Here is a 576,716-nt window from a genome sequence, read left to right as displayed (position 1 = left end):
TATTTTTCCACACCAGCCTAAAATGTTTACACATCACTGTATGGTATGACAAAGCAATGTGGTCCACACTGATCCAAATTGGTGGTCCTGTGTCTCTTATTTTTTTGAGGAGCCGTGACAATGCATGCTTAAACATTTATTAATATGATGAATGAAAGGTATGGAAACAACTGAAGATTCTCATTTGGCTGTTTGTGACTTTCTAAATGATAAGGCTGGGTTTCCACCATCATGATTTTTCATGCCGATTTTGAAGCCAAAGGATCATAAATGGAGGATGCATAAAAAGGAAACACTGAATCTTTTACAATCCACTCCTGGTTTTGGCTTAAAACTGCATAACAAATCTAGCCTAATGAAACAGGACTGCTTACAGTATGTGCAGACACCCCTCTGATAAACTCAAGGGCCCCGGGATGTAGTTAGGTTGACCACAACTGATTTACACTTATGCACTACACACTCATGATTCAGACTGTTGCTAAAATTACTACTTTAATTATTATTTTTTTTACAGTTCCTCATTTCCCTCAGCAACAATATATCCTACTTATATCCTGCATGAGCTATCATTTACCATTTAAATATTAACCTTATTTAAATTGACAGTTTTGAGATTTTTGTGAAGAATCAGCAGTATTTTTCATGTGTTGCTAGGTAATGGGAATATACAGCAGATTGTGCAGCCTTCTAGTTTTTCAGTTTTGCAATATATTAACCTCAACAGATTATGTGGTACATAGGTACATTTTGTCTTTACTAGTAATCATATGATCTTAACTATGCAGAGCATACATATTCACATGTGAGTCACAAGTTATCCAAAAGTCATCATTTACTTTTTTTCTATTTCTAGATTCTGTATCTGTGAAACTCCGTTGATTTGTTCAAAAATAAAGAAAATCAGTTGACTAATATAATGTGGTGACCTATTAAAGTATCACAGATGTGTTTTTTGTGTAAATAAAAGGTTGCATCATTTGTTTGCTGACTCCACATAAAAGCATTACATGTCACCCATGGTATCAATGGGACATCCATGTAGTCAGTGGAGCTGCCAGGTCATTTGGGTTTTTCTACTAATGGAAAAAGATCTTAATTGGATGACCTTCACTTCAATGTTCTCAATGTCCCGAGAATTTTAAAAGCAGTATCAGAAACAGAATCCCTCTTTAATGGATTTTCCCACAGAATAGGGGATTCATGTCTGATAACTGGAGGCCCCACTGTTATCACTAGAATGGGGGTCCCATGCTTACCATTACTCCTCACTGCACTAACACAATGACAAGGAGTTTGAGTGGGATGGCAGTCTTTGGAACTGATGGAGACAGCCTAGTACAGCTATTTTCATCCATTCAAACTGCTTCTCACAGCGGTCATGCAGTGGGGATATTTAGATGGGCTTGGCATACTTCTTCTAGTGATCATGGGGGTCCCCATCAATTAGACATTTGTCACCAATCCTGTGGATAGGTAATAAGCGTCCTTTATGGGACAATTCATTGAACATCAATATCCCACTTTCCCAGTAAAAGAGGTTTTTGGGGGACCTAACCTGTGTTGCCCAAAGACTAATACCAGCAGAAACAATCCACTTTGTAATGGCCTTGCATTTCAAGCACTATACTTATTGTGTGATCTCTTCTGTCAAGTGATGCTGTCATTTAAAGATTTCCCATCCTCCAGTGATGTCTGGTTCAATCATTGCTGCTGTACCATCCTTCCTGTACAGAACACAGAGCATCGTGGATATGACACACATAAGGTGTGCCAAACTCAGACATACAGTACACTGAGCATTCGTGGCTCAAACATGCTCAGTCTGCTCCACGCATTCTAAAGTCATTGTTGCCTAGAGTTCTCTGCCTGCACCAGATTCCACCATCCAGATATTGTACAAGAGGATCACTTGAAGTTAGCTCCATGAAGTGGAGTGGGCAGGCTACAATACTATTGGTGAGGTGTACTGGGAAGGTCGGAAGCTGGCTGAGATACCAGCACTATGCAGGTATGGACAATTTATCTTGCCCATGGACTGGAGGTGTGACATGTAAATAAATGAACATACCCCAGTAGAATAGGGATCATGATAAAAAAATAACAAAAAACTGTATTTAAGATCTTTATGGCATTATAAACACTATAATGTGGACAGATCTTTTTTTTAAAAATTTAAATGTGTTAAAAAATCCCTTTAATCATGCTTACAAGGGTTACCCAAGCTAAGATTGAGACTACTCTTTGCCTAATTGAGAGACTAACAATTTTGTTTCCTAATAATGGTTCAGAATAAACTCTGCAGGGCCCCCATATGATATGGATGTAAATTACCAACATCCACTTCATGTCAGGCATTTGAGCATGGCAACAACTAGAGCAGCGCTCAGACCAAGGACCCCACAGGCAATAATCTAGATGTCCTCTTTCTAGACTGCTGTGAGTATGATTTGAAGAGAGGCTTTAAAAGGGTTATTGTCGTGGTTCAGTGTGGGAGGGAAACTCCACACTGAACCATAAGGGAAGCGGGAGTAGAAACTAGGCCTGGACACTTGGGACAATGAGAAGGAAACCTCATATTGCAACCCTGATCCTCACGCTGACTCCTAACCGTATGAGCGAACCCAGATGGTAGGAGGGCTCATACACAGGAACCTCGGACCCTGAGTCGCCCTGAAATCAAGGTCAGGAATTAGAGATGACATGTTCCTCCACAACACGGACGAACAGGAGTCTCCACAGGCCTAGCAGCAAAGATAGGGGAAGACAAGTAACAGCAACTGGATCGGCAGGTAAGAACCCAGTGATACAACAGCACACTGGAACAACAAGCACTTACCTGCCACAGCAACAGGGTGGAACACCAACACCAATAACTACCTGGACCCCCATGCGTACAGGAAGCATGGCGGCACCAGGCAGAGCTTCTCACTGACTTGTAGTTCCTCCTTTGGGGAACCCAGTAGCCCTCTCACCGAAGGCACAGACAGACACTGGAAATGTCTAGCAACCATGCTGGACTACAAACACCAAACAGACCAGACATGGAACACCAAACTAGATATAACAACACACCCAGAACATAAACGACACCAAACAAAACAACAGGTGAAGATGGGTAAAGGACATAGAAACAAGGGGAAGAAATAAGAGAGACATTGTTGACAAACTAGGTGGCCTTCACACTGGACAGATGGAATATCGAGACAGGATCAAAGCTTCATCACAAACCAAGGCAGGAATACCACTGACCTCACGCTCACAGCACCAGAATAAGTAGAGCCATGAGGCCATACCTAGAATCCACACCCTAACCCCACACACACCAGACTGGGAAGGAACAAAGATAAAGGGAGCAGTGCACAAACATGCATAACAACACGCTGTCCCAGGCAACTGCATGCACAGCAGACAAGTGACGGCGACCTACATCGGAACCGAGACACAGCCGTGACCGTTATCCAGGCTTTCAGAATTGATGGCCTCTTCTCACAAGTTACGGAAACTGAGTAGCTAGCTATGTTACTCTGTTTCCATAACTTATTCCATTTTATGGGAGTTATGGAAACAGCATAGCACATGAAGTTGAATGTTTCCATTAACTTAGCCACCTCTGGCAACCTAGGTGTAGTGGCTAGCAGACAGGGTTGGAGGTCCCACAGGTGCGGGCAGCATCTATCACACATTTATGGCATATCCTCTAAGATGAGAATACCCCTCTAAGCAAATTGTTGAGTTTGTTACAAACATCTGTTCAAGCTTAGTGCAGACTTTCCTTTGCTAGTTATATACTTTTTATACTAATGTTGCTATTTCCTTTCACCTTTAAATATCACTCTTTCTTTAAAGAATGTGCAAATTCTACAAAAGTGCTGTTTTCTTCTTTTGTTCCTAGTAAGTGGTGGAATATAAGTAAACACTTGGAGCACAACCAAGGAATTCCTATGTGTGCCTGAAAATGCTTGGTTAAATAGCTGAAAAGAGAAAACACTGTGTTCATAATGTCAGTGAGCAAGCGCTAGGCCGAGAGATGACTCATGCAGACAGATCTACAATAAGACTGGGCATGGAGAAAAATAGCATCTGAAGCCTGCTGCTGCCAATCATGTTAATCCGCTCAGTTCTGGACAGTAGCACACAGCATTACTATATCAGGTTTACTTGGGCAAGTGTCATTTATTTCTAATAGATCATATAACATGTCTATAAAGTTGCATAGATGGTGATTTAGGGGACGAGAAGGTAGTGCTCAGAAGCCAGGGTGATATGTAACTGGTTGTGCAACCATCCTCGTGCTACTTGAATCTTCTTCCAGCAGGCAAATGCTGATTTAAGGCAAATGCTGACTGCAGGTGTTTGTCGGGAAGGAAGTGTTACTTCCTGACAATCGCCTGCTCGTCAGTGAAGGAAATTGTCGCATTTATATGCAGTGATCTCTTCTACAGTATGGGAGGAGTGATCACTAATGCCATTGCTCATCCCCATATAGAATCACTGTGTGCCAGCAGCAGCCTGCTGTTCAGATGGCATGATCTGCTGCCAGCAAATTATTTAGGTGTCAAAATGAAAAATGCAATCACTTGATGAACAAGCGTTTTGCTCATGTACAGCTTTACACCGGCAGATCGCTAACTATGAATGCTTGTTAGAGATCATCTGGCCAATGCTCAGCAAGTGTATAGGAGCCTTTAGTTTTTGTTCACATATGTGCTAGACTAGGGATAAGGAACATTCAGCAGTCCAGCTGCTGTGAAACTGCAACTTCCAGCATGCACACCTATTTGCCTGTACTGGTAACTTCCATAGAAGTGAAAGGAGGATTCTGGAAGTTGTAGATTCAGAACAACCGGAGAGCCGGAGGTTGCTAATCCCTGCGCTAGACGGACATAAATGGCACCCAACGGATTCCACTGATTACAGGACAAAACAGCATATGCTGTTTTGTCCAGCTTTTTATACAGAATCTGATATGAAGGCTTCTTAAAAAGCCTACAATGCAAAGTGATTTTCCTACTAGCAACATTTATCATTCTTTCTGTTTCAATATATCCCACAGATTTGTATAGAAAAACTGCTTTCTACCACAACTTTCGTAAAAGGATTAACATGGATAGACCCCTCACACTCCCTATTCTAGTAATAAGAGGTGATACCAATATTCATATCCTCACCAATGTAATGTGTCACTTATTCTGTGTGCTATTGGGAAAATAACTTCCACCTGAACATGAAATAAAGTCCCATTCGTTATTTACATTTAAATCTTTATTTAATCAAAAAAACTTCAAGTTTTAGCATTCAGTGTCATGTTCTAACGAGGGTCCTACCGACCCCAAGAACATCTCTCAGGTGTAACACACCAAGGCAAGCAAACAGACAAGGCAAAGACCAACACAAATACTTTATTTACAGAGAGCAGGGCTTGACAGTAGCTGGACCAGCAGGTAAGGGAACAGTGGCAGGTAATACCACTGGACCAAGTGCACCAGTTTGACTTGGGGACAAAACCAGGAGTCAGAGACTCGGTATGCCCAGTTCTTCACAGAGCCCCCGGTGGTGGGGATGAACTTATCCAAGGGCTCACTGGTCGCACCTCCAGGATGGTCCCGGTGCACTTGGCCACTTACTTGCAGAGACTGACCGTACAAGCACTAGCGATCCACACAAACATAAAGACTGGAACCCAGGCACACGAACTGGAACCCAAACATATGCACAAGACACAGTTCAGACAAGACCAACCGGAACCAGAACAAGCAGATGCCTGGACACCATACGGAACGACACATGGTGGTCACAGACAGAGCTGCACACAAAGACACACCGAAAGCATAGACTCTGACTTTCAGATGCCCACATCCCGAATGTTACAACAGATACAGGCCACTTACAGAGCAACATGGGCAGACTTATTAAATGACTTGGTAGCCTTGAAGTAAGGAGAGGCACAGTATAGCTCAGTTTAGAATACCCTAGAGGGCAACAGACTCAAATGTGGCCTGGAGGGATTGGGAGAGGACAGAGCAGTTAGGTACAAGGTACTGCAAGACTTTTGGTAGATGGCCCAGGACAAAGGAGGATGAGAGTTAATGGAGCCTGAAGGACATAGTGCAGAAGGCTAAAAGAGGATGTAGTCTCCTTTGAGTCAAGACTATGAACTGTCCGGACTGACATGGGGTGAGATGCCGCGGGACAAATGGGAGAAAAACTTCGCACGTCTGCCTTCATGGAAGGATTTAATTTAGGATTTGGGGTGTTAAAGTGCCTGGTGAGCCAGATCTAAATCCTGGGATTGGACTGAGACAGACCATGGGGACCATACTAAGTAATTCTGGGGAGAAAAGGAGGAAAACTGCCAGACAAATAGTGAGAGAGAAAGTAGAAAAGAGACAATAGAGACATATGCAGTGGGACTGCGGACGATTACAGGATGTAATTCAAATGGAGAACAGAGTGTGGAAGCTTGCTCGGTGTAGCGCAGAGGAAGTATTATGTCTTGCCTGTCCGTGTATCTGTGTGACCTGTTGCCCGGTGAACATGTCGCAGAACCTGTAGAAACTCTGTTTGCTGAGATAGAGAACATATAGAGACGGAAAGCTGAGTATGAAGAGTAAGACAGAGGGGAAAATGCAGGGGCATAAATAACAAGGCAATGTATGTGAGGTATTTAGTGTGAGTGTATGGAGCTCCAGAAAATATTATTTGTCTTGTGTGTGTGATAATGTATGGGAAATATTTATTTATGTCTGTGTGAGCGAAAATCAGCTTTACTGATGGAATCATTACAAAAACACAGGGAGGTGTGTGCTCTGGTTTTAGGTAAAAAAGGAGTGAAGCAGTACCCCCCCTTCCCCTCAGTAATGCCCAGGAGAGAGTAGTGGCCAGTCAAATTGATGCTTTTCTCCAGCCCATGGTATTCCAAAGCATGATGAGGAATTTAACCTGTTCTGTTCAGAAATGCAGGGTCAGAGTACTGCTGTGCTTACTCAGAAGCATGGTGAACATCAACGCCCAGTGGCATACTTCTCAGTTAGATTAGATCCTGTTGCCCGAGGTGCCCCCTCCTGCGTCAGGGCAGTAGCGGCAGTGCAGGCAATAATTGAAAAAGCCTCAGTAGTAGTGTTGGACTACCCGGTGATTGTGCAAACTCCCCATGACATACAGGGCATTCTCACACAGGTGCAACCAAAACATACTTCTGTGACTAGACAACTCAGACTCCAATGTGCCCTCCTCATTCTAGGCAATATTTCTTTCAATAGACGTACTACTCTGAATCCTCCTACTTTGCTACCAATCACAGATTCAGAAATGGGGGAGGGTAGCACAGGTAACATTTTGTCTGATTTAGCTGAAAATAATCCTCATGATTGTATACAGTTGATGCAACAAGAAACTTCTGGATTTTCTCAAGTGCATGAAAAACCTCTTGATAACCCTGATATTGAGTATTTTGTAGATGGAAGCAGGTTTATGGGATAAGATGGCCGGTTCCACACTGGATATGCAGTGGTCACACAGCATGAGGTAGCTATTGCTGAACCACTCTCTCTGCACATGTCTGCGCAAGAGGCGGAGTTGAAGGCACTGACTGAGGTGTGTAAAATGGCCGAAGGGAAGAAGGTGAACATCTACACGGATTCCAGGTATGCTTTTGGGATTGCACATGACTATGGACCCATATGGCGGTCTAGAGACTTAAAAACAAAGACTCTGTGTTTGAACTAACTCTTTACTGTTGCCAGAAAAAGTTGCTATTGGGAAAGTAAAGGCTCACACAAGGTGTACCACGGCAGAGGTAAAAGGCAATGACAGAGCTGATAAGGCAGCCAAGCTAGCTGTGCTCTGGCTACTGAATGCTGATGCCACCCCGGTAAGAGCCTTAAAACCTGTGAATATATCCAAAAACACTCTGATCAAATTGTCTGAGCAGGCCCCACCTGAATAAAAAAAACTATGGACTAATCAAGGGGCTGGGCCAGATGACCAAGGACTATGGAGAAACAAAGACAGAATCTGCCTGCCATGCCCTCTGTACCCAATTATGGCTCAGGAGGCCAATGGGCCTACACATCTGTCAAAAGGTGCCATGGTAAGTGGTGTGGTAAATATTGGCTGGATTGCTCCAGGGTTCTCTACAGTTGCAGCCATTTTGTGCAAGGATGTATGGTCTGTGCATTGAATAATCAAGGGCAAGTGGTGAAGACTCCAAGCAAGCACACCCCTAGGCCACTTTACCCTTTTCAGAGACTGCAGCTAGACTACATACAACTACCAAAGGTAGGAGTGTATGAGTTTGTTCTCGTGTGTATTGATCTCTTTTCAGGTTGGCCATAATCCTTCCCAATAGCCAAAGCCAGTGCCAAGAACACTGCAAAGCAGGGGCGTAGCTAAAATCTCTTGGGCCCTGGTGCAAGAGTTCAGCTTGTGCCCCCGGCCCTCAGTGCTTGTTGGCAAGGGGCATGGGAGCACATAGCCTTCCTGCTGCCTAAGGCAAACATTGAAAGGGCACCCCTCATGCCAAATTCTTAACCTAAACCCTTCCCTCCAGCCAGAGGTGTAAATTGACCAGTATGCACTTTCTATAATGCCAGTGTCTTATGGGGCACAAGGGTCTTTGGGCCCCCTCAGGCTCCGGGGCCCGGTAGTGACTGCTACCTCTGCACCCCCTATAGCTACGCCCCTGCTGCAAAGAAACTGGTCAGTGAACTGATATGCAGGTATGGTGTTCCTGAAGTTATTGAGTCAGACAGAGGTTCCCACTTTACAGGTAAAGTGATGAGAGAGTTTATGCAAGTATTAGGGGGGACCCAAGCCTTTCATACAGCTTACCATCCCCAGCAGTGACCGAGTTGAGCGCCTGAATGGCACATTGAAACTGAAAATACAGAAGGCCAGGCGGGAGACCCAGAGGCCCTGGACAGAGTGTTTTCCTCTAGCTTCATATTCCATAAGAACCACTCCAAACAAGAAGACGGGGTTATCCCCATTTGATGTATTGTTTGGCAGTGCTCCTAGGCTAGGATTGTATTTTCCTCAACAGTTGAAGTTGCAGACTGATAGTATGGTCAGTTACATGAAGGTCCTTACTGAAAGATTAGATCACACTCATAGACAAGTGTTTGCTTCCATTCCAGACCCTAATTCAGATGAAGGCAGACACAATCTTGAGCCTGAAGATTCGATGGTGATAAAGAAGCATGTGAGGAAAACTTTTGAGCCCAGATTTGATGGTTCCTTCCAAGTCCTGTTGAAAACAGCAACCTCTGTAAAGGTGTAAGGAAAGCCTAACTAGATTCATGCCTCACATTGCAAAAAAAGTGCCCAACCCTGAGGATTGAGATCCTTGCACTGCTACTCTTGGGTCTGAGCATTCAAGCTCTACATGTGAACCTAAAAAGTGACTGGGACAATGCCCTTATTAGGCATCATCAGGTCATGTTAAAAAAAAAATATGACAGATGCGGACAATTATAAAAACTTTTGAATCTCTACTCACAGTCCTGTGAGTTCAAAGACTATGCCTTATTTAGCGATTCCGGTACCATGGCTAGAACTTGCTGGCATAAATTGTAGAGACTTCTTATCTATCGGAAGACCAGAAAATGAAAGTTTTAAGTTTAACTCCACTGACAACCTAGATGACCAAATATGGGATGTGTTAGGACTTGTAAACCAAACTAATAATGTACAATCTCAGTTAATCATAGTTACTAGCCAGCATACTCTAGTTTTAGACTCCTTACTGCTAAGGAAGGAGTAATGTGTCAAATAATATGATCTGCTTGTTGTCATTATATAGATCCACAAGGTAACCTTCAAGTAAGAACAGGCATCAAAAAGATAAAAGAAATGAGAGATAAATGGTTGGATGCACATAGTGCTGACAAGGACTCTTGGTAGCCAGATACCTTCTCTTTCTTGAATCCAGCAAACTGGTTTAAAAATGTTGGTGGGTGGCGTATGGGTATAGTACAGGGAATAATACAGATTTTGTTGATTGTTGCACTCATTTACATTGTAATTAAGCTCACATTGAGAGTGTGTAACAGGAACAAAGGCAGAAAAGAATATGAGACATGTGGAGATGATCCCTCACACAGGTGCAGATATGCAAAATCTGGCAAACCAGCAGCAAGGGGAATGTCTGGCTGAAGTATGTGTATCTAACACCTGTGGTGAGTGAATATCTCAAAATGGGGGAATTGTGAAGGTTAAGACTCCATGTTGTGTCCCCAGGCTCCATGTTTGTATTTCATTCTGCCATTTTTTTGTGTAATGAATGAACTGTGAGCTTATTTTTGAAAGTTACTGTAACTAAGGAATCTTAACAAGCATTAGGAGTACTAGTATGTGGATAGCACACACAGTTAAGATTAAGGAGACGTTCTAGGCGTATAGCCAAGAAGATGCTCATTTCAGATTGTGTTTTTAATGAGTTAATGACGTAAAGTCTATGTCTTCAGTTGGAAATGATCCAGAAAATCGCTTACACTTTGCTTTTTTTAATAAAGTTTAGAAACTCTTGATACATGGCTCTATGCCTGTGTTGGTTTTTCTCTATGGATATCCATAACATCTAATTCGGAGTCCACCACTTATCCGGCATTGGGGTCTTTGCTCCAACATTCCCCATGCGGAGTTTGCCCATGGGCCAACAGAAAGAGCTGCACACAAGACACAGAACCAGACTAGCAGATGCCTGTTCCCCATGCAGAGTTTGTCCATGAGCAAACAGACAGCTGCACCACAAAACATGGAACCAGGCAAGGTGACCTTGATGTCTCGCTAGGTGACCACACAGACAGGGCAGAAGGAATATAGCCAGAGAGCTACTAAAGCAAGTACATACGGCAACCTGAACACAGTGAGCTAGACTGTGAGATTCAGACTGTCCATATCCAGCTTACCTGGCAAAAAACTATCAATGTGAAATGTATTTTATGGAAAAAGTGCTAGATTATACAGTTCAGCATTATGTTGCTGATGTATGACCTCTTTCACTTCACTGTAGGACTGTCTTATGGAAGACTATACCTTTAATATCTTTAATTGTAGATCATTACTATGCCTATTTGTGCCCCACCCATACTGCAACATCAAGTAAATCACCAAATGTTGGTTGTGTGTGATGGCACCTGTGGAAGTATCCTGGTTAAGTGTGTTTAAACAGAGGGAAGCTGAGGAGAAGTGGATTAAGATATGGGGTGGTTGGAGGACTTGATTAGTTGTGTTTAATTTCTTTTATAAAGGTTTCATTTTGACGCACCACAGGTAGGGGGGGAGGGGAGGGTTTTTAGGGAATTGGGGTTGGGGAGAAATTGTATCCTTTTTTCTATTTGTAATGTTTTGATATATTAATTAATAAAGATAATCAAATTCAAAGTGTGTTTAAGACCCCAGAAAAGACTAGACGATCTCTTTGATTTGTGATCCTTAAAAATATTAAACAGGCTTAATATGATTTAATAGGGGTTTTCCCATTATAAAAACGTATCCCCTATCTACAGGATTGGTGATCGGCTGGGACTCCCAGCAATCACGAGCGCAGTGACTGTGTTCCCTCATCAGAATGTGCTCTGTGCTATGTCAAAGATAGCTAAGCAATTGTACTCAGCTATCTCATTCAGTCCTCCAGAGTTGAATGGAGTGGCAGCAAGTATACAGTATGTGTCCACTACTCTAGTCAAATGGGGTATCATGGACCCCCATTTTAATGATTGTGTGAAGACAAGCGGTTTGACCCCTGCCGATCAGACACTTATCCCCTAATAGGATAGGGGAAAGTTTGTGGTAACAAGACCACCCCTTTAAGAGAGAAATGATAAAAGTGAAGGTATTTATCAGCACAAGATGTCTACTGAGCAGGTTTCCATTTTTTTAAGATAAAATGATTGCTAGTGTAAAATTTAAGTATGTGAAACTTATTGTGCGCTTCTCATTTTCTTCCTATGTATTCCTCACTAACAATTATCTTCTACTATACAATTATCAAACATTTTAGCCACAACATAGCTGATTTTGCTGTTGCATTTCAAGGATTATTTTGACTGGATATAACTGGTGCTCGATGTGATTACAATGCATCTACTTTTCAAGGCTTGATGTTACTAGATGTAGCTTGCACAAATAATTACTTGAATTATTATAAAAATGGTTTATGTTGCTGAATTATTTAAAATATTATTTAAAAAACGAATGAAAAATTATTGGACATAAGTAAGTTTGAGACACTAGGAAAAGCATTTCTACTTTGAGTGGTTGACTACAAACATTTATCTTGTGGGCTCAGAGAAAGAAAATCCTTAATGTACAGGACAGGGGTGTAATAGGTTTCTGTTTGGCTTTAGGAAAGCAGTTATAAAAAGGTTTCAGTGGTTGCCTCCTCCTGCCCCTGATAATGCTATCCTAACTGCAAGTGCTGTAGTTAGTATGCTGTCCAGTGTACAAGTATGGTAATGCTAGCCCATGAAACCATTTCAGAGGAATATCAAAAGATAGAGTGTGGTAACCAATTTGTAGTAAAAGTATTGGAAAGATTAGTTAGAAGGAAAAAAAGCTGAGAAAATGGAAAAACCAAAGAACATTGACTAGAGGGATCTAGTTTTTGAAGGTAAGAAACTATTTCAGGATCCCATGTATTCTAAAGTACAGTAGATGATAATATAAAGAATTAATCAGCCAAACAATTCCAAAAGTTAGAGACGTGGCAGAAAAACAGCAAGATGAGCCCTTTGAATATTGTGGGATATCTCTGTGAACAATATGTCCCTGAACAGACTGGTAGGCTTAGAGACAGTTCAGCTCTATGTGTGGCAGTATACCTCTATAATACAGCCACCAAATGATACTCAGAGACCAGTTCTACACAATGAAAAGTGTTTACACTGCACTTATACCTTCTCTGATTAAAGTCAACACCCTCCCAATAGAGACCACAGCATCTAAAATGTTTGTGGGAGAAAGGGGACTTTCATAACACTGTAACAGTGGCTACTGTACGCCGCTGTTCCCCCACTTACCGCCGTGGTCCTGGACGCTGTGCTCAACGGTGATCCTCCCGTCCACCGCTGCAGTCCTGCACTCTGTCGCTGTAGGTGCTGAGGATTCCGCTCCACAGGTTCCACTCAGCCCTGGCCACAGCATGCTTGCTGATGGTTTCTTGTTACACCGCCCTAGGGGTGGCGCGCATAACTCCCTGGGTTGCGTGGGTTGGGTCATGTGACCCCGCTGACCAACCCAGGCTCTCCTGCAGGTACTAAAGTGGCTCAGCCCCCTTCCCAGATGCCTCAGCATCAAGGTCGTTAGGTTTGCTAAGCTCCTGATACTCACGTGTGCTCCTGACTTATACCTTGTTCCTGGATTCTGCTACTCATCTGATCCCTGCCTGCTTGACTTGACTCTCCTGTTGCCGATCCGGATTGCCTGACCTGTTCATGTGCCACCTGCCCTGACCTTTTGCCTGTCTGACTACACCTCTGCCTTATCCTTCAGTCCTGCACTGTTGCTCCTGCTAACGATCCGACCTGCCTGACTACGCTTGTACTACTGGTACCTACTCAGGTACCCCATGGTCAGCCTGGACCAGCTGCCTCGTGTGCCTACCCTCCTCAAGAGGTAGGTACCTGGTGTTCCCCTTGGGAAAGTCTATCCCCACCATCAGGGGTACTGTGAATAATCGAGGGGTACACTTAGACAATTCCGTTAGGGGAGGTAGAACACGTGGCACAGTGGGTTCACACCTGCTGGTTCGTGACAAACACATTGTGCTTTTCTAGAGTTTTTTAAGAGTTCTATCTATGCACTTGCTTTTTGGTGTCAGCCAATGCATGAACAGCCAACTTTAATCTACTTGAGCTGTAGGTCCCGATATGAAGCCTACATTAGTTATTGTATACACCTACACACCACTACCACTGAATGTAGTGTCTATGCCATGCAGTTATGAGCTATGTAACCCTTGCAGACCCCATCTGCATACTTCTACAAAGTCTCCTTTCCTTGACTATATGCTCATCTGATAGTTTTGGCATTAAAAGGTTTATGCTCTTTCCAAGGGCTGTATTACATTAGAAGATTTTGCAGGCAAAGCGTTCCTTCATGGCAATTGCCTACTCGGCAGTGGAGGAGACTGCTGCTAATACATGCAGCAATCTCCTCCACAGTATGGAAAGGAGTAATCGCTAATGCCATCACGCGTCCCCTTACTGAATCATTGTTTGCCGGCAGCCGATCATGATTAGACAGCATGATCTGCCACTGGCAAGCAACTATTGTTAAGCATGTTTAAAAATCTTGATTGTCTGATGAACGGGCATTTAATCAGGTAATCGGTGGCAGTATTTCACAGGCAGATCAATGCTAATAAGCATCCCGACGAACGCTCGTTAGCGATGATCTGGTGACTATCTGCCAATGTAAGACAGCCCTAATAGTGAGGTAGGTTTGGCAATATGTGCATTATAAATCTTCAAAGGAGGTAAAAAAAATTGCAATCAGCTTTAGAGTGATGAGGTGGAGCACATGGACCCCACTGGCCTATGGGCCCAGTCACAACTGTAAATTCTGCAACCCTTATGGTTACATCACTGCCTCTTAGAGTAATAGCTGAACCATGAACCACATAATGAGAGTTGTAATAAGAAATTAGAGCAATGGGTGATTCTAACAAAGTTTGTTCAAAAGGTTTTTTAAGTTTTGAAATACACTGCTAGACACTGTAATTGGGTCTCATGGAAATGTGCTGTTACTGTAATGTAAAGTAATGTCCCCAATATGTTACATAGTTACATAGTTAAAACGGTTGAAAAAAGACATACGTCCATCAAGTTCAACCAAGGGATAGGTGGGGACGCGAATCCCAGAAGGAAGTGAGAACTCCGATTTCTACACGTTTTCATAGGCATTAATGTTGTTTACTTTTAAGAATTCATCTAAACCCTTTTTAAAACTGTCCACTGTTCCTGCTGTGACCACGTCCTGAGGAAGTCTATTCCACAGATTCACAGTTCTCATAGTAAAGAAGCTTTGACGCATCTGGAGACTGAAATTTTTCTTCTTAATTCGGAGGCAGTGCCCCCTTGTCTTTTGAGCACACTTTACATGGAACAGCTTTTCGCCGTATTTTTTGTATGGCCCATTTATATATTTGTATAGCTTAATCATGTCCCCCCTTAGACGTCTCTTCTCAAGACTAAATAAATTCAATTATTTTAATCTTCCTTCATAACTAAGACCCTCCATGCCCATTTTAGTCGCTCTCCTCTGTACTTTTTCCAGCTGCAGTGCATCCTTTCTATGGACTGGTGGCCAGAACTGAACTGCATATTCAAGATGAGGCCGCACCAGCGCTTTGTAAAGTGGTAATATTACATCCCTGCCCCGCGAGTCCATGCCTCGTTTAATGCATGACAATATCCTGGTGGCGATGAAAAACAAATCCGGGACAATGGATGCTTTGCAGTAAAATCGCCCGTTTATTTCAGCAACATAACTCCACGTACAGACAATGCAGACACAAGCGGTATGCCAGTTGACGCGTTTCAGACATAGTCCTTAGTCGTAACACCACATATATCCTGGTGGCCTTAGAAGCAGCTGATTGACATTGTATGCTGTAATTTAATCTATCATCCACAAGGACACCCAAATCCTTCTCTATAAGTGACCCTTCCAGTGCTACATCACCTATGACATATGAAGCTTGGAGATTATTACTACCAAGATGCAGAACTTTACATTTGTCCACATTGAACCTCATTTGCCAAGTTGATGCCCAATCACTCAGAGTGTTCAAATCAGCTTGTAGTGTGTGGACATCTTCCATAGACTGTACAGTTCTACACAGCTTAGTGTCATCTGCCAAAAATAAATATGGTGCTATTAACCCCTTCCTCAATATCATTAATAAATAAATTAAATAATGAAGGGCCCAGCACTGAACCTTGGGGTAAATCACTTATAACCTGGGACCATTCTGAATATGCAATATGTAAAGCTGTAAATTCCTATTTAAAGGCTGGTTAACCACCACATCATATCAACCACCACGAGATGGTGCTGGTATGTTCCCCTATAAAAGGCTAGACACAGGTAATAAGGGAAGTGTGTAGTGAGAGTGAGGAAAGAGTCAGTTCAGAGTGAGGAGAGTCAGCGGGAAGTCCACCATGTAGCTACCACTTTAGTCCCCTTGGCAGGGGCCAGGCTGAGGGAGGTTGGAGGGGTGATCATCAGAATCGACCCAGCATAGACCAGTGTAGACTTGATATAGAGAAAGTCTAGTGAAGACAGCAGCATTCTCTAGCTTATGACCAGAGACTGGGGTAAGCCTCAAGTACCTGGACACACCATTATAATTAAGTGCAAAGTTGTGTTTTACCATATTCCTCTATAGATCATGCAGAATAGTTTCGATTAGCAACCAGTACAAAGAATGGAGCAGAAGTCGTATGCCTGCCCTTAGGGAGAACCGCTCTGTAGGTTGCAGAGAAGAAGAAAGAGAGAAAAAAGTATGAGAACAAGATGATATTATATTCAGAACCTGGCTGTTAGGAAGTGGACCAGTTAACCTAAGCACAGATAAATAACTCATTGATACCAGCAAAATGAGGTATATTGGTGTCATCAGCAAATGGAAGCCTGTTAGTCCCTCAGATGAGCCTGTTACCTGGAATTACAGCACAAGTAACAACAGAAGTGTCTGTGAACACCTCCATGATAACTGAAACTGTAACTTTCATCTCAATGCAAGTGATTTTCAGTAAATGTTCCATTTATTTTTTTCAAATAGACTCCTCTTCTTTCTAACACCTCATTTGCAACCATGGGTGCTGGCATCATGATCATCAGGGAACCTGCCTTCTCTGCACCCAAAACCCATACGATCAAGGGCACCAAAATATTGTTCTTCTGTAGCAGTCAGCACAGAGAGAGAAAAGTCCAAAACACGATAGATGTATAATTCATTGTCAGTTTATTGCTGTTGTGAAGGGAAAATGTTATCTGCAGGGTAATTGTCATTATTAATAGTATTTGTAGAATTGGGATGATAGAATGATCATCACACATTGCAGTGATCTCACTCTACTTTTCCCTCTGACTGCAGTGAATGGCCTGGTTACCGTGCTAAAAGTCCAAACAAAGGAGGAAGTTAAAGGTTGTCTAATTTCAGGAGGAAAATGGGCAACCCCCAGGATCCGGCGGAAATAAAGAACAGGTTAAAATAGGAAGTTAACAAGGATTGTCCGGTTTCAGGAGGTAAGTTGACAACTCCCAAGATCCGCCTGAAATAAAGAACCTGACAGACCCCATGCCACTGCATTGGTTCTCCTTGATGTGTTCTATTTACCTGGCGGCAGCAGTGATGTCACACCAGCAACATGTGACTGCTGTAGTCAATCATCAAATGATTGCTCGTGATGATTTGTTTTTCACATCTTCATGTTATGTGTTTTAAAAGGGGTGGCCAGAATAACTCACAGTAAATGCAAGCCAAGGATAGCCGGAATAACAGAAACATCCTGGCAGATGGTGCTCCACTGTCTCCGTAACTCCCATAGCAGTTAATTGTAGCTACGCAAACAGTGTAGTACAATGACCCAGTCAGATATGTTCCCGCTGTTTTGTGGCTTTATTTCATTTTAAACTGTTCTTTTGTTGTTTGCACTCAGTCTAAGGCTAGTCTCCAAGGAGCAGGCCCAACCCCCTGGGTTTGTCTCTTTCCTGAGGAGTGAGTTAGTTAGATGAAGTTGGCTTAAGCATAAACAGCTTTCAGCTATCTGCAGTCTTGTGGCATAAACAGAATTTGGGACCCAGGGAGGACTCCAGAGAACCCATTAGACTAAAAGTAGAAAATAACTATTGAGAGAGTTGAGCAGCCAAAAACAAATGTACATGGAAGTAGTCTGTGAAGGTAATACACGTTTATGGCTTCTGGACTTCGTAGCCCTGTGTTGGGCAAAAAGGCTTCCGGCTCCCAGTCATACTAGTGTGACATATTGTGTTTCTGTCTTAGGAATTGTAGAGATCTATTTTTGGAAGAAATTGCGTCCATAGGCTGGATTGGAATATAGAAAAGCGTTAGATGAGCAAGTGCATCTTAAAAAGTACCTGGAGAGGGAACCCCCTTGATTCAGTTATGGAAACAGCATAGCTTTCTGTGCTATGCTGTTTGTGTAGCTACTATTCACTACTATGGGAATTACAGAAACAGTGGAGCTCCAGCTGCTCGACCGTTTCCATAATCCGTCTCCCCAGACCAGCACTTATTGTGGTTATTTCTAGCTCTGCTACAAAAGGCCAAGATGGACAAACCCTTTAACAATCATGAGACAAGTCATTTTTTTAATCCATAACAGCTATTTTTGCTATTCTATTTCAAGGTTTATTATGACTAGATTTGGTTTGTGCTTTGCGTGATTACATGAGACATCTTTGTTTTTTCAGGGATGGATTTATCTTGTGCAAACAATTATGAGAATTATGAAAATTGCTAATTGTTTATGTTTTGTTTCTGTACTGTTGAAATATTATATTGTAGATATTTGTTACAAAATATACAATATACTCAAAATACTGTAGGCAATAAACTTTAGATCTGTAAGTGAAGTTTGTACACTTCCCCCTGTATAACTGAAGTCAGAAAGTACAGATTTAAATGAATAAGTCATAAGTTTTGCTGAATCGTTTCCCATAAAACTATATATCAATCTGCTCAGCTCCATTTGATCTATAACATGCAGCCTTCTCTTCAAAGGGGCTATGCCATGATTGATGTAAAACATGAAAATCAGACATCATATAATACATGAAAATACCTTTCTAACAAAGCTAGAACCAACTCTACCTAACATAGGTCCAGAGATCTCCACATTCACTGCTCCAATTGCTCTGCTAGATTATCATCAGCCTGGCAACTCATGGGGCGTTTCCTTTCTGCTGCAGCTCTCTACCTGTAACTGCCACAGCTTCTAACAGTACATGTGGCTAATAGCAGCTGAAAATTTAAACTGAGCACATTCAACCAGCTCAGTAAGACAGACAAAAAATAAGGAAAAGAACAAACCGCAGGTGGCGCTATACAGATGCATTTTATTGAATAACTCTGAGGCTATACTATAGTTTTAATTACATGCAATTACTAAAGTATTCAGATCAAAGTGCTGCTTTGAAAAATGAAAAGAAATAAATAAATGCTTTAAAGGGAACCTGTCACCAGTTTTATGGTGTCCTAACTAAGGGCAACATAAATAAGTGACTGATTCTCTTAGCAAAATTCTGGGTCACTTTCTTTAATTGACCCAGTCAATCTGCCAACATCTTGTATTGAAAAGCTCCAGCTGATAATGATAAGTCATGAATATTCATGAGCTCCTGACTCTCCCTGCCCACCTGCTGCTGAATGACAGTTTGTTTCTATAGGAATCAGCAGGGGAGTGGGCAGGGGAGTGGCTATAGCTCTGAATTAAATATACGCTGGACTCAATGACATCACGCCGGACTCGAATCAGCTCATTAGCATGTGGCATGCGGCATCTTTGTGTGTATATTATGAGGTAACCATCTGTCACACCAGTAAGTGAATACATCTAAGGTACTTTTTAGTAGTTAATGATTGTATATAGTTAGTTAGATTATAATCAAATATCCACATGACAGGTTCCCTTTAAGGGATAGTATAGATACTGTATGTATGATTAAATTATATTATTGAAGTATTTGCCTTCAGTTTCAAGAATGAAAAGGCTGTACAAGAGCTTTTGCACCGCTGTCACATTTCAGGTAACAAATTTATCAGAACATTTTAATGATTTGAAAAGACCTTCCTTTAGGAGGTTAATTCTAGATTTCAGTAACAAAAATGTAACCCCTTAGTGACCACCCATATGCCTTTTTACGGCGGTCACTACAAATGAGCGAATTTCATTTTTTTAAATTCGTTTACGCTTCATTTGGTGGTAAAAGCAGAATTGTGTTATGGATTCCAATACCACGGACCATAACACAATTCTATGACGGAATGCATAACTAAATGCGTTATTTATTCCATGATAATAGAAGTCTGTGGGCTGCAAAACGGATCAGTCCCGTTTCTGTTATGCAGGGGAGTCCTCTCCTGCATAACGGAAACGGGACGGATTCGTTGTGCATTACATAGACTTCTATTATGATGGAATGAATAACGGAGTGCCTCTAAAGGCAACGGAATCCATAACGCAATTCCCCTTTTACCAGTAAATGAATCGCAAACGAATTCCATGACATGAAATCTGCTCATCTCTAGCAGTCTCTAAGGGGCCTTAGCCGCGGCCCTGCTCTAACAGCCCGGACCAGCAATGGCGCCCACCCCATGTAAAGTGCTGACAGAGAGAGCGGACTTCCTATATGTCCCATCGGCACCCGGCAAATGCGATTGCAAAATCTAAATTGTCCCCTAAAAAAAAAAAAGACAGAATTGCTAATTTATTCTTAGTTGCCACCGAAAAACATAATAACAAACGATCAAAAAGAGCCATTTACTCCAAAAGGATACCAATGAAAAATACAAGTAGTCCCGCAAAAATCAAGCCCTCAAACAACTCCATAGAAATAAAAATAAAAAAGTTATGGGTCTTGGGAATCGGCAATGCAAAAACATTTTTTCTTTACAAAAAAAGGGGTTTTATTGCAAAGAAGTAGTAAAACGGAAAAAAATATATATGTATTTGGTATGACTGTAATCGTAGTGTCCCAGATAATAGGGATATTATGTTATTTATACCGAAACATGAACGCCAAAAAATTTCTCCCTCCCAGAAAGAGTTATTAAAAGTTAATCGGAAAGTTATGTGTACCCCAAAATGGCGCCATTAAACAATGGAGATTGAACAATTGACAGGAGGGGATTTAGCCACATGACCTTTAGAAACAATGAACAGGTGGGGACTCAGCCACATAACCTATAGGAACAATGGACAGGAGGGGACTCAGCCACATGACCTATAGGAACAATGGACAGGAGGGGACTCAGCCACATGACCTATAGGAACAATGGACAGGAGGGGACTCAGCCACATGACCTATAGGAACAATGGACAGGAGAGGAGTCAGCCACTAAACCTATAGGAACAATGGACAGGAGGAGACTCAGTAAGATGATCTATAGTTACAATGGACAGAAGGGGACTCAGCTACATGACCTGAGGTAACAATGGACAGAACAGGACACAGCCACATAACCTATAGGAACAATGGACAGGAGGAGACTCAGCCACATAATCTATGCAAAGTACATGAACACCCACCTTTCGGCAAGACTAAAGTAAACTCTGTCATAGATATTGATTTGTTATCCTGAAAAACGTTATTAAAACATGTCAAACTAACAGATACATAATATATTCCCAGGGCCAAGAGAGCTGCTCTTTCATATAAAGCAAAATGTCTCTTCTGCAAACGTAGCACCTTGGGCTAGGGCCTGTAAGAACTTACAGCACTGAAACTGAAACCCTCTGTAAGTAATACTTCTACCCCTAGTGAATATGATCTTCCTGAGCCATGAGCAGAAATTACAAACTGACATTTGCATAGGCATAACAGGAGACAGAAATTGGAATTTGGAGGTTGTATTGGAGGGAACATAACCCAATTACAATGCAGGTTTATATGCCATTTTGAAGGTGTAGAAATCTTGACCATTGGTGGTTGTGATCAGCAGTTGTAACCATTGTAGAAGATCAAAACTCGTTAATCTCATTCTCAGTACATTAGGTGCTTGCTCTTTTATTAGTGGTTGTTAGGGTTGTCCAGTACTTACAAAATGCCACCAGAGTGCGCTGTTCTACACTATATATGCGTCTGCTACACAAATGTTTGTTATCTGACTTATGCTCCCAGGTTTGAAAGAGTACACACATTTCTGTATGTTTGAGCTCACTTGAAAGTACAGGTCTAGAAATAGCATCTGGAACCTGACATGCAGGCTCTTCATAAAATCTGTCCGAAAGAGTTAAAAATACCTATGGAGAACATTCCTAGTGTCCTTCCCATGTAAGCTCAATTGCATCACAATGTCAATAAAGGGTTAACTAATCCCCCCATGCAAGGAACTGCCTGCTGTGAGCTTCATAATAAATGATATTTTATGTCTGAACATCTTAGACAGCTGGTTGCTTATCATCCATAATCTGCCAGGTTTTCTGTTCTCTGCTGGCTGTGCATTAATGCTCTGCTACCTTATATGACATGCTGACCTACTTCTGCAGAGATCAGAACGGCTCATCCAACTTAAAGAAAGCCGCAGGGGGCCCAGATCGTACAGTATGTGAGAGGTGAAACGAGGTAACTGGGATTCTGCTGCAAAACAAGCATTGTGAAGCCTCTATTCTCTAGAGTTACCGCCGACATAGGAACTTCTATAGGCAGCCACTAAGCCCATGTGCAGAAACATGTTTTCTAACTTAAAGCTATTTCTAGTAAGAGTAAAAAATCAGCCAACACGTTGTAAGAAATCTGACAAAAACATTCATTTTTACTGTCTGTGAAAAGCTTGTGTGACTGAGCCTAGATGTGACTCTTTTGTAGCATCAGATAAAAAGATAACTCTTAGCTGGTGGCATCAGCATCAGGAGGAGGCCACAGAGTGACATAATGACAGTTGGAGGTGGCAGCATCAGGAGCCACAGAGTGGCACAATGACAGAGTATAGAGGTGGTGGCAGCAGCAGCATCAGAAGGAGGCCACATGGTGGCACAATGACAATGTGGAGGTGGCAGCAGCATCAGGAGGCCACAGAGTGGCACAATGACAGAGCGTTGAGGTGATGGCAGCATCAGGAGGAGTCCATAGGGTGGCACAATGACAGAGTGTGAAGGTGGCAGCAGCATGAGGAGACCACAGAGTGGCACAATGACAGAGTGTGGAGGTGATGGCAGCAGCAGCATCAGGAGGAGGCCACAGGGTGACACAATGACAGTGTGGAGGTGGCAGCAGCAGCATCAGAAGGCCACAGAATGGCAAAGTGGCATAGCGTTGAGGTAGCAGCAACATCAGGAGACCACAGAGTGGCAAGGTGACATAGTGTGGAGGTGGCAGCAGCATCAGGAGACCACAGAGTGACCCAGTGACAGAGTGGGGAGGTGGGTGGCAATACCAGTAGCATTTGGCATCAGATGTGTGGCATCAGGCAGGTGACAGCATCAGAATAGTAGCTGAGGCAGGTTGCCAGAAGAAACCGGTTTCTTTTGTCAAAGTGTTGGTGTGGCACCATGGATGATCTAGTCTGATGCATCAGGCATTGGTGGGTGGAAATCCTGACTGATCCACGCCTGATTCATCTTGACAAAGGCCAGTCTCTCCACATTCTGGATGGACAGGCAAACAGCCACACTAAACACCTGGTCTGATTCCGCACTACAGGCCGGGCACGACAACTTTTACAGGGCAAACTCTGCCAGTTGCGGCAACAAATCCAGTTTGACTGCCCAGTAGTCCAGCGGATCTTCAATGTGGGGTTGCAGGGTGCTGTCTAAGTATGCCACCACCTGCTGGTTCGGGCCCTGCTCCAGATCTAGCTGCTGCTGAGTAGTTTCTTCACTAGGTGGGTGAAGAAAGCTACTCATCAGTGACTCTAGACTCAAGTTACTGCTGATGGAGCTGTGGGGGGCATCCTGCCACAGCAGCCATGGCAGAGGAACATGAGCGCAGAGGGCCCCCCGGTCAGACCTGCGAGAGGATGGACTATGGCGCAGATAGGCAGCGGCCAACTGACTATATAGGATGTCTCTATAGTAGTTCCGTTTGTCCTCTCTCTCAGCGGGTGTAAAAAAGGCCCCCATCTTGGACCAGTAGCGAGGGTCCAACAAGGTGGAGAGCTGGAAGTTATCCCTCTGCCGAATGGTGACAATTCGGCTGTAACTACGCAAACAAGTGAGCATGCATTGGGCCATTTGTGCAAGTGACTAGGAGGGACTTCCTGCCTCCATCTCCACTGCATACTGCAATGGTGTGTCTGGGTCCTCTGCTTCATCTTCCTCATCTCCCTGTAGCTCCTCTGGCTGCTCCTCCTCTCCAATCACCTATGTAGAAAAAACATCCATTTTGCTTCACATTGCTTGTGCTCCAGTGTCCTCCTCCTCCTCCAGTTTAGCTCCCACAGGGCTCATGTGGCCATGAGATCTAGGTGCCACGTCTAGGTGCTCATGTGGGAGAATCTGTCCACAGGACAACTATTAGTCTTGTTCTCCACAAATCTGGTCTTTGTGGAAGAGTGGCAAGAAGAAAGGCATTTTTGAAAGCAAGCCATAAGAAGTCCCATTTGCAGTTTGCCACAAGCCATGTAGGGGGTAAAGCAAACATGTGGAAGAAGTTCCTCTGGTCAGATGAGACCAAAGTTGAACTTTTTGGTCTAATTGCAAAACACTATGGGCCAGATTTATCATTTGCTCAGGTCAGAATAATGGAGTGAAAAAGTCCCCAAAAAAGTCCTAAACGCTAAAACTGCGCACAAATTTGCGACTTTTTCTTCTGCTCTGCACTATGCTCGCCAGTTTTCTGAAAGTGGGCGTGTTTTCTTATGTAAATGAATCTCTAGACAGATTTACTATTGGGACTATTTAACCACTTCAGCCCCGCTAGGTGAAACCCCCTTCATGACCAGAGCACTTTTTACACTTCGGCACTACACTCCTTTCACCGTTTATCGCTCGGTCATGCAACTTACCACCCAAATGAATTTTACCTCCTTTTCTTCTCACTAATAGAGCTTTCATTTGGTGGTATTTCATTGCTGCTGACATTTTTACTTTTTTTGTTATTAATCAAAATGTAACGATTTTTTTGCAAAAAAATGACATTTTTCACTTTCAGCTGTAAAATTTTGCAAAAAAAACGACATCCATATATAAATTTTTCGCCAAATTTATTGTTCTACATGTCTTTGATAAAAAAAAATGTTTGGGCAAAAAAAAATGGTTTGGGTAAAAGTTATAGCATTTACAAACTATGGTACAAAAATGTGAATTTCCGCTTTTTGAAACAGCTCTGACTTTCTGAGCACCTGTCATGATTCCTGAGGTTCTACAATGCCCAAACAGTAGAAAACCCCCACAAATGACCCCATTTCGGAAAGTAGACACCCTAAGGTATTCGCTGATGGGCATAGTGAGTTCATAGAACTTTTTATTTTTTGTCACAAGTTAGCGGAAAATGATGATGATTTTTTATTTTATTTTTTTTCTTACAAAGTCTCATATTCCACTAACTTGCGACAAAAAATAAAAAATTCTAGGAACTTGCCATGCCCCTCACGGAATACCTTGGGGTGTCTTCTTTCCAAAATGGGGTCACTTGTGGCGTAGTTATACTGCCCTGGCAATTTAGGGGCCCAAATGTGTGAGAAGTACTTTGCAATCAAAATCTGTAAAAAATGACCGGTGAAATCCGAAAGGTGCACTTTGGAATATGTGCCCCTTTTCCCACCTTGGCATCAAAAAAGTGTGACACATCTGGTATCGCCGTACTCAGGAGAAGTTGGGGAATGTGTTTTGGGGTGTCATTTTACATATACCCATGCTGGGTGAGAGAAATATCTTGGCAAAAGACAACTTTTCCCATTTTTTTATACAAAGTTGGCATTTGACCAAGATATTTTTCTCACCCAGCATGGGTATATGTAAAATGACACCCCAAAACACATTGCCCAACTTCTCCTGAGTACGGCGATACCAGATGTGTCACACTTTTTTGCTGCCAAGGTGGGCAAAGGGGCACATATTCCAAAGTGCACCTTTCGGATTTTGCAGGGCATTTTTTACACATTTTGATTGCAAAGTTCTTCTCACACATTTGGGCCCCTAAATTGCCAGGGCAGTATAACTACGCCACAAGTGACCCCATTTTGGAAAGAAGACACCCCAAGGTATTCCGTGAGGGGCATGGCGAGTTCCTAGAATTTTTTATTTTTGGTCGCAAGTTAGTGGAATATGAGACTTTGTAAGGAAAAAAGAAAAAAAAAGAAAAATCATCATTTTCCGCTAACTTGTGACAAAAAATAAAAAATTCTAGGAACTCGCCGTGCCCCTCACAAAATACCTTGGGGTGTCTTCTTTCCAAAATGGGGTCACTTGTGGCGTAGTTATACTGCTCTGGCAATTTAGGGGCCCAGATGTGTAAGAAGTACCTTGCAATCAAAATGTGTAAAAAATGGCCTGCGAAATCCGAAAGGTGCACTTTGGAATATGTGCCCCTTTGCCCACCTTGGCTGCAAAAAAGTGTCACACATGTGGTATCGCCGTACTCAGGAGAAGTTGGGCAATGTGTTTTGGGGGGTCATTTTACATATGCCCATGCTGGGTGAGAGAAATATCTTGGCAAAAGACAACTTTTCCCATTTTTTTATACAAAGTTGGCATTTGACCAAGATATTTTTCTCACCCAGCATGGGTATATGTAAAATGACACCCCAAAACACATTCCCCAACTTCTCCTGAGTACGGCGATACCACATGTGTGACACTTTTTTGCAGCCTAGATGCGCAAAGGTGCCCAAATTCCTTTTAGGAGGGCATTTTTAGACATTTGGATCCCAGACTTCTTCTCACACTTTCGGGCCCCTAAAAAGCCAGGGCAGTATAAATACCCCACATGTGACCCCAATTTGGAAAGAAGACACCCCAAGGTATTCAATGAGGGGCATGGCGAGTTCCTAGAATTTTTTATTTTTTTGCATAAGTTAGCGGATATTGATTTTTTTTTGTTTTTTTCTCACAAAGTCTCACTTTCCGCTAACTTAGGACAAAAATTTCAATCTTTCATGGACTCAATATGCCCCTTACAGAATACCTTGGGGTGTCTTCTTTCCGAAATGGGGTCACATGTGGGGTATTTATACTACCTGGCTTTTTAGGGGCCCTAAAGCGTGAGAAGAAGTCTGGAATATAAATGTCTAAAAATGTTTACGCATTTGGATTCCGTGAGGGGTATGGTGCGTCCATGTGAGATTTTATTTTTTGACACAAGTTAGTAGAATATGAGACTTTGTAAGAAAAAACAAAAACAAAAACAAACAAAAAATTTCCACTAACTTGTGCCAAAAAAAATGTCTGAATGGAGCCTTACAGGGGGGGGGGGGGGGGGGGGGTGATCAATGACAGGGGGGGTGATCAATGACAGGGGGGTGATCAATGACAGGGGGGTGATCAATGACAGGGGGGTGATCACCCATATAGACTCCCTGATCACCCCCCTGTCATTGATCACCCCCCTGTAAGGCTCCATTCAGTCGTCCGTATAATTTTTACGGATCCATGGATCGGATCCGCAAAACACATGCGGACGTCTGAATGGAGCCTTACAGGGGGGTTATCAATGACAGGGGGTGATCAGGGTAATCAGGGTGATCACCCCCCTGTCACTGATCACCCCCCCTGTAAGGCTCCATTCAGACATCCGCATGATTTTTTACGGATCCATGGATACATGGATCGGATCCACAAAACACATGCGGACGTCTGAATGGAGCCTTACAGGGGGGTTATCAATGACAGGGGGTGATCAGGGTAATCATGGTGATCACCCCCCTGTCACTGATCACCCCCCCTGTAAGGCTCCATTCAGACATCCGCATGATTTTTTACGGATCCATGGATACATGGATCGGATCCACAAAACGCATGCGGACGTCTGAATGGAGCCTTACAGGGGGGTTATCAATGACAGGGGGGTGATCAGGGAGTGTATATGGGTGATCACCCGCCTGTCATTGATCACCCCCTGTAAGGCTCCATTCAGACGTCCGCATGTGTTTTTCGGATCCGATCCATGTATCCATGGATCCGTAAAAATCATGCGGACGTCTGAATGGTGCCTTACAGGGGGGTGATCAATGACGGGGGTGATCAATGACAGGGGGTGATCAGGGAGTGTATATGGGTGATCACCCGCCTGTCATTGATCACCCCCCTGTAAGGCTCCATTCAGACGTCCGTATGCTTTTGCGGATCCGATCCATGTATCCGTGGATCCGTAAAAATCATACGGACGTCTGAACGGAGCCTGACAGGGCGGTGATCAATGACAGGGCGGTGATCAATGACAGGGGGGTGATCAGGGAGTTTATATGGGGTGATCATGGGTGATCAGGGGTTTATAAGGGGTTAATAAGTGACAGGGGGGGGTGTAGTGTAGTGTAGTGTGGTGTTTGGTGCGACTGTACTGACCTACCTGAGTCCTCTGGTGGTCGATCCTAACAAAAGGGACCACCAGAGGACCAGGTAGGAGGTATATTAGACGCTGTTATGAAAACAGCGTCTAATATACCTGTTAGGGGTTAAAAAATGTGGATCTCCAGCCTGCCAGCGAGCGATCGCCGCTGGCAGGCTGGAGATCCACTCGCTTACCTTCCGTTCCTGTGAGCGCGCGCGCCTGTGTGCGCGCGTTCACAGGAAATCCCGGCCCTCGTGAGATGACGCGTATATGCGTCGTTGAGCGCAGGGCTGCCACCTCCGGACCGCACATCTGCGTTAGGCGGTCCGGAGGTGGTTAAAAATTTGCAAAAAAGTTGAAATTTCACTCCAGTAAGGACCATGCTTATCTTAGGAGACTTTTTAATAGAACATGCGACTTTTTCATAAAAACGTGCAACTTTTTCATAAAAACGTGCAACTTTTTCATAAAAACGTGCAACTTTTTCATAAAAACGTGCGACTTTTGTAAAGCTGCTTACTGACGGATAAACTGCTACCATCAAACCACATTCATTACAGTCTTAAAGGGCCGACTTGGCTAAAACTGACTTTAGCCATATGTTAAAGTGGAGTAAGCTGTCAGAGTCGTGATAAATCTGGCCCTATGTGTGGTAGAAAACTAACACTGCACATCACCCTGAACACACCATCGCAATAGTGTAACATGTTGGCGGTGGCAGCATCATGCTGTGGGGATGCTTTTCTTCAGCAGAGACAGGGAAGCTGGTCAGAGTTGATGAAAAGATGAATAGAGCTAAATACAGGGCAATCCTGGAGGAAAACCTGTTAGAGACTGCAAAAGGCTTGAGACTGGGGCGGAGGTTAACCTTCCAGCAGGTCAACGACCCTAAACATACAGCCAGAGCTACAATGGAATGGTTTAGATGAGGGATGCTCCACCTCGGCCCCCTAGCTGTTGTAAAACTACAACTCCCACTATGCCCTTCTGTAGGCTGATAGCTGTAGGCTGTCTGGGAATGATGGGAGTTGTAGTTTTGCAACAGCTGGAGGGCCGCAGGTTGAGCATGCCTGATTTAGATCAAAGCATATTCATGTATTAGAATGGTTAGAGCCCAGACCTAAATCCCATTGAGAATCTGTGGCAAGACTTGAAAATTGCTGTTCACAGATGCTCTCCATCCAATATGAGCTTGAGCTATTTTGCAAAGAAGAATGGGCAAAAGTTCCAGCCTCTAGATGTGCAAAGCTGGTAGATATACACCCCAAAAGACTTATAGCTGTAATTGCAGCGAAAGGTGGTCCCACAAGATATTGACTGAAATGCATGCAACACATTCCAGATTTTAATTTTTTTTTTATGTAGAAAACCATGTATCATTTTCTTTTTACTTCACACATACTGTGTGTTGGTCTATAACATAAAATCCCAATTAAATACATTTAAGTTTGTGGGTGCAACATGATGAAAATATGTAGAAGTTTAAGGGGTATGAATAGTTTTTCAAAGCACTGTAGTCAAGACTGAAGACTACTTTTGAGGACTACTAGGTCCAAAATATTTCTTCTGGCTAACAGCTGGAGTAGATTTAGAAGCAGCGGTGGATCCGCAAAAGTTATGTAGAGACCGGCGCCTCTTCATAACTTTGACGGATCCACCGCTGGTCCTAATACATTAACCCTTAATTAAGTGTTAGCAGCAAAAGTTCTGCAGTGCTGTTTCATATTTCTACAGTATTCCTGGTGTCTACTAGTACCACCCATGGTCTGCAACTGGCTGCTACACCTGGTACCTCCTGTGCTCTATGTTCCTGTTTCCCTCTTTCCCCATGTGCTCCATGTCTGTACGCTGCTATTTCACAGTAACAAACTAGATTCTGCTACTTTAAGCTATGTACTTGGCTCTGGTGTTTCTGGACTACCTTATTACTTCACTGACTGTTTATGTTCACATCCTGTTTTTGTTTTTGCTGCTACATCTTCCTAAAAATGCACAGTCTTTGCCTTTCCCGAAATCTTGCCTTATAATTGTAGTATCTGTCCAACTGGTCCATTAGAGTCCCAGAGGGGTCCCTGGTGGACCCTGATTCAACAGGGCCCTAAAGGATACACAAATGGTTGGGCCCTTAGAATCATTTCTTCTGGAGGGCCCAAGGCTCTTCAGTCCAATGCTGTATCTGTCCGCAATAAAGTAACCTTTATCAGTAACATTTAAAATTCTTTCAGTTGCTCTTTAGCAACAGACTGCAAACTGCCACTCTCTCAGTAACTGTACATGCATGCAAAGTGCCAGTTTTCAGTCTTGATAATTTGGCAAACCTTGGCAAAAGGTAACTTTTCATTTAATGAAGGTTACCAGTGGCTCTTGATGTTATGTGTAGGAAATCCTATCCCCTTGAGCAGGGATGCCCAATCTGCGCCCTCCAGCTGTTGCAAAACTACAACTTTCATCATGCCCGGACAGCCTACAGCTGTCAGAGCATTATGAAAGTTGTAGGACTGCAGGTTGGGCATCCCTGACCTTGAGAGTGCACTGAATGGTTGGTATTTCTAGTATAAAGATAAAGAATTAACCGTAGCTTGTTATAGGCTAGACAGTATACAGGATGTATGTGTGGGATATGCCTGAGTGGGATACAGCTGGTTTAGCTAGTGATACCTGCAGACTACAGAAATCTGTTTTCTCAGTGCCCCAGCACATTTCCTCTCCTCAGGAACCTTGGTATAAAATGTACATTTTACCAGCTGTGTGACTGTTTGTTCTAATAACCAGGTGGCATTGCCATGCCATGCACAGATCAGTCTATTTATAACACTTATGATGCCTACTCTTGTAACTCTCTAATCATGTTCTGCACACAGCCGCTCTGTGCATATTATCTCACATAACATCATCATCTTGTGTGCTGCCAGTTTAATTAGATTTTTATAGTATCTCCTATCTTAGAGGGTTGTCCCGTGAATTAAAATGTTTTAAGAAAGGGCAAAATATAGTTCTGGCTCAGCTTGCAAGAAATGCCTGGTATCTCTGCAGCGTCCGACAGTGGCCATGGGTCCTTTCTTAGTGTTTTTGTCGTGACGCCAGTTGCATTGAAGCAACAAGGGCACAGGGCCCCTTTAAGTGATATGGTAGGTGGTGGTACCCAGTGTAGGAATGCCAGAGTGGTGTAGGAATGACAGGAAAAAAAGGAACATCCCTCGGCGCAAGGAACCAACCAGAGGTGGACAGTGAATCTTCAAGAGTTTTATTGCAATCACACAATGCGTTTCGGGGAAAGGGTCCCCTTCATCAGGTGAAGAATATTGCATAGAGAGTCGACAAACATGCTGGATATATATATATATATATATATATATATATACACAAAAATGGTCACATGCAAACAAGGTCAGAGGGGAGGTGGGCGTTACGTCAAGCAGAAACAAAGTCATTGATACATAAAATAATGCAAATAGGTACAGAGTGGTGTAGGAAGGCCTAAATGTCCCTAATGGTGTTGCATGTGTCACGGTGCTCCTACCTGGATATGCTGGAACCCCAGACGTTGTCGTCCGAAGAAGAGCAAATAGGGGCAACAGTTCAGGGATTTGAAGAAATTATTGAGGCCAGACGTTGTATATAGTTGAACAGCAGCTTTACTTGAATAAACTTTCATAGGAGACAATCTTCGAACTTTGTCTTGGTTACCAGCAGGCTTTGGCATTAAACTCTGGCAGGCAAACCCACTCGGCTTAGCTACATCTGTTGCTCTCTGGTTCTGCTGTGCTAACAGGATTACATAGGAATCTTTTCCTTTGGCTGTATGCTGCAACCTCTCTCTGTAGTCTAACTCTAGCTTTATCCAGGGAACTTTCTCCTGGCTTCAGAGGCTTCAGGCTTTGGCCTCTGGATCCAGCAGAGCTTAGGGTGCTCTGGCTGGCTTGGGCACAGCCTTTCCCTAGCAGGAGATAGGCTAAACTGCTCCTAACTAGATGAACTCCTCCCTCTCTAGAGAGAGAGAGAGAGAGATAGAATGGAAAGAAGGGTTCCATTCTAGGTAAACTAGCTCTGCCATATATGCTGCCATCTGCTGGTGAACCAGGTACATTACATGTAAACATAACAATTGCATAGAAATAGGGATACACATTTTGCAGGCCCTGGAAATGAATACAGGGGATGATACGGGATTAACCATAGAATATAGTGGTGAGGCATAAAGGTGGTAATGCACCTCTGGGGCGTTATATCTCCTGTGGTCAGTGATTTGAGAAGGCATTTCCTGTATTGGACCAGGCAGCAGATCTGGTAAATCTTGGAATGGCGCAGGTAATCCATTCTGTCAATGAAAAACTTTCTCTCACTGGACCATCCCTTTAAAACTAAACCAGCATGGTGCATTGAGAGGGATTGATAAGTGAAGGACCCTCCAACCTCATAATTAAAGGGAATTTGTCAGTACTCAACTGTTTTGATGATGCTAAATTGCTGACAGTACTAGGTTGGATCTAAGAAAAGCAGTACAAACATACATCTTGTGGATATTTTATTGTCAGGAATAGTGAGAATATGAACTATTCTGACATATTCGGCTCCTGCAAGTGCAGTGCTCTCTGCTTTGAGTGGATTCACAGAACCTCTCCTCTGCTCCGAACTGCTCCCCTGGTTGGATGCTCCATTTGTCACTCAATGCAGAGACAACCTAACTATAAAGCTTCACCTCCAGGGCACTTTCAGGAGCAGAATCTGACAGAATAAAAGTTCCTAATCAAATTACTCCTGATGAAAAAAGAAACCTCCACAAAAGGTACTTCTTGTACTGCTCTCCTTGGTCCCTGGCTATTGCTGACAGATTCTATTTAACTGAACTCAATACATATAATACTGTAATAGTGCTTAATGGGGTTATCCAAGACCTATAATGCCTCCCCACAAAAGTGAGTACACCCCTTAAAGTTTCGTAAATATTTTATTTTATTTTTTCATGGGACAACACTGAAGATCTGACACTTTTATACAATGTAAAGTAGTCAGTGTACACCTTGTATAACAGTGTAAATTTGGTGTGACCTCAAAATAACTCAACACAAAGCCATTAATGTCTAAACCGCTGGAAACAAAAGTGAGTACACCCCTAAGTGAAAATGGCCAAATTCTGCCCAAAGTGTCAATATTTTGTGTGGCCACCATTATTTTCCAGTACTGCTTTAACTCTCTTAGGCATGGAGTTCACTAGAGCTTCACAGGTTGCCACTGGAAGCCACTTCCACTCCTCCATGACCACATCATGGAACTGAAGGATGTTATAGACCTTGCGCTCCTCCACCTTCCGTTTGAGGATTCTTCACAGATGCTCAATAGGGTTTAGGTCTGGAGAAATGCTTGGCCAGTCCAGCACCTTTACCCTCAGTTTCTTTAGCAAGGCAGTGGTCGTCTTGGGGTAGTTATCATAATCCCGATATAAGAAACAGTTACTATGTGATGGAACTGTTGACGCACCTTTTAAATAACCAACATACGGAGCGGCACCAACTGCAATAAGGTTTCCATTCGCTGTATGTGGTGTTCTGACTTCTCACATAAATGGACGTCACAAATGTATATGAAGATTAAGAATGGAAGGCAGCACTCACCAGCATCTTCAAATCATTTTAGCATTTATTCATTGGATATGAATAAATGCTGAAATGATTTGAAGACACGGGTGAGTGCCGCCTTCTATTCTTAATCTTCATATACATGTGTGACGTCCATTTATGTGAGAAGTCAGAACACCACATACAGCGAATGGTGTGGGCATTACTACTGTGTGCTGGCACAAAAGGGGAATAATTACTGTGTGAAGGCATCAAGGGGACTGGGTGTGTATAGTTATGTTTTGGGCGGAATTAGAGGCCTGGCCTAGTATGAAAATAATTGCCTCAGCATGCGATGCACGCTGCACATGTTATCTCTTTTTATGTTTTTTGTTAAAGTTGGGAGGTTTTCTGAGAGTCAAACCCTCACCCTCACGCTATTAATGTCAAAAATACACATACTGTATATATGCAGGGGGACAAGGATCATGTGGATCTTATCTACCAACAATATAGAACCATGGTTGGTATATAGTCTCCAGCATATAGGAGGTTAAAGTGTATGTGCAAATATAAAAAAAAATTGTGTTTTCTCATATGCCAAAAATATGTACAGTATGTGTGTTTTTTTTACATACTTTTTCCTCAGGGGTAGACCGCACTTTACATTTGATATGTTATGTCTTTTTTTATTCTAATAAATGTATATTTAATAAAGTATGTTTGTAATTTGAAGCCTGTCTAGTCTCAGTTTTTTTTGTAGGTTGATTTATCATTACTTAGTGGGCCTGCTCATAGTTCTTTATCTGGGTTTATATTTGAATGTTGTGTAACTTGTATATGCTTATCCCCTATCTCAGTAGAGTGGCATGTCAAGCATGCCCGCTGCTTCTCCATTCATTCTGAGAATTCTGTGTATTGCTGAGCACTGTAGTCGGCTATTTCCAGCAGTCCCACATAGCATCATTGGAGTGAAAGTGCACATGTTCGAGCCTTCTGCTCCAATCAGATGGGAATAAGACCCTTGTTCTCGGGATCAGTAAGGGTCTGATTGCTGAGACTCCTGAGAGTTAAACGCTATCCTTTGAACAGGGGATAACTTTTAAAACTTGGCACCCCCTTAAGACACAATGTACAGTGGGATGCGAAAATTTGGGCAACCTTGTTAATCGTCATGATTTTCCTGTATAAATCGTTGGTTGTTACGATAAAAAATGTCAGGTAAATATATCATATAGGAGACACACACAGTGATATTTGAGTAGTGAAATGAAGTTTTTTTGATTTACAGAAAGTGTGCTATAATTGTTTAAACAAAATTAGGCAGGTGCATACATTTGGGCACTGTTGTCATTTCATTGATTCCAAAACCTTTAGAACTAATTATTGGAACTCAAATTGGCTTGGTAAGCTCAGTGACCCTGACCTACATACACAGGTGAATCCAATTATGAGAAAGAGTATTTAAGGGGGTCAATTATAAGTTTCCCTCCTCTTTTAATTTTCTCTGAAGAGTAGCAACATGGGGGTCTCAAAACAACTCTGAAATGACCTGAAGACAAAGATAGTTCACCATCATGGTTTAGGGGAAGGATACAGAAAGCTGTCTCAGAGATTTCAGCTGTCTGTTTCCACAGTTAGGAACATATTGAGGAAATGGAAGACCACAGGCTCAGTTCAAGTTAAGGCTCGAAGTGGCAGACCAAGAAAAATCTCGGATAGACAGAAGCGACGAATGGTGAGAACAGTCAGAGTCAACCCACAGACCAGCACCAAAGACCTACAAAATCATCTTGCTGCAGATGGAGTCACTGTGCATCGTTCAACCATTCGGCGCACTTTACACAAGGAGATGCTATATGCGAGAGCGATGCAGAGGAAGCCTTTTCTCCGCCCACAGCACAAAAAGTGCCACTTGAGGTCGGCTAAAGCACATTTGGACAAGCCAGCTTCATTTTGGAATAAGGTGCTGTGGACTGATGAAACTAAAATTGAGTTATTTGGCCATAACAAGGGGCGTTATGCATGGAGTAAAAAGAACACAGCATTCCAAGAAAAACACCTTCTACCTACAGTAAAATATGGTGGTGGTTACATCATGCTGTGAGGCTGTGTGGCCAGTGCAGGGACTGGGAATCTTGTCAAAGTTGAGGGATGAATGGATTCTACTCAGTATCAGCAGATTCTGGAGACCAATGTCCAGGAATCAGTGACAAAGCTGAAGCTGCGCCGGGGCTGGATCTTTCAACAAGACAACGACCCTAAACACTGCTCAAAATCCACTAAGGCATTTATGCAGAGGAACAAGTACAACGTTCTGGAATGGCCATCTCAGTCCCCAGACCTGAATATAATTGAAATTCTGTGGTGTGACTTAAAGATAACTGTCCATGCTCGGAAGCCATCAAACCTGAATGAACTAAAGATGTTTTGTAAAGAGGAATGGTCCAAAATACCTTCAACCAGAATCCAGACTCTCATTGGAACCTAAAGGAAGCGTTTAGAGGCTGTAATTTCTGCAAAAGGAGGATCTACTAAATATTGATTTAATTTCTTTTTTGTGGTGCCCAAATTTATGCACCTGCCTAATTTTGTTTAAACCATTATAGCACACTTTCTGTAAATCCAATAAACTTCATTTCACTTCTCAAATATCACTGTGTGTGCCTCCTATATGATATATTTAACTGACATTTTTTATCGTAACAATCAACGATTTATACAGGAAAATCATGATAATTAACAAGGTTGCCCAAACTTTCGCATCCCACTGTATGACAAGATATACACACTGCATTGTGACTGTCCCTCCTGGGTCATGTCTGATTTACAGTATGAAGCATAATATAACTTCTTCCGAGATTATCAGTGGATATTCAAAAAAGTGCCAGAAGGGACAGTCCTAATGTATTATACAACTTGCTATCACAGTGGACTGGAACCCTACACTGGTCACACTAAATGGGCCAAATAGGTTAATCTAATGTGTCTTACATGTCAGTTTTGATTCAGTTAACTGTAACGCTTGCATGATTCACAGTCATCCGTGGTATCCAGAAAAGCCTCGGGTACCTCGCCAACTGCAGCTACAGCATTCAAAGGTTTTTTTTTATTTGTTAATTCTGGGAAATCCCTAAATGTTTCCTCCATTCCTCTTCAGAAAGTAACATATACAAATACAGTCATATTATCTATGTGGTAAAAGTATAACAATATGGGACTCTAATACATTATTTGGATCTCCCAAAGTCAACTTCCTACTATATGTCTATTGACAGGGTTGGACTGGCCCACCGGAGTACCAGAACATCCTCCCGTGGGCCCAGCCATATCCCATTTGGAGCCTCTTTTGAAGCAAATCACTTGCCACTATGGTCTATTTCTTTGATTCAAAACCTATTCAAGTTTATCATTGATATGGAGGTTGGGCCCTAGAAATAATTTCCTCTGGTGCACCCAAATAACCCCAGTCTGACACTGTCTATTGATATGCAATATGTAAATGCAAGAGGTGACTAGGCAACCTTCTTTACAGCCACTGGCTGGGTTCAGCTTGGCCTGACGCTCCCAGTATTAATAAACGCTTGAGGTTTATGTACCCAGTCGGCCCTCCTGAATTTAACTGTATCACAGTCCTCAGGACTACCATCTTTCAAGCATTTACTCATATTAGCTACAGACCACTAGGCCTCAAGCCCAAGAGTTAGTGTATGAATGACACAAAGCGATGACATCATCGTGAACCACATATTGCGTCACATGCAGTGCAATAACATCATGAGCCAGGACTCATGCAGCACAATGACATCATCGTGACTCTGACGAGTGTCTAGGCCAAAGTCTGAAAGAGGCCTGTGGTCTGCACCACAGACAGCATGTAATAAGAATCAATCAAGAATTTAATTTTTGTTTACTCAGCCACACAGGCAGCATAGTACTGGGCACTGTAGAGGGCATTACTGGAAATACTATAGGGAGCAATATAGGGGGCATTACTGGGGGCATCATTATTGCTGGAAGTACTGTAGGGGGCATTATTATTTCTGGGGACACAATAGAAGGAATTATTATTGCTAGAGTTAATATAGGGGGTATTTTAAATACTGGGGCTCTGTAGGGCATTATTATGAATGGTGGCACTATATTGGCATTATCAGTACTGGGTCCAACTAGGGGGCGCTGTTACTATTGGGGCCACAATAGAAGCAGTATTACAACTGGGGACACTATAGGGGGCATTATTACTGCTGGGTGCTCTATATGGAGCTTTATTACTACTAGGTGCACATAAAAGGTTCTTTACTTCTACTGGAGTCACTTTTGCAGGACAGGTTGCTACTGGGGACACTATAGGTGGTCTTATTACTGCTGGGAGCACTATTTTCTATAGTCTGCAGTATAGTATTTGTTGGGATTGGGGAGCCCAGCAAACACAGTATTGGGGGAGAATGGGTTGATACTGTTGGGGCACCAGGACTAGGAGCTCGTGTTGAGAAGTTGGGAGAATAGTAGAAAAGTATGGAGCACAAGGTGTGTGGCAAAACTCTGCAGAGACAAGACGTGGCTGAAAGTAGTTGTAATGATGGACTGGACTGAATCGAGAAGATGAGGAAAGAAAGCGTATACATCAGAGGAGTCTTCACTGGATGTAATTTGCTTACAACTTGAGGCCATTTTTAGATTTTTTTAAGTTATTTTAAGTTCCCAGTCCACCCCATGTAGATGTCTATTCTAAAGGGAACTGGTTTCATTACATTAATTTTCATTGTTAAATATGCTGCAGCTTCCTCAGCAGATGTAGTAGTCAAGTGTAAAACCATAGTTAGCACATTGTGATATTACAGGAAGTTGCACCAAATTACAAAATCGGCAAAGCTACAGTTCACAAAAATGTCTCCTCCATTCCTGACAAGCATAGCTCTGCTACATCTCTAAAGGCAGGGGTGTCCTTGCAATTTCTCAGGAGAGAAAAATATTGAAATATTTGTAGACCCCAGTTGCAAATGAAACTTATTTAAGACATGTTTTCATCTGGATGGTCATTCATTATTTGGACATTTGAATGCACATGCTGTTGGTAGTGGACATTTAACTTACAAAATTATAGAGGGAATTGGCAGATCTCATTACAATAATCTTGGCCCGAAATATAATTTGGAACTAGGCTGAGATGAAATTGTTAGGTTTATCCTTTGCAAATAGTTTTGACCAAAAATATATTACCTGTTGTGTATACAGTTTCTATGCAGACCTGTGTGCCTCCATGGCTACAGACGATGAATACTAGACTTGAGAAGATGCTTTTTTATTAGTATTTTTATTTATTTTTAGTTTATATGCATTAGGCCAACAACAAATTGGTTATTTTCCGGCATAAGCCTATTTACTTTAAAGGGAACCTGTCAGCAGAGTGGTTGTTATCCAACCACAGGAATGTTCCTGTAGGCTTGAAAATACCTTTATTGATACAGTATCCCTATTGAAATTGGCAGTTTCAATTTGCAGGAGAAAAAAGTTTTAAAATCGTTATGTGAATCTCTCCTACAGTTATATTGACATTGTGTACAGTGGGGATTATTTACCATGGTGCTGGTTCAATAAGCATCATGCTGCAGACAGGTTCCTTTAACATGTGTGCTAGCCAAAGGCAAACAGAAGATGTAGCAAGCGTGTGATTGTGCAGCTACTAGTTTGTCCTTCATATCTGGTATTCAATAACTTAAGGAACATAGTAATAATCATTGAACACAAAATCTCTTTTTAGCAATATCCATTGTTTTCACATTGCTCACCACTCAGCAGCACAGAATAGAAGCTTCAAGAATGTTCGTTCTCAAAATGTTCTATTTTTTCTCCATAGCCTTTGCACTAATCTTTTCATCATGCTTTGTTCATGTTTTACCATGGATTGCTCATATGATGTCATTTTCTAGAACAACTGCCACTACCTTTTGTTTGAAATCCAGAGTTCAATTGACTTACCGTACTTCTATCAGAAAATCATTTCAATTAATTCATTGAGAAAAAATTTGCTTAAAGGGGTTTTCCAGGTTTTAACTATTGATGACTTATCCTCAGGATAGATCATCAATATCAGATAGGCTGGGGGTACAACACCCGGCACCCCCACCAAACAGCTGTATGTATGAGGAGACAGCGCGCAGTGCACACATGCTGCCTCCCTTCACTCTTCCTGTCTACTGCTGCGGTCTATGGTCTTTGCCATAGACAGCAGCAGTGAGCAGAAAGAGAGCTGATCAGCGGGGGTGCCGGGTGTCAGATCTGATATTGATGACCTATCCTGTTAAAGACATACGTGTAACACATTACAGAGTTACAAAACATACAGGGTAATATATATCGCCACATACCTCTTACATCCAGTGACGTGTCCTCTGATGTGGATGTTCCCTTTTCCTCATCTCCTCTTTTCAGAACAGACCGCCATGATGATTCCTTTCAGCCATCTCTTGTCTCTGCACAGTTTGACAAACAGACATCTTAGTTTCCTGCTTTTCCATCATCCTCCCACCATCTGAACACCCCATCCTGCCACCTGTAATACTGTGCTCACCTTGCTCCCCAGTACTATACTGCAGAAACAGATAAACCCCCTTAAAATACTATTACCACACAGAAGGTTCCCCTTCATCGATTATTGGCACATAGTTCACTAAAAAATAACTGTGCCCAGCAAATAGTGTCCCTGAAATTTATAGTGCTGTAAGCTGATACTGTGCCAAGGTGCTTCCCAATGTAACCGTCCTCCCAAAAGTCCCCCAAATAGTAGTAATTCTCTGCCACAGTGCACTTTATGGTAAAAGTGCACCCAATAGTAATAATGTCCTTCATTTTTCCCCCAGGAGTAATAATTTCCCCTATAATCTGTGCCTATACAAAAAATACCCTTTAATGTGTGCCAGTACAAAAATGCTCCCTTATAATGTGTGGCAGTACAAAAATACCCCCTTATGTGTGCCAATACAAAAAATGCTCCTTTAGAATGTGCGCAAGTACAAAAAAATGCTCCCTTATAAGATGTCAGTACAAAAAACTACCCGATTTTAGAACTGATGTCCCCATAGTGGCCCCCTTATAATGTGTGCCAGTACAAAAATACTGGCCCACCCTTTCCTCTAATAGGCTTTAGTCCTAGTTCCTGTAGGCTATCAGAGGCCGGTATCATCGCTATCATCCGTGGATCCGTAAAACACATACGGACGTCTGAATGGAGCCTTACAGGGGGGTGATCAATGACAGGGGGGTGATCAGGGAGTCTATATGGGGTGATCAGGGGTTAATAAGGGGTTATTAAGTGACAGGGGGGGTGTAGTGTGGTGTTTGGTGCTACTTTACAGAGCTACCTGTGTCCTCTGGTGGTCGATCCAACCAAAAGGGACCACCAGAGGACCAGGTAGCTGGTATATTAGACGCTGTTATCAAAACAGCGTCTAATATACCTGTTAGGGGTTAAAAAAATTGCATCTAGAGCCTACCAGTGAACGATCGCCGCTGGCAGGCTGTAGATCCACTCGCTTACCTTCAGTTCCTGTGAAAGTGCGCGCTTGTTAAAGGGTCGGCCACTGTGAAAGTCACTGTGAAAGGGGCAGTCACCATTAAAGGGGCGGCCACTGTGAAAGTCACTGTTAAAGGGGCAGTCACCATTAAAGGGAGGCCACTGTGAAAGTCACTATTAAAGGGGCAGTTAATGTTAAAGGGGCAGCCACTGTGAAAGTCACTGTTAAAGGAGCGGCCACTATGAAAGTCACTGTTAAAGGGGCGGTCACCATTAAAGAGGCAGCCACTGTGAAAGTCACTGTTAAAGGGGCAGTCATTGTTAAAGGGGCGGCCATTGTGAAAGTCACTGTTATTTAATATAAAATTGCAATAAATAAATACCCGAGCAATGCCGGGTCATTGGCTAGTGCTAGTGAAATAATATACAAGAGAGGAACTGGTCAAACACTTTCTGGATCAATATTGTAAATGTAACAATGCAAATCTATACCTCAGATCAAAAATATTTAAGGAGCAAAGAGGGGCAGAGGGACTTGGGTCAAAAATAGGGACTGTCCCTGCAAAAGAAGGACACTTGGGAGGTCTGGTATAAGGTCTATGGGTGCTTGGGAACAAGTTAAATTACCTGTGAACATTTGCACAATAATTCAACATTCCTTGTAATTAATTGTCCTTTACAATCGTTTATATATTGAGGCAAGAGAACAAAAAACAGGATGTTTTCCTGATGTACATTTAATCCCTAGTTAGGACATTCTTCATTTATACAAATCCCAGTATGCACATACAGTAACAGCTGGGACACGTGCGGTTATATTTAATACTGGATTCATTAACCCTCAAATAGTCTCAGACTTGCAATTAAGTGTTGTAAACCTGCATAAACAATGGAACACACAGAGAGAATGCACCAAACAGATATAACACTGACTATGCTGGCAAGACATAAGTAAAGGTATTAAAAGCTGAGACTTTTGCCAATATGTTCCAGTCATGGAGATATCGGAGCCCAACATGCACCACGTCACGGTATCTCAGCATGGCAAGGGGTCCTAACCACTGCTCTGACTATGGTGTGAACACGGTCTGGGGATGATATAATTCAGCTCACAGCCAAGCTCCCCACAATTGCCCAGCACACATACTGTGGTTGTACAATGTGGATGAAGCCAGGCCGTGAGCCACACCCACACCAGACCATGTGATGGAGGTTACCAGGTGCAAAAAAGTGTTAGAGTGCCAAGTAAAGGCAAACACACTCAAATCTAGCAAAGCAGAAAATGAAAAACAAAAAAATTGTGGCAATTCTGGAGGAGCTGCTCAGCCCATGACACTGTAGCGTGTCTTTAGTTAGGGGAGCAGCCCGACCGCATGTGGACCGCAGTAATCGACTAACCCCAGCAAAATATGCATACAATGGAGGATATCGGCGCACACCATAGTCAGAGCAGTGGTTAGGACCCCTTGCCATGCTGAGATACCGTGACGTGGTGCATGTTGGGCTCCGATATCTCCATGACTGGAACATATTGGCAAAAGTCTCAGCTTTTAATACCTTTACTTATGTCTTGCCAGCATAGTCAGTATTATATCTGTTTGGTGCATTCTCTCTGTGTGTTCTATATGATTGCTACATTCTGTGTAGTTTGCTCTTGTGGTGCATGTGGACCGCGCCGATATCCTCCATTGTATGCATATTTTGCTGGGGTTAGTCGATTACTGCGGTCCACATGCGGTCGGGCTGCTCCCCTAACTAAAGACACGCTACAGTGTCATGGGCTGAGCAGCTCCTCCAGAATTGCCACAATTTTTTTGTTTTTCATTTTCTGCCCTGTATAAACAATGGCAGATCCTCCACGTTTGTTCCCCTATGCATATACTATAGGCGGTACTTCTCTTGCAGAGCAGTGAAATGAATATCTGCTTGTTGACTGGTTTTGCCTGTGCTAAATCTGTGAACTCTACAAATCATGAACCTACTGTATAATGTGAGACATATTCGATGTTTGCAGCTGGATGCATTTTGGGTTACTGGCCTGTGCTTTTAGGGAAACATTTAATATTTTAAAAAGAAGATTTAATTACTTATTTATTAAGCCCATAATAAAGTGGCGGAGAGAATGGAGTGGTCTCAGATGGTACGCATTATTCTGTGAAAATTACAGTGAGGTTCTAAATGGCCTACACATAGGGAGTGTGTACAATGTCTATAGCATATACTGCTGTGGTTAAAGGGGTTGTCTCATCTGGCTGGTACTAAGGCGAGATGAGACACAGCTATGCTGTTTCTGAGTTAGGGAAACAGTATAGATTGCTGCACTACGCTGTTTCCGTAGCTCTCATGGCAGGGAGGTAGTCAGAACTATGTCTGAGTCTAAGACAACCCCTTTAATCTCCAATGATGAGTTTGAAAGAAAGCACAATGGAGCACGGCGAGTGTCTGCTCACAGTTTAGCTCCATTCGGTGGAGCTAAGCCATGAGCAGGTCCTCGGCATTACAAAGTGAACCGCCTCAGCAGAAAACTCAGCGGATTTTGACAGCATCAAATTTTGTCTTGTGGAAACTCTATTAAAGGGGTTGTCTCATCTTCATCAGACTTTAGTGGCGTATTGCTAGGAAATGCCACCAATATCAGATAGGTGTAAGCCATACCTCTGGGACCTAGAGGTGGGCCCACACCTATCTGACATTGGTTGTATATTCTAACCATATGTCACCAGTGCCTCAGAATAGACAACCCCTTTGATGCTCCAAGGGATCACTGCATGTGACAATACTTCCATGAGCACTGGGCAAGAAGCATATTCATAATGTATTGTGGCATACTGTAGATACCGTATTGACAGGACATAGAATTTGTTAAAAGGGTTGCCCCATTACTAAAATAGGTCACCTATGCACAGGATAGCAGATAAGTGTCTGATTGGTAGGGGTCCAACTGCTAGGGCCACTACCAATCATGAAAACATGAGTCTGGCGTTTCCCCATTTAAATGGAGTGGTAGTCATGCATGCACACTGCCGATCCATACAACTATATGAAACATTGACTTTACTCCAGCGAATACCATCTCGCATTGCCTGTTCTTATTCAGGACAGAACCAAAAAGGATCTTCATTCTCTTTCCTTCCAGGAATCTACATGTGAACACTTACGGTCTCCTTTTTTTTTTTTCCTACAGCGGTCTTTTTTCAATAGTGAACATTGGATGTGTGTAGATTGATGTCACCACTGTAGAATTAGCACAACCTCGTGGGAAACCATTTATCAAACCATCCAGTGTCAGTGTATATTTTATCTTTTTATTCTTTTATATATGTATTAATTAAACATTGTGATCTGCATTTAACCATATGGTCCCGTGTGTTGAGAGTGCCAGTCTTTTAGACATATACGTTTTCTTGCATTTGTGAAGGGTGAATCATTTTAGACCAGAGCACCTCATTGTGACTGTGAGAGGGTGAGCTATTTCCCTTTCTTCATCCTGCTTTGCACTTCATATATTCACCCATTGCGGAAATTTAGCTCCCCATCTCACAGCCATGGACATATGGAGCCATATGGAGAGTAAAAAACTAAAAGCAGAAACCTTCATGTTCGATACAACAGAAGAAAACCCCCACAACTCAACGGGGGAAATATCTATCTCGGATACATTTAAAGAACTTGAGAGGGTTATGCAAAAACAACTGAGGCAAATTTGGGAAATACGTTCTTTAACTCAATATTTGACCAGTAATAAAATCCCAAAAGGATTACAATTAAATAAAACACCAGCACAAGACCTTTTGGGAGAGGAATTTGACAGGGAATGGGAAGAGCTCCTCATGAAACAGTCACGCGCACTTGTGGAACTGATTATCAAGAGGAGATCTGAAATCCTGGCAGGTCTCTCCGAAAGGGTCTCTGAATTTAAAGTTGTGCTAGATAAATTGCCTAAAAATGAAATATATAATATGTGGCAAGAAAAGCTTTGCAAGGGATTGGATAGAATGGAGCAAGAAATAATCTTAAAGAAAGCCAAAAAATACAAGAATACATCTAGGCCCAATAAATATGAGAATCAAACAGAGTGGAACCAATAAGAGAAAGATATGATCATGTTCAAGAAGAAGAATTGGAACATAATAGATATAACATCCCTACCCAAAATCGTTATGAAACTTTAACACAGCACTCTTTTTTAGATCAAACACATCCACCAAAAATTCGACGGAGACAGTCATGTTCACCGGAACAGAATACAAAAACACAAACTCCACACAGGCCACCATACAATCTGAGACACCGAACTTCACCCCAAGAACAGAGGAAACCCACATATGCGTAAGCACACTTACGGAAACACGAGCACAATGCACAGAACAATTATACACAAGACAGTCAGCAACAACACTACAAACAATATCCTCCAAAACCAAAAAGACAAGAAGAGGAAAGAAGAAAGTTGGATTACAGAAGACACCATTAAACACTGACTCAAACAATATTATTAATCTCAGCACAATTAACCTTAGTTCACAACAGATCACTTTACTAAATAAAGGACTCAAATTTGCCCCCACCACCAAACTAAATAAGTTCAACGTATATATAGGGATTCAGAAATTCATTAGAAAATTATGTCTAAAAAAATATTTTCTAAAAAATCCGGTAACCTCTGATAAAGAAACAGAAGATCTATTTATACATACCCAGCTAAAATGTAAGTCAAAGAAATTCCCTAGAGCGGAAATAAGTCATGAAATGATGACTTTTCAAAAAAATGTTGAGGCAGATTTAGAAAAAATAAAAGAAAAAAAGTATGGTAGAAACAACCTAACCAAAGGAGAAATTAAAGCATTACAAGAACTCCAAAAAGAAAACAATATAATAATTCGCCCTGCAGACAAGGGGAGCGCTATAGTTATCTGGGGCAGAGAGGAATATTATAATGAATGTATGAAACAACTTACAGATCAGTCCACATATAAACTTATCAAAGAAGATCCGTCATCAACATTTAGGGCCTCTTTATTGGAATACTGCGACAGGGGTCTACAACAGGGAATCCTTAAAGATTATGAACACAAATTTATTATGGGCACACCAGGGAGATTACCAATATTTTACTGTTTACCAAAAGTACACAAGGATCCAATTAATCCCCCTGGTCGCCCTATCATATCAGGAATAGGTTCCCTGACGTCCAATCTGTCACAGTATTTGGATACTTTACTCCAACCATTTGTTAAAAAAACCAGGTCTTACTTTAGAGATACAACGCAAATTATCAGTGTTTTAGAGGATTTGGACGTCCAACCAGAATGGATCATAAATACATTGGACGTCCAGTCCCTATACACTGTTATTGACCATAAACAGGGAATAGAGGCCCTTAAAAATCAGTTGAACGGAAATATTTCTCTAAAATCGGAACAGATAGACTTTATGTTGGAAGGGGTGGACCATATCTTACACCATAATTATTTTATGTTTGAGGAGGATTTCTATTTACAACTAAGGGGCACCGCCATGGGGACCAGGTTCGCCCCCAGCTATGCCAACCTGTTTTTGGCTCAGTGGGAACAGGATACCATCAGCCCTAGGCTGGGGGAGGACCTGGTCCTATGGCGACGCTATATTGACGACATTATTTTTATTTGGCGTAAAGATGAAATTAGCCTTTTAAAATTTTTGGATGATCTAAATAACAATATATATAATTTACGTTTTACATCTGGACCAAGGACAAAAACAGTAGATTTTTTAGACATCCAGATCACTAAAAACGGAAACAAATATGTCTGCAACACATATCACAAACCTATAACTAAAAATTGATTCATACTCTTTTCAAGTTGTCACTTGCCGAATTGGCTTACTAACATTCCTTTCGGACAGTTTCGCCGCATTAGAAGAAACTGCACGGAAGACAGCCAATTCGAAAAGGAAGCTTCTATAATGAAGGCACAATTTAGAGAAAAACTCTACCCAGAAAAAATACTGGGAGAGGCACTTGATAAAGTAAGAAAATTAGATCGAAAAACCTTTTTTGATGAAGTAAAGACACAAAAACAAAATCAAAATTCAGAATTTAGAATAGTCCTACCTTATAGCGTCCGCTCCAAACAAATAAATGGAATCATTAAATGCCACTGGCATCATTTCTTCCAAGACAAGATAATAGGCCCACTAATGCCAACGAATCCCCTCATAACATATACCAAGGCACCAAACTTAGGGATCCAAATAGCACCAACTGTTAAAAAAAAAAGGGCAAAAAAACAACAAATCAAAGTTGGTTAAAACCTGATGGTTTCTTTAGATGTGGATCCTGCATTGGTTGTAGAAAAACTAAATTCCCTAAAAAAACTATAAAAATCTCCTCAACCCAGAATTCGTTCTCAATGACAATTAAGGGCCTCTTAACATGCAATTCCTCCAGCGTGATCTATTTCATCCAGTGCCCATGCACTAAACAATATATTGGGAGGACAAAACGACAACTTAAAATACGAATATCTGAACATCTTAATAATATAGCTAATGGCTGTGAAAATAATGCCCTATCAAGACACTTTAAAGAGGTCCACAACAAAAACTGTGAAGGCCTGTCCTTCTCAGCGCTGGAACAGATAGATCACGACTAGAGAGGAGGTAACCACATCGAAAAAATGTCAAGGGCAGAGTCTAAAAGAATATATGACTTTGGAAGCCTCACACCTAGGATTTTATGGGTCGTTCGCCTTTTTTTCCAATGGAGAGTCGCACGTTTGGCCGTTTATCGGCACTACGACCCTCCCTCGGGGAAAGGCGCACGTACCTCTCTTTCATCCAAACAAGGTGCTTCTTGGGAAAGAAAGAAATGTCCCAGAAGAAATTTTGTAAAACCGGATGCAAAGCACAACATATTATAAACCACTGAATAGTACTAAGGCACGTCCTTTATATTCCAGGACCAAATGTATAGATAGAAATATATACAATGCTGTATGTTGATATCATCAACAAAATATGAAGATGTAAAATGTACTAGACTAGTAAGTCATAATTTTATTCTGTTGTTTCATTTTTATGTCCTCAATTTTTAACATCGGAAATATTCTTAATGTATTATCAGATGTAAATATATGCTTATTTGCACATATACACACAATAGACCATAATAAATGATATATAAGGTTAACCATGGCTCGTGCAATAAAACCCTTTATGAACTTTGTACTATAGAGCAAATTACAACTTTCCGACAAAAAAACGCATATGTCAAAATCAAAACACATCAAAAACGCGATATAATCGCAAGTGAAAAAATGAAAAAATGAAAAAATACCGAACACATGAAAAGAACTATGTAACAAAGAGATGTGAATGACAACAGATACCAAATAATTATGTTGTAGATGACTAAAAATAGACAAAGAAAAAAATGGATAGATTCCATGTCTGTTTTTGGCAATTACCAATGGAGGGTATAAAAACCAATCAGACATGAAGGAGGGTCATCACCACTGAAGAAGGGAAGAGTGTTTCCCGAAACGCGTTTGGTACTAAGAGATCTAAATTAGAGATCAGAATATGACCCATCTGTGAGAAGCAAAAACTCCAACTACAGTGCACTGTAAGTTTTATCTCAGCCGTCACAACAAATAGCCGAGCCTGAGTAAACTACTGAATACCAGCCTACATGCCGATACGTCATTTCCGGAGCGACAAACTTTTTCTCCAAACTCACGTGGGACGCTGACAGCGCTACAGCCGGGACGCCAGCTCACAGCGAGCCCCGAGGAACCTGATTGACTGACCGGCACGAAGGGAAGGTAAGCCCACACAGTGGGTGATCACCAGGCACATTTGATTGCTAACCGTTAAGCGACACCTATATGGAAAAGAGGTAGTCATTTACAATAGAACATTGACTTTACTCCAGCGAATACCATCTCGCATTGCCTGTTCTTATTCAGGACAGAACCAAAAAGGATCTTCATTCTCTTTCCTTCCAGGAATCTACATGTGAACACTTACGGTCTCCTTTTTTTTTTTTCCTACAGCGGTCTTTTTTCAATAGTGAACATTGGATGTGTGTAGATTGATGTCACCACTGTAGAATTAGCACAACCTCGTGGGAAACCATTTATCAAACCATCCAGTGTCAGTGTATATTTTATCTTTTTATTCTTTTATATATGTATTAATTAAACATTGTGATCTGCATTTAACCATATGGTCCCGTGTGTTGAGAGTGCCGGTCTTTTAGACATATACGTTTTCTTGCATTTGTGAAGGGTGAATCATTTTAGACCAGAGCACCTCATTGTGACTGTGAGAGGGTGAGCTATTTCCCTTTCTTCATCCAACTATATGGAACTGCCAGAGGTAGCTTGGCATTTGCACTTAGCTATCTCTGACAATCCGATAGAGTTTATTGGAACAGAATCGTGCATGCATGACCGCTGCTCCGTTCAAAAAAGGGAAAACAGGGCCACTGTTCTCATCATTGGTGAGGGTTCCAACGGTTGGAGACTAGCCAATCTGACACTTATATTTATACTGTGGATAAGGGGACATATCTTAGTAATGGGACAACTGCTTTAACTTTGGAAACATTGACAAGTGTATTGACAAATATAAAGAGGTTTAACTCAATGGGGATGCTAGGGAGGCTCATTCCCATCAAGATGCAGTGGCGGCCATGCAGGGATCAGAAGCAACACGGTTGCCGGGGAGCGGGGTAAGTATAACCCATATGAGGGGCTCGGGCATTGGGGGAGTCATTATAGGGGTTGAATAACCCCTTTAATGAAGTTTAAAGACCTGCAAAGTAAAGATGTTGAGTTTTTTGTTTTTTTTTTTACATTTGGACAACCTCTTTATATATGTTCTATTCATGTTGATGTCATATAAAAGGGTCTTCCTCTGTAGACCCCACCTCTGAGGATCACTTACTACAAACTTGTAAAATATAGACTCACCTATACATGTGGCTTTGCCTGGTACTGCAGCTCAGCCCCATTTAAGTGATCTGGTACTGCAGCTCAACCACGGTCCCGGGGCATGGACCACCACCTGTTAAATGTTGATTATCTAAAATAAATAACTTTATATCATGGCAAAATTTGCAAGGTGCTTTTGAATCCAAGAAAGCATTTTACAAACAAAATTACAGAAATTCAAAAATTTACAGGCAATGAGACCAAAGCATAGAGATCCTGTTAAGAGCTTACAGCTATGTGATGATAGTAATTTTCTCACTGGTGCCTTAGCTGCTTGAGGTTTATAATCATATTATTTTGGTGTAATGGAAATGCACTATGACTTGCACCTGGATGGGGTTTGCTAATACACAGCAGTCTATCTAAATTGCAAAGATCAAAGGTTGAGCACCTGGAGGAGAAAGTTTAGGTCTCTGATGAGGCAGGAGGTGGATTTCAGACTACCTTAGGCTACATGCACACAACAGTGAAAAATGATCGTGAGATGTACATTTTTTTTTTAACGGCCATCACATGTCTGTTTTAAGACCAATGGTAGTTATTGGGATTATTCACACGGCAGTTTTTTTGACTGTCATGGAAAAACGGATGTCCAAAAATAGAACATGCCCCCATACAATGGGTCAATTTTTAACGTCCGTTTCTCAGAAAGGCATCAGTGAAAAAACGTCCGTTAAAAATGTCTGTTTTTAGCAGACTTTTTTTTACACTGTCATGTGCATGTAGCCTTAGACTCCCAATATATTGTAAAGTGATCAGTTTTTTCTACCAAGTACAAAATAAAGGGCATGGCTATAAGAGGTGGAGAGGTGCTAGGCAATGGTCTTTCGGCTCCTAAAGACCTCACTGTAGAGAACACCAGTAATGTAAATGGTGCATGAACAATTGGGCCCTGTTACAGGGTCCAGGAACTTTAGCTTACAGCTCTGCTAATACCTACTAATATTTGTAAGCTCCATTTATTAGGTGTTATCAGTTGTGGTTCTACGTATGTTTTAGAGGCTTATAGCTGGTCTAATATTCAGAGGTTTAGGAGACCAGTTAATATAACCATTATGCTCTACATTTCGCAGAGAAGACTGTTTCCATGTCTCATCTTCTGGGCAGTTCAGGTAAAAGACCTAATCCATGATCACTAAGTACTCCTTTGTAAAAGCAGGCTTATCCATGGCTGTTGTGTTTTATGCATTCATGGATATAATAGGAATAATGAATACAGAAGTAAATAGATAAGATATCCCAGGGCGCAATAATCCAGTCCAGATAGTGATAGTGAAAAGATACTTTTATTGCAGAAGTACAATGCGTTTCGGGGAGTAGTTTTCCTTCATTAGGTACATAACACTGCATATACAGTCGTGGCCAAAAGTTTTGAGAATTACATAAATATTGGAAATTGGAAAAGTTGCTGCTTAAGTTTTTATAATAGCAATTTGCATATACTCCAGAATGTTATAACGAGTGATGAGATGAATTGCATAGTCCTTCTTTGCCATGAAAATTAACTTAATCCCCAAAAAAACTTTCCACTGCATTTCATTGCTGTCATTAAAGGACCTGCTGAGATCATTTCAGTAATCATCTTGTTAACTCAGGTGAGAATGTTGACGAGCACAAGGCTGGAGATCATTATGTCAGGCTGATGGGGTTAAAATGGCAGACTTGACCTGTTAAAAGGAGGGTGATGGTTGAAATCATTGTTCTTCCATTATTAACCATGGTGACCTGCAAAGAAACGCGTGCAGCCATCATTGCATTGCATAAAAATGGCATCACAGGCAAGGATATTGTGGCTACTAAGATTGCACCTCAATCAACAATTTATAGGATCATCAAGAACTTCAAGAAAAGAGGTTCTTGTTAAGAAGGCTTCAGGGCGTCCAAGAAAGTCCAGCAAGCGCCAGGATCGTCTCCTAAAGAGGATTCAGCTGCGGGATCAGAGTGCCACCAGTGCGGAGCTTGCTCAGGAATGGCAGCAGGCAGGTGTGAGCGCATCTGCACGCACAGTGAGGCAAAGACTTTTGGAAGATGGCCTGGTGTCAAGAAGGGCAGCAAAGAAGCCACTTCTCTCCAAAAAAAACATCAGGGACAGATTGATCGTCTGCAGAAAATATGGTGAATGGACCGCTGAGGACTGGGGCAAAGTCATATTCTCCGATGAACCCTATTTCCGATTGTTTGGGGCATCAGGAAAAAGGCTTGTCCGGAGAAGAAAAGGTGAGCGCTACCATCAGTCCTGTGTCATGCCAACAGTAAAGCATCCTGAGACCATTCATGTGTGGGGTCGCTTCTCACTCATCCAAGGGAGTGGGCTCACTCACAATTTTGCCCAAAAACACAGCCATGAATAAAGAATGGTACCAAAACACCCTCCAACATCAACTTCTTCCAACAATCCAACAACAGTTTGGTAAAGTGATAACTAAGTGGCTCGGGGACCAAAACATTGACATTTTGGGTCCATGGCCTGGAAACTCCCCAGATCTTAATCCCATTAAGAACTTGTAGTCAATCCTCAAGAGGCGGGTGGACAAACAAAAAAACAAAAACCCACTAATTCTGACAAACTCCAAGAAGTAATTATGAAAGAATGGGTTGCTATCAGTCAGGAATTGGCCCAGAAGTTGATTGAGAGCATGCCCAGTCGAATTGCAGAGGTCCTGAAAAAGAAGGGCCAACACTGCAAATACTGACTCTTTGCATAAATGTCATGTAATTGTCGATAAAAGCCTTTGAAACGTATGAAGTGCGTGTAATTATATTTCACTACATCACAGAAACAACTGAAACAAAGATCTAAAAGCAGTTTAGCAGTAAACTTTGTGAAAACTAATATTTGTGTCATTCTCAAAACTTTTGGCCACCACTGTAGATTACACAAACACACAGCATTTAAATACACACACAAAAAAAGGCAAAAAGAAAAGTAGGCGGGGCTAAGAAATAATAGGATAATAGGATAATGACCTACCATAATAGGAATATATTCTTATATAGCCTTTGGTTGAACTTTGCTTCTCAGTAATGATCAGTTTTGTTTTGCAGTGAAATATTTCAGCTGTGTTGTTGCCAAATATACACAGCCCAGCTTTCCAGCATGTAATTCGAAGCAAGCACATGGTCAAGTTTTTGCAAGATTAATACCACTTTAGTTATTATAAGATTTATTGTTTGTGTCTTTATGAAGTATATGATTTGAGACCTGCAAAAAAATTTATTGTCTGGGATAAATAGGGGTTAACTAATCCTTTTTGTTATGGTTCCTCAGGCTGCCGCGGCCTCCGGGTGGCAGCAGCATCTGGTCGCTGGGGAACCAGATCAGATAGGCAGCCATGGGCCAAAGATGAGGCACGCCAGGGCTCCAGGGCGTCACTATATAAGGCCGGCGCCTACATGTGCCCATGAATTTCTTGTCCTATGACTCCCCCAGCTGTTCCCTTGCTGTAATTGAAGACTCCTATGGCTTGGATTTCTGGATTGGTAGCGTGACTACATTTTTGGATTCTGGTGATTTGGTATTGTATTAATCTCCTGGTTTTTCACTTTGTGGCATGTTGGTTTTCTCGTTTGCCTCTGTGGTTTCTTGTACGGTACTTCATTGTCTGACTGGCATTTGACCCTTTACCGTACAATTACTGTCTCATTGTTTGTTTTTTGCTCCCTGTTAGTGATGAGCGGCAGGGGTCATATTCAAATTCGTAGTATTTCGCAAATATTTTGTAGAATATTTGTCATATATTCGCAAATTCGTAGATTCTTTATATTCTACATTCTTTTTTTTTTCACGAAAATCGGCAAGGTAATGATCACGTAATATGCAAATATTGCGCACTCAATACGGGCGTGGGTCAAAAACAAATATATAGTGCTATAGAATATAGCGCTATATACATGTTTTTTGAATATTCGTCATTTTTTCAATCTGAACACATGATTCCTCCCTGCTTCTTGCTTGTGGGCCAAGGAGTCATTGGCCCACAAGCAACTTAATCAGCGAGGAATCATGACTTCAGATGGAAAAAATGAACAATATTCTAAAAAACAAATATATATCTCTATATTCAATATAGTGCTATACCGTATATTCCTATTTTACAAACCGGATTCCCAAAAAGTTGGGACACTATACAAATCGTGAATAAAAACTGAATGCAATGATGTGGAGGTGCCAACTTCTAATATTTTATTCAGAATAGAACATAAATCACGGAACAAAAGTTGAAACTGAGAAAATGTACCATTTTAACCCCTTAAGGACACATGACGTATCGGTACGGCATGTTTCCCGAGTCCTTAAGGACACATGACGTACCGGTACGTCATGTGTTGTTCCGATCACTGCCGTGCGGCCGGCTGTGATCGGAACAAGGTGCCTGCTCAAATCATTGAGCAGGCACCTCGGCTAAATGCGCGGGGGGGGTCCCGTGACCCCCCCATGTCCGCGATCGCAACAAACCGCAGGTCAATTCAGACCTGCGGTTTGTTGCGCTTTCTGCAGTTTCTGATCGCTGCGGTCCCTGACCGCAGCGATCAGAAACTTTAGTGTGGCGAAAATATATATTTATCACCCCCCCCCTGCACCTCTGAATTATTTTAGCCCGGTGGGAGGTGCAGGGGGGGTGTTGCGGGCGGTGGGGGCGGTGCGGGAGGCGGGCGGTGCGGCAGGCGGGATCGCGATCCCCCGCCCGCCTCCCATTGAATAATCGTTGGTGTAGAGTGGGTATACCAGGGTGCCAGCACATTGCTGGCACCCTGGTATAAACGGCTGACATCGGTGATGCGATGTCAGCCGTTTAACCCTTTCCATACAGCGGTCCGTACGGACCGCTGTATGGAAAAAGTTAACAGTAAGAGGGAGCTCCCTCCCTCTCCGATCGGGGGGCTGCAGTGCCTTTGCAGCCCCCCGATGGAGAGGGAGAGAGCCCCCAGACAGCCCCCCGCAGCCCCGTCCTTACCCTTCCCCGTCTGCGCAGTTCTGACCACTACTGAGCAGACGGGGAAGGTTCCCATGGCAACAGGACGCCTGATCAGGCGTCCTGCTGTCCATGGTGCTGAACAGATCTGTGCTGAAAGCATAGATCTGTTCAGTGTAAGTAAAATACAGTACAGAAACCTATAGGGGTTCTGTACTGTATTTTACAGACATCAGACCCACTGGATCTTCAAGAACCAAGTGGGTCTGGGTCAAAAAAAAAGTGAAAAAAAGGTAAAAATCAAAAAACACATTTATCACTGATTTAAAAATTAAAAAAATAAAATTCCCTACACATGTTTGGTATCGCCGCGTCCGTAACGACCTGATCTATAAAACGGTCATGTTACTTTACCCGAACGGTGAACGCCATAAAAATAAAAAATAAAAAACTATGATGAAATTGAAATTTTGTCCACCTTACTTCCCAAAAAAAGGTAATAAAAGTGATCAAAAAAGTCGCATGTATGCCAAAATTGTAACAATCAAACCGTCATCTCATCCCGCAAAAAATGAGACCCTACTTAAGATAATCGCCCAAAAACTGAAAAAACTATGGCTCTTAGACTATGGAAACACTAAAACATCATTTTTTTGGTTTCAAAAATGAAATAATTGTGTAAAACTTACATAAATAAAAAAAAGTATACATATTAGGTATCGCCGCGTCCGTATCGACCGGCTCTATAAAAATATCACATGACCTAACCCCTCAGGTGACCACCGTAAAAAAATAAAAATAAAAACGGTGTAAAAAAAGCCATTTTTTGTCATCTTACGTCACAAAAAGTGTAATAGCAAGCGATCAAAAAGTCATATGCACCCCAAAATAGTGCAAATCAAACCGTCATCTCATCCCGCAAAAAATGAGACCCTACTTAAGATAATCGCCCAAAAACTGAAAAAACAATGGCTCTTAGACTATGGAGACACTAAAACATTTTTTTTGTTTTAAAAATGAAATCATTGTGTAAAACGTACATAAATAAAAAAAATTGTATACATATTAGGTATCGCCGCGTCCGTGACAACCTGCTCTATAAAATTACCACATGATCTAACCTGTCAGATGAATGTTGTAAATAACAAAAAAAAAAAAACGCTGCCAAAAAAGCTATTTCTTGTTACCTTGCCGCACAAAAAGTGTAATATAGAGCAACCAAAAATCATATGTACCCTAAACTAGTACCAACAAAACTGCCACCCTATCCCGTAGTTTCTAAAATGGGGTCACTTTTTTGGAGTTTCTACTCTAGGGGTGCATCGGGGGGCTTCAAATGGGACATGGTGTCAAAAAACCAGTCCAGCAAAATCTGCCTTCCAAAAACCGTATGGCATTCCTTTCCTTCTGCGCCCTGCCGTGTGCCCGTACAGCGGTTTACGACCACATATGGGGTGTTTCTGTAAACTACAGAATCAGGGCCATAAATAATGAGTTTTGTTTGGCTGTTAACCCTTGCTTTGTAACTGGAAAAAATAAAATAAAATGGAAAATCTGCCAAAAAAGTGAAATTTTGAAATTGTATCTCTATTTTCCATTAAATCTTGTGCAACACCTAAAGGGTTAACAAAGTTTGTAAAATCAGTTTTGAATACCTTGAGGGGTGTAGTTTCTTAGATGGGGTCACTTTTATGGAGTTTATAATCTGGGGGTGCATCAGGGGGGCTTCAAATGGGACTTGGTGTCAAAAAACCGGTCCATAAAAATCAGCCCTCCAAAAAACAAACGGCGCACCTTTCCCTCTACACCCCGCTGTGTGGCCGTACAGTAGTTTACGACCACATATGGGGTGTTTCTGTAAACAGCAGAGTCAGGGCAATAAAGATACAGTCTTGTTTGGCTGTTAACCCTTGCTTTGTTAGTGGAAAAAATGGGTTAAAATGGAAAATTAGGCAAAAAAATGAAATTCTCAAATTTCATCGCCATTTTCCAATAACTCTTGTGCAACACCTAAAGGGTTAACGACGTATGTAAAATCAGTTTTGAATACCTTGAGGGGTGTAGTTTCTTAGATGGGGTCACTTTTAGGGAGTTTCTCCTCTAGGGGTGCATCAGGGGGCTTCAAATGGGACATGGTGTAAATAAACCAGTCCATAAAAATCAGCCTTCCAAAAACCAAACGGCGCACCTTTCACTCTACGCCCCGCTGTCTGGCCGTACAGTAGTTTACGGCCACATATTGGGTATTTCTCTAAACGGCAGAGTCAGGGCAATAAAGATACAGTCTTGTTTGGCTGTTAACCCTTGCTTTGTTAGTGGAAAAAATGGGTTAAAATGAAAAATTAGACAAAAAAATAAAATTCTCAAATTTCCTCCCCATTTGCCAATAACTCTTGTGCAACACCTAAAGGGTTAACAACGTATTCAAAATCAGTTTTGAATACCTTGAGGGGTGTAGTTTCTTAGATGGGGTCATTTTTGGGTGGTTTCTATTATGTAAGCCTCGCAAAGTGACTTGAGACCTGAGCTGGTCCCTAAAAATTGAGTTTTTGTAAATTTCAGAAAAATTTCAAGATTTGCTTCTAAACTTCTAAGCCTTATAACATCCCCAAAAAATAAAATATCATTCCCAAAATAATTCAAACATGAAGTAGACATATGGGGAATGTAAAGTCATCACAATTTTTGGGGGTATTACTATGTATTACAGAAGTAGAGAAACTGGAACTTTGAAATTTGCAAATTTTTCAAAATTTTTGTTAAATTAGGTATTTTTTGGTGCAAAAAAAATAATTTTTTTGACTTCATTTTACCAGTGTCATGAAGTACAATATGTGACGAAAAAACAATTTCAGAATGGCCTGGATAAGTCAAAGCGTTTTAAAGTTATCAGCACTTAAAGTGACACTGGTCAGATTTGCAAAAAATGGCCTGGTCCTTAAGGTGAAATAGGGCTGTGTCCTTAAGGGGTTAAGGGAAAAATATTTTGAATCAGAATTTCAACAAATCCCCAAAAAGTTGGGACAAGGCCATTTTCACCACTGTGTGGCATCTCCCCTTTTTCTTACAACACTCTACAGACGTCGGGGGACCGAGGAGACCAGTTTCTCAAGTTTAGAAATAGGAATGCTTTCCCATTCTTGTCTAATACAGGCCTCTAACTGTTCAATCGTCTTGGGCCTTCTTTGCTGCACCTTCCTCTTTATGATGTGCCAAATGTTCTCTATAGGTAAAAGATCTGGACTGCACACTGGCCATTTCAGTACCCGGATCCTTCTCCTACGCAGCCATGATGTTGTGATTGATGCAGAATGTGATCTGGTATTATCTTGTTGAAAAATGCAGGGTCTTCCCTGAAAGAGATGACGTCTGGATGGGAGCATATGTTGTTCTAGAACCTGAATATATTTTTCTGCATTGATGGTGCCTTTCCAGACATGCAAGCTGCCCATGCCACACGCACTCATGCAACCCCATACCATCAGAGATGCAGGCTTCTGAACTGAGCGTTGATAACAACTTGGGTTGTCCTTGTCCTCTTTGGTCCGGATGACATGGCGTCCCAGATTTCCAAAAAGAACTTTGAATCGTGACTCGTGTGACCACAGAACAGTCTTCCATTTTGCCACACTCCATTTTAAATGATCCCTGGCCCAGTGAAAACGCCTGAGCTTGTGGATCTTGCTTAGAAATGGCTTCTTCTTTGCACTGTAGAGTTTCAGCTGGCAACAGCGGATGGCACGGTGGATTGTGTTCACTGACAATGGTTTCTGGAAGTATTCCTGAGCCCATTCTGCGATTTCCTTTACAGTAGCATTCCTGTTTGTGGTGCAGTGTCGTTTAAGGGCCCGGAGATCACGGGCATCCAGTATGGTTTTACGGACTTGACCCTTACGCACAGAGATTGTTCCAGATTCTCTGAATCTTCGGATGATGTTATGCACAGTTGATGATGATAGATGCAAAGTCTTTGCAATTTTTCGCTGGGTAACACCTTTCTGATATTGCTCCACTATCTTTCTGCGCAACATTGTGGGAATTGGTGATCCTCTACCCATCTTGGCTTCTGAGAGACACTGCCACTCTGAGAAGCTCTTTTTATACCCAATCATGTTGCCAATTGACCTAATTAGTGTTAATTGGTCTTCCAGCTCTTCGTTATGCTCAAATTTACTTTTTCCAGCCTCTTATTGCTACTTGTCCCAACTTTTTGGGGATTTGTTGACACCGTGAAAATTTGAATCAACGTATTTTTCCTTTAAAATGATACATTTACTCGGATTAAACGTTTAATCTGTCATCTACGTTCTATTGCAAATAAAATATTGACATTTGCCATCTCCACATCATTGCATTCAGTTTTTATTCACAATTTGTTTAGTGTCCCAACTTTTTGGGAATCCGGTTTGTAGAATATTCATAATTTTTTTCCATCTGAAGTGAGACACCTCCTTTAAATCCATTTTTTATTTATTTGAGTTACAAGATAGGTCAGAACCACCATTAGCTACAGTGGAGCATGTGTACAAAAAAAAAACTAATCACAAACTCTGGTGGAACCAACACATCCATGTATTATGTGGGCAACTTTTTGTTATAAAACTGAACTATGTAATGCTTTCTTTCCCCTGATGGGGCGCTGTAGGGAAAATCTGTTATGTTCCCTCAGAGATTAAAACAGATTGCCCTAACAAAAAGGACACAGTATCTATATATAGGTGCACTGAAGATTTACTAACACAATATATACTATAGTATGACATATTGAGAAGTCCTGTTTACAAAAATGCCAAAATCCTAATATTAAAAATAATAAAGTTGTTTATTCGGTCTCATAACTGTCTGTTTTTTGCCCCCTAGGCAGATGTAGATTTTACTATAGACACAGGAGCCTATGCGGGGAGAGGGAGTTACAAGAGGGAAGCTTGCATTATGTCTGTTTTTGAAATTCTGTATGTACAAGTAGCACATTTGAAATCGGCACAGTAGAGTATTGTTTGGTTTCTGTATCAGGCTGTGGGTTTATATATGTTAAGCTGATGCTGGCAAAACAAATGATGAATTATTCTATAGAGTTGTCAATGTAAACAGGCAGACAGACATCCCTTCCCACATACCTGGAATTCTTCCAAGATACTTTCTATTGTTGTGATGTATAAAATATGGTATACTCATGTATCTCTGCTATTGTGCAAGGACATATACGCATGTGGGCTATATTGGAAATAATAGTATCTCAGTTATTTCTGTAATTCATTTCTGAACTGCAAGTAAATGTGTAATAAATATTTAATAGTGGAATGTGCAACCCCTTTAAAGTAAGCGGAAAAATAATCATGATATTAAGCCAGAGAAATGACTGCATAGCATATGATGTCGTCAAAACTGCTCCATCACCAACCACTGGGGGCCCCCTCTGGTGAGGTAAGCCAGTTTGAGAAGCTATGCTTTAGACTGTAATCTGGACCGTCTTGTACTGTATCTAATATGTCTACTTTGCTTATCTGTTTGTAAACTGTATCTTTTAATGTATACTTTAATACCCTTTATATTACATCAAACACTGCCATAGAAGAAGATGGTCTCAAATAAAACAGTAATAATGATAAAAAATTATCAATTTTTTCTCAGCCAGAACTAGGTGGCTACTAAATACTTAAAATGGGTTTCCAAGATTTTTTCACTGATGACTTTTCCTCTGGAATGTTAGACCCCCAGCAATCAGATCCTGATGGCCTATCCTGAGGGTATAAAAATCTTGAAAACCCCTTCAAAGATAGTCAACATCATCCCTTGTCTTCAGTAGTGGTCTGAGAGGTATTTTACCTTGGGACATACGTCCTGGCAGCTTATAGCCAGATTGAAGGTTTAGAAATAACCCTTGTCGTAGAACTCTTTGTGTAAATTTCCTTCAACAAATAGCTTTTTCTTTCCACTTGGGAATGCTGTTGCATGCTAAATTACTATATAGCAAACATTACGCCAACTCATACTTTTCAAGTAGCAAACCAGTTACATAAACTCTTTAAACACACTGTGGAAAAGTACAAAATAATCAAGAACATATAATGTCCTCAGCAGAAAAAGAATCCACACACCATCAGGCTGATACAACAAGTTAATGACTTCAAGGCAAAGGCAGCCAAAGCCAACTGCAGCTCTGTCCAACAAAAAGTATGAATTTGAGATCAATGGTCAAAATAATGTTCTAAGGAAATAATGATGAAACTTCTTAAGAAAGGGAGTACTCATTATACAGATTTTTAGGAAACTGCATTTTTATCCCACATCATCTGTTCAGTTTGTTGCCTATGACACATATATATATATATTTTTGCAGCTTTAAAGGGAACCTGTCACCAGTTTTATGGTGTCCTAACTAAGGGCAACATAAATAAGTGACTAATTCTCTTAGCAAAATGCTGGGTCACTTTCTTTAATTGGCCCAGTCAATCTGCCAACATCTTGTATTGAAAAGCTCCAGCTGATAATGATGAGTCATGAATATTCATGAGCTCCTGACTCTCCCCGCCCACCTGCTGCTGAATGACAGTTATTTTCCATATGAATCAGCCTCAGGTGGGCAGCGGAGTGGCTATAGCTGTTAATTAAATATACGCTGGACTCACTGAGATCACGCTGGACTCAAATCAGCTTTATTTCATTAGCATGCGGCATGTGGCATCTTTGTGTGTATATTATGAGGTAACACCATCTGTCACACCAGTAAGTCAATACATCTAAGGTACTTTTTAGTAGTTAATGATTGTATATAATTAGATTATAATCAAATATCCACATGACAGGTTCCCTTTAAATAATTACATGTTTAAAAAAAAATCTATATCAGAATGAATACAATGCAAATGTTGTGAGTAAACATCTGTGAAAGAAAATTTATGACCCCTTTTGAGTACATTTTTGGCATATTCTAGTTCTGAACATTAGCTAAAACTTGTCTTAGTCAAGACAAACCTTTTTTCAGTTGAAGCCACCTTGGTATTTAGCTGATCCTTTCAGATAAGGTCTAATGGGCAGTCTTTGTGGACCCACTGTGCCAACTAACCAGTTTGACTTGGTTAGACACCTGAGGGGGTTGTCCTGGTGGTTCCCTTGTATTCACCCTTTAACTCCTGTACAGGGATCTAGACTTCACCACAGGGAATGAACCAGGCCGCTACCACCTGGAGTAGTCCTGGTGTAGTTGACAGCTGACTCACGGGGGTAAGGGACACCGGCACAAAGCACCAAGGACTGAGGCAAAAGGCACAGTCTGAACACAGTCCAAGGTCAGGGCAGGCCGAGTATGTGCATATTCCACATAGCAATTCCAAGATTGGGCCAGGCTGAGTATGTTCTTAGTTCAAGTAGCAGTTCTAGGGTTGGAGCAAGGGGCAAGGAGCAGAACTGGTAGACAGGCAGAGACAAGTACACAGGTAGTGAGGCAAGATCACACCTTCGCTGGTTACTAGAAACTAGAAAACTTCAAAACTCAGGCAAGGAGGTGGATTTATAGCCCTGTTAAATAGGGAGGCTGATCAGCACCTTAATCGGCAGCTGGACAAGGAGCAAAAGGAAATGATTAACTCTTGCAGGGAGACCATGAGTAAGATCTGTGATTCATAACTTTGGTGGATCCACTGCCAGCATAGGGCTTTAATAAAACCGGCGTCTGAAATGCCGGTGTTAATAAATGTGCCCCTTTGTTCTCTGCTAATTCTGAGCTTAGGAGTCCAGTGAACGGTCCTTGCACTCCTTAGCCCAGAATGGGTGAATATTTAAACATATAAATTACAAGTCATACTGCTTTTTTCCCCATAAATTATATAAGAGTTAGGAGTTAGAGCACCATAAAACTGGTGACAGATTTCCTTTGATGAGTTTTTAGTGACTCGTGGACATGTTCTTCCTGTGTTCTCCACAGACAGCACATGTATTGATTGACTTTAATGTGTTTACTCACACATTCTTGTTTTATAGTTTAATGGAAAAACAACTGAGATATACTATACTTTGGTCCGTGTTCCGGAACGAGCATGCCCATTGAAGTCTATGGGTAACTAAAAACCACTGACATAAAAAGGATGGCATCTGTGTTCTGTGGTTTTCACAGACCATTGACACTCTGGAAATCTCCTTTTCAGACTAGCAGCGCGTGTGATGTACGGATGTAACATGGAGGGCACAAAATAGACACATGGACCAGCAACAGACATTGTCACGGATGAAACATTGACACCTCTTCAAGGATGTCATCATGGACATCACATCCAATGAAAGTGAATGGGGTCATGTTTTGACCCACAAGCTACTGTGACCTCATCCCAACAGTCACTAGAAATGCTACAAGTTTGAGTTTCTAGCGACTGGCAGGCTGCAGTCATGGCATCTTGCGGGTTGTAACATGACCCCATTCACTTTCACTAGTTGAAATGCAGGCAGTGTCACACTATGATCTCTGGCCGTGTAAGGTCTTGCCCAAAGTTGCTGTGTTTCTCCTTCCTTATAGTGAAGCTCTTTTTTGAGCTCCCACAATACCTTACAATCAAACAAAACTATAGTGGCCAATATGGGGGAACCGCCCAAGCCCCAAACACTGTAGCGTGTTTCTCATTGAGCGAGCAGTCCCACCATATATGGACCACAGAAATACAGTGGCAAGTATGGGGGAGCTGCTCAAACCCCAAACACTGTAGCGTGTTTCTCATTGGGGGAGCAGTCCCACCACATGTGGACCGCAGCAAAAGACCATCCCGAGCAAATAATGCATACAAAGGAAGACGCCAGCGCGGTCCACATGCACCACAAAAGCATCCTACACAGACTGGAGCATTGTGCGGATGAAAATACAATTATATAAATCACTGAAAAAAATGCACCAAACAGATATGTCACTGACTATACTAGCTGGTCATACAAGCAGATATTAAAAGCTGAGACTTTTGCCAATATATTCCTGTCAGGAAGATATCGGAGCCCATCATGCTCCCCCATACTTGCCACTGTATTTCTGTGGTCCATATGTGGTGGGACTGCTCGCCCAATGAGAAACACGCTACAGTGTTTGGGGCTTGGGCGGTCCCCCCATATTGGCCACTATAGTTTTGTTTTATATGTATTTAATGTGTGCATTCTTTTGCACCTGGAGACCTCCATCACATGGTCTGATATGGGTGTGGCTCACAGTGTGGAAGCTTGGCTGTGAGCTGGATTTCATCACCTTCAGACCGTGTTCACACCATAGTTAGTGCACCAGAGTTAGCGCAGTGGTAGGACCCCTTGCCATGCTGAGTGACCGTGACGTGGTGCATGATGAGCTCCTATATCTTCCTGACAGGAATATTTTGGCAAAAGTCTCAGCTTTTAATATCTGCTTGTATGACCAGCTAGTATAGTCAGTGACATATCTGTTATTATTTAAAATCTGAACAAGGAATCCAACATTGCATATCACTATTTATTAGTCAGAGCAACTGGACTTGTATTTTCTCCTGAAGGTGTTTCGCTCATCATCTGACCAGCTTTCTCAATTCCTAATACTGAGATACCATGATCTGGATAAAAGAACCTTCACAGACCCAACATTGTATAATTAAAAAGCAGTAGATAAGTAAAGTGTGTACAATGATATTGAACATTTTAAATAGTTGTAAAATGTGTTTAGAATAGTGTTTGTTACCATTAAATAGCTTATCTAAACAGAGCATCCCTGTTATAAAAGAAAGATGCTTCTTCATAAGAAGAAAATACCGGTAACAGCTGTATAAAGATGAAAAGTAAAGCTAACTTTGTCACAAAGAGAAAAAATAAAAAATCACCATAGTGCAGCAGTTTAAAACTATAAACTTATTACAGCTCTTATGTTGTCGCATTCTAAAAATCTGAAAAGTACAAAAGTATGTGTGAGTGTTAGGGTCTGAAAATACCCTGGTTAGGAAGTGGTTAGACTTCAAGGGGTTAAACATGATGTGCTGTAACAGCGATATTTTTTCTAACTGTAATGTTGTCTTACTCACACACTTTCCTAGAAATGATGTAGGTGCTAGAAATACATCTGTAACGTGATTGCACACTTATTCCTTCCATTGTTCTCTTCCTGTCTATCGTATCCGGCATCTTTTGATACGAATATGCCAGTCAGGGTAATCAGAATTGAGGGAAAGGAGAGTGGGTGTATTGCACTGCTAATCTATTTTTTATTTTTTTTCACCTTTTAAGTTTGACATTACACGCACTGTATATTGATGTAAAATCAATAAAAGTCTTACTTTTTAATGGCATACAAAGCAGCACGGATAACTAATCTCTATAATCATTGATGTTATTGAAGCTCAGGAATAGACAGAACATATGGTATTAATGTACATTCCTCCCACCACCTGCTTCCTAATAGAGTAGCGATACATTTTTTTTCATTTTATACAGAACTATATGTGAAGCTGGAGGACTACATATAATAACTGTTCACCGCTTTCCGGGTGCTGGCCTAAACTTTCAAGGTCTAGCATAGCATTCAGGGAAATAGGAAACTACAGACCCCCTTCTTTATCTAGAACAGATTATCTGGACACATTTCACTTCCATCATATACTGTAATATACTGGCGATTTTCTTTGAGACGGTCATCCATTTCAAAACCATGTGGCCTCTGGACCAGGGTAAATAATTGCAATAACCCTGGTTACAAATGTTTGGCCTCACAAATCCTATCCTTGTATTCGATAGACATGCAAAGCATATGAATCTGTCTCGACATCAACCTTGACAACTACCTTAAAGGGGTTTGTATTGATGACCTATCTGATCTGCTCCAACACCAGACACCCCTGCCAAGCAGTTGTTTGAAGAGGAGGTGGTGCTCCATGCGAGCATTGCTTTCTCTGCATTACACTGCCCATCGTCTAGAAAGGGCAGTGTAATTACAAATACTCGCTCCATTCCCTTGAATGGAACGAGAACTCGTAATTACACTACACCACCGCTACAGAGGAGATGATGTGTAGTGTAATGAAGAGGTAGCAGCGCTTGCATGGAGCACCTCCTCCTCTTCAAATGATGACCAGTGGGTGTGTTGTGACCCCCCAATCAGATATTGAAGACCTATCCTATCAATATAAACAGAAACCCTTTAAGGTCCCTTGACATTGGCCCTATTTGAATAGGCCAACAATGTAGGCAGTTATCGGGAACTAGCAATCCTAAGAAGGCAAATTTCAAATTATCCCTGTTGTAAATTTGCCACCAATCACCCGATAAATGACTATATGCTTGTTGATAGGGTGAGCACATCTTTCCTGTAGCATATTTAACCATTATTTTCTGGCATCAGATTTCCCAGTGTAAACAGGAATCTTGTGCCAGCAAACAATGTACAGTAGTGATCACTTGTCCTAATTCATAAGGGATGATTACTGCATGTAAATGTAGCTCTCCCCTCCATTTACAACGGGAGAGTATTTGACATGATCAGTTCATTCTCGATAATTGCCAATTCAGTTAAAGGGCTTTAAAAGGGTTCTCTGGGAATTAAGAAAATGAAAATACTTAAATATTACTTTATTATAAATATATACCCAAATAATTTTTATTAGTTATGATGGCTCATTCTGCCTGGGGAGCAATCATCAGGAGAAATAAAATGGCTGCTGTCCTATTACTACACACAAAACCTGTCCTAATTACTTCAGAACACTGAAATAAAATGGCTGCTTTCCTATTACTACACACAAAACCTGCCCTAATTGCTTCAGAACACTTAAATAAAGAGCTGCCTCATCCTCCTCTCTGCTCTACTTGTCAAAGGTTATGATCGTGAATACAGCTGATAGGATCTTCAGCTGAATCTCTGCAGAAATGGAGTTCGTGGGAAGACCCATCTGCTACCCCAATGTGTTCTAAATCTCATGAAAACTAACTAGCAATAAATTCCCTAAAATCTTTTTATCTCAAGCTTGGTGTGTTTTCTAGTTATCTTATCTCTGCATTGTCACAATTAAATAGCAGTCTCTTAAAGAGAACCTGGAGTCTAAGCTGTAAGCAGCATGTTATAGAGCAGGAGGAGCTGAGCAGATTGATATATAGTACTCAGTATAACTTTCCTGCTCATTCTGGACTTTGAAGCCAAGGAGCCGGTCCTATCAGTGACCGGAATTACAGGAGTGAACAGGAATTACAGGAATTTAAATTAATAAATTACAAGCTTTACTGAATCTTTTCCCATAAAACTATATATCAATCTGCTCAGATCCTCCTGCTCTATAACATGCTGCTTGCAGATTACTTTGCATTTTCATAGTGAGAGGTTCCCTTTAAGTGAAACGGAGGAATTTCAACAACAACATTATGTTAGGGCCTGTACACATCCAGTGGCATTTGCCCCACATTATAGTATATCACCATAGATGGGCAGATTTAGCTATATGTTGCTCTCAACTATATAACTAGTTGATATATATATAGCTCAGGTCACTTGAGTGGATGTTTCTTTTCTTGTTGTGAAAGATATGTCCTATGAATAATACTGAATAAAACATTCACAAGCTTACTGAACTTCATAAACATAGTATACGGTATCTGTATATGGTATACATCTACTAGTATATACACTGTAAAGCAGTAACTTTATAAATGCATTCACTTTCATGTAATAGACAAAAAAAAAACAAGCTATTTCCTCAAAGAGGACCTGTCATCGCGAAAAGCAGGTACCATGTTATAGAGCAGGAGGAGCTGAGCAGATTGATGTATAGTTTGGTGGGGAAAAAATCAGTAAAACCTGTAATTTATGCAGTTTAAATTTCCGCTATTTTTGTTGTACATGTTGGAGTTGTTATGTGATTGATAGCATACTCTATAAATGTATATACAGAGATAGCTATCAGTCACTGATAACACCTCCCTGTAAACAGAAATCAGAAATAGCTGAGATATAAAAGTATAAATTACACATTTTACAGAATCTACTCCCATAAAACTATACATCAGTCTGCTCAGCTCCTCCTGCTCTATAACCTACTGGCTGCAGATTGTATTGCATTTCATAGTGAGAGGTTCTTTTTAAACCTTGCTGGCCAGTGAGGCATCTGAGGTGCAGGGAAACAAGCTACAATGTAAAAACACCATTCATTTTTTTTTTTAGCAATGTAAGCCATATACACAATGTAATTCTAAACTCTAAAAGGTGCCCCTACTCCTTCAATAGCTGTCTCCCAACTCCCCCATACACATACATGCATAGTTTGGCCAAGGGTGCACAGTCAGATTGGTCCACCAGAGTATCAGAGGATCTTCTTGTAGGCCAGGTTCTGATACCATAATTGGCCCAAAAAATCCAGAAGAAAAAAATCACAATTGACTCCATTTGATGTTCTAGGTTCTATTTATTTGATTCAAAACTTGTTAAACTTTATTGATGATATAGGGGTTGGGCCTTAAGAATAATTTCCTCTGGTGGGCCACAAGATCCCAAGTCCGATGCTGCAAGTGTGTATATGTAATTAATGGGGAGAGAGGACCAAGATGCTGCCAGATACTTGTGGCCTCCAGAAGAAAAAACACGGATGGAAAGCACTCCTAAGTAAAAATGCTGCGGGTGCTCGTCTCCAAGGGAGGTGGTAAACGGCTCCCCAATATTAACAACTTGTAGATGTCCAAAAAATAAAAAAAATGACAGCACGTCCAAAAAGGTGAATTTTAATTCCAGATGCAACGTTTCGGCTTGGTGATAGCTTGACAAAGGCTATCACCAAGCCGAAACATTGCATCTGGAATTAAAATTCACCTTTTTGGACGTGCTGTCTCCATTTTTTATTTTTTTGGACATCCACAACTTGTGGCCTCCAGTGATAACAAAAGAACAGGTCATTCAAATTCGGAGTGCCCCATCCAGCACTTCCCCAGCATCATTAGCCCTCCATACACATTACACATTACAGCCGGCCCCACTGAAAACATCTTAAATGTAAGCAGCATTTGAATTCCTTGAGTTGAATCCCCTGATGAACATAATAAATTGTTGTTTTTTTCAGTTTGGGGATTTTATTTCCATGTTCAAATATTGCTGCCAGAGGATCCAAGCATTGAAATCTGTACTTTTTCAGTAATCCGTCCAACATTTCTTGGAACTACCAGTAAATGATTTAGTTCCATTTCTTCCTGCTAACCCAGTTAAGAACAGATGTTTCCTATTATTTTGTCAGTGTCAAGTTTAGCAGGTTTTCTTACTCATGGTGCAAAATGCCCTAGGTCTGTGTGAAAAAAGCTAAATGGTTAAAGTGATGAAGCTGTAAAGCGGGGGTCAGCAACCTGCAGTAGGCATGCCAGAGATGGCACTCAGGCCGTGTGCTGCTGGCACACCTGCTGTCGGCAAATGATGACAAGACTTTTCAGTCTTGTTGCCATTTCTTAGAAGCTCCACTGTTGCGCTGTACCTTTTAATGAAAAAAAAAACTTGCATGGCGCATCTGCTAGGCAGCCCCTCATGTTTCACGATATGGCCGCCAAAGCAGAGCAATAGCAGAGGGTGGGACTCTGCTACACTATTGGGCTGGGCGAATGTGTTAAAGTGCTCTCAATCAGAGCCAAATACATTTGCTCTACATTGTTTTACTAACTTTGGTATGCAAACTATGTAAACATCAAAGTGCAAGCGCCATATCCTAATGGCTTCAGCAGCACAGCATATATGACACATCAGGAAGGAGGGTCCTCTTGGAACTTGAGTGAATAAGGCGTTAGCTGAGAGCTGGAGGATATGGGGTCCATCTTACTTAATCAAGAATGTGGAAGAAAAACTCCAGTAATATGCAATGCAATAAGGATGATATTTAATTGTGGAAATGCGGCAATTACACGTGACGTTTCGGCCATAGAAATAGGCCTTCATCAGACTTCAGCCGCTTTTTGTCCCTGCCTGAGCGGTGGTGGTTTTAGGAAGTTGCGCAAAATATAATTGCTGCTGTGGAGAAAACAACCACTTAAAGCACAGAATTCCGGAAGGGAATATACAAGAAATGATCTTGATTATATATCTTTAACTATATACGGAATGTTATGTGAAACCACTGATCATGTAATCTATATACAAGTTATAACTTGTTCTTTGTTTTTTTGATTTTCTGTATATTACAGTCTGATGAAGGCCTATTTCTATGGCTGAAACGTCACGTGTAATTGCCGCATGGGGTGGGAACCCGACATCCAGTAGCAACAAATCAAGCAGAGTGCCACAACGTTATTTTGAGAATATTAATTAAGAATGTGTGGGGATTCGCTCTGGTAGTTAGGATAAGCGGGCGCAGTACAGAGGCAAAATACTAATTCGGAATTCAAACTTCAGTGTTTATTCACACATGATGCCAAAAACAAAATGTCACTTTTGTAGCGTTGGTGTTACTTCACGCCCAATGGCAAGTTAATAAAACAAAAGTCACCTTGGTGGCAGTTCTGCCTCAGAAAGTTCAAATACAGGCTTTAGGTGGCCTGTTCCCCTGACACACGGGTCTCCGCTCTCCAGCCTAGCACAGGCCTCAGATCCCAGCACACAGACCTCCTGAGGTCCACTGTCAGATGGAGGTAATCCTCCCCACCTGGCAGTGCTAGCTAGTTTTTATGCCTGGCAAAACCCAGCCTGGAACGTGGGGAGTAGTCACTCACCCAGCACTTTGACTACTCCCAGTAACAGACGTCCCGGATCAGCTATTACAGCCATGCTAAGTACCAAGGTGTCAAATAGCAACTGCTGCTGACACACAAAAACTGTCTCCTTCTCCACTGAGGCCAGGAACCTTGGTGACACATACCTATCATTCACGATGATTCCTTGTACCTTCTTACAAATGATATCCGCATCTCTATCAAATGAGCACTGACTAGTTTTGGGGAGGATGGTGAGTCTATGTGATTGCTGGCGGGTGGGATATGATGTGGAGCCAACTTTCTGACTACTCTGGGGGTGAAGGCTATAGTGATGAACCAGACTGTGTGAGACAGGGGAAATGTGTCGGGAAGAAAACATAAATGAACCTTCTAGGGGGACTATTCAGGGAGGGAAAGTATAATAGGGACAGCCACCGATAAGTGGGGCCTCGCCTTTTGGGGCGATTCTTCCGCTTTTAGGCACGGAATACTAGTATTAATAGGGAAAGGCCCCCATACCCTGACCTTGAAGCATCAATATTGATCCTGAAGGATAGACGAAAGGAACTCTAATTTTAAAGCATCAATACTCATCCTGACAGATAGATGAAGGTGGCTGCCTAAATGCATCTGATAACCCTGACAACTACCTGGCATCACATATCGGGAGTACTAGACACTACATATCAATCAACAAAACTGTGAGTTGCCACATGTGTGGCATGGTGGTAGTTTTACCTGAATAATATCACCTCTCTCTAATCTCGCAATTGAAAATATCTCTAGAACTATCTATGCTGATACTTTTGATATTTTGTTTTGTTTATCTTATATTATTGATAAATAAAAGGTATATTTTAAGTAGGCAATATTTCAGTGATAATGAAAGGTATTTTGAGCTTGCAGTTGCTTGCTGGAGGGATGATGGGGAACAAGATTTCTGACTACTTTAACGGTGGGTAGAGGGATAGTGAGCTTGCATGTGATAGCTGTAGGATTGAGGGAATAATGGGGCGCAAACATTCTGACTACATTGTAATTGCCCGGGGGAGGGGGGCGATGGACAATATCATACAATTCAGAGTAATCCATGTTTCTAGTGTTTGTATGTGTCTGTGAGCCTGGAGCAGAGTGCTGCTACATATACGGTTAATGGTTTGTATGCTTTTTCATGTCAGCCATGGGAGTGGACACCTGCACTTTAGTACATATTGTTCAGAGGTGATGGTCTTATTTTATTGTTTGCATATCGGGGAGTGGTCACCTCAGTCTGGACCTTGCACTCCTGTCCATCTACCCAAGACTTTTAAATAGAGTATACTAGTATACTATAGCTGGGTCATCCACTGCCCTGAGTGCTGTAGGCCTCATGCCCAGAAAAGGCAATTCTGATAGTGTTAGGTTTCCATCTGTAGAAGCCATCTTGCTGTTGGTAGATGGGCCTAACACAATTTTGATTTTTTTAAAAATTGCACATAGAGTTTCTACATATTTTCTTTTGTGTGTTAGCCATGGTATTTTGCATCTGTATTTTATTACATATTGTTTGGAGGGTTTGGTCTAATTTTATTTCTTCCATTGACAATCGGGAACTAGCTTTGGAACTAGCTTGGAGGTCGCAGAAGGATGATGTTCCTGAATGTGATTGCTTTGGGATAGGAGAGGAAGGTCATGATGGAAAACCAGCTTTCTGACTATTTTATGGGATAGGGGTATGGCAGATATTGGTGGGGGAGTGCAGGCCTCAGTTCAAATGAGTAAGGGCTGCTCTTCCCTCCACTACCAGTTAGTGTGTGGTTGGTTATATTGGTCCGTTAGGCGGCTTCGAAGGAGCAGTGACATGATTTATTATCCATATATTTGCCGGAAGCCAATTGTTCTTAAAAGTTGGAAACCTCTTTAAACCGTTGAGAATTTCTTTGAACCGTGTTGTTGAAAATTTAGGGATGTAGCTACTAAATACCTGGTTTATGTCACATACAGTTTGTGTTGGATGACTTTCCTGTACAGCACTGAGCTCTTCAGGTTAGATTTTTTTGGCACACCATACAAAAAAAGGTTGCCAACCCCTGCTGTAATGTAAGTAGTTCATTCTCTGGTTGTAGGTTGATGCAGCATGGTTGAATCGATGCATCAGCATCACACATTGACCACTTCAGCAATGTTGACCGATAAGGTTTATGCTTAGCCTAGATGTGAAGTTCTGGAATATTATCTGGAGGCAGAATGCAGCATGTACAGTACATTCCATCACTGATATTTTCTAGTAGAGAAACTAGGTTCTGTAAATGTAATTTGTTACATTCAGCCATCTGAACTGTTCTGGTAGTTGCTGTTATGGTTATATTTGTTACCATTGCAATACATTATTGACATACCCACAGACTTCAGTTTCCTTCCATTGGACATCAGGAAAAATGGTAATCATTACAGGATCAAGAAATTGGTAAAATAAAAAAAACAACATCTTTACCATTATTGAGTGCTCAAGCTGGCACTACTCTCATTCAGTTTGCAATGGATCCTCAACTACTATGTAAGGAATTCAAAGTCTCTAATTTAGTCAGCTTCAGTCTATCATTCCGAAGGACCCAGCAGTCTATACATTATACGAACAATTGCTTCAAATGAGAACTGTGTAATACTTGATTTCCCCTGTGGAGGTGCTGTAAGGTTATTGCATATTTAATTCCAGATTCTCCCACAGATTCCTAGCAGCAGAACGATCTATGTGCATTTATTTATTGGAGGACACAACACATACCAGAAACTTATATAATGTTATTATTGTACAGTGATTATGCTTTTTTTTTTATAAGACCAGAACACTCCTTTAATCATTGTATATTGAAAAGCTGTCAGTGGATCAGAACATAGGAGGAGATTTATCAAAACTGGTTCGAAGTATCAGATCCCACCTTTGATTTTTCAGAGCTCCTTTGGAAAGGATCAATCTGACTGGTTGCTATGGGCAACAAAGCCAGTTTCACTTTGCACCAGTTTTGATAATTCTCCCTCATACTTTTTACAAGCTGAAAACACTTCCTGGCCTTTGTCCTGCTCACACAGCCTCTTCATCCCAAGGCACCCACCAGCCTAACGCCTGATTCACACGTCAGTGATTTCCATCAGTGATTTTGAGCCAAAACCAAGTGCGGCTCTAAACACAGAACAGGTGCGGATCTCCCCCTTATACCTTAGGTCTGTGGAGGCTAAAGTCCTGGTTTGGGCTCACAGTCACTGATGGAAATCACTGAACAAAACACTGACGTGTGAATGAGGCTTGAAGAATTCCTTTCACCGCTCCTGACCTGCCTATTTTCATAGCTACATGCATTGCCCATGTAATAACAATTCTGGAGCATCTATTCTTATGGCTCTATGTTGTGCCATTCCTATATTATATCTACTAGAAGTTATAAATGAATTGCTAGCAGTCTGCAGTAAGGGTACAGAGGGGTGGTAACAAGTTGCGATGGGGGGTGTGTCCCTGCACAGTCTGACAATGACAGCACTGATTGGATAGAGTCAGACTGTGCAGGTACACACCCCCAACTGGTTACCATTCCTCTGTACCCTTACTGCAGACTGCTAGCAATTCATTCATAACTTCTAGTACAAATAATACAGGAATAGCACAACATAGAGTCATAAGAATAGATGTTCCAGAATTATTAGTACATGGGGGATGCATGAAGATATTAAAACAGGCATGTCAGGAGCGGTGACAGGTCCTCTTTAATACTTTTGTTGAATTAATAAGCAAATCATTAAACATCTATTTGACGGACAACCACACTCTCTCTCTTGTGCAACTACAGTATGAAAAGGAGATGATAAGGAATTCCAACTACGGTTTTTACTATACTAATTTCCAGCCATGAGCCTGGCAGAAAGTAGCTTTTCAGAAAGCCAATTAAAGGCGTCAGGTCTTATATGATTAAATAGACTGCTGTTTCTTTTGTTAAAAGGCAGAATAGACATGATATTTGCTCATCAAACAAATACCCTCATATTGAGAGTAGAGGGATATTATTACAAGTTCAGTTGTGGAGTGCTGATATATTTCTTTTGTTTTTATGTGACTAAAAGTCAAGTGTTGATTCTTTCCATTTGTAAAATAATAACTTTTTTTATTTTCTGTTGCTTTTAAAAAAGGCATATAAGATTACATGTGTCAGACTAGGTTTTTGTCAGAGCATCTCTTAGCAATACGTGGCCCTCAATTCTATTATCTCACTCTAGTTCTGTGCTCTGGATGGTAGAAATGTTCTCTGAATCAGCTGTTAAGCATCATTACCACCCATTCGCACATTATACCGATACAAGAACTCAGTGTCTTCCTGATCAGTAGAGATTTGCTTTAGAAAACAATAGCTGCTTTAGAAAAAAGCCAAGCGTATGTCCAGCATTTCATTCTGGCATCAAACCTGGTATGATTAAGGAAATATAAGACAGAGTACAAATATGTGATTTTACTTAGCTCAATGTCAAATATCAATACCTCTCTGGCGCCTTTAACACACGAATAGGGACCCTGGTTTCAAATTAGTTTTAAAGGGCTTTTCCCCATGCATAAAACTTATTCTCTACCCACAGAGTAGGGCATGAATGTCTGATTGATTGGGGTCCAACCACTTTTAACCTCACCAATCACAAGAAAAGGGGACATATGTTCCCCCAACTTAATGGATGTCACGACCTACCGTTGACCCTGTTGTCAGTGGTGTAGCGTGGGGGAGGGGGGGAGGGGGGCTGTGGTGAACTGAGTTATTCGCTCTGCATCTGCCGCACTGCGCAGCGCTGCAGAGTGAGGAGCGGTTTCAGGAGAAGCAGCGCGCGTCCTGATGAATCACCAGGGCGTGCACGGCAGTACGGCACTTCACTGATAGGCTCCGCCCACATTTCAGGCGGTAAAGACACTTGCGGAGCTGGAGTAAGAAGAAGATGGCTGCCGCAGTGCCCCTTCAGGACAGACTCCACAGGCAGCCTGAACGACAGACACTGAATGTGAGTCACTCTCTGAGTGTTAGTTTGGGTGACCAGGTGATATATGAAGGGGTAATACTGGTAGGTCTGGCATATGGACAGCAGAGATGGGCAGATGGCATCCAGGGGGAGTGATATATATTACATGGGACTGTATGCTGGAGGGGCTGAAGGCAGGAGAGTAATGTATCTTACATGGGACTGTATGCTGGAGGAGCTAAAGGGGGGAGTGATGTATTTTACATAGGACTGTATGCTGGAGGGGCTGAAGGCAGGAGAATAATGTATCTTACATGGGACTGTATGCTGGAGGAGCTGAAGGGGGGAGTGATGTATTTTACATAGGATTGTATGCTGGGGGGGCTGAAGGCAGGGGGAAGGTTGAATCTTACATGGGACTGTATGCTGGAGGGGCTGAAGGCAGGGGGAGTGATGTATTTTACATGGGACTGTATGCTGGAGGGGCTGAAGGCAGGGGGAGTGATGTATTTTACATAGGACTGTTTGCAAGAAGGGCTGAAGGCGGGGGAGTGATGTATCTTACATGGGACTGTATTCTGGAGGGGCTGAAGGCATGGGGAGTGATGTATTTTACATGGGACTGTATTCTGGAGGGGATGAAGGCAGGGGGAGTGATGTATTTTACATGGGACTGTTTTCAAGAAGGGCTGAAGACAGGGGGTGTAATGTATATTGCATGGGACTGTATTCTGGAGGGGGGTGAAGGCAGGTGGCGAAGAGAGGAAGGGTGATACTATTTACATGGGACTGTATGCTGGAGGGGCTGAAGGCAGGGGGAGTTTTGTATTTTACATGGGACTGTATGTTGGAGGGGCTGAAAGTGGGGAGTGATGTATTTTACATGGGACTATATGCTGGAGGGGCTAAAGGAATTGCAGTGATGTGTCTTACATGGGACTGTATGCTGGAGGGGCTGAAGGCAGGGGGAGTGATGTATTTTACATGGGACTGTATGCTGGAGGGGCTGAAGGCAGGGGGAGTGATGTATTTTACATAGGACTGTTTGCAAGAAGGGCTGAAGGCGGGGGAGTGATGTATCTTACATGGGACTGTATTCTGGAGGGGCTGAAGGCATGGGGAGTGATGTCTTTTACATGGGACTGTATTCTGGAGGGGATGAAGGCAGGGGGAGTGATGTATTTTACATGGGACTGTTTTCAAGAAGGGCTGAAGACAGGGGGTGTGATGTATATTGCATGGGACTGTATTCTGGAGGGGGGTGAAGGCAGGTGGCGAAGAGAGGAAGAGTGATACTATTTACATGGGACTGTATGCTGGAGGGGCTGAAGGCAGGGGGAGTTTTGTATTTTACATGGGACTGTATGTTGGAGGGGCTGAAAGTGGGGAGTGATGTATTTTACATGGGACTATATGCTGGAGGGGCTAAAGGAATTGCAGTGATGTGTCTTACATGGGACTGTATGCTGGAGGGGCTGAAGGCGGCGGGGGGGGGGGTGTTGTATCTTACATGGGGCTGTATTCTGGAGGGGCTGAAGGCAGGGAGAGTGATGTTTTTTACATGGGACTGTTTGCAAGAAGGGCTGAAGGCAGGGGGAGTGATGTATCTTACATGGGACTGTATGCTGGATGGGCTGAAGGCAGGCCGCGAAAATAGGGAGGGTGATATTATTTCCATGGGACTGTATGCTGGATGGGCTGAAGGCAGGGGAAGTTTTGTATTTTACATGGGACTGTATGTTGAAGGGGTTGAAGGCTGGGAGTGATGTATTTTACATGGGACTGTATGCTGGAGGGGCTGGAGGAGCTGAAGGCAGGGGGAGCTTTGTATTTTACATGGGACTGTATGTTGGAGGGGCTGAAGGCTTGGAGTGATGTATTTTATATGGACTGTATGCTGGAGGGACCGAAAGCAGGGAAGTGATGTATCTTACATGGGAATGTATGCTGGAGGGGCTGAAGGCGGCAGGGGGTTGTATCTTACATGGGACTATATGCTGGAGGAGCTGAAGGCAGGGGGAGTTACAGTCATGTGAAAAAATTAGGACACCCTTTGAAAGCATGTGGTTTTTTGTAACATTTTTAATAAAAGGTTATTTCATCTCCGTTTCAACAATACAGAGAGATTAAAGTAATCCAACTAAACAAAGAAAACTGAAGAAAAGTCTTTTCAAGATCTTCTGTAAATGTCATTCTACAAAAATGCCTATTCTAACTGAGGAAAAAGATAGGACACCCTCACATGTATTCCCTCTTAAATTGGCTCAGATCTCACACAGGTATATCACACCAGGTGCACATAATTAGTAGATCGTTACTCTGCATGTTGAATGAGGCTTGCCCTATTTAAACCTCAGACATTTAGTTTGGTGTGCTCCTGACTGTTGAAGTGAGAGTGAGCACCATGGTGAGAGCAAAAGAGCTGTCAGAGGACTTCATAAAAAAGATTGTAGCAGCCTATGAGTCTGGGAAGGGATTTAAAAAGATCTCAAAAGATTTTGAAATCAGCCATTCCACTGTCCGGAAGATAGTCTACAAGTGGAGGGCTTTCAAAACAACTGCCAACATGCCCAGGACTGGTCGCCCCAGCAAGTTCACCCCAAGAGCAGACCGCAAGATGCTAAAAGAGGTCTCCAAAAACCCTAAAGTGTCATCTCGAGAACTACAGCAGGCTCTGGCTACTGTTGATGTAGAAGTACATGCCTCTACAATCAGAAAGAGACTGTACAAGTTTAACTTGCATGGGAGGTGTGCAAGGAGGAAACCTTTGCTTTCCAAGAGAAACATCGAGGCCAGACTGACATTTGCCAGAGATAAAGTTGACAAAGACCAGGACTTCTGGAATAATGTTCTTTGGACAGATGAGTCCAAAATTGAATTATTTGGACACAACAGCAGAGGACATGTTTGGCGTAAACCAAACACAGCATTCCAAGAAAAGAACCTCATACCAACTGTGAAGCATGGAGGTGGAAGTGTCATGGTTTGGGGCTGCTTTGCTGCAGCAGGACCTGGTCAGCTCACCATCATAGAATCCACGATGAATTCTACTGTGTATCAGAAGGTGCTTGAAGAACATGTGAGACCATCAGTTAGAAAATTAAAGCTGAAGCGGAACTGGACCATGCAACATGACAATGACCCAAAACATACTAGTAAATCAACCAAAGATTGGCTGAAAAAGAAGAAATGGAGAGTCCTGGAATGGCCAAGTCAAAGTCCAGATTTGAATCCCATTGAGATGCTGTGGGGTGACTTGAAAAGGGCTGTACGTGCAAGAAACCCCTCAAACATCTCACAGCTGAAAAAGTTCTGCATTGAGGAGTGGGGTAAAATTTCCTCAGACCGATGTCGAAGACTGGTAGATGGCTACAAGAACCGTCTCACTGCAGTTATTTCAGCCAAAGGAGGTAACACTCGCTATTAGGGGCGAGGGTGTCCTATCTTTTTCCTCAGTTAGAATAGGCATTTTTGTAGAATGACATTTACAGAAGATCTTGAAAAGACTTTTCTTCAGTTTTCTTTGTTTAGTTGGATTACTTTAATCTCTCTGTATTGTTGAAACGGAGATGAAATAACCTTTTATTAAAAATGTTACAAAAAACCACATGCTTTCAAAGGGTGTCCTAATTTTTTCACATGACTGTATGTATTTTACATGGGGCTGTGTGCTGGAGGGGCTGAAGGCAGGGGGAAGGTTGTATTTTACATGGGACTGTATGCTGGAGGGGCTGAAGGGGGCCATAATTATTACAATAACACTACAGAGGTGACCATTCTAATATTAATAATGATAATAATAATAATACAGAGGGGCCATTATATATTATAATTATTCAGAGGGCATTATACTTACGGGCACTACGGGGGGAGGGGAGGTCTTTTATCTGAGGATGATAGTAAAGTGAGGAATTTCAAAAAAAATTGGTGAAACTCTGCAGAGACGAGACGCGGCTGACGAAGGTATCATGGTGGTCCTATCTCCGAATGAAGATTCTGAGGAAAGAGTCTACATCACAGGAGAGGTCTCTGGATGTAACAGGTATGGTGCAGTATTCTCCTGTATATTTCATAGCAATGTATGTTATGTCCATCCAAATATCTCTTTTGGGGGAAGGGGGATATAAAATTTGGCACACAGTGCCGAAGCCTGGCCCCACTGTGTCTGTTCTGAATTCTGTGGGCTCACACCTATCTGCTACATCACCTGTACTCAGAGAGTTATCACTGTGTCATCTGTGGTGTTACGTAGGACTGCAGGTGACATCTACTGCATTATCTGTAAAAAGGGGCGTGGTCACAGGTTGGGGGGAAGGAGAGCCAAACTTCGGTTCCAAGTGGTACCTTACATTAAGTTTTCTGCAAATCGACTTTGGGTGAAACATCCGAAGTCGATTTGCACATCCCTAGTTGTAATGCATCGCAGAGGAGATCAGACCCCCCAAAAGGTGGGACAAAAATAAAGTAGAAAAAAGTATTTATAATAATAAAAAAATAACTTGTGTATATAAAAAAATTTAAATTAAAAACACACATATTAGGCATCGCCGCGTCCATAAAGACCGGCTCTATAAAGTAAGAAGAAATAAATCAAATCTGTCTCACAAAAAAACATGTTTTGTCACCTTACATCATAAAAGGTGCAATACTAAGTGATTAAAAAGTCATATGTACCCCAAAATAGTGCCAATCAAACCGTCATCTCATCCCGCAAAATATTAGCCCCTATATAAGATAATCAGCCAAAAAATAAAAAAATATGGCTTTCAGAAAATGGAGACACTAAAACATGATTTTTTTTCAAAAATGCTTTTATTGTGTTAAAGTGAAATAAATAAAAAAAAGCAGACATTTTAGGTATCGCCACGTCCATAATAACCTGCTCTATAAAAATATCACATGACTTATCATAAAAAAAAAATATGCCAAAACAACCATTTTTTGGTCATCTTGCCCCATAAGGTGTAATATTGAATGATCAAAAAAAATCACATTTACCTAAAAATAGTACCAATGGTTCCTGAACAAGATGATCGGCAGAAAAAAAATATATCTTTCAGAAAATGAAGACACAAAAACATTTTTTTTCAAAAATGCTTTATTATGTAAACTGAAACAAAAAAGTAGACATATTTGATATTGTCGCATCCGTAACAACCTACTCTATAAAAATAGCACATGATCTAACCTGTCAGATGAACATTGTAAAAAAATAAAAATAACTGTGCCAGAACAGTCATTGTTTGGTACCTTGCCTCACAAAAAGCATAATATAAAGTGATCAAAATCATATGTACCCCAAAATAGTATCAATAAAACTGTCAGCATATCCCGCAGTTTCCAAAATAGGGTCACTTTCTGGTAGTTTCTACTGTAGGGTCTAAACACCAGTCCAGCACAATCTGCCTTCCAAAAACCATACGGCGCTCCTTTCCTTCTGTGCCCTTCCATTTACCCTTACAGCAGTTTACCATTACATGTGGGGTGTTTCTGTAAACTGCAGGATCAGGGTAATAGATATCGAGTTTTGTTTGGCTGCTTACCCTTCATGTGTTACAGAAAAAAATGGATTAAAATGGAAAATCAGCCAAAAAGTGAAATTTTGAAATTTTAGCTCCATTTTCCTTTAATTACTATGGAATGCCTAAAGGCTAACATCAGTTGTAAATAACTTGAAGGGTGTATTTTCTAAAATTGGGTCATTTATGTAGTGTTTTCTACTATGTAAGACCCATAAAGTGACTTCATAACTGAACTGGTCCTTCAAAAAGTGGGTTTTCGAAAAAAAAATTAAGAATTGCTTGTAAAATTCTAAGTCTTCTATTGTCCTAAAAAATAAAGTAGACACATGGGGAATGTTAAGGAATACGTATTTAAATATTAGAGGTATCATTTTTCACATTCACATTTTGAATACTGTGAATTTTCCCAATTTTTTTTTTACTTTTGGATTTTTTCATAAATAAAGGTGAAACATATCAACTCAAATTTATGACTATCATGAAAAACAATGTGCCATGATAAAAACAATCCCAGAATGTCTTGAAATAAAAGTGTTCCAAAGTTATCACCACATAGATATATGACACATATTTGCGAAAAATGGCCTGGGGTAAAAGGGGTTAAATATCCTCTGCCCCTGATAAGGGATAATTTTTGAAAGCTTTGGAATATGTAAAACCATAACACATGTGCCGACGCTGTCTTTTAAAATATGCTGTATGATAACACTGTCAAATGTGCATTTATCCATAGCTATGTATGTCAGGTCTAAACAAAACTTTTTCAAAAATTCTGCAAACCGGACCTAAAATTTATCTCAACTGGTACGCTCATCTCTAGTTGCAAATAAGCAAAAAGCAGCAATTCTGGATTTTTATTTTCATGACATTCACCGTATGTGATAAATTACATGATGATTGCATAGTGCGGGTTGTTACAGACACAACAATACCAAATATGTAGAGGAGATTTTATTTTTGCATTTTTTCCATTGAAAATAGTTTTTTTATGGAAAAAGGTGTGTTTTTTTTTTACTTGGAATTTTTCTATTTAACAACTTTTTTCTACCACTTAATGTCACTATACCACTTAAGGTGACTATAATAGATGACCTTTTGATCACTTCTAGAGATGAGAATTAGATATTTTGAAATTTGTTCACGCTTCGTTTGGTGGTAAAAGCAGAATTGCGTTATGGATTCCGTTACCACGGACCATAACGAAATTCTATTATGGAATGCATAACGGAATGCCTTTAGAGGCATTCCGTTATTCATTCCGTCATAATAGAAGTCTATGGCATGCATAACGGATCTGTTTCTTTCCGTTATGCAGAACTCCCCTGCATAACGGAAACGGGACGGATATGTTTTGCAGCCCATAGACTTCTATTATGACAGAATGAATAACGGAATGCCTCTAAAGGCATTCCGTTATGCATTCCATAATAGATTTTGCGCCTTCACTAGGCCCTGGCCTGCCTGAACTGACATCAGCACCCTGCAGTTGTTGGGTGCTGATCGGAGACAAAGGGAGTCTGCTCCCTCTGTAACTGCTTACAGTGAGGAACAAAAGTATTTGAACACCCTGCGGGGTCTGAAATTCACATTGTAGGTGCATTCCCACTCTAAAAGACAGAATAAAATAAAAAAATTCAAGAAAGCACATTGTATGATTTTTAAATAATTTATTTGTCTTGCACTGCTGAACATAAGTATTTGAACACCTGAGAAAATCAGTGTTAATATTTGGTACAGAAGCCTTTGTTTGCAATTACAGAGGTCAAACGTTTCCTGTAGTTCTTGACCAGGTTTGCACACACTGCAACAGGGATTTTGGCCCACTCCTCCACACAGATCTCCTCTAGATCTGTCAGGTTTTGCGGCTGTCGCTGAGCAACACAGAGTTTCAGCTGCCTACAAAGATGTTCTATTGGATTAAGGTCTGGATATGCTTGATATGCTTCTTACGGAGCCACTCCTTGGTTATCCTGGCTGTGTGCTTCTGGTCGTTGTCATGTTGGAAGACCCAGCCACGACCCATCTTCAATGCTCTGACTGAGGGAAGGAGGTTGCTCAAAATCTCACAACAAATGGTCCCATTCATCCTCTCCCTAATACAGTGCAGTCGTTCTGTCCCCTTCATAAAAAAGCACCACTAAAGCATGATGTTACCACCCCCATGCTTCATGCTTCAACTCATCCTTCTTTTTCCTCCAAACACGACGAGTGAAGTTTAGACCAAAAAGTTCTACTTTGGTCTAATCTGACCACATGACTTTCTCCCATGCCTCCTCTGGATCATCCAGATGGTCATTGGCAAACTTCAGACGGGCCTGAACATGTGATGACTTAAGTAGGGGAACATTCCGTGCAATGCATGATTTGAAACCATGACGGCGTAGTGTTCTACCGACAGTGACCTTTGAAACTGTGGTCCCAGCTCTCTTCATGTCATTGACCAGCTCCTCCCTTGTAGTTCTGGGCTGATTCCTCACCTTTCTTATCATAAGTTATACCTCACGAGGTGAGCTCTTGCATGGAGCCCCTGTCCGAGGGAGACTGACAGTCGTTTTTAACCTCTTTCATTTTCTAACAACTGCTCAAACTGTTGATCTATTTTCACCAAGCTGCTTGGCAATTGCCCCATAGCCCTTTCCAGCCTTGTGGAGGTCTACAATTTTGTCTCTGGTGTCTTCTGACAGCTTTTTATTCTTGCCCATGGTAATAGTTGGCGTCTGACTGACTGTGGAGTGGACAGGGGTCTTTAAAGAGCTCAGACAGGTGCTACTAAGTTAGATTAATGAGTGGAGTAGAGGTGGACTTTTTAAAGGTACAGTAACAGGTCTTTAAGAGCCAGAATTCCCGCTGTTTCTCAGGTGTTAAAATACTTATGTTCAGAAGTGCAAGACAAATAAATTCTTAAAAAATCATACAATGTGATTTCCAGATTTTTTTTATTTATTCTGTCTCTCAGAGTGGGAATGCACCTAAAATGTGAATTTCAGACCCTTCCATGATTTCTAAGTGGGAGAACTTGCTAAATCGCAGGCTGTTCAAATACTTCTGTTCCTCACTGTACATGCCACTGGTGCTATCGCCCATAGCATGTAAGGGGTTAAATGGGTCCAATCTGCGCTCCTGACAGTCTGGGTTGCAAAAGCAGTAGAGTAGCTGTCATATGAAGGCTTAACCCGCACTCTCCGGGGCACGGGAGACCTGGGCCACCATAAAAAGGTGATATCCCAGCCTAAGGTCCCTTAGTGACCACTGTAAAAAGGCATATTGGTGGTCACTAAGGGTTTAAACAATTCCCCTCAAAATAATGGAGGAATTGCGTTTTTTTTATTCCCTCCTCCCAAAAACTTTAATAAAATGTATTCAATGCAATGCTCCAAAAATAGCTGAGCACAGTGCTCAGCTATTTCCGGGTATCCCATAGAGTGAATGAACCCAAAGCAATCTGTTAGTTATCACCTATTCTGTGGATAGGGGATACTTTCTAAACTTGGCACAAACCCTTTAAAGCTCAAAATAGGCTGATCATTAACTAGATCAACATATTATGACAGATCCATTGAGGTTGTCACACAATATTATTAGAGATATGAATATCTGCCTATTATTTTCACACAACTTTACATAAATCAATAGTAATAGAGACCACAACATACTTTATAATATTTCTTATCAGAAAGAAATGTCTAGTTCCCTTGCTATCAGCTGTTCAAATCCCCCTTGGTAATTGCTTTTCTGTTTGAAATATGCTTTGAATCCGTCTCAAGATGTACCAGCTGTGCTGAAGTATCACATTATACGTCAATTCAAGTCTATGGAGAGGAGAAGTGGGAGGAGTGAGCAGGAGCATGAATGAGACAGGACTCGAGAGACAGTAAAGAGGCTGCCCAGTTACATAGGAAGTTTATATTTCAGGACAAGTGCTAAATGCATAACCATTCAGTTCAGTACTTCTCTATAAGGTCCTCCATAATCCTGTCCCTGCTTCTGAGTGAGTAAGAGAAGGAAAAAGATTCTCCTCTTTTTTCTGTGTGCAGCAGAGGCAGCTAGTGTCCACCCACCATCTATGGTAGAACTGCAAAGTAGACATTCAGCATGCACAGGGGAAAAATGTGAAAAAATGCCAGATACAAGTTATACAGTGGACAAATATAGTGTTATTCCTTATATGCATACACAGTATTGTTGATTAATGCAGAGTTTGTTGAAAGGTTAGGTACACGTTAACATTTTTAGGTTATACCACTTGATAACTAGATGATTATTTACTTGGAATTTTAGAAAATGTTAGGCAACAAAGCCTGTAGAGTTGTAATGGACCCAAGATTGTTTTGACTTCAGGTTTCCCAACAGGTATAACTATAAAGCCTCATTCACATATCAGTGTTTTGGTCAGTGATTTCTATCAGTGACTGTGAACCAGAACCAGCACTGGAGCCTCCGCAGATATAAGGTATAAGGGGGAGATCTGCATCTCTTCTGTGTTTAGAGTCACAACTGATTTTGGCTCACAATCACTGACCAAACACTGCTGTGTGAATGAGGCACCAACTCTGCAATATTACTTTGGTGGACAAAGAAATAAGTAAAATAGCAACCAGCAGGTGGCGCTATACAGATACATTTTATTAAATAACTTATTAGCTATGCTTAAAATTTTAATTACATGGAATTACAAAAGTATTCAGATCAAGATGATGGTTTGAAAGATATTGAATAGTTTTCATGGGACAACCCCTTTACCATTCTGAATTTGGTTGGACTTAGGCTTTAAATTAAATTGTATTCAGAATTTTAATCCTAACCCCCTTTTCCACAGGTTTCAATGATACCCTACACTTCTGCTGTACTTCTGGCTATGTATTTACTGTATATATGAACTTTGCACAGCTTGTGCATGAAACTGAAGAAAAGTCAGCGATTGTGTGACCCACTCATTACACACATTCAAAATGTACGTTCAATAAGTTATTCATTCTGCACTAATCGCTGAACAGAAATGATGTACGAGTCTGGAAGGTATGATTTTTTGGTTCACTCAGCTGTAATTATGAAATGAATAGCATATGTGCAGCAGATTTTGGGAACTGTTATCTATAATGTTGAACTGAGTCCAACAAATAAACAATTAAGAAGATTAAGCAGATCATGTCAGTGTAGTGTGTCATATCATGCTTTATTCACATGCCATTTTTTAAACATTTGTCCCAGAATTAAAAGCTGATTTGATTATACGTTTTGCACAGTCTCAGTCTATTGCAAAATGAACCAAAAGAGTTGATGCTTCCCGACTCATTCCCTAATAATTGAAATGTATTGTTGTTGAAACAGCATTTTCATCCAAGCATTTTAACATCCGCGGACCAGTGTGCACGCCTGAGAGCCATTAAACTGTTAACCTTAAGTGTGTTACATATATTTACAGTGTTGAACAGGGCTCAGAGTAGACATCATATTTAAAATTAGGTTTCTTAAATGTGGCAGCTGCTGTGAATTGTATAACCTGTAGTATTGAAGTTTCCCTTGTTAGCTATTGGCTTCAGTGGAACAATAAATGAGTTCAAAACCAAGAACATTCCTTTGGTGTCAAGGGATAATCTGATATCTTTGGAAAACTGAGGAAAACAATATAGACAGCATTGTAAATATGTTATATGACTAATGTGGTTTAGCGAAACTGTTGACGGAAATGCCATTTTCAGTAATAGGAAAGAACTGCAGGTTTAAAGTAAAAAGCATTTGGATCAGGACTGTTTTAAACCATTGCCAACAGTGCTAATAGGTGGAAACCGGCAATTAATAGCAAAGGTCAGGCCTTGTGTTCTACTTGCTTGACGCCAATTATACCTGTAGTCTTTAGTTTTGAAGGTGTTGTCCCATTAATATTGGTCTAAAACATCTTCATCTTTATGTAGCAAACAGGATTCTCAGTCTACCTCTCCTCTCCTTGTTGCACCCCCAGCCTCCCTACTTATGTCTGTGAAATATTTTGCTAAAAACTCAGCATTTTACTATGTTGCCTGCCTATCCATGTTGCTGCCAGTGCTGATCATTGCAGTGCTGTTTGCTATATCTAGAGTTCATTGTAAATTTTTCCAATACGTTGCCTGGATGGTTATAATTGCAGCGATCCAGAAGTGAAGTGGATCCTTATTCACAAAAACAGTACATATATAAAAAAAGAGGCCACACAAAACTTCAAACCAATAGGACTAATGTGCGTCTTCCACCAAGAAGACGCAAGGATTGTGGGAATGTTTGGAAGCCACACCCCTGATGAAGCCATTTGGAAACCATGCCCCTGATGAAGCCATTTGGAGTGAAACCCGGGTCGAGCAGGACCATTAATCTGTTTTGATTTTATTGTTGTGCATTTTATCTCATCCAGTACTAGCAGGGAAGCTCTAGGCGTTACTAATATCACAAATATTTATCTGAAAACAAACCTAAAGCTTTTCAGGTTTGCCTCTGACAAGTTCAGTAAAACGGTATGTAGTGCCATTTTACTGCACTTTGGAAGGAAAATCCATGAGGGAGGAGAGGATGCTCACATGACCCTGGGGTGAAATGGTGGGGAGGGCTTGCACTTATGGGCTCACAGGGAGAAAAACTGCCAGCCTGGATCCGCCGATCAGTGGGGCATCAGGCAGGGAGATGCTTGTGCAGAACGAGAAGAGTGTTATTCTGTGTTGAGCTGTCTCTACAGCACAGCACCCCAATAGCATTCTACTGCTAAGCAGTTGCACATTTTTTTCAGTGCATTATATCTGTCCGGTGTTATTAAACGCATTGCAATATAGCAAAAGCATTTTACATTTTTATATGGTTTTTATATCTCAAAATCAAAATCAAATTACATCGTAGACAGAAATATTACCACGATTCCTGCATCGTTATATTGTTTGTGTGTGTGCGGTGGAGAATAATCACATAAAAAGTTTGAAACGTGTGTTTTGCATTGTTACGTAGGTAATACTGTTGAAAAAAAGACATAAGTTCTTCAAGTTCAACCAAGGGATAGTTGAGGACGCAAATCCCAGAAAGGAAGTGAGACTCAGATTTCTACACATTTTCATAAACATTAATGTCATTTACTTTTAAGAATTCATCTAAACCCTTTTTAGAACTTTCCACTGTTCCCTCTGTGACCACGTCCGGAGGTAGACTATTTGTCACCGCCAGATATCTGAGAAGCTCTGACAGACATTCTTCAGAACCTCCTGCTTGAGGTTCTATTGTTTTCCTTTCGTTTTGTCATCTCGTTTCCCTCTCTCAGCTGTCATCTAGTGGCGCTGATTGCATCCCTTTAAATCCCCTCTCATACTGCATCACTTTGCGGTTTATACAACTTCCTGGATTGTGTGGATGCTGGATGCTGCAACTGATGCTTCTACAGATAAGTCTGTTCCTTTATTTGTGTTTTCCTGTTGGCTTGAACCTAAGTGACCCTGACTTCCTCCGTATTAGGTGTAGGGAGTCGGTGGTCGTGTCCCCTCACTATTATAGGGTGTTCAGGTGTCATACAGTCGAGGCACAAGGGCATGCAATTATCTATCATAGAGATCTTTGCATGGGCTGAGAAGTCAGGGAGAGCGCAAGGGCTTTTACAGGGCTCACCCTTATGTTCCTTAGTTTGGGATCAAGTCAGTCGGATCTTCATTGGTTGTCTTCTAGTTTTCTGCAACACCATCTATGACATTATAAACAGCCAAAACCGTCTTAAGCATGGATCCGGTTTTACTCTTGACTGAATGCATGCAGGCTCTTTCACTGGAGGTAGCAGATCTCTGTAAAGCTGTATCTCAGTTTCAGGTGACCGGTTCAGCTTGCGTTCATGGAGTTTGTTCTGAGCCTAAGATCTCGCTCCCGGGTACGTTCTCCGGGGGTAGTGAGAATTTTGTTCATTTTAGAGAGGCTTGCAAACTCCATTTTCGCCTACTTCCCCATTCCTCTGAGGGGCAGAGAGTGGGGATCATCATCTCGCTGCTCAGGGATAATGCTCAGTCTTGGGCCTTTTCGCTACCGGTGGGAGCACGGCCCCTCCGATCGGTGGATGATTTTCTTGTAGTCCTGGGTGGGATATATGATGATCCGGATCGTATCGCTCTGGCTGAATCTAGACTGTGTCTTTTATGCCAGGTCAAACACTCCGCAGAGATATACTGCTCAGAATTTCGGAGATGGGCAGCTGATTCTGGTTGGAATGATGCTGCACTCCGAAGTCAATTTTGCCATGGTCTTTCAGAGGGATTGAAGGATGCATTTGCATTTCATGAGAGACCTGCCTCCTTGGAGTCTGCCATGTCTCAGGCTGTTCGTATTGACAGGCGTCTTAGAGAGAGAGGAGAGATCACTCCTTCCTGTCATATTCAGTCCAAGGACAGTGGGTCTGTCTCATTCAGTGCACAGGGGTTTCAGTCTTTCTCAATCCCTTTTGAGGAGGAGCCCATGCAGCTGGGTTTGTTTGCCTCTAATAATAGAGGATTCAGCTCTCCATGGAGGGTTTGTTTCTGTTGTGGAGGTATAAATCATTTGGCAAATGTTTGCCCCTCTAGAAGATCCAGGGAGAGTGTTGAGGGTAATAAAGAAACAAAAAGAAAGAAATCCTCTAAAAAATTTCCATCTGTTACCATTGGCAAGGTTGATGCGGAAATTGAAGCTTTTCCGTTTGCTTGTAGTCCCTGTTTTGTCCTACCTGCAGGGGTGGCGCTAGAGAGCAAGAACATTGTTTGTGAGATTTTTGTAGATAGTGGAGCAGCTGTCAATCTCATTGATAATCAATTTGCTATAACACATGGTTTCCAGGTATGTACTTTGTTAAAAGACATACCTGTTTTTGCTATTGATTCCGCTCCACTTTCTCAAAAATCGTTAAAGGGCATAGTTCACAATATCCGTTTGACTGTGAGTGATGCTCATGTTTAGGATGTGTCATGTTTCGTTCTAAGCGGATTACCTACTCCTCTAGTATTGGGACTACCCTGGCTCACTAAACATAACCCCACCATTGATTGGCAAGCGGGGCAAATAAATGGTTGGAGTGACTTTTGCAGAGAGAACTGCCTCTCGACGTCTCTTTCAGAGGTTTCTACTAAGACTGTACCATCTTTTCTCTCTGAATTTTCGGATGTGTTTTCTGAGAGTGGGGTTCAGGAGCTGCCCCCTCACCGGGAGTACGATTGCCCTATTAATCTCATCCCAGGCGCCAAGCTGCCTAAGTCTCGTTTATACAATCTCTCCCAACCTGAAAGGGTCACTATGCGCACTTATATCTCTGAGAGCCTGAGAAAGGGACACATACGACCCTCAAAGTCACCTGTTGCCGCTGTTTTTTTTTTTGTTAAGAAAAAAGATGGTTCTTTAAGACCATGTCTGGATTTCAGGGAGCTGAACAATATCACAATTCGTGACCCTTATCCGCTTCCTCTGATCCTGGACCTGTTTAACCAGATTGTTGGGGCTAAAGTTTTTTCCAAGTTGGATTTAAGAGGGGCATGCAACCTGGTCAGGGTCAGAGAAGGGGACAAATGGAAGATGGCCTTTAATACCCCTGAGGGCCATTTTGAGAATTTGGTTATGCCTTTTGGTTTGATTAATGCTCCAGCCGTCTTCCAACATTTTGTGAACAGCATTTCATTTAATGGGGAAATTTGTACTAGTGTATCTAGATGACATTTTGATTTTTTTTTCCTGATTTCAAAACTCATAGGGACCACCTAGGTCAGGTCTTGCTCATTCTGCGGGAGAATAAATTGTACGCTAAACTGGAAAAATGTGTGTTTGCGGTTCCAGAAATTCAATTTCTGGAGTTTCTTCTCTCCGCTTCTGGTTTTCGCATGGACACCGAGAAGGTCCGCACTGTGCTTGATTGGGAGCTTCCTGAGAATCAGTAGGCGCTGATGCGCTTTTTGGGTTTTGCCAATTATTACAGGAAGTTCATTTTGAATTATTCCTCTGTTGTTAAGCCACTGATTGGACTAGAAAGGGGGTAGATTTTTCTTCCTGGTCGGTAGAGGCGCGTAAGGCCTTTTCTAGTATCAAGGAGAGTTTTGCTTCCGCTCCCATCTTGGTACAACCTGATGTCTCTCTGCCCTTCATTGTTGAGGTGGACGCTTCTGAGCTGGGTGTGGGTGCGGTCTTGTCTCAGGGTCCCTATCCTGCCAAATGGCGACCGTGTGCCTTTTTCTCGAAGAAACTCTCCTCCGCAGAGAGGAATTAGGATGTGGGAGATAGGGAGTTGTTGGCCATCAAGTTAGCTTTTGAGGAATGGTGCCATTGGCTAGAGGGAGCAAGACACCCTATTACCGTGTTTACCGACCATAAGAATCTGGCCTACTTGGAGTCAGCCAAGCGTCTGAACCTGAGACAGGCCAGATGGTCTTTGTTCTTTTCAAGGTTTAATTTTGTTGTCACGTTCCGCCTTGGGGTTAAGAATGTGAAGGCGGGTGCCCTGTCACGTTGTTTTCCGGGAGGGGGGAACTTTGAAGACCCGGGTCCCATTTTGGCTGAAGGGGTGGTTGTCTCTGCTCTTTATCCTGAATTGGAGGCAGAGGTTCAAGCAGCCCAGGCAGAGGCTCCTGATCTTTGTCCTCCTGGGAGGTTGTTTGTGCCTCTCACTTTACGACACAAGGTTTTTAAGGAGCACCACGATACTGTCCTTGCTGGGCACCCGGGGGGTAGAGCCACAGTTGATCTCATTGCTCGGAGATTCTGGTGGCCGGCTTTTCGTAAGTCGGTTGAGGGTTTTGTGGCAGCCTGCGAGACCTGCGCTCATGCCAAGGTCCCTCATTCACGGCCATCAGGTCCCCTTCTCCCATTACCCTTTCCTTCCCGTCCTTGGACACATCTGTCCATGGACTTCATTACGGACCTACCTCGTTCCTCGAGGAAGACTGTGATTCTGGTGGTGGTGGACCGTTTTAGCAAAATGGCGCATTTCATTCCTTTTCCTGGGTTGCCCAATGCTAAAACGCTGGCGCAGGCATTTATTGATCACATTGTCAAATTGCATGGTATTCCTTCAGACATAGTCTCTGATAGGGGCACGCAGTTTGTTTCCAGATTCTGGAAGGCTTTCTGTTCTCGCTTGGGGGTTCGGGTGTCATTCTCTTCTGCTTTCCACCCGCAGTCGAATGGCCAGACAATGCGCGTCAATCAGAATCTGGAGACATATCTGCGCTGTTTTGTGGCGGAGAATCAGGAGGATTGGTGTTCTTTTTTGTTCCTTGCTGAGTTTGCTTTAAATAACCGTCGTCAGGAGTCCTCTGATAAGTCACCATTTTTTGGTGCATATGGGTTTCATCCGCTGTGTGGGACATTCTCTGGAGAGGGGTCTTCAGGTTCACCTGATGAGGAGAGATTCTCCTCGTCTTTGTCATCTATTTGGCAAAAGATTCAGGATAATCTAAAGAGCATGAGTGAGAGATATAAGCGTGTGGCGGAGAAGAGACGTGTGCCTGGCCCGGACCTGAATGTTGGTGATCTGGTGTGGTTGTCTACTAAGAATATCAAATTGAAGGTTCCCTCCTGGAAGTTGGGTCCTAAGTTTATTGGGCCTTACAAAATCTTGTCCGTCATCAATCCTGTTGCCTACCGTCTTGATCTTCCTCAGACTTGGAAGATCCATAATGTTTTTCATAAGTCCCTATTAAAACCTTATGTCCAACCCACTGTACCCTCCTCTTTGCCTCCTCCTCCAATTATGGTTGATGGTAATCTTGAATTTCAGGTCTCTAGGATTGTGGATTCTCGTATTGTCCGTGGTTCTCTCCAGTATCTATTTCATTGGGAGGGTTATAGTCCTGAGGAGAGGATGTGGGTCCCAGTGACGGACATTAAGGCCACTCGTCTCATCAGGGCTTTCCATAGGTCCCATCCCAAGAAAGTGGGCTCTGAGTATCCGGAGTCCACTCGTAGAAGGAGGGGTACTGTCACTGCCAGATATCTGAGAAGCTCTGACAGACGTTCTTGAGAACCTCCTGCTTGAGGTTCTTTTGTTTTCCTTTCGTTTTGTCATCTCGTTTCCCTCTCTCAGCTGTCATCTAGTGGCACTGATTGCATCCCTTTAAATCCCCTCCCATACTGCATCACTTTGCGGTTTATACAACTTCCTGGATTGTGTGCATGCTGGATGCTGCAACTGATGCTTCTACAGATAAGTCTGTTCCTTTATTTGTGTTTTCCTGTTGGCTTGAACCTAGGTGACCCTGACTTCCTCCGTATTAAGTGTAGGGAGACGGTGGTCGTGTCCCCTCACTATTATAGGGTGTTCAGGTGTCATACAGTCGAGGCACGAGGGCATGCAATTATCTATCATAGAGATCTTTGCATGGGCTGAGAAGTCTGGGAGAGCGCGAGGGCTTTTACAGGGCTCACCCTTATGTTCCTTAGTTTTGGATCAAGTCAGTCGGATCTTCATTTGTTGTCTTCTAGTTTTCTGCAACACCATCTGTGACACTATTCCAGTGTTTCCCAACCAGTGTGCCTCAAGCTGTTGCAAAACTAAAACTCCCAGCATGCCTGGACAGCCTTTGGCTGTGCGGGCATGCTGGGAGTTGTAGTTTTGCAACAGCTGGAGGCACACTGGTTGGGAAACACTGGACTATTCCACAGATTCACAGTTCTTACAATAAAGAAGCTTTGACGCTTCTGGAGACAGAACTCTTTCTTCTCCTGTTGGAGGCAGTGCCCCATTGTCTTTTGAGGCATTTTATATGGAACAGCTTTTCACCATATTTTTGGCATAGCCCATTTATATATTTGTATAGGTTAATTATGTCTCCCCTTAGACGTCTCTTCTCAAGACTAAATACATTTTATTCTGTTAATCTTTCATCATAATTAAAACCCTCCGTGCCCCTTATCAGTTTAGTCGGTCTCCTTTGTACTTTTTCCAGTTCCAAAGCATCCTTTCTATGGACTGGTGCCCAGAACCGAACTGCATATTCCAGATGAGGCTACTCCTAAACTTTGTAAAGTGGTAGTATTACATCTCTGCCCCGCAAGTCCATGTCTCAATTAATACATTACTCCTGGTAGCCTTAGAAGAAGCTGATTAACATTGCATGCTGTTATTTATCCACATTGAACCTCATTTGCCAAGCTGATGCCCAGTCACTCAGAATGTCAGCTTGTAGTTTATGGACATCTTTCATAGACTGCACAATACTACACAGCTTAGTGTCATCTGCAAAAACAGAAATGGTGCTATTAACCCCATCCTCAATATCATTAATAAATACCGTATTTTTCGCCCTATAGGACGCACCGGCCCATAAGACGCACCTAGGTTTTTGGGGAGGAAAATAAGAAAAAAATTATTTGTAACCAAAAGGTGTGCTTTTGGTGGGTTTGGAACTAATGGTGGTCTGTGGGTGGCACTATTACTGGGGATCTGTGAAGGACACTGTTATGGGGGGATCTGTGGATGACAGACACTGTTATGGGGGGATCTGTGGATGACGGACACTGTTATGGGGGGGATCTGTGGATGACGGACACTGTTATGGGGGGGATCTGTGGATGACGGACACTGTTATGGGGGGATCTGTGGATGACAGACACTGTTATGGGGGGATCTGTGGATGACGGACACTGTTATGGGGGGATCTGTGGATGACGGACACTGTTATGGGGGGGATCTGTGAATGACGGACACTGTTATGGGGGGATCTGTGGATGACGGACACTGTTATGGGGGGATCTGTGGATGACGGACACTGTTATGGGGGGATCTGTGGATGACGGACACTGTTATGGGGGGATCTGTGGATGACGGACACTGTTATGGGGGGATCTGTGGATGACGGACACTGTTATGGGGGGATCTGTGGATGACGGACACTATTATGGGGGGATCTGTGGATGACGGACACTGTTATGGGGGGGATCTGTGGATGACTGACACACTGTTACAGGGGGGGATCTGTGGATAGCACTGTTACAGGGGGGGGATCTGTGGATAGCACTGTTACAGGGGGGATCTGTGGATGGCACTGTTACAGGGGGGGATCTGTGGGTGGCACGGTTATATATGTGCCATCCACAGACCCCCCAGCCCATAACAGTGCCATCCACAGCCCCCCAGCCCATAACAGTGTAATCCACAGACCCCCCCCCCCCTTAACTGTGCCATCCATCTGTACCTGGGGCCTTGTTCACATTTACCTTATTTAACTTACCTTGGACCATATCTAAAGTTATCCAAGTGAGTATAGACCTTTTTACAGAAGAGAAAAGTATTTTTTGAAACAGTAGTCAAATCCTCTGCAAGTCTTTCCTGCATCGTTATATTGGTGTTGTCTGTGGTTGAATAATCACATTACAAGATAGCAACGCATATTTTTGGGAACCATTGCATAGCTGTGTTGGTGGTAGTGCTGATGGTACTTTTAGCTATGGTGGTGATGGTACGGGTAGTGATAGCGACAGTTGCACTGTGGGCAAATACAGAGTAGGGAATCTGGACAGGGGCCATGGAGCCCACCATGAGATATGACAGCTTGATAAAAGTGGTGGGGAGGGTGAGAACTCCATGGACAGGACCTGGGAACCGGATTGAGATCCCAAGGAGGAGAAGGAGGATACATCAAATGAGGAGGAGGGTGGTGACCACGATGACAATAAAGGGTGGAGGCAATGTACAACTAAAACCTCCAAAAGAACTGGCAGGGCCATCTCTGCTGTTATTGTGGTCAGCTCAGGAACTGGTGATGCCACTGATACTGTGGGCGCAAGCTCCAAAATGCCAGACCTAGGCAGAGCTCTGCTGACTCCAGCTCTGTGCGAGCAGCTCCTATATGTTTTTTTTTTTCTCCACAAGGCTGGAACACAAAACCACAGCCAAGTGCAAGATCTGTAGGATTAAAATAAGATGTGGGTGTTCAAACACAAACATAGGTACCAGGGCTCTACTGCAGCACATGAAGTGGCATCACTGGATCTTGTGGGAAAATAGAACTGGCCAGCATTCTCAATCAGAACAAGTCTGTCCTCCTTGTTCTGGTCTTCTTTGTGGCAGCCAGCCCACCCCAAGCAATACAGGATCTTTGGCATCATCAATTGCCTCTTCTCCTACTCAGACTCGTCCTCCTCCTTGCTCTCCACTCCATCGATACTGATATCTATAACGAAATGTGTGGCCATGAGAATATTATTCTCAACCTGCAATTAGCTTATGTGCAAGCTGAACTCTCACCTGGGCAAGTTGCTGGCAGCTCTGTTGATACCATACCATGTGGCGCACTTCAGCATCTTCGCCTAAATTTAATGTTTCTGAGCTTTGGCCCGGCAGTATGGTGGGACTGACTCTTGACCAGGCAAGTAAGAATACCACTCATATATGGAAAATAAAAATGGACTTGTTGGTCCACAAATGTGGCGCACTTCATTGCCTTTTCCTAAATTTAATTTTCTGGAAATGTGGCTTTATTCTGCACCTTCATCTAAATGTAATTTTTCTGGGCTCTGGCTTATGCAGTGTGGTGGGATGGACTCTTGCCCTGGCAATCAACAGTACCACTCCTATATGGAAAATGTTACTTGTCGGTCCGCAAATGTGACAGACATCCGTGCCTTTACCTAAATAAAAAAATTTGGGGGGCTCTAGCTCAGATGGTGCAAAAGTACAAGAAAAGCAAAAGTACCATTACTACAGTATATGGGAAACGTAACTCTCATCGTTGGGTCACTTCTGTGCCTTTGCCTAAATTAAATTTTTCTGCCCTTGATAAGGGACAATTTTTGGAACCTTTGTGATATGAAAACACATGCGATGACGTAGTGATGTTTGTTAATGCTGTCGAATGTACATTTACTAGTAGTTATGTATGTCAGTGTAAAAATTCTGCGATCCTGAAATTAAATAAATCTCAAAAGTTTTGCTCATCTCTAATTTACTTGAATGTTGACAAATTATTTATAGAAATTAGACCTACAACCACATAAAATATGCTTGACAAATTGTAAATAGTGGTGCCAGTATATGGATGCTTTCCAAGCAACATAGTGCAGGGATTGTGAGCTGCGTGAGATGGCACAATTTGCTAGAGAGCATATTTAGATATGGCTGCTTCACCTAATAAAGTGTGGACAAAGTATTTATGGGGTAAAGCTTTCAACTACCTAACGTACAGCAATCCCTGGAAGTGTCACACCATGAGAAGTTCACTGAGAGCCATGTTTGATTGGTATTACACTAACTTGTGTACTGAGCTGGAGAAGTCTAAGAATAACCTTTCAGGTGACAAAAAACAATGACATTCTTTTCCTTTACCCTGAAATACTACCATGAATGCAAAATAAATGTCAAGAATTTTCCCAGGCTAGAGACGAAATGCAATTTCTTCAGGGAATGGACGTTGTTAAAAGTGAGCTTCTCAGGTTTTCTTCTTTTGAGGTTAAACAAGGTGAGTGTGCATGACAGGTAATTTGAGGTACTGTAATATCGCTGCAGGCCATATATGTCCTCGCTCTATGTTTAGTTCATTGTACTTTATTTACATTTTTGTGTGGTCCTTTCGAGATCTTAGTTCGTATCTGGAATGCTGTAAATCAGTCATATCAAAAACAAACAGGCCTCTTCCTATTTCTTCTTCAATGTCTTTAACTCTTTCATGGTTCAGTTTACTGATAATAAGGAAGCCAGTGAATCATAAGATATTTTTGACAAATTAATTACCTGTCTATAATCTTAATTTAGTTTAGCTGTACTGTATAAGTAGAAAAATTTTACTAATTAGTTGACCTTAAAAGAGGTCGTTGCCATTATGGAATGTCGCTGTCATGAAGGGATGCACTTGGTGAAATGAATAGCCACGTGAATGGCAGCACCCAAGGTTTCCCAGCAGGACATTGCCCTCAGCATCACAACCTCTGCCAGGATGCCTTATTCCCACAGTGCCCATGCTGGTACCCACACTTCCCTAGGTAGGAAAGCACACTCACCAAGCCATTCACATGATACATAAAATATGTAATTAATCAGTCCAGACCACCTTCCATTGCCCCATGGTCCAGTTCAAAAGCACACATGCCTGGGCATTTTTGGACAGGAGTCAGCATGAACATTATGACTGGTCCTCGGCTACACAGTCCCATATGCAGCAATGCATTGTGTGTTGTGAGGCTTACATTTGCTAAATACAGTGCTTTACAGTACCAGGTACTGAGTTTCCGAAATCATAACCACACACTGCGAAGTAAAATCTACAGAGTAAATTGATCTGTAGTGTGGATTTTAAATCCACAGGACGTGGATTTATGCTGTGGCTTTCCATATTTCACCCTTTGCAATGCCTAGGCATGTAACACATGAAGAATTTACTGTGGATTTGGTGCAAATCTGCAGTGGAAATTCTTCCCTATAAACCTGTTCATATAGTAAATCTTCTCTTTTTTGGAAGTCCTCTACTGACCATGCATTGAAAAGGTGCTTAAAAAAACATGAACGTAGAAACCCAGCCTTGATGTTATGGTTGATTGAGGGATATACTAGGTTTAGATGTAGATTTGAGTAGAAAACACTTAAGGTGTTTCAAGGTGTTTCTTCATTATTAAATTACAGAACAATTGATTATTATGTAGATTATAACTAGAGATAAGAACATTTTTTAAAAAGCCGGTTCGCCGAGAGTTTTGAGAAAAATTTGGTTCGATCCGAATATTACTTAAAAAAGGGGCTATTTCCTGGCTTCTAAGAGCCTTTATAGTGGTGTAGAAACTGTGCCCTGTAGTAACACGCTTAGGGAGTCTGCTTTGGTAGTGAAATGATACTGTTAGTCCGTATGACATGCAGATGACAGACGTCGCTCTTAGAATCACTGCATACTTCGCTTAAAAGGGCAGTCACGGGGCTAAAACTGACCAAATAACTCAAGCATGAACTCAACCTTACAGGTCAATGTTAGTGCCAAGAAGAAGCACACTCCTTTTACACCGTCGCCAGCTGATTCCGCATAGATGTCTACAGAACCTGTTCTAGTAAACGCTTATACAAGTAGAACCCCCCGGACAGAGTGGAGAGGGTGTCAGCAGTAAGGTTGTATTAACATCACTGATTAATTTGCCCTTCCTCTGATCCGTCAAAACAATTACCCACAAAAAACAGACCCTGTCTGTGGAGTATACATCTTCACTCAGTCAGCATTTGCTCAATAATACATCAGTATTGCTAATGCCCCAAAAAACCTGGAGTGGATCTAAAACAGAGATGACACGTGAATGGAATATTTGCATGTCTTCTGTGTTTTGTACCCACTCCTGCTTTTGGCTTCCAAATCATAAGCCAATTCTGATTGGACCATACAGGCCTTACAGATGCTACACAAACAGGATCTGTTGTGCGTCTCATTTTTCCTTCCTTCTGACAGATCAGAAGAAAGGTCAAATAAATGATGATGTCAGCCAGGTCGAAAGGCGGAAGCAGCATGAGGAGACCGCAGAGTGGCCCAATGACAGAGTGTGGAGGTGGCAGCAGCAACAGCATCAGGGGGATACCACAGAGTGGCAAGATGACATAGTGTGGATATGGCAGCAGCGTCAGGATACCACAGAGTGGCAAGGTGACATAGTGTGTATATGGCAGTAGCAGCATCAGGATACCACAGAATGGCAAGGTGACATAGTGTGGAGATGGCAGCAGCATCAGGAGACCACAAAGTGACCCAGTGACAGAGTGTGGATATGGCAGCAGCATATTTAGGATACCACAGAGTGGCAAGATGGCATAGTGTGGATATGGCAGCAGCAGCATCAGGATACCACAGACTGGCAAGGTGACATAGTGTGGATAAGGCAGCAGCAGCAGGAGGATACCACAGAGTTGCAAGGTGACATAGTGTGGAGATAGCAGCAGCAGCTGCATCAGGAGACCACAAAGTGACCCGGTGACAGAGTGGGGCAGTGGGTAGCAATACCAGTAGCCGCTGACGAAGGTGGGTTAAAGAAGGAACACTTAGCATCAGATGTGTGGCATCAGTCGGGTGGCAGCATCAGAGTAGTAGCTGAGGCAGGTATCCAGATGAAACCCGGTCTTTTTTGTCAAAGTGTTGGTGTGGCACCATGGATGAACTAGTCTGATGCATCAGGAATTGGTAGTTGGAAATCCTGGCTAATCCACGCCTGATTCATCTTGACAAAGGTCAATCTCTCCACATTTTGGGTGGACAGGCAAGTTCTCCTTGGGGTAACTATGGCCCCCGCTGCACTAAACACCAGCTCTGATGCCACACTACTGGCCGGGCAGGACAGCTTTTCCGGGGCAAACTCGGCCAGTTCTGGCCACAAATCCAGTTTGGCTGCCCAGTAGCCCAGCGGATCTTGAATGTGGGGTGGCAGGGTTCTGTCCAAATATGCCACCACCTGCTGGTTCAGGTTCTAATCCCTCTCAGTGGATGTAAAAAAGGCCCCCATTCTGGACCGGTAGTGAGGGTGCAACAAGGTGGAGAGCCAGAATTCATCTCTCTGCCGAATGGTGACAATTCACTCAATACTGGGAAAAAAACGCTTCCGATTTGTCCCCATTCATAGTCAATGGGGACAAAACGTAAAAGAACAGAATGCTCCAAAAGGCATTACATTCAGTTCTTATACCGGAGAGCAAACTGCAGCATGCTGCAGGTTGCTTTCTGTCCTAGAATGCGGAGCGAAACGTTTTCTCTGACACAATAGAGGACGGCTCCATGCCCCATTGACTTTCAATGGAGTTCATGATGGATCCGTTTTGGCTATGCTACAGATAATATAACAGAATCCGTTCATAACGGATGCAGATGGTTGTATTATCAGTAACGGAAGCGTTTTTGCTGAACCCTGCTGGCTCCAGCAAAAACACTAGTGTGAAAGTAGCCAGACTTGGCTATGGTTCCAAATAATAAAACATCAGTGCATGTTACCAAGGCAGTAGTAGTTTTGAACAACCAGCAATTTACAATGAAAATCAGCAGGATTCACAAGAATGCATCTCATAGTACAGAAAATGTATAGTGTAATATTAACCTCTTACCGACCAATGAACATACATGCGTATCATTGGCCGCTAGGGAGTGCATGGAGCAGACCCACGAGCTGAGATCACTATATACATAACGGAAGCTGGCTGTGTTCTGCAGCTGACACCCGCCCTCAGAGGTCAATATTGGAGATAAGTCTGATCCCAGTTGTTTAACCCCTCTGGTGCCATGGACAATACTAGCTGCGGCATCTGATCGGTGCTCTCTCTGTCCTCTGATCAGCTGCCCCTACGATGAATGCCATGTTATGGTGCTTATTACAATAGAATGGCAGTAAAATTGCTATTTACAGCAATACAAAAGTATTGCTGTTGATACTATAAACAATCGAATGATTGCAGGTTTAAGTCCCCTAAGAGCACCACAAAATAAAATAAAAAAACTTTTCCCAATTATCATGTTAAAAATAAGAGAAGTAAAGAGACACAATTGATGGACTACAGCATGATCTTTTTTGGTCTACTGGTGTCACAACCAGACAGCTGAGAAGCTCTGACAGAGGCCTTTCAGAACCTCCTCCTTGAGTTCTCTGTGTTGTGGTATTCAGTTCCTCATCTCGTTGGCCTCTCTCAGCTGTCATGTGGTTGGACTGATTGCATCCCTTTAAATTCCGCCCCATAATGCATTACTGGGGCCGGCTTATACTTCTTCCTGGAGTGTGTGTGCATGCTTCTCCTGTTTTCCTGTCTGCTACAAAGTTAAGTGCTGTACATTTATCTGTTATTTTCTGTTTGCTGGATCCCAGGTGACCCTGACTCCCTCCGTGTCTGGGTAGGGAGCCGGTGGTCGTGTCCCCTCACTATTGTAGGGTGTTCAGGGGTTATATAGTCGAGGTACGTGGCTATGCAACCATCCACCTCTGGGATCTTTGCATAGGCTGAGCAGCCAGGGAAAGTGCTAGGTCTTGTGCAGGGGTCTCCCCTTGGTTCCTTAGCTTTGGATCCAGTGAGTCATATATGCATGTTGCATTGTCTTGTTTCCCGTACACCGTCCGTGACAACTGGAGAGTAGACAGAAAGAAATAATAAATGCAAATGTATAAAATCTTTGGTTGCTAAACACCTGATAATCACATAATATAAACCTAATAATCGAGTAATGGTGCAAATCAAGTTTTAGTAAGAGAAGTTAAGATCAGAGTTGTAAAAGCATGTATTACTACATTACTAACTGCTTTTTATTTCCTTTTGCACTAGGGATTTCCTGAATTCCTTTCAGTCACTTGAGATAGAAAAGAACACGCCAAGAGCTGTTTTGGCTGCTTCTGCTTCAGAGGTTAAGGTTCAAGTTATAGAAACAGCAGTCCTGTGGAATTTGCTTCCATAAGTCCCACATTTATATTCATCAAGGCAGTGTGCTCAAAGGAAATAAATAATCGTTCATGTGACCCATTGGACGAGATATGAATGTCACCACTAGAGGGAACTCATTGCATGCTCCTCTTGGTTTCTCCCCAAAGCTTGCTGGGAAAAAAAAACTGATTTGTTTTCTCCAGATTTGGATGATTGCTCAAAGCAAGCCTAGCAGACGAGCTGTAGTAAACCATATAATAGCCCAGACCTAATGGAACCTTTGTAAATAACCTTAGATTTTCAATGCATATTATTTACTGCAGTAGTTGAAAGTGGTTGGATAGGTCATCAGTCTCTGATCGGTGGGAGTCCGACACACTAGATCCCCACCGATCAGCTATTTGAGAAGGCACCTGTGCTCCTGTGACTGCCACTGCCTTCTCTTGGCAAACCAAGGACAGCACCGTATATTGTATATCAGCTGTGCTTGGCATCGTAGCCAAGCCCCATTCACTTCAATGGGATGAGCTGCACCTAGGCTATGTGACTGATGAACATGACATCGCACAGCCTAGAAAAATATAGAGAAGGCTGTGACAATACTGCGAGTGCCGATGCGCTCTCAAACAGCTGATCAGTGTAAAACTTCCTTGGAGATTGACCCGAACCAAGGACACAATGAACATCTGCATAAACTAGAAACCCTAGGTTCCCCTAGGTTTCCTCTAGGTTCTTCTGTTTCTTTTCTCACTCCAAATATATATGTATCTTTTAAAGAGAACCTGCCACGTTGAAGGCAGCGTGTTATAGAGCAGGAGGAACCGAGCAGACTGATGTATAGCTTGTGGGAAAAGATTCAGTTAAACCGGAATTTCATTCATTTAAATTCCTGCACTTTCCATCTGTCTGTTCTTTATGCAGGACAAAACAACTGGACTGATCTGGACCAAATTTGGTATGTAGGCAAATCTGGTGCTGAGAAAGGTTTTAGTCTCAGCTGTCGAGGATGTATCATTCTTGCAAATATGGCATATATATGGATATATCCTAACTGAGATACACACGGTCACATGAACCCCTATTGGCCAATAGAAGCGTGCCATTTCTTCAGTTTTTGGCTCACTGAAATACACACTGTTTGACACCAGGTTTCCATAACAACAGCCATTTTTCTTCATTGTTATAGGTCACTGTTAATGGGAGGGGGCGCTGTGGAGGTTACTGTAAAGAGGCGGGGCACTGTGGAGGTCACTGTTAAGGGGCAGGGAACAGTGGAGGTCACTGTAAAGAGGCGGGTCACTGTGAAGGTTACTGTAAAGAGGCGGGGCACTGTGGATGTTACTTTTAACCTCTTAGAGACCAGCCTGTTTTAAATCTTACTGACCAAGCATTTTCCTTCCCTTTTTTATTGTTGCCGTCCAAGAACTATTACTTATTTATTATGTAGCTGTATGAGGACTTGTTTTTAATGGGACAAGTTGTAGTTTTTAATGGTGTCATTTTGGGTTACACATAACTTTCTGATTAACTTTTATTAACTCTTTCTGGGAGGGAGATGGCAAAAAACAGCAATACTGCCTCAGAGTTTTGAGTTTAAATTTTACAGCGTTCATTTTTCGGTATAAATACCATAACTTTTTTTCTTTTTCTTTCTAAGGAGTTGTGTGAGGGCTTGATTTTTGCGGGACAACTTGTACTTTTCATTGTTATTAAGTTTTTTTGGTGGCGACTAAGAATAGATTAGCAAGTCTGCCATTTCTTATTCTTTTAATTTTTTACGGCCTGCCGGTGTGGGCTGTTAGAGCAGGAGCACGGCTCTCATGTGACTCATGGGGACCTGTGCAGCGCTTAGACTTGGCGGCCCAGCCTAAGGCCCCTTGGTGACCGCCATAAAAAGGTGTATTGGGGGTCACTAAGGGATTAAGCGGGACAAAAACATTCAATTAAATAGATGAAATATACCTGTGTGAAGCTGGATCTTTCTGCTAGTAAATAATAATAAGCAATACCTAAGTACACTATTACTGCAATGCTAAAGAATGACATCTCGTTGGTAACACTTACCAAGGGTTTTAGCTTGTAATAGCATTGTTGTCATACTATAACATTTTATTACAATTTAATACAATATTGCATTTTTTACCTTTATCGGTTTGAATAGCAGCAAATGGAGGTAGGTTTACATTGGTGCCCTAGGCCCATTTTTGTGAAGTACTCCTACAATAGACAATCCTCATCCTGTCAACACATAGGTGACTTATATTGTGCATTGCTATTAATTTAAGGGGAGTAGACAGGGAGGTATGACATTGTCAAGGTCACCAATCTGGCAGCCTAATGTCTTCAAGCGCTGCTGAGGTTTAGAATACCTTGCTTTACCATCAATAACGTGTGGAATCTTTTGTGTCCAGACATCAAGGCTGAGAGGAATGTGCTCTGCTGCTGCTTGTTATTATCTGTGTTATCTAATCAACATGGGGTTCTGTTCAAAGAGATGTTGGATGTGCGCTGGTGAAAGGGCTGGTACAGGTCCTAAAGGGGAAGACGCAAAGGTGTGCAGGCTGCGGCTGTTTCTGATGCATTAGATTGTATATTTTCATCATCATATTCAGCAGCACCGACAATCAGAAGACATGTATGCCAAATTATATATTACTTTCATTTCAAGAACAAAGACAGAGGGCATATGTATTATGCAGTGTTTCTTTATCTACGGCCATGGGGTATTCAGATTAACAAGGCCTTGTAAATATAGCAAAGGAAAAAAACACATAAATAAGACCTGTAGTGCCTACTCTGTGACCCATAAAGTCTTTTGTTACCGGTGAACGGTATGAGAATACAGAACAGGTAGAGTATACCCCTATGGAGGACAACAAGGGTCCAACAGGGATCAGGGCTTTAAATGGTTTTAAAAATTAAATGGATGAGTTACAGTGTTGCAAAATGAATAGGGAAGTTGATATTAGGAAAAAGGTTCCACCTCTTTTCCCCATTACAGTATCACTCTTGCCCAAAGGAGGGGTTTGGTATAAGAGCAATCATGGTTTATTGGCTTTATTGCACATGCATTTCCAATGCATATGTATTCACATCCTTCGTGTTAGGCTACTTTCACACTAGCGTTCGGGTGTCCGCTCGTGAGCTCCGTTTGAAGGGGCTCACGAGCGGACCCGAACGCAGCCGTCCAGCCCTGATGCAGTCTGAATGGAGCGGATCCGCTCAGACTGCATCAGTCTGGCGGCGTTCAGCCTCCGCTCCGCTCGCCTCCGCACGGACAGGCGGACAGCTGAACGCTGCTTGCAGCGTTCGTGTGTCCGCCTGGCCGTGCGGAGGCGTGCGGATCCGTGCGGATCCGTCCAGACTTACAATGTAAGTCAATGGGGACGGATCCGTTTGAAGATGCCACAATGTGGCTCAATCTTCAAGCGGATCCGTCCCCCATTGACTTTACATTGAAAGTCTGGACGGATCCGTCCGAGGCTATTTTCACACTTAGCTTTTTTTTTGCCATTTTAATGCAGACGGATCCGTTCTGAACGGAGCCTCCGTCTGCATTATTATGAGCGGATCCGTTCAGAACGGATCCGCCCGAACGCTAGTGTGAAAGTAGCCTTAGTGTGTATTAGATGTACTTTTGGCAACAGTTATGGTTTCCAGCTTATATGGTTGATTTTCTATCAGTTTTGCACTTGTGGATGTTGCAGTTTTCCCCATTGTCTTTCACTAAACTCTTCAGGTTTTGCCACGTTGGATCTCGACTCTCGACCAATCAACAGCAATTTACACTTTCAGCCCAAAATTCTCAGTTGGTTTAGGGCCCGCACCTTCTCATTGCTGCTCTAAGATGTTTTATTTATAAGCGATTCATTTTGATTTATCTTTGGAGATTATTTTTTAACAGAAAATATTTTACAAAGTCTTAATGGCTGCCTGAAGCATCCGTCCTCCAGGATTGTCCTGTGGTTGGCAGTATACCATCTACCATCACAAGCCTGCAGGGGTTGCTGCTAATACGCATGAATATAGACACTGCCACCACCATGCTTTACACTACGTGCAGAATTATTAGGCAAATGAGTATTTTGACCACATCATCCTCTTTATGCATGTTGTCTTACTCCAAGCTGTATAGGCTCGAAAGCCTACTACCAATTAAGCATATTAGGTGATGTGCATCTCTGTAATGAGAAGGGGTGTGGTCTAATGACATCAACACCCTATATCAGGTGTGCATAATTATTCCTAATTTCCTTTGGCAAAATGGGTCAAAAGAAGGACTTGACAGGCTTAGAAAAGTCAAAAATAGTGAGATATCTTGCAGAGGGATGCAGCACTCTTAAAATTGCAAAGCTTCTGAAGCGTGATCATCGAACAATCAAGCGTTTCATTCAAAATAGTCAACAGGGTCGCAAGAAGCGTGTGGAAAAACCAAGGCGCAAAATAACTGCCCATGAACTGAGAAAAGTCAAGCATGCAGCTGCCAAGATGCCACTTGCCACCAGTTTGGCCATATTTCAGAGCTGCAACATCACTGGAGTGCCCAAAAGCACAAGGTGTGCAATACTCAGAGACATGGCCAAGGTAAGAAAGGCTGAAAGACGACCACCACTGAACAAGACACACAAGCTGAAACGTCAAGACTGGGCCAAGAAATATCTCAAGACTGATTTTTCTAAGGTTTTATGGACTGATGAAATGAGAGTGAGTCTTGATGGGCCAGATGGCTGGGTTGCTAAAGGGCAGAGAGCTCCAGTCCGACTCAGACGCCAGCAAGGTGGAGGTGGAGTACTGGTTTGGGCTTGTATCATCAAAGATGAGCTTGTGGGGCCTTTTTGGGTTGAGGATGGAGTCAAGCTCAACTCCCAGTCCTACTGCCAGTTTCTGGAAGACACCTTCTTCAAGCAGTGGTACAGGAAGAAGTCTGCAAGGTAAGAAAAACATGATTTTCATGCAGGACAATGCTCCATCACACGCGTCCAAGTACTCCACAACGTGGCTGGCAAGAAAGGGTATAAAAGAAGAAAATCTAATGACATGGCCTCCTTGTTCACCTGATCTGAACCCCATTGAGAACCTGTGGTCCATCATCAAATGTGAGATTTACAAGGAGGGAAAACAGTACACCTCTCTGAACAGTGTCTGGGAGGCTGTGGTTGCTGCTGCACGCAATGTTGATGGTGAACAGATCAAAACACTGACAGAATCCATGGATGGCAGGCTTTTGAGTGTCCTTGCAAAGAAAGGTGGCTATATTGGTCACTGATTTGTTTTTGTTTTGTTTTTGAATGTCAGAAATGTATATTTGTGAATGTTGAGATGTTATATTGGTTTCACTGGTAAAAATAAATAATTGAAATGGGTATATATTTGTTTTTTGTTAAGTTGCCTAATAATTATGTACAGTAATAGTCACCTGCACACACAGATATCCCCCTAAAATAGCTAAAACTAAAAACAAACTAAAAACTACTTCCAAAAATATTCAGCTTTGATATTAATGAGTTTTTTGGGTTCATTGAGAACATGGTTGTTGTTCAATAATAAAATTAATCCTCAAAAATACAACTTGCCTAATAATTCTGCACTCCCTGTATTTTTGGCCTGGTTGTCTTTTTATATGGTTGACAACTCCGATCTTAGAACCTGTTTCTATGGGATTTTAATCTGTCACTTATGTAGCTGAGACATCTTAAGACTTCTTTACTAACTTCCATAAGATTGTAACCTCGCTCACTAGTGCCAACGTTGGAATCAGAGACCAACCAACTCTTGGCAGGTTCATGCTTGTGCTTGTAATCCCTACCAATTCCCTAGGAACACTGAGAACCCGGGTCTGCACATGGCTGCCGATAACCATGGTATCAGTATATACATTATACACGTTCCTTCAGTCCTTCCTCTATATACATTATACACCTTCCTAAACTCCTTCCTCTATATAACCTATATACCCTCCCCAGTCCTTCCTCTATATACATTAAACACCTTCCTCCGGTCCTCCCTCTATATACATTATACACCTTCCTCCAGTCCTCCCTCTATATACATTATAAACCTTCCTCTATATATATAATATACCATCCTCCAGTACTTCCTCTATATACACTATACACCTTCCTCCAGTCCTTCCTCTAGATACATTATATAACCTTCTCCACGCCTCCCTCTATATACACTATATATCATCTTCTATATAAACGATATACCCTCCTTCAGTCCTTCCTCTAAATACATTATACACCTTTCTCCGGTCCTCCCTCTCTATACATTATACACCTTCCTTCAGTCCTCCCTCTATATACATTATACACCTTCCTCGGGTCCTCCATCTATATACATTATACACCTTCCTCCAGTCCTTCATCTATATACATTATATACCTCCTCCAGTCCTTCCTCTATATACGCTATATAGCCTCCTCCAGTCCTTCCTCTAAATACATTATGCAGTGGTCAGGTACGGGTGGATAATATTCTGTATTTGTCGTGACGCCAATTGCAGCGTGCGCAGGGTACTATCCCAGGGCCCTTTCAAGGTGTTATAACGCACGTCGCAGATTAAGAATGCCAGAGTGGTGTAATGGCCTATAATGTCTCTGTAGTTTGGTGGTAGTTGTGTCACAGTGTCTATTACCTGGGTACGGCTGGACTCCTGGCTCCTGGCTCACTTGCAATTAATTTGAGTGTAGTGACAGTAGGAGTAATAGAGGAACTTTCCAGAATAAATGATGTCCAGACCTTTAGATGAAGTTCAAACGTTGCTTTACTTGGAATAACTTGCATCCAAACAGTATACAGCTTTGGTATCTTGGTCCCAGCAGGGGTAGGCAATGATTGGCAGGTATAAGTTCTTCTGCTTTAAATGTGGAGCTTGCAGGATAAACGTCTGCTTGATAGCTCTGTAACTATAGCAGGATTAGCTTCTGCACTTCTGCACTTATCTGTAACTTCTGCTGTGTGGGGACAGACTAGCTGAGGAGGAATGGCTTCTCCTAGGACTCTGGACTTATCTCACAGATGGATTCTCAGGGGATGCTTTCTTCCTGGAACTCTGCAGTTGGTCTTTGGATTCTGCTTTCTTCATCCAGCTGAGCTGAAGGTGCTCAGACTGGGTATACGGACACGTCTCAGCCGAGACTATGTCCTTGCTGTCTTCCCTAAGAAGGGGTTCTGAACACTATCAGACTAACTTCCTTCTCCACCCATACTGCAGAATGTGGGTCCAGCCCACCTCTCCACAGAGGGGGAGCTTAGTTGGAATAAACCATTCCAGCTCAGATACACTAAACTGTAACTTGTACCTGCCAATGAGTTGCTGCCACCTGCTGGTAACCAGGCTAATTACATAAACAATTTCATTTAACATAGATTTATATGCACATTTCTGGAAGACATTAGCAAAACCATATCTGATGACAGTATAAAGGCTTTAAGGAGATAGTAGCAGAGTAGAGGCGTGTAGTAACACAACTCTGGGGTGTTACCATTATACACCTTCCTCGAGTCCTCCCTCTATATACATTATACACCTTCCTCCAGTCCTTCATCTATATACATTATATACCTCCTCCAGTCCTTCCTTTATATACGCTATATACCCTCCCCCAGTCCTTCCTCTATATACGCATATTTACCCTCCTTCACACCTTCCTCTATATGCGCTATATACCCTCCTTCACTCCTTCCTCTATATACACTATATACCCTCACCAAGTCCTTCCTTTATATACATTTTACACCTTCCTCCACTCCTTCCTCTATGTACATTATACACCTTCCTCCAGTCCTTCCTATATATACATTATATACCCTCCTCCAGTCCTACAGTACCTCTATATAACCTTCACCACACCTCCCTCTATATACACTATATACCCTCACCAAGTACTTCCTCTATATACATTATACACCTTCCTCCAGTCCTACCTCTGTAAACATTATATACCCTCCTCCAGTCCTACCTCTATATACACTATGTAATCTTCTCTACACCTCCCTCTATATACACTATATACCCTCCTCCAGTCCTCTCTCTCTCTCTCTATATATATATATATATATATTATATACCCTCCTCCAATCCTCTGTCTATATATATTATATACTGTCCTCACTCTATATACATAATATACCCTCCTCCAGTCCTACCTCTATATACATTATATAACCTTCTCCACACCTCCCTCTATATACACTATATACCCTCACCAAGTTCTTCCTCTATATACCTTATACGGTATACCTTCCTCCAGTCATTCCTCTATATACCTTATATACCTTCATCCAGTCCTCCCTCTATATCCATTGTATACCTTTCTCCAGTCCTCCCTGAATAAACATAATATACCCTCCAGTCTTCCCTCTGTTGTATATGTGCACCCCTGAGAGAAAAATAAAAAAGTTATTGCCAGATTTATTTTTGTGTTTTTTCGCCATAATCGCCCAGCCCTACTGTATGTGTATACTGACTCTAGTGACTCGGGACTGCACTGTTCTATGGTTTTGGCAGTGCAGTTAAAAAAAAAAAAAAAACTGTTTGCCCCTAAGCATTGATTTAATCTTCGGAGATAGTAAATGGGCAGCTTGTCCCATTCACATTGCATGGGTTAAGGAGTTGTTTTCTCGTGCTGTTGGTGGCTCTATAATGACTAAGCTTTCTTCCTGTAAAGCTGTGTGGAGAATGTGATCTTTACACTCTAGACAGCAACTGAAAGTTTCTACTTGTCATGGCAACCTGTTTTCCAAATGTTGTTCCACAGGAAACTCCGACTTTGATCTAAGCTTCAGGATGAGAACACTTTTGTTGCTTCTAAATTTGGCTACTTTGTCAGTGGGCAGAACACTGAATGGCTGCACAGATTCCAGACCGTATACAGGACAATAACATACCTCCCAAGTGTCCCTCTTTTGGAGGAACAGTCCCTCTGTCCCTCTTTGATCCTTTAATGTCCCTCTTTTTGACTTGGGAAATTAATGCATAAATATGCAATAATACATTTACCTAATTTGCTGCTTACTAAAGTGTCTACCAGTATATTAGTCCATAAATGTATTATTTTGTGCAATTTGGACTTTAAAATATCTATAATCTGATGATTTATGTGCTAATATTTAAATGGATATTGAAGCGCAAGAACAAAATTTTCCCACATGTCGTAAAAAATAAATAAAGGTACTTATACTCACCTAGCCGATCCCCAGCTGCTGCAGTTGTGACGGAGTCAATAATTATGCTTTGGGCGGAGTTAGGTGTGTGGCGTAGTATGGAAAAACTGCCATGATGCATGCCACACACATGTCCCTCTTTACGATTTTCAAAAGTTGGGAGGTATGCAATAAAATACCACAACCAATATACAGTCATGTGAAAAAATTAGGACACCCTTTGAAAGCATGTGGTTTTTTGTAACATTTTTAATAAAAGGTTATTTCATCTCCGTTTCAACAATACAGAGAGATTAAAGTAATCCAACTAAACAAAGAAAACTGAAGAAAAGTCTTTTCAAGATCTTCTGTAAATGTCATTCTACAAAAATGCCTATTCTAACTGAGGAAAAAGATAGGACACCCTCACATGTATTCCCTCTTAAATTGGCTCAGATCTCACACAGGTATATCACACCAGGTGCACATAATTAGTAGATCGTTACTCTGCATGTTGAATGAGGCTTGCCCTATTTAAACCTCAGACATTTAGTTTGGTGTGCTCCTGACTGTTGAAGTGAGAGTGAGCACCATGGTGAGAGCAAAAGAGCTGTCAGAGGACTTCAGAAAAAAGATTGTAGCAGCCTATGAGTCTGGGAAGGGATTTAAAAAGATCTCAAAAGATTTTGAAATCAGCCATTCCACTGTCCGGAAGATAGTCTACAAGTGGAGGGCTTTCAAAACAACTGCCAACATGCCCAGGACTGGTCGCCCCAGCAAGTTCACCCCAAGAGCAGACCGCAAGATGCTAAAAGAGGTCTCCAAAAACCCTAAAGTGTCATCTCGAGAACTACAGCAGGCTCTGGCTACTGTTGATGTAGAAGTACATGCCTCTACAATCAGAAAGAGACTGTACAAGTTTAACTTGCATGGGAGGTGTGCAAGGAGGAAACCTTTGCTTTCCAAGAGAAACATCGAGGCCAGACTGACATTTGCCAGAGATAAAGTTGACAAAGACCAGGACTTCTGGAATAATGTTCTTTGGACAGATGAGTCCAAAATTGAATTATTTGGACACAACAGCAGAGGACATGTTTGGCGTAAACCAAACACAGCATTCCAAGAAAAGAACCTCATACCAACTGTGAAGCATGGAGGTGGAAGTGTCATGGTTTGGGGCTGCTTTGCTGCAGCAGGACCTGGTCAGCTCACCATCATAGAATCCACGATGAATTCTACTGTGTATCAGAAGGTGCTTGAAGAACATGTGAGACCATCAGTTAGAAAATTAAAGCTGAAGCGGAACTGGACCATGCAACATGACAATGACCCAAAACATACTAGTAAATCAACCAAAGATTGGCTGAAAAAGAAGAAATGGAGAGTCCTGGAATGGCCAAGTCAAAGTCCAGATTTAAATCCCATTGAGATGCTGTGGGGTGACTTGAAAAGGGCTGTACGTGCAAGAAACCCCTCAAACATCTCACAGCTGAAAAAGTTCTGCATTGAGGAGTGGGGTAAAATTTCCTCAGACCGATGTCGAAGACTGGTAGATGGCTACAAGAACCGTCTCACTGCAGTTATTTCAGCCAAAGGAGGTAACACTCGCTATTAGGGGCAAGGGTGTCCTATCTTTTTCCTCAGTTAGAATAGGCATTTTTGTAGAATGACATTTACAGAAGATCTTGAAAAGACTTTTCTTCAGTTTTCTTTGTTTAGTTGGATTACTTTAATCTCTCTGTATTGTTGAAACGGAGATGAAATAACCTTTTATTAAAAATGTTACAAAAAAACACATGCTTTCAAAGGGTGTCCTAATTTTTTCACATGACTGTATGGTTATAAAAAAGAAAAATCATTAAAATCAGCTTTGTCTCTGGAATGTAAGAAGGCACCGAAGAATATTGAGAATGGTGTCAATGTAAGATACGTTTGTATGTTTTCTTTGTGTTCATGTGGGTTTCCTCTGGGTGCTCCGATTTTCCCCCATGCTCAAAAAGACCTACTGATAGAGAATCTAGATTGTGAGCTCCACTGGGGAGAATGAGTGAAAATGTTTGTAAAGTGCTCCAGAATATGTTGGCGCTGTATAAGTAAGTAAAAGAAATAAATGGCATACAAGATGAGAACAAGAATGGTTAGGCTAGTTTCACACTTGTGTTTATCGGAGCAGTCTGCCATATTTCACAGGATCAGATCTAGCCATATACTGCCGTTTACCACCAGACTATAACAGTATCCGGACGGAATCTGACCGGCTTCCAGCACTCAGGCTTCGGCCGGACATAAAAAGCAGTACATGCAGCTGAAACACAGCCTACCTGCCGGAAACCATCCTGTGGTAGACGGGAGCCGGTGAACTCCAACACACAACAGTCTAATAAATGTAACTGTGAGACTAGCTGTACTTTGAACCCTTCAACTATAATTCAGAATCTATACTTGGGCCCCTTTTCCATGGCATGCTACTTATAGTACTGATTTATTTTCTACGGGGCACAGTAGCTTAACTACAACTTACTAGGCCCCACAGCAAATGTTGGGCCCTCGCCCTTTAGCAATTTCTTTCCAACCCCCAACTCAAGTGCAACCCCCACTCCTGATTGAGCTCTCAGACAAGGCCCGGCAGCCGGTGCATCCGTTTCCTACAGTGTCACAGTTGAAGGGGCCCTGACAAAATCTTTTAGTCTTCCTCCTGAGGGGGTCTTTTGTGGGTCTGTGCCCCAGAGCAGCCGCTTCCCCTATAGCTCTGCCCCTGACGGGGCACCAGAACTTGATGTGATTGCTCCCTCTACGCCCCTATAGATGTACCAGTAAATCAAAACTGGTGCCAGTTTTCTTCATGCTCCACCTGCGAGTCTGCGATATATCTAGATTAACCCTGTAGCCAAAATAAAATATTAATCCTCTCTAGCGCAGGTTACTGTTTTACTGTTGATTTACATGGATTGCTGTGTAAACATTTCTTTAATCATGGGCGATTCCTGGAAATAGAACACATGCAAACTATTTGGTTGCAGATGGTGATATCATCTGTTCAATGGGTGGAGGTTTCTGGAAAGAACTGAGCAAAGTGGTCCACAAATAAGGTAATAACAGTGGGATATTTGGTTGTAGTAAATTCCTGGCTGCTTGCTGTGTTATATAGCGTATATATATTTCCTGGAAACTTCCCTCAAAGAAACAGCATTAACGCCTCAGGGACTCAGTAGCCGCTAATAGGATCACTTGTAAGCTTATTTCTGGTATACGGAGGAGGGGGCAGAGCTGAGTTTTTGTCATCATTCAGATCCTAGAAACACAGGTTGATTCCTCCCCTCCCCACTTCCAGGCATTTTTATTGGTGAAATGAAGAGAGACAGGACCTGAGTACTTGCTCTTCTTCTAGAGGTTAATGACCCAGTTAGCAGCTCTTGGCTGCATTTCCCGACATTTTGCAGACATCAAGGCCGTGTCTGCCTGCCAAGTACATCCTGTTCCCTGGAGCTCTTCCAAACCTTCTCCTATTACTGTGTAATGCGACAAAAAGGGGAGGAGGGCTAGGGACCAGCCAGAGACAGAAAGAAAAACAAGCACAGATCTAACCTCAAGGTTGCCAGGAGTACCTGGACAAAACACCAGCAGATATGGGGTTAAAGCGATTCCCGGTGAAAACGCAGGAATACAAACACTGTAAAATACATAAAACTTTCATTATTCTGAGTAACAGTGGAGGAAGTATTTTGTGAGGCGAGCAGGCCTCGAAAACAGATGAAAGATTCCTGTGCCGTTCACATGTTCCTGTTGCTGGCACTTGAGTTCTGAATTGAGCCAGAATGAATCCGTTGATAGAAAGAGACTCCCATACAAATACCCCCTTCAGTGTGACATTTTTATTGCCTGAGGCAAAATCTAATATGGCAGCCATAGAAAATTATATCATCTATTGCATTCTAGGCAGAGGGAATTTGACATTTTACTCTCTATGAGATCAAGTATTAGGGGGAGAAACTGAAAAATTATTGTAATTTGCCTGGAAGAGAGCAGGATCTTACAGTGATATTAGTGCACTTTGGTGGGTAATGAAGCTCCATTAGTTCACTTCATTATACATAAATGCTTTCTTTTGGCTTTTCCTATAAGACAGGCATGTCCAAACTGCAGCCCTCCAGCTGTTGCAAAACTACAACTCCCAGCATGCCCTAATAGCTGTAAGCTATCCAGGCATGCTGGGAGTTGTAGTTTTGCAACAACTGGAGGGCCACAGTTTGGACATGCCTCCTATAAGACATGGCAAAACAGGGATTATTTCATGTATACTGAAAAGTGGCAGACAGTACAGTCTATATGATTGAAGTTGTACAACCTGTAGTAGGCGATCCCATAGACTTCAATGGGAACCTAGTTATGAATCAGATTATTAGGAGGTTCTCTTTGATTCTGCATGAGTCTGACATAAAGATCTACTACAATGGCTGCCATGACCTGTGTATGATAGCTCTGTGTGATGCTGTATAGCCTACACACAAGAACGTGTGCACGAGGCTTTCCAAAGTGACTAGCGTGTTAGGGGTCATGCACACTGCTGTAGTTTCTGTCCGCATCCAATGCCCTTTTTTTGTGGATTGGATGAAGACCCTTTCGGCTTAATGGGTCCACTAAAGATGTGGACAGCACATTGTGTGCTGTCTGCATCCGCACATCCATTCCACGGCTCTGTAAAAAGATAGAACATGTCATATTCTTGTCTGTGTTGCGGTCAAGGATAGGACATTCCTATTGAAGTGAAAAAGAAAATGGCAGCATACACATGGCCGGGATCTGTGTTTTGTGGATTTGTGATTTGACCAAAAAACATGGCTGTGTACATTAGGCCTTACATGGAATTTATTGCTTTTCAGATTTGTAATTCATGTGCAGCAATCCCCTGAGGAGCCAGTACAGAGGATGGCAGTGGTAGTGGCCCCAAAGAGATGTTATGTCACAATGTACTACCTCAGGCCATTTCTCTCTGGGGTTCAGTGCAGTGAAAAAAAGATGTGAAGGGTTCAGGCAGACATAGAAGAACAGCAAATGTTTTTCTTTACTGAGGACAAAGGATAAGTTACAGTATATCCAGCTATCATCTGTACAAGGTGCATTGTCTCTATTTTCAGATGATGAGGTATGGTGGCAGCCAACATTGCAGACAGTAGGACTCTAGAGTAGTCTTTCTCTTTCTCCTGATTTCCCTTCATTACAGCTATTACCTGGCACCTGTGGCCGTGGGTGTCCACTTGGATAAACACAGGCTTTTGGTGTTTGCTATGGTGAAGGGTGTATTAACATGTTCTCCCCTCCCCTGCAGCTGGATCTGTGAAGCTTTAGTTGCTGGTCACTCAGCTGGCTGTAGCACCATAGCTCTGAAGAATATTCACAGTCAAGGACATTGTCTCCTTGGAGCAGTGCTTTTCACATCTGAGTTGATTCTATGGCCCTAAATACCCTTGTAGAAGGAGTAGATGTTTGTGCTTCCTCACTCCTCAGTAACCTAGCTAGCTCTCTCTAGAACTCTCAAAATCCCCCCCCGTTCTGGCATCAAGGGGGAATATCACACTCCCACCAAGAGGAGAGGAATAGGATGGTAAGTTCCATTCCTAATGCCAACCATACCTTATCATTGCCGATGTACACAACATTAAAATATTAAATATAAACAACATTACATTACATAGAACGTTTGCAGATACCCCGAGGTCCGGGTTACTGCACATGGAAATGGACATATTATGGTCCCCATACAAGTGGATACACCTTTACTTTATCTCTGTATGCCTCTAATTTCATATAGAGGTGTTTTCTTTCAAATTCCATTCTTCACCTTGTTGCCTAAGCAGTTCCTGAGAAGTGGTTCTCAAGAATTGCCCTGGAACCTGTATAGGAAGAAACTCTGAGCACTCATACCCATTGCAGTAAAGACCCACCTTGGAACTCCAGAAAAGCAGACACAAGTATAACTTTGAGGGTACGAAGGGTGCTGTCTCTCTGAGATAAGGCTGCATATTCAGGACATACTGAGGTGTTTTTTTTTGCACTTTTTGAGGTCTAGATTTAATATATACACGTATAGCCTACTGTCCCTGAATTAATTTGAGGCTGGTTTGGGGTAGGTTTGAATCCACAAAACGGACATCTTACCATGATGATGGGCACACAGGAGATCAGAAAAAGTACCTCATATTCATTTTATACAGTGAACATAGCGATAGTTCCTATAGTCTGTGTTTGCAGATTGCGGATGCATTGTGCTTAGTTGTACTTTCTTTGCACTTATAGCCACTGTATACTACCCTTTGGGACAATGTGTGGATCAGAGGGGACTATTTCACTAGTTTTGGTTTTCACCAAGGAGACTCTGTAACGCTAAATTGGTTATTGTAATTCTATACTGATTATCTTGTAAAGCATCTTGTAAAGCAGAGAATCGTATTGACATATAAGTTGTACCCTCCCCAAGTCGTCTCATATCTGATACTAGGGGTCTCAGATGACTTGAACTTTATGCACAGCTCATCTAATGTCACAGTTGTCATTCCGTATTTAACTTACAACTCATGGCAAGTGTTGATTTGTGGAAACATATCACATACTTGGTAATTACTGCTCACAGCTTGTGTACTTGTATGGAGTGGTTTCCAGAACTAGACCGCCATTCCCAGACCTATTCTTCCTGATATCTCTAACAATAGTTTTATAGGCTTTATGTTTTTGCTTAGTTTGCAACTCCACTCACATTGTGTTGTCTTTCTGGGCTTTAAAGGGAATTTGTGTAGTGACAGATGCTGGTGCCAGTGTTCTGCCAATTAAGAGTTAATATTAGGGCTAGTTCACCTGGTGGATTTTGACAATGGCAGAATCCACTGCGTATTCCGTGGCAGAAACCACCAGGATTTCTGCCACAGTTTTTCAGTTTGCCCAATCACAGCTGTTAGCTGTTTTTCTCTCCACTGCATGGGCAGCTCATACCCAAGGGAGAAGGAGACGCACCTTGAGAAAACACGGCCGTCTCCTCCTCCCTGTACCGTTGCTGCTTATAAGTAATGCATATAGGACGGCAAAAGTGAATGGAGGGCACAGCGGGGGAACGGAGCAGCCAATGTAAAAAAGAAAAGGCGCCCTAACATTTCCTAAAAAAAAAAACTACACTGCCAGGTAATAATATTGTAATGTTAGGACCAGTGAAAGGACCTCTTTAAGAAATCCCACTGTCAAATTGTGCTAGTGCTGTAGCAAGGAGACATGCGAGCTTCCTCCTCCGCCCTTCTGTTGCAGTCTCCATATTAATGTGCATATGGAAAAACATGTCAACCACCCTGCCCTCCCCCGCTTTAGGGCAGGGCGGCAGGGTTATGCATGCATATCATGACTACATCAGACTCCTTCCTTCACAGTGGACTCCTCTCTACTTCATGTTAACGCCTAAGTGACAGGTCGCTGTAATAAGTCTGTCTGTCACTACACTATGCTGCCATCAGAGAGGATCCCTTTAAGTCCTGTTTTGTTTTCTATACTTGCAGGGGGTACACTTCATACAGTCTAATACACAGTCATGTCATGCACTCTATCGTACTAGGAAAAGACTTGTAAATGGTTGCTTAATGGAAGCCTCCTTAGGGTATGTCCACATAAGCAGGGCCGTCTTTAACGCGGGGCAAAAGGGGCAGCTGTCCTGGGCCCAGTAAAGTCCTCTGTATCGCCGTCCTCAGGACAGCGATACAGATGGAAGTGCTGCGGCAGGGCAGGGGAGGAAGAGGTGTCTCCCTTCCTGGTTCCTCTGATAGGCTGCAGGCAATAGGCCTGTGCATCAGAGGCCGGTGCAGACGGCAAGATGACGCAATTGCACCGCCTGAGCCATACAGCGCGGGACACAAGCCAGAAGAGGCCTGCATCGCATTACTGCCAGCCTGATGGAGGTAAGTATGTGTTTATTTTTTTTACATGATACTACTACTGGCACATGATTGGGGGGCATCTATGGGAGCATCTGTTACTGGCACATGATTGGGGGGCATCTATGGGGGAACCTGTCACTGGTACATGATTGGGGGCATCTTTGGGGGCACTTGTTACTGGCACATGATTTGGGGCATCTATGGTGGTACTTGTTACTGGCACATGATTGGGGGTATCTATGGGAGTATGTCACCACCAGACATCTGAGAAGCTCTGACAGATGTTCTTCAGAACCCCCTGCTTGAGGTTCTTTTGTTTTGCTTTCGTTTTCTCATCTCGTTTCCCTTTCTCAGCTGTCATCTAGTTGCACTGATTGCATCCCTTTAAATACCCTCCCATACTGCATCACTTTGCGGTTTATACAACTTCCTGGAGTGTCTGCATGCTGGATGCTACTACTGAGTCTTCTACAGATAAGTTTTGTTCATTCATTTGTGTTTTCCTGTTTGCTAGATCCTAGGTGACCCTGACTCCCTCCATATTGAGTGTAGGGAGCCGGTGGTAGTATCCCCTTACTATTATAGGGTGCTCAGGTGTCATACAGTCGAGGAACGAGGGTATGCAATCATCTACCATAGAGATTTTTGCATAGGCTGAGCAGTAAGGGAGAGAGCTAGGGCTGTTACAGGGCTTACCTTTTGGTTCCTTAGTTTTGGATCCAGTCAGTCGGATCTTTATTTTGTGTCTTCTAGTTTTCTGTACACCTTCCGTGACATTATAAACCGCCAAGTGATGCAGTATGGGAGGGTATTTAAAGGGATGCAATCAGTGCAACTAGATGACAGCTGAGAGAGGGAAACGAGATGAAAAAATGAAAGCAAAACAAAAGAACCTCAAGCAGGAGGTTCTGAAGAACATCTGTCAGAGCTTCTCAGATGTCTGGTGGTGACAGGGTACTTGTTACTGGCACATGATTGGGGCATCTATGGGGGTACTTGCTACTGGCACATTATTGGGGGGCATCTATGGGGGCACTTGTTACTGGCACATGATTAGGGGCATCTATGGGGGCACTTGTTACTTGCACATGATTGGGAGGCATCTATGTGGGTACTTGTTACTGGCACATGATTAGGGGCATCTATGGGGGCACTTGTTACTGCACATGATTGGGAGGCATCTATGGATGCACTTGTTACTGGCACATGATTGAGGGGCATCTATGGGGCAGTGTTACTGGAACATGATTGGCGGGCATCTATGATGCACTTGTTACTGGCACATGATTGAGGGGCATCTATGGGGCAGTGTTACTGGTACATGATTGGGGGCATCTATGGGGGCACTTGTTATTGGCACATGATTGGGTGACATCTATGGGGGCACCTGTTACTGGCACATGATTGGGGGGCATCTATGGGGCACCTGTTACTGGCACATGATTGTGGGGCATCTATGGGGGCACTTGTTACTGGTACATGATTTGGGGGCATCTATGGGGGTACTTGTTACTGACACATGATTAGGGGCATCTATGGGGGCACTTGTTACTGGCACATGATTGGGAGGCATCTATGTGGGTACTTGTTACTGGCACATGATTAGGGGCATCTATGGGGGCACTTGTTACTGCACATGATTGGGAGGCATCTATGGATGCACTTGTTACTGGCACATGATTGAGGGGCATCTATGGGGCAGTGTTACTGGAACATGATTGGCGGGCATCTATGGGGAACTTGTTACTGGCACATGAATGGGGGCATTTATGGGTGCACTTGTTATTTGCACATGATTGGGGGGCATCTATGGGGGTACTTGTTACTGGCACATGATTGGGGGGCATCTATGGGGGTACTTGTTACTGGCACATGATTGGTGGGCATCTATGGGGGTACTTGTTACTGGCACATGATTGGGGGGCATCTATGGTGGCACATCTTACTGGCACATTATTGGGGGCACTGTGGGGGCATCTATTGGGGCACTTCTTACTGGCACATTATTGGTGGCACTTTTTACTGGCACATTATTGGGTGGCACTATGGGGGCATTTATGGGGCACTTCTTACTGGCACATTATTGGGGGAGTCTATGGGAGCACATCTTACTGGCACATTATTTGGGTCACCTATGGGGGCACTTCTTACTGGCACATTATTGGCGGCACCTTTTACTGGCACATTATTGGATGGCACTATGGGGGCACTTCTTACTGGCACATTATTGGGTGGCACCATGAGGGCACTTCTTACTGGCACATTATTGGGGGCACTATGGGGGCATCTACTGAGGTCACAAAGAAGGGGTATTTTATATGGGGGAAGGGGAGAGGAACACTATGGGGGCTTCTACTGAGGCCACAAAGAAGGGGTATTTTATATGGGGGGCTCTGTATAGGGGTATTTTATACTGGGGCACATTATGGTGGGTACTATAGGGAAGGGGAGAGAGGAGTACTATGGGCTCATCTATGGGGGGCACTAAGAAGGGGTATTTTATATGGGGGGTTCTGTATAGGGGTATTTTGTACTGGGGCAAATTATGGTGGGTACTATGGGAAAGGGGCGAGAGGAGTACTATGGGCTTATCTATAGGGGGCACTAAGAAGGAGTATTTTATACTTGCAAATTATGGGGGACTCTGAGGGCATCTACTGGGGCACTATATATGGGTCATTTATACTAGTACATTATGGGGGGCACTATATAGGGGTATTTTATACTGGCACATTATGGGGGCACTATGGGGACATTAGCTCAACTGGGGCATTAAAAGGGGATATTTTTTGCACTGGCACATTATAAGGAGAATTATTACTACTGGGGGGCATTATGATTGGCTTTATTACTACTGGGTGTCTATGGGGGAACATGATTACTAGTATAGGCAGTATGGGAGTATTATTACTTCTGGGGCACAGTGGGGACATGTTGGGGGTGCTGTAGGAGCACTATTACTACCATGTGTGCTCTAGCAGAGAATTGTTCATATTGGTGGGACTTTTGGGAGCACTATTACTGTGGGGGCACCTTGGCACAATATCAGCTTACCACAATTATTTTTGGGGGACGTTATGCTTACACTATTAGTGTCAGGAGCACTATTTGCTGGGCGCAGTTATTTTAGGGCACTGTGTGCCAAGAATTATTGAAGGGCACTATCTGCATGGTACTACTATTATCAGCAGGTTTATCTGTTTCTGCAGTATAATATTGGGGAGCACAGCGGCACAGTATTGGGGCTGGTAGGATGATTTGCCCAGAAGATGGGAGGATGATGGAAAAGTAGTAAACTAAGATTTAGTTTGTCAAACTGCAGAGATGAGAAATGGCTGAAAAATGGTGGTCTGGTCTGAAGGTCTGAAAGGAGAAGATGAGGAAAGAGAACATCTACATCAAAGGAGACATCAGTGGATGAAGAGGTATGTGGTGCTGTATTACACTGTATGTAGGGGTGGATGGAGGGGTTAGTACTATCTGCACATTGTAAAAAAAAAAGGGATTCTGCAAAATACTATATATTTGTGTAAGAAGTTGTGCTTTTTTAATTTTTAGAACAATGATACAGCCATTTTATTTGATACTTTTGTGCTGATTCTTTTTTTTCTCTCTATATTAAGGGACACTATAGTCACCAGAACCACAACAGCTAAACGTAGTAGTTCTGGTGTCTATAGGATGTCTCTGCAAGCTCTTTAATGTAAACACTGCCTTTTCAGAAAAAAAGGCAGTATTTACATCACTGCCAAGCAACACCTCTAGTGGCCACTCATCATTATTAAAGTTTACTACACTACGAGGTGTATGAAATATCAGCAGATCCATGCATAAATTTACCTGCGGTGTGGATTTTAAATCGGCAGGATGTCAGTTTATGCACATTACCAGCAAAATTTGCATGAAACTCATGCAGACTTTGCTGTTGACTTATTGTGATTTCAGCCCATGGATCTGTAGCTAAATTAATGGCAGATTTTTCCTTTCTGGACATAACCTCTACGATAAAATTCATAGGAGTGGCATGGAAATGTATTTATTGAATGAATAGAAAGACATAGTACAGGCTGTACCCAACGGAAGGCTCCAAGTTGTACGTACGAGAACATGCACCATGAAAACAGAAAGATTTTGGCTCAAGATTTACAGTAGCTGAATTTTCCACGAAGCTAGAAGAGTAGGACACCAAATAAACACACATTGTTATAATGAATACAAGTGAGAATTTTCTCTGTTAAACATCTCCTTAGCTGTTTAGTAGACCACCAGACCATATGGATGATTTCAGAGTGGGTCTATAAGTCACTTGGCTGACTGCAAAGTGGAAATTGTGGGAAGTATTTAGAAGTTTGGTTTCACAGACCCTGTTTGCAGACATTTTTTTAAATGCTTATTTCACTGGCAGTGCTAGGATTAGAAGAGCTGAGAAGGTTTTTCATTCCTACTGCCTGTTTATGAACGTGAATCCATTTTAGCTAGTATAATACTGTAAATGTATGTGTTCATGCAGTGCTGTGGGTTTGAATCTCCATTGAGCCTGGATGCTCTTCCCATATTCCTGTGGCTTCTGCTGAGTTCTCTGGTTTCAATCGCCACTTAGAAAACATATCTAAATGAATTGGATTGATATGAAACTGGCCCTAGTTCTATATGCATGTGCCTAAAGAGGCTTTAGAATATTAGTCGCCATAGGAAGGCGCTGAAGACTAAATCAGCCACTTCTAACAAAGACAACATTATATTGAGGAGTGGGTAATAAATTAATAGTCGAGAGCTTGTTCACATTTGAGAAATATTAATTCAGTTTAAAGGCATTTTAACATGGATGGAGACTCCAATGAAGTTCTGCAATTGCAGATTTTTACAGAAATTTGCAATGTTAGCAAATTCAATCACATTCTACATACAGTCAGGTCCATAAATATTGGTCCGCCGACACAATTCTAAAATGTTTGGCTCTATACACCACCACAATGGATTTGAAATGAAACAAGCAAGATGTGATTTAACTGCAGACTGTCAGCTTTAGTTTGAGGGAATTTACATCCAAATCAGGTGAACGGTGTAGGAATTACAACAGTTTGCATATGTGACTCCCACTTTTTAAAGGGACCAAAAGTAATGGGACACAATAATAATCATAAATCAAACTTTCACTTTTTAAAACTTGGTTGCAAATCCTTTGCAGTCAATTACAGCCTGAAGTCTGGAACGCATAGACATCACCAGACGCTGGGTTTCATCCCTGGTGATGCTCTGCCAGGCCTCTACTGCAACTGTCTTCAGTTCCTGCTTGTTCTTGGGGCATTTTCCCTTCAGTTTTGTCTGCAGCAAGTGAAATGCATGCTCAATCGGATTCAGGTCAGGTGATTGACTTGGCCATTGCATAACATTCCACTTCTTTTCCTTAAAAAACTCTTTGGTTGCTTTTGCAGTATGCTTTGGGTTATTGTCCATCTGCACTGTGAAATGCCGTCCAATGCGTTCTGAAGCATTTGGCTGAATATGAGCAGATAATATTGCCCGAAACACTTCAGAATTCATCCTGCTGCTTTTGTCAGCAGTGACATGATCAATAATAACAAGAGAACCAGTTCCATTGGCAGCCATACATGCCCACTCTATGACACTACCACCACCATGCTTCACTGATGATGTGGTATGCTTAGGATCATGAGCAGTTCCTTTCCTTCTCCATACTCTTCTCTTCCCAAGTTGATCTTGGTCTCATCTGTCCATAGGATGTTGTTCCAGAACTGTGAAGGCTTTTTTAGATGTTGTTTGGCAAACTCTAATCTGGCCTTCCTGTTTTTAAGGCTCACCAATGGTTTATCTCTTGTGGTAAACCCTCTGTATTCACTGTGGTAAAGTTTTCTCTTGATTGTTGACTTTAACACACATACACCTACCTCCTGGAGAGTGTTCTTGATCTGGCCAACTGTTGTGAAGGGTGTTTTCTTCAACAGGGAAAGAATTCTTCGGTCATCCACCACAGTTGTTTTCTGTGGTCTTCCGGGTCTTTTGGTGTTGTTGAGCTTACCGGTGTGTCCCTTCTTTTTAAGAATGTTCCAAACAATTGTTTTGGCCATGCCTAATGTTTTTACTATCTCTCTGATGGGTTTGTTTTGTATTTTTTTTCTCAGCCTAATGATGGCTTGCTTCACTGATAGTGACAGCTCTTTGGATTTGGAGAGTTGACAGCAACAGATTCCAAATGCAAATAGCGCACTTGAAATTAACTCTGGACCTTTTATCTGCTCATTGTAATTGTGATAATGAGGGACTAACACACACCTGGCCATGGAACAGCTGAGAAGCCAATTGTCCTATTACTTTTGGTACCTTAACAAGTGGGAGGCCCATATGAAAAACTGTTGTAATTCCTACACCGTTCACCTGATTTGCATGTAAATACGCTCAAATTAAAGCTGACCGTCTGCAGTTAAAGCACATCTTTTCATTTCAAAACTATTGTGGTGGTGTACAGAGCCAACAATGTTAGAATTGTGTTGATGTCCCAATATTTATGGACCTGACTGTATTTACGTGATCATGGATCCTTTCCAATAATTGGCCCATGTTAAAGTGCTGACAACAAATATGCAAATGCATTTGTTGGGTGATGACATCTTTCATGTGGCTGTTACAAACAACAGAGGTTTCACTGTCGCTTCATGTTCACCTAGTAACTTTATTTGGGCAGTTTCATCTGATTCTGGGTTTAGTTATAACCTAGCTTTGTCTGGTTGATAAAGGTGAAGGTGCTAATTGTCTAGTCTTTATATATCCAAGCTTTAATTAATTCTGGTTGTATTTGGGCATAGTGTATGCTAGGTGCATTCTCTTCCAGGTGGTTTGTACTTTGTTCTGTATTCTGGGATTTGTAGTTCCATGATTGTATCATGTACGAGACTGGTATGTTTTCTGTCTGTTGTGTGATCTGCAGTTCCATGTTTGTATCTTGTTCTAGTCTGGAATGTTTTCTGAGTATTCTGGGATCTGAAATGCCACTGTATTTCTTGCTGTGTTTGTAATTTGTTGCAGTGCTGTTGCTGTTGTCCAGCCTGATTTGCTGACTCGAATTCAGATAGGATCAGTTCAGTATTGTTTCATTTCTATTCACTGTCATTCATCTGCTGTCTACCTATATGCCATACATCCTCCATCTACTCCATTGCTGGATAATCTCCTCCTTCTGTGACCCTCAGCATTCGTTTCCTGTCATCCACTGGTTAGTTTATTTATGTGTCATGTTTTCTGCCAGTGTTGATACATTCTTCATACTTGTTTTTATGACTTTCCAGCTATTGTGCAATACAGTCATACTGTAAATTCTGGGGGGTCTCAGTACCAAGAGTCGTTGTTAGGGCTTGGGAAACGTGACTGCTATAGAAGAAGTCCAGTTCTGTGATTTTACGCTCAACCAGTGTCATTACAGGAGCACCAAAAATTCACATTTGTAGTCAGGAAACTGACCTGTCTGCCGACAAATAATAGAGCTCTATGAGGATGAGCAACCGTGGTGATGAGGCAGGATAGGCACTTGCAAGCATCTACTACACTTTTAGTACAGTAATATTTTCTGACAGTAACTCCTATTTTCCCCACAACTAATTTCAGATGGCACTCGTTTTTCTTATGATTTGTTTTCCTTCCTGTGTTGGGTCACACTATTCCACTGAAAGATGCCACTACCATTAGGCACTACCGTAGCCACGAAGGATGTACTTTATCGGCATCAATATTTATGTAGACGGTAACGTCCACATGAATGCCAGGAGCCAAGTTTTCCCTGACTTATTCCGATATTGCTTCTTGATGCCGTCTCTTCCCCAGGTAAGGCTACTTTCACACTTGCGTTTTGGGCAGATCCGTCAAGGATCTGCAAAAACTGATCCGTTACAAGAGTACAACCGCATGCATCCGTCGTGAACGGATCCATTTGTTATATCTGTAACATAGCCAAGACGGATCCGTCATGAACTCCATTGAAAGTAAATAGGAGATGGATCAGTTTTCTATTGTGCCAGATTGTGTCATAGAAAACGGATCCGTCCCCATTGACGTTTGGCTCAGTTTCATCAAGCGGACAGCAAAACGCTGCAGGCAGCGTTTTGGTGTCCGCCTCCAGAGCGGAATGGAGACTGATCGGAGGCAAACTGATGCATTCTGAGCGGATCCTTTTCCATTTATATTGTATTAGGGCAAAACTGATTCGTTTTGGACCGCTTGTGAGAGCCCATGATGTATCTCACAAACGGAAAGCCAAAACGCGAGTGTGAAAGTAGCCTAAGTGATGCACAACCGCCTGGACATACATATGCTATAAACGAAAATGGAAGAGATTTACCAAACTAATGTAAAGAAAACCTGGCTTAGTAGCCCATAACAACCAATCAGATTCCACCGTTTCTTTTTCAAAGGAGCTCGGAAATATGAAAGGTGGACCCTGAATGGTTGCTGTGGACAACTAAGACAGTTTTCCTTTACACCCGTTTTAATAAATCTCACTGTGAAGTGTTGTTTTTTGTCCTGTGGACTGCAGCCTATAGGGTAGCTACCTCCACTAGGTGGCACTTCATAGACAACTTTCTTCCTCTTGGAAGAAAGCTAATCTGCATATAATTTTTCCAGGTGGCATTGCCTCATGCTGGAGGCCTGGAGCGCATATCATGCAGGTGAGTGAAGACTGGTGGCAGTGGAAGGACACTACTGGGGGCTGTGGTGTGGCACTATTGGGGACATTACTGGGGGCAGTGGCAGACACCACTGGGGACATTACTAGGGGCAGTGGGGGACACTACTGGGGACATTACTGGGAACAGTGGGGGGACACTAGTAGGTAACATTACTAGAGGCAGTGGGGGACACTACTGGGGACATACTAGGGGCAGTAGGGGACACTGCTGTGGACATTACTAGGGGCAGTGGGGGACACTACTGGGGGCAGTGGGGGACATTACTGGGGGCATTGGGGACATTACATGGGGCAGTGGGGGACACTACTGGGGGCAGTAGGGGACATTACTAGGGGCAGTGGGGACATTACTAGGGCCACTGGGGGACACTACTGGGGCAGTAGGGGACATTACTAGAGGCAGTGGGGGCACTACCTGCTGGGTCAGTGGGGTACATTACCGGGGGCATTACTGGGGGATCAGGGACCAGGGGTGTAACAATCACGGTAACAGAGGGTGCGACTGGGCATGGCGTGGGGGGGGGGGGGGGGACCTGATCCAAAGTTTGCCCTGGGTCCCATAGCACTCTAGTTACACCACTGCCTCTGAGACCTATAGCAATAAGTGCAAATAATGCATTTTTCTGCTAATCTAATGTAAACGAACGTGAAAATGTGTAGCTCCTGTCCACGTTTTCAAAAAGTAGAGCATGGCAGCTAGGTTCAGATTCAGTAATATCAGCAAATGGTAAAGAATAATTATTGATTTATTTTACTTACTTATATAGCGCTGACATATTCCGCAGTGCTTTACAGACATCACCATCACACTGTTCCCAGCAGAGCTCTCAATCTAAGTTCCCTATCAGTATGTCTTTGGAGTGTGAGAGGAAGCCGAAGTACCCAGACGAAACCGACGCAAACACGGGTAGAACATACAAACTCCATGTAGATGTTGTCAGATTCAAACCTAGGTCACCAGCGCTGCAAGGCACCAGTGCTAACCCCTGAGCCAATATTTAGTAGTAGGAATAATAAACTACAGTACATATGGCATAGACTCCTCTTGTACGATCATTGTTCACTGGGGCATTTGTTACTAAGGTCATCTGTTTTGTGAATTAAAATGATTTCTGAAGATAATGTGGCTTCTTTCTTCGGTCTGACCTCTTTACATGCCTCCTTGATTAAAGCTGATTCAGAACATTGAAACTGTCCAATTATCCAAGCAGGGGACACGATGGAAGCAGAAACACAAGGATGGGATCAATTTACTACAAAGATCGACCCTGACCTTTCTCTTTGCTAATGAGTGATCATGTCAATGTCATCTTCTTGATTAACAGTACTATCAGTGGCCTGCAAACACCTGTCTAGCTGAATACACATTAAACTACAACCATTCATAGGGTGCTGCCACAAATCGCGGCTGTACTGCATTTTTGGTGCAACAAAAAACTAAGATTTTGCAACAACATACCTGCATATTTACTTTATAGTGCTTTTTTTCCAGCAAAGAAAAAACACATATCAAAACTGAATTATAGGTACATTAATTACAAAATAGTTACTTTAAGGTAATTCAAGTCTACTGTGTGTTTTCCTTTTGCTGGAAGAAAATGCGCCATAAACGTAGGTATGTTGCTGAAAAAAGATGCATCACATTCACAACCACAATGTGTGCACATACCTACTCTGATGTTATGGTATATGGAGCTAAGCAAACAAAAGTCGTTTCTATATCAGTGTTATTTTGTAATAGGTGTCCTCAGATATAGAAAATGCACTGCACCTATGAAATCCAAGGTCTTCCTGGGTACCTTTTTTTAATGTAACTACTTCCGGACTGCTAAAGGGCTTTATATATCTGAACAATCCATGTTTCTCTTTGCAAGGACGTTGACATATGGCAGCTGCTGAACAGATCAAGGTTCTCTATTGAGAAGATTAGGATTTTTTTTTTTTTACCATCCCTGTGTTCCCCATCACTACTGTATACACTCACCTAAAGAATTATTAGGAACACCATACTAATACGGTGTTGGACCCTCTTTTGCCTTCAGAACTGCCTTAATGGCATTGATTCAACAAGGTGCTGATAGCATTCTTTAGAAATGTTGGCCCATACTGATAGGATAACATCTTGCACTTGATGGAGATTTGAGGGATGCACATCCAGGGCACGAAGCTCCCGTTCCACCACATCCCAAAGATACTCTATTGGGTTGAGATCTGGTGACTGTGGGGGCCATTTTAGTACAGTGAACTCATTGTCATGTTCAAGAAACCAATTTGAAATTATTCGAGCTTTGTGACATGGTGCATTATCCTGCTGGAAGTAGCCATCAGAGGATGGGTACATGGTGGTCATGAAGGGATGGACATGGTCATAAACAATGCTCAGGTAGCCCGTGGCATTTAAACGATGGCCAATTGGCACTAAGGGGCCTAAAGTGTGCCCAGAAAACATCCCCCACACCATTACACCACCACCACCAGCCTGCACAGTGGTAACAAGGCATGATGGATACATGTTATCATTCTGTTTACACCAAATTCGGAGTCTACCATTTGAATGTCTCAATAGAAATCGAGACTCATCAGACCAGGCAACATTTTTCCAGTCTTCAACAGTCCAATTTTGGTGAGCTTGTGCAAATTGTAGTCTCTTTTTCCTATTTGTAGTGGAGAGGAGTGGTACCCGGTGGGGTCTTCTGCTGTTGTAGCCCACCTTTCTTTCCCATTCTGACATTCAGTTTGGAGTTCAGGAGATTGTCTTGACCAGGACCACAACCCTACATGCATTGAAGCAACTGCCATGTGATTAGTTGACTAGATAATCGCATTAATGAGAAATAGAACAGGTGTTCCTAATAATTCTTTAGGTGAGTGTATATACAACACTTAATGAGAGCTGTGTATACAGATCCATGCTGCTTCCTGCTTTAGTCCCAGGGATCATGTGATTGCTGGGTAACTGCAAAGGCTGCTTGGTCTTAGCAGACCCAGATAAGCTCTGCTGTGAGGTTTTATTCCTGGAACTTGGACTAAGGTCAACATTGGTTACTGGAAAAATTAGCAAATTAAAAAATGTATGCTAAAATGAACCATAATGACTAGCTCCCACAGAGTTTTTCAGGGCTGATTTTGGAGCTTTTTTAAATCAAAATCAGCTCCAAAAAGTGCCTCAAAAAAGCCTCTCATTCATTTCAATGGGAAGCAGCACTTAAACATGTAAAAAAGAAGCGTGTAAGGAAGCAGCAGTATGTCCTATTTTGGGGCAGAAACAGAGCTGAAGCCTCAAGAAAAACCTCAAGTTAAAAATGCAGCTTTTTATTGAACGCCCATTGGTTAGAAAAAGACACACAAGAAATGCTTTTTTGCACTGAAAAAAAAAACATATTCCGTGATTTTTTAAGCATGTTTTTTAAAATCAGTCATGTGAACTGGCCCTAAAGGCTAAAAGTCTTGTATGACCATATACAGTTGTGTTCAAAATTATTCAACCCCCACTGAAATTGAGTGTTTTGGCCAGTTTGACATTGATTTTGATCATTTCAGTCATCTTGTTTACAATTAAATCAAAGAGGCACTTGTAAGTCAGACACATATAACATAACATTTATAATGAAATAACCACAAATATCTTTTCTGTGCTCACATCATTATCAGTTTTATTCAACCCCAAGTGACATTCAATCTTAGTACTTAGTACAACATCCTTTTCCAGTTATAACAGCTTTTAAACGTGAAGCATAGCTTGACACAAGTGTCTTGCAGTGATCTACGGGTATCTTCGCCCATTCTTCATGGGCAAAAGCCTCCAGTTCAGTCACATTCTTAGGCTTGCGCGCTGCAACTGCTTTCTTTAAGTCCCACCAGAGGTTCTCAATTGGATTTAAGTCTGGTGACTGCGATGGCCACTTCAAAATGTTCCAGCCTTTAATCTGCAACCATGCTCTAGTGGACTTGGAGGTATGCTTGGGATCATTGTCCTGTTGAAAGGTCCAACGTCTCCCAAGCCTCAGGTTTGTGACGGACTGCATCACATTTTCATCCAATATCTCCTGGTACTGAAGAGAATTCATGGTACCTTGCACACGCTGAAGCTTCCCTGTACCTGTAGAAGCAAAACAGCTCCAAAGCATGATTGACCCCCCGCCATGCTTCACAGTAGGCAAGGTGTTCTTTTCTTCATAGGCCTTGTTCTTCCTCCTCCAAACATAGCGTTGATCCATGGGCCCAAACAGTTCTAATTTTGTTTTATCTGTCCACAGAACACTATCTCAAAACTTTTGTGGTTTGTCCACATGACTTTTGGCATACTGCAGTCGACTCTTCTTATTCTTATTCTGGCATGGAGGCCTTCATTACGCAGTGTGCGCCTTATTGTCTGAGCTGAAACTTCAGTACCCACATCTGACAAATCTTTTTTCAGTTCCTCAGCAGTGACACGGGGACTTTTCTCCACTTTGCGCTTCAGGTAGCGCACAGCAGTCGAAGTCAGCATCTTCTTGCTGCCACGACCAGGTAGCGTTTCAACAGTGCCCTTTGCCTTTGAATTTGCGAATGATGCTTCCTATGGTGTCTCTTGGTATGCTTAACTTCTTTGCAATCTTCTTATAGCCATTGCCCTTCCTGTGAATCAGTTTTATTCAACTTCTCTTGTCTTCCTGGACCATTCTCTTGACTTCACCATGTTTGTAAACACACCAGTAAATGTCTAGAAGGAGCTGAGCATCACAGTCCTTTTAAATCTGCCTAATTGGTGCTTATTATGCTTGATTGCTGCTCCTTGACATTCACAGGTGTTTTCAATACCTGATCGAAAACACTTGAATGAACCTCTGTTCTTAAGAGTGGTAGTCTTTAAGGGGTTGAATAATTGTGTCAATGAAGAAATCACAAAAAAACATTTAATACTGTATTACAAAAACAATTGATGTCATTTTAGTTGCATTTGGTTCTTTAAAAAGTCCTTGTAAGATTTCATTCTGAACACAATTACAAATGTACACTAAATTCCCTAAAACCCTTAACAGCATTGGGGGTTGAATAATTTTGAACACAACTGTAGGTCACAATGTGTAAAAAAAAAAAAAAAGAAAAAAAGCCAAAACAAAATAAATTGAAAAACACCCTAGTCCACACCGAAGCTTGTAACACTGCCCCCAGTGACAGTGACCAAATATCCACTATATAAAAAGGGCTGTGATGTATTTTAGCTACATTTTATGCTATTACAAAATTTCAAACAGATACAAAAAAAATAAAAAATATTTGGATGGCATAACAATAAAGCCCAATATATGACAAAAAAGGCAAAAATGATTTTAAAAATCTGAATGCAAAAATGTTTTGGTTTTCAAAGCTCCATGTACTTAAAAAAGAACAAAATGTGTTTGGTCAGGAAGGGGGTAAATGGTCTTGAACTAGTTAACACTCCAATTGTTAGGTGCAAGAGAGGCATGGGCTACCTGTCTCGGCATTATAATCTTGGTGCCATGCTGGCTGCTTGTTTACCCACGCACTCATTCAACTCACAGGCATCAGGCAATGAAGATCATGCATATACAAGTATGCTGGTATGTACTTAGTGTGCGAACATGTGAGTGACACTTTTTCAATGAATTTTAAAAAGTAGAAAGATGAGGTCCATACATCTAAATTGATAGAAGATGGAGCCAACACTAGTAGGTGGGGTTAACTCATGTAGGTGGGGCTAACACACATAGATAGACGGAGCAATGCCATAGAGGGGCAGTATATCTGCAGCTGAACCGTATACCAAAGAGCAGTACAATATCCTGCCCCAACAAGCCCAAGAAACCACAACGCAGGACAGTATACTGGCCCAGCAGAACCAAATAGCACAGTTCAGCAAAACATACTGCCCCAACAGAACTAAATACCACAGTGGAGTACAATATACTGCCACAGCAGAACCAAACACCATAGTGCAACAGAATGCACTGCCCCAGCAGAACTTCTTGTTGCACTGTGGTATTTGGTTCTTCTGAGGTAGTAGTTTGCTCTGCACTGTAGTATTTGGTTCTGGTGTAGCAGTATATTGTGCTGCACTTTTGTATTTGGTTCTGCTGCAGAACCAAATACTACAATGCGGGACTAAATAACTAAATATTGCCCCAGCAGAACCAAATACTACAGTGCAGGACTAAATATTGCCCCAGCAGAACCAAATACTACAGTGCAGCACAATATACTGCCTCAGCAGTACAAATTACCTTCCTAGAAGCTACCCTTCTGTGGTGGCCAAAACCAGCTGCCACCTTCTGTCCTCCAGTTGTCTCTAATTAGGATATAGAGAAGGGGGTTAAGGAAGTGAGATGCGGGTCGCGGCAGCGAGCCAGCTCTAGCAATAGCAGACTGCCAGCCAGCAATACCAAACATACAGGAGTATCCACCCCTAATACTGTGCCCAGTGTGCTCCCCAATGCTCCCAAATACTATACTGCTGAAAAATTGTGTTCCTAGTAGTAATAATGCCCCCTAAAAAGGTTCCACTGTTCCACTGTTCCACTGACCTTTCACTGGTCCTGACATTACAATATTAGTACCTGGCATGATCAGTAGATGTCAGTGCACTTTTCTTTTCAGATATGTTGCTCCATTCCTGGGCTGTGCCCCCCATTCTCCATTCTTTTTTGACGCCCTGTATGCTAATTAGCAGCATCGGTACATCGAGACGTCTGGGTTTCTCAAGGGGTGTCTCCTTCTTCCTGGCTGTGAGCTGCCCAATGCAGTGGAGAGCGTCACAGCCAGGGAGAAAAAAAAGCTCACCTTCACCCTGGCTGTGATGCCAGGGAGAAGGAGATGCCCCTTGAAAAACACAGCAATCTCCTCCTCCTTCTACCAGTGCTATTAATTAGCATACAGGTCAGAAAAAGAGAATGGGGGCACAGTGGGGGAACGGAGCAGCATATCTTAATAAAAAAATCATGTTTTTCCCCAAAAATCTATTGCCGGACTGAGCAGCATACAAGAACGTGGTGCGCTGCGTTTTTGGGTCCTTTTTTTGTAACGTATACATCAATTGGAGGCAAAAAAACGTGACGTGAACCCAGCCTCACACGACAAAAACACATTACAGTAATACAAAAAATCGTGTTAAAGTGACAGCTGGTGTCAAAGTAATGCTGTCTAAAATATAGACTGGTTCTTGTGTCATACACAGAACATACACTGAAGGGACAACTCTTGATGACATTTGAAGTACTTTGAACTGGTAGAAGCAAACTGATGTGACATTTGCATTTTTAGTACCTTTGTTATGTTTTACAGAATTAGACCTGGAAATATCATGTCGATATTGTGCTCATTTCTTATGTGACATTGATGTATATGTGATAGGACAGTAGGAAATGATTAAAAGTTCAATATGCTACCTCAATTCAGATGAAGAACAAGCAGCTTGTCATTTAGAAATGAACTTCAGAAGAATTGTCATAAAAAGATACACTCGAGATTTCTTAGTTTTGAGCTCACATATCAACAGCCCTCAAGACTGCAGAAGAATAAGCACAGTTTAATGATATCTCTGACAGCTCTCTCCATATCCACTCAGTATGTTTTCTCTTTATTATTTATTATTTCTATACTGCATTATACTGAATTAGAAGACAAATAATTAAAATACAGCGAGCTCATAAGTAAGTCCAAGTTCACACAGTGTTTTGGTCAGTAATTTCCATCAGTTATTGTGAGCCAAAACCAGTAGTAAAGCCTACTCAGAGATCTGGTGTAATTCAAAGATTTGTACATCTCCTGTGTTTTTCCGGCACCTGGTTTTGGCTCATAATAACTGATGGAAATAACTGACCAAATAACTGAAGTGTGAACTTGATCAGTAATTAGTTATTTCTATCAATTATCGTGAGCCGAAACCAGTAGTAAAGTCTACACCAAGATAAAGTATGCACCTGTTCTGTGTTTTTGGCCCGCACCTAGTTTTGGCCTCACAGTAACGGATGGAAATAAGAGTAGAAAACCCATATCAGCAGCAGTATACAGAGGCAAGATCTTCAATGGTGCGAAAGCACATATTCTCCAGCCTTCATCTGGATAAAACCCAAAGTTTCTTTTTTTCAAAATATTAAAAATATCAGGAAGTCAAATACAGACGAAGATCTGTTTCGAGCAGAACAACCTGTCCTTAGTCATATTGCAAACTGCTGCTGGATTGCCGCATGGTCGTAACCCCTGGATATGAGCAGTATATAATGTGATTGAAAAATGAATCCAGCCAGCAAAGGAGGCAATATGGACAATCACAATACATTAGTAAGTGCCTTGTATTAACATTGTCTACATGATAAGTGCCATCTGAATGAAGTGAGAAAACCCCTTTAAAGTGGCCATCCAAATAAACCCAAAGTGTCTCCATTTCATAGGTGGGGCCAAAAAAGTAGGTGATGTCAGCAATACCATAGTGTAACTTAAAATACCACCTCAGAAGAATCAAAAACCACAGTGCAACACAAAATACTTCCAAAGCAGAACCAAATACAGTGTAGCACAAAATACTGTCTCAACAGCACAAAATATCTCCCCAGAAGCTGCGCCTCTGTGGTAGCTAGTGCCAGTTGCCCTATTCTGTCCTCCTCCTCCTCCAATTGTCTCCAATGCTAATTAAGACATGGATGAGGGGACTGAGTTTCTAAGACGCAGGCCACAGCATTGAGCCAGCCCTATCTTCTTCATGCTGCCAGGGCTTTCAGCACTACAAAACATACAGGAGAGTACAGCAGTACAGAACTATTATATCCAGTCTCAGCTTCTTTATTATAGACATTCTCTTTCCTCATCTTCCTCATTCAACCCAGACTGCCATGATGACTTCTTTCATCCATGTCTCATCTCTGCATTGCTTGCCTACACACTTTTCCACCATCCTGCCCACCTTCTGAATACAAACTCCACATCCTGGTGCTCCAACAGTGTCATCCTCATACCACCGCCAATACTCTGCCTGCTGTGCTCTCCAATGCCTCCAAATAAAAGTATCATGCAAAGCTAATTGTGCCAAGCTAAGAGCCCTCAACAGTTATAGTGTTCTCTTACAGTGCCCTCATATTATAGTGTAATATAGTAGTAATATCACATAATAGTAACATGTTCCTCCACAGTGTCTACAGTAGAATAAAGCACCCGAGTGAATCCAGGGGTCATAATGCCCCTCATTAGTACCACCAGAAGTAATAAAGCTCCCCTACAGTGCCATCAGTATTAATAATGCTCCTAACGTGCCCCTATAAATAATAATCCCCCTATTGTACTCAGTATTAATAATACTCCTCATAGTACCTTCAGCAACAAAAATGCCCCATATAGTCTCCCACTAATGCCCCTTATTGTTCCTCCAGTAATTCCTCCTTTGTTGCCACTAAATTTCTGCATTGATGCAGTAATTACGTATATTTATGCTGCGCCTTAATTTAACCACCACCTCCCAATAAAATTTAAAAATTTCAACCAATAAGGTGAGTACACAGAAAGTGACAATTGAGGCATTAGTGGCATGATGCAGGCCCCAGCTTTGCCTGGACATTGAAAAACTGATGGTACTGATGGTGTGATCACATACATCTATACTGCTCCTTAGGGCTCATGCACATGACAGTATGTATTTTGTGGTCCTCAAAACACAGATCCACAAAAAAAAAAAATGACATCGGAATGACGTCTGTGTCACATCCGTATTTTTTGCAGATCTATTGTAATAATGCCTGTCCTTGTCTGCAAAATGAACGAGAATAGGACATGTTCTATATTTTTTTTGCAGAATGGACTTGCAGACATACAGATAAGGAATGTACACAGAGTCTTTTCCATTTTTTTATGTGGCCCCCAATGAACGGTTCCACATACGGGCAGCAAAAAAACTCGGAAAAAATACGAACAAGTGACAAAGGTGATGTTTTGGACAGAGGACAAAAGTGATGTTTTGGACAGAGGACAACTTGGTCTGTTTGGGTGTAATCACACCCTCCGCAGTGCTGAAAACCGCCTCCGAGATGACACTAGAGGCAGAGCAAGAAAGAAGGTAGAGAGTGTGCTGTGCCAGTTTGGGCCACTGTTCCAGTCTGCCTGTCCATAAATCCATGGGGTAAGGGAACAGGGTATGTGACAGAGACTGGCCATCGTTTTGGTAGACCTAAACCTGGGTGTTGAGGCGGAAGCTGTTGGCTTGCTGACTGGCTTCAGCCACGTGCGGCACGTGGAGAAACTGCTTCATCATGTTGAGGAGACTGAAATGGCTGCTGCAGCTTCTGCTACTTGTGGCTGCAGGAGGGGGTAGACTCTATGGGGAGCGGAGGGGATCTCCTTTTTAGACACGTTGGCGGCAGGCATCTGCTTCCTGTAAGCTGCGGCAAGCTGCGTTCACAGTGTTTTTTGATAGTAACGTAATTTGTCCTCCCTTTCTGCCAGAGGAAAACATTCCCCAATTTTGCCTTGATGGCGAGAGTCTAAAAGCAGTAATCATCTGACTGCATGATGTCAATGATAGGCGTGTAATTGTGTAAGCAAGCCAGCATACAGGCGGCCATTCTGCTCATCCTCATCTTCCTCTTCGTTATCCTCCTCCATGGCAGATTTCCTTGGGTGTCCCCAACAGCTATAGGGCAGACAGCAAGATGTGTCAGCTGCTCTTCTGCTGTGGTCCCCTGTTGCATGAGTATCAGCATATGTTCTAAGATAAGTATGAGAGGAATGACATCATTCATGGCGCAGTTGTCCCTGCTGGCAAACGTTGTGGCCTCTTCGAGGGGGGTTCAGCACCTGCTTGGCGCCTCGGATGTGCTGCCACTGCCTGACCTCGAAATAACACATACTCCCTCCTGCTGAGGCTGTCTGGTGACAAAATCGTTTGCGGCTTTCTGCTGCTTGTATAGATGCTTGAGCATGTGCAATGTCAAATTCCAGTGAGTTAGCATGTCGCGGATTAAGCAGTTTAGTGGCAAGCTGTTATGTCGCTGAAGGTCCAAGAGAGCATTCCCCACCATCTAAGAGTAGCTGAAGTGCTTGGACAGTTTCCTGGACTTTGCCAGCACCTTGCCTTTGCCAGTGTTGCACCACTAGGTTGATGACGTATGCCATCAGGTGCAACGGGCGGCCTCCCCCCAGGGCCCTCTATATAAATCTCCCAGGTGTAGGAAATGCCGAGTGGTATAGTGTGGCCTAAAATTTCTCTTTATGTGTGTCATGGTGCTCCTACCTGGATACGGCTGGACCGCAGGCTTTGGCTCTGAAGCAATAAATAGGAGGAATAATTAAGGGATTTGAAGAAATAACTTGAATCCAGACCTTAAGATGAAGTTCAATGGCAGCCTTACTTTGAATAAATGATTCTACAAACAGTTTCAGGCTTTGTCTTGGTTCCAGCAGGCTTTAACATTAAACTGGCAGGCAAACTCAACTCTGCTCTATCCTTTTCTCTCCGACTCTGCTGTACTGACAGGATGGCTGTATAACTCAGCTTCTGTATGCTGCACTTCTTCTCTGTAGTCTGACTTTAGGTTATGCCAAGGAACTTTTCTCCTGGCTCCTGAAGCTTTAAGCTTTAGCCTCCATGGCCAGCAGAGCTTAAGGTGCTCTGGCTGGCGTGGGCACGTCCAGCAGAGACATGCCCATGCACACCCTTCCCCTGTCTAGGGAAGACCTAGCTAACTCGAACTAACTGCTCCCCACCCTTCTGGCAGGACGTAGGGCTAGCCCACTTCTCTCCAGAGGGGGGTTAGAATGGAATGGAAAGTTCCATTCTGTCTAACTATAGCTATGCCGTGTTTGCTGCACCTGCTGGTGAACTAGGCACATTACATAAACATAACAGTTGCAAACATATTAGGAATGCACATTGTGGAGGACCTGGACAAAATACATAGATGACATTGGTGTTAGCCCAATAAAGTCAGTAGCAGGGTTCAGGAGTGGTAACACCACTCTGGGGTGTTACATACCCCCTTACTTAAAACCAAGCCACCCTTGGCTTGTGCTTAGGGTGTGCTCTAAGGGTACCCAAGGAAATGTAGAGTGCTTCTTTATTCTTTATACTATTATGACATACATAGACATAGCAACAGCTACCACTAGGTCTCTGCCCGTATGACTAGGGTGTCTGTTCACAGTTGTCCCTCTCAGTAATAACCAGAGAACCAAAAAGACTGCACAAAGGGCTCAAAAACTCCACGACTTGGCAATAGTCGTATGTGGAGCGTGGGGGTGTCATGTACTGTAATCCCTCCACAATACTATGAGATGCCTGCAAATAGAAGAGTGGCTTCATCCTGTAATCCCTTTCCAGCACCAAGGTCTACATAAAGCTTTCCGCACGGTCACCTTGATGACTAAACAGGTAGCTTCAAAAATTTCCTTAAGGCAGTGCATATGGCCTTAGGACATAGACAAATACACACTTGTCAGCAGCGGGGTTACCCTTGACATTGTTAGACCCACTTGGTCCCACTTGTTTAGCAAAAATACAATACATTGCCTAGACTTTCTAAGCTAACACAAGGTAACATAGGAACCATTAGTCTTGACGTCTTCAGGGGCAGTCTATATGAGCAATAGAGTAAGGTGCTAACTATCTAGCTGACAAGATTAAGTCCAGAGTCCATTTGTAGTGTATAGTATCACATTGCGGTACACAAAATAGAGTCCTGACAATGGGCTAAAGTACTATAACATTGCTGAAATTTTAAAAGGTTAATGCAAAAATACAGTGGAAATATATAATGCAATCAAAATCACGTTAGAGTCTTTTCCTTCAGTGCTTGGCTTGTCAAGTGCACCAAACTGGAAAAAATAGTACAGAAGTCATTTGTAATCCAGATGAAGTAATAAAGTCATTATTTGTAATCCACGTGGAGTTTCATATTAAATAGCAGCAATTGTAATGAGAACCCTTTTAGCAAAAGGGGGCTCCCACTTAACCTGAGAAGGGGGGGGGAGGGAATTGAGGAATTTGAAGTGTGTTCTGCAGGTGGTGGGAGTCCTTACAAGCATGTCCATCCAGATGAGGGACAAACAAGGACAACAAAACAAACAGAATGGACAACAAGTCCTCACCCTTCAAAAAAACGTCCATGATGTGGCTCCCATTGTCTAATGGATGTTTCTATTACAAGGAGGAGCTCCTTAGAGGAGGTACCTGAAGTCCTCTTCACTGCTAGAGCTGCTAAAGCTCATAAAAGGGAGCTCCTGCCTCTTGTCTGCAAGACTGGCTGCTGTGGTGGAGCTCCACTGACTTCTTGTGGAGGACTCTGGTAATGACTGGCTGGTTACACTGGCTATAGCTGCAGCAATCAGTTGCTTAACAGGACCGGAACCACCTGCCGGGGTAGGTGGACTTAGAATCTCTGGCTGCAAGGGCTGTGGTAAGAGAACCTCCAGGGGTGGTGACGGGGACTAAGAAGCTCTTGCTGCAGCGGATGCCCTTTTCCAGGGCAGCTGGTAATTAAACCCCGTCTGGTTGTAAGAGCTTGGTCGTCAGATAATCCAGCTGCAAAGTTGGTGGCGGTGGTAAACCCAGGATTAATGGCTCCGACTGGGTCTGTGGCTTATCTTGAAAGCGGAGTACTCCCTCTGCAGTCTCTTAGAGGCAGTGCACGCGGCCTGCGGCTGCTGGATCCTCCTGCCAGCTCTCAGTGACTGGCATAGGGACAAGGGGCTTGGACAGCAAGGTGACCCCGGTGGCAAACGGTCCTTTGAGAGAACTCATGGGGGTATATTCAATGTGGTGCCCCATGTAGGGGCTATTGCGGGCATGGGGCAGATATGGGCGCTTTACTGACCTGCAGCCCACAGAAAGTTTGCCGTCCTGGTCGTCTGCCAGGAATCCACTGCCACTTTCCACCAAAAACCATAAGATGGTGCCCTGGCATCCCTCTAGATGCGGATTCTCTGGTTGTGGGTGGTCCAGGATTGAATTACCCAGTCCTCAATTGCTTTTTTGTAATCCTACATCGTCTAGGTGTGGGCTGTCACCTCTGGTGGAACCATTGGGTTCAGCTGGGAAAAAGAACTGCTCTTCCTGGGCGGCGGAATGAATGCTCCAGCCGCTTCCACCGCACCAGCCAGTGTGGTGGACACCTCCGGTGCTCTTACTGGGTTCCGCTGCACTTGGCAGAGTCTCACTTCTTACAGGGCAGCTTGCACTTCCGGTTCATCGCCCCATACCATCTCTCCCCAGTTAGGCCTCAGAGGACGCGTCATCTTGTCTTCCTCTTGGCTACTGCAAACTGGTAAGGGAAGAGGAGTTTTGGGGGTGGAGTCTTTGCTTCCTGCCATTGCCCTCGGCAGTTCCCGGTGGGCCAGGCTGTCGCTTCCTGCACTTGGGCTGGGCGGTTCCCTGTTTACCCGGTCTTGTGATACAAGAAGAACATACGTCATCACTGGCAAAGATGGCGGATTAACCCTTCGGTAGCCGTCGTGCCCTTTCCTGCCCCTGTCGCTATTAAATAAGCGTAGTAAAGTCATTTTTCATGGCATTCCCTGTAAATCTATAGGCCTTGTAGTATAAATACACAAAGGTAAATCCTGTTCGTGACTCCAAAATTGCAACGGGCGGCCTCCCTCAGGGCTCTCTATATAAATCGCAGGTGTAGAAAATGCAGAGTGGTATAGTTTGACCTGAAAAGTCTCTTTATGTGTGTCACAGTGCTCTTTCTTGGATATGGCTGGACCCCGGGCTTTGGCTCTGAGGCAATAAATAGGGGGAATAATTGAGGGATTTGAATAAATCATTTGAATCCAGACCTTGAGAAGAAGTTGAATGGCAGCTTTACTTTGAATAAACATGTATCCAAACTGTTTCAGGCTTTGTCTTGGTTCCAGCAGGCTTTAGCATAAAACAGGCAGGCAAACTCTGCTCTATACATTTCTCTCTGACTCTGCTGTACTGACAGGCTGGCTGTATAACTCAGCTTCTTCTGTATGCTGCACTTCTTCTTTGTAGTCTGACTCTAGGTTACGCCATGGAACTCCTCCTGGCTCCTGAATCTTTAGGCTTTGGCCTCCATGGCCAGCAGGGCTTAAGGTGCTCTGGCTGGCATGGGCACATCCAGCAGATACATGCTCCTGCACACCCTTCACCTGTCTAGGGAAGACCTAAACTCGAACTAACTGGTCCCCAACCTCCTCACAATACAAACCCAACTACACTACACAATACAATTCCCAATTCCACCCCACACACTATCTATACATTACACTTACACACACAAGTATATAAGCAACCCACCCGCCTGTCTATTCACTGTCCCTACAGGGTACAAGGGGTAAAACACAATGGTGGCACTGCAAGGGTTAATACTTACAGGCCATGGATATAGACAGGAATGTAGCCTTGGGTTACAGGTTAGTGTAATACAGGGGTTAATCTGCTGCTGGGTAATGCAGCAGGGGTCCAGGGCAGCAGCAGTGAAGGGGTTACTGCTGTAGGGGTTAATGGGATTGTGGCACTGCAAGGGTTCATGCAGGCCAGGGAAAACAGGGTTAATACAGCCCAGCAAGGGAATGCTGGGGCTGCACACAGGGAATGCAGGGGTTAGGTGCAGATGGGTTAATGCTGGGGCTGCGCACAGGGAGCAGGGGACTGGGGGCAGGGCATCAGGGGTAATAGGCAGCAGGATTTAACCCAAGAAGGGGTTAACACATGACTGCAGGGCAAGGGTTAATAAAGGGTGAGCAGGGGACTGCTATGGAGGGATACAGGGGAGGTTACTCAGCCATCTCCAGGGGTTGCTCGTCATCCTGGGGACGATCTGCAGGCTCAACTTCCTCCTGCTCCGTCCCTCTGGCTGCTATTTGTTCAACTACTCTGGACTCAGCCCCTCTCCACCTCTCTCCTGAGCGCTGCCAGCCTCTTCCTCCAGTCTGGGCTGGTCGGCTATGTGCAAGGCTGTGTGGGGCAGGCGCAGCGCCTTCCTTCTGAGAGCTGCCTGCGCTCTCTCTTCTGGGGGTCCGGGATTCTCTGCTGCATTGCAGCCTGTAACGCTGTCTGCGCTTCCTTTCATACCGGGCTGTGGAGGGGGTAATCTTCTGAGCGGCAGGCACGCTCTCCTGGCTATAGGGCATGAACTATCCGAGCACCGTGCCACTGGGGTATTTAAACCCCACAGCGCTCCCTCCCATTTTTCCGTGCTGCAGGCGTTCGCACGCATGCCTGCAGCCAGGTCCACTTGGGCTGACGCAGTGATATAACGTCACTGCACCAGCCCGCGCTCCCAGGCGGGGGGATCCTTTGATCTTTTCGCCTGTGGAGATATCGCATACCACTGGCGCTGTAATTACAGCGCTGGAGCTAAGCGGCATACAGGGGTAGGGAAGCTCTTTGTTCTCCTGTCCCTGTTATACATAACATCTCCCGCACTGCCGGAGATGTTATCAAAGGGCAAAGGATCTTTATTGATCCTCTGTCCTTTGAAGTGGCCGAAACAGGACATAATTGTCCAGTTGTTTGCCTCTCCTCAGCTGGGGGGGCACCACGATTGGGGGGGAAATGCTGGCCACATTATAAATATATATCTATATGGATGCTTGGGGCACAGCCATATACATATATATACCCAATATAAACCTGGGGCATATTATATGAATATATATACCGATGCATGCAATACTGGGGCATATACAGTACAGACCAAAAGTTTGGACACACCTTCTCATTCAAAGAGTTTTCTTTATTTTCATGACTATGAAAATTGTAGATTCACACTGAAGGCATCAAAACTATGAATTAACACATGTGGAATTATATACATAACAAAAAAGTGTGAAACAACTGAAAATATGTCATATTCTAGGTTCTTCAAAGTAGCCTTTTGCCTTCACTCTGCGGTCCAGCTCACCCCAAACCATCTCGATTGGGTTCAGGTCCGGTGACTGTGGAGGCCAGGTCATCTGGCGCAGCACTCCATCACTCTCCTCCATGATCAAATAGCCCTTACACAGCCTGGAGGTGTGTTTGGGGTCATTGTCCTGTTGAAAAATAAATGATGGTCCAACTAAACACAAACCGGATGGAATAGCATGCCGCTGCAAGATGCTGTGGTAGCCATGCTGGTTCAGTATGCCTTCAATTTTGAATAAATCCCCAACAGTGTCACCAGCAAAGCACCCCCACACCATCACACCTTCTCCTCCATGCTTCACGGTGGGAACCAGGCATGTAGAGTCCATCCGTTCACCTTTTCTGCGTCGCACAAAGACACGGTGGTTGGAACCAAAGATTTCAAATTTGGACTCATCAGACCAAAACACAGATTTCCACTGGTCTAATGTCCATTCCTTGTGTTCTTTAGCCTAAACAAGTCTCTTCTGCTTGTTGCCTGTCCTTAGCAATGGTTTCCTACCAGATATTCTACCATGAAGGCCTGATTCACACAGTCTCCTCTTAACAGTTGTTCTAGAGATGTGTCTGCTGCTAGAACTCTGTGTGGCATTGACCTGGTCTCTAATCTGAGCTGCTGTTAACCTGCAATTTCTGAGGCTGGTGACTCGGATGAACTTATCCTCCGCAGCAGAGGTGACTCTTGGTCTTCCTTTCCTGGGGCGGTCCGCATGTGAGCCAGTTTCTTTGTAGCGCTTGATGGTTTTTGTGACTGCACTTGGGGACACTTTCAAATTTTTCCCAATTTTTCGGACTGACTGACCTTCATTTCTTAAAGTAATGATGGCCACTCGTTTTTCTTTACTTAGCTGCTTTTTTCTTGCCATAATACAAATTCTAACAGTTTATTCATTAGGACTATCAGCTGTGTATCCACCTGACTTCTCCACAATGCAACTGATGGTCCCAACCCCATTTATAAGGCAAGAACTCCCACTTATTAAACCTGACCAGGCACACCTGTGAAGTGAAAACCATTTCAGGTGACTACCTCTTGAAGCTCATCAAGAGAATGCCAAGAGTGTGCAAAGCAGTAATCAAAGCAAAAGGTGGCTACTTTGAAGAACCTAAAATATGACATATTTTCAGTTGTTTCACACTTTTTTTGTTATGTATATAATTCCACATGTGTTAATTCATAGTTTTGATGCCTTCAGTGTGAATCTACAATTTTCATAGTCATGAAAATAAAGAAAACTCTTTGAATGAGAAGGTGTGTCCAAACTTTTGGTCTGTACTGTATATTGAGATCAATTCTAGTTTCATTATTAGATTCATAGCATGGCTGGTTGATCACCCAAGTCTGAAAAGAAATAGACTATTTGTGGTATTATTTAACTAACACAATTTAAATTTAAAAAGAGTTTCTGCAGCAGCTGTGTGTGGCTAAGTGTCTCTTATGTATCCCAGCTATGTTATTGGATTAATGGCATAAGTTGTCTCTTTAACGCGTTCTACCACTGACTTCAGAATGTGGCAGCAAACCCATTAAATACTTAATACTTAATTTTATGGTCACACCAGAGAGGATTGGATTGCATGTAATGAAACACATCATGTCACTATAATTAGTAAACAAGATCCTTGAAACCAAATACGACATAAATGACTAATATTTTGAAGAATGTTTCCTGTTTCTCTGAAAGTTTCCATAATCCTGGAGTCTAGCAGCATCTGATTAGTGAGAAGTTGCATCTTTGATTTGGCTCGGGGCCGCTGGTTTTCATTAATATAAATAGTTTCCTAGATCTTGCCTGTGTAGAAAACAAGTGGGAAGGTAAGAAGTTGTGAATGACGTGCGCTCCAAGGTGAATCATCAACCTACCTGTGCGCATGTGGTCACGTCTTGGTGGCTGTGTTTTTAGCAGTTTTACTGTCTGAATTAGGAAAAGAGTAACACTTTCATAGCCATAGAAGATGAACATATTTGGCATTTTTTCTGCTTGTATGGATCACTTTCTATATATATTATGGAATATTATTTTACTAATGTACAGTATTTGTCAGTGGTGGACACAGACAGAAGAGGACCTCTTTGCAAGAGCAGTATATGAGTAGGTATGAGCAAACCCAAACTGCAAAGTTTAGTTTCGTACTAAACTGCAAGCTTGAGTACCCTTTTTCACTGAAGTCCACGTTCGGAGTTCAGGTGATTTTATTATTTTGCATTATAACATGGTTGTATGAGAAAATAATAGCATTCTTAAGACAGAATGCAAAACAATATGGCCATTTAGGGGTTAAAAAACAACAACTCACCTCCTCCACTTGATTGTGCTGCAGCTGCTTTTTCTAACTTCACTAAACAGGACCTGCCAAGGGACCTGCGATGTGTGCAATTATGTCACCGCGCTCTCTATGTTATAATGGAAAATAATAAAGTCAATTTCGGGTCCTCATTGACTTTAATGGGGTTCAGGGTCAAGTTCCGGTTTCGAACCTGAACTTTGAGCTGAAGTTCAGCCGAACCTGAACCACAGGTTCGCTTTGGTCTCCATCTTGAAGCACCCCCTAAAAGGGAGTCTGTCACCTACTCTCATGTGAGTGCCAGTCACCGCATATGTGCACTGCTCTGTCCACTCACTATAGGCAGAGGCACTGAACTTAGCAGTGTGAATGGCAGTCCCGACGGAGACTGCCTGGGTATGACAAGGAAAATAAAATTGACTCATCCTCACACTTGCCCTAACAAGCTGTAGGCCCTGCCTAGGAAAACGGAATGGCTGCCCCGATAGGGGCTATCCCGTGTCAGGAACCTCTTGATAGGCCCTATATGTCCCTGACAAGGGATAGATACCGCCACCCGAGAAGAGACCTAATATGACTACAGTCGAATAATAATGTCATAAGTCAATGTATGTATCAGAAAATAATAAAGTTTAAAAAAAATAATTGCACATAATACATATATGCTCCCAAATAAACCAGTGGTGTCCAGGTTTTGATCATCAGTGGAAAAAAAGAGCACATACCATATATCCCAGGAATGCTAACTTTGTCCCGACGCAGTTCTCTGAACCATTTTCTGGGGTCAGTTCATCAGTGGACCACATACAACAAAAAAATTCCAAAAAACAAATGATACATGAATGGAGGCAATAATATGTGTGTGAATCAGAATATATTCTTGTACCAATACCCACATGATAATGGTAAATCTTATGACCATAAAGAAAGACAATTCCCACACATTTGGGACCAAATATAATGCATCACATACCAAATATCCACAATGCTGCTGCTACTGAGACCCTTTTAAAAATCTACCACACGCCATTTAAATACTGATAATCAAAGTATGGCTTTCAATAGAATCGATATAACAGCAGGATAGGCCAATTAACATAACAATTGCTAAGACAGATAGGGAAGGATATGATTATACTTCCCTAAATCCCAGATGAAGTGCCAAGCCTGAAGAGGGTTCGATAAGGGATCAGTCTGGGTCAGCACAGGAGCATTGGTGGTGCAGTGCTGGCCATCTTTATGGAAAGTCTGGTCTCTGTCCATGTCGTGGGAGCAGTGGAAAAAGAAAAGAAAAAAGGAGGAGGTTAATCAAGTCTCTGGGATAATAGATCGCTTGAAAGATGAAGAACCGTGGGTGCCAGCAGTGGTGGGATCTAATCCATCAAATAGTAAAGGAGAGAAAAAAAAGGGAAAAAATAGAGGTGTAGTTGTACGCAGTGTACGGAATATCAAGGAAAGGCAGCTATAGTGGAGTGTTGGTGAAACCAAACACCTGATTATAGAGGATAATGAATATGGACAGATAACGGTGGTATAGTAATTCAACACTTCACCAGACGTATAATATCTGTCTATCTAAAAAGGCCAAAAGTGTGCAAGAATAGAGCGCCACTCCCTATACTTCCTGAAAATAATGGTTGTAATTAACGTCTGTTAAGTGTTAGTTGCTGGGAGACAGGAGCAGGGCTGGCGCGTCGATTAAGGCAAGGGGGGCAATTGCCCCCGGGCGCCCAAGTCCTTAGGGGCCCCCGCCGGCCTACAACTAAATATATTTAAGTGGGCCCCGTTCCCCGTGGCGGCAAGTGGGGGCAGCGGCGGCAGGACAGTCACACAGGGAGATGAGCGCTTCAATTGTGGAAGTGCTCATCTCCATAGTCATCTGAATCGCCGTCCTCAGGACAGCGATACTGATGGCTGTGCGGAGGAGCAGGGTAGCGGTGTGTCCCTCCCCTGTTCCTCTGATAGGCTGCCGGCACTAGACTGGTAACCTATCAGAGGTCGGCGCAGGCGGCGTGATGACTTCATCGCGCCGCCTGAGCCATGCAGCGTGGGACACAGGCCGAAAGAGAGGCCTGCATCGCATCGCTGACACGGAGGTAAGTATAAGTGTTTTTTTCGTGTGTGTGTGTTTCTTTTTGTACAATACTGGCGGCTACTGATATGAGGGGGGGGGGGGCTCTGGCTACTGTAACATGATGGGGGGCCTCTGGCTACTGTCACGTGATGGGGGCTCTGGCTACTGTAACATGATGGGGGGCCTCTGGCTACTGACACATGATGGGGGTCTCTGGCTACTGTAACATAATGGGGGGCCTCTGGCTACTGACACATGATGGGGGGCTCTGGCTACTGTAACATGATGGGGGGCCTCTGGCTACTGAAACATGATGGGGGGCTCTGGATACTGTAACATGATGGGGGGCCTCTGGTTACTGACACATGACGGGGGGGCCTCTGGTTACTGACACATGACGGGGGGCTCCAGCTGCTGTAACATGATGGGGGGGCCTCTGACTACTGATACATGATGGCGGGGCTCTGGCTACTGTAACATGATGGGGGCTCTGGCTACTGGCAAATGATGGGGGGGCTCTGGCTACTGGCAAATGATGGGGGGGCTCTGGCTACTGATACATGATAGGGGGGCTCTTGTTACTGGCACATGATAGGGTGGCCTCTGGCTACTGACACATGATAGGGGGGGCTCTGGCTACTGACACAGAATGGGGGGGCTCTGGCTACTGGCACATGATGGGGGGCCTCTGGCTACTGGCACATGATGGGGGGCCTCTGGCTACTGGCACATGATGGGGGGCTCTGGCTACTGGCACATGAGGGGGGCTCTGGCTACTGGCACATGATGGGGGGGTCTGGCTACTGGCACATGATGGGGGCCCTGTGGCTACTGGCACATGATGGGGGGCTCTGGCTACTGGCATATGATATGGGGGGCTCTGGCTACTGGCACATGGTATGGGGGGCTCTTATTACTGGGACAAGATGGTGGGGGGCTCTTATTACTGGCACATGATTGGTGGGCATCTATGGTGGTACATTTTACTGGCACATTATTGGTGGGCACTATAGGAGCACCAGCCTCTCCCTGCTCTGCCATCCCTCTGCCCCTTCTCCAAATCCTTATTATGAAATCTTTCTCATTAGGATAAAACCCAACATCAGCTCCGCCGAGCCCCAAGCCAAGTGTTGAAGTGGTGTCCGAGATCCCCAAGGGCCAAGCCAAGTAATTGTAAGTTTTCATGTGAAATATGTTTGTTATACACATACAGCATACACCGTGCCCCACAATATACAGTTTCTTCTGTATGAACGTCCACAAATGAAATCTCCAGAGTCAATACAGGACTTTAAAGTCAGCAAGTGTCATGGGGGCAGGGGGCCCTTATTGTTTTTCGCCCCAGGGCCCCATTTCACCTAGAACCGGCCCTGGACAGGAGGTATTCTTAGTCGCTTAATATATTAATAACCTTGAATAAGTGAGGAGATAGGTGCACAGCACTCAGTTAGTAGATACAATAGATGAATAGACAAATAAAAAGCATTGGGTAAAATAAGATAAGCTGAGCAAAAGTCCCCAGTATCAATAGGACAAAGATAAAATGTGAAGATATCACTTAATAGCATATAGTATATTCCAAATAAAGAAAAAATCCAATACAGATAAATATATAAGCATGCACTCACTTCGCTAGGGGGTTGTCTAGAGGATAAACTCAATACACCTGACACTTTGAACCCCCTGGCCAGAATTGCACGTAGTATATTGAAGATTGATGGCAGCACACTTCTCACAGGCTTCTGATCAATTCTATTATTTACAACAATTTGTGGCTCAACGTGTTTCGGGGAGATCCACTTCTTCAGGAAAATATATAATAAAAAATATCACGAAAATACATGTTTAAATAGACATACCAGAATCAGGGATCGCGCCATAATTCCCTGATCACATGACTTCTGGACCGGAAGTGTATGATGTGTTCCACCCTGGAACTCATGAATGTGGTAATTTGTTTAAGCCCATATTCAGTGGAATAAATCATTCAGAATATAATAATGATCATGATAATAATAATAACAATAATCTAATGGTAGGGGATGGGTGAAAGGAAATCCCTTATTTATGTCTGTGAAGGCAGTGTTTTGAACAAGATGTGCGCTGCCCTCACTTCCGGTTTGTTATTTTCACTTCCAGTGAGCGTCCTAGCTCAAGGTGATGCCAATATGTCATGCGTACCAGTGTGGAACACACTGTATTCGGTAAGGAGTAGTTCCTAAGGGGGCATGGCTGGCAGTTCTAGAGGTCTGTTGTGCTGATGTGCATTTTACAGTGGCGCGCACCGCTCGATATAGATGGCAAAACATGAGAGCTGAATAAATATATTGATAGATGATACAATATGGATGGTGAAATATGGGAACTAGACAAATATATCGATACATGGCCAAACACAGACATAAAGGGAACCTGTCATGTGGATATTTGATTATAATCTAACTAATTATATACAATCATTGACTACTAAAAAGAACCTTAGATGTATTCACTTACTGGTGTGACAGACAGTTACCTCATAATATACACACAAAGATGCCACATGCCGCATGCTAATGAGCTGATTTGACTCCAGCGAGTCCAGCGTTTTTTTTATTCAGAGCTATAGCCACTCCCCTGCCCACCTGTTGCTGATTCATATGGAAAATAACTGTCAATCAACAGCAGGTAGGCGGGGAGAGTCATGAATATTCAGGAGTCATCATTATAATCTGGAGCTTTTCAATACAAGATGTTGGCAGATTGACTGGGTCAATTAAGAAAGTGACCCAGCATTTTGCTAAGAGAATCAGTCACTTATTTATGTTGCCCTTAGTTAGGACACCATAAAACTGGTGACAGGTTCCCTTTAAATAGTATTAGTGTCTAAACTAAAATGTAAGAATAGGAAGTGTATATATATATATATATATATATATATATATAAATATACATACAAATGAAAAAATTATTTATTGTCCATATCAATTTAAAAAATTTAAAAAATAATTACAAATCTCATGATTATTAAATTCAAAGAGGGGGTCTTGAGTAAAAAAATGTATATATATATATATATATATATATATATAGATATAGAGAAAGAAAGTCCAGCGGGAGCACCAGCCTGAAGAGTGGGTGCAAAATCCAAAGGGGATAGCGGCAGTCCCCAAAAGTATAATCGAAGAAACAGGACTGCACTCCAGATTGTGATGAAAAAATCAAAGTGGTTTTATTCACCCATATTATGGCATGTCTTGCGACGTTTCAGCTCTTGCGAGCCTTTCTCAAGCATAGAGTAAGTGAAAGTGAACACATATAAAGCGTTACAAAAAGTGTTACACCCATCGGGGTGTGGTTACAATCAGCTTAATTACAGACATGTGTTACAATTATAAAGTGCATATTTGACATAGCAGCTAGTGAAATACGTTTTATCGTATCAGGATATAATACCTTAACATACATAATAAAAATATATCCAGGACCAGTGTTCCAGTTAGAATCATAAAGTGATATAAACATACTGAATAGGGATCCCAGGAACAAAACTCAGAAAGCCATGGAGCCCACATATACCATCGCGTATCTTAAGCGTCTCAATCTCATCAATGCGCATGCCCAGAGTGATGACATCATGTGATTCACCATATGAGAATGGTGCGCATGCGTTCTATCAAGTAACATCTCACTGCACCATCTTGGTTAATGGAAAGTAGCCCCAAGTGTCAGCTCTGTGCCCATCATATAGACGTGGCGTTGCGATGGGGTCCAACGTGGCCCCCACGTACGCAAATATTTACATGCGACACATGGAGGAGGACTTCATCTATGTATCCCACCACTTTCAGTATGTTATTGGGTGGTGGCGGTACATAGATGACGTCTTCCTCCTGTGGTCAGGCACAGAAGTGCAGTTGATTGAGTTTCACACATATTTGAATAGCATTGATTCTGACCTCCAGTATACTGTGTCTTACTCCAAGACTGAACTATCCTTCCTTGATACCAATGTCAGATTGGTTGACGGTTTGATTAACACAGGCCTGTATGTCAAGCCAACTGACAGGAATACCACTTTAAGATACGAAAGTAGTCATCCTCGTAGTCTAATTAAACATCATCAACACTCACAATTTCTACGTGCTAAACGCATAGTATCCCAGCAGACTGAGCTAATATCCACATTGGATATGATGGTAGATAAATTCAAGAAACGGGGTTATCCCCACCGATTGCTGTCTGCCCAAAAAAATGACGTTCTGCAGAATAGCCCCAAGAAAACCACCTCTAACCTACAGAGGACCCGCAGAATACCTTTCATGTCCACATACTCTGAGTGCAGTGTGGAGATGGGACGTATTCTAAAGGATAATTGGAGCATCCTCAGTAGGTCCATAAAAGACATACCTGAATTGAACTCCCCTCCCCTCCTATCATATCGAAAAAGCAAAAATATCAAGGACCATTTGGTTAGAGCGGATGTAGGCCCTAAAAAAATTAGTATACAACGTACATTGTCTAAATCGGGACATGGTTGTTATCCATGTCTCAATTGTGTTAACTGTCGCTATATATGCAAATCTAGATCCTTTGTACATCCCACTACACATAAAGAATATCCCATTAGATTTCACCTAAATTGTTCATCTTCTTATGTGATTTACGTGCTAGCATGTCCATGTAACTTAATATATATTGGTGAAACGTCCACAGAATTAAAACTAAGATTGAATAATCACAGGAACTCAATAAGAAAAAAACGTGCCGATTTACCAGTCTCCAGGCATTTTGCGTCCCTTGGGCATTCCGAGCGGGATTTAAGATGCTGGATACTGGATCATGTCGAGCTTCCAAGGAGAGGCGGAGATCGCCTGGCAATTCTCAAGAAAAGAGAATTGAGGTGGATTTATGATTTAGATACTTTGCACCCTAGAGGATTAAATGTGGAGTTCAGATAGGTGTCTGTTGATCTGTCGCTTGCCTGTCTTTTCCACGCATGTATGTGATACATTTTTCCCACATATGTAATAGTGCATGAGAATTGTGAAAGTAATATACGCAATTGCATACTTGACAGATTTGGGAAACTAATATATATTTTTTTCTTGCCTTTTAGAATTTTTAACCCTCACAGTGCTGGGTACGGACCCCTGGACTTTAACTCAATGGAAGCGATGCAGCCCAGTACCAACCACAGCGTCCTATCGTGTATGCGCTACTCCAGATATATCATTAAGCTCCAGTATGTTGTTGCTCTTTGTATTGGTGAGGGATTACCCCTCCTAGACCACTTTATTTCCAGCAAGAGGGCCGGATACGTCGGTGGGGTTCATGGAGATGTTCCCCCCTGACGTACACGACCCCACAGTCCGGTGTCCCTCCCGAGAGGTGGGGACCCCGGTTCTGATGCTGGCTTCTGTAGGAGATCCCTGCTGCGGTCTGTAATATACTCTTTATGAGTTTTGTTCTATAGTTATGGTCTTGAATATATACTCCGTTCAGTTACCGTCTATATGATGGGCACAGAGCTGACACTTGGGGCTACTTTCCATTAACCAAGATGGTGCAGTGAGATGTTACTTGATAGAACGCATGCGCACCATTCTCATACGGTGAATCACATGATGTCATCACTCTGGGCATGCGCATTGATGAGATTGAGACGCTTAAGATACGCGATGGTATATGTGGGCTCCATGGCTTTCTGAGTTTTGTTCCTGGGATCCCTATTCAGTATGTTTATATCACTTTATGATTCTAACTGGAACACTGGTCCTGGATATATTTTTATTATGTATGTTAAGGTATTATATCCTGATACGATAAAACGTATTTCACTAGCTGCTATGTCAAATATGCACTTTATAATTGTAACACATGTCTGTAATTAAGCTGATTGTAACCACACCCCGATGGGTGTAACACTTTTTGTAACGCTTTATATGTGTTCACTTTCACTTACTCTATGCTTGAGAAAGGCTCGCAAGAGCTGAAACGTCGCAAGACATGCCATAATATGGGTGAATAAAACCACTTTGATTTTTTCATCACAATCTGGAGTGCAGTCCTGTTTCTTCGATTATATATAGATATATATATATATTTATTAAATAAAAAAAAAATAAAAAAAAATATATATATATATATGTTTTATTTCATAATTGATGTACTCCAATTATTTATTTAATCCAAACGGTAACAAGGTATTTAGCTGGTATATACAGAACATTTCATTTCTACAAAGGGTCTGGTATGATTGGGGAATCCATTCTAAGGGGGTAACTTTAAGCAAAGTGGTATCGCCTTTGTGGTATGTTGCAAAATGGCAGGATACACTATGGGTGCCAATCTTTCGTTTGATATTGGATCTATGTTTGTTCATGCACTCACGGAGGGTTTAAGTTATGCGACAGGCGCAATACAAGTTATAAGTGTATTGTAATAAAAAAATGACATTTGAGGTGTCGGAATTCATATCATGCCGCAAAAAAATCGGATCTTTGGATGTTGTTAGTAACACTTATTTTGCTCTGTTAGTGATAATGTCACAACATTTACACCTCCTTATACCACACTTAAAAGAACCTATCCTGCTCTGACTTTTTTTTTGTGAAAAGGGACATCTGACCATTAAGATCTTTTTTTATTATTTTAGGACAGGAGGGTGCTAACATGTTTTTGAGTGTTTGAGCTTTCCTGTAGGTTAAATTTGGGAATTTTGCAATAATAATTGGGTATTTCTGTAAAACTATCCAATGTTTCATTCGAATTTTGTTTCGAGTTATCCTGTTTACTTTTTTGCTTTCCAAACTATCTTTCTGGTTATCCATAGTATTCTATTTCTCGACTCATTAATCAATTTCGGGGGGTAACCTTTGTCCTTGATCTATCTCTACATTCATAATTCTGTCGTCTGAACAATTTCTTCTAATCCTCCTCATCTGACTATTGGGGATATTGTTTTTCCATCTATGGTGGTGACAGCTGCTAAAATCGAGATAACTGTTCGTATCAACATTTTTAAAGTGTGTTTTGGTGGAAATCTTATTTATAATGCTCAAATGTAGATCTAGAAAGATGGCTTCTCTGGGATGATGTTCAAAAGTAAGTGTCAAATTCCAGTTGTTCTTGTTTATTCCTTTAACAAATGTTAACAACCCTTCAACCTCTCCATCCCAAACTAATATGATATCGTCAATATATCTCTTGTAAAAATGTATTGTTTGGGTTTGTTAGAAAGCCTAATCTGTCCTCGAAGGCCCCCATAAATAAATTAGCATAAGAGTGGGTAAATTTTGACCCCATCGCTGTCCCTTTCTCTTGTTGAAAGATGTATCTCGGAATTAAAAATAATTATGATTGTATCCGTTTTAAAATAAAGGTCCTTGGTGTGTGGGGCATCATAGGGTCTGTAGGTAGGACTTCTTCTATTGCTATTAAACCTAAAGTATGTGTTATATTACTTTATAATGAAGAGACGTTGAATGTTACCCATCGGTAGCCTTCTTCCCATTGGAACGTCTCTAGGGTGTTTATTAGGTGGTATGTGTCTATAAGATAAGGAGGTAGTTTAAGGACATATTTTTTTAGGATATTATCAACATATTCTGTAAGATTTGAGGTGACGGATCCAATGCCAAATAAAATAGGCCTCCCGGGGGGATTAGTGACTTGTAAATCTTGGGTAAAAAATAGAATATGGCTGTAGATGGGTGGAAAACTTTTAAGAATGTTCTCTCTTTTTTATCAATAACTCCGATGCTAAAACCTTCATCTATGAGTTCGGCAAGCTGATTCTTATATTCATTAATTAGTCGTGTCTTGTTTTAAGTGGTTTATAATATTCATAATCAGAAAGAATACGGAGAGATTCGGATACATAATAACTAGAATCCATAATTAAGATGCCCCCCCTTTATCTGCATTCTTTATAACAATATCTCTATTTTTAGCTAATGTTTTTAAGGCTTTACATAAGTCAGGATATAGGTTGTTCTTACGCTCTATGATGGAAGATGAGGAAAAAGTTTATTTTAAAATTTATTACAATACCCTTGTAACTTTTATTACGTCGGTCGCACAGCTCAAACCCCCCTTGAGTTCATGAACAAACATAGATTTAATATCAAATGAAAGATTGGCACCCATAGTGTATCCCGCCATTTTGCAACATACCACAAAGGCAACATCACTTTGCTTAACGTTATCCCCTTAGAATGGATTCCCCAATCATACCGGACCCGTTGTAGAAATTAAATGTTCTGGATATATTCCAGGTGTGGGATGGCACTCACAGAGTCAGCGTGCATACACAAGCAGGTATCTGGCAATGGGAGAGCACGATAGGCTTTCATGAAATCAGCCCTCATATGAATATCTAATATTTTCCGGCTACATAAGATTGACATATATTCAACTGATCTATCTACTTACCAGCGAGACCGTCACACAGCTATCCTCTGGATTGGTAACCTTCCATTTCATTACTGTATTGCTTTCTGCTATTTTGTTATATCGTACTGGATCAGCCATTCATACCACTCCACACTGGACCGGCAATTCATCATTTGATCGGCTATTATTAACCTGATGATCATAGCAATGATCTGTATGTAACCATATTCAAAAGGTATAATTGTTATTTACTACATCACACTTTATGAGCCTGGCGCAGCATTGATTGCTCTGCTTTAGTCATCAGAGGATTAACAATATATTAGTTTGATTACTATTAGCAGGAATACAATTGACACTGCGCAGGTCTCAAATTGATTCTTTGGGAATAACCCAGCATCAAAAAATACCATAAACACCAGACTTGATAAGAACTATATTTGGACAGACAATACATCAACTGCTGGATTTTTTGGGACTATTTTTATTAATTTTATCTTTGTTAATTTCATTTAATTTGCAAGTTTTGTATATTTTGTGTATTTTAATTGACATCAATGTTTTAAGTTTATAGTTGATCAACTATTTTCTCACATACTATATTTGTGTCTATATTTACTAATAAATATATATTTCATAACTATACCGAGCTTCCATACAACTATCAGATATTTGAGTGCCACCCAAACAGTGTTTTTTTACCTATTTTAATCCATTATGCAGTGGGTGTGCCGTACGGGTTGTGCACCGATCCATTGTTATTTGATTGGGTAGAGCCGCTGGTACCTTTATATATTTTTTAATTAAGGCCTCTTGAACTACCAGCAATGCCCCTTAGGAACTCCCCCTTCCCAAATACAGTTCGTTCCACACTGGTACGCACAACATATTGGCATTGTCTTGAGCTAGGACGCTCACCGGAAGTGAAAAGAATTAACCAGAAGTGAGGACCGCGCACATCTCGCTCAAAACAATGCCTTCACAGACATAAATAAGGGATTTCTTTTCACCCATCCCCTATCAATAGATTATTTTTATTATATTCTGAATGATTTATTCCACTGAATATGGGCTTAAACGAATTAACACAATCATGAGTTCCAGGGTGGAATGCATCATACACTTCCGGTCTGAAGTCATGTGACCAGGGAATGATGGCGCGATCCCTGAGTCTGGTATGTCTATTTAAACATGTATTTTAGTGATATAAAAAGAAGCCTGTGAGAAGTGTGCTGCCATCAATCTTCAATATACTACGTGCCATCCGGCCCAGGGGGGTTCAAAGTCTCAAGTGTATTGAGTTTACCCTGTAGACAACCCCACAGTGAAGTAAGTGCATACTTATATATTTATCTATATTGGATTTTTACTTTATTTGGAATATACTATACACTATTAAGTGATATCGTCACATTTTATCTTTGTCCTATTGATAGGCAAATACAGGAAGTAAATCACAGTTATTACTGATAATACAGAAAAAGGGACAGATAACCTATTGGGCATATACATAATTGTACAGATGATCAGCCACTATACCCTTTTACTACAAGAAGATTTTTTGACTATTTCCAACGGAGGATGGGGAGGTAAAAAAAAGAGGGAGGTTACTGGCCCCCATATTATAAGCTGAATATTAGGTGCAAAATTAAAATAGCACCCTCCCTCACCCATAGATACAAATAATAACCACAGACAGGCCAGTCCACGTAATTATTTAAATAAAGCACGCAAAATCTAAATGTTCATTAAGACCACAAGGGGTAATGGTATTCAACCTATATGTCCATCTAGCTTCTTTCTGTTTCAAAATGGTGTCAAAATCTCCACCTCTAATGCCTGTCCTGATCGTCTCTAACACACAAAAGGTCAGAACTCTGACATCACCATTATGTTTCAAAGTCACAAGTCTGGAGATTTATCAGGTTTGTTTCTCACATCCCCCACATATTCCAAAATCTGTCTCTTGAATGCACGGCACATTTTACCTACATGCATCAAATTGCACATTCATTTACGTAGATATATTACACCCTCAGTATTGCAGTTAGCAAATGAGCAGGTATAGTATACCCTGTGTCCACCAGAATCGGAAAATTGGGACCCTCTTTCGATAAATTGACAAGCTTTACAGTGGCTGCAACTAAAGGTACCAGTTTATCTATTGGTCAGCCATGTCTCTTTTTTAACAGTCTCAAAGTGGCTGTGAACCAAGTTATCTCTTAAATTGTGACCACGTCTATACGTGATTGCTGGAAAATCTGGAATAAATCCAGCAATATCCAGATCTATTTTCAGAAGTGACCAATTTTTACCAAGTACAGTGGGGCAAAAAAGTATTTAGTCAGCCACCAATTGTGCAAGTTCTCTCACTTAAAAAGATGAGAGACAGAATGGGGGAAAGAATACGGGAAATCACATTGTAGGATTTCTAATGAATTAATTGGTAAATTCCTGACCTGTAACTTCTTCTTTAAGAGGCTCCTCTGTCCTCCACTCGTTACCTGTATTAATGGCACCTGTTTGAACTTGTTATCAGTATAAAAGACACCTGTCCACAACCTCAAACAGTCACACTCCAGTCACACTCCAAACTCCACTATGGCCAAGACCAAAGAGCCGTCGAAGGACACCAGAAACAAAATTGTAGACCTGCACCAGGCTGGGAAGAATGAATATGCAATAGGCAAGCAGCTTGGTGTGAAGAAATCAACTGTGGAAGCAATTATTAGAAAATGGAAGACATACAAGACCACAGATAATCTCCCTTAATCTGGAGCTCCACGCAAGATCTCACCACATGGGGTCCAAATGATCACAAGAATGGTGAGCAAAAATCCCAGAACCACATGGGGGACCTAGTGAATGACCTGAAGAGAGCTGGGACCAAAGTAACAAAGGCTACCATCAGTAACACACTACGGAGCCAGGGACTCAAATCCTGCAGTGCCAGACCTGTCCCTCTGCTTATGCCAGTACATGTCCGGGCCTGTCTGAAGTTTGCTAGAGAGCATTTGGATGATACAGAAGAGGATTGGGAGAATGTCATATGGTCAGATGAAACCAAAGTAGAACTTTTTGGTAAAAAACTCAACTTGTCGTGTTTGGAGGAGAAAGAATGCTGAGTTGCATCCAAAGAACACCATACCTACTGTGAAGCATGGGGTGGAAACATCATGCATTGGGGCTGTTTTTCTACAAAGGAACCAGGACGACTGATCTGTATAAAGGAAAGAATGAATGGGGCCATGTATCGTGAGATTTTGAGTGAAAACCTCCTTCCATCAGCAAGGGCATTAAAGATGAAACTTGGCTGGGTCTATCAGCATGACAATGATCCCAAACACACTGCCCGGGCAACGAAGAAGTGGCTTCGTAAGAAGCATTTCAAGGTCCTGGAGTCACCTAGCCAGACTCCAGATCTCAACCCTATAGAAAACCTTTGGAGGGAGTTTCCCAGCGACATTCCCAAAACATCACACCTCTAGAGGAGATCTGCATGGAGGAATGGGCCAAAATACCAGCAACAGTGTGCGAAAACCTTGTGAAGACTTACAGAAAACGTTTGACCTCTGTCATTGCCAACAAAGGGCATATAACAAAGTATTGAGATGAACTTTTGTTATTGACCAAATACTTATTTTCCACCATAATTTGCAAATAAATTCTTTAAAAATCTGACATTTTTTGGATTTTCTGGATTTTTTTTTCTCATTATGTCTCTCATAGTTGAGGTATACCTATGATGAAATTACAGGCCCCTCTCATCTTTTTAATTGGGAGAACTTGCATAATTGGTGGCTGACTAAATACTTTTTTGCCCCACTGTACATTTCTCTCTTCCTGTGCCAAGGAATAAAAAGTTCCAATGATACGTATAGTTTTATTATCTTGTTGCCTGCTTTTGGGGTTGATAACTTAGTTCTATCACATTTCCGTGCAAATTCCCATGCCTGATTTATTATCACTTTTCTCTGGTATCATTATTTATTAATTTTTTATCTCTGATACAGAATTTTACCCTCTTTCTCAAAATCCTCATCCCTTGTACAGTTCCCCCCGTATTCTGAGGTACTGTCCCTTTGGTATTCCCTTCTTTAATGGAATAGGATGAAAACTCCCCCATTGCAAAAAACTGTTAGTGGAGGTATCATTACGATGTAGGGATGTCTGAATCATATTATATTTTTTCCATAGCTGAATATCTAGAAAAGCAATAGAATATTTCTGTATCTCATGGGTAAAAAATAACCCAATTTTGCTCTGATCAAGTGCCTGACAAATAACTGAAATTCTCGTTTCTCACTTGACCACAGTATTAAAATATTGTCAATATATCTTACCCATAAAAAAATATGTGAGACCCAGTTGGCATACTAGTCAGAAAAAACTATTGTATCCTCCCACCAGCCCAGGAGCAAATTAGCATATGTTGGGGCACAATAACTCTCCATAGCGGTGCCCCTGAGCTGGTGGTAGTACTTAGAGTCGAATACAAAATAGTTATGAGTCAAGATGAATTCTAACAAACAAAGAAAAAAACACATTATGGCCCTGATAGTTATTGCTTTTGGTATCAAGGAAATACTTGGTAGCCCTCAGTCCCATTGGGTGTGGGATGGATGTGTAGAGGGCCTCAACATCAATCGAGGCCAGCCACAGCCTCAACCACTATACCCCCAAGCTTATTGAGCAGATCCATCGTATCACGTATGTAATGAAGTAAGGGATAGAGCAAAAGGACGTAGAATTCTGTCAATGTAGATACCAGCATTTTGATTCAGATTCCCAACCCCTGAGATAGGAAGTCCATAAAAGGTAGCAATTTTTTGATGTTGGGGGAATAGAAACTCATACTGATTCCGAACTATCCAATGATTGTCTATTGCCTCCTTTAGTAAAATCAACAGTTGCAGTTGATACTAAGTGGTAGGATCCCGCGCCAATATTTCATAACTTTTTGTATCCGAAAGGAAAAATAAGCACTTCTGTTTGTACTGTTTACAGTTTAATATCACAATGTTCCCCCCTTATCTGATGATTTAATAATTCAATAATTTTTCTCACTGAGACCTGCCATGTCACTGGTAGAGTAATTTTTAAAATAATAGGGGGTATCAACACATTGATCCATATGTTCCAAATATACAGTTGCAAGAAAAAGTATGTGAACCCTTTGGAATGATATGGATTTCTGCACAAATTGGTCATAAAATGTGATCTGATCTTCATCTAAGTCACAACAATAGACAATCACAGTCTGCTTAAACTAATAACACACAAATAATTAAATGTTACCATGTTTTTTATTGAACACACCATGTAAACATTCACAGTGCAGGTGGAAAAAGTAGACTAATGACATCTCCAAGAGCTAATTGGAGTGAGGTATCAGCCAACTGGAGTCCAATCAATGAGATGAGATTGGAGGTGTTGGTTACAGCTGCCCTGTCCTATAAAAAACACACACCGGTTCTATGTTTGCTTTTCACAAGAAGCTCTGCCTGATGTGAATGATGCCTCGCCCAAAAGAGCTCTCAGAAGAGCTACGATTAAGAATTGTTGACTTTTTGTTGACATAAAGCTGGAAAGGGTTATAAAAGTATCTCCAAAAGCCTTGCTGTTCATCAGTCCACGGTTTGGAAGAAACACACAACACTATGTGTGGATAAAAAGAGGCACAGCACACCAACATCAAAACCTCATCCCAACTGTGAAGTATGGTGGTGGGGGCATCATGGTTTGGGGCTGCGTTGCTGTGTCAGGCCCTAGACGGATAAGTTTATCAAGACATTTTGCAGGAGAACTTAAGGCCATCTGTCCACCAGCTGAAGCTGAACAGAAGATGGGTGTTGCAACAGGACAATGACCCAAAGCATAGAAGTAAATCAACAGAATGGCTTAAACAGAAGAAAATACGCCTTCTGGAGTGGCCCAGTCAGAGTCCTGACCTCAACCCGATTGGGATGCTGTGGCATGACCTCAAGAAAGAGATTCTCACCAGACATCCCAAGAATATTGCTGAACTGAAACAATTGTGTAAAGAGAAATGGTCAAGAATTACTCCTGACCGTTGTGCATGTCTGACCTGCAACTACAGGTAACGTTTGGTTAAAGTTATTGCTGCCAAAGGAGGTTCAACTAGTTATTAAATCCAAGGGTTCACATAGTTTTTCCACCTGCACTGTAAATGTTTACATGGTGTCTTCAATAAAAACATGGTAACATTTAAATATTTGTGTGTTATTAGTTTAAGCAGACTGTGATTGTCTATTGTTGTGACTTAGATGAAGATCAGATCACATTTTATGACCAATTTGTGCAGAAATCCATATCATTCCAAAGGGTTCACATACTTTTTCTTGCAACTGTATAATTGTTGAGTTTAGAAATAGATCAATGTGATGATCTGACCCTTTAGGTGGCATCTTTCTATTTTTATTCCTCAGAGTGGTATATGGTCCCTTGCCTCTCTCTCTATCATTTTATTCAATCAACTGGGCAAGATCCTCTACACCCTGAAGATCCTTGAGTTCTATTCCCAATTCGAAACATTTTTTATGGTTTGTTTGTGTGATCATTTTATGCCAATGGATTTTTCTAATGAATAGATGTAAATCTGATCCAGTCAAAAACATTAAACCTAGTAGTTGATACAAATGATAATCCTTTAGATATAATTTTTAGTTCAGAATCTATTAGTGTAGTACGCAATAGGTTCAAGATCAATGAGGGGTCATAACCCACATTTTTATTTATTTGCATTGGATTTGTGTCCGTTCTCAAAGGGTGTAAGAGTTCGATTGTAGATTTTGCCCTAAAAAACGTAGAGGGTGATGACAGATTTGAAGCATTGTGCGAAGAAGAGGAGGTAGAGGAACACAAAGATAAATTGGAGCCTCCCAATGTAGACTATCCTAGTAAAGATGGATCCTACCACTCAGTATCAACTGCAACTGTTGATTCTACTAAAGGAGGTAGTTAGTGTTGATCGAGCACCAAAGTGCTCGGGTGCTCGAGTAGAACACCTCGGATGCTCGGGTGCCAAGCACAATGGAAAAGGGGAGGGTGTCTGCTCTGAAGAGGGGAGGGTGTCTGGTTCACATGAAAAGGTCAGAAATTGATGGAAACACCACTGAAATAGTTCGGGAACAGCATTGGGAGGATGTCTGGATGCATCTTGGACTCCCAGGTCGCTGCTGGGAACGATGTTGTCCAAGTAGTACGCCAATTTTACAGACTGAAAATAATACGCACAAAACTGAAGATAAAATCGATTTTAGAGGAAAAATTGTTAGTAAACATTCTATTTACTTGTATATAAAGTGCAAGTGCTGCCAATAATTACAAGGAAGAGGCACTCTGTTACAACCTGTATAGCACATAAAGGAGGGTCTCATTCACATTATGGTACAATTGTTCAGGTAGTGGGACTCCTACACTCATAAAGCCTATGCACTAAGTGAAAGGGCTGCCATCATACACACCCTTGAAAAATTATGATTGCTGGCCTGCTGGTGACCCTCTAAAACATTAGGGGCGAGGGCCTGCTACTGATCTGACCATCTAAAACAGCTCTGCTGCAGTGTGCTGTTTGTCACCTAATCATATTAGTTTCAGCTCGGCCGGTTGCCGCTTCCCTACTGCAGTGCTACACTGCTTCCAGCTACGGACTGATGGCTGACTGGTGCTGCAAGATGATAATTCAGAGGTGGAAGTGGAGGAGGTGGAGGAGGAGAAGGGGAAGTTGCAGCCACTAATGTAGGTGGAGTTGGAAATCCTGATAAAAATAGGGCCCGCAATCCTAGGTGTCGGTAGCACCTGTGCCATCCCAGGGTACTACTTGCTCCTGGCCTCCACAACGTTCACCCAGTGTGGCCACAAGCACTTGTCCAGGTGTCAGTCGTTAAGTGAACCGTCCCAATAACTCAGTTGGTCAGGGCACAGTTGATGTTACGGGATACATACTGGTGTAAGGCGGGGACGGCACACCGGGAAAAATAGTTGCGGCTGGGGACTGAGTAACGAGGGACCGCCGCTGCCATCAAGCTGCGGAAAGCCTCAGTGTCCACAAGTCTAAATGGCAACATTTCCAGGTCCAGCAATTTGGAAAGGTGCACATTTAGTGCTATGGCCTGTGGGTGGGTGACTGGGTATTTGCACTTTTGTCCTAAGGCCTGGTGGTATGGACATCTGTACGCTGTGCTGAGACACAGAAGTGGATGTGCTAGCTGATGGTTTTTGCGAAGGTCCAGGTGCAGGGCAGGCCTGCATCTTGGACAGGGGATTGGCCAGCACGTAACACAGTGGAAGAGGAGGCAGTGGTGTGACCCGCAGACACTGATTGTGGACCCAGGCATTCGTCCCACCTATTAGGGTGCCTTGATGCCATGTGGTGGATTATGCTGGTGGTGGTGAGGTTGCTAGTGTTCATGCCCCTGCTCATTTTGGTATAGCACAGGTTACAATTGACAATTCTTTAATCAGCCGCACTTTCCTCAAAAAAGCGCCAGACTGCAGAACACCTACCCTTTGGCAAGGGAGATTGCCACAAGGGGGTGCTTCAGGAAACAGTTGCGGGCCTGTTTGGTGTGGCCCACCTTCTCCCTTTTGCCACTCCACTGCCTCTTCCAGCCTGTTGCGGTGCTGCGGATCCCTTCCCATCTGTACTGCTGTCCTCACTCGGCTTGCCACCTTCCCAGGTTGGGTCAGTGATTTCATTGTCCACCACCTCTTCTTCCACTTCCTCACTCTGGTCATCTTTCTGACTTGTTGACCTAACAACAACCTCACTTATTGACAATTGTGTCTCATCCTCATCATCAACCTCTTGAGATACTAATTGCCGTTGACTTATTGGCAACTGTGTCTCATCATTATCATCCACCTCGTGACACACTAATTGCCGTTCCTCACTGTCATATTCTTGTGACTGTGGATGCTCAAGAGAGCACACAATCTCCTCATGTCCCTCTTCAGGCAGGCTTGGCGAGAGGGCCAAATCAAGGAATGGCGATGAAAAGAGCTCCTCGGAATATCCAAGTGTGGGATCACTTGTTTGGCAAGACTCTCCATGGAGGGAGGGAGGAGGATCAGTGTGAGGATTCTGTTGACCAGACTCTTGGCTACTGAGACTGGACTTTTTGGAAGACAGGGTGGTGGTTAACCGACTGGAAGCATTATCTGCTGCAATCCAACCGACCACCTGGTCGCACTGGTCTGACTTCGAGAGTGGTGTCCTGCACAGCCCTGCAAACTGGGACATGAAGCTAGGTATCGTGGATGAGTGTGTTTCTTGTGCTCTGGCAGCAGGAACAGTTTCACCGCACCCAGGGCCACGGCTTCTGCGTGCACCATCAGCAGCACGGCCACTTCCCCTTCCTTTACTGCTCACCTTCTGCATATTAAATGGTATATATATGCTTGCAAGTATGTCACACCTACACTAGCGCAGGTTTTGTAAGTGTATGCACAAATAAATTAAACTGAATGTCACTGATATTTAGGATGCTCAAACGTTATACAGGAGATGTAGCGCAGGTAATGTCGCTGCCAAGAGCAGCGAAAAAATTAGTCTGAATGTAACCGATATTTAGGATGCGCAAACGTTATACAGGAGATGTAGCGCAGGTAATGTCGCTGCTGTCACCAGCGGCTAATAAAAAATTACAGGGAACGTCACAGCTATTTGGAATGCGCAAACAGTTATACAGGAGATGTAGCACAGGTAATGTCGCTGCCACCAGCGGCGAAAAAATTTAACTGAATGTCACTGATATTTATGATGCACAAACATTATACAGGAGATGTAGCGCAGGTAATGTCGCTGCTGTCACCAGCGGCTAATAAAAAATTACAGGGTATGTCACAGCTATTTGGAATGCGCAAACGTTATACAGGAGATGTAGCACAGGTAATGTCGCTGCCACCAGCGGCGAAATAATTAAACTGAATGTCACTGATATTTATGATGCGCAAACATTATACAGGAGATGTAGCACAGGTAATGTCGCTGCTGTCACCAGCAGCTAATAAAAAAATTACAGGGAATGTTACAGCTTTTTGGGATGCGCAAACGTTATACAGGAGATGTAGCGCAGGTAATGTAACTGTCCGCAGCGGACACCGTCTACGGAAAAAGTACACTGGATGTCACAGATATTTTTTGTATGTGCACACGTTAAACAGGAAATGTAGCTCAGATGATGTCGCTGTCCGCAGTGTCTACGGAAAAAGCACACTGTATGCCACATATATTTTTAGTATGCTCACACGTTAAACAGGAGATGTAGCTCAGATGATGTCGCTGTCTGCAGCGTCTACGTAAAAAGTACACTGGATGTCATAGATATTTTTAGGCTGCGCACACGTTACACAGGAGATATAGCGCAGATAATTGCAAGCTATTTAGCGCAGGTTGCGCTAAAAATATATATTGCTGCCAGACACAACAATAGTCCTTAAAAATACTTTTGGGTCTCTAACACCAACCCTGCCTAACAAAAAAATTAAATTCAATAAAATTTAATTTCCAACACTATCTGTCCCTTCTACAGCACAGCTCTCCCTGACTAAGACTGGCCGAACCACGTGTCACTGGGTGCTTTATAGCACCCGATGACGTGTTCCGGCCAGCCAATCACTGTAATGCCAGTAACCAACATGGCTACGACATTTCAGTGAGTGGCAGTAAATACATGCACGTTTATTGGCTGCATAGCAGCCAACAAACATGCGTGGAGGAGACTCGAGCATCGTGCTCGAGCACACACGGTATTCGGCCGAACACCGCCATATGCCGGTGTTCGGCCAAGCATGCTCGATCAGCACTAGCGTTAGACAATCATTAGATGCATGAATTCCTTTTCTGGATTGCTACCTTTTATGGACTTCCTAAAGTCTATAAGGCGTTACAGCCACTAAAAGGGAGGTAAATTGTCTCAGGGATTGGAAATCTGACTCAAAATGCTGGTATCTACATTGATTAAATTCTACGTCCCTTTGTTCTATCCCTTACTCAATAAGCTCGAGGGCAGGGGCGTTGCTAGGGTCTCACAAGATCCAGGGCCCAAGCACCAATGCATATGCCCCAATTCTCTAAGTTGAACAATCGCATCCCCCCCAGCAAGTACTAGCACTGAAGACATTTTACTGTACTTGCTATGCAACAGCACATACCTGTCACAGCCAGTGCCTCCAGGTGATGTCTCCTCTGATGTCATCATCTTCTCCATTCGGTCCGGACACTTCTCTCAGCCGCCTCATCTCTCGACCCAACAGTGATAATGCTCCACAAGAGTGCCCTCATTAGTAATACTGCCCCCTACAGTGCCCCCAACCGTGATAACGCTCCCTAAGAGTGCTTCCAATAGTAGAAGAGCCCTCCAGTATTAAGAATACCCTCACAGAGCCCCCAGTAAAAAAAAAAAGGCCCCCCTATTGTCCCCCCAGTGGTAATAAAGCTCTCTACAGACCCCTCAGTAGTAATTAGGCCCCCCATAGTGCTGTTAGTAGAAATAATGTGAATCTATAAGTCCCTCCTATAGAGCCCCTAGTAGTAACAAGACCGCCTAATGTCCCCATGATTTAAAATGCCCCCACAGTATTTATATCGCTCCCCACCTGTTATAATGTTCACCCTGAAGCGCCCCCAGTATTTATAATGTTCACCCTGAAGCGCCCCCTTTAGTTATATTTTTTAGTTTAGTGTCCTCAGAAATTATAATTCCTCAGCACCTCCGCCATACAGTCCCATGTAAATAACATTATTTCCCTCCTTCTGCCATAGAGTTCCATGTAAATAACATCCCTCTTTATCTACAGCCCCTTCTAATATACAGTCCAATTTAAATAACATCACACCATCTCTCCTATCCTTCCAATATACAGTGCCATGTAAATAACATCACCCCCTCCCAAGCCAACTTCAAAATACAGTCCCATGTAAATAACATCACCTCATCAATATTCAGTCCCATATAAATAATATCACTCCCTCCCCAGACACCTTCAACATACAGTCCCATGTAAATAAAATCACCCCCTCCCCAGGCACCACCAACATGCAGTCCCATGTAAATAACATTACCCCTTAACATTCAATCCCATGTAAATACATCGACTCCCTCCCATAGCTGCCTTCAACATGCAGTCCCATGTAAATAACATCACCTCATCAATATTCAGTCCCATATAAATAATATCACTCCCTCCCCAGACACTTTCAACATACAGTCCCATGTAAATAAAATCACCCCCTCCCCAGGCACCACCAACATGCAGTCCCATGTAAATAACATTACCCCTCAACATACAGACCCATGTCAATAACATCACCCTACCCCAGCCACTTCCAAATTTCAGTCCCATGTAATTAACATCACTCCACCTCACTGTTCCATGTAAATAACTTCCCTCCCTTCAGCCCCAACACACAGTCCCAGTTAAATAACTACAACTCCCAACATTGCTCTGCCTCTCACATTGAGTAATCTTCACTTACCTCTCCTCATGTAGCAGACCTCACCTCAGCCTCTTCCCAGGGCTTCTCTTCACTGCTGAGCACTCCTCTCCTGCACTGGTCACATGACGGTGACATCATCGCAGGTCCTTTTCAGCTACTGCATTTAGAACTGATCACATGACCTGTGATGTCATCACAGGTCCTTCAACTCTTGCAGCGCATTAGATTCCTGAGGATGACAATACAGTTATATCTAACAGGCAGGCAGGACATTCGGAGCCTGAGACAAAACATCAGAGGCCCAGGCCCCGAGTGTTTTGACCTAGCAACGCCCCTGCTCGAGGGTATAGTGGTTGAGACTGAGGTGGGGCTGACCTCAATTAATGTTGAGGGCTTTTACACATCCATCGCACACCAAATGGGACTGAGGGCTACCAAGTATTTCCTTAATACCAAAAGCAATAACTATCAGGGCCATAATAGTTTTGTTCTTTGTTTGTTAGAATTCATCTTGACTCATAACTATTTTGTATTCGATTCTAAGTACTACCACCAACTCAGGGGCACTGCTATGGGGAGTTTTTGTGCCCCAACATATCATAATTTGCTCCTGGGCTGGTGGGAGGATACAATAGTTTTTTTTCTGACCAGTATGCCAACTGCGTCTTACATATTTTATTGTGGGTAAGAAATATTGACGATATTTTTATACTGTGGTCAGGTGAGAAACAAGAATTTCAGTTATTTGTCAAGGCACTTGATCTGAACAAAATTGGGATATTTTTTACCCATGAGATACAGAAAGATTCTATTGCTTTTCTAGATATTCGGCTATGGGAAAAATATAATATGATTCAGACATCCCTACATCGTAAAGATACCTCCACTAACAGTTTTTTGCAATAGGGGAATTTTCATTATATTCCATTAAAGAAGGGAATCCCAAAGGGACAGTTCCTCAGAATACGGAGGAACTGTACAAGGGAAGAGGATTTTTTGAAAGAGGGTACCATTCTGTATCACTCCAGAAAACCAATCTGGATATTGCTGGATTTATTCCAGATTTTCCAGCAATTACGTATAGATGTGGTCGCAATTTAAGAGATGCCTTGGTTCACTGCCACTTTGTGACTGTTAAAAATGAGACATGGCTGACCAATAGACAGACTGGTACCTTTCGATGTGGCCACTGTAAAGCTTGTCCATTTATCGATAGGGGATCTCAATTTGAGGGCAACACATGTCTCAGTACAGCGACCCTGACAGCAGTAGGATGGAACCAGCAGTGGCATACGATGAGGAAGACCTGGATGGCCGGGATGCATTAAGGAAAGGCATCTGGTACCAGGCCCTGGATAATGTACAATACCAGCGAGGCGAGAGTATCCCCAGTGAAGAGCAGCGATTGCAGAAGCAAGTGTCCCTGCCGATGCCCTTCCTGGGAGAGCAGCCCCTGGAGGAATGGGTGAAGGAACTAGAGCACCAAATATGGCAGGAGCTATGGCTGGAGGATGCCTACCAGGCGATCTAGTGGTATATGGCACAGTATATACCCTGGACAGCTGAGCATGACAAGCCAGAGGGAGAGGAGTTTGATGGTCCAGGCTTGTTATGGGAGTTCTCTTGCAGAGCCTGACTTCGGGAGCCCTGCACAGTCCAGACTTCAGGACATTTTCTACTGGAGGGAGGCTAGGCAGGATTGGGATGACCCCCATAAGGTAGATAAAGACCTGGCTCACCTAGCAACCTTGGAGTGGGAACTGGAGCAGGACTGCTGAGATCTCTTCCACTCCATTGGGAAGGCTCAGCAGGACAGCAAGATGACAGACCCGGATCCTGACCCATTCAGCTGGGCATATATTGTGTAGTGTTACTGGGAAGAACCAGTCCTGCAGGGAATTGGGAGCCCAGTCTCCATTCCCCAGCGGCCGTGTGATTTACAGGGAATTGGGAGCACAATCTCCATTCCCCAGCAGCCATGTGATTTACAGGGAATTGGGAGCCCAGTCTCCATCCACCAGCGGCAGTTTAACGCACCAGGGGGAAACAGTAAGCCCCACAACAGTGCAGATGGGACCATGGTCTCTGCACCCACAGCACAGAGGGTAGGGATAGTCGGTCCTGTCCCCCAGTAACAGGGCTGTTTAGCCAAAGGGGAGACAGTCGGTCTCCCCCCACAGCAGCATGGTGGTCTATCTAAAGGTGAGACAGTCGGTATCTCCCTACAACAGCAGAGCTGTGTATGTAAAGGGGAGACCGTCGGTCTCCCCCTCCAACAACCAGGCTCCAACCAGGCTACTTCCATGGTAGCACTGGCACCAGGGCAGAGTACCGCTGGTCTCTGCCCACTCAGCAACCCACCAAGGCAGTCTACCAGTCCCCCACACAGCCATAGTGAGGCACCTGGACATGGACAGGTTTCTCCCTTGCTCAGGTGTAGTAACCATTTATTGTGGGTGGGCTGTACTGCTGTTTCTGTTTTGTGGGTGGGCTGCTGGACTAACAAGGGCACTCACTGGCAGTAAGTCAGATACCCTGTTAGTCTGTTTGGAAAAGGGGAGAAAAATTGTAACAGGCACCCCAGGCATAAAAGGGGGTAAACGCCATTTATGCTATATTCCCTACACAGGAAGCTACTAAAGACATCAATCTCCCAAACTGGAAACCATATGAATGCTGCATGCAGCCGAATAGGAAAAACCATATGAAAGGTTTACACTCCTAGCAGTCGAATTGGAACAGCATACAATCCCCCCAAGAACTAGACCAAGCTATGTGTTGAGGGTAAAGCAGTGGACCGCCAGAGCTGTGTGTTTATTGTAAAACAAGGAATAACTAAATTAAAAACAAAGGACGGAAGGTACGTAGAAGAGAATAAAGGGCTAGCTGACTGCCTTAATGAATACTTCTGTTCAGTTTTTACAAAAGAAAAAGAAGGAGAAGGACCTCCACTAGAAAGGATGACTAATAAATCGTTTGATGCATGTGTCTTTACAGAGGAAGATGTTCTAAGTTTGCTGTCTAAAGTGAAGACAAATAAGTCACAGGGGCCTGATGAGATACACCCAAAATTATTAAAAGAGCTTAGTGGTGAGCTGGCAAAACCGTTAACAGATTTATTTAACCAATCATTAGTAACAGGAGTCGTCCCGGAAGATTGGAAATTGGCAAATGTCGTGCCCATTCACAAGAAAGGTAGTAGGGAGGAATCGAACAACTATAGACCAGTGAGTCTGACATCAATAGTAGGCAAATTAATGGAAACCCTATTAAAGGATAGGATTGTGGAACATCTAAAATCCCATGGATTGCAAGATGAAAAACAACATGGGTTTACTTCAGGGACATCATGTCAAACAAATCGTATAGATTTTTTTGACTGGGTGACTAAAATAATAGACGGTGGAGGTGCAGTAGACATCGCATATCTAGATTTTAGTAAGGCTTTTGACACTGTCCCACATAGAAGACTTATCAATAAACTGCAGTCATTGAGCATGGACTTCCATATTGTTGAGTGGATTAGGCAGTGGCTGAGTGACAGACAACAGAGGGTTGTAGTCAATGGAGAACATTCAAAACAAGGTCATGTTACCAGTGGGGTTCCACAGGGATCTGTACTGGGACCAATTTTGTTTAATATCTTCATAAGTGATATTGCAAAAGGCCTCGATGGTAAGGTTTGTCTTTTTGCTGATGACACAAAGATATGTAACAGGGTTGATGTTCCTGGAGGGAAACGCCAAATGGAAAAGGATTTAGGAAAACTAGAAGAATGGTCAGAACTCTGGCAACTGAAATTTAATGTGGATAAGTGCAAGATAATGCACCTGGGGCGTAAAAACCCAAGGGCAGAATATAGAATATTTGACACAGTCCTGACCTCAGTATCTGAGGAAAGGGATTTAGGAGTAATTATTTCAGAAGACTTAAAGATGGGAAGACAATGTAATAGAGCAGCATGAAATGCCAGCAGAATGCTTGGATGTATAGGGAGAGGTATAAGCAGTAGAAAGAGTGAAGTGCTTATGTCGCTGTACAGAACACTGGTGAGACCTCACTTGGAGTATTGTGCGCAGTACTGGAGGCCATATCTCCAGAAGGATATAGATACTCTAGAGAGAGTTCAGAGAAGAGCTACTAAACTAGTACATGGATTGCAGGATAAAACTTACCAGGAAAGGTTAAAGGACCTTAATATGTATAGCTTGGAAGAAAGAAGAGACCGAGGGGATATGATAGAAACTTTTAAATACATAAAGGGAATCAACTCGGTAAAGGAGGAGAGCATATTTAAAAGAAGAAAAACTACCACAAGAGGACACAGTTTTAAATTAGAGGGGCAAAGGTTTAAAAGTAATATAAGGAAGTATTACTTTACTGAGAGAGTAGTGGATGCATGGAATAGCCTTCCTGCAGAAGTGGTAGCTGCAAATACAGTGAAGGAGTTTAAGCATGCATGGGATAGGCATAAGGCTATCCTTCATATAAGATAGGGCCAGGGACTATTCATAGGATTCAGATATATTGGGCAGACTAGATGGGCCAAATGGTTCTTATCTGCCGACACATTCTATGTTTCTATGTTTCTTATATACACATTAGTACCACCCACAGGGTTTTGTAAAACAACCAGTAACCACTTACAATACACTCAGACACTCCCACACAAAATCTTCCCCTCTGCATGTGATACAATTACCTTACACAATGGGTTAATGTAATTATCACAGGCAGGAGAATACACAGTTTTACACAATGTCTTCTGTCCTGGAGACAATTGAGAAGTAATCCAATTTATCTCCAAGGGCAGAGGCAAAACTTCATTAGCCACATGGTAGCAAAAGACAATAAAAGACATAAGAATATTTAACTGTGCAGCTATTGCATAAAACATAGACATTTAACATATCCCCAGATAGCTCCGGTCTGAGTGCATATTATTAGGTGAATGGCACTCAGACTACACGAATACAGTTCAATTACCATGGAGCCACATTCTTTCACATAGTTTTTGCAGGGGAAAATCAAGCATTTCAACATGATTTTGAAAGCAAGCAGGAGGGCAACCAGGCTTCTCCAATGCAATGTGGCGAGATTAGTCTCTTCACACTGAAGGTGTAATATATCTATGTAAATACACGTGCAATTTGATGTATGTAGGTAAAACGTGCCGTGCATTCAAGAGACAGTTTTTGAAACATGTGGGGGATGTGAGAAACCTCTCCAGACATGTGACTTTGAGACATAATGGTAATGTCAGAGTTCTGACCTTTTGTGTGTTAGAGACGATCAGGACAGGCATTAGAGGTGGAGATTTTGACACCATTTTGAAACAGAAAGAAGCTAGATGGACATATAGGTTGAATACCATTACCCCTTGTGGTCTTAATGAATATATTGATTTTGTTTCCTTTTTTAAATCAGCGGTCCCCAACCGCTGGGCCACAGCCCAGGACCGGGTCCTGGAAGATTGTTTGCTGGGCCGAGGCAATCAGGGCCGTTTTTAACGCGGTACTAATGAAGCGCTTTCATTATAGAAGCGCTTCATTAGTACAGGAGGACCAGGAAGCAGTGAAGGATCTGTACTCACCGCTTCCTGGTCCTCGGCTCGTTTGTCGGCTGTGCAGGGCTGCGCACAGCGTGAGGGCGCACTATGACTTCACACTGTGGGCCGCGATACACAGCTGACAGCAGGATGAAGAGGATCGCGATGGTTAGGAGCGGTGGCGTGCAGGAGAGGTAAGTGTTTTATTTTTTCTTTTACTTGCGCTGGGGGCTGACATATGGCTGACATAAGGGCTGTGGGCTGACATGGGGGGCCTATGATGGACATGGGGGGATTATGGCTGACATAAGGGCTGATGGCTGACATAAGGGCTGGGGGCTGACATGGGGGGCTTATGGATGACATGGGGGGATGATGGCTGACATGGGGGGCTTATGGAGCACATGGGGGGCTGATGGCTGACATGGAGTGCTGGGGGCTGACATGGAGTGCTGGGGGCTGACATGGGGGCATATGGCTGACATGGGGGCCTATGGCTGACATGGGGGCTTATGGCTGACATGGGAGGCTGATGGCTGGCTTACATGGGGGGCTGATGGCTGGCTGACATGGGGGCTGATGGCTGACATGACGGGCTGATGGCTGGCTGACATGGGGGCTGATAGCTGACATGGGAGCTGATAGATGGCTAAAGGTTGGGGGGTTGATCTGAGGCCTGATTGACATTGGGGTCTGATTGCGTGTCTGACCTGAGGTGTAATGGAAAATATTTTTTTCTTATTGTTCTCCTCTAAAACCTAGGTGAATCTTATAGGGCGAAAAATACGGTACAGTGCAGCAGAGACCAGTGCAGCAGATACCCTAGTCAGTTTATATAGTCGTTATATAGTGTTATATATTTTAATATGCACCTTGTGTCTTGCATGAAACTGGTCCTTGGTGCAAAAAAGGATAATTATCTGGACTAGCCTGCTGGTGGTTATTATTTGTAACTATGGGTGAGGTAGGGTGCTATTTATAATTTTAATTTTGCACCTAATATGTATCTTATAATATGAGGGCTAGTAACCTCCCTCTTTTTTTTTTACCTCCCCATCCCCCATTTGCTAAGCTAATATGAAGTGACAATGATTATCACCAGAACTCCAGAAAATGCCTTTGCTCTGCGCGATTTAGCGCAGGGCAAAGGAGAGCATCGGAGCATGAACTGCTCCGTTGCTCAAGTCAGGGGGGCTGCCTGGGTGAAAATGGGGATATGTCCGGGTTCAGAGCTGATGAAGGTGTGGTAAATTTTAAAAGGGTCTCAATAGTAGCAGCACTGTGGACATTTAGTTTATGATGCAGATGCATTATATTTGGTCCAAATGTGTGGGCATCGTCTTTCTTTATGGCCATGAGATTTACCATTATCATTTGGGTATTATTACAAGAATATATTCTGATTCGCACACATATTACTGCCTCCATTTCTGTATCATAATTTGTTTTGAATTTTTTTGTTATACAGTGGATATAAAAAGTCTATATACAACTGTGTAAATGTCAGGTTTCTGTGATGTAAAATAATGAGACAAAGATAAATCATTTCAGAACTTTTTCCACCTTTAATGTGACCTATAAACTGTACAACTCAATTAAAAAACAATCTTTTAGGTAGAGGGAAGAAAAAATATTAAAATAAAATAATATGGTTGAATAAATGTGCACACCCTTAAACTAATACTTTGTTGAACCACCTTTTGATTGTATTACAGCACTCAGTCTTTTTGGGTATGAGTATATCAGCATGGCACATTTTGACTTGGCATGATTTGCGCACTCTTCTTTGCAAAAACACTCTAAATCTGTCAGATTGCGAGGGCATCTCCTGTGCACAGCCCTCTTGAGATCACCCCAAAGATTTTCAATCGGATTCAGGTCTGGGCTCTAGCTGGGCCATTCCAAAACTTTAATCTTCTTCTAGTGAAGTCAATCCTTTGTTGATTTGGATGTATGCTTTGGGTCGTTGTCATGCTGAAAGATGAAGTTCCTCTTCATGTTCAGATTTCTAGCAGAACCTGAAGGTTTTGTGCCAATATTGACTAGTATTTGGAACTGTTCATAATTCCCCCTAGCTTAACTAAAGCTACTTTCACACTGGCGCTTCTGGGTCCGCTTGTGAGATCCGTTTCAGGGCTCTCACAAGTGGCCCAAAACAGATCAGTTTAGCCCCAATGCATTCTGAATGGATAAGGATCCGTTCAGAATGCATCAGTTTGCCTCCGTTCAGCCTCCATTCCGCACTGGAGGCGGACACCAAAAAGCTTGATGATGCAGAGCCAAACTGATCCATCCTGACTTACAATGTAAGTCAATGGAGACGGATCCGTTTTCACTGACACAATATGGTGCAATTGAAAACGGATCCGCCTCCTATTGACTTTCAGTGTAAGTCAAAACGGATCCGTTTGCATTATCATGAAAAAAAAAAAAGTTTTTGTTTTTATTGTTCATGGTAATGCAAACGGATCAGTTTTGAACGGATACGAGCGTTTGCATTATAGGTGCGGATCCGTCTGTGCAGATACCAGACGGATCCGCACCTAACGCAGGTGTGAAAGTAGCCTATGGCCCCAATTCCAGCTGAAGAAAAACAGCCCCAAAGCATGATGCTGTCACCACCATGCTTCACTGTGGGTATGGTGTTCTTTTGGTAATGTGCAGTGTTGTTTTTGGGCCAAACATATCTTTTGGAATTATGGCCAAAAAGTTCAACTTTGGTTTCATCAGACCATAACACCTTTTCCCACATGCTTTTGGGAGACTTCAGATGTGTTTTTGCAAAATGTGGCTTGGATGTTTTTATTCGTAAGAAAAGGCTTTCATCTTGACACTCTGCCCCGTAGCCCAGACATATGAAGAATACGGGAGATTGTTGTCTCATGTACCACACAGCCAGTACTTGCCAGATATTTCTGCAGCTCCGTTGCTGTAGGCCACTTGGTAGCCTCCCAGACCAGTTTTCTTCTCGTCTTTTCATCAATTTTGGAGGGACGTCCAGTTCTTGGTAATGTCACTGTTGTGCCATATTTTCTCCACTTGATGATGACTGTCTTCACTGTGTTACATGGTATATCTAATGCCAATTCTTTTGTACCCTTCTCCTGGCTGATACCTTTTAACAATGAGATCCCTCTGATGCTTTGGAAGCTCTCTGGGGACCATGGCTTTTGCTGAGGGATGCGACTAAGAAAATTTGAGGAAAGACCAACTAGAGCAGCTGAACTTTATTTGGTGTTAATCAGAGGCACTTTAAATGATGGCAGGTGTATGTTGAGTCCTATTTAACATGATTTTCAATGTGATTGCTTTATTCTGAACACAACTACAGTACAGAGCAAAAGTTTGGACACACCTTTTCATTCAAAGAGTTTTCTTTATTTTCATGACTATGAAAATTGTAGATTCACACTGAAGGCATCAAAACTATGAATTAACACATGTGGAATAATATCCATAACAAAAAAGTGTGAAACAACTGAAAATATGTCATATTCTAGGTTCTTCAAAGTAGCCACCTTTTGCTTTGATTACTGCTTTGCACACTCTTGGCATTCTCTTGATGAGCTTCAAGAGGTAGTCACCTGAAATGGTCTTCCAAGAGACTTGAAGGAGTTCCCAGAGATGCTTAGCACTTGTTGGCCCTTTTGCCTTCACTCTGCGGTCCAGCTCACCCCAAACCATCTCAATTGGGTTCAGGTCCGGTGACTTTGGAGGCCAGGTCATCTGGCGCAGCACCCCATCACTCTCCTTCATGGTCAAATAGCCCTTACACAGCCTGGAGGTGTGTTTGGGGTCACTGTCCTGTTGAAAAATAAATGATGGTCCAACTAAACGCAAACCGGATGGAATAGCATGCCGCTGCAAGATGCTGTGGTAGCCATGCTGGTTCAGTATGCCTTCAATTTTGAATAAATCCCCAGCAGTGTCACCAGCAAAGCACCCCCACACCATCACACCTTCTCCTCCATGCTTCACGGTGGGAACCAGGCATGTAGAGTCCATCCGTTCACCTTTTCTGCGTCACACAAAGACACGGTGGTTGGAACCAAAGATCTCAAATTTGGACTCATCAGACCAAAGCACAGATTTCCACTGGTCTAATATCGATTCCTTGTGTTCTTTAGCCCAAACAAGTCTCTTCTGCTTGTTGCCTGTCTTTAGCAGTAGGTTTCCTAGCAGATATTCTACCATGGCGGCCTGATTCAAACAGTCTCCTCTGAACAGTTGTTCTAGAGATGTGTCTGCTGCTAGAACTCTGTGTGGTATTGACCTGGTCTCTAATCTGAGCTGCTGTTAACCTGCGATTTCTGAGGCTGGTGACTCGGATGAACTTATCCTCCGGTCTTCCTTTCCTGGGGCGGTCCGCATGTGAGACAGTTTCTTTGTAGTGCTTGATGGTTTTTGTGACTGCACTTGGGGACACTTTCAAAGTTTTCCCAATTTTTCGGACTGACTGACCTTCATTTGTTAAAGTAATGATGGCCACTCGTTTTTCTTTACTTAGCTGCTTTTTTCTTGTCATAATACAAATTCTAACAGTCTATTCAGTAGGACTATCAGCTATGTATCCACCTGACTTCTCCTCAACGCAACTGATGGTCCCAACTCCATTTATAAGGCAAGAAATCCCACTTATTAAACCTGACAGGGCACACCTGTGAAGTGAAAACCATTTCAGGTGACTACCTCTTGAAGCTCATCAAGAGAATGCCAAGAGTGTGCAAAGCAGTAATCAAAGCAAAAGGTGGCTACTTTGAAGAACCTAGGATATGACATATTTTCAGTTGTTTCACACTTTTTTGTTATGTATATAATTCCACATGTGTTAATTCATAGTTTTGATGCCTTCAGTGTGAATCTACAATTTCCATAGTCATGAAAATAAAGAAAACTCTTTGAATGAGAAGGTGTGTCCAAACTTTTGGTCTGTACTGTACACCCCCAGTTAAAGAGGGTGTGTACACTTATGCAACCACATTATTTTAGTGTTTTTTTTTCTTCCCTCCACCTAAAAGATTTCAGTTTGTTTTCAATTGAGTGGTACAGTTTATAGGTCACATTAAAGGTGGAAAAAGTTCAGAAAATTTTAACAGGGGTGTGTAGACCTTTTATATCCACTGTAAAAGGTTCCCTGATGACAAGGAAAAACATGAAAAGTAAAAGTTTGAAAGCCTCCTTCCTTTTACTTTGTCCAGTTGTTTCCTGTTCCTTGGGGATGAAGTGAAGTAGCAAGGTTCCCTCCTGCCTAGTTTTCGCTCAGCCTTATGGTAAGTTAATCCTGACCTGTGTCGGGAGAGCTGATTTAGGGTAGCAAATTCCGGGGTGGGATACTGGTCCCTCCTTCAGCTTTGCTGTAAGCCCCGCGGCGGCAGGCAACCCTGGGAATTTCAGCTCCTCTCGGTAGGCAGCGGTGGGAGAATGGAGGGCCGGCAGTTGCAATTCTTCAGGAGGGCCGAAGTCTCACGAGATCGGGTCACATGGGCGCGGCTGGGGAACTGGATGACGCGCGTCGGTGTGCAGCTGCATACCACGTGACCCAGTTCGGGCTGTAAAATACTGGCATGTGTGGCAGTATGGCTTTCCTCAGTCGAAGCACAGAAAAGTCTGCCGCTCCTCCCAAAGCCCTCAGCCCGGTAAGCCTCCTCCTGGGTGAAATTCCTTACAGTTGTGTTCAACATTATTCAACCCCCAATGCTGTAAAGGGTTTTAGGGAATTTAGTGTACATTTGTAATTGTGTTCAGAATTAAATCTTACAAGGACTTTTTAAAGAACCAAATGCAACTAAAATGACATCAATTGTTTTTGTAATACAGTATTAAATGTTTTTTTTTTTGTAATTTCTTCATTGACACAATTATTCAACCCCTTAAAGACTACCACTCTTAAGAACAGAGATCCATTCAAGTGTTTTCGATCAGGTATTGAAAACACCTGTGGATGTCAAGGAGCAGCAATCAAGCATAATAAGCACCAATTAGGCAGATTTAAAAGGACAGTGATACTCAGCTCCTTCTAGACATTTACTGGTGTGTTTACAAACATGGTGAAGTCAAGAGAATGGTCCAGGAAGACAAGAGAAGAGGTGATTTCTCTTCACATGAAGGGCAATGGCTATAAGAAGATTGCAAAGATGTTAAACATACCAAGAGACACCATAGGAAGCATCATTCGCAAATTCAAGGCAAAGGGCACTGTTGAAACGCTACCTGGTCGTGGCAGAAAGAAGATGCTGACTTCGACTGCTGTGCGCTACCTGAAGCGCAAAGTGGATAAAAGTCCCAGTGTGACTGCTGAGGAACTGAAAAAAGATTTGTCAGATGCGGGTACTGAAGTTTTAGCTCAGACAAGAAGGCGCACACTGCGTAATGAAGGCCTCCATGCCAGAACTCCCAGGCGCACCCCCTTGCTGTCTCCAAAGAATAAGAAGAGTCGACTGCAGTATGCCAAAAGTCATGTGGACAAACCACAAAAGTTTTGGGATAGTGTTCTGTGGACTGATGAAACAAAATTTTAACTGTTTGGGCCCATGGATCAATGCTATGTTTGGAGGAGGAAGAACAAGGCCTATGAAGAAAAGAACACCTTGCCTACTGTGAAGCATGGCGGGGGGTCAATCATGCTTTGGGGCTGTTTTGCTTCTACAGGTACAGGGAAGCTTCAGCGTGTGCAAGGTACCATGAATTCTCTTCAGTACCAGTAGATATTGGATGAAAATGTGATGCAGTCCGTCACAAACCTGAGGCTTGGGAGACGTTGGACCTTTCAACAGGACAATGATCCCAAGCCTACCTCCAAGTCCACTAAAGCATGGTTGCAGATTAAAGGCTGGAACATTTTGAAGTGGCCATCGCAGTCACCAGACTTAAATACGATTGAGAACCTCTGGTGGGACTTAAAGAAAGCAGTTGCAGCGCGCAAGCCTAAGAATGTGACTGAACAGGAGGCTTTTGCCCAAGAAGAATTGGCGAAGATACCCGTAGATCGCTGCAAGACACTTGTGTCAAGCTATGCTTCACGTTTACAAGCTGTTATAACTGGAAAAGGATGTTGTACTAAGTACTAAGATTGAATGTCACTTGGAGGTTGAATAAAACTGATAATGATGTGAGCACAGAAAAGACATTTGTGGTTATTTCATTATAAATGTTATGTTATATTTGTCTGACTTACAAGTGCCTCTTTGATTTAATTGTAAACAAGATGACTGAAATGATCAAAATCAATGTCAAACTGGCCAAAACACTAAATTTCAGTGGGGGTTGAATAATTTTGAACACAATTTGTATGTAGCACCTTTTTTTTTTTTGTGTGGGGGTGTTGAATGTATTTTCACCTTTGTTCATGATGGAGGTTCCCACGTTTAAACAAAAGGTCCCTTCTAAGGGATTGTTTTTTAATTTAGGGCAGAGATGCCAGTAAAAGTGGGGAACCTTCACTAAAGAGGAAATGTGCTATCTGCAAGAAGCAGTTAGCCTCCCATATTAAAAAAACCTCTTTGTCAAAAATGTACAGACAAAGTAAAGAAGTAAGCTCTGCTATTGACGCAAAGATGGCTTTAATTCCGCAAAAACTCTCTATATCTAGATCTAATCCCGAAACTCAGGTTGATATGGATTATGATTTAGATGAGGGTGAAGTTTCATCTAATTCTGACTCGGCCTCATCTGACAATAAATCTGGAATGCCTTTATGTTCTATAGAAGAGACCAAGTCATTGCTCAAAACAATCAGAGCTACTATAAATATAGATGAGTCTAAAAAGCCACACTCTATACAAAACCAAATGTTTAAAGGTCTGGGGGATAAAAAGAGGCACGTTTCTCCTGTCCATGAAAACATAAAAAAGCTCATTTCGGAGGAATGGAAGGATCCAGGAAAGAGATCCGGTATTTAAAAAATCTTTAAAAGAAAGTATCCGTTTAATGAATCCGATTCGGCTCACTGTGATAAAACTCCCAGAGTGGTTGCCCTTATAGCCAGGATCTCTAAGAAATCATCCTTACCCTTTGAGAATGTTGGATTCCTTCGAGACGCCATTAGATAAAAAATGTGAATCAGTTCTAAAAAGATCCTGGAAAACCTGTACATCCATGCTAAGACCCAGTATTGCGGCAACTTTTACTGCTAGCACCCTTTCATTGTGGTTATCCCAGCTTCAGGAACACTTAATCTCCGGTACTGCAAGAGAGGATATCTTGTCCTCTATGCCAGTTTTGAAACAGGCCTCCAATTTCTTGGAGGACGCATCAGCGGATCTGGTAAAACTCTCTGCTAGACTGGTAGCTCTATCTAATACTGCCAGATCTGTCTGGCTGAGATCTTGGTCAGTAGATACTACCTCTAAAAGTAGGTTATGTGGTATCCCCTGTGAAGGGGCCAGACTCTTCGGATCGGCACTGGATGATATACTGGATAAAGCATCCGATAGAAAAAAGGGGTTCCCGACAGAGTCCAAATTTTTCCATCAACGCTGCTCCTTTCGTAATAAAAAAGGCAGTAAACCTGTTCAAAATAAGAAAGATAGTTCAGGTTCCTGGCAGCCCACGAGAAGCAGAGTTAGGGATTTCCTGTTCAACCTGGATAAATCCGCTAAACAATCTGGACTATAATGCCAGAGACCCAGTGGGGGCAAGATTAAAAAGGTTCATCTCTGCTTAGGAAGAAATCTCAACATCCCCCTGGATTCTAATGATCATTTGTCTAGCCGACAAACTGGAGTTCGCTTCTTCTCCTCCTCCAGAAAGGTTCCTGATAAACAAAAAACTGAAGGAGGAAGATCACCGGCTCCTGGAGTCTCAGATTTTCTTATTGCTGGAAAAAGAGGTAGTTATCTCGGTACCGGAGGATCAAAAGTGGAAGGGGTTGTACTCCCCAGTCTTCCTGGTGAAGAAGCCAAACGGCTCTTTCAGGGCTATTATCAATCTAAAGTACCTCAACAAGCGCATCATATACAAGAAGTTCAAGATGTTGACGGTCAAATCAACTATCAATCTGTTATCACAAGTTTATTTCATGATAACACTCGACTTAGCGGATGCCTATTACCAGGTCCCCATACACGTCAGTCATCAGAAATATCTAAGATTTGCTGTCTTCCTGAAGAATCACCTGGTTCATCTGCAGTTCCAAGTTCTCCCGTTCGGTCTCTCGTCTGCCCCCAGGATTTTTACAAAGCTTGTGGCAGAAATCTCAAGTTTTTTCAATCAGAGGGAAATTCTGTTAATTCCTTATTTGGACGGCTTTCTTATTGCAATCAGTTTGTTACATCTTCTTCAAGCAAATCTGCAAGTAGTGAAATCCACTCTTTAATCTCTGGGCTGGAAGCTGAATCTGGAGAAATCAGACTTAGTTCCCTACAGAAAGAAAGTCTTTCTAGGAATTCTTCTAGACTCCCATTATATGACATCTTTTCTCCCGCAGCAAAAGAAACAGGACATTATCTCAAGGATCTCTTCATTCAAGTTACTCCACAGGGTGTCCTTCAGAGAAATTCCTGGGACCGGAGCCAACTTTCCCTGAACAAGAAAGTATCCCTGCCTACTCGGGTAATGAATTTCCTGTGGTGGTGGCTGAATCCAAAGAATCTGAACTAGGGGGTACAATGGCGATCTGTCAATCTGTCAACAGACGCAAGCGGATCAGGCTGGGGTGCCTATTGTGGAAAATAAACTAGTACAAGGGGTCTGGAGTCAGGAACTTCTTCCTCTATCTTCAAACTCAAAAGAACTCTTCTATCTGGCCCTAAAAAGCTTCCTTCTGACCATATATCTACGGGATTTCAAAATCTTGTCAGACAACAGAGCCATGGTGGCATATATAAACAAACAAGGTGTAACAAGGAGCCAGAATCTAAGTCAGACACCATCCCGAATATTCTCCTGGGCTTGGGCTCAAGTTCATATAAATTCAATTTGAGCAGTCCATTTAAAAGGGGAAGAGATTTCTTGAAAGTTAAAATCAGGAGAATAGAGCCTGAACAAATCTATATTCAGATCTGCAAAATATTGGAATCTCCAATCCTCGATCCCTTTGCCTCCAGAGTAAACAAACTAGTGGATCAATTTTATTCCCTCTCATACAAGGATGATCCGGTGAGAGTGGATGCCTTTTCGGGTCCCTGGCCTGCAGGGATGTTGTATGCCTTCCCCCCAATCTCTCTGATACCAAGAGTTCTCACAAAGGTAGTGGGAGAAAGATGCCAGTTAATCCTAATAGCTCCATACTGGCCAAAAAGAACATGGTTTCCTCTACTGCTGAGCCTCTCAAAAGAAAGATTTTGGATACTGCCACAGATCCCAGATCTTCTTCCTCAGAGTCCTGCCCGACACCCAGTTAATCCAAATAGCTCCATACTGGCCATAAAGAACATGGTTTCCTCTACTGATGAGTCTCTCAAAAGGAAAATTTTGGATACTGCCACTGATCCCAGATCTTCTTCTTTAGGGTCCTGCCTGACACCCACAGGTCCTCCAGTTAAAGCTGACAGCCTGGAAGTTGAACGGTCAATTCTGAAATCCAAGGGGCTATCTGAGGCAGTCATAAACACTCTGCTGAGCAGTAGGAAACCGGTTACATCAAAGTTTTATCTTAGAACATGGAATTTGTTTCTCAGTTTTCTTGGGGCCTCTTGGGTCCCTTGGCCTCGCCTGACATTAAGATAATTCTAGATTTCCTGCAAGGTGCCCCTAACAAAGGGTTGAAGGTTAGTACCCTGAAGGTCCAGGTGGCAGCCCTTAGTGCCTTCTTGGATGTAAAACTTGCGGAGGTAAGTTTAAGCAGGCAATTTTTTTTTAAAGGGGCATGAAGAATTCATCCAGCAATTAGATCCTGTGTACCTCCTTAGGACCTTAACTTTGTGCTTTATGGCCTCATGGACCCGCCCTTTGAGCCGCTTAACAAAATCTCTCTGAAATTACTGACTTTAAAAACAGCCTTTTTAATAGTCATAACCTCAGCTAGAAGGTTAGGAGAAATCCAGGCCCTATCTTGTAGGTCTCCATATTTGAACCATTCTGGATGACAGAATTGTACTGAGACATGAACCTTCCTTTTTGCCTAAGGTGGTTTCCAGGTTTCACTGTCAGCAAGAAATTTCATTACCTACCTTTTGTCCACAGGCTAGATCCTCGAGGGAGAGACAATTTCACAACTTTGATGTCTGTAGATGTGTCTTCGCCTATTTCGAAGCTTCTAATCAGATGGGAAAGTTAGATCGCCTTTTAATCCAGTATGCAGGACAGAACAGAGGCCAGGGGGTTTCAAAAATGACCATCTCACACTGGAAAAAAAATTATCTCTATGTCTTACAACAAAAAAGGTGCCCCCCCCCCCCCCCGTGGATCTCAAAGCTCATTCAACTAGGGCGGTATCAACCTCCTGGGCAGAAGGGGCCCCTGCTTCATTGGCCCAGATATGTCAGCCTGCCACCTGGTCCAGTCCGTCTACCTTCTTTAGACATTACAGACTAGATGTAGTTGATAATAGGGATCTGGCCTTCAGTCATAAGGTTTTGTCTGCAGTGGTCCCCCCCCCCCCCCTAATTGTTGATTCCTTTGTTAATCCTCCTGTTTAGTGCCGTTGGGGAGGCATATGGAAAAGATGATAATTACACTTACTGGTAATTGGATTTTCCATTTAGCCTCCACAACAGCACTAGAGATACCCACCATCATTTTGCTTTTTTGTTAATATTATGAGAAAGTTTTGTGGCTCTTTTTTGTATTCTTTCTCCCAGATAAAAATATTATTCAGCATCCTCTTGTGTTATTTACTGGACAAGGTAAAGTGGAGGAGGCTTTTAAACTTTTACTCTGCACGTTGTTTCCTGTCCCTGGAGGGGGGGCGAGGTAGCCTCCTTTTTAGTGCCGTTGTGGAGGCTAAATGAAAAATCCAATTACCGGCAAGTGTAGTTATCAACTTTTCAGACTATATTATTTTCTGATACATGCATTGACTTTTGACATTACTATTGGACTGTAGTCATATTAGGTCTCTTCTCGTGTGGCCGCATCTGTCCCTTGTCAGGGACATATAGGCCTATCAGGAGGTTCCAGACACGGGATCGCCCCTATCGGTGTGGCCATTCCGTTTCACTAGGCAGGGCCTACAGCTTGATAGGGCAAGTGTGAGGGTGAGTCAATTTTTCTTTCCTTGTCCTGCCCAGCCGCATTGCTAATTGATTTTTAAGGGCACAAATTGGGTGAGTTTTAATGATCATCAGTAGTGATGGACAAACATCGGCCGGGACATTTTGTGAAAGCGAACATGAGTTTGCTATGAAATGTTCGCGAATCGTGCATTTGCGGCGGTCCCCATTCACTTTAATGGCAGGCGAACCTGAAAAACCTTCAGGCCATATTTCCAGCCACCAAATACTTACTAGAAGTGCACAAATAGTCCCACAACATGGACAGGGACAGTGACATACCAGAGGGGTATCAATGGCAAAAATTCCCATAAAAAAAGTTTTTTAATTAAGGCGCAATTTTATGTGTCTTAAAGGGAAACTCTCAAAAATGTGCCCTGCTGGAGCCTAGAAAGGTTGTATTTTAGGCCACGGAAGTACAGGCCCAAAATTTAGGCAATCAACTGACAGAAAAGAACAAATGATTATGTGGCTGGAGGTATATTAGATGGTCAGTGCATAACAATTTTACTGTAGGCCAGTACAGGCCCCTAAAATTAGGCATTCACCTAATAGAAAAAAGCAAGTGATTATGTGGCTGGAGGTATTTTAGGCGATCAGTGGATAACATTTTTACTGTAGGCCAGTGGAGTACAGGGCCCAAACTTTAGTCATTCACCGGACAGAAAAGAACTAGTGATTATATGGCTGGAGGTATATTAGACAGTCAGTGGATAACAATTTTACTGTAGGCCAGTGGAGTACAGGCCCCAAAAATTATGCATTCACCTGAAAGAAAAGAACAAGTGATTATGTGGCTGGAGGTATATTAGGCGGTCAGTGGATACAAATTTTACTGCAGACCAGTGGAGTACAGGCCCCAAAAATTATGCATTCACCTGAAAGAAAAGAACAAGTGATTATGTAGCTGGAAGTACATTAGGCTGTCACTGAATAACAATTTTATTGTAGGCCAGTGAAGTACAGGCCCCAAAAATTATGCATTCTCCTGACAGAAAAGAACAAGTGATTATGTGTTAACCCGATGTAGTCGGACACCAGTCGGTCTAGGCGTTCCCTGAGGCTGGATCTGGAGGGCGGCTCTCGATGGGTTGAAGAATGATCTCATATCCGAAGTGACTAACACATCTTCAAACCGCCCTCTTCTTGCAGGCGCAGTAGGATTTGCACCTGCACCTGTTTCGCTGTGGGTGGAAATTCCTCTGCCAGCGCCTACAACAGCAGAATGCAGCATCTCTCACAGCAAGGCCTGGAAATGCTGCATTCTGACAGCCCTCTGTGATGCTGGTAACTTGTCCATTTTGTGTTTGTATCGGGGGTCTAAGTACGTTGCCACCCAGTTCTTTATGCTTTTTATACGGGGGTCCCTCTTCAAACACTGGAGCATAAGGGCCCCCATTTGCATTCAATTGTAAGTGGTGGAGCGCCTTGGCTCCTGCTCATCGCCCAGGAGAAGGTTGTCCTCGGTCTCCTCCCCCCAGCCATGGACAACACCAGGAATCCCCGAAAAGTTTAAAGTCTCCCTCAAAGCCTGCTCTTCTCTTCTCATTGACCCACAAGCAAGAAGGGGGGTTACTGATGAAAACAAATCTAGAATAATCAAAATTACGAATATATATCACTATATTCTTAATATTTGCAAATTCTCAAACTGTCGATTAATATTCGCTATTTGAATATTCGCGCCCAACACTAGTTTACAGCACAGGCTGCAGATGGCAACACTATTGTCATCAGCTGACATGTTAAAAAAAGCCCACACTGCGGAGCCATGTGCCAGCGTCCTGGGAGCGCAAGATGTGACCGTGCATGGTGGATGGCTCGCTCCAGATACATTTGCAGTCTGCTTTTTGCCTCCTGTGCACTGCGAGTTCTGCCTGCTTCATCTCCTTCTCTTCCCTATCTGCTGCTTCCATCTCTACCTCTGAACTCCCCTCCTCTTCCTCTCTTGTGGGCACCCATGTGACATCCATCGACACATCATTATCATCACCTTCACCATCACTGACATTAGAGATCTCGGAGTAGGCAGCAACAGCGAGGACCACCCTGCTTGGGCTGATCTGGTTACGGTCGTCAGACTGCTGGGTGGCGGCCATTGCTACCTTCTCTTCCTCATCCGATGCCAAGAATGGCTGTGCATTGGTAAGGTCTGGGAATGGATGGGAAAATAATTCCTCTGACTCGAGTGGAGGTTCTATGGAGGTGGTGGTGTTGGTGTCTTTGGGGGTGGACACAGCAGAGAGTGAGGAGGGTGCAGATACAGAGGATGAGGAGGGTGCAGAAGTGGAAGGCTGAGTTATCCACTCAACCAACTCTAGTGCGTCCTTTAACGTAATCGCACGCACCTTCTCCAACTTCCCACTTTGCCTGGTACGCCTGCCCGACCCCTACAACCCCTGTGGAATGGCCTGCCTCTTCCTCTGCCTGTTATTTTCAAAATTACCCTGTGCCAAAGTCCCTAGAGAAGAACAGTATTCAGGCCTCAATCAGTATTTGGTGAAAGACGGTATATTACACCCCTCAATCAGTATTTTGTGGAAGCAGGTATATAGAACCCCTTAATCAGTATTTTGTAGAAGCAGGTATATTGCACCCCTCCATCAGTATTTTGTGGAAACAGGTATATATAAAACCTGAATCAATATTTGGTGGAAGCAGGTATATCGCACCCCTCAATCTGTATTTTGTAGAAGCAGGTATATCAAACTTCTTAATCAGTATTTTGTGGAAGCAGGTATATAGAACCCCTTAATCAGTATTTTGTAGAAGCAGGTATATTGCACCCCTCAATCAGTATTTTATGGAAACAGGTATATAGAACCCCGCAATCAATATTTGGTGAAAGCAGGTATATCGCACCCCACAATTAATATTTTGTGGAAGCCGGTGTACTGCAGGCCTCAATCAATATTTGGTTGGAGCAGGTATATTTCACTCCTCATTCAGTATTTTGCGGAAGCCAGTGTATTGCAGGCCTCAATCAATATTTGGTGGAAGCAGGTATATCGCACCCCTCAATCAGTATTTTGCGGAAGCAGGTATAGCCCACCCCTCAATCAGTATTTTGTGGAAACAGGTATATAGAACCACTGAATCAATATTTGGTGGAAGCAGGTATATCAAACCCCTTAGTCAGTATTTTGTGGAAGCAAGTATATCGCACCCCTCAATCAGTTTTTGGGAGTATTTTGTGGAAGCAGGTATATCGCACCCCTCAATCAGTTTTTGGGAGGGCAACAGGTATATCACACTCAGTTGCAAATAGTTGTTCCAATAACGTTTGTCCCTCTATATACCTGCGGTATCGCAGCAGAACTGCACACAACTGTTGCACAATACAAATGCAGTATGATTTACTTTCTATGTTAGAAAGAATATTATAGGTATATCACACCCCTCAATCAGTTTTTTGGGGGTAAAAGGTATATCACACCAGTTGCAATTAGTTATTCCAATAGCATTTGTCCCTCAGTATCCTGCAGTATCGCAGCAGAACCACACACAACTGCAGTACAATACAAATGCACTATAATATACTTTCTATGACTTTAGTAACATTTGGCTAGTTTAATGTTATAGAATCTTTCTCTGCCTTAATATGCTATATAAAATAAATTAACCACACCGTCACCTTTCTTACTCACAATGTGTTGAGGTTCACTATAAAACTTCACCACTTAAGTTGTTTTTTTTCTACTTTTTGGACCGTAATTCTTACGCCTTCAACATCTATCTTCTGAATCGTGAGAATAGTCTTTGGGTTCCTGACTGGTACTTACTCCTCACGCCCTTCCCGCCCTTCCTCCCTCCTTTATTTTCCTTTTCTCCTTTATCTTCCTTCTCCCTCTTCCTCCACTTTTCCTATCACTTTACTTAGTTCTGCGAAATAAAGTTATACTTAATAGTCAATTTAGTATTTTATGTAATGCTAATATGTATTTGTATAAATTACTTATTTCTCTTTTCTTTTTTATTATGTGATTTGCAACATATATACACTCACCTAAAGAATTATTAGGAACACCATACTAATGCAGTGTTGGACCCCCTTTTGCCTTCAGAACTGCCTTAATTCTACTAGGCATTGATTCAACAAGGTGCTGATAGCATTCTTTAGAAATGTTGGCCCATATTGATAGGATAGCATCTTGCAGTTGATGGAGATTTGAGGCATGCACATCCAGGGCACGAAGCTCCCGTTCCACCACATCCCAAAGATGCTCTATTGGGTTGAGATCTGGTGACTGTGGGGGCCATTTTAGTACAGTGAACTCATTGTCATGTTCAAGAAACCAATTTGAAATGATTCGAGCTTTGTGACATGGTGCATTATTCTGCTGGAAGTAGCCATCAGAGGATGGGTACATGGTGGTCATGAAGGGATGGACATGTATCCATCATGCACAGTGGTAACAAGGCATGATGGATACATGTTCTCATTCTGTTTTACACCCAATTCGGACTCTACCATTTGAATGTCTCAACAGAAATCGAGACTCATCGGACCAGACAACATTTTTCCAGTCTTCAACAGTCCAATTTTGGTGAGCTTGTGCAAATTGTAGCCTCTTTTTCCTATTTGTAGTGGAGATGAGTGGTACTCGGCGGGGTCTTCTGCTGTTGTAGCCTATCCGCCTCAAGGTTGTGCGTGTTGTGGCTTCACAAATGCTTTGCTGCATACTTCGGTTGTAACGAGTGGTTATTTCAGTCAATGTTGCTCTTCTATCAGCTTGAATCAGTCGGCCCATTCTCCTCTGACCTCTAGCATCAACAAGGCATTTTCGCCCACAGGACTGCCGCATACTGAATGTTTTTCCCTTTTCACACCATTCTTTGTAAACCCTAGAAATGGTTGTGCATGAAAATCCCAGTAACAGAGCAGATTGTGAAATACTCAGACCGGCCCGTCTGGCACCAACAGCCATGCCACGCTCAAAATTGCTAAAATCACCTTTCTTTCCCATTCTGACATTCAGTTTGGAGTTCAGGAGATTGTCTTGACCAGGACCAAAACCCTACATGCATTGAAGCAACTGCCATGTGATTGGTTGACTAGATAATCGCATTAATGAGAAATAGAACAGGTGTTCCTAATAATTCTTTAGGTGAGTGTATATTTGTTTCAATGTATTTTATTGCGAGTGATGTAACTCTCATGTTTATTATCTAAAAAAAATTCAAAATCAAAGAATTTACAAGAAAGTATATTATAAGTATATCACACCCCTCAGGATATCGATAGTACACCCTTACCAGTCCTTAAAGGGGTTGTCTGGGATTGAGGACTTTGTACATTAGTACAAGACAGACATACATATAACATACATCCATGTCCTACCTTTTCCACATGTTTCTGAAGCCCCATTTTCTTATAGGAAATTCTCTGCCAGAAGTGAAGTTTTCTTAGACTCAATGATGTACTGGGTCCCTTGCAGGATCGCTGAAGCCTCTTCTTCCAGCTGCTTTGGGCTCTCCATAGGGCTGCCAGGCGGAGGCTTCCATCCAGCAGTGAGCCCGGTTACATCATCTGCACTTATGGGCGGGCTTTAGCGTTGCTCTAGCCAGTAAAACGGCTAGGGCAGCGCTAACGCCTGCCCATCAGAGCCGGTGACATCCGCCTGGCAGTGTGTTATTGTAAACAAAAGAGCCTTTCCCCTGTGCGATTTAGTGCAGCGCAAAGGAGAGCATCGGAGTATTAACTGCTCCGATGCTCAAGTCAGGTGGGCTGCCTGGGTGAAAATAGAGGTTTGTCCAGGTTCAGCTCTGAACCCGGACAACCCCTTTAAAAGGACTTTTGTGGCCCTATTAGCTAACGTTTGGTGTCCCTAACAGTCTATCCCTGCTCCACAAAGCAACCTCTCACTACACTGGCAAAACACAGACTGTAAAATGGCTGCCAGATTGTGTTCTGTTATAGGGCGGGGGTGTGTCCATGTGCTCAAAAACGTCTCAATTGGCTTTCCTGTCCCACCTGATGGATGTGTCATGGGTCAAATTTCGGCGCAATGCAAAAGAATATGGGGCATGCGAACATTGCCAAATGTTCACATGTTCGCCGAAACGCGAACGAACAAAGTTCACCACGAAACGAACGCTGGGTGAACCGCAAGGCCATCTCAGTAAAGGTTAAGTTTTACACTGGGGAAGGTATTCTGTGATTACATTAAAATTAAGTTACAGTAGTGACTACCTGACATCTGATCTGGTCTATATCTATCAGAACTATTTTATGGACCTCCTCTGGATTTTCAGTATTGTTAACATCAACACATAATAAGTTTCAGGCATTTATATTTGGTAATGTTCCCACCATTGGGTGATTCTAGATTATAGGAATTGTACATGATCCCATTTATCAGAAGTGCCTTTAATAAATGGTAAGTTAAGTTTCTGAGAAGCCAAAATCTACAGTGTCTGTTAACTCTTTGTGCCATGAAAGTAGGGCATCAATCGTATGTTGTGACCATTTACAGTCAGGATTCTGGAGTGAATTAACTGTTGATATGGAACTTATCCCTGATGTTAGCCTGGTTTAGATTGGCACAAAAAGAAAATAACATTGCACTTCTTCCCTCAGTCTCCTGCGATGTACAGTACTTATTGCCTATCAAGTGAGTTAATTGACAAGCGAGAGAGAAAAGACATGTTGTCTCAGCGAGATCACACCATATAACCGCATTTTGTTATGGCTGGTTACGGCAGCTGGATGCATGTGGGTTGAATTGTGCTACAGTGATATCACATTCATTTACGGTTACATGGAGCGACATGTTTTATAGATTGTAACAACAGGAGGCTTCATTCTTAACCGTTCTCCTCAACATCTTAAGACCAGTCCATTGTGAATGACAAAAATAATGCTTTCATATGGACTGAAGTTAGCTCAGAGGTGGCTCATACAAGAGATCCGGTTCCAGCTTCTAAAATTGTTCAGTTGTTCAGGTTGTTGTCTTTACTTTTCCAATACGTGTTTAAAATTTGATTGTCTAGTATAAGCCATTGCTCCATTTTTGTCTGCACTTAAACGGTATCTGTCGCCACATACCTTCATATCAATCTAAATGAATTGTTAGATGTGCGCTGGTGCCCTGAGTAAAATGCTCTTGATCGCATCCTGATGGGATGTCCCTTAGAGATTCTTCTTTTTCTCATATTAAAATTAACTGTCGGTGCAGCGAGAGCGGAATGCGGCCAACTATCTGGATTGAATCAAGAGCATTCAGGGGACCAATGCACGTCTAACAATTCATTTCGATTGATATGAAGGCATGTGGTGACAGATACTCTTTAAAAGTGAAAAGAAAAAGGTTTGGTACCATGTTATCCAGGAGCGAGAAGTCTTGATGCTCTCCAAAAGAAAAACAATATAAAATATTGCAACTCGGTACCTTTTAATGGCTAAATAAAATAAATTATGTTATGAGGCAAGCTTTCGAAAACAATATTTTATTTTGTTTCTCTTTTTAAGAGCATCAAGACTTCTTTAAACGCGAAGCTTACTGCTGGTATATAACATAATGGATAGAAAGCGAAAGAGGGCTAAATTGGCAGCAAGTAGAGGATGAACAGTCTAGCGTGGCACGGGCAAGTGGAAAACTTCAGCAGAAACTGACCTGATAGGGATCTACATGGGAATTGTCACTCTAAGGGCTCATTCAGATGACCGTATAAATGGGTCCGCATCCATTCCACAATTTTGCGGAACAGGTGAGGACCCATTCATTTTAATGTGTTTCAAAAGTGCGGACAGCACAACGTGTGCTGTGCGCCTCCGTAGTTCTGTTCCGCAGCCCCACAAAAAAGATAGAACATGTTCTATCAAAGATAGGCATTTCTATCATAGTGCTGACCATGTTCAGTGTGCAAAATGTGGAACGCACACAACCGGTATCAGTGTTTTGCGGATCCGCAATTTGAATGAGCCCTTAATAGATGGCAAGTATTCAATATAAGAAGAGGCTTCATTTACTACCACATCTCACAGCTTTAGTGTCTACTAAATTTACTACTAAAGTTGGAAATCTGGTAGTCAACATATAATGTTTTTAGGAACATGGAATATATTTTTTCTTTCTTCTCTCTTTTTCTCTCTGTTGACTCAGCATTAGACCCTCACCATTAATAACAAGGTCTGTGGGGTCTTCTTAATTGATTATGGTTTTGCTATGAGCAACCAATATTGGAGAGTCACAAACTGTACTGTCATCTCCAGAACTGCAAATAATCCAGGTGGACAATAGGGAAACAAGGTTGATACCAGGAAAATAATGAAGATGATCAAAGTCCTATCTAGAGATGAGCAAATTTCCGCTTATGAAATTCGTTAACACTTTGTTTGTTGGTAAAAGGTGAATTGCGTTATGGATTCCGTTACCACGGACCATAACGCAATTCTATGACAGAATGCAGAGGCATTCCTTTATTCATTCCATCATAATAGAAGTCTATGAGCTGCAAAACCTATCCGTCCCGTTTCCGTTATGCAGTTGAGTATTCTCAAACAAAGTGTGAATGAATTTCATAAGCGGAAATTCGCTTGTCTCTAGTCCTAGCCATTCCTATAAGTGTACAGTAACGAGAATATTAACGAGAAGTCATTGTGGATTTTCTATTAATAATCATTATACTAAGTCCTAGAACTGTCACTGAAAATTAGAGACATTTCACTACTAAAATGATGCAATTCTGAATAGCTTGTGTCATTAAAGCATGAGAAATTAGTGCATTGTATATATTTGCATCACATTAAACCTGGTACTGTTCTACCGCACATGTAGCTTCTGGAACTTCTGGAAGCTCGAGTCACAAAGACAACATATACAAGGTCAATGAGTGATATATCTTAATGCAGGTTATTTAACTTCTACAAAAGTTGCTGTGTGAGAGCAATAGCAAAGTATTGCTGAGAACATTCATTATTGATATTATTCATCTAAGGCCTGTTTCACACAAACGTATTGGTTCCGTTCCATGCTTTGGACCACAAAGTCAGTTCCACAAAAAGATAGAACATGTTCTATTTTTTTGCGGAACGGAAGCACAGATCGGAAACTCAGGTAGCACTCCGTAGGGCTTCCGTGGGGTTCCGTTCCGTGCTTCCGTTCAGCATCGCACCGCATCTCCGGATTCAAGTAAATGGGTCTGCATCCGTGATGTGGAATGCACGCGGCAGGTGCCCCGTGTATTGCGGAAATGCTGTATCTGGCCCGCAATACGGCTACGGGAGCACTACGGCCGTGTGAAAGAGGCCTAATACTGTGAAATAGTACAGATGTAGAAATCCTCATCTTGGTTCTTAACCAGAAATGGGAAGAACCTTTGAATTAACTTTATTAATGGCTTTAGTGAGGTGATTTCTCATTTTGTTTAGAACTGCTCCATTTGTATAATCGAGTATGGAGTAATTTATAGATTGCAGGAGCCTGTGCTACTCATCTGCAGTCATACATGAGCAAAGTAAAGAAGTCCAGTCGAAAGAAGAATTCAGGAAATACAAGGTGTAATGCCATATGATATTGGGAGCGCCTGTCTAATATCTATTAAACACCTAGAACTAGAATATAGCATCTACCTTTTCTTTCCAGAAACAGCGCAGCTTTTGTCCATGAGCTGTATGGTATTGCAGCTCAGACCCATCCACTTATATACCACCATATTTAGGTAATGGTCCAAGGCATTCACACATTCAGTGTTTGGTTAGTGTTTCAGTGATTTCCATCAGTGATTGTGAGCCAAAACCAGATCAGGTGCAGTTCTTTCCCTTATACCCCATCTCTGCGTAGGCTTCATTCCTGGTTGACATTTTGGTGCACAATTCTGTCTGCCAGGAAGCCACTAATAGGTGGTGTTAGTCTAGAGATGTGACAGATTCATCAGTATTAACTGACCCTATTAGTAAAGCGGCCCCAATATTTGTATTAAAAAAATCTTGTTCTAATGCTAGCCTACTAGATAACTTAGGCCAAATGGAAAGTGAGGAAACTACAGGTAACTGATTCATTATATGTTGCAGGCTTCAGTTCTGTGTTAGGTTGCAGCAGCAGTGGAGGAATTTTCTTACATTTCAGTATGTTCGATGTGTGTAGTTATAAGTTTTAATACAAATCATCTGCCAATGAAGCCAGTCTAGACTCTCAATTTGTCTTTGTCCCTGGGCAGCGCTGATACACCATACTGAGACTGCTGCTGACATCATTTCATATTATCAGCAATTCTTATCAGACCATTAACTCTAAAATACCTGGCCACTAGCTGAACATGAACCAATGTTAATAGTACGCTAAAGCCTGTGGACACACCTTTGAATTATATTTTCTACTGAATTGCATATATTTTGTCATAAAAAAACTAAAAAAAAACTTCTAAAGCAGTAAGGCCTCATTGCACATGACTGTGGTGTGTTTTGCGGTCCGCAAATCGCGGATTCGCAAAACACGGATGGCATCCGTTTGCATTCCGCAATTTGCGGAACAGCACGGACAGCCTTCAATATAAATGCCTATTCTTTAACGGGGCCACAGAACGGAGTAACAGATGCGGACAGCACACGGAATGCTGTCTGCATCTTTTTCGGTCCCATTGAATTGAATAGGTCAGCATCCGAGCCGCCAAAAGGGCGGCTTAGATGCGGACCAAAACAACGGCCGTGTGTATGACGCTTTTCACTGATGTTTTCTTTGGCTTCTGTATCTGGCAGGTATATCCACTACATAGGAAGCTGCAAAATGCCTTTCATAGTTAAATGCCTCTGACCACTCTCCATGGCCTCTCCCGATCCATCTTCTAAGCTGATTTATGACCAGAGTTCACTGTGATTGAAGTTCTGCAGCTTTCTATGTAAGTGTCTATAGCCTTCTGATGACATCTCATTCATAAAGTTTACAACACACTGGCATTTTCCTGACCTGCAGGGCATACAAATGTACAGGTATCCAGAAAATGGGTGACTTCTGATTCGCTGCTTGAGTCCATTTGTTGCGGGGTGGCCATGCTTGTAACTAAATTTCTCTGTAAACTTCTATATACTGAAAGTTTAGGTGAAGTTGAGATAAGTTGTGGGTCCTGAAGGTGAGAATTCATATTAGGTTATAAAGGCATATTCTGTGGATGTGCCATATTTAACACCCCTTTTTTTATATGAACATAGGCTGGTTGAGGTTCTGTACATTGAATATATGTACGTAGTGCAGTAAGTACACTCACCTAAAGAATTATTAGGAACACCATACTAATACGGTGTTGGGCCCCCTTTTGCCTTCAGAACTGCCTTAATTATACGTGGCATTGATTCAACAAGGTGCTGATAGTATTCTTTAGAAATGTTGGCCCATATTGATAGGATAGCATCTTGCAGCTTATGGAGATATGAGGGCTGCACATCCAGGGCACGAAGCTACTGTTCCACCATATCCCAAAGATGCTCTATTGGGTTGAGATCTGGTGACTGTGGGGGCCATTTTAGTACAGTGAACTCATTGTCATGTTCAAGAAACCATTTTTCCAGTCTTCAACAGTCCAATTTTGATGAGCTTGTACAAACAGAGCAGATTGTGAAATACTCAGACCGGCCCGTCTGGCACCAACAGCCATGCCACGCTCAAAATTGCTTAAATCACCTTTCTTTCCCATTCTGACATTCAGTTTGGAGTTCAGGAGATTGTCTTGACCAGGACCACAACCCTACATGCATTGAAGCAACTGCCATGTGATTGGTTGGCAAGATAATCGCATTAATGAGAATTAGAACAGGTGTTCCTAATAATTCTTTAGGTGAGTGTATATTGTGTTATTTTCCACTTGTGCAGGGGGTGGGAGACTAGGGGCCCATTATGCTCAGGGGCCCACTGGGGTATTCCCCTGTACCCCTGTGGCCGAGTCTGAGCCTGTTACAACCTATAATAAAACTCAGACTGAAATACACTGCCTCAGAAACACAAAGATGTGTAACAATACACTTGATAAAAACACTTACATCAGATCCCCTCCCCACAAAGTTTGGGTCCAGATTGAGAAGGCTTTTCTCTCTTCATCTCCCAGGGTACTTCTGTTATCCGGTAAACCTCCTCCACCTCTACAGAAAGTACTAAATCCTATGATGCAAAGCACACTGTCGGTATGGAATTGGTTTTCCCCTCAAAATAATCTGTTAGCAACCCCATCTCCTCTTCTCACCCTGAGAGATTTGATGGACTTGGCGCCACCTACTTTGAAAGAGAGCTGTCCCGGCTCAATTAAATCCTCAGTTATCCCTATCTCTGATCTACTAGACGAAGTGGGCTGTGTTAAACCCCTCCGATCACTCCTTACTGATTTGAACGATTGCGCTGCTCTCACCTTCCTACAAAGTTTCCTCTCTTCTGAGATTAAACTTATACTTAAAGACTCCACTATCCCCCCCCCCCCCCCCCCCCCTCGTGGTTTGATAATATAGTAGGTTCAAAAAAATCTCCTATGAAGATTATTTTGGTTATATATCGACAACTAAAGTCTCCCTCTTCGCTTATTAAACCCGCTATCATTGGTTCCTGGGAGAAAGATTTGGGTCGCTCCCTATCTCGCACTGAAATTTCCACGGCTCTTATGATTCCTCATAAGATATCCAGATGCATCCGCGTCCAGGAAAACGGATATAAGATTCTGATGACATGGTACAAGACCCCTAAATCTATCTCCCTTTACTCCCCTAGCTGTTCTGAAATATGTTGGAGGTGTAAAGCCTCTAAAGGTTCCTTCTTCCATATCTGGTGGAGTTGCCAACCCATCAATGATTGGTGGCGCAAAATAATATGTAAATGCAATCTTATCGGTAAATCTGCTCTAACCTGCTCCCCTGAATTAGCTCTCTTGAACTTAGGTATTAAAGGTATGAATAAGTGGCGTACATCCCTTCTCCTCATGCTCCTGGCTGCTGCCAGGTTACTTGTCGCATCTCATTGGCTCTCCCCAGAAGTTCCTGACTTGGCCATGTGGATACAAAAAGTGGGCCAGATCTATAGACTTGAAGAGATCTTACATTGGGAACTCCGTTCTAGGTCCACTTTTCTAGCCATCTGGTCTCCCTGGAAACAATTCAGAGGCTTGCTTTGACACTCCTGACTTAAATTCGTAGCTCGATTTATCCCCCCTGGGGTGCATATCTTTCCATTCTCTCCGTATGATAACTCTTGTGGTTTTGTGACACACACTAACCTACTAATGCCCTTTTTGTTTCTTAGTTTTGTTTCTTAGTTATGTTCCATTTACAGTTACTATTACTGTGAATTATATATCTGTTCTTCGTCTGCACTTTATTCACAGGTCTACCTCAAGCCTAACATGTTTAGCTTGCTTCCTATGTATCTTAGGCATATAATATTTAATTAGACTTAGTCTGAACATTGTCTGTAATATAACTCATTGTTACTTATTACATTTATGTGCATACTATTATTCTGTATGTGACCATCGTAAAAACAATAAAAATTGTTAATAAAAAACAAAACAAAAAAACTTACATTTACTGTAAGGCTAAATAGTCCAGTTGTAACTTTCCAGTACAGCTATGGCTGGTTCTCTAAAATATAGTGCAATATTACTTTACAAACTTGTCAGGTCATCTGGATCTAGGGGCATCTTGCCTATTGTTAACTGAACATTTGAATCATATCTTAATATATAACGTTATATATTAAAGGTATGGATTTTTTTTAAAAATAGCTATGTGGTATATTGTATGTACTGTACCATATAATATACAGTCCAGTAACTTGGGTTTATAGTGTAAATCAATGGCACCTCTGTTATTTGGTTCAGATGGCTGAATATATTATCCACATAATTCTGCAGGATGGAAATTACATAACAGTTTTCCCGGAATTATTATGAAAGTACGAAACAGTTTGTAGCCTCCTCTCTAGGGATAATGGTAAAATTCAGTTCTAGGTTTGCATTCAGCCCCTCAACGGCTAAATAAATTATCAGTATGTGGACATCACTACATGTTAATCATTAACACATCCCTTAGAAACACCCTACATTTTAATGTGCTTTAAAGGGCTTCTTCCGAGACTTTTCTACTAATGACCTATCCTCTGGATAGGTCGTTAGTATCTGATTGGAGGACCCCCACAGATCAGCTCTTTGAGATGGCAGCGGGGCTCACAGTAGTGCGGCCTTATCGCTGCTTTCCCAAAACTGAGTGATGACACGTTCATCGTCACATGGCTTAGGCACAGCTCAGCCCAATAGAAAAGATTGCAATACCAAGCAAAGCCACAATACAGTGTGCAGTGCTGTGCTTGGTGAGCATGGAGAAGGCAGCGTAGCTCACAGGAGTTCTGGGGTCTTAAACAGCTGATTGGTGGGCGTATCAGGTCTTGAACCCCCACTAATTAGATACTGATGACCTTTTCAGAGGATAGGTCATCAGTGGAAAAGTCTATTAAAAAAAACGCTTTTAATTAAGCACAGACACTATAATCTATATAGTCATTACATACAAATTCTATACCTGGGATCATTGAAACTATTTTTGGATTAACTAGATTAGTAATTTAAATATTGCGAATTGATGATGAATATTGACTAAATTCCAGTGGTCCAGATTTACTATGACCACCACTCTCTTGGCATTGTTTGCACCAAATTTGTGACGCACCTCATTATAGACACATTTATTATTCCGATGCACAAAAATTTCTTTTTTCTGACATCCTCAACATTTCCTGGTTTTCAACTAGAATGTGCGCATTTCTACCTTGTAAAAATATTTATGAAGCTGAAATCTACAATTATGGCATAAAACTGACACACGGGCGGATTGGCAATGTACCCTACCGGGAAACTTCCCAGTTTGGGCTGGCGGTGACCTTTCGTTCATACATTATGTCTTGATGATAAGATTACAGCAGGGTCAGCTGTGGCCCAGCACCCTCAGTACAATACACATTATAGGCCTCAGTCAGGCCTGCTGAAATCGCATTATCATGACACTGCCATGTGTAACACCCCAGAGTTGTGTTACAAAACTCTTCTACCCCGCTACAATCTGTTAAGAGTCTTAACCTTGTCATCTGATGTAATTTTACATTATATCTTCACAAATTTGCATAAACCATGTTAAATGTATATTGCTGTAATTTCCATATTCACCAGCAGGTGGCAGCAATAGTCTGGTAAGGACTTGGGTTCAGTTTAGTATTTCTAAGCTGGAATAGTTCGTTCCAGCTTAGCTCCCCCTCTGTGAGCAGAGTGGGCTGTGCCCACATCCTGCAGCATGGGGAGAGAAGGAAGTTAGAGTGTGTAGCCGAGTGTGTAGCCCACCCCCTGCTAGGGGTAGGGTGTGCATGTTAGGAACTCCCAGATATAGGGAACCAAACCAGGATCTTGTCTCGGCTGAGACATTGATCATCATCCTGCAGCCTCGGCTGGATGAAGCAAACAGACAACTCCAGAATTCCAGGAAGAAAGCATACCCTGTGAAGATAACTGTGAGTAAAGTCCAGAGACCAAGGAGAAGCCATATTCCTCCTCGGCTAGTCAGTCCCCATATAGCAGAAGATAGAGAGTACAGAAGCCAAATTCCTGCCACAGTATGGAGCTACAAAGTAGATGTTCTTTCCTGCAAGCTCCAGGTACATGAGAGAGCAGAAGATAAATTCCTGCCAACCATTGCCAATACCTGCTGGGACCTAAAGCTGTATCTTGCTTGGATGAAAGTTACAATCAGTAAAGAAAAGTTTGAACTTTACCAAAGGTCTGGATCTCAATTTCTGCTGCAAAATCCCTCTATTAATCCTACTATCACTACACTCAATTTATTGCAAGCGATCCAGGAGTCCAGCCGTACCCATGTAGGAGACACAGTTGACACCATTATCAACACCATACAGAGACATTACACCTCTCTGTAATTCCTAACCTGGGGCGTGAGATATAACACCTTGGAGGGCCCTGTGACAGTACCCTGCGCACGCTGCAATTGACGTCACAAAGAAAACTATAGACTATCACCTACATCTGACCCAGCCATTGCATAATTTGGCGTCAGAGTGCATACCGCGGTCCAGCTCACTGCACATGTTAGAGATGATCGCAGCAGGGCTGCTGGCGGCCGCAATGTGTATTGTAGTGAGGGCTGCAGCGGACCCTGTGGTAATTTAATCATGCCATAATGCCCACCCCTGCCCCTGATCAATGCGCCACAGCCCACCTGTACACTTCTGCTGTCAGGTCCTTTGACTTTGAACATCAGGTCAGAAATCACTACTCTGCCCTCTGGATGGCAAAGGACCCATGGCTCCTCCCACTCACAGCATCAACATGACTAATACAGTTTTGTGCTCCCTACCCCACCTGCACTTGGACACAGTCTGTAGGCCAGAAGAGGCTCCGGCATGTATCGCAGACTGCAGAGGGGAATGACACATTACTGGAGCAGGGTAGCATTACTGTGGACACTATAGGGGTATTACTGGGGACAGGGAGCATTACTGTGGGCACTATAAGGACATTACTGGATACAGTGGGAAAGGACATTACTGGGAACACTATAGGGGCATTACTGGGGACAGGGGGCATTACTGTGGGCACTATAAGGACATTACTGGATACAGTGGGAAAGGACATTACTGGGAGCACTATAGGGACATTACTGTGGGCCGTGGGGGAGGACATTACTAGGGGCATTATTATTACTAAGGGCACTGTTGGGTATTAATATTATGGGAGGCACAATACAATACATATTATTATTAATACTGGGTGTATTATTATTGCTTGAGGCGGTATTATTGGGGCACTAAGGTGACATTTCTAATGCTGGCGCATTAGTAATACTGGGGGCACTGTGGTGACATCATAAATACTGGGGACACTATGGGGGCATTATTATTATTACTGGGAAATTATAGGGGGCACTGTAGGGGGCATTATTATTACTGGAAGAAAAATACTAAATATTAATAATGCTGGGGGCATTATTATTACTGGGGACACTAAGGTGGCATTTTTAACACTGGGGCTTTATTATTACTGGGGGAGTTATAGGGGCACCGTAGAGGGAATTTTTATTACTGGGGGAATTATAGGAGGCACTGTCTGGGACATTATCAATACTAGAAGCACAACACAGGTATTGTTATTGCTGGGGCAGGCATTATTGTTACTGGGGCACTATAGGGTACATTATTCTACGGTACATTATATAGGGGTATTGGGGAGCACAGTGGGCACAGTATTGAAGGTGGCAGCAGGATCACAATGTTGGAGCACCATGGTGGGGAAGATGATGGAAATTTGAGGACCATCATGTGTGTCAAACTATGCAGAGAGAAAACACAGCTAGATGATGTCATCATGTGTTGTCTGAACCTGACTGAAAGAAGTCTTCATAGCTGTATACTCCTGTATGTATGGTCACACTGAAAGACCAGGTAGGATGATGAAAGTATGGCTAGCTCTGTGCTGTTGCCTGTGTTTAAACTCCTCATCCCCTTTCTCCATATTTTAATTAGAGACAAGTGGAGGAGCAGAAGAGGCACAGGACGTGGCTGTTGGCACTGGCCACCACAGAGGGGCAGCTTCTACGGGAGCAGTATATTGTACTGTACTGTGGTATCTGGTTCTTGTAGAGCAGTATATTGTGCTGAACGGAGCCAAATAATAAATTGTAGCACAATATACTGCCCCCTCTATGGTATTTCTGACCCACCTACTTGGTTTGACCCTACCTACTCATGTTGGCTTCACCTCCTGTCAATCTGGGCCCGCCTACAACATAAAGCCACTTTTAGTTTTCTTTCCAAAGCCACTTTAAATTCCCAATCCCCCCCTGGTAACACAGATTAGGCCAATTTAGAGTTGGCCTAAAGTTTTTTGAGGATAGAATTTTGGCACATTGGGATAGACTTTCAAGGCATGTGGACATATTTTTAGCGTAAGCTGAGCCAACTAATAGGTGGTATAAACTAGATTAGGGAGTTTAAAAGGTGCCCCATATTTTTCATCCAGCATCAGCCACTGTGATAAAATTTTAGACATTTTCAGGCTGTGTACATTTACTCTGTCAAAGGATTAGTAAATGTGGGCCAATATGTGTTCATAACATTACTTCTGTGTTGCCCAACAAGTTGCTATTTTTTCTGCATGTAAATATTACTACTTTTACCAATAAGTATTTAGTGATATGTCTGCATCAATATGACTGTTGTCCTCTTTAGTGCTAAGATTCATGTCACCAGGGGTGTAACTACCATAGTGGCAGACCATGCGACTGCTATGGTGCCCAGGGCAAGAGGGGACCCAGTTGAGAACATTCTTCTCTTCTACTGAAGGTAAAAACTTGGTCAGGACTCTACCCTCTAAAGCAGGCATGCTCAACCTGCGGCCCTCCAGCTGTTGCAAAACTACAACTCCCAGCATGCCCAAACAGCCTACAACTATCAGCCTACAGCAGGGCATTGTGGGAGTTGTAGATTTACAACAGCTGGAGGGCCGCAAATTGAGCAAGCCTGCTCTAAAGGAACAACTTTTAGCAAAATAAGGCCATGGAAAGAATATCCCCAGAATCATTGAAAGGGGTTTAGGCGGTAACCCTTCTGTCTTGTGTGGAGGGCCTGGTTTGATCCTTGCTATTTCTCCCCTCTGTAGAGAGATCCTATGACACAAGGCATCCAGTTGTAGGATTAGGTCACACAGGCATTTGATAGTATCTAAGTAGGTTTAAAACATTCTTCCCTGGTCACAGAAATGCAACACTTCAATGTATGTGTGATCTTCTAACAGCTACATGGACGTATTGTATGATCTCTGTTATTGTTTCAGCTGTCATGTACACAGGTGCGTAGCGGGAAAATGCACGCTTTTTCCGCGTGAGTGCAAAGCGTTTTAATGCATTTTGCACGCTCGTGAGAAAAATCGGCATGTTTGGTACCCAGACCCGAACTTCTTCACAGAAGTTCGGGTTTAGATTAGGTGTTGTGTAGATTTTAATTTTTTCCCTTATAACATGGTTATAAGGGAACATAATAGCATTCTTAATACAGAATGCTTAGTAAAATAGGGATGGAGGGGTTTAAAAAAATATATAAACTTACTCACCTGATCCACTTGTTCGCGCTGCCAGGCGCGGCTTCTTCTTTGATGACCTGGGAGGAAAAGGACCATTGGTGACGTCACTGTGCTCATCATATGGTCCATCACCATGGTGATGGATCTTGTGATGGACCATGTGATGAGCACAGTGACGTCATCAAAGGTCCTTTTCTTCCCAGGTCATCAAAGAAGAAGACATATGAGAGGCCGGGCAGCGCAAACAAGTGGATGGGGTGAGTTAAATTTTTTATTTTTATTTTTTTAACCCCTCCATCCCTATTTTACTAAGCATTCTGTATTAAGAATGCTATTACTTTCCCTTATAACCATGTTATAAGGGGAAATAATAATGATTGGGTCCCCATCCTGATCATCTCCTAGCAACCATGCGTGAAAATCGCACCGCATCCGCACTTGCTTGCGGATGCTTGCGATTTTCACGCAGCCCCATTCAACTCTATGGGGCCTGCGTTGCATGAAAAACGCACAGTATAGAGCATGCTTGCGATTTTCAAGCAATGCACAAGTGATGCGTGAAAATCACTGCTCATGTGCACAGCCCCATAGAAATGAATGGGTCCGGATTCAGTGCGGGTGCAATGCGTTCACCTCACGCATTGCACTCACCCGTGTGAAAGAGGCCTAACCACAATATACAAGGTTGTATGTAGCCTGTCCCCTCCACACATTTCTAATTAATAGCGGTTGTTTGCCATTGCAGACCTTTTCTACAGATCTCACAGCATGGCCAGACCCCAGCAGCAGGTATCAGGTAGGTATGATTTTGACAGACCCAAGGTGGTAAAGCTCTAAAAAAGGTGCACAACCCTTTTAACCTTCCTACACGTAATCTGTGATCCTCACAAGACCTCCAGGAGATGATCTGCATAACAGAAACGGGACCGATGCAGCCAATAGACTTCTGTTATGACTGAATGAATAACGGAATGCCTCTAAAGACATTTTATCATAGAATTGCGTTATGGTCCATGGTAATGGAATCCATAACGCAATTCACCTTTTACCAGTAAACGAAGCGTGAACGGATTTCAAAATATGAAATTCGATCATCTCTAATTAAAAGATATCATACCTTGCCCTGCAAGACTCTTATTGGATATCTCTGAAGAGTTATAATCCTTTACATCCCACATGCTCAGAACCTCAGACCCAACCCTACCTTTGAATCCAAGTCTGGGTCCCAGTAAGTTTATATAGAATCTGTCACCAACGCCCTCTCTATCCAACATTATGGGTCACCTAATTTAACGGCTGGTTTTCTTTTGTTGATCTAAGGTGCAGAACCCAAATTGCACCAAATCCTTGAAATCCAAAGCAATTGAAAAGGTAAATGTACATACATACTGTAATAGAAATATTTGTAGTAGAAATCCGCTGGCATCAGACTTTGTGTAAGGAAAGGTAAATCTCTTCACGACTCAGACAAAGGTGCTATCATGTTCTGTTCTGCTGAGCACTGCGCCCTCCTGCCCAGTCTGTTCACTTTTATTTAGTCACACTAACAATAAAAAAGGGTCCGGGCCGTCACCCGACCACTTACTTCATGTAACAAGGATACAGGAAGTGATGACACAGGAAGATGAGAAACCACCATCATTTAGAATAATATAGCCAGCTAACAAACACATGTATACTATAACCTACCATTACCACTGGAGTGAATTGTATCCAGCCTTGCTCAGTGATCAATGCCAGATAAAGTTACTATGATCCTCATACATGTTTATTTACAGGACAACGTTATTATCTCCAGCGGCGGATCAGGCGCACTAGAGACAACAAACGCACGTTCCTTTCATATATTGTTCTCTTAACAAATGCATCTACGCCAAGCCAATAAATCTGCGTCTTGCGCGGGGGCCCAACCGGCATCCATACATCAGCCAAGAAAACCCTGCTCTGCTGAACACATCAGTCTCCCCCGGCCCACAGCCCAGTGCTTAGCACATGGACCATTCGCCGACGGAGACCTCTGCGCCCAGCAGCTGTGACAGGACATACACGGGAAGATATCCACTCCAATGGTTTACTCTGACACTGAGAGACATGATGACAATACAAATAAAATTTCCACAACAATACAAAATGTCTGCAAATTCATGAATTCCACCAAGGCCATTTTGTGTGTTAGAACTAATGCTAGTGATGTTTTTATGTACGGTAGATTACTTATAACTTCTCAGATGTTGCTATAATGTCTGTCTCATAGTAATGTGTATTACATAAGTTTATAGTCCAGGAAAACTTTTCTTCGCTGTTGACTTTCTTGTTTTCTTTGTAGGTTTATATGGCAGAAAAAAAAAAAAAAAAACTTAAGGCATCTGGTGTCTTTGGAACAAGCCTTGTTTATTTTCTTTGGTATAAAATTCTCAGTAAATTCAAGCAAACCCATGAACAATGTGAAAACTTTCCTTTGGCAGCTGCTTGAATTGGGTCAGATGTAGAAATGAATCATTTGAAAGCATGGAAAACAGTGCAGTATGGCTTTGATAGCAGCAGTCTACCAGACTTGTCTATCCATTTCTCATTAAGCCAAAACAACATTGTACAATGTGAGGCCCCCATCACGGCAATTGTGTTGTCATGATCCTAAATAACGCTGTGTAGGTGACACGTCTGCTCTGCCAGGGAACCATCACTACAGGACAACTCCCTGGAGTACATTAAACGGCAAGATTCAAAGGAGTCACTCATATTAATGGCATTCGCTATGATACGGCACAGGAGGCATTGTTAGCATCACACCTTAAAGGCAGAATAGGCACATCACCCCTCTAGTGAATGGGTAGTTAACATGGCATCCCACAGATTGTAGTTCCAGACTGCCTACCAATGAGGTAAATCACCGATATTGTCTCAGTACGAAGTGTCGTGTGACGGGTGCCACACTGGGGCTATGTGCGAGCAGCTCCTACGTTGATTACTATTACAAGAACCAGCTTGAGATTCCTCTTTGCTGACTAAAGTGTAATTGCCTCAAGCAAAGGAATGCTTACAAACGGAATGCATCGATGGGAAGAAAAATAAGGTCCTTGAGACAAATTGCATGTGATCTTATATGCAACCTGTTAAGACTTTATAGCTTCAACTTGTGCAGTCCTGCCCTAAAATGACTATCATGACTGCAACCCCCAACACACTTACCCAGCAGAGGGCAGAGCATGCTAGGAATAGAAATGTAACCTCCGCTTAAAAAGGTTAAGGCCATTGACATTGCTGTTATCTCTGTGGCATGTGATCCTTGGTTCTGCACTGAATCTCCATGAAAGTAAATTCATACTTTATAACATTTACAAGTGAGGAAGAAGTTACTGCTTATATGATGTATATCATCTCCTTGGGGAGAGAGCGCCTTAGTCGGCATGAAAGGCCTCTCCTACTTGTCTTGAGATGAAGATCAGTGATGGTCAGTTCGCATTGTTCGCCCGCGAACACATGCGGGCTGCCATCTTTTCTCACAAGTCCGGCGAGGCACAGGTAAGCCCGTGCCTGTGCCGCGAGCCGGTCTGAAACAAATGCAGTCAGCGGGAGCAGGCAGTTCGGAGAACAGCACGATGAAGGCCCCCGGCGGCTGTTCTCAGAACTGCCTGCTCCCACTGACCGCATTTGTTTCAGACTGGCTCGCGGCACAGGCACAGGTAAGGGCTTACCTGTGCCTCGCCGGACTTGGGAGAAAAGATGGCAGCCCGCATGTGTTCGCCGGCAAACAATGCAAACTGGCCATCACTGATGAAGATGTCTTCATGTGGCCTGCTAGAGGAATAGCAATGCCTTGTCTTTTCTGTATGCCATAAACATTTTATCAGTATTCAGCAGCTATATCACTAGAGCCAGGACACAAAGCAAGACGGATAATGGGATGCAAGATCCATGATGGCGCCTTTGAAGAGGATCTGTCACCAGAAAATTCACTATGAAACAGGCACAATGCATTGGAGGGTTAGCTCAGCTAAATGTAATGGTCCCTTCACTTAGCGATCTGTAGCGTTACTTTGGCTCTTTTAATCTGTATGCAAATGAGCAGTTAAGTGCACTGAGGACCTAAGCCACTTTGTGCACTTTGCTCCTCCTGCTTCCTCTGTCAGCCCCTCCCTCTCATTCTTGATTGAAAGGGCCAAACAAGGCGACTATGCTGGAAACGGGTCCTGTCACTCAAGGAGAGGGAGGGGCTGACAGAGGAAGCAGGAGTAGCAAAGTGCAGAGAGAGACTTGCACCTGCTCTCTGTGCACTTAACTGTTCATGTTTATATGGATTAAAATTACTTTTTCTCCAGAATGAAGTAATGGATCATTAATTAAATGTGTCATTACATTTAGCTGAGCTAGCCCTAAAGGAATGTGCCTGATTAAGGCTCCATTCACACAGCTGTATAATGGGTCCGCATCTTTTCCGCAAATTGCGGAATGGGTGTGGACCCATTCATTCTCTATGAGGACGGAATGGATGCGGAGAGCACACTATGTGCTTTCTGCATTTCCGGAGCGCGCCCCCAATCTTCCGGTCCGTGGCTCCGGAAAAAAATAGAACATGTCCTTTTCTTGTCCGCAATTGCTATGGGGGTGCCGGACGGGTGTATTGCGGATCCGCAATGCACTACAGACGTCTGAATGGACCCTTAATAGTGAATTTCCTGCTGACAGAATCCCTTTAACTACTTTATAGCCATAAAGTGATTTATTGTGCCAGATTATAGGCACTTAGTTGCAGCCTAACATTGATACAGTATATGTCCATTAGGGCTCATGCACACGACCTTATATATTTTGCGGTTTGCAAAACACGGATCCTCAAAAACTACGGATGACGTCCGCGTGCATTCCATATTTTGCAGAACGGAACAGCTAGCCCCAAATAAAACAGTACTATCCTTGTCCGTGATGCATTTGCAGAATGGACATACATAAACGGGATGCACACAGAGTAACTTCTGTTTTGTTTGTGGACCCATTGAAATGAATGGTTCCGCATACGGTCCGCACAAAAAATGGAACTGACACGGAAATAAAATACGTTCGTGTGCATGAGCTCTTACGATGCTGTACAGCCATTCAAGCACAAGACTAGAGGAGACTCAAAACTCAAGCAGTTTTGTCAAGTTATGTGGATAATGTCACAGACTTAGGGCTCATGCACACAAAAGTATTTTCTATCAGTGTCTGTTCCGTTTTTTTTTTTTTTTTGCGGACCGTATGCGGAACCATTCACTTCAATGGGTCTGCAAAAAACTATTTTCGTGCGCATTCCATTTCCGTAAGTCCTTTCTGCAAAAAAATAAAACATGTCCTATTCTTGTCCAAATTAAATACAAGGATAGGACTTTATTAGGGGCCAGCTGTTCTGGACCACAAAATACATACGGCCGTGTGCATGAGCCCTTGGGCCTCATGCAAATAACCGTATTTTCGGTCCACAGACACATTCATTTCTATGGGGCTGCAAAAAATGTGGACAGCACACGGATGTCATTGGTGTGCTGTCCTCATCTGTGCGGCCATGCTGCAAATTACAGAACATGTCCTATTCTTGTCCATTATGTGGACAAGAAAAGGCATTTCTACAATGGGTCCCACGAGAAGTGTGGGATGCACATGGACTGCATCCGTATTTAGCAGATGCTCATTCATATCTAGATGTTTGTACACATTGCAATGGATCTGTGTTCTTCAACAGACAGGGAATGCCAGACTGTTATTAGAATTCACATTGGACTGGTCCACCAGAGTACAAGAGGATCCTCCAGTGGGCCCAGGCTCTGATACAATAGTGGGCCCCTAAAGTCCAGGAGCTGCCGCTAATCACTTGCCACTAGGGGCCATTCCTTTGAATGAAAACCTTTTAGAATTCCATGATGATTAGGGTGGGCCCCAGGAACCTGTGTCCGACGCTGATTAGAATCCCCTTGTCATGGGTTGTGCATGTAGCAGACACAAGACTCTTCTGCTGCTGAATTAGGTCCTTTAAAACTGCACAATCTATTATTGTTTCTTTGATGAAGTTTTTTTTAAATGCCTAGAAAGTGTGTTGAATTAGTCGAGCGCTCGATGTGAGACGAAATGCAGGCCACACACATTAGAATACTTTCTTGTGGTCTCTGGGAGACATCCAGCTCTGCACTCCTGGTTAGCTGTGTGATCATTGCTTAATCACTTCCCCATGATTTGACTTTACTGGAATATTTATTTTCCCTATGGACCCTAATGTTTTCCTTTCTTTGTAAACCTATCTATACTGTAAGAGTACAGCCCTGCCACAGATCTGTACTGGAAGAGGAGGATTAGGATACAAATAACTAGAGTTGAGCGAACACCTGGATGTTCGGGTTCGAGAAGTTCGGCCGAACATCCCGGAAATGTTCGGGTTCGGGATCCGAACCCGATCCGAACTTCGTCCCGAACCCGAACCCCATTGAAGTCAATGGGGACCCGAACTTTTCGGCACTAAAACGGCTGTAAAACAGCCCAGGAAAGGGCTAGAGGGCTGCAAAAGGCAGCAACATGTAGGTAAATCCCCTGCAAACAAATGTGGATAGGGAAATTAATTAAAATAAAAATTAAATAAATAAAAATTAACCAAAATCAATTGGAGAGAGGTTCCATAGCAGAGAATCTGGCTTCCCGTCACCCACCACTGGAACAGTCCATTCTCAGATATTTAGGCCCCGGCACCCAGGCAGAGGAGAGAGGTCCCGTAACAGAGAATCTGTCTTCATGTCAGCAGAGAATTAGTCTGCATGTCATAGCAGAGAATGAGGCTTCACGTCACCCACCACTGCAACAGTCCATTGGCATATATTTAGGCCTAGCACACAGGCAGAGCAGAGAGGTCCCGTAACAGACAATCTGGCTTCATGACAGCAGAGAATCAGTCTGCATGTCATAGCAGAGAATGAGGCTTCACGTCACCCACCACTGCAACAGTCCATTGGCATATATTTAGGCCTAGCACACAGGCAGAGCAGAGAGGTCCCGTAACAGACAATCTGGCTTCATGTCAGCAGAGAATCAGTCTGCATGTCATAGCAGAGAATGAGGCTTCACGTCACCCACCACTGCAACAGTCCATTGGCATATATTTAGGCCTAGCACACAGGCAGAGCAGAGAGGTCCCGTAACAGACAATCTGGCTTCATGACAGCAGAGAATCAGTCTGCATGTCATAGCAGAGAATGAGGCTTCACGTCACCCACCACTGCAACAGTCCATTGGCATATATTTAGGCCTAGCACACAGGCAGAGCAGAGAGGTCCCGTAACAGACAATCTGGCTTCATGTCAGCAGAGAATCAGTCTGCATGTCATAGCAGAGAATGAGGCTTCACGTCACCCACCACTGCAACAGTCCATTGGCATATATTTAGGCCTAGCACACAGGCAGAGCAGAGAGGTCCCGTAACAGACGATCTGGCTTCATGTCAGCAGAGAATCAGTCTGCATGTCATAGCAGAGAATCAGGCTTCACGTCAGCCACCACTGCAACAGTCCATTGTCATAAATTTAGGCCCAGCACCCAGGCAGAGGAGAGAGGTCCCGTAACAGACAATCTGGCTTCATGTCAGCAGAGAATCAGTCTGCATGTCATAGCAGAGAATGAGGCTTCACGTCACCCACCACTGCAACAGTCCATTGGCATATATTTAGGCCTAGCACACAGGCAGAGCAGAGAGGTCCCGTAACAGACGATCTGGCTTCATGTCAGCAGAGAATCAGTCTGCATGTCATAGCAGAGAATCAGGCTTCACGTCAGCCACCACTGCAACAGTCCATTGTCATAAATTTAGGCCCAGCACCCAGGCAGAGGAGAGAGGTCCCGTAACAGACAATCTGGCTTCATGTCAGCAGAGAATTAGTCTGCATGTCATAGCAGAGAATCAGGCTTCATGTCAGCCACCACTGCAACAGTCCATTGGCATATATTTAGGCCTAGCACACAGGCAGAGGAGAGGTTCATTCAACTTTGGGTAGCATCGCAATATAATGGTAAAATGAAAATAAAAATAGGATTGAATGAGGAAGTGCCCTGGAGTCCAATAATATATGGTTATGGGGAGGTAGTTAATGTCTAATCTGGACAAGGGACGGACAGGTCCTGTGGGATCCATGCCTGGTTCATTTTTATGAACGTCAGCTTGTCCACATTGGCTGTAGACAGGCGGCTGCGTTTGTCTGTAATGACGCCCCCTGCCGTGCTGAATACACGTTCAGACAAAACGCTGGCTGCCGGGCAGGCCAGCACCTCCAAGGCATAAAAGGCTAGCTCTGGCCACGTGGACAATTTAGAGACCCAGAAGTTGAATGGGGCCGAACCATCAGTCAGTACGTGGAGGGGTGTGCACACGTACTGTTCCACCATGTTAGTGAAATGTTGCCTCCTGCTAACACGTTGCGTATCAGGTGGTGGTGCAGTTAGCTGTGGCGTGTTGACAAAAGTTTTCCACATCTCTGCCATGCTAACCCTGCCCTCAGAGGAGCTGGCCGTGACACAGCTGCCTTGGCGACCTCTTGCTCCTCCTCTGCCTTGGCCTTGGGCTTCCACTTGTTCCCCTGTGACATTTGGGAATGCTCTCAGTAGCGCGTCTACCAACGTGCGCTTGTACTCGCGCATCTTCCTATCACGCTCCAGTGCAGGAAGTAAGGTGGGCACATTGTCTTTGTAGCGTGGATCCAGCAGGGTGGCAACCCAGTAGTCCGCACAGGTTAAAATGTGGGCAACTCTGCTGTCGTTGCGCAGGCACTGCAGCATGTAGTCGCTCATGTGTGCCAGGCTGCCCAGGGGTAAGGACAAGCTGTCCTCTGTGGGAGGCGTATCGTCATCGTCCTGCCTTTCCCCCCAGCCACGCACCAGTGATGGACCCGAGCTGCGTTGGGTGCCACCCCGCTGTGACCATGCTTCATCCTCATCCTCCTCCACCTCCTCCTCATCCTCGTCCTCCTCGTCCTCCAGTAGTGGGCCCTGGCTGGCCACATTTGTACCTGGCCTCTGCTGTTGCAAAAAACCTCCCTCTGAGTCACTTCGAAGAGACTGGCCTGAAAGTGCTAAAAATGACCCCTCTTCCTCATCCTCCTCCTCCTCCTCCTGGGCCACCTCCTGTTCCATCATCGCCCTAAGTGTTTTCTCAAGGAGACATAGAAGTGGTATTGTAACGCTGATAACGGTGTCATCGCCACTGGCCATGTTGGTGGAGTACTCGAAACAGCGCAACAGGGCACACAGGTCTCGCATGGAGGCCCAGTCATTGGTGGTGAAGTGGTGCTGTTCTGTAGTGCGACTGACCCGTGCGTGCTGCAGCTGAAACTCCACTATGGCCTGCTGCTGCTCGCACAGTCTGTCCAGCATGTGCAAGGTGGAGTTCCACCTGGTGGGCACGTCGCATATGAGGCGGTGAGCGGGAAGGCCGAAGTTACGCTGTAGCGCAGACAGGCGAGCAGCGGCAGGATGTGAACGCCGGAAGCGCGAACAGACGGCCCGCACTTTATGCAGCAGCTCTGACATGTCGGGGTAGTTGTGAATGAACTTCTGCACCACCAAATTCAGCACATGCGCCAAGCAAGGGATGTGCGTCAAATTGGCTAGTCCCAGAGCTGCAACGAGATTTCGCCCATTATCACACACCACCAGGCCGGGCTTGAGGCTCACCGGCAGCAACCACTCGTCGGTCTGTTGTTCAATACCCCGCCACAACTCCTGTGCGGTGTGGGGCCTGTCCCCCAAACATATGAGTTTCAGAATGGCCTGCTGACGTTTACCCCGGGCTGTGCTGAAGTTGGTGGTGAAGGTGTGTGGCTGACTGGATGAGCAGGTGGAAGAAGAGGAGGAGGAAGCCGAGAAGGAGGAGGTGGCAACAGGAGGCAAAGAATGTTGCCCTGCGATCCTTGGCGGCGGCAGGACGTGCGCCAAACAGCTCTCCGCCTGGGGCCCAGCTGCCACTACATTTACCCAGTGTGCAGTTAGGGAGATATAGCGTCCCTGGCCGTGCTTACTGGTCCACGTATCTGTGGTTAGGTGGACCTTGCTACAGATGGCGTTGCGCAGTGCACACTTGATTTTATCGGATACTTGGTTGTGCAGGGAAGGCACGGCTCTCTTGGAGAAGTAGTGCCGGCTGGGAACAACATACTGTGGGACAGCAAGCGACATGAGCTGTTTGAAGCTGTCTGTGTCCACCAGCCTAAATGACAGCATTTCATAGGCCAGTAGTTTAGAAATGCTGGCATTCAGGGCCAGGGATCGAGGGTGGCTAGGTGGGAATTTACGCTTTCTATCAAATGTTTGTGAGATGGAGAGCTGAACGCTGGCGTGTGACATGGTTGAGACGCTTGGTGACGGAGGTGGTGGTGGTGGTGTTGGTGGTACATCCCCTGTTTGCTGGGCGGCAGGTGCCAACGTTCCTCCAGAGGCGGAGGAAGAGGCCGAGGCGGCAGCAGCAGAATAGGCCGAGGCGGCAGCAGCAGAAGAGGTAGCAGGGGGAGCCTGAGTGACTTCCTTGGTTTTAAGGTGTTTACTCCACTGCAGTTCATGCTTTGCATGCAGGTGCCTGGTCATGCAGGTTGTGCTCAGGTTCAGAACGTTAATGCCTCGCTTCAGGCTCTGATGGCACAGCGTGCAAACCACTCGGGTCTTGTCGTCAGCACATTGTTTGAAGAAGTGCCATGCCAGGGAACTCCTTGAAGCTGCCTTTGGGGTGCTCGGTCCCAGATGGCGGCGGTCAGTAGCAGGCGGAGTCTCTTGGCGGCGGGTGTTCTGCTTTTGCCCACTGCTCCCTCTTTTGCTACGCTGTTGGCTCGGTCTCACCACTGCCTCTTCCTCCGAACTGTGAAAGTCAGTGGCACGACCTTCATTCCATGTGGGGTCTAGGACCTCATCGTCCCCTGCATCGTCTTCCACCCAGTCTTGATCCCTGACCTCCTGTTCAGTCTGCACACTGCAGAAAGACGCAGCAGTTGGCACCTGTGTTTCGTCATCATCAGAGACATGCTGAGGTGGTATTCCCATGTCCTCATCATCAGGAAACATAAGTGGTTGTGCGTCAGTGCATTCTATGTCTTTCACCGCTGGGGAAGGGCTAGGTGGATGCCCTTGGGAAACCCTGCCAGCGGAGTCTTCAAACAGCATAAGAGACTGCTGCATAACTTGAGGCTGAGACAGTTTCCCTGGTATGCATGGGGGTGATGTGACAGACTGATGGGGTTGGTTTTCAGGCGCCATCTGTGCGCTTTCTGCAGAAGACTGGGTGGGAGATAATGTGAACGTGCTGGATCCACTGTCGGCCACCCAATTGACTAATGCCTGTACCTGCTCAGGCCTTACCATCCTTAGAACGGCATTGGGCCCCACCATATATCGCTGTAAATTCTGGCGGCTACTGGGACCTGAGGTAGTTGGTACACTAGGACGTGTGGATGTGGCAGAACGGCCACGTCCTCTCCCAGCACCAGAGGGTCCACTAACACCACCACGACCATGTCCACGTCCGCGTCCCTTACTAGATGTTTTTCTCATTGTTATGGTTCACCACAACAACAAATATATTATTTGGCCCAATGTATTGTATTCAAATTCAGCGGGATATAAATTTGAGGCCTAGTATTTAGGCGCTGGGTGACCGGTATGGATTTAGTGACAGAATTAGACTTGGAAATGCACAGAAGCGTGTGTGTGAAGTTATTCTGAATGACCCAATGTGCACCTTGAATATTATATACCCTTTTTGGGATAGATTTCAAATAGCTCTGATATAGCAGGAACCACTAAATTATGAAATTGCTAAATTGGGAATTGTACTTCAACCCAGAACAAAAAATGTGCTTTGACGGGCACTAAATAACTTTCCCAGCTACAACAGTACAGCGGTAACGAGAGATTTAGAGGGATTTAAATTTGAGGCCTAGTATTTAGGCGCTGGGTGACAGGTATGGGTTTAGTGACAGAATTAGACTTGGAAATACACAGTAGCGGGTGTGTGTGAAGTTATTCTGAATGACCCAATGTGCACCTTCAATATTATATACCCTTTTTGGGATAGATTTCAAATAGCTCTGATATAGCAGGAACCACTAAATTATGAAATTGCTAAATTGGGAATTGTACTTCAACCCAGAACAAAAAATGTGCTTTGACGGACACTAAATATCTTGCCCAGCAACAACAGTACAGCGGTGGGTAACGAGAGATTTAGAGGGATTTAAATTTGAGGCCTAGTATTTAGGCGCTGGGTCACCGGTATGGATTTAGTGACAGAATTAGACTTGGAAATGCACAGAAGCGTGTGTGTGAAGTTATTCTGAATGACCCTATGTGCACCTTCAATATTATATACCCTTTTTGGGATAGATTTCAAATAGCTCTGATATAGCAGGAACCACTAAATTATGAAATTGCTAAATTGGGAATTGTACTTCAACCCAGAACAAAAAATGTGCTTTGACGGACACTAAATATCTTGCCCAGCAACAACAGTACAGTGGTGGGTAACGAGAGATTTAGAGGGATTTAAATTTGAGGCCTAGTATTTAGGCGCTGGGTCACCGGTATGGATTTAGTGACAGAATTAGACTTGGAAATGCACAGAAGCGTGTGTGTGAAGTTATTCTGAATGACCCTATGTGCACCTTCAATATTATATACCCTTTTAGGGATAGATTTCAAATAGCTCTGATATAGCAGAAACCACTAAATTATGAAATTGCTAAATTGGGAATTGTACTTCAACCCAGAACAAAAAATGTGCTTTGACGGACACTAAATATCTTGCCCAGCAACAACAGTACAGCGGTGGGTAACGAGAGATTTAGAGGGATTTAAATTTGAGGCCTAGTATTTAGGCGCTGGGTGACAGGTATGGGTTTAGTGACAGAATTAGACTTGGAAATACACAGTAGCGGGTGTGTGTGAAGTTATTCTGAATGACCCAATGTGCACCTTCAATATTATATACCCTTTTTGGGATAGATTTCAAATAGCTCTGATATAGCAGGAACCACTAAATTATGAAATTGCTAAATTGGGAATTGTACTTCAACCCAGAACAAAAAATGTGCTTTGACGGACACTAAATATCTTGCCCAGCAACAACAGTACAGCGGTGGGTAACGAGAGATTTAGAGGGATTTAAATTTGAGGCCTAGTATTTAGGCGCTGGGTCACCGGTATGGATTTAGTGACAGAATTAGACTTGGAAATGCACAGAAGCGTGTGTGTGAAGTTATTCTGAATGACCCTATGTGCACCTTCAATATTATATACCCTTTTAGGGATAGATTTCAAATAGCTCTGATATAGCAGAAACCACTAAATTATGAAATTGCTAAATTGGGAATTGTACTTCAACCCAGAACAAAAAATGTGCTTTGACGGACACTAAATATCTTGCCCAGCAACAACAGTACAGCGGTGGGTAACGAGAGATTTAGAGGGATTTAAATTTGAGGCCTAGTATTTAGGCGCTGGGTCACCGGTATGGATTTAGTGACAGAATTAGACTTGGAAATGCACAGAAGCGTGTGTGTGAAGTTATTCTGAATGACCCTATGTGCACCTTCAATATTATATACCCTTTTAGGGATAGATTTCAAATAGCTCTGATATAGCAGAAACCACTAAATTATGAAATTGCTAAATTGGGAATTGTACTTCAACCCAGATCAAAAAATGTGCTTTGACGGACACTAAATATCTTGCCCAGCAACAACAGTACAGTGGTGGGTAACGAGAGATTTAGAGGGATTTAAATTTGAGGCCTAGTATTTAGGCGCTGGGTCACCGGTATGGATTTAGTGACAGAATTAGACTTGGAAATGCACAGAAGCGTGTGTGTGAAGTTATTCTGAATGACCCTATGTGCACCTTCAATATTATATACCCTTTTAGGGATAGATTTCAAATAGCTCTGATATAGCAGAAACCACTAAATTATGAAATTGCTAAATTGGGAATTGTACTTCAACCCAGAACAAAAAATGTGCTTTGACGGACACTAAATATCTTGCCCAGCAACAACAGTACAGCGGTGGGTAACGAGAGATTTAGAGGGATTTAAATTTGAGGCCTAGTATTTAGGCGCTGGGTGACAGGTATGGGTTTAGTGACAGAATTAGACTTGGAAATACACAGTAGCGGGTGTGTGTGAAGTTATTCTGAATGACCCAATGTGCACCTTCAATATTATATACCCTTTTTGGGATAGATTTCAAATAGCTCTGATATAGCAGGAACCACTAAATTATGAAATTGCTAAATTGGGAATTGTATTTCAACCCAGAACAAGAAATGTGCTTGAACGGACACTAAATAACTCGCCCAGCTACAGCACTAGGGACAGATTTAGCTGGATATAAATTTGAGGCCTAGTATTTAGGCGCTGGGTGACCGGTATGGATTTAGTGACAGAATTAGACTGGGATATGGCCAAAAAATGAACAGACTATTGCTGGTTAAATGCACTTGGTGTGACAGCTTCACCCTGATGTAGGCTTTAGCCAAAAAACAACCACACCATTGAGGGTTAAATGCACTTGGTGACAGGCGCAGCTTGCCCCTGATTTTGTATATGGCCAAAAAATGAACAGACTATTGCTGGTTAAATGCACTTGGTGTGACAGCTTCACCCTGATGTAGGCTTTAGCCAAAAAACAACCACACCATTGAGGGTTAAATGCACTTGGTGACAGGCGCAGCTTGCCCCTGATTTTGTATATGGCCAAAAAATGAACAGACTATTGCTGGTTAAATGCACTTGGTGTGACAGCTTCACCCTGATGTAGGCTTTAGCCAAAAAACAACCACACCATTGAGGGTTAAATGCACTTGGTGACAGGCGCAGCTTGCCCCTGATTTTGTATATGGCCAAAAAATGAACAGACTATTGCTGGTTAAATGCACTTGGTGTGACAGCTTCACCCTGATGTAGGCTTTAGCCAAAAAACAACCACACCATTGAGGGTTAAATGCACTTGGTCGCAGCTTGTGCTGGCGCACCACAAGACACAAAATGGCCGCCGATCACCCCAGAAAAATGAGACTGACAAACGGTCTGTGCAGCCTAAAAACAGTGAGCAATTGAGGATCAGCAGCTCAATGATCCACAGCTGCAGATCGATCAGTTAATCAAGTCCTTTGGAGGAGTTAATCTGCCTAATCTCGCCCTACTGTCGCAGCCGCAACCTCTCCCTACGCTAATCAGAGCAGAGTGACGGGCGGCGCTATGTGACTCCAGCTTAAATAGAGGCTGGGTCACATGGTGCTCTGGCCAATCACAGCCATGCCAATAGTAGGCATGGCTGTGATGGCCTCTTGGGGCAAGTAGTATGACGCTTGTTGATTGGCTGCTTTGCAGCCTTTCAAAAAGCGCCAAGAAAGCGTCACAAAAGCGCGAAGAAAGCGACGAACACCGAACCCGAACCCGGACTTTTACGAAAATGTCCGGGTTCGGGTCCGTGTCACGGACACCCCAAAATTCGGTACGAACCCGAACTATACAGTTCGAGTTCGCTCATCCCTACAAATAACAGCTCCACTTCATACTGGAAATATGGATTCCGCAGATCATTGATAAATACAATGTCACCGACGGAAAGAACTGACTGGAAAATGTGAACCGGGAATCACAACACAGAAGATCGCACAAGTATTGTATTTTATGGCCAAGACAGGGATTTTGGTTGTGTAACCACAATGGTCATGCAAGGCGCACATCACAGGTGGCCCACTTCAATGCCAAGCTGCTGTCTGGCTATCAGGATTTGATGACTCCAGCCTAGAGTCTCTAGAGGTGCTACTGCTATCCTTAATGTTAAAGAACAATTGCTTTTCCAAATCACAGTCAACTGTACGGCTGTCTGTCAGGGGAACTGATGGCTCCTTCTCTCTTCTAAACTGATCTTTACAATTAATCCAGAAATGATATGAATGGTAAAGCATATTTATATATTAACTGCAGGTTCATCTGGAAGATACAGCACTCAAACAATCCTGAGCTCCTGTGCACAAGGCAGGCATAGCAGAGCTGGAGAGGGTTCAGAGGAGGGCAACTAAAGTAATAACTGGAATGGGGGAACTATAGTACCCTGAAAGATTGTCGAAATTAGGGTTATTCAGTTTAGAAAAAAAGATGACTGAGGGGAGATCTAATTACTATGTATAAATATATCAGGGGGCAGTACAGAGATCTCTCCCATCATTGTTTTCAATAGGAATTCATATGGTTGCAGGATTTTCTACATCAGATTTGAAATCCTATGTCCATGTCACCTACTGTATGTTACTTCTTAACATGGCTTCTACATGGCACAACACTCTGATTAGCCCCACGTTGGCCAATTCACATGCCAACCACGGCAAATCTGCAGCAGAAATCATTGTTGGATGCCTAACAGCAGTGGAGTTCTGAGAACAGGCAAGCAAGTGTACATCTTGGGAGCCGTAGTTTTACCACAGCTGGAGTGCCGGAGGTTAGCCATCACAGCCTTAGGGTCCATTCACACGTACGCAAGTGTTTGCCAGTCTGCAAATTGCTGATCAGCAAAACACGGACACTGGCCATGTGCATTCTGCATTTTGGGGAGCGCACATGGCCGGCACTGTGGAAGAAATACCTATTCTTTTCCGTGGCTTTTTTTGCGGGGGCCACAGAACGGAACTACGGTGTGATGTCCACATCTTTGCATCTGGAGGAAATAAGGTTTGTACACAAATATAGAAGAGGATTCTTTATGGTAAGAGCAGTGAGACTATGGAACTCTCTGCCTGAGGAGGTGGTGATGGTGAGTACAATAAAGGAATTCAAGATGGGCCTGGATGTATTTCTGGAGCGTAATAATATTACAGGCTATAGCTACTAGAGAGGGGTCGTTGGTCCAGGGAGTTATCTGATTGCCTGATTGGATTCGGGAAGGAATTTTCCCCCCAAATAAATTAGGAAAATTGGCTTCTACCTCATGGGGTTTTGTTTGTCTTCCTCCGAATTAACTTGCGGGTTAACAGGCTGACCTGGATGGAAAGATGATTTTTTTTTAGCCTTATAAACTATGTTACTATTTAATTGAATGTATTTGTTGCAGATTTTGGTGCATTTCCATTCCAAGCCTGTTTAGAATTCCAAATGACACACATGTAGATTCTGAAGATGTTTTGACTTGGAAACACTGTAAAATCTGTACTTAAATCCACATCTAATACATTCATGTGTGCAGGTAGCCCTTGGGTACATCCACATGCGAGGTAAAATAAAGTACAGAGAAAAAGCTGGAATCTGCAGGATAAACTGCAACAAAACTTCATGAATTCTATGCATTTTTTCTTTTGAAAATGGCTGTGGATTTCACCTTCTCCATTGCACAAGACGAAATCCGCAGCATAAATGGACAGGCTGCTGATTTCAAATCCAGGCGGCAGATCAATTTACACTACAGATTTTTAAGACAGTATGTGAATGAGATTTCTTAAAATCTTATTTCCCTTTGCTGGTAATGTACAATAATGAATATCTACTTCCGAAAAATATATGATTGCAAATCCGTAGTGTATTCACCATGTGTGAACTTTCCTTGCCAAAGATACTGAGGGATGGTCATCAAAACACTGACCAACCCCTTTAATTAAGACTATAGTTTTTTTATATAGTCTATGGTGTTTTTGGAAATAAATGAGCACTGCTTATTTAGCTATTTTTGTAACACCAATAGACCACATTTCCATTGAAACAAATGTAATTTACAGTCACTAGTGGTAGGTAGACCCCTGTTCTAGAGTTGTTGCGATACCAAATTTTTGATTCGGTTTCGATACCATGAAAAAGTATTGCGATACTCGATACCATTCGATACCACGCGGAAAAAAATAAACCAAAAAAGCCACGTGCATTCCTCATTTTTAAAAATGGTGAATTGCGCAGTTTTTATTTATTTTTTTCTGTTCCGGCGTTCACCACCTAGATTTTTTTATATTTTAATAGTTTGGACTTTTCTGACGTGGCGATATGTAATATGTTTATTATTTATATATTTTATATATGTGAAATTGGGAAAAGGGGGTGATTTATACTTCATATTTTGGTGGTTTTTTTTTTTACACTTTTTATTTAATAACTATTTCCCCCTTAGGCTACTTTCACACTAGTGTTCGGGTGTCCGCTTGTGAGTTCCGTTTGAAGGGGCTCACAAGCGGCGCCGAACGCATCCGTCCAGCCCTAATGCATTCTGAGTGGATGCGGATCCGCTCAGAATGCATCAGTCTGGCAGCGTTCAGCCTCCGCTCAGTGAGCGGACACCTGAACGCTGCTTGCAGCGTTCGGGTGTCCGCCTGGCCGTGCGGAGGCAAGCGGATCCGTCCAGACTTACAATGTAAGTCAATGGGGACGGATCCGTTTGAAGATGACACACTATGGCTCAATCTTCAAACGGATCCGTCCCCCATTGACTTTCAATGTAAAAGTCTGGACGGATCCGTTCAGGCTACTTTCACAGTTAGAATTTTTTTTACAATATAATGCAGACGGATCCGTTCTGAACGGATTCACCATCTGCATTATATGAGCGGATCAGTCTCAGACGGATCCGCTCTGAATGCAAGTGTGAAAGTAGCCTTAGGGGCTAGAACCTGGGATCTTTCATCCCTTGTCCTATTCAGCTCTATCAGGGTGAATAGGACTTCACACTGTCCCTGCTGCTCTGTGCCTTGTGCACACAGCATCAGGGATGTTACCATGGCAACCAGGGCTTCTGTAGTGTCCTGGCTGCCATGGTAACTGATCGGAGCCCCAGGCTTACACAGCTGGGGCTCCGATCAGAAGCTGCCACTGCACCACCAATGAGGGGGAGGGGAGAGGTCCCTGTGGCCACTGCCACCAATGATTTTAATACTGAGGGGGTTGAGAGGGGCTGGCGCACTGTGCCACCAATGATTTTAATGGGATGGGGGGTTGAATGATAAATTACCCCTTTATACAGGAGGCTGGTACTGGCAGATCAGCAGTTAACCCCTTAGGTGCCGCACCTGAGGGGTTAACTGCCTCTGATCGCAGCTCCCTGTCAGCGGCAGGGTGCCGGCAATGCGATTCTGCTGCCGGCACCCGCCTCCTGTATTGTGTTAAAGACTGACTTTCACTATCAGGCCAAACAGAGCGGCGCACAGCGATGTCCCAGCACTCACCATTAGTCCTGGGTGCCGCTCCGTTCGCCCGCAGTGCTCCATTACTGTCTCCTCTCCTGCTCCACATGCTGATTTACTATCGGAGCGATGGGAGGAGACATCAGCTTCACTAGTGGGCGTTCCTTCTCCCTGGCTGTAGCGCTGTCCAATCGCAGCGCAGGGAGAAGGAACGCCCACTAGTGAAGCTGATGTCTCCTCCCATCGCTCTGATAGTAATCAGCAGCATGTGGAGCAGGAGAGGAGACAGTAATGGGGCACTGCGGGCGAACGGAGCGGCACCCAGGAATAATGGTGAGTGCTGAGACATCGCTGGGCGCCGCTCTGTGTGGGAAATGGGAATATTCCTATCATTGGTGGCTCAGTGCGCCCGCCCCTCCTCCGCCCCTCTCTCCTCATTGGTGGCGCAGTGCGCCCGCCCCTCCCCCCCCTTCTCTTCTCATTGGTGGCAGCAGCACAGGGGGGAGGGAGGACAGCTTCCTTCTCTCCGTGCTGCTGAGAGAACATGAGCGCGCCGATAGCAGCTCGCTCAGGTTCAGAGATACTAGGCTGTGCAGAAGCGCAGCCCAGTATCGAAAAAACGGAAATCCCGGTATCGTATCGATACCGGGACAAAAGTATCGATTGGGTATCGAAATTTTGATACCCGCAACAACCCTACCCTGTTCTCAGAGGTAAGACCCCCCCCCCCCCCATCTATCAGGCATTTATGAGATAAGGATACTTGCCTGTATTTTTTAGGGCTCATGACAAATGCCTCAAATACAAAAAAATGTTTTTAAGGATGGGTTCGGGTTCACACATGTTTTTGTGGCAGATTTTTGAGGCAAAGCCAGAAGTGGAGCAGGAGGCTGTTTCCTTTATATTTTGCAATCCCCTCCATTTTTTGCTTTCAAGAAGCTGCCACAAAAAGCCTATGTGTGAATCCACCCTAAAGGCGTTATCCCACAAAAATAAAAAATTCCACAGGATAGGTGATACACTTTGGGACACATGCGTTCTACTGCAGCCTTCAGAGGGGATAGATAATAAATACATTTGTGTGAGATCACCCCTTTAGGTATAAATTATGCATCATGTCTGACTTTTTAACTCTGGTGAACCCTAGTTCTTTCTTTGCATATTGAAAAATGTATCCTATGACAGTCAGTAGTCCTCTGCTGTTTCATCAATTTGGCACACGCAAAATCTTACTTCAATTTACAACTTCTGCCTCACTGATAAATTGATCGTGTTTGGAAAAGTCATGTATTATATGCACTTTTTTTTTTTTTTAACAAATGATATGTTAAAATATTAAAATGCTGTAGCAACTGTTCCCATAATGCTAAAAGTTCCAAATTTCCACTTCATATAATAATTTCTGATTAACTAGATTTCACTATAGGGAGAACAATAGGACTGTAGCCAATATTAAACCATTGCTAGTTGCTTCCTAATTAGTTTTCAGCAGTAGCATCTAAGCAATTTTCCCTGAGCTTACATTGTAATAATGTTCTTCTTCTGATAACTTGGTTATATATTCAGACACATACAAAAAAATTTATTGTTAAACAAGGTCAGGTCCACAGCCGCCCTGTTGATAAATCTGTTACATGGTGCACTGTTTGAATTGTAAATCGGCCTGGTTAAGCATCAATATTCATTTCAGACAGCTAGAGACCTTAAAGGGATTACCCCACAAAAAGTATTTGGCATCGTTACAAGATTATTAATACATATCAGATTACAATGGTCTGACCACTGGGACCCTTAGGGATCCCATTAAGGTGGTCCCTGAGTTCCCTCTATGAATGGAGCATCTGTTGCTCCATTTACTTCTATGGGCACATATAAAAAAACATAAAGGTTCATGCAAAAGTCAGGGTATAGTTGAGTGTGGTAAACCAGAAGTAGGTTTTATACCAATAAACAGTCAAATAACAGTCATAGAATCAGGAAACTAAATTCAAAGAGGCTAATCGGACTCAAAATCTGCCAATCCTGGATCTCGTTTCAGAATCATAGAATACTTCAACATTGTTAACCCAACTAATGTGTTGCTAACGTTTACTTTCACTCCAATGTCCCCAAGCAGTGTAAAGACTGTATTAGACTGGTCAATTGTCTGCCAGTTTATCGTTAATGAGCGTTCGCAGGAACCCTCATTAGCAATGGTCTGGCGGCTCTCGATTACCCGATAAACGAGCAAATGCTCATTCATCAGGCAATCAGAATCTTTCAGCATTCTTAAAAATCCTTGTTCTGCTGCTGGCAAAAAAACTATACAGAATGGGGACGAACGATGGCATAACGAACGCTCCTTCCCATACTATGGATTAGATCGCTGCATGTAATACCAACGGTCTCCTCCGCTAACTAGCAGGCGCTTGCCAGGAAAGAATGCTTCCCTGCCAACAATCATCTGCTAGATCATGCAATTTAATACAAGCTTAACCCCTAAGAGGGAAGCAATGAGATAAGACCTATAGTCAAGTTTCAAAGCAAGAATGGCTTATTATACTGACAAGACAAATGGTTAAAACAACTTAACTCCCTCAAGACTTGGTGACTGACCAATTTTAGTTTCACTCTTGCTTCTTTCTGGGTCTGGCCACTATCTTCCATTAGTTCCAAATCAACCAACCCCATTCTCCATGTCTCCTTCATAAAAACCATTGTAAATAAAAACATAGCTCTCAAAACTGTAATTAATTTAAAAAAAAGTCTGCCCCATTGACCCATATACATAAAAAATATGAAACCGAATCATTGAAATTCTGTTCCAGGTATATACCAGGTGTATATAAACAAAAATACCTGGCATAAGTCCCACTCTATGTATCTCACGCTATGTATCTTACCAGTCACATGACCTATCAGATTTTATTCTCTCACTTGTCTCATTCCATCAGGGAATCCCTATTACAGGTGAAACTCGAAAAAATTAGAATATTGTGCAAAGTTCATTTATTTCAGTAATGCAACTTAAAAGGTGAAACTAATATATGAGAGACTCGTTACAAGCAAAGTGAGATATTTCAAGCCTTTATTTGGTATAATTTGGATGATTATGGCTTACCGCTTATGAAACCCCAAAGTCACAATTTTGAGGTCCCCTTTGCTCAGGGGATATGGATTAATTAGCTGACTAGAGTGTGACACTTTGAGCCTAGAATATTCAACCTTTTCACAAAATTCTCATTTTAAGCTGCATTAATGCAACTCCTTTTAAGTTGCATTACTGAAATAAATGGACGGTATTCTAATTTTTCGAGTTTCACCGGTATGTGTCTACGATGGCCAGTCATAGAAGGTAAAACCACAATGTCTATAGACAACAGTCTGAAGCAAGTAAACAGGAATATTTTACACCAGACAGGGCTTCCACAAATGAGTCCTGCTTACCATGTACTGTATATTGCAAGGTTCTTTAAGAATTTAACGGCTATGTACACCTTTGGGGAATTTTTTTTAAATTATTGCATTGTACTCATTTTTGAGCTAAACACCATTTTATTTATTGGCCTTTCAAATGCTGAACCTCTGTTTGTGCAGCTTTAAATTTTCTAGTAGCAGGCTCTGAATTTTCACTCTGCTGCATCAGGCAGCTCAGCTGACAGCTCATAATTTCTGACCATATAAACACTACTTATAGCACAGTACTTATCTTACTAATAAGAATGTGGCTTAAAGAATTTAGAGATAAGGTTTATTAGATGACAGGCACAAAGTGAAAGTACCATTCACACAGTTAGACAAACGGTTAACCCTTTGTGACCGAATGGCTCAATATTTTGAATAGAGACCAATGCAAAAAATCATATTTAGCCCCAAATGAGTAAAATGCAATCATACAAATTGCCCCCCAAGGTGAACATGTATATATATTTTTTTCAGGAGTCTAATTTTATGTATACACTGTGTAAATATATTCATGAAAAATTCAAACTACACCCTCCTTGAATTGTATGGTTTTACATATTAGGACATAAAAAACCCTGGTCCTTTGAAGGTTTGGTTTCTGTATGACTTTCTCTCTCACATCAATCTGGAGAAAATTTGGCCCAGTCTTCTTTGCAAAGTTGCTTAAGGTCCTGCCACATCATTTCAATTGAGTTGAAGTCTGGATTTTGGCTGAAAAAGAAAAAAATCTAACTGTTGAAATGGCCCATTTTGTTGTATATTTGCTGGTGTACTTGTGATCTTTGTCCTGTCACTTGATCCAGTTTTGGCCATGCTTTAGTTGTTGAATAGATGACCTCACATTTAATTCTATAATACTCAATGACTGCAAGGCTCACAGGTCCTGTAGCTGCAATACGAGCCAAATCATCATATTTGGTCTCGTCTGTCCAAAGAACATTATTCCAGAAGTCTTGTGGTTTGTCCAGAAGCCTTGCAAATGTAAGCTCTACTAGGCTACATTCACACAACAAAAATGGTCACACAATCAGTTTTTCATAGCCATTTTTTTAAGTCCATGTGCGCTTTAATTTTCTGGCCATCTTTTCATTTTTAACGGCCATTTTGCATCCATTTTTATTGAGTTAAAAATAGATTAATTTTATATTTTTTAATTTTTTTAACATCCCAACCCCTGCAGTGCCCTCACAGTACACATACCGTAATGCCCCCTGGATATCACATAGCTCACATAGTGCCCCCAGTATGAAAGATGTCTCCTACAGTGCTGCCAGTTTGAATAATGCTTTCATTAATGCCCACCAGTTATGCTTGTGTTTAAAAACTACTCACCTTATCCACTTGCAAGCGCAGGGACAGTCACACCTCAAGATGCAGAAGGACCTGCGCTCCCAGCGTGGTTACCTCATCATGCTGGGAAGGCAGGTCCTTCTGCATCAATAGAGGAGCTTGCAAGACCTCTAAAAAGCAATTTTTCACTGCCATACCCATTTTAAGACTGTTAGATGGGCACACTCTATTGATTTCAATGGAATCTGTCTGGCTATGAAAACAGTCAAAAATAGGAGATGTGCTATTTTTTTTATGGCTGCTATTCACTGGTCATTAAAAGAAAGGCCATGTGAATAGCTCCATTGATTTTAATTGGTTCTGAAAATGGCCATGCGATTGCAGCAAAAAAAAAAAAAACTTCTGTCACATGAATGTATTCTTGAGAAATAAGAGGTTTTCTCCTGGCAACCCTTCCAAACAAGCCATACTTGTTCAGTTTTTAATTGTACTGGATAGTCAACATGATGAGGTCTGTAGAGTCTTACATGTAGCTCTTGGGTTTTTTGCAATTTATCTGAGCATTGCAGTCTGACATTGGGGTGAATTTGTTGGGACATACACTCCTGGGAAGATCATAAACTGTCTTGAATGTTTTCTCCTTGTGAATAATCTTTCTCGCTGTAGAATGATGGACATCAAATAGTTTGGAAATGGCATTATAACCCTTCCCAGATTGATGAGCAGCAACAGTTGCTTCTCTACAGGTACTATTACACTAGCAGATGTCCTACAGATTGTGATAAACAATTGAAGATGTAGGAACTCGTTAGCAACAAAACTTTTGTTTTATTATATGCATCGATAATCATTCTTACCTGCGATCATCCTTCATTTGTTGTCATTACATGTCAAGATGGTGGACTGATGCATGGTCAAGAGGTTGGTCCTTAGGTGGAATAAAAACGTGACAATAGATGACGTTGTGGTGATGGTTGTACACCACCTGATAACCACGTACTGTACCACCCGCTGTATGTCTCACCTCCCAAAAGTAAAAGCTCCATTTTGATTTCAATTCTGTACAGAGCAGTCTTTGGAAATTTCAAAGACACATTTGATTAGCTACACCTGGCTGCTACTTACCCACTTAATTCCTGTGGAAGTGGGTACAGCCACATAGTTTTTTGGATGAGGCGTTGAGGCAGATCTGCCTGCAGGATTTTCAGCCAAAGCCAGAAGTGGATCCACCAGGAAAGAGAAGTATAAATTCTTTTTTCATGTTTCCGATTCCTTAGGGATCCTGGAGTCAGACCTACCTTAAAGGGAGTCTGTCATCAACATTTCACCTTTGTAACCCTTCCCATAGCTTTCTAGCAGCCTTACAGTTAATAGAAACGTTACCTTTATGAGCAATCCTGGACTTATAAAACTGGAAAAAAACATCTTTGTAGCATATGCAAATCATGGCTCGCAAGTGCCCAGCTAGCTCAGCCTTATCGTCGCTCCCCCCGCCCCTTCCTTCCCTCTGCCCGCCCATCCTTTTCCTCTGACCGCCCATCTACTAACTTCTTGTTTCGCCGAGATCCCGCGCCTGCGCACTCAGTCCGTTGGCTGATGAAAGATCACGTGTGGTGAGAAACGAGCGTTTACTTGCTTGTCGTTTAATCGCTCATACTTATTACATATTGTAAGGCTTGTGCCCATATTGTGGCCCACAACATATGGGCACCGGCTGTGTGCGCCCCATATCACGGATGCGGACCCATTAACTTGAATGAGTCCATAATCTGGAAGATACAGAGCAGAGGAATGAAGTGGAAGGCCACGGAAGTACTCCTTAGTGCATTTCGGTCAATATCCCTGCACCACAAAAAAATAGAACATACCCATTTAAATTGAATTGGCACGGAACACGAACAGTGCCGTGTATTAGGGACTGCAATTTGCGTGCCCCAATGCACGGCATGGACGGCGCATGTTCGTGTGCATGAGCTTTTAACGACATTTGGTATGATATTCCCTCCGTCTAATATAGGCTTAGCACATCGGATGGATTAACAGCATTGAAGCATTCCATGGTTCTGAAATGAGAACCAGGAATGGCAAATTTTTTGTCTGATTATCCTAATTTTATTTATTTTCCTGACTTTATGAGCCGTGCAAGTTCATTGTTTGACACTTCTATGAGGGGATATAGACAGAACTGCATCAGGCCATGGATGTGAACGGAGCTGTGGACAGACCTGCACACTACTTCTCCATTTATGGAGATGACTCAGGAACCCTGACTCTTGGCAGCACAGGGGGTCTCACAGCTACATCCAGGACATACACATCCATCTTGTATTGCTGGGAGGAAAACAACTACAGGATAAAATTCTGAAACTAGGAGTAGACTGAATATCAGACAGACTGAATATAAGGAGGTCTGAAAATTAATGAAGGAATGGAGATTGCAGTCTAAGGGTGCATTCACAGGACCGTATGTATTCACAGATCCGCCAAAAATAAGGGCAATGTCAGTGATGCATCCGGTTTTTTTTGCACGCACGTTTGCGTGTGCAAAACGGACAAGTGTAGGGCTTGTTGTAGCTTTTTTGCGAGACTGCGGAATGGACATTCAGATGAGGTCCATTTTTTTGCGGACCCCTAGAAATGCTGATCAGATTCGGACCAAAAATATGGTTGTGTGAATGAGGCCTAAAACTTTGTACATTTTTTTTATTGAATATAACATCTGGTTCCTCTCAAAAGAAATGAGATCACCACAGAACCAGGAGTAAGCTGAGCTAAGTAGAATAGTTTGAGGCGCAATTTTGGCGCATCTTTGGCCCTGCCCCTTTCAATGAAGCTCCAGTCTGTTCACTAAACCCCACCCCATGTCACACATGTACAAAAACAGTGTAGAAACCCTAGATGCGCTAAATTGTGCTACTTTTTTTGGCACAGAGGACTTTGTATACATATATATATATATATATATATACACACACACACACACAGTCTGGCAAATTTTGACTTAGTTACTTTTATTCAACCAGCAATTTTTTTACGGTAAATGACATAGGTGTCTCTCAGAAGATAATAAGACGATGTACAAGAGGCATTATTGTGGGAAAAAAACATGTCTCAGCTTTTATTTACATTTGAGAAAAAAATACAAGATGTTCCGCACTGTGGAAAATCTCAGAGGACGTGGTCGGAAGCCAAAAGTGACACCTGTGCTGGCCAGGAGGATAGTTAGAGAGCTGAAAAAGAATCCAAGGATCACCACCAAGGCCATCCTGGTGAATCTGGGCTCTGCTGATGGCAATGTCTCAAGGCAGACAATCCAATGGACACTGCACAATTCAGACCAAGGAGGATGCCACTTCTCCAGATAAGGCACACAAAAGCTCTCTTGGCCTTTGCAAAAGCTCATCTGGACAAAGAAGAAGACTTCTGGTCTTCGGTGTTATGGTCAGATGAAACAAACATTTAATTGTTTGGTCACAATGATGTTTCCTTCATTTGGTGTAAAGAAGGAGAAGCCTTAAACCCAAAGAACACCATCCCCACTGTCAAACATGGTGGTGGGAACCTAATGCTTTGGGGGTGTTTTTAAGCCAATGGACCAGGGAACCTAATCACAGTAAACGGCACCATGAATAAAGAGCAATGCATGAGGATTCTCAGGCAGTCTGCAGAGAAACTTGACCTTGGGCACCAGTAGACATTTCAGCATGACAATGACCCAAAACACACAGCAAAAGTGGTGAAAAAATGGTTAGCAGACAACAACATTAACGTTTTGGAGTGGCCCAGCCAGAGTCCAGACTTGAATCCAATTGAGAATCTGTGGAGGGAGCTAAAGATTAGGGTGATGGCAAGAACGATTTGTAGCTCATTGCTAAAGATGAATGGGCAAAAATACCTGTGGAGACATGCAAAAAGCTGGTCTGCAATTATAGGAAGCGTTTGATTGCTATAATAGCCAATAAAGGCTTTTCTATTGATTATTGAGAAGGATATGAATAATTTTGGACAGGACACTTTTTGCTCAAATGTAAATAAAAGCTGAGAAATGTTTTTTTTCCCTTTCTTTTGCCTCTTGTACATTGTCTTATTATCTTTTGGGAGACACCTATGTCATTTCCCATCAAAAAATTACTTGCTATTTGAATAAAAGTAACTTTAAATCAAAATTTGCCAGGTGTATGAATAATTATGGGCAGCACTGTATATATATATATATAGTAATGATGTGGGTTCCTACACCCAGTGTTGAAGAAAGGCAGGGACACAACAAAGTCACTTCAATACGGTTTATTAATGGTTCCAGCCAACTTACAGTTCAGTCAAGCCGGATCGCAGCCGGGTCAGGTAGTCAGTCCACAGGCCAGTGTTGCTGCTTCCTGCTGCTCACTTTCAAACCACAATCGCGGACATAAGCCACGTAAAAAACCCGGAATGAATAGTGCAAGTAAGCACCCACCCAGCTCTTTGCTTACTCCCAGTAAAAGCCAGGCCCGGATTAGCTGTTACCAGCTATACTAGGTAACAACAGTATCCACTATCTATCCTAGTGGAAACTCTAGCTTCTGACTTCCACTCCACCGAGGGCGGGTACCTTGGTGGCATGTCTCAGGTGCATCCCCTTTAATATGCTTTCTGCACCATTCTCAGAGACACATAACTTCCTTCATATATGAGGCCTGTCACTGCCTCACATACACCCCCCCATAATGTTCAAAGCTGTGGGGGTGAACATTTGCACCAAAATATGATGCTTGTGACAGGGAATCCGCATTAGGCTACATGCACAAGACCGTATGTGTTTTGCGTTCCTGAAATTGCGGGTCCGCCCCACAAAAACGGACGTTTTTTTTTGCGGATCCATTGTAACAATGCCTAAAAGGGACAAGAATAAGAATGTTCTATTGTGTGCTGTCCGCATTTTTTGCGGACCCATTGAAATGAATGGGTCAGCATCCTATCCGCAAAAAAAAAAAAAACTAAGAACGGAACGGACACGTAAACTAAATACTTTTGTGTGCATGTAGCCTTACCCTGTAGTTTTCCCACTCGATGTTCCATTGAGAAATAAAAATTCTGCAAGGAGAGAAACCACCTGGTAACCTGAGCATTTCTCTCCTTGGAATTTCTCATCCAAACTAACGGTGAATGGTCCGTTACCAGGCGAAAATGTCGCCTCAGCAGGTAGTACCGTAAGGACTCCAAGGCCCACTTGATGGCTATGCACTCCTTCTCTACTACACTATAGTTCTTTTCTGCTGGGGTAAGCTTTATGTTCAAATAAGTGATCAATGTTCTTCTCCGTTCACTTTCTGAGATAGAACTGCTCCTAGCCCCACTTCAGACGCGTTTGGATGATGAATTCGTCCTTAAAGTTGGGGTTGGATATGACAGGCTGTTCACAAAGGGCCAATTTCAGGGCCTGAAATGCTTCTTCTGCCTGAGGATTCCACTTAATCCTGACTGACTTCCTTCCTTTAATCAGATCGGTCAGGGGTGCAACCCTCCGGTGAAATTGGGTATATACAGCCTATAATACCCAATTATGCCGAGATACGTTTTGACTTGCTTCGTCGTGAGAGGTCTGGGCCAATTTTGAATGGGCCTCCTCTAGATCTATGGAGGATTTGCAGTCAAGCCCGCATCTCGGAGTGAGTCCACGACTGCCTGCACATGGGACAAATGAAACTGCCAGTCGCCACTATGGATAATGATATCATCCAAGTACAGTAGGTGGGTGCTTACTTCCAATGAGATTAAGTACAGTAGGTGGGTGCTTACTTCCAATGAGATTTTAAGACTATGTCCATTACCCTCTGGAACGTGGCGGGGGCCCCATATGACCCAAAAGGCAAAACAACATAGTGGTAAAGTCCCTCCGGGGTGTCAAAGGTGGTCTTTTCATTTGGTGACTCTGTCAGAGGTACTTGCCAGTAACCCTTGATTAAATCCAGCGTCATGAAGTACCGGGCCTGGCCTAGTCTTTCAATCAGCTCGTCAAGCCAGGGCATTGGATAAAGGTCAAACTTCGACACTTCATTCAATTTCCGTAAATGGTTACAAAATTGTAACGATCCGTCAGGCTTTGGAATCAACACAATGGGACTGGCCCACTTTCTCTTGGATTCCTCGATAACTCCTAGGCTGAGCATCTCCTGTACCTCTTCTGTAATGGCTTGTCTCCATGCCTGTGGCACACAGTATGGTTTCACTCGTACCCTTACCCGCGGCTCTGTGACAACGTCATGCTGGACCACTGATGTACGACCGGGCTTTTCTGAAAAGATATCGGTATTCTGCTGCACTAACTTCCTGACCTCCTGTTTTTGTTGTTTTGACAAGGCTTCTGCTATTTTTACTCCAACCTCTGTCGGGACTAATGTTGGAGGGTCTACACTAGTCCCAACCAGCTCCTCAGTGGCCCACAGGGATTCTCGGTCCTTCCGCGCCTTTAGCAAGTTTAAGCGATATATTTGTTCTGGTTTTTTCCGCCCAGGCTAATATATTTTATAATTAACTTAGCCCACTTGTTCCCAAACTTCATAGGGCCCTTGCCACTTGGCTAGAAACTTACTCTCTGCAGTGGGTACGAGCACGAGAACTTTATCTCCTGGGGGAAAAGGTCCTGACTGTGGCTTTTGTATTATACCCATGGCTCTGAGCTGCCTGAGCCTCTATTAGATGTTCTCTCACAATAGGCATTAATGATGCAAACCGGTCCTGCGTATCTGCAATGTGCTCTATCACACTCTTACGGGGAGTAGGCTCCTGCTCCCATGTCTCTTTGGCAATGTCCAGCAGGCCTCTGGGATGTCTGCCATATAACAGTTTGAACGGGGAAAACCCCATTGAGGACTGGGGTACCTCTCAGATGGCAAACATTAAATATGCAGCTTGCACAACTCCTTTGTCACTTTCGACATAAAAAGAGTACTTTGATCCGTAAGGATCTCTTTGGGCAACCCAATGTGGCAAAACATGGCAAATAGTTCCCTGGCAATAATTTTGGCTGAGGTATGGTGGAAAGAAATGGGCCTCCGGATACAGAGTCGCATAATCCAACACCACTAATATGTGTTGGTGGCCCCGAGCCGACTTTAACACGGGCCCCAGAAGATCCATAGCGAGCCGCTCAAAAGGTACCTCTATAATGGGAAGAGGTACTAGTGGACTACGGAAATTCGCTGTGGGAGCAGTAATTTGACACTCTGGACACGACTCACAAAATCTCCTAACCTCTTCATAAACACTAGACTAAAAAAACTGCTGGAGTATACGCTCTGGTGTCTTTTTGACTCCAAGATGACCTCCTATTACATGGGTGTGAGTCAAGTCCAATACTGCCTGGCATAGGGCTGTGGTACTACTAGCTGCTCCACTACCTCCTGTCAGACCTTGTTGACGCAGTACAATAAGTCCTAGGAAACAGCCATATGGGGAAACATTGCTTCTGCACCCGGATGTTGGGCTACCACATTGATTACAGTGACTCACTCTCTCTGGCCTGGACTAGAGCGGGATCCTGGAGTTGGGAGGTCCCAAACATGTCCCGGGACACCTCCAGCTCCAGGATAGATGTGGTCTCTGTGGCCTCACTGGTCAATACCTCTAGGGGAAACCTACCAGGGTTACATTCTTGCCCTATAATTGTTACCCTTATGGCGGGTGCCCTGGAATCGGGGTCCTCGGGTTCAGGACCGGAGTCTTTCTCCACAAGAGGTTGAACTCCGTCCTTCCATAAAGACCAAAACAGGGGTAAGTCTCTTCCCAAAATAGCCCCGTATGGAAGATTCTTTACCACTCACACCACATGCTGTGTACCTCCCTGCCCGGCCATGACAACCATCGCCGTCTGATACTCTCGGACATCGACATGGATACAGATAACAGAGACTTTTTGATCAGAGGGATTGTTTTGAGAAACCAGTGACCCGTGCACTAGGGTCACTAGACTTTGAGTCTGACAGTGCTTTAATCCGGTACCTGTTAATGGACACCTGGCACATGGGAGGTTCACCAGAACTCCACAGGGTGTCTGTGGTACAGACAGGCCTGGTGTAGAACGAGGACCACCGAGAAAACCCCCAGTCCATGGGTTCAGTGGTCAAGGGGCATTTAGCAACCATATGTCCAGGCCCCTGGCACCGCCACCATTGGATAAATGTGTCCTCACGAGGCCACGGGGTGCGCTTAATGAGCCTTTGGGTTGCATTTTCCCCTGCTTCGGATTGGGACCTTTTTCCAGTCTGTCACCGCAGTGTCACCTGTTTTTGAGAAGTGTCCAGCACCAAATCCTGGGTGGTCATGTACCGCTCAAACAGGCTGACCAACTTATCGAAGTTGCCTGGGTCTCCCTGACCCATCCAATGCTGGATGGCCACTGGCAGAGTACGCACAAAACGACCCACCACCACCCACTCTATCATCTGTGCTGGGCCCAAAGTCTCAGGATGCAGCCACTTCTTCACGAGGTGCAACAAATCATAAGCCTGCGACCTAGCGGGCCAAGATTCTACAAATGCCCACTGGTACACTTGCTGGGCCTCCAGGACCTCACCTTTAAGCTTCCCATAGTTTGGGCATCCTCACGGCTGAGGTCAAAGTAGGGTTTCTGTGCGTCCCCCACCAGAAACTGAGCCACCACTTCAGCCCACTGGCCGGATGGCAGATTCTCCCGCTCTGCGGTTCTTTCAAAAGCCGTAAGGCCTCCACATAATCTTCCAGAGTCATTTTCCTCAAAGCTGACCGGACTTTATCCCGGACCGCTGGCTGGAGCTGGGTCGCCGCCAGTGGTGTCTCCCACAGGGCCGTAATCTGCTGTAGCAACAGGCTGTTGGTCTCTTGCTGTTGTTCATAGGCCTGCTGTTGCTGCCCATTGGCCAGCACCAGCTGCTTCAGTATTCCCTCCATTTCAGCTGCTGGCTTAGGTTGGAACTTTGATGGTTTAATCCAGTACATGAGAACGCTGTGTTTGTCATACTGGTATTCCCGCATCCTCCACCATATGTAATGATGTGGGCTTCTACAACCAGTGTTGAAGAAAGGCAGGGACACAACAAAGTCACTTCAATACAGTTTATTTATGGTTCCAGCCAGCCAGGTCAGGTAGTCAGTCCACAGGCCAGTGTTGCTCCACACGTGCTTCCTGCTGCTCACTTTTAAACCACAATCGTGGACATGAGCCACTTATAAACCCCGGAGTGGATCGTGGGGAGCAGACTGCCCGAGCCCCTGAGGACGCCAAGTACTTGGCGAAACATGTCAGGGGGCAGAGTGCAATAGAGCATGTTTTTAGACAGTTTATGCCTGCGTTTAACAATTAATGATTAACAGGAAACGCTATGTAGAAAGGGAGGCTTCTTTCAGAGAGTGTTCACCGGCTACCACACCTAACTCTGCACTGTGGAATAACAGTGCTGGTACTAGCAATCATCTGCAGTGCTTACTTTAGGGAAGCAGTACAGCAGATAAGGGAAGCAGGGTAGATATTAGAACCTCCAGCCTACCCTATAGTGCCACCACTGGGACATAGTTCACCACATACACTGCAGACATAGCTGAGAATTTTAATTGTGAGTTCAGTGTAGTGTTTTACAAATATAAAACATAACGTTTATTGTTTATTAGATTATAATCACACGTGTCAACCTAGAGACAACCATTGGTCCTAGCGACCATTTGTAAATAAACGATCATGGGGAGTTAGCACCCACCCAACTCTTTGCTTACTCCCAGCAAAAACCAGGCCCGGATTAGCTGTTACCAGCTATACTAGGTACCAACAGATCTAATGAAATATTAGGCTGAAGCATGCTGGGCAATGGCTCAGAAAATACGTTTGTAGAAAGTATTATTTTAAGATAAATGTTTTGTATTTCCAAAGCACACAGAAACCAGGTGCAAGGAGACCTTAAAAAAGCGATTATATGTTGTGTAATATTTTGTGCAACCATTAGTAAATCAATTTCTGTTTGCACAATGATTCTTATCGTCTCTACATCAGTACTGCACCTGCAGAAACCTTCCTTAGGGTAAAAACAGAATAATGCCAGCTTGTTTGCACATCAGTGGCATCCTAAAATGGTGATAAGCGGTTTACTGGGCATAATTAAGTTATGAAGAAAATAATTCTCTGATGCACTACTTTTAACCAAATCTATGCAAATATACAAAATGTTCAAAAATTCTAGTGAAAATTACTAAAACTTTCTTGTTCTAGTTCCATTACCCTATTAAGGCACTGTAAGAACATTTTCAGTTATTAACGTACCGTATGATGGTATATGCTGTCTGCTATGGGATTTAATATATGAGGTGCAGGGATCTGTCCAATGTGGTATATCAGGTACTGTATTTTTTTGGACAATAAGATACACATTTAGCAAAAATCTTTCTAAAAAGTCCCTGCTTCTTATAGTTTGCAGCCATGGTGATCCAGCAGTCAGACCTCCCTGACTGGTTCATCAATGATCCAGCAGCATGTTGATATAACGCTTTACCTGATGAGCTATGCATCTCTCTCCTTGCCTGACACAGATCCGTGTGATCAGTGCAGGCAGGACAGAAGGGTGAAAAACACAGCACTCTCCATCCTGAAGATCCCCAAGCTGCAGGAAAGGACCTTTAATGATGTCAAGTGTGGGAAGAGCCAGATAAGGAGGAGCTGTACGGCAAGAGTCTGTGTACAACAATGTGAGTTTTCATTAAAGATAATAGTGTGTGTTTGTATGCTGTAGAGTTGTATATGCGTGTGTCAGCTGTGCATGCGGTAGACTTGTGTTAGGATGTGTTGGGGACCTTTTTTTTTTTTTTCATTTTTAAGTGTAATTTCTGTGTTAAGTGTTCCTTAGGCCTCATGCACATAACAGTTTTAGTCTATATCTCATGCACATTTTTTGCGGTTTGGAAATGGATCCATTTATTTCTATGGGACCACAAAAAATGTGGACAGCACACGGGTGTCATCTGTGTGCTGTTCACATCCATGTGTTCACCACCAAAAATTATAGGCCGTGCTATTATTGTTCATTTTGTGAATGTGCGGTTTGCGGAAAATACATAGTCATGTGCATGAGGCCTTAAAGAGGACCTTTCACCTGTAAAAACAATGTGAACTAAGTATGCTGACATGGAGACGTGCGCCCAGGGATCTCACTGCACTTACTACTATCCCCGGGCGCCGCTCCGTTCTCACCTCCGGTACCTTCCCTCTGTAAGTTATAGTAGGCGGTTTCTGCACTTGTCCTGTGTGCGTCTCCTTCTCCTAGGCTGTAGCGCTGGCCAATCGCAGCGCAGAGCTGACAGCCTGGGAGAAAAAAACCTCCCAGGGTGTGAGCTGTGCGCTGCGATTGGCCCGCGCTGCAGCCTAGGAGAAGGAGACGCCCACAGGACAAGTGCAGACACCGCCTACTATAACTTACTGAGCGAAGATACCGGAGGGCATAACGGGAGAACGGAGCGGCGCCCGGGGATAATAGTAAGTGCAGTGAGATCCCTAGGCGCCGCTCTCCATGTCAGCATACTTAGTTCACATTGTTTTTACAGGTGAAAGGTCCTCTTTAAAGTCATGGGTTCTCTTGGGATGTCCAAGTGTTTGAAATCTCATCCAGGAAACAATTGTGGCTCCATTGTAAACTGAAGCCTTGACGCTAGCGTGAACATGGGTATTTTTAGCTACTTTTCAACCTATTATCATTCTTTATCTGTTAGCAGTACTTAGAATTTGAATGGTTATCATCTGAATCACATCTTATAAATGAGTATCGAGAATGGATGTTTTGAGGGACATCATTTTTGATCATAGGAATCATTGTAAAGCATTTGCTCTTCACACCTCAGTCAAACACAAAAGACACATTTATTTTAATGCAAATAGAAATTTTAATGTGAAGCGTGGATATTATCAGGAAAAAAACATTCTAAGTAAAAAATATCTTATAAAATCAGATTAGAACAGGGTACAATAAGATCATAATCACATTTTTGATTGCTTTACCATGTTTTAACCATACCTCATATTTGCAATCCGGCCATCTGTAATATTGGTTGCCATATACTGTTCATTAAATATAACTAACATACTTGAAACTTCCTATATTAATGCCAAGACAAGTACCCCTCTTTTGTCACAAAGTGTGCAATAGAAAAAATTTATGGCAAATATGCTAACACAAGAGCAAAATGTTCCTTTATCTTTGGTGTTCGGAGTTTTCTTTGGAATGATCACTCTACAACAAGGTCTGTATCGTGCAAATATCCCTGACTTTTATGCACTTAGCCTCATGGTAAAGCAAACTGGGCAACTGATGGCTTGCCAGTAAGTGCTAGAACAAACTGGCTTGGTATGTCCTGCAAAAAAACTAGGAGGCCCAAGGTTGCTGAAACCTGTTAGAGAATGTGCATTCTGATTCTTGTGACATCGGAAACCTGGCAAGGGAACACAGTGTAAACACATACAGGTGAAACTTGAATATCGTGCAAAAGTTCATTTATTTCAGTATTGCAACTTAAAAGGAGTTGCATTAATGCAACTTAAAATCAGAATATTGTGAAAAGGTTCAATATTCTAGGCTCAAAGTGTCACACTCTAGTGAGCTAATTAATCCATACCCTCTGAGCATGGGGTACCTCAAAATTGTGACTTCGGGGTTTCATAAGCGGTAGCCATATTTATCCAAATTATAACAAAGGCTTGAAATATCTCGCTTTGCATGTAATGAGTCTATCTTATATATTAGTTTAAACTTTTAAGTTGCATTACTGAAATAAATGAACTTTGCACGATATTCTAATTTTTCGAGTTTCACCTTTATACCAAGTTATTGGAAAGGCAGTAAGGGTGTTGAGAGTGACTCTTCGTATCAAGGCTAGGAAATTATAGTCATAACACTGAATATTACAAAATGGGAAAATTAGCAACCGTTATAGCATCTGGGGTGTCACTCGCAATGGCTACTGTAGTAGCCCTCATCGGAGGAGGACTGGTGGAAGAAGAAGCAAGTGCAGAGAGCCTAGTTGTGTGCTTGAAGTTTGGTGTTCACTTTAACCTGGGTAAGCTGGAGATATTGGTTGTTCATTATTTCTATAAGCTCTGCATGACACAATCCTTGCTTTATCAAGAGGCAGACATGACCACCTACTCAAGACGGCATTAACGGGTCACTGCTGGTCAAGTGAACATGAGAAGAAGTGCAAGTGCTACAATGCTGCACTGGTGTAAACTATATATAATGTCCTGCAAGTGATGTAACTCATTACCGTTGACAAATATAGCAGCAGACATGGTTCTTCAAGACAGAACTACTTTTGTCCATGTCTGCTACTCAAAAGGAGAGGATCCACCATCATCAGAATGCTAGTAGAGCTGTTCTAGGTAAATGACCAATAAACTGTTTTGCTGCAGGACACAAGAATCCACATCTACACATACAGGATTTTGAAAAGGTGTCAAATATTTGTCTAGTCAACAATGGAAAGATACACTCACATACTCAGCAGGGATGAAAGAGCCAATCATGTGGTTCAATGTCAAGATATGACAGTATAGAAATTGGCACATGGCTCAAACGTTTGTGTAAACTTTTGCTTCAGGAGAAAAAACGATAAAGGGTACGCTACCTGATCAGCAGCTCTATACTGCATTCATAACGGATGGGGACATTCTGATGGGGGTATAATGAAGGGGTATTCCAAATTGACGAGAACCTATCACTCAAGCTGAGCTGGCTGTGGAGAAGTCTGGTGTGAGCCACCCAGTCGACACTACATTCCAGGATTGCCTGTTTTCAAAAGCAGTATTTCAGATTAAAACTCGATGTATTGCAATGATTCACCCTGGTGAGGTAGCCTGACTGCTGACAGGATCCCTTTAAACGTCTACAGGTTGGCTCGCTCTAATAAACATCAAGATACCCTCAGGATACTGTAGGACACTAATCTCAAACCCCTTTAAAGCTACAAATCTCAGCTCCTAACTATGTGTACTGCAGATGACAGATAATGCAGATAACATAATGATAAAATTGGTGTTCAGCTGTAAAAGAGGACCTGTCACCTCTCCTGACAACTGATTTAATAACAACTTGCATCCCCCATGTAATAACACATTTGGAGCATATTTCCTTCTGACTTTATGTTGCACCGTCCCTCTATAATTCCTGCTAGACATTTAATGAACTGTCAGCAGTCTGCAATAAAGTTCCATCTGGGTGTTAAGAGATTGGGGTCAGTTGGAGTTTGTCGCAGCACAGCCTGAAAAGGGCTACACTGATTGGATAGTGTCACTGTGCAAGGACCCACTCCAACTGGTAACACCCAGATGGACCTTTACTGCAAACTACTGGCAATTCAACCATAAACTTCCAGTATGGAAAACAGTGGAATGGAACAACATAGAGTCATAAGAATGGATGTTCCAGAATTATTATTACAAGGAAAATGCATGTAGATACTAAAACAGACAAGCCAAGAGAGATAACAGGTCCTCTTTAAAGGGGCTGTCCAACTTTTAACAAATGAGACCAATCCTTCAGGAGAAGCCATTAATATCTCATCAACAGGGGTACCAACACCCTGCCAATTAGCTCCAGAGCTACACAGCTCCATCTAATGTGTAGTTGACACAGATGGTTAATACAACACTGCTTGCATTCACTTCAATGGGGACAGGCCATAATTTGCAAAAAGTTGGACAACCCCTTTAAGGACAATTACTTTTTTCAATAGACAATTTCTCATGAACAACGTTATATACAATAAATTGTCCACACGGCATCTATACCCACACATAGCAGGACACAACAGACCTAGACATTGAGATCTGGCGGGTAATACAGTAATCCTTAAAGGGAACCTGTCTCGTTAAACATGGTGTCTAAGCTACATTATACTATTTATATTATTCATTTAAATTCCTACTCATTCTGGGCTTTGAAGTCAAGTAGACGGTCCTATCAGTGACTGACCGCTATCTCCGTATACACAGAGGGAAGGATGTCAATCACTGATAGGACCGGCTCCTTGGCTTCAAAGCCCAGAATGAGCAGGAATTTACATGTATAAATATAAGTTATACTGAATCTTTTCGGATAAAACTATATATTAATGTGCTCTGCTTCTCCTGCCAACATGCTGTCTGCAGCTCAAACCGCATGTTCAACATAACAGGTTCCCTTTACCATTTGTATACTTAGTTACAAGAAAATACCGCAATACTTACAATGTATAGCACCGCAGTTATTGGCCAAACTCTCATTTAGCCAATGCCCATCTGTCCCAACCCCCCCCCACTCCATTTGGCTAAGCATGCACAGATGTAACACAGAAAAAAGGAATGATTAACACGTTAAGTAAACTATGTCAGGAAAATGTTAATGGACTTTTTATTTTTATTTCGATGGCTGTTTTGTCATGTGATATGTGTTGTCACAGCTCCTTTTAGATCTGCTACATCTGCACGTGTTTTCATTGGGTAGAGAGAAGAAAACCGCTGCCAAACCCTTCTGGAAGCAGCTTATCTCTCAAGAGAACTAGAGGATCAGGCATTGAAATGCAACATGCCCGATCTTTAGTTGAGAGTTCCCCATACTCATTGAGTTGTCAGCTGGTCCCATTAAAACAGTGGGCCAGGCCAACAATAGTGTAGTGTGTATGGGGGCCTCTAGGACACTGGATTGGTTTACATAATGTACTGCTTCGAAGCTCTTTACCTAGCCGAGACCTGGGAAGAATGACATCTGAAGATGCCAGTATATTTACCCTCCTCCTGCATGGGGTAAGCACAAGGACAGTTTTTTCTATTTTAGTTACAAAAACACACTGACGTTTATGCAAAATGTACCTATTCACACACCAGTCTATAAAGGAACATTTCTGCACATATAGGTTATACCTTAGGCAAACTAGACTGCAGCTCACCTGTACAAAAGGCACAAGAAGTATAATGGCAAACAAATCCTTAGATACTGTATACAAAAAAAAATAAAAAATATATATATATATTACAGTTTTATTTGGAAATGTATGTGCTTCTCTCATTTCCATAGCTCATACAGAGCTTACAGTATATGCTAAGGAATAACATAAGATAAGGCAAAGAAACTTTAGGCACATGTTCACCTTTTAGTAGACCATTTAAAAATTATTCTAAGAAAGTACGGCAGAAACAAGAGAAAATAAATGACTGACTGTTTTTCCGGTAGTCTTCAGATGGTTCTGTATTACAAATGAATTTTAAAAGGGGAGAATGGTGTTCAGACAGTCGCATTCATGTCTTAATGTTCACCTGCTATATGGTGGATAGGGATGAGCGAACCCAAACTTTACATGTTTGGGCGGTATAGGAAATCCGTTATGGATTCCGATATAACGGAATTTGTAGACTGACTGCAAAACGAAAGCCTTTCTCCGTTCTGCAGGACTGAAAACAAAGTTCTGCATAACTGAAACCAGATGGATCCATTATGCTTGGCCATAGACTTCTATCATGACGGATCAAAACGGAATGGCTCTTAAAGGCTTCAGTTTTTAATTCCATATACGAATTCCCTTATAAAAGAATCCATAACGGATTTCCTACACCACCAGAATGCCGAACCTGTAAAGTTCGGGTTTGCTCATCCCTAATGGTGGACACTAATGACCGGCTGCATTCCGATTCTTCTATTCTAGATCCACAACCTGTGCTTTTCAGAGTTACAACATGCCTGCCTGGGACAAAACCTGAGTAATGTGACCTGCAAATAACTGTAAGGCACCTTGTTCGCTTTGTGCATACCTGGATCCCTATCACACCACTAATAGTTTTGCAGCATATAGTTTAATATAGGGTGACAATTTCTAACCTGGGAAAAGGTTTTTATGCTTGCAGAATCAAAACCACGTACCACCGATAAAGCACATTTAAAATACCCATTCACCAGCCGAAGCCAAATTGTGTGCTATATAAAGAAGCAAAGCCATAGATAAAGATGGGGAGCAGAATACATCGTGGAAAAATGTCCTTCCTCCCTACGTAGATCAAACTGCTTTCTGATATTGGCACAGATCAAGTAGTAAAGATGATGAAGTCCCTCCTCAACCACAGACCTCCTGCTTTATTCAGATCTTTAGCTACGTTGCTAGTGCATCAACTGCGATACAGAGGAGTGGACATGCACAAGATACAAGACTCTGACAATTTTAAATACTAAGTGTAATGTAATGAATGAAAAGTGAGTGGAGTAACTAGAAATGTGAGACCTCCTTCCAAAGTGTCTGTGAAAGGAGAAGTTGTACATCGTGTCTAAATGAACCTGACCACAGAGGCAGCTGTTGACTTCGTTGAAAGGAGCAATGAAAAGCATTAAGGACGTTCCTAACATTCAAGTAGAGGCGCTATTCATTCACAGGTCGGTGCTGGACTTGGCAGTGAGAGCCTGGATACGTGCAGAGTTGCAGGACTTGCAAAGGATGTGTCCATCTAATGGGTAGCAGCCTTGATTTTCACCTTCTGATAGAAGACTTCCACAATCCTGTAGAGAAGGTACACCCATATTAACTGCAGACAAGGACTTTGACAGGGAAAGAATGATCAGCATCTTCTCCTAAAAGAACGTACCTCACAGCGGTAACATTGAACATGGAAGTCGCGATCCAATGCTACAATACGAACAGTTTCCTCCTGGCCAGGAGCAGGCATTATAGGCTCCCTACACACAGAACACCTCGGGGCAAATTTCCTGAAAAACAGAGAGGAACAAAATAAATTAAAATCTTATTAAAAATAAATTGAAATACACACACTTTTCTGTCCTGTTAACCACAATATTCTGCCGTATTAACCCTGTAACAAGGGGTCCGCAGTGATTTAACGTGTAATTACACCATCTCAAAACTTTTGATAGACACATGTCAGAAACTTTGCTTGGTGGGGGGTCCAGGTGCTGAGACCCCCACCAATCTCTAAAACAAAGGGACAGAAACACTCAGCAGAATATGATCTCTCATTGCTATCTGAAAATTGGCTCACAGACTATCTTTCATGCCATCTTCAGCTAGCAAGGAGAAACAGTTCTCAGCTGAGCTTCTGCCCCTACATTTCAGTGATTGGTGAGGACATGAACCCCCACCAATTAAAACTTCTGACATGCCATTATCAAACTTTTTAGAACTGCAGTTACAGTTTACATTGGCAGTTACACAGGGGTATTCCAATGGATAGGGGATAAATGTTAGATCGGTGGGGTCCAACTGCTGGGAGCCCCACCAACCATGAGAACTTGGTTCACTACATTCAAAGAGTGCTGCATTTCACCATCTCTGACCATCCTGTACAGATCAATGGTGGTGTGCGAGCTTGACTAGCGCTGCATAGAAATGGGGACAAGGGTCTCCCATTCTGGTAACTGGTTGGGGTCCCTGCAGTTATTCTCTATCCAGTGGTTAAGGGATAACTTGTTTTAACCAGAATATGCCTTTAAAAATCTACTGGGCAGAATAACTGCGGCTCATGGCTTTCTGGGCAAGTGTTTCACCACTCTGCTAACACTGTAAATGACCTTTTAAACTATTCAGCCTCATCCTTGACATTATGATCCTTTTTAAAGACTTTAGTTGTGGTTTATGCAGCGTGTAAGTAGCTCTGTGATCATAGGGGTGTGTATTATATTATAACTGATGGAATGGTGCTATGATATGATCCTATTTTGAGAAGTCTGGAGACTGGTGCAGTCCCCTTAGAAGCACTCCATTTCAGTACCCCAAAGGCCGTTTTACTTTATACAGCAAGTGCGACTTACTGAACCTCTGCAAAATATATGTACGTTCAATTGGCTACAGCATAGAAAATAACATACACAAGACACATCCCTTGAGATTTTAAGGCTTTAGGACATTTAAATAAAAGAGAGATCAAAGAAAGAAAGTCAGTCTTCGGAAATTCTTATCAAGCTACCCAGGATTTAAACACAACACCCAGGGATTAAATGGATTAGGGGAGAGAAAGTTTTCATTTCCCTGGCCACGTATAAAGACGTATTTCACACTTATTCAAGAAACCCAACACAAGCCTACGTAAATGAATAAAAAAATACAGTCTTAAGGGAACAGCAGAAACAGCTGGTTTCCTAATTGTTTTATGAAAGGTATCTGTATATTAACGTAGTAAGAGTAAGGCTAGTTTCACACTAGCGTTGGACATCTCCAGAAGGCTTTTCTGGATGGTAGAAGCAGCAAAAAGAACCAAACAGGACAAGCACTTATGACCCCTAAATCAGCAGTGTACAGTACAATATTATTGTGCTTGAACAATAGCCAAAACTAATATTATAAACATGGTACCGTCTCAAAAAGCCACATAAACTACATCGAAAAATGAGTCCACAATGTACCCATAAAATATAATGAAGCTTTATTATGTATGCAAAATGGAATATAAAAATATAGTCTTGTAAAAAAATTACATGATGCAAGGATTGATGGCAGAAAAAACGCCATCCAGAGACCACATCATTACAAATGGGGATGAATATGGTAATATACAAAAATAAATAATGGCTGAACTACATCTACTGAGCAATGCCCTAAAAACAGCGTAACTGCATCCAAACCAAATCGGAAATAACTATGTCCAGACATGAAGTAAAAAAGGTCGTACTAATATTCAAAACGTACCCTGTACGGGTAGCGGTAGCTTCCAGTAATGCCGGAATAAAGAGAGATCCGACCAGAATGGCCTGCTGAATCTAAAAGTGTGAAACTAGCCTAAGTCACAGAAACAGTGGAGCACCGGCCCGCTTGGCTGTTTCCGTAAGCCCAACCACCTAGGACAAACCCTTTAACACGTTGAATAAAAAGTAATAGCATCTACAGTGCATTCTTGATAGCATGCATCTAGCATCTATTCACAAACCAATAAAATTCTGCATGTAATGTATTCTATACCAGCTACCGTATAATTCCTGTAAAATACAGAAGAGTCCAGAAAAACAACAGATAATTCAGGGAGATTGGTCCATTGGCTGGCGCCCCTCTATGCACCTTCCTAAGTAATCCTAGGAAAATGCTGGAGACATTTTGATGTGTTATGAATATTCTCTACCATCACTTCTCCTCAACATTAATGACTAAGCTGTGTCCTGTGGGGTGGGGTGGGGAGTCTCTCTCACTCACAGGATACTGTATGTCTACTGTAGCAAAGCTAAGAATACAATATTACTCTAGTTGGTCTGAACGATTTAGGTAAAATTAGAATGTGGAGCTGTACTCTGATGTTTACCTGTATGAGGCATGGGGAAGCATCCTGTTGCTGGTCCCTGGAACACACAAATCCTCTATAAAAGACTTCAAGAACCAGGTTCTCAACGAGAGCTGCGTGTACTCCAGGGGGGGTATACATCCTTGACCACAGACATGGGGAAGCTAATGTAACTTAAATTGCTTTGTGCACTCAGCATGCTGTATATATAGAAGAAGCCATGAATGAATGGTACAAAGTTGCAATATCCAGAACAACCGCTATTAGGTGTATGGCAGGCTGAGCATACACAGCTTGTAAAGAATGCAACACCCATTACAGCACCACATAGATTGTGGAGGTCCGATCTGCTAACATTGATGGCCTATTCTAATTATAGGTCATCAAAATGAAAATCCTGGAAAACCCCCATAAAGTTAATTTCAAATGAGTATGTTTGGTCTGGGAAACATGTTCTATATGACAGCTGTAATTCCGGGACTGAACACTGCTTTCCTGGCCCGAACTCACAGCATCATCATGACTTATGATGCTGTAAGTTCTGTGTGGCTGTGGGTCTACTGTTTGGTCTACTGTACTGTTATGTTTTTTTTTTGCTTAAAAAACAGAAAATGCATGTGCTATGTGTATTGGCGGTTTTTAATGGCTTTTTTTTTATCAACACTAGGCATGCAAAAAACACCATTAAAACCCACCAAGAACAAAAGTGTGCGTGTGAAAGAGTCCTTACAAAACACAGAAATGACATGAGTTTATTTAGGGTTTGGTCAGACAAAGTAGATCGTCCCACAATTCCACAGCAAAATCCATGACAAATCCACCCCAAAATGTGTGACATTCTGGCTTTTGCTGTAGAGGACTGCATGTCCTTTTGTGGATTTCCAGCTGCAGCCATTTATTCCCTTTATTTTTATGCCATATCTAATTTCTTGGTTAACATATATTAGGGTAAGAAAAAATAAATAAATAAAGAGGTGTCAACATGGAGAAATATTCAGAAATTTCTCAAGCTTGCTGTCCGAGAAGCTGCTGCAGTTATGCATCTCATGTGATGTGCAAGGAACATGTTCTTCTCAGGCGTTCTATAGAGGAGCCATACTGTGCAGGCCTGCTTATTAGGATTCATCCTTGTCACTGTGCCACAAGTATGAGGGATATGTCTGGTTTGTGTAAAAGAGCTTTGCTCCTCTGTGATGTCAGTTTGGGAAGATAGTTTTTAGCAGCAGTCTGAAGCCATTTCTGTCAGAGACCTCTAATTAAATTTTCTCTTGGATTTGAAGACAAAGATACGAGATATAAACTTACAGATGTCAGTTATGATTTCCTGCAGCAATTGAAGGGTGTAATGTGCAGTAACTGCCACAAGAATCCTAGGCCCACTACTAATTACCCACATCCTCTTATAATTGTCTATACACTGTAATCCACTGATCTACTGCAACATTAAAGGGGTTCTCCAGGAATTAAGAAAACGAAAATACGTAAATATTACTTTATTATAAATATACTCCCAAATACCTTTCATTAGTTATAATGGCTCGGTTTCTCTGGGGAGCAATCATCAGGGAAAATAAAATGGCTGCCGTCCTACTGACACAGGAGGACAAGTTACTTCACAACACTGAGCTAAAGAGCTGCCTCATCCTCCTCTCTGCTTGTCAGGGATTATGGTCCTGAATACAGTTTAATATGATCTGCAGCTGAATCTCTGTAGGAACGGAGTTCACGAGGAGACCTGGAAATACAGAGAGGAGGTGGGGATGTGGCTGTGTCCTTAGGACAGGTTTTGTGTGTAATAGAACGGCGGCCATTTTCTTTCTCATAATGATTGCTCCCCAGAGAAAACGAGCCATTATAAATAATGAAAGATATTTGGGAATAAATTTATAATAAAGTAATATTTAGGTATTTTCATTTTCTTAATTCCCGGAGAACCCCTTTAAGTGCATCTTATTCAGAAATACACTACAACACAAGCAATCAAATAGTTGAAGGATATTTTTATCCTGAATATGTTGCCATAAACCTTCTAGTCTAAGTGATTTTTGGGTAAATGTATTCATTGCCTTAAGGAATGGGAGCAGTCATTCGACCTTACAAAGTCTACAGGTGTCTCCTGGACTTTGCAGAGCCTATTGCACATGATGTCTGATAACCTCCTTTCATGTGCTTCTGCTGTTGGAGGCTCCAAATAAAAATTAAGTGGTGGGTGAGAAGCTCCAATTTTGGATGGCTCATACCTTTTAGCAATTTACTGTATGTTAAGTGATACTGTAACAGTCATTTATTTGGCCAGGGGTTTTATAGTGCATTATGTCAGATGTTGGCTGCATAAGAAAGTATGATAAGGCAATATATACGGGTATAATTCGTATGTTCTAAAGGACCTGTCCTATCTCAACATTTATGGCTTACTGCTATGATATGTCACAAGCGTCAGATAGGTGCAGGTCCAACTCTCTTATGTCCAGAATAGGGCTCCCCAAAGTGAAGGGAGAGAAACTATGCATGTATGGCCATCCTCCAGTCACTGCTTTTGGAGTTCCCGAGATAGTTGAGTGCTGGCTTAGTTAGTTCCTACAGTCCCATAGTGGTTAATGGAACAGTGGGCATGATTGTATGGCTCACTCCCAATTCATTGCTATCTGGAACTTCTCAAAACAGCGAAGCGCGCTTGATCTGCTGTTTTTAGAAGTCCTATAGTGAATGGAGAGGACGCCATGCATGCATCATATGCACCACTTTGCTTCAGATGTTCCATTCTGGAGATTGGAACAAGTCCCAGGGATGGGTTTTGGATCAATATGACATTTGTGGTATATCCTAGCAATATCTTATAAATGTTAAGATGGAACAACCCCTTTCAGAGAAAGAAATAAGGAATAAATATTGATCATTCAGAATTATGCAAAAAAAAAAAAAAATTCTATTGAGAATACAGAGCCAATTTTAAGACCTAAATGAAGTCTTACTTGTGAAAATCCTCGATGCAGTGAATGTGTCCAGATGCATCAACAGTGAAAGGAATGCCATCCAGACTGCGGAAGCACACTACACAAATGAAGCACTGAGGGTGATAGGCTTTCCCGGTAGCTCTCAGGATCCTCTCCATGATCGGCTTGGCACAGACATTACACTGCTCCAGCGTACGCTGCAAAAGACAAACACAACATTATTGACACTGGCATGCATTCCACGTCTACAGAGACATGCAGCATCAATATCATTTGGCTGCAAACAAACGTCACCAAGTATCAGCATCCTTATTTACTCAGAGACACAGACCAGACAGACAGTGCATGGTATTCCACCCTGCTGTCATGAGAGGTTTATAATAACTGGAGGACTGGCATTAGACCCTATCACACACTTATTAAAGGGAATTTTTACCAATTCCGACCACTCAAGCTGGAAAGTTTCACCAGTAAACCCACCCTCTGGTCTTGATTGACAGTTGTAGTGTTTTCCTGCATCAGTCTCCATGCTATGCAAAATCAAAAAAACTGCATTGCACGGCACATGCGCAGGATTCAGGTAATATGTATGAGAATGCTAGAACAAACAATGAAGGCCAGAGAGGAGAGATTGGGACTTGAATACCCCTTTAAGTATGCAAAATCAACCAATTGCTGGTAAATGTTCCATGTAGCCCATATACAAAACATTCGGAAAGTCTTCAGACCCTTTCACTTTTTTTATGTTTTGGCTTTATGCAAAAATACAAAAAAGTTTAGGTTTTCCCCCTTCAATCTACACTCAATATCCCATAATGAGAAAGTTAAAGCAGATCATAAATGTTTGCAAATTTACTAAAAATGAAAAAAAAAAAAAATAAAAAAATAAACTCTTGCATGGACAGAAGTATTCAGAGCTTTTGCTACAACAACTGAAATTTAGCTCTGGTGGCTTCACATTTCTCTTGACCACCTTTAAGATGTTTCAACGCCTTGCCTGAAGTCAATTTGTGGTAAATTCAGTTGACTGGACACGATTTAGAAAGACATAGCTCTGTCTATATAATGTTTCACAGCTGACAATGCATATCAGAGAAACAACCAAGCCATAAGGATGAAAGAAATGCCTGTAGAGCTCAAAGAGATGATTGTGTAGAGGCACAGATCCGGAGAAGTCTACAAAAAAAAGTGGAGAAGTGTTTTGGTGAACGAGAGCCCAAAGGTCACTCTGGTTGAGCTCCAAAGATCCTGTTTGCAGATGGGAGAAACTTCTAGAAATTGTCCAGAAAGAAGCCTCTGCTCAGTGAAAGACACATGAAAGCCTGCCTAGAGTTTGCAAAAAGCACCTAAAGTACTCTCAAACTTTGATAAACAAGATTCCCTTGTCTGCTGAAACAAACATTAAAGTTTTTAGCCTCAATTCCTGGTGTCGTGTCTGGAGGACTAGTCATCACCTGCCCAATACTATCCCTACAGTGAATCATGGTGATAATAGCAACATGCTGTGGGGGTGCTTTTCAGTGATTGGGATAGGGTTGAGGGAAAGCTGAATGGAGCAATGTACAGAGACATTCTTGATGAAAACCTGATCCAGAATGCTGTGGACCTCAGGCTGGGATGAAGGTTCAACCTTCCAAAAAAATGATCACAGAGCCAAGACCACTCAGGACTGGCTTAGGGACAAAGTTGTGAATGTCACTGAGTAGCCTATACAGAGCCTTGACTTGGACCCAATCAAACATCTCTGGAGAGACCTGAAAATGGCTGTTCATGGACAGTCCCTATCCAACCTGACAAAGCTTGAGAGAATCTGCAGAGAAAAATGGCAGAAAATCTCCAAATCGTGGTGTGCAAACGTTGTGGCATAATACTCAAGACTAGAGGCTATGATCACTACCAAAGGTGCTTCAACTAAGTTCTGAGAAAAGGGTCTGAGTACTTAAGTCAATGCAATATTTTAGTTTTCCCCTTTTCAATAAATTAGCAATGATTTCAAACATTCTGTTTTCAGTTTCTCATTGTGGGGGAATTAAGTGCAGAATAATGGTGATTTTTATATTAAAAATCACAAGGTCGCAACATACAATGTGAAAAAAGTGAAAGGGTTTGAAGACTTTTCAAATGCAATGTAGATTGTGAATTGTCTAATGCCAGGACCTAAAAGGTATACAGTTATTACGTTTGTATTTTCGTATTAAAGCCCCCATACACAGTTGACGTGCCAATGTCTTAAAGGTACAATGGGAGGTTAAAAAGTGGTGACAGATTACCCTTAACAGAAAAGTACCACTGGTACCAGTAAGAAAAAAAACAAAGAAAAAAAACAACACAGGATGATGCTGCAACTATTCTCAGCCATGTGCCACTTTGTTGTATGTGGTTAGTAAGAAGAGTGTGAGGACTGGCCTCTCATGTCCTCTTACATATTATCTATTTCAATTCACAAACTGACATTTTATTTGTAGCAGCCATCCACAAGGCACAGACATTATTGACCAACAGCATGAAAAACATCAGTTGCTGTATTTCGCACTTATTCCATGAAACCGATTCATCATTCCGTCATCTATAATTTACCACAGTGGATAATTTCAAATGAAAACTTTGTTTCAGGATTCAAGGGCTGTAATTAGACTGAACTTGGACAGACACCAACCTAAACATTTCAGAAAGTCCCGTTAGCTACTAAAATAGCCATCAAATCGAAATATAATTTTTTCCTTTACTAAATACCTAACACTATGACAACTTTTCGGAATCCTGGTTTCCTAACCTGAGGTCTATTTTTCAAGTTGAATACTAGGGCGCTGTAGTGCCACACACACGTATGGTATGCTTGTGTCTATATTCACCTATGCATATGAGTTTCGGGCAGTAGGACCACCACGATCAGGCACACTAACAATATACCATCACTCATTATGGTGGGAAAACTTTATACCAGTAACATGGCACATTCAGTGCAGGTCTCATGGTTCCGTCACAACCAGATTTCGGGACTGCTGAATACAACATGCATCCAGTGTTGCCAACATCCATTTTTCTTTTTCTGGATACAACACAAACAGCCAACACTTTTCCATATGAGACAGAAAACCAAAAAAGGATAATAAAGATTGTAAGTAATAAAGTACATGTCTATAGATCGGATCCTAATATGAACATATCCACATTCCTGTGACCGGTAAAATGATAATTACTGTACCTTTACAATAAACTGAACAAGTTCCTCTAGCTTCCAAAATTGAGAGCATACCTATTTTAATTTCCGGTCATTGTCCAGTTTGCTTTCTTAACTATACTTCAACTTGTGGATGGCCCAGCATACAGCTGTGCTACAGTAGAAATACAGATGCAGTAGAGCCGAATTTGGCATTGAATGGTTTATGACGGTTGCAGGTTAACCTGACAATGACTATCTGAACTCAGCTACATCTTTGGGTATACTATACTGTATATTAGGTTACATTAGATCCGAAGGTCATGAAATCGTACGGCATCCCCTCTATCATGAGAAGATGCCAAGCGGAATGTGAGCTGCCTCCCAGCTGTGAGGATCACATATGTAGTCAGACATCAGACTGACATCACCCCGGTGGCACTCCTTTTGTGCAATGAGGACACCTCTGTCTTCTGCTCACGTATACAACACCCTTTAGTTCCATTTCAGAACAGAAAGTACTTACAACAAAATGTACAGGACAGTCCATACATAAAAAACAAGTCTACACGGACTCTTTCAATGCAGATGTCCCTTCAACAATGACATTTTTCCTTTGGTCATGACAGATGTTACAAGTAGATTAAATGAACTGACGACCTACACGCTACTAAAGAACCATGAAGATGAAAAGTGAAGTATGTCAAATGGGGTTTGCATGGTTTATACTGCCTGTATATATATGTAATCGGAAATCTATAATCTACAACTTCATGGATAATGGTTCCTTTGAAAAACCATACGTGTATGGGGTTGCTTACAACATTATAGCACTAGAAAGAATCTTTACAACGGAAGCATCATAACCTTCCTGGGGATATAAGTATATTCGTAAAGATCTGGTGCGATGACATATCTATTTAACATAAAGCATGTAAAAGTTATCTATAACTGCATCTTCAGCAATGCTAATAAGTTCTGCAGCAGCACTAATACGCCATTGCACTACTTGTATACTCCAGAGCTGGATTCTTTCCCCGTTTTGCTTGAACTAAGGCTATATTCACATGACAGAGAAAAACGGCCACCACACAGACGTTTTCAGAGCAATTTCCATCTATGGTTCTATTCACATGGCCAATCTTTTGTCTGTCAGCAGATTTGTACCTATGACACTGGCTGACCTTTTCCATGTGCACTTGGCACCTGAAGGCATCTGTGTTGGTCTCATGTTCATATGTACCTGCATTACTGAGAAAATGATGTTTTAATAATTAAAAAGTGGAGAGGAGGCGGCAGTTGCATAGACTGTACAGCCTCTCAGTGTAACGGCTCGTTTGCATATATCAAAACTTCACTTTTCATATTATTTACACGCTGGATCCTATTTCTTCCATTTCTAAATTATTGTGAACCTGGTACCATGAAAATACTTTCCAATCTACTGACCGCATGTTACTGAACAAGAAGAGCTGGGAAAAGAGTGTCAGTATTAGGGCGGGTTCACATCACGTTTTCCCCATTCTTTTAATGTACACAAAAACCGTACATGTTAAACGGATGCCTCAGATTTATGCCATACTGTGGCATCCATTCACCATAGAGTTCCACTGTAAAAAATAAAGTTAAAATGACACTTTTTTTTAACCGGACTGTGCAGGATACAAGAATGTGGTGTGCTGCGTTTTTGTATCCTTTTTTTTGTAACGTATATGTGAAACGGAGGCATAAAATGTGATGTGATCGATAATATTCCATAACGGGATTAGCTGTCGACGAATCCAGTTATCGAATAAATCTGCTGATTTAATGCTATGCGGGCGGTCAGGCGCTATGCCTGCGGGTCCTTGAACTTTAAATCAGCGCATCTTTATTACCTTACAATGAAGCTCCAGTAACAGGCAGAGCGGGCGGCGGCGTAACATCACTCACGTGACGCGCCTGCTACGCCTGCTTCATTTATAAAGTGGGCGGAGCAGGGGCGTCACATGAGTGATGTTATGCCGCTGCCCGCTCTGCCTGTTACTGGAGCTTTATTGTAAGGTAATAAAGATGCGCTGATTTAAAGTTCAAGTAAAAGTTACTGCCAGAATAGTCTACTGCTGTGAGCGGTGGGGCCGGGGCGGTTATAGGGAGGGGGATCTGTGGGTGGCACTAGTATGGGGAAGGGGATCTGTGCACTGTTTTGGGGAGGGGGATCTGTGGATGAAACTTATGGGGGAAATCTGTGGATGACACATATAGCATAAGATGCTATATACGGTCATCCACAGATCCCCCCCATAGCAGTGCCATCCACAAACCTCCCCCCGTCCGATAACAGCGCCATCCACAGATTCCCCCATAACAGCGCCATCCACAGATCCCCCATAACAGCGCCATCCACAGATCCCCCATAACAGCGCCATCCACAGATCCCCCATAACAGTGCCATCCACAGATCCCCCATAACAGTGCCATCCACAGATCCCCCATAACAGTGCCATCCACAGATCCCCCATAACAGTGCCATCCACAGATCCCCCATAACAGTGCCATCCACAGATCCCCCATAACAGTGCCATCCACAGATCCCCCATAACAGTGCCATCCACAGATCCACCCATAACAGTGCCATCCACAGATCCACCCATAACAGTGTAAAAAATTATCTACCAGTGGAACGGACTACTGAACGCTAGGCAATTCTTTTCACTTAGCTGAGCTAACAATGGCTTGGGAAAAATAGAATGATCCGGATGTAATATTCTGAAAAATATTCTCAGAAGAATAGTGAATAAACAAGAAGTATGATGCTTTGCATGGAACCCTTACAGAATTACTTCAATGCTGTTAACCATTCTTGCAATGTTATGCTAGACATGAGATATTAAAGAAGTCTCCCCCTGAGAACATAAAAGCGCAGGATTTAGCCGGATATCATGAGCCGAAACTGCTGCACGATGATGGAAGCTTTGCACTGTAGATTGTATAGTACATTACGTTCATTCTAAATATACATGTACATCACAGCGTGGTAACATTTCATATGCCCTATGATTTTATGGTACATGTAAAGTGGTTGGTGTCAGTTATCTTGTCAATTAATAACACCCTCTAAAAAAAATCAGCATGTCTGCCCTGGCATGTAATGAAATATAGAGATTAACACTCTCTTGTAAGATTACACTGTGAAGTGGAGGGAGGAATGGCGTCCTGCTCAGAATAGAACCATTGCAACAGAAAACTAGACAGCCTCCTGACCAGAAATCAGTCCAGCGCGGCACAAAGGCGAAATGACTAAGACATTTGGAAAACATTAGCTGTTCCACTTGCCAGCTCACTTTTAAAATGGATGCTACCAGTGATCGTGGAGCATTCCTTCCTCATCAGAGTATTGGGACACATACTGTGCATAGGGTAAAAGAGATTTGTAAAACTCTGAGCTGACATTAGGACTATCAAGCAAAAATAAGTCATAAAAAGAATGAATGGGTTTAAGGAGTGTTCTAAACTGCTAACAGTGTAACTGAATATAGACATACCGGTATCACTTACTGAAAGATCTGACTACCTGAAGAAGAGATGGTTTAAAGGAGTTGCTCAGGAATTTAAGACGTTTGCCTTAGAGCAGGAAAGTTAACCATGAAGTCACATACATCATTCACATGACCACTGCAGCCAATCACTGGCTTCAGAGGGCACACACTATACACACACAAGGGTCATTGCTGCACATGACATCATCACTGCAAGACCAGCGGGACCCATGATAGCCAAAGAGGATTTAACAAGTTACTTGGTCAGTTTTTACTGTTGCTCCGATTCATTTTTCTCTTCATTACTGTAACTCATTATTAATTTGTCTCCCCCTCAATAAACTCTCCCAGTCTCCAATCCATCATTAATGGAGAACCACCACATAGATGTCTCCACCCTGCTATAGTCTCCGATTGGCCATACAGTATAGAAAACAATTTAAACTCGCAAAGCTCTCCACATTGAAGCATCTCCCAACATGTCCACCCAATCCGTGTTCTCCATTCCACCAGTGACTGAAGATGATCCATAATCAAAATCCAAACCTTCCACTACCCTCCTTGTGCCTCTGCCCGCCCGTTTACGCTCCTGCTCTCTCCTTTTCCACTGCGGCGCAGTGGAAAAGGAGAGAGGAGGAGCGTAAACGGGCGGGCAGAGGCAAACGTTGGGCGGGGTTATGAGCCGTTGGGGAGGTCTGGTCTTGGGCTCGGAAGATTGAGACGCCGCCCTGGGCACTTGAGAGGGCGCATTCACAGAATCTACAAAGTTCATTTTTGGCTGAAACAAGACTCCGGTATATGCAACAAAGGTACCGTTTTAAACTTCTGGGTGGCACATATAACGCTATTGGATCTGTCTAATAGGCTCAAATGTGGTGACAGACTCCCTTTAAGGTGGTAGTCAACTAAATGGACTCTGCACCCTGATCACTATTATGGCTTACAGTTATGAGATAACTATTAGCACATTATATCCCAACCAGACAAGTCCTAGCCAGGTATCTAACCTGATTATATGGGTGTCTCGGTACACTCAGTGTGACAATATAATACCACATATCCTTGGTGGCCCCAATGCCTGCAGCTTCCAGACCGATACCCTAGAGTTTCAGCAGCTGGATCCCATGACAAGCAGCTGATTATCTGGAACATATTTTTGTCAAAGGACATGGCACAAGGTAGAGTAAAATCTGAAAATGAAGCCACCAGATATGTACCTGCTACCGCAGTCACATTCTGCCATCCAAATATAAAAAAACTTTAGGATGGCAGGAGTTTGTGGCCAATTCTACAGAAGGCATAATGTTCTTTTAGTGTTCAGACTACCAGTTTTCCAGGGAAAATATACATTTACAGCTGTTGTGACAAGAGAGACTAAAATAGAAGGTGAACATGAATACTTTATTCTAGTTCTCATTTATAATCAAATTACACGACATCTGTGAAAAGTACTGAAAGTACCAAAGCAGGTTTCAAATTTATAGCTATTTGGAGAAGTGCCATCAATTTTCTGTGCCCAGGGTTCGCACTCGTCTGTTAAAAGCTTTAAATAAAACATAGTATAAGACGAGGCAGAATTCTGCTAGTGATTCTCCTGTGTAGTTGGAGAGGAAGACAACTAGAGAACTTTCCACCAATTCCAGTTGTAGCACATTACCCTATATCCACAGGTTAGGGAGTAACCATTATATTTGTGGGAGTCCTACCGCTGGGACCCCCACCAATCACAAGAATGGGGACCCTGTACACCATGGCGGCTCTCCTCCAAAATGAATGGAGCTGCAGGTTCAGCATGTGCACTGCTGCTTCATTAGTCTCTATGGGAGTTCCAGAAAATGCCAAGCGCTGTACTCAGCTGTCTCCAGAACTACCACAGTAATGAACTGGGCAGCTGTGAACATGCTGGATCGGTTGCTCCTTTCATTTTTTGGGAACCCGCAGGGTACAGGGTCGCCATTCTCATGAGTAGTTTGGGTCCATGCTCCAAATGATCTAATAGTTATCCCCTGTCAGTAGCATACATAGAGAAGTAAGGGCCCCATAGCAAAGATCAAACCAGGCCCTCCACACAGGACAGAAGGGTTTCCACCTAATCCCTTTCAAAGAACCTTGGGCCATTTTTCCACTGCCTCATTTGCTAAAAGTTGTTCCTTTAGAGGGTAGAGTTCTGACCAAGTTTTCACCCGTAGTAGAAGAGGAGATTATCCCAACTGGGCCCCTTCTAGTCCTGGGCCCATAGCGGCCACATGGTCTGCCACTATGGTAGTTACACCCCTGTCCCCTGTCATGTAGAGTGGGTATAACTTGCTACAACCTAAATACCCCTTAAGGCTGTGTTTACATCTGTGTTGAAGGCTCCACTTCAGATAAAAAACTGGCCTGTTTTTTCCAGTAAAATGACAATAGCCCAATAAACCTCATTACAATCGGTGGTGTCTGTTGAGCACCATTATTTGTCAGTCATATGGCAGACCCAGCACTGCAGTTATTTTCTTTTTCCTGTTCCTATAACTTGAGTATGAATTTCCTTCATGGTGGAAATTGCAGAAAATCCCAAACCTTGCATTGTTTGGTTAACAGTAAGTTTACGGGAAGCTATCAGTGGCCAAGGGAAATCAGATTGTGATCTACACTGAAGCCCAGAACTAATGTGAATGGCAACAATCTCTGTGGAATATGTCAGTGCAATATAAGGAACAAATTATGAGGAAAACGGCAGCATAGAAGACCACTACTGCGGCTAGCACCCAGTGACCGTTCCACCACTAAAAATCATTTTGGGGCCCAATTCCTAAGGCTTATATTAGACGGGTAGGTCATCACTAAAAAATTGTTTCTCGGTGGCAGACTGTGCTGTGTAATCATGGTCTGCCACCAGAAAATGATGATTAAGTAAGGGGACAATTGATGGCATTAGCGATTGCACCTCATACTGTGGAAGAGATCGCTGCATGTAATAGCAGAAGTCTCCTCCACTGACAAGCACCGGGAAGATCTACTTCTCTAATATAAGTGCCCGGGCCTCAGACTGTTCATTTCCTGGAGACCCTGTCAGTATCCTGATAATTGACTCTTGCCTTGGACTAGGGCCCTCTTTGCTACGTGAGGAAGAAACGCATGCCCACACAGTGGCAGACAGCAACAAGACACTGCAAGATAATTTATGACGGGGGTCCCTGCAGTGACATCAAGAAGGTGGGCCCCTGGGGTAAGAGGATACTGGCTGCACTGCCTCTGTGCCTAGAAGCCATCCGAGGCATATATAACAGTATGCTGGGTAGTTAGTTATATAATCTGGACATAGGCTGGCTGAGACGTTGTATGCTGCCTATCGGTATGTAGTACAGTCAGTGTACTGTGCTATGTGCCACTTGTGCAAGGGGTGGGGGACTAGGAGCTCACCCTGGCTCAGGGATCCACCAAGGGAGTCACTTGTGGGCCACTCCAGGCCTGTTAGGACATACAGTTTTCTACATAAACACATCTGGGAACATTTTTTCAAGAGTGGCAAAACAACGGCAAAAACGTACAAATGCTGCACGCACAACTACTACTACTACTACTACTACTAGTTCACATGGTACCAAAACATGTGGAGATTTAATTGGCAGGATCACATTGGTGATCTACAGGATTTTTAATTTTTTTTATTGGAGATAATTTGGCCTTTACTGAAAATGAATGACTGAGCTTTTCTGACCCGGACAGGACACTTACAGTATGTCAGTTATGTTGCATCAGCTACAGTATGCCTCTACTTCCCAGTACCATCGCCATAACTGAGCTCTACCCACAAAAATGCAGTTACACCATTTGCTGTGGACTATACTGACTCCCTAAAGAGGAGCCTAGAATAAAGTGTTGCCAATTCAGATTTTTCTTCATTACCATGTTTACATAAATTAAGTATTTTTCTTAGCATCAACTTTAATGGCAACATTACTTTTTTGCTGGCGTGAATGTCTGTGCACTCACTTCTTCAAATAGCAGCATAAACTCCCACACAAACATAAAATAACATCCAGAGCTGCTCTGTGCCTGTTGACAGTGGAGGAAGTTGCTTCCATCTGCCAAGTGTGAATTTTCCTTGGGTTTTGGCAGAACCCGAGTAGTAGCAGTGTATCCAGTAAACAGCTGTGTGACTCTGCAGAAAGAAACTTGTGTTCTCTCCGTCCGAAGATAATGTATACTTTTTGTGAGCGATTCATGGGAACATGTGTCACAAAACAGCCACCAATATTACATCAGGCAGCTGTGCGCAGTTCTACAAATGAAATTATTATTCGAAATCAGGGTAGACCACTTGAGCGAGAAATGATATGGATGGAGGCCATCCAAGCTAGCTCTGCATTACATCAGATATTTTGCAAGGAAAAGGTTTTACTAGATCCAATGAAAAGACTCACATTTGGTCACGTGATGAAAACAGCAGTGACCCACCACCTAAAACTATAGTGAGCATATAACTAGAAAAACCTCAGATTTCCAACTCTCTGCCTCACTGTTTGGTGAGGTTTGTTTTTCCTTGACAAGGAAAATGAAAAATTACATCACCAAAAATTATTTAAAATGTTAAACATTTAAAAGTGATTTAAATAGGTCATTTTCTGATGACACATTTCCTTAAAATGTTGATTGTAGCATGTCTTTATGTATTTCTGTTAATTTCAAGATCCTGAGGGTAGCTAGACTGATAGGTATGCTCCCAAACTGTATTTATTACACTTTATCCCGGGCAGTGTAAATGGTAATCCCGCAAAACTCAATCCATTTGTCACAGTGTTCCAGGTTCCTTAGGTAGATTAAATCAATCTTTAAATAACTTTACCTCTTTGCATCCTGCTACAAATGAATATGTGTCGATCTGTTGAACTTAATCTATTAAACATCCCACTGTCCTTAATTTACTTCTGTCTAGAAGAGACAGAGCTCTTAATGTAATCATCCTTCAAGGGAAAAGAAAGAGGAAATCACATTTGTAATCTTGAGAGGACTGAAGCACTGCCCTCAAGTTAAAGGCAGCATCTTCCTTTGCTTGGGGACTCCACAGTCACTGTAAAAAGTCACCCAACCATAAAACGCTCTGCAGAGAAAAGAACGCTTCTAAATGGAGATTATGGCTTCCGTTATACTAAAAGAGTCCTTGGAGAAAAAAAATCCCACCCTCTAGTCTATAACCTCTATGATCAAAAACAAATCAGATACACATTATCAACTGTAAATGGCCAAGGCAGTAGTTTAGAAACTCTCCCAAATACCTACCAGTCCTTTAATTCCAAAGTTTTACTTTGTTACATAGTAAGTTTTGTGCTTAGTTTTCAGTGTTAGAAGTATTCCTTTGTACTGTCAGTATGATTTATATTTAAGTAGTGAAGCATACGAATTAGACACAGAGTACAGTTTTTTCATGGGTTCCTACCTCACCTGCTAACACTTAAATGTAGCACAGAGTAGGTATATTATTATTAAAGTGCCATTCATTACATAGCACTGTACATATAAGGGATATACATACATAATACAGACAATTGCACTAAGCATAAACAAGACGAGTTACAAACTGGTACAGAAGGTAAGAGGGCCCTGCCCGTGTATGGGAGAAGGACACAGTAGGTGAGGGTGAAGCTGGTCATGGGGGTATAGAGGCAGCAGCAGGGTCACTGGTTGTAGTCTTGTCTGAAGAGGTGGGTTTTTAGGTTTATTTTGAAGGATTCCACTGTTGGTGAGAGTCCGATATGTTGGGGTAGCGAGTTCCAGAGTGTGGGGGATGCACGGGAGAAATCTTGGAGGCAATTGTGGGAAGAGGTGATAAGAGGAGAGGAGAGAAGGAGGTCTTGTTAGGATCGTAGATTGCATGTGGGTATTTATCGGGAAAGTATCTCAGAGATGTAGGGAGGGGACAGGTTGTGGACAGCCATGTATGTATCTGTTAGTATTTTGAACTGAATTCGCTGGGCAATGGGGAGCCAGTGAAGGGATTGGCAGAGGGGAGAGGCAGAGGAGTAACAGGGTGAGAAATGGATTAGTCAGGCAGCAGAGTTGAGGATAGATTGGAGGGGTGCGAGAGTGCTCGATGGAAGGCCACAGAGATGAATGTTGCCATAGTCTAGGCGGGAGATGATAAGGGCATGTACAAGCATTTTCACAGATTCAAAGATGAGGAAAGCACGGATGTGGGAGATGTTTTTGAGTTGGAGGCGGCAGGTGGTGGAAAGGGCTGGGATGTGCGGTCGGAAGCAGAGGGCAGAATCCAAGGTCACTCCAAGGCAGCGGACTAGGTTGACTGGGGAGTGTGTGCATCCATTGATCTTGATAGATAGGTCTGTTGGGGAAGTTGAGCAAAATGGGGGGAAAGATGATGAATTCCGTTTTATCCATGTTAAGTTTTAGAAAGCAAGAAGAGAAGGATGATATGGAAGATGGGCATTGTGGGATTCTGGATAATAAGGTGGTGATGTCTGGACCAGAAAGGTAAATTTGTGTGTCGTCAGCATAAGAGTGATACTGAAAGCCATGGGACTATCAGCTGTTCCAGGCCGAAAGTGTAGATAAAGAAGACCAGGGGTCCTAGGACAGAGCCTTGCGGGACACCAACAGAGAGGGAATGAGAAGAGGAGGTGGTGTGAGAGTGGGAGACGCTAAACGTCTGGTCTGTGAGGTATGATGTGATCCAGGAGAGGGCCACGTCAGTGATAAGAGAGGACAATGTTTGCAACAGAAGGGAGTGGTTGACAGTGTCAAAGGCAAAGGACAGGTCAGGGGGAAGGAGGACAGAGTAATGTTTTTTGTTTTTGACTGTTAGTAGGTCATTGGTGATTGTGGGATTCTTGATAATAATGTGGTGATGTCTGGACCAGAGAGGTAGATGTGTGTTGTCAGCATAAAAGTGATAATGAAAGCCATGGGACTCTATGCGGTGTACCAGGCCAAAAGTGTGTGTATGCAGAAGGTACGCTTACATCTCGGACACTATTCCATTAATCCATTTAATGGCAGCTCACTGTGAGGTCTCTCTGCTTGCCCATGAGTTTATCACTGTCTTACTAAGCTCCAAGATTCCCCGAAGATAGCGTAATTTGCGCACTGCAATGTAAATTGTCCTATCATATCTCAAAATTACTTTCAATTCAGAGATACGTTATTTTTAGATCACCTTCTAACATCAACTGGAAATTACTCAATTGTGGAGACCATAAATATACCAAAAAGTCTGATTAAAGGGGTATTATGATATTAGTAAGGTATTTAACAGATATGAGGTAAGCAACTACATAAGCATATGTACATCTTCACCATACTTTTTCTATTTGGAGCCTCCTGACTGTTTACACCATGTAAACAAATCATTCTGGTTGTATCTATCCTCTATGTAGCACTCCCTGTTGCTGTATCAAACCAAACCCATGCTGCACTTCTTTCTCTGCCACAGCTCCAGCACCCTTCCCAACAATGCCCAGCAAGTTTAGAATTCTTACCACCCAGCTTGTTACATAGGAAAATGTATATTACTGCCCCTGTTTCTGCTTTGACAGGCCCATGGACATAACATTACATGACGAAAGAGCTGCATGGACATGGTCAGATGACAACAGCCCAATAAAAGTAAAATAAATGAATTACAAAATTACAGGTGCCATCATAAATGACTATTTGAAAGGATGTGATGCAAACAGAAAAACCCTTTAAGTCTAGTTTAACACCATGTTTTTGTCACACATTTTTAATGATATAACCGGATGCAACTTTTCCGATAAATTGGCTTCTATTCCAAAGTCTGGATACGTTTTTTTTGACAGAAGATAAAAACATAGCAGACTGCACTAGTTTTATAAGCAGTGTTTTCTTTAAATAAAAGTCAATGGGAATAAGATCCAATTGGAATCCACGGTGGCTCAGTGGTTAGCACTGGTGCTTTGCAGCACTGGGGTCCTGAGATTGAATCCAGTCAGGGACGCTGTTGCATGGGTTTAATCTGGATACTCCAATTTCCTGCTGCACTCCAAAAATATCCAAAAATATCATAATAGGTAAACTGGCTTCCTATGAAATTAACCCTAGTGAGTGTTGCGTGTTGGGGCTGAGCGTCTGTATGGCAGCCACTGACTCCCCAGGGAGTCTCCCCAGCTACCCAATCATCCCTGGATTTTGAGTGTGAACCTATCCTTATAATGAAGGAGTTAATACTAAGTTGGTTAATTGCCAAGGGTACAACAGCCTGGGGCTTTTCTTGTACTTTTGAGAAATAGAACTATTTGCTATAACTGACATGCTCTTTCTTTATAATATGTGGATTTAGCTACATTATGAAGGCGCAGGCTTTAGCACCGAGACTATCTAGAAAGCCTGGCTCATTAATGCTTCTAAATGATGGACACTGAGCAGACACTTGGTGTGCTTGCATTATAATAAATTAATTCTAATACGAGATGTGCAATAAGTAAGTGCATTGTATGTAAATCAAAATGCCGAAGATACGTATGCCAGTGCAAATTTGCTAATTCAATATCGCATAACCTTTCCTAAAGGCAAATATTTCAAGTGAGATAACCAGTGAATCTTCAGCATCAAGTCAGATTAACATAAACCAAATTACTTTGAATGAACAATCTTATTAAAAAATGATACATATCGAGGCTAATTAAAAAAAGGAAAAACACATACACACAAAACTTAGCACTCTACAGTGCTAAGAAAAACGGGCAGCAGTACATACACTAAAGCCTAAATAGCATGTTGCTTAGTATTGTGAAGGACATTATGTAATAAAATCTATCATGGTCCACAGATATACTATATATTCCCTAATACACCTAATGTCCAAATCATTTCATTTACAAGAAAGAACAACACATTCAAATTCCCTACGGTTCTCTATCTGCTGGATACTTTTACGATAACATAAGTCTCCATAGAAAGAATACAGACTACTGTAAACAGCAAGTTACATTCCGCTCACTGGATTTGAAACAGATGTGACTTTTTTAATGCCCAAATGACTTACGAAGGGTTTGTTCACCCCCGGGGGCCTTTCTGCCAGATGCCCCGTGTGGCCGGACCTGCAGAGAGGGAATCACATTTACCCGATTCCCGCTGCTGGGTCCTAGCTCCTTTGCTCCCCTGCAGCTCTCAGGTCTCCCATGTGTCATGTCACTGGGTGACGTGATTCATTGGGCATATGTTAACGATTGGCAGCAGTGTTGACCTGGAAAGACGCGAGAACTGCAGAGATTCAGCTGGAACACAGCGGTGGGGATCAGGTAAGTAGGATTCCCTCTGCAGGTCCAAACATGCAGGGGGTCTGCCAAAGCCTTTCAGGGATGAACAACCGCACATGGCGTATTGTGTACTATTTTGGGCTCCTGTGAACAAGACACAGCACAGCTGGGGAGGGTTCAGAGGGGGGCAACTATAGTACCCAGTAAACTTGTCAAAGTTAGGGTCATTTAGGGGACTTCCTAGAGGAAAGAAGGTTTCTGCACAAACAAAGAAGAAGATTCTTTATGGTAAGAGCAGTCAGACTATGGAACTCTCTGCCTGAGGAAGTGGTGATGGCGAGTTGACTAAAAGAGTTCAAGAGTGTAATAATATTACAGGCTATAGCTACTAGAGAGGGGTCGTTGGTCCAGGGAGTTATTCTGATTGCCTGATTGGAGTCGGGAAGGAATTTTACCCTAAAACAAGGTAAATTAGCTTCTTCCTAATGGGATTTTTTAACTTTTTCTGTAATAAATCTGCAGTATAACAGGCTGAACTAGACAGAAAGAACTGGAAGGCATTCGTTCCCAATAATGTACCAAAGATCACCCAATCATCTTTCCTGTGGCATATTAAATCATTTGTCAGTGGCACATCGCCTTGTGTAAACAGGAATCTGCTGTCATCAAACAATGTATCTGTATCGGGGTGAATGATAGCAGTAAAGATAATCTGTCCTAGAGAGGATTATTACCATGTTCAATGATAGGCAATTTGGAAATGAACTGTTAGTACCTGATAATAACCATTAGCATTAATCTCCTCTTGCTTGGAGGTCATAGTATCACTCTTGTGTACTGCTATTTATGAATTCCCTAATTTATTAGGTTAAAGAGGACCTTTCATCGTTTTTTTTTTATTATTGTAGATAAATACCTGTACTGTACCCGCCCCCCCGCTGATACTGCCACCCTGCCTGTTTTTTAAAATATCCCTCCTATGCCACGCTGTGCCCCCCTGTAGTTTTCCCGCTCAGTATGTCAATACTGTCACTACTGAGCATTGGTACAGGGAGGAGGCGACTCCAGGGTTTCTTAATGGGCGTCTCCTTCTCCCTGCCTGTGCCGCAATCCAATCACAGCGGAGAGCGTCACAGCCATGGAGAAGGTGAGCTTTTTTTTTTTATACCAGTGACGGCAGCATCAGGCAGGGTGGCAAGTAAAGATATTTATCTACAATAATAAAAATAATAAAAAAACATGAAAGGTCCTCTTTAACTATGGTTTTTAATAGGTAAGCTTATACCAAATGTATAAAGATAGATTGCCTTTTTAAAATGGGGGTATACTTTATTTATAATGATATTAGCAGAAACTACTATAGAAGCTTAACAGCTAAGCAGTTATATATAGAGAAGGTGAGAGGGGTGGAGCCGGAGAGGTCCGGTTACAAATGGTATGTGGTACGGTGGTCATCTGTCCTTGCACTGATAACTGTACATGTGGCAAGGCGGTCCTGCCCCATTAATGATCAGGTCCAGAGATTTACTGGAGTTGGCCTTTCACACAGGAAGCTCTCACACCAGAGATGTTCCATGTCAGGTATGTTCACAGGTGCCTAGGCAAGAGGGGGGAACTTTAGGCATGGACCACTGCTATTTTCACACATGTGCTCAGACAAAACCCGGCTTTAGTACTAGGGCTCTGGAGAGAAAGAGTCTGGGTAAAGTCCAGGACAGATATTGCGGATGTTTGTGTTCACACATACAGCCCCTCCAGGTAAAGTCCAGAAAATGTCTGGATTCCACTGTAAGTGTGAATGAGGTTTATGACTCAAGACAACTATGACTACTCTGAAAACAGGCTTATGGAACTTTGGTCTCAAGCACACAAACATATTTGATATCAGTATTACATGGTAATGCATTTCAACATGACCATCAAACACAACATGACAGACAATCACCACTTGCTCCATTGGAGGCAATATATTGGACCAAGTTCTGCACTAGAAGCAAAATTGGATTCACTAGGCTGAATGGACGTCCACCAGTGGGATACTGACTGTAGGATACATTACATACAGTATTTTGCATAGTATTCTAATAAATGTAATTACATTCTACACAATTACAACATTGTTCCATATTACAATCTATCATCTCCATATTTTACCATAATTGAGCCTGCTCTTATATGAAAATGTAAAACAAATGACATTGCAGTCAGGGCTGTATGGACCAAGTGGGTGCCAAGAGCAAGATGTTAGTATCTACTACTCTTAATTAAAAATCCAAGAGGGGAAGGAAGGTTTGTCTAAGCAGAGGCAGCACGTGTGTGAGTGACTGGTGGACATAAGCATTGCATGTCACCACCAGTCGGCAAATGATGCTGCTCTCTGTTGGTCTACAGCAGCGGTCAGCAACCTCCAGCACTCCAGCTGTGGTGAAACTACAACTCCCAGAAAGCTCAATTCCTTTCTGTGGAGTTCTGAGAACAGCCAAGCAAGGGTGTATCTTGGGAGTTGAAGTTTTACCACAGCTGAAGTGCCGGAGGTTAACCATCACAGGTCTAGAGACTCACACAGTGCACACTTTACATGAAGAACTCTACCCCTGCACAGAAGCCGCCTCTGATTCTTTTGGTACCCCTTTCCCATGCTACCATACTACACCCCTGCATTCCTCATTCAGGAACAAGCTATGAGCCAACAAGCTATGAGCGTGCATGTGTGTGTGCCAGTAAGTAATAAGTATGAGGATGTATGTAGTTTTGCCCCATGCACATGTCCGTATTTTTAGTCCACATCTGATCTGCATTTTTTTGTGGATGCGGATCCATTTATTAAAAAAAAAAAAAAAAAAATATATATATATATATATATATATATATATATATATATATATATATATATATATAGACAGCGCGTCTGCATCCATACACCCATAAGCTTTTTTTTCTTACCTTTATAACTGGGCTAGAGTTGTGATATACAGTATATAGTTATTCTGATCAGTATCTCAGTATGACAATGAACAAGTGAAGTGAGAAAGGGGAAGATTTACAGATACTGAATATTAAAGGAGACCACGGCACTCGTTTTTTCGTATGTAAGAAAATTATTTTTATATTTATATTCATCGAGTGCCGTGGTCTCCTTTAATATTCATTATCTCATATTACCACTGAGCACCGTGCAAAAAGAATTTTTCAGGAGTGCCGTCCAACTCAAGTGTATCAAGATTTACAGATACTGGCGCAAAGAAAAACAGGCTACGTCGCCCATAGCAACCAATCAGATTCCACCTTTCATTTTTCAGAGCTTCTTTGGAAAGTGAAAGGTGGAATCATCTCATCACATGACGAATAAATTGTATATTAAGCGCTTATCGTTATACGGAAAAAAAAAAAAAGAAAAAAGGACTGTGGAATGCAAAGTGATGTGCAAATATATGGAAACCACAAAACTGGCATAGCTGGGATAACACAGCATGAGCGATAAAAGCAGTGCACATGCCCATACGAGCGAATAGGGTGAAAGACGATGCGGTCTATAATCCTGTCCACGCACCCCAAGGACGGACATGAAATTAGACGAGAAAGAAAAAAAGCAAAACGGGGGGAACAAAAACAACATAAGTACATTTTCTATTCAATCCAACTGCATCTTGTTTAAAGCATTGCCAATTTGTGGAGTGCTGGGTTATTTATGAAGTGTTTGGGATGCTTCATTTAGGTAATAACAATCCAGAGAAAATTGGATGTTAGCAGCCAGAAGCAAAAGCTGATTATGACGTTTCTACATCAGAGTGTGTTTTCTCATTTGTAAAGAATAAAATAGGGAAGGGGGAAAAAATGACATCCACGGATGTTTGTGGTGCAGGATGTTCTACAAGCAATTATCAAGAGAATGACAGAAAATTGACCCATTTAGTCTAAAAAGTTCTTCACCATTTCATTTCATGCCCATTTCAGAACACTGCGTTCTTGTGAGGGCGGGGGATGGATTACCAGCTTGCACACCTCCTGTCTTTTCAAATGCATTACAGATTGAAAAAGAAGAAGGAAAACAGCTGCCCTCTGCCATGTACCTGATGGCCGCTCTGTATGGATACACAACAATAACCCCTCGAAGGGCGTAGCATGTGATTGCATTCTGATCAGACAGGATAATGCATCTGAGAAATAATCACCGCACTCATCTGTGACTGCCTCTTTTATTACTGGAGCGAGAGATGAATGCTCCGTGGAAATGCATTGAAACATAATTATGGAGAAACATTTGGATTAAATTGTCTCCTGCACAAATAAAAAAGAGCCAGGGCCCAGCATCACAATACTGCATTGTATTATCGGGGCAATCATTGGGTCACCAATGGCTGCCATGAGAGAGATAAACGATACAAGTCACTACGTGAAAATGTCACAAGTTACAATGGGCCCCTCTTTTCACATATCTTCTATTATGACAATGGAATGTATGTTTGTGATGAAAAACGGTGTTATACGGTCTGTCGAAAAGGTTATAAACACTTGTGCAAGTCTAATAGTACAAGATAAGATGATGGTGATTCATCTACTGAATGGTGTTTCAGTAGTTTTTTTTACAACTTGCTGTTCTCTAATAAGGAGCTTAACGGCAAAATTCACAACAGGTGTTTGACCCATGACTAGCCCAAAACATTTCCTGGTTCAATTAGAATTGGTATTTAAACACTCCTCCTCATCATGCTGTTCACACATTGACATCATAAGACCAAGATGACACCTAACACTTGATCAATCATACCTCGCCATTGCAAGGCTTCAAGCAGGATGTTCTCAGACAGAAGTGGCCACTGAGCTTAGAGTGTCACAAAGTGTCATCAGCAGGTTGAAACAGAGATAGTGACTGGAAGAGTCACAGAAAGGCATAGAAGTGGACGTCCTTTGGCCACATACCACATTCATGACCTCTTGATTGTGAACAATGCCCCGTGGAACCAGTATATCAATGCCACACAACACCAGACAGATTTAAGGAAGGTGAGAGACACCCAAGAGTCACGTCGTCAGAGCATTTTAAACTGTTTACATCAGTGTGGTCTGCATGCTAGACTACCTGCAAGGGTACCTGACCACAGTTGTCATCGTCTTACATGGGCCACCGACCAGTGGGCCTCAGTGCTGTTCACTAACAAAATTTGATTCACGCTGAGCAGAAATGATGTCCGCCAATGATGTTGGAAACGTCAAGGAGAGCGATGTGCATCAGCCACTGTTGTCACCAGCCTTTGGTGGTGGTGGTTTTACAGTGTGGGCAGGAGTGTCTAGTCAATTCAGAAGTACCCTACACTTTGGGAATGGCACAGTGTAAAGCCCATACTACTTGAACAACATAATTAATAGGGTAATTATGCCTCTGCATGAACAACACAGGCTGGTAACTCTCTACCCCAGAACCTCAATGACTTGAGGGCCACCCTTCAAGAAGAGTGGGATGCCATGCCTCAGCAGACAAATACGTTAACTTGTGAACAGCATAAGATATTGCTGTCTAGCTGTAATTGCTGACAACATGACAAGTTATTGAGACATTGACATGTTTTGAGGGGATATATCCCCAATCCCTGTTGTCTTTTGTTTCAATAAATTGTTTGAGATGAGGAAATCACTATTGCATACTACTACTTAAATGCCCTACTTTCATGATATAATATCACTGTAGTGTAAACTTTATATAAACTTTTTCTATAAATTTCACCCAAAAGCCAAATATCCCAAACTTTTTGTGAGTAGTGTACATGAAATGCTCTGACAGACACACTGACCAAACACAGATTCTTCGCAGATCTTATGACAGATTTCAGGCTGCTTTCACACAGTCAATGTTAGAGTCTGCATAAAGATAAGTTATAATGGAAAGATCTGTACCTGTTCTGTGTTTCTGACTCCTGGCTTAGCCTTACAGTAACTGATGGAAATCACTGATCAAACACTGGCCAAACATGGCAGTGTTAAAGAGTCCTAACTATACCATAAAATGATGGTACTATGACCGCTTTTACACAAGTGTATCGAAATCAGTCCTTATTCTGGCTCTGGATTAGGCACAGATTCCAGATGATATACTGTCAGTGTGTCACCAGTATTGCTTCAGTAGTTTATCAGGATTTATATGTGTATTCCTTCCACCCTACATTTTTTATGCATTCTCATATACTGTAATGGGTGTATTTGGAAACAAATGGGCACAAAATTAGGACATGCTGCGGATTTCAAATACTGATGGAAATTATACGCCCATGTGAATAACCCTATTCATTAACATTAGCAGCTGAGTCCGGTAAATAAAATCCAGGCCATATACTGATGGCACATACACTTGTGTGAAAGTGGCCTACAGCTGTAGCTGAAATACAAAACAGCAAACCAAGCTACTACATAGCAGAAACCTAACCTCACATTGGCCCCATCAACCAATCTGAATTTTGCAGGAAAGTTCAATGATAGACCATAAAGCTTCGATAACGGACAGGTATTACTTTCCTCCTCCCCATATGCATGCATGTAGGAGTGTCCATGTGCTCTCAATAGAAAGAGGGGGTAAGCCTGTGCCAGATACTGGCAGTGAATTATCTCCATTGAGAACAAAAAGATGAGACTTGGTTCAAATACACATGCTCGACCCCTCATTCTCCTGACATCTCAATCAAATATCAAAATTAGATGGTCGGCCACTTTTGCCGAAATCAGACGATCTTCATCTAATGGCCATGGCCAGCGGATGAGTTTTGTTATCATGCAATACTTGGTCTCAGAATACACGGGTAGGCACGCCAACAATGACCCCTAAAACTTTTAGAAGCAGTAAATGACAGACATTACAAAGTAGTATGAGCATTGGCATCTCTTTAACTTGGCGAATTAGCCACTACATATAAGCAGGAATTGAATGAAAATGTCAGCTTATTTAGACTGTGACAACAATACCGCGTCTCAGTGAAGTAATTAGCAAGGATAGCCATTATGTATTTAAATCAGTGGCAGACTTAGCAGCAGTCTCAAGACAGCTTGCAAACTTGGCAGGGCAGCAAAAATGTGGTAAAAAAAAGAAGAATTTTCTTCTGACAGAGACAAGTACACAATTTACTGACAGAAGCAGCACAGCGTATATCTTATTACAAATCATGGCCTGGCATTACTTATCAGCCTGGTTCTTCAGCATTTCTGTTGATTCAGATTTGATACCAGCTTTACTCTTAGGCCTCATGCACAAACATATTGTTCATCCATGTGCTAGCTGCATTGTTTGCAGATTCATTTCTATGGGGTTATGCATACGTCCATATTTTTATGGTTCAGTGTGGCCGTTCTGCAAATTATAGAACCTATTCTGGTCCGTATTGCAGATGAAAAACTACTGAAGGCAGTGTGAAAAATGTGGACTACATACAGAAGGTATCTATATTTTTTTGGCTCTCTTGTTTGCAGACTGAAATATGGACACAGTTGTGTGCATGACGCTTTAAGAGGAGAACCTTCACAGCCTTGTGTTTGAATACGTTTTAAAACTTTGCAATTTCATCCCTTTGGCCATTACTTGAAAGAACACCAGAGGGCAATAACTGCAAGAAAATCATCATTCCTCCAACACAATTCTGCCCATGTACAAAGCGTTGTCATGTTTAGTAACAAAGTGAAATGCTGCTATCAGACTAGACCATAGTATTCTATTCTAGCTCTTCCAGATGGCTGGGGGCATATTCACAAAGGCATCTTACATTTAGCTTTTCTACATTATAAGACATAAAATATTAAACTATGGTTAAAAACTAACATAACCAGGAAAGCAGCTATTAAATACAGCGGCGTGTTGTAGATTTATTGATAGACTAAAATATCTGCCTCATTCCTCAGGTCCAGTCCCAATAAGGACTCTCCGCAGAGCTACGATTCCTGTCTAGTGGTGCTCACTAAACCACCGATGCAGGAACAAAATCCTCAAAATAAAACATGTGGGAGCTTTTCGAAGACTGACTTGAGTAAAATTTTAAAACAGAGGTAGTAAAGTTATCTGATTAGAAGACAACTAATAACGTGCAGGAGATGCAGAGATCATATACTGTTAAAAAAAAACAACCTAATAAGGCAACACCAATGTGCTCCTGAGCAGTTCATCTCTGGCTGTCTCATGATGGCAACTGTTCTAAATGCCAAAAGTCCACATAACATAAGCTTCACTGGGGGTACACAGCAAAACATAAAGCAACCGCACAGTCGACATTTTCAATACTTTAATTCTGAAGCCTTCTTATGAACAAGGGCACAAGTTGCATCATGTGCGAAGTCTGTTCGATTTAGAACATTTCATAGACAGGAGCTGCATTGCCTCATGTGGTCAGGACAAAATACCGCCTCATGCAGACGGCCATGACAGTATTTCCAATAGAAAAGTCTATTCTCGTCTGCTGTGCTGACAAGAATAGGACATGTTCTAGAATATGTGGAACACGATTGAATGGGTCCGTGTGCTATCCGGAAAAATACAGTTGTATGATATAAACAAAGCAGATGAGGTAATTTATAATTGCCACATTTATCCTATGTTTCACTAGGAGGCTGCTCATGTAATCCACTATGGGCTATGCCACAGAAGACCAACATACCTTCACCCTAAAAGCAGTGAATTACGTGAGTAGAGAACCTAGCTTTGGCACTAAATGTACAGGATGTTTCAGAAGCAATAAAGATGGTCAAAGAGCTAATTGTACGGTAGGGTTTATGTGTTAGGGTATTTTCACACTTGTGACAGAGGATTCCGGCAGGCAGTTCTGTCGCCGGAACTGCCTGCCGGATCAATCAAAACGTATGCAAACCAATGGCATTTGTCAGACGGACCAGGATCCTGACCTGTATGATAAACACATTGAAATGCCGGATCCGTCTCTCCGGTGTCATCCGGAAAAACGGATCCGGCATTTATTTTTTTTCACACATGCTCAGACCGCAAAAACTGATCCGTTATGTCGGAACACTCGGGGCTGGATCCAGCATTAAGGCATTTCAATGGAAAAAAATGCCGGCTACGGCTTTCCGGCAAGTGTTCTGGAATTTTGGACGGAGACAAAACCGCAGCATGCTGTGGCATCATCTCCGTCCTGAAAAGGCAAAATGACTGAACTGAAGACATCCTGATGCATCATGAACAGATTGCTCTCTATTCAGAATGCATTAGGATAAAACTGATCAAGAAAAACGCTAGTGTGAAAGTAGCCTTAGTGCACCTTTTAATGTCCTTCAGCTCGGCATATGAAGTGAAAACACATGAAATGCTAACTACCAAGTTGTACAATGCAAATCTTACTTAATAAAAAAAGACAACCAAGGTCTCTCTGCCAAGCCACTAAGCTTCTGTCCTTGATCTATTACAAAATGTTAATGGCACAGGACCTGTGACTAATGATAATTTCTTCCTATGCGGAAATGAAAGCCAGTATAGCACAATAAAGGTAACACAAAATCTGCCCAAACTATGTTACTTAGGGCTCGCCAGAAAAGAAATCTGTTCTGTACCTGGATGTATAAGAGAATAAAAAGACAAAAAAAATTGTGGCCCAAAAGGGGTAAATTAAAACCAAAAGGTGACAGATTAGAGAAGGGCGACCGAGTGCTAGCAGTGCTCTTGGCACATTAAAGGGGTTGTCTCACTTCAGGTAGTGGCATTTATCATGTAGAGAAAGGTAATACAAGACACTTACTAATGTATTGCAATTGTCCATATTGCCTCCTTTGCTGGCTTCATTCCTTTTTTAATCATATTATACACTGCTCGTTTCCATGGGTTATAAGCACCCTGTAATCCAGCAGCAGTGGCTGTGCTTACACACTATAGGAAGAAGTGCTGGCCTTTCTGAGTGGCCAGGACCATGGAAGCGCACATAGGCTGGCACTTCCTATAGTGTGCAAGTACGGCCACTGCTGATAGATTGCAGGGTGGTCGTAACCATGGAAACAAGCAGTGTCTAATGTGATGGAAAAATGAATCCAGACAGCAAAGGAGGCAATATGGACAATAACAATACATTAGTAAGTGCCTTGTATTAACTTTGTCTACATAATAAATGCTTTTTGCTGAATAGACAAAACCCCTTTAATGAGCAAAATTGCGATGCAGAGTCAAGCAGAAAGTTCCAAAATCATACTGGGTTATCTGTTTTTCACAACAGCTATAATGAAATATCTATGACCACGTAAGCACCATTGGTGGGAATAGTTGCTTCTTGCATTGTACACTGCATTTTAGGGTTGCCTCACACTCATCAGATGTAAATCGGCCAAACACAATTGACTATCTGGTGTGTATGGAGGTGTCCAACCATTTGCTCCCGTAGGAGATAAGCTTTCTCCCCATTGAAAATGCATGTGTATGGGCAAGTTGGGTGGAACAGCCGATGGCTGGAAAAGCGTTGGGCAGACAGTTCTCTACAGTTTATAGCTACCTTTACATACAGAGCTAACTATGTAAAAGCAAGATGCTTTAATTGTACATGTATTTAACAGATACCAATCTAATTTGCACTGCTCTCCATCAAAGAAATGTTCAGAAACAATAGCTTTAAAGTTAAACTGTTTTAGAGATTAAGAAGGTAGCAGTTTTGCAGAGAGGAGAATACATACTGTATGCTTAGTCTGCTTATCAGTAGTGTTGAGAGAACTTCTGTTTTCAAGTTCGCCAGTACAAGGTTTGGGTTATCTAAGAATACCGTTATGGATTCCGCTACCACCGTAACTTATGGTCCGTGGTAGCAGAGTTCATAAAGGAATTCTTAGATAGTCCAAACCACAAACCACAAGTTCACTCATCAGTACTTATCAGGTTTAGATCTTTTATGGTAATGTCCTTGAGAAACTGGTATGTAGTCCTTGCAACAAGCACTCCAAGTACTGCGAGTTAAAGGGAACCTGTGATCAGCTTTATGCCGACCTCACTGAGGGCAGTACAATGTAGTGACAGACGCACTGATTTCAGTGGTGTGTCCCTCATGAGCTAAAGGTCAGTGGTTGCTGAGAACCAGCATCATAACCATTGCAGCCCAGGCCTTGAAAAGAGTCAAATCTACCTGAGAAGAGTCCTGGTTATTCCTTCTCCTGCTCTCCTCGGCCATCTGCTGATGATTGCCAGTTCTCTCCTAGAGAGAAAGGGAGAAAACTAGGTAGAAGACTGTCAGTCATGGGCAGGAGAGCAGGGGATCATGAATAACCAGGACTCTTCTCAGGTGGCCGTGACTCTTTTCCAGGCCTAGTCTGCAAGGATTGTGATGTTGGCTCTCGTTTATAAGTTAAAAGTAAGTAACCACTTACTTTTAACTTATAAATGACAGACCGCTGAAATCAACTCACCTGTCTCTACATTATACGGCCATTTGTATGGGCAGCATAAAGTTGATGACAGGTTCCCTTTAACTAAGGTGGCAAGATAAGGAAATGGCGGAACAATATATAGCTCCATTTAGGGAAACAAAACCAAAGCCATAACCACATGACAGAAAGACTACTTGTTAGGGAAACAATAAAACGTGATTTAGTGGCATTAATAAAAGACTGCAAGAACTAGCATGTTGCTATTAAAGTAATTAATAGGTCATAAAAATGGTGAAATGAAAAGTGAAGAGCACTTCCGTTCAAGCAGTTTTCTGGGTTTGTTGTGACCTTAACTTTGGCTGCCTTTCTCCTATCTCACACCAGCGCTGACCTCGCATATATAGGAACCATGATTATGTCATGACAACTATGTCATTAGCACTCTGGAGCTGATTATCTTCTCATCTGCAAAAACAATAAAGGCTTGGAGAGGGAAAAAATAAACTGTATTATCAGGCGCAGGGAACTCATTTAATCCACAGTAAACGTAATTGAAATATTTATTGGCTGTAAAGTGTGCTGGGACTTAAAATATGCTTGTATAATTCAGACAAGATTCAGAGGTTTTAATGTACTAGAGGCTGCCAAGGGGTAAGAAAAGATACCTGCAGTAAGGAAAGAAATGTCAGCCGCCGTTACAAAATAAGACCATAAAGGAACACGCCAGGCAAAACCGATATACTCCTCCGGCTAGTGCAGGGACTGAGGGGGTGGACTATGACACATTGATTCCCTTGAGGTCTTTCAATACGCGTTTCATACTTGGACTCCCTCAGGATACAAAGTGGATGTAAGAAGAGTGTCCCTTTAATAAACCGACTGTGGCCATTCCCAGTAAGAGTTTACGTGGTACAGCTATGCAAAGCAGTAACATGCCAACGGCAAAATGTGGCTGCATGATCACCATGTAAGCCGTTTTTTTAGGGGTTATCTGTACTATACTCCAGCTCGGCCAGTGTTTCAAATCCGTTGCGAAATGAAGGAGTTCCCTCTAAGATTATCTGATCATAGTAGATGTCTTGCTAGCACTTGTCCAGAGAAAGTGTCTGTATATTCTGCACAATCTGTGGTGGATTTCAATAAAAAAATTAAGAATTTTCTGTTCTTTAAAATCCACATCTACTCTGTAGATAAATCTGCTCAGCTTTTTAATGGCCAATTGTCCTCATTTCCACTGGAAAATTGTGCAATAAAAAAATGTAAATTCTTCAGCTAAAAAGTTTCCCACCATGTGAATGCCACTTATGAATTTCGGGAGAAAAAGCAAGTAAGCAAGGGTTGAACATGTGAACTTCATAAAGACATTGATATATGAAACACTCTGGGGCACAATGGGGCAGGGGTAGGGGCCACATTTTCACATTAATGGTTGAGCATTGACAAATTGTAAAAGAGTTCGCTGCTCACTGAGCAAGCACTCTATGGGGTAGATGTGGGGGAGGGTGGTAGCGAGGAGGCTCAGGAAAGAGGTAGCTAGCTGGGATAACAGTTAGAAAGCGGGGTAGAGCGAAGAGTGTCAGGGAGGCTAGCCAGGGACAGGAACAGGTAGAGTCACTTTGGGTAGAAATACATGGAGGCAAAAACAATAATAAATTACTAATAGGAGTTTACTATAAACCACCTAATATACCAGAGTCCACAGAAAATCTGCTACTAATCTAGACAGATGAGGCAGCAAATCATAATGAGGTGGTTATTGTGGGGGACTTCAACTACCCAGATATAGGCTGGGAAACTGAAACTTGTATATCTCATAAAGGAAACAGGTTCTTGGCAATAACCAAAGACAATTACCTCTCCCAACTGGTTCAGGACCCGACTAGAGGGACAGCCATACTGGACTTAGTATTAACCAATATACCATTCAAATATATCATTTAGCGCAGGGCAAGGAAGCGTTTCTACCTCAGATTTTTTTTTTGCCTTCCTCTGGATCAACTTGCAGGATAACAGGCCGAACTGGATGGACAGATGTATTTTTTTGCCTATATAAACCTATGTTATAAACTAATGTAATGGTAAATGTATTTTTTTTATATGAAGAACAGCATCATTAATAAAGATCATTATAATGAGCTGGCAGTCTTACTCCACAGAGCTGTGGTTCTTACCAAAAAGGATTTTATTTTCCATGACCAAGTGCAGTGCATTCCTTTAAATGCAGACATCTGAAGAAAATTAGATTGTGGCCCATTACACAAAGATAAGAAATCTAATAGTTTTGTTACCAATGTTCAATGGAGATGGTTGACATCTTGAACGGTGGCTTCTCTAAAGTGGCCATACACATTAGAAGTAGGTTGATGAGTGAACAGCAGTTGAATAAACGACCATCTGGTGAACAACCGCATTTACACATTTCGTCCATATTGGCCATTCTAGTTGTTCAAACTGGCATACATGTTCAATGGAACCGGGCGATGGATGAACGATCTTTCAGGGAACGTTCTTTCCAATCAAGATCTCTTATCAACAAATGAATTCTTAATCGCTCAAGGTTAAATTCCAAGTGCTGAAAAATTGTTTTTGGTAGAAATTTATCAAATTTAGGCCAATTTGTATGTTCATTGTAGAGAAAAGATACTTACCCTATGTCAGACTTCACAACATATAGAAGACTTCACACAATTGCTACAAGAGAAAAGTGGAAAACTGGCCCATGGTAACTTGTTTGCTAATTTCGCATTCCCAAGGGCTGTGGGAGACGTAAAAAAAAGTTGAATAATCTTACAAACAGCAACATTATCAGGAGCAATGGCAGGGTAACTGAGGGGGTAAGCTGTGCCCACAACAGAATGCAATGTCAGAACTTTGGGGCACTGCTTCATATTATGTATAATAAAAAAAATGCCAGCTTCTGCTCGGACCTCCAGGGCACGGATGGTGCAGGACTGCACTCCCACAGCGATAAATGTAAGCGATTTCTAGCCACCGGTAATGGTAAAATCTATTCAATTTTTTATTTTTTTTTTCAATGGTAAAATCTATTCAATTCAAGTCATAGACTATGACTAAGGGTGCTACAAGCAAGTACCCGAAACGCGTCAGAGAGATGTGAGGCCTGTCTTGTATTTACCTTTTGTAACTGCTCTTAATGGAGAAAAAATAAAATTGGAATGGATTTTACCAATACCGGTGGCTGGAAATTGCTTCATATTGAGTCCCAGAGCCCATATCAGACCTTGCAGCCCCTTCATTCTGCCATACTTGGTGCTAGCTTATTATAGTTAAAGGTAACAGTTGGAATAATGTACTTTATTTATAAAGTTGTTCTAAAGTTCAAAAGCGTACCATAGGGTTTTGACAAGGGACCACAAGCACCACAGCAAGTTTTGCTATGGTGCTTGTGGTCAATGGGTCCTCCGCACCATCACTAGTCAGATTATTTGGATCTTCCTAATATACTGGGATAATGCACATGGTGATGTCACAGTACTTGGAAAATATACACAGTGTGTCATAGTACAGGGATAATGCTCACTGTAAAGTTACAGTCCAGGGATAATGCAAAAAAATTGTCACAACAGTGGAAGAAGAGTTATGTCACATGCCAGGGATGGCACACAATAGTGGAATAATGCACACAGTAAGAGCCTCAATTGCCAACACTGTAATTCAGTCATTAAAGGAGATATTGTATATCAGCCGATGAATGGAAAAAAGATACAACAAGCATTTTTGAACACGCGACACAACATTGGTGATTTATTTGCTAAAATGCCATTTGTTATGTCGGACAAACATGAACACAAGGATTCTATAAAGTTTTATAAAAATAGAATGCGTAAGAAGGATAATGTTGGGTGTCCTGTATTGGGACTTTTTTTTATTTATTTATACAAATATTTACTTATTTTCTGTTAATTTGTTAAATAAATATTTTCTTGTACTTTACTTTTCCTGGTTCAGGCTATCTTCACCTATGGCCACTCCAGCTGTTGGAAAATTAGAACTCCCAGCAACAAACATTGCGTTTATTATAACGCTGGTAGAATCTAAAATTGGTTTCTAGGAGTTTTAATTTCCCAATGCCTGTGTGGTGCCAAAGTTAGCCTAATCTTTAATGGTGAACAATCAATAACGGGCTTTCTTATAGTCACTTATTGATTATATTCAAGCTGATTGGCACATGAACAAGCAAATGCTTGTTCATCAGTCAATCAAGTGTAAATCCACATGAACCCTTGTGGGAGTCACTGGACATGTGAATCAGCCTCATCAACAATTCAGTTACTAGAGAGCGCAAAATTTAATTTTCGCTCTTTAGCACTGATGAAGCTGTCCCATGAAGTAACGTCATTATCACAAGGGACAGGAAAGGTACATGATCCACATGAACCCTTGTGGGAGTCACGGGACATGTGAGCCTCATTAACAATTCAGTTACTAGAGAGCGCAAAATTTAATTTTCGCTCTTTAGCACTGATGAAGCTGTCACATGAAGTAACGTCATTATCACAAGGGACAGGAAAGGTACATGATCCACATGAACCCTTGTGGGAGTCACGGGACATGTGAATAGCCTCATCAAAATTCAGTACTAGAGAGCGCAAAATGTAATTTTCGCTCTTTAGCACTGATGAAGCTGTCACATGAAGTAACGTCATTATCACAAGGGACAGGAAAGGTACATGATCCACATGAACCCTTGTGGGAGTCACGGGACATGTGAATCAGCCTCATCAACAATTCAGTTACTAGAGAGCGCAAAATTTAAAAAACTTTCGCTCTTTAGCACTGATGAAGCTGTCACAAAGTATCGTCATTATCACAAAGGACAGGAAAGGGAATGAAGGACCTGCCCCCAGCCAAAGATCTCAGCAGTTCAAGCTGTGATACTCTGCCTTGCCCTGCGCAGGATCACACAGAACAAGGGATGACAATAACACACTGCTAAGCGGAAGATTCCGCCAAGCAGTGTCTTTGTTTATGGCCAGGCTTTAGCTATGTTATAGCAGTTTGACAGGCTATGGCAGGGCTACAGATGGCCCAATAATGCTGGTGATGCAACGGGACTCACTGATGGACGCACAGATTCATGTTGGCTAACAAAAAAGTAGACTAAAGGTGTTTTAAAAAAAAAAAAATATTATATGGTAAAAGATCAAATATAAAAAAAAATTAAAAAATTATAAAACATTATCCGGCAAACTCACTCACTCTGCCCCCTAAGGAACAAACATGGTTCCAAAATACACTACCTGAATGGAGGTATACACTTTCAAAGTGGGTGGACTCTTTGCGCTATACCTTTTTCTTTAAAAACGGATCCGCTAAACGGAAGCAAACCTAATGAACGGATCTGTTTAAAAGGCCCCATTTGCATCTGTTTTGCATTTTTGGAGACAGATCCGTTTTAAATGGATCCGTGAAACAAGAGTGTGAAAGTAGCCTTACAGAGCTAATTCAAATTTAAATTAGGCTGCCGAGCAACAGGGTAACAAAAAGGGGGAACAAGTCTGTAAATGGCTGGGACGCTTCCATGCAGCGTGTGTGTCAAACATGGTGGATTTTCAATAAAATAAGCATTTAAGTCCTTTTTATACAACTTTTGAAAAGCGAAGGAATGATATCTTACAGTACATGTAGTTCTCTCAGCATGTATTGCGTACAATAGGACAAATTTGCTCAAATATTCATGACTTTTTTTTTTTTTTTTAAGTTGCAGTTTAAATGTAAAGTACTCAGAAATCCTGCATAATGGTCTTAATGATACCATTGAGCAGTTTAAATTGAAATTACACAGTGCTTGAAATAACACAGTGACAGCACTTCTCATAAATTACTCTCTAAACATCACACATAAAGGGGACATTTTTATTATTTTGCCACCAAAATCTGTAAATTACAGTTTCCCTTATTATGGCCAAAACTGTGATTAAGCAGATTTTAAACTAATTAACTGACCTCATATTAAAGCACATTTTATTGTAAGCATCTGTACAGTTCCGTTCTTAAGGCTATTCATTGCAAAGTGTAGCGATAGAGCAAATACTGTATTTTATTTCAGCAAAGGGCCTTTTTACATATATTCATAATGAAATACCTTAGCACAGTACTTGGGACTACACCATTATAAGTCTCAGTAGCAAAGGCCATACTCAAGAAGGTGACAGCACCACAGGTTAATGGACAGACTTTAAAGGGACTGTCCCACAAAAAAAAATATTCTACAGTTTTTAAACCAGCAACTGGATCTGAATACGTTTGCTATTGCATGCAATTAAAAATTTTGTATAGCCACTGAGTTATTCAATCCAATGTATCTGTATAACGCCACCTACAGTTTGCTTTCTCATTTCTTTGACCTTCTCACTGAGAAGGCCGCACATGCTCAGTTTCATCCTTCAGCTGCCTTTTGAGCTTTGATAGGGAGAGCATGGACATGCCTCCTCGCCTGCGATAGGAAGAGCTAAGACACGCCCCCTGCAGCAGAAAAGACACTCCCCTGGAGCTGCCAGCTTGATATAAATCTAGCAGAGCAATGAATGGGGAGATCTCCTAGTCCCATGTCAGGTACAGGGCTGGTTCTAGCTTTGTTAGAAATAGGTTGTCATGCACTATATGATGTCTGATTTTAATTTTTTACATTAGTCATAGGATAATTATCAACCCCTTTAAACGAGGCACACTACCTGGTAAGATTTGTCATGCTGAGTAAAATGATACCTTTCTTTTTCTGTAGGTTGCACTGCAGCAGATGTCTGTTTTTATATTTAGGCAAATTAGCAATTTGGAGGTCCAAGGGGTAGGCCTGTGCAGAGTCCATGCCCCTTCTCCCCTTTGATTGACAGGCATCCAAGCACAGCAGTACACCCACTGAACAATGTGGTCATATTCCCCCTGTAGGGCCTATATGTAAATGACTGCCACTTACACAGAGTTTTGTGTCCTTGTATCTGCTCCAAGTCAGCTTAGTGACTTGGCACTTGCGCAGTGGAGCAGATGTCACTTCCGAAGCTCATATGCTCCACTGCACAAGCGCTGAGTGAATGAGCTGACTAGGAGCAATTGTGAGCAGCAGAGCTATGTGTGTCAGTCATTTACATACAGGTCATGCAGGGGAATATGAACTCACAGGCGTGCACCAAGGGCTCCGGCCAGCTCCAAATTTCTCATGTGCATAAATATACAAAAAATATATATGTCTTCTGCAGGACAACCTTCAAAATAAGAAAGGTATCACTATAATAAGCATGATCGACCCTACCAGTATGCCTGGTTCATAGGGTGATCATGCTGACAATGCTTTTTAAGGCAGCCACGGATACACCAAAAGTGGAAATGACCAAGGAAAACCTATTCCTATTATCCAGTTTGCAAAGTTTTGATCTACTCAGCCAGTAAGGAGTAGTACAGACAAAAATCAACTGATAAATATTTTCCCCCTCTCAAGATTAGACTTCTAGCGGAAACCCCAGATGCCCAGAGACTATTTGTACTACTGACCTACTACACCCCCCTAGTGATGGATGTAGGCAAACAAAATTTACCTTAAAGGGCTATTACCATCTTAGGCATTTATGACATATTCACAGCATATGACAAAACGTGGGACAAAAAAGTGACGCGAATACAGCCTAGAATGTATATTAAGTAGAAGAAATGGATCAGCACTTTTGATGCTTATAAATCTTCACTTTATTGCCATAAACAAAATACTGGAAGATGTGACGCTTTTCGGCTAAACAGACTTTCCAACAGCCACAAAGGCTGTTTAGCCAAAATGCGTCACATCAGCCATGTATTTTGTTTATGGCAATAAAGTGAAGATTTATTTGCATCAAAAAGTGAGTGCTGATCCACTTTCTACTTGGATGTATGGGCCTGCAACCCAGGATACGAGCACCAGCTTCTTCCAGAGTGCCGACTGATCATTTCTATGAAATGTATATTAAAACCCCAGGTAACACAACTATACCATGACGACTTATGGCTTAACGACAGCCTGAACTCCACTACATATGTACTACGGTATATGGGGTATAGCAATTGATTTATAAAAGGTTTTCCAGGATTTTTTTTTAAAGCAGATAAAAGGCTGCAGCGCTCACAGGAGTGCCGAGCCTTCTGAAACGGCTGATCCGCGGGGATCCCGGATGTCAGACTCCACCGATCAGATACTGATGGCCTATCCTGAGGACATCAGTATAACAATCCCAGAAAACCCCTTTAGATACATCACTTTCTCTCAACCACTTTAGTGATCCTGTACGTCAGTTTCTTGACCCAAAGCAAAGAGTAACTGAAAATTAAACCACAAGCAACATCACAGAGACCAAAAATGAATCAATTATGAGAGCAAGGGTCCATTCGAAAGCAGTTCATTCTTTACTATAGATGCTGTACCTGCAGTAAGAGTAAAGTACTAATTAAATATGTATGTTAACAGTTAAACAATACAGAAAAGCTCCAGTATCACTGGCCATTCAAAGAGCATCAGAAGATTTGCTGCTTGCTTAGAAGGAAGAAAAAAAAAAGCCTGGTCTTTGGATGCCAAACGAGGAATCACTTAACCTTGTACTCATCTTCTCATAATGCTGTCTTTGGAAACAAGACAACTGGCTGGAGTGTGCTCTTTTAATCTTTTAGAGAGAGTCTGAACTTATATCATTCATATTTTTATGTGCCAGGTACTTGAAAACCAAATGTGCAAAATGAAAATGAAAAAAAAAAAAAAGAAAGTCAAACTGAAAGTCACCAAGTGGAAGAAGCCTTCTTGCATCTGCTATTGATAACTGGTTTCAGAATGATGCTAGTTTTACTCTGAAAATCAGCCGGGTTTCAGAGGAAACAGTTCAAAAATGAGCCATGACCTGGGGGAAAAGTCATCGGGCGGGCTGCGTGCCCGGGTAGACCGATAGATCTTTCACTACAAGCAAGTAGGAAGAGACCTGTCAATCAAAGCAAGGAGGCTGCCCCTCTCTCTGTTTCAGAGCTGTAATGAGTGAGACAGTCAGGATTTCATGCCGACCGTGATTCAGGCAGCATGAACCTCCTGAACTGTTCCCTTTAAAGAGCATTTCCACCTAAAACATTAACCTCCCCATTAATGAAGTTAGAGAAATGATAGCTAAAGTTTGGTAACTATGCATGGGTGACAGCACGGAGTACAGGCATACTGTCACCTTTATCTTCTCAGACACATGACCGTAGCCAAGCTATTATCATAGAACAGATAAACCAATTCCACCAACAAGCCCCCACAAGTGAATAGAAAACTGCCAATGTCCTTGTAACCAAAATACACATTTTTACCAAACTTTGGCCAATGCCCTGATGTCTGATTTACCATTACGCTGTATGGCCATTTTCCCATTTTGGTAGGCGCACATTTGCTACGCAGATCTACGTGAATGTTAGCCTGGCTGTCATACGGAGGTGTAAATCCTCAGCTATTCCGTAGAAGCAACATGACACTCATTGTCATGGTACTGTATATTTTTTCCCATGATTGTGCTAAAAATCCACTTGGAAAATTTCCATTGCATGTGAATTTGGTTGCAGAAGCACAATTTACAGGCATGGGATGTGGATTTCAGTAAAAAAAAATCACTGAAAATCTGGCACATGGGAACATACCCTTAAGTTCTCATGCACGACTATATCTTTTGCAGCCTGCAAACTACAGATACCGTCTGAGTGCATGCCACCATTTTTTCACAGGTCTATAGAAATGTCCTATTCTCGTCCATGAAACTGACAAGAATAGGACATGTTTTATCTTTTTTGTGGGCCAGTGGAACCGACATATGGATGTGGACATTTGAGGCCAAATGGCTCTGCATCCGATCTGCAAAAAATGCGGAAACAAAAATACAGTTGTGTGCATGAGGCCTAAAGGGGATTTCTTAGAATTTGGTGGCATGGGGTCATTTGCTTGAGCTTTGGCCACATATAGGACAACAGAGGGCAGCTGAATCAGCATCTGTTACCAAAGGCAACAAGCAGACTACTGAAAGTAACCATGTACATAAACTGGAACAAGGATATGCATTAGTACATCAGTACAAGAACATGAAAGACAAGTCTTCTTACGCTTTACGAGGCTTAGCATGTTGTTGAGGCCCACGCTCAGGGCCCAATTACTTTGATGGATTTTACACTGAAATCTGACATACATTTGGTAAGGTTTGTGATATAGATTTTTAAAAAGTAGTAATTTAATTCTGTATTGTTCTCTTGAAGCCTAATCTAGTTGTGTAAAGTTCCCAAGAACTTACTTGGACTGCTGAAATAATTAAGTAAGAACCCTAAAAGGATGTGGAGCTGTCACAGTGGAGAAGCGCTGAAGGTCTTTCAATGCAAGCAGGAAATGTATGGCAACATCTGGAGCATATGCCTCTCTGCAATAAATTCACCTCGGACAATCTGAAAGCAGCAAATTCCTCTTAATGTAACTTTAGCTGAACATTCCTGTGAAGGCATTATTAGTGTTCTTAAGAAAGCAGAACATTTTTCATGTGCATTAAATTCTGATATGTTTGTGTGTTGGTAGAAAATACATGCAGTGATTGACAGCCATAGGAAAGGGAAAAAGTCAGGTATAGCACTTACTATGTAGCAGGGCTCACAAAAAGCCTTTTTGTCCACAGCGTAAAATGGCTGCCCACGTAGCTTGCTATTACAGGTCATGCAGGTGAAACACTCAACGTGAAACACCTGGTCCATAGCTGTGCATCCAGTACCTTCTCCTACAACGTTTTCCCCACAACGAGAACAGCGACCTAAAATAGAAGAGTGTCCACAAGACGTCATCAACACAGGAACATGGGCTGCGTAGTATAAAAACAAGCACGACGGCTGATATATGGCTCCTCTATGTCACATACCACTTAAAGGGAACCTAGATCGCCGCTAGCACATCCACAATACCCAGTTCCCATAGCTCTATGTGCTTTTATTGTGTCAAAAAAACGATTTGATAGATATGCAAATTAACCCGAGATGAGTCCTGTCCCTGAGATGAGTCCAGGACCACCCCCCCCCACATCCTTTGAATCTCCTCCTTGCTCCCCGACGTCACAAAGCTAAAGCACTGTAATCTCGCAATGCGCAAGCTGCTCATGCGCAGTTCGTTCCCTGAGGCTGATGCCAGCACAGGGAAGGAACACTATGCCAACACTGCGCATGCGCTAGCTCGAGCATCGCGAGATTACGGAGCTCTAGCTTTGTGACGTCGGGGAACAAGGAGGAGATTCGGAGGATGCAGGGTGGTGCTGGGCTCCTTCACGCTGGAATCATCTCAGGTTAATTTGCATATGTATTTTTTTTTTTACACAATAAAAGCACACAGAGCTATGGGGACTGGGTATTGCAGATGTGCTAGCGGCGATCTAGCAGCCCATGTCCTCAGCTCATTTGCCAAATTCCAGGTGATAGCACGCACTTAAAGGAAACCTAAGGGTGCACTAAACAGTATAATTAGTAGTGGGCAACACAAAGCGTTTCTTCTAAACAGCCTCTGGATCATCTTGCAGGATAACAGGCTGAACTAGATGGACAGCTGGCTTTTTTCAGCCTTAAAAACTATGTTAATATGTTACATTGTACACTTGTAGAAAAGATGATCACCTCACTGCTCAGATGCAATTCCAGCGCATGTGAAGGAGCCTTAGCACACTAGGATCCAAGATAAAAGGAAGCTGTACCATGTAATAGACACAGATGGATTGTAAGGCAGGAATAAAGGCTAGGTTTTATGGGCAAAGTAAGTGCTGGATCATTTTGTCTTCTATCATAACTGATTTTGACATCTGACCACACACAGAATGTGATCTATCAGACAATGGACAAGATTTATCAAAGACCAGCATTTATTCCAGTTTTTATAATATCCTAGGCTGCCAGGCGATACCAAGCACAGCCGCTATATAATGCATGGCCATGTGCTCACTAAGCTGCTTGAGAACGCTGCGGCGCTAACAGGAGTACTAGTGCCTTCTGAAACACCTGATTGGCAGGGGTCCCCCACCGATCAGATACTGATGACCTATCCTGAGGTCCTCAGTATCAAAATCCCAGAAAACCCCTTTAAGATCTCCGGAGTGTTGCTTCATCTATTGGCGCTTCTTATTTGTACGGGTGGCTGTTAAAGGCAGATTATAGTTGTGTAACAGATGTCGGCATAACACACACATCTGAAATTAGGAAAACTTTGGCTGTCTACAAACTGAGCCTAGAGATAAATTTAATTTGAGACATTTCTTTTGCTTGCGTCAATAATAATACAAGTACATGCTTAACATCACACTCCGTTATTAAGGCTTGCTAAAAGTCCTTATCTAATCAAGTCAATGTTATTTCATTACCACATAACTGCATTTACACCATTGGCCTGTTACTGGTGACATAAAAAGCTCATGATGTTCATAGCCTGGAGCACCTAAGCTTGTCCCGATTGTTCTGGATGGTGTAAGCATTAGACTATAGTAAATGCAATGCTTAAAACTCCATTGAAGAGAACAGATTTTTTAAAAAATGTAAAAAAGTGGCGAATACTGGAGCAACGTTTGTCAAAGTAATGAGGCCAATTTGTCACTTGGCAAAATAAATTGTGATATCAAGGCCAAATATAAGATATTTGCAGAAGGATCTCGTTTGAATGTGCTGTAATCCACCAACAAACTGTATGAGGCAGTGCAGGGGTTAGTAGCCTTCAAACCTAGCCCTGAATAACATCTGCATGGAGTTTGCATGTTCCTCCCACACGCCCAAGACACAAAGAAAGGCCAATGGGGACTGGGATGGATGTGAGTGACAATCTCCATACAATGCTGAAGAATATGTAAGGGCCCTATAGATGAGTCAATCATTGTCAGTTAAACATACTGTTTTAGGGCTCATGCACACGACCATAGCCCGTTTTGCAGTCCACGAATTGTGGATGCGCAAAACAAAGATACTGGTCATGTGTATTCTGCATTTTGGCCTCTACATAAAACAGACAAGAATAGTACATGTTCTATTTTTTTGTGGGTGCCATGGAACAGACATACGGATGAGACTGCCTTGAAAACTCCCTATACAAACTCAGCTGAACGGAGCATGGAGGTGCATTATACACTGTTTATTTCCAGCGGTTACGGCCACCGCTGCCGCGCGGATATGAGGTGGTCGGGACGAGTGCCTATGCACACTTCCACGGTCCCAGCCACCAGAGAGGGTGGCACCTGGATTGCAGGGGTGGCTATAATACCTGGAAATGAGCAGTGTATAATACGATTAAAAATGAATCAAACCAAAGGAGGCAATATGGACAATCACAATACATTAGTAAGCGCTTTGTATTAACTTTGTCTTCATGATAAATGCAATTTGCTGAAGTGAGACAACCCCTTCAATATTTTTTGCAGAATAACCCCTTTGAAAGGTAACACTGAAGTGCAATGACCTCATTTAACCCAAAAGGACTAACATTTAATTATCTGTAAATATTTTCTCCTCGACTTCCCCATAAAGCCTGGAAGCCTGCTAGCATGTTTAATTAAATCCCTCTATTCAATTCCTATCTGCTCCAATACAACTTTTAATATGCTAGGATCCGGCTTTCCATATTCTGACTAATATAGTTATTAGCTGACAGCTATGTGGATGCAGCAATTACCATGTTACATGGACCTAGGGCTGGGAAGATTTCATGCAAATCGCAGGCACTGCCGCTACCGATTTGCCCTTTTCCAATTACTTGATCAATGGGCCATAATAACAGAGGATAAGCTGTCGGCTCCATACTAAATGAAATGGATGAATGGGAGATAAGTATGTGAAGACAATAAATTGGCAAAGACACAGACAGCGGAAAAGAAAAAAATAAGAAGAAAAAAGGTCTGATACATAGCGCTGGAGGAGATTATTAGCATTACAAGTGATAAAACAATTTGCTTAAATGACAGAAAAGACTTCAGTTCATGAGGCTTGCGGCAGTCCGACGGATTCTTTTAGATCTACTGCATTTATAGCAACTAAACAAAATTACACTTAACCTTTGCCAATGTAACCCTTGGTTGAGGGATGAAAAGGCCATACATCTACATAATGAATCCAGTTCCTTTTCAATGTACTGTAGCAAATCCTACAAATGCAGCTTTGGGACTGTTCAGTCTGCTCCCTCCCCTATATAAAACTCATTTAGTGCTGCCATTGGGGAATAGATATGAAAGAGAGAAGTCTAAAGCTTCCAGTTGGAGTTTTCCTCCATTTAAGATCTACTCATGTTTTAGTTTAAAGTTACAGCAGCACGCAAAAATAATGGCATTCATACCTAGAAGTGTGAAATGAGCCCAAGGGGTAAAATATACAGGCATAGAGCTGTACAGCAAGGCATCATCATGGCCGCCCATGATATGGCCGTGTTATAGGGAGGGTTGTTTTCCTGCATGCCATCCAGGTTGTAGCAGTTACACCTCACTCTCCTGCTCACTTGAATAGCAGAGGGAGGTGTAATTACACTGCACCACCAAGGGTTTGCAGGTAAACACTGCCGGGGACGCAGCACTGGCATCAATACCGCAGGGCGCTCAACCAGCTGACTGACCGCCGCTGATCTGATATTGATGACTTATTCAGAGATTAGGTCATCAATATCCTGACACTGCACAATTCCTTTAAAGGGTTTCTGTCACCTGAAAAATGGCTATTAAGCTGTCTGACATTAGGGATGTGCTAATGTAAGCTGAACATAACTATATTAGTGCCTCCGTTATTGAGAAAAAATAACTTTTATAATATGCCAATTAGCCTCTAGAAGGGGGGGGGCATTGAACCTGCTCCTAGAGGCTCCATTTGCCCACCTCTTTTCACGCCCTTCTTCTCTTGATTGACAGGGCCAGGCAGCGCTGCTCTCCTCCCGCTGGCTGTGCCTGCAGTGTAAATCTCGCGGCGGCGCAGTGAAAAAGCCAGCAGCCGCCGAGCGTCCTTCCCTCACTGCGCCGGGCAAATGGAGCCTCTAGGAGCAGGTTCAACTCTCCCCCCCCTCCTAGAGGCTAATTAGCATATTATACAATTTAGGTTTTTCTCAATAAAGGCTTTAGTCATTGAGATGGCACTAATATAGTTATGTTCAGCTGACATTAGCACATCGCTAATGTCAGCCAGCTTAATACCCATTTTTTAGGTGACAGAAACCCCTTTAAGCAACAAATTCAGCTCTGCTATCATTGCAGTTCTACAGGTGTTTGCTTTCCAATGAGGGCACAAGATAGACATACATAATGTGAAATGAGTGAAGTGATTACTGAAATCAATGCGCATGCAGCTTTCATATTGCTACAAGAACATTCAGTCATTCAGAAGAGCAGTTTTAACAGAACCAAAAGTATAATTGCTACAGGATGCCTATAAAATCTTCTACAAAAACATCCAAAAAAAATGAAAAGTAAAATTTCCTTTGCAAATTCTACCCTAGCATAGATATTTGAGTAATGTTTTTTTTTAATTTAAATTATTTCTATTAACAGAAAAAAAATACAAAATTATTTTCTATACAACTTAATCTTAAACATTCTTAAATATCTTATTTTTACCCCAAAACTCCCCCCCTCCCTTGCGATGCATCTTCTATCCCCTCCGTCAACCAGGACAGCATAAGGATAGCGGTGGGGTGAAGGCATCAATACTTAAAACTTTTAACTCCCCCAAACTTTCTTCTATTTCTCCTAAATATTTCTATGTTTAAATAAGATTCTTTCATAATTCTTAATCTTATTAACCAGATTTAACCATCTATACACACTAGGAGCATTTCACGGAAACCAACCTCGCATGCTTAAAAGTCTTGCCAAAAAGAGTATCTTAATCAGAGATACTGATCACAAATAATTTGGGAAAAGTCACCCAGGATCCACTGCTATTTCCTCCCAATATTCTGTTGTAAAAAGTCAGCCCCAAGTGAATCACACCGTGGACAATTAGACGTATTTCTCAACTCTTTTTATTAAGCCATACTGGTGTGACACACACTATGTATAATATTGAATTGAACCAAAACATGGTTAAAATTATGTGACACCAACCTTAAATTATTCATTACTTTCCCCAACATCTGGTTGGATCCTTAAAGTAGATTCCCAAGCCTTTTGTCCAGGGGAACGTATACTATTAAATAGTACTTCAAGAAGTAATTTATAAAGTTGACAATTTTTTTTAATTCTGACCAAATTTCCCATCAAATCATTCAAAGGTGTAAAAGTATCTATCTGTAACAAAAATGTCCCCTTTACGCTAGATAGAGCCGAACGTAACTGTAGATATCTAAACCAAGATAAATTAATTATATGCTCTCTTTGTGTCAACTCAAAAAGAAGAATACCTCCATTACTCACCTTTCGTGCAACATACAGAATATTGTTATTTTTTTGCCAGTATTTATCTTCAGCTAAATCATCCAACTGCTGTAAATAATAGTTATACCAGAGAGGCGTACACTAATGAGATCTCCTTATTTCCAACTAACCTCCAAGGGCTGTTTCACACGAGCGGATGCCGTGCGTGACATCCGCTCCGTGACTGACAGCCAAGACCCGATGCGGACAGCAGAGGCACGGAGCAGTAACATGATTGATAATGCTCCATGCCTCTCTGTGACCTCTTTACTACAAAATCACACTGAGAACTTTATCTCACTGTGATTTCGTAGTAAAGAGGTCACAGAGAGGCACGGAGTATTATCAATCAGGTTAATGCTCCGTGCCTCTGCTGTCCGCATCGGGTCTTGGCTGTCATTCACGCAGCGGATGTCACGCACGGCATGCGCTCGTGTGAAACAGCCCTAGCAGTGCTCCACATCTTCGTAAATAACTTTATACCTTCTCTATAATCCTGTTGAACTCTGGATAATAGCCCATGCTCTAATAATGCGAACATATCATATGTAGTTCTACTCAACAAATTCCTGCAGAGTGGACTTTCCTCCCAGTGGTCCTATAGCCACAACTGTGAAGCTATATAGTAGCCCTTGAAATAGGTAAGGCTCAACCCTCCATGTTCCATCGGCTTATAAAGATATTCCAATTTAAGCCTCAGCCGCTTTCTTCCCCACAGCAGATCATTAATAATTCTCTCAATTAACTTAAAAAATGTGTCCTCAATGGACAATGGGGAATTCCTAAGAATATAGAGGAGTTGGGGTAATATCAGGAGGAAGGTTTTACTCTTAAATGAAACCTCAGTGAAGCTGCACTTACATCCAGCACAGGGGCCCGAACTCCCATTCTGTCCAGCAAAAATGCTCAACTGCTTTCATAATGCCCTACAAATGAATGGGGATATGACCTGTGGTCTAAATAGTGTGTGTATTATATCTAAAAGACATTGTTGGTGGCAGGATTATTGGCTGCCAAAGATGTGATCTGTCAGGTTGGATTTTTGGGCCATTGTTGGCTGAAACTACACATGTATGGCATAGTCCGGCATTGTACTGTTGGGACAGTTTATACAAAAATTCTGATGTACAGTTAATCAGCTGGATTATACCCGATCATAAACTTATGTATATGGCTAGCGTTACAATAAGAACTGGATTAGACAGATAAGCGCATACACACTGTACTATACCATAGACACAGCCCATGTGGCTGCTATCAAGCCATTGCAGAGGGAGGGCCTAGCCTGGGTCATCACAGAACCTATGAAGGGCTCCCCTTCTTCAAAGGAAATGCACAGTTAGCAAACAAAGTCATGAGGAATTGGTGCAAGGAACATGCGTCCTAGATGGCAACCAATCCACAGCTGAACGCCACTGCAGATAGCTAGGGAGCCAAGTGTATAAGATTAGCTCATCATTATCCTCTTGTGCTTTTTAATGCAGTCTCATCAATTCTCACCAAAATACTCTTCGGAAGGAGGGTTCTCCATGTCATACAGCATCTTCTTAGTGAGTCTATCAAGTTCATCCTCAGGCCGCAGAACAGGACCTCCAGAAGAGTAAGATGCCTGCAAGAGGGAACATTTTTAAAAATTCACACTATGCAGATGGGATATTCATGACATAATTTAAAAAGCATCCGTTACCATGATCAAGCCTATAAAACCAGGCATACAGCCAGGTAGGGTTGATCATAGTGACTAAAATGAGACCTTCTTATCTGCTACAAGTATTAGTGATGTAGAAAAAAAATCTTATTTTACTGGTATGCAAAGATGGTGCTCAGAGGGCTGGCCTAGGACCTCGGAGCCCCACTTCACAGCCACCTCACCCTGTTGCCACTCAGCCACTAAGTGAGATTGACAGGGTCAGGGATCCTCACGTCTCCAATGCTGGGTCCTAAAATCTTGCGCATTCATTGGTGCAGTGAATATCTCACAGTAGTCTTCCCCACTCTGAGATCTTTACTGCGCATGCGCAGATGTTACTGCCAGATGAAAATATTTACTGTAGCCTGAACATTCCATAGAATAATAGTGTATTGACTTGATAAAAGAATAGTTACTAAACTGCACATAACCTATAATCATTAGACATGAGAATTCAGGATTTGCCCACGTTTGGAATGAACCCTCTTCCTGTCTGGTGACACTTCCTGTCACATGTAGGTCGGTATAAATTTGACATGGTTTGTTCTATAGGACCCCATACAGATCATACCAATGTTGGCTGATTCTGCTCTCTTTGGCAGGACTGAATGACAGTTTAAAGGGAATTTGTCACCCTGATTTTGGACCATTATGTACAGTAATACATGAGTAATACTGTAGATATGGAGTCCAGATCACTATTTTTTATTATCATACTGCCCCCCCCCCCTGTTGTCAGAGCTGCCTTGAAATACTTTTTCAGGAATGCTGAGCATGCGCATGAGTCCTCTTCATTATGTTAGCAAGGCACAGCAGTCTAGGCTGGGTATTTCAGTGCAGCTTTGAGAGGCTGGCAGTAGGAAAATAAAAAAAATAGTGATATGGACTCCTTATCTGCAGTACTGCACACAAATTACTATAGATACTAGTCCAAAATCAGGGTGACCGATTCCCTTTAACATATACAGTATATGGGGAGCTCCTGGATCCCTCCTAACAGACAGCAGTTCTTTTGTTCTACTGGAGCCATCTGACAGCAGCTATTCTCCTCTTCCCACTGAAAATACATACACATTTGGCCGACCAGAGCATGTATGTATATGAGGGAGTCGGGAGAGATTGTGTAGTCCACAGCTTCTGATGGTGTATGGGCAACTTAAAGGGGCCAAAGCATGGCCCCCCCCAAAACAGAAGGTCCAGACTTACCTGTTCCATGTTGCCTCCACTCTCTCCATCTCACATTCCCAGCACCATTAACACTTGGCGGTGCATGGACATGGTCACAAGCGGTGCTCCAGCCAATGATTGGCTTCACCAGTGATGTGGCCACAAGCAGCACATCATTGCTGAAGCCAGTCATTGGCTGGAGTAGTGCATGTGATCATGTCCATAGCCAGCCGGATGTAAACAGTGAGGACACTGCGGAGGACTGGAGCGGCATGGATCAGGCAAGTATGAATCTTCCAAATCCAGGCCCATGCTGTGGAAACTTGTTAAAAATTATTATTTTTACCGGAAAAACCCTATTAAGGGAATATGAGTGTGGCACCGGAATTTTATATTTACAGTACTGCTACAAACAGGTGTTTCTGTCCTCCCCTATGTACCATCTATCAAAACATTTGTCCAGTTTCCCCCACTGTGGACACATTGCAATCCACTGCTTGAGTCTCACTGGCTTTGGCCTTACCTAGTGTTTCAGGCCTGGAATAACACTAGGCAAAGAAATATCTGAACATTTTTATTTTATGCCCAAAGGGACTAGTGCATCACAACCATTTAAAAGAACATGCTTCGGTACATGATTACACCTATGGGCACGATCACATTACACAGTGGAAACTGCCTGCTTCTAATTGGCGACTTGGGCCATTCAATTAGTTGACTGGTGTTAAGGTACGAGCAATGAAAACTGGATTTTGTACACTGCTTAAGATAACTTGATATATATGCATTTTAACTCTTCACGCACAAAACCTAAAATTGTCTTTCGTGAAACTGACCTCAGACCCGCATATTCCACTTCTCTCAAATTGTGGGAACCAGATTATTAAAAGGCCTTTATCACTCGGGCGTCCCGGGTGCATTGCAGAGATTGCATTGTTCAGTTTTTATCGTGTGGGTGCAATACGTTTTGCACACGCGTGATAAAAAAAACTGAATGTGGTACCCAGACCCGAACCCGGACTTCTTCACTGAAGTTCGGGTTAGGTGTTCTGCAGATTTTATTTTCTGTTATAACATGGTTAAAAGGGAAAATAATAGCATTCTTAATACAGAATGCTTGCTAAAATGTAGATTGAGGTGTTAAAAAAATAAATAAAAATTAACTCTCCTCATCCACTTGATCGCGCAGCCGGCCTTGTCTTCTTTTTTCTTCTTTCAGGACTTGCAAAAGGACCTTTGATTACGTAATCGCGCTCACCACGTGGTGAGCGAGGTGATGTCAGCGCAGGTCCTGCTGAATGAAGATAGAAGATCCTTCTATCTTCATTCAGCAGGACCTGCGCTGTAGTCACCGCACTCACCACGTGATGAGCGCGATTACGTAGTTTAAAAGATCCTTTTGAGGGTCCTGCGAGAAGAAGAAAGAAAGAAGACTATGCAGACTGCGCGATCAAGTGGATGAGGAGAGTTAAATTGACATTTTACTAAGCATTCTGTATTCAGAATGCTATTATTTTCCCTTATAACCATGTTATGAGGGAAAATAATAGTGAATTTACTTTAATGGGGTCCGGGGTTGCTCATCCCTATCATCTCCTAGCAACCATGAGTGAAAAATCGCAGCCCCATTCATTTCTATGGGGCCTGCGTTGTGTGAAAAAGGCTGAATATAGAACATGCTTTGATTTTCACGCAACACACAAGTTATGCATGAACATCGCAGCTCATCTGCACGGCCCCATTGAAGTGAGCGGGTCCGGATTCAATGGGGGTGCAATGCGTTCACCTCATGCATTGCACTCGGGCGGAAAACTCACCTGTGTGAAAGGGGCCTAAGGGTTCATTCAGACGTCCGTAGAATGTGTCCGGATCCGTTCCGCAATTTTTCAAAACGGGTGCGGACCCATTCATTTTCAATGCGGCCGAAACGGATGCGGACAGCACACTATGTGCTGTCTGCATCCGCATTCCCGGATCCGCATTTCCGTTCCCGAAAAAATAGAACATGTCCTATTCTTGTCATCAACAGCAGACAAGAAAAGGCATTTTCTATTATAGTGCCTGCGATGTGCTGTCCACGAAATACAGAATGCATATTGTCGGTGTCAGTGTTTTGCGGATCCGCAATTTGCAGATTCGCAAAACACCTACAGATGTGTAAATGGACCCTAAGGGCTTGTTCACACGAATGTGTGCTGGCCATTGCCGTATTGCAGACCGTATTTGGGGATCCGCAATACACTGGCACCGTTCCGTGTGCATTCCGCATCACGGATGCGGACCCATTCACTTCAATGGGTCCTCAAATCCGGAGATGCGAAACGGAAGCACGGAACGGAACTCTACGTAATGCTTCCTGGGGTTCCGTCCGGGCCTCCGCACCGCAAAAAGATAGAACATGCCCTATCTGTTTGCGGAACGGAGGGATCGCGGACACATTTAAGTAAATGGGTCCACAATCCCCATGCGGCTGCCCCACGGACGGTGCCCATGTATTGCGGACCGCAATTTGCGGTCCACAGCACAGGCTTCACACGTTCGTGTGAACAAGCCCTAAGTATGTGAACCCTGGAAAACAGCACAAATGAAGGAAAAGGTGCTTGGTTCCAGTGTTGTTCCCCACGTTACGAGGAAAAGAGTATGCAGTCCAGGCTTTCACCCCTCCCCTTGTATTCATAGCAGACTGTAAGGAATACTTGCTTCCTTTGTAATTAGAATCACAGAAAACATAGTAAGTGAGGCAAAAAGAACACAATGTTCAGAGCTGCCAGTCATGGTTAAATAATTAGTCACCATTACGTGAAGCTACTCATGATGCTCCATGAAAGAAATTGCTCGCTATTATACAAGCTGCACATTTGTACCTAAGAGGACTGCTTCCAATCCGTAATAATACTGTGCCATGGTCACATAGCAGGGGGGCTGCTTCATCCCATACAGCAGGCGACCACAGAGCAATCAATTTTCTGCCCAAAACATGCAGAGAATGTTAATACGAGGCACTTACTAAGGTATTGTAATTGTCCATATTGCCCCCTTTGCTGGCTTGATTCATTTTTCCAGCACTTTTATACACTGCTTGTTCTTAGGGGTTACGACCACCCTGAAATCCAGCACCGGTGGCTATGCTTACACACTATAGGAAAATGCACCAGCCTCTCTGGTAGCCGGGGCCGTAAAACAAGCAGTGTATAATGCAATGGTATAATGAATGAAGACTGTAAAGAAGCAATATGGACAATGCCAATACATTAGTATGTGCCTTGTATTAACTTTCTCTACATGATAAATGCCACTTGCTGAAGTGAGACAATCCCTTTCAAGGGCATCTGTCAGCAGATTTGTACCTATGACACTGGCTGAACTGTTGCATGTGCAGTTGGCAGCTGAAGGCATCTGTCTTGGTCCTATATTCATATGTACCCACATTGCTGAGAAAAATGAAGTTTTAATATATACGAGTGAGCCTCTAGGGGCAACGGGGGCGTTGCCATTACACCTAGAGGCTCTGCTCTCTCTGCAACTGCAGCACTCCTCTCCACTTTGATTGACAGGGCCAGGCTGTGAAAGCATCATTACACCTGTGCCTAACTTCTCCTAAAATCTGGCACAGACTGCTGACAGATGCCCTTGAAGCTGGCTAGACAGAAGATAACTGAAGGCCAAAGACTTTTCTCCTGATCATTTCAGCATGCATATGTATTGCATGAGGGAAGGGGAAGAAAGCTGCTGCCAGACTCTTCTTGCAAAGACTCATTTCCCCCATAACCAAAGGATTAATGGTTTACATTCAACATGCTCAATCCTCCTCTCCCCAGAGTTGGGAGGCCACCATATACACTAAGTGCTCAGCAGACCACTCCGAAATGGGCAGGTTTCACATTTTAAATCCCGTGGACAGGAGAAAACAAAGTCTCTGTTTTGTCCTTTTAAAACAACAGAGGGTCCTGAAAGAAACTTGTCAAACACAGACACTTTCATACATGGCAGAGGCCTCCTTGAAAAGCTATGGATCCGTTAATAGATCTGTGAATTTATACGTTTGGGGAAATAAAATAAAATAAAAGTATGAACTGTGTGAATCTAGCGGAACTGCCTTCTGTACACATCCCATGCTGATGCCATCTTCCCATCTATTCCACCTGACATAAAGCGGACTCCTTGGAACGTCCTCATTTCACAGCCCCCTGGATTTATGATGCCTCAATGGGGACAGAAAATGGTTGCGTGTGTGGGTTTTGGCAGAGCGATTATGTAAATTGTCCAGCTGCTTGGTACAGAGAGGAGCACTGATGACCGCCGATGAAGTGAGGCATTTCATCTGCGTTTTACTACATCCACAGCACGGCTAATTTACAGATTCATATCCATTACGATTATACGCGTTTCATGGTGGTAACTGATAAGACGACACTAGTTCTCAAGGATGAAACTCTCCATCTCTTTAGGCCCCATTCACACAACTGTATTTTTGTTCCACATGCAATCCACATATTGGATGAGGACCCATTCATTTCAATGGGACCGAAAAAAAAAAAAAAAAATACACAAAAAATTAAAATAGAATATGACCTATTCTTGTCAGTTTTGTGGGTAAGAATAGGCATTTGATAAATAGTGTAGGGCCCGGGGAAAGGGAAAATGTGGGATGCACATGGCCAGTGTCCATATTTTGCAAAACTGACACATTCTTGTGAATCTGGCCTTAGGCCTCATGCACACGACCGTTTTTTATTTTTTTGCGGTTCGCAAAAACGGGTTCTGTAGTTCCGTGTCCGTTTTTTCTTCCGTGGGTCTTGATTTTTGGAGGATCCACGGACATGAACGAAAAAGTCGTTTTGGTGTCTGCCTGGCCGTGCGAAGCCAAACGGATCCGTCCTGACTTACAATGCAAGTCAATAGGGACGGATCCGTTTGATGTTGACACAATATTGTGCAATTGCAAACGGATCCGTCCCCAATTGACTTTCAATGTAAAGTCAGGAGTCCCTTATTATACCATCGGATCAGAGTTTTCTCCAATCCGATGGTATATTTGAACTTGAAGCGTCCCCATCACCATGGGAACGCCTCTATGTTAGAATATACCATCGGATTTGAGTTAGATCGTGGAAACTCAGATCCGACAGTATATTCTAACACTATGGGATCGCTTCAAGTTAGAATATACTATGAACTGTGTACATGACTGTCCCCTGCTGCCTGGCAGCACCCGAGGGGTTAATTGTGCGTATCATAGCCCCCTGTAAAGTAAGAGATCAGGGGCTGCCAGGCAGGAGGGGGCAGACCCCCCTCCCTCCCCAGTTTTAATTTCATTGGTGGCCAGTGCGGGCCCCCCCCCCCCTCCCTCTATTGTATTAATTTTATTAGTGGCCAGTGTGCGGCACCCCCTCCCTCTACTGTATTAATTTCATTGGTGGCCAGTGTGCGGCACCCCCTCCCTCTACGGTATTAATTTCATTGGTGGCCAGTGTGCGGCCTCCCCCCGGCGCCTCCCTCTCTCTATTGCATTAATTTCATTGGTGGCCAGTGTGCGCCTTTCCCCTTCCCCCCCTCGATCATTGGTGGTAGCGGAGAGTTCCGATCGGAGTCCCAGTTCAATCGCTGGGGCTCCGATCGGTAACCATGGCAACCAGGATGCTACTGCAGTCCTGGTTGCCATGGTTACTTAGCAATATTAGAAGCATCATACTTACCTGCTGCGCTGTCTGTGACCGGCCGGGAGCTCCTCCTACTGGTAAGTGACAGGTCTGTGCGGCGCATTGCTTAATGATCTGTCACTTACCAGTAGGAGGAGCGCAGCCAGTCACAGACAGCGCAGCAGGTAAGTATGATGCTTCTAATATTGCTAAATAACCATGGCAACCAGAACTGCAGTAGTGCCCTGGATGCCATGGTTACCGATCGGAGCCCCAGCGATTAAACTCGGACTCCGATCGGAACTCTCCGCTGCCACCAATGATCGGGGGGGCTGCACTGGCCACCAATGAAATTAATACAATAGAGGGAGAGGGGACCGGGGGGGGGGGGGGGGGGTTCCGCACTGGCCACCAATGAAATTAAAACTGGGGAGAAAGGGGGGTCTGCCCCCTGCTGCCTGGCAGCCCCTGATCTCTTACAGGGGGCTATGATACGCACAATTGACCCCTCAGGTGCCGCACCTGAGGGGTTAATTGTGCGGATCACAGCCCCCTGTAAGAGATCGGGTGCTGCCAGGCAGCAGGGGGCAGTCATGTTCACAGTTTGTAGTATATTCTAACTTGAAGCATCCCCATCACCATGGGAACGCCTCTGTGTTAGAATATACTGTCGGATATGAGTTTTCACAAAGTGAAAACTTAGATCTGAAAAAGCTTTTATGCAGACGGATCTTCAGATCCGTCTGTATGAAAGTAGCCTACGGACACGGATTAAGGACACGGATGACAATCTTGTGTGCATCCGTGTTTTTTCACTGACCCATTGACTTGAATGGGTCCGTGAACCGTTGTCTGTCAAAAAAAATAGGACAGGTCATATTTTTTTGACGGACAGGAAACACGGATCACGGACGCGGATGAACAACGGTGCATTTTCCGAGTTTTCAAAGGACCCATTTAAAGTCAATGGGTCCGCAGAAAATCATGGAAAACGGAACAACGGACACGGATGCACACAACGGTCGTGTGCATGAGGCCTTATATGAAGGATTTCAGGGGAAATCACTTAAATAATGAATGCCTTTCAATTTAATGATGACTGGTCCTCTCATGTCTGTTTCAGTAAATAGTTGTATTTCACATGGCTCGACCTTTCTGAATCCTTTCTCATGACTTTATGTTGTTCCATTCCTCTGTTATTCTTACTAGAAGTTTCTGAATGAATTGGCAACTGGGTGTTACCAGTTGGGGAGGTGTCCCTGTAAAGTCTCACACAGGCAGTTCTGATTGAACATTGTCAGACTGTTCAGGGACATTCCCCCAACTGGTAACACCTAGCTAGTGATTCATTTTGAAGATTCTAGTAGGAATGACAGAGGAACAACACAACATAGATTTATATGAAAAGATAAAGCTCCATGTAATCTATGCGTCTGGGCAATGGCAATGGCAACCAGGGGGTATATTTACAGTACCCTGCTGATGTTCAACTCCTTAAGGACTGGGCTCATTTTAACCTTAAGGACCAGGCCATTTTTTGCAAATCTGACCAGTGTCACTTTATGTGTGAATAACTTTAAAACACTTTTACTTATCCAGGCCATTCTGAGAATGTTTTTTCGTCACATATTGTACTTCATGACACAGGTAAAATGGAGTAAATATTTTTTTTTTTTTTATTTATAAAAAAAATACCAAATTTACCAAAAATTTGCAAATTTCCACATTTCAATTTCTCTCCTTTAATATATAGTAATACCTAAAAAAAATTGTTATTAATTTACATTCCCCATGTGACTACTTCATGTTTGGATCATTTTGGGAATGCCATTTTATTTTTAGGGGACGTTGCAAGGCTTAGAAGTTTAGAAGAAAATCTTTCCCAATTTTCCAAAACCCACTTTTTAAGGACCAGTTCAGGTCTGAAGTCACTTTGTGAGACTTACATAATAGAAACCACCTACAAATTACCCCATTTTGGAAACTACATCCCTCAAGGTATTCAAAACTGATTTTACTAACTTTGTTAACCCTTTAGGTGATCCACAAGAATTATTGGCAAATGGAGATGAAATTCTCAATTTACATTTTTGGGCAAATTTTCCATTTTAATCAATTTTTTCCAGTAACAAAAGCAAGGATTAACAGCCAAACAAAACTCATTATTTTTTGCCCTCATTCGGTAGTTTATAGACTGCGTGCCGGATCACTCTGCGGCAAGGGAGCTTTCGTGACACTAAGAATGCAGAGCTTGGCCCTTGTGCCAAGTTCATGGTTCTGGTTTAAGAGGTTGGGGAAATCATGGGCTTTTAGGCCATGAGACTTTTAATGTGTCAGCAATGACAGGAAAGGCAACTCCTCTTAGGGCTTACTGTCACCCTCTCACCGCAGGTTCTTTCTCGTAGTGCTCTGTGTAGTCTTTTCCCATTATCCTGCCCACATCACACTAGAGGTGTGGAAGGTTACTGCCCCATAGGATTGGTACTCTCCAAAGCAGTAGTCACAGGTGACAGAGGGCAGTTACAACTCATGTTTGCCTGCTCAAAAGCGTAGTGGTGTACCATCTGTAGCACAGAAGCATACTACGCATATTCTTACCTGGAGGTTTTCTTTCTAACGTTCAACCAGGGTCAACAACAGTCAATCCTGCAGCATTCCTACCGGCACCCATCGTCCCCACAGCCTGACTGGCAATCAATGAGCAGAATGGAGGTATCCCGCTTCCCATTTCCCGTCCTGCAGCATTCTGGACTTGCCAGCCCACTGAAATCAGTTGGCCAACATGATTCTTTCTACTTTTATCATTTCGGAAGAAACTACTATAGAAATCACCTGTTTACTTGAATATTGGGGCTGTAACTACCCGTGAGGCAACACTCATACCCGAAATCAACTTAGACTCGTGCCCCAGTGCTATGCATGACGTGGCTCAGTCCCTTCTATTCAAAGGACGGGCACATGTTTTAAGCTAGCATTGCACTGGTGCAGTAATTACCCTACCCAAGCATAGAGAACAAACTGCTACAACACAATGTAATTACACATATATGGCGGCAAACGTGGTTCCCCCACCACACCTTACAGACGTCTTACTACTCTTACAGCAACTTACCAAGTACCTCTCCAGCTGATAAAAGCATACTCATTCATTCATTATATTGGGAAGAACAACAGGGACACAGATCATGATTCCCCGCTTGCAACAAATAAGCCAGAAGGTCACAAAATAATTTGATATGGCGGATAACTTAGATTTAAAATAAATGCGATGTTCAGTGGGCCAAACACAGTGCCAATAGCAGATGTTGGCATCTTCTTGTGCTCAGAAAAAAAATAAAGCTGCAATTTGTTGGTGCCTTCCTGGAATCGATAATCTATGGTTCAACATTTCAAGGATGTCATAATCTGCATATAAGAAGTCATCGACGTGTCTGTAATTCTATACAGCGATTTCACCTTTCAGTCGTCCTGTGAGAACACTTTTCACTTTTTCACCCTGGCGCTGGCTGGGCGTCTGGCAGCACCTTGAGATAGGAAAGTATACAGTCTTTGCCTATTAAGAGTTCTCTTTCCGAAAAGCCGTGTAACAGATTGTCAATAAGCTGTTACTAGATGGAGGGAGTCTGGCACGACAGATGTCCTTAAGTGCCCTTTCATCCTTCCTCTTGTACGAGAATTAAACTTTACAGAAGGAGACTGACAGATCGAGAATTATCTAAATGACTGCTTTATATGTTTGAATCATATGAACTTCTGCAGAACCATTATTCCCAAAACATCAAAATCGCTGCTAAGTGCTGCTTTAATATAAAAGCTGCTCCACATACTTAAAGCGGCACGTAAGCCGTCCTCGTCTCCAATAATGAGCAGAGCATTATTCATCTGCAGTTCTGTAATTGTAACATACAGTGATCACCTACAGTATATATTAATGTGAGCTGTCCATCTGCTGGACCATCTAATGAACTGTGGACCTCTGAGGTGCTGACCAGTTCCACAGCACAGGCAGCTGGGGTGCACACACCTATCCATGTCCTAGAACAGCTTTTTCCAACCAGGTTTTCCAGGAAAAGTCAGGTTGATTTCCAGCTTGCTCTATGAGAGCTTTCACGGGGTAGACAAACTGGACCAGTTAATGCTTCTCCTTCCCTCGCTTTAAAGGAGTTTCCTGGGGAGCAATCTGAATTAAAAGGGAGGACAGAGTGAACTAAAATAACAAACCAACAGTACTTGCCTCACCGATCCCTATTCCTTTCCACTTTCTTGATTCAATGTAAATGGCCTAGACTTAAGTGGGTCACTGCTGCAGCCAGTGATTGGCTGAGTGGGTAGGTCCAAGCCATTTCCTGTGTGTCATGCACAAGACCAGGAAGTGGCGAGTAGCAGAGACGGGAGGATCGGGAGTATTAATGGTTTGCTATTTTAACTCACTCTGACCCTGGTTTTAAATTAAATTATCACCCTGAAATAACCCTTTAACTGTTTCTATCATGCTATATCTAGCACTCCGTTCATTTTGTAGGGCTAGACTAAGGAGAGCCATGTCTGATAGTGTAGGTTCCCACTTAAAAGAGGCCATCTTATCATTGGTAGATGGCCCCACACTATCCTGAACAAAAATGTCTGCAAAGTACAGCAGTAATAATCCATGTTTTTAATTTTTGCATCTTGAGCCATAGTAGCGTACACATGTACATATATTTCTTACTGGCCCAATGTTCCAATAATATGTTTCTTCTGCTTATACAGCAACATGTTCCAAACTACTGTACATAGATCAGTCCCCAGCCCTAATGGGGCCTAATCTAAATTCCCCAAATCCATGGAAAGCAAGTTACATCTCTATGATGTGGGAAGAAATCCGAGTACTCAGAAGGAAACACAAAAACTCCAGGCAGATGCCTTCCTCAGGGTGCCAGTGGTAACCACTGAGACACCATATTAAGCACTACAGCAGATACCATAATAGATGTGTATGTTGTCAGTGCAGTGGGGCTCTCCCTGTGTGTTTCCAATGTGATTAGTGATTGATCTACAGTAGGCTAGGAAAAGTTCCTTATAAACAGCAAAAGGTTTTTCTGGGGTCCTTCCTGGAAAAAAAAAAAAAAAGGTGGAGACTCAACGGGTCTAGGAGACAATCCAACTGCATCAAACTACATTGAATACAATGAAACAGTTCAGTTAAATGCTTTATGGAATGGGTACAGTAACCAGAAATAACAAAATTAGTTTTTTCAGTTTAGAAAAGAGACATCTGAGGGGAGACCAAATAACCAGGTATAAATATAATCAGGAGTCAACACAGAGATCTCTCCTAGGACTGTGACAAGGGGACATCTTCTCTACAGTAAGAGTGGTGAGACTATGGAACTCTCTGCCTGAGGAGGTGGTGATGGTGAGTACAATAAAGGAATTCAAGAGGGGCCTGGATGTATTTCTGGAGTGTAATAGTATTACAGGCTATAGCTACTAGAGAGGGGTCGTTGATCCAGGGAGTTATTCTGATTTGAAGTATGGAAAGATTGTTTTCCTGTAAGAGGAGTAAAAATGGATTCTACCTCGTGAGGGTTTTTTGCTCTTCTCTGCCTAAAAATGGCAGTATGGTAGGCTGAACTCAAAGAAAATATAGGCGAGATTTATCAGTGCTGTAAAGGAAAGCTGGCTTAGATACCCACAGCAACCATATTTCACCTTTTATTTTCCAAAGAAGCTCTGAAAAACCAAAAGGTGAATCTGATTGGTTGCTATGGGTAACTAAGCCAGTTTTCTTTTACACTGGCTTTGATAAATCTCCCCAATGGCTTTTATCAATGGCACATGTACAGTATAATACGAGGTCAATTTCACAGAGATATCTTACAGAGACGGTTCCATCAACGCGAAATGATACATACAGGAGCTTTCCGTTACATTGAGACATGAGCGTCTTTGGATTTGGACTGACCCAAACTAATAACGGGCACGTTTTACAAATATACAAGGGATATAACAGCAGCACTTGGGAGTAAGTTTTAGTAAATATTATACATTTTAAGGAGGGACCTTTATATACTTGTTGGCATGTCAGAAGATGCTATCAGAAAGGGTGAAGCAGCACACTAATGAGTGCAGTACCACCATCTTCTAAGGGCTCATGCTGACGACCATGTTTTTTGTTTAAATCCAATGCTTCAATGGCGCTGCAAAAGATGCAGACAGCACACCGCGTGTTGCCCGCATCCGTATGTCCGTTCTACGACCCCCGCAAAAAATATAACGTTCTATTCTTGTCCATTTTACGTTTTACGGACAAGGATAGGACTGTTCAAAGGAGGGCATGACGTTCTTTTCCGCAAAAATCCGGAACGCACATGGCCAGGTATCTGCGGACCGCAAAAACCAACAGTCATGTGAATCAGCCCTTACTCAGAAATCATGGGGATTTTCCATGTCAATAATCCATTCACTGCCATGAGACTGCATAAAGATTCCATTCAAACCATTCTCTGTAGTGACGTGACCAACTAGATTTGATCAGCAAATAGATGCTATATTCTGGATTTTTATCTCTGAATGATAAACGTCCAGAACTCAAGTGATTGACAGGACTGGGAATAAAAGAGAATCCAACTATTCTGCTCCATAATAATATATAATCAGGTAATGTCCACAGAGGCCTTATCACAGCACTGCAATATTACATCTGAAATGTATATGCAGAAACACCTTGTCCTTTCATGTAACTGGCACGAAAGTCAAAAACACAAAGCGCCAAGAGCCAATAAATCCAGTTTGCATATAATAGGATCGGAAACGATACATGTAATAATGCAATGTTACACAGCGGGGTCTGTGGTGTAGAGGAACAAACACCTCATGCCTTAACACAGCATGAAAGAAATATCATAATCCCACCAGTGCAATGTGTTTGTACTGTGTATTGATTCCAGCCAAGGAAAGAGCCATCTGTGCCCCCTCCCGCGGGGAAATCAATAGTCACCGAATACTCGCATGGTTGTCACTTGGAAGGTTTCTGGGGTGCAGGTTGTTGCTTTCTAAGAACTAGACCGCTTTCGGCAGCTTATAGATCTACTTGCAGAACAGGCGTCTGCCCTCTTTTTGGTTAACAATTTATCAATAGTTTAGAAAATGTAACAATCTCTTACACATTAAATGTTCAAATAAAAAATAAATAAAATAAAGGAAAGCTGTCATTTATTTTATGCTGCCAGCATGGAATCCCGACAGGCACCCTCATTGCAGAGATCCAAACTGCGGCATTTCAGACAAAACATAACGCTGGCACGGGGAGAAGAGTCCGCTGCGTGCTTTCTCTCCACCCTGCTTGGCTTGACTGTCTACGTAAAGGGGTAGACCTGGCAATCAAGTCAGCCAGGGCGGGAAGAAGCCACCCAGCTGACTCTTCGATCCGTACCTGCATTCCTCCTAGTGCCAGGCTCGTTTTCAGCTCTCTGAAATGAGGGCGCCTATTGGGATTTCCTGCCGCCTGTGCCTCAAGCAGCATGAAACACATGGCCAGTTCCCTTTAAGCAAGGTGCTTGACTGGTGCAGAATTTTATACACAAAAACATACATTTCACATGTAAACTTATGAACTCCTTGTGAAATAAGACTGATGGGCATAATGCACAAGAAGTAATCATCTCCGCCACTACAAAACTGTGTGCCTGCATTTATTACAGATTGCTTTAGGCCTCGTTCCCTTTTCCGTTTGATGTCTGTGGAAAATCAATTGAAGGGGGCTGTTTTTAACATCCTTTACTCAGAAAGGCAGTGAAAAAAAAAAGTCTGTTAAAAAGAGACCATTTTGCCATGTTGAGCCACATACATCATGGATTATGAATGCATTGCAAAGGTTGAAATCCACAGCATAAAGGTCCATTCACACATCCGTAAGTGTTTTGGTGGTCCGCAAATTGTGGATCCACAAAACAAAGATACCGGTCACATGCATTCCGCATTTTGCAGACCGCACATGGCCAGCTCAGTGATAGAAATTCCTAAACCTGTCCGCGATTGCAGACAAGAATAGGACATGCTCCATCTTTTCTGCGGAGCCACAGATGGGACTACTGATGCGGACAGCACACTGTGTGCTTCAATGGAAAAAAGAACCGGCACTTGAAGTATTTGGGGCGACACCCGCGGACCGTGCACCCACACCTCTACGTAGTGCCATCCGACATCTACAACAAGCACACCGTGTGCTGTCCACATCTTTTGCGGCCCAACTGAAGTCAATGGTTCCACACCCATTCCGCAAAATTGACATGGTGTGGTTTTAAAATGGGAAAAGGGTGTCCTTCGACCCTGAAACAACGATATGTCAATCTTCATTCTTGAGTAAAAGTTAGTGAAAATCTCAATCATTTCACTAATAACAGAGTATGGTGACAAAAGCTATATTTCTCTGTAAAATGGGGAATGCAGCGCCCTTAAAGGGTTGCCTCCCTTCAGCAAATGGCATTCATCATGTAGAGAAAGTTAAAGGGGTTCTCCGGGCTTTTAATATTGATGACTTATCCTCAGGTTCAATATCAGATCAGCCGGGACCGGACACAAGGCATCCCAGGAAATCAGCTCCTCGGCAGGTGACCCGGGTGTTGGACTACCGCCGATCTGATACAGACGACCGAGATGGAAATATGCTTTGTGGAATAAAGTGGCTGGACTCCATTTTTAGAGGATGTGCATGTGCTACGGTAGCTGTGATGTTCCTCTATTTTCATTGTGTGTTCCTTTTACTATAAATTTAGCTACTTTTGCAGGCAACTTCCAGGATGGTTATGACTAGGTGTAGCTTGCACAAATTATAAGAATTGTTATGAATATTGATGGATCATAAACAAATACAAAGTCAACACTTTAAGGCTACTTTCACACTAGCGTTCGGGGCTCCGCTTGTGAGTTCCATTTGAAGGCTCTCACAAGCGGCCCCGAACGCATCCGTACTGCCCTAATGCATTCTGAGTGGATGCGGATCCGCTCAGAATGCCTCAGTCTGGCACCGTCTGTCCTCCGCTCCGATCAGCAGGCGGACGCAAACGGATCCGTCCAGACTTACAATGTAAGTCAACGGGGACGGATCCGTTTGAAGTTGACACAATATGGCTCAATTTCAAACGGATCCGTCCGCCATTGACTGTCAATGTAAAGTCTGGACAGATCCGTCTGAGTAACTTTCACACTTAGAATTATTTCTAAAATATGGGGGATTCAGCCCGCACAACCCTATGCAGGTGCAGATTGCTATGGCGAAATACAGATACAAACGCAAAAACACAAATGAAATCGCACACTGCAACCAGCACTCTGCCCTGCCTCTGTGCTGGATGTTGAATAAGGCATTGGTGTACATTTTGGCCAAAGCGTAATAAGCCACTCACCACGTCAAGGTCGCCTTCATGAGTGGTCCCTAACACTAGTTCCTACCTTTTATGGGCCATGACAGCCACACAAAGTCCAGGGAGCGCAGGTACAGCATGCACGCCAAGCACACTCTACTTTTAACCCTGTCCGGTGCCATTACAGCTTTCATCGGATCCAGGGATGCAAGTACCAACATGCATGCTGAGCCCACTATATACTTCTCCTGGAGCCAAATGGCTACTGGTAGGTGCTATACAAGCAGACTCAGTTTTAGGCCTCATGCACACGACCGTTGTGTGCCTCCGTGGCCGTTGTGCCGTTTTTTTTTTCGCGGACCCATTGACTTTCAATGGGTCAGTGGAAAAATCGGAAAATGCACCGTTTGGCAGCCGCATCCATGATCCGTTTTTCCTGGCTGTGGAAAAAATATGACCTGTCCTATTTTTTTCACGGCCAACGGTTCACGGACCCATTCAAGTCAATGGGTCCGTGAAAAAACACGGATGCACACAAGATTGTCATCCGAGTCCGTGATCCGTGTCCGTTTTTTCCTATAATTTCAATGGCAAACTTGACTTTTTCATGTCCGTGGATCCTCCAAAAATCAAGGAAGACCCACGGATGAAAAAACGGTCACGGATCACAGACCTACGGACCCCGTTTTTGCGGACCTTAAAAAAAAAACCGGTTGTGTGCATGAGGCCTTATACTGACTTTAAAACCAGCCTCCAGGGCAGATTAACTGGTCAGGTGTGCATGACTGCATTGGAGATCGCCACGCCTCCAATATATACTACAAAGAAAAAATATGGGGGATTCAGCCCGCACAACCCTATGCAGGTGCAGATTGCTATGGTGAAATACAGATACAAACACAAAATTTTCTAAAATATAATGCAGACGGATCCGTTCTGAACGGATCCCATCGTCTGCATTATAGGAGCGGATCCGTCTGTGCAGACACCAGACGGATCCGCTCTGAACGCAAGTGTGAAAGTAGCCTAACCCGTTAAGGAAGTGGCCATACCCTGACAGTCATAAATGTTTTATTTTTCCATGTATGGAACTGAACGCAGGACGAGCTGATGTTTTCATTTTGGGGCACAATCCGCTAAAAATTATGATCAAAAATAAGGCCTAAATATTAGCATATAAATCATCTGATTATAGATATGTTAAGGTTCAAATTGAACAACAAAAAAGGACGTTGAGATCTAATATACAGGTAGAAACTATACAGATGTAGTAAGGAGCAATTTAGTAAATTCATTAAAGCACATTTAATTTCCAGGTCAAAAAGAGAAGACATTTAAGGAGCAAAGCGGGTCAAAAACAGGGACTGTCTCTCCAAAAGTGGGGCACTCGGGAGGCATGATACTGTATATTAAATGAACAGTTAAACAGCTGCTCTCCTGTAACAGTTCCCAAGCGTAAAGTTGGACTTGTGTGTGCCTTGTCAAATATCTCTGAGGTGCTAATGCAAAGTTCATCTTTGGTATCTGAAATCCCACAGTGCTGATGCAAGATATATTACATTAATTAATTAAGAGTAGCATAACGCCACCCTATATAAAAGAGGAAGCTGATATTTTCAACATGATCTTTATTTAAATATTACACGTAGACAAACACTGATGTAATTAGGACACTCTCTTCTTCATACAGAACGCTCATGAGAGGTGGCACTGATGTGACAGTAAGGCTGATGTAATGTGTCGGAAACAGATTGAAAATGACTAGTATTCATGAAGACAGCTTTGTCACCAGAGCAGTAGCCGCAGAAGTTCTCTTACTGTATCGTTGATTTGTAAAACACTAGAGCCCTGGAGGTTAATGAATTCTGGGGCAAACTACTGTCTACTTTTGTAATAAACAGAATCACCACCAATATTAAGGTATATGGAGCATACTATGGTAGGCACATAATTTGTAGTGTCCACGTGTGGCCAAATATGTGGTGGCCAACGGCCGCACAATTTTGAGGGCAGTATCTCCATTCTACAAACAGAATTCATGCAGTTATTTACCACGGAATGTGGACAGTTGCCATAATGTCTTCTTTGTAAGTTCTTGTGGACCGGATCCTCTCCCCCTCTGTACCAGTCTGTTAACCACTTGACATCAGGGCCATTTGCCCCCTTCCTGACCAGGCCTACCGGTAATTTTGCAAATCTGACATATCTCACTTTATGTGGTAATAACTTTGGAACGCTTTTACTTATCCAAACCATTTAGAGACTGTTTTCTCGTGACACATTGTACTTCATGATAGTCATAAATTTGAGTCAATATATTTCACCTTTATTTATGAAAAAAATCATATGTAAAAAAAAAATTGAAAAATTCGCAATTTTATCTTTTAAAACAGAAAGGGATACCTCATAAAATATTTATTACTTAACATTCCCCATATGTCTACTTTATGTTGGCATCATTTTGGAAATGTCATTTTATTTATTTAGGACGTTAGAAGGCTTAGAATTTTAGAAGCAATTCTTAAAAATTTTTAGAAAATTGCCAAAACCCACTTTTTAAGGACCAGTTCAGGTCTGAAGTCAATTTGTGGGGCTTACATAGTGGATACTCCCATAAAGGACCCCATTGTAGAAACTACACCCCTCAAGTTACTTAAAATAGATTTTACAAACTTTGTTAACCCTTTAGGCGTTCCAAAAGAATTAAAGGAAAATGGAGATCAAATTTTTAAATTTCACTTTTTTGGCAGATTTGCCATTTTAATCAATTTTTTTTTTCTTTAACACATCGAGGGTTAACAGCAAAACAAAACTCAATATTTATTAACACCCCACATGTGGTCGTAAACTAATGTAAGGGCGCATGACAGGGAGCAGAAGAAAAGGAACGCTGCACTGTTTTTGGAAGGCACATTTTACTGAACTTGTTTTCTAGATGCCATGTCCCTTTTGAAGCCCCCCTGATGCACCCTTACAGTAGAAACTCCCAAAAAGTGACCCAATTTTTGAAACTAGGGGATAAGGTGACAGTTTTATTGGTGCTATTTTTGGGTACATATGATTTTTTTTAACATTTATTATAATACTTTATGGGGCAAGGTACCTTTATTGGCGATACCTAATATGTATACTTTTTCTTATTTAAGTTTTACACAATAATAGCATTTTTGAAACAAAAAAATTATGTTTCCATGTTCTGAGCGCTATATAATTTTTTTTTATTTTGTGAGCGATTTTTTATGTAGGGGCTCATTTTTTGTGGAATGGATCATATGATATGGGTGGATCATGTGATATATTTATAGGGCCGACGCGGCAATACCAAATATGTCTATTTTATTTTATTTTTCCTATTTTTAACTTTTTTTTTATTCCTTACTTGGGGATTTTTTTATTTATTTTTTACATGTGAAACAATTTTAATATTTTTTTATTTTAACACAATTTTTTTATTTTATACTTTGTCCCCCATAAGGTCATACAAGAACTCTGGGGAACATTTAAATTCTTTTTTTCACTATTGATTTCTCCTGTAACTGGGGCTGATATAGTAGCCCCAGTTACAGGGGAAATACACCCCCCAGAGAGGCTGTACAGCAGAATACAGCGCTGTACAGCCTCAGTGCAGGGCTGATCGAGGTCTGTGAAAGACCAGACAGCTCCTGCACTCTCCGGCATACTGTGTATACAGCGATCTAGAAGGCAGGGACACCTGGGAACTGTCCCTGCCTTCTCTAAGGGTTGCCCTACTGTCACTGACAGCGGGCAACCCGATCTGCAGCTGCACGATTAGCGTGCAGCTGCGATCTCTGAATGGACGTTCCAGAACGTCCATTCAGAGATTAACCGACCGCCCAAGGACGTTTATAGTCAATGGGCAGTTGGGAAGTGGTTAATAGTTTTATACTCATTGTGTTTGTTTCATATTATTATATATTTCATATTATATTTGTGTAACCCCCTCTTGATGTACAGCATCATGGAATTAATGTTGCTTTCAAATTACTAATAATTACTTTCACCCTCCATGTGAAAGATACTTGCTTGATAAAAAAAAAAAAGTAAGCAGTCTCTCCCTCCCCCCTGTGCTGCTGCTGACATCAGTGAACGGAGAGAGGGGCGGACGCACTGTGCCAATGATGGGACTTTTCCTACACAGAGCGGCGCCCAGAGATGTCCCACCACTTACTATTATTCCTGGGCGCCGCTCCGTTCGCCCGATTGTGCCCCATTACTGTCTCCTGCTCCATATGCCAATTACTATCGGAGCAATGGGGAGGAGACATCAGCTTCTCTAGTGGGCGTTCCTTCTCCCTGCGCTTCGATTGGACAGCGCTACAGCCAGGGAGAAGAAACGCCCACTAGAGAAGCTGATGTCATTGGCATATGGAGCAGGAGAGGAGACAGTAATGGGGCACAGCGGGCGAACGGAGCGGCGCCCAGAAATAATAGTAAGTGCAGGGACATCTCTGGGCGCTGCTCTGTGTAGCCTAATACTTAAAGACTACTTTATATGGGTCCAGACTTTAACACATAATACAGGAGGCGGGTGCCGGCAGCAGAATCGCATTGCCGGTACCCTGCCCCTGACAGGGAGCTGCGATCAACGGCAGTTAATCCCTCAGGTGTGGCACCTAAGGGGTTAACTGCCGCTGATCTGCCAGTACCCGCCTCCTGTATTAAGGGGTAATTTATAATTGGTATCGCAACAACTCTAGTCCATGTGTGTGTCACCAGTTTTGCACTGGGCATGCACGTCGTCCAATCAGGACACAACGCTACACACAAGTTTCCCTACAGCCTGACTGCCCATAGATACCTCCAAAGCCATCGTTGCCCTGCCCCAGGAGATGCAGAGCTCACAGCACCCCCCACTTTCAAGCAGAGTGTTAGCTGGACATTACAGCGAACATTTTGCCATCCTGAAACGGCCGACATCGGTGCATGCCATGGTCTTTAGGGATTGCTGTATGGAGGGGCTAACCATCGGGCCACTGTTCTGCTCTGGCAGCTGTCCGATGCTTGAAGGGTTAATGCCCCCCTTCCACAGACAACACCCCCGCCCTTCAAGATGACAGAGTGCACAGCACTCCCCCCTTTTAGGATGGCAGAGCGGTAGTGGGCAGAGTGTAAGGCTACTTTCACACTTGCGTTCGGGGCTCCGCTTGTGAGTTCCGTTTGAAGGCTCTCAGCAAGCGGCCCCGAACGGATCCGTCCAGCCCTAATGCATTCTGAGTGGACGCGGATCCGCTCAGAATGCATCAGTCTGGCACCGTTTGTCCTCCGCTCCGCTCATCAGACGGACACCCGAACGCTGCTTGCAGCGCTCGGATGTCCGCCTGGCCGTGCGGAGGCAAACGGATCCGTCCAGACTTACAATGTAAGTCAATGGGGACAGATCCGTTTGAAGCTGACACAGTATGGCTCAATTTTCAAACGGATCCGTCCCCCATTGACTTTCAATGTAAAGTCAAAACGGATCCGTTTGCACTATCATGAACAAAAAAAACAAAACATTTTTATTTATTTTTTTTGTTCATGGTAATGCAAACGGATCCGTTCTGAACGGATCTAAGCGTTTGCATTATAGGTGCGGATCCGTCTGTGCAGATACCAGACGGATCCGCACCTAAACGCAGGTGTGAAAGTAGCCTTAGCTGTAATGTACAGCTAACACGCTGCTTGAAACGTCTGACATCGGTGCTGGCACCGATGTCGGCCGTTTAACCCCTTCCATGCCGTGGTCCTTAGGGACCGCTGTATGGAGGGGCTAACCATCGGGCTGCTGCTCTGCAGCGGCTGATGCTTGAAGGCTAAACTGAGGGAGGGAGCGCCCTCCCTCAACGGGCAATTGGCTTGCCGTGGTATATCTAAACCTGAACAGGCTTAGTGCGAGTTCAATACACTGCAGTACACCATATAGTGTATTGCAGTGTATTCTAAGCCATCAGACCCACTGGATCTTCAAGAACCAAGTGGGTCTTGTCCAAACAATGTAAAATAAAAGTGAAAAAAACAAAACAAAAAAACAAACAAACTTTCTATAGCCACACATAATTAGTTAAAAATGTAAAAAAAAACTAACAAAAAACAACACTAAACATGTTTGGTATCGCCGCGTCCATAAGGACCTGATCTATAAAATGATCATGTTACTTTTACCGCATGGTGAATACCCTAAAAAATAAAACAAAAATATGCAATTTTGATTACCACACTTCCCAAAAAAAATTGTATAAAAAAGTGATAAAAAAAGTAATCTATTCAGAATTAGCACCAATTAAACTGTGACTTCATCCAACATAAAAAGGAGCCCCTACATAAGCCAATCGTCCAAAAAATAAAATATACGGCTTCCAAACATGCTTTTATTGGATAAAATAAAGTGAAAAAAATGCACATATTAGGTATCATCATGTCCGTAACGACTTGCTCTATAAAAATTGCATGTGATCCAACCCATCTGGTGAACACCATAAATATTTTTTTAAATGTACCAAAAAGTCATGTGTGCCCCATTATGGTACTACTCAAACAGTCATCTCATCCCTCAAAAAAATGAGACCCTACCTAAAAATGAGACCCTAAATTAAAAAAAAATATATGGCTTTCAGAAAATGGAAACACAGAAACATGATTTTTTTTTAACCAAAAATGCTTTTATTGTGTAAACTAAAATAAATAAAAAAAGGCACATATTAGGCATCACTGTGTCCTTAAAAACTTGCTCTATAAAAATAGTATGTGATCCAACCAGTCTGGTGAACGCCGTAAAAAAATAAAAATAACATATTAAAACTCAGAAAAAATTCTAAATGGAAACCATGAAGTCAACAAACCTCCTTCCTCATAGTTGTTATATGGTAACTATGGATCTACAAGATGCCTATTATCATGTACCAATCCTCAAAAATCACCAGAAATATCTGAGAATTGTAGTCCATAACTTGTCTGTGTTATTTCCAATTCCAGGCCCTTCCCTTTGGGCTATCCTCTGCTCCAAGGATATTATCAAAGATAATATCCGAAGTAACAAGTTACCTCCATCTAAAGGGTATTCTCATAATACCCTATCTGGATGACTTCCTAATTGCAGCCAAAACAGAAAACGAGCTGCTGTTTCATCTAGACCAAGTAAAAGAAGTCTTCCTATCTTTAGGACGGATTGTAAAACCACAAAAAAAAAATTGATTTTGTCCCAAGTCAACGAAAGCTCAAGAGTTCTACTTGATTCATGTTTTCAGTTGTCCTTCCTCCCAGAAGAGAAGCAGCTGACCATATATCAAAAGATCTCAATTCTGCAAATTAAAAACTTCCACCATCAAAAAGATCATGACAGTTTTAGGGTACCTAACATCCTCGATACCCGCAGTCAGATAGGCACAGAGCCATACAAGGGTTCTACAATCCTTTCTTCTAGATTCCTGTGAAGGTATGAAAAAAAAGGGAGAAATAGCCAGCTCACCTCCGATGTCCAATATAGATGTGCACGAGATTCTAAAAGCTAATAGTCACCACCCACTACATACTATAAAAAGCATCCCTGTGGGAGAATTTATAAGAGCCAAAAGAAATTCCAGTACCAACGAGGCCTTTGATAAAGAATGCGTAAACATATGGACACGTCTTATGTCTAGAGGATACCCAAAGTGGATGCTGTCTAGGGGTATAAAAATAGCTAATAACAAAATTAGATCCGAATTACTTGGTCTGGTGCCTAGCATGCAGCGCCAACCACCGACAAAAGAAAATACGGGTTATCATGACACCAAGAATAATGACAATACAAACAAAAATAAGAACAGAAACAATAATGCTGGCAAACAGACAAAAGGCATGAATCCATACCCACTATAGTTCTAACCTATAGCAGACAATTTGCCATGATTAAGAAAATTATTCAAAATTGCCTACCCATTCTATATGAGGATGATATCCTGAGAGGAGTACTAAAAGATGGCTGCCGTGTTGTCTCTAAGAGACCTAACACTTTGGGCAAAACATTATCACCCTCTATGTTCACCCCAACACAAGCAATAAATAAAAATCAACCCACTTGTACACAGGATTTTCCAAATGCGGTAGTCAGAGATGTAAAACATGTAAGGTCTCTAAAATCACCAAGGAATTTTATAATTCCACACATTCCGAAATATTTCCTATTAAGAGCTACATAAATTGTAATACAAGTGGAGTTATATACATTATCACATGTACCTCATGTGATTTGATATACGTAGGGTGCACTACCAGGAAATTTAAAGACAGGTTACGGGAACATCTAAACTATATTGCCAACCCTTCCATAATAGGGATTTCTAATGCGGCCAGTCATTTCATAAATACTCACAATCGCAGCATAGATACATTTTCCACCTTTGCATTTGAACGTATCACATTGCCACAAAGGGGCGGCAACATCAAACAAAAGATCCTTTTACGGGAAGCATATTGGATTTGGAGATTAAAAACAAGACATCCACAGGGTCTTAACCTTAAAAAAGAATTAATGTACCTATATTAAAGGTAACATGCAGTCAAGCCATTACCACCTTGTTTTAATTTTGTTTTATATCTATGTAAGCAGACTTCTTTTCTTATACATGGTTATCTAAAACTATTTTCTTTTAAAATGTTGGTTTTCCTCTCTCCATTTTTATTTTTTATTTTTTGAGGCTCCATTATAGTGATAATATCTTATACAATTGTCGCATACCTCATACCATCTGGTTCTTTATAATACAGGTATATCCTGTTAAATAATGTTCCATTCTGATACGGACGGTGTGTATGCCCAAATATATCTTGTTGGGCTTATATACCAACAGTATAATTAGTTACTACCTTATAATTATGGGCAAATACTAATACTAAAACCATTCACTAAATTGTGATACAGGTAACTAGGAATAAATATTTGGAAAGTAAGAACTGAAATAATGTATTAATATAAAAATAAAAAACCAAAAATGAGACACCAACAACAAAACTAAAAATGAAATTAGCATTAAATAGCTACCTAAAAAAATAATAATAAAAAACTAAAAGGATAATAGTATTTTAGGGAGCAACACCAGTTATATCCAATACAAATAAGGAGGCAAGATTCTGTATAATCACTTTTTCATTTTCACTCTTTCCTCTATAAAACCTCGGACCTCATTCACACTATATTCTCTCTGTGAATATCAAGGTGACCGCCCTGAAAGGATTTCCCTATGTAGTAAGAAAGAGGAGAAACACTATGAGGCGGGGCAGTCAATTAAATTCATGCTGGTCACAACCCTTTGATTGCCGAACAAGCGCAGATTAGGACATGAATTCACACCAGGCGATTCTTAGGTTCATACGGGAATACAACTCGCCCAGAATTATGGCCACCTTGATATATGGACCTGGACTTTGAAACATGAAAGCTGGGATCACTTATGGTGTACTAGAATTGACATAGTCAGCCATATAATGGGATATACACATATATTGCCATTTTTATATGATCATGTCTGTGTATTTCCCGGTAGTTTATATCCTTATGTCCTTATGTTTCTGCATTTTGCCCTATTATACTTTATATATATATATATTTTTGCCTCTTTGTATTTGTTGCTGATATTCATTTATATATCTATTTACTTGTTTTGATTGTTAACTCTTCTTGCGGACAATGATACATTTTTTCACTATTCTTGGGCCAATATTCTTCATACATATTGATAGGTAAAACCACATGATTTTAGATTGTCAAATTGTAAGTTTGTTTAAAGTAAGTTTATATGTTTTATGTCACGGGAGAAATGTTTGTACAGGTGTCTCACATGGTTTTGATTGTCTTTGCGTCCAACCCACCTCTCCAGGACTCCTCCTGGGGGCGGAATAGCGGGAATTGGAGCCTATTTCAATGCTCACCATGTCAGACACCTAGATCATGACTAAGAACATCATTGTTCGAAACGCGTTGATTTCCTGGGATTAAGCGGGAGCCTGTGCCACTGATTGCTGTACATCTATGGAATATTGCTGAATAAAGATTGGGATTTTTTTACGTCCACGCCTGGTGCTGAAGCCTCCTTTTCTATTTGAATCCTGTGAAGGTACTCAAACCTGCTTAGAAAGGTAGGTAGGCCTTCCATCAAGAGTATTACAGTCCTTAGCCTGGTGGAAAATAAGAAAAAAATTGGGAAAATCTGTCAGTAGTCACTACAGATGCCAGCAGACAAGGTGGTCATGTGGCAGACCTGATGGTTCAGGGAGTTTGGAACAACTCCATGGTAACTGCCTCATCAAATCAAAGGGAGCTTTCGGCAGTTTTTGAGGTTCTTCTAGCACTCCATTCAAAGATGTCTCAATGCCATGTAAAGATCTTATCTGACAACACAACCACGGTTGCATAGATAGACAAGGAGGCACTTGGAACAAGGTTCTAGCCACAATCGCAAAAAAGAAGATTTTTCTATGGGCAGAAAGACATCTGACTTCCTTATCAGCGGTCCATTTAAAAGGAAGCAAGAATCTCGTGGCAGATTTCTTGAGCCGGCAAGAGATAAGAGAAGGAGATTGGGCCTTGAATCCCGAAATATTTCAATTGATTACAGCAAAATGGGGCATTCTAATCCTGGACTTATTTACAAACCAGAGCAACAGGAAGGTACAAAAATTCTGTTCTCTGTCCCCGCAGGACAAGCCAGAGTTTCTAGATGCTTTGTCTCGCACTTGGCCAAAGGGGATGCTATATGCATTCAACCCCCCCCCCCCCCCCCCCAAGCCTAATTCCGAGGACCCCAATGAAGGTAGCGGAAGAACGGGCGCAGGTAATCCTAATCGAAAGCCTTGTTTTCCCTGCTTCTCAACCTGTAGGGAGGGGATTACTGGACACTCCCAGCACTGCCAGATCTTTTAGTCCAGAGTCCGATTGACCACCCAAGAGTCTCTCAACTTAGACTGTTCGTTTGGAGACTAAACGCTTAAGCCTTAAAAGGAAATGGCCTCTTGGATCCAATAATCTCCAATATTCTAAAGGGTAGGAAAGCCGTGACATCAAAAATGTATCTTAGGACCTGGAAGGCCTTCCTTGCCTTTACGAAGAACAGAAACAGTCAAGAATCTCTGCCGAATCTGCCCATTATTTTAGATTTCCTACTTTTGGGGTTGAACAAGGGTCTCCAACCCTCTACCCTCAAAGTGCAGATATCAGCCTTGAGTATTGTTCTGGATGCAAAGCAATTTTTTAAAGGTGCTGTCAGAGTCTCACCAACTGTACGCTCTTTCATTCCAACATGGGACTTAAATTTAATTCTTACAGTCTTAATGGAGTCACCATTGGAACCCATTAATAGCATATCCATGAAGCTTTTATCACTTAAGACCGCCTTTCTTCTAGCCATAGCAACTGCTAGAAGGGTGGGTGATATCCAGGCACTCTTGTCGTGCACCTTAAGCATTGACCAGCGTTCCTTCCAAAAGTAGTTTCAAAATTCCATTGTAATCAGGAAGTTGTTCTGCCATCCTTCTATGATTCTCCTATCGCGGTCCAAGGGTTGAAGTTGCACAATATGGATGTAAGACATTGCCTACTTTGCTATCTGGAGAGAACAAAGCAAAGCAGTTTAGAAAGAGAACCTCTTTATCCAGTTCCAGGGTCCAATTAAGGGTCTAGTAGCCAGGAAGCCTACAATCGCTTGGTGGTGAAGAGACGCTATATCTTTGTTATTCGAACAGGAATCTTGTTCCCCCAGCAGGACTCAAGGCCCACTCGACTCGGGATATGTCAGCCTCCTGGGCAGAAAACGCCGCTATATCAATTGAATAGATCTGCAAAGCGGCTGCCTGGGCTAATCCTATGACGTTTTTTAAGCACTACAGACTGGATGTGACCCATAATCAGGACTTGTCCTTTGGGCGTAGTAGTCCCTCCCTAAAATATGTTTTTTCTCTGTTAATCCTCCTGTCAGTGCCGTTGGGGAGGCGCCGGAGAAAAGGGTAAATTACTCTTAGCGGTAACTGGATTTTCCATTAGCCTCCCCACAGCACTGGGAGTAGCCTCCCCACAGCACTGGGAGTTTTTCCCACGCTTATTTGTTGTTTTTGGTAAGAGTATAATTACCTTGGTGGATTGTATCATGTTGAATTAATAATAAAAAAAATTCTTGCATCATTTTCTGTGTCCTTCGTTATTAACTGGCTTAGGTAAGGAGAGGAGGCCTTTTTAATTTGAAGCTCCAGTGTTGTTTCCCGGATACCCTCCGGTCAGTTGCGTTGGGGAGGCTAAGGGAAAACCCAAATTACCGGTAAGAGTAATTTAACTTTTCCAGTGTATGAAAGGTACAAATTTTGGCCTGAAAAATTAGCATTTTTTGGCGTTTTACTCCACTCTTGCTTTTGAATAAGTGGGGAAAATGGGCATGGTTAACTATGTTAGTCCATCTCACTCTATATCTATCACTACAACTTTTTTAGAAAGCTGAAAAACAATTGCAAACTTGCAACTTTTGCGAAGACATAGTCAAAGCAAAACTAATGTACCCTCATGAAAATTGGCCTCTACAGTTGTAAAAAAAATTCTGCAGTGTGTGGACGAGATTTGTTAAAATCTCATCTACTTTGCCGTTACTGTAATACCCTGCAGATTTTCCACACACTCTTCCACTAACACACGCAATAGACTTTTAGTGACCTCACCGAGAAGGACTGTCCAAGAATTCCCAAAAAAAGAAACGCAGCAAAAGTCCTACAAAAAAATAAAATAAAACAATAGTAAAATGATTGGATGACACTTACCAGTAATCGGTTTTCTTTGAGCCAGGAAACAGGAACCAGAAACCCCTTTTTAAAAGGAGGGATCATCCCCTCTATCTCCAGTCCTTTTCTCAAGAACTAAGAACAAAACATCTTAACACACCATAATATCTCTATTTTTTTTTTTTTTGTTTTACCTATGTACATATATATATATATATATATATATATACACCCTTCTATAGAAACTATCTAGGGTCGGGAATTAACAGAGTGCGGTCATAGGCTCAAAGAAAACAGATTATTGGCAAGTGTAATCCAATCATTCTTTCTCACCTATGACAGCACCACTGGAGAATAGGCAAGAATTTTTTTTCTAGGGTGGGACTACAGCCTGAAGTACTTTACAACCCAATGAAACACCTTCATCAGAAGGTAACTGTAGTCTATAATGCCTAAAAAAATTTAGGTAGCTGTTCTATAGAGGCAGAAGCTCCTCTGCGCCCATGATGTGGAGACTGATCTCGTACAATGAGCCCCAACCCCTGAAGGCGGTATAACTCCCTTAGAAGAGTAGGCTAAGGACATGGCCTTTCTAATCCACCTAGCAATAGTCTGAGAGGGGGCTGACGATCATTTCCTTGCTCCCTGAAACAAAATTAACAGACATGAGGAGGATCTCCAAGGCCGAGTGACCTGTAGATATTGCAAGATACACCTCCTAACATCCAAACAGTGGAATTCAGACTCCTCCTCCTTTTTGGGGGAAGCAAAGAAGGAAGGTAACACTACCTCCTGAGAACGATGAAAACGTGAAGAGACTTTTGGTAAAAAAGAAGGATCAGGCAAAATCACTACCCCTGCTGCCCATTAAAGACAGAGTTTTCTCTTCCATTAACTTGCTGATACATGCTTGACATAGGGGGTCCAGTACCCGAAACGTGTCAACATGTCTTGTGTACCAAGTGGCTGTCTGCTGTCAATGAATGTTTAATAAAGAAGTTTTAAGAGGATCTCTATTGAATCCGGAACCATTCCTGTTTCAAGTTTTTCTGCTGATTGCAAAGGGGACCCACCCCAAAGGTTTCAGGAGTCGGGTGAATGCATTTGACCAGGAAAGTGAGCTGGATGAAGTGTTTTATTATAGGGATTTTGCCCAGGCAGAAGCAAGCTTCTTCTCACATACACAACATCCCCATTCCTTTACTCTGGAGGTCTTCCTGAAAGACTCCTTTGATATCCAAGCAACAAAAAATGACCCCATGAGCATATAATAAATTAATATTCATGCTGTGGTTAAACCCCTCTTACCCCCCCCTGGTACCGATGTATCATTGGTGGTCTCAGAGGGCTCTGCACGCTGAGACTGCTCCATGTATCACACAGCCATAAGCCTGAATGGAGGTACTGTACACACTTTTCTCACCCAGCGTGTCAGTGAGCTGGCTGGCTTTTCTCCTCCGAGCGCGTAGCCGGCATCCCTCCCCTTCTGGTCCAAATAGCTTCCTCCCACCGCCGCAACCTGGAAGTAAAGATGCGAACATGGCCGCAGAGGTTTGCAGGAGTCCAGGAAGGTCAGGACCCTCTCAGGAACCGGAGAGGCGGATGGAGGGGGTAAGGATAGAGAAGGGAGCTCAGACTTTTGCAGCGGCTCCCGGAGAACTTACGCCGCACGGGGTAACCTTGTTTCAATAGCTGGGGCCCCCGCAGCTCTCTTTGCTAACTCTTTTTCCAGCGGACCCGATTCCCTTCTGACCCTTAGGACAGGAAACAGAACTGGAGCTAGAAGGGATGACCCCTCCTTTAAAAATACATGTTTCCTGTCCTGAGGAGGTGGAGGCGGTCTCTTCAGGGGTGCTGTCATAGGCGAGAAAGAAAAAAGTATTTAAAGGCACACCACCTTCTTGGAAATGTATGTCAGCACACCTTATATGGTAAAACTGTTGTACAAACTTGCATACAAATAAATAAAAATAAAATATAAAAATAACCACAAAACTCTATGCCTGTTAACCATTCATCCTGAACTGGTTGTTGTGGTTCAGTGTTGTAGAGGAACAGTAATTAACAAATCAATTAATACCCCTATGATACAAAATGCAGATAAGTCTTCACAAATTTACATTAATACATCTAAAAATCAATTCATCTCAATTCATCCATATGATTTAGGGAACATAATTAAAATATCAAAGCAATAGAATCCATGATTAGGGTCAAACGCAATTAAGATGGTTATATCCAATTCATACATAAAATGTCAGTTATGACTAAGGACGGTTTGTCCGAAATGCGTTAACTGGTGCTGAAGTGTTTGGATTTTTCTACATGTTGTAAATTGGTCACCATAATAAAAAAAAGTCGGCAACACAACGAAATTGAAGTGCTGGAAATACGTTTATTTTTCCTATTACTAAAGGTCTTACCTGACTAGCTCCGTGCACTGGGGGTTAATAATTATCATCAGGTGAGCTGGAATTCAACTATAAACGTACGAAATGTTGGAATTTCATCAATTAAATCCCTCTGATGGATATTCCAATGTTTAAGCCGAATGTAGTAGTAGGTCTTTACACATAGCGTATTATTTTAATGCTGGCTTGTATAAGTGCCAGTGCTGATAGGCGTTCATAGGTATCGCTTGTATAGTGCTCACATTGGCAAAGTGCTCAAACAATAAATGTTGTTCAAATGTTTGTAGACAAATACAGGTAGTGCTTCTTATTGTAAGTCTGTAGAATTCAGCGCTTACCTGTTAGTTAATGTCCAAGATGTCAGTAGCTCTGAGGCTTGGCAATGTGATATAGCGCTTACCTTCAAGGAGGATTAAAGGGGTTCTGCAGTTTGTTTAAACCAATGATCTATCCTCTGGATAGATCAGCAGCATCTGATCGGCGGTTGTCCCGACACCCGGGACCCCTGCCGATTAGCTGTTTGAGAAGGCCTTCTCACTGTTTACCGCAGGCCCAGTGATGTCACAACTAATATCAACTGGCCTGGGCCTTCTCAAACAGCTGATCAGATGCTGATGATCTATTCAAAGGATAGATCATCAGTTTAAACAAACTGCAGAACCCCTTTAACTTCAGAATTTAAGGTGGGTTGGAGTCGTGGGGCTGTGCACTCACCCCTGCCTTATCTGTATTGCGTTACCGCTCCTGCTCTTCACCGCACTTGCCGATACCGCTGTTCAAACTTCAGCTTTCCTCCCTGCAGACACGCGTTTGTCCTGCTGCACGCCAAACACTCCTAGCACTCCTTTTGTTGTTCAATATAATAGTGTCTTGAACTCAGTTGGTAATTGCTCCAGCTGTAGTTTCACTTAAAAGTTCTTTAAGAAAATGTCGACATCAGGCATAAAAGTGACATAAAACCGCTAAACTCATTTCGGAGCCTCTGCTCCTTCCTCTTTGTCACTTGCCAATAAATTATGTCTTTTATACTATCCGAAGTGTACTAGCTGGATCCAGTGCATCAGGAACACTGGTATACAGATATTACAAAGATCTATATACCAATCTCCATCAGGGTTACCACTATATTGCAAATTTTTACCATAAGGTGTGCTGACATACATTTCCTAGAAGGTGGTGTGCCTATAAATACTTTATTTTTACGATTGAATATTTAAAGGCTGGGTATTGGGTTACCAACCTAAGAGCACCCATCGGTTACCATTGCGAACAGTGTGAACTCTACCATCTTGCTATATTTGTAAAATAAAACGATACTCAGCTCTTCAATCCCCCACCAATCCAGTGCAGATGCTCTTCGTGGCAGCCCCTGGAGCTTGCTGCCCTCGATCATGTGCTGTACCCCAGGTTATGTGCCATAACTCCTGGTATTACCGCTCAGGAGACTGATTAGCGATGCCAGCAAGTACTACACATGAAAACTTATTTATGATAGGATAATAACAGAAAGGGGAAGGAAAAAAAAAACTTACTTTTTGGACATTTCTGACAAATTAAACAACCAAAAGGAATAAAACATTGGGAACTATAGTTTCAAGGGGTAGGCAGGAGAACCATAGTGAAATAATTTGCAGTCTATTGTTTTCTCCAAGAACACTGCTGTTTTATACTCTAATTTTTCCATCAATGCACTTCAAATCAGTGTTTTAGAGCTGCAATTTACCATTTAGAAAGTAGCATCAAGACACTGCCCAATCCTTTCTCATTTCCGGAGACACATACACAAAAGAGCCCTCTTGTCTGAAATTACACAGAATACAATGGACTAATGTTCACTCCAGCATTGATGTCCCTTTCACCGTCCTCTTCTGACAGGCTTTTTCTGGCCGCAGAACACATTGTACTTTGGAGATAATTGACTTTGGAATATGTTTTTGTTTATACAGAAACAGGTCAGACGGATTTCAGTGGCAGTCTGTATCTGGAAAGCTCTTTTCTTGCACTAATATTGTATTATATGCCGATACGATGGAATACATGTCAGTAAATGGCATAATGTGCGGCTCAGAGGAGAGATACAAGACAGGTAATATAATAGAAACTTTCATACAAATAGTATCAAATAATATATCTTTCCTTGCAGATGACTATTACCTAGTGGCTAAACGGGAGAACATAGGCAGTACGGGGCAAGTCCATTAAAAACCTGGTACATCATTTGTTTAAGGGAATCAAATTGGTCACCAATATTCCCAGGATATACAAAAAGGTCACTTTTCTCTGTTAAGATGTCCCATCATATAGATATTGAAGATTAGAAGACTAGGAATCATTTCTTTTAGGTGCTTCTACTTCTTAGGAGGGTGCAGTTACTGAAAAAATGAGATTTTTTGGGTATAGCTATGTCCTCTAGGAGGCGTTGACACTAGATAAAGCTGTTAGCTCCTCCCCTGGCAGCTATACCCCCTCCAGCCTGGAGAAAGAGCTTCAGTTTGTGTACAAGCAGTAGGAAAAGCAAGCCAATCAAAGAAAAAACATGGAACACCAAACATGCCAAAAGACCCAACGGGGTTCAAACCAGCAACTGCCACAACTGTCAAACAACAATACTGGGTGGATGCTGTGTCCCCCAATGAAGAGCAAGAAAGAGATTTTACTGGTAAGTATACAAAAATCTCCTTTTCTCGCCCATATTCATTGGGGGACACAAGAACCGTGGGACGTCCAAAAGCAGTCCACAGGGAGGGAAAAACCACAGACCCATGGAAGCAAGCATCTCTGCAGGCATCTAAGAAACTGCCACCTGCAAGACCATGTGGCCCAAGGCAGCATCCGCCGATGTATAAGTATGCACCTGGTAAAATTTTGTGAATGTGTGTAAGGAGGACCAAGTAGCCGCCTTACACAACTGTGCAGACCAAGCACGATTCCTCCTAGACCAAGATGCGCCCACCGCTCTGGTGGAGTGAGCCATGACACCTAAGGGCGGAACCCTGCCCCGGGCGCGGTATGCTTCAGAAATTGCAGACCGAATCAGACATGCGATTGCCACCTTGGAGGCCGCCAATCCCTTGCAAAGAACCCTCTGGAATGACAAAAAGGGAGCCCGTACGGCGGAAGCGACCGGAGGCTGCAAAATAGATTTTCCGAGCTCTGACAACGTCCAAATGGTGTAACTACTTTTCCTTAGGGTGTGAAGAAGATGGACACAGTGAGGGAAGGACAATTTCCTCGTTAATATGGAAGTCAGAGACCACCTTCGGAAGAAAAGAAGGGACAGGCCAGAGAACCACTTTGTCTCTATGAATAACCAGGAAGGGTTCTCTGCAAGAGAGCGCCGCCAACTCGGACACCCGTCTGATGGAAGTGATAGCGACCAGAAAAACTATCTTCCAGGACAGGAGTCTGAGAGAAATCTCCCGCAAGGGCTCAAGGGGGAAGCCTGGAGCGCTGAAAGGACTAAATTCAGATCCCAAGGCAGTAAAGGAGGATGGTACAGAGGAACCGTATGTGCCACTCCCTGAAGAAACGTCCTTACAGGCAGCAGGGGGGCCAGAGGGCACTGGAAAAGGATAGAAAGCGTCAACACCTGACCCTTCAAAGAACTAAGGGCTAGACCAAGGTCCAACCCTGATTGAAGAATGGACAGGACAGTAGGGAGAGAAAAACGAAGTGGGGGGATGTTCCGGCTTTCACAGAAACCCTGGAAGGACCTTCAGGTCCTGTAATAGATCCTGGACGATGCAGGCTTCCTGGCCTGAATCATAGTGCGGATGACATCGTCAAACGAAGAGACCTTAAATGCTGATGGAAGACCGGTCCCTGTAAAAGAAGGTCATCTCTGAGAGGTAGTGACCAAGGGACGTCTCCTAGAAGGAGAACGAGGTCGGCATACGACGGGGCCAATCCGGGGCGACGAGGATAGTTGGAATGCCTTCCTTCCCTATTTTTCGTAGAACCCTGGGTAGAAGGGGGGAAAAAGACAAAGGAGGTAGAACCCCTGCCAAAGGGGAGATCCCTGCTCGGGAGAGGAAGGTGGGAAGTTTCCGATTGAGCCTTGAGGCCATCAAGACCACGTCGGCGACCCCAACGCAGCCAGATCGCCTCGAACACCTCTGGGTGCAGGAACCACTGGCATGGATCTATTGCAGTCCTGCTGAGGAAGTCCTAATATCTGCACCTGCGGAAGAGAACACGCTGCTGTAGCTAAACCAGAGTGCCAGCATAACCACTTTCCATATCAGGAATGGTGGACAGAGAATATAGAGTCAGTGCAACACTCGACTCCTGGAACGTAATCAGAATATTATGTGCCATGGCGTACGCACTACATATTGTTGAGGACACATACTGGAAGAGTGGAGGACCATGGAGATGGGGGACACTAGGACACATGCTGGGTAACCCCCTGACAGGAGAGAGGTTGTCATATTCATGCCCCAAACCAGCACCGAAGAAAAAGATACAAGGTGGAAACCTCCACCGTATCCACTGGCGGCACCCATATACCACTAGATGAAGAGTACAGGGCACCAGCGTGTATGGATACTCGCTACGCCCCACTTGAAGAAGATAAGGCATCTAGAGCCGTGGCATAGTTGAAGTGCAGCATCCAAGATGTGTACTCATTCCCCACGTTAGCGGATCACTAGTGGAAGGAGGCAATGTAACCGGAAGCATAGTGATGGCCATGCGACTGATGAAAAAGCACCCATACACGCCAACTATGGAAGAGGCTAATGCATACGATAAGTACTGTCCCTTGGATTTCGACCAAATGACGCAGGAGCGTGGATTGGGAAACTGAAGGGTCCTCCTTTCTCCGTAATACGACACGGGCCCAGTCTGGACTGAGGGATGCCCAGTCTCAATTGGACAAGAGGCAGAGGAGTTAAATTCCTCACCATTAAAGCCCTGCAGATAGAAAACCATAAACTCCTGTGCCAGCCTCAAGAGATGGCTGACCAGGAAGGGTAAACTGCCTGAGGACCAAGGGCGGGGCTCTGTGAGCTACTGGGGAGGGGAAAGCAAGGCGGGAAGAATTTGCGCCAGACCGCCCCCTCCCCAAGGATGAAAGTTGCGGGGGCTAGTAGGCCGCAAAGTCGGGGCCTAAAGTTATGGGACACGGCCGACTAGAATGGACTGCCGGAGCACAGACGGCTGCGGGGACACAACGCTGCATGACCGCGACCGGCCGAAAGGGCAGCGCACTCACCTGACACCAGCACATTACTGTAGGGCAAATAGGAAGGGAGGGAGAGGGGTTAAACATACTCGCCTATCTTCCTCCCCTTCACTTCATCCTCCCTGAGTGGGCCCATAAGATCACCTTTTCCAGCAGGGTCACCTCCTCAGCAGCTGGCACCGGAGTGGCAGGAGTCTGGTATGGCGGGAGGGTCTTCTCTGTCGGACCTAGATGACCCCTTGGCTGGTTGAATGCAGGGTAGCTGGGCTGCCCTGGTCCACCTCATCTTCTTGTGGGGAAGGACGCAGTGTGGCTGACTGACACTGGCGTGCTCCCCGGGAGAACAGGGAGGCTAGGCGACCACTGTTTTCCACCTAGAAAAAAAACTGAAGCTCTCTCTCCAGGCTGGAGGGGGTATAGCTGCCAGGGGAGGAGCTAACAGCTTTTACTAGTGTCAACGCCTCCTAGAGGACATCGCTATACCCACGATTCCTGTGTCCGCCCAATGAATATGGGCAAGAAAGGAACACAAGCAATCCTTACGTGTGCTTCAAAGCGCAGATGACGGTTCACATGACTTATCAGAATAAGCCATCGTACGTTTGCAGTAGCAGTATTCCTGGCCATTTGATGACTTGCATATGGCAATTTTCAACAGTTTTCCTCTCTGCAAGCTCCATTTTTAATTGTCAGCACTAGCTGCTATGACATCTCCCATACACAGCACAGAGAAGAGGAGATCCTGCTCCTCTCTCTCTCTCTAGAATGCTCTCAGCAGCAGAAGCATAGGGACTTTATACAGCAGTACTGAGAAATGTAGATATAAATCCAGAACTGGAGTAAGATAGCAAAACACTAACTAGCCAGCAGCAGTGTCTCTCATACTTTGCAGCTGCTTCCTCCTTTACCTCTAATCTCTATAGACTTCTGGCAACAAGTAACCTGAACTCTTCATAAACTGAAATACATCTTAACAGATGTTAGCTGTAAATTGAGGGTGAATGATCAGTCCAGGAGGTTGGAGAGGGGAAGAAGTTGCTCATAAGAGGAGAAAGAGGCAATTTTGATACTATATACTGTATTATAAAGTTTCTTATATTCAGTCATACTAATAAATCATGCAGAGTTGGCGGAAATGACAGTGTCCATTTGAAATCAATTTTGCCCTAAAGAATTATCAAAGACCCAGACAAAAATGTTCAATCATGCCCAAGAGCTTCAAGGATGCCAGTTTTGGGAACTGGAAACACATAGATAGAGGTAGGTAAATGCACAGTTTGCGAATATTTATTACCTATACTGTATGTGTTAGCTTGAAAACAAAAAAAAAATCATTGGCTGACTCTGTTATCAAGTCATTTATCACGATGCCTGGATCTTGTAGTCTGGTTGTTCAAAAGAAGCAAACTGCTTACTACATTATGCAGGTAGTAAAGGAAATATCGCCTGCAAGAGAACACTATTAGTCACAATTATACAGCTTATGTTGTGAGCAGTCCTTGTATGCTTTTAGGTCAACCTCCAGCTGTTGCAAAACTACAACTCCCAGCATTCCCTAATAGCTGTAGTCTGTCCAGGCATGCTGGGAGTTGTAGTTGCGCAACAGCTGCAGGTTGGACTTCCCTGCTTTAGGTTATACAGGATTTCCTTTACTAGAGATTCTTAGATGATCCGATATCTTAACATAAGAATACCTTTTATATATCAGAATAGATCTGGCATAAACATTTAGCGTTTCACATGAAATCATTTCTCCTTTCCTTGTGTTATTACTAGCTGACCTTTAGCTGTTAAATTTAATAACGAGAACATATCTTGTGTTTCATTTTACCAATTTTTTTTTTTTAATGCTGCTATAATTTTTTTTAGTTTTTAAAAATTTCCCTGAAGGCGACCATGTTGGAAGCAGAAACCTCTTTGCTTTATTGCCTATATATACAGAGCAGCAGGCTATGCAAGCTTTATAGCAGCCACCATGAACGGGCGTAAACGGTCAGAGAGACATCAGTATGCTCCAATACATGAAAGTGTTTTGCAGGACATGCTTGCAGCTCACCCTTGTGTGGTTTCATGTATTGTACAGGACATTCTCTGGTCTATGGTCTGGACCACAGCTGTATTTACAATGTTTCAGATTCCAATGATACTTCGGACATTTCTAAACCCCATCATAGTTGCAGTAAAACAAAGCATGACAAAGCAAAATCCGTCCTTTTTTAAGAAACACAGCATTTACAAGAACAGCATTTATAATAATAATTATAATATAAGGCATTACGGTATAAAAATAAATAATTCCTATGTGTGTGTATTAAGGGGAATATGATAGAATATCGCAAGGATATGCCACCATATCTCATGAGTGCAAATGCCAAATGTAGGTCCCCCGATAACCTTCAGAATGAAGGAGCCACAGTGCTTAGGGTACTTTCACACTAGCGTTAAAGTTTTCAGGTACTGAGTTCCGTCCTAGGGGCTCAATACCGGAAAAAAAAAAGCATCAGTTTTGTCCTAATGCATTCTGAATGGAAAGCAGTCCGTTCAGTATGCATCAGGATGTCTTCCGTTCTGTTCCATTCCGGAACACTTGCCGGATCCATTGAAATGTATTAATGTCGGATCCGGTACCAAGTGTTCAGGAAATTGCCGCATTGAAGGATTCGGCTTTCCGGTCTGCACATGCGCAGACCTTTAAAATTGTGAAAAAAATAAATACCGGATGTGTTTTTTCCAGATGACACCGGAGAGAAGGATCCGGTATTTCAATGCATTTGTCAAACGAATCCGCATCCGGAAACAAATGATATCTGTTTGCATACGGATTTCTGGATCAGGCAGGCAGTTCTGCCTGCCGAATTCTTCTAACGCTAGTGTGAAAGTGTGTGGTAGCACTGTCAAAGGGCTGCAGAGCTAAACCCGTGCCGAGGCCCATTCATTCTCAGGAGTGGTTCCCTGCAGATGCTACAGAAATGTCCCTTTATTTGTCAAGCAGCTTGTTGGAGGATCCGGGATCCTATGTGTGTGGGTCACACCTGATTACACCTACAGCAGCTGCACTCATCATGTAAACGGGTCCTCCAAAGCTTTAGATAGCATTTCTAAATACCATGGGAATCTTGTTACATGTCTTCCTAAAGCACTATTAGCAAGCAGTACGATAGCTGTCACTTAAGGGCTTGCGTAACTAACTTATTCTATCACTCTATAAGTACAATGGGGGTCATTTATCAAAGACTGGTTTTACGCCAGTCTTTGATATCCCCATGACGAGGCGCAGACCTAGTTATAAACTAGGAGCGTCCTTCAGCAGTCCATGTGCCTAAACTGAAATCTACTCCAGCTCTTAGTAGATTTCAGTCATTTAAGGCAGTAAACTGGCATAAATGATAGCGAACGTGCCAGGCCCGGTGCCCTCGCCCCACCCCATTCCACATTTTCAGCATGTGGCGAGGTCAGAGTAGAAATGTCACTTGTGCTAAATTTTTTACACCAGTTTCTGTCATAGGTACCCCCATAATGCATACATAGGATCTGACTAGACCAGAGTGATGTGTGTACTTGTACCTGCAGTATAAAGGTCTGATCTTTTGTGTTTTTACACACATAAATCGCCTCCTTGGTGTCTTCTTGCATTGATTATTATGTTGGTGAAATAGAAGTTGTATGCAGTTATGAAGAGCTCTTCGAGGAATTCACTTGGGAAAACAACGTCACCCTCCACTGCAAATCATTGCTAAAGGTGGTGGTCATGGCACAAACCTTTTATTTCATACGTTGTAATAAAAGAGAAGACCAATTCTGCACCAAACACAAGTGCGGTCTCTAAAGCGGACAAGCACTCAACAGGTCGCCACCTCCTGGTTGGTAAGGAGACAGCATCATCTCAATATCATTAGATGGAAGGAATGCAATAAAAGCCAACACCTCTATTGTAAAGATGGTGGCAAGTAAGACTGAACCTCTATATTCACAAGGAGTGATGGTCACATCTCAGTCTCGTCTTCCTGCACTTCCCTTTAATAGCACATTTCACAGAATATGACCACAACATTCTCCCACAGAAGTCAAAAAGAAATTTTTGCAGTTTACAAGGTAGAATTCAGAAGAATTCAAGGCAGATATCTGAGATTTCTGCCACAGATTTGTAGTTTGACATGCAGAGGATCTACCCACAAATTTAGCTGCATTCAATGAGGCTATTCTATCTGTGGCCCCCTGCTATGGTGGAAATTGACATTTCAAACAGTGATGGCCAGTTCGCAGTTTAGGCAGAACACATGCGATCTGCCATCTTAACTGACAAGTCCGGCGAGGCGCAGGTAAGTCCTTACCTGTGCCTGTGCGCGAGCCGGTCTGAAATAAAATGCGGTCTCCGGGAGCAGGCAGTTCCGAGAACGGCCTGGGGGGGGGGTTCTCGCCGGACTTGTCAGTTAAGATGGCAGATCGTATGTGTTCGCGAACACTGCGAACTGACCATCTCCAATTTCAAATCCACAAGAGTGTGAAATCCAGTGCAGATATCCTATGTAGATCAGTGAGGCATGGTTAGAAGGTGGATTTCGGCACAGATGAGCTGAAGTCCGTATGAACATCCTGCCACGTGAACATGCCCTTTGCATTCGTAGGAGCTGCAAGGTGGCAATCCAGTAATGAATCGTGCTTCTGTATCATATTTCCAATTAACCTTATTAAACTAATGCCAGTTAGGCATGCCGCCTTCAATGTTCCTGCTCATTTTCTATAGCCAGTGGCATACATAGAGAAGTAAGGACCACATAGTAAGTATCAAACCAGGCCCCCCACACAGGACAGACGGGTTTCTGCCTAAACCTCTTTCAATGACTCTTGGGTCATTTTTCCACTGCCTTATTTGCTAAAAGTTGTTCCTTTAGAAGGTAGAGTCCTCATCAAGTTTTCAACTCCTCTAGAAGAGGAGATAATCCCAACTGGGGCCCCTCTTGCCCAGGGCCCCATAGCAGTCACATGGACTGCCGCTATGGTAGTTACGCCCTGTCTATAGCACAGGCTGCCTGGTTCCTGTGCAAGTTCAAATCCAGGCTCTTGACTTATAAGAAATTGCCGGCAAAAAGACGTTGACTTCTATGTGTTAATAAGTAAATCTGCTGCACAATCTGTTGCGTTTCCCGGTAATGGTCTTTTCTGTAGATTATCCAACATTTAACCTAATCAAGATGTTCTTTCCAAGTATTACTGTACATTCACAGGCAGCTTTGCACAATTACTTGTCTTGGCTTCAAATTCTTATGCTCTCAGCTGATTTCACCAAGGTCTTGTCTCAAGCACAGGGAACAGCAATAAGATCATGTACATGAATGTGGCGGCTTAGCCTGCAATCCAAGGCAAATTCATTTCTTTTCATGGAGATTCTCCTCCTTAGGCCTCTTTCACACGACAGTATGTCCATTTCAGTGTTTTGCGGTCCGTTTTTCACGGATCCGTTGTTCCGTTTTTTGCTTCCGTTGTGGTTCCGTTTCCGTTCCGTTCCGTTTTTCCGTATGGCAAATACAGTATACAGTAATTTCATATAAAAAATTGGGCTGGGCATAACATTTTCAATAGATGGTTCCGCAAAAAACGGAACGGATACGGAAGACATACGGATGCATTTCCGTATGCATTCCGTTTTTTTGCGGACCCATAGACTTTAATGGAGCCACGGAACGTGATTTGCGGCCAAATATAGGACATGTTCTATCTTTAAACGGAACGGAAAAACGGAAATACGGAAACGGAATGCACACGGAGTACATTCCGTTTTTTTTGCGGAACCATTGAAATGAATGGTTCCGTATACGGACCGTATACGGACCGCAAAAAACGGCCCGCAAAACGGAAAAAAAAAAACGGTCGTGTGAAAGAGGCCTAAGCCTCATATGCTGGCCTATTTCTACGCCACCTTCAAGTCCAGATACTATAAGTGGTTTGCATTTTGTGTAAGCCCTTACCATGGCATCGCAGCCATGAGTTCTGCCAGCATCGTACACAACCCATGTCAAGAAATGTAAGGAGACTTTGTTCTGAAGAAAGATGTTAAAATATATCTGTGTGTGTGTGTGTGTATATATATATATATATATATATATATATATATATATATCTATATCTCTATCTGTCCATTTTTTTCTAATGTGTAGAAAAGGTGACTAAGAATTTTTTGTAATATACTTTATTAAGTGAATTTGTAATTTTCCATGATGAACCTGGCTGTGAAGTAGTCCCTTGGCATCGCTCTCTAAATGAGCGTTGCTATGGAAAACCTTATATACTATAATTGTCCCTATATATTGTAGAACTGCTTCTCGCTGACTGTCCATGGTGAGCGCCGACGGCCCCATCTCCTGCATCTCTGCGGTGGCTGGTTAATCAGTGCGCCGGGGTTACTGTCTGCAACACTGTATAGATGGCAGGGCAGATGTTCAGTTACAGTAGATAAGGTCAGGTTTTTTAGACCTGTAGGAGCGGCACTTAGAAGCAGGCTGGCTTTGGGAGCAGTTTTAGTGTACAAGACTGTACTGTACTGAAGAATCAAGATAGGTCTTCCTTAGCAACACTTACTTACAGCCTGCTGCTAAGGGACAACTTCAGAGCCAGTTTTGTAATAGAAAAGTACAAATTCACCTAATAAAGAATATTAAAAAAAATCCTTATCACATCCTTACACATTAGAATTTTTTTTTTAATGAAAGTTACACTTTAAAGTTCTCAAAAATGTAAAGGGGTTCTCCAAACGTTGCTATTAATGGCTTATCCTTCCGTGACATGTCAAACCTAAACGGATTAAGCTCTTCAATAAAAAGTACATTGAAAAGAAAATATATGAATGGCCTATCCTTAGGACAGGCCAACAAGAGTACGATTGATAGATGGGTTAGGTCTTACATCTGCATGACATGAAAGAAAGTATGAAGCTTTACTGTAACTTCCGTAATACCCACAGCTTTATGTTTTAGATATGATGGATACCTACCTTGGCTTGAGGTGGTGGCAGTGGAACATAAGGAGGATCAGTTATATAGGTCTTCTTACTATTCGGAGGTGGATAGGATGCAGGAGCTTGCTGGCCCACCGCTTGTCCAGAAGTATAAGCAGGTTCTGGTTTCCACCCTCCTTGCTGTGTGTATGGAACCTCAGGAATATTTCTTCCTCCATAGCCTTGCGATGTTGGATAGTAAGGATCTTGATACTTCACTTGATTACCCTGTGGATACCCATAGCCAGGATCTGCATAGCGTACAGGTTGGGGTGGTATATACTCTGGCTCTCGTGATGGTGCTTGCTTTGGAGGCGCATAGTACTGGTTTTGTGTAACATTGTAAGGCTGACTCGGTTGGGGGGCTGGTGGAACAAAGTGCGGGCTGGGCTGAGCAGACTTAACCTGCACATTAAAAGTAGGCCGGCTAGGAGTGGAGGCTGTGGCATAAGATGCTGGAACTGGCTGAGGTCTTTGTGCTGCTGGGGACCCGGCTGGTGCAGGCAAAGTTGTTGACTGTGGTTGAGGTTTGGTGGCAGACTTCTTTGTTGCTGTCAGGGGTGGTTGGTTTGGTATTATCATCCTCTTATGGCCAGTTACTGGGGTTCCAGCTGATGGATGAGTCAGTGTCCCAGTCGCGGACCCAGAGCCCTAAAATGAAGAATAAAGCACTTAATTTAAATGAACTATGGAAAACTGAATATTGATATATGAACTATAGAAAATATTTCCATGAAAATAGTGCAAATAAAAAAAAGAAAATAAATCAATACAAAGAAGAAAATCATTTAGCATAAATATACTTATTGATGAGTGTTCACGTTTTATTCTATACCATATGTGCATTATAGACACCACAGTACTGTGCTAAAGACAAAATACAAAGTAAAAGAAGGGAGATTTTTTTTTTTTTTTTTTTTACTGTCTATATCACTGCCTTCTGTTGAACCTTTCCTAAAATAATTATGTAGGTTATTATGGAAAGGTTCCTTTTTTCCTCACCCTGCATTTCAGTAACAAAAAGCTTGATGCTGACCCATATTTTGCAACAGCATCCACCACCTTGTGGATGTAATTCTACATTAAAGAAAAAAAAAATAAGTGTACATTATCAAGGTCAATTTTAAAGGGGATCTGTCACCAGTTTTATGGTGTTCTTACTAAGGGAAACATAAAATAGTGACAAACCCCCTTGGATTACTTTCTTTAATTGTCTGTGTCGGTTTTGCTAAAATCTTGTACTGATCAGTGATAGTGCCGGCCTATTAGTCTCATATTCGTGAACTCTCGGCTCTCCCCACACACCTGCTGACTTCAGTTGAGAAAAAAAAAAACTGTCAATCAGCAGCAGGTGGGCGGGGAGAGCCGAGAGTTCATGAATATCAGGACTCATCGGCATGTAAGAGATGTTAAGATTTTAAACTTAGGCAGAGTTCACATCATTTCATTTTCCGTTCTTCTGAATCCTTAATTTCAATCATCCGTTATTTATGCATGCGTGCAGGACCCCCCCCCCCCCTCCCCCATCTTAAAAAACTGATCTCAGATGGAAATAGCTAAAATGGATGCAAAATGTGCATAGCGAATGCTTAGGTCCTTTTTTTTTTCCTTCTGTTCTTCTGGTGGATCAGAAGAATGGAAAATGAAATGGTGATCTGAACCTGGCCTTCGGGCAGCAAAAAACTGGTGACAGGTGACTGGAGTCCCTTTAAATTATCAAACATATTGACAATGTCAGACAATATTGGAAGTTGGGGTCTCAAAGTTTCTTCATGCAGTCCCTCGAAGAATTTGCAGCATATCCTATGCTGTAAAACTTACCTGTTAACATTCTCCAGGTCAGTAAAATTACAGCAATACCAATTTTTTTAAGTTTTAATACTTTAAAATAAAAACGTTGAAAAAAGTATTAATTTGCAGCATCATATTTTCACGCCCATAACTTTTTTTTTTTTGATTTAGGCCTCCTGCACATGAACGTGTGCGCCCCGTGGCCGTGATGCAATGCACAAACACTGATCCTGGGGCAGCCGCAGTGGATTGCGGACCCATTCACTTTAATGGGTCAGCGATCCAGCCGTTCCGCTAAAAGATAGGACATGTTTTATCTTTTTGCAGAACGGAAGCACTCCGTAGTGCTTCCGTAGGGTTCCGTTCCATGCTTCCATTCCACATCTCCGAATTTGTGGACCCATTGAAGTGAATGGGTTTGCATCCGTAATGCAGAATGCCCAAGGAACGGCGCCTGTGTATTGCGAATACGTAAATGCGGTCCGCAATACGGCAACGGGCAGCACACGTTCGTGTGCAGGAGGCCTTTAGGGTACTTTCACACTAGCGTTATTCTTTTTCCGGCATAGAGTTCCGTCAAAAGGGCTATATGCCGGAAAAGAACTGATCAGGTATATCCCCATGCATTCTGAATGGAGAGTAATCCGTTCAGTTTGCATCAGTATGCCTTCCGTTCAGTCACTGTCAGGCGTTTTGACCGGACATAATACTGCAGCATGCTGCGGTATTATGTCCGTCCAAAATGCCTGATCAGGTAGTGTGAATATACCCCAACTCCTACATAGCTGTCAGAGGGCTCATTTTTGTTGATACCATTTTGGAGTGTGCTTGACTTTTAAATACTTTATTCAATATCCTGGGGAGGTGAAGTGATAAAAAAAAAAAGATTTTTTTTCCATTACATAATTTCAACGTATGCAATAAATATTTTGATACTTTATTTTGGGCATTTTTGGAAACCGTTATGCTAATTAACATTTTATTGTTTATTTTTTAAATGGGAAAACAGTGGTGATTTGAATTTCTAACTTTTTATTTTATTTTTTTAGGGTGAGAAGCATCTGGTCCCTTCTCCAATAGACACCAATGATTCACCATTGCAGTCTATGGGAGAATGATTACCTTCTTAGGTCCTCCATGTGTCAGGGCGTGATGATAAGAGCTGGTTGTCATGGCAACAGAATGGCTCCCCTGTTCAGTCCCTGGGAGCTCAGCACTTCCAGAAAAAGACTGCTCAGTTGCCATGCTCACATTTGAGGGGTTAAATGCCCATGATCGAAGTTATAGCCAATCACGAACTCTGCCTTCAGGTGTGTACTGTGGAAAACAGAAGGCACCTGGCGGCTATGGTATCTGCTCCTACATGTACTGCGCAAGTTGGGAATGGGTTTAAAAAAAACACTCTTCAGTTTCATCTTCTCTTAGTTAAAAATCCAGACAACAGAATGAGTATGAAGGAAAATTATTTCTAATATTCAGTGAACACAACAGTTCAGTATCCTAGATGACAAAGGCACCAAATTTAAGCAAAGCCATCTCAATGACAGCACACTTTGTGCTTCAGGGACGTAATGTACGAAGTCTCCGTTCTTTAGCAAAGGAATGTATCCCTCTCACTTAAGGCACTACAAGGAAAATGACTGAATTTCCAATAAAACAGTCCTCCTATTTGCTTGTTGACTTTTATGAAAGAAAAAGTAGAAGCCTGTTATACAGGTGCTCCTATAACCGGCACCACTCCACCAGAAAGTAGAGGAAAAGCTTCTAAAATAACCTTCTAGAGGGTCGTCCTTTCACAGAAGAGGCCAATACGCATACTGTATAAGGGAATGGAAAAAATCGGAATGAGGGATGGTCTTCTCAAAGAAGTGGTCTTTTGGAGAAATTCCCCTGTGTATGTACAGTAGCATGGTCTATTTTAACACTGATTAGTAAAATCCCTTTGACCCAAGTATTCGGAAGCAAATTACAGTTCCGCAATGCAGGCAAACTTTCCCACCCAAAAGTAAAGAATACTTCCAGGGTATAGATAGCCATCTAAACATAAAAATATAATATAAAACTATTCTACTGTTAGTTGCCTTGTCTTTACCCTTTTGTCCAGATTTTACAAAATAATTTACAGAAATATGTAAAATTAACAGAGCCTTGGAGAGCTGCGTTTGCTTCATGTGCACTGGCCAAGACCAGATGTGGAGCTAATGGGCAATGTTTCCACTGATATAGATAAATGAACAAAATTAAGTTAAATAAATGTAATGCTGGGATCACACATGCCGTTATCCAAGCAACTGGTAGGAGTGGAGTCAAAGGAAATGTGAAAACCACAATGAGACACAGAGCATAACCTACTGAGCATATAATAAACATTCAAAAAAATATGAAAAAATTATAATTTTTTTATAATTATATTTTTAATAATTATATATATCCGTGTGAAATATGGGATATATATAGATATATATATATATATATATATATATATATATATACACACACCGTATATACTCGAGTATAAGCCGACCCGAGTATAAGCAGAGGCCCCTAATTTTCCCCCCAAAAATGGGAAAAATTTGTGACTCGAGTATAAGACTAGGGTGGGAAATGCAGCTATAATGCAGAGTGTATGTGTATATAATGCACACACTCTACATTATATACGGTACACACATCTGCAAGAGGGTGACTCAGATTGATGGGAGTCTGACTCTGACTCCCTGTATTTAATGCAGAGTGTGTGCATTATATATACACACACACTCTGCATTAAATACAGGGAGCCATCCACAGATCTCCCCCCTAAACAGTGCCATCCACAGATTCCCCCCTAAACAGTGCCATCCACAGATTCCCCCCTAAACAGTGCCATCCACAGATTCCCCCCTAAACAGTGCCATCCACAGATCCCCCCTCCCCTAAACAGTGCCAGGATGGCACTGTTTAGGGGAGGGGGGATCTGTGGATGGCACTGTAGGGGGATCTGTGGATGGCACTGCCATCCACAGATCCCCCTACAGTGCCATCCACAGATCCCCCTCCCCGACGCTCACAGCAGTATATTTATAAAGTAGTATTCATCAGTATTCTTTAACTTTGGATATCTTACTTTGTCTTTACTCCGGTAATAGCAGCCGCAGGCAGTGCGGGGAGCGGCGCTCACTCACTGACGTCACGCGCCTGCTCCCACTAGGCGGCGCAGGCGCGTGACGTCAGTGAGTGAGCGCCGCCCCCCGCACTGCCTGCATTACCGGAGCAAAGACAAAGTAAGATAGTAGACTCGAGTATAAGACGAGGAGGCTTTTTGAGCACAAAAATTTGTGCCCAAAAACTCGTCTTATACTCGAGTATATACGGTATATATTTCCCATATTTCGCACGGATGCTGCTATTTTTGCGGAAATGGTAGAGATTTTCACTATGAAGTAATAATGGCAACATATTGTACATTAGGGCTTGTATTGGGGTCGGCAAACAGCAGGTTCACAATATACGGGCACCGGTCTTGTGTGCACACCGTATCATGTATGCGGACGTGTTCACTTGGGTCCACGATCTAGAATATACAGTGTGTAGACCCAAAGCGTAAGGCCACAGAAGCACTACGGAGTGCTTCCGTGGCATTTCGGCCTGTGCCTCCACACCGAAAAAAAAAAAAACAACAGAACATGTTCAATTTTTTTGTGTTGCGGACGAATCACGGGCCCATTCGAGTTGAATGGGTCTGCATCCATCAGTGTCGGCCACACGGACGGTGCGCGTGCAATGGGGACCCCAATGCAAGACACGGGCGGCCCACTTTCATGTGCATGAGCCCTTACTCAATTATTTCTGAGAATGTAAAGAAGAAAACACAAAATCTTCCAACACTAAAGTCATACTAGGGGCACATGGTATTTTCTTAGAAAGGTTCTTTTATGACAATGGGATCGGAGACTGGAATACAGAAATGAGATAAAGCTACAGTCTGATAATAGAAGTAGACAGAAATCTAGGTCAGTGTTTCTTGTAGGTAACTTACTGGATATTTTTCATTAGCGAGTGTAAACAGGATCGGGCTGACTGCATGGGGAAAGCTCTAACATCTGGTCAGTGCCGGCATTATTACTGAGGCATGACAGCCCCGTGTCCTGATCCTGCTGAACGCACTGAGCTGGAGTGATGTTGCTACAGCAACGAGACGAGCTACATTAAAACTGGATCTTCACACAGATGTTCTCACATAGCAAAACCTTATTTTTAACATGTCCACATAATGGGAATACAAAATATACACAATGCTAAACGGCACCATGTAAGTAACACTTATTAACAAAACGCCAGACTCTGAAACACGGACGTGTGCAATTGGTATTCCGCTTTCCATTTGTAAGATTACTTTTTGCATACAAGTATACTTAAAAGTGGTTTTCTGCTAGTTTTATATTGATGGACAATCCTTAAGACAGGCTAATACTGTAATCTGATTAGTGGGGGTCTGACAACCGCTGCCGCCAATCTGCTGTCCCACAGTGGCGCCGGAACTACACAGCTCCGTTCATTGAGGAGAATGGGAGCAGTCCACTGCACTATGGATGGAGCTTTGTCTTTCTGAAGCCCCAGGTAATTATCAGAGAAGTGGGTTTTCGGACCCGCTGATCAGATATTGAAAGGGCAATCTTGTGGACAGATCATCAAAATGAAAGTACTGCAAAAGGGGGTTCTCTCACTTCAGCAAGTGGCATTTATCATGCGGATAAAGTTATTACAAACCACTTACTAATGTATTGTGATTGTCCATATTGCCTCCTTTGCTGGCTGGATTCATCTTTCCCATCACATTATACAATCCAGCAGCGGTGGTTGTGCTTGCACATAAAAGGAGAAGGTGGCCCGGACTGTGGGAGTGCACATAGACTGACTCTTTTTCCTATAGTATGCAAGCATGGCCACTGCCGATTGATTGCAGGGTGGTGATAACCATGGAAATGAGCAGTATATAACGTGATGGAAAAATGAATCTAGTCAGTAAAGGAGGCAATATGGACAATCACAATACATTAGTAAGTGCCTTGTATTAACTTTCTCTACATGATAAATGCTATTTACTGAAGTGAGACAACCCGTTTAACCCCTTAAGGACTGAGCCTATTTTATTTATTTATTTTTTGCTCCCCACATTCCAATAGCCATAACTTTTATTTTTCCATTCACAGTCATATGCTCATTAGCATATTTATTTTTTGCAGGCCAAGATGCATTGTTTTCATGTTAAAAAAAATTATAAATCAATTCTCCAAAGGTTTTTTGAGTTTTTACATTATGGCATTGAATTTGCATTAAACATGACATGATGTGTTTATTCTGCTGCTCAATACGATTACACCGATACCAAATTTGTGTGTATATATATATATATTTTTTTTTTTTTAAAGCAATAAAAATAAAAATCTAAAATTTCTTCGCATAGCCATTTTCTGACAGCCATCAATTTTATATTTCGGGATATAGAGCTGTATGAGGGGTTGTTTTTGCAAAATAAACTGTCGTTTTTATTGATACCATTTTTAGGGTACAAACAACTTTTTGATCACTGTTATTCAACATTTTTGGGGGGACAAGGTGACTAAAAAAAGATGAATCGACTGGTTTTATTTTTTTTATGCAATGGCGTTCACCGTGTAAGACTTTTTTTTTGCATATTTTAATAGTTCATACATTTTGATTTTTTATTGTTTATATATTTTTCTATGTAAAATTGGAAAAGAGGGGCAATTTGAACTTTTCTTTAACTCTTTAGTTCATAACTTTTATGTTATTCACCATAACAGAGATCTATTATGGTGAATGAGATTCTGACACTACCTCATGCACAGCTTAGCAGGCGGCTTACCATGACAGGCCTGGGCAACTCCAGCAGGTCCCAGTCTGTCATGATAACCAATCGAAGCCCTCTAATTTTACTGTGGAGGCGCCAATCGGATGGCAGAGGGAGTGGTCTTGCTTTGCCTTATCTCGCAGACGATGCTGGGGCATGCCCCAAGAGGAAGCGTGAGCGAAACGATCGTCGGGCGGCTACTCCAGACCAGGGTCAGTAAGAAACATATTTTGCTGGATTTATGCATGTTTATTTGTTTTCTCTCCCCCTGCAGTTTGTGGTGTGGGGTGACACTCAGGTTCACATAGCCCTCCCGGCTATTGTGTCTTGCTTATAATTGCCCTGTGTGTATCCTTGCTAATAACCCCACCTCACTGAAACTGCTATAACTGCGGGCTGGGGGGGTACTAGTCCCTTATTCGGTCTGGAGTCTTTTCTCTATTTTTATATAAATGTCTGTTAACACTATCGTCTGTCTATGATAACCGCTTTCGTGTACATGTTTTTATGATATACCGCTGATGGATATCTAATAAAGAAATTATTGTTTATGATAACCTCTTGTGTGGTAGCTTTTCTAAGCATTTATAGGTGATATACCCAGGACAGTTTGTGACAGCGGCTAGGAGAAAAGAGGGATGCAGGAACGAGGAGATATTAGTATTTATATGTCTGGTTTGGGGCCTGCAATAATGGCTGGGCTGGAGCCTGAATAAATTAGAAGGTCTGATCTGGGGTCTATGTAAATTGAAAAACTGGAGTCTTTATTAAATGGGTTGTCCACTTTTACTATATTAATGACCTATTCTCAGGGTAGGTCATAAATATCAGACAGGTAGAGTCCCCACCGCCACAATCATCTGTTTGAAGAGAACGCAGCGCTCGTATGAGGGCCGTGTTCTCTTCTTTGTTTACCTGCTCGCCACAGACATTGCAGTGGCGAGCAGATGTAATTACAACTACACTGTCCCCTTCACCTCTATGGTACGGCTCCATTCTAATCAAGTGAATACGAGGGAGTCATCCCATTGAAGTGAGTAGGACAGCGAAGATATAAGGACACCTGCTCGCTGCTGCAATGTCTACAGAACACATAATTTGCATGAGCTCTGAATTCTCTACAAATAGATGATAGTCTAGGGTGCAACAGTCAGGCCCCCGCCGATCTGATATTGATTACAAATCCTTCGGTTCTGAGGTACTAGTTGGAACCGAAGCAGAGTTCGGTTTCAAGTTTTAAAGTGGTTTTTCACTTGAAGTTACCAAAGTTATTCAGTCACGTGCGACTTCGCAAATGACTTACTTCGGCTCATTGGAGCCCATACATTCTAATACTCCATACAGTATTATTCCGAAGTTTTGAACAAAGCAACTTCATATGAAATCTGAATATAGCAAAAGTGGAGAACCCCTTTAAGGGTCTGAGGTGTTTATAAAAAGGGCCGGTGTGGGGTCTGCACAGAGGAGAAATTTGTATTGAAGGGGAATTTTTCTGAGGATGTAGTAAATGGATCCTGCATTTCTTTAAGGGGTCTGGGGTCTATATTTCTATATTCCAGGCAGTCAAAGGGGTCACATACTATTTGTGACTCAAATTCTATAGGTTGGGGGTATGTGCTATATAAAAAGGCGCAGCATAAGGACAAAAATTTCCCATGGCACGCATAGTGCACAAATTTGTATGGTTATTTTCAGAATCTCCTTGTTGTCCTTCCAAAGGTAGAAAGTATGTAAAACCTACACACTGGAACACATCCCAAGGAAAGTGTGGTGCTGGGAACATAATTTGGCCCAATAGGGAGACCCGAATCATAAAGCTTGGTAGCAGAATATAGAGAGCGCCATTCCATGCTCACATAGGTCACATTGCTGCGGTATCTAAAGAATTAAGAAGTGGCCATGCGGACAAACCTCAAACTTGCCTTTTAAACCACCTCTAAATGCACTAGAATAAAATGAAAACAAATGACAAACACGCCATAGTTAATTGAAAGAGTCAGTTCAGACACATGGTACATCATTTTTCCAGTAATATAAAGCTTTACTACAAGCTACAAGGGAAGACTATGAATTTCATTAAAAGTGCTGTATCTCAGAATATTCCCAGACATCGACCCTGAAAAGCCGTCAATACAGAATATCCAACACCCCAAGGCCACAGCCACACATTATAATACTTGCCTAAAATAACATAAAGCAATTTGTAAGTGCAAGTATAAAAGGATAAAGACACAGAACTAAAACAACAGACCCACATATTACTAATGAGCAGAGCTGGATCCATCAAGGCCTGACCTATGCTGCCAATCTGTTTATTGGTATTGATTTTCTGTTTCACATTCATTAAATACAGTAATCACGCTGGCAAAAGCAATTTCTTTACCACTATGTGTTTGGGTTCTCAGTCAAGCTACACGTTTCTGTCATATAAGCATAAGGCTACATGCACATGAAGGTTGTTTGTTGTTTGGATCCCCCGCCACTTCTACATGTAAGACCGCTTTCTAGCAGTCTTACATCTAAACCAAAAATGATAAATGGGAAGGGCCTACTGGCCTAACCCCTTCCCCGTCCACTTTTTTAGACATGGTGTGAGCGGGGAGAAGCCGCAGATTACGGCACAAAGGACCTTTGTGCCACAATTTGTGCCAAAGACACGCCTAATTTAGATTACTTTCACACCAGCAATTTTGCTGGATCCGTCTTAGATCAGCAAATACGCTTCTGTCACAACAATACAACCGTCTGCATTATCTTTAAAACAGCGATGACGGATCCATCATGAACACCATTGAAAGTCAATAGGGGATGGATCCGTTTTCTATTGTGTCCGAGAAAACGGATCCGTCCCCGTTGACTTACACTGCGAGTCATGACTTGCTCCGCACCACATAGCGGACAGAAAAACGCTGCTTGCAGTGTTATTCTGTCTGTGATGTGGAGGCAACCAAACGGAACGTTTCGTTCAGTTTTGTCCCCATTGACAATGAATGGGGACAAAGCAGAAGCGTTTTCCTCCCGCTATTGACATCCTATGACTGATCTCAATAGCGGAAAGGGAAAGCACAGATGTGAAAACTGGATTTTTGTACTCACCGTAAAATCCTTTTCTCGTAGGATGCATTGGGGGACACAGCACCATGGGATATATACATGCCTAGCTACCACTAGGAGGCACTAGATATAAAAAATAAAATTGGCTCCGCCCAGGTGGGCTATACCCTATCCACAGCACTAGGCTATTCAGTTTGTACCAAAAGCAGTAGGAGAGAGAAACAAAATCGAAGAACCAACATATCCTGTGACCGGGAAACAGCAGCCCGGGGACAGGGAGAGTAAGTAAAAACAGAGGGTGGGATCTGTGTCCCCCAATGCATCCTACGAGAAAAGGATTTTACGGCGAGAACAAAAATCCAGTTTTCTCTTGAATGCATTGGGGGACACAGCATCATGGGACGTCCTAAAACAGTCCTCGAGGGAGGGATTGAAACCTCATGCAAAAAGAAGGATGCACAGGTGCAGAAGAACCATGTGACCCAACAGGACCAGGAGAGACCCTAGCATGAAATGGTTCCAAAGAAAAGGGAGACCGTGAAGATCCCAAGGACAGGTGCCTGGGAAACCAGGCCTGCAAGAAGGAACAAGGGAACACCCAGCTCCACCCAAGCTGGGAAACAATAGAATGCTAGAGGATAAGGGACAGGGTCAGATGTCCCGCGCGAGAGGTTGACAAGCGTGCACTAGAGAGCCAGACAAAGGATCTAGAAGAACCAGGGCTCCCCCTGAGGAAACAGGAGAGTAGCATAGCAACGTCTGTTGGTAACGACCTAGCGCTCTGCTTATATAAGGAATCTCCAGGAGGAGAAGCCCTAAGAGGACAGACCCAACAAGACCAAATAGACATGAGGGTGTCAGGCAGGATATAAAATGCCTGGAAAAGGACGGAAGCAGTCCTCAACCAAAGACTAAAAGTTTAAGTTGTCTCGGACCAAAACACGGCCTGTCTGTGGCCAACCACATGTAAGGGCCAGGGTAGAGAGGAAACAAAGAATCACTGGAGGCTAAACGGTTAAGAGAAATCATAACAAAGACTCACAAGCGAAGGGAGCGAGCCACTTTTCACAGCAAGAAAGGGGGAAAAAAGAAACACCCAAGAGAAGGTGGAAAACTCTTCCTGCCAGAGAAAAACAGCCAACCCCCGGAGGAGGGGGGTCTTAGGTAATGGTCAGGAGAAAAGACCTGCTTCCCATAAGAGGAGGCGAGGAACAAGCCTCTGGAAGACATAATATCGCTGTGAAATGTAAGACCAGGGAAATCCCTAGCTACATAAAGCCACCGAGAAAAAAGGAACCAGCGGAGACCCACTGGTGTGAGAGATATTGGAGTAGAAGGAGAGGACTCCAAACAGTCTAAGGCTACTTTCACACTAGCGTTCATAGGTCCGTTTGTGAGCTCCGTTTGAAGGAGCTCACGAGCGGACCCGAACGCCTCCGTCCAGCCCTGATGCAGTCTGAATGGAGCGGATCCGCTCAGACTGCATCAGTCTGGCGGCGTTCAGCCTCCGCTCCGCTCGCCTCCACACGGACAGGCGGTCAGCTGTCCGCCTGGCCGTGCGGAGGCGAGCGGATCCGTTCAGACTTACAATGTAAGTCAATGGGAACGGATCCGCTTGAAGATGTCACCATATGGCTCAATCTTCAAGCGGATCCGTCCCCCATTGACTTTACATTGAAAGTCTGAACGGATCCGCTCAGGCTACTTTCACACTTAGAATTTTTTCTAAGTTATTAATGCAGACGGATCCGTACTGAACGGAGCCTCCGTCTGCATTAATATGATCGGATCCGTTCAGAACGGATCCGATCGAACGCTAGTGTGAAAGTAGCCTAAGGAGGAACAGTTCTCCAAACAAGGGAAAGCTCGGTCCCAAAAGTGACCATACGATATAAACTGCAAACCATAGCACTAAACAACTAGGTACCAGGTACTTGACCTGGGGGGATGGGAAGAGAGGTTAGAATCTCAAGAAGGCAACAACCCTTGATGACCCAGGAGGGAAAAAAGGAGCAAACCGGGCCCAAAGAAGCAGCTGTCATACAGAGCCTGTGTGGTCAAAAGCCAAGGGAAGCTTCCCCAGAAGGGAGCTGCTAGCTAGATGGTCTAAGAAAGAGTGGGGTCAGGGACCACAAGCAGGATTATCCGGACAGGGATGCAAGAAGGGTCCAAAGGACCGGACCACCTTAGGACAACAATAGCCAGAAAAACAAGGAAATAACATCGGCCACGGGTGACCAACCATTCCAAGTGCAGTAATCAGCCAAAACACTGTCCCAGAAGGGGCAAGTACAGCAGTAAAAGAAACACCAAACACCCATATTCCAGAAGGATGCAGAAGTCAGCCGGGGAAGCCGGAGAGACTACACTGACATGTAGAGACCAGCTACCAGCAGAGCACAATGAAACCCCCAGGGAAGGGGGAAAGAACTGACAGATGCCGACAATGGCCAGGTCCAGGGAACGGCCCTGCTGTAATGTAGCACAACTAATCAGAAGACATAAGGGAGTACCAAGAATGCCCGGACCATGGTACGGGACCACGTCAGATACCAGAGCAAGCCGCAGAGATGTCCACCCGCCGGCAGGAGTGTGGCACTCACTGGTTCTGTCACAGCCATAACAGAGAGGGCGCTGGACGGTGGCCGTCGCTGCTTCTGTGCCGTGCTGATGGAGTGATGGGATCCGAGGCCTGGGTGGCTCTGCCGCACGGTGGGGCCGCGGTGTGGCTGTTGGATCCCGTTGCCTGCTGGAGCGGTGTGGAGGCGCGGTGGTCGCCGCACGGCACTGCGCTATGGTTAGAGTAGGTCCCCACTTAACAAGAGGCAACCTTGTCGCGGTAAGTGGGCCTATGCTCTTTGATCAAACTGTATACTAATGCCTCTAAATAGTGCACAGCAAATGATTGATACTAGTGCTGTACAGTCATGTTTTATCAAACGAAATACTGCAAATTACGTACAGTAGTCATAAGTATAGGAATGAGGATGTGCGATTTAGATTCTCTCTACACAATACACATAACAGAGAGGACGACCAGCGAAGATGCATGTCATTGACAACCCAGAAGGATTCTGTATGGTGGAGGACATCCAACGATGACCCAAAACTGCAGTGGCAGCTGGTGCCAGAAAAGCGAAAAGGAGGCCAGGAGGGAAAGGGAGAAAGGAAGGTCCCTCTCCCAGAGAGAGAACCCCCCCCCCCCAACCTGGGAGAGAAGGGATGGATCCCACCCCCTGGACCCCCACTAACTCTGGGACAGGGATGCAGGAGGAATACTCACCGTCCGATGTCTTCAGGCGCCGCAGGGTCACCCCATCGGCAGACTAAACACGGACCCGTGGGAAAGCCAGCGTGCCACTGTGGATGCAGTCAATGGAGACTGGGTGAACGGCGAGATACCTGGGTATGCGCCCGCATGGGGTACAGCTAAAGTGGCAGCCCATGATTGAGTATCTGCCTACAGCAGGTGAAAACCTGCAGAAGAGAGGAAAAAAATAAAATAAAATAAAATTGCAGCAAGACCTGCAGGAAAAAAGCAGGTCAGGTCTGCCTCCTACGGCACTAGACTATAAACTGAATAGCCTAGTGCTGCGGAGACAGTATAGCCCACCTGGGCGGAGCCAACCTTTTTTTTTTTATTTTTTTTTATCTAGTGCCTCGTAGGGGTAACTGGGCATATACCCATGGTGCTGTGTCCCCCAATGCATTCAAGAGAAAGTAGCCTTAGATGTATTTCTGTTTGATAAATGACTCCAAGTTTTTATTAAAGTACCGTATTTTTCGCCGTATAAGACGCACTTTTTCTTCCCCCAAAATGGGGGGAAAATGCCCCTGCGTCTTATACGGCGAATGCAGTCAGTTTTACATCGCTGGCAGCGATGTAAAGTGAGCGGGGACTCGGGGAGGGACTGGGAGGAGGAGCTGGGGCCGGCAATAGCGGTGGGGCGGTGCAGGCACTGTACTAAAGGCCCGCCCCGCCGCTCCGGTGTACTAATAAAATATGTCATATTCAATTAATGGTTATTAAATATGCCCCTTTATGCCTAATAGTACCTTAAATCCTAAGCGCATCCGTACAATGCAGGCCGGGCGGGCGGCAGCGTAACTCCCTGATGTCACGTGCCTGCGCCGCCTACTTTATGAATGAAGCAGGCGGCGCAGGCAAGTGACGTCAGTGAGTGACGCGCCGGCTGCCCGGCCTGCCGGCATTGTACTGAAGCGCTTAGGATTTAAGGTACTATTAGGAATAAAGAGGCATATTTAATAACTATTAATCGAATAAGACATATTATATTAGTATACTGGAGCGGCGGGGGATCTGTGGATGGCACAGTTATGGGCTGGGAGGGTCTGTGGATGACACATGTATAACAGTGCCATCCACAGATCCCCCCCCTGTAACAGTGCCAGCCACAGATCCCCCCATAACAGTGTCAGTCATCCACAGATCCCCCATAACAGTGTCAGTCATCCACAGATCCCCCCATAACAGTGTCCGTCATCTAGAGATCCCCCCATAACAGTGTCCGTCATCCACAGATCCCCCCATAACAGTGTCCGTCATCCACAGATCCCCCCATAACAGTGTCCGTCATCTAGAGATCCCCCCATAACAGTGTCCGTCATCCACAGATCCCCCCATAACAGTGTCCGTCATCCACAGATCCCCCCATAACAGTGTCCGTCATCCACAGATCCCCAGTAATAGTGCCATCTACAGACCACCTAGTTCCAAACCCACAGCACACCTTTTGGTTAAAAATATTTTTTTTCTTATTTTCCTCCCCAAAAACCTAGGTGCGTCTTATACGCCGGTGCGTCTTATACGGCGAAAAATACGGTATACCTTAAATCTGTACACCATTTTTCAGGATCCAAACTCCAAAATGGTAATTTATGCTAAGCCAGTAAAGCAAGTACAGTTACATTATGCATCTCTATTTTTTTTTTTTGGGGGGGGTTTATACTGCTGCTATACTGGCCAAACCAGGATTTGGTACGATATACAGGTCTTTCCTTAATTTTCTCCCCTTTCTTTGGAACACAATATAATGACAGAATAGTGGTAGGCAGTCCACTACACAGGCAGGTTGTAAAATGGCTCAGTGGTGCAGATTTATCTCTCGTTTAGAGTCCACAAAAAGCATTATGACAGTTACAAAATGCACTGCTATGATAACAATAACGCTGGGTTCAGACCTGAGCGTTCGGGATGTCGCGCTCTGTACGCGCGATTGTACCGGCGTTTGCAATCGCGCATACAGAGACAAGCGAACGCCCATTGTCGCGCGTTCCCAGAAGTCTATGTACGGGAACGCGCGACAAGACGCCCCAAAGAAGCTCATGTACTTCTTGGGGAGTCGGGCGTTTTACAGCGCCATCGTACGCGCTGTAAAACGCTCAGGTGAGAACCATTCCCATAGGGAATCATTGGTTCTTGCCTGTTGAGCATTTTACAGCACGTAGGAACGCGCTGTAAAACGCTCAGGTCTGAACCCAGCCTTAGAGGTCGGCATACATCAAAAGTCATAAACAAATCAACAGTACATTAAAGGGGTTGCCCGATTTTAGTGTGGGGTTCTCCCCTGTCCCCATGAACATTATTAAAAAAAAAAAAAAAAAAAACACTCACCGATGTTATGTTCCCAGCCACTTCCAGTCCCTGCAGGACCAGTGAGTGGTTTGGTTCTCTGACTGCTCAGGCCAATAACAGCAGTGATGTATGTTCAAGTATCTGTGACTACTGAGGCCTGCATTTGGCTGCAGCGGTCACGGAACCAATCTGCTTTCTGGTTCTGCATGAGTAGCAGTGGGACCGCAGAGAAGTGTTTTTTTTCATGGGAGACAGAGGAGAACCCCCAAAGGTAGTCTGTTCAGTGGCCAAACAACCCCTTTAACAGACTATAAACTAAACAACTAAATTACATTATTTAGCGATTTATTTTTTATTTTATGGGGAGAAAACTTTTAAAGCTAATCTCAAGTAAAAGAGAAAAAAAAAAATCAGAGCGTTGGGTTCTGAGTAGAACCTCTGTGGGGCCTTAGCCTTTAAAGCCCAGTGGGTTGTAGATGTCTTTTTCTTCCTCATTTCTTTGGCTGCCACTTTTCATATACAGTGGAGCTGCTGCTTGGTCAGGGTCACGGTCTACAAGACTCCTAAGCTCACAATACACCTGCCATCCTATTCTCATTTCATTCAGTTTCAAAGGTGCTCAGGCAACAGGACTTTTTAGCTGGTAGATTTCCCCTACAGATGCACAAAAAGCCACCAATTCCCTGTTCGTGTAAAATATTTAAGTCTCTCTCAGTAAAGAATCTCTCCTCCACAGTAAATTGAAAGGAAAGGAGTGTGTAGACTGGCAGGGAATAAACATTAAAGAGAATGTTTTTTTTTTTTTCTTTTTTTTTTTTTACTTAACTACATAAAAAAATTGAATGCATATTGTGAAGGTTTTTAAGTGGATCACTGGAAGCTTACATCAACAACCTGAAATATTTTTTTTTCCATTCAGGAGACACAGTAAGGAACTACTATTAAATATCAACAAGGTCCCCGTGTGAAAACTAGCCGGCAATATAGATGGGGCTCAGAAACATGTGTACAAGGAGAATTTTAAGAGAGCTGCATAAAACGTCATTTAAGACAACGGTGTATTCCTACTACAATCACAGCCGATGCTAATCCTCAACTAGAGCGTGTGTCATGGCTTGCTTATGAAAATAAATATAAAAAAAAAAAAAAAAAAAAAAAAAACAGATTTATTTATTTTTTGTCACAACATGGTCACTTTGAAAAAACTTTTGATGTGTCATAGAGACATATGAAAGGTTTTGATTACTGGGGGTCTGAGTGCTGAGACCACCACCTAGCGCACCCTCTCTTTCCTCGCTGCAGGACACGGATTCGAGATGGGTGCATAGACTTTCTACGGAGTCCTGCCTCGCTTCTTCCTCGTGCAGCTATGCGAGAGGTTCTCCTTCCTCGTTCTAGGGATCGCTGGGGATCTAAGTCCTCAGACCCCACCAACTAAAATCTTTGATATGTCGCTATGACATATGAAACGTTTTTTTTTTCAAGGTTTAGTGACACTTTAAAGGTTGTCTGTTTAGGACAATATGATATTGTTTTATATCTGTATCTAGAAATATACGCACACACAAACACATTAGCTTTTTTCTATAAAATCGATTACCGGTTTAGTGGTACCAATGAAATTAACAATATTACATTCCCATTTTGATGAAGCTTCAGGTGGTTAAGTGCAGCTTCTATGCTCTCAGATTCCTATACAAACTCCATGTATATTACATGGAAGCAAATACTAAGAGGTACTAAGCTAAGTGGCTGTTGTCTGGACTTTATTTTCTTTATCAGCACTCTTCTACTAGTCCATATTTATACCTGTCAAATAGCGAGTGAGAGATGGCTCGAGGAAAGTTACAGAACAGTATGTTCCACAGCAGCCCGCTGAGGTCTTAATGTATAACGAGAAGCAGAGACAGAAATCAATAGTGTGCAGTGTGCTGATGTCAAATGCAGAAATGTCACTTGAGGGAAAGCAAAGACTAGCAAGAGTTATGGGAACATAATACAGTAGCTGGAGAAGTGTGACAAGCAGCCTTGAAATAGGATGAAACACTGTGACCTGTCAAAGGCTTTTCAGGCTCGCAAGAAGGAGGCCACAAATGTGGACACCTGTTACATTCAGATCAACAGGTATAATCATTGTGAACATTTACACATGTTAAATACAATACTGCTAACAACCAAATACGACAAAGTGGATTGAGACGAGCAGATATTAGTCACGATTTGAACGCAAGCGAAGGAAGATGGATGACAATCGTGGCATGTAAATGTTTCTAACGATTGAGCAATCTGACTAAAAAACGCTTGTTCAAAGTCTGGGAAATTGTTGATGTGAACTGGTACAATCATCGTTTGTGGTTAATGAATTACGTTATGTAAAAGGTGTATCGTGTGCATTGTGTACATTCTTGACGATAGAGAGCCCTGTGTAGGCAGGCGTATCAACAATTATATGACTGGGGGAAAAAAGCTAAATTGTTTAGTACCAAGTGATTGACACAAGGCAAATGTGGTGCCCATGTTCAAAAAAGGATCTAGGTCCTCACAGGTAATTATAGACCAGTTAGTTTAACTTCGATTGTGGGAAAAATGTTTGAAGGACTCTTAAAGGACTGTATACAGGAGTATGTGACTGTAAATAATATTATAAGTGATAACCAACATGGGTTTACCAAGGACAGAAGTTGTCAGACTAACCTGATTTGTTTTTATGAGGAGGTGAGTAGTATCAGGATGGACAGAGGGGCGGCTGTGGATGTAGTGTTTCTGGATTTTGCAAAGGCTTTTGATACTGTCCATCAGACGTTTAATTGGTAAAGTAAGGTCTATAGGCTTGGAAAGTATAGTTTGTAATTGGATCAAAAACTAGCTGAAGGACCGTGTCCAGAGAGTTGTGGTCAATGATTCCTATTCAGAATGGTCCCGGGTTATAAGTGGTGTACCCCAAGGTTCAGTGCTGGGCCCTCTACTATTTTATTTATTTATTAATGATATCGAGGACGGGATTAATAGAACTATATCTATTTTTGCAGATGACACTAAGCTAAGTGTCGTACTGTACAGTCTATGGAAGATGTCCATAAACTACAAGCTGACTTGAACACTCTAGTGATTGGGCAACAACTTGGGAAATGAGGTTCAATGTGGACAAATGTAAAGTTCTGCATTTTGGTAGTAATAATCTCTGTGCTTCATATGTCCTATGTGATGTAACACTGGGGGAATCACTTATAGAGAAGGATATGTGTGTCCTTGCAGATCAGGGGTGCACAACCTTTTTTGGTCTAGGGGGCCGCATTGTCCCATCGCAATTTCAAGGGGCCGCAAAAATTAAAATAAAAAAAAGTTAATCAGTGCTTGTTTGCATCAGCCTATTACACAGGCTAATGAAACATAAAATATGATCCAAAAAAAGAAAAAGAATACAGAGATAAGAGCTGCACATCTAAAAAAATATCAAATGCATTCAAGACAACAGACACAACAAAAATGGCTTAAAATCATTGTATACAATAAATCAAGGCTATGTGGACCAAATGTGTACCACACGCCACCCTGGCTAACCACAAGACCATGAACATTCTCCCACATGAATAAGTTAATTTCAATTTAAAGTGCATGAGATCCATCAACATGAATGATATGAATAAAATACTTATCATTGAGGTACCATAGTGGGAGTATGCGTGGTGGTCAGGGAAAGAAAAGCGCAACGCGTATCGCCAGGCTCTGCTGGCTACCTCAGGGGTGCTTTTTTTGCAATTAGCGCTCATGGTTCAAACACTTCTAACTTTTTTATTTTTTTGGACGACCAAAATACATTTTGCAGCTTTTTATTACATAAAACAGGGCTTTTATTTTTTTGGGTTTATTATGGGGAAACTAAAAAAAATATGCAAATTCTTATTCAAACTATAGCTCATTCATTATGCAAATTATTATATTAAAAACTTTTTTTAAAATATATACTATATATATATATATATATATATATATATATATATATATATATATATATATTATGAATGATTTTAATTAGCATGAGTACATAGTTTGCTCAGCATGCATGCTGGTATTTGTAGTCCCTGATGCAATGAAGGCTATTTTGGCACCACACAGATATAAACCAAAAGAGGCCCTGCATGCATGTGGGATCTGCACTTCCTGAATTTCATGGTTGCAGTCATGGCACCCAACAGGTGAGCTTTCGTGTTAGGACCCGTCTTATAGAGATCGCCTTGGCGTGCGGCAGACGGGCTCAAATGATTTTGTACAAAATGTATTTGCGAAGCATCTCTAAGTTATTAGCATAGCATAGCGTTTGCAATATAATATACTTTTGTACTCTATTTGGTTTGTAGAGTGCTGTTGCACTATGTGTTTTCAGATATATATTTGCAGCCACAGCAATGTGCACCTACGGATTGGGATGTGCTGACCCCTCCCCCCTTTTTTGTTTGTAGTATTTACACACACACACACACACACACACACACACACACACACAATTTGTCCCCAAAAGGTCCATAAAAGACCTTTGGGGACACATACCATACTTTTTTGCACAATTTCCACTGTAACTGGAGCATCCAAAAGGAGCCCCAGTTATAGGGAAAATCAGCTTGCTGAGGGGGGCTGTGTACAGGGCAGAGCTGGCGAGGCTCTGCAGTCCTCTGCCCCTGCAGGCACAGCGCGCCGCTCACCAGTGTTAAGAGAAGACAGAACCGCTGATGCACTGCTTCTGCCTTCTCCTCGGCTCCCCTGCTGTCTGACTGCCGGGGACCCGTCCTGCTCCTGCTACAGTGCGGTAGCAGGAGCTGTAATGCTGCAATTGTGTGGAGATCTGGGCAGAAACACATCTGATCACACGATCAGCTGTGTTTCTTCCCAGAAGGACGGGGGCCGCAAACCATGGCACTGGGAACCGCATGCACGCATGCATGCAGCCCGCGGGCCGCAGGTTGTGCCCTCCTGTTGTAGATGGTAGATTAAATAACTGCATACAATGTCAATCAGCTGCTTCTAAGGCCTCCAGGATATTATTATGCATTGAACGAGGCATGGACTCGCGGGGCAGAGATGTAATACTACCACTTTACAGTGCTGGTGCGGCCTCATCTGGAATTTGCAGTTCAGTTCTGGGCACCAGTCCATAGAAAGGACGCTCTGCAGCTGGAAAAAGTACAGAGGAGAGCGACTAAAGTGATAAGGGGCATGGAGGGTCTTAGCTATGAAGAAAGATTAAAAGAATTGAATTTATTTAGTCTTGAAAAGAGACGTCTAAGGGGGGACATGATTACCCTATACAAATATATAACTCAGCCATAAAAATAAAAATAAAAAAATGAAGAAAAATTGTTCCATGTAAAATGCCCTCAAAAGACAAGGGGGCACTGCCTCTGACTGGAGAAGAAAAAGTTCAGTCTCCATAGAGTCAAAGCTTCTTTACTATGAGAACTGTGAATCTGTGGAATAGACTTCCTCAGGACGTGGTCACAGCAGGAACAGTGGAAAGTTCTAAAAAGGGTTTAGATGAATTCTTAAAAGTAAACAACATTAATGCCTATGAAAACTTCTAGAAATCGGAGTTCTCACTTCCTTCTGGGATTCGCGTCCGCACCTATCCCTTGGTTGAACTTGATGGACTTATGTCTTTTTTCCACCGTATTAACTGTGTACACGATAATCCTTTTGTTTAAATGCTAGTTGTCTGCTATAGAGTTCAGTCAGTAGTCACTAGTGATCACTTAAACGATTATCTGCTCGTCTAAAGCTACTTTCACACTAGCCTTAATATTTTCCGGTATTGCGATCGGTCATACGGTCTCAATACCGGGGGGGGGGAAAAAATGCTTCAGTTTTGTCCCCATTCATTGTCAATTGGGACAAAACTGGACTGAGCAGAACGGAATGCTCCAAAATGCATTCCGTTCCGCTCTCATACCGGAGAGCAAACCGCAGCATGCTGCGGTTTGCTTTCCGTCCTGGGATGCAGAGCAAGACGGATCAGTAATGACCCACAATGCAAGTCAATGGGGACAGATCCGTTTTCTCTGACACAGTAGAAAATTGATCCATCCCCCATTGACTTTCAATGGAGTTCATGAAGGATCAGTCTTGGGCATGTTAAAGATAATACAACCCTGCCGGATGCAGCAAAAACAATAGTGTGAAAGTAGCCTAAATCCACCTTTAAATTCTGCAAGGAAGCTACAATTGATGTCATCAGTGTGCTGTCCGCATCCATATGTCCGTTTTGCAAATTACAGAACATGTCCTAATCTGGTCCGAAAAATCTGTTTCACAGACCGTCTGAAGTCAATGGGTCCGCAAAAATACAGGATGGCACACGGATGGTATTCGTGTTTTGCGGAACATAAAATACATAGGGTCGTGTGCAGTGGTTTTTAATCCGTGGCTTTCCAGCTGTTGGAAAACTACAACTCAAATCAGGCATTGACAGCATGCTGGGAGTTGTAGGCTCATTACAGTTTGAGAAAAACAGGTTAAAGCTCTCCACTATACATTTGCTATATCATCTGAAAAATAGTTTTGCTTGAGGCATCTTTAGCCACCTGGTTAAGTTGGATATATATATATTTAGTTTTTATCTAGCACTGCTAGATTCTATTCAGTCTGGCAGCTCAGGGGGAGTGTCCTTTCTGCCGCAGCTCTCTCCCTATAACTGCTACAACTTCTAACATGACATACGGCAGGTGGCAGTTGAAGATTTTACTGAGCAGCTCAGTGAGACTGACAAAAAAATAAGGACATGAACAAACAGCAGGTGGCGCTATACAGATATACAGTATTTTATACAACAGCTCACTGGCAATACAACATTTTTAATTGAAATTACAAAAAATAATCTGATTTAGGTGCTGGTTTGAAAAATGTTTAAATGTTTTACTAAGTGATGGCCTAGCCTCAGGATAGACTGACCATTACCTGATTGGTGGGGGTCAGACACCCCCGCCTATCAGCTGTTTGGGTGTAGCATTGTTATGGGAAGTTGGCGGTGGAACTACACTGACTTCAATGGGAGCAGCGCTATAGTAACTAGCCCCTTGGATGCAGTAAAACTGGAGAATGTAAAATATTACAAAACCTAGAATTCATGATTACAAAAATGGAAAACAATGCTGTCAAGTGTTGTGGTGTCATTAAACAAAAGCTCTGGACTAAACAAACCGAAGATTAATTGGAAATCTCTATACACTGTGTTGGTCTCAGGCAAATTTCTGCAAATAACATTTGGGTTTGATATAACAAATGCGTAGGCAGCTATTTGGGCACAGCACAACCAACCAAGCCTCTAAACAGAAGGAAAAAAAGTTATATTTAAAAATCAGCATTTACCGTCCACTCTGTAAAGGGGTAAGGTCCCCTCGAACTAATTTTGCACTTTTTTTTTTTTTTTTTTTAAACACCATGTTGTTTTGGTGTGTTTTTCAAGTCCTATAAAGAAGCCTATAGGACATTGATCAAAACTGGTATAAAAGGAAAACTGGCTTAGCTGCCCATAGCAACCAATCAGATACCACCTTTTATTTTCCAAAAGAGCTCTGAAAAATGAAAAGTAGAATCTGATTGGTTGTTAAGAGTAACTAAGCCAGTATTCCTTTACTCCAGTTTCCAATAAATCTCCCCCCCATGTATCCATTTTATATATGGCAAGATCTGGCAGCCATTTGTGAGCCTAAAAACGCCTGTGAATTTCTCCCAGTGGCAGACAAGTTGAGATCCTACAATGTTAGATTACAAATAACCCTTATAATAACTAGGAGCTAGGAGTAACTATATACTTAGTCAAATAAAGACACCATGTGCCAACATATCAATCTAACATTTAATGAAAAGTGATAGCGTTTATGATTAAATTACCATCCTACAAAACATATCAATTCATTTGCATCCATCATGCTGGAACCGGTATCTGCTAGGCAGAGGACTGAAATTTCATAGGAAGCATTAAAGCCATGAAGGAAATCCAATTGAATAAAAGCATTTTCCTCTTGTGAAATAGCTGTGACCTTGCAGTAATGGAAGATGCTCTGGATTGGCGCTGCTGTGATGTGCACTCCTCTTCACATACAATGTTAAAGCCATGTTCATGTCTGAAGCCTAGAAGTGCAGACAAGACGCAGACTCTATTACATGATATAGACCTGTTGAAGTCTGAGCAAGCATAAAACTCTACCCAGGAACTGGAGCATCACTGCGGTATCCGACTAACAGCAAATCTAGCCAAGCTTTTTCACACAAGCATCCAAGTGCTCTAGCAAATTAGTTCACAACAGCCTAAACCAATATCCCACCTACAACGCCCAAGCAACCCTTCGATGTTTTCTTCCTCTTCCGGTAAATGCCAACCAACCAAAGATCAACAGAGTGATATGGTCCCACACCTGGTGCCCATGGCCCAACTTGGTTTCTTGTTTTAGAGACAGTTTGCTGCAGCCATCTATAAAGTCACCAGAGTAATCTGAAAACAAGAATGTCAAACACATGGTCCTCCGGCTGTTGTAGCTATAGGCCTGTGATGGCTAACCTCCAACACTCCAGCTGTGGTAAAACTACAACTCCCAAGATGCACACTTGCTTGGCTGTTCTCAGGACTCCACAGAAAGGAATGGAGCACTGCTGGGAGTCATAGTTTCACCAGAGCTGGAGTGCCGAAGGTTAGCCATCACTGCTATAGGCTGTCCAGACATGATGGAAGTTGCCGTTTTGCAACAGCCAGAGGGCCACAAGTTTGACCTCTCCTGTCCTCTGGATAGGTCATCAATATCAGAATGGAGAGGGTCTGACACCTGGAAAGCCCATCAATCAGCTGTTAGATGAAGCCAGCGTCCGGTGAGTGCTGCAGCCTTTTCCTAGGCCATGTGATTCCACTGTACATCAGTTACATGGCCTAGTGACAATTCAGCCCCATTCACGTCAATCTGCAATACCAAGCACTGTCATTATACGATGTATGAAGCTGTTCTTGGAAAGCTGATGGGAGCCGGCTGCACTAAGAGCTTCATTGAGCCCATAGCCTCTTTGAAACAGCAGATCGGAGGGCAGCTGCGATTTGGACCCCCACCGATGTGATAATGAATTATCCTGGAGGATAGGTCTTTATTATCAATTGCTGGATTACCTTGTTAAAAATCATACTGCAAAAATGTTTTTAATGCTCTGGGGTTTAGGGTACTTTCAGATTAGCAGCAAGGAACCGTGCTGCAGCTAGAGCATGCGTGCCCCCGGACTACCACTCCGGACCCATTAATTACAATAAGGGCGGGCCAGAGTTCCGGCGGCAGCACGGCAAACCATGCAGAGAGGCGGCCGGAATAAAACTACGACATGTGACCCCCTACAGGAGCATTGTTTTCATTGTAGCAGTTTCTACTGCACAGAGTAACAGCATTGGGCCTGGCATTACAAGCGCAGGATTTATTTAACAATGTTTAAAATAAAGATCTAATGAAATGTGTGATTTTGTTTTTTATCCAGCACGTGGAAGGGGAACGAAAATTCCAGGGAAATTACGCACAGTGCCAACGTAGCATGCCAAAGAAAGAAATTTTCACACAACACAGCTGCTCATGCCAGAACAATGTGTTCAAACAACAGTCACTGAACGCTGCAGGTTTAAAGTGCCAAACCGGCTGTCTGTGACAATGCGCAGGCAAAGGCTGTATCCGCCTGAACAGCTTCATGCTTGCCCTACCCGATACACTGGCCAATGTTGATATGATCATTGCCACCATGTAGGCATGCCCAGCATTCAGTCAGCGGAAGAACAGGGGCTGTACGCTATTGATCCCATCTTTTATGTGGGCATAACTCATCCCATGTGCTGCCAACAATGTAACTCTATGAGAGCAGTGACTTAAACAAAAAAATTGTAACAACTCTCTTTCAAGCCAATTCCAATAATTGCCCTATGAAAATTAAACTGAGTGCTGAGAGACTTCCTATTAGATTGATCAGCGCTTTTTATGTGAAAATCATCTGCTCATATGAGTATGTTATTCCATACAATGATCTCCAGTGGAAAAGACAAAAAAAAAGCTGCATTTTGTTTGAAAAAAAATAAAAATAAATGGGCGCTGCCACAGTATGCCATCTGTGAGAGGCGATCGTTCAACATATAATCCACCAGTGCACACTTTACACGGTGCCCATAAATGTGATGTGAACAGAGCCTAACAAGCTTCTGGGTCTTTAACAGCAAAATGCATTTGGGCACCATCACTGCTTAGCACCCAGTCGCAGCTCGGGCAGTAATTATAAAACGTAGGCAACAGTCACTTCTACTCTACAGTAGACCTTCTATCAGCAGGATCATCTCTATTAAACTAGGCATATTGTCTGGTTGGGTTCAAACTATAGATTCAAATGATCCCATATTTATGCTGCAATGTTGCATAATTCCCTTATTCTTAATATGACAACGAGATAGCTTGCCCCCGCAGAGCTCGAGTTCATCTACCCCCTGCAGCTCCAGGACTTCATCTTGACTGAAAGGGCCACACATCTTGCCTGGTCCTAGCTTCCCGAGCTTGTGCTGTTGGCTCATGTATCAGCGCATGCTCAGAATATCTCCTGCTTCCTCAGCATTCACCTGGAAGTCGAGGTGGCTGCCTTGGACAGAGGAGTCCAGCACAAAGAAAAATTGGATTTTCTTGGGAAAAGCAAAGCAAAGCTGTATCATAAGTAATGTATCGTCTGAATCGGCAGGGTCAACCATATCAGCCATCGTCGTGCCTGGTTTAATAGGGTTAACCTGTACCCACCCGATTTCTTCCAGCATCCTACAGTGGGAAGCCATGCACACAGCAAATCCATTCTATAAGGGTCTGAATAGGGATGAGCAAACTTCTGTTTTCAAGTTCAGCGTACAAGGTCCGGGTTCTCTAAGAATTCCGTTATGGATTCCGTTACAACGGACCATAAGTTATGGTCCATGGTAGCCCAATCCATAACAGAATTCTTAGATATCCTGAACCTTGTACGTTGAACTTGAAAGCAGAAGTTTGCTCAACGCTTGGTCTGAACCCTCTTAAAAGGTGCAACAATAATCATTTGCAATTTGGACATGGACAGGGAAATAAGAAACATTCAGTGTTTCCATTGCACGAATTATCTCCTTATCTCCCAATAGTCAGACTTTGACTCATAGGGAGCCACTTCCAAAATGGTTTTCTTTGCCTAGGAAATAGCTCTTTGCATATTTTTTCCTATGGAGTATTGTCATCAAGTCTGTTGTCTCTTTAAGAAGAGTCAGTACCCTGCCTAAACAATAAGACTATGAAAAAAAATGCCCCCCATATAATGTACTTATAGCTTCAGGCTTATAATGAAGAATAAAGATCACATGCAAATGAGGAACATGGTACACTACAGGAAGTAAGCACACGTTTCAGCCAGTGTTTGGAAGAAAAAAATGCACTGTGTTTTACAGGTAGAACTAATGAAATGAATACATGCAGAATAAATAGAGACAGATCCAAATATCAGCTTTTAATTCCAAAACTGGGAGAAATTGCATGGATGTGTTACCAATGAATGGAATTAGTGGAAAGGACAGAACAGTATATCTGCAGCAGCCTGGTGGGTATTCAGCACTGAAAAGTACAGGTGTCCCACTCCTATGAAAATAAATTGAGTCAGATGAATAATCTGTCAATTTACGGTTGGCCCTTACTAATATCCAGGATTCAGGCATAAAGTATAAAACATCTATGCAGGAATTAGACTCAAGGCTTTGAAGCTGGAAGATGTCCTTTCCACTAAATGTGATTGTGTTAAAGAACCTTTACTGCACAGATTTGGCCAGGTCCTGCAACCTGCCTCTAACATGATTGTCACATTACATGCAAATTGGTTCCAATCCAACTTTTCCCCGGAGTTTTATTCGTAAACTTTCACTTAGACAAGGGTTATTTTATCTCAGAAAAAAATATAAAAAAAATGAAATATATGATTCAATTCATGAGCTGGCCCAAGTCATTGAAACTCTGGTGCCCAATGAACTACAAACTCAGTGTCACTTCTGCCAAAACTATCAAACTGTGGGAATTAATGGGATCAACAGAATTCCTAAATCAGGGTCCAGTAAATATTGAACCTGACTTTTCAATATTAACATTCTCAGAAGTTTATCCTCACAGAACGTCATGAAGTTTGACAGAATGGTAACCAGTCACTCTTGAATCAATTTGTACTAGTAAAGAATGTAGAACTAAATACTGACTTATTCCGAAATAAACCGATTCATCCTTCAGGACTGTCAGATTTACAGATGTTCCCTTTCTATGGAACATACCAGACATTAACTCCATAGAGACATGACCAAGCTAAGAGCGAGCACTGAGCATCATTCATAACACAGCAACTTGTAGGGGTTGTTCACACAACCGCATCCATAATTCAGTCTGCAAATCACAGATCCAGAAAATACAGGTGCGTTCTGTGTGCATCACACACTTTTCGCGGGCCTCATTGTAAGGACGCCTGTTCTTGTCCACAAAAACAGACAATAGGATGCGTTCTATATTTTTTGGGGGGCCGTCGAACGGACATAGGGATGTGGGTAGCACACAGTGTGCTGTCTGCATTTTTGCAGCCCCAGTGACATTAATGGGTCCGCGTGCAATCCGCAAAAAAAGCAGAGTGGATATGGACTGAAAATAGTTGTGTGAATAGCCCCAGAAATTGAGTTAGCTGTACCCTATAACATACTGACTGTTGTCTCCATATGTTGTCAGAGAGGGAATGCATGATTCGCTAATGTGCTGCTGATTACATACAGGTTCTGGCACTGGTTCTGATGGCGGTGGAGTGCTGTAGGGGGGAGGACAGCATATTCACAATCCTCCCAGCAGCTGCGCTCTTGTTCTCTCTGTGAACCCCCTGGACTACCAATTACTTCTTATTATATTATAAGACCACTATGTCTCATTAAGTATTTACATATTGACAATATTGCGGGTATATGCTGAGAATAAAGGGGGTACTGTTATGTAGCAGATACATTATAGGGATGGGTGGTGGAGGCGCGAGATTACATATTGTCTACCACTGTCAAAGGGGGTGGCTTAGAGGAGATGAGCATTAGAATGGCAATGCTCCAAGGCTTCTCGTCTGCCCTGGGTGCTCAAAAGTACTAATTAGCATAATACAAATGCTCAAATCTTATCTTATTAAAAGATGATCAAAACTTTAATTCTCATGACTTCCCAAGTGCTTTCCAATTTGATGTCATGACTGCATTACCCAGCAGCGGTAGAGATACCAAAGGCCTACATGTCGCCCACATTGCTTACATACAATTGCATAATTTGGGAACAGGGGGCTAAAATGAATTATTTCATCAATAAGTCCTTTATGTTTACAGAACTAAGTAATAGAAAAGAAATAACTTTGCACTCAACTGACAAATGCTTGCCGACATCCAATTAAATTCTTGAAGACCATCTCTGGGATAGACAGGGTCAACAGAAGAACAAGTAATAGAAAAATGTTCACACAACTCCTCTCAAATTCTGTTTTAAAAGGGTTTTCCAAGATTTTATAACCGCTTATCTACTGTTTGGATAGGTCATCAGTATTTGATCGGCCTCCACGCTTGCCAAGCAAAGCCCCTCTGCTTGGTATGGAGCTCAGCCCCTTTCACTTCCATGGGGCTGAGCTGCGCCTAGGCCATGTGACCGGTGAACTTGTCGTCATTGACATATGAAAAGCTGAGACTAGGCCATGACGCTTCTGTGAGCGTCGCTGCCTTCTCAAAGCCCTGATCGGCGGGGATCCCGAGCATCAGATCTCCACAATCAGATACTGATGACATATCCTGAGAACAGGTCATCAGTTATAAAGTCTCAAACTAATAAAACTGTACCCAATCATGTAACTGCGACAATACTCTGCTTTTGCGGCGAATATACAGAAATAAGTAGCATGCTACTTATTTTTGTAGTGAATTTATAAGGAAAATTTATGAAGCATGTGAAATGGGCTGTGCACACCCAATTCACCTGCATAAGGTAAGGGAGAAATTACTACAAAAAAGGGAAACTCTTAAATAAAAAATAAGTGCCTTTTCATAACATCACTGTACCTGACTTATACGTGGTTTGTATGGAGAACTGCTTTCCAAATCCGCCAAGATGCTGGTCAAGGAGTCAATCTCTGCGTCTAGACTTGAGCGTCTTTCTTCTAGGGTTTTACCACCAGTGTTTATCTGTAAAACAGGCAGTACATACATTTATCACAAATGCCAACATCGACACACAATTTTACTTTATTCTGTACACATCAAACTGTCGTTTTTCTAGTGATTTTCTGTATTTTCTTAGTCATAAAAGATCTAGGGCAATGGTGACACCATAAGATATCATGGAACACATCTACAGAGCGGCTGAAGCATAGGATCTAAAATTTAGTGGTCAGCAAATTACTAGTACAGAGGAAACATGCTTCATACAAGTGAATTGGTTAGCTCATGCCCAAAAACAAATCGCCTTAATGATTCTACACCTTCATAATGAAATAATATAGTTACTATGAAAACACACTATCATAGTTTGATTCAATGCAGACCAAGCAAACACAACGCTTTCTGGGTGGGGGCCACACTGTCAGACTGAACCAACGTGAAGGGCTGAAATTTTTTTTTATGGGGCATTAACAACTGAAATACTGTATTTAGGGCATATTGAACATCCATTATATACCATTAATGTCTAGTTACAGTTCCAGGACTCCCATCTAATGGGAGAATACCTGAAAAATACATGTAAGCAGCCACAAGACATACACATACATGTCTGTCACCAGAGAGTTTAGGGCCACACAGAATAGTATCAAGGGCTGCATGTGGCCCCCGGGCCGCAGGTTGTGCACCCCCGATCTAGACAGACCATCTACGGTGCAAATTGGCAATTAAAGGTTACATTTCTTCTTGCAGGACAAGAGGAATATCATGGAGAAGGTACCTATACATTTTCAATAGCTGTGGTCTGACAGCTAAATTTCCCAGGCAACCCATATACACTGGCACCCTTGGTTTTATTGGCTAAGTGTCTCAGATATTATCATATCAGAGTGAGGACTTTGTGCATATATAATGCTTGCATCTACTTTACTAAGTGCATTATTATCTTATTTCTGTGATTTTCTTCAATAATATGGCCAGGGACATCCGCACATTTGTATACCATATCGTGCAGGATGTTTTTATCGTAGTTTTTTCTGTGATTTTTTTTTGGTCTATGTAGTATTTGCTTGAGGGAGTGGCACCTTCAAGTGTGAATGCACACCTATTTTATCTTGGGAGTAGCATTCCTCTGCACTTTTGCCCTTCCTATCCAATAGAGCGCCTTGATTAGGTGGTACATATGGCTGTGCTTGCTCCTCCTCCCATTGGTTGCTTGATGCACATGGAGGTGACTAGGAGCAGCACACCATATGTGCGGGGTCTGCGCTCCTGAACATAGAAGCCCAACGGCTTAGGTAGGTTTAGCGTAGGAGGGCTTAGATGTGTTTTGATCAAGATATATTGGCTAAGTGTCTCAGATATTATCATATCAGAGTGAGGACTTTGTCCATATATAATGCTTGCATCTACTTTACTAAGTGCATTATTATCTTATTTCTGTGATTTTCTCGGTTTAAACAAGCATGCGTTTCCAATAATAAGAAGGGAATAATCTGCTACAGATACCAAACACTGACACATCAGATAGTCGCTTGGTCCTGCCAATATCAGTGGGTTCAACTGACTGTTCCCTTCTGTGTACTGGTAACTTTACTGGGGAGCAATGGTTTGCACGTCAACAACCAGCATGATCACAGATTTAGCATGGTTGGGTGGTAAGGTCCTGAGAGAAAATATATATATATATATATATATATATATAACTATAGTATTCCTGGTCTCTGAATTGGAGTTAACACAATGAAAGCTTTAATTACCTTGTGGGTTTTTATGAGCTTTCATACAGTATAAACCATGGTATTCTTCTAGTAATATTGGTTTAATTGCACAAACAACTGAGAAAATAATTCATCCAACATGTCGTTAATATCGCCCATATGCAACCCAGTCATTTATCAAACAGGTCTTCAAATGTCTAAACAGAACCCATATCGGTGCAGAATACAGGGGATAGGAAAGAGACACAGAGAATACAATCATTTCAGCTTCATAAATAATGGAAACATGAAAAAAGTACAAAAGGGGGCAAGTGGTGTGGGAAAGGACAGAAGCTTTACGAAAGGTCCAATTTAGGGAAATTTTTGGTTATCAAGGCCCAAAATTTCATAATTTGAATTATAATCAAAGTCACTCAGAGTGGGGAACAATAATAAACTTTTGGTGAGTGTTGAAGTAGTAAGGCCACTGTGTCTCAGACATGGGTTGTTCTGCCACTGTCCGCTGCTGCTCCATCTTTAAATAGCACACATGCACCCCACCATGTTACTATGGTAGCATATCCATTTTTTTATTTTATTTTTAGAAGATTCTTATCACATATTTAAAAGATCATATTCTCTATCTTTGGACCAAAAAAAATCTATTAAATAAACTTCAGCTCCCCGTAACATTAGGAGATATCTTTTACTCACTGATGTTGGCGCTCACAGCAGCTTTGCTTCAATCTGATCCTCCAATTTTATTCTTTATCACTGGTGGATCATTTGTGTCTATATTTATCATTAGAACTACCAAACCTAATTCAGTTACATCCAATTGAGCCTTTATCATGGTGACGAATACTGTCTCTAAAGTACAACTTGTCTCCTGATACTTCCCCCACCCAATGGAATTGGAGAAACGCATTAGGAAATAGGAGATTAGCGTACTAACTTGAGAGCCGATTTGTGTCACAGGTTCTAGGTTTTAGTTTTTTTAATTATTTTTTTTGTATGTATTTTTGTATTTGTCAAACGGGGATAGCTGTAGATTTTTGGTGTTCGGCTATATTGGCAGCTTGCAAGGCCAACCACGATTGTAGACACAGGTAATGTTATGTTTAGGGACAATTATTTTTGTAAATTTTGAATCATTATTTATATATTTAGTTAAACATAAATATATCTGTATTTAGTGATATGCACAGAAGTACATAACCTGGTCTCTGAAAATGACTGAACTACATTTGCCCAATTGAACTACTGTGAAGACAAGTCATATTAATACAAAAAATATGCATAACAGGAATTTGCAGTTTTAGTTTGACATGCACAGCAGAACAGATAAATCATAGTTTCTGTAATTCGTAAATGCAAATTTTTTTGCCCTAAAACTATGTCCTACTATCTTTCCTAAAACATTACCTGGACATTGAACATTGCATCATCAAGAGGAGGAGGAGGAAAGTTCCCAAGGCCTGACGGATGCTGAAAACTACTTTGGTCCTCGGGAGGAGGTGGGGGAGGTGGTGGAAAATCTCCTGTAGATCAAGAAAGTAAAATTGTTATTCTTCATAATGTCTTGTAAGGCAGATTTACATTCCTGTAATAAATCCCAAACACGAAGAGTACTACACAGTGAAGCACAGAGACCAGCAGAAAGCAGTAGAATACACTTCAAGGTTTAAAGTCCTAATAAAAACCTCTGATTTAGGTCTCATGCACACATGTGCGATCTGCATTTAGAAACCTATAGAAAAGAGTCCGCAAAAAAAACGAAAACACGGAAAGCACAAGGATGTCATCCACACGCTGTACGCATCAACGTGTCAGGTCCTTAAATTATAGAACAAGTCCTATTCTTGTCCGTATTGCAGACAATAGTCATTTCTAGTAATGGGAGTGAGAAAAATGCACACAAGTGTCTGTATTTCAAGGATCCATGGTTTGCGGACCGCGATATGGACATTTTCATTTGCTCGAGGCCTTAAATTTCCAAATTCAAATATATTGAGAACAGCACCTGCACACTATTACACAACTTAGGCCTCGTTCACACTTCAGTAATTTGGTCAGTGATTCCCATCAGTGATTGTCAGCCAAAACCAGGTGTGGATCAGAAACACAGAAAAAGTGCAAATCTTTTCATTTTACCTTATGTTCATGTACACTCCACTCCTGGTTTTGGATCACAATAAGTGACGGAAATGAGTGCCCAAACACTGACCAAATCACTGAAGAATGAACTAGGTCTAAGGAGGGAGAACAGTTGCTGGTAGGCAGCAGTTGGCACAGAACATTTAGGAAATGATGGCCATTTCAGGATGAGGTAACCACTTAACAACATATGTAAGGATGGTTTTACACCTTGCACTGCAAAAACGCATCAGATGTGTGGGTGTTTTTTTCCAGGTGAAACATGCTAAACCAATGTATCTCACCTATAAAAACTGCATAGGCAATTACCACACTAATGTCTCACCTATGAAATCAATAATTGATTTATTTATTTTATTTTTTACGCTGGGCTGAGAAACCCTAGATTACTATAATCCTCTGAAGGATCAGGGTTATAGATTTTGACTCCTTCAAACAGTGAAAGAGGAAAGGTCTCCCACAAGAATCCAGTATTTTAATGCTTTCCTTTCATAACCTGGGTGTATTAAAACGGGACAAAAAAATTGATTGCTATGGGCAAAACACCTAAACATTAACGATTATGAGCATCTTATGTCCAATGAATTGCCACCGCCTATTCTGAACAACAGTGGTGGGTTGCGAACAGGTATTAGTTGTCTAATGAAATATACAGTGGAAGGCTGAATGCGGTATCTTAGAAAAAAGCATCAAAAGCCTGAATCTAAAGACTTCAAAAAGGGATTCATGTAGACTTTAGGAGGCAACTTCTCTTTAACATTAGAATAAACTAAAGAAAATAATTATTCTCTCTATAGTGATGAGATCCAGTCGATCTAATAAAATGTCCCAAAGTAATGAGATGTTTTACACTTGGGGTACATCTACCTTGAAAGGGTTGTCCAACATTTTGATATTAATGGCCTGTCCTCAGGATAGATCATCAATATCTGATCAGTCCGGGTCTGACTCCCAGTATCCCGCTGATCAGCTGTTTGAAGAGGCCATGGAACTCTATTGAGCGCTGCAGCTTCTTCATAGCTTACAAAGCACGGCGCCATGCAGCATATAGCAGCAGTGCTTAGTATTTCAGCTCTGGTCCATTCACTTGGGCCATGTGACCAATGTACGTGATGTCACCTAAAAGCAGTGCTCAACTGAGAACCGCGTATTCTTCAAACAGCTGAACAGCCGGGGTGTCAGTAGTAAGCTCACCGATCTGATAGTGATTACCTATCCTGAGCATATGCCCATCAATATTAATATCTCTGAAAACCCCTTTAAGCTATATATATTGACCACTTAGTGACCACTCATACACCTTTTTACAGCGATCACTAAGGGGCCTTAGGCTGGGCCACCCCCCAAAAAAAATTATGCTTCTTTTTCCATTGAAAATAGGTTTTTCAATGAAAAAAATTGCAAAAAAAATATAAATCTACCCCATATGTTTAGTATTGTCCGGCCATAACGACCCAAAAAACATAAATATCACAAATTATCCCCCCCAAAAATAAAATAAAAATATATTACAGAATTGCTAATTTATTCTTAGTTGCAACCGAAAAAACCAAGATCTAAAAGGCGCCATTTACTCCAAAATGATACCAATGAAAAATACAAGTCATCCAGCAAAAATCAAACCCTCACACAACTCCATAGAAATAAAAATAAAGTTATGGGTCCTGGGAAACAGCAATGCAAAAACATTTTTTCCTAAAAAAAAAAAAAAAGGGGGGGGGGGGGTTATTGCAAATAAGTACATGTATATGTATTTGGTATCACTGTAATCTTATTGACCCAGAGAATAAAGATATTATCTTATTTATACTGAAAAAATGAACGCCATAAAATTTATAACATAAAAACTCATTGGCAGTTTTGCTGTTTTTCCCCATCTCCCTCCCAGAAAGAGTTAAATCAGAAAGTTATGTGCACCCCAAAATTGCGCCACTGAAAACCACAACTTGTCCCACAAAAAGCAAGCCCTCATAAAGCTATATAGATGGAAAAATAAGAAAGTTATAGCTCTTGGAATACAACGATGAAAAAAAGGAAGAAAAACGCTTGGTCAGTAAGGGGTTAAGAAGTTAATTCCGTCTGTTAGAGCATACTTCCACAATACATAAGAAATTGAACGTCAATGACTTTCCAGTTCTCTATGTCAATGACCATATAAACCAGGGTTAAGTGGTTGGTGCAGCCTTGTGTTTTCACATAGTATAGCTGGGTCTTTCTCAACCTCGCAAATGCAGAATAATTTGTTCTGCTTGGCAAGTGAAGCACTGAAGAGAAAGTCTCAGTATATTTGGGGAAGTTCCAAAAATATGCTTACTAGAAATAGTAGGATGCCACACATTTCGTATTTTATTTTTTATTTTTCGAAAACTCGGTTTACTGTATATGCAAATAGCCATGAGAACCAAAAAACCAATAATCGTAATAAAAATTTTCACTATGGCTCTACCAACCCAAATCTACAGTTTAGGTGCACTGTCCACGACACACCCACTGTCGGTTATATGGCAAAAATTATGGAATATATAGTTGGAGGGCACTCAGATAAAAGGGGTTTTCCCATCTCAGACAATGGGGTTTATCGCTAGGCTATGCCCCCATTGTCTGATTGGTGCGGGTCTCACCGCTGGGAACCGCACCTACAATGAGATCGGAGCTGGGAAATGAACGAGGAGCGCACTGTGCAGCCGCCCTGGCTCGGCTATATCCGTCTACTCCATAGAAATGAATGGGAGCTTGGGCCGCGCATGCGCGGCGCACTCACATTCACTTCTATGGAAGCAGAGGTTTGTGGTGGACGGACCCGGGAAGTCCGGGGTCCTCCAGCCACAGCACTCCCTGCTGTATTCTTGGTGTAGGTGCGGTTCCCAGAGGTGGGACCCACACCTATCAGACAATGGGGGGCATATCCTAGCAATATGTCCCCATTGTCTGAGATGGGAATACCTCTAACTGATGTTGCAAAGAATTATCAAATGTATATAAGTGCATAAATAGTTTATTACCAGATTTACACTTAAAAAAAAATATAAAAAATACATAAATATAAAAGATGTACCGGTATAACATAATTGGCTAGACAATTGACTTTTATAACAATGTTTTACAGCCTCATAATTATAAAAGCAGTAATAGATCTAATATCCTATTAATCTATGAGGGTGCAAATCTACAATTCATTTAATAAAAATCAAATACCCATGATTGTATAGAAAATAATAAAGATGAAGATAATGATAGTATCTCTATAGTGATGAAAATCAGATGCCCATAATAGTTCGACCAAGAAATAAAAGTTAATCTAATAATATCTCATACAATAATGTTTGTGAATATTCGATAAATAGAACACTTCATTTGATGTTTATACATCTGGTATATAGTAATGATAGTGAACAAATGTCCAATCTAGGGCTTATAGCACCTTGTATGGGATTTATAGTTCGTGTCTTTCCTATAGCAGCAACATAGTATTCATTATGTATTTATATTTATAGCAGCTGCTCGTGAGGGCATATTGATCGCTTGTGCAGTTGTAACAAACTTGCAATTTTACATTAGCGATCCTTGTAATAGTGAGCCGCCTCTACATCCGGAGTATGGCTGGGTTAGAATGGCCGCTGAGCCTACACGCTTTGCTTATCCAGCGTTTCATGTGGCGTCCCGGGTGTTCGGGAGCTGTTGCTTTGATCGGCCGCACGAGACCGGTGCATACGCAGCTTGGCTTGAGTCACTTGGCCTCAGGAAACCAGCGTCTACATAGCTGGCATCACTCCTATTGCGCTAAATCTGTTGTATAGAAGCAAATGTCCGATCTCTATAGTGTAAAGGACTGCAGTCAATCTATAGTCGCTTTTATATGCGCTGCTTAAAAGAATCACACCAGACGCGTTTTTCGGAGTCTCAATCTCTGATGAAGTCCACTTGAGGAGGAGCTTGAGGCTTTGAAACGAGTCTGGTGTGATTCTTTTAAGCAGTGGATATAAATGCGGCTATAGATTGACTGCAGTCCTTTACACTATAGAGATCGGACATTTGCTTCTATACAACAGATCACTTTAGCACAATAGGAGTGATCTACAGCCAGGTCCATAAATATTGGGACAGCGACACAATTCTAACATTTTTGGCTCTATACACCACCACAATGGATTTGAAATAAAACGAACAAGATGTGCTTTAACTGCAGACTGTCAGCTTTAATTTGAGGGTATTTACATCCAAATCAGGTGAACGGTGTAGGAATTACAACAGTTTGCATATGTGCCTCCCACTTGTTAAGGGACCAGAAGTAATGGGACAGAATAATAATCATAAATCAAACTTTCACTTTTTAATACTTGGTTGCAAATCCTTTGCAGTCAATTACAGCCTGTAGTCTGGAACGCATAGACATCACCAGACGCTGGTGATGCTCTGCCAGGCCTCCACTGTCTTTAGTTCCTGCTTGTTCTTGGGGCATTTTCCTTTCAGTTTTGTCTTCAGCAAGTGAAATGCATGCGGATTCAGGTCAGGTGATTGACTTGGCCATTGCATAACAATCCACTTCTTTCCCTTAAAAAACTCTTTGGTTGCTCTTGCAGTATGCTTTGGGTTATTGTCCATCAGCACTGTGAAGCACCGTCCAATGAGTTCTGAAGCATTTGGCTGAATATGAGCAAATAATATTGCCCGAAACACTTCAGAATTTATCGTGCTGCTTTTGTCAGCAGTCACATCATCAATAAATACAAGAGAACCAGTTCCATTGGCAGCCATACATGCCCACGCCATGACACTACCACCACCATGCTTCACTGATGAGGTATTATGCTTTGGATTATGAGAAGTTCCTTTTCTTCTCCATATTCTTCTCAGCCCATCACTCATCTGTCCATAGGATGTTCCAGAACTGTGAAGGCTTTTTTAGATGTCGTTTGGCAAACTCTAATCTGGCCTTCCCGTTTTTGAGGCTCACCAATGGTTTACATCTTGTGGTGAACCCTCTGTATTCACTCTGGTGAAGTCTTCTCTTGATTGTTGACTTTCACACACATACACCTACCTCCTGGAGTGTTCTTGATCTGGCCAACTGTTGTGAAGGGTGTTTTCTTCACCAGGGAAACAATTCTTCGGTCATCCACCACAGTTGTTTTCCGTGGTCTTCCGGGTCTTTTGGTGTTGCTGAGCTCACCAGTGCGTTCCTTCTTTTTAGGAATGTTCCAAACGGTTGTTTTGGCCATACTTGATGTTTTTTTCCTATCTCTCTGATGGGTTTGTTGTATTTTTTCAGGCTAATAATGGCTTGCTTCACTGATAGTGACAACTCTTTGGATCTCATCTTGAGAGTTGACAGCAACAGATTCCAAATAGCACACTTGAAATGAACTCTGGACCATTTATCTGCTCATTGTAATTGGGATAATGAGGGAATAACACACACCTGGCCATGGAACAGCTGAGAAGCCAATTGTCCCATTACTTTTGGTCCCTTAACAAGTGGGAGGCACATATGCAAACTGTTGTAATTCCCACACCGTTCACCTGATTTGGATGTAAATACCCTCAAACTAAAAGCTGGCAGTCTGCAGTTAAAGCACATCTTGTTTGTTTCATTTCAAATCCATTGTGGTGGTGTATAGAGCCAAAAATAGAAATAGAATTGTATCGCTGTCCCAATATTTATGGACCTGACTGTATACCAGCTTAGTACACGCTGGTTTCCTGCGGCCAAGTGACCCATGCAAAGCTGCATATACACCTGTCTCCTGTGGCCGAGCAAAGCAACAGTTCCCGAACGCCTGGGACACCACATGAAACGCTGGATAAGCAAAGCCGAGTAAGCTCAGCGGCCATTCTAACCCAGCCATACTCCGGATGTAGAGGCGGCTCACTATTACAAGGATCGGTAACGTAAAATTGCAAGTTTGTTACAACCGCACAAGCAATCAATGTGTCCTCGTAAACAGCTGCTATAAATATATATAAATACATAATGAATACTATGTTGCTGCTATAGAAGAGACACTAACTACTGTTTTATAGCAGTGGAACTACAAATCTCATACAAGGTGCTATAAGCCCTAGATTGGACATTTGTTCACTGTCATTACCATATACCAGATGTATAAACATCAAATGAAGTGTTCTATTTATCCAATATTCACAAACATTATTGTATGAGATATTATTAGATTAACTTTTATTTCTTTGTCGAACTATTATGGGCATCTGATTTTCATAACTATAGAGATACTATCATTATCTTCATCTTTATTTCTTTCTATAAAATCATGGGAATTTGATTTTTATTAAATGAATTGTAGATTTACACCCTCATAGATTAATAGGATATTAGATCTATTACTGCTTTATAACTATGAGGCTTTAAAACATTGTTATAAAAGGTCAATTGTCTAGCCAATTATGTTATAGATATTTTATATTATGTATTAGATTTTATTAGTTTTTTATTTATTTTTTAAAGTGTTAATTGGGTAATAAACTACGGTATTTATGCACTTATATACATTTAAAAATTCTGTGCAACATTAGTTAACAGAGTGCCCTCCAACTATATATTCCATAATAATCCTAATTACTAAACCTAAAACAATATATCAATATAAATGTGGCTACTAAGACCTCTACGGCTTAAGACAAGTTGGCCTTTTTTCTTTCCACTGACAAAGAACAATTATAGAACTGGTTATTCTGGAATGCTGAAGGCTATTCAAATAAACTGTTTTCCAACACTGACTAATGGAATAACCTGAATACAATTTTTATTATCTTTGCGGATGCCAATTTTAAGTAAGTTTGCCCCAAAAAAAATCTTTAAAAAAAGACTATCCAAGTTCCCAATGAGGCTGAATCATCATACTTAAGTCCACTTGCCAGATAAAAAGTTTTGTAAAATTCCATTGCGTTCCACTTTGGCAACCAAAAATCATCAGGTCATCCAAACAAGAGCACCCATCTAAAAAGCGGAGAAATTAAACAAATTATCTTAGATTCCAATAAGAGTGATAATCTGAGGTTAATATCCACTGTCTCTTGCTGTACTAAATCAAATGTAACGCCAAACCCGACGTGGAATGGAAAAAACACCACATTGACATAGGTAATCTGAGATAGCCATAAAATGATATGCCAGTATAAAAATTTTTTTCCAAAATGGTAGAAGGTTATCTAAAATATCAAGACCTAACGAATATCTAACTGACTAAGTTTAAATAAAGTGAATGAATGGCTAGATGTTAACTAGTAACAGGTTCAATTACCAAATAAACTCTGTATGGTAATGATTGACCTACATCCACAGAACTACTGATCAAAAGGAAATAAAAATCATATAAAGTCATCTCTATTAAGCAAAGGCAATAATTTGTGTTGTCCCCATCAAGATATTCTACAGTTGCCCACCCAGTCATCTCCAAAGTCCATTTGAACACTGCTACAGTCTCATTTTCAGAGAAGCGGATTTAATTTATTTTATTGGGAACTCCAAAGTCATGAAAGGTTTTATATCAAGCAAAAATAATGTAGATCGCCCCATGCCAGTAAAAAATATTGCATTTATAGATTTATTCTGCAAGGAAAGGTCACCAACTGTTTAAGCCTTAAACTGTTTTAATCATCCCCAAATTCTCAGAGCAGGATGGAAAAAGGAAGCTCAGAACAAACAGCAGCAGGAACTCTAATTAAAAAGGACCAATTCAACTAATTTTATTTGGGATTAATTATTCAGGATTCGCTGTTTGACACACGAGGAATAGCAATTAGTAATTTCAGTGATGTGAGAATAGTTGGAGGCGTAATCAGTTAAAATGAATGAGCGCTCACAAGGTGAGGTGATGAATTATCTCCTCACAAATTGTGAGCAGAAAGGCTGAACACCCACAGACCTTCTCCACGGAACAGGATACGATCCCCTAAATGGTTAATGTTCCTCTGAAGTCAGCAAGAAATACAAGGCTAGCTCTACAGAGTAGCCTCCCCAAAACATATTCCTCATTTGACAGCAACTACACAGCCTCCCCTCCTCAAAGTCTTTGAATAACAGGATCTCATTCGCCAAACCATTCAGAGATGAATCTTCTTTCCAGCGGTTGATGCAAAGCTTAACATTCAGTTCTAAAAATATAGAAGCTGTATATTTTAGGATCCGGCAACCTCTCCCTTGCAAAACAAATCCTGGCAAACAAACATAACGAGTTTGCGCTCACTAGTAAAGCCATAGGGCAAATAGGCATGTTTTTGCTGAAAGTAAATTAAATTTGCATGGGGTTATATTCTGGTCGCTGTCGTCGTGTGCCTCCAAACAAAAAGTGACTATGCTCCTGAAACCCCATGTTTAGTGTCTGCACGTTCAGCTACTTGTGTTCAATAGATCAGCCAACTCTCTTGTCAACCATATTAGCCCTCATGGAGCCAATTTTTTTTGCCCCACCCTAATCATTATGTGATATGGTTCTGCAGTGTTCAGAGCTAGGATCTGCCTGACAGCTACACATCTTCTGGAGTCATCAATGACATTATTGAGAACGTACAAGGATCTTACACAAACAACAGTGTGCAGACTAGCGGCTCACAATATATTGGCATTGTACTGGACAGAGAAGCAGAGTGCTTTCTGGCCAGATAATTGGAGAGGTAATCTAAACAATCTTTGAAATGGCTAACATATGGGCAATTATCAGGCCTGAACGTTAGGCCGAATGCACACAGCCTAACGAGTGTATTACTGTAGTCCAGCGGCGTCGTGAAGCGCCGTGCGCTCCTGCTCTCAACAGGATGCCAGGCCGTGTTACCACGGACCGCTCTCGGCCGCAGAACACGGCCGTGTGCATTCTGCCTTACTGTGAACGCTCGTTCCCGATAATTGGCCAGTGTAAATGCCCGTTCACTGGGTGAAATAATTGTTGATGCGGACACATTAAATCACTGTGTGAATAGTGATCTGCTGCCCACAATCAATCTGGATGACAGTAGCTATCATTTGTCTGTATGGAAGAGTGATTGCTGCATGTAAATGCATCTTTCTTTCACTGACTAGTAGGTGTTAGCGCAATGGAACGGCCCCTTCCCGATAACTACCTTCTCGGTCAGCTTGTGTAAATGCACCTTAATTCAACTGCATATTTTGACTGTCAGCGAACATGTCAATATATTAACCAGTGGGTAGTAAGTGAAACCCATTTCATCTGCTAAAGTTAACACTACCTACAAAATGCCTTTCATCCTCCCGACCCACTTTTTCAGTCTATAACGTTCTGATTTAGAAGAATATACAACATTTTGTGCTTACAAACTGAAAAAGAATTCACTGCAAGGGTAATAAAATATTTTTCAATGAAGATGAACATGCATGCACATGTACTGTATAGACTGACCAGGCAGAGGGATAATGAAAATACAAAGTCATACAGTCAAGGTGGAAACTGAAAATATGCTGAATTCTAATTGTAGAACTGGTACAGAGGACAAGGAAGATGCACATGTTTTTATTTTTTTTCACACTTGCGGCAGGGGGCGACAGAACTGCCTGCCGGATCCGTCAAAACGTATGCAAACTCTATGGCATTTGTCAGACGGATCAGTATCCTGATCTGTCTGACAAATGCATTGAAATACGAGATCCATCTCTCCGGTGTCATCCGGAAAAACGGATGCGGCATTAATTTTTTTCGCAACTCAATGCCAGAAAAGAATAACGCTAGTGTGAAAGTACCTTTAAGTTTCTCTTTAAAGTTGAAAACAACCAAATCCCCTATAAACATAAAAAAAGACAAGGCAGGTATATAATCCCGGCAGAAAAAGACACGTGAAAAACAGGATGTCAGTGATTAAATGTGCTGTAGCCTAATAATATTACACAATGTTATTCCTCGGGGTTTATGAGGGAAACTTGGAAAGCCCAAAACTAAAAGCATTCATAGGAAGAGAAAAGCAAGTCTTCCCATTAAATAGAACACTAATTAGAATAAAATGTTCTTAATCTACTGAAAAGAAAATCTTGATAAAACCAGAAAAAGTTCTTAACTTTTCTGCGAAGCCCATGCATGTTTATATTTAAGATGTTCTAAGGATGACCACTGCTCCATTCTCTTCTATGGGACTGCAAATAGCATTCTCATATCTCCAGCACTCCCATAGTAGTGAACCGAGTAGTGTATTCGCGTGCACGTCATCATTCCATTAACACAGATGACTTGACTTGATCTGCTTTCAGGTGATCAGTGGGGTTCCCGGTGGGACCCCTAATAATCAATCAATTTAGGCTAGTTTCAGATTAGCGGCAGGGGACTCCGGCAGGTGAACAGCCTGTGGGATCCGTCCTGCCGCTAATTCACGTGTGCCCCTGAACTGCCTATAATGGGGACGGAGCGGCAGTCCGGAAGCACATGTGAACTAGCGACAGGACGGATCCCACAGGCTGTTAACCCGCCGGAACAGCCTGCCGGAGTCCCCTGCCGCTAGTGTGAAAGTATTCTTAGGAGGTTGTTAATGAGAAAAGTCATTTAAACAGGCAGTACAGGACTTCCACAATGTTATTTTAAATTTTTATTAAAAGAGTTGTGCCAAGTTTTCAAGTTATCCCTAACCCACAGGATAGTGGATTACTTAAAGGGGTTGTCCCACGAAAAATATTCTACAGTTTTTAAACCAGCACCTGGATCTGAATTACTTTTGTAATTGCAAGTAATAAAAAATGTTGTATAGCTACTGAGTTATTCACCAATATCTATCTGTATAGGGCCGATAAAATTCTTATTTCTTTGACCGGCTCACAAAGAAGGCCGCACATGCTCAGTTTAAAGTGTTTGTCACCACATTTCTCACTATTAAACTGGCTGACATAATACATGCCAATGTCACCTCTTCAAAAAAAAAAAAAAAAAAATCTGTGCGCCCTTTTTTGTGAAATTTTAACTTTTATTATATGCTAATTAGCCTCTAGGAGCAGTTGCACCAGCTCCTAGAGGCTCTGTTCGCCCACCTCTTTCCACGCCCTTCTACACTTGATTGACAGGGCCAGGCCAGTGTTGGTCTCCTCCTGCCGGCCCTGTCTACCGGGGAAATCTCGTGCCTGAGCCGCCCCGTTCAGTATTCGGCGCAGTGAGCAAAGGAAGCTCGCTGGCTGCCTCACTGTGCCTGCTCCGAATACGTTCCATTCATCTTCAATGAGACTTCTGGAGATAGAGTACAGCTCTCAATTATTCCCGGCAGAGAATGAATGCAGCAACGGGTGTATGTGCGGCCTACAACTCCATCAGGATAGGGGAGCAGAATCCCCATTCTTATTCAGCAGTCATACCCCCACTGATCAGTTAATTATCGCCTATTCTGTCTTGAACTTGAAAACCTGGCACAACCTCTTTAACAAATCCAGTAACGCAATAACAAACTGAAGAGGTACGGTATGTAGCACTACTTCACTAGACTAGAATAATAAACTGTACCTGTTTTGTGCCAGAAATCCTACCTTCCTACACTTAAAGGACTACTAAATGTAGAAATTTAATGAGAAAAGTTAAAACGAACTATAGTTATATACAGATCCTGACACAAACAGTTAAAATCCTGATTATCTACTCCATTTTTGGCTAGTGGCCAGCAGATGAAGCATGGCTAATGGGTCCTTTAGAAAGGCAGCGAATTGGCCAGATAATCGCTAAGAAGAGTTCACAGAAACTGTCATTAGAGACTATCTGGTGGTGTAAAGGTTTAATTTGATTGCATCTTTCATGCGATCACCTAACTCATCATTTGCCAGCAGCAGATCGTGCCGCCTGCTGCCGCATAACACCGATTATGTATGGTGATGAGCGATGATATTATCGATCATTCCTATTGTGGAGAAGAACGCGTCCTCCCCAAAAATCATCTGCTCAATTGCCCCATGGAAAGGGACCTTAAGCAAAAGTGGCAGGGCCTAATGATCCCTTTGCCCTACTGCAGACAGGAGAGAAGGGGAAGCTGCCAACTGTTGTATGGTCAGACACAGGACAATAAGGAGTAGGGGAATGGCCGAGCTCCTGGGACACACAGATGATTTCTAGAGATTGGTCTCCATATTAATGAGACAGGACTATAAATAGGAGACAAAACAGGATCAAAGGAAATGAGGAGATGAAGGGAAGAAAGACTGGTATATTTTTTTATTTCTATATTACTTTATTATTTATAGCATGCAATGTCTGTGAAAAGTGCTACTTTAACATTTTGTCTTAAATCACTGTGTAAAAAGTATCCATATTACCGTAGTCAAAATATCTATGGACAAAAGAGATGAATCATGATAGAATGCCCTCACCCTCAATGATGATGTGGGCCCTAAATGTTGATCAAGGCAATATCTCTTCCACAAAAGAAAGAACGCTTTGTGCTCTATTTAGACATTTCTAGTTTAGATTTGAGAAACTGAAAAACCATTGTAAAATTTAAGATTACACTCACCGGTAATCACTTTTCCATGAGCCCATCTCAGCACCTTTGAGAGACCGCGTCCATCCAGGACAGGAAATTTAGTGTAGAGCTCTTAGGCAGGGGCTCTACACCTATAGTTAATTGCGAGAACTTGTCCTAACACAAATATATATATATATATATATATATATATATATATATATATATATATATATATATAATATAAAAGGGCTCGACAAATCCCTGGCGATAGGTCACCATGGCGATCAGGAACTTTGTCCTGGCACCTGGGTATTTGCCCTCACATGGCTGCCCCCCAGTAATCCGGGGAGCTCTCGGCAACCACCGCCGCCTCTACGTGGACATCTCGGACAGTCTGGCAGGGAAGGAGTTACCCGGATCCTCCCCGCCCACTCACTGGATGCTGCTCATGGCTAGAGACATCAGCTTCTCTAGTGGGCGTTCCTTCTCCCTGGCTGTAGCGCTAATGTCTCCTCCCCATTGCTCCGATAGTAATTAGCATATGGAGCAGGAGACAGTAATGGGGCACAGTGGGCGAACAGAGCGGCGCCCAGGAATAATAAGTGCTAGGACATCTCTGGGTGCCGCTCTGTGTAGTCTGCTACTTAAATTCTGGACCCACGTCTTTAACACACAATAATACAGGAAGCAGATGCCGGTAGCAGAATTGCATAGCCGGCACCCTGCCTCTGATAGGGAGCTGCGATCAGCAGCAGTTAACCCCTCAGGTGCGGAACCTGAGGGGTTAACTGCGGCTGATCAGCTGCCAGTACCCGCCTCCTGCATTAAGGGTCAATTATCATTGGTGGCGCAGTGTTCCCTCCCCCCTCATTAAAATCATTGGTGGCACAGTGCGCCCGCCCCTCTCAACCCCCCCAGTATTAAAATCATTGGTGGCAGTGGCCACAGGGTCCCTTCCCCTTCACATTGGTGGCAGTGGCCACAGGGTCCCCTCCCCTTCACATTGGTGGCAGTGGCCACAGGGTCCCCTCTCCTTCACATTGGTGGCAGTGGCCACAGGGTCCCCTCCGCCCCTCTTCATTGGTGGTGCAGTGGCAGCTTTAGATCGGAGCCTCGACTGTGTAATCCTGGGGCTCCGATCAGTTACCATGGCAGCCAGGACGCTACTGAAGCCCTGGCTGCCCATAGTCAGCTCCCTGCTGCCCTGTGCACAAAGCACAGGGCAGCAGGGACAGTGTGAGGTCCTATTCACCCTGATAGAGATCCATTAGGGTGATTAGGACAAGGGATTAAAAGATCCCAGGTTCTGTCCCCTAAGGGGGGGAAATAGTTATTAAATAAAAAGTGTAAAAAAATAATTAAAAAAAGTTAAAAACCCCAAATATTAAGTATAAATCACCCCCTTTCCTAATATCACATATAAAATATATAAACAATAAATAAATAAACATATCACATATTGCCACGTCAGAAAAGTCCAAACTATTAAAATATATATATATATATATATATATATATATATATATATATATATATATATATATATATATATATATATATATATATATATATATATATAAAAAAAAATCTATGCAGTGAATGCCGGAACAGGAAAAAAATAAAAAATAAAAAATATAAAACTGAGCGATTCGCAATTTTTTTAAAATGTGGAATGCACATGTCTTTTTTTGTTTATTTTTTCGCGTGGTATCGAATATCGCAATACTTTTTTACGGTATCGAAATCGAATCAAAAATTTGGTATCGCAGCAACTCTACTCTGTACACTGCGACTGTATATGTGTGTGCGGTTCTGTACACTGCCACGGTGTATGTGTGTGCGGTTCTGCACACTGCCACTGTGTATGTGTGTGCGGTTCTGCACACTGCCACTGTGTATGTGTGTGCGGTTCTGTACACTGCCACTGTGTATGTGTGTGCGGTTCTGTACACTGCCACTGTGTATGTGTGTGCGGTACTGGTACTATACACTGCCACTGTATATGTCTGTGCGATTCTGTACACTGCCACTGTATATGTGTGTGCGGTACTAGTACTCTACACTGCCACTGTATATGTGTGTGCAGTTCTGTACACTGCCACTATATGTGTGTGTGTGTGTGTGTGTGTGTGTGTGTGTGCGCGCGCGCGCGTGTGATTCTGTACACTGCCGCTGTATATGTCGTTAACGTCCATGTTTTTTTATTTTTTTATTATTATAATATATTATACACACACACAGGCTGAAAAGTAGGGCGGGAATAAATCCCAGGTGCTGTCATGGGCTCATGGAAAAGTCATTATCAGTGAGTGTAATCTTACACGGGTGGGGGTGGGGGTGGGGGGCTGGCCTGTCCTTAGATCTAATCTCTAGTGACGAAAAAAAAAAGTACATGTCTTTTGGGAGACAGGAAACCCCTTTTTGTTGTCAGAGGCCTTCTCTAAAAGGTCATCCAAAACCGGTCCAAAGAGATACTCTTCCTGGCACAGAATAGAGCAAAGTTTATTCTTTGAACCCGTGTCACCAGACCATCCCTTAAGCCAAATAGCTCTTCTTGCAGAATTAGATAGAGCTGCTGACCACGCATTTAATTTTAATGCATCCGCAGAAGCATCCGAGATGAAGTCCACTGCTTTAAGGATGGTAGAAAACACTGCTAGTAAAAGGTCTCCGGAGGTTTTATTCTGGATATGGGACTCCAGTTCTTGTAGCCATAACTTAAATTACCTGGCAGTAGAGGTAGTGGCAATATTCGGTTTAAATGCCTGGGTAGAGGCTTCCCATGCTTTTTAAGGTAAAGTTCTGCTCGTCTATCCATTGGATCCTTTAAAGTACCGAGATCCTCAAATGGCAAAGCAGATTTTTTAGACATCTTGGAGACTGGGGCGCCCAATTTAGGAGGCCTATCCCAGCAGGAGGACTCAGCCTCATCAAAAAGGTATTTTCTTTTAACATTTTTGGGAATAAAACATTTCTTTTTTCTTTTTTAATTAAAATGTTTTAATTTAATGGAAAAACTCTTTTGTGCCCCAGATCACCAAACATTATATCTTGGATCGATTTCTGTTCTTTAGATTCATCCACTTTCATAGTGGCTCTAATAGCCTTCAGCAGAGATTCCATATCCTCAGGGGAAAATAAAGGTCTACCCGTGGTTTCTTCATCCGAACAAGAGTTTGAAACTGCTAGGATTTCTCCTTGCTCATTATAGTCTAAAGAATCCGATACCATGCTAGAGTGACCCTGTTTGCCCGAGGCTAAGGAAGGGAGGCACATCTTAAATATTTTTCATTAAATCAAAAACTTCATATTTGACAATATCCTAATGCGCTGAAGCAGAGATGGGGATTCCTCTTCAACCACCTTGTTCACACAATGTTGACATAATAACTCAGACCAGGAAGGGGCAAGTTTTTTCTTTCATACAGCACACTCTTTCCCTCTGGTTTTTGTGGTTGCTTTCCTAGGGCCCTCTTTGATACTCTAAAAATAAAATAAGAGAATAATCCCCTATTAGAACCCGGCAGAGGAAAATAAAAGTTGGGGCTTGACCCCCTTACCCCACCAGGAGTACCGGTCTGGCATCATGACCCTCCTGGACATCAGAACGCTGACTACTCTCATCCTCCATGAGACATGGATAGAGCGTCTTCCATTAGGGATCCACCGATGCTTGTAGGCTGGCTGGGCTCCTTCTGATCGTGCGCTGAAGGGTTATAAATACCCTCGGTCGGGTCCCTGGTGGTGCTCCCATGTGGCCTCAGTAGGAGATGCCCCTCCCCTACTTCTGGAACGCTCTTTCCGCGTGCGTTCCAAATACTGGAAGTTGTGCGGCGCAACTTCCGGTTTGCACGCAGATCACGCTGGACAAACTAACCCTGCCCACCACCTCTGTAAGCTGCCCATACAGGGGGGCAGGCAGAAAAAGGCCCCGAACCTCCTGAACGCCGCCAGGAGGATCCAGCGTTTCAGCATCACCTCACGGTTATGCTGTGACTGCCCAGGAACACCGGCCCGATGAAGCATCCAGGACCCAGAAGGAAAAGTCCTCAGACTTTGCAGGCGGCTCCTAGTGGAGACTTACGCCGCACCAGGTATACCCTATAATGATGTGTCTCAGGGGCTCCTGCAGCCTAAATCTAGCTCTCCACAAAAAAAGCATCCTATTCATAGGACAGGAAACAGGAACTGGTGGTATAGGGGCAGAGCCCCTCCTTAAGAGCTCTAAACGAAAGCTCCTGTTTCCTGTGCTGGATGGAGGCAGTCTCTCAAGGGTGCTGTCATGGGCGTAAGGGAAAAGCGGAGTATATTAAAGTATATCTAGGCAGATTTCTTGTGGTAGTGAACGGTTACTATATGTTCCGTCTCACAAAACAGAGTGAAGTTTGCTGTATTTCATTAGCTCTGCTTGCATGAAGCTAGATCAAGTCCTGGTCTCCCAAAGGCATGTGCAGAAACAATATGTAATACAGCACTGACAACAAGCAAACAATTACTATCATGGTGGTACAAAACGCTTCGTATCAAGCAGCTCAGAGCTGCAGAGAAGATAATTGAAGGAGATGTTTCCTAAAGGGTAACCTCAACATGTTCCGAACTACTTCAGTAGGGATTTTGGAAATTTCCATACTAAGGGAAACATTAATTGCTTTGGATGTAATTGAAGCTTGATGAACAAGATTACTATTGATTGTACCAGAAACTGCAGGCTGAAAGACAGATCTTAAAATGTCACAGGTGTCAGAGGAAAATCAGCATTCAACTGCACGTAACTGTTATGACAGGTATCACTTTCTGTATCCATGGAGTGAGGAAGCCATAGTTCAATTGCAGTAAAAAAAATTGCAGAGCTTTCATGGACCATTGCTCGCAATTTACATGACTGACATGCAATAAATATCTAACTGCTGGGGGTCCAGCTCCTGCTGAAAGACAGACTTAGGGCTCATGCACACAACCGTTGGATGTTTTGTGGTCTGCAAATTGCAGATAAGCAAAACACGGATACCGGCCGAGTGCATTCTGCGGAATGGAACGGCTGGCCCCTAATAGAACAGTCCTATCTTTGTCCGTAACGCGGACACTAACAGGACTTGTTCTATTTTTTTTGCAGAACTCCCATGCAGACACGGAATGCACACAGAATCATTTCCATTTTTTGCTGCCCCATTGAAGTGAATGGTTCTGCATATCGGCTGCAAAAAAAAAAAAAAATGTAATGGACATGGACACAAAAAATACGTTTGCATGTATGAGCCCTTAAAGAGGCCCCCAACTATTTGTAGAATAGGTTATTATTAAAGAATAATGTAGAGGCTCCTTTGTATGCCTTGTGTATACCCAATTTAGGTGATGTGCAAGTTATACTTTGTCTTCTTCCCCTATGATAGTGTTCCGCTATTGCATCCTACATCCTACATCTAGTTTTATAGTGGCTGTGTCTTATTTAAGAGCAGCAAGTAACAGACTGGTGTCATATCTTCTTCTCTTAACACCCATTGCAGAATTTCAGTATATGCCTTACTTACTAGTGTACTGGGTGTGTAATCTCCAAAGCTGTCAGGACTCGAACCCGTGGCCAGTCATGTCCCAGGCGGTAGCGCTACCCACTAGGCTACCGTCTCTCCTTGGACTATTCTCTAGCTAATTTCTAACTACCTCTCTGGTCCTTGCCTTGACCTGCTGATTATTCCAATCTCTTGCACCTGCTACTTCCTTATAAAACCCAGCCCTTTGCTGGTTATTGTGCCTCCAAGCCTGTAGCAAGCTTCCTCTCTGCTCCTCCACCACTATTGCTGATTTACCATCGTTGCCAACCCGGACCGTTTGACCTCGCTGATTTGCCGCCTGCATTGACTCACTGCTTACCACTAACCACGCCTCAGTCTACTCCTGCTGTTACCTCGCTGCCATCTCTGCTGCCGACCCGGACTGATCGACCACGCTACCTGCCTCCTGCTTCTGTGGGCCTTTGCCACTGGACTCCATACTTCCAGCTCAGGTATCCTCTGACTCAGATGAGCCTCGATTGACACTACCATCCGTACCAGAATAACCAGCCCCCCCAAAAAATGGAGTCCGCAATGGCCACCCTGCGCAAGCAGGTGTCTGAGCTGCAAGAGTTAGGCACCACCTACCAGGAGAAATTTTCACAACTCCAAGGCCTGGTACAGAGTCAACAGGGGGAGATCATTGAGCTCCAACGGCAACTCCTGGACGTACGCGGCACGGCTGCAGACACCCGCATGCCACTACCATCGAAATTCAATGGAGATCGTCGCCAGTACCGGGGCTCTCAATCAGTGCCGTATCTACTTCCGGATGCATCAGCCCCCTTTTCCACTGACGAGAAGAAAGTATTGTTCATTGTTAACCTCCTGACGGACGAGGCCCTGGCATGGGCGTCTCCATACGTGGAAATCGATAGCCGTCTGCTGCACGATCTGGATGTTTTCATCACAGCTATGAGCCAGGTCTTTGATGACCCCCAATCGCTGTGCGACAGCTGAGGCAAGACGCTCTGTCGCCGAGTACGCCGCCGAGTTCTGCCGCTGGGTCTCAGACACCAACTGGAACCCAGCTGCTCAAAGGAGCCAATTTCGGCGAGGTCTATCGGAGGCGATCAAAGATGAACTTGCCAGACTTGAAGCCCCGGATGATTTGGACGACTTCATTCAGGTGTGTGTCCGTATTGATCAGAGGCTCACCGAGAGAAGGAAAGAAAGGCTCTGGTTCCAAGGCGACAGACCCACTTACTCTTCTACTACCCAGCAGGTCGCCCAACCTCCCATCGAGCCGATGCAGGGTTACGCAGTGCGCAAGACTCTGTCCGTAGCAGAAAAAGAACGACGACTGGCCTCTGCCTCTACTGTGGGGAGCCAGGGCACATTGCCATCAAATGCCCCAACAAATCACGCAGAACCATTGCAGTCACTAAGCTGCGAGAGCAGCGGCAAGCCGCAACCCCACCGGTGACGGCAGAGACAACTGAGTAAGTAGCCACCAGGTTCCACTTCACCGTTCCAATTGTCATTACCATTGGGGATCGACAACTTCTCTGTTCCGCAATGCTCGACTCCGGGGTTGGCGACGATTTTATGGATCTAACTTTTGCTCATGAGAACAACATTCCGCTTGTAACCAAGACAGCCCCCATCGATCTGGAAACGGTGGATGGGTCCCCACTCTCCTCGGGACCAGTTACACAGACAGCAGATTTACAGCTCCACATTAAAACCGACCACCACAAGACGATCCACTTCTCTTTGATTGCCTCCTCCAAGTTTCCGGTGATCTTGGGCATCCTGTGGTTAGCCACTCACAACCATTCGGTGGACTGGGAAACCCGCTGTCTACGATTTACATCCGAGTTCTGCTCTTCGAACTGTGTGCATGAACCGGCTTCCCCAACGCCCAAAGAATCTATCATCTCGGAACCAACTGTCAAGGAGCTGCTGCCTCCACAATATAGCGAGTTTCAGGATGTCTGCGACAAAAAAAACGCAGACAAGCTGCCCCCGCATCGACCATACGACTGCCCAATTGAATTACCACCTGGGGCTGAAATACCCTTCGGCAGCATCTACTCCCTCTCGGAGCCTGAACTCAAGGCCCTGAAGGACTACTTGGACGAGGACCTAAAGAAGGGCTTCATTCGACCCTCCACCTCCCCCGCAGGAGCACCCTTCTTCGTGGAGAAAAAAAAGACTCCTCTCTGCATTGACTACTGTTACCCTCTCCCCCTGATTTCGGAACTTCTCCAGAGACTCCGGGGGGCGAAAGTCTTTACGAAGCTCGATCTCCGAGGGGCCTATAATCTGGTTCGCATTCGCCCCGGGGATAAATGGAAGACCGCCTTTAGCACACGATGAAGACATTTTGAATATTTAGTTATGCCCTTCGGACTTTGCAATGCCCCAGCCACTTTCAAACATTTCATTAATGGCGTCCTTAGGGACATGCTGGATCTGTTTGTAGTGGTATACCTGGACGATATTTGAATTCTCTCGGAAAATCTCGAACAACATCGCGAACATGTCCGCAGGGTGTTACAAAGACTCCGTGAGCAGTCCCTTTACATCAAGCTCGAGAAATGAGAGTTCTAACAGACCACCACCCAGTTTCTCGGTTACATCATCTCCCCGGAAGGGCTGAGTATGGATCCTTGGAAAATTCAGGCTGTAATAGATTGGCCTCCCCCTAAGAACGAAAAGGAAATACAGAGGTTTGTCGGCTTCGCCAACTTTTACCGAAAATTCATTCGGAACTTCTCAAAAATCATTACTCCAATTACCCAGTTAACCAAAAAGACTGTGCCCTTTTCCTGGACACCCGAAGCACAGGAAGCCTTCACCAAGCTTAAATCCCTCTTCATGTCTGCTGCAATTCTGATCCATCCTAATCCCGAACTGCCATTCACAGTCGAAGTGGACGCTTCCGACACCGCAGTAGGCGCTGTCCTATCACAATGTACGGGAGAAAAGATGCTTTTACATCCTTGCGCCTTCTTCTCTCGCCAAATGTCCCCCGCAGAGAGGAACTATGACATCGGGAATAAGGAGTTGCTGGCAATCAAAGATGCCTTCTCGGAGTGGAGACATCTATTGGAGGGGGCAATCAATCCCATAACTGTGTTTACGGACCACCGAAACCTCAAATTCATCCGTTCTGCCAAGAGGCTTTCCGCCAGACAAGCCAGATGGAGCCTTTTTTTTTCTCGATTCAATTTCATTATCGCATTTCGCCCGAGGTCGAAGAATGGCAAAGCAGATGCCCTTTCCAGGATGTTCTCTGAACCTTCACAGGACAACAAGGGCCAAGCCAGCATTCTACCAGAGAAAAAGGTCTTAGGAGCTACCTACCCAAAGGAACTCCTGGGGTCAATCAAGAAGGCTTATGAAAAGGACCCCTTCTTCACCCACCCTGTAGAAGACGTCAACGTCACCTTCAAGGGTGGCTTCTGGGTATACCTGGATCGACAACTGTACGTACCAGAAATGGCACAGCTTGATGTACTAAAATATAACCACGATACCAAGTTGGCTGGCTATCCAGGTACAAGAAAGACCCAGGAACTCCTGTCCCGCTCCTTCTGGTGGCCGACGTATAAGGAAGATACTAAAAGGTTTGTCTCCTCATGCACGGTCTGTGCCCGCAACAAGACTCCCCGCTCTTCACCCGTGGGGCTGCTGCGACCACTCCCCATCCCCTCCCGCCCTTGGGGTTCAATTTCTATGGACTTTGTAGTTGACCTACCCCCTTCAAAAGGGATGAACACCATCCTGGTCGTCGTGGACCGCCTTACCAAGATGGCCCATTTCATCACATGCAAGGGCCTACCCACCGCCAAACAGACGGCTGACCTGGTATTCCGTGAAATCTTTAGGTTACACGGGGTTCCGGATGATGTGGTCTCTGACCGAGGAGTACAATTCACCTTCAGACTTCTGCCTGGCCCTCGGGATCACGGTAAACCTGTCCTCCGCTTTCCATCCCCAGTCTAATGGGCAGACAGAGAACGAACCAGACCCTCGAGCAGTACCTACGTTGTTTCACCACTCATTTGCAGGATGACTGGTTGGACCACCTTCCTACGGCCGAGTTTTCCTACAATAATGCGGAACACAGTTCCACCCATTACAGTCCTTTCTACGCCAACACTGGCCTGCATCCAGCTTTCATCCCACGCCTGCCCATCACCTCCGCGCTTCCAGCTGTGGCCGAACGCCTGGCAAATTTACAAGAGGCGTAAGAGAACATTTCCAATAATCTCCTTGAGGCTCAGAGACGCTTTAAGCGGGCGACAGACAAACATCGTAGACCCGCTCCGGACTTTCAGATAGGAGATCAAGTGTGGCTCTCCACAAGAAACCTAAGACTGAAGGTACCTGCTCAGAAACTGGGCCAAAAATACTTGGGGCCTTTCCAGATCTCTGGCCGGATTAATGAAGTCACCATCCGGCTGGACCTCCCACATTCCATCAGGGTGCACCCAGTCTTCCATTGTTCCCTTCTCAAGCCGTTTGTAGAGAACACCTTCCCTGGCCGCCATCCTCCCCCCCACCACCACCAGTAAGGGTACAAGGCGAAGAGGAGTACATTGTCTCAAAGATCCTTGACTCCAGACTCCACCGGGGCAAAATCCAATACTTTATTTCCTGGAAAGGCTATCCTCCAGAAGACAACTCCTGGGAACCGGAGGAGAACATTCATGCCCCCAGACTTGTCAGGGAGTTCCATCTGAGTCACCCAGATAAGCCTTCCCCTGCGGTGCCCGGAGGTCACCTTGGCCAGTCATGTCCCAGGCGGTAGCGCTACCCACTAGGCTACCGTCTCTCCTTGGACTATTCTCTAGCTAACTTCTAACTACCTCTTGTCCTTGCCTTGACCTGCTGATTATCCCAATCTCTTGCACCTGCTACTTCCCTATAAAACACAGCCCTTTGCTGGTTATTGTGCATCCAAGCCTGTAGCAAGCTTCCTCTCTGCTCCTCCACCACTATTGCTGATTTACCATCGTTGCCAACCCGGACCGTTTGACCTCGCTGATTTGCCGCCTGCATTGACTCACTGCTTACCACTGACCACCCCTCTGTCTACTCCTGCTGCTACCTCGCTGCCATCTCTGCTGCTGACCCGGACTGATCGACCACGCTACCTGCCTCCTGCTTCTGTGGGCCTTTGCCACTGGACTCCATACTTCCAGCTCGGGTGTCCTCTGACTCAGGTGAGCCTCGATTGACACTACCATCCGTAACAAAAGCATTTTTAGGAGATGCATCTTCACACTGCTCTCCCCACCTGCGAGAAGTTTTTTCCTGGTAGCTTTAACAGGCAAGAAGTAGGGAAGAGCTGCATCTGGTAAAAATACATTGGAGATTCCATACCTAAAGAGATAGTATACACAGAGTCAGTAGCGTTTTAGACGGCTAGTTTTACACTAGGGTTAGGCATCTCCGGCAGGCTGTTTTAGCAGGCAACAGGCAGCAGCCTGCCAGAGGGATCTGGATCCGGCACTGCCAGATGCTAGCCGACACCCACCGACCCCATTCACTGGCAACCCAGCAAACATGCAGAGAATCAGCCGGACGAAAACCGCTGCAATGCCTGAGGGTGATGGATGCGGCAGGCTGTTGCTGGCTGGAGACTGATCTGTCTACAGAACAAAGAATGCTCTGGAATAGTAGTTAGTCTAGGTCAGTGATGGGCAAACTGTGGCTCTCCAGCTGTTGTAAAACTACAAATCCCATTATGCCCTGCTGTAGGCACACTGGGAGTTGTAGTTTTACAACAGCTGAAAAAACGCAGTTTGCCCATCCCTGCCCTAGAAAACACATGACCCAGGTGCCCAAAATTAAAGGGTTCAAAATATATTAATGCAATTGAGCTATGATGAAACATTATATGTCCAAAAACAAAGGTCAGAGTGCTTCTTTAGTTCGTAACATCTCCCAGTGTAATGAGCATTATGACTGAATTGCTCTACAAATACAAGCATGTAAAGAATATAAGGCATGCCTTGTAATAGAAAATAAGAATTTCTAAAAAAAAACAAAAAACAAAACAAAAAAAAAACTGATACATTTCAACTGCAATTCTTCTGACTGTTTTTCAGGCATTCTGAAATTCAGAGCTAGGGGTGTGACAGAGCAGTAGATGCGAGAGGGGGCATCATGGCAGTTTCTTTTTTTCTTAGACAAGCAAACATCTGTAATTCCAATAGCACAGGCCAAGGACAAATATTGTCACATAAGGAAATATTAGATCTACCAGCCAGGTAAAAATGCTACAGCAGCAAAATATGTACATTCTGCTATATCTGAATATCTGTGTTTTGTAGGAGCAACCTTATTTACAGTACTAAGCATTTTTCATATGCCAGCTGGCTTGTTTGGCCTCACTTTTTCCGTTAGAAGCCATATTTTAAGCTGATTTTGCTATTCAATTGCTGAACTTTGGGTGGAAGACCACAGGAGGGATTGCCACAATACACCTTTGGGCAGAGTTAACAATATTTTTCTTGCCTATATACATGAGTCATACTACACAGGCCTTTCTAACACCATATGACTTTCTAGTATGGCACCTTGCTCATTAATATGTATACCACTGCTCAAGGAGCAGTTTCACATGCGGCCAATTAATAATCATTGTATTTACAGAGTGAGAAAGGAAACTGGAGTACCCAGGGTAAAACACCATGTGCACATATATAGACAATGTACTGATCAAATTCAAACCTAGAATTACAGTGCTGCAAAAGACAATAGTGATAACCATGGGTACCATGCATATCACATTCAAGAGAACCAATTTCCAACATTATTTTTTAATTAAAAAGGAGGATAGAGCCTTCATTCAACAAAGATGTGAGACATTAGCTGAGGAACTGTTTGTATAGGGACATAAATAACTGTCAATTAGGGGTCTGACTGCTGGGTGATGTTACCTGTCTAAAATTTGTAGGCATACAACACATCCCTCAACCAAGGACTGGGACAACAAGATTCTGAGGGCCGAGGCAAAATGGATTTTCAGGCTGAAGTCAGTAACACCAAATGGAATGAATGAGTATTTATCATACAAGCCATTTCTATAAAGGGAGGCCTAATATGGAGCTAGGGGCAAAGACGGGGCCCCGTACTTATGTACCCAGCAAATGAAAGATGTCTGAATAGGCACCAAATGTAAAATAAATTACCTTCTTAATTGGAAAAAGGGATAACCATCAAATAAAAAAAATGCTGATTACTGACAGATGGAGGCCTCCAAAAACAAGGAGGTGGATGCCCATGAGTTACTTTGAAATAATCTAAAAAAATAAAATAAAATATGTCCCTGCCAGAATAATTTCTGGATGTTAAAATACATATATTTTTTCACAAAGGTACACTGATTTTAATATAAATTAGTTTATGACGCACAGGAGTGATAGAACCTGGAAGAGGTGCTCTCAGTAAAGAGGATTCGCCCTTCCTCTGAGCAGTATACAATCAATAAGGAAATACTGGGCACTCTCGCTATATGGAAAACAGTATGTTTTTAATAATTAATAACATATTAGTAAAATACCATAAAATCAAACATAGCATAAATAACCGTACTTCAATCCTGAGTGGGATAATGATCCTAATACATACTAAATGAATGCAGAGATATTAAAATACAAAAAAAACTGCTAAAAATCACATAATAAATCTGAGGTATAAGCGCTGTTGTACCATCAGTCCACGTATCTCTTAGACTTTAAATATCCTTTGTGGATCCTAAATATCCTAGGATGCAGGGATAAACAGTCTCAAGCAGTAATGATCAATGTGAGCGTTTAAGCGGCGTCCCGCTACACTCACTGATTCAGCGGCATCCCGCTGAGTTCTTTAGTGATAAAGCTTTTCTTCAGCTGCTGTTCCGGTTCAGTGTGGTATTGCCGTAAGTAGGAATAGATGACTCTGCCGATCCCTTCAGTCGCTCTAGACACCGCTCCGTTGTAGATAAGAGCCGGTATCCTGCGACCCTCGGTGTACCTTCTCCCACGTCAGTACAGCTCTGCACCTGTGTAATCTTTGCTGTGCTCGTGCTGTGTTTGTTGCAATCGGCGTGTCGGGTCTTTAATATTCGGGAAAAATTGGCACCAGAGTCTTCCAACAAATAGGCTAGCAGTTCATATGGGGGTTTTGATCCAGATGCGTTTCGGGGCTTACTATCGCCCCTTCCTCCAAATTATTATGTGATTTTTAGCATTTTTTTTAAAGTATTTTAATATCTCTGCATTCATTTAGTATGTATTAAGATCATTATCCCATTCAGGATTGAAGTACGGTTATTTATGCTATGTTTATTGATTTTATGGTATTTTACTAATATATGTTATTATTAAAAACATACGGTTTTCCATATAGCAAGAGTGCCCAGTATTTCCTTATTGATTGTACACCGAGTTTAACACAGCTTTATTTTGAGTCCACTGAGAAACTGCAGGGTAGGTCAGGAACGACCATCCACCTCATATCGTGCGACATTTAGATTCAACTTGACTGCAAGAATCTTGCATGTGTTCAATCATTTACCAATAGACGTAGCGCAATAGGTTTAATTAACTTAGAAGCAACTGCATGCAAGCCTTACATCACCATGCAAAATGCCAAGCGTTGGATGGATGGGTTTGGTGAATGCCAGGATAATCTTATCTGCCTGACTGCACTGTGCTAGCTGTAAAGTTTGATGGAGAAGGGGTAATGCAATGGGGCTGGATTCCAGGGGTTGGCCAAGGGCACTTAGTTCCAGGGTAGTGAAATCTTAATGCTTCAATAGACGAAGAGATTTTGAACAATTGCATGCTTCCAGCTTTGTGGGAACAGTCTGGCCATGTCCCACCATGACCGTGTCCCAGTCATGTGTCACACATAGCAAGGTCAATTAAGGCAAGGTTGGGCGAGTTTGGTGCAGAAGAATTCACAGGCCTGCACAGAGCCCTGACCGGAACCCAAACACCCTTAGGATAAACTAATATAGAGACTGCGAGCGAGGCCTTCTAATTGAACATCAGTGCCTGATCTCCCAAATGCACCTCTGAACAAAAATGGGAAACAAATCCAACATGGTATGCAAAAGCCTTCCCAGTAGAATGGAAGATGCTTTAGCTGTAAGGCGGAGGGAACTCCATATTAATACTTATTAATTTAGAATGAGGTATCATAAAATCTCCTGTAGGTGTAATGTGTAGGCGCCCCAATACTTTTGTCTATATAGTGTGGCTCAGAAATACCTTCAAGTATTTAAAAAAGGGTCTCTACACTCTAGTGATGGGTTTGACTGTAGAAATGTGGAACTTCATGTATATCTAAATAAATTCCAATTTTTTTAATTCTTTTTTACTTAAATTGTGTTTTAAGTTCAGAAAACAAGAGCCATTTAGGGGAGATGCAAATACTTTATGATATTGCTATGTGTGACTATATGCAAGCCTGTGGGAGTTAACAGGAAAACTGCTATGGGTAAGAAAAGTGGCATTTTCGAGAAACAGTGTTTCTTTTTTTCTTTTTTTACTATCTCTTAAGGAGATTTGAAACAATTTTGCAGAAGTTTTGCGATGAAAAAATGGGTCTCCTTGACAAGATGAGGAAGTTGGTACTGTCTGATTTCCTGAACATATTTAGTGTTGTACCCTCCAGAGACTTGCTAATTGACAAGGGAATATTTTCAGGAAACCTTCTTTACAGTAATCACAGAAAACCTAAATTTGCTTACAGAGAAAAATAAAATAACAGGATTCAAAAACTTCATGTCATCATATTCATGGAAATAATGGGAAGGACTCTAATCAAATTAATCTTAATTTCACCGGTAGCTATTGAAAAATTTATAAATTACACAATTTACAGTCAACTTAAAGTGGTTCTGCAGTTTTTTTAAACTGATCATCTATCCTCCGGATAGATCATCAGCATTTGATCGGCGGGGGTCCGACACCCAGGACCCCCGCCGATCAACCGTTTGAGAAGGCAGCAGCGCTGGCAGTAGTGCCGCGGCCTTCTTGCTGTTTACCGTAGGCCCAGTGGGCCTGCGGTAAACAGTGAGAAGGCCGCGGCACTACTGCCAGCACCACTGCCTTCTCAAACTGCTGATTGACAGGGGTCCCGAGTGTCAAACCCCTGCCAATCAGATGCTGATGATCTATCCAGAGGATAGATGATCAGTTTAAAAAAACTGCAGAACCACTTTAAGTTGACTGTAAATTGTGTAATTTATAAATTTTTCAATAGCTACCGGTGAAATTAAGATTAATTCGATTAGAGTCCTTCCCTTTAAGAGTTGTGCTATGCATTATGGTAACATTTGAAATGAAATATTTTTATTAGGAAATCTTTTCCATGAGAAGCTGTGTGTTAAAAAGAAGAATAAGTATGATGGTAACAAAACAAGGTCTTGACCATGATATAACAAGAACAGTATACTGAAAAAATGCAAGCAAGACAAATGAAAAGCCATCATCAGCTAAAATTTTGTATTTATTTTCAAGTGGGACTACGGGTAATGATCAAACATACTGCTTAGGCTGGGTTCACATCATGTCTTTCCCATTTGTTTAACATATACCAAAAACGTATATGTTAGGCTACCCTCACATCAGCGTTGTGCTGTCCTGTGTTGATTTGTCCCCAATCGGAATGAAGTGCACCAGCCTTCTGCTCCAGTTTGTTGCATTCTAATGCCGGATACAAAACCAATACAAGCGGTGATCAGTAAACACAAAAGAACAGATGGCAGGTAATGAAATGTGTGCGCACCAGAAAGTATCAGTATCAATGAAAAAAACGGATCCAGCGCCCATTGACTTACAATGGTTTTAGTTCAGCTCCACTTTCTTCATTTTCAATATAATACAACTGGATCTGTTCTGAACGGATGCAACCGGTTGTATTAGAATGGAAGCGTTCTGCTTTGGTTTTGAGATACCCTGCCGGATAATAAAATTGTACAGCAAAAACGCTGATGTGAAAGTAACCTTAAATTCTGACGTGAACAATAAATAACAACTTCCAGCTGGACTATGGTGGGTCCTGAGTTATGGTAGTAGCTTAAGTAATCATTTCTTGTAATTATCAATTATATAAGTACATACTTAACTATTAAGTCACATACAAAGCAATTACTATCTAAAAAGCAGGACAAATATGCAAAGAAGGCCAACTGAAGATTCCTTAAAGAAGCTGTCCAAGATCACACAAAACCTAGGGAAATGCCATAACAAACAAAAAACTAATATATATATATTATACAAACACATAAAATAAGTACCGTATATACTCGAGTATAAGCCGACCCGAGTATAAGCCGAGGCCCCTAATTTTCCCCCCAAAAATGGGAAAAATTAGTGACTCGAGTATAAGACTAGGGTGGGAAATGCAGCTATAATGCAGAGTGTATGTGTATATAATGCACACACTCTACATTATATACACACATCTGCAAGAGGGTGACTCAGATTGATGGGAGTCTGACTCTGACTCCCTGTATTTAATGCAGAGTGTGTGCATTATATATACACACACACTCTGCATTAAATACAGGGAGCCATCCACAGATCTCCCCCCTAAACAGTACCATCCACAGATTCCCCCCTAAACAGTGCCATCCACAGATTCCCCCCTAAACAGTGCCATCCACAGATCCCCCTACAGTGCCATCCACAGATCCCCCTCCCCGACGCTCACAGCAGTATATTTATAAAGTAGTATTCATCAGTATTCTTTAACTTTGGATATCTTACTTTGTCTTTACTCCGGTAATAGCAGCCGCAGGCAGTGCGGGGAGCGGCGCTCACTCACTGACGTCACGCGCCTGCTCCCACTAGGCGGCGCAGGCGCGTGACGTCAGTGAGTGAGCGCCGCCCCCCGCACTGCCTGCATTACCGGAGCAAAGACAAAGTAAGATAGTAGACTCGAGTATAAGGCGAGGAGGCTTTTTGAGCACAAAAATTTGTGCCCAAAAACTCGTCTTATACTCGAGTATATACGGTAATATGCATTTTTTTTTCAGTAAATGTACAACCTAAGGCTACATGCACACAACAGTTGTGTGTTTTGTGGTCCGAAAATTGCGGATCCACAAAACACGGATGGCGCCTGTGTGCGTTCCGTAATTTGCGGAACTGCAAGGACAGCCATTATTATAACTGCATATTCTTGTCCGCAAAACGGACAACAATAGGACAGGTTATATTTTTTGGGCGGACAATGGAACGGAGCAACGGATGCGGACAGCACACTGAGTGCTGTCCGCATCTTTTGTGGCCCCATTGAAGTGAATGGGTCCGCATTCACTGCAGCTCAGATGCAGACCAAAACAACGGTCATGTGCATGAGGCCCAATAGGAATGAGTCATTGGAATTTTTTCTGCCAGTTGAATCCACATAGTGACACACATCCTTTTTTTCTAATCTGTTCTGATTTTCTGATTGCAGATTTATTTTCATGATCATTACGGAACATTTAAAACATATGTTTTACAGTAACAACAGCCACTATTGGCCATAGACACAATAAAAAGGAAGGGACCCCAATGACTTGTATAGGATAGTTTTCTAGGAATGTTCTATGACCTGTGCAGAGGTCAGGAGGGAGTAGATAAGTTGTTTTATCACCTGTGTTATCTATATATAGGTGATGTGTGTTATTCTAATCCTGTCTGTAATGACAAGCAGATAAGTGCAGTAAAATGATCTGTACAGACTAAGAAGTAGCGTCTATTATTAGGCTTTTATGTTTTGGCAGAATTTTATGTTTTGTTTTAATATAGATATTGACATAGAAAATTAAAGATAACCACCATTTTTTTCCCAAATATGTTTACCATAAACAAAAATGTCATTTACTAATGACACATTCCTTTTAACACCTTAATGACCAGCGTCGTACATGTACGGCGCTGGTCGGATCTTTAAAGATGGCGCCCGCTCCTGGAGCTGCGGGCGCCATAGCCGCGGCTCATGTCTGCAACCGGCAGTAATGCAGATCGCAGACATTTAACCCCTCAGATGCCGTGGTCAATCCTGACCACAGCATCTGAGCGCGCTGAAAACTGAAAGCGCGCACTTTTGGTTATGCTCCGGTTCTCCCGTGTGGCGATCAGCAGCCCCTGTCTTTGTGAATGACAGGAGGCTGCTGCATAGCATTTCCCATCGAGCCCTTGCCTGTAATAGGGCTCCATAGGAAACTAGTCAAATCATCATAGATTCCAATGCTAGTGTATTGGAATCTATGAGAATAGCAATCTAATGATTGCTTGTTATAGTTCCCTATAAGAAGTGTAAAAAATAATTCTAATCTCCCCCTTTTCCCAAAATAAAATAAATAAAAAATAAAAAAATACACATGGGTGTCGCAATGTGCGAAAACACCCATAGTATAAAAATATATATTCCCCATACGGCAAACCGCAAAACGGAAAAAAGCGTCCAAATGGCCGATTCAACGTTTTTGGTCGCTTCATTTTCTACAAAAATGTTTTCATAAAAATGATGAAAAAGTCATAAACACCCCCAGAATGGTATCCATCACCCCTCAAAAAATTAGCCCCCATACAACTCCATAGACATAATTACAAAAAAAGTTATAGGGGTCAAAATATGGCGACAAAAAATAAATAAAACCATCAATATCACTACCAAAACGCAAGAAAAATTATACATATAAGGTATCGCCAGATTCAGACTGACCTGTAGAATAGAAGTAGATGGTCAGTTTTATCATACATAGAACGTTGTAAATAAAAAAAAAATAATAAACTGGTGGAATTGCTCTTTTTTTTGCAATTCCACCCCATTAGGAAATTTTTCCCCGCTTCCCACTACATCATATGCAATATTAAATGGTGACGTTGGAAAGTACAACTTGTCCCTCAGAAATCAAGCCCTCATATGGCTATGTGAACAGACACACAAAAAAAGTTATGGCTCTGGGAAGGCAGGGAGCACAAATGAAAACGCAAAAAAAAAAAGCCTCTAGTCTCGAAAGGGTTAAAAATGGAACATCCTTGATTGTAAATTGCCATGTCTGAAAAAACAAGATCAACATTCAAAGACAAGGAAAAAAAAAATGAAAAAAAAAAAGTGCGCAACAGGCAACTTGGTATAATTAAACAATAGGAAAAAAATTATATAAAGCTGAGTATGTGTGTGTATGTCCGGTAAAGGAATCCGTAGCGTTTATTTACAATCACAAAATTTGGCACACAGGTACATCAGGTGTCCGAGAAGGTTTTAGACCTAGCTCTCTAGGACGTACCGTTCCTGAGATATTCCAAATAAAATGCATTAGCCAATAGAAGCTTGGTCACATGACCATTATCCGCCAATAGAAGCTCGCAGGTCCTCCAGATTCCACATACAGAGTTTTACTCCAGGTTCCCATAACAACCCAGCCCATTATCTTCACTGCTGTAGGAGAGCCTTAAAGGAAATCTGTCACAGGATAATTGCTATTGAAGTAAAGCCATGGCCTAATAGCACTTAGTACCTTATTTCAAGATGTGCCTTTGTTCTAGCAATAGATGTTTTTATCCTCTGCTGCCCAGAGGGGCGTCACTCTTGAAGGAAGCAGCCCAGACACGCCCCTGCCACAATGTGTCCACCCTCAAAAGACTTAAAACACGCCCCCAGGTTCCACTATGCCACGCCCAGATCTGGTTAGGCCACATCCCCTTCCACACCTCAGCCGAAAGGGATTGAATGAAAAAAGGGTAAAAATCAACTTCTGTCAGCTGCAGGGGTGGGAGGGAAGGTGACTTTCTCCCTGCAGCTCACTCAGACAGTACAGTGATGCTGTCTTAGAGTGAGCTGTTCAAAAGGACACGCTTCCAATCCAGTAAAGGCCACTGTTAAGGGGGCGGGCCCTTGTGGAGGTCACTGTCAAGGGGGTGGTATGCTGTGAAAGTCACTGTTAAAGGGAAGGGGAAGGCTGCTGTAAAGGTCAAAGTTAAGAGGTTGGGCTGCTGTGGAGGTCCAATTTTAAGGGACGGGGCATTTTGGGAGGGGGGGTCAGTGTTGAGTGTTGAGTGGGGCGCTGTGGAGGTCACTGTTTCAGGGGTGGGGTGCTGTAGAGGTCACAGTTATAGTGGATAGTGTTGTTATCTTTTAACGACACATACAAACATTAAATGAAATAGAATAAATGTACCCGAGCGAAGCCGGGTCCTTCAGCTAGTTATATATAACAATGAAAAAATATGAAAAATGAAAAAAATTGCATATAAAACATAAGTAAAAAAGTAGGTATGACTCATACAAATGTGCTTCTGCTAGTCCTATTTGTAACCTATTTAATAAGTTACTTCTTCCTTTTCAAGGTACAACATTCACACGTTGCCTGGCAACTTTGGACGGACAAAGCTAGTTAGTCACATTCGTATGTTCTTAACTTGGGCTGCGGGCACACATCAAAATCTTCTGATTCTGCAATACAATAGCTTCATACATATCTAATACTTACATAAATAGCAAGACATTCTCATAAATATCTCAAAAATGCTAGGTACACATCTGCTGCAGAGGCAGAAGCCTTCATCACAGATTCTGGCAAAAAAAAAAAAAAGAAAGCATGAAGTGCCAGTGCATGCAGTGGTATTTTGTTCAGCAGAATCCCGGTACACGTGTCGGAATCCCGATGGACTCAATTACATAGAACTGGAACCGGCGGTGTCTGACATATGCTCGATCCAGCAACCTCATTATTCCACATTTTTTCATGCTACGCCCACAGACAAATATACTTCATATTGGTCATCTGCAGGGGGCCTGAGAGGGGAATTATCAGTGAAGGTGCGTTTGAGGCTATGTTATAGACTGAAGTTGCTTTGCACCCCTGCACCAAATGTTTGAAGATGCCACCCAGTTTTCTTAAAGACGCTCTGTCACCAGGATCAGCCCTATTAAACCGGGCATACTGCTTGATAGGGTTCATCATGTTGATTAAAACTATAGCTTTCTCTTGTCTGTATGCTAAATAGTTGTTGAATCCTTTGAGCAATGCGTTGTAACACCCCTCCCCTTGATTGACAGGGCTAGACATAAGTATGGTGAGAGCAGAACTGTGTCCTAGCATCTACATATCATATACACTAAGTACTATAGCGTCACCATATTGAGCACAAGCACAATACATGACTATAAAGTCACTAGTAATAGGCGTTGGCTTCTAATAGAAAAAACATGCTTTTCTATGTGGTAATCCTATAGCTTAGTGATAAGTGCCTTGTTTTTCATGTAAAGACCCCAGGTTTGAATCTTGGGAGAAACTTCAAATTATTTTTATTTTTTTTCTAACATGAAAAAACTTTATGTAAGTCTCTTCTGGGACTTGAACTTAGGGTCTTTACATACATGGCAGACCACAAAGCACTTAGCTATGGGATTTCCACATAAATAAAGACAGGTTTTCTCTATGCTTACAAGCTAAGACATATTACTGGTGTCTTTATAATCATATATTGTGCCTGTAAATAAGGCTATAAGCACGCAGCCGTTGTTTTGGTCCGCATCCGAACCGCAGTTTTGGCGGCTTGGATGCGGACCCATTCACAACAATGGGGCCACAAAAGATGCGGACAACACTTCACAACACTGTGTGTTGTCCGCATCCGTTGCTCCATTCCGTGGTCCGCAAAAAAATATAACCTGTCCTATACTTGTCCGCGCTTTGCAGACAAGAATAGGCAGTTATATTAATCGCTGTCTGTGCTGTTCCGCAAATTGCAGAACGCACACACACGCCATCCGTGTTTTTTTGGATCCGCAATTTGCGGACCGCAAAACACACAACAGTCACGTGCATATAGCCTAAAGCAGTGATATGTATAAGTCACAGCAATAGACAATCACAGTCTGCTTAAACTAATAACACACAAGGAATTAAATGTTACCATGTTTTTATTGAACACACCATGTAAACATTCACAGTGCAGGTGGAAAAAATATGTGAACCCTTGGATTTAATAACTGGTTGAACCTCCTTTGGCAGCAATAACTTCAACCAAACGTTTCCTGTAGTTGCAGATCAGACGTGCACAACGGTCAGGAGTAATTCTTGACCATTCCTCTTTACAGAACTGTTTCAGTTCAGCAATATTCTTGAGATGTCTGGTGTGAATCGCTTTCTTGAGGTCATGCCACAGCATCTAAATTGGGTTGAGGTCAGGACTCTGACTGGGCCACTCCAGAAGGCATATTTTCTTCTGTTTAAGCCATTCTGTTGTTGATTTACTTCTATGCTTTGGGTCGTTGTCCTGTTGCAACACCCATCTTCTGTTGAGCTTTAGCTGGAGGACAGATGGCCTTAAGTTCTCCTGCAAAATGTCTTGATAAACTTGGGAATTTTTATTTATTTATTTTTCCTTCGATGATAGCAATCCGTCCAGAGCCTGACGCAGCAAAGCAGCCCCAAACCATGATGCCCCCACCACCATACTTCACAGTTGGGATGAGGTTTTGATGTTGGTGCGCTGTGCCTCTTTTTCTCCACACATAGTGTTATGTGTTTCTTCCAAACAACTCAACTTTGGTTTCATCTGTCCACAGAATATTTTGCTAGTACTACTGTGGAACATCCAGGTGCTCTTGTGCAAACTGTAAACGTGCAGCAATGTGTTTTTTTTTGGACAGCAGTGGCTTCCTCTGTGGTATCCTCCCATGAAATCCATTCTTGTTTAGTGTTTTACGTATCGTAGATTCGCTAACAGGGATGTTAACACATGCCAGAGACTTTTGTAAGTCTTTAGCTGACACTCTAGGATTCTTCTTCACCTCATTGAGCAGTCTGTACTGTGCTCTTGCAGTCATCTTTACAGGATGGCCACTCCTAGGGAGAGTAGCAGCAGTGCTGAACTTTCTCCATTTATAGACCATTTGTCTTACCGTAGACTGATGAACAGCAAGGCTTTTGGAGATACTTTTATAACCCTTTACAGCTTTATGCAAGTCAACAATTCTTAATCGTAGGTCTTCTGAGAGCTCTTTTGTGCGAGGCATCATTCACATCAGGCAATGCTTCTTGTGAAAAGCAAACCCAGAACTGGTGTGTGTTTTTTATAGGGAAGGGCAGCTGTAACCAACACCTCCAATCTAATCTCATTGATTGGACTCCAGTTGGCTGACACCTCACTCCAATTAGCTCTTGGAGATGTCATTAGTCAAGGAGTTCACATACTTTTTCCACCTGCACTGTGAATGTTTACATGGTGTGTTCAATAAAAATATGGTAACATTTAATTATTTGTGTGTTATAAGTTTAAGCAGACTGTGATTGTCTATTGTTGTGACTTAGATGAAGGTCAGATCACATTTTATGACCAATTTGTGCAGAAAACCATATCATTCTAAAGGGTTCACATACTTTTTCTTGCAACTGTATCTCAATGTGGTAATGCTATAGTATATACATTTATGATATGTACATTATAGGACACAGCTCTGTCCTCAGCAAGTTGAGGTCTATCCCTGTCAATCAAGGGGAGGGAGTGTATATGTGTTACAAAGCAGTGCTCAAAGGATTCACCCCCGCCTCCTGGTGCTCCAATTTGCTCACCTGCATATGAATACAAACGCTGATTTCTCTGCAGCTGTTTAGCATACAGACAAAAGAAAGGTACAGTTTTCAATTAGCATGATGAGCCCTACCAGGCAACATGCCTGGTTTAATAGGGTTGATCATGCTCACACAACCTCTTTAAATCTGGCTTAAAGGGAACCGGTCATCAACTTTATGCTGACCTCACTAAGGACAGCATAAAGTAGTGACAAAGTGTGTCACTGATAAGCTAATAATAAGTGGTTGCCGAGAACTAGCTTTATAATCATTACAGCCCAGGCCTTAAAAAGAGTCAAACCCACCTGAGAAGAGTCCTGGTTATTCATGAATTCCTGCTCTCCTGCCCACCTGCTGACTGACAGTCTTCTACCTAGTTTTCTCCCTTTCTGTCTAGGAGAGAACTGCCAATCAGCAGCAGATGGGTGAGAGGGCAGGAATTCATGAATAACCAGGACTCTTCTCATGTAGATTTGACTCTTCAAGGCCTGTGCTGCAATAATTATGATGCTAGTTCTCGGCAACCAATTACTTTTAACTCATGAGTGACAATGCTATTTTATGCTGTCCTCAGTGAGGTCAGCATAAAGCTGATGACAGGTTCCCTTTAAAGGGACCTGCCACCTGGATTTTGTGTATAGAGCTGAGGACATGGGTTGCTAGATGGCCACTAGCACATCCGCAATAACCAGTCCCCATAGCTCTGTGTGCTTTTATTGTGTATAATACTGATTTGATACATATGCAAATTAACATAAGAGAGTCAAATCTTACTTGTGTGACCAGAGAAGAGTCATATTTTCAAGCTCTGACTCATCTCAGGTTAATTTGCATATGTAGCAAATCGTTGTTTTTTTTACACAATAAAAGCACACAGAGCTATGGGGACTGGGTATTGCGGATGTGCTAGCGGCGATCTAGCAACCCATGTCCTCAGCTCTATAACCAAAATCCCGGTGACAGGTTCCCTTTAAGTGTAATGTGGTTTCGCCTCTGTCAGTGAAAGTACGGCAGGGGGTTGGATGGTGTGGAGATGCAACTTTAAAAAAAAAAAAAAAGTGGCACATCATAAAAGAGACATAAGAGTTCTAATCTGTAATCCCAACCAACTTTTTACTTCACTTCTGAAAGTGGAGAAGCTCATCAAAATTGATAACATTTCACCAAAAGACACTAACATTTGAACAAAATATTGCACGCTACATTGTTTGTGACATTTTTACACCACAAAACTGGTGTAGCAGACCCCAAAGTGTACAGAAAAACATGACAAGTGAAGGGACATCAGGGGAAAAGGCAAATCATGACATATCGATAATCACTGAAATGATCTTTATGCAATTTAAAAAAATATATATATCATTGGCGATTTCATAATTTTTTTTGCACTAATAGGAGAACTTTGGGAGATTCTGTACCCCAATATACCAATATGCTCCTTTTGTGACTGTGTATTAATGGGCTCATGTGTTGCTACCCAAAGAAAAAAAACTTCTACCAACCAACCTTGGCAATGCCAAGTAGTGGTGCCAGGGGACCAAGTCTTGCTGCAGTAATACAGGTGGTAAAAGCTGCCTGTATTACTGCAGTCTGAAACCATCCTGAGCTTGCTGCACACTGCAACTACCTAAATGTAGAATGGCGGGCAGAGCTTCCGGTGGGAGCTGTAGATTGTGCATGAACAGCCTATAGATTTATGGGTCTTATCCTGCGCAGACCACAAGAAACCACCAAGATTTCTGCCTAAACTGCTTATTCCGAGACTTTAATACTGATCACCTATCCTCTAGATCCTCAGTATCCGATTGGTAGGGGTCTGACACCCGGGACCCCCACTGATCTGCTGTTTGAGAAGGCAGCATTCAATGTAACATAGAAACATAGAAACATAGAATGTGTCGGCAGATAAGAACCATTTGGCCCATCTAGTCTGCCCAATATATCTGAATCCTATGAATAGTCCCTGGCCCTATCTTATATGAAGGATGGCCTTATGCCTATCCCATGCATGCTTAAACTCCTTCACTGTATTTGCAGCTACCACTTCTGCAGGAAGGCTATTCCATGCATCCACTACTCTCTCAGTAAAGTAATACTTCCTGATATTACTTTTAAACCTTTGCCCCTCTAATTTAAAACTGTGTCCTCTTGTGGTAGTTTTTCTTCTTTTAAATATGCTCTCCTCCTTTACCGAGTTGATTCCCTTTATGTATTTAAAAGTTTCTATCATATCCCCTCTGTCTCTTCTTTCTTCCAAGCTATACATGTTAAGGTCCTTTAACCTTTCCTGGTAAGTTTTATCCTGCAATCCATGTACTAGTTTAGTAGCTCTTCTCTGAACTCTCTCTAGAGTATCTATATCCTTCTGGAGATATGGCCTCCAGTACTGCGCACAATACTCCAAGTGAGGTCTCACCAGTGATCTGTACAGCGACATAAGCACTTCACTCTTTCTACTGCTTATACCTCTCCCTATACATCCAAGCATTCTGCTGGCATTTCATGCTGCTCTATTACATTGTCTTCCCACCTTTAAGTCTTCTGAAATAATTACTCCTAAATCCCTTTCCTCAGATACTGAGGTCAGGACTGTGTCAAATATTCTATATTCTGCCCTTGGGTTTTTACGCCCCAGGTGCATTATCTTGCACTTATCCACATTAAATTTCAGTTGCCAGAGTTCTGACCATTCTTCTAGTTTTCCTAAATCCTTTTCCATTTGGCGTTTCCCTCCAGGAACATCAACCCTGTTACATATCTTTGTGTCATCAGCAAAAAGACAAACCTTACCATCGAGGCCTTTTGCAATATCACTTATGAAGATATTAAACAAAATTGGTCCCAGTACAGATCCCTGTGGAATCCCACTGGTAACATGACCTTGTTTTGAATGTTCTCCATTGACTACAACCCTCTGTTGTCTGTCACTCAGCCACTGCCTAATCCACTCAAGGAAAGAAGGTCTGAATGCTCTCCATTCAGAATTCATTAGGATAAAACTGATTAGTTTTTTCCGGTATTGAGCCCCTGTGACTGAACACCATGCCGGAAAAGAAAAACGCTAGTGTGAAAGTACCCTAATAATATTACAGGCTATAGCTACTAGAGATGGGTCGTTGATCCAGGGAGTTATTCTGATTGTCTGATTGGAGTCGGGAAGGATTTTTTTTCCTCTAAAGCACCACCATTCTCTCATGTATGGTTATTGTCCATTTTGCTTAATTTTTCCATCGCATTATACACTTCTCGCTTCTATGGTTACGACCACCCTGTAATTTAGCAGCGTTGGCCATGCTTGCACACTATAGGAAAAAGTGCCAGCCTCTCTTGTGGCCGGGACCATGAGAGTGTGCATAGACTGGCACTTTTTCCTACATTGATGAGAACATAGTCCTACCACTATATAAATGACTAGTCAGACCACACATGGAGTACAGTGTACAGTTCTGGGCAGGCATAGCAGAGCTGGAGAGGGTTCAGAGGAGGGCAATTAAAGTAATAACTGGAATGGGGGAACTACAGTACCCAGAGAGATTATCAAAATTAGGGTTATTCACTTTAGAAAAAAAGACAACTGAGGGGAGATCTAATTACTATGTATAAATATATCAGGGGTCAGTACAGAGATCTCTCCCATCATCTATTTATTCCCAGGACTGTGACAAGGGGACATCCTCTGCGTCTGGAGGAAAGAAGGTTTGTACACAAACATAGAAGAGCATTCTTTACGGTAAGAGCGGTGAGACTATGGAACTCTCTGCCTGAGGAGGTGGTGATGGTGAGTTCACAGAATTAAAAGAAAAAACGGATCCGTCAATGCAGCAATTTTAATACCTTTAATACCAGATCCGTCATTCTGGCAAGTTCAGGATGTTTGGCCGGAGAGAAAACTGCAGCATGCTGCAGTATTTTCTCCTGCCAAAAAAAAACGTAAGAGGGACTGAACCGATGCATCCTGATCGGAATGCTCTCCATTCAGAATTCATTAGGATAAAACTGATTAGTTTTTTCCGGTATTGAGCCCCTGTGACTGAACACCATGCCGGAAAAGAAAAACGCTAGTGTGAAAGTACCCTAATAATATTACAGGCTATAGCTACTAGAGATGGGTCGTTGATCCAGGGAGTTATTCTGATTGTCTGATTGGAGTCGGGAAGGATTTTTTTTCCTCTAAAGTGAAGAAAATAATGCTTCCTGATATTACTTTTAAACCTTTGCCCCTCTAATTTAAAACTATGTCCTCTTGTAGCAGTTTTTCTTCTTTTAAATATTCTCTCCTCTTTTACCTTGTTGATTCCCTTTATGTATTTAAAAGTTTCCATCTTATCCCCTCTGGCTTGTCTTTCTTCCAAGCTATACATGTTAAGGTCCTTTAATCTTTCCTGGTAAGTTGTATCCTGCAATCCATGAACCAGTTTAGTAGCTCTTCTCTGAACTCTCTCCAAAGTATCAATATCCTTCTGGAGATATGGTCTCCAGTACTGCGCACAATACTCCAAATGAGGTCTCACTAGTGCTCTGTAGAGCGGCATGAGCACCTCCCTCTTTCTACTGGTAATGCCTCTCCCTATACACCCAGGCATTCTGCTAGCATTTCCTGCTGCTCTATGACATTGTCTGCCTACCTTTAAGTCTTCTGAAATAAATGACCCCTAAATCCCTTTCCTCAGATACTGTATCACTGATTTTATATTCTGCTCTTGGGTTTTTACGCCCCAGGTGCATTATCTTGCACTTAACAATAAATTTTAGTTGCCAGATTTTTGACCATTCCTCAAGTTTTCCTACATCCTATTCCATTTGGTGTATCCCGCCAGGAACATCAACCCTGTTACAAAGCTTTGTGTCATCAGCTAAAAGACACACCTTACCATCGAGACTTTCTGCAATTCCGCTGATAAAGATATTAAACAATATGGGTCCCAGAACAGATCCCTGAGGTACCCCACTGGTAACAAGACCATGGTCTGAATATACTCCATTGACTACAACCCTCTGTTGCCTGTCCCTCAGCCACTGCCTAATCCATTCAACAATATGGGAGTCCAAGCCCAAAAACTCATTTATTGATAAGCCTTCTATGTGGGACAGTATCAAAAGCCTTACTAAAGTCTAGATAAGCGATGTCTACTGCACCTCCTCCATCTATTTTAGTCACCCAATCAAAAATGTCTAAAGAACTGCCAACAAATGTGAGTACACCCCTACGTGAAAATGGCCAAATTCTGCCCAAAGTGTCAATATTTGGTGTAGCCACCATTATTTTCCAGCACTGCCTTAACTGTTGGGCATGGAGTTCACTAGAGCTTCACAGGTTGCCACTGGAAACCACTTCCACTCCTCCATGATGACATCACAGAGCTGGTGGATATTAGAGACATTGTGTTCCTCTACCTTCTGTTTGAGAATGCCCCACAGATGCTCAACAGGGTTTATTTTTGGTCAGTCCAACACCTTTACTCTGAGTTTCTGTAGCAAGGCACTGGTCGTCTTGAAAGTATGTTTTAGGTCGTTATCGTGTTGGAGTACTGCCCTGCAGTCCAGTTTCCAAAGGGAGGGGATCATGCTCTGCTTCAGTATGTCATAGTACATGTTGGCATTCATGGTTCCCTCAATTAACTATAGTTCCCTACAGCAAGGCATCTCTCATGCAGCCCCAAACCATGACACTCCCTCCACCATGCTTGACTGTAGGCAAGACACACTTTTCTTTGTACTCCTCTTCTGGTTGCTGCCACACACTCTTGACAACATCTGAACCAAATATGTTTATCTTGGTCTCATCAGACCACAGGACATGGTTCCAGTAATCCATGTCCTTAGTCTGCTCGTCTTCAGCAATCTGTTTGTGGGCTTTCTTGTGCATCATCTTTAGAAGAGGCTTCCTTCTGGGACGACAGCCATGCAGACCAAATTAATGCAGTGCGCTGCGTATGGTCTGAGCACTGACAGGCTGACCCCACACCCGTTTAACCTCTGCAGCAATGCTGGCGGCACTTATACCTCTATTTTGAACAGACAACCTCTGGATAGGAGGCTGAGCACATGCACTCAACTTCTTTGGCCAACCATGCCGAGGCCTGTTCTGAGTGGAACCTGTCTTGTTAAACCACTGTATGGTCTTTGCCACCGTGCTGCAGCTCAGTTTCAGGGTGTTGGCAGTCTTCTTATAGCCTAGGACATCTTTATGTAGACCAACAATTCTTTTTTTCAGATCCTCTGAGAGTTCTTTGCCATGAGGGGCCATGTTGAACTGCCAGTGACCAGTATGAGAGCGACAACACCAAATTTAACACATCTGCTCTCCATTCACACCTGAGACCTTGTAACACTAACGAGTCACATGACACCGAAGAGGGAAAACGGCTAACTGGGCACAATTTGGGGTCTACTTACTTTTGTTGTCAGCGGTTTAGACATTAATGTACTGTTATACAAGCTGTACACGGACTACTATACATTGTATCAAAGTGTCAGATCTTCAGTGTTGTCCCATGAAAAGATATAAAATATTTACAAAAATGCGAGGGGTGTCCTAACTTTTTGTCAGATACTGTATATATATATATATATATATATATATATATATATATATATATATATATATATATATAGCCCTTAGCTTTATAACCGTCTGCATGGACATGAAATCAAAGCTAGCAGCCATATTTCCATAGATCAAGTACATTACAAAGTGACAGCATCTAATATTACAAATATGAAAATGAAGAAGGCTTCCACTTTGTAGGTCGATTGCAGGGAAGGTTATAACTCCTTGCTCCCTGAATTACACTACTGTAGCCCTTCCCTGTGTTCATCTGCTCTTCTCAGAACAAACCGTTCTATTTAAACTGTCCTCCTGTGCCAGCGGATCCCCTGGGACAGAAGAATTACGCACATTTGAGCAGTGAATGCCATCAGCACAAATCCAAGCAGCACAAAGAATGTGAATGAATTTTATATAAAAGCCAAGCAAACCAGTGTTAATGAATAGAGCAAAGTAGGGTTGTTTTCATACCAAATTTTGATTTGCTTTAGGTTACCATAAAAAGGTATTGCGATACTCGATACCATGTGAAAAAAAAAAAAATATATAAAAAAAAGCAGTGTGCATTCCGCATTTTATGGAACAATCAGAAGCTGCGACTGCTACCAATGAGGAGGAGGGGAGGGGACCCTGTGACCACTGCCACCAATGACTAATACTGGGGGGGTGCACTACGCAATCAATGATTTTAATACTGGGGGGTGGGCGCACTGGGCCACCAATGTTTTTAATACTGGGGAGGAGGGCACACTGTGCCACCAATGATAGTTAACCTTTAATACAGGAGGCGGTATCGGGAGCTGCGATTAGGGGGAGGGGGGTCAACCCCTCAGGTGCCGCACCTGAGAGGTTAACTGCGGCTGATAGCAGCGCCCTGTCATAGAGGTAGGGTGTCGGCTAGGTAATTCTGCTGGCACCGCCTCCTGTATTTGTATTAGAAGTTAACTTTCATTAGTTGCGCAATGCGGAAGCACGGAAAGCAACACTACGGAGTGCTTCCTGGGGTTCCGTTCCGTGCCTCTGCACAGCAAAAAGATAGAACATGCTCTATCTTTTTGCGGAACGAAGGGAACGCGGACCCATTTAAGTGGACCACAATTTGCGGTCGTGTGAACGAGCCCTAAGTTTAAGTCTGCAGAAAAGAGGATTACATACCTGCTACACATCTATATGAGTGCCTGTATGTATAATGTATATCTCTTGTATTGTGTGAGTATATACTATATCTATACACTGTGTACTGTAATACTTTTTAATCATTTTTATTTTGTTAACTGGTTGTGAATATGCAAAAAATATAAATTTTTGCAATTTGTGTAGTGTGGTTAGTCATGGACGCAGCGATACCAAATATGTGGAGAGGATTTTATTTTTCAAATTTTTTCGATTCAACAACCTTTTGGGAAAAAAATTGTATTTTTTTACTTGGATTTTTTTTTTCTTTTTATTATTAAACTCCTTCAAGACAATATTTGGTGTGTATGACTTTTTGATCACTTTTTATTTAATTTTTGTGGAAGGTGAAAGGCCCAAAAAAAGTAGAATCGCCATTTAGACTTTTTTCCATTTCATTAAGGCCCCATGCACACGACGTTGGGCGTTTTGTGGTCCGCAAAACACGGATGGCGTCTGTGTGCGTTCTGCAATTTGCGGAACGGCACAGACAGCCTTTAATATAACTGCCTATTCTTGTTTGCAAAACGCGGACAAGAATAGGACATGTTATATTTTTTTTGGAGTGCTGTCCGCATCTTTTGCAGCCCCATTGAAGTGAATGGGTCCGCATCCGAGCCGACAAAACTGCGGCTCGGATGCGGACCAAAACAACGGCATTGTGCATTAGGCCTAATAGACAATAGTGATAGTGATACGGACAATAGGACATGTTCTATTTTTTTGCAATGCGGAGGCACGGACCAAAATGCCACGGAACTCCGTAGTGCTTCTCTGGGCTTTTGCTCCATGCTTCCGCTCCGCACCAGTCCCGTTTGCGGTCTGCAATACGGACACAGCCTGCACGTTCATGTGCCTAAGTCCTAACAGACAATCTCTTAATTGCTTCTAAAAAGGTCTCGTTCACATCACCGTTTCTCCTTTCCGTTCTCCGGCTCCGTTGAGGAGCCGGAGAACGGAAAGGACGGATTCTGTGAATGCAGGACTTTCGTCTCCACTCGAAAATCATGTTCTGAGCGGACACCGAACGGACCCCATTTTAGTCTATGGGGTCTTTAGGCTCCGTTACGCTCAGTTAGGTTTCAGTTATCTGCAGAATCCGTCCTTTCCGTTCTCCTGCTCCTCAACGGAGCCGGAGAACGGAAAGGAGAAACGGTGATGTGAACGAGGCCTAAGGCATACACATGTGAGTTCAGAAAGAAAGAAATCCAGCCATGTTGCCTTAGGCCTGGGCTACACTGACTTTTTGTAGTGCGATTAATTGATTTTAACTATTGAATGAAAGTTGCAGTACACAAGTTTGCATTCATTTGGACTACAGCTATAGTTAAAATCAATCAGTTGTGCTACAGCAGCACTTTGAGACCTCTCTGTGGGCATCCGCACCCTGGAAAAAGTCTATGGTGTAACAATATGCCTTAGGGTCCATTCGCACATCTGTAACATGTTTTGCGGATCCGCAAAACACGGACACGGCAAAGTGCGTTCCGCATTTTGCAGACCTCACATCGCCGGCACTAATAGAATATGCCTATTCTTGTCCGCAATTTGCACATGTATCCAATCGTTTTTTTTACACAATAAAAGCACAGAGAGCTATGGGGACTGAATATTGCGGATCTGCTAGCGGCGATCTAGCAACCCATGTCCTTAGCTCTATATCCAAAATCCCGTTGACAGGTTCCCTTTAATGTTCATTACTGTGTACAATTCTGGATGCTTAAGAAATGGCTTTCATTTACAGAACTACACCCAAAAGATAAGTGATACAACATATCCAAGTAAAACTGAATTAGTAACATACAGCTGAAGAAGCAGAGAAGACAGAAGGCACAGTAAAAGAACTTGCAGCGATACCATTTGACCACGTTGAAAAACTCAGCATAAAAAAAAAAGGGGAAAATAGCATTATAAGAATTCTAAAAAATAAAGCACAACAAAATCAGAGGAAGAGCTGGAAGTCACACATCAAATGGGGGTTGTCCCAGCTGAACAATCACTACAGGTCTGGCAGCTGAACTTCCAGATGATCAACTGTTATCGCCAGGATAAACTGTGCAAGGAGGCAAACATGGCATCACATGGTGCCCATTCATATGAATTTACGGAGATACGTAGTCCCCCAGACTGGAAGCACAGACTTTCCCTGCCCAAGCCTACATGCACACGAACGTATGTGTTTTTGCGTCCGTATGGCATCCGTTTTTTTAACAGATACATTGTAAAAATGCCTATTATTGTCCGCAAAACTGACAAGAATAGGACATGCTCTATTTTTTAACGGACATATGGATGCAGATAGTACACTGTGTGCGGTCAGCATTTTTTGCGGACCCATTGAAATGAATATGAATGGGTCTGCATCCTATCCTCAACAAAAAACGGAACGGACAAGGAAACAAAATACGTTTGTGTGCATGTAGCCTAAAGGGCATATTGGCAGAGGTTAGTCTAATGCCCTAAAGGGCATACTGGCAAAGTGAAATAAATAAATGATTAAGAAATGGAGTTCCAAAGATGCATTTCATAACTTGCAACACTAGAATGACTTCAATAAATCCACGTATTAGTGACAGTTTCTCTCAGAGCTGCACTGCAACGGAAGGAATATCTGTTACGTACAATTGCTATAAGTACATACCATCTCCTCCGTCAGGCTGTCCTGCTCTATACGGGTTATATTTTGGCTTCGGGGCCACTACAGGTGCAAATTTCTTAGGTGCTTGCTGAGTGGACACAGAAATGCTTGGCGCCCCAAACCCTTGTGTGGTCTCCATTCTGGCTGTCACATGTCCAAGGCCATCTCCTGAGCTCTTCGGTGGTAACCAAGATGGATGAGACATGGTTTCAATCTAGGGGGAAAAATGGAATACAAATAAAAAAATAAATAAAAAAAAACTGGTTCTACAGAACGTCACATTAGAAAAAGCTTAAAAGGGTTTCTGTCACCAGATTTAACCCCATTAAGCTAGCTGACATTAGCGATGTGCTAATGTCAGCTAAACCTAAGTAGCCTATTCCTACTCTTATCTATGCCCCATTACTCCAGAAATCTAACTTTTATAATATACTAATTAGCCTCTAGGTGCAGGGGGGGGGGGGGGGGGGGGGGGCGTTGCCCCTGCTCCTAGAGGCTCCGTTATCCCATCTTTGTCGCCTCCCTCCAAGTCCTGATTGACAGGGCCAGGCAGCACTCGCATCCGGCGAGCGTCTTTCCATCACCGCGCCTGCGCCGAATGTTGAACAGCGCGAGATTTCCCCAGAGCACAGGCTGGCAGACAGATGCGAGCACTACCTGGCCCTGTCAATCGGGACTTGGAGGGAGGCGACAAAAGGTGGGAGAACGGAGCCTCAAGGAGCAGGAACAACGCGCGCCCCCCCCCCCCCCCCCCCACAGAGGCTAATTAGCATATCATAAAAGTTAGATTTCTTGGGTAACGGGCATAGATAAGAGTAGGAATAGGCTAGTTAGGTTAGCTGATATTAGCACATCGCTAATGTCAGCTAGCTTAATAGGGTTAAATCTGGTGACAGAATCCCTTTAAAGACACCTAATGTAAATTTCATTTATTTTTTTTTACAAATTTGACCCTCCCCCTTTTTTTTTTTTTTTGAAAATTACTAAAAGAATATATAAATATAAAGGAGATTAACTGGGGAGAGAAGAAGATTTTCCTTTCATGGCATTCAGCATCCGGGATAAATAAGAGGATATTAAATGCCGTGATAACAATGACGTTTATATGTTTTACCGTAATATGGTAAATGGGCACAGATGTGATGTAACTGGAGCAGTAAGACAGGCAGGCGGAGGATACAAGTAGGTTTCAAGCTGCCATGACAATCAATCGGCACACCACAATTGTCTCTTCCCTCTGTCTAAAGGACCCTTTAAGAAAGGGGCAATTTTCGGAATAGAGCATGTTACAGAACAGGAATAGCTGCATAGTTTGGTTTATGGTTTTGTGGGAAAGGTTTCAGTAACTTATTTTATTATATTAGTTGATCTGTTATGTGGACGGCCATACAGAGATATGTGAGGAGCGCTGTCAATCACCAAGTAGGACCCCCCCCCCCCCCCCCCCCACTGGACCCCTAAACATTGAAAGTGAAGAGATTAAAATACACGTTCTACTGGATCTTTCCCACAAAACTATATAACTATGCTCAGCCTCTCCTTCTCGATAACATGCCGTCTGCAGATTGCACTGCTTCCAAGCAGGTATCAGACGGGTAATATTTTTATTTTATTTTAATGTCTTATGAATCAGAGAAAAATGGATCCTCTTTGCATATCAATGGTGATGAAGCAGTTTTCCACTGCCTAGCAGCTGATTACAAACGATAGCATTCAATTAAACTGTGCAATGAAAACCTTAACGAGCAACAGTCTTAAATTCTTAAATGCAGAAAGATATTTTTTTAAATAAAAATACTTTGACTAAAGTGATTTGCCTACGAAAGATTAACACCATAATAGTAAGCGTATTTTGACATGTAAGGGGGTGTGCCTGACCACTTTTCCACTCAGCCACCTCCTTCCGTGGAAGGGGGGAGGTCTAGGAAATAAGTGCTGCAATAAGGAATAAAAGTCATAACCAGTCAATTTGTCAGCTATGGGTACAGAGAGGAGGTGCTGACTGACAGCATTCTGTGTATAAGGGTACATAACATCTCCCCCATGGCTGTTCACAGGAGGTGAAAAACAAAACTAAGCTATAAATGTATAAAATACAGGTTTTTAGTGAAACTTTTCCCACAAAACGACATCAATCTGCTCAGCTCCTCCTGCTGTATAACATGGCGCTTTCAGATTGCATTATTTTGTGGCAAGAGCTCTTTAAAGGAGTTGTCCGCAGAACAAAACAAAACGTTCTGTTTCTGTATTTCCGTTCAAAGATAAACATGTCCTATTATTGTCCGCTTAACGGACAAGGATAGTACTGTTATATCAGGGGCCAACTGTTCCGTTCTGCAAAAAATGGATTGCACACGGACGTCATCCGTATTTTTTGCAGATCCGTTTTTTTGCGGACCGCAAAATACTATAAGAGCCATACAGTAGTGTGCAAGAGGCCTAAAAATGAGATGAATTTTGAGACATTTTAAGTTGCAGTTGTCACAAATCGAGCAAATAAGCAAAAGAGTTGCTAGGCAACCTTCTGGATGCCAGAATTCTGGATTGCTTGATAAATTCTCTGCAGTCTCCGTAACTTATCTCAGGTGGCAAAAAAACAACAGTGGGGTTAGCCTTAATGTGGATCTGCAACAGTGCAAATCAAAAAGTGTCAACCTCAGATTTTTGCTACTGGATATACACAAGATTTGGTGACCATAGCCAAACGGGACTGATTTTTGGCGCAATTTAGCACCAAATCTACCAATTTTTTTTTTTTTTTACTTCCTGTTCAAAAAGGATATGCCCTGTTTAAGTCTCTGTTAACTAAAAAACCATGCCAAATTTTGGCACATTTTTGGAGTAAAAGTAAGCCAACTTATAGGTGGCGTAAATGTAGTCTTGACAGTCTAAAGATGCGACAGATTTATCAGCCAGCACCAGCCACCGTGATAAATGTGGTGCAGTTTAAGACTGTAGGTTTACACCGTTTTCACTTCATTTACAGTATCAGCACTAGGCTCCGCGCTCTTCAGCGTGCCAACTTCCCCACTCCTCAGTTGGTGGCAAAAACATCACAGTTCTAAAACTTGGACACATTTTTGGCACACAGACATTATTCTGTCTGTATGCCAAAAATCGGTCAGTAGTAAATATGACGCGGGACTTACAATATGCCAAATTTGTAACGGCCCATGAGTCTGAAACCTAAATTTGTCTTATCTTAAGACTGGGATTGGTATGGTCAGACAGTGCAGAATTCGGTAACATTAAGAAATCGGCCATAGTGCGTCTGAAACATCTAGACACACAGACATAGGCCCCTTTCAAACGAGCAAGTTTTCCACGCGGGTGCGATGCGTGACGTGAAAGCATAGCACCCGCACTGAATCCTGACCCATTTATTTCAATGGGTCATTTTCACACATCAGTTCTGCGTTGCGGGAAAATTGCAGCATGTTCTTTATTCTGCGTTTTTTCACACAGCCCTGGCCCCATAGAAGTGAATGGGGCTTCAGTGAAAAACGCATTGTATCCGGAAGTGCGGATGCAATGCATTTTTCACTGATGGTCGCTTGGAGATGTTGTTTGTAAACCTTCGATTTTTTTTTATCACGCACGTGAAAAACACATCAAAACGGATTGCACTCACGCAGAAAAAAACTGAACAACTGAACGCCATTGCAGACAAAACTGACTGAACTTGCTTGCAAAATGGTGCGAGTTTCACTGAACGCATCCTGAGCCAATCTGTCACGCTCATGTGAAAGAGGCCATATAGCAACATCTTTCGGGAAAGCATGTGGCAACACAATACCACCAATTATTTTCCATTATATTAAGGCCTCATGCACACGGCCGTTGTTTGGGTCCGCATCCGTTGCTCCGTTCCGTGGCCCCGCAAAAAAAAAAAAAAAAAAAAATTATATATATATATATATATATATATATATATATATATATATATATATATCTCTATCTATCTATCTCGTGTCCTATTCTTGTCCGCGCTTAGCAGACAAGAATAAGCATTTACATTGAACGCGGAACGCGCACAGACGCCATCTGTGTTTTGCAGATCTGCGATTTGCGGACCGCAAAACACACCACGGTCGTGTGCATGCGGCCTAAAGGGAACCTCTGAATCAAATGCCTGTAGTTGCTCTGCTTATTATGGATTTCAAACTAGGTACCCAATTATTAATGCGTATAAATAGGAGAGATACACAGATACGGCATGCTACAGTACACTGGCGTCACCGTAATGGTTGCAGATGGCACAGAGTCCTGTCAGCTCATTTCCCAGACAGTAAAAATCTGGGATATGAATAAAACTCAGAGAATGCACAAGGCTTAACAAGCCGCATGTGACAACACCGACATGCCTCACAGATTTCCATTTAATATGACTTTTTTGAAAGTTATCACGTTTTATTTTTGAATTTCTAATGCTCATTATAAAAAAGGTAACAGCTTTGGCATATGCTCAAAAAGCTTCCCCCAATGAGCTGTGATTCACTTATTCAATGTGCTTAGATCTATATTAGAATATCGGGCAAAGTTCATTTATTTCAGTAATGCAACTTAAAAGGTGAAACTAATATATGAGACTCATTACATGCAGAGCGAGATATTTCAAGCCTTTATTTGGTATAATTTGGATGATTATGGCTTACCGCTTATGAAACCCCAAAGTCACAATTCTGAGGTCCCCTTTGCTCAGGGGGTATGGATTAATTAGCTGACTAGAGTGTGACACTTTGAGCCTAGAACATTCAACCTTTTCACAATATTCTCATTTTAAGCTGCATCAATGCAATTCCTTTTCATTTGCATTACTGAAATAAATTAACTTTTGCACAATATTCTAATTTTTCGGGTTTCACCTGTATGTTTTTTTTTTTTTGTGATTGTGTTACATATCATGAACGTGCTGAATGTGCGAAAAACTGTCAAAAGTAACATGGATACATAAATTTCCAAGGGAACGAAGAGGGTGTTAAAAAGCATAAAAATTGGATTTCACCATACAAAATGCTTGTAAACCACAACCATTGATTTATTTTGCTGTGGATTAGCTTCATCAATTTTCTCCTGAATAAGACGTCAGTGTGCGAATTATGTGGGAAATGAAGGTATAATAGTGTGCATGCTATATGCTAATTACCTCACAATAGTCATCTATATATACTGCATAAGGAAAATAATGGCCACAGCCAGCCATGCACAACAATGAAAAGGAAACAGTGGAGGCAATACAGAACTTGTCCAAAGTCTACACCTCCATTAGTGTATGCAGCAAGAATGGAAGGTCCTGGGATTTAAAGAGGACCTGTCACCTGCTCCTGACGGTCCTGTTTTAATAGCTTTATACACTCCCCATGGAGAAGCCAAGCTTGAATAGAGGTGTGTGTGTGGGGGAAGGGGGGGGGGGGTAGACATCTATTGTCTGCCACATACAATGCTGTCTTGACACCTTTTTCTGGGAAGTCTTTATCACCTACTGACTGCAATTAGGATAATGGTATCAACACCTTTGACCTAATGCTGGGTATAATTACCAGATGTTGATTCAGTTACATATTTATTCCCAGAATTTTTGTACAGTCACTCAGAATTGAGAAAGCTCGTTGGAAGAACGAGTGAAACGTTTTCAAGAAATCTACAATAAGTCCAGTTGCCTTGATTTATTCTTTACAGACACTCCCCATGTAATAATTCTGGAGCATCTATTCGTATGGCTCCATTTTGTGCCATTCCTGTATTATTTCTACTAGAAGTTATGAAATAATTGCTAGCAGTCTGCAGTAAGGGCACAGAGGGGTGTGTACCTGCACAGCTTGACAATGGCAGCACTGATTGGATAGAGTCAGACTGTGCAGGTTCACACCCCCAACTGGTAATCTCCCCTCTGTACCCTTACTGCAGACTGCTAGCCATTCATTCATAACTTCTAGTAGATATAATAGAGGAATGACACAACATAGAGCCATAATAATAGAGGTTCCAGAACTGTTAGTACATGGGGGATGCATGAAGATATTAAAACAGGTATGTCAGTAGTGGTGAAAGATCCTCTTTAAAGGCACGAATAGAAGTACAGCACAAAGGAAATTAATCACATTAATCAGTTACCCAAACAATAAATCAGTGTCAAAGGCCTATCATCCCTAAGGCAACTGTGAATGAGAAGTTTTCATATAAGAAAATGGTGTCCATCAATAATCCTCTGTGTCATAGGGAATACAAGAGAAGTTAAGTACCATAACCTGTAACTGGATTCCAGTTACTGGTTAACATATCACCGGTTATCATACTCATCCAGACAACTTGCATGAGAAACCTACTAAATGTGTCATAAAACTTTAAACACAATCTGGGACACCGATGGTATATAGCTAGGATAGGTCATCAACATCAGATCTCCATTCATCGAGGGAGTTCTGAAAAACTTCTAGTGGCGAATGGAGAACGCAACCACCGCTCCATTCACTATACAGCTATTTTCAGAACTTTGGGTGGTCACATGTGCACAGCTGCTCTTTGTTCACTGCAGGGGTCCCGTTCTACAGATAGGACGGGTCCTAAAATGTGGGACCTTAGCACTTTAACAAGAACATATTAATAAAACATGATCAAAAGTGACCTAAAGATAGATGATCTGTAATTATACCGACTCCAAGCAGTTACTCTCCGAATAAATACAATGTTTCACCTCTGGGTAACTAAAGAAGCAAGACATCAGGGGTATAAAAGTAGTAGTTAGCGGTGCTCATTCTGATCACAGTCATTAGTATTACCAATATGAAATGCATCCCACAAATCATGGTAAAAAGGGTGGAGTACACTGGTTCAAAAAACCTTCAAAATAAGCCCTCTTAAAATGTCTGCAGAGCATCTTGTGAGTGACCGCACTTTTGGTTTCACTGTGGCTTGTGTACAAGGGCAGAAATGGGATGATGACCTATGAGGAAACACAAAGTCGCCTTTACAAGAGGAGACAGAAAACCAGTGGGCAAAATAACTCCGAACACATCAATTTGTAGAGCTAAATATGGCAAAATCCACAGTCAGCTGAGCTGCCAAAGGGACACCGAAATCCTCCAATTGTTTGTTTTTTCCCATTTAGCATCTGACAAACACATACTTGTGTAAAGTGCCAGATCTGAGGAACTTTAGCAGCCAAGCGAGGGCCACGCCAGAAGAGCTTGCCAAAATTTTATACCCCGGATTACCATCTAGTCTTATTTTTCACAGCAACGTTGCTGTGCTGAAACTCAAAAATATGTGGGGAGAATTTTATTTTTTTTATTTTTTGAGAAAACAGGCATTTTATTAGAGAATCTTCAGTGCAACGTGCTACACAGCCTTCCCCGAACAGGAGAGAAGTAAGGCTTTCAGTAAGACGATGTGGTCACACTGCGCGCTTCAGTCCTGAAGACATTTCAGTTTCAAGTAACATTATGTAACATTATGACTATTCATGACTGCTGGATTAAGCAATAGCTTTCACCGGGCCACCGCAGTTCACACAGAAGGCTTTTCACAGCTGAGGTTACAGGACACATATGTGGGAATACATTGCCCTAAAAGTCAGGTCATACAAAGACGTAGCAGGGTAAAATCGGTCACCTCGCCTCACTGCTCTGCTTTAGGGCAGCACACAACAGTCATTATTCGGAGGATTTTGTCGCTGAATATCGAAGTCTGGCAAATCGTAGATTATATAACCTACCGGTAGTCCAGAGTTTGGCTGAGCGGGAAAGGGGTGTGGCCCAAGATGCAATACCATGCTCCAAAAATGTGGCAGAACTCGGGTGCATAGTAAGCCAACTAATGGGTGGACTAAAAGGCCACACGATTTCAAGCTTCAGCCGCTGTGACAACTCGTGCCCTTCTTTAGATGGTGTCGTCTAGGTTTACATTGTCTGAGGATTATTAAGGCTTCCCCGTTACTATAAAATATATTATGGAATGTATCTACCGTCAGCCTTTCTATTGCATAAAATAGGTAGTGAATATAAAACAAAAAGGCCTGGCATTCTTGCAGACATGCAAAATAATATTGAGGTTGTCTCATCTCCGACAATGGGGGCATATCGCTAGGATATGCCCCCATTATCTGATAGGTGCGAGTCCTGCCGCTGAGACCCGCACCTATATGGAGAACGGAGCCCCGAAAGCTGTGAAGGGCGCACTGTGCATTCGTAGCCACTTTTCATTCATTTCTATGGGGCCACTGAAAGTAGCTGTTCACTGGCTCGGCTATTTCCGTCGGGCCCATAGAAGTGAATGGGAGCAGTGGCCGGTCATGCGCAGTGCGCTCCCATCCACTTCTGTGGGGAGAGCGATTGGTGGTGGCCAGACAGTAGTTCTCCAGCCACCACTTTGGAGGGCTCCGTTCTCGATATAGGTGCTGGTCCCAATGGTGGAACCCGCACCTATCAGACAATGAGGGCATATCCTAGCGATATGCCCCTATTGTCTGAGATGTGACAACCCCTTTAAGTGCTGTTATTCCACCTAGAAATTTATGAATAAATTAGGGGTGTGTCCCTACCAAACTTGGACTTGTCCATTGGGGAGTTGGAGAAATTCTCGGTGGGCCCCCGAACCAGCAAGTGAGCTTCCTTGCTTAGAAGCAGTCTGCGATAAGTTCCGCCCCCCTGTACAGAGTAGTATGCATGCCGCCTGCGATTCATCCTAAATGAGAAGGAGGGATCCACACCAGTGCCGATTCATGGGAACTGACAAGTTTTGTGTAATCAGCAATCCTGGTCACGGAAAGGCTGTTTCCACATGATCCGATTTTCATAAAATCGCAGCAAAAAAAAAAAAAATAAAAAAAAAGACCTGAGGCATTTTGCAGTGATTTTATGTAAATTAGATCAAGTGGAAACAGCCTTACTCTGACCAGGAGTGCTGATTGGACTAAAACCTGTCAATAGCACCGACAGGATCTCCTCTAATGAGGCAGCTCTGCTAGAAGGACTGCTGCCTATGTGATCAGTCTGGAGCCCAGCCCTGCTACTGCGAGGGGGAGGAGCCTGGCTCAGGACCTGGGGACACAACTAGCAACACAGAGGGGGCCTTGAGGTGAGGAAGGAATCCACATGTATTGTAATTGGTTTAAAAAAGTGCCCTGCATGTATGACAGTGTGTGTATGTAAGAGTGCCCTGCATGTATGACAGTGTGGGTATGAAAGAGTGCCCTGCATGTATGACAGTGTGGGTATGAAAGAGTGCCCTGCATGTATGACAGTGTGTGTATGAAAGAGTGCCCTGCATGTATGACAGTGTGTGTATGAAAGAGTGCCTGCATGTATGACAGTGTGTGTATGAAAGAGTGCCCTGCATGTATGACAGTGTGTGTATGAAAGAGTGCCCTGCATGTATGGCAGTGTGGGTATGTAAGATTGCCCTGCATGTATGGCAGTGTGGGTATGTAAGAGTGCCCTGCATGTATGACAGTGTGTGTACGAAAGAGTGCCCTGCATGTATGACAGTGTGTGTACGAAAGAGTGCCCTGCATGTATGACAGTGTGTGTACGTAAGAGTGCCCTGCATGTATGACAGTGTGTGTACGTAAGAGTGCCCTGCATGTATGACAGTGTGTGTATGTATGTAAGAGTGCCCTGCATGTATGACAGTGTGGGTATGTAAGAGTGCCCTGCATGTATGGCAGTGTGGGTATGTAAGAGTGCCCTGCATGTATGGCAGTGTGGGTATGTAAGAATGCCCTGCATGTATGGCAGTGTGGGTATGTAAGAGTGCCCTGCATGTATGACAGTGTGTGTATGTAAGAGTGCCCTGCATGTATGACAGTGTGTGTATGTAAGAGTGCCCTGCATGTATGACAGTGTGGGTATGTAAGAGTGCCCTGCATGTATGACAGTGTGGGTATGAAAGAGTGCCCTGCATGTATGACAGTGTGTGTATGAAAGAGTGCCCTGCATGTATGACAGTGTGTGTATGAAAGAGTGCCCTGCATGTATGACAGTGTGTGTATGAAAGAGTGCCCTGCATGTATGGCAGTGTGGGTATGTAAGAGTGCCCTGCATGTATGACAGTGTGTGTATGAAAGAGTGCCCTGCATGTATGACAGTGTGTGTATGAAAGAGTGCCCTGCATGTATGGCAGTGTGGGTATGTAAGAGTGCCCTGCATGTATGGCAGTGTGGGTACGTAAGAGTGCCCTGCATGTATGACAGTGTGTGTACGAAAGAGTGCCTGCATGTATGACAGTGTGGGTACGTAAGAGTGCCCTGCATGTATGACAGTGTGTGTATGTAAGAGTGCCCTGCATGTATGACAGTGTGTGTATGTATGTAAGAGTGCCCTGCATGTATGACAGTGTGTGTATGTATGTAAGAGTGCCCTGCATGTATGACAGTGTGTGTATGTATGTAAGAGTGCCCTGCATGTATGACAGTGTGGGTATGTAAGAGTGCCCTGCATGTATGGCAGTGTGGGTATGTAAGAGTGCCCTGCATGTATGGCAGTGTGGGTATGTAAGAGTGCCCTGCATGTATGGCAGTGTGGGTATGTAAGAGTGCCCTGCATGTATGGCAGTGTGGGTATGTAAGAGTGCCCTGCATGTATGGCAGTGTGGGTATGTAAGAATGCCCTGCATGTATGGCGGTGTGGGTATGTAAGAGTGCCCTGCATGTATGACAGTGTGTGTACGAAAGAGTGCCTGCATGTATGACAGTGTGGGTACGTAAGAGTGCCCTGCATGTATGACAGTGTGTGTACGTAAGAGTGCCCTGCATGTATGACAGTGTGTGTATGTAAGAGTGCCCTGCATGTATGACAGTGTGGGTATGTAAGAGTGCCCTGCATGTATGACAGTGTGTGTATATAAGAGTGCCCTGCATGTATGACAGTGTGTGTATGTAAGAGTGCCTGCATGTATGACAATGTGAGACAGATCCGGATGTGGATCAGTCTCACAAATGCATTGCAATACCGGTTCTGTCTTTGAGGTTGTCTTCTGGAAAAACGGATCCGGTAATTATTTTTTTCAGATTTCTAAAGGTCTGTGCATGCACGGACTGGAAGAACGGATCTGTTTAGCCGGAACACTTGGGGCCGGATCCGGCATTAATGCATTTCTAAGTGTTCAGGATTTTTGGCCGGAGAGGAAACTGCAGCATGCTGCGGAATTTTCTCCGGCCAAAAAACTTAAGAGGGGCTAATATGTATACTTTTTCAGTATTTTTAAGTTTTACACAATAAAAGCATTTTTGAAACAAAAGTTTTTGTGTCTCCATTGTCTGAGATTTTTTTTTATTTTTTTTTTAATTTTTTAATTTTTCACCGATTGTCTTAGGTAGGGTCTAATTTTTTACGGGATGAGGTGACTGTTTGGTGCTATTTTGGGGGGGCATACGCCTTTTTGATTGCTTGGTATTGCAATTTTTGTGATTTCAACAGAAAAAAAAAAAAAGGCACAGTTTTTATTTGATTTTTTTTTTTTTTTTTTTTTTTACAGTGTTCACCTGAAGGGTTAGGTCATGCGATATTTTTATACGGCTGGTTGTTACAAACGCACTTAATATATATACTTTTTTTTTTATTTATTTCACTTTAACACAATAACAGCATATTTGAAAACAAAAAAAAAAATATATGTTTTAATGTCTCCATGTTCTGAGAGCTTTTTTTTTTTTTTTTTAGTGATTTTCTTATGTAGGGGCTGTGTTTATTGGTACCATTTTGTGGGACATATGCCTTTTTGATCACTTGGAGTTGCCCTTTTTGTGATGTAAGTTGAAAAAAAGGCTATTTATTATTTATTTTTTATGGTGTTTAATCGGAAAGGGTGGATCATGTGATATATGTATAGACCCGGTCGTCAGTGCAGGGCTGATCGAGGTCTATGGAAGACACAACAGCTCCTGCACTCTCCAGGATCTGTATACACAGCACTCATTGAACGCTGTGTATACAGCGATCTAGAAGGCACGGACACCTGGGAACTGTCCCTGCCTTCTCTCTTGGTTGCCCTGCTGTCACTGACACACACACACACTCAGCAGCTACACGATTAGCGTGCAGCTGCCATCACTGAATGGACGCTCAGAAACGTCCAGAGAAACATCCACCCATAGACGTTTATATCCTATGGGCGGATGTGAAGTGGTTAAAGAATGTTTATGCAAACTGGAAAACCGCCTTAAGTGTCCATATTTGTATGAAACTATAGGACGCATTAAACGCTCTTGTGCTCTGCCCATAATGGGGAATGAAGTGCGCAGGCACGCAAATCTGTTGAACGGCACTGGTGCTGGATTTCTCATTAAAAGGACATAATCAGAAAAAACTAAGGGTGAAAGGGGAGGGGTTTTGTATGAAAAGCGACAAGGGGCCTGGGCAACGGCCGCATAAATGCCGCACCTGGGCACCTATAGAAGCTAATTAACACATTGAATACAAGTTTTTCTGAGAAAATCAGTGATGGACAGCAACATGGAAGGTAGATCCTGATGTTAGTGTTCTATAATTGTGATTTCAGGTGAAAGACTCCCTTTAAAGCCGAATGCACACGGCCGTGTTCCGCAGCAGAGAGTGGTCCGTGGTAACACGGCCTGGCATCCTGTTGAGAGCAGGAGCGCACGGCGTCATTGGTTGCTATGACGCCGCACGCTTCATGCCGCCGCTGGACTACAGTAATACTTGTATAGTGCATTACTGTAGTGCAGCGGCGGCATGAAGCGCACGGCGTCATAGCAACCGATGACGCCGTGCGTTTCATGCCGCCGCTGGACTACAGTAATGCACTATACGAGTGTATTACTGTAGTCCAGCAGCGGCATGAAGCGCACGGCGTCATAGCAACCAATGACGCCGTGCGCTCCTGCTCTCAACAGGATGCCAGGCTGTGTTACCACGGACCGCTCTCTGCCGCGGAACACGGCCGTGTGGATTCGGCCTAACAAGAATGAAAGGGAAAAAAATTTAAAAAAATCTTCCTTACCTCTGAGGAGAACCGCTATTCCTGATCTCTGTTCTGCTTGGTGAAATAATGCAAAGTCTGCGAGAAGGAAAAATAATTCCTGTTACAAACTGCGGACCAGATTAACACCCTCTAACCAGTGATATCATTTCTAAGATACAGAGGAGGCAGCTAAAAAAGACCCAGTGTAGAACGTCATGAAACCATCAACTCCATATCCTCCACCAACTTTTTTTCTTCCCTTATCTGTTCTGTACTGTATAATAAGATAAAGAAAAGGAAGATCATGTAAAGCTGCTACTTTACATACACAGGTCACAAAGTGCTAGTAGGACAACTGGTATACCAGTCAAAAGCAACCCATGATGTAAACTTTACCATGCTCATAGTTCTAACACTTCTCTGTTTTACATGATGCTCATTGAATCTCAATGTAAAGTGTGTGTGTGTGTGTGTGTGTGTGTGTGTATGTACAGTACAGACCAAAAGTTTGGACACACCTTCTCATTCAAAGAGTTTTCATGACTATGAAAATTGTAGATTCACACTGAAGGCATCAAAACTATGAATTAACAAATGTGGAATTATATGCATAACAAAAAAGTGTGAAATGACTGAAAATATGTCATATTCTAGGTTCTTCAAAGTAGCCACCTTTTGCTTTGATTACTGCTTTGCACACTCTTGGCATTCTCTTGATGAGCTTCAAGAGGTAGTCACCTGAAATGGTCTTCCAACAGTCTTGAAGGAGTTCCCAGAGATGCTTAGCACTTGTTGGCCCTTTCGCCTTCACTCTGCGGTCCAGCTCACCCCAAACCATCTCAATTGGGTTCAGGTCCGGTGACTGTGGAGGCCAGGTCATCTGGCGCAGCACCCCATCACTCTCCTTCATGGTCAAATAGCCCTTACACAGCCTGGAGGTGTGTTTGGGGTCATTGTCCTGTTGAAAAATAAATGATGGTCCAACTAAACGCAAACCGGATAGAATAGCATGCCGCTGCAAGATGCTGTGGTAGCCATGCTGGTTCAGTATGCCTTCAATTTTGAATAAATCCCCAACAGTGTCACCAGAAAAGCACCCCCACACCATCACACCTCCTCCTCCATGCTTCACGGTGGGAACCAGGCATGTAGAGTCCATCCGTTCACCTTTTCTGGGTCGCACAAAGACACGGTTGTTGGAACCAAAGATCTCAAATTTGGACTCATCAGACCAAAGCACAGATTTCCACTGGTCTAATGTCCATTCCTTGTGTTCTTTAGCCCAAACAAGTCTCGTCTGCTTGTTGTCTGTCCTTAGCAGTGGTTTCCTAGCAGATATTCTACCATGAAGGCCTGATTCACACAGTCTCCTCTTAACAGTTGTTCTAGAGATGTGTCTGCTGCTAGAACTCTGTGTGGCATTGACCTGGTCTCTAATCTGAGCTGCTGTTAACCTGCGATTTCGGAGGCTGGTGACTTGGATGAACTTATCCTCCGCAGCAGAGGTGACTCTTGGTCTTCCTTTCCTGGGGCAGTCCGCATGTGAGTCAGTTTCTTTGTAGCGCTTGATTGTTTTTGTGACTGTACTTGGGGACACTTTCAAAGTTTTCCCAATTTTTCAGACTGACTGACCTTCATTTCTTAAAGTAATGATGGCCACTTGTTTTTATTTACTTAGCTGCTTTTTTCTTGCCATACTACAAATTCTAACAGTCTATTTAGTAGGACTATCAGCTGTGTATCCACCTGACTTCTCCACAACGCAACTGATGGTCCCAACCCCATTTATAAGGCAAGAAATCCCACTTATTAAACCTGACAGGGCACACCTGTGAAGTAAAAACCATTTTAAGTGACTAACTCTTGAAGCTCATCAAGAGAATGCAAAGAGTGTGCAAAGCAGTAATCAAAGCAAAAGGTGGCTACTTTGAAGAACCTAGAATATGACATATTTTCAGTTGTTTCCCCACTTTTTGTTATGTATATAATTCCACATGTGTTAATTAATAGTTTTGATGCCTTCAGTGTGAATCTACAATTTTCATAGTCGTGAAAATAAAGAAAACTCTTTGAATGAGAAGGTGTGTCCAAACTTTTGGTCTGTACTGTATGTGTATATATTATACATATATACACACACACACACACACGTGAAACTCGAAAAGTTTGAATATTGTGCAAAAGTCCATTTATTTCAGTAATGCAAATTAAAAGGAATTGCATTAATGCAGCTAAAAATGAGAATATTGTGAAAAGGTTGAATATTCTAGGCTCAGAGTGTCACACTCTAGTCAGCTAATTAATCCATACCCCCTGAGCAAAGGGGACCTCAGAATTGGGACTTTGGGGTTTCATAAGCTGTAAGCCATAATCATCCAAATTATAACAAATAAAGGTGTGAAATATCTCGCTTTGCATGTAATGAGTCTATCTCATATGTTAGTTTCACCTTTTAAGTTGCATTACTGAAATAAATGAACTTTGCCCGATATTTTTTTTTTTCGATTTTCACCTGTATATATACACACACATACATACATACAGACACATATACACACATAGGATACACTCAGCAAGCCAGGTGGGGGGGGGCTAAGAAAGTTAACGTTCAGGTTACTCGGTGATAAAAACCAGAGAACCACCACAATCTATAAAACAGTAAGGTATTTTTCACCAAAACTCAAAGCCCCTCTGCCATTGTGCCTGTTGCCCCATTTTGCCTAGTAGAATGCTATGCTGACTATCATGACAAGTTAAAGGGGTTGGCCAGAATTTTTTAAATTGATGGTTGATCTTCAGGATAGGCCATCAAAATCGAATCCTGCCCCACACCCTCGATAAGCAGCAGTTCCCTAGTAGCACTGATACTTGGAGAGGCGCTGGAACCACACATCTCTGTCCACAGCACTGATTCCATTCACTTCAGTGAGAGCAGTTCTGCAGTAATCAGCTGTCGACTTTCTAATTCTCTTAGGCCTCTTGCACACGAACGATACGGATTAGGTCCGGATGCGTTCAGGAAAACTTGCACCATTTCGCAAGCAAGTTCAGTCTGTTTTGTTTGTGATTGCATTCAGTTTTTATTGCGCGGGTGAAATGTTCATTGATGCGTTTTTCATGTGCGTAATAAAAAAACTGAAGGTTTACAAACATTTCTTAGCAACCATCCGTGAAAAACGCATCGCATCCGCACTTGCTTGCAGGTGTGATGCAATTTTCACGCATTCCCATTAATTTCTATGGGCCCAGCGTTGCATGAAAAACACAGAATATAGAACATGCTGTGATTTTAACGCAACGCACAAGTGATGAGTGAAAAACAACGCTCATGTACACAGACCCATTGAATTGAATGGGTCCGGATTCCGTGTGGGCGCAATGCGTTCGCATCACACATTGCACCCGCGCGGAATACTCGCTCGTGTGAAAGGGACCTTACAAGTTTGTTCATTCGATACTATAGCTCCTTATGGAGAGAGCATAAACAGGGTGAGGAGTCAAATAGGCCAGGCAATGCTCCTTTGGAATTCTGGGAAGAAAGGGATGCAAATGAGCTCTGATGCCACCAGATGTAAGGCAGCTATCCTATAAGTCAACCTTTGAAACAGAATACCTTGACCTAACCTTTACAGAACATAACATTTATATTTAAGATTAAAGTTGAAAAACTTTCTTAGGTTCCTATGAGCATTTAAAACCTAATTACACAACTCCCTAAAGGCTACACTTTGTCTTGTCTCCTCCAAATTTGGCAGTAGATTTGCTTCCTGTCCGGTCCTGCCCAGTTTTATTGGTCTCTCATTCAATCCAAATAATCTTCCCTGCATGGTGGGTCATATAATCCTGGCAGCTAGACTAGTTATTGCCGAGTACTGGATGTCAACCTCCCCACCGACTCTGAAGGAGCTCAAAACTACCATAAAAATCTGTTATATTACGGAGGAAATGATGGCAGTTCTTCTGGACTCAAGAGTCACAACACAGATAAAGTTCTTGGAGTCTGGAACTTTATTCACAACCTGGTCCTCATACTTGACTGTTGGTGGTCTTTATCGTGTACGTGCTTGGACCCCTCTTGATACAGCTGATTTAGGGCCAGGTCTGCTTGGGTGGCCAGATTCTGAATATGGTGGTACAATATTCCTTTGTTTTGGGTTGTCCGTTTGCATATTTTGTTGCAACCATATATGTGATCATTTCTGTGTATACTTAAATATATAATAAGTTATCATTTAGTATGGTACCGCAAACTGAATTACAACTTTGCTTCCCTTATCTCCCACCCGTCCTCTGCTTTAACCTATAGTCCTCCATTATATACTTCTTGCCATTTCCAAAATCTCAAAAACTTAAATAAAAATGATATACATTAGTTCATATTTTCACTTGGAAGAGTTGGAGCCTGTACATTTCTACCTAGTCCAACGTCACAACCCTGTTCATACAGAAAGCGAACCCTCACATGAACAGAGGAAGACCATGTGACTTATTCTCCGTAAGTGTTAAGCTGGGCAGGAAAGTCACGTGCAGATGAAACAAAGACGTCACAAAACACAGACGAATGACACAGCAATTAAATCAGCCACTAAAACGGATGAGCCATCATAATGAAGAAGTGAAATGCAAACAAAATACGACCAACTTTTAAAAAATAAGACAATATTCTAAAAACAAGTGCTGCTCAGATAGGATTTTGATCTTCAATAAAATAAAATAAAAATCAATTATAGCTGCGGATCTATGTTTGAGTACAAGAGCAATTGAACTCCATGTACTTGTTACATTTCTAAATATAAGCCGTTGGCATGACAACAAAGATTGATGGATCTCTTTAAAGTACTGTATATTTAATTGTCAGCATTTCACGAGGAGTCACAGAAATGCTATGTGAAAGGTCCAGTCGTCATGGATACTGGAGGCTATTTAAAAAAAAAAAAAATACAAAAAGTACAAAACAAAAGGGAACACATATACGCAAATAACGGTGCAGTTTGTGAAAGAAAATTGCTAGCTTAAATATAACCATTTACATCACAGGCTTGAGTCTGAAGTAAGAAAATGTAATGTAGAAGGCATTTAAATAGAAATACACGTATTATACATACAGTCAGCTCTACCGAATAATATGAACCCCTTAAGAAACCGTGCTGTACATGTACGGCTCAGCTGGACGCGACTTAAGGACCAGCGCCGTACATGTACGGCACAAGGTCCGACGGGTGCTGGGGCAGGATCAGTGGGGGAATAAGGGCACCGTGGCTGCTCTGACCAGCAGGCATCCATGCCGGGTAAGGGAAGCATGGGGTCTTTCCGTCCCCCTGCAGCTCCAAGAGCTGCTATTGGCCGGTCAATGAAGACCGGCACATCGCAGTGTCGGTAGCAGAAGGAAGCTGCCAGGCGGGGTGGGGCGGGGCAGGGGACTCCAGTGTTTGGCGTCCCCTGCCATGGCTGCAATTGGCTGGAACAACACTCCAGCCAATGGCAGCGCTATAACTGCACAGGAAAGGGCTGAACCTCCCTGCATGCAGCCATTCTAGCTGGTGACTGCATGCAAAGAGGTTCTGTGCTTCTCTGTGGTGCTTGTTGGCTTGCTGGGACTTCTGGTGCACCACCACTGCGATTTAGGCTTTTCCTACTGAAAGAAGAACATCTGGAATTACTGCACTGATTTTTTTTTTTCATTTGCAGGAGATGCTTTTGGCTCAGTTTCATCAGACGGACACCAACACGCTGCAAGAAGCATTTTGGTGTCTATCTCCAAAGCAGAATGGAGACGGAACTGATGCATTCTGAGCGGACCCTTTTCCATTCAGAATGCATTAGGGCAAAACTGATCTGTTTGGACCGCTTATGAGAGCCCTGAACGGATCTCACAAACAGAAAGCCAAAATGTCAGTGTAAAAGTAGCCTTAATGAGCTTTACACTTTACTCCAGATTTATGACTGGGACTTTTTATAAGTTGCACAAAAAGTCTCCAAGTCATTACAGTAGGAAGTATTCCTAAATAAAAGTGTTAGCTTTAAAAATGAGCCCAATATAACAAAAAGTGTCAACTAGGACTTGAACTGAGTTCAACCATTATCCTCCTATTCACCCTTTGTATCCCTGATGAAATAATATTTATGAAGTAGCTTTTCTTAGAATGCTGCATTGTGCTGTTCCTCAATTATTTACCTAGAAACTTATGGGTGTAATTAGTTGGGGGGGATGGGGGTCAACAAGGGCTGAAACGATTACTCGATTGAATCGAGTAATTGGACACCCCAAAAATTCCTTGATGCGTCATGTGACCATGGAGCGGGAGTGAAGCGCTTGCTATTTCTAACTGCTCCGTGGTCACCCGCAGGCTGTCAGACAGAAGCTTCATCACCAACCTCTCCAATGGCTACACCACCGGGCCGGACAGGAGCAGGCAGAGCCGGGCGCAGGTGGCGGGGGGGCTTCTTCTCTTCCATCACGAACGTGGTCAAACAGACTGCGGCCTCGGCGGGTCTGGGGAAGCAGAGTGCAGGGGGCCCCAGGAGGAAGTCCTGTATCCTGCTGGTGGTAGAGGACTCCCACACCGACTGGTGAGTCCTTGGCCGTTCTATGTGCGCACTGGATCCTGGAGGCCCTCACTTGCAGGGGCCCCGATGTACACGAGGTGTCCCCTGAGACAGTGCATTAGGTTCCGCATGGACTGGGGGGAGCCCCTAGATAATGTCAGCTGTCGGGTCCCCAGCTCCTCCCAATGTACTGGTGTGCAAACTGGTTTACATTCCACAGGGACTGGGAGACTCCCTGTTTAATGTTAGGAGTCCCCAAATTTACAGTTGCAAGAAAAAGTATGTGAACCCTTTGGAATGATATAGATTTCTGCACAAATTGGTCATAAAATGTCATCTGATCTTCATCTAAGTCACAACAATAGACAATCACAGTCTGCTTAAACTAATAACAAACAAAGAATTGAAATGTTACCATGTTTTTATTGAACACACCATGTAAACATTCACAGTGCAGGTGGAAAAAGTATGTGAACCCCTAGACTAATGACATCTCCAAGAGCTAATTGGAGTGAGGTGTCAGCCAACTGGGGTCCAATCAATGAGATGAGATTGGAGGTGTTGGTTTCAGCTGCCCTATAAAAAACACACACCAGTTCTTTGTTTGCTTTTCACAAGAAGCATTGCCTGATGTGAATGATTCCTCTCACAAAAGAGCTCTCAGAAGACCTACGATTAAGAATTGTTGACTTGCATAAAGCTGGAAAGGGTTATAAAAGCGTATCCAAAAGCCTTGCTGTTCATCAGTAGAAGGTAAGACAAATTGTCTATAAATGGAGAAAGTCCAACACTGCTGCTACTCTGCCTAGGAGTGGCCGTCCTGTATAGATGACTGCAAGAGCTCAGCGCAGACTGCTCAATGAGGTGAAGAAGAATCCTAGAGTGTCAGCTAAAGACTTACAGAAGTCTCTGGCATATGCTAACATCCCTGTTAGCGAATCTACGATACGTAAAACACTAAACAAGAATGGATTTTGTGGGAGGATACCACAGAGGAAGCCACTGCTGCCCCAAAAAACATTGCTGCACGTTTACAGTTTGCACAAGAGCACCTGGATGTTCCACAGCAGATATGAAAAAATATTCTGTGGACAGATGAAACAAAAGTTGAGTTGATTGGAAGAAACACGCAACACTATGTGTGGAGAAAGAGAGGCACAGTACACCAACATCAAAACCTCATCCCAACTGTGAAGTATGGTGGCGGGGGCATCATGGTTTGGGGCTGCTTTGCTGCGTCAGGGCCTGGACGGATTGCTATAATCGAAGAAAAAATGATTTCCCAAGTTTATCAACAATTTTGCAGGAGAATTTAAGGCCATATGTCCACCAGCTGAAGCACAACAGAAGATGGGTGTTGCAACAGGACAACGACCCAAAGCATAGAAGTAAATCAATAGCAGAATGGCTTAAACAGAAGAAAAAACGCCTTCTGGAGTGGCCCAGTCAGTCCTGACCTCAACCCGATTGAGATGCTGAGGCATGACCTCAAGAAAGCGATTTACACCAGACAGCCCAAGAATATTGCTGAACTGAAAGAGTTCTGTAAAGAGGAATGGTCAAGAATTACTCCTGACCGTTGTGCACGTCTGATCTGCAACTACAGGAAACGTTAGGTTGAAGTTATTGCTGCCAAAGGAGGTTCAACCAGTTATTAAATCCAAGGGTTCACATACTTTTTCCACCTGCACTGTGAATGTGTACATGGTGTGTTCAATAAAAACATGGTAACATTTAATTCTGTGTGTGTTATTAGTTTAAGCAGACTGTGATTGTCTATTGTTGTGACTTAGATGAAGATCAGATCACATTTTTGACCAATTTGGCAAGAAATCTATATCATTCCAAAGGGTTCACATACTTTTTCTTGCAACTGTATGTATGCAAATAATTTCCTTATATTCCACATCCTGCATTCTAGGGGCCCCTGTGTCAGATTGCCATAGAGCCCCCAAAAACTATATGGAAAATATATTATGCCATGTACACAGGGGCCCCTGTGTTAGATTGCCATAGAACCCCCAGCAAAATATATGGAAATTATATTATTGCTTTATTGAAAGAAAAAGGAAAAAGTCTGGTACCGTGTTAGCCAATAGAAAAATAGTTTAGTGCTCTCATTTAGAGAAACAAAATAAGAGTATTGCAGGTTTGATACCTTTTAATGGCTAACAAAAATAGAAGTAATGATGTTACATAGCGAGCTTTCGAGACATCACCAGTCTCTTCATCAGGCGTACTACAAGAATATATGAAGAAATATATATATATATATATATATATATATATATATATATATATATATATATATATATATATATTTATTAGGAACAGAGGCATGGGGGGAATGAATGGACATTTGAAAAAAAAAAAACCAGAACAACATATTAAAGCTCTTGAGAATGAGTCCTTAATTATCTTACAGATAAGGGGTGTGAAAGTTTTATGGTCTCTAAACTGATGTTATCTCACTATAGACAGTCGGGGCACAAGGTCTCTGAGATAACATCAATTTAGAGACCATAAAACTTTCACACCCCTTATCTGTAAGATAATTAAGGACTCATTCTCAAGATCTTTAATATGTTGTTCTGTTTTTTTTTTTATGTTTTTTTTTTCAAATGTCCATTCATTCCCCCCATGCCTCTGTTCCTATTGTATATATATTGCTGTTTCTTCATATATTCTTGTAGTACACCTGATGAAGGGACTGGTGATGTCTCGAAAGCTCGCTATGTAACATCATTACTTCTATTTTTGTTAGTCATTAAAAGGTATCAAACCTGCAATACTCTTATTTTGTTTCTCTTAATGAGAGCACTAAACTATTATTGCTTTATGTCATGTAGACAGAGGGCCCTGTATATGATCGCCATAGGGTCCCCAGCCCGCTCCCCAATAATATATATGGAAATTATTCCTCTATATGTCGTGTAGACAGGGGTGCCCCTAGTGTCCAGGATCCCCCATACTGACTGGAGAGTTCCCCTATAATGAGACCTCCTACACCATGTCCTTGTAATGTCTCCCAGTCACTGCTGGTACGGTAAGTACTGTAATATATATGACGGGGATCTAGGTGTGTATGTTTATGTTGTACACATGTACATAGATATAATATACATAATGCTGCGCTGCATCTCTTCAGGAATGTGACCTCTCAGGGAAAACTGTTGCATTATGGAAAATACTGAGAGTATAATGTGTCGTATGTCATACGCTGACAGATGGATGTAACATGTATATAGAGATGGTATTATATTATTTTTTTTGACCGATATATAATGTTGGTGACTAGGAATCTGTGGGCAAGCTGGAGGCACTGGGGGGGGGGGGGGGAGTTTTTATAAAGAAAAACATTCTTTTAATTAGTTTTTTGTTATTAGAGTACTCTATTAATCGTAAAAAATAATCAATAGAATACTAGATTTCTAAAATAATCGTTTACTGCAGCCCTACACAGGATGCACCAGTGTTCTGGTGTCCGCCTCGAGGGCGGAAAGGAGACTAAACGGAGGCAAACTGATGCATTCTGAGCGGATCATTTTCCATTCAGAATGTATTAGGGCAAAACTGATCCGTTTTGGACCACTTGTGAGAGCCCTGAACGGATCTCACTAACGGAAAGCCAAAACGAGAGAGTGTGAAAGTAGCCTTACTAGATTCAATCGAGTAATCGTTTCAGTCCTATCCTGATGTGCAATATCATCTGGATCTGTTTAATTCTGGTATTGAGAGCCTCTACCGGATCTCGATACAGAAATTAACACAAGTTTGAAAGTAGTGTTTGGTTTTGCATGTAGAGATCCCAGGTTTGAAACTTGGTAGAGACTTCAAATTTCTTTCTTCCACATTTATCCCATAAGAAAAGTCTTAATGCTCATCATATTGAGAATAATGTTGTTGTTTTTGGAAAGCTAATATTACTTTATAATCATATATTGTGTCTATGAAAAAAAAAGTAAAAAACACTTCTCAATATAGTAAGGCTGTTTTATTAATATTATAATCATCTGATTATATATTATTTATTATAGTATAGCCTTTTATTATGGGTTAAATAAAAGAGAGAAAAAAAAATACAACAGAAAGAAAAACCTTTTGCCTTTCCTGGGACTTGAACCTAAGATCTCCACGTGTATGGTAGACCACTACATCACCAGACTAGAATATCCCCACATAGAGAAACTCGTTGCTTATAAGCTAACACATATACTGGTGCCTCTATATTCCTATTGTGCTTGTGAATACAGCAGTAAGATGTAGAGTAGCTTTCTGAGCAGACCTCAGTGTAGTGAAGCTATAGCATGTCTATCCCTGTCAATCAAGGAGAGTGAGGCGTGTGCTGAGCACTGGGGGTGTTACAAAGCAGTGCTCAAAGGATTCAGCCCCACCAGGGGCGTCTTTAATATTGATTGGACCCTGGGCAAATATTTACTTGGGCCCCCTGGATCCCGCCTTCCCAATCACGCCCTCCACCACAACACACACACACAAAAAATCCACACATCTGGTAGAGTACAGTGAATGACTATGAAAATTAAAGGGGCAGTAACGTTTTAAAATATGATTTTTAATGGTACGACTAAAATATATGTGAACCCCTTATGAACATAAACGGACAGACACACTAAGGACCCTGGGTACACGTGGACCGCTAAGGGGCAGGTCACGGTATATAGAGTCCCTCAGGCAGACCCTTATTCAAATAGTGTGGACCCCAAGGGTCAGAAGGAGCCACAACTGGTGGTAGAGGATAAATAAACGTAATTGTCCTGAGTCTCAGAATGAGGAACAGGGCAATGCCTTGTCGAGGTAAGAGAACAAGGATAGATCTTACCGGTACAGGGTCAAAAGGTGCGTTTATTCATCAGACTCAGATGGTCACCGGAAATGATGGTCTTTTCCCAGCGCGTGGATTAGGTATCCTTTTGAAGGGGGGTCTTCATGAGTTAGGTCATGCGTTGTCAAGGGCCACAGGGAGGTGAGCTGTCCCTGTTGCACCCTGCTTGACCTACTATGACCCTAGTGCTCTAACACGTGATCCATGGCCCGCAAGGGGTGGTCCCATCCGGAACCTTGCCCTGGTTTAAGGTCCCTATGAGACCCTGCCAGGGGTGGTGGAGAGGACACCTAATGTAGTGGAAATAAAAAACCGTGGGTACAAAAAAGGTATGTTCATATGTCCCTATGCGTTTCTTCAATTGAACATACTTGGAGATAGTAATATCAACCCCTTGAATCGTCAGGGGACGGGGGTTAGCACAAGTGATAGCTGCCTTCAATTGCGCAGTGTCAATAATATACTACTGAGCAAAATAGGAGGGACAAACTAGGTTAAGTCACTCGAGGTACTAGGTGTATTTACACTGAGAGCAACAGTGAATGACTGTAAATACTTCCAGTTATGAAGACTCCAGCGGCTCAGGATCAGTGCTCGGCTGGGCTCAGGCTGGAAGTGGGCACCGCTCTGCAGGAAGGAGACCGGGGCTCGGTTCACCCTAGTGTTACAGTGCACCCCAGCACCCCACAGTATGCAGTATAGCACCCTATAGCAGGGATCAGCAACCTTCGGCACTCCAGCTGTTGTGAAACTACAATTCCCAGCATGCTCCATTCATTTCTATGAGAGTTCTGAGAAGAGTAGAGAGAAAGTATGCATGCTGGGATTTGTAGTTTCACAACAGCTGGAGCGCCGGAGGTTGCTGACCCCTGCCCTATAGTATACAGCAGCCCACAGTATGCAGTATATCACCCTATAGTATACAGCACCACACAGTATGCAGTATAGCACCCCACACTATACAGTACCCCACAGTATATAGTAGAGCAGTATAGCAGCCCACAGTATACAGCACCCCACAGTGTACAACACCTCACAGTATACAGTAGAGCAGTATACAGCACCCCAAACTATACATGATACAGCCCCCCACACTATACAGTACAGCAGTATAGCACTCCACAATATACAGCACTCCACAATATACAGCACCCACAGTATGCAGCCTCCCACACTATACAGTACAGCAGTATTGCACTCCACAATATACAGCACCCACCGTATACAGTATACAGCCCCCCACACTATACAGTACAGCAGTATTGCACTCCACAATATACAGCACCCACAGTATACAGGCCCCCACACTATACAGTAGTTTAGCATAACAGCCCCTGTCACGTTTTTCTGATGTAATCTTCACAAAAAAAGCTCCACAGTTAAGGCAAACTTCTCCTGCAACACTCCTGGTAGAAAGGACCTTGATGACCTCATAGCCATGTGACCAGTAATATTGCAAGGTTACTGGTCACATGGTGGTGATATCCAAGGTCCTAGAGAATCACAGCTCACAGTACGCTGCCTGGAGTGCAGGCATGGCATGGCAGCACCCCCTGTGTAGCTGACAGCCTGACACCCGGGGCAGTGGCTAGCAGGGCTCAAGAGGATCCCCCAGGAGCAACTGGTCCTGGGGCAGCTGCCCCTTTTGCCCCTTGATAAAGACGGCCCTGAGCCCCGCCTTTGTTTATGAATAAAAACCTTTTTCTGCAACTATTTATCGTACAGACAAAAGAAAGGTAGCATTTTAATCAAAAAGATGAGCCCTACCAGACAGCATGTCTGGTTGAATAGAGATGATCCAGGTGACAGAGCCACTTTAATATCCCATAGAAAAGGCAAATATACTCAATATTTTATGTACATTCAATTTCTGAAACTGGGATTTTGCTGTGTCAATGCAGTAACATAGGTGCCCATACACAGGCTAATCTCATCCAAGAGTGTTCGATCTGGGAAACAAGCTCTGTGTGAAGGACACATTTCCCAGACTGCTCATCTGACCTGACTTCTGATACTGAGAGCACCGACGTGGACGTGGGCCTGCTGTATTCTACTCCAGTCAGAGAAGCAGTGTTTGGCACGATAATGACGCCATCACACAGAGCGTGTGAAATTAGCCATTGTCAGATGATCAAAGAAAAGTAGTTGAAATTCACTTCAGGAAAAATAAAATGTAAAAAAAAAACCTGCAGCTTCAACTCCGATTTCCATTAGAGGAACGTGACCAGTGAAATTCCAGACTACACAGCGGTTCTGTCCTGGAAACGTGTGCTGTACGATCAGATAACGGATTAAAGCCGTTTCTGTGCAGTGGCTTTATGAACCAGTATGAAAGGAGGCGTGCAGCAATGACCACACAATGGCTCATGATAGGTTGTGTTACATAATTATTATATAATATGTAAATGTTTTCCCCCAAGTACTCTGTGAACACGAGCCAACGCTTGGCTCTGCTTTTACTCAAAATAACAAGCATATGGCCGACTCCTGTGCGGCTCGCCCTGGTTTACTTGTCTGTAAGGAACTGTTCACAAGTCAGGAGTAAAGCCTGCTTTATTGTGCATATTTCTCACGAAGATGTTATCATGGACATCAAAAAGAGAAATGCTCAATCAGACCCACACTAGTCTCATTAGATGCACGAGTGACCCCCATTAATACTCCACTGGTCTCCACTTCCGGTACGCTGGGAGCAGACCAGGACGTGGAGACCAACAGGGTGGGAGATTGAGGGTTAGCAACTATTTCTTTCCTTAATCCTTTTTTACACCCTTTCTAAAGAACCCCCAGACAAACCCCACAAGTTAGGCTACTTTCACACTCGCGTTTGGTGCGGATCAGTCTTGTATCTGCACAGACGGATCCACACCAATAATGCAAATGCTTGTATCCGTTAATAACGGATCCATTTGCATTATTCATTAAAACAAAAAGTCTAAGTCAAAACAGATCCGTCTTGACTTACATTGAAAGTCAATGGGGGACGCATCAGTTTTCAATTGCACCATATTGTGTCAGTCAAAAACAGATCCGTCCCCATTGACTAACATTGTAAGTCAAGACGGATCCGTTTGGCTCTGCATAGTAAGAAGGTCACCAAAACGCTGCAAGCTGCGTTTAGTGACCGCCTAAAAAACTGCAACAGAGACCAAACGCAGCCAAATTGATGGATTCTGAACGGATCCTTATCCATTCGAATGCATTGGGGCTTAACTGATCCGTTTTGGGCCGCTTTCGGAGCAGCACGTCGAAAGGCCGTCGGACTATAACTACGACATGTCAGACTTTTTAGTCCAACGGCACGGCGAAATAGCAGCAGGACGAATCCGACGGGGTGAACAGCCTGTTGGATCCATCCTGCCGCTAGTGTGAAAGTAGCCTAAAGGGTCTTTTTACATGGAGCGACTGACCAGGCAATTATCACAACCTAACCATTCCCGCTAACTGCCTGATCATGATCAGAAGCAAGAACTGCATTCATTGTATTGGGATGAGCGACTGCTACTGTGTTTGCTTGTCGCCGATACATAGTCCTTGCATTTGGGAAGCAGATTTCTCTTTACTCAGGACGATCTGCTGCCAACAAATGATGATTTTGGGTGCCACATCAACAATGCTTTTAGGATTTGCTCATTTGTCGAGTGATGGACAACACATTTACATGGAGTAATTATTAACAAATGTTCATTCCCTAGAATAAGTCCAATAATCTGCAAGTGTAAAAAGGGCCTTAAAGAGGACCTGTCACTTCTTCTGACATGCCCGTTTTAATAGCTTCATGCATTCCCCATGTAATAACAGTTCTGGAACATCTATTCTTATGGCTCTATGTTGTGCCGTTCCTTTATCATTTCTACTAGAAGTTATGAATGAATTGATAGCAGTCTGCAGTAAGGGCACAGAAGGTGGTAACCAGTTTGGGGGGGGGGGTGTATCTGCAGAGTCTGACTATCTAATCAGTGCTGCCATTTTCAGACTGTGCAGGTACACACCCCAACTGGTTACCTCCCCTCTGTACCCTTACTGCAGACTGCTAGCAATTCATTCATAACTTCTAGTAGAAATAATAAAGGAATGGCACAACATAGAGTCATAAGAATAGATGTTCCAGAACTATTATTGTACGAGGAACGCATAAAACTATTAAAACAGGCATGTCAGAACTGATGAAATATCCTCTTTAAAGCGGTTTTCTAGATGTTTAGTATTAAGGACCTACTCTCAGAATAGGTCATAAATATCAAATCAGTGGCGGCTCAGCAGCCCCGTCAATGAGATGTTTGAAGAGAAAGCGGAACTTCAGTGAGCGCTGAAGCCTCCTCACAGATTAACAACCAAAGCACACGCTGCACAGCAGCTGTGTTTGGCCATTTTGAAGCTCAGTCCCATTCAAGAGAATGGGCCTGGGCTGAAATACCACGTGACAGGCCTAGTAAGACAATGCGGCAGTCGCCAAAGAGCTGCAGCTTTTTCAAAAAGCTACTCAGAGTAAGTGCTGGGAGTCCTGCAATCTGACCCCCAGATCTGACCCCCTGCAATCAGATCTTTATGAAGATAGGCTATTAATACTGAACTCCAAGAAAATCCCTTTAACGTATCACAATTCAGACTTTGCTTTCTGGTTCTATAGATGACATATCTCATCTATATGGTCAACTGGTTGTACTGCTCATGAGTTTTGACCTCTATATGCATCTGCTGATGTGTAGGACATGTTTTATACGGAAATTCTGGAGACCTCTCTAAAAATGTTTTCCAAGTTAGCAGTCAGGGTTCAAGTACAAAATGAAAAATCTCAGGAAACGATATGTATGGTATTATTAAAGCGTCTGGATGCAGATACCAGATGTTTTACTACAAAATATATACACGTGCATGCTCATTCACCTTGGGGCTAAATTGTACAGTAAAATGATGTATAGATACTTTAAGGCCAAGTCATCCAGCATGTGGAAATATGGAGAAACTTCATTTTTTCAGGAAACCCTATCTAACAGCATACGTACAGCTGTTGATAACGTTGAGCTATCTCCAGACAGTACTGAAATGCCCTAAAGATTACATACAATAACAAGCCGTGGTCTCCGTGGGATAGTAGAAAATCAGTGGAGCAGCAGATGTAACAGTCAGCATACAGGCTAGCTCGTATGGTACTAATAGAACAAATGGGATATTCAATGGTCATCTGCTGTGGACTGGACTAATCAGTTGGATGGTTCCTGGCAAGGATCCTCAGGCAAGAGATGTGGCTTAGTCAAAAGTACCTTTTTAGGGAATGAATTTCAGGACAGGGAATGGTAATTGTAAGCATCGAGCGCCCAGAAATGACATGCTTACACCATTGCTGAAGAATGTTTTTTTTTTCTTTTTTTTCTTGAAGCAAACAATTTGCTTCTCAACTTTTTGGAAAGCAGGATAAGTGTTAAAAGGTAAAGTAACCTACAAATGAGACGATATTCAGCAAAGTTGGCCAAAATTTGTTTATGGGTGAGATGGCCATTACTATGATTGTTCGCCCCCTATACAGCAGCGATTGGTGGGTATGAAGGAGTTTTAAATGAGAGACGGTAGATTTGTTTTATGGGCCATTACCACTCATGATGGCCCTCATTGGCCCTCAAAAGGACTATGCTGGGGGAGTTTTTATCAGACATTTTATCATATTTGATTGGAAAAAATAGGGCAGCATGCAGTGCTGTTCTTACCATCAAAATGTCAGATACCAAGGTGGAAACCCAACCAATTCATTATGTGCCAAAGGGGTCAGTCAGGCACCACTGGTGTCCATCACAGGACATACACAACACTCCACTGTTATTATTTTTCTGTGATAGAACAAAAATGGAAGCTTTAAAAAGACATGCGACATAGTCAAGAGATAAATAAGATGATGTGTTTCACCTTTTACTCATCTCCCCTGGACAACAGATATTAACAGTATCTCTTTACTGAAGAATCCTCTAGATCTGGGGAGACTTAGCAAAATTGGTGCAAAGGAATAAATGGTGGTTGCTAACAGTGCCATAGTATTTTCCATGTACAGGACTGCAGAAGGGCCAGGGTTTATGCATACGTTCATTCCAAGGTGGGTTTCTGGGAGAGCATAGCCTACAAAGGTCGCTGCATTTTGTACTGAAACATTGGAGAGTCAGGTGTCTGTTAATTTCCCAGGCATTTGACTTCTTCTAATAACTGTAATATATTAAACTTGATGAACTAGACCATGGAAGATTGCCCATTGTCCGTTTACAATGCAGAAGAAATTATGAGTTTTATCAGAACTTGACGGCTGCAGCCAATCACAAGCCAAAGATGCTAAACATCTAACAGGAGCACAATGTAAAATATACAATTTTCTCTAACTATAGCATGTGCTTCTTAGCAAGAAAAATATCTTGCCAAAAAGTCCCTGCAACCTACAGTCCCAAGTCAGCATGTGCCTGCAGCGTCTTACGTCCCTGCCCACTTCCTTGAAGGGCTGGTCCAACACTTTGTAAAATTTTCAGGAGAGCAGTCAGGCTTGTAAAACAAAGACGGAAGCTGAACTCACTGGCTAAAGGTCCTCCTGTTCCAGTGCTGCGGGACCAGTCTCCGGGGACTGACGTCATGCCCATTGTACATTTAACCACTAAGTCAATCACTGGCCTCACCACTCACTAGTGAATGAATTGCATGTGACCACTGAGATCAGTGACTGGCTTGAGTGTCATATGAACAATGGATGTGAACTCATCACCTCCATTGTAATGGGGACTGGAAGCCCTGGAGATTAGACATATCTGGACCAGAGGGACCTTTAGCAAGTGCGTTGAACTACTTTCTTTGCCTCATCATCCTGGCAGCTGCCCTGCCAACTTTATGATGTGTCAGACAAAATAAAAGCGCTTTGCCTGATCATTTAACTGCCGGTCAGAAAGAGTGCCTGGTAATGTAGTGTACATGGTGAACATGGCAGAATGATCCACATAATCCAATACAGTTGTTGTGTTGAAGGGGCAGTTTTTCATGGTGAGCTAATCCAGAGGGAGCCAAGGGGACAGCACAGGACAACTTCTGTGGCACTTCTGTAGAAGGAATATCCTGAGGACAGCATGTAGAAGACTAGGTGCAGCTCCAGAACATGGCATCCACACAGTAAATTACTGAGCGGCTGGCTGTCTTGGTAGTGTAATGTCCGAGACCAAACTTGGAACAGTTGCTGCAGCAGAAGAGAAATTACTGCGAAAAGGAGTGAGCTAATGGGAAAGGGCCCCCCGTTATTCTGCAGAATTAGAGTGCACTCACGGAATTTGTTGCAGGAATTTCTGCAACTGAAAATCTGTTCCATTCATTTGAATAGGACGGCAAGCAAATGGATTTCTGCAAGTCCTATTAAGGTGAATGGAACTGATTTTCGGCGGCAGAAATTTCTGCAGCATATGAAGGCAACCTAAATGTAATGTTAGGAACAGCCTAGGACCCTGCTTGTGTAACACACTGCGCAATTTGCACAAATTTGCTATTTGTATATGGAACGACTGGAACTCACTATGCCTTGTGTAATACCAGCTCATCTAGAGATTAAAAAGTAAACGGCACAAGGTTTCTTTGGTGTTCAACATTTAAACAGATTGAATCTAACTTTTCCAAGGAAGTTTCTTCGTCCTCACCTTGAACAACACCACAGGTTTGCACTATATCAAAGCATAAGAGAATGACATTTAAAGGGGTTTTCCAAGATTCTGATATTGATGACCTCTCTTTAGGTTAGGTCATCAATATCAGATTGGTGGGGATACGGCTATCGGAACCCCACTAATCAGGTGTTTGAAGAGGCCATGGTGCTCCGGTGAGCATAGCGGCCTATTTCTAGGCCAGTGATGTCACGTTTATCGGTCACATGGCCTAGGCGCAGCTTAGTCCCATTCAAGTGAATGGGGCTGAGCTGCAATGCTAAGCACAGGTGCTATCCAATGCATGGGGCTGTGCTTGGTAAGCTGCAGGCAGGCAGCTGAACACCGTGGCCTCCTCAAACAGCTGATCACCGGGAGTCCTGGGTGTCAAGACATGGCCTGAGGCAATCTCGGAAAAACCCTTTAACCCTTTCCACTTTCTTAGACAACCAGGGAAGTTTTAGTTACTATGAAACTTTTTTTCTGTTGTCTAAGGCTACCTGGAAAAAGTTGTGTATTTGTATGTAGAAAATCTGCATGAAATCTGCACCAAAAACCACACATAATTCCACACTATTTATCATGGTTTGATGCATTTTTTTATGCGGCTTCCGTTGTGGATTTTTTGTTTAAATGTTAAAAACTACGTTGAAGTCTCTACATAAGGTGCAGAATCGCAGAAATTGACGTGCTGTAGATTTTAAAATCCACACAGCGGGTCAATTTCTACACATAAAATATATGCTACGGCTAAATCAGATGTGGCAAATCTCATTCACTTTGCTGGTACTGTACTGCTCAAAAGTTTGTGCAGAAAACTGTACATAATTTGCACCGTGTGCAGCTACTCTAAACCAGGGGTGCATCATACAGTCACAGTAAAAGTCCCTTCAGACGGGACGATACAGCTGGCAATTGCTAGGAAGGACGCATTTCTTCCCGGTAATCGCCTGCACATCAGCGGAAGAGACCGTTACATTTACATGAGGAGGAGTGATCGCTAATGCCATCGCTTGTCCCCATACAGACTAGTTGGTTGCCAGCAGCAGAGCGTGTTTACACAGCACGATCTGCTGCCAGCAAACAACGAATTTTGTGTCGGCACAAATGATCTATTACCCGACGAACAAGCGTTTCGCTCGTTCATGAGGTAATCTGCAGCACCTTTACACCGCCAGATAATCGCTAACAAGCGTTCCTATGAAAGCTCGTTAGCGATTATCTGGCGGATTCTAGGACTGTGTAAAGGGCCCTTAACAGAGCATCATAGACAACAGACTCTAGCTCCAGACTGTTATTGCATCTGACATGCCAAAGGTTTGCTTCTCGGAATCTTGTCCATTGTTATCTACAGAAGACAGTAGCAGCTGTTATCTATAGCTTACCATTGTAGCCAATGTGCAATACCATGCCGGTGGTTACCTTGAGTTAAGAAGCTGCAGTCTGCCATCTTAATTCCTTCATTCAGTTTCAGACCTGCTCATAACTAGCTCCTAGTTTCAGACTATGTGGCTGTGTCCCTCTCAGTAATACATGCTGGATGAGAGGTCTGTGTCCAGGACAGTGCAGCCCACTTTAGCGGATTTCTAGTTGGGGGGATTACAGGTTTTTGGGCAGGTTTGTGAAGCCGCCTCTTGTTTATAGCGGACCAACCCTGTGGGATGAGGAAAAATTCAGAGGTGATCGCTGCGACTGTATCTGGCAACATTGTGACCGTCACCAAATTTGTGAATATCTTACTGACACCATTTTAAATACTAAAACACATGCCATCGAACTTTCATAACATCGTAAAACGTTCCATGTATATTTACTACAACTTATTGAGGGCATGTTTGGGTCACCTTTGGGCTATTTTTCAGATTGCCATTGGCTGGATTTGAACTTTCCACCTGGCTCCTCTGATCCAGGAAGCTGCTGCCTTCACTAGCTCTCCTATTACATCTTCATTCCTGAACTTATTTGCTCAGAAAAGAAGAGCTCATAAGGGATCTCTTCTCCCTTGTGCTGACAGATACTGAGAAGTACGTGATTCCCGTCACCCTGCGGAGTTTGCCCTGAGTGCCTGTGCCTTGTAACTGCCTTTTGTGTGGTTTCCTTCCCATCTATACCCAGATGCAGTGCACCTTGTGTGATCTGCCCTACTTGAACACCTGGATGCACCTTCTGTGTTTTCAGTAAGGGTTTAGGTCCCATTTGTGTTATATGTCAAACTGTGCATTCCTCTCTCTGCTGACTGTCTGTATAATAGAGGGTGATCAATAGCAGAGCTTTCTATAGTATGTCATGAATACTAATCTGATAAAAATGTAGCGGCAAGTACAAGTAACTTGATATTTAGGTCACCTAACTAACCTTGCGGTTTGGGGACAAGACGACAAAAACCTTCTGTACTGCTGAAATAAAATCTAGTAACATGTGAAGCATCAAGTGCACTTTCTAGAAACACTGAGCTCAGCGCAGGCTCTTTAGGACGGACGGTCATCTCATGCATTACTTATAAGCTACCAGTACACCAGTTTATTAAACTTTAATGGGGAACAAGAGAATTGGTTCCAACTGGACACGTCTACACAGTGGGAAAAGAGGATCACAGCACTGGAGGTCAGTGAGCACAAGTGAGCAGGTGTACAACACACACAAACACTGAGGCACTACCTACAGTATACACAAACACAAAGAACATTAGCGTAAAAACAGCTTTACAAAACATAACATCAATATGGTGGGGGTCTGAATCCCAGCAATCTTGCCAATCAGCTGTGGACTACTCATAGTATACCAAGCACAGTGCCATATGGTGGCTGTGTTAAGTATTGCAGCTCAGTCCCAATGGCCAGTCCTAATATTCTTCTCCGTAATTGAACTCGCCCTATCTTTTTTTGCGGGGCTACAGAACAGATACGGAGATACAGATGTGGACAGCACACAGTGCTGCCCGCATCTTTTATGAGCTCATTGAAATGAATGTGTCCGCATCCGTTCCAAAAAATTGTGTTAAGAATGCGGATACATTAATACGGTTGTGTGAATGAGCCCTGAATGTGTGTTACTTTCTTCCATCTGCCGTGTGTGAGAAATAACACCATTGTATTTGCATTGTATCTGGCATTTATTCACACTGCAAACTGTGATTCTAATTTGTTTCTGAGCAGTTGGGTGGAAGCTAGCTGGTATCATGTCCGCCCATACAATATACATGGAGCAACAGGGGATCTAGCTTCCTAACTGACGTGACCACCGGGGGTGTTTGGAGCAGGGGCAGGAGCAGAGCTGCAGTGTCTAAGGAGGGCTGTTTTGCCCTGAAATTGGGGCTTCTGTGGGGGGAAAAAAAATGTTTATTAAAAATGTAGTCACTAACAGATAGGCACACCGTGATCATGTCAGCAATGAATGTATACCCAATAAAACAGTAGGGCCCCTTTCACACGAGCGACTTTTCCATGCGGGTGCAATGCATGACATGAACGCATAGCACCCGCACTGAACCATGACCCATTTTTTTTTTTTTTTTTCCACACAACGTGAAAAACGAAGCAAGTTCTATATTCTGCGTTTTTCATGCAGCCCTGGCCCCATAAAAGTGAATGGAGCTTCAGTGAAAAACTGATGGTTGCCAAGAGATAATTGTTTGTAAACCTTTCGTTTTTTATCACGCGCTTGAAAAACACATCAAAACGCATTCCACCCAAGCAGAAAAAAATAATAATTAACAACTGAACGCAATCGCAGACAAAACTGACAAAACTTGCTTATAAAATGGTGCGAGTTTCACTGAACGCATCCGGAGCCAATCTGTCAGGCTCGTGTGAAAGAGGCCTAAAAGGTTGCTTATAAGACTTCTTCACTGAGAGCTGGGCATCAAGTCCGTGGCGATGATTCAGATAGATGTCTTTTAATATTGATGACCAATCCTTGGGATAGGCCATCAATACAAGATAGGGGTAGCCTATCAGCTGTTTGAGGTAGCCGTAGCACTTCCCGGAGGGCTGGGTGCCTCTGCGAGACCTTACATTTACATAACAGTTTGGGCAGAATGCCCTCAATGTGATTAAGTAGATGCAGGGTTATACAGCATTATAAGTCACTATAACGCTGTGTGATCCTGTCAGAGGAGCAGAGGCCAGGACGGGAAATCACACCGACACAGACAGCATGTTTCTCATATTGAACTCGCTCGCCTGTGTTTGACCTAAGACAAAGGACAAAAGTTTCACCTTCTCTAAATTGTGCACATCTTGTTTCATTATGACCAAACACTCTCACTCATGACAATACAGAGGTGAACGAGAAGCATACGCTGCCATAACTCAGCACCACTGACGTCTAGAAATAAAATAAATCAAAAACCTTCCTTTTTTTTTTTTTGTTTAAAAGGCGTTGTGCAGCTCTACAAGTGCCGACATCTCCTCAGGATAGGTCATCAATATTAGATCGGTAGGGGTGCCCGTAGTTGGACCCCCACCAATCTGATATTGATAACCTATCCTGAAGATACGCTAACAATGTTGTAGCGCTGTATAGCCAATGGGAGCCATTCAAGAAAGCTTTATGCCAGGTTTTAGGTGCAAAAAAAAAAAAAGTCTGAAAACCTGTCCCAAGGGGCATTTTTGGCAAAAATTTAGTAACCTTATGATTTCGCTGCTCTTGACAGTGGACAGAAAGTGGGTGGAGCTTTTCTGAAGGGGTGTGTCTACACCTGCCAGACTCCATTACAATAATTAATAATTTAGCCCAAAAAGTAGTTAACAAGTTATAACTGAAATCCAGTCCAACTCCGTGCTGGAGCAGATTTCAGCTTCTGCCGCAGCTAGAGCAGAAGATGTGCCCTCTTAAGTGACATGACCCCAATGCCATTAAATGCTGATGCATGCTATATAATGTATCCTAAATACTGTAAATAAACCTACTAGAGGTCCATCGTGTACGAGAAGCGTGCAAACACAGGATCTGGAACCTGTCATGTTGTTGTTGAGGCATGGTATAGAGCAGAAAGAGCTGAGCAGATTGATATTTAGGGGACATCTTAAACACCATATTGCAGGAGCCTGCGTTGCAGTAATTTGCACTAAATCTAAAAAAAATGGCGCAAAATGTTCGATTAATTTGGTGCATCTGTAAGTCTAAGGCTAATTTCACACAAGCGAGTTTTCCCTCTAGGTGCATCATCCTCACTTCCTCCCTCCGGCGCTGGCCCCCTTCCTACTGATGCTCTCCTTAGTTTCTCCCTAGTTTCTCCCTACCATTTGCCACATGTTACATTATCACCATGCCACCATATACCTTGCTATTAACATAGCTTCTGCCTCACCATATGCAGTTCTCCATCAGCCACACCACTATGTCCCCTCTAAACTATATTTCAAAGCATCCTTTATAGCTCCCCTGACGCTGCACCTGCCATAGTCCGTGCCCTCTCAGATACCACATGCCGTCTCATACTTTACTACAGCTATGATTGCACTCGTTTCTATACTACCCATATAATTACTTCTGTTATCTACAGCTTGCATATTAGGCTATTGTACCTGCATCCAACTTTGAGTGTGAAGTGGTATTTCATTAACAATTGGACTTTGGATCATATCCATTCCACTTTGCACCTCACCCCTCCTGGACACAGAGTGCTAAGTGCTACCCAACAATACTACAGCATCCGGACTGAATCCAGACCCATTGCAATAGGTACATGCACCTGAGCATTGTTCTTTACCTCTGCATGCAGGAACAATTGCAGCATGTTCTACATTGTCTATTTTTTACATAGCCCTTGCCCCTTAGAAACGTATGTGGCTGCATGAAAAACAGAAGACATCCGGATGCAAAGGGTTTCATGGAAGGCTGCTAAAAGATTCTGTGCGTTATTCTTCAGTCTTTCTTCAGGCACGTGCAAAATAAATGCAATCCGGATGGAAACAACAAACTATGAACACAATCGCAGACAAAACTCACTGAACTTGCACGACCGCATACGGGCTGCACACAAAACAGAACGGACACGGGGGAAAAAAAATAATAATACGTTGTGTGCATGAGCCCTTAAGATGTAGCTTCACTTCCTTGGCTGCCCCTTTATCGGAGTAAGGCTGGTTTCACACGGGCGTTGCAGATTGGGGCCGGATGCGTTCAGGGTGCGTTCAGTGAAACTCTGTGCTGTCCACATCTGTATGTCTATTCTGCAGCCCCACTAAAAATAGAGCATGTCCAATTCTTGTCTGTTTTGCAGACAAGGATAGGCATTGTTACAATGGATCTAAATTTAAAAAATTAAAAAAGCCATACGGATGTGATTTTTTGATATTTTTTTTTTTTGCTGAACCACAATTTGCGGACCGCAAAACACAAACAGTCGTGTGAATGTAGCCTAAGAGTCCGGTGGGCAGTCACTGACAGCCTTCCATGTGTATATATAGAGATAGCTGTCAATCACTGAAAGGACCACCCACTGGACTGTTAAGCATAGAAAGAGCAGAGATTTAAAGAATAAAATACAAGTTAGGCCTCATGCACGCAACCGTTGTTTTGGTCCGCATCCAAGCCGCAGTTTTTGCAGCTTGGATGAGGACCCATTCACTTCAATGGGGCCAAAAAAGATGCGGACAGTCCACCGTGTGCTGTCCGCATCCGTCGCTCCGTTCCGTGGTCCGCAAAAAATATATATAACCTGCCCTATTCTTGTCCGTTTTGCAGACAAGAATAGGCAGCTATATTAATGGCTGTCCGTGCCTTTCCGGAATGCACACGGGCGCCATCCGTGTTTTGCGGATCTGCAATTTGCAGACCACAAAACACACAATGGTCGTGTGCATGAGGCCTTATACTGAATCTTTTCCCACAAAACTATACAGATAATCCATCTGCTCAGCTCCTCCTGCTCTACACCAGATATTTCATGCTTAACATTATTATTATTATTAAAGCGCCATTCATTCCATAGCGCTGTACATATGAACATGGCAAGCTCCCTTTAACACATACTTATCTGCCAAATAACACTGCTGTGGGTTACAAGTAGGGATGAGCGAATAGACTTCGGATAAAAAATCCGAAGTCGATTTGCATAAAACTTTGTTCTAATACCAATTGGAACCGAATCAGAGTTAAAAAAATGTTTTTTTACAGTATAAATTAAATTATTGAAGTTATTATGCAAAGTCTCACGAGATTACGCAAAGTAATAACTTTGGCTCATCAGAGCCAATACATTCTAGTACTGTATGGAGCAGGAGTATTAGAACAAAGTTTTATGCGAATCGACTTCGGATATTTCATACAAAGTCGATTCGCTCATCTCTAGGTACAAGCTTGAAGCCTGAAAGTGATATGTCTCTTCAGGGCTATGCTCTGGCCTTGTTCAGCCTCGTCAGAGGCACACAGATTTTCTGTTAAAAATGTGCCAGTTTGTTGGCGCAATTTGCACCCAAAAAACTGGTGTATGTGCTTTGCACCACATGTATTAAATGTTTTATACAATTTTGTAGCCTTTTTATGTCTCCTAAGATATGGGACGTGGCTTCAGTAAAAGTGTTGTGGCTTCATGGTCTTCTCATGACCGATGTAAAAAGTTAAAATCAGACATGACCCTGTACGTGATAATCGCTTTCTAACAAAGCTAGAACCAGCCCTGTACCTCACATTGATCCAGAGAGCTCCCCAGTCATTGTTTTGTTAGATTTATATCAAGATGACAGCTCAGGGGAGTGTCTTTTCTGCTGCAGCTAAGGAGGCGTGTCCATGCTCTCCCTATCACAGCTCAGGAGGGCGTGTCCATTCTACTAGAGCTCTCTCCTCATCACAACTCAGGAGGCAAGTTAAAGGATGAAACTGAGCATGTGCGACCAGCTCAGTGAGCTGGACAAAGAAAGATTAAAAAACTAAAAATAACAAAGCACAGAGCAGATGGCTTTATTGAATAGCTCAGTGGCTATCCAATTTTTTTTTTATTACATGCAATTGAGAAAGTATTCACACCCAGGTGCTGGTTTAAAAACCGGAGAACATTTTTCATGGGAGAACCTCTTTAAAATGCAAAAAAAAAACAAACAAAAAAACGCATCTACATTTTTGGGGAACTTCCAGAGTAAAGCTAAACCAACTTGTAGGTACAGTAAGCAGACCAGACAGTCTAAAGATACACCAGCTTTATCAGCCAGCTTAAGCCAGTGAAATAAATCTGAAGCAGTTTAAGACTGTCTAGTCTAAGTTTACACCATTTTACTGTTAGATAGTATTAGTGATCTCTTTTATTGTAGTCTCCTATGGTAGGGCTTATGCACAGGGCTGCAGTTTTGCTTTTTTTGCGGATGGGATTTCAATTGGGCCATAAAAGATGTGAACAGTACATCCGTTAGTCCGTCCCCACAAAAAAAAAAAAAAAAATGTCATAGACTTGTCCATTTTGCATACAAAAATAAGGCTTTTCTCTACACGGTGGGGAGGTTCGATTTGTCATGCTAACAGCCAGGGTACATGCATTTGGGGACCACAAAACACTTATGGCCGTGTGCATGAGGCCCGAGGGGCAAAAATATCAGAGTTCTGAAACTCAGACAAAACTGTGACTGGTATTCTTAGACAGTGCGGCACTATTAGTTAATCTGCCACACACAGGAGTGCGCACAAACAGGAGGATGTGACGGATGCTGAGCTTTGTCGCAATTTTAATGTCCCATACAAAGACTTCTGCTTGAGGGAGCCACAGGTCGTCTAATTATTATAATATGATTAAAAGTGGGACAGCACTTCTACGGGAAAGGGCTTTCTAGCTCTTTATAGCTTACATAGAATTTTTATGACAGTCTTCATATTTCAAAGCAAAAGCTTAACCATCCTTGCATGATCAAAGTCGCTCTCTCCAGATAAGCTCCTCTCTGCTGCGGTAGAAATAAAGCATGCAAAATACAATTGCAAAGTCTATGAGAAAACTAATCAGCCGAGCGTTCACTTGTTCCATTAGTCAGGAGTTGGCCTGGTGCCAGACTCAAGATAGAGAGCGAGAGGGGGGGGGGGAATAAAAAAATAAATAAAAGCTTCAATTTCCAATTATTTGTTGCTCTCCCAGATCTCGATATTTTCCAATGGACTGCTTTCTAAGAAAACGTGGGTTGCAAAGTCTGCTGGCTGGAAATCCTGAACAGACCACGTGTGTCGTCATATAACTGTCTGATTAGAGCAGCCTTAGACTTCCGCATTAATGCAGCCCATTGCTAAGGCTACTTCCACACCTGCGTTCGGTGCGGATCCATACCGATAATGCAAACGCTTGTATCCGTTCATTATTCTTTAAATTAAAAAAAGTCAGTCAAAACGGATCTTTCCTAACTTACATTGAAAGTCAATGGGGGACGGATCAGTTTTCAATTGCACCATATTGTGTCAGTGAAAACGGATCCGTCCCCATTGACTTACATTGTAACGTCAGGACACCAAAACACTGCAAGCAGCGTTTTGATGTCCGCCTCCAGATCCATTTTGGGCCGCTTGTGGGAGCCCTGAAACGGATCTCACAAGCGGACCCAGAAACGCCAGTGTGAAAGTAGCGCTGCTTTTCATCCAACATAACACCATTACGTCATTTTCCATAAAAATAAAAAAAAACACTTATCCAGGCCACCACTGTCACTGACTGCGCCACGCCCCGCCACTGGGACACAAACCATTTTGCCTATTTTTTGGCTTCTGGCCACAGTCTCTTGCCTTATGAATGGTTGAGATGAGTTGGGGGTTTTCACATTAAGTGGTGTTTTCAGCGCGTTTCCAACTCACTACGTAGCCCACAGCAAAAAAGACAAATGAGAATGAATCCTATATAGGTAATTTCTATACCATGTGTCTATCAAACATGTAAACAGGGAGAACTCTAAAAGAAGTACAAGAAGGAACTCAATAAGGCCTAGTTCACACGAACGTTTTTTTTGCGGGTGTACGGGCCGTTTTTTTGTGTTCCGTATACGGTCCGTATACGGAACCATTCATTTCAATGGTTCCGCAAAAAAAACGGAATGTGTTCCGTATGCCTTCCGTTTCCGTTTTTCCGTTCCGTTGAAAGATAGAGCTTGTCCTATATTTGGCCGTAAAACACGGGTCGTGGCTCCATTCAAGTCAATGGATCCGCAAAAAAAAAAGGAACACATACGGAAATGCATCCGTATGTCTTCCGTTTCCGTTCCGTTTTTTCTGAACCATCTATTGAAAATGTTATGGCCAGCCCAATTTTTCCTATGTAATTACTGTAAACTGTACATGGCATACGGAAAAACGGAACGGAACAACGGAACGGAACGGAAAGGGAAACACAACGGAACTCAAAAACGGAACAACGGATCCGTGAAAAACGGACCGCAAAAAACTATAAAAGCCATACGTTCGTGTGAACTAGGCCTAAGATCAAGACAAAAAAGGTGTAAAGGGGTATTCCACTAAAAACGGGATTGCACGTGCCACAACTCTGATTAGCTAGGGTTCGACTGCAAAGACTCCCACAGATCTGGATAACAAAAAGGCAGCAGAACTGCTTGTGCCAGTGCCTATGAAATACAAATATCTGTGAAGCCAGGATCAATGGACACTAATTTTTTCCATATTATTTTTTTTTGCCTCATCATGTTTTAAAGTAACTGTTTACTTAGCAAAGTTCTCCCACCTCTGGCCACGCCCTGCTACACTAGATTGACAGGGCCAGGCAGCGTTGGTCTCTTACTCCTGGCCCTGTCTGTCGTTTAAATCTCACGCCTGCACGGTCCCGGCACAGGCGCAGTGAGTAAGGTCGCTCGCCGGATTCCTCACTGCGCCTGCACAAATACTGAACGGCACGAGATTTACCCAGCGCACAGGGCCGGCAGTTAAAGGTGAAGGCTGCCTGGCCCTGTCAATCTAGTGTAGCAGGGCGTGGCCAGAGGTGGGAGAACGGAGCCTCTAGGAACAGGAACAACGCCCCCATGCACCTAGAGGCTAATTAGCATATTATACAAGTTTGATTTAAGGCTAACGTCTACACTGCAACATTTTGTTGCACTAATGTTGCGCGACAATTTTTATAATGGCAGTCTATGGTGTCGCACTGCAACATGCAACATGCTGCGACAGTCACAGAAAATCCATCTCGAATGGATTTTCTGCGACTGTTGCGTCACAGTATGTTGCAGTGCGACAAAATAGACTGCCATTATAAAAATTGTCGCGTGACATTAGTGTAACAAAATGTTGCGCTACAAATGTCGTCGTGTAGACGAAGCCTAATAGGGTTAATTGTGGTGACACAAACCCCTTAAGGAGTCGTGCACCTCTTGGCTCTTCCTCTAAAGGGGTTTTTATTGGAGTGTGAACAGCTGGTCTTTAGTAAATGACCCCTTTTATACACAAATGTGTGGGTTGTTATCGTGGTCACTCCAGATCATTATCACTGAGGGTGGAGAGATACATATCTTGTGGTGCAGTTTTATCACATGGTTGTAGTTGAAAAATGAAATATAGTGTAGTACATCAAATATATGGGAGAAGAGGAGGCAATGGTCATAAAAAGGAAGACAAGGCTTTCCTTGGCCTTTCCAGATGCCAGACATATCCCAAGTCCCAAGACTGATCACCTGCAACAGGTAACATTGACTAGAACACATTTACTACAGTACGTGTGAGGGGAAGTGAGCCAAATAGGGAGAGAAAAAGGGAGTGCAAGATCAAGAGAGCAGAATAGAAAGAAAGCCATGGCAGACAGAAGGCAGGAGATACATCTTCTATACAACAGTTTATAGCTGCTAACATTTCTCCAATATCTTGGGGAGGGCCTGCCGCACGGGAAGCTCAGCGAGGACTCTCAAAGGATTGTGAAACCCATGCAGATAAAGAGAGGGCTCTGTGCAGAGGAAAGGAATTCTCTGTATGTCTGGTATTCCAGCCAGCACCCTCCCCTGTTCCTCTTTTCTCCCTATATGGCATGTAGCAGAGCCGAGCTGCTCCCTGCTGCTTCATTCTGCACCTCGCTGTGTGTCTTTACTGGAAATTCACTGAAACTCTCTAGGAAACTATTACTGAAACACAGACGGCTGAACACCGCAGTGTCTTCTTCCCCAGGAACAACACCTCATAGAACACAGCCATAACAGAGGCAGAAATCCATGTCATTTCATGAACCCCAGCGTGAAGTACATCAGCTAGGCAAAAACCAGGCAGGGCATGTGTTACTGCAAAGCCCGGATATAACCTTGTAATGAACAGGATTATAGAAAATGCCACTTATACAATGAGGTTGAAAGCCACATCATTTTTTTGGGTGTATTTTATTTTTATTTTTTTCTTCAACCACAAGATGCGCTACCCTCACATTTTCATACAATTCTCATTTTTCCAATACCCCACCCTTAATCGTGGTTTTCTTAAAGCTACTTATCTGTGAAAATGTCAAATCTTTGCTTGTTTTTTCTTCAAAAAGAATCATGCTTTGGGTATGGCTTTTTTTTTTGGGGGGGGGGGGGGGAAGAGAAGAGATTCTACAGTACATAAAAAGGGCAGAAAAAAACAAACAAAAAAACAAACACACATCAGAAATGTGAGGGGGAAAAAAAAAATCCCCAAAAACTTGTAAACACCTTATGAAAACAATTGTGTTTTTAGAAGACCATAAAGGAGTCACAAAAAAGTGGACATGAAGAAAGCCCAAAAGGGTAATTTACAAGTAGCTCTAAGTACTGTGCAATGTAAACTGGAGCAGTTGTCTATAGGAAGGAGCTCCAGTCTAAGGCCTCCTACACGCGACCATGTGCCGGCCTTGTCAGTGTTGCAGACTGCATGGGCACCGACTGTGTGACCGCTGTCTGCAGACGCGGACCCATTCACTGGAATGGGGTCCACAATCCGCATTCAGCTGTCTGCATGGTGGAACGGACAGAAAACCCACAGAAGCACTCTGTAGTGCTTCAGTAGGGTTCTATGCCTCCAGTCCGCACTGCGGTGCACAAATGCCCGGGGCCAACAACGGTCATGTGCATAAGGCCTAATTGTGATTGATATGGCTGAAGCTAGACGGCAACTTGCCCCTGACAAGAAAGACCAAAGATTGCTGAGTAATAATAATAATCTTTATATATTGCCAACATATTCTGCAGCTTTTTACAAACCAGACGGTACATGAAGAAACAAAACAGGTTCTGAGCAATAAGAGGCCGGCTGCATCTCCCGAGTGCTACTCCCTGTATAGTGCACTTTGTCCAGTAAAGTGCACTATATATAGACTGGGCGAGTGTCCTGGATTATACCTTCTCTATTGGATTCTCACTTCTGAGCAATAATATTGAAGGGGATTGAGTGGGCAAAAGTTAGATTAAGGATTTTTTTTAGGATGTAAGTGTCGAGAATTAAAGGGAACCTGTCCCCTCCAACAAACATCCCAAGCCGGCAGCAGTACCTGAGAGCAGCCAGCAGCGTGTTTGTAACGATCTGTAAAAACGTTCTTTAATCCCCTTCCCGATGCGCTTCTCTAGTCAGGCTTGAAGTCACGGAGGCAGCGGCCTTCTTGCTTCAAGTCACGGTAACCACGCCCCCTCCCTGCCCCTTCGCTGTGACTGACAGCACGAGAGTTCGGCTGCCTTTGCCGAACTGCCAGTCACAGCGAAGGGGCAGGCAAGGGGGTGTGGTTACCGTGACTTGAAGCAAGGAGGCCGCTGCATCCGTGACTTCAAGCATGTGTGGAGAAGCGCACCAGGCAGGGGATTAAAGAACGTTTTTACAGCTTCTGCTTCTCTGCCTGCAGGAAGAAAATGATGATTACAAACACGCTGCTGGCTGCTCTCAGGTACTGCTGCCTGCTTGGGATGTTTGTTGGAGGTGACAGGTTCCCTTTAATTTTCGACACTTACAGCCTAAAAAAAAAAAAATTTAGGGTGGCCTAAGTGTCGAGAATTAAAGGGAACCCGTCACCTCCAACAAACATCCCAAGCCGGCAGCAGTAAAAACGTTCTTTAATCCCCTGCCCGGCGCGCTTCTTTAGTCAGGCTTGAAGTCACGGAGGCAGCGGCCTCCTTGCTTCAAGTCACGGTAACCACGCCCCTTCGCCATGATTGACAGCGCTTATGTGCGAGGGTTCAGCTGGCTTTGCCGAACTGCCGGCTGTCAGTCACAGCGAAGGGGCAGGGAAGGGGGCGTGGTTACCGTGACTTCTTGAAGCAAGGAGGCCGCTGCCTCCGTGACTTCAAGCCTGACTAGAGAAGCGCGCCGGGCAGGGGAATTAAAGAACGTTTTTACAGCTTCTGCTTCTCTGCCTGCAGGAAGAAAAGGATCGTTACAAACACGCTGCTGGCTGCTCTCAGGTACTGCTGCCGGCTTGGGATGTTTGTTGGAGGTGACAGGTTCCCTTTAACCTAATGGTTGGAGTAGCGCATTCCAGAGAAATGGTGAAGTTCGAGAGCGGCGAGAGGTTCAGATTATGGAGGACGTTAGCCGTAAACCACTGGCTGAAGAAAGAGCATAAGTAAGGTGATAGAGATGAGTGAGGAAATATAAAAGGGGTGCAGAATCGTGGAGAGCTTTGTTGGTGAGAATGGGAAGTTTAAACTGGAGTTCTATACTGGACCAGTCTAATGACAGGCACATGGTGGAGCATTGGCACGCTGCCGTTTTTGTCCAGGTTGTTTGCAGTGCTGCGGCCGGACCTCCGGCCCTCCCCTATTATAGAGAATGGGGCCGGAGCGGACTTCCGGCGGGCTAGCGTTGACACGGATCCCCCGCCGGAACAGCCTGCTGGACCCTGCTGCCGCAAGTGTGAAAGTAGCCTTAGATAGATGAGCCTGGTTACTGCATTCAGGATAGACTGGAGAGGGGAGAGTTTAGTGAGGGGGGAGACTGATTAGTAATGCGTTACAGTAATCAAGACCACAATGGATCCGGGCAACAATGAGAGTTTTTGCTGTTTTTACAGTAAGAAAGGGGTAGATTCTACAGATGTTTTTGATATACAGGCAGCATCAAGAAGCAAGTGGGTGAAGGAAAGACCAGCGCCAAACACAACGCAAGACAGCCGGCATGCTAGCTAGGAGTTGGTATCACAAACACAGAAATATAAGGTTTAGGCCTCATGCACATGACCATATATTCGGTCCGCATTCGATCCACATTTTTTTGATGATCAGATGTGGGCCCATTAATTTTAATGGGGCCGCAAAAGATGCAGACAGCACATTGTGTGCTGTCCACATCCATATGTTCGTTCTGCTGCCCCGAAAAAAATAAAAAATAAATAGAGGGCATGTCCTATTCTTGGCCATTTTGCGGACAAGGATAGGACATTTCTAGAAGAGTGTAAAAAAATAATAAAATATGGTGGCATGTAAATGGCTGGGATTCGTGATTTGCGGACCACAAAACAGATATGGTTGTGTGAGGCCTTAGGTAGATTACTAGATAGAAAAAGGACACAAGAAGTTCAGTTTTTGAAAGATTCAGCTTCAGACAGAGAGAGGGCATGATGTCCAAGACAGCAGAAAAATCACAGAAGCGTGCAAAAATATACTGAGAATGCTATGCAATGCAGTCAACTTGACTCTAGTGTGCACAGGTCCCAATAAGGAAAAGAATGCGTGGAACCAACAAAGTCCAATGGACCGTACAGAGATTATTGTCATTTACATCAGTCAGCTGATCAATACAATTCTACTTTCTAGCTAAAACAAAAACACTGAAAACTTTGACAGCCATGGGCAACAATTTTTTCTTTTTATTTTAATTTATTTTTTAGACCCAATGCATTCCTCACACACAGCATTAAAGAGGTTGTCCGGGCTTTAAATACTGATTACCTTTCCTCAGGATAGATCATCAATATCAGGCTGGGGGGGAGTCAGACACTCAGCAGCCCCACCGATCATCCGTATGAGGAGACGGCGAGCGCAGTGACATAGCAGCAGGAAGAGAGACGGCACGTGCACACTGCGCGCCTCGTCTACAGCCGAGGCTACTTTCACAACTGCGTTAGGTGCGGAACCGTCTGGTATCTGCACAGACAGATCCGCACCTATAAATGAAAACGATGGTATCCGTTCAGAACGGATCAGTCTGCATTCTATGTAAAAAAATAAAATAAAAAAAATCTAAGTCTAATTGTTAGTCAAACGGATCCGTCCTGACTTTACATTGAAAGTCAATGGGGGACGGATCAGTTTGCAATTGCACCATATTGTGTCAACGTCAAACGGATCCGTCCCCATTGACTTACATTGTAAGTCAGGACGGATCCGTTTGGCTCTGCATTGCCAGGTGGACACCAAAACGCTGCAAGCAGCGTTTAGGTGTCCGCCTCCAGAGCGCAATGGAGGCGGAACGGAGCCAAACTGATGCATTCTGAACGGATCCTTATCCATTCAGAATGCATTGGGGTTAAACTGTTCCGTTTGGGGCCGCACCTAGAGTCTAATTAGCATATCAACGTTAAAATTGTGCAGTAACAGGGGCATCCATAAGCATGAGATTAGGAGAGTTAGGGTCTGCTGACATTAGCACATCGCTAATGTCAGCCAGTTTAATAGGGTTAATTCTGGTGACAAAAACCGTTTAAGTGGAATCTGTCAGCTCCAAAGTCCCCAAACTAGGGTAAGGTGTGTATAGTGTAAGTGACACCAATTCTGTCATTTTTATCTTTATACTCCCTTGTATTCCGACACTGTTCTCCCATAAACATTCAGTAAAATGCAACGAGTGGACTCCTGAACTCACAGCATAATGGAAAGGAGGAGTCCTCTCAGTAATTTGTCTTGCTGGTTTGTCTTAGCACAGCGTTGAAATGGAGGAGAGTATGAAGAGGATTCAAAATCAGATTCAGCATCGCTTACACTATTTTGCAGGTGTCAGATTCTCTTACCCTGCTTTCACACCTGAGCGTTTCTCAAACGCGCGTTTTTGTCGCACATTTTTTGTAATAGTAAACGCGCGTTTGACGCGCGTTTGTGTGATTGACTGCAGTGTCCTATGGCCACAAACGCACGTCAAAACGCCCCAAAGAAGCTCAAGTACTTGATTATGCGTCGGGCGTTTTACAGCGCGATCGTACGCGCTGTAAAACGCCCAGGTGAGAACCATTCCCATAGGGAAGCATTGGTTTTCATGTGTTGAGCGTTTTACAGCGCGTTTGAACGCGCTGTAAAACGCTCAGGTGTGAACTTAGGGTTAAAGATCAGCTTACATGGCAGAAAAATGGAGGACGACACAAGTGACTGAAAACAGTGCAGGGTAGTAAAAAGCCACACATACAGTTGTGGAAAACGTTTTTGAGAGACACAAACTTTTTGGTTCAGTGTTTTTAGATCTTTTTGTCAGATGTTTCTATGGTATACTGAAGTACAATTCTAAGACTTTCATGAGTTCTGTTCCCAAAACTGAAAAAAAGTTTATTCTCAGACATTCTAAAAAACATCATTTTATTGAAAACACATTAAAAACATCTTGCAAAAGACCGTAAAAGCCGGCCGGTTTTCACAGTCTTGTGCAAGATGTTTTTAATATGTTTTCAATAAAGGATGTATTTTATGGAGTGCTGGAGAAGAAACTTGTTTTTTTTGCCATTTTGGAATTTCATTTTGGTTCCTGTGTCAGATCCAGAATCCTCCTCCCTGCACCCGCTATTCACCTTTCAAGATCCCAGGACAAGGGGTGTGTACACCATCTTGCATGCATAAGTTGTGTTTGTTTACACTTTTATTGCACATCCATCATGTTTCTGCAAAGACTCAATATTTCCAGTGTTGACCCCTCTTTTCAATACTTCAGCTGGAACAGGTCAAGCCATCCATGGAATAATCATCGGTACTGTACATCAGTTCGTGCAGATGTTTCCGTTCCATTATGGTGGGCAGCAGATACCCGTTTACATGAGGCGACCTGCTGCCAACAAATCATTCCTGTGTTCAAATAAAAGATGCTGTTGCTGGGCACTTACATAGGGCAATGATTGGGTACAAACCCAATCATCAGCCTGTGCTAGAGGACCTTTAGAAGAGAAATGCATCTCACATGCAAAACTAAATATTATGCCATCTACAGGCAGCCATTTTTGTCGTATTATGTTCAGATTTAATACACGGACATCTCATGTCCTTCAGATTGTTCTGGCTCCTAAAAAGTCAGTCCCAAGCAGGGGCTTGCCCCTTTTTGATGACGTTCAAATAGGCTATATAAACAGGGGTTGCCTTTATCATGTCCCATGATGGTAAACCACTCATTAGAAGTTTGCTGTGCGTTTGTGAGATATATATATATATATATATATATATATATATTCATTCTTTTTTCTTGAGCCTGCGTTGAGTACTTTGCACCAAATTTATCAAATGTCCCTTCAGTGCCTCTCTAAACCCAACACTTTTCTCCAGAAAAGCTTCTCCAGTTTTTGTACTCTACCCTTATACTAGAGCGAGTCTGCGACTTTTAAAAAAGTCTCTGTGATAAATCGGGAGCGAGTCCAACTAATACAGATAACCATGCCCACCTTACCACACACACACACACACACACACTTCAAAACTGAAGGGACGCATGTACAAATGTGAAAATTTGCCACATTTTTCCACACGTGACCTAAAAAAGTAGCAAAGCCCCTATTTAGCCGCTTTTTGTCTGGATTGAAGGCATGATGAATTCCCCCCATGTGCTTCGGCTGTATATGCCGTGAAGCCACAGCAATCTGCACCAAATCCGCATGCATATCAACCACAAACTTCCCAGCCACGTTACAAGCTACCACTAATGTACGAGAACGCTAATGCACAGCCCCAAACTAAAAACATGCCAGATATTTAATTGGCATCCCATTCCCAACTTCATATCTACCCCAAATTAATATTTTATAAAAGTTATTTCAGTCCATTAAACTAGTCAAAAAGTTGTGTCCCCGCACTGGGGGCCTGCAGCACTTTTAACTTCCCTGATGTGTAGACAGAGTAGACGAGCTGAGGCTTCCCTCCGATTGTGGTTTCTGATCCTTGTCCGAAAACTATTTCACTATTGTATTAGGCTTTGTTGACATTTCCATTATCTGTTGGAAATGTTGTCATATTTGACGGGCATCATTTGTTTCGGACATGGGACGCATCCAGCACCCGCTAGTTTTGTGATAAAACTAAAAAGCGGAAATGTTAAACTATGTCACGTAGAAAGCCACCAGAATGCGCATACTTTGCTAAATGCAGCCTTTTCAGACATGGACATGTGCTGCCAGTGTTTTCCACAGACAGGGCATATACCCATTGATTTTGATGGGTATATTCACACATCTGATTTACCAAGGTCCACGGAAGGATACCCTATTTTTGTCCGTGTTTATGGAATCAATAACGTCCATTATAATCTATGGGTTCATTGAAAAAAAAAAAAAAAAAAAAAAACACACGGACAGATGGCATCAGTGTTTCGTCCGTGTTTCATGGATTATTGCTAGGAAATACTCTTGAATTTAATTTTCAGCTGAGCAGTGTCTGTGGAATCTGGATGACATACTGAACAAAAAACGAACACACGGACCAAACCCAGACGAACCACTGACCATCTTATCATTGATGTCATCACAGATGTGCGATTTTATACATTTTATACTGCTCATTAAAAGTGCTTTCTGGGATTACTATGGTAGTTGTAGTTGCTGGCCTCATGCACATCTGCTCCATGTTTTTTCCTCAAGGGAGCAGTGCTGCAGTGAAGAGCACTGTCCACTACAATGTTGACGATGTGTACTTTCGGCCCAGATTAGTGATGACCCTACACTTGAGCGGCTGATAATGCCGATCAGCTGCTCGAGTGTAGTGTCATCACTAATCGGGGCCAAAAGTACACATTGTCAACATTGTAGTGAACATGGTGGGGATGTCAGATCCACACAGATCAGCTAGTGATGACCTCATTTGAGGATGGGTCATCACTTAGAAAAGGCTGGACAACTCCTTCAAATACAGGAGTCATAAATACATTTCCATTGATATGCAATGGTCAAAGTAAAAATGTGATGACCGCTACATGCAGCATTTTATTTTAGGAATTGCTCCATTTACTATTAAGCTTTACCTGCGATGAAAGCTAGCCAATTCATACAAGAGGCTTTTCAGGAGCTAGGTTACTTCCATTGTTCAGCGTGCACCGATTATCAGGGCCAGGACTGACAGGGCCGTCTTACAAATCAATGCACCAACAAGATTTCATTAGTCCGCCTCCAGAGCGGAATCAATACTAACGCAGCTTCTAGTACCGTAAACAGATGCTGGAAAAGGTGAGATCAGGACAAAAATCCTATTTAGGTCACTGGGTAATTTTATTCTGCTCTCTCTTTCAGAAAGCGCCTCTCTACAGAATAAGCATTAATCATTTAGCGATGCTCGGTAGAGGGGATATGACAGCGTCTAGTGACAAGCCAATGCCAGGAGCATTCCAAGGATTAGGTAATGGTAGAACAAAGGGTCAATTGTAGAACATGAACTATGAGCTAAGGCAGTGAGCAATAAATCGCACTGCCCCTGACTGTTTAGTAAAGGGGGCAGATTAGGATTCATGCTATTCTCTGCTGATACTACTGGAAATATATGGATACATTACCAACTGGGCGTTAACAGTTGAGGGTATATCCTTACATATTGACACTGTCCAATCAGCAAAGTGCTTAGGTCCAGTTGACAATTCGGTCATACATTTACAGGAGGAATCACAGAGGAATGGCACAAAGCAGAGTTATACGAAATGGTGCTCCAGAATGATGTCACGGGGAATAGTGGTAATTACTAACAGAGACATGCCAGAGCTGTTGGGTTCTCTTCAATATCTGTATGTCATATTTTTGAGATGCAATGGACTGTCCGTTTTTCACCAACATAAGGCCCCTTTCACACGGGCGAGTCCCACACATTGCGCTCGCAGCGTGTGTAAGGGAAACCACTAGTCTTTCCAGCACTGCCGGGGTCAGACAGCCTTATATTGATTTATGATGCTCTGTAACCCTTAGAGGTCTGGAATATAATGCTGTCAGTGTTATACAATATATTCCAGAACTGTTACATAGCATCATAAATAAATATAATGCTATGTGACCCGGCAGTGCTGGGAGTTCAGGACAGGAGCTGTTGCATACTAGCGCTGCGAGTCCAGAGCGTGAAAAACACTTGTCTGAAAGGGGCCTAAAACCATTCATTTTGTCTACCATAAATGCTCTCCATAATGGTCAGGAGCAGTGAATACTTCCCTTGCATTATGGGTGACGCCACATGTGACGCAATGGGGCAGGTCACCTTTGTGGCCTGCTATTGGCTGCAATACCCCTCCCCCACCCCCTGATGTTGTGATCTGCATGACCGGGAGATGCAACGACAGCTGTGGAGGGATCCGGGAGGACACAGGCATCTGGGACCTGGTAAGAATTGTCTGCAAGAAGCCCAGGCGTTGGGGGAGGGAGTTTACAGCTTTGGTCAACCCCTTTAAAAACATTTTCAGACTACATGAACTAGTGGCTCATGATACAGGGTAGTGTCTGGTCAATGAATGTGGTAAGAAGGAGTTTGAGTGTAGCAGCAATCATGCACGTGACCCCCCAATGTTAATCAGATCTCTGATTAGACTAAATAAATAAATCAACTCACCTGTTCTGCTCTGGATGCTGCCGCCACTCCTGAGAACCAGCATCGCACAGCACGAGGTCACAGAGCGCCCCTCCATCCTCATGCTGTGCACCGGCCACAGTACAGAAGACGACCAGGGAGCGTTGTGTACACAGCCTGCACAACGAGCGATGTATTCACCACTCCCCGGTCCTACTGTACTAATGAGTACTACTATAATGGAAGTGCTCATTAGTATTCACCCTATAAAGACACACGGACGTTTTTAAACTACATTTGGGGAGAAAAAAATAAAAAATAAAGGGTGACAGGGCAAGCAAAAAACGGGTATATGTTTTTGGCCAAAATGCCCCTTTAACCAGTACTGAAGACTGATATAATGGATATACTGACAATCTTCGGTAATACTAGTGCATAAAAAAGAAAAAAAAAAAGTTCACTAAACGACTGACATTTCACCACGCAACTAGAACATGTCCTGCCTACATGCCCTCCTCAGCTCTGCATGTCTATTCAGACAAGTGTAACTAGAGCGAAGCGGACAATATTTGTAGGTCAGTGTTCTCCTGAAATTCCAGCTCATTTGCTGCATCTGCATTATTTACAGTCACAAAGAGAAGGTGAAAAACAAAAGCTACCCCCCCACCCATAGCTAATCAGAGGAGAGCGGTATGAACAATGTACACCATCGCAGAGGCATTCAGAATGTCCAAACTGCGCTGAATAATTTACTCCTAAGCCGCTCGGGCTTCAGCTGTAATACTGAGCTCAACGGCGATGGAGAGCCCTGCTTCACAGTAACACAACACCGCCATGGATGAAGGTTATGTACTAGAACAAGAGCTCTACCTAACCTTACACATACAACTTCACCGTACAAAGAGGAGTCTTGTCTGCTTACACCAGGTATGAAACCTCTAGAAACTCAGCATAGAAATTATTAGGACGCCTCATCGGGACGCTCTCAGTTGGTTTCAAGTATGCTGCAAAGACCAAGACATCGGCGTTGTACATGTATAGCCTTACTTTGTACCAATAAAAGGAGTGCAACAAATATGACCCCCATCCTTTAAACGTGCCATGTACTCCATTTCTGTGGCACATTCTTGATATTGGTGAGGCTGGCCATGTAACCAACTAAACAGCAGTGGCGGGGGAAAGAAAGGATTTAAAAAAAAAAGGTTAGGTTCGTCAAAGGCTCTGTTAGGATCCTCTATTGCAAAAAAGAAAAAAAATAGCACAGAAAGGTGTGTTTTATTGTCCCGTAAAATGTCAAGCTCCTTGACAGAAACATTAGGGCTCCCATAATAGTCAATAGGTTCCGTCGGCAGTCATTTGACAGAAATGTTGCTTCTGCCATTCTCTATTTTTGAATTAGGGCACATTTTCATTAGTAATTACTCTACTAATACAGAATAATCTACCCCATTATGAATTTACACCTAAAGCAAAAATAAAAGGAGGAACTGAAATGGCTCTAAAAGTGGATGGCCATTTTTACAAAATGAAATAGAAAAAGAGGGACCTGTCCTAAGTCCAATGTCAACCCATTCATTAACGAGGAAAAAGTCTAAACTTCACACAAACAAGTGTAATGCAGGGGATTTCATGTCCTGACAGGGAGAACAAACAGCCCGCAGGAGGAAGAAATGAAAGGTCTGCTGCTTGTGATCTTACAATCAATTACTGCCTTTGACAAATAATGAGCAGAGCAGTCCGAGCACGTGGTGGGATGCCAAGCACCACGCTGCTTCGGGATTTTTCTCCTTGCACATAGAGGTGTTGATAAGGGAATAGCTCATCCTAGTGACTCTTATACCAGATCGTACACAAAATCCTATGGTTTCGTAGAACAAGTTCTAGTTTCCACAAACGTACGCTGCTGCGCCATACAAAGTCTATGGAGATAAAGTGCTGCCCACGGTGGTTTCCGTCTGCTCCATAGATTTTGAAAGGAGTGGAAGCTCATATGTTCCATTCCACACCTCCAGTCATGTAGTGAGGAGGAATTTGTGGACTCGGGATCCAGTTCTAGTGATCCAAGGGGTCTCAACGGTGGGGCCCCCTGAAAAAACTGGAACTCTCTGCCTGAGGAGGAGGTTATGGTGAGTTCACTAAATGAGTACAAGAGGGGTCTGGATGTATTTCTGGAGTGTAATAATATTACAGGCTATAGCTACTAGAGAGGGGTCGTTGATCCAGGGAGAGATTGCCTTATTGGAGTCGGGAAATAATTTGTCCCCCCTTAAGTGGGTAAAATTGGCTCGTACCTCCTTTTTTTTTTTTTTGCCTTCCTCTGGATCAACTTGCAGGAGGACAGGCCGAACTGGATGGACAGATGTCTTTTTTCGGCCTTATGTACTATGTTACTATATGCCTCAAAACAACTTTAAAAAGAACATTATAGTCCTTCCTTCCACAAAAGGAACCTGAAGAAACTCCTGGCATGCTAGTCTTGGTTGCATTCCTGATAAAAATACAAATTATCCTGGGCACTGTGCCAGTCCCCTGTTATTCCACTTAGAAGTGTTACAGTGTGTCCCTGCACGCCCTGACTGGGTTCATCTGCTGCATACATAAAACCTGCATGTTTTTACATGGGTTGCCTTAGTTTTGTGATGGCGCGTTTGCTCATGTGGATTTTACAGGTAAAAGCATTTTGTTGCACATGTCTAACCAGTGAAAACTACAAAGGCAATGAACCCATCACAAAACCATACCAATTGTGGCACTAAACACTGATTAGATAGCACAGGACTGCATAGACACAAGGGGAATGTCAATTTAGTCATAAATTTTCAGGGGGAACCACCTATTTCAGGGAGAGTACAAATTTGGCTTCGGAGATCTACAGAGATCACCAAGTATGTATAAGGATTCTTTAAAAGGTGGCCATACACATTTGTCTAAAGTCATTCAAAATGGGCGATTTCCACTGAAACGAACGTTCACTGGTTGAAATTTAACAACAGTCGTTTTAACCGACCGATGATAGATCAATATCGTTTGGCCATGGTTAAAGCTGGCCATACACATTCAATAGCTGTCGGCCGATAGCCATGTCTCCTGTCTTCCCTATAAACATACATGTTTGGCTATGCTACGGGGAGACCAGAGAAAGCCGATGACAGGCAGTTCAGGTGGAGGCTTATCTTAATGAAGAACAAAAGAATCAAGTAAAAATATTAATTTCACCCGATCCTTGTCTCCTCTGACATCATCTGTCAGGGAAGAGTCAGGAGCTCCCCGCATAATAGTTAGTTGGCCAAACTTACAGCGGTTTCGAGAGACAGAAGTATAATGTCTGGATCCGATGGTCGAAGGTAAGATCTTTTCTTTAAAGAAAGATTGTTTGTTAATGAAAGACATTTCTTTGAAAGAACGTTCCCAGAGAGATCTCTGGTATGCAAATCAGCTCTTCGAATTAATAAAAACCCTAAGGGCACATTCACACCCTGCGGATTGTGTCGCAGAGCTTTCCATGACTGAAAATCTGTTCCATTCACCTAAATGGGGCTTGCAGAAATCCATGTGCTTGCTGCCTCATTCAAAGGAATGGAACTGATTTTCAACAGAGGAAAATTCTGCAACAAAGCATGTGAAGGCATTCCAGATGTGAACAAGGCCTTACGAGGCACAAAACATTTACATGATGATATCAAACAACAAAATATATACAGCTCTGGAAACTACTTCACGGAGAAGGAGACGCCCACCGAGAAACCCTGGTGTCTCCTCCTCCCTGTACCGATGCTCAGAATTAACATACTGAGCGGGAAAACTACAGGGGAACACAGCGAGGCGCAGGAGCCATATTAATAAGAAACCATGAAAGGCCCTCTTTAAAGATGAATAGGAACTTGTTTTCTAAGCATTATGGAGGTCTGATATTACTGTAACCGTTTGGCTATTTTGACTAGTTGTCATGTTCTAAAAGAAAAAGATGCGCTAAAAAAACAATATTTTTTATCTGAAATTGGGAAGAAATCTCGTCAGTAATTTATAGAATACAACAAAACCGCTTGTTTTTGTCAAACACATACCCATAAGTTGTAAAACTACAGAAACTGATCATTTTCCAGAGCTGTGCATCAATGATCAGAAGACTTGGGATTCATCAGACATCTGCAACCACACTCCCATCAAACAGGGAAGTCTTATTTTGTCTGTGTACTGTTTGCTGACATTTAGCATCATCACAGTACCAGCTCCTACAGACGCCGAAATAATTCCAGGGCAGCACTTTCCCACAGAGCAAATAAAGAATCCAACTCTAAACCCTCATGCACACGACGAGGTCCCATTCATTTCTATGGAGCTGTGAAAAAAAACTGATAGTCTTTTTTTCTCTGCATCCGTGATTCCAGTCCATCAAAAAAATATAACCTGTCCTATTCTTGTCAGTGGAAAAAACGGTGGACGGACCCATTCAAGTCAATGGGTCAGTAAAAAAAAAAAAAAAAAAAAAAAAAAAAAAACACCTATGCACAACTGGTATGTCATCTGTGTCCACGGAGTGCTTCTGTGGTGTTCCGTTCCGTGCTTCCGTTCCACAAAAAGAGAACTTGCTCTATCATTTTGCGGAACAGACGGCTCGCGGAACCATTCAAGTAAATAGGTCTGCGATCCGCAAGCGGCTGCCCCACAGTCCACAGCACGGGCAGCACACGGTCGTGTGAACAAGCCCTAATATACTTTGGGTCAGAACGAGAACAAGAAACAAATGACTAGTGTTAAAACAGGTCAATAACATGGGCCAATTAAAGAGAACCTATCATGCTGTCCTCAGAGACACCCTGCATGGATTAAAAGAAATCAGTCACCACTCTTTTGCTGACCAAAGCGCTGCATAAACTGGAGACAGATGTCCTTAGAAAAACGCTGGATCATTTTATTCGACACAGCATTTTCCTGTAATTCTTGTACTGAACAGTTTTACTTCAATACTCAGTACGCAGCAATGAATCCTGATATTCATAAAGGCCCAGCTCTCCCCGCTGCTGATTTTTCAGGACTCCGCGGCCCGTGCCGTGTATTGAACAGCTCCAGAGTTGTTCAATACAAGATTTTACCAAAATGGCTAAGCCAATCAAAGAATATGCCCCATAGTTTTGCTAAGGGGATCTGTCACTGGGTTATGCTGCTCTTAGGGCAAAAACCTGGTGACAGATTCCCTTAGAACTGAGAGTTTGACCAACTACCATAAATAACAGATGCATAAAATGGCGTAGCCATCACTACTGCATCATGATCTAAGCGTGGGCAGCATGAAGCAATTTGCGGTCCCCAATATACGGGAAACACCCGTGCAGATTCCGCAGACAGATCCAGACCCATTCAACTTGAACATTGAACATGTTCTATTTTTTTTTGTGGTGTAAAAGCACGGAGAGAAACTCCACAGAAGCACTCCGTAATGCTTCTGTGCCTCAGTTCCACACCTTCCAGGATGGAGAGTTGGGAAATTAGGGTTGTGCCAGATATCAACTTAACCCCTATCCCCACAATAATGAAAAACAGCAGGTTGAGCATGTGCACTCACACTCCATTCATTCTCTATGGGACTGCCTAGCACTAGCCAAACCCCACCAATCAATAGCTTGGCTCCTATCCTGTGGCTGGGGGGGTGGGGGACACATGTGGATATCATAGCACAACCCCTTTGATCTCCCAACAGTCCCATGAAACCATACATTTTGCAGTTTGAGTTGCAGTTTTTTATCTAACCATTTGGGGGGAACATACAGTATGAGGGCTCGTTCACACGACTGGCGGGTCCGCAATACATAGGGCACTGGCCGTGTGTATTCCGCATCATGGATGCGGCAGCGGAACCATTTACTTGAATAGGTCTGCAAATCCAGAGATGCGGTGCAGAACGGAAGCACGGAACCTCACCCCACGGAAGCACTACAGAGTTTTATCTTTTTGCAGAACGGACGGATCGCGGACCCATTCAAGTGCATGGGTCCGCGATACACATGTCACAGCCCGGCATGGAGGGGCAACAGTCGTGTGAACAAGCCCTAATAACTAACTCTTTTTTTGGGGGGAATTAAACTTTTTTTTTTGTGGAATTTATTTTTATAGCGTTCACTGTATATATAGAAATAAAAAAGCAATGGCAGCACCGTCCTCAATGCAGGCTGGTGGGTGCAGCAGGCCCAATATGAATCACTCAAAAAAATTACAAATGGAAGAATGGGCAGCACTCCAAAGAGTAAAATGTAGAAAATCTTTATTTACCCCAGTGGGAAATACGCGACGTTTCGGCTCCGAATCAGAACCTTTCTCAAGCCTTGAGAAAGGTTCTGATTCGGAGCCAAAATGTCGCGTATTTCCCACTGGGGTAAATAAAGATTTTCTACATTTTACTCTTTGGAGTGCTGCTCATTTTTATATATATATATATATATATATATATATATATATATATATATATATATATATATATATACATATACATACACACACACACACACACACACATACACACACATACATATATACACACACACACACACACACACACACAGTACAGACCAAAAGTTTGGACACACCTTCTCATTCAAAGAGTTTTCTTCATTTTCATCACTATGAAAATTGTAGATTCACACTGAAGGCATCAAAACTATGAATTAACACATGTGGAATTATATACATAACAAAAAAGCGTGAAACAACTGAAAATATGTCATATTCTAGGTTCTTCAAAGTAGCCACCTTTTGCTTTGATTACTGCTTTGCACACTCTTGGCATTCTCTTGATGAGCTTCAAGAGGTAGTCACCTGAAATGGTCTTCCAACAGTCTTGAAGTAGTTCCCAGAGATGCTTAGCACTTGTCTTTTTGCCTTCACTCTGCAGTCCAGCTCACCCCAAACCATCTTGATTGGGTTCAGGTCCGGTGACTGTGGAGGCCAGGTCATCTGGCGCAGCACCCCATCACTCTCCTTCATGGTCAAATAGCCCTTACACAGCCTGGATGTGTGTTTGGGGTCATTGTCCTGTTAAAAAATAAATCTCAAATTTGGACTCATCAGACCAAAGCACAGATTTCCACTGGTCTAATGTCCATTCCTTGTGTTCTTTAGCCCAAACAAGTCTCTTCTCCTTGTTGCCTGTCCTTAGCAGTGGTTTCCTAGCAGCTATTCTACCATGAAGGCCTGATTCACACAGTCTCCTCTTAACAGTTGTTCTAGAGATGTGTCTTCTGCTAGAACTCTGTGTGGCATTGACCTGGTCTCTAATCTGAGCTGCTGTTAACCTGCGATTTCTGAGGCCGGTGACTCGGATGAACTTATCCTCCGCAGCAGAGGTGACTCTTGGTCTTCCTTTTCTGGGGCGGTCTGCATGTGAGCCAGTTTCTTTGTAGCACTTGATGTTTTTTGTGACTGCACTTGGGGACACTTTCAAAGTTTTCCCAATTTTTCGTACTGACTGACCTTCATTTCTTAAAGTAATGATGGCCACTCGTTTTTCTTTACTTAGCTGCTTTTTTCTTGCCATAATACAAATTCTAACAGTCTATTCAGTAGGACTATCAGCTGTGTATCCACCTGACTTCTCCACAACGCAACTGATGATCCCAACCCCATTTATGAGGCAAGAAAGCCCACTTATTAAACCTGACAGGGCACACCTGTGAAGTGAAAACCATTTCAGGTGACTACCTCTTGAAGCTCATCAAGAGAATGCCAAGAGTGTGCAAAGCAGTAATCAAAGCAAAAGGTGGCTACTTTGAAGAACCTAGAATATGACATATTTTCAGTTTCTTCACACTTTTCTGTTATGTATATAATTCCACAAGTGTTAATTCATAGTTTTGATGCCTTCAGTGTGAATCTACAATTTTCATAGTCATGAAAATAAAGAAAAACCTTTGAATGAGAAGGTGTGTCCAAACTTTCTCCATCTCTAAATGGCTTAAAAAAAATATACAATAATCACCTCACCGATCTCCTGACCCTCCCATTTCAAGCCTTCCAGCGGCCTCTACATCTTGGTCCTTCCCGACACAGGAAATGTGATTGACTGAGCAGTAACATTTACATGTCAAGAGGGACCAGGAAGTAGAAACTGGAGTGTAACCTAGGAAGCCTAAGAACAGGAACAGTGTGGGAAAGGTGAGGTTGCAAGACTTTTTATTTTTTTTAAGCTATTCTGACCCTTTTTATTTAAAAAAAAATGTAAAAAAAAAAAGCTGCCGGACAACTTTTTTAGAGCTTGAGCTTCTATCCTAAATTTGATCAGCCTGTATGTTTAGATGGATCAGGAAGTGGGAAACATTTTGTGATTTGAATTGCAATTTGAAATCAATAACTTTACCTTTCAAGGTGAACTTTAACAAGTCATTGGTTTTGTGCAATTGTAATATGGTAACAGTCACAGAATGATGCTGCTGAACATAACCCCATAAACATAGGCCCAGGTTTTGGATGACAATTGTACGTGGCCCCAAAATAATCATGGGAAATAAAAATGGCCGCCAAGCTCCTCAGGTACCATAAAACAAGACTTCTTACTCAGCATCTTTTATAAAAGGGTTTCATGCCATAATACCATGACATGATGAAATCAATATTCGACATGCATCGAAAAAAGAGAAAAAGCTAACTTTTTGGGGGAAGTCTGTACCAATATCTGCAGAACACAGCAGTATATACAGTGTTTAAAGCAGCAGCCAAACTCATCTCATTTCTATAAGGCTTTTCTTCTAAGATAGCATTTTCCTACAGTAATAAGACTGCACAATATCTTAGCACTCACCTCGCTCTTGTATTGTCCCCAGACACGGCTCGCTCACTGAAGTCTAAACCAGATCCAGAGTTCCAGGGGTTCTAAACCTGAAAGAGACCACAAGGCAAGCTTCAAAACATAGGGAGGGGGATGTCACATCTACTGAGGCACTCATATCCTGCTTCCAAACCCTGACTCACCTCCCCTCCTCTTTCAATAGATCAGTGCTTTGGGTAAACATTTCCAAATATGGAAAACATGACCAAGAAGCTTGTCAAATATCACCAGTCACTGCTTTTCCCCCGTTTTGGTACTTTGGGAAAAAGTAATGAAAAAGAGCAATATCTGGAGAGTGAATTCCACTGTATATATATCATTAACCCTGCGAGACTACACTGTGCCTGCTGCCCCTATCCTGACATTCCTCACATAACATAGGAATTTCAGCATGGTAATTACGGGTTTGTACATGGGTAGGGCAAGCACATGTGAAACAACGTAACAACCATTCTGACATACAGGGGGACACAATTTATCGGCCCTTTACATGCTGCCATCACATACACACCAACTGTACCTATAAGCCCCTATGTACCCAGCGTATGCTTTAAGTGTCCATTTGACGGACACTGAGCCACTATGTATCGGCATGAGATATGAAGTCTAGTAACACATTGAAAAGAAAACATTGTTTATAAAATGCAGGGATGGAATTGGAAAAGTGAAATAAATAATAAATAAATAAATAATCAATGTTCCGAACCCCCCTACATTATTACAGTGCCGCAGCAAAAACTATGTGACTGTATACTACAGGTGATTGGCGAGGCCAGCAGTGACTGGCTGCAGTGGTCACATGTGGCAATCGGGCACATCACTGCTGCAGTCATGAAAAAAGAGCCCGTTGGGTTGGATCAGAGGGATCGTGCTGGAACATGGGGTTCGGAACAACAAGAAAAACTTTTAAATTATCCTTATACCTTCTGTGACTTCTACAAAAAAAGAAAAAAAGTTTAACTAGATGACCCTTTAAATCAAAATCAATGTGTCACAATTATCAGAAATCAACAATTATTTCTTGAAAGGTGTTTTCCGGTACAAACATTGGTCGCCTGTACATTATTTTTTCATTCCTGGCATGCTCTGCTTTTCTTACAGAAACTTTATATTGGGTTACTTTAACCACTGAAGTCAAAGGTGCAGATCACTGAAACAGAAAACCTCACTAGTGTGATCAGAGCCTATCTGCAGATCCGCAAAATACCAATATGGCCCATGTGCATCCCGCATTTTTCACGGGACCAACTTTAACAAAGCATATTCTTGTTGTATAGTTTGTGTCCATGTGGCACCTCATCGCTAGTGGTGGAGGAAACAGACTGTAGAGAGACCATGGAAAGGTCACCATGGGACCACCAAAGGATTGAACAACATACATTTGGTAGGCTATCAAAAAGGAGAATACAGATTAATTACAATAGGACTGTAAGATTAGACTACAACAGGTTTGACTGTAGTCTGTTACCAAGACGACACAAATCTCCATATGAGCAACAGACACAAAACAGTAAATTATAATTATGGCCATTTGCAAGATTTTCAATATAAAAGGTACTGGAACAAATACAATAAAAATTGTCGTGAAGGTATACATTTCCTTTAGCACCTTCACTGCCAATGGCATAAGAAATACGTTTTAGTTTTAAACTTTTGTTGTAACTACAATCTAAGTTCTGGAACTGTTCATCTGATGCCCTGCCTGGGTCAAATTTTATGATAAAACATTAGGGCCTGTTCACACAGCAGTTTATGTAGCCAGAATTCTTGGCACGTACAGGAGTATAAAATGCTTCACTGAATGCTTTGGAGTACCAGGAGATTCAACAGTCACAAAATAAAGGTTCACTATTGTTAAAGAGAAATATATCAGGAAAGCGACAGCTGCAAGAACAAAAACCAAACCGACGTTCAGATCAGCTTCATGGGACATTTTAATCACAGATTGCCAACAGTCCTGAACTGGATCCACTCTCCAGTCCGGGATATGGTTTAAAGCCTCAATGTTGAGTTATGGTGTGGGTTCTGTATTATGGAGCAATGGATATACATTTTGGGGTTTGGCCTGGTGTATGACTGACGGCTAACTGGGATCTGAATTATGGGGTTTGGTCTGGAGTTGGAATAATTTTGGTGTCCAGTCTGGATTAAAGGGGTCATCACAGGGGCCTCAAATCAAACACTTAACCCCCTATCCTGCTAATAGGGGATACTTTTATATCTTGGGACAACCCCTTTAAACTTAACTATGCAACTAAGCATTACTCTGTGGTATATTTAATGAAAGCATGAACCTCATGTAATCACAGCATTCTTTCCTTCCAGATTTATTGATGCAACCATATTTAGTTAGTGAGGTAAGCAATGGGCCAACCGTCTACCAGAGTTACCAAACTAAACACCCAAAGGAATCAAGCAGAAGAGAGAAGGCGCCTGAAAACAGCAGAAACCTCAGCCCAGAAACATGTCTGAACAGTTACTTAGGCTCAAACATATTTGCTGTGAGCCTGGCATCTGTATACCATAAACTCTTGCTTACAATGTAAATCTTTAAAACACTGAGAATTGTTGTTAAATGATATGATAAAATTAACTGTGTACATGAAAGAAGAATAAAATCTTGTAATATACATAGGTAAGCCACTTGTGTTACCTGCTACTGTGCCAGAGGCAGAAGGTGGCTCCTATACTAAACTGGACCAGAAGGCAAAACGTTAAGATTCCCTTTTTCCATGCTTCGAACTGGTATCAAGATGGAAGCTTATGTATACAGATCACAGAAGTAAGTGGAGTATTTCCTAGTACAGTGTCCAACAGAACATGCCACCTCCATATCATATGGAGGTACAGTACGCTCCATGAACCTCCAGTGGAACTTTATTACATATAAGGCCGAGTAAACATAGAATGTGTCGGCAGATAAGAACCATTTGGCCCATCTAGCCTGCCCAATATACTAAATACTATGGATAGCCCCTGGCCCTATCTAATATGAAGGATGGCCTTATGCCTATCCCATGCATGCTTAAACTCCTTCACTGTATTTGCAGCTACCACTTCTGCAGGAAGGCTATTCCATGCATCCACTACTCTCTCAGTAAAGTAATACTTCCTGATATTACTTTTAAACCTTTGCCCCTCTAATTTATAACTATGTCCTCTTGTAGCAGTTTTTCTTCTTTTAAATATTCTCTCCTCTTTTACCTTGTTGATTCCCTGTGTGTATCAGCGAGGAGGGACTGGCCTTTAGTTTTATAATGGCAGCAGGGCCCAGTGTAGTCATTGTATTCTATTGCACCGGGCCCCGCTCACTGTACTAATGGTATCTGTAACTGCAGGCAGGCAATGGTTAACTATACAGCACTGAGCAGCCTGTAGTTACGATCATAGCAGGCTGGATGCTGAAGGCAGGAGGCTGGGCGGGTGTTTGGGCACTGGCAGCGTAACTTCCTATGTCACGTGCCTGCTCCGCCCACTTTATGAATGAAGCAGGTGGCACAGGCACGTGACGTAGGAAGTTACGCTGCCAGTGCCTGCCCGCCCAGCCTCCTGCCTGCTATGATCGTAAGTACAGGCTGCTCAGTGCTGGATCGAACATATGTATAGTTAACCATTGCCTGCCTGCAGTTACAGATACCATTAGTACAGTGAGCGGGGCCCGGTGCAATGGAATACAATGACTACACTGGGCCCCGCTGCCATTCAAAAACTAGCGTAGATGCCAGCCCCCAGGCCTTGTATTGGGGGTCATTCACAGTGGCTAACACTGTTATTGGGGGGGGGGGGGATCTGTGGATGTCAAGTAGCATAAGATGCTATTTATCCGTCATCCACAGACGCCCCCCCACAACAGTGCCAGCCACAGACGCCCCCCACAACAGTGCCAGCCACAGACGCCCATAAGTGTCATCTATTATCTAATTATTCAAATAATCGTTAGCTGCAGCCCTAATCAAGAGCCTTACTAAAGTCTAGATAAGCAATATCTACTGCACCTCCGCCATCTATTATTTTAGTCACCCAATTAAAAAAAAAAAAATAGTAAGATTAGTTTGACATGATCTCCCTGAAGTAAACCCATACTGTTTTTCATTTTTCAATCCATGGGATTTCAGATGTTCCACAATCCTCTCCTTAAGTATGGTTTCCATTAATTTCCCCACTATTGAGGTCAGGCTTACTGGAATATAGTTGCCAGATTCCTCCCTACTAACTTTCTTGTGAATGGGCACAACCATTTAGCTATCTGCTCTTCTGATTGGTAAGAAGAACAGAAAAAAAAAAAAAAAGGCTCCATTATTTTGATCAGTTAGGGTACTTTCACACTAGCGTTGGAGAAATAAAAATTTTTGTTTTGTTTTCATTGTCCGTGGGGACAAAACATAACTGAACAGAACGGAATGCTCCAAAATGCATTCCATTCCGTTCTCATACCAGAGAGCAAACCGCAGCATACTGTAGTTTGCTTTCCCTCCTGGAATGCGGAGCAAGATGGAATCGGCATGACCCCCAATGCAAGTCAATGGGGAAGGATCCGTTTTCTCTGATACAATAGAAAACGGATCCATCCCCCATTGACTTTCAAAGGAGTTAATGATGGATCTGTCATGGCTATAGAAGACGTAATACAACCGTTCATGACGGATGCAGATGGTTGCATTATCAGTAACGGAAGCATTTTTGCTGAACCCTAATGGATCCAGCAAAAACGCTAGTGTGAAAGTAGCCTTTCTCCTGTCAAAAATAACTGATCTCTAAAGCGACAAACTGATGATAAAAATAAAAAAATAAAAATAAAGAACTGGAGGATCCGTTGTTTTTATTGCAAACTGAGCATAAGGCCTCATATACACGAACGTATTTTGTTTCCGTGTCCATTCCGTTTTCTTTTTGCGGACAGGATGCGGATCCATTAATTTCAATGGGTCCGCAACAGCACACCGTGTGCTGTCCGCATCAGGGCAAAAAAAATTGAGCATGTCCTATTTTTTTCTAGTTTGCGGACAAGGATAGACATTATTACAATGAATCAGCAAAAAAAAAATAAAAAAATGGAAACCCATACAGAACGTCATCACTTTTTTTAGCGGCCTGCAAAACACATACGGTCATGTGTCTGTAGCCTAACTGATGCTCAAAATAACAGATCCATTTATTTCTTTATTTTTATGTTCTGACGGATCAGAACAGAAAGCTAAACGGTGATGTGAATTCAGCCTTAGGGCTGTATTACAGCAACAGATTATCTGACCAATATCTGTCCAATCAGAGCAATAGTTGGTGTGTATAACAGGCCATCTGACCAATGATTGGTCAGAAAATCTGTCAGATAATCAGTTGGTGTAATACAGGCCTTAGGCTACTTCCACACAGCTATGTGTGATCTGTGAAATGCAGCCTGTGCGATGACCACCAGACCGACCGCAGTTCACCCGAGCCGAACTCCCTGCATCACAGTAAGTTCCAGCTTAACGGCAGGTCTACGACTCACAGAATCATTTCAGTGGATAGATCAGGAAATGTGTGTCACATGGACCGCATTTCACGGACCCCACACAGCTGTCCAAACGCAGCCTTAGGGCTCATGCACATGACCGTATGGCTTTTTCAGTGTTTTGCGGTCCGTTTTTTACGGATCTGTTGTTCCGTTTTTTGCTTCAGTTTCCTTTCCTTTTTTCCGTATGCCACATACAGTATACAGTAATTACATAGAAAAAAGAAATGGTCTGGGCATAACATTTTCAATAGATGGTTCAGCAAAAACGGAACGGATACGGAAGACATACGGATGCATTTCCGTATGTGTTCCGTTTTTTTGCAGACCCATTGACTTGAATGGAGCCAAGCACTGTGATTTGCGGACAAGAATGGGACATGTTCTATCTTTTCACAGTATGGAAATACGGAAACGGAATGCACACAGAGACACTTTAGTTTTTTTTGCAGAAATGAATGGTTCAGTATATGTACCGCATACTGAACTCAAAAAACGGCCAGTATACTGAACGCAAAATACTGTTGTGTGCATGAGCCCTTAGGGTAGGTTTAAATGGAGTTTTTGAGGCAGACTTTCCTGTAAGTTTTTCAGCCAAAGGCAGAAGTAGATTTGAAGGGAATCGAAAATATAAAAGAAGGACTTGCATTTCTCCGTCCTGCTGGATCCACTTCCAGCTTTGGCTGAAAGGCCTGCAGGAAAATCTACCTCCAATCCTCCTCCAAAAACTCCATGGGAACCTACCCAGCATTTCCTGGTTAATTAATCAATCAATCCTTTCATGGCAGCACCTAACATACATTTTATATGGAAAATACAGATTTCGCTTTTTCAAAGAAAATTTTTTTTTTTTTATAAATACATGACAGGAATATTTAATAATAAAATATCAGACCAAACAGGGAAAAGAAAAGAAAACTACTTTAAGTCATTCTTTACCACAGGGCAAAAACGAACGTACATAGTACATCGCCTCACAGAGGATGCCATTTTACACTGACGTCTGGTCGTCAACGCGTTACCTTTGATATGTCAAAATCAGCAAAACAAAATACATAAAAGGTCATAAAAAAAGTGGACAAGTTGTCAAATGTCATCAGTGTCTAGGTTTTACCATTTCCCTAGCCTTGTGAAAAGGCCGGCTGTATTCAACCACTACCAGGCTGATCACGAAATTACTAAAACTTGCTGTATGAAACCAAATCTTAACGAGGAAAAGAATTTCAAGTATGCAGACTAACATGTAGTGTAAAAAAGCTCAACACTGTCCAATATACAACATAGCAGAACACTTTCCCATGTCTGAGAAGAAAGTTTTTCAAGAGTGGTTTTCCCACGACAAACTTTCAAGACTACCCACTCTATAGGACATAACTGCCAGGTGCCATTAACCCCTTACGGACTGGGTTTTTCATCACATATCGCACATACCCAAAGTTTTGAAAAATTAGCAACATTTCCAAGTTTCAATTTCTCTACTTCTATAATACATGGTAATACCTCCAAAAAATTGTTATTACTTTACATTCCCCATATGTCCACTTCATGTTTGGATCATTTTGGGATGCCATTTTATTTTTTGGGGACGTTACAAGGCTTAGAAGCAAATCTTGACATTTTTCAGAAATTTTCCAAAACCCACTCTTTAAAAAAGGACCAGTTCAGGTCTGAAGTCACTTTGTGAGGCTTACATAATAGAAACCACCCAAAAATGACACCATTCTAGAAACTACACTTCTCAAGGTGTTCCACAAGAGTTGATGGCAAATGGAGATAAAATTTCAGAATTTCGATTTCTTGGGCAAATTTTCCATTTTAATCAATTTTTAACAAAGTAACAAAGCAAGGATTAACAGCCAAACAAAACTCAATATTTATTGCAGCGCATAGAAGGAAAGGAGCGCCACGTGGTTTTTGGAAGGCAGATTTTGCTGGACTGGTTTATTTTACACTATGTCCCATTTGAAGCTGCCCCCCCCCTCCCCCCCAATGCACCCCTAGAGTAGAAACTCCATAAAAGTGACCCCATTTTGGAAACTACGGGATAAGGTGGCAGTTTTGTTAGGACTATTTTTAGAGTACATATGATTTTTGCTTGCTCTATATTACATTTTTGTGAGGCAAAGTTACAAAAAAAAAATCTGGAATTTAAAGGAAACCTGTCACCGGGATTTTGGGTATAGAGCTGAGGACATGGGTTGGTAGATGGCCGCTAGCACATCCGCAATATCCAGTCCCCATAGCTCTGTCTGCTTTTATTGTGTAAAAAAACCGATTTGATACATATGCAAATTAACCTGGGATGAGTCCTGTCCCTGACTCATCTCACGTACAGGACTCATCTCAGGTAATTTGCATATGTATCAAATCGTTTTTTTCCCACAGTAAAAGCACACAGAGCTACGGGGACTGGGTATTGCGGATATGCTAGCGGCCAACTACCAACCCATGTCCTCAGCTCTATACACCAAATCCCGGTGACAGGTTCCCTTTAATCTCCATTTGTCAATAACTCTTGTGGAACACCTAAAGGGTTAACAAAGTTTGTAAAGTCAGTTTTGAATACCTTGTGGGGTGTAGTTTCTTAAGTTAAGGAGTTTCTACTCTAGGGGTGCATCAGGGGGGCTTCAAAAGGGACATGGTGTAAATAAACCAGTCCCGCAAAATCTGCCTTCCAAATACAATATGGCGTTCCTTTCCTTCTGCGCCCTTCTGTTTAGTCATACAGCAGTTTATGACCACATATGGGGCGTTTCGGTAACTGCAGAATCAGGGCAATAAATATTAAGTTTTGTCTGGCTGTTAACCCTTGCTTTGTTACTGGAAAAAATGGATTACAATGGAAAATTTGCCCAAAAAATTGCTGTTTTGGCACCATTTTTTTTTTTGACTGTGTTCATATGAGGGGTTAGGTCATGGGGTAATTTTATAGAGCAGATTCTTACGGACGCGGCAATACTTAATATGTCTACTTTTTAAAATTGATTTAGGTTTTACACTATAATATCCTTTTTTGAACAAAAAAAACCCCCACAAATTTTAGTATCTCCAAAGTCTGAAAGTCAGTTTATTTATATTTTTGTTTTCAGCCGATTGTCTTAGGTAGGGGCTAATTTTTTACGGGATGAGAGGACGGTTTTATTGGCACTATTTTGGGGTGCATATGACTTTTTGATCGCTTGCCATTACACTTTTTGTGATGTAAGGTGACCCAAAAAAAAAAAAATAATAAAAAGGGCTTTTTTTTTTTTTTTTTACACAGTTTTCATTTAATTATTTTGACTGTGTTTATCTGAGGGGTTAGGTCATGGGGTATTTTTATAGATCAAATTCTTACAGACGCGGCAATACCCAATATGTCTACTTTTTTAAATTTATTATAGTTTTACAAAATAATATTTTTAGAAAAAAAAAGTTTTAGTGTCTCCAGTCGGAGAGCTATAGTTTTTTTATTTTTTATTTTCTGGGAGATTGTCTGTGGTTAAATAGAATTAAAATGGGGAAGGGGATTATAAATTTAGTACTCCATGGAAGTGTGGTACTCCCTGAAGCAACCGTCAATGCAGAAGCCCGGATGATCAGGACACATGTCACAGTGAGTGGTGGTTTTCTTCCGTATCCCCCTCCTGTGACACACTCTGTACTTTTTTGGGGACCACACCTTAAAGTGTTGGCCAGGGACGATCCCGGCGTCTCCAGTTCCTGAGGTACTTCGGCCTGCTTTTTCCCGGTCAGAAAATATCAGGTCCTTGAGGACTGCTTCATAGAACTGCAGGAATCTCCCTGTGTTGCCAGCGCTCTGGGACAGCACAAAAGAGTTCTACAAGGCAACCTGTACCAAGTAGACCGCAACTTTTTTGTACCATGCCCGGGTTTTGCGCATGGCATTATATGGCTTGAGGACTTGATCAGAGAGATCAACTCCTCCCATATACGGTACCGATTGTAGTCCACAATACAATTGGGCTTGAGGACCGTTGCCGTGGTACCTCGCAAAGGGACAGGGGTGATGCAGTTACCGTGAACTGTGGACAGTACAAGGACATCCCTCTTGTCCTTATATCTGACCAGCAACAGGTTTCCACTGGTAAGGGCACGGGTCTCACCCCTGGGGATAGATAGGTACCTGGAGGGGGTAGGTAAGGAGGCCGTATAGATTTTTCCGCACGGTCCCACAAGCGGACATGGATCTGGCGGCGAGGGACTGAAACAAGAGGATACTAGTATAAAAGTTATCCACGTACAGGTGGTAACCCTTATATAGCAGTGGGTGCATGCATAAGGTCCCACACAAGTTTACCGCTAACACCCAGAGCGAGTGGACATTCTGGGGGTTCAATACGGGAATCTCGCACCTCGTAAACCCAAAACTTGTAAGTGTACCCTGAGGTACTCTCACCTCGCCAGCTTAGAGGGAACATACTGGCGGAAAATAAGTCTCCCCTTAAAAGCAATGAGAGACTCATCAACCATGATGTCCCTTCCAGGTACATAGGCCTCCAAAAATTTGAGCCTGAAGTGATCGATGACCGGCCTGATTTTGTACAGGCGGTCATAGGCAGGTTCACCGAGGGGAGGGGCGACATGCTCAAAACGGGAACGTGTCATGGCCATACAGTAGAGCAGGGTCTGGTAGAGGACGTCCTCACTCCAGTATTGCCCGACACTGTTTTTTTTGACTAGGCTCATGTGCAGCACGAGGCCCCAAAACGTTCTCTTCTCGACTGCACTGACAGGAATCCAGCCACCGGACCTAGCCAAAAAGGAGCCCGGGTGTTGAGCAATGAACTGTTGGGCCTACAAGTTCGTTTGCTCCACCATCAGATTCATAGAAAATGCGCCCCAGAAAATGTGTGTGTGTGTGGGGGGGAGCTGCAGTACGCCTGGGGGTCTAGGGTCACACAGCTGAGCGTGCTGAGGACCCCAGACACCCGATCAGGGTGATGCTGGGGGAGAAAAAAACAATAAAAACACACCTTTGTTGTCCCTAGGTACCTTTTTAGTGCCAGATGGCACTGTGGTGGCTCAGATGGGGGGTGGTGGGCTCAAAGATCCACGAGGCTCCTCTCTCCACGGCTCCAGGACGCAGTGTGGAGGAGAGCAGAGCTGGGGAAGTTAACCCCGGCCCGCCCGAGCAGCCAATAGGGAGAGTTCCTGGGAGGTGATGTCACCACCACCTCCTAGGATCTAAGGATGGTGATTGGGTCTCCGGTGACCCAAATAACCCGTAAACGCAGCAAACTGCAGGTCTAATTTGACCTGCGGTTTGCTGCGATAGCCGATACGGAGGGGGGTGTCACAGGACCCCCCTCGGCATTGGGATAGGTCATCAATATATCAGCTGGGGTCCAACTGCAGGCACTCCTGCCGATCAGCTGCTTGAAGAGAAGGACACGCTCCGTGTAAGGCCTCATGCACACGACCGTTGTGTGCATCCGCGGCCGTTGTTCCGTTTTTTTCTGCGGACCCATTGACTTTCAATGGGTCCAAAGAAAAATCGAAAAATGCACCATTTGGCATCCGCGTCCGTGATCCGCGATTCCAGTCAGTGAAAAAAATATGACCTGTATAGGTCCCATTCAAGTCAATAGGTCTGTGAAAAATCACGGATGCACACAAGATTGTCATCCGCGTCTGTGATCCGTGTCCGTTTTTTCCTATCATTTCAAAGGCAAACTTGACTTAGATTTTTTTTTTCATTTTTCATGTCCGTGGATCCTCCAAAAATCAAGGAAGACCCACGGAAGATAAAACGGACACGGATCACGGAACAACGGAAACCGTTTTTGCGGACCGCAAAAAAAAACGTCCGTGTGCATGAGGCCTAAGGCCGCTTTCACACTTGCGGCAGAGTGATCCGGATACGGCAATGCAGACGGACAGCATTTGTAGACTGATCCAGATGCGGATGTCATCCAGAGAAACTGATCCATTATATATATTTTTTTAACATTTTTACCGGGGACGGATCCGGCATTGAGGTATTTTCAATGCCGGATCTGGCACTAATACATTTTAATGTAAATTAATGCCGGATCCGGCATCTGATCCAGAATTTTGGACGGAGATAATACCGCAGCATGCTGCGTAGGCCTGCAGCTAACGATTATTTGAATAATTGATTAGTTGTCGATAATTTTATCGATTAATTGGGAGAAAACACCAAAATGACACAAAAAGGGGTTTATAAGATTTTACTTGAAAAAGTATGTTCAAAGGCAATATTAACAATTTTAGAACTTACATAATTCTAAAAATTTAGCATTCAATCTCCAAGACTCGTACTCCTCCCTACTACTATTATCCTGATTACCTGGCTGAGTGTTTGGGGGGGGGGGGGGGGATTCTGTGGATAGAAGGCACTGTTATGGGGGCATCTGTGGATGGCAATGGTATGGGGGGCATCTGTGAATAGCACTGTTATGAAGGGGGGGGGGGGGGGAGAATCTGTGACACTTGAATAGGAAGGAGCCATCCCAAAGAAGTGAATGGAACAGCTTCTTGTAATTACACCTGCTCACAGCGAGCAGGCAAACAATGAAGGGAAGGTTGCGAGCGTGGCCTTGTCTTTAACTAGCTGATCGGCAGTAGTACCAGGTGTCGGAATCCTGCCAATCTGATATTGATGCCCCGAGGATAGGTCATCAATATTAAATCCCAGAAAACGCGTTTAAAGGGAACCTGTCACCGGGATTTTGGGTATAGAGCTGAGGACATGGGCTGCTAGATGGCCGCTAGCACATCCGCAGTACCCAGTCCCCATAGCTCCGAGTGCTTTTATTATGGGAAAAAAACGATTTGCTACATATGCAAATGAACCTGAGATGAGTCCTGTCCCTGACTCATCTCTAGTACAGGACTCATCTCAGGTTCATTTGCATATGTATAAAATCGGTTTTTTTTTTACACAATAAAAGCACACAGAGCTATGGGGACTGGGTATTGCGGATGTGCTAGTGGCGATCTAGCAACCCATGTCCTCAGCTCTATACCCCAAATCCCGGTGACAGGTTCCCTTTAATACCACATACGCTTTAGGCCCCATGCACACGGCCGTGTTTCACAGCCGTGTGCGGGCCGTGGAACCGCGGCCTGGATCCCTCCTGAGAGCAGGAGAGCACAGCGTCACTGGTTGCTATGACGCCGTGCGCTCCCTGCTGCCGCCGCTATACAGCAATACACTGGTATGATCTATACCAGTGTATTACTGTACTGTGCCGGCAGCAGGGAGCGCACGGCGTCATAGCAACCAGTGACGCTGTGCGCTCCTGCTCTCAGGAGGGATCCAGGCCGCGGTTCCACGGCCCGCACACGGCTGTGAAACACGGCCGTGTGCATGGGGCCTTGGGGGGGGGGGGGGGGGGAGTTTATAGTTTCTATGGATTTCTTTTTTAGGAAGCCAAAATAATAATGTGAAACACTAAACTACGTGAAAGGGGCCTCAGTCTGTTTCTTATAGCTGCGATAGCAGGGCTGTGGAGTCGGAGTTGTGAAGTCAGTCGAAGCTGGTTTTGGGTGGAGTCAGAGCTGCAAGAAAAGTACCAACTGTTAAGCCTCATGCAGACGTCCATGGAACACGGTCCGTGAGATACCGGACCGGCATTGCAGGAGCACACGGCGTCATTGGTTGCTATGACGCCATGCGCTCCTGTAATGCCAGTCCGGTATCTCATGAACAGTGTTTCACGGACGTCTGCATGAGGCTTTACTCCAGCGTAATAAAAATATTACCAATTATTAATTAGTGTAATTTATTAACTTACATAAAAATTTTGAAAAAGTTTAGAAATGATCATAAATATATTTTATGTTCTATCAATCTAAAGGTTTTATTGATGATTGAATAAAGAGCCTTTTGGATTACCACAAAGACAAGCTGGACAAAACCTCTCTTTTTATTCAATCTAAAGGTGTACCGTATTTACAGGCACAGAGTGAACAGGCAATTATTGGGAAGGAACTGTTCCTTCCCAATAATTGCCTGCTCGTAAGTGGAGCTAAAGAGCTGCATTCACGTGCAGTGATCACCTCTACTGCTACTGCCATAATTCATCTTCATACAGATTCATTGTCTTTTGGCAGTAGACTGTTGTTCACGCAGTACAATCTACTGCCTAGAAATAAAGTATTGATATGATGTTGGAACAATGAATTCTTCGGATGAACGAGCGTTTAAGGCTACTTTCACACTAGCGTTCGGGGCTCCGCTTGTAAGTTCTGTTTGAAGGCTCTCACAAGCGGTGATGGACCATGTGATGAACGCAGTGACATCAAAGGTCCTATTGCTCATAGTTAGAGACAGAAGAGATGCCGGCTACGCGAACAAGTGGAAGGGGAGTAAAAAAAATAAAAATATTTTAACCCCTCCAGCACTATTTTACTATGCATTCTGTATTCAGAATGCTATTATTTTCCCTTATAACCATGTTATAAGGGGAAATAATAACGATCGGGTCTCCATCCCGATCGTCTCCTAGCAACCGTGCGTGATGCTTGCTTACGGATGCTTGCGATTTTTTACGCAACCCTATTCATTTCTATGGGGCCTGCGTTACGTGAAAAACGCAGAATATAGAGCATGCTGCGATTTTCACGCAACGCACAAGTGATGTGTGAAAATCACCGCTCATGTGCACAGCCCCATAGAATTGAATGGGTCGGTATTCAGTGCGGGTGCAATGCGTTCAACTCACGCATCGCATCCGCGCGGAATACTCGCCCGTGTGAAAGGGGCCTTACAGTTCTGGAATGTACTGGATAACACTGACAGTATTATGTCAGTGTTATCCAGTACATTCCAGACCTCTTTCACACAAGTGTGACGGATTGGCTCTGGATGCGTTCAGTGAAACTCGCACTATTTTGCAAGCAAGTTTAGTCAGTTTTGTCTGCAATTGCGTTAAGTTTTTTTCTGCGGGGGTGCAATGCATTTTGATGCGTTTTTCACACACATGATAAAAATAAAAATCGAAGGTTTACAAACATCTCTTAGTAACCATCAGTGAAAAATGCATTGCAGCCGCACTTGCTTGTGGGGGGTCCCTGCTAATCAGAGGTTTGAGAAGGTACTGGCTATCCTGAGAGCGCCGTGGCCTTCTCTCTGCTTTTCCTAGTGATGTCAGGTTCATCATACATGTGGCCTAGGCGCAGCTCAACCCCATTCAAGCTGCGATATCAAGCACAGCTGCTATACAATGTACGGCAATTTGCTTGGTAAGATACAAGAAGCCAGTGGTGCTCACAGGAGCGTTGATGCCTTCTCAAAACAGCTGATCGGCGAGGGTCTCAGATGTCGGTCCCCCACCAATCAAATACTGATGACCTATCCAAAAACGCGTCACAATAAAAAAAAAAGAAGCATTTATTCCACAACAAGTGAGTGCCGATCCATTCTTCTATATGGAATACGGGACAACTTCCCTTCCCTAATGTATTGTGGGGTTAAGACCACCCCTGCAATCCAGCAGCGATGGCAGCGTTTACACATTATAGGAAAAAATACTGACCTCTTTGGTGGTCCAGACTGCGAGAGTGCGTATAGGCCAGCGCTTTTTCCTATAGTGTGTACTCACGACCACTGCTGCTGGATTGCAGGGTGGTCATAAACCTAGGATACGAGTAATGGAAAAATATGATGGAAAAATGAATCAAGCCAGCAAAGGAGGGAATATGGACAACAACAATACATTAGTAAGTGCCTCGTATTAAGGTTGTCTACATGTTAAATGTAATTTGCTGAAATGAGACAGAACAGGTCTTATTCTTGTCCATTTTTCAGACAAGGATAGGACATTTCTGTTGAAGTGAAAAAGGAAATGGCAGCACGCGCACGGTCAGGATCAGCGTATTGCGAACTACAAAACGAATACGGTCGTGTGCATGAGCCCCTGGATTGTGATAAAATACAGGAGTAGGAACTTTGGCTGACTGACTTCACGGCGCTGTGTGATCAGTGAGGTTTTTGTACACGAGAGTCCATGGCTTTATCTCATTTATAAATAGCATCCTTATTCTCTCTCTGTTACCTAGGCAAGTGCAGAAAGCAATGTTAGCAGACAAAATGGAGGTCTTTTGTTTTATATTTAATAATGTCACACTTATTTGTAATAAATGTGCAAAACGATAGCATCTTAATAAATATATATGTAGCATGTAATTAATTAATTATGTCAAAGGGATTTTAAAGGGAACCTGCGACTATGAAAGTGTAGGGTAATCTACCAGTATCATGTTATAGAGCAGGAGGAGCTGAGCAGATTAATATATTGTTTTATCAGAAAAGATTCAGTATAAGGCCTCTTGCACACAGCGGAGTGCTTTCGTAGGGTTCCATTCCGTGCTTCCATTCTGCAAAAAAACAAACAAAAAACAAGTTCTATCTTTTTGCGAAACGGGCGGATCACGGTCCCATTCAAGTGAATTGGTGATGTGATCCGCATGTGGCTGGCCCAGGGTCGGTGCCCGTGCATTGCGGACCGCAATTTGTGGTTCGCAGCACGGGCACGGCCAGCACATGTTCGTGTGCAAGAGGCCTAACGTAATTTATACATGTAAATTCCTTCTCCTTCTGGGCTTTGAAGTCAAGGAGCCCGTCCTATCAGTGATTGGCAGCTAGCTCTGTATACACAGTAATAGAGGGAAGGCCGTCAATCACTGATAGGACCGGCTCCTGGACTTCAAGGTCCAGAATGTGCACAATTCTAAATGAAAGAAATACAAGTTATACTGAATCTTTTCCCATAAACCACCTGTATACATCAGACTGCTCAGCTCCTCCTGCTCTATAACATGCTGCCTGCAGTAGCCTTGCCCCAACCGCCGTTTTGAAGGGCCGCCCAGCTCATCAATATTCACTTCGCTGGGCGGCTTCAGATGTGTTTGAGAGCAGCGCTCTGACGCGCTGCTTAGAAGAGTGCCGGGCGCAAGCGCAGAAAGCAGAGGCTGAAGTGGCCTCAAAGAAGCAGAGGGGACGCAGGTACTATGCGATCCCTGCCAGTGAGGGTACCGGGCACATGCGCTGAAGCTGAAATGGAGTCCGATGCCGATAGCTTTCTATTGGGCATGCGCCGGATCTCGGAAGGTCGGGGACAGCAGAAGCCGCCCAGTGAAGTGAATATTGATGAGCTGGGCGGCACTTCAAAACAGTGGTTGAGGCGAGGCTGGCTGGGCGCAAGTGAACTGAAACGCCGCTCCTTGGGCAGAAAGAAGACGATTCTATCAGGTTATAAAACATCAGTTCACTGTATTTATAAGCTGGACAGGGGGTATACTTGTGACCTGTGCAGTCATATATATAGCTAAATATGCTTATTGGGCCTGTCAGTGTCCCTTTAAAGTCGAGGTATTTTGAACTTGAAGACAAAAGAGGACCCAGCAAATAAACTGCTATAAAAATGCAAATATCAGGCACAGCCTCAAGTAAGGAAACCTAAAAGAAATGTCTGCAAAATTGAAACCAACAGCGTGTAAGTTTCATGAAATTATACCCGAGAGGAGAAAGGCACAGAGTCTCCACAGGACACAACAAGAAATCCCACGCACCAGCCGGCAATCACTGTCCAAACAAGCAATTTACAACCCAATTTCCATAAAGTAATGATCACAACAGTGCAACTTTGTCTGCAAATTACTGGTTTGGTTAGCACATTTTAATAAACCATAGAAGCAAACATATTAATAAAAATGGGAAAGGTGATTTCTGTATGACCTGCTTGATACAGTCTGGAGAGCGTAAAGTTACTACAGAAAATGACTCCATTATTGTGACTGGTCTGACAGGATAGCATATGTCGCTGTCTTATGCCTCATTCACAGTCAGGTGCAGGTCTTTCCCTTTTTCCTTAGGTCTGTGCAGTCTCCACTCCTGGTTTTGGCTCACAATCACTGACGGAAAATCACTGACGTGTGAATGAGGCTTTAAAAGGGGTTCCTGGGGAACAATCAGTTTTTAGCAAGTGCCCACAGCCTGCCGCTCTAAACAGAAGACTTACATTTACATCCTCCCCACCACTCCAGTCCTCGCAATGCTGACATAAGGCACAGCACAGGCATGGTTACATGCTCTGCTGCAGCCAGTGTCTGGCTTCAGTGGTGCTTTTGGCAATGCCCATGGTGCACTGGATGTCATCACTGCAGGGACCAGAACATGCACACAGTAGAGGACCGGAGCAGGTAAGATTACTTATTTTGAGAAGGAGGCAGGGAGACCCTGCTAAAAACTGATTATTTCCCAAATTATTTTGATGTAACCGTTACACTTTTATAAACAATGTTACATTTTCTGTGACTGCAAAACCAAAGCTGCATGAAGCATATTCATTTTTTTTGCTTCCAAATTTAGGGCCCCTTTATATAGCAGGTGATTTGGTTCCATTCCCCTCCAGAGTGAAGCAGAAAAAGCTGGAGGAACTGAAGCCAGAACTGATCCCATAGTTTTTTCATACATCCGATGCAGAACCAGCCAGAAAAACGCTGCACGCTCAGCTTTTCTGTCCACTGCTATCAGTGTATAGATGCCGGCTCCCGACCTGAAGTAGATGGCCAGACCCAACAAAGGCTACTTTCACATCTGCGTTTTCCTTTCCGGTATTGAGATTCGGCAGCAGACCTCAAAAACGGAGAAAAACGCGTTAGTTTTGTCCCCATTCATTGTCAATGCGGACAAAACTGAACAAACCAGAACAGAGTGCACCAGAATGCATTATGTTGCAGTTTATTGCTTTCCCATGCCAGACATAAAACAGCTCTACAAAGTAGCGTTTTTCTGTGTGCGGCATAGGAAACTGAACTTCCGGATCTGACACCAAAAACCATGTAAGTCAATGGTGCCGGATCCGTTTTTTTGGAAAAAAATAAATAAATAAATAAATAGGAGGGATCCAGCATGTTCAGTTTCGATATAATACAACCAGATTCGTTTTGAATGGATGCAACCGATTGTATAATTCAAACTGATATGTTTTGCTGCAGTTTTGAGATCCCCTCCCTACCTGATCTCAAAACCGGACAGCAAAAAAGCAGATATGAAAGCAGCCTAATATGTGCGAAGCGGGCCTCACACGTGGTCCTGTGACATATGCTGTCATTTTATACTGCGCTTACACAGGATTCATTGTGTCATGAAATGATAGAATTGAGTAATTGGATTTTTTATTTTTCCCATCCTGTAATCTCTATCACTCCTCCTGAAAGAGACAAGTTTATAGATGTTTTACCAAGGCTCCCATCGCTCACTTGGTCTTTATGAAGGCTGAACCTGCACTTGGTAAAAAAAAACTACTTACCCCCTCAAAAATTGTGCACATGTAGTTACTGTCACCAGAAAAAAAAAAATAACCCTCATGATTAAGTGTCATGAAGAAAATAGATTGTCTAAAACTGGCTAAAGTACAAAAGAAAAATGCTCATGAAGCATCTACCACTAAAATTAGTACAAAACCACCGCAAATACAAAAGTCAAACCCATTGGGAAGGAAGGACATGTGGACATGTGGGCTGGATACAACCAGATGTTCAGAGATAAACCAGCGAAAGCGCTTTTTATTTTTAACCATCTGCATTTTGTAAGAACACAGAACTGGAGAAGTTAAACGGAAGTTGATCACTGATTCATAAGGGTCAGGTTGGCCCGCTGCAAAGGCGGGGTACAATCCCAAAAAGCATGAGGAAAGAATGGAGGTGGGAGATTAAATTAAAAGAGGATATTAGTCAAGAATAAATAAAAAAATACTTCAAACATCACCAAAAAACGTTGGCGCTTCACAACATGTGTTATGCAGCACTCACACCAATATCCCATGTCACTAATGTCTCATTTCTGCAAGATCTACAGCAAAAATCCCTCAAGACCAGCATTATGCCGTTTTAAAGGGTTTTTCCATCTCCACCATTGGGGGCATATCGCTAGGATATGCCCCCAATGTCTGATAGGTGTGGGTCTGAACAGAGCCTGCCAAGTCCTGGAGGGTGCACCATACATGTGCGCCTGCCCTCCATTAATTTCTATAAGGTACCGAAAATAGCCATGCGCTGGCTCGGCTATTTCCATTTACCCCATAGAGGTGAATGGAGCGGTGGCAGCGCATGTTCGGTGCATCTCCTATTCATTTCAGTGGACTTTTAGAAAATCCTCTCTGCTATTTTTAGCATTCCCATAGGAATAAATGGAGGGTGGATGTGCATGCGCCCTCCAGGACATTGCAGGCACCTATCAGACATTGGGGACATATCCTAGCGATCTGCTCCCAATGTCTGAGATGGGAATAACCCTTTTAATCTCTCCCCTGCTTGCTTTAGATGCATCGACCGCAGTTATTAACCTGTTATTCTCTGTGACACATCTGTGCAGGTTCGTGCAACAAAGCGAAGATCCATTTGATGCAGATCTCCACTACCTCAAAAAGTCACTAAGTTTTGTGCTAAAGCAGCGTGCACCACACTGACTTTTTGGTGCGCAGATGAGGATAAAGGCGCCCCAATATTTATATACCGTATGATGCAGAATTTCACTATGGAGACCACCCATCCAAAGCAAAGGATGAAATCCACATGTAACACATGCACACGTGAACATGTCAGATGGCATGCACTATGGTATCATGGACTCATGTGAGAAATGTCTTTGTATAATGTTGCATTACTGTATGTATGGAACATGGCTGAATGTTGGCTTGGCCAATACCCTTCCCTCCAAAGCATGCAATCCCCTGCCAGACACCAGAACAAAACGATCAGGCAAGGTGACACCCCAGACCAATCTTTATCTCTCCGACACCTACCATTATGGCAACAGTTGGGAGGCCCCTCCACACGGCCAGGTCCTGCTGAAAATTGGCCAATAAAGATGTAAAATGTGCTACCACAAAGGTTAAGCTAGGTGAATAAACTGCAATGCCCTCACTAAGTGAACACGACGTAAAACCCAAGCGGGAGAGAATTATTTATAACCCATTAGTGAGGTGCTGTGGAAAGGTTTGCTACCCCTGTGTTTGAAGCACACAACCACTAACATTTCTCCAGATACTTATTAGCACGTTATTAGTATCCAGGGAGTTCGATGGAAGCAATTGGCCTCCCATGACCGGGCTGTTTTCAAAGCAGGTATTCCCTCACGCCCGGCTTACCTCTGGTTGCTGAAGTTTTGCCATTCAAGATGCAGCCAAACCATGGGTAAAGGAGGTTACAGAGCAGTAATGTTTCACTTGACGGGGAAGGGTTAAAAATGCTGAATTCGGAGGGCATACCACCTTTCTGCTTGATACATTGAGACTTGTAGAGGCAGGAAATTTAAGAAGGAAAATTCAACAGGATAGCACCTAGTAGTCACCCAAAATAACTACCATAAGCGCTCATACACTCCAGGAAGTGTATGCTACTTCATAAGGGGTAATGCACGCGGCCGTATTTTTTCATCCATGTGCCATCCGCAATTTTTGCACACAGCACACCGAACTCATTTCTATGGGGCCATACACACATCCTTGTGTTTTGCAGATCTGTGTGACCGTTCCTCAAGTTCTGGAACATCTCCTATTCAGGTCTGTACCGTGGAGGACAATAGCCATTTCTACTGATGAGAGTGAGAAAAAATTCTGAATGCATGTGGAAGGAATCCATATTCTGTGGATCCGTGATGCGATTGTGTGCATGGAACCTAAGGCCTGTTTCACACTGGAGTTACTGGTTCTGGCACGCAGCAGATTTCATCAGGGGCAGATTATACGTTCAGGGAATCTGCAGTAGTTATAGGCTCATGCTTCTGCTCCGACTATACCCTCATAACCTGAACCGCACCACAATGATCATAAATGCCACACACTTAGGCCTCATGCACATGACCGTTGTTCGGGTCCGCATCCGAGACGCAAAAACTGGGTGCGGGCCCATTCACTTCAATGGGGCCGCAAAAGATGCGGACAGCACTCAGGGTTGCTCCATTCCGTGGCCCTGCATCCGTTGCTCCATTCCGTGGCCCTGCAAAAAAATAAAATAAAAATAGAACATGTCCTATTCTTGTCCGTTTTGCGGGCAAGAATAGTCATTTTTACAATGGGCTGCCCGTTCAGCAAATTGCAGAAAGCACACGGGTGGCTTCCGTTTTTTGCGGATCCACGGTTTGCGGACGCCAAAAAAAGGCACAGTCGTGTGCATGAGGCCTTACTGAGGTATATGTGAAAGTGGACCCTGTGCAACCCAATACACTGAAAGGCCTTGAAGCAAACATGTAAGAAAAACAGCAAAACACTGAAAATCTGAATCTGCCACTACTACACTCCTATTATCATCACTGTGTAACTAAATGCAACATCACACAGACTCAGAACCATGAGTACCATGCCTACTCTTCATTAGGGGTCATGCACATGAACTTGCGCCGACCATGGCCATGCTGTGGTCCACAATGCATAGGCACCGACCGTGTGCATCCGACAGTCCGCACCGCACAGAAAGACCCACGGAAGCACTCCAAAGTGCTTCCTACTAGAGTTGTTGCGATACCAAATTTTTGATTCGGTTTCGATACCATGAAAAAGTATTGCGATACTCGATACCATTCGATACCACGCGAAAAAAAATAAACCAAAAAAGCCACGTGCATTCCGCATGTTTAAAAATGGCGAATCGTGCAGTTTTTATAAATTTTTTTCTGTTCCGGCGTTCACCACCTAGATTTTTTTTTATATTTTAATAGTTTGGACTTTTCTGACGTGGCGATATGTAATATGTTTATTATTTATATATTTTATATATGTGAAATTGGGAAAAGGGGGTCATTTATACTTCATATTTTGGTAGGGTTTTTTTTTACACTTTTTATTTAATAACTATTTCCCCCCTTAGGCTACTCACACTAGCGTTCGGGTGTCCGCTTGTGAGCTCCGTTTGAAGGGGCTCACAAGCGGCGCCGAACGCATCCGTCCAGCCCTAATGCATTCTGAGTGGATGCGGATCCGCTCAGAATGCATCAGTCTGGCGGCGTTCAGCCTCCGCTCCGCTCAGCAGGTGGACACCTGAACGCTCCTTGCAGCGTTCGGGTGTCCGCCTGGCCGTGCGGAGGCAAGCGGATCCGTCCAGACTTACAATGTTTACAATGGAAGTCAATGGGGACGGATCCGTTTGAAGATGACACAATATGGCTCAATCTTCAAACGGATCCGTCCCCCATTGACTTTCAATGTAAAAGCCTGGACGGATCCGTTCAGGCTACTTTCACACTTAGAATTATTTTTACAATATAATGCAGACGGATCCGTTCTGAACGGATCCACCGTCTGCATTATATGAGCGGATCCGTCTCAGACGGATCCGCTCTGAACCCAAGTGTGAAAGTAGCCTTAGGGGCTAGAAACTGGGATCTTTCATCCCTTGTCCTATTCAGCTCTATCAGGGTGAACAGGACTTCACACTGTCCCTGCTGCTCTGTGCCTTGTGCACACAGCATCAGGGATGTTACCATGGCAACCAGGGCTTCTGTAGCGTCCTGGCTGCCATGGTAACTGATCGGAGCCCCAGGCTTACACAGCTGGGGCTCCGATCAGAAGCTGCCACTGCACCACCAATGAGGGGGAGGGGAGAGGTCCCTGTGGCCACTGTCACCAATGATTTTAATACTGGGGGGTTGAGAGGGGCCGGCGCACTGTGCCACCAATGATTTTAATGGGATGGGGGGTTGAGGGGCACACTGAACCACCAATGATAAATTACCCCTTTATACAGGAGGCGGGTACTGGCAGATCAGCAGTTAACCCCTTAGGTGCCGCACCTGAGGGGTTAACTGCCTCTGATCGCAGCTCCCTGTCAGGGGCAGGGTGCCGGCAATGCGATTCTGCTGCCGGCACCCGCCTCCTGTATTGTGTTAGACTGACTTTCACTATCAGGCCATACAGAGCGGCGCCCAGCGATGTCCCAGCACTCACCATTAGTCCTGGGCGCCACTCCGTTCGCCCGCAGTGCCCCATTACTGTCTCCTCTCCTGCTCCACATGCTGCTGATTACTATCGGAGCGATGGGAGGAGACATCAGCTTCACTAGTGGGCGTTCCTTCTTCCTGGCTGTAGCGCTGTCCAATCGCAGCGCAGGGAGAAGGAACGCCCACTAGTGAAGCTGATGTCTCCTCCCATCGCTCCGATAGTAATGAGCAGCATGTGGAGCAGGAGAGGAGACAGTAATGGGGCACTGCGGGCGAACGGAGCGGCGCCCAGGACTAATGGTGAGTGCTGGGGCATCGCTGGGCGCCGCTCTGTGGGAAATGGGAATAGTCCTATTTGGTAGCGCAGTGCGCCCGCCCCTCCTCCGCCCCTCTATCCTCATTGGTGGCGCAGTGCGCCCGCCCCTCCTCCCCCCCTCTCTTCTCATTGGTGGCAGCGGCAGCAGCACAGGGGGGAGGGAGGACAGCTTCCTTCTCCCCGTGCTGCTGAGAGAACATGAGCGCGCCGATAGCAGCGCGCTCATGTTCAGAGATACTAGGCTGCGCAGAAGCGCAGCCCAGTATCGAAAAAACGGAAATCCCGGTATCGTATCGATACCGGGACAAAAGTATCGATTGGGTATCGAAATTTCGATACCCGCAACAACCCTACTTCCTACCCGTGCCTCCGTATTGCACCATATCTCCCGGATCCATGATAGGGTGCGCACACGGCCAGTGCCTGTATATTGCGGATCCGCTGTTTGCGGGCCACAATACAGGCACGGATCGCATGCGGTCGTGTGCGTGAGCCCTTACACTATGCGTTGACTCCCCTGTAGCGATGGTATAACTACAAGTACTAGCTCCATTCAAGTGAATGAAGAGAATATTCGTCATTACACTGCACTTCCGAGACAATGGGCAATAATAATGAAGAGGAAGCAGCGCTCGTATGGGGCGCCGCCTCTTCAAACAGCTGGTCGCCGGCGCTGGTTTCGGATGACTGCTGATCAGATATTTATGACCTATCCTGAGGAGAGGTCATCAATATAAACGGCTATAAGGCTGCACAACCCCTTTAATATCATCTGAATTCAGCCTTAGGCCTCCTGCACACGAACGTGTGCGCCCCGTGGTCATGCTGCAGGCCGCAATGCATGAACACCGTCCGTGGGGCAGCCGCAGCAGATCGCGGACCCATTCACTTTAATGGGTCTGCGATGCAGCCGTTCCGCAAAAAGATAGGACACGTTCTATCTTTTTGTGGAACGGAAGTACGGGACGAAACCACACGGAAGCACTCCTTAGTGCTTCCGTAGGGTGCCGTATCTCTGGATTTGCGGACCCATTGAAGTGACAGGGTCTGCATCGGTGATGCGCAATGCACATGGAACGGTGCCCGTGTATTGTGGATCCGCAAATGCGGTCCGCAATACAACCACAGGGCGCACACGTTCGTGTGCAGGAGGCCTTACTGTTGTTAGATACTGAGCCACGTACACAGACAGATAAGCAAGAAATATTCCGGAAAAGTCCGGCTGTAGCACTCTAAACGGCATTACTGAAGGGATATAGCAAAAGAGAATGATTAGCTTCATCTTTGACAAACCGCCATCCAGCTCATTTACTGAAGGAAAAACAGGATTGTCTTGGTATCGGCACAGAACATGACAGATTACATTTTATACTCATTTACCCAGATGCCCTAATGTTCTAGGCCAAGTGGTGATAGATGTGCTGATCCTCCTGACACTTTGGGTCTTGTTTTATCAGTCTCCCCCCTACTCCAATTTTTGCAGAACAGATAAGCTTGCTTATTTAGATAAGGCCTACCTTTACGGTAAATGATAGTGTGGAGATTGGAGCCAGCGCGAGACGGGAATGAAAAAAGTGGAAGATTTACAGAGAACAGGGGAAAAAAAAAAAAAAAACACAAGGAAGCTGGACGAGAGCATTTTACAGTCCAGGACAGCGGACTTTCTGCACCCAGGATACGCTCAACAGGACGGAGCACAAGTACTGCAACATCGCAATACTTCTTTCATGTTCCAAAAACGGAATGCTGGAATGCTGCGGTCCGATATAAAAGGAAAAGACGGGCACATTCCTTAAAGACAGGGCTCTCCTCCTGGCAGCCAGATGCACCAGCAGCCGCCCAGACCCTCCAGACTCTTCTGCAATGCATTTAATGGGAACCAGCACATTAGCAAATTCCTTTCATCTGTCCCAAACAGAAACTGGCGGCTGCCGGATAAAAGCAGGGTCTGCTCGCTGGTTAACGCCGCTCCGTCTTTCACTTACCCTGGGTTCACACCTGAGCGTTTCTGAGACGCGCGTTTTACGCGCATTTTTATGCAATAGTAAACGCGCGTTTGTGTGATTGACTGCAGTGTTGTCCAATGAGTCTATGGGCCAAAACGCGCGACAAACGCCCAAAAAAAAGCTCAAGAACTTGTTTATGCGTCGGGCGTTTTACAGCGCGTTCAAACGCGCTGTAAAACGCTCAAGTGTGAACCAGGGCCATAGGGAAGCATTGGTTTTCACAGGTTGAGCGTTTTACAGCGCGTTGGGTGGTACACTCCTGGTTTTAGCTTACAAAAACTGATTCAAAATAAAAACACTGACGGTGTAAAAGTGTCCTTGGGGTGTATTCACATGCTGCAAGCATTCCTGCGGCTGTCCGATGCATCTGAATGGAGCCTGTGGAATTCAGATGAATAGAACTGCAGAAAGTCTTTTCTCCAGGGAAGGGATATGATCTGTTGCTATGGGCAACACTGACCCATAATATATTAGCGCCCACAGAAAAGCCCCGTGTTCCCACATCTGAACCTACTGTACCTGTGATCTTTCCTCAATGAACCCATGAGAGAAGGGCGCCTCATACACTGGCATACCCACTGTCAGCCTACGGGCACAGTGCAGCGGCCGCACAGAGGAGAAGCTGAGTGTCCCGACTGAGTGTCCCGACGGGTGGGGGCTGGTCATACACTCACCGTGGTCCTGGATGCTCAGAGGATAAAGGACCTGTGATGAGGTCATCACCATATGACTAGTAACATCCACCTATTACTGGTGATGACTTCACAGGTCCTTTATCCTACGACATCCAGGAGGATCTCTCTGCTGTTTGTCCCTGCAGCAGGTGACAGGTGTGTGCTTCATGGAGACACTTCTATATGCCTGTATTAGGGTCCATTCACATGTCCGTGTGCGTTTTGCGGATCCACGGATCTGCAAAACACGGACATCGGCGATGTGCGAGCCGCATTTTGCGGCCCGCACATCGCCGGCACTTAATAGAAAATGCCTATTCTTGTCCGCAATTGCGGACAAGAATCGGACATGTTCTATTTTTTTCGGGATCAGAATTGCGGACCCGCAATTCCAGATCCGGGCAGCACATTGTGCTGCCCCATAGAAATGTATGGGTCCGCAATTCCGTTCCGCAACATGCGGAACGAAATTGCGGACATGTGAATGGACCCTTAGTGTGAGGCACAGGGTGCTATTACTTTAGTACCTCCAAGCGCCTCACATTAATATTAACTGACCCCAACCATGTTCCGCATATAATGGGGTTAAAGAGGACCTTTCTTGTTTTGTTTTTTTATTCAAGATAAATACCTTTGCCTGTGGGGTACCCACCGCTGATGCTGACACCCTGCCTGTTTTTATTTAAAATATGGCTCCTGTGCCCCCCTGCAGTTTTCCCGCTCAGTATGTTAATAGCGAGTATCGGTACAGGGAGGAGGAGACGCCAGGGTTTCTCACTGGGCGTCACCTTCTCCCTGGCTGTGCCACGATCACAGCGGAGAGCGTCACAGCCAGCGAGAAAAAGGCTGATAAGACCACTTGCCTCGCATTAAGGCCAGAAACACATGCGTGAGCTGAATGTGGGGAACTTGCAGCATGTGTCAGTGTGAGGTCTGTTCTGGCCTCCGCTCCTCTGACAGGATCGCACAGCGTTACACTGACTACTGTGTCGTAGTTTTATTCCGGCCATCTCTCAGCATGTTTGCTGTGCTGCAACCGGAACTCCGGACCACCCCCCATTATAGTCAACGGGGCAGGATCCGCAATACACCCAGCCAGCACCCCCATAGAATAGGACATGTTCTATTTTTTTTGCGGAGCCGCGGCCCAGACGTTCAGTCCACGCTCCGGAAATGCGGATGCGGTGAGCAGATAGTGTGCTTTCCGCATCAATTCCTGCCCCATTGACAATGAATGGGTCTGCACCCGTTCCCGATATTGCGGAACGGATGCGGACGTGTGAACGGACCCTTACCCTTCTGTCCTGGAATCTTCTGAATGACACTGACACAATAGATTCCTGGACCCTCAGGGTTACACAGCATTGTAAATCAGTATAACGCTACTAGCACATGAACCCGAGGCTTCAGGTCACTGGTGGAGAGTTGGGACTTTTGTGGGTAAGAAGCTTTGGCAATGGCAGCCAATGGGATGACAGCTTTCAGAGATAGCAGCGATGTGATTGGCTGTGGGCTCACAGACCCGCTCCTGTGGACTGTGGGAGCTCAGTTCTGCCCTGGGTGACAACGTCACCACCTATCATCTCTCGTCTTCCGGCCGCTGCGCCGCATTCCTCAGCACACGGCCCACAGGAAGCCACGAGGACCGCTCGCTCGTTGTTACCTGGGATACCGGGGGTCTCCGCGGCGGGTGTCACTTCCAAGTTGACCGGTTAGCAGAAAAACTTCATGCTGGTCACCATCTTGGATTTCCGGAAACAGGGAAGGGACCCCGGCTTCTCCCTGATCACGTGTCCAGACCACGCCCTCTTCCCACCCTTCGTTCCCTGACTGTGTCTATCACTTCCAGTCACTCCCTGTCTCCTGAATGACGGTCACACGTCACTGACAGTATGCCCTGGAGACGTATATTTCCGAGGACAGGGCGGCTACTGGGGAATAGAAACGTCCAAACTGGAGCGTGTCCCCTATAAGTAGCACAATACAGTGCAGGACACCTACCTACGCTACAGTACCTACCTGCGTTCAGCATCCTGGGCTTTTATCAAGGGGCCCGAAGCATGCAAACTGAATTTACAGGCTTCAGTCTTGATTGACCAATCAGGTCCCAGCTTTTATGTTTCTGGCTAAAGCCTGAAAATGAGAGAAGTGATCTGATTGGTTCTGATATTTCCTGCACTACTGTGCCCGCCTGAGGCGCAAAGCTAAAACTTTTACATTTTACTACACCTAGAGCTGTTTGGCGCCCTAGCTGGGTATCTAGTGCCCTGACCAACAGGTTTGCAAGCAAGATGCCCTAATCCTGTGTCTATATACTTTCAGACCTCCCAAGTGTCCCTCTTTTTGACCCAAGACCCTCTGTCGCTCTTTTTTATCTGAGGTACAGATTTGAATTATTACATTTAAAATATTGATCCAGAATGTGTTTCCCTGGTTCCTATCTATATATTAAAACCCGCCTTGCATATTATTTCATCATTTGATGCAATTTGGATTTTAGAAATTTTTATATTCAGATAATTTTTGTGCTATTGTGTAAAAAAAAAAAAAAAAACTATCGACGGGCATAGCTATAGGGGAAGCAACAGTATTACACAATAAAATTATATACAGTGACAGTATAGACTGTATAAAACGGATGGAACCGCTGCCGGGCCCGGTCTGAGAGAGCGATCTTTACTAGCCACAGGAATGGGGGCGGCATGAATGGAAGGGGTCGCTAAACAATTGCTGTGGGATGGAGCCCCATTCAAAAAAAAAATTGTGGGGCGAAGTCATTTCTAGCTACACCACTGACTATCAATGTATATAAATAGTAACATAGTACATAAGGCCGAAAAAAGACATTTGTCCATCCAGTTCGGCCTGTCATCCTGCAAGTTGATCCAGAGGAAGGCAAAAAAAACCTGTGAGGTAGAAGCGAATTTTCCTCACTTTAGGGGAATAAAAATTCCTTCCCGACTCCAATCAGGCAATCAGAATAACTCCCTGGATCAACGACCCCTCTCTAGTAGCTATAGCCTGTAATATTATTATAGGCTAATATGCCGGAAAAGTGGATCTTTCACACAATAAACCATATGTGTACCTCTTTAACCATCCAAAAAGTTGGTAGGCATGTACTCTGTATATTTAGAGTACCTAGCTGGCACCCTCCAAGGCCCAGCGCCTGGGACATATCCCACCGCAAAAAATAGAGCTTCCGTCGCCTTCTGCTCCGTGCCTCTGCTCCATATCTTCAGGAATGCGGACACATTCAAGTGAATACGGTGCACACACAGTCAGACCCCTAAAATGGTGACTAGGCTAGGAATCCACAGTGATTGTGTAGTGTGAATTTACATTTTAAAATCTCAAGCTGCAGTCCAACTTGTTAGGCCGTCAGCTGTTTCTCCCGACCCTCCATACACACTCAGTTTGGCCTTGCATGCTTGTTTTCTCAATAGAGAAAGGGGAATATGCAGCTGTCAGATACCTCCGGTGGCGGATTGCCTCACATGAGAACAAAGGATCAGGCATGTTGAAATTTAAAGGGGTTATTAAAGCTATTGGCTGCACCCTCTGTCGGCGGATGTTGTTATCTGTACACGGGGGAGATGCAAAGGCGGCAGTGGAGCAATTGGCAAGGGAACCAGTGTCAGGGACCAGGTAAGTATGGTCAGTATCACAGGTCCGGCATTGGGGGGGTCAGTCTTGGATAACCCCTTTAAGATGCTAGTCCTTCTTTCATCAGGCATAATCTGCTGAAGGAGAGTCGACACAACTCCATACACCTATGGCTGGGTTCCCATCATGTTTTTTGCCATCTGTATAATATATATATGGGGGGGTACAAAAGTGTAGCACACCACACTTTTCTATCCTGCAAAAATTGGTAAACATAAATGGGGTAATTTATCAAACTGGTGTAAAGTAGAACTGGCTTAGTTGCCCATAGCAACCAATCAGATTCCTCCTTTCATTTTCCAAAGCTGTCAAAAATGAAAGGTGGAATCTGATTGGTTGCTATGAGCAACTAAGCCAGTTCTACTTTACACCAGTTTGATAAATGACTCTAAAAGTGGAACTCTATAGTGACAGATACCACTGTATGGCATCCGTTAACATTTACAATTTTTTAGATATGTTAAACAGCTGGGAATAACGTGATGTGAACCCAACCTAAGACAGTTGAATGATAGAAAATCAGCGGGTTTGCTCTTATGCCTGTGGGCACCTTTGGGGTACCTGCACACAGATACAGGTCAACATGCAGAAAATCTGCACAAAATATTCGGTGCGAATTTCTGTGCGTTTATACAGCCGCACAGCACCAGTTTCTAATAGCAAAGTCAAAAAGTCAGCCTGTAGCCCCAGCCTAAATAGGTTGATGTTGTGCTGGAGGAGCTTGGTAAGACACAGTCTGTGCAGAAATGGTGCCAACAACTTTACCGCTTATAGGACCACAAATACTTTATTGCTCGTTCCCTGGACCCTGCATTGAGCCTGAAATTCTGACGATGACACAAAAATAGACACATAGTTTATAAGGCTGAAAAAAGACATTTGTCCATCCATTTCGGCCTGTTATCCTGCAAGTTGATCCAGAGGAAGGCAAAAAAAAAACTGTGAGGTAGAAGCTAATTTTCCTCACTTTAGGGGAAAAAATTCCTTCCTGTTTGTGTACAAACCTTCTTTCCTCCAGACGTAGAGGGTGTCCCCTCGTCACAGTCACAGTCCTGTGGATAAATAGATGGGATAGATCTCTGTACTGACCCCTGATATATTTATACATAGTTATTAGATCTCCCCTCAGTCGTCTTTTTTCTAAAGTGAATAACCCTAATTTTGATAATTTTTCAGGGTACTGCAGTCCATCCATTCCAGTGATTACTTTAGTTGCCCTACTCTGAACCCTCTCCAGCTCTGCTATGTCTGCCTTGTTCACAGGAGCCCAGAACTGTACACAGTACTCCATGTGTGGTCTGACTAGTGATTTGTAAAGTGGTAGTACTATGTTCTCATCACGTGCATCTATGCCCCTTTTGATGCAACCCATTATCTTATTGGCCTTGGTAGCAGATGCCTGACACTGGTTTCTACAGCTTAGTTTGCTGTCCACTAAAATTCCTAGGTCCTTTTCCATGTCAGTGTTTTGCCATTTAGTATGTACGGGTGACTTGCATTATTCCTTCCCAAGTGCATAACCTTACTTGTCAGTGTTAAACCTCATCTGCCACTTATCTGCCCAAGCCTCCAATCTATCCAGATCCCTCTGTAGCAGTATACTGTCCTCTTCCATGTTAATTACTTTACACAGTTTAGTGTCATCTGCAAAAAATGATATTTTACTGTGCAAGCCTTCTACAAGATCATTAATATATATATTGAAGAGAATAGGCCCAATACTGACCCCTGAGGTACTCCACTAGTGACAGTGACACAATCTGAGTGTGTACCATTAACAACCACCCTCTGTTTTCTAGACCCCTGAAGTACCCCATTAGTGACTGACCCAATCTGAGTGTGTACCATTAACAACCACCCTCTGTTTTCTAGACCCCTGAGGTACCCCACTAGTGACAGTGACCCAATCTGAGTATGTACCATTAACAACCACCCTCTGTTTTCTATCACTGAGCCAGTTACTTACCCACATACAGACATTTTATCCCAGTCCAAGCATTCTCATTTTATATACTAACCTTTTATGTGGTACAGTGTCAAATGCTTTGGAGAAGTCCAGATATACGACATCCATTCATTCGCCACTGTCATGTCTAGAACTTACCTCCTCATAGAAACTGATTAAATTAGTTTGGCATGACCGATCCCTCACGAAGCCATGCTGATATAGTGTTATTTGCTTATTTTCATTGAGGTGCTCCAAGAAAGCATCTCTTAGGAAACCTTCAAACGGTTTACCCACAACAGATGTTAAACTTACCGGCCTATAGTTTCCCTTTTTGAATATAGGCACCACATTTGCTATGCGCCAATCCTGTGGAACACTCCCTGTCAGTAGAGTCCTTAAATATCAGAAATAAGGGTCTATAGCAAATTTCTATTTCCAAATATTTTTTTTTATTATAAAGGGAATTTTCCCGTTACTATCAACTCTCTTTCATTTAATCTTAACCAAATGCACACCATCACGCAATGAGGAATATGAACCCGTTCCACTCTTCCAGCCTTGTCTCTGCTGTGTCCTGGTTTGAACGCAGATTAAATTAGCATGGACAAGAAGAAGGCAGAGTCCTAGGATCCCATGCATCCTTAGTAGCAAAGCATCCAGCGCATTCACTACGCTAATAGACACGGGGAAGAGCACCTGCACTGTTGACCTGTAAGTGGCAACAGAGTCTACACATACAACAGGAGTTCACCTCTTAGCTTCTGAGGATGGAGAGGATCATAGGCCCTACCTTCTCCTGCCCATGTTAATTAGATGGGCATTCACACTGCAGGACACAGCAAAGAGGGGAAGACTAGGCTGGAAACAAATGGACGTGATGTAACAGGAAATTGTGGGGAAGTGCAGATGGCTTAATGTGACTGCATAATAATGTGCATTTGGGTAATTACAATTACATTACGAACTGAAAGATAGGGACACATTAGACCACATTACTGGGGGTTGATAGAAACTGGAAAATCCCTTGAAAGGGAACCTGTCACCTGGATTTTGGGTATAGAGCTGAGGTCCCCATACAGTAGCTCTCTGTGCTTTTATTGTGTAAAAAAAACGATTTGATAGATATGTAAATGAACCTTAGATGAGTCCTGTCTCCCCCATGCTTCAGAGATGAGTCCAGCGTTCTCTGACTCTGAGCCCAGCCACTCCCTCTGTGAAGGAGCCCAGCACCTCCCGGCATCCTCCGAATCTCCTCCTTGCTCCCTGACGTCACAAAGCTAGAGCGCCGTAATCTCGCGATACGCGAGCTAGCGCACACGCGCAGTTCGTTCCCTGAGGCTGACGGAACAATATGCTGACACTGAGCATGCACTAGCTCACGTATGGCGAGATTACGGCACTAGCTTTGTGACGTCGGGGAGCAAGTAGGAGATTCGGAGGATGTGGGGCGGTGCTGGGCTCCTTCACAGTGGGCGTGGCTGAGCGCCAGAAGCATCAGTAGCCTCATTTACATATCTATCAAATCGATTTTTGACACAATAAAAGCACACAAAGCTATGGGGACTGGATATTGCGGATGTGCTAGCAGCGATCTAGCAGCCCATGTCCTCAGCTCTATACCCAAAATCCAGGTGACAGGTTCCCTTTAAGACAAGTACACCTAATCAGTGGATTTAGCCAGTAGGAGGAGGAGGCTGACAGCCTGTAAAGCTATATTGCTACATCGCTGTCATTTATTTCCTGAAAAGCTTCATGGTATGTTGAAACCTGTTTATTGTAGCGAGATCCTCTAAAACCACGAAAGCAATCTTTTTTCTCAGTATCACTCTGAATGTTAGAATCAGCCGTTTGAGTAACTCTATGTGCTTAGTAGGTCATCATTGTATTGGTTGTCACAGAAATCTGTAATTAGCTCTGTACAAACCAGACCTTGCCAGTTCAATAATTGTTCATGTCTCAGAGTAAAGGCTTTTAACATGGGCTGAGGATTGGAGCAATTATCGGGAATCGCATGACCTCATTCTCTGACTGCACCTTTTATGAGGCACAGAAAATGATTGCTGGCAGTACATTGGCCTGTGTAAAGAGGGATGTGCTGCTGGCAAACAATGAAACTGAATGGGGAGGAGGGATAGCTGTAGTGATTATTAATCCCTGTACATGTAAATCCCTTTGCTCAGGCAATTATTGGGAACATTTGGTTCGTTCCCGATAACTCTCTGAGCATTGGCCCAAGTAAAAGGGTGTTTAGGGTGCTGCCACATACCTTTAGGTTTTTTAGGCTGTTTTTGAAGCCAAAGTCAGGTGTAGGTAATAAAAGGAGAGAACGTATTAAGCACAACTATGACTTCTCCACTTTTGTTAGTCCACGTCTGGCTTTGGTTTAAAAAAACTGCAAAAATAAAAAACCTGAACGTTGCAGTATTCTTTACACCAAATCTGGTGAAAGGGAAAACTGGCTTAGTTGCCCAACCACTCAGATTAAACCTTTTATTTTTCAGAGCTCCTTGAAAATGAAAGGAGGAATCTGATTAGTTGCTATGGACAACTAAGACAATTTTCCTTTTCACCAGTTTTGATACATTTCCCCTATTAGCGTCTATGCAAATGTTTATTCTTAATTCATATTCTGTTTGTGGTTCTTATATTTTCTTTTTTTTTTTTTTTTTATTCTTTATTTATATGTTTCAAGAGTATTACAAAGCTTGCAACATGTTACATCACATATCACAAAAAGGCATAGCCGAAACCCGTCCAGCATACTAATACAGGTAACACATAGGTATCCTGACAATATAGTCTGAATATACATTGCATACGATAACCATGATAGCGACCAAACAAAATAATAAAGGACATGGCGGACAAATAAAGACTATACTCCAAAAGTAGCTAGTCTTGAAGTACTCCTATCAAGACATGAAAACAGTAATCAGACAGACAAAAAGGAAAAGACACACCACATAGGTGGGGGGAAGGGGGGGGGGGAGGGGAACACATCCATCGAAGGAAGACTGCATAGACCAAACAAGCTTAAAGGACAGCTCAAGTAAAGCTCCTTTCACACTAGCGTTCGGGTGTCCGCTCGTGAGCTCCGTTTGAAGGGGCTCACGAGCGGACCCGAACGCAGCCGTCCAGCCCTGATGCAGTCTGAATGGAGCGGATCCGCTCAGACTGCATCAGTCTGGCGGCGTTCAGCCTCCGCTCCGCTCGCCTCCGCACGGACAGGCGGACAGCTGAACGCTGCTTGCAGCGTTCGGGTGTCCGCCTGGCCGTGCGGAGGCGTGCGGATCCGTGCGGATCCGTCCAGACTTACAATGTAAGTCAATGGGGACGGATCCGTTTGAAGATGCCACAATGTGGCTCAATCTTCAAGCGGATCCGTCCCCCATTGACTTTACATTGAAAGTCTGGACGGATCCGTCCGAGGCTATTTTCACACTTTGCTTTTTTTAAGCTAATATAATGCAGACGGATCCGTTCTGAACGGAGCCTCCGTCTGCATTATTATGAGCGGATCCGTTCAGAACGGATCCGCCCGAACGCTAGTGTGAAAGTAGCCTAAGTAACGACTTGTACTCTGCTGAATCTTGGAAGGTGAACCAAGGGGTCCAGGACGTAACAAAGGTCTTATTGTTGCACCTCAAGGATGCCGTGAGTTCCTCCATTCTCCGGATCTCCTCCACTTTTTGAATCCACATTCCAATGGAAGGTGGAACAGGGGATTTCCACTTCACCAGGACGCAAGACCTAGCCGCAAAGACTATATGTCGCAAACAGGAGCGTCGGAGTAAGCTCATGGGCAAATCCGAATGGAGCAGTAAGAAAAAAACAGGCGATTTCGGAATATTGAAAGGGAAAATGGAAGATAAAGCCCTATGAATTGAGTCCCAGAAGGGCCTAATTTTGTCACATTGCCAGAAAATATGTAGAAGCGAGCCCTGAGACGATTCACAACGCCAGCACAGAGGGGACGCTGTCGGAAACATCCTTTGGAGACGTGTCGGAACATAGTACCACCGTGACAGAATTTTGTAACTAGCCTCTTGATACTTACTGGCAATGGAAGACTTATGAGCTAATTGGAAGATTCTAAGCCATTGGTCAGAGGAGATATCCAGCTGCAGATCCTGAGTCCACTTGTGTACGTAAGAAGGGCAGAAATCATTGTCAGGCTGTACCAGTGTCTTGTATACCTCAGCGAGAGAGTGGCGATAGACACCTGAACCTATGCATATTTTTTCAAAGGAAGTGAGGGCTCTATCAAAATCCGGAGAAGAGGGAATAGAGGAAAGGAAATGATGCAGTTGCATAGCTCTCCAAGGGCTGAAAGAACATGGCTCGGATTGCTCCGGCAGTTCGGCGTGAGTAAGCCATCGTCCCGTTTTCCTAAAGAAAGGCGCCCGACACCTCCCACTCCGTCTCCACTGCACAAAAGGGCCTCCCGAAATACTTGCCGGAAAGTCCGGGTGTCCCAAAATTGGGAACAATGGGGTGTCATGGTCTTACCTCCTTGCTGTCCTCCTTCGTTTGACATGTGCTGGCGGCCATCTTGGTTTCTGGGTTTCTTGTAGCCTCCCACCCTGCGGCTTCTCCTTCCCACTGGGAGGAGCTGGATGCCTAGCTCATATATATAGGAGGTCTGTGGCTTCAGTTCCTTGCTTGGTCCTCCTGTGCTCAAATGCTTCTAAGACTGCTGCTGCTTCTGGTTCCTGATCCTGGCTTCGTCTGACTACCCTGCTGATTCCTGATCCTGGCTTCGTCTGACTACCCTGCTGATTCCTGATCCTGGCTTCGTCTGACTACCCTTCTGGTTCCTGATCCCTGGTTTCGCAAGACCCTGCTTCGGTTTAGCCATCCGTTTGGACTTTTGCCTTACAGCTTTATTTTCAATAAAGCCTTCTTATTTCCACTCATCTCTTGTTGTACGTCTGGTTCATGGTTCCATGACATGGGGATGGCGTAGGCGATATCGCAGGAATGCTTCGGTATTTACTAAATTGGAGTAGAGTAGGGCCTATTATAGGGTGTGAGGAAATGTCAGTCGGGGTCTTCCTGTCCACCCACGGTAGTAAAGCCAACGGGGTACGGGAAGAGAGTTGCTCAATAGAGATCCATTGTTTAAAAGGGACGTGTCGGCACCAGTCTAACACACGCTGAAACATGGAGGCAGCATAATATTTCCTTAAGTCCGGTATCCCCAAACCCCCCCTTTCCTTCGGGACATGCAGCAAGGATCTAGACATCCTTGGACGCCTTCCCGCCCAAATAAATTTGAAGAGGTCACGGTGAGCAGAATTGAAAAAACTAGCTGGTAACTGGATAGGAAGGGTTTGGAATAAGTATAACAGGCGTGGGAGGATATTCATTTTGAATATAGCGCACCTACCAAACCAGGTATACAGGCCTTTGGACCATCTCTTCAGGTCCACCCTAATCCGACTCAGTAGGGGAATATAATTCCTAGAGAACACTTCCTTCAGATCCTTGGGGATCATCGTGCCCAGGTACTTGATGGCATCTTTCGTCCACCTGAAAGGTAAGGAGCCCGCCAGATCCGCCTCAAGGGAATTTGGAATGGAAACATTAAGGGCCTCGGATTTTTGTAAGTTAATTTTCAAATTAGACAAGTTATGGAACTTCTGAAATTCCGTTATAAGGTTGGGGAGGGTGATCCTGGGGTTTGTAACCATAAACAACAAATCATAAGCGTAAGCTGCTATCTTAAACTCCTGATTCCCCACCACCAGACCCGAAATGTCAGGGTTTTTCCTTATCGATCTCAGAAGGGGCTCTAAAGTCAGGATGAAAATTAAGGGTGATAAAGGGCAACCTTGACGGGTGCCATTCCTAATTTCAAAGGGAGGCGAGAGCACTCCATTCACTTTCGTGGACGCTGAGGGGAAGGAGTAGAGAGAGCTTATCCATGATAACAGAGGACCTTCGATACCCACATGGCTAAGTACTGCAAATAACCAAGGCCAACCCACCCTGTCAAACGCCTTTTCGGCGTCAGTAGATAAAAGACACAGGGGGGAGCGTTGTAGCTTGGCACAATGAATCAAGTTCAGCACTTTCGTGGTATTGTCTCTCGCCTCCCTTGAAGGGACAAATCCAACTTGATCAGTATGTATGAGATCAGATAGGAAGGGGGATAAACGTGTGGCCAAAATTTTTGCAAACAACTTAATGTCCACGTTAAGCAGAGATATGGGACGGTAACTAGCACAGGCGGTCGGGTCCTTACCTTCCTTGTGGATTACAGTAATGTGAGCGTGTAACATATCCCTAGGGAGGGGAGTACCAGAGCTCACACAGTTCAGGGCGTTAGCAAGAGGTGTTTGAAGAAGGGAGAGATATCTCTTATAGTATGAGGCCGGAAGCCCGTCAGGACCCGGCGCCTTACTAGGTTGCATTGACTTTAGGGCTACACCTATCTCCTCAGTAGTAATTTGGCCATTCAGACCCTCAAGGGCCTCACTCGGTAGTTTAGGTAAACACGAAGCTGACAGGTATGTACTCATGACTGAGTCCAATGACAAACCAGCTTGGGTAGACTGCGGTAAATTATAAAGGTCTCGATAGAAGTGGGCAAAAGCCTCCGTTATGGAATCGGGGTTGCTCAGAGCGTGACCTCTAGGAGGAGTGATACGGGGAATGTAATTCCTAGCTCTCTGTTCCCTCAATGATCTGGCCAGTAGCCTGCCACATTTATTACCATACTCGAAGAAATGCCTTCTACCCTTGGATAAAAGAAAATTTGTACGGGTGTCCAATTTATCCTTGAGTTTACATCTGGCTAGTATAAGAGCTGAACGAGCCGATTGCGCATGAGAGCGTTTATGCAACTGCTCCAAATCCGAAATTCCCCTCAGGATTTGAGAGATTTCCAGTGCCCTTTCCTTCTTACGCCGAGCTCCATGTCTGATGAACTCCCCTCTAATCACACACTTATGGGCAGCCCACACCGTCAAAGGAGAGGTATCATTAACCTGGTTTTCCTCAAAATAGCGTGAAAGAGCTAGGTCAATGTCTTGCGAGATTACCAGATCCTGCAATAACGACTCATTAAGACGCCACTGCCAAGATCTAGCCGTAGGAAGAGGAGATTTCAAGGAGACATGCAGCATGGCGTGGTCAGAGAAAGTGATAGGGTCAATTGAGGAGGAAGCTATTAGTGGAACAGCCGAGTGTCTAATTAGAAAGTAATCCAATCTAGAATACACATCTCTAGGGGCCGAGTAAAACGTATAATCCCTGGTTTCCGGATTGACTGTACGCCAAACGTCTATCAACTGATGAGTATGGAGAAGGCTCCTGATACGGCGGATATAGGAGTAGGCCAAGTGAGAGGAACCCTTCGATACATCCACAAGTGGATCCAGTGCGACATTTAGATCCCCTCCGACCAATAGAGTGCCTTCAGCAAAATCATCTAATTTAGATAGAATTCTAGTTAGGGCTCTCAGTTGTTTTGTGTTAGGAAGGTATTCTTATATTTTCTTGACTAGGTTAACATTTGCTGATTTTAGTTCCTTGGATCCTGTTTTAGACAAGTATTTATCTGACGTGAGTTGATTGTCATCTTCTGAGCATGCTACCATAATATGCTTTTAAATTATTTTGCTATCTCAGCAATGTAGTGACCTGTCCCATAGTCTTCCTTAAAACGAAACTCCACCTAAAACTAAAGTTTCTAATACATTTCCCTAAGGCTGGGTTCACACCTGAGCGTTTCTCAAACGCGCCTTTTACGCGCGTTTTTGTCGCGCGTTTTTATGCGCGTTTTTTGTAATAGTAAACGCGCGTTTGACGCGCGTTTGTGTGATTGACTGCAGTGTCCTATGGCCACAAACGCGCGTCAAAACGCCCCAAAGAAGCTCAAGTACTTGATTATGCGTCGGGCGTTTTACAGCGCGATCGTACGCGCTGTAAAACGCCCAGGTGAGAACCATTCCCATAGGGAAGCATTGGTTTTCATGTGTTGAGCGTTTTACAGCGCGTTTGAACGCGCTGTAAAACGCTCAGGTGTGAACCCAGCCTAAGGCCCCTTTCACACGAGCGAGTATTCCGCGCGGGTGCGATGCGTGAGTTGAACGTATTGCACCCGCACTGAATCCTGACCCATTCATTTCTATGGGGCTGTTCACATGAACGGTGATTTTCACGCATCACTTATGCGTTGCGTGAAAATCGCAGCATGCTCCTCTTTGTGCGTTGCGGTGCGATAATCCACGCAACGCAGGCCACATAGAAGTGAATGGGGTTGCGTGAAAATCGCAAGCATCCGCAAGCAAGTTCAGTCAGTTTTGTCTGCAATTGCGTTTAGTTGTTCAGTTTTTTCTGCGCGGGTGCAATGCGTTTTGATGCGTTTTTCACGCGCGTGATAAAAAACTGAAGGTTTACAAACAACATCTCTTAGCAACCATCAGTGAAAAACGCATCGCACCCGCACTTGCTTGCGGATGCGATGCGTTTTTCACGCAGCCCCATTCACTTCTATGGGGCCTGTCCTGCGTTACAAACGCAGAATATAGAACATGCTGCGATTTTAAAGCATTGCAGAAGTGATGCGTGAAAAAACCGCTCATGTACACAGACCCATTGAGATGAATGGTGCCGGATTCAGTGCGGGTGCAATACGTTCACCTACCGCATTGCACCCGCGCGGAAATCTCGCCCGTGTGAACCCAGCCTTATGTTACTGCCTGAGATAGACCATTAGGGCCAGTTCACTCTGAGTTTCTTGGAGCTGATTTTGGAGCATTTCTGCCTCAAAGTCAGCCGCAAAAAAATGCATCCCTAAACAGCCTCCCTTTCATTTCAATGGGAAACAGCACTTGCTTTTTTTCCACATGGAAAAAAGAAGCTTGGGAAAAAAACAGCATGCCCTATCTTAGGGCAGAATCTGCGTTAAATCTTTTATTGAAATGGATGGGAAGCATAAAAAAACAGCTCTGTATGTGTCCATGTATTTTTTGTGCACCAAAAACCATAAGCTGAAAATGAGGTTTTGTATTGAAGTAAACACCCATTGGTAAAAAAAAAAAAAAGGTAAGTATCCATACACGCAAAAAAAAATAACGTGTATTCTGCGTTGAATTTTGCAGGGGGAATTTCAAAATCCATATTGTTAACATACCCATATAGTGTTTAGCTATCTCCAGCGCTCCCATAAAGATGAATGTACTGGCAGCACAGAGCACCCAGATTTCTTATTGGTTGAGGTCCCATCAGTCAGCCCAATCACACGCTTATCCCTTATCCTGTGGATAGGGGATACATTTAAATCATAGGACAACCTCTTTAACCACTACAGGACCGCCGCACGCAGGATTGCGTCCTGGCGGCAGCCCTGTTATTCCTCGTGGACGCGCACACAGGCGGGCGCGTTCACAGGATCAGCAGGTAAACGAGTGGATCTACAGCGGCGATCATTCGCTGGCAGGCTGTAGATGCGATTTTTTAACCCCTAAAAGGTATATTAGACTCTGTTTTGATAACAGCGTCTAATATACCTGCTACCTGGTCCTCTGGTGGTCCCTTTTGCTAGGATCGACCACCAGAGGACACAGGCAGCTCTGTAAAGTTGCACCAAACACCACTACACTACCCCCTATCACTTATTAACCCCTTATTAACCCCTGATCACCCCCCTGTCATTGATCACCCCCCTGTAAGGCTCCATTCAGACGTCCGTATGTGGACACCGCGGATCCGCAAAACACTGGCACCGGCAATGTGCTTTCTGCATTTTACGGGTCAGCACATTGCCAGAACTATTGCGGACAAGAATAGGACATGTTCTATAGGCTCTACAAAAAACGCAGCGTTCACCCGATCAGGCCTGATCTTGTGCGCACACTTGCGTTCAGTCCGCCCCACCACAGTGACAGAATTTTTTTTTTTCTGATCACTGCAAAAACACTGTAAAATCGCGGCGGCGCTATAAAAAGATCACTTTTGAGGGGCATGGCGAGTTCATAGAAGATTTTTTTTTTTGGCACAAGTTAGCGGAAATTGATGTATATTTTTTTTATTTTTATTACAAAATCTCATATTCCAGACTTCTTCTCACGCTTTAGGGCCCCTAAAATGCCAGGGCAGTATTAATACCTGTCACCACCAGACATCTGAGAAGCTCTGTCAGACGTTCTTCAGAACCTCCTGCTTGAGGTTCCTTTTGTTTTGCTTTCGTTTTCTCATCTCGTTAGCCTCTCTCAGCTGTCATGTAGTTGCACTGATTGCATCCCTTTAAATCCCTTCCCATACTGCATCACTTTGCGGTTTATACAACTTCCTGGAGTGTGTGCATGCTGGATGCTACTACTGAGTCTTCTACAGATAAGTTTTGTTCATTCATTTGTGTTTTCCTGTTTGCTGGATCCCAGGTGACCCTGACTCCCTCCGTATCAAGTGTAAGGAGCCGGTGGTCGTGTCCCCTCACAATTATAGGGTGTTCAGGTGTTATACAGTCGAGGAACGAGGATATGCGATCATCTACCATTGAGATTTTTGCATAGGCTGAGCAGTTAGGGAGAGAGCCAGGTCTGTTGCAGGGCTTTCCCTTTGGTTCCTTAGTTTTGGATCCAGTCAGTCGGATCTTCATTTTGTGTCTTCTAGTTTTCTGTACACCTTCCGTGACACTATAAACCGCCAAAACCGTCTTAAGCATGAATCCGGTTTCCACCTTGATTGACCGCATGCAGGGTCTTTCACTGGAGGTAGGAGATCTCCGTAAAACTGTCTCTTAGTTTGAGGTGACCGTTTCTGCTTGCGTTCATGGAATTTGTTCTGAGCCTAAAATCTCGCTTCCGGATACGTTCTCCGGGGGTAGTGAGAATTTTGTTCGTTTTAGAGAGGCTTGCAAACTCATCATCTCGCTGCTCAGGGATAACGCTCAGTCCTGGGCGTTTTTGCTGCCGGTGGGGGCAAGGCCCCTCTGTTCAGTGGATGAAGTTTTTTTAGCCCTGGGTCAGATATATGATGATCCGGATTGTATTGCTCTGGCTGAGTCTAGACTACGTCTTTTATGCCAGGGTAAACAGTCCACAGAGATATACTGTTCAGAATTTCGGAGATGGGCAGCTGAAACTGGTTGGAATGATGCTGCACTCCGAAGTCAATTTTGCCATGGTCTTTCATAGGGATTGAAAGATGCATTTGCCTTTCATGAGAGACCTACCTCCTTGGACACTGCCATGTCTCGGGCCTTTCGTATTGACAGGCGTCTTAGAGAGAGAGGAGAGATCACTCCTTCCTGTCATACTCAGTCCAAGGACAGTGCGGCGGTCTCATTCAGTGCACAGGGGTCTCAGTCGCTCTCAATCCCTTCTGAGAAGGAGCTCATGCAGTTGGGTTTGCTTGCCTCTGACAATAGAAGATTCAGCTCTCATAGGAAGGTTTGTTTCTGTTGTGGAGGTATAAATCATTTGGCAAATGTTTGTCCCTCTAGGAGATTCAGACAGTTTTTTTTAGAGTAATAAAGAAACAAAAAGAAAAAAATCCTCTAAAAACATTCCATCTGTTACTATTGGCAAGGTTGATGCGGAAATTGAAGGTTTTCCGTTTGCTTGTAGTTCCCGTTTTGTCCTACCTGCCAGGGTGGCGCTAGAGAGCAAGAACATTTTTTGTGAGATTTTTGTAGATAGTGGAGCAGCTGTCAATCTCATTGATAATCAATTTGCTATAACTCATGGTTTCCAGGTATGCATTTTGGGAAAGGATATGCCTGTTTTTGCTATTGATTCCGTTCCACTTTCTGAGAAATCGTTAAAGGGCATAGTTCACAGTATCTGTTTGATTGTGAGTGATACTCATGTTGAGGATGTGTCATGTTTCGTCCTAAGCGGGTTGCCTGCTCCTCTAGTGTTGGGGCTACCCTGGCTCTCTAAACATAACCCCACCATTGATTGGCAAGCGAGGCAAATAAATGGTTGGAGTGACTTTTGCAGAGAGAATTGCCTCACGACATCTGTTTCTGAGGTTTCTACTAAGACTGTACCATCTTTTCTCTCTGAATTTTCGGATGTGTTTTCTGAGAGTGGTGTTCAGGAATTGCCCCCTCACAGGGAGTACGATTGCCCTATTAATCTCACCCCAGGCGCCAAGCTGCCTAAATCTCGTTTATACAATCTCTCCCAACCTGAAAGGGTCGCTATGCGTGCTTATATCTCTGAGAGTCTGAGAAAGGGACACATACGACCTTCGAAGTCACCTGTTGCCGCTGGTTTTTTCTTTGTTAAGAAAAAAGATGGTTCTTTAAGAACATGTCTGGATTTCAGGGAGCTGAACAGTATCACAATTCGTGACCCTTATCCGCTTCCTCTGATCCCGGACCTGTTTAACCAGATTGTTGGGGCTAAAGTTTTTTCCAAGTTGGATCTAAGAGGGGCATACAACCTGGTCAGGGTCAGAGAAGGAGACGAATGGAAGACGGCCTTCAATACCCCTGAGGGCCATTTTGAGAATTTGGTTATGCCTTTTGGTTTGATGAATGCTCCAGCCGTCTTTCAGCATTTTGTGAAAAGCATTTTTTATCATTTAATGGGGAAATTTGTATTAGTGTATCTAGATGACATTTTGATTTTTTCTCCTGATTTCAAAACTCATAAGGACCACCTACGTCAGGTCTTGCTCATCCTGCGGGAGAATAAATTGTATGCTAAATTGGAAAAATGTGTGTTTGCGGTTCCAGAAATTCAATTTCTGGGGTTTCTTCTCTCCGAGAAGGTCCGTGCTGTGCTTGAGTGGGAGCTTCCTGAGAATCAGAAGGCGCTGATGCGTTTTTTGGGTTTTGCCAATTATTACAGGAAGTTTATTTTGAATTATTCCTCTGTTGTTAAACCTCTCACTGATATGACTAGAAAGGGGGTAGATTTTTCCTCCTGGTCGGTAGAGGCGCGTAAGGCCTTTTCTAGTATCAAGGAGAGTTTTGCTTCCGCTCCCATCTTGGTACAACCTGATATCTCTCTGCTCTTCATAGTTGAGGTGGACGCTTCTGAGGTAGGTGTGGGTGCGGTCTTGTCTCAGGGTCCCTCTCCTGCCAAATGGCGACCGTGTGCCTTTTTCTCAAAGAAACTCTCCTCCGCAGAGAGAAATTACGATGTGGGAGATAGGAAGTTGTTGGCCATCAAGTTAGCTTTTGAGGAATGGCGCCATTGGCTAGAGGGAGCCAGACACCCTATTACCGTGTTTACTGACCATAAGAATCTGGCCTACTTGGAGTCAGCCAAGCGTCTGAACCCGAGACAGGCCAGATGGTCTTTGTTCTTTTCAAGGTTTAATTACGTTCCACCCTGGGGTTAAGAATGTGAAGGCGGATGCCCTGTCACGTTGTTTTCCGGGAGGTGGAAATTTTGAAGACCCGGGTCCCATTTTGGCTGAAGGGGTGGTGGTCTCTGCTATTTATCCTGTATTGGAGGTAGAGGTTCAGGTAGCCCAGTCAGAGGCTCCTGATCTTTGTCCTCCTGGGAGGTTGTTTGTGCCTCTCGCTTTAAGACACAAGATTTTTAAGGAGCACCACGATACTGTCCTTGCTGGGCACCCAGGGGTAGAGCCACAGTGGATCTCATCGCTCTGAGATTCTTGTGGCCGGCGCTTCATAAGTCAGTTGAGGGTTTTGTGGCAGCCTGCGAGACCTGCGCTCGTGCCAAGGTCCCTCATTCACAGCCATCAGGTCCTCTCCTTCCATTACCCATTCCTTCCTGTCCTTGGACACATCTGTCCATGGACTTCATTACGGACCTGCCTCGTTCCTCGGGGAAGACTGTGATTCTGGTAGTGGTGGTCGTTTTAGAAAAATTGTACATTTCATTCCTTTTCCTGGCTTGCCCAATGTTAAGACGCTGGCGCAGGCATTTATTGATCACATTGTCAGATTGCATGGTATTCTTTCAGACATAGTCTCTGATAGGGGCACGCAGTTTGTTTCCAGATTCTGGAAGGCTTTCTGTTTTCGCTTGGGGGTTCGGTTGTCATTCTCTTCTGCTTTCCACCCGCAGTCGAATGGCCAGACAGAGCGCATCAATCAGAATCTGGAGACATATCTGCGCTGTTTTGTGGCGGAGAATCAGGAGGATTGGTGTTCTATTTTGTCCCTTGCTGAGTTTGCTTTAACCTGCTCAGGACCGCCGTACGCAGGATTGCGTCTTTGCGGCGGTCCTGTTTCTGTGGGTGGACGCGCCGGAGCGTCCTCTCGCGAGACGCGAGATTTCGGGGAAAGCCGGCCCGCGCATGCGCATCGCGGGCCGGCAAAATTTCAAAGACAAGTTTGTCATCAACCTGCCAGCCAATGATCGTGGCTGGCAGGTTGTTGATTTTCAAAAAAAGGAATCAGCAGCCAGATAACACATCATATTTAGTAAATATGATGTGTTATATAGCTGCTGTGCTCCTCTGCTCCTTCTTTTGGTCGGTTGGTTCCAGCAGAGGAGCACACATCACTGTGAGTACCCAACAACACCACACTTAGCCCCCAGATCACCTCCCAGCACCCCAATTAACCCCTTGATCACCCCTTCTTGCCCCTGTCAATCACTAGTGAAAAGGAAAAAAGTGATCAGTGCAAACTGTCACTTTTTTTTCCCACTGGTATTGACTGATAGGTTTTAGTATAGTTTAGGTCCCTTGGTTAGGTAGTTTAGCGATCGGTTAGCGCCCAGCCCACCGCACCGCAGTCCCTTATTCGCTGATCAGCGTATCGCTAATCAGCATTTGTACTTTTATAGTATCTGTAAGTGATCAAAACTGATCACGGTCAGATCTATAATAGTATTAGTGTCACTTTAGTTCGCCCTCCACCCAAAACGCAGTGTTTGCCCGATCAGGCCTGATCGGTCGCCCACACGTGCGTTCACCCACGCCCGCCCCACCGCAGTGACAATTTTTTTTTTTATCACTGCACATTCACTTTACACGCGCTGCGTCGATAAAAAAAATCAGTTTTGATATTTTTTATCAACCGCAGCGGCCTCCGGTACTTCGCTAGCCTCCCCTTTGTAAGACAGGCTTGCTTTTTTTCTTGGGTAGTCTCAGGGAATACCCCTAAATTTAGTTGCCCAAATGTCAAACAGGGGGTATTCTTCTGAAGAGGCCTACAGGCTTCTGACCCAGTCGGATGAGGAAGGGGAACCCTCATCTGATGAATCTAGCGGGTCAGAATACGAACCTGTAGAAAGCAGTGGCTCTCTGACCCAAAGTTCGGACGAGGAGGCTGAGGTCCCTGATAGCACCAGGCGTACCCGGCCCTGTGTCGCTAGACCACAGGTTGCGCAGGATCCACTTCAAGAGCAGCAGAGTGGGGCTGGTGCTGTCGGATTACGTGGTGAGGCATACACCAGCAGCGCAGCCCTTCCTAGACCTAGTACCAGCACTGCCGTACAACCTGGTGAAGTGGCGAGCACCAGAAGGGCAGTTGAAGCTGGTACGGTGGCACGAGCAGTAGTGACCCCGTCGCAGCCACCGCAAAGATGTGCCCGTAGAGCCCCTAGAATCCCTGAGGTGCTGGCAAACCCTGATTGGCAGTCCCCAACTTCAGCCGCACCTGTAGTTCCTCCTTTCACCGCCCAGTCTGGAGTTCGGGTTGAGACAGCTCAGATCGGTTCGGCCCTGGGATTTTTTGAGCTGTTCTTGACTGCGGAGCTATTGGACTTAGTCGTGGCCGAAACAAACCGGTATGCCACACAATTTATATCCGCCAACCCGGGAAGCTCTTATGCCCAGTCTTTCCGGTGGAAACCAGTCCAAGTTTCCGAAATTAAAACTTTTCTGGGCCTTCTCCTCAACATGGGTCTAACTAAAAAGCATGAATTGCGGTCATATTGGACCATGAACCCAATTCATCACATGCCCATGTTCTCTGCTGCTATGTCCAGGACACGATTTGAGACCATCCTGCGTTTCCTGCACTTTAGCGACAACACCAACTCCCGTCCCAGAGGCCACCCAGCTTTTGACCGGCTCCACAAAATCCAGCCCCTCATAGACCATTTCAACCAGAAATTTGCAGATTTGTATACCCCTGAGCAAAACATCTGCGTAGACGAGTCCCTTATACATTTTACCGGCGCCTTGGCTTCAAACAATACATCCCAAGCAAGCGCACCCGGTATGGGGTCAAATTGTATAAGCTCTGTGAAAGGGCCACAGGCTATACCCACAAATTTCGGATCTATGAGGGAAAAGATCAGACCCTGGAGCCGGTCGGTTGCCCTGACTACCTGGGGAGCAGTGGGAAGACAGTCTGGGACTTGGTGTCACCCTTATTCGGCAAGGGGTACCATCTTTATGTGGACAATTTCTACACAAGTGTGGCCCTCTTTAGGCATTAGTTTCTAGAACGGATTGGCGCCTGTGGCACCGCGCGAACTAGTCGCGCGGGCTTCCCCCAACGGCTCGTTACCACCCGTCTTGCAAGGGGGCAGAGGGCTGCATTGTGTAACGAAGAACTGCTCGCGGTGAAATGGAGAGACAAGCGTGACGTTTACATGCTCTCCTCCATTCACGCAGACTCGACAATCCAAATTGAGCGAGCAACCCGTGTCATTGAAAAGCCCCTCTCAGTCCACGACTATAACCTTCACATGGGAGGGGTGGACTTTAATGACCAGATGTTGGCTCCGTATTTAGTGTCCCGCAGAACCAGACGCTGGTATAAGAAGGTGTTGGTATATTTAATTCAATTGGCTCTGTATAATAGTTTTGTTCTCTACAGTAAGGCTGGGAGAACTGGATCCTTCCTCAAATTTCAGGAAGAGATCATCGCGAACCTCCTGTATCCAGGAGGTTCCGTGGCCCCATCCACCACTGTAGTTAGCCGTCTACCCGAGCGACATTTCCCCAGTGTCGTTCCTGGTACCTCAAACCGACCGCCACCCCGAAAAAAATGTTGTGTCTGTAGCAGGAGTGGAATAAGCCGTGACACCCGCTATTTCTGTCCTGACTGTCCTGACCACCCTGCCCTATGCTTTGGAGAGTGTTTCCGGAAGTACCACACACAGGTACACTTAGCATAGGGATCACATCTCACCAGGACAGGCACACAGGGCTATTAGGGCCCATTCACATACAGCTGCTGCAAACCTCTCCTTTCACCTGGGACAAAGTGCATAACGCACTTCGCCACATGCGCTTTGCACATTGACCCATGGGGATGGAGAGGTTTGTTCTATAAAGGTAAAAAAACACCAGTAAGCAAAAAGGTTAATGTTTAGTTCAAAAAGTTAAAGTTTATATGTTCTGTTCCAAAGTTAATAAAATTATTGCGTTGCGGCCTGTTTTTTTTTTTATTTTTTTTTATTTATTTTTTTGACCTTCCAGGTGGACCAACCGATCGACTAGCTGCAGCACTGATGTGCATTCTGACAGAAGCATTGCGCTGCTGTCAGATTACACGCAAGTCGGTGTATGTGGCGCTGCAAGATGAGATTTCTCCTCTGCAGTAAAAGATACGTTTGCCAAGGCATACGAGCTGAGGAGGAGGCGGCGTTCCTATGCTTTGGCAAACACTTTGTATATAAAAAATAAATAAAAAAATCCCGGCAATGATTTATTCAGCCACATCGATTGATGTGAATGGAGAAATCTGGTTTGCCAGGGCATACGAGCTAAGTGGGTATAGATGTTGGGCGGAGCTCCTATGTCCTGGCAGACGCCTTTCCCCTCCTTTTTTTTTTTGGCAGAGATTTTTCCATCCACATTGATCGATGCGAATGAAGAAATCTGTGCCGTTCATTTTTTTCTTTCAGCCCAGAGGCTGAAGGGAAAAAAAAATCTCATTACCTGTATGCTCAATATAAGGAGAATAGCAGAAACTCCTAATGCTGGCCATACATGTAATGATTGCGGAGACCCTCAAATGCCAGGGCAGTACAAACACCCCACAACTGACCCCATTTTGGAAAGAAGATACCCCAAGGTATTCGCTGAGGGGCATATTGAGTCCATGAAAGATTTACATTTTTGTCCAAAGTTAGCGGAAAGTGAGACTTTGTGAGAAAAAACAAAAATAAAATCAATTTCCGCTAACTTATGCCAAAAAAATAAATTTCTATGAACTCGCCATGCCCCTCATTGAATACTTTGGGGTGTCTTCTTTCCAAAGTGGGGTCACATGTGGGGTATTTATACTGCCCTGGCTTTTTAGGGGCCCTAAAGCGTGAGAAGAAGTCTGGGATCCAAATGTCTAAAAATGCCCTCCTAAAAGGAATTTGGGCACCTTTGCGCATCTAGGCTGCAAAAAAGTGTCACACATGTGGTATCGCCGTACTCAGGAGAAGCTGGGGAATGTGTTTTGGGGTGTCATTTTACATATACCCATGCTGAGTGAGATAAATATCTTGGTCAAATGCCAACTTTGTATAAAAAAAATTGGAAAAGTTGTCTTTTGCCAAGATATTTCTCTCACCCAGCATGGTTATATGTAAAATGACACCCCAAAACACATTCCCCAACTTCTCCTGAGTACAGCGATACCAGATGTGTGACACTTTTTTGCAGCCTAGGTGGGCAAAGGGACCCACATTCCAAAGTGCACCTTTCGGGTTTCACCGGTCATTTTTTACAGGTTTTGATTGCAAACTACTTCTCACACATATGGGCCCCTAAATTGCCAGGGCAGTATAACTATACCACAAGTGACCCCATTTTGGAAAGAAGACACCCCAAGGTATTCAGTGAGGGGCATGGCGAGTTCCTAGAATTTTTTATTTTTGTAAAGAAAAAAAAAAATCATCATTTTCCGCTAACTTGTGACAAAAAATAAAAAGTTCTATGAACTCACTATGCCCATCAGCGAATACCTTAGGGTGTCTACTTTCCGAAATGGGGTCATTTGTGGGGTTTTTCTACTGTTTGGGCATTGTAGAACCTCAGGAAACATGACAGGTGCTCAGAAAGTCAGAGCTGCTTCAAAAAGCGGAAATTCACATTTTTGTACCATAGTTTGTAAACGCTATAACTTTTACCCAAACCATTTTTTTTGCCCAAACATTTATTTTATTTTTTTATCAAAGACATGTAGAACAATAAATTTAGCGAAAAATTAATATATGGATGTCGTTTTTTTTTGCAAAATTTTACAGCTGAAAGTGAAAAATGACATTTTTTTGCAAAAAAATCGTTACATTTTGATTAATAACCAAAAAAGTAAAAATGTCAGCAGCAATGAAATACCACCAAATGAAATCTCTATTAGTGAGAAGAAAAAGAGGTAAAATTCATTTGGGTGGTAAGTTGCATGACCGAGCGATAAACGGTGAAAGTAGTGTAGTGCAGAAGTGTAAAAAGTGGCCTGGTCATTAAGGGGGTTTCAGCTAGCGGGGTTGAAGTGGTTAAATAACCGTCGTCAGGAGTCCTCTGATAAGTCACCATTTTTTGGTGCATATGGGTTTCATCCGCAGTTTGGGACATTCTCTGGAGAGTGGTCTTCTGGTTTACCTGATGAGGACAGATTCTCCTCGTCTTTGTCATCTATTTGGCAAAAGATTCAGGATAATCTAAAGAGCATGAGTGAGAGATATAAGCGTGTGGCGGATAAGAGACGTGTGCCTGGTCCGGACCTGAATGTTGGTGATCTGGTGTGGTTGTCTACTAAGAATATCAAATTGAAGGTTCCCTCCTGGAAGTTGGGTCCTAAGTTTATTGGGCCTTACAAAATCTTGTCCGTCATCAATCCTGTTGCCTACCGTCTTGATCTTCCTCAGACTTGGAAGATCCATAATGTTTTTCATAAGTCCTTATTAAAACCTTATGTCCAACCCATTGTACCCTCGTCTTTGCCTCCTCCTCCGATTGTGGTTGATGGTAATCTTGAATTTCAGGTCTCTAGGATTGTTGATTCTCGTGTTGTCCGCAGTTCTCTCCAGTACCTCGTTCATTGGGAGGGTTATGGTCCTGAGGAGAGGATGTGGGTCCCAGTGACGGACATTAAGGCCACTCGTCTCATCAGGGCTTTCCATAGGTCCCATCCTGAGAAGGTGGGCTCTGAGTGTCCGGAGTCCACTCGTAGAAGGAGGGGTACTGTCACCACCAGACATCTGAGAAGCTCTGTCAGACGTTCTTCAGAACCTCCTGCATGAGGTTCCATTTGTTTTGCTTTCGTTTTCTCATCTCGTTAGCCTCTCTCAGCTGTCATGTAGTTGCACTAATGGCATCCCTTTAAATCCCTTCCCATACTGCATCACTTTGCGGTTTATACAACTTCCTGGAGTGTGTGCATGCTGAATGCTACTACTGAGTCTTCTACAGATAAGTTATGTTCATTCATTTGTGTTTTCCTTTTTGCTGGATCCCAGGTGACCCTGACTCCCTCCGTATCAAGTGTAGGGAGCCGGTGGTCGTGTCCCCTCACTATTATAGGTTGTTCAGGTGTTATACAGTCGAGGAACGAGGATATGCGATCATCTACCATTGAGATTTTTGCATAGGCTGAGCAGTTAGGGAGAGAGCCAGGTCTGGTTCCTTTGTTTTGGATCCAGTCAGTCAGATCTTCATTCCGTGTCTTCTAGTTTTCTGTACACCTTCCGTGACAATACCCCACATGTGACCCCATTTCGGAAAGTAAACACCCCAAGGTATTGGCTGAGGGGCATAGTGAGTCCATGAGAGATTGAACTTTTTGTCACAAGTTAGCGGAAGGGAGACTTTGTGAGAAAAAAAAAATATATCAATTTCCACTAACTTGTGCCAAAAAAAAAAAAGATCTTCTATGAACTCGCCGTGCCCCTCACGGAATACCTTGGGGTGTCTTCTTTCCAAAATGGGGTCACATGTGGGGTATTTATACTGCCCTGGTATTTTAGGGGCCCTAAAGCGTGAGAAGAAGTCTGGAATCCAAATGTCTAAAAATGCCCTCCTAAATGGAATTTGGGCCCCTTTGTGCACCTAGGCTGCAAAAAAGTGTCACACATATGGTATCTCCGTACTCAGAAGAAGTAGGGCAATGTGTTTTGGGTGTATTTTTACATATACCCATGCTGGGTGAGAGAAATATCTCTCTATAATGACAACTTTATATAAAAAAATGGGAAAAGTTGACTTTTAGAGAGATATTTCTCTCACGCAGCATGGGTATATGTAAAAATACACCCCAAAACACATTGCCCTACTTCTTCTGAGTACGGCGATACCACATGTGTGACACCTATTTGCAGCCTAGGTGCCCAAAGGGGCCCAAATTCTAAAGAGCACCTTTAGGATTTCACAGGGCATTTTTTTATGCATTTGGATTCCAAACTACTTCTCACGCATTAGGGCCCCTAAAATGCAGGGAAGTATAAATACCCCACAAGTGACCCCATTTTGGAAAGAAGACACCCCAAGGTATTTTGTGATGGGCATAGTGAGTTCATGGAAGTTTTTATTTTTTGTCACAAGTTAGTGGTATATGAGACTTTGTAAGAAAAAAAAATCATCAAAAAATAAAAACTTCTATGAACTCACTATGCCCATCAGCGAATACCTTAGGGTGTCTACTTTCCGAAATGGGGTTATTTGTGGGGTGTTTCTACTGTCTGGGCATTGTAGAACCTCAGGAAACATGACAGGTGCTCAGAAAGTCAGAGCTGCTTCAAAATGCGGAAATTCACATTTTTGTACCATAGTTTGTAAACGCTATAACTTTTACCCAAACCAATAAATATACACTTATTGCATTTTTTTTTAAATCAAAGACATGTAGAACAATACATTTATAGAAAAATTTATATAGAAATGTAGTTTTAAAAAAATTATAATTACAACTGAAATTTCGGTCAATTTCGATTAATAACAAAAAAGTAAAAATGTCAGCAGCAATGAAATACCACCAAATGAAAGGTCTTAGTGAGAAGAAAAGGAGGTAAAATTCATTTGGGTGGTAATATGACCATAAACCGTGAAAGTAGTGTAGTGCAGAATTGTAAAAAGTGGTCTGTGTAACAGGGTGCCGAAGGCGCGCTCGGTCTCCCATCGGCCGCAGACCTGCTGCTTAGCTTTAGGAGCGAGGGTCTGTGTTTGGCCTCGTTCCCAGGGCGGCTTTGCTAGCTGGGAGGCTCCCTGCTCCTAGGTCTGCCTTGAGCGCCGAGCTGATCACTCGGTGCTCGACTGGTCGGTCTGTTGGTCATGTGACGCTGGCCACGTCACATGATCCTCACTCCCCACTATAAATACAAGCAGCCTGCTGGCCACAGGTTGCCTGTTAATTTAGGTTCCTGGCAGTTGTTGGATACCTGTGTACTTACCTGATCCTGTTCCCTGACGATCCTTTGCCTGCTCCTCCTGTACTGCGCATCCTTCCTGGTATATTGACCTCGGCTTCCACCTGACTATTCTTTGCGGACTCCTTTGGTACTTCTCGACTCTCCTGGTATTTATGACCCAGGCTTCTCCTGACCTTTCTTTGCTTATCCCTCTTTACTGCGTTGTCCTCTTGGTTTTGACCCGGTCCTTTCACTATCCATTATTTGTCTTGTCTGTACTTCCCGAACGTATTCTAAGTTAGGGACTGCCGTCCAGTTGTCCCCTGTCATAAGGACTTGTGAGGCAAGTAAGCAGGGCCAGTGGTGAGGGTGGAGCGCAGTGGTCACTATCCTCCCCCCTGTGTGTGTGTGTTTACTTGACCGTTACAATTTGGTCACTAAGGGGGTTTAAGCTTGTGGAGCTGAACTGGTTAAAGAGGCTGCCCCATGAAGAAATGTTACTGTTTTCAAACCAGCACCTGGATCTGAATACTTTTGTAATTGCATGTAATTCAAAATGTAGTATAGCCAAAGAGCTAGTCAGTGAACTGTATCTGTATAGCACTACCTGCTTTTATTTCGTTGTCCGGCATACTGAGAAGGCCGCACATGCTCAGTTTCATCCTTCAACTGCCTCCTCAGCTGTGATAGGGAGCGCATGGACATGCCTCCTCGCCTGTGATAGGGAGAGCATGGACACGTCCCCTTAGCTGCAGCAGAAAATACACTACCCTTGAGCTTTCAGCTTGATATAAATCTAACAGAGCAATGAATGGGAAGCTCCCTGTCACGGACGGTGTACAGGAAACAAGACAAAGCAACATGCATATATGACTCACTGGATCCAAAGCTAAGGAACCAAAAGGGAGACCCCTGCACAAGACCTGAGACTTTCCCTGGCTGCTCAGCCTATGCAAAGATCCCAGAGGTGGATGGTTGCATATCCACGTACCTCGACTATATAACCCCTGAACACCCTACAATAGTGAGGGGACACGACCACCGGCTCCCTACACCAGACACGGAGGGAGTCAGGGTCACCTGGGATCCAGCAAACAGAAAATAACAGAAAAATGTTCAGCACTTAACTTTGTAGCAGACTGGAAAACAAGATCAGCATGCACACACACTCCAGGAAGTAGTATAAGCCGCCCAGTAATGCATTATGGGGAGGAATTTAAAGGGAAGCAATCAGTCCAACTACATGACAGCTGAGAGAGGCTAACGAGATGAGAAACTGAACATCACAACAAAGAAACTCAAGGAGGAGGTTCTGAAAGGCTTCTGTCAGAGCTTCTCAGCTGTCTGGTTGTGACACTCCCTGGATCCATGTGAGGTACAGGTTTGGTTCTAGCTTTGTTAAAAAGAGGTTGTCGTGTAGTAGATTATATATGATTTTCATTTTTTACTTAAATCATGGGATAACCCCTTTAAGTAATTACAGTGGATGTTTTGCTACTTGAGTCAATGGACATAAATCTGTATCACTCAAACAGACAGCAAAAATACCTGTATGATGTAAGCAAGGACAAAATCACAATATATAATACAATTTATTGTAATCGCACAGTACCAAAAATGTGAAATTAGAAACATTTAGTAAATCACAAATAATGCACAATAGATTACTTTAAAAAAAACTCCCCCGCATATAAAATCTCAAAGTCAAGTGACTGGCAAATTTTGCTAAATAAAGCACAAATAACTAACATGTATATGACACAAAAATAGCACAGATAATAGTGCAGGATTAAAATTGCACATGAATACGGAGGTATACTGTACATAGTCACAGGGAGGTCCCACGAGGAAGCTACTTTTGGTGGTAATACACATGAGGTCCTGAATTCCCTCTTTTTCTGCCAGGTAGACCCTATGTTTACCTCTGTAATCATGTGCAGCTTTTCTGCTGCACTATTATCAATGCTGTTTTTGTTTCATATATATTTGTGTAAATTTTGTTTTATTTATCGGGGAGGAGGAGAAAAGGGTTTTTGAGTCTTATCGAGGTTGCTATCCCTGTGTCATTTATTGCACACTTTTGTGCTTTTTGAAAGTTTGTTAGGCCTCATTTACACATACGTGGACCACGGTCCGTGAAAACCCGTCCTGCTGAGTGCACAAGCGCACAGCGTCATTGGTTGCTATGACGCCATGCGCTTCGTGCCACCACCGCTGTCCAGTAATACACTCGTATGATCTATACGAGTGTATTACTGTACAGAGGTGTCGGCATGAAGGGCACGCCATCATAGCAACCAATGACGCTGTGCACTCGTGCACTCAACAGGATGGGTTTTCACGGACCGTGGTCCACATATGTGTGAATGAGGCCTTAATGTGTGATCACATAATATTCTAGTATATATTTCCTACCTTTGGTGATTTTATAAAAGTCGCCATTATATACTAAAAGTACATTTTTGGGATGCGTGAACATTGCACAAAAGGAGATGCATTGTCATCATCATTTGTGGGCAGCAGATTGTGCTGTCTAAACAGCAATCTGCTTCCCAGAAACAATTCAGCAGTTTTCACACACATATAGGGGAAGATTTATCAAACTGGTGTAAAGTACAACTGGCTTAGTTGCCCATAGCAACTAATCAGATTCCACCTTTCATTTTCCAAAGGAGCTGTGATAAATGAAGGGTGGAGTCTGATTGGTTGCTATGGGCAAATAAGCCAGTTCTACGTTACTCTAGTTTAGTAAATCTCCCCTATAGTTTTTTTCTGAAATTTGGTCCTTTTTTTAGATCATCTTCATTAGAGCAGAGCTGTGACCCATGTCTGCTGTAAACAGTGCCATTAGGTAGTCTGAGAGACACCCCTCGTCTCATCATTGGTTCTGGCTGCTGCTCTCTCCCTCCTTCCTACAGCTCTGCCTCTTTAGATTGGCTTCTATATATACACATACCGTATTTTTCGCCCCATAAGATGCACTTTCCCCCCCCCCAGGGGAAAGTGCCCCTGCGTCTTATGGGGCGAATGCTGGCAATTTACATCGCAGTCTGCAATGTATTAGTGAGGAGGGAGGAGGGGCTGTAGTAGGCGGGGAGAGCGGCGGGCAGTGCAGGCACTGTACTCTGTCCCCGCCACTCAGTATGTACTGTATTATACGTAGTATTAATCATCATATCTAAACTGAATAATGATGCGCTCCCCCTGTGCTTACCGGTACACATGTCACACTCCTGTAGTAAGCACTAGCAGCTAGCAGGCAGGCCAGGCGGCCGTAACTCACTGAGGACACGTGCCTGCTCCGCCTGCTTCATTCATTACGGCCACCCGGCCTGCCTGCTAGCTGCTAGTGCTTACTACAGGAGCGCGACATGTGTACCGGTAAGCACAGGGGGAGCACATCATTATTCAGTTTAGATATGATGATTAACACTATGTATAATACAGTACATACTGAGCAGCGGGGAAAGAGTACAGTGCCTGCACTGCCCGCCGCTCTCCCCGCCTACTACAGTCCCTTCTTAGGAATCTGTGGATGGGATAAGGATGGGGAAGGGGGGTCTGTGGATGGCATTATGATGGTGGGGGGATCTGTGGATGGCATTGTGGTGGGGGGGGTCTGTGGATGGCATTATGATGGGGGGATCTGTGGATGGGACTGTTATGGGGGGATCTGTGGATGACACATAGCACCCTCCCCATCATAATACCATCCACAGCTCCCCCCATAACAGTGCCATCCACAGATCCCCCACATAACAGTGCCATCCACAAATCCCCCACCCCATAACCGTGCATCATCCACAGATCCCCCATAATAGTGTCATGCACAGACCGCCATTAGTTCAAACCCACCAAAAGCACACCTTTTGGTTAAAAATATTTTTCTTCTTATTTTCCTCCTCAAAAACCTGTGCGTCTTATAGGGCAAAAAATACGGTAATTCCATCACAGACTCACCAGGAAGTCAGTTCATGGAGAGAAGATTTATAGCAAGGACAGAATGTTTTTAAAGTACAGGTTTTTACTAAACTACCAGTGAGAAAAAGGTGAGCATCAGGTAATTGCTATACATGCACTGAGCCAAATTAGTCTTTGTAAGGAAAAGAGTAAGGGGGTCATATTAATGCAAATAAATGAGCTATTCTCAACAAGAGCCAGAGGAAGTCCTATTTAAATGTTTCAAAGGAGAAAATGAAACTTTTCCTGTTGATATCACCACATGCTCTAATCTCAATGTACTAATGCATCCAATAAGGGTACATTAACAGAAACAATAAAAGGATGTACAGTTTCCAACTCGGATGATTGTACCCTGAAGGACAATTCTCCTCCGGAACATTGGCATTGATGGATTTACAGTATAATGCACAATTGCCAGGCCGATTAGCCAGAAAAAAAGTTACTACGGACACTTGTTCCCGATAACCAGCCCGTGTAAATGTGCTGCTGAATGCGCAAAACACCTGTTCATCGGGTGAAATGATCGTTTATGCCGGGTATTAAATCATAGTTTTTGGGCAGCAGATCATGCTGTGTAAACATCTATCTGCTGCCCTAAAACAACGAATCTGTATGAGGATGAGCAATGGAAGCAGTGGAGGTGATCACCGCTTGCAAATGCAGCTATTTGCCTCCACAGACGGGAAAGCAATTATCGGGACAGAACAGTCCCTTCCCGATAATTACCTTCTCAGTTAATTACCGCCTTAAATGCTCAAGTTTAATTTTGTGTAATAGAATAATTGGATGCAATTCCTAGTTTTAACAGTACCAGCCAATGGACCATACCATATAAAAGGACAGTTATCAATAGTCAGAATCTTTTACAGTTAATATGCCTGCTGCAAGTCGGAGTCATCTTTTATTTTGTAGATGTTTTCTCGACACATTTTGACAAAACTTTTCAATATGTCAGTAATATTCTATAAGGGTTTTCAAGAAATTGTTCCCATGGCAACATGAGAAAGATAAGAAGAAATGCTTTTTCCCACATTATTTTTATTTTATAAGTGTGAAGAAGTAGCTAAGCATACTTATCCACAGCTTACAGGCTCTGTCAACAGAGATCATTAGTCAATCTCCTTTCAGCTGCCTGCTATTGTAGTGCTCTTTCCACAAAAAACATACAGTATGATCCTAATGAGCTATGGAGCAATAAATCATTGCTTAAAATGTTCAGCCAAGTTACTCCTCCATTTTTCAAACTTGTCTTAATTATTTATCTCTTAGTGGGACAGAGCCTTTAATTATTCTGTTTGGCTTTACAGGGGGGTGGATTAAATTGCGGCCTATGAATAATATACGACAAAGTTAAAAAGCTACTTTGTGAACAGTGTTAATTTTGAGCGTTGTCATTTTCACACATTATATTCTGTGTCGAACCTCTTCTATTATGTGATGGTCACAGATGAGAGTGTTAAATTACACATAACAACAGCTGTGAAATGGGCATTGAGTTGTGGGTCATAACATATTAATGTACTTGGAAGGCACTGGTGAATCAGGCAAAACAGTGCTAAGTATCACAAGGGGGAAATAAAACATTTTTGCATGGAGTAACTATTTTTCCCATCATGACCTTCACCAATTTAAACAATAAACATTTTACATGTAAACAAATTGAAATGTAGAAGATCACATTTTCTGAATATCAAAGAAATCACACAATAAATCTTTATACCTCTATTTGAACTTCAATCCCTGCCTTGTGCTCTTACATTTTGGAGAACTTAGGCTGCTTGTTGAAATTGTCGTTGTGCAGCAAGAGTCACACCACCGTCAGCACCTGGAGCAGCTGTTAAGGGCAGGGACAGTACATGTCTTTCACAGCCCACCGGGTCAATGTTTTAAGTGGCAGCGATGACACCATAGGCCAGATCCTATTGATACCTCCACGTTTTTTGCTGGTCTGGTTCCCACACCAGGCGCTTATCCACATCCTCTTAAATGGACATCCTCCTGTCCCCATCAGAAACAGCAGAACATTGTTTTTTAGAACTGATGAGCCTGTGCGAGAGAAGTCATACAGTGAATCAGTTGCTAACGTGCATCAAGTAGCAAATTTCCAGCCGGATATCTACAACTGGTCAAGGTGGTCCGTGACAATGGCAGGAACATTGTGGCTGCACTGCATTTGAAGGAAATAACACATGCTCCCTGCATGGTGCGCATGATCAATTTAGTGGTGCAATGCTTTTTAACCTGTTCCTGTGTGCACATTGACAATAAATGTCCTGGAGGTTGAGAGATCACAGGGAGACTGCAGGAGCTGCTGGGTCTTCCTTAGATCTCCATCAGCTCTGCAGTGAAGCTATACAGCAGAGTATAGTGCTGTAAGCCTCTATGGGCTGTATTCCCCTGTATCTGGGGCTAGTATGTCAGACCCAGTTACAGGACAAATCAATAGTAAACTAAATGTGATGTTAAATGTCCCCCAGAGGTCTTGTATGAACTTATGGGGGACACAAAGTGCATAATAAAAGAGTCTTATAAAAATAAAATTTGCATGTAAAAAAACAACAACACTTTTCCCCAAATAAGTTACTGAAAATGAAAAACAAAATAGAAACAGAATTAAAAAAAGACATATTTGGTATAGCCACATCCATAACGACTGGCTCTATAAAAATATCACATGATCTATCCCATCAGGTGAAGACAGTAAAAAAAATAAACAACAATTATTCCAATTATGGTACTGATAAAAAGCAAGCCTTGGACATCCAATATTGGCTGAAAAATAAAAAGGTTATGGATATTAGTATATATAAAATATAATAGATTTTTTATAAAAAGGGATTATGCAAAAGTAGTAAAACATGAAAAACGATATAAATTTGGTATTGCCATAATCATTTCAACCTGCAGAATAAAGTTATCATATCATATACAACACGTTAAACCTCATAAAAATAAAATACACTGACAGAATTTCAATTTTTGCCCACATCACCTGCCAAAAAATAAGATAAAAAGTGATCAGAAAGCCAAATGAACCCCAAAATGGTGCCTATAACAACTACAGCTTGTAACAAAAAAATAAGCCCTAACACTGCTCTGTCAACTAAAAAATAAAAAAGTTATAACTCGTAAAAAACATTTCAGCAAATATTCTGTTAACCCATGTGAAAAAGAAAGTTTGGTCCTAAAGCACAATTTTCTTGTAAAAAAAAAAAAAAATGTAATTTTTCATTTTCACAGCCAGATGTTATAAATTCTGTTCAACAACTGTTGGAGCAAAATTGCTTGGGTGGTGTAGTTTTCAAAATGTCACTTTTTGGGGGTTTTCACTCTAGGGGTACCTCAAGGATCTCTTCAAATGCAACATGTCACCCAAAGACCATTCCAGCTAAATCTGCTCTCCAAAAACCATATGGCTCTCCTTGACTTCTGAGCACTGCCCATACAGTAGTTCACGATCAACGGGGTGTTTATGTAAACTGCAGAATAAGTGTAATACATATTGAGGTTTGGTTTGTTGTTCATAGAGATGAATGAAATTGTCAAAAATTTGATTGAGCTGGTTCGCTGAAATTTTCTAAAAGATTCACTTCGATCCAAATTTATTCGCTGCGAATTACGTAAAAAAAAATGATATTTCCAGTCTGCAGAGAGCCGTTATAGGGGTGTAGAACACTGTGCCTTGCAGTAACACACATAGGGAATCTGCTGTGGTAGTGAAATAATACTGTGATTCCGTATGACATGCAGATGACAGGCGTGCTATTAGAATCAATAAGTCGATGTTAGTGTGAAGAAGAAGCGCACTCCTTTTACACCCTCATCAGCTCATTCCACATAGATGTCTACAGAACCTGTTCTATTAAATGCTTATACAAGTAGAGCCCCCCTGACAGAGTGGAGAGGGTGTCAGCAGTAAGTTTGCGTTGACGTTACTGATTAATTTGCCCTTCTTCTGATCCGTCAGAACAATAACCCACAAAAATCGGATCCTGTATGTGGAGCATACGCCTTCACTCGGTCAGGTAATGCCAAAAAAAAAAACAGGAGTGGATCTAAAACAGAGATGTCACGTGAATGGAATATTTGCATGTCTTCTGTGTTTTGTACCCACTTCCACTTTTGGCTATCAAATCATAAGCCAATTCTGATGGGACCATACAGGCCTTACAGCTGTGTAATGGATCTCTTGGCACCCCGACCGGGTACCTCTGTCGATGGATGCTCCTAGTGCTTCCCGAGGACTCCAAGCACTCCACTCGACCATAACCACCACAGACCCCACGAACTGCCGAGGCTTGGTTGAGGTCTCGCCGTCTCCTACCCTCCCTGGACCTACGAAAAGGCTCCAGATTCCAGTGGGTGAACCTCTCCTACATCCAGAGAGCAGGAACAGCTCTTACAAGAGCTAGTAGTATAGCCAAGGGAGTATAGCAAATCTTCAGCGTATAGCAATCCCCAGTGTCGATCAGTTACCCAAACACCAGCCTCAACATGATGAAGGGTAAAACAGGAACTCTTTATTGAACACACAGCATTGACTTATATACACATGACATACTGAGGACATGACATAGCAGCCAATCCTGTACAGTTTAAACACAAGACTAACCCTATTCAACAAACACAATGGCATTGTCTGTGACGCAATTAACAAACACAATGGCATTGTCTTTGACGCAATCAACAATGAACATGCAAACAGACATCTTCACCCCCTCCATAATGAATGAATGGGAAGCGGAGACACATGTGATGGGATTATCTCCTGAGTGTATCATAGAAGTCGGCTGCTATTATAATCATTTATCTTAATCCCATCACTAACACAATCAGTGGGAGTCTCAGTGCAGAGTTAACCCTTTTTGTGTTGCTGAATCCACACCATGCCTTTTTAATGGGCAATAGGAAATATGTGGCATATAAATTACACACATTCATAGTTCCTTGTAACCCCAAAAGGTCTGAGGGGGGTCTTCATAGTTCTCAGTCCATAGTCTGTAGGAAGGAAGCTGGCCCTCAGGCTTCTCCAGCAGCCCCAGTGGCGGTTCAGTCCGTCACAAGCTGCTACACAGACAGGATCCGTTGTGCGTCTCATTTTTCCTTCCTTCTGACAGATCAGAAGACGGGTCAAATAAATTATGATGTCACCCAAGCCAAAATATTGGACCAGTCATGAAGTGGAGAGGGTGGGAACAGTATAAGAAGTCCACAGAGTGGACCGATGACATAGTGGTGAGGAGGAAGCAGCATGAAGAGACCACTGAGTGGCAAAATAACAGAGTATGGAGGTGGCAGCAGTATGAGGAGGCCACAGAGTGGCACAATGACACAGTCTGGAGTTGGCAGCAGTATGAGCAGGCCACCGAGTGGCACAATGACAAAGTCTGGAGGTGGCAGCAGTATGAGGAGGCCACCGAGTGGCACAATGACAGAGTCTTAAGGTGGCAGCAGTATGAGAAGGCAACCAAGTGGCACAATGACAGAGTCTGCAGGTGGCAGCAGTATGAGGAGGCTACCGAGTGGCACAATGACACAGTCTGGAGGTGGCGGCAGGAGCATCAGGAGAAGGCCACTGAGTGGCACAATGACAGAGTGTGGAGGTGGCAGCAGCATGAGGAGACCACAGAGTGGCCCAATGACAGAATGTAGAGGTGGCGCAGCAGCATCAGGAGGAGGCCACAGAGTGGCACAATGACCGAGTCTGGAGGTGGCGACAGCCACATCAGGAGATCAGAGAGTTGCAAGGTGAAATACTGTGGAGATTGCAGCATTAGGATACCACAGAGTGGCAAGATGACATAGTGTAGATATGGCAGCAGCATCAGGATACCACAGAGTGGAAAGGTGACATAGTGTAGAGATGGCAGCATCAGGAGACCACAGAATGTGAAGGTGACATGGTAGGGAGATGGCAGCATCCGTACACCACAAAGTAACCTGGTGACAGAGTGGGGCAGTGGGTGGCAATACCAGTACGTGCTGATGAAGATGGGTGAAAGAAGGAGCACTTGGCATCAGATGTGTAGCATCAGAGTGGTAGCTGAGGCCAGGTAGCATGAAGAAACCAGTCTCTTTATTAAAGGTTTGCGTTTAGCAGCATGGATGATCTAATCAGATGCATCAGTCATTGGTGGGTGGAAATCCTGGCTTATCCACACCTGATTCATCTTGACAAAGGTCAGTCTCTCCACATTTTCCGCCACACTAAACACCCGCTCCGATTCCACACTACTGGCTGGGCATGACAGCTTTTCCAGAGCAAACTCTGCTAGTTGCGACCACAAATTCAGTTTGGCTGCCCATTAGTCCAGCGGATCTTCAATGTGGGTTGGCAGTATGCTGTCCTAGTATGCCACCATCTGCTGGTTCAGGTCCTGCTCTAGGTCTGCCTGCTGCTGCTGGTGAGTAGTTTTACTATGTGGGTGAAGAAATCTACTCATCAGCGACTGTACACTCAGGCTGCTGCTGATGGAGCTGGTACTGCTCCTGCCACCCCACCCCAGCGGCCATGGTAGTGGAACGTGAGTGCAGATGGTCCCCCCCGGTCAGACCTGCGAGAGGATGGACGATGGCGCAGATAGGCAGCGGCCAACTGACTGTATAGGATGTTTTTGTAGTAGTTCAGTTTGTCCTCCCTCTCAGTGGGTGTAAAAAAAGGCCCCAGTTTGGACCAGTAGCGAGGGTCCAACAAGGTGGAGACCCAGAAGTCATCTTTGGTGACAATTCAGCTATCACTATGCCAGCAAGTAAATATGCATCGGGCCATTTATGCAAGTGACTCGGAGGGACTCCCTGCTTCCATCTCCACTGCATACTGCCACAGTGTGTCTGGGTCCTCTGTCTCATCTTCCCCATAGCCCTGTAGCTCCTCTGGCTGCTTCTGCTCCTCCTCTCCTGTCAGCTGAGTAGAAAAAACACCCATTTCGCTACAAATTGCCTGTGCTCCAATGGCCTCCTCCTCCTCTTCCAGTTTAGTCCCCACAGGGCTCATGTGGCCGTGAGTAGGGCTGCAGTAAACGAATATTTTAGTAATCGAGTATTCTATCGATTATATTTCTCAATACATCGAGTAATCTAATAAGAAAAACCTTCTTAAAATAATGTATTACTTTATAAAAATGTCCCCCTTTCCCAGTGCCATCAGTTCAGCAGCCCCTCCATGCCATGTCCCCTAGTGCCCCCATGATGGCACTGCCATCAGCCCCTCCATCCAGATTGCCATGATGTCCCCCTTTCCCTATGCCTCTATGTGTCCCCCACTCCCCCAGATCAACCCTCCGAGTGCCTAATCACAGGTGCCCCCATTAACCCCCCCATACTTTTATAAATGGCAAATCATAGGTGCTCCCATTAACCCCTCTAACGCCATTAACGTTATACATGCCAAATCACAGGTGCCCCCCCCGGCAATAACTTTATACATGCCAAACCACAGCTGCCCACATTTCCCCATGCCAAATCACAGGTGCCCCCGTTTTCCCCAGCCCATGCCAAATCACAGGTGCCCCCGTTTTCCCCAGCCCATGCCAAATCACAGGTGCCCCCATTTCCCCATGCTAAATCACAGGTGCCCCCATTTCCCCATGCCAAATCACAGGTGCCACCATTTGTCGCCTCTGCTAACTTTATACTTACCTTTCAGTGCAGAGTGCGCCGACACACGGAGTCCGCAGGAGACGCGTCTTCATCCCAGCCAGCATGCACTGGGGACCTGACGTCACACACAGCGTCAGCCAGCGTGCTGATGCTGTGTGAACGCAAGGTCCTGCAGGGCGGTGCCAACAGGAGGCCATGGAGCGGTGAGTGAGAAGCTTAATTTCACTCACGCTCCATGGTCATGTGATTTAAACGAATCCTCGATGCAGAAAAACTGCATCGAGGATTTTTTTGCCTCGATTACATCGATTAAATCGATGAATCGTTTCAGCCCTAGCCATGAGATCTAGGCACCACGTCTTCTGTCCCCTGACCAGCCATCATTACCACCATCTGTTCCAGGACATGAAGCAGTGGAATTACGTCGTTCATCCCATACACCTGGCGACTGACAAATAACGTGGCGTCCTCAAAGGGCCTGAGCAAACGGCAGGTGTCATGCATGAGCTGACACTGGCTGACATAGAAGTTACACAGGGGAGTACTCCCATTTGCTTGGATAATCAAGAAATCATTAATGGCCTTTCTCTGTTCGTATAGTAGGTCCAACATATTGTAATGACCGGTGTCACGCACAGGGAGGAAAACAGGGAAAGCCCTGCCTAAGGGAGAGGGAAAGGTGGTGACCCCTAACTCACCTTGCGGCTGGCACCTGACTGCCCTGACGTCCCTAGACGGGTTCCTCACCCGTGCGGCGATCACGTGCCTAAACCCTGGCTTTCCCTGAAATGAGCCCTAGATAGTGAACGGGCCGGTGGGATCGCTAGTCCTCACCACTGCACTAAGAGGGAAACACCAGGGAGAGGACAGACAAACACAAACACCCAGGTGGACGACAACAACTGTCCACAAAGGTCCAACAGGGATCCGGAGGGTAGCGTTCTGAATCAACAGTCAGAGAACGTAGCAACACAGCTCCAGTGGGTCAGGATAGATGTCCAGGCAGGAAGCTCTATCTCTGGCAACCAGAGAAGTGTGAGAGAGGAATATAAGGAGGTTTGGGAGTGCTGGACAAGGAACAGCTGAGGAGAAGGAGCTTCGGATCCCTGAGTGAGCCAAAAGGGTTTGCAAAGCAAACCCAGAAAGCTACCATAAGGAAAACAGCCCTATCTTAAATAGAGCGCGCAGCCAACCGCTGCGACTTCCTGACCCCGGGTATAACGGAGTCAGGCGTGGTTCTCGATACCCTCGTGACACATATGGAGGGTGGAAACGTTGCAGCCTATGTTGAGGGATGCCGTTCTGCTGCTGCAGCTCAAGGAGGGTGTGCTTTAAGGACTGGTTTAGGTGTGCTATCGATAGGTGTGACTTACTGAGTGATGTAATATACTTATAATATACTTTCTAACATAGAAAGTATATTATAGTGCATTTGTATTGTGCAGCAGATGTGTGCGGTTCTGCTGCAATACTACAGCTACACAGAGTGCCAAACACTACTAAAAAAAATAATTTCTACTGGTGTGATATACCAGTTGCCTCCCAAAAAAACTGATTGAAGCAGGGATGTTATATACCAATAATATACTTTCTATATAGTGCATTTGGGTAGTGCAGCATTTGTTTGCGGTTTTGCTGCATTACCTCAGCTACACAGAGTGACAAACGCTATTGGAACAAATAATTTCTACTGGTGTGATATACCAGTTGCCCCCCCAAAAACTGATTGAAGTAGGGGTGTGATATACCAATGATATACTTTCTATATAGTGCATTTGGGTAGTGCATCATTTGTTTGCGGTTTTGCTGCGTTACTGCAGCTACACAGAGTGACAAACGCTATTGGAACAAATAATTTCTACTGGTGTGATATACCAGTTGCCCCCCCCCCCAAAAAAAAAAGTGATTGAAGCAGGGGTGTTATATACCAATAATATACTTTCTATATAGTGCATTTGGTTAGTGCATCATTTGTTTGCGGTTTTGCTGCGTTACCGCAGCTACACAGAGTGACAAACGCTATTGGAATAAATAATTTCAACTGGTGTGATATACCAGTTTGCCCCCCCAAAAAAGTGATTGAGACAGGGGTGTGATATACCAATAATATACTTATTATATAATGCATATGGGTAGTAAAGCATTTGTTTGCAATATTGCTGCGTTACCTCAGCTACACAGAGTGACAAACTCTATTGGAACAAATAATTTCTACTGGTGTGATATACCAGTTGCCCCCTTAAAAAACTGATTGAGGCAGGGGTGTGATATAACTACTTCCACTATTTCAATACTGCTCTTCTATGGGGACTTTTGTCACAGGGTCAATGACAGGCAGAGGAAGAGGCAGGCCATTCGGCAGGGGTGGTAGGGGTCAGGCAGGTGCACCAGGCTGGAGCCTAATTGGGAAGTTGCAGAAGGTGCGTACGATTACATCAAAGGACGCACCAGAGTTGGTTGAGTCGCGCACTCATCCTTCTGCACCCTCCTCCTCCTCTCTATCTGCACCTTCTTCACTCTCTGCTGTGTGCACCCCCAGACACCATCATATCCCCTCTGCTCGAGTAAGAGGATTTATTTTCCCATCCATTCTAAGACCTTACCGATGCACAGCCATTTTTGGCATCGGATCAGGAAGAGGAGGTATCAACGGTTGCCACCCAGCAGTCTGATGACAGTACCCAGATCAACCCAAGGAGGGTGGTCCCCGCTGTTGCTGCCTACTCCATCTCTAGTGTCAGTGGTGGTGAAGGTGACGATGATGACGTGTCAATGGACGTCACGTGGGTGCCCACAAGAGAGGAAGAGGAGGGGAGTTCAGAGGGAGAGACGGAGCAGCAGATAAGGAGCAGAAGGATGAGAAGCAGGCAGAAAAGCAGACTGCTAATGTATCTGGAACGAGCCATCCACCATGCACGGTCACATCTGGCGCTCCCAGGACGCCAGCATATGGCTTCGCAGTGTGGGCTTTTTTTAACGTGTCCGCTGCTGACAATAGTGTTGCCATCTGCAGCCTGTGTTTTTAACGCATAAGTTGCGGTAAGCCCAACACTCATCTAGCGACGACCGCCTTAAGAAGGCACCTGGCCTCCCATCACCAAGCCCAGTGGGAGCAACACCGTCAGAACCCACAAAAACACACTCCCGGCGCTCCATGTCCTGCCTCTTCTCCTTCTATCTCCTCACATTTGTCCTCCACTTTCCACCGTGCCGTTGTCGCGTTCATTTGGTAAAAGGCAGGCTTCTGTGGCCCAAATGTTCGAGCGTAAAAAGATGATGATGCCGGATAACCCTCTTGCCCAACAGCTGACCGCTGGCTTGTCGGAACTGCTAGCTCGCCAACTACTGCCATATAAACTGGTGGACTCAAAGGCTTTTAGAAAATTTGTGGCCATTGGCACACCGCAATGGCAGGTCCCTGGATGGAAGTATTTCTCCCATAAGGGCATCTCGAAGCTATATGGCCACATTCAGCGGCAAGTGAATGTATCTCTGGCACACAGTGTCGGTACCAAGATACTTCTGATCACAGATATGTGGTCTAGCAAACACGGGCAGGGAAGGTACATAACTTTTACTGCCCACTGGGTGAACCTTCTGATGGATGTCAAGCATGCAACCCATGGCACCCATGTGGATTTTGCGTTACCACCACAGATTGCATGAAGGCCTACCTCTTCTTCTCCTCCTCCTACTCCATCCTCCATCTTCTCCTCGGCCGACTCCTACTTTCCACTGTTACCGCCTCTCCCGCTGCGCCCCCCCCAAGCACCCCAGAACCTATTCGATGTGCCAGGTGAGACGTTGGCCATGCTGTGATGCGGCTGTTGTGCCTGGAAGCCAAGAGCCACACCAGCCACACTGCACTCCTTTCAGCTTTGCGGTCACAGGCCGATCGGTGGCTAACCCTGATCAATTTGACAATTGGTAAAGTGGTGTGCGACAACAGTGCCGATCTGCTGAGCGCACTGAAACAGGGCAAAATGACACACGTGCCATGCATGGCACACGTCCTGAACTTAGTCGTGCAGTGATTCGTTGCCAAATACCCCGGGTCCAGGACTTCTTGCGGCAGGCCAGGAAAATCTCTGGCCATTTTAGAAGATCTTACACGGCCATGGCTGCCCATCAGACGTCTGATTTGTGACTGCCCAATGCGATGGAATTCCACCTTGTATATGCTTGATAGTCTTCTCTAGCAGAAACGTGCAGTTAACGACTAACTGTACAAACTTTGCGGCAGGACAGGTTCTGGGGAGATTTTTTTTTTCACTGCGCCAGTGGATGCTCATGTGCGAAGCATGCAGACTTCTGCGGCCATTTGATAAGATCACCAAACTGGTCAGTCTCAGCCAGGGCACATTGTACCTTACGCCTTCTTTCTGGAGCGTGCATTGCATCGTGTCATTGATCAAGCTATCGAGGAGCAGGAGCCGGAAGATGGGGAAGTCGGAATGCTGGATGAATTCCTATGGGGGGCTACTTCATCTGAGACAAGTCAACAGGAGTCTGAAGAGGAGTCAGAGGAGGATGGTGTCGGGGCAGAGGAGCAAGAACTTTTCTGGGATCCCTGGTGTTGTCCGTGGCTGGGGGGAGGAGACCGAGGACAAAATTATCCTAGACAATGAGCAGGACCGGAGCCATGCCACTCCACCGCTTCCAGTTTAGTGCAAATGGGGACCTTCATGCTCCAGTGTTTGAAGACGGACTCCCGTATAAAAAGCATAAAGGGCAGGGACCAGTACTGGATGGCAACGTACTTAGACCCCCAGTAAAATGGCGGACATGTTACCAGCATGACAGAGGGCTGGCAGAATGCAGCACTTCCAGGCCTTGCTTCAAGAAATGCTGCATTCTGCTTTTGCGGGCACTGGCAGAGGAATTTCCACTTACAGAGAAACAGTTGTGGGTACCAATCCAACAGCGCATGCAAGAGGGCAGTTTGAAGATGTGTTGGTCACTTCGGGTATGAGATCATTCTTGCAGCCAACCCATTGACAGCCGCCCTCCGGTTCCAGCCTGAGGGATCGACAGGTGTCCGACTACATTGGGTTAACGGCCTATGTGGACGCTCTGAGAAGCGAGGAACCCCTTGACTACTGGGTGTGCAGGCTTGACCTGTGGCCAGAGCTGGCACAATTTGCTATGGAACTCTTGGCTTGCCCCTCGTCCAGTGTCCTGTCCGAAAGGACGTTCAGCGCAGCAGGGGGGATCGTGACCAATAAGCGCACTCGCCTAGCTCACGACAGTGTGGACTACCTCACATTTCGAAAAATTAATGAGGCATGGATCTCTGAGGAATTCGACCACATTTAATTGAATTTCCTCATGACAGCCCACAAATATCCGTTACCACCCAGAACAAAGAATGGTCCCTGTCTTAGGTAAATACAGCGGCATAAAAGGCCTTTTCTGTCCGCTGAATGCCTAATGTTTTGGGCCTCGGAGGAATTCAACACCTATGACTACCACGTGTTTCAACTATTATCATTAAGGTTTTTTTCAAGAGCGGGGATTTCGTTAGCCATGTTTTTAATCCAATTTTTTTTTTTTGTTCTTTTAAACATATGGAATAAAGTAGAGGGATGGCACTCTAGTCATAGGTAGTGTATGGAATATGAATATTTATTATGAGATGGCTGGTTATGCCAAATAGCAACAATAATAAAATAGTATAAAATTGCAGTAGTACAATGTAATGTGAGTGGTGAGCCTTCAATTAGATACTCCTAGGAAAATCAGGCAGAAATAGTGGATATAAAATAAAATAATATAATAATATAAGGAAGATTTAATAAATGGATAAAAAGTGAAAAGGATGGGAAAAAATGAGAAAAATATGGAATTATATGATTAAAACATGAGATAAAAAAATTGGATAAAAAAGACTAAGGTAGTAGTATGGTCAGAGTCTTATGGACCTACTAGAGATAGGTGTAGGTATCCAATCCAATAGTGTCCCAAAGAGAATAAATGAATCAATTGGGTGAGCAGGTAGTGACCTCTTTTAGGAGGTGTAGTAATGTTCTGGTATTGTCCTTTGTCCTAAATAAATGAGATGTTCACCTCTAATTAAGGATTAATCCAATATTGGTGCTGGTCACTCTTGTCTCAGATAGATGACATATTTGTCTCCGATTGATATCTGATTTTATAGAGAGTGGTCCAGTAGTCATAGATTATATTGTAAAATACTGCTATGTTAGCAGGTACATTACCCTCCTGAGGTCGGCTGGTGAGCGGCTCCCGGCAGGCGTGCGGTGTCCACGTGTGTTGTTCCCGTTCGCGGGGCTGGATGCTCTACCTATTCGTTGCTGTAGGTGTTCGTCACTTCTGGTGACGTCACTTATACTCACTGGCTTTCCCGCTTGGTTCTCGTCGGTGTTCCACGTGGGGACCGATGGCGGGAAAGAGGCTGAAACTTTCAGATATGCTCCGGAGCTCTGTGGTTTTAGGATCCTTTTGGTGCTAGCTAGCTTGGCTTGGGTATGGCTACCTCAAAAACCCCATACGCGTTTCGGAGTGTACTGCTCCTTCTTCAGTGGGAATGGGTAGCCCTTTCTCATTTGGACTAGATATATGGTCCTAATTGGATCCAATTAGTGGTTAGAGGAGTGGTCTTAGACGTTGTTTCTTGGTGTTTAATAACATTTGGCATGGACTAGTGGATCAGAGGAATGGGATTAGTATATGGTCCTGTGGCATATATCTCAGAACAGGATACAACAGTATCATAGATCACTATCAGGTCCATGATGCTTCTAGTTGTGAAGTGGATTTTAAATGTGTAAAAAATGTGAGAAATGTAAAAAAAAGTATGAAATATAAAAATGCAAAAATACAATACAATAATAAATCTGGAGTTAAAAATGTGAATAATATCAATCATGTCATAAATGGCAATATAAACCCCAAAATTGGAGGTAATATCAAATATACCGCATTTTTGGGAATTCAGTACTAGACATAAAATATTGGATATCTTTAGTTTGATCAAATAGTTTCTGCATATATTATGGTGTATAGAAGAATTCAGGTTGTGGATTTGATTTTAGATGGGGTATTGATAGACGAAGATTGATGGGGGAAAGTTGATGGAGGGAGATGGGGAGGGGCCCACCTGGGAGGAGGGGTCGGAGTGCTGATAGACAGCTAGACTATGATCCCAAATCCCAAAGGGGGCACCCCACCCATTGGTGTTGGGTCCTATTCAAAAAAAAAACTAAGATTTCCATCTCCGCATTAAGTCCATTTGGAATTATTGTGTTGAACTCAAATATTTTTCTAGATTCGGACCTAGACATCGCCGCTATATGATTACCACCTCTCCATTGACGTGTAATTTTTTCTATAGCTGTATAGGTGAGTGATGACGGGTCACAGTTATGTTTTTCTTTGTAGTGTCTAGAGACAGAATGTAGCTCATAACCTTTTTTGATGTTCGATATGTGTTCTGATATTCGCGTTTTAAGAAGTATTTTTGTACGTTCAATGTACTGTTTGGAACAGGGGCATTGTAGAACATAGATTACGTCACTGGAATGGCACGAAAGGTGTTCCTGAATCTGGTGTATATATGTGCTATGGGTCGCATTTACCGTGGTCATCTTTATCGGAAAATTTATGATCTTGCAGTTGCGGCATTTGCCACACCTAAAAAAGCCCTTCAATGTTAACCAACTTGAATTGAGTTTGGTCGTAGTCTTTTTATTGTTGGTGCTACTTTTACTCCAAGGTTAGGGGCTCTAGTGTAGGTGATCTGTGGTTTGTCGGGTAATATCTGACCAATGATTTTATCTCTTAGGATATGATGCCAATGTTTATAGATGCTCGTCTCTAGTTTCTTATAATGTGCATTGTATGGTAGAATGATTCTGGGGGTTTCTTCTTTTTTAATCATGTTTGTAGTAGTTTGGTCAAAGAATGTTGTTCTGTCCATTGCCCTTACTTTGTCCAGTGATCTATCTATTGTTGTTAACGGATAATCCTTAGCTAGGAATTGTGTCTTCAAATTTTCTGCTTCTATTTCAAATTGGCTGTCTAATGTGCAGTTCCTGTTGAGTCGTCTAAATTGACTCGTCGGGATATTTAATAGCCAGCTTGGTAGGTGGCAGCTTGAGTGTAAAATGAAGTTGTTTTTCATCACTGGTTTCTGATATGTACTACAGTGGAGTTTGTTTTCCGTTATTTTGATCAGTAGATCGAGGAATCCATCTTGTGTCTCACTTATGTTTGTTGTAAGTGTTATGTTTCTGTCATTGGCATTGATGTCCTCCAAAAATTTGTCAAATTTATCCCTTGTGTCACTCCAAATGAAAATGATGTCATCTATGTACTTCCGCCATAGTACCAGGCTCGTCCCCAGCAGTGGGGTGATGAAATCGTGTTCCCACTGGGCCATGAAGATGTTGGCATAGCTGGGGGCGAACCTGGTACCCATGGCAGTGATGCGTTGCTGTAGATAAAATGCTGAGTCAAACATGAAATAGTTGTGGGTCAGGATGAAGAGTACACTTTGTATCAAAAAATCAATCTGATCTGTGTGTAGGGTCCGATAGTGATTCATCCTGAAAACAAACTCCACTGTAGTACATATCAGAAACCAGTGATGAAAAAAAACTTCATTTTACACTCAAGCTGCCACCTACCAAGCTGGCTATTAAATATCCCGACGAGTCAATTTAGACGACTCAAGAGGAACTGCACATTAGACAGCCAATTTGAAATAGAAGCTGAAAATTTGAAGACACAATTCCTAGCTAAGGATTATCCGTTAACAACAATAGATAGATCACTGGACAAAGTAAGGGCAATGGACAGAACAACATTCTTTGACCAAACTACTACAAACATGATTAAAAAAGAAGAAACCCCCAGAATCATTCTACCATACAATGCACATTATAAGAAACTAGAGACAAGCATCTATAAACATTGGCATCATATCCTTAGAGAGAAAATCATTGGTCAGATATTACCCGACAAACCACAGATCACCTACACTAGAGCCCCTAACCTTGAATTAAAAGTAGCACCAACAATAAAAAAGACTACGACCAAACTCAATTCAAGTTGGTTAACATTGAAGGGCTTTTTTAGGTGTGGCAAATGCTGCAACTGCAAGATCACAAATTTTCCGGAACACCTTTCGTGCCATTCCAGTGACGTAATCTATGTTCTACAATGCCCCTGTTCCAAACAGTACATTGGATGTACAAAAATACTTCTTAAAACGCGAATATCAGAACACATATCGAACATCAAAAAAGGTTATGAGCTACATTCTGTCTCTAGACACTACAAAGAAAAACATAACTGCGACCCGTCATCACTCACCTATACAGCTATAGAAAAAATTACACGTCAATGGAGAGGTGGTAATCATATAGCGGCGATGTCTAGGTCCAAATCTAAAAAAATATTTGAGTTCAACACAATAATTCCAAATGGACTTAATGCGGAGATGAAAATCTTTGGGTTTTTATGAATAGAACCCAATACCAATGGGTGGGGTGCCCCCTTTGGGATTTGGGATCGTAGTCTAGCTGTCTATCAGCACTCTGACCCTTCCTCCCAGGTGGGCCCCTCCCCCTCTCCCTCCATCAACTTTCCCCCATCAATCTTCGTCTATCAATACCCCTTCTAAAATCAAATCCACAACCTGAATTCTTCTATACACCATAATATAGGCAGAAACTATTTGATCAAACTAAAGATATCCAACCGAAGATCATCCTGTTCTCTATTGCACTCAAGGATATTTTATGTCTAGTACTGAAATTGACAACTGCGGAACTATAATGTTTATGAACCTATTCTTTCCTTTTCCCATACTTATTGACTCATCATAACAGACTTAAACATGCGTCCTCATGCCCAAAAATGCGGTATATTTGATATTACCTCCAATTTGGGGGTTTATATTGCCATTTATGACATGATTGATATTATTCACATTTTTAACTCCAGATTTATTATTGTATTGTATTTTTGCATTTTTATTTTTCATACTTTTTTTACATTTCTCACATTTTTTACACATTTGATATCCACTTCACAACTAGGACCTGATAGTGATCTATGATACTGTCGTATCCTGTTCTGAGATATATGCCACAGGACCATATATTAATCCCATTCCTCTGATCCACTAGTCCATGCCAAATGTTATTAAACACCAAGAAACAACGTCTAAGACCACTCCTCTAACCACTAATTGGATCCAATTAGGACCATATATCTAGTCCAAATGAGAAAGGGCTACCCATTCCCACTGAAGAAGGAGCAGTACGCTCCGAAACGCGTATGGGGTTTTTGAGGTAGCCATACCCAAGCCAAGCTAGCTAGCACCAAAAGGATCCTCAAACCACAGAGCTCCGGAGCATAACATCTATCTGAAAGTTTCAGCCTCTTTCCCGCCATCGGTCCCCACGTGGTACGCCGACGAGAACCGAGCAGGAAAGCCAGTGAGTATAAGTGACGTCACCGGAAGTGACGAAAACACCTACAGCAACTGAATAGGCAGAGCATCCAGCCCCGCGAGCGGGAACAAAACACGTGGACGCCGCACGCCTGCCGGGAGCCGCTCACCAGCCGACCTCAGGAGGGTAATGTACCTGCTAACATAGCAGTATTTTACAATATAATCTATGACTACTGGACCACTCTCTATAAAATCAAACAGATATCAATCGGAGACAAATATGTCATCTATCTGAGACAAGAGTGACCAGCACCAATATTGGATCTCTAATGGATCTCATTTATTTGGGACAAAGGACAATACCAGAACATTACTACACCTCCTAAAAGAGGTCACTACCTGCTCACCCAATTGATTCATTTATTCTCTTTGGGACACTATTGGATTGGATGCCTACACAGTCCATAAGACTCTGACCATGCTACTACCTTAGACTTTTTTATCCAATTTTTTTATCTCATGTTTTAATCATATAATTCCATATTTTTCTCATTTTTTTAATTTTTTTTTAATTTTTTCCCATCCTTTTCACATTTTATTCATTTATTAAATCTTCCTTATATTATTATATTATTTTATTTTATATCCACTATTTCTGCCTGATTTTCCTAGGAGTATCTAATTGAAGGCTGACCACTCACATTACATTGTACTACTGCAATTTTATACTCTTTTATTATTGTTGCTATTTGGCATAACCAGCCATCTCATAATAAATATTCCTTTTCCATACACTACCTATGACTAGAGTGCCATCCCTCTACTTTATTCCTTAATTCCTACCACAAGCTTTGGGTACGCTTTGGATTGAGCACCTTACTCCATTTTTGGGCTTTAGTGAGCCGCCCCACCACATTTTTCTCTTTTAAACATATGTATTTGACCTGTATTTGTACTGGACTTAAAGGGGTTATCCCATCATAATGATCACTGTTAAATCTGTTAATGATTTGACAGTGATCATTTTTGTAAATATACTTTATTAACAAATCCCCACCGATTAGGATAAAATTCATCCCCACTTACCTGATTGTTGTGACTCGGTCTCCCCTGGTTACGACCTCCGCTCTTCTCCAAAAGCCGGAAGGTCGCGCTTGCCCAGAAGACTCCTTCTTTTCTCCCGGCCGGTCCGCTCGCTGTTCTGAACGCGCACGCTGCCGCGCATGCGCGACGGTGACTTCTTCCCAGCCAGAATAGTACAGAGCTGCGAACGCGCACGCCGGCTCTGTAGGAATAAGTCACCATTGCGCATGCGCGGCGGCGTGCGCATTCAGTCCAGCGCGCGGCACGGCCGGGAGAAGACTTCAATCAAGAAGTGAACTCGCGGTGGCAGCAGGTAAGTATGAAAACGCTTAGTGGGATAACCCCTTTAAGTAAAATTGATATCCATTGCCCTTATAATAGACCTCCAGCCACATAATCACTTTATGTTTTCTGTCCGGTGAATTAATAATTTTTGGGGCCTGTAGTCCACTGGCCTGCTGTAAAATTGATATCCAATGAACGTGTAATCTACCTCCAGCCGCATACTTACTTGTTCTTTTCTGTACGCTGAATGCATAATTGTTGCAGGCTGGGAGGAATTCAACACCAGTGACGACCACGTGTTATCGAATTTCAACTATTACCATTACGTTTTTTTTCAAGAGGGGAGATTTCTTTAGCCATGTTTTTAATCTAATTTTATATTTTTAAACATATGTATTTGACTTGTAAAATTTATATCCATTGACCGTGTAATCTACCTCCAGCCACATACTTACCTAATCTTTTATGTCCGGTGAATGCCTAATGTTTGGGGCCTGTAGTCCAGTGGCCTACAGTAAAAATTTTATCCATTGATCCACATAATCAGAATGTCTTTTATGTCAGGTGAATGCCTAATTTTTAGGTGGCCTAAAATAATAATTTTCTAGGCTCCAACAGGGCACATTTAAGAGACTTTCCCTTTAAGACACATAAAAATGTCCCCGATTAAGACACATATTTTTTGTTGGAATTTTTGTCATTGATCCCCCTCTAGTATGTCACTGTCCATGTTGTGGGACTATTTGTGCACTTCTACTAAGTATTTGGTGGCTGCAAATGTAAGCTGAAGTTTTTTCAGGTTCACCTGCCATTAAAGTGAATGGAAGAAAGGAACATCCCTCGGCGCAAGGAACCAACCAGATGTGAATGGCGTATCTTCAGAAGTTTTTATTGCATACTCACTACGCGTTTCGGGGACAAGATCCCCCTCATCAGGTAAATAATTTTGCATAACAGGTTGAACAAACATACTGGGTATATATACACAAATGATCACATGCAAACAATCAAGGTCAAAGGGGAATTGGGCGGTATCCCAAAACAACCCCAAAACTGAATCATGAAATCAATTGCACAAACAGGTATAATAAAACATATATACATATATACTGCCAGATTGGGCTTACAGACCATGCAATTAATTTATTCTGATTAGTGACAAACATATGATATATACCTATAAAAAATATATATATATTTCTTTGGGATTTTAAAATATTAATTTCTAATTATCCACTTTTGTAGCAATGAAAATATATGTATATGTATTTTCTACAAGCATAGGCTTTATTAATTCATATTTAATATTTATCATATTTATACCATTATATTACATTTTTTGTATGCATCATTTTATTTAGTGCTGCAGGCAGCCCTATGGCGGCCACGTTACCTCCGCTCTCCCTGAGTGCTGACCTTCCCTTGATGCCGGCCTGGGAGCGTCACGTTGCCTGGCAACAGCCTGCTTCGCCTGTCACATGATCGGACCTGCGATCATGTGACCTAGGGTGACGTAGGCATTCCTCCGAAGCGATGTGCTGCATTCAGGAGCGGCATGTGTGTTTGTCACTAATTAGAATAAATTAATTGTATGGTCTGTTAGCCCAATGTGGCAGTATATATGTATACTGTATATGTTTTAATATACCTGTTTGCATCTGTTTTCATGATTCAGTTTTGGGGTCGTTTTGAGGTACCGCCCACTTCCCCTTTGACCTTGATTGTTTGCATGTGATCATTTGTGTATATATACCCAGTATGTTTGTTCAACCTGTTATGCAACATTATTCATCTGATCAAGGGGATCTTGCAATAAATACTTCTGAAGATACGCCATTCTCATCTTGTTGGATCCTTGTGCCCAGGGATGTTTCTTTCTTCCACTTTACATTAATCCTCCGTGTGGGCCTAGGCACACTCATCTGAGGACACCTGCATCCGTGGCTGCATACCTACCTACCCATTGGGGATTGATTCTATCTCCGACACGTCTTCAATTGTGTTGTGCCTATATTTGCACAACCGTTCAAAGTGAGTGTGAGGAATATGGATTAATATTCACTGTCAGCCATGTCCTCACACCCCTATTTACTGACAGCGGAGGTAGTGAACACCACAGGAGGGCCCTGCTTCAAATACCCCAGCCCTGATTGTCATTTGATGCACCTCTTGGCATGTTCAGTGTACATGCAAAATTAGTTTCTACCCCCCAGTGTCAGTTGGCAAGGAAGAAAGCCCCAGGGGGTCCAGGTTTCAAGGAGAAGGTCACACCTCAGTCCACCACTTTGGAGCCAAGCTGAATCCTGCAGGAAAACCTCCAGCATGGGGTATCCGCCCTTGCCCAAGATCAATGAGCCCTCCCAGACATGTTGGCACCTACCTTTCATAAGGAATTATGAATCGCCTGGCCATCGCAGGCGCAAACCGGATACATATTTGTGTCCCGGGGGCCACAAGGTACGTGCCCATGGTCTTTGCTTAATGGGACAAGGTCAGGGGAGGAAGGTATCCCCATAGAAACCACATAACGGTACCAGGTTTGGACTCTACTTGTAGCCGGAACCCAGACAGGTCCATTGGTCCCAGAACCATCTCCCTGTGACCCTCTGGTCTGGAGCTATGAACCCTAAAGGGTTTTGTGGGTCATTTGCTGCCAGCCCAGAGAGGGGGAGTGGACGGCTGGTCTGGTGCCAGCAAGTAGGCGCGCCTTTCTCTGAAGAGGGGTCACATCCTAAAAATGTGTTTAGAGGGACCCAGGATATAGCTGAGATCACGGCCCTTCATGTGGACTCCAGCAAAGAACATCTCCCAACCAAAAAGAACTTTCATCTTCCCCGTTAACTGACTTTTACACTGCTTAACCCTGTTGTAACCATATAACCTGTAATTTGTAATCTCAGATCACTGTATATATTTTCTGCGTATATTGTGTTAAATCTAGTGTGCCCATACGGCGATTAAATCTATAATTTAATCTTGTGCTATCTTGTATCTCGATCACAAATCCCCACGTCCGTGTTTTGGCCTAGTTATAAGCTACCGCTGGTTGGTTTCCTACCCTATATAATCCCGTTAGCTGACCGGGCTTATATCAAACGAGGACTGGTGGCAGATACCCAGCTGAGGAGGCGCTGTTTCACTGCGGCAGTGAAAAGGCTCTCTCAGCTTGTTGCCTCTCTGTGCCCGCATGGACAGGAGGTGTGTGTGTAAACTATACCAACCTGACCTTACGTGCTCCACTGGAGGGCGTAACTTCATGTTTTTGGTAAACCCGTGACCATACCAGGTCTCGTGAGCTCGACGTAGTTGACGTCAAGCGGGCACGAAGTGTGGTATTCATCACAGTGAGCCTCCTAAATTGGAGTTCATTTTAATTTTCCATACGTTTTCACCCTATGGTGCGCCCTGTTTTTCTGTTCATACAGCAAACATTACGCCTGTTCATTTAACTTATTAAAGTGAATGGGGCCCACCACTAACTTGCGGTTTGCGAACATTTGATCACGTTGACGAACCGTCCCGGCCGATGTTCGTCCATCACTAATGACAACTAAAGGTTGTTTCTGACGAACCTACTGACTGTTGGCTGGGGGTGTCTGATGTCACTTGGGATGAAGTGGATGACCGAGTAAACCAATCAAGAACTTCAGGGTTGCTGGTCAAGACACGACCGCTAGATGACACCGGGAGCTCAGGCCTCTCGCTGCGACTCCTGCTGCGACCCCCCTTACTCTGCTGCGACCTCTGCCTGCGCCAGAAACATTTAGGCTTCTGCCACTCCTCTGTGCATGGCCTGGCACTTCTCTGTCTGACATACTTTTTGCCGAACTAAATAAATGAAACGCAAATTAAAACATTATTTTTGTACTGAAATAGGCCTTGTGATGTTCGGGACTTCTGATTTTGAAAGAGACTCAGGCTCACAGAATTGGCTATAGTAGGCGCCTTCCGTGCTGCGCATTTAATTCCATTCTGTGCTATTGTTGCCCATTTTTTGTCACATGCTAGCACTGGAAAGTGCTTTTTGACAATATTGCAAATTTGTATATATTCATTGCTGTATTGTGTGACAAAAATATTTTTCTTTTCACATTTGCTAGTCTCCCTAATTTTTTGTCCCTTTGTTTTCACATGTGTAGCAAGCAGTGTGTCTCTGTTCATACTTAGAATATCCTTGTTACATTTTGTCATCATTTTTTCGGAGTACGCTCTATGTGTCAATCTCCTAATGATGTCCTGCGCCTCTGATTTATAGGTTCACTCTTCACTGCAATTTCTTCTTGCCCTGATCAGTTCTCCTTTGGGTATATTTCTAATAGTGTGGGTGGGATGACATGACCTTGCATGTAGTAATGTATTGCCCGATGTGGGATTTCTGTAAGTGCTGGTGTAGATGGAGGCTGTGGCGGAGTCCCCCCATAGGCGCAAATCCAGGAACTCGATGTTCGTGGCACTGTGTTGAACAGTAATATGGATACTGTTCACACATGCGTTAAGGTATTCGGCAAAAGATGGTATGGCCGCCACATCACCAGACCAGATAAAGATCAGGTCATCGATGTAACGGCCATACCACCTTAGGCTGTTGGAATATGGGTTGGTGTCGATGAGGAGAAAGCCTCTTTCCCACCATGCCATAAAGATATTGGCTATGGAGGGAAAGAACTTGGCCCCCATCGACACCCCCGATGTCTGTAGGAAGAACATCCCAAACATAAAATAATTCCGCCTTAGGAGGAAGTCCACCACAGCCTCCACGTACTCAGTCAGCACGACAGAAAAATTTCCCAACTAGAGAAATATTAACCAAATTATGGGGGATACTGGGATAAAGTGCAATAACGTCTGCTGTTACCCATGAATATTTATGGGACCATTCTAGATCTTGTTATGCTTGTAAAACCGATTTGGTATCCCTCAAAAAAACAGGAATATGCGGGATCAGAGGTTGCAGTAACGAGTCCACCCATTAAAAGAGGCGTTCTAAAAACGACCCTATGCCCGAGACTATTGGTCTCAGGGGAGGAGGAAAAATTGATTTGTGCACTTTTGGTAGGGCATGTAAAACAGGGATAACTGGAAATGCAACAAAGATATAATCATACTCTTTTTGGTTGAGAACACCTATATTGAGCCCATGAAACAACAGATCTTTCAGTTCCTTCTGAAAGGAGGGGAGCGGGTCACCAGGTAAAGTACTGTAGGTCCTATCATTGTGTAACATCTGATGAATAAGGGACCTATATGATTCACTGTCCAAGATGACCATCACTCCCCCCTTATCAGCCTGTTTCACCACAATATCTTCTCTATTGCCTAGATTGCGAAGTGCCAAGGATTCTTTTTTAGATAAATTCTTAACACTTAAATCATTGTGTTGTAAAGCAATAGAATTGTTCAATGAAACTAAATCCTTCTCAACCAATTCTTGAAATCTATCCAGTGCATGTGATCTAGATTGCACTGGATAGAAATCACGGTTGGAAGGGTTAAAGTTCAGTGAGTGGTGGACAGGGTTGGAAGGAGAGCACGTATTTCCCAATTCCAATAAATCATACACATGTGACATTTCACCAAAGGACATACTGGCTGAATCAGATATATGGTTAGAAGTTGAAGTTGTATTTGGAGTCACTGGATCTATATCTATATTGGAGGCAAGCACACCGGTCGCAGCATCTCCCGAATTACATATATGTGAATCTATTGATTAAAAGTGCTGCTGCAGTTTTAGGCTGCGAGCCAGTCTGTTCACATCCAATATACAGGTCCTTCTCAAAAAATTAGCATATTGTGATAAAGTTCATTATTTTCTGTAATGTACTGATAAACATTAGACTTTCATATATTTTAGATTCATTACACACCAACTGAAGTAGTTCAAGCCTTTTATTGTTTTAATATTGATGATTTTGGCATACAGCTCATGAAAACCCAAATTTCCTATCTCAAAAAATTAGCATATTTCATCCGACCAATAAAAGAAAAGTGTTTTTAATACAAAAAAAGTCAACCTTCAAATAATTATGTTCAGTTATGCACTCAATACTTGGTCGGGAATCCTTTTGCAGAAATGACTGCTTCAATGCGGCGTGGCATGGAGGCAATCAGCCTGTGGCACTGCTGAGGTGTTATGGAGGCCCAGGATGCTTCGATAGCGGCCTTAAGCTCATCCAGATCGTTGGGTCTTGCGTCTCTTAACTTTCTCTTCCCAATATCCCACAGATTCTCTATGGGGTTCAGGTCAGGAGAGTTGGCAGGCCAATTGAGCACAGTAATACCATGGTCAGTAAACCATTTACCAGTGGTTTTGGCACTGTGAGCAGGTGCCAGGTCGTGCTGAAAAATGAAATCTTCATCTCCATAAAGCTTTTCAGCAGATGGAAGCATGAAGTGCTCCAAAATCTCCTCATAGCTAGCTGCATTGACCCTGCCCTTGATAAAACACAGTGGACCAACACCAGCAGCTGACATGGCACCCCAGACCATCACTGACTGTGGGTACTTGACACTGGTCTTCAGGCATTTTGGCATTTCCCTCTCCCCAGTCTTCCTCCAGACTCTGACACCTTGATTTCCGAATGACATGCAAAATTTGCTTTCATCCGAAAAAAGTACTTTGGACCACTGAGCAACAGTCCAGTGCTGCTTCTCTGTAGCCTAGGCGCTTCTGCCGCTGTTTCTGGTTCAAAAGTGGCTTGACCTGGGGAATGCGGCACCTGTAGCCCATTTCCTGCACACGCCTGTACACGGTGGCTCTGGATGTTTCTACTCCAGACTCAGTCCACTGCTTCCGCAGGTCCCCCAAGGTCTGGAATCGGTCCTTCTCCACAATCTTCCTCAGGGTCCGGTCACCTCTTCTTGTTGTGCAGCGTTTTCTGCCACACTTTTTCCTTCCCACAGACTTCCCACTGAGGTGCCTTGATACAGCACTCTGGGAACAGCCTATTCCTTCAGAAATTTCTTTCTGTGTCTTACCCTCTTGCTTGAGGGTGTCAATGATGGCCTTCTGGACAGCAGTCAGGTCGGCAGTCTTACCCATGATTGCGGTTTTGAGTAATGAACCAGGCTGGGAGTTTTTAAAAGCCTCAGGAATCTTTTGCAGGTGTTTAGAGTTAATTAGTTGATTCAGATGATTAGGTTAATAGCTCGTTTAGAGAACCTTTTCATGATATGCTAATTTTTTTTGATAGGAATTTGGGGTTTTCATGAGCTGTATGCCAAAATCATCAATATTAAAACAACAAAAGGCTTGAACTATTTTAGTTGGTGTGTAATGAATCTAAAATATATGAAAGTCCAATGTTTATCAGTACATTACAGAAAATAATGAACTTTATCACAATATGCTAATTTTTTTAGAAGGACCTGTAGTTTTGTACAAATCAAAATGACATGACGGCGACAAAGTTAAACCTTTACCTAAAACATTTAATTCATGGTGTGACAGTAGACAAGCGGACAAATTGATTATTTGTAGTTTATTTTCCCTCTTCTGGGTCTCGCAGGGTAGCGGCGACTTGCGGTGTCGTCGACCCGCTCTGCGTTTTTTGCCGCTTGTCTGTGTGAACTAAGTCCTTGTGTAGGAGGGTTGCTGGATGTCTCTGTCTGTGTCAGATTAACATCACACTGTGACTCAGGTGAGTCAGCCTCTGTAGAGCTGAAGGAGACTCTGCGGCGTTGAGCTTTCTTGGATCGTAGGCCTCTTAATATTGATCTCGGTGTGTGTACTCGCATTTCTGACCAGGGTACACTTCTTTGCGGTTGTAGTCGAGTAGATCTCGATTAAACTTGGACTGCTTCATTTGCATGAGAGCTTCCTCAGTATGGGTGAGATCATCTTTTAATTTATCATCGAATTTGAGAAAAACTGGATTATTGATATGCTCAAGTAGTGAATCTTGTGTGGTTTTGATCTCTTTTCTCAAATCTTCCAATGCTTGTCTTTCGTTGCGGATAATTAAATCCATTAATTTCAAAGAGCAACTGGACAAAATAGATTCACATTCTTCTAAAAATGGTAGACGGTTTCTTTTTTAAGCGTAAGCCCCGTGGGATCATTTCTTTTTCAATATATTTCTGCAATGAAGTATAGTCCCACCAGGTGCGGAGCTCTTTTAATAGTAGTTTCTCCAATGTAGACATTAGTGTACTTGACAGCAAACTGTCCTGGATGTCCTGCTGTGGTTTTTCAAAAATGGCATTAATTTTTAAAAATCTCTCTTGTTCATCCTCTATCGGACGTAGTGAAACATGCGCCATTATATCACTAGTATCGCAGGAGAACTAGTTTCAAGTGCCAGGCTAGGGAGAGCACGCTCTCGGGTTGTGAATAAATGTTCAAAGCAATAATTGGTTTGAGCAGCTCTCACCTGCCAAGGATTCCAATATATATATATATATATATATATATAACAAAATCTAACTTATATGGTCCATTTCAATAAATCTAATCAAAGAAGTAGGGAAAAATAAAAATTAGTACTGTAAGATTAGGTCCAGTCTTTTGTTTAAACCTTGGGGCTGGCAACTTTCTAACTGAAAAATCCAATACGATTCTCTATTTAAGAGTTTCCTTTTTCTGTCACCACCTCTTACTGGTCTCTTAACTAGGGATGAGCGAACTCGAACTGTATAGTTCGGGTTCGTACCGAATTTTGGGGTGTCCGTGACACGGACCCGAACCCGGACATTTTCGTAAAAGTCCGGGTTCGGGTTCGGTGTTCGTCGCTTTCTTCGCGCTTTTGTGACGCTTTCTTGGCGCTTTTTGAAAGGCTGCAAAGCAGCCAATCAACAAGCGTCATACTACTTGCCCCAAGAGGCCATCACAGCCATGCCTACTATTGGCATGGCTGTGATTGGCCAGAGCACCATGTGACCCAGCCTCTATTTAAGCTGGAGTCACATAGCGCCGCCCGTCACTCTGCTCTGATTAGCGTAGGGAGAGGTTGCGGCTGCGACAGTAGGGCGAGATTAGGCAGATTAACTCCTCCAAAGGACTTGATTAACTGATCGATCTGCAGCTGTGGATCATTGAGCTGCTGATCCTCAATTGCTCACTGTTTTTAGGCTGCACAGACCGTTTGTCAGTCTCATTTTTCTGGGGTGATCGGCGGCCATTTTGTGTCTTGTGGTGCGCCAGCACAAGCTGCGACCAAGTGCATTTAACCCTCAATGGTGTGGTTGTTTTTTGGCTAAAGCCTACATCAGGGTGAAGCTGTCACACCAAGTGCATTTAACCAGCAATAGTCTGTTCATTTTTTGGCCATATACAAAATCAGGGGCAAGCTGCGCCTGTCACCAAGTGCATTTAACCCTCAATGGTGTGGTTGTTTTTTGGCTAAAGCCTACATCAGGGTGAAGCTGTCACACCAAGTGCATTTAACCAGCAATAGTCTGTTCATTTTTTGGCCATATACAAAATCAGGGGCAAGCTGCGCCTGTCACCAAGTGCATTTAACCCTCAATGGTGTGGTTGTTTTTTGGCTAAAGCCTACATCAGGGTGAAGCTGTCACACCAAGTGCATTTAACCAGCAATAGTCTGTTCATTTTTTGGCCATATACAAAATCAGGGGCAAGCTGCGCCTGTCACCAAGTGCATTTAACCCTCAATGGTGTGGTTGTTTTTTGGCTAAAGCCTACATCAGGGTGAAGCTGTCACACCAAGTGCATTTAACCAGCAATAGTCTGTTCATTTTTTGGCCATATCCCAGTCTAATTCTGTCACTAAATCCATACCGGTCACCCAGCGCCTAAATACTAGGCCTCAAATTTATATCCAGCTAAATCTGTCCCTAGTGCTGTAGCTGGGCGAGTTATTTAGTGTCCGTTCAAGCACATTTCTTGTTCTGGGTTGAAATACAATTCCCAATTTAGCAATTTCATAATTTAGTGGTTCCTGCTATATCAGAGCTATTTGAAATCTATCCCAAAAAGGGTATATAATATTGAAGGTGCACATTGGGTCATTCAGAATAACTTCACACACACCCGCTACTGTGTATTTCCAAGTCTAATTCTGTCACTAAACCCATACCTGTCACCCAGCACCTAAATACTAGGCCTCAAATTTAAATCCCTCTAAATCTCTCGTTACCCACCGCTGTACTGTTGTTGCTGGGCAAGATATTTAGTGTCCGTCAAAGCACATTTTTTGTTCTGGGTTGAAGTACAATTCCCAATTTAGCAATTTCATAATTTAGTGGTTTCTGCTATATCAGAGCTATTTGAAATCTATCCCTAAAAGGGTATATAATATTGAAGGTGCACATAGGGTCATTCAGAATAACTTCACACACACGCTTCTGTGCATTTCCAAGTCTAATTCTGTCACTAAATCCATACCGGTGACCCAGCGCCTAAATACTAGGCCTCAAATTTAAATCCCTCTAAATCTCTCGTTACCCACCGCTGTACTGTTGTTGCTGGGCAAGATATTTAGTGTCCGTCAAAGCACATTTTTTGTTCTGGGTTGAAGTACAATTCCCAATTTAGCAATTTCATAATTTAGTGGTTTCTGCTATATCAGAGCTATTTGAAATCTATCCCTAAAAGGGTATATAATATTGAAGGTGCACATAGGGTCATTCAGAATAACTTCACACACACGCTTCTGTGCATTTCCAAGTCTAATTCTGTCACTAAATCCATACCGGTGACCCAGCGCCTAAATACTAGGCCTCAAATTTAAATCCCTCTAAATCTCTCGTTACCCACCGCTGTACTGTTGTTGCTGGGCAAGATATTTAGTGTCCGTCAAAGCACATTTTTTGTTCTGGGTTGAAGTACAATTCCCAATTTAGCAATTTCATAATTTAGTGGTTTCTGCTATATCAGAGCTATTTGAAATCTATCCCTAAAAGGGTATATAATATTGAAGGTGCACATAGGGTCATTCAGAATAACTTCACACACACGCTTCTGTGCATTTCCAAGTCTAATTCTGTCACTAAATCCATACCGGTGACCCAGCGCCTAAATACTAGGCCTCAAATTTAAATCCCTCTAAATCTCTCGTTACCCACCGCTGTACTGTTGTTGCTGGGCAAGATATTTAGTGTCCGTCAAAGCACATTTTTTGTTCTGGGTTGAAGTACAATTCCCAATTTAGCAATTTCATAATTTAGTGGTTCCTGCTATATCAGAGCTATTTGAAATCTATCCCAAAAAGGGTATATAATATTGAAGGTGCACATTGGGTCATTCAGAATAACTTCACACACACCCGCTACTGTGTATTTCCAAGTCTAATTCTGTCACTAAACCCATACCTGTCACCCAGCGCCTAAATACTAGGCCTCAAATTTAAATCCCTCTAAATCTCTCGTTACCCACCGCTGTACTGTTGTTGCTGGGCAAGATATTTAGTGTCCGTCAAAGCACATTTTTTGTTCTGGGTTGAAGTACAATTCCCAATTTAGCAATTTCATAATTTAGTGGTTCCTGCTATATCAGAGCTATTTGAAATCTATCCCAAAAAGGGTATATAATATTGAAGGTGCACATTGGGTCATTCAGAATAACTTCACACACACCCGCTACTGTGTATTTCCAAGTCTAATTCTGTCACTAAACCCATACCTGTCACCCAGCGCCTAAATACTAGGCCTCAAATTTAAATCCCTCTAAATCTCTCGTTACCCACCGCTGTACTGTTGTTGCTGGGCAAGATATTTAGTGTCCGTCAAAGCACATTTTTTGTTCTGGGTTGAAGTACAATTCCCAATTTAGCAATTTCATAATTTAGTGGTTTCTGCTATATCAGAGCTATTTGAAATCTATCCCTAAAAGGGTATATAATATTGAAGGTGCACATAGGGTCATTCAGAATAACTTCACACACACGCTTCTGTGCATTTCCAAGTCTAATTCTGTCACTAAATCCATACCGGTGACCCAGCGCCTAAATACTAGGCCTCAAATTTAAATCCCTCTAAATCTCTCGTTACCCACCGCTGTACTGTTGTTGCTGGGCAAGATATTTAGTGTCCGTCAAAGCACATTTTTTGTTCTGGGTTGAAGTACAATTCCCAATTTAGCAATTTCATAATTTAGTGGTTCCTGCTATATCAGAGCTATTTGAAATCTATCCCAAAAAGGGTATATAATATTGAAGGTGCACATTGGGTCATTCAGAATAACTTCACACACACCCGCTACTGTGTATTTCCAAGTCTAATTCTGTCACTAAACCCATACCTGTCACCCAGCGCCTAAATACTAGGCCTCAAATTTAAATCCCTCTAAATCTCTCGTTACCGCTGTACTGTTGTAGCTGGGAAAGTTATTTAGTGCCCGTCAAAGCACATTTTTTGTTCTGGGTTGAAGTACAATTCCCAATTTAGCAATTTCATAATTTAGTGGTTCCTGCTATATCAGAGCTATTTGAAATCTATCCCAAAAAGGGTATATAATATTCAAGGTGCACATTGGGTCATTCAGAATAACTTCACACACACGCTTCTGTGCATTTCCAAGTCTAATTCTGTCACTAAATCCATACCGGTCACCCAGCGCCTAAATACTAGGCCTCAAATTTATATCCCGCTGAATTTGAATACAATACATTGGGCCAAATAATATATTTGTTGTTGTGGTGAACCATAACAATGAGAAAAACATCTAGTAAGGGACGCGGACGTGGACATGGTCGTGGTGGTGTTAGTGGACCCTCTGGTGCTGGGAGAGGACGTGGCCGTTCTGCCACATCCACACGTCCTAGTGTACCA

The 576,716-nt window shown here is 43.0% G+C and overlaps 1 protein-coding gene across 7 annotated transcripts; it reads right to left on the bottom strand.

The window, feature by feature from the left end:
- Positions 1-242,852: 242,852 nt before the first annotated feature.
- LOC122936356 (LIM domain containing preferred translocation partner in lipoma) lies at positions 242,853-514,656 on the bottom strand. 7 transcript variants are annotated; one of them, XM_044292514.1, is made up of 13 exons: positions 514,506-514,656; positions 486,418-486,494; positions 457,501-457,732; positions 437,077-437,133; positions 424,123-424,333; positions 376,562-376,677; positions 373,341-373,463; positions 342,936-343,589; positions 299,277-299,385; positions 292,012-292,181; positions 254,198-254,376; positions 248,589-248,709; positions 242,853-248,502 (listed from the first exon to the last, which is right to left on the bottom strand). In XM_044292514.1, the coding sequence occupies exons 5-13, from the start codon at positions 424,322-424,324 to the stop codon at positions 248,374-248,376; spliced, it is 1,803 nt and encodes a 600-aa protein (XP_044148449.1). In that variant the 5' UTR covers positions 424,325-424,333; positions 437,077-437,133; positions 457,501-457,732; positions 486,418-486,494; positions 514,506-514,656; the 3' UTR covers positions 242,853-248,373. The 7 variants fall into 7 exon arrangements, with proteins under 7 accessions (XP_044148449.1, XP_044148448.1, XP_044148453.1 ...); XM_044292513.1 differs by lacking the exon at positions 457,501-457,732; XM_044292518.1 differs by lacking the exons at positions 437,077-437,133; positions 457,501-457,732.
- Positions 514,657-576,716: the final 62,060 nt, after the last annotated feature.

The sequence above is a fragment of the Bufo gargarizans genome, chromosome 4, assembly GCF_014858855.1.
Source record: "Bufo gargarizans isolate SCDJY-AF-19 chromosome 4, ASM1485885v1, whole genome shotgun sequence".
Lineage (NCBI taxonomy): Eukaryota > Metazoa > Chordata > Amphibia > Anura > Bufonidae > Bufo > Bufo gargarizans.
This window is presented reverse-complemented; position numbering and strand designations above follow the sequence as displayed.

Coding starts and splice junctions, on each gene's coding strand:
- LOC122936356 (XM_044292514.1), bottom strand. CDS start 424,324: ATGTCTCATCCATCTTGGTTACCACCGAAGAGCTCAGGAGATGGCCTT. Junction 343,590..373,340: donor ACAAACCACGTATAAGTCAG/GTACAGTGATGT, acceptor TCTTCATTTTAG/GGCTCTGGGTCCGCGACTGG. Junction 248,503..248,588: donor TTCAATGTTACCGCTGTGAG/GTACGTTCTTTT, acceptor CCTTCTCTACAG/GATTGTGGAAGTCTTCTATC.